At 46.8% G+C, this 575604-nt stretch overlaps 11 protein-coding genes across 16 annotated transcripts; 2 read left to right on the plus strand and 9 right to left on the minus strand.

Moving 5' to 3' along the window:
• The first annotated feature begins 365 nt into the window (after nt 1–365).
• PRKCD (protein kinase C delta) lies at nt 366–67021 on the plus strand. Of its 2 annotated transcripts, none has more exons than XM_074913900.1 (18): nt 366–626; nt 37045–37180; nt 40694–40893; nt 43845–43905; nt 53120–53276; nt 53895–53926; nt 54593–54678; nt 55030–55159; nt 55782–55882; nt 57004–57100; nt 58307–58440; nt 59114–59287; nt 59824–59915; nt 61472–61534; nt 63691–63829; nt 64668–64856; nt 65103–65231; nt 66494–67021. In XM_074913900.1, the coding sequence occupies exons 2-18, from the start codon at nt 37066–37068 to the stop codon at nt 66650–66652; spliced, it is 2058 nt and encodes a 685-aa protein (XP_074770001.1). In that variant the 5' UTR covers nt 366–626; nt 37045–37065; the 3' UTR covers nt 66653–67021. The 2 variants fall into 2 exon arrangements, with proteins under 2 accessions (XP_074770001.1, XP_074770002.1); XM_074913901.1 differs by having other exon boundaries at nt 58310–58440.
• A 2399-nt stretch (nt 67022–69420) lies between these two features.
• LOC141964115 (6-phosphofructo-2-kinase/fructose-2,6-bisphosphatase 4) lies at nt 69421–123176 on the minus strand. 4 transcript variants are annotated; one of them, XM_074914089.1, is made up of 15 exons: nt 107302–107449; nt 99487–99603; nt 95200–95296; nt 92699–92765; nt 91423–91497; nt 90482–90538; nt 90031–90152; nt 88202–88409; nt 87482–87628; nt 86824–86928; nt 85058–85187; nt 84644–84706; nt 80617–80681; nt 77335–77426; nt 69421–72276 (listed from the first exon to the last, which is right to left on the minus strand). In XM_074914089.1, the coding sequence occupies exons 1-14, from the start codon at nt 107405–107407 to the stop codon at nt 77367–77369; spliced, it is 1419 nt and encodes a 472-aa protein (XP_074770190.1). In that variant the 5' UTR covers nt 107408–107449; the 3' UTR covers nt 69421–72276; nt 77335–77366. The 4 variants fall into 4 exon arrangements, with proteins under 4 accessions (XP_074770190.1, XP_074770192.1, XP_074770193.1 ...); XM_074914091.1 differs by lacking the exons at nt 77335–77426; nt 107302–107449 and adding an exon at nt 123049–123176; XM_074914092.1 differs by lacking the exons at nt 77335–77426; nt 107302–107449 and adding an exon at nt 108845–108927.
• A 13872-nt stretch (nt 123177–137048) lies between these two features.
• On the minus strand, nt 137049–139900 carry LOC141964088 (hyaluronidase-1-like). Its single transcript, XM_074914022.1, has 3 exons — nt 137778–139900; nt 137563–137652; nt 137049–137473 (listed from the first exon to the last, which is right to left on the minus strand). The coding sequence occupies exons 1-3, from the start codon at nt 138786–138788 to the stop codon at nt 137156–137158; spliced, it is 1419 nt and encodes a 472-aa protein (XP_074770123.1). The 5' UTR covers nt 138789–139900; the 3' UTR covers nt 137049–137155.
• Nucleotides 139901–140049: 149 nt separating this feature from the next.
• HYAL2 (hyaluronidase 2) lies at nt 140050–142916 on the minus strand. Its single transcript, XM_074914006.1, has 4 exons — nt 142843–142916; nt 141502–142447; nt 140787–140876; nt 140050–140618 (listed from the first exon to the last, which is right to left on the minus strand). The coding sequence occupies exons 2-4, from the start codon at nt 142429–142431 to the stop codon at nt 140220–140222; spliced, it is 1419 nt and encodes a 472-aa protein (XP_074770107.1). The 5' UTR covers nt 142432–142447; nt 142843–142916; the 3' UTR covers nt 140050–140219.
• A 3102-nt stretch (nt 142917–146018) lies between these two features.
• TUSC2 (tumor suppressor 2, mitochondrial calcium regulator) lies at nt 146019–151205 on the minus strand. Its single transcript, XM_074914310.1, has 3 exons — nt 150893–151205; nt 150474–150594; nt 146019–148847 (listed from the first exon to the last, which is right to left on the minus strand). Exons 1-3 carry the CDS (start codon nt 151042–151044, stop codon nt 148782–148784), a joined length of 339 nt encoding a protein of 112 aa, XP_074770411.1. The 5' UTR covers nt 151045–151205; the 3' UTR covers nt 146019–148781.
• Nucleotides 151206–151426: 221 nt separating this feature from the next.
• On the minus strand, nt 151427–156704 carry RASSF1 (Ras association domain family member 1). Of its 2 annotated transcripts, none has more exons than XM_074914542.1 (6): nt 156279–156704; nt 155233–155372; nt 152865–152969; nt 152490–152784; nt 151926–152041; nt 151427–151817 (listed from the first exon to the last, which is right to left on the minus strand). In XM_074914542.1, exons 1-6 carry the CDS (start codon nt 156526–156528, stop codon nt 151671–151673), a joined length of 1053 nt encoding a protein of 350 aa, XP_074770643.1. In that variant the 5' UTR covers nt 156529–156704; the 3' UTR covers nt 151427–151670. The 2 variants fall into 2 exon arrangements, with proteins under 2 accessions (XP_074770643.1, XP_074770642.1); XM_074914541.1 differs by having other exon boundaries at nt 155233–155354; nt 156279–156703.
• A 949-nt stretch (nt 156705–157653) lies between these two features.
• On the minus strand, nt 157654–168409 carry ZMYND10 (zinc finger MYND-type containing 10). Its single transcript, XM_074914170.1, has 12 exons — nt 168159–168409; nt 167463–167571; nt 166764–166880; nt 165589–165642; nt 165337–165489; nt 163143–163231; nt 162759–162859; nt 161225–161397; nt 160789–160914; nt 158892–159013; nt 158581–158706; nt 157654–157922 (listed from the first exon to the last, which is right to left on the minus strand). Exons 1-12 carry the CDS (start codon nt 168407–168409, stop codon nt 157838–157840), a joined length of 1506 nt encoding a protein of 501 aa, XP_074770271.1. The 3' UTR covers nt 157654–157837.
• Nucleotides 168351–171917, minus strand: NPRL2 (NPR2 like, GATOR1 complex subunit). Its single transcript, XM_074914171.1, has 11 exons — nt 171807–171917; nt 171559–171650; nt 170875–171043; nt 170514–170622; nt 170066–170202; nt 169663–169760; nt 169533–169569; nt 169285–169378; nt 169093–169210; nt 168736–168878; nt 168351–168485 (listed from the first exon to the last, which is right to left on the minus strand). The coding sequence occupies exons 1-11, from the start codon at nt 171876–171878 to the stop codon at nt 168418–168420; spliced, it is 1137 nt and encodes a 378-aa protein (XP_074770272.1). The 5' UTR covers nt 171879–171917; the 3' UTR covers nt 168351–168417.
• Nucleotides 171918–172175: 258 nt separating this feature from the next.
• CYB561D2 (cytochrome b561 family member D2) lies at nt 172176–174289 on the plus strand. Its single transcript, XM_074914259.1, has 3 exons — nt 172176–172318; nt 172399–172436; nt 172670–174289. The coding sequence occupies exons 1-3, from the start codon at nt 172192–172194 to the stop codon at nt 173171–173173; spliced, it is 669 nt and encodes a 222-aa protein (XP_074770360.1). The 5' UTR covers nt 172176–172191; the 3' UTR covers nt 173174–174289.
• A 220-nt stretch (nt 174290–174509) lies between these two features.
• Nucleotides 174510–177390, minus strand: TMEM115 (transmembrane protein 115). Its single transcript, XM_074914258.1, has 2 exons — nt 176479–177390; nt 174510–175750 (listed from the first exon to the last, which is right to left on the minus strand). Exons 1-2 carry the CDS (start codon nt 177330–177332, stop codon nt 175549–175551), a joined length of 1056 nt encoding a protein of 351 aa, XP_074770359.1. The 5' UTR covers nt 177333–177390; the 3' UTR covers nt 174510–175548.
• A 739-nt stretch (nt 177391–178129) lies between these two features.
• CACNA2D2 (calcium voltage-gated channel auxiliary subunit alpha2delta 2) lies at nt 178130–405008 on the minus strand. Its single transcript, XM_074914169.1, has 39 exons — nt 404669–405008; nt 381743–381824; nt 319221–319337; nt 223881–223940; nt 212162–212206; nt 204922–205060; nt 201018–201149; nt 200679–200736; nt 198595–198645; nt 198322–198421; nt 197344–197502; nt 196753–196860; nt 195976–196054; nt 195711–195760; nt 194771–194860; nt 194533–194601; nt 194015–194089; nt 193476–193550; nt 193231–193302; nt 192852–192923; nt 192613–192674; nt 190561–190637; nt 189326–189346; nt 187010–187070; nt 184503–184600; nt 184198–184288; nt 184004–184066; nt 183778–183881; nt 183604–183702; nt 183417–183511; nt 183079–183126; nt 182599–182670; nt 182281–182433; nt 182123–182175; nt 181962–182017; nt 181735–181858; nt 181151–181260; nt 180845–180933; nt 178130–180249 (listed from the first exon to the last, which is right to left on the minus strand). The coding sequence occupies exons 1-39, from the start codon at nt 404791–404793 to the stop codon at nt 180121–180123; spliced, it is 3363 nt and encodes a 1120-aa protein (XP_074770270.1). The 5' UTR covers nt 404794–405008; the 3' UTR covers nt 178130–180120.
• Nucleotides 405009–575604: the final 170596 nt, after the last annotated feature.

Here is a 575604-nt window from a genome sequence, read left to right on the forward strand (position 1 = left end):
CAAAACAAAAAACCAAAACCCAAAAAACCAACTCTAAAAAAACCCTAGTCATTTACTCGTTTCAAACGCGGTCCAGCGCCCGCAGCACCAACACTGCTCCAGCCGCAGCCTCCCCACTTCGGTGCCGCGCCAGGGCCTTTCGGCCAAACCGCCCGCCAAGGTGCGATGCGCGGCGATGGCGCCCGCCCAGGCCGGGCTCCCCGGGCTGCGGCGGAACGGGGCCGTTCCCACACGCGGCCGCCCCCGACGAGAGAAGGTGGCCGAGAAAAAAAAAAAGAGGAGACGGGACCGCGGCGGATGGACGGGGCGCGGGCGGTGCTACCGTCTCCCCCAGCCTCGGCGGGGCGGGGCCGGCGGCCCGGGAAGGGCGGCCCGGGGGCGGGAGCGGCAGGTGAAGCAGCTGCAGCCGCTGCCGCCGCTGCAGTTCGTGAGCTGAAGGCGGGGCCGGGGAGTGCCGGGCCGGGCTGTGGCGGCGGGTCCCGCTCCTTCCCTCCCTCCCTCCCCTCCTCTCCTCCCCCGTTCTCCCTCCCTCCTTAAGGCCCTCTCTTCCCTCGCTCGCTCTCGTTCCCGGGACAGCGCCCGAAACTCGGCGGCGGCCGCGGCCACCGACGGCTCCCTGGAAGCGGGTGAGTGCCGGTACCTGCCCCCGGCGCGGGGGTTCCCTCCGCCCGGCAGTTCCTGCCCCGCTGGGCGTGGGGTAAAGAGGAAGCGCCATGGGCTCCGGCTCCCTCCGGCCCGGCCACCGCCTGTGGGGCTCCCGGCGGGGACGGGGCGGTCGGCTCGGCCGCCGCCGGGCTCAGCCCGCCGCTCCGGTGCGTGTCCCGGCGGGGCTGCGGGACGGGAGCCGGTGGGGCTGCCTCCGGCACCGGGACGCCGGCTGCTGCGGGGCTTCCTCCTCAGGCGCGCCTCCATGTTGGGCTCCGTCCCGGGGCGGGGGGCTGCGGCGGGAGCCCCGGGGGCCGGCTGAGGCCTGGGGCCGGCCCGGCCGCGGGCTTTGTCCACCGAAACCTGCCCGCCGCCGAGCTCGGGGGGCTCGGCATGGGGCAGCTCGTCCGGTCCGCGGGGAGGGGCTGCCAGCCGCCAGCCCGCGGGACGGGCAGGCTCCGCGGCAGCGTTGGCGGGAGGGCGAGGATTGTTCCCTGTGGAGCAGGTGACACGACCCGTGTGGCCCTTAGTAGAAACAGGGAATTTCCTCGTAGCAGAAATGCCCAGTTTGATAATACCAACTATTTTCTTTCCTCACCCAGCCGCGTTGATACTTTGTTTCTGTCCCCATACGACAGTGAGGTTGGAGCAGCTAAAATGCGTGATCTTTTAAATGGTCAGGTTTCCAGCTGAATGGCGACAGACAATAAGAAATGAAGGAGCAGGAATGCCTGTTGCTTTTGTGTACATGCCAGGCGTGCATCTTTTGAAAACCAATTTTCAGTTCATCGCTAGAGAATTCCCCATTTGCGTTAGGGCGTGAAATAGTAAACTAATTGAATTATGGCATTCTGGGGTTACATCTGACATCTGTTTACTTATGGGCTCTAACTGTTGACCGCTTCACTTCTAGATTGTTCAAGTAGCACAGAGCAGAGTGTTCATCTGAACCTAGGAGCTCTTGAGGAGATTTATGTGTAAGGATGATACTGCCCCGTATCCCGTCTCTTGACAGATGCTTCTGAGGACAGAACTGAATCAGTAGAGAAGACGGATGTGGGATAATCAGTTTTTATGCTAGATCTTTTCCTAGTCTTAGACAGTCATTTAAACCCTGAATTAAATATTTAATATCTCTTCAAATAGTCTGTGTCAAAATCCTGGATGCATTTTTTTGTGTGTTTAGTTTCTTTTAAATCTTATTTGGGCCTTGGCCTCATACAGCCATGAGTCTATTAACAATGTAATAAGCCAGCAAATAACCTCTTCAGCTTTCCTTCTATCAAATAATGCTGCGCAGCACTGTGCTGATCAAATGGGAAGCTGTAACCGAGTATAACCAGTATAGCTTTCTGAATAAGAGACTGTGAAGTGCTTCTTAAGTGGTTAAGCAATAATTCATAAACATGTTTTTTTGAAAGTGTATATGTAGTATCTCCTGGGTTTTTTAGTTCCTGAAAATGTCAGTATGAAAAAATTAGATATTTGTCTTTGGACTGATAGATTTCAGTCACCCTAAGACACTGCTATGGGCACCTGCAAATACTGAGGAAGGAAGCAAACATAATGCTGCAGAACAGGAATTTAGATTTTTTTTTCTTTAAAAAAAAAAGTTTCACACCCTCACCTTAGGTTTCATAATAAAATATAGGTCTGTGCTTTAGTCTAAGAAATTTTCAATTTCCTTGACCCACATAGCTTTACTTAAAGTTATCTTTTTGTAAAATTGAATCTAGCAAACTTTTAAGGAAGTATGCTTACCAGAATAAAGTACATAAAGTTGAAACACATAACAAGGTATTTTATTAGGCATTATTTGTATGGTTGTATGTAATGCTAAACATAAAAGAATTTAGAGGTAGCATGAAAGAATTAAGAGTTAGCAATTCTTCGAAATTTTGATTCTACATCTCGTAATTCAGATTTAGATATGAAGGAATTGCTGCCACTCAGTGGCTGATACAAATGTATAGAAGACTGTATTCTGTTACACAGCTACGACGTATGTGTGGTTAATGAGTATGTCATAAGGTTATTCTGGTTGGTGAATGTTTGTGAGAGTTGATCAGGAAGATGCTCGTATTGTTTTCACTAGACAAGAGCTCATTCTCAAGTTCATGTATTTCATGAATTATAACTCACCTTTTGATTAAGCATAATTACACAGTGAGGTCATAATTTTCTTATTGAAAGGAACGGTGGAATAGGGTAATTTTTGACTTTGATCTCACAGCATAGTTGAAAAGATACTCTGTAAAGAAAGAATTATTTTTGAACTGGAAACTATTTCTAAACTAGGAAACAGGAAATTTTGTAACTACTTTTGATAAAGAGAAATCTTTAAAAGAATGTCTCAAAGGTAATTTGACTATTTGATGCTGTATAGATCAAGGAAATAATAAAATGTGGAAAGATGACATCTTTTATTAAAATAACTGATTTCCTGGGAAAAGCACAGAAGCTTTCAGGCCTCTGGCTCTACTTTGATGTCTAAAAGCCACAGTCATTACAATTAAAGTTCATGTCAAATTGAGTACTTCAGGGCCCAATAGTTTAAATTAGTCTTCCATTCTTGTTTCTGTTTGAAGGACTTCGCTGTCACCCTGCCTCTGTGCAGAGGCACGGATCCTCTGCCCTTTGGATGCATTGCCTGTCTGTAGCTGGAGCTCAGCTCTGGCTGCTGTTCCTGAAAAGAGGAGCCTCTCACTCCGCAGTGTGAATGTAGCAAAGTTCACTTCAGTCCAGCTAATCTACAGTGAAGGTGCAGTGGCACAAGCCTCCGTGTGGACGGTACAGTGTAAATAACTGTACAGGTGTTAGCCAGCACTGAGGTATGTGCCCATATTGGGTTCATTGACACAGGTATTTCAGTTTCCTAAAGCTAACTCAGGTGTGTCTCTTCATGATGCAGTTCATACGTGTTACACACCTATAGTCCACCATCCCCTTCATTGCATTTATGAAGTATATACTTAACCTAGTGTAAAAAGAATTGGAGGAAAAAAGGAATAGGCTAGGGAATGAAATGTTTGTGGCAGATGAATCAGAGCTGAATGTGAAAGATGACAAGATCTACCAGTGGAGTTGGGGGTCTGGCTGACTTCATTAGGAACCAAATTCCTTTGTTAATCATCCACTGATGAGAGAGGTTATGTGGTTTTTACTCTGGAATTATCCTTGCATTAAATGCAGCTTCTCCACCCTGGTTATCCAGTTCTGTCTAAACACTACCTAAAAAGCACCAAAATAGTTTGTGTTCTAGTCGCTTTTTAAACTGTTTTCCTTGCTACTTGTAATCTTTCTCTGAATCTTCCTTTCTGTATAATCTGAGTGCAGAATTTGGTTCTGTAGAGCTCTACATGGAGCCGAAGGACAATGAGCAGGAGTAGGGAAAGGGGGAAGGCTGTCTGCCCATTCAGAGCTGTTTGGGTAGCACATTAAAAGTAAACATTCTGCATCTGTTTGGCTGTGCTTTGCAAAGATGCAATTAACAGAGATGAGCCTGAGAGAGCTCTTTACAGCCTGGGTAAAACAATGCTGAAATGGCTTGTGTTATGTTCTCATTTAAAACACAGTTGTAAGAGAGTTTTTACACTTTCTTAAAGAGGTATTACCTCTAAACCAGAGCTACCCTGTTAGCTTTTTATATTTGAGTAATTTGCAGAAGTCTGCTCGGTATAGCATACTGCCTCTAGCTCTATAGGGCAACCTAGATTATACGTACTGCCTTTATGACTGGAAGCTATACCACTGTGCTGCTCCTGTTAGCAGAGATACCAGGCAGGGTAGAGAAATGAGACATCTGTCACAGGAGTACTGGGGACCTCACAAATCTGTCCTTGGCAAGAGTGGTGCAAGATTTATTTCTAGATTAGACCAGACTCTGTTATTACAAGTAAAAGTGGTATAGAGAATGGAAATCTGGTGTGTATATCTGTGTGTTTCAGATTATTTTCTGTTGGCTTTTTTCAATTAAAATTTATGCAAGTAGAATATTATGTTTACCTTTCAGTGACAGAAAGGTGCCCAGACATCCATGAAGTAAGTTATGTTTTGAACCTATTAAATTATCTGTTGCTCTCCTCTGATTGACAATAGATTTGACAGTGTCTAACTAAAGGATGGAAGTGATGCAGCACAGATGTATATCAATAGCTGCAAATCAAAGAGGCAGGCCATAAAATCAATTCTTTAAAAATGTTTCTCAAGACAAGAAAATGCATAAAACCACAGAATACTTTTTACGGTATCCTCTTACTGAAATTAATGTGTTTCCTGGTAATTTCTTTGCCACTGAGTGTAATGGTCTATCTGGAAAAGTTTATTTAAGAATATTTAAGCATAGTTGGAATTCATATGATAATAATCATGTTCCATAAAGTCTAGGAGTGACCATCATGGATAACTTCATGAAACTGATGCACATTAAGCTTTTAAGCCTTGTATGATACTTGGTTGACTGCTAAGGGAGGAGGTTGTGTGCTTCCCATCTCCTCCTATTTGATCAGCCAACCATTAGATTTACCAAACAAACCCCAGAACCCCAGCACCTGTCTGTACTCCGCAGAACAAGATTATTTTGAATTGCAAGGTGCTACTCACTTTTGAGATCAAAACAGGTATGCAACAGATACTCTTATCCTGCTATTCCCAATACTTTTCCTTAGAGCTGTGAGGAAACTGTGGTCTTGTTTGGTTGAAATGTAACCGAGTGGTTTCACTTTTACCTATTGGTAGTGAGAGTGGAGTTGGGATAACTCCTAGGAGACTGGTTAGTAGGTCAAGGTATTGATGCAAGGTTGTATATGCCTGTGGGAAAGAAACCTTACTAAAACAAGTTTTTTCCAAACAGCTTAGTAAGGGTGCCCCTCTTTTCTGAAGAGGTGCATGTGGGCTGAAGTCCTTTCCACCTCACTGGGCTCAGAGAAATTGCCTGTTGTCTGAATTGGCATCTTGTTTCTCATTTCCCGGATGGCTGAAAACCTCTAAAATGGGATGTATGTTTGTGCATGAGTGGCTTTGCAAAAGACTAAACATAATGCAAATCAGTCTCGTAAATGATTTCAGTATTTATAGATTTGGTTTAATCCTGGCTAACTGCTATAAATACAGCACATCTTGAAACATATGCAGTAAATCTAAACTTCAGCCCCAGCTTTTTTCCCCACCCCTGTGCTATGAAGTCATGCATGCTACTGATTTGGAGCTGAAAGCCTAGAGCTGTGTTGGTTTAGCCTAGTTGTTGTGTGACAAATTTGTAATGATGAGATGACAAAGAGAAAACTGCATGGGTTTTTTAGCACTCAAGCATCAAGTTACTTTCTGAGTGTTTGAAAAAATTTTTTTTTCTATCAACACCTATTTGAGATCTAATAATCCTTGTTTGTATATTTGATTCTTAATCATATACTCTGGTTTCTTGAGGAAGTGCAGTTTAGGTTTTGCCATGGTTTTTCTGCCTAAGGAACTCATGAAACCTGAGTGTTTAGTCATTACTACTTTGTTCCTCATCATACCGATGATATCTAATTTACTTCAGTGCATCGAATGTATCAATACTCAATATGAGGAGCCACTTAAGGGAAGCAGGATTTTTGGTTCTGGTACCAGATTTGTCTTTCTGATAGTAAAGCTTTTTTTTTTTAATCTTATAGCCAGATTTTTTTTAAATTTTTAGATGCTTGAACATGTAGATAAATACGTGAAAACATGATCAAAATTGTCTAGCAGGCAAACAAGGTTAAGCTTGGCTTCTGCAGTCTGCCTATTTCTGGGAAATTCCCCCAGGAGTACAAAGGCAGTGTAGCTAAGGTATTGCTAACACATTGTTCAATGGCTGAATTATGCTTTTCTAGGAGGAGACTATTTGATTCTTGTTTGAACAAAAGAGGAATCTTGTATTTCTTAAAAGAAACAGTCTTTCCTTTTCAAAAAGCCCCCTATGTGAAAATTTGGTAGGAAGATATGGTCCAGCCAGTAGCAAGTGGGGTCCATTATATGCTCTTACTTGCATTCTCAAGGAAAATTAAGATTAATAGACAGTGCAATAACTTTGAAAGACTGACATGTTTGAAATGTGACACTGATTTCCCTGTACGTTTTATCTCAAGATTTTTATGATATGTTTTGTAATACCTCTGGGTGACTGCATTTTGCTGGCATGACTATGTAACCAAAATGAGTGTTTTCTACCTTACTGATTTTATTAGTGCCCATCGAACTGGATAAAATGCTTCACTTGCTAAAGAATACAGTTGCGTATCAGAATATTTTACTGGAAAAGTCTTGTGAAAGTAAGATTTATTCTTGCTTATTTTAAAAAATATACTTAATATATCTTCCTGTAAGAGAGCACAGATGGCTGTCTTATATCGAGTAGGTGCTGCCAGGATCTTTCATTTTGATAAGAAATTCTGTTCCTTTTATAGATTAAATAAAAAAGTGGATCTGAAACCTTCAGTCATACAAGTATCAGCATGTAAAGGGGTGGATTTGATAATAGATCCTTTCAGTGTTGATAGATATCTGGTTTGTTGGTTTGGGGTTTTTTTAAGAAACTTTGGGGTTTTTAATAGTCTGGTTCTTGCACTCACTGAGTTACAATGATTACATTTCTTCTCATCCAGTGTGTTGGTCCTGTTCGTGCTGAGCTGTGAATTGCTCAAAAAGAATTTAGATGTTTCCTTGATGTGTCTGTTGGCTGATGACTGTGACCTTCACTGAACTCAAATATTCTTGCTAATGACTTGGGATTGCCGATTGCCAAATATCCAGAGCTGATTTGTCTGTCAGGAGGCCCTGTGAGCTCTTTTGTATTACATTTGCTTGTGTTCCTCGATAACTGACAGGACATGACACTTACAGTTTCCATTTGACAAGTTTATCTAAGAAGCAGCATCCCAGGGGCAAGAGCTTCTTATTATGGACCTAAACTCTTTCAGGTAATTTAAGAACTAAAATGCATCTAGTTTTACTTTGATCTGAATGCCATGAGCCATTGGCACTTGAACATGTCTTCTCCCATTCTCTCAGCTCAAAAGGAGACTCCAGCATCCCTAGTTACCTAGTTCCTTCAGATCTAGAACAAGAGTTGGGGAAGGACATCTAAAACCAGGGGTCAGTAGACAGCACTTGTGTCCTGCTAGAAAAAAATCCTATTGGGGAGCTAGAGAGCAGGAACATAGTGCTCAAAGCAGTATTACAACTTTGGCAGATAGATTGACCCTGACTCTGCCCTGTGAAAGAAGCATGTCTTGTGCGAGTCTAGTGAAGCTGTTCCGCTGTGGGACTCCCCACCTTTACAACAGCGGAAGAGAAATTTCATGAGGGGTTATTGCCAGATATTGTTTTGATCTTTTTTTCTACAGGCCTTTTTGAAGAAACGTGTGATTTGGACCAAATTATTTGGTCTGTTAATCCCCACATGAGGTGTATTAGGTTCTTATAGGGTTTTTTCCCCTTCTTCCAGTTTCCTTAGACTCTTACAGTGAGGGAATCTACAATCAATTCATACCTCTCAGCTCATCCATAATTGCAGAGTAACTATTCTGTTGGCCAAATTTGTTTCATTGCTTATACACTTGAGAATATCTTAAATATGGAAGGTTCTCTCAAAAATAATTCTATTTATTTGGTCTCATTTTAGTAGAGATTGGGTTTTTTTCTGCAGGAAGTCAGGGTGTGTCTGTGTCATTCAGGTTTGCTTGCCCAATGGTCTCAGCTGTGACTGCTGACTTCCGTGGCTGAGCCATCGCAGCCTCAGTGTAGATTCACCAGAATTGCATGTCTGCAGGACAGTCTGTTCCAGTTAAGGGTGAGTTTTGTTGCATTGGTGCAGCATACTGTTATACTGCTGTCATTGCATCTGACATGCGTGCTTTTGCATGCAAATGCCTCATACAGCTATCCTAGGTAAGCACTTTTGGTGTAAATATATGTTTACTTTGTTCGAACTTTAGATAAATTTAATCTGAAGCGGATGATAATTCTCTGTTGTAGCCTATGCTGTCTTTCAGCAAGCCTTTCCACATTGCTCTTACTTAAGAAATTAAGTTATTGGATCTGTGCCACCAGCTTCGTGCACCACAGACACTCCACGTGTCCTTCGAAAGAAATATGGGCATTGCCAATGAGGGAGAGCTGGGATGCTGATGCTGCCATTTAGACAAGGAGGTTGATGGGTTATTGTTGTAAGGCAAGAGCAAGCGGGAGAGACAGCAGCAATGTAAGGACAGAAACAGCCCTGGAGTACAGGAGGAGCAGGGCAGTGCAGAGCAATGAGAACTGCCCAGCTACACGATGCTGCTTGTCCTTGTTGCACCATGCTTGTCATGGGGGTGCTGCAACTTCCATTACTCTCACTTCATCTTCATGAACTCCAGGTCCTCTCCAGAGCTTTTGCAATACAGCCCAAACGCCCACCAACTGGGGCTGGGGCAGGGAGAGGAAGTGGAGCTCTGGCTTGTTACTGTCTGGCTTGTTACTGTATTTTGTTTTCTGTTTCAGTTTAATTTGCAAGCTTGCTTATTTCTAGCAGTGCTACTAAGATTTTCAAGGCAATCCCAGAGCTTTAATGTAATCTGTACTAGTATCTGTCAGATTGGTTTTCTGACCTCTCTATCTAGGGTATTGCAATTTGGAATTAATGTTGCTTTCCTTTTCCAGTGGGTGGCAGTTGAAGCAAAGAGAAATGTTTATTTTCTTGGAAGTTTATATAGATATGTGTTTAAGGAATGGAAAGAGAAGCCAGAACAGGCCAGCCCTTTATTGTCTCTCCTTATATTGAGTTATTTTCTTTTTACTGCATTTTCTAGCTGGAGAAAAGGACAAATCAAAGGGCCTCTTGTAACCAAAATCCGATTTTAGTTTCAATGTCCTCTACTTTTTGTATGTTGTTTTGCTGCTTGTTTCTTTGTTCTCTTACTTAGTTAATAACTGTGAGCCCAAATCGTTCCGTCACTAGAGCTTTGCATTGTGTAAGTCTAATTTCAAAACTTTGAAGCAGGGGGCTGCTAACTTCTTGCAGCAACGTGTTCAGTTTCTCAGATCTATATTTTGATTTTAAATAACACGTAGCATTCCTTTCTCCTTTTAAAAAGCAAATCTTGACAAGAAGTCTTCAATACTGATTCTTAGAAATTTATATTATAACCCTAATATCTATTTCCTTGAAGTGCCAAATTTTGATTGTAAAGTACTTTCATGCCCATTTCTTGCATGGAGTTCATGTATTATCTTACAGCTGAGTTTAAAGCATATGTGATAAAAATAGCATACTAAATCCCAAGTATGTTTTATCTAAGTAACATTAGTGCACTTAGTGAATATAAAATTCTATGTAAAACAACTGAAGTATATATTTATGGGAATACAAATTCTTTTTTAACGTATAAATTTCTGCATTTCTAAATGTAGTAGAGATCAGGTTAAATCTATTTTAAAAAATTTAAGTAGTGTGTATATCAGTGCTGAAACAAAAAGTCAGGTTGAGTATTGTCCTTGGATCATGGAGCATAAATTGATGTACTTTTAGAACTAAATTTCAGCATTTTTTTCTTTACAAGCTGTTAAAACAGCAAGAGGGCTTTTCCAGCACTTTCCAGTGCTTTACATTATGGGTAAATACTTAATACTGCATAAAAAACCAGAGAAGTCTTTTATTTTAATGTTTTTTCTTTTCCTAGGGATGAAGTGGCAGTGCATCTTCTATAATATGTGATTATGGCTAATTTACCAATTAATCCCCATCTTCTCCCTGAAGAAAATGAGGTCTTATGTAGGTATTTAATGTGGCTAGGCCAAAATATATTTAGTTAAATTGGATAACATTATTATAAATGCATTTCAGCAGTTTTGCTGTGTCCAAATTGAGTCAGCTTATCATAGCTAAGCCTTGTCTAAGCATGTGTTGCATTCCACTTCAAGTCTGTTCTTACATTGATGCTGTTAAATACAAAAGCTTATGCAAACACAGTCATTTTAAACACTTATAAACTGATTTGCCATTTTTGTGGATACAAGTGCTGCTGCTGTTAGAGCGAAGCTCAACTTGATTGATAGATGAAACTTGTAAAATGTTTTAGAACTCTAAGTGGAAAAACATCCAGGAAGAAACCTTTCTACCCCTTCCGGCCACATGAAATAAATGTCAAGAAATTAATTACCAGAGCAGCAAGGAGTTGAGCTTTGGCTGATAACAAAACTGATTTTACTTAGAAGCAGTATTCTTTGGCTATGACGACCTAAAATGGAAATATTTTTTTAAGCTAAAAATATGTTGAAAGCCATGACATAGCATTTATTCAGCTTTGTCAAAGGGACACAGTCAAACAGAAATTTATTTTTTCCCCTTTTTTTTTGTTACAAGATTATAGTAACATCTGCAATGACTGGTGTGCAAGTCAGTTGGTTGAAAAACAAATCTTTTCAGTTTCTTCAGTGTAACTGTCAATTACTGGATTGTCATTTACTGGAAAAATTGCTGTACATTCTATAGATGGTGAGGAAAAGGCTCTAAGTTCTTTTAAAATGTTTTGATGTGCGCGCACACACACACGCATGTAGTGATGGTATGCTTGAATTCCTGAGGTTTTTTTACCTTCTTGAAGAATTCATTCCATTGACAAAAAAAAATTTACTTTGGGGGCTATGAAAGTCTAGATTAAAAAATTACCTACTTGTATTACGGTTTTGGTCTTTTTCTTTCTTTTTTTTTTTAAATAAATGTGATTTTCTTACTACTACTTCACGCTGCTTTCCAGTGAGTAAGCTGATGCTAATGCTAAAAAAAATTTTGAGTGAGTCTCAACAGAGGGATGTTTTCTTTGTTTGCTTTAAACAAGCCGTGAGAGTTACACAGCTCTGTTTTGAATTAACAGCTCTCCAAGCTAGGCTGTACACTTAAGCTTCTCAGACACTGTGGTGAGGCAGTAGTATGAGCATTCAAATACTTCAAAGGAAAGACAGGCATATCTAGCGTTTTATCTTCTTAAAAGCACAAAAAAGTGCCAGACTCATGTAATTGAAAACGTTTGCTATAGACAAGATGTCCCAGGCAGACCAAGGTGGAAGACTGTATCCTTGTTCTGCTGCATTTAGTTTTGCTTTAGTTACTGTGAGCACCCTGTTGCCTAGTAAGTAAGAGTTAAAAGCAACTTAAAAACATGCGTGTTTGTGTCTCTGTGCATTTGGTATTACTCCTGTGGTCCTTTAGCTCTTATTTGGGCTCTAGTGGATGAAGTTACAGTAAGTAAATGAAGAACAACATACTTAAAATCTTCTGATCAGGGTCTTGTTTTCCAAAGTTTGCTTAATACTCTTACTGAATTGTTTAACCATCAAAGGTCTCAAAGTAATTTAAGAAATTTATGAAGCTATGAAAAAGATATACTTTGCAGTGCATCAGTTTCTATACTTTGTAAATCTTTTAAAGCCTCTGTTTAAATACCATAGCACAGCTTTATCTACCATCTGTGCTCAATGGACAAAGCAAAGGAGGTAAGTGGGTGGGGAATGATTTGAGCTGGATGTGGCACCCTTCAGAGCTATGGCAGCAAGTGTGCTTTTGTACTGGATAGCAGAATTGTGCTGCTTCTGCTTGACCCCTAATGTGTTGTGTGGTTTGGGTCAGTTGCTTGCTTGTTGCTTGCCAAGAATGACATGGGTAATGCATCATGTTTTCTTCGGTTGTTTGCTTGTTTTTCCTATTACAATAGCCTGACTGGGGTGCCTGGTTGGGGGACCCCACTATGGGCTGTCACCTTCCATGCTTTGCTGCCAGCCTCATCTCACACAGCGCAAATGCTGAGCCGTCCGGCTGGGTTCCTTCCCTTAGCTCTCAGCCAGCATCGTAGGACTGACCATGGTGACCTCAGCCCTGTGTGGTGCAAAGCAACACCCACTTCTAGCCTTGCACAGCCTGAGCCCTTCTCTGTTGGAAACTGGAGGAATTTCCATGTAATTGACAGTGTACAATATTGAATCAAGGCTGGAACAAAGATGTGATAAATGCTTTTCCCTGAGATCCTGGCAGAAACAAATAAGTCTGGAGACTTTGAGTTTTCATGTGCATTCTTTGGGAATTTATGATGTGTTATAAAATTTCTGAGAGATTTCTTTGCATTGCAGTTAGATTTTTTACATGAAGAATTCACATCTCCTGTGCCCATACAGGTGGGTTAGTAAGATGGGGGAAAAAAATGAGTGGAGTAACAAAGAGAGTTTTGTCATCTTGTAAAAGAAGCTTTTTTGGTTCATTTCATCTTTCCACAGATTCCAGTTAGACTCTTGCTCAGTGTTGCTTGGAACCATGTTCCGATACTGACTCCTCTCTGGAAGCAACTGCAGAAAACCAGAATAGCAACATCATATCATCCTCATGCTTACCGGAGATTATGGTTGACTGAGCTTGCAAATCTTCACACTCAACTAAACAGAATTTCTCTTTTCAAATCTTCTGAATGCTTGATCTGATAAACTGCAAGAAAGGCATATTCTGGTTATCAGTGAGCAGAACCCTTTCCTGTTGGAGAAGGAATGTGGTAACAGGGAAGGCAGAAGCTGTGGAGAGCCCCTGTTGTGTGTTTGGTGCAGCTGCAAATTGGAGTCAAAAGTTGTAGATCAAAGAATGGGAGGTGTAAGCCTGTCCTCAGCTTTTCAGTCTTTATATGCAGTGCAATGACTTCAGCTGTTGCAGCATTTTTTCTTAAACTTTTCTCAATATTCCCATGCTATATAAAATTAACACTCTTGTAATTTGTGTTCAGTTTGAGTTGTATAGGTAGAGGTGGAGGGGGTTAGTTAAAGAACCTTTGCACCATGTGTCTGTTAGTGGCATCTCTCCACAACGCAAACAGTACAATTGCTTTTTTCTTTGCGGATGTATAGTCCCATATGACATCTGATGTGTATTACATTAATAAATAACCTGTGATGAAAATGTTTGTTCTTACAGCTGAGTAATAATAACAGCTACAAATAATAATGTCCCTAGCAGGCACCACATTAAGAGGGAGTAGGCTGCTTGCTTCTGTTCCTTTAATGTGGATCCTGGAGTCCAAGGGCTGGTTGACTTCTGACTATGCATTTGATAGAAAAACATTTAAGCTGGTTCCCACATCATTTATGTGTTGAAGTTATTGAAGTTCTGAATTGACCTTTTGGAGCACAACACTAATGTTCTGGGCAGGCTCTCAGTTTTCAGGTGCTGCTAAACACTAAGAGAAATAAATAATGTAAGCTTTGACTTTGAAATAGTTTTGAAGATGTTTGGTTGTGTGTTCCAACGGTGCAAATCAAAACATTGCATTCTTTATAGGTCAGTAGAAAGGGCTGAACCCCGGTAACAGTGATAGGATTTTGTAGCAGCATAAGGGGTTTGCAGCTGCACCAATGAGAGATTTCAAAGGGACCTGAGAGGGGATCGCAGATGAACTTTATCCTTTTACATCCAGTGCTAACAGTGCTAGAAGTAACCCAGCAGGGAAAGCAAAATGCTCTTTTACTTCCTAGCCCAACCAGAAGTTAGAAACCACTGTGCTTCCTTCTGCCGAGGGCCTTGTTTCCTATTGCAAAGACAACCCAAGTTTATCTGTTGCTGTTAGACTTCGTCTTGCCTACACGTACTTAAATACAGTACAGCCCATCATATCAGGAAGGAACTAGATAGTGACTTAAGTTACTTGGGCTTACCAGACTTTGTACAATAGTTGAGTAAAGCCAGATTGAAAGCAGTTAAACCAAGTTTTTCTGTTGTTGTAGATGTGCTCACCATAATTTAGCTCTCATAGTAGCACCATCTTTGACAGAGAAGAATAAGTAAACTCTTACATTCATACTTAATGCTGCAAGCATGTGTTTCAAGAATGAAATTTCCCTGACTTTAGCCACACAACCCATTTAGTTTAAATGTTAATGAAAGCAATATTTTTTTTTCCTTCTGATACAAATGGTTTAAGCAGTACCATTGCACCTGTTAAGGGATGTGTCCCCCTGCCCCCTCACACTCTGAAAAAAACCTCAACCAAACCCAAGCCTTTGTTGTTAAAGTCTCAAAATGGCAAAACATAATTCTGATACTGCTTTAAGCAAGAGAGAAATTAGAGACCTTAAATTCTGTACTTTAAAACACATTGTCACATGACATCTTCTGGTGACATCAGTCTTAATAGAACATATTTTGCAGAATTGTTTCAAACTCATCTTTCACTTTTTCACTTTGTATTCCTGTGTTCCACTTTATTATCGTGTGACTTTTATTTCTGTGCTTTGCTGAAGTCAGCTGCAGTTCAATCCTTTTGTCTTTAAAAGACATTTTATACAAAGAATGTCTGCAGTGAAACCTTTTAAATCACAAAACTCTGAAAAGCTTTGGTTTTCTGTTGCTCAGCTCACTCTCTTCCTTGACCTTTGGTTTCTATGATACATAGGATATATAAGTAGAAAGTGGTCAAAAACTGACTATAAGAAACTTTACTAGGTTACTTTGATTTTCTCTTATTTTATTCCTTCCAGAGACTGATGGCAATTTGCTTGTGCTCCTAGGAAAACTCAGTATTTCCAGAGAGAGTCTGTTATTAAAACAACCAATTCCAATGGTAATACTAGCAGGAAGCAGTAAACTGCAATTTAATGAATTTCTGAGATCAGTCATTAAGTTATCTTTCTGTAGCATTAATTTGTTATATGGAAACTGCTGGTTTTACAGGTATTCCAATTCTGGAGAAAAACCAAATTGATGGTCTCTGAAAATGTGTACAACTTCAGTGTCTAGTTTATAGGGAAATGGATAATAAAACTCCAGGGGAACAAATATGATGTGCTAAAATGTATTTTGCCCTAAACTAAGTCTCTCTGTCATCCTAAAGGAATGGGAGTGTTTGGATTTTTTCCCCACTTTTTTTCTTCTGAACAAATCCATTGTGCTATTGTTAAGTCTCTGCAGTTTGCAATCAGATGTTTCCAGGATCTGTCACAAAAATTAGTTTGCTTGTCTGAATATCTTCAAAGGAGCAACTTAACTTCAGCAATAAAAGAAAAACCTTTTTTGTGTTAACCTTTCCAGTAAGTGTTTGTTCAGTAGCTAATAATATAGGAGGTAGTACATTCAGAAGTTGCTTGTAGCTGGAGGTTTTCCCCTTTCAAAATGCTTTGTAAAGTCAACAGAGCTGTGGATACACAGTGTAAAATTCAGAGCAACTGTACTGTGATCAAACAATTCTGCAAGTGTGTACAGTTCTTTACTTTGAGTCTGTCACAGTTTGTTTGTTTCATTTAGTGAAATACTTTAAAAGAACTGATATGACATTAGTGTGAAGTGTAAGGGTATACAAATAGTCATATATTCCTGTAAAAGCCCTCCCTTGGAAATGTACTAGGGTATAGAAGTTTCAGTTCTTTCACAGTAGCTGTTTTGTCTTTCTTAATTAGATTTTTCCAGTGTTTGAAAGGGTCTTTGTTACAGTTTTTGGTTCTTCTTGCCATTGATATACAGGGCTGAGGTCTTCCTGTTCAGGGAAAAATTGGCTAGACTCACCATGCTTTTTCTAACAAAGCTCGTAGAGCAGAGTGTCGTTGTGGAAAATGTAACAGATTGGGTTTTATTCAGCTGGTATATTTTGGACCTTTACCATGTTCTCATTTATCTCTCTCTCACAGAAACACTCTAAAATGGCAACCATTTAATCTTTTTTAGATTATAAAGCCTTTGTTATGGCTCTGGAGTTTGATGGCTGATGCTTTACTATATGCTTTGATCTACTTTATTTTTTTAATTTGTTTTTAGGGGTTTTTCCTCAGTGCCTGTGGAAACATTCAAAGTCCTGATTATTCTCAGGGGCTAATATAACTTTTTATGGAATCAAACTGAAAAAGCTCTCTGTTAGATTATTGCAAGCATACACATGCTTTACTTCATTTTGCAAAGTTGTATTTATTGCTAAATCCTAACTCTTCTCTATGAAGGCACAGCTTTAATAATTTTGCTTTCTGCCTCCAAGCTGGCTCTTTGTCTGTAAACAAGACAAGATTCCCGGTGATGCTTTATAAGAAACATAAGGGCTACTCTCTTGTCTGTCTTCCAGCTTGACTTCTGACATTCATATTCTAGTTGTTGTCCAAGTTCAGGATATTTAGGTGCAGTGAAGTTATAGCAGTTGCAAAAAACTTGTGCCTCCTTGACAAGAGCCACACATACTATTTCAAATAATTGTTCTTGACTTCAGTGTGAGTGCTTAAGAGAGTGAGGATCATGCAGTTCAGTTTGCTGCTCCATTTACAGTGTGTAAAGCTTGTCTCCTGCAGCTCTGCCCAGCTTATCTGGAAAAGCAGGAAAAGTTTTGAAGCTACGAGGTTCATTCAGTTTTGCTCAGCTGTCAGATATTATTTCCTGGCAGGTACAAGTGCTGCATCTACTCCCTGAAGGGCTCAGTCACTGTGACTTAGATTTGCCATAGCCTGAGTCTTAAAAGCTGTAGGCTATCTAAAAGAAAACCCTTATGTCTGGGAAGATACTACTGAAGAAAGAGATAAATAAACAGTGAGTCTGCAGAACATTGTTTTTGTTGTTTATTATTTGAGTTAAGAGTTAACAGAGTTTAATTCAATAGTTAAATTTTTTTGGTTAGGCTGTATTAGGAACAGGTAGGAATCGTAGATTATTGCACTAGGCTTCCTGAGAAACACAAACCTGGTGACTTGTTGGGTTAGCACATTACTCATCTACTACCTTGTGTATTCAAGGAAAAGTCCCAGATACTGTTCTGATGATGTGACTGTTTCTGTCTTGCCCAAGTGTAGTTAGATGAGGCCCATATCCAAGAGTTTTAGAAGACAGAATGAAATCCTTGCCAAGTATGAAAGACAGGTATGACAGGTGAGTACTGTTGGCAGACAATTTCATTTACTATGCAGCTATTTGAAGTGGCAAGCTTTCAGTTTTTCCACTTATAAAGGAAGATAATTGCCTAACAAGGCCTCCGTAGAAATTATGTCCTTCCATCTTTTGGTAGAACAGGTTCTTTTATTTCATGATATGCTGGAAGGATCAGCTGGGCTGAAACCATGCCAGTTCCAGACACTGTGTGTGTATCATGTCTCCTATTGCCCGCCAGAAAAATAAGTTTATGAAATTTTGGAAAATGCCCAAATGAAGATTAATATTCAAAGTACAACTGGGCCGGTCTGTACTTATGTGGTAGCTTCCTTAAATGTATAAAGACTGGAGGAAGGTGGGGGTTTTTTGTTGTTCTCATCCTTTAATTCTGTTGGAATTGTATCTTTTTTTTTTTCCTTGTATGGTTGCTCAAACTGCTCTGAAGATAGTGTCAGTAATTTTCTCATCCTTTATATTGTGTTTGTGATTGTGAAGAAAGTTTTTCAGAGAATTTTCACAGTGTTATTGAGAGTTTTCAGTGTCATAGCCTCATTTTAAAGGAGAGAAATTATTATATGAAAAGTTAAAGATTCTCATCTGTTTAAGATGCTGATCTGGTACTTTGTTTCTAACTATACCTGTGTCTTCAAAGTACATCTCAGGTGATTTGTAGCCATGTCCTAATAAACAGTGCTGAATTTTTTTCAATGAAGCTTAAAAACTCCTCTGTTTCTTTGAGGCAGAAACCTGCAAAGTCTGTGGAACTTCAGTGTGGTGGTTAAAATTAGATATAGTTGCGAGTAACTGAAAATACATCTACTAATCAGAGATGTTAAGCAACTTCAGTGGAGTTCGCTAGCAGTCATCCTGTAATGCATGTCAGAGGCTATTACTGCTATTTTGAATGAATCATTCGGGAAATAGAGGTCATAACTTAATTTGTAATTGTATACATAAGTACACAGAACACAGGAACCACACTACTTCTTCATTACAAGATCTTTTTACTGTCTCATTCAAAAATGTATTTCCAAAGGAAAAGGAGCAATCTGAAAGAAGTATGTGCTTACATAGGTCGAAACTGCATGTATTCAGATGGATCTTTATGGTTTTGATGCCACACTGAAATATTTATGTGATATTCAAATTGGGAGTACAACGAACCTTTGAATTTAAGCTTTTCTCTTAAAAATCTAGTCCTCTGGGTTGCATATAAAATGTGTTCAGCATAAAGACAGGGTCAACTATGTTAACTTAAATCAGCTTCAGGCTCCAGATGTATTAAGTCTTTGGGCCATTGCTAAAGTGATCTAGTGGTTTGATTTTGTTTATTTTTAAAAAAATATTATTTTTATTTATCTTTTTAAATCTTGGTTTATTTTCCCCTACTTAGAAATACTTCTAGAAGCCACAGGTTTGGGGTTTGGAGCTTGGGAAAGAACCCAGACAACAAGGCTGGACAGGGAAGAGTCCCATGAATAGCCTTTTGCAGCCAGGGAGATGAGTAATGAAAGGTAAAGATAAACTTCTCATTCCTTCAAACAAAGATGAAGAAGAAAACAAAAACAAAGCACCTCCTGTGTTTCTGCAGCTGCTGGGATTAGGATTATGTAGGGCTTGAAGTCTGTAAGACATTGTCCTTGGTGAACTTGGTAGCTGCCTAGAGCAGCAGACTGCTGGGGATATTAATACAGACATGGTTTGGTGCCTGCTGTGCATGTGTCAGAGCACAGTAAAGTTAGCCTGACTGGTACCAGGAATGTTGTACTGGTGGCATAACAGCCCAAATCTTGGGGGCTCTCCCTGTCTCTGCAGCCCAGGACCATTCCTTCATCTCCCTTAGTGCAGCAGGAATGGCCCATCACTCCAGTCCGTAAGCTTACAGGTGATACAGTTTGGTTTTGTTGAACCTGCTGAGGAGCTGGGATTCTAGTCAGGGCTGTTGTGTCCATCATATCTGGTCCTGGCATGTGTTTTGGCATATGCCACCTCCTAAGACGACATGTACTTAAGAGCTCAACTGAAGTGGCTAGTCGTGGTCCCTAGAATGCATCCTGATGGATGCTGCCACCTCAAAGGAGCATGACAAACAAAGTTGGTGATATCTTATGGTCCAGACACTTACATGTGAGCTATTTATTCCCTTAAATTGTGGAGTACTTGATTCCCAAGTTGTAGCACAACTATTTTTTTTCTCAGACTACTTAATTCCTAGGTATTGAAACTAGAAAATATCAGGTAGAAATTTTCAGTATCATATCAGTCCACTCATGGTGTTGTTGCTCCCTGTTCATTACTATGGTTTTTAATAACCTGTGTGTTCCCATGTACTCATAGCTTGCTTAAGCAGAACATTTCTGTCTGTAAGCTGTGCCAAAAGGAGTGGTTAAACTGCTCCAGAAGTGATAGGACTTAACTGAGGTGTGATGAGAGGAAGATAGTTCTTGTAAATATATTTAATTAGGGCTTGTTACTTTAAAAAGATAAGCAGACTAAAATCTCTAATTCAGAACTCTGTATGTTTGTAGTAGTTTGCTAGAGATGGAAAAATCTTACATGTGCTGTCTGTATCCCAAAATCCAGGCCATCAAGGTCTGTCCCCTGGATGATTAAGACATAAGTGAAAGCTAGCAACAATAATTTTAAAGTTCCTCTCCATCTTTCTTTCCCACCTGTGGCTTTATTTTTCCCCTGCTAGATACAGTTGTCATGTAGTTTTCTGAATTGTATTAACACTTTTGGCTTTTGAACATGTTCAAGTCATTTGTTACGCATCTACATCTCTTCTCCTTGCTCTGTGTGTTGGCGCTTACTGACTCCTCTCTGCGCACCATGTGGTCCAAAACATTTATTTCACCTACTAGATACCAATGAGGAAGCAAGTTTGAGTTCTTAAGGAGCTCTGGTTATCTCTTTAGATGATCTTAAGTTATATTTGCATTCCATATACTGTTGGTCCTCAATGTAATGTTTGAGCATCTCTCTCCTGTTAGATGTTTAAACATTGTTTATGGAGTGTTTGTAAACTTACAGACAGAGTGTCTGGGAATGTTTGGTGTGTTCCCATGGAGCTGAACTGTATTTTAACAGCTGGTTAATACCACAAAGCCTCCAATGGCTACTACTGCTCTCTAGTTGCAATTCTTCCACCACTTAGATGACTTGTGATGTTTGTTCTGCAGACATGGCAGTGATTGACAATTTGGATTTTAAAATATAGGCTCTTCCATGTAACTGTTGTTTGTGGGATTGGTTCAGCTGAAGTAAATTTGCTTTCATCTCTAAATACAAGCCATAAATTGAGCTCTTTGTTCCAAGTTGAGCTGACAGTTGGTGTTAACAAATTCTATTTCAGTTTGTGTTGCCTGTCTGCATAATTAAAGCACTTTGGCAAGTATGTATCTTGTTTTATTAGAGCAAACTAAAGAACAAAGAAGTTAAAAAAGGTTTCTCAAGGTCATGATTACTGAAGGTCAAACTCAAAGTAAAACTGTACAGTTCAACTTGGGACCTTGTCTACTTTTATGGATACTAACCCCCACTCCCTCTAGTAGCAGAAGTCACTAATCTAGTAACCTAATCTCTCCCCATTTTTGTTTATTTTTGGACGTGAAAATAAGGTTTCAGTCATTGTAGTGAGTCCAATGAATGTTGAAACCTGGAAGAATGCTACTCTTATTGGTTTCCTATTTGAGAGATGCCTGCTCAAACTAAGGTGAGCTAGGCATTTGTAGCAGGATGAAAATGATGAACCTTAGCTGTTGTGTTCCTCAAGGTAAAGGATTTGGATGAGTTGTTGTGAAACTTCTATCAAAAATAATTTCTCTTGTGTAAGTAAATGGATAAAAGAATGAGCATGTTTTAAGCCTGGTCTTGCCATTTGTCTATTCTGAATTACATTTTCACATGCCTTCTAGACAGGTAGTTGAGTAGATAACATAAGAAACTCTTCCTGAAATGTACTTTGGCTAATATACCAGGAAGAGAATATTACAAAATAAATTTATCTTTATATTTTAAGTTCTCTTTTTCCACTTCCCTGGGTATTTCCATAGTCTTATCATTCCTTATATTTAGCTGGCTTTACTTAGTATTATTTATTGTGAAGTTACTGGTAGGGGAAGCTTGGAGTTTTGCAGGGTACCATTTTTGTAGGATAAATAGGTTTTACTTAACACTGTGTAAGATATAAACCAGTCAGTTAAGGTGCTGTTAACATCTACATCAAGCCTGGCCTAAACCTGGCCAGTCTTTGCATCCAAAACTAACATGCAGTTATGTTCATCTGCCCTTGCTCTTCAACAGATTGTCCTTTTTGTTGGTTCCAACATCCAGCCACCCACCAAGACCACATACAACTCCTTACCATTGCTCTAGGCTTCACAGGAGGACATTGTTCATGATATTTCTTAGGAAACATTTGTAGCCACAGTAGTTCTCAATGTTACTACAAAGTGCTTTTCATGGATTTGTATTTAAAATCTTGACAGAAATTGAAGTGGACCTAGTATGTGCATTTGATATGATACCATATTAAAAATAATACTGTAATAACTTGTGCTATATTTTTGCTGGCTTCTATAGAGTTTTAAATAAACCTTACAGTATGGAATATACTGAGCTCTAAATAGCTTAAATAGATCTTGACTTGGTAAGAAGATTTTTTTACTTTTGTCAGTCATAAAATCTCCTAGTTTTCAGACCATTTGGATCAAACTTGTTGCAGGGCTCTTGAAAGGAACAGCTTTTGAAAAAAACATGTCTTATTTTTCTTAATTATTCTTGCTTATAATTTTATAAATACATATCTCAAAGGTGAGTAGACAGTCTACAAACTGAGATGCCCCTTGGAAATCAAGTTTGCTGATTTTGTTTCAGAATGGAAAAAAGGCTTTGAAAAATGACTTTGGAACTTTTAATAAGTATGTGTAATGGCAGGTTACCTGTCCCTGCAATTCTGAGCTATATACTTACTCAGCACTCTTGGTCCTTGATTTATGAGTAAGTGAGGAAGTTGGGAGTTTCCGCAAGAATGACTAATATCAAGGAGGAATCCTAATAACTCCCTTGTCTGATCATGGAAGCAAATTAATTAACTTGTGTGCATAATGAGTATTGCCAAAACTACAGAAAGACTGTTGATTTCCCCTTGCTGTAGAAGAACGGATGAAAAATTCTCAGTGTGACTTCAGTAACACATTGCCTCAAAAGCGGGTAGAATTGCTGTTAGGAATGTGTAACTGGCCATCCTGATAGCTTGCTTAAAGTATATTATTGACTCTTTCTGTTGATTGTTTTTGAAAGAAATAGTAAAACTGACATTTAAGGCTTTAGAGTATAATCCTTAGATATGACGACCTCTTGTTACTACCAGACAAACCCTTCTCTGTTCATTTTCTAGTAGGTAGATGGCTGTAGTAAACAGGAATGGAGTCATGGAGGTCAGCAGTAAATCACAAGCCTGAACCTTGTTATTTTGACTCTATCATAAATGTAATACCATGTTCCACTGAGCTGTGAGTCTGCACAAGTATCTGGAATAATCATTTCTTTGTATAGCTGCTGTAACGATCACTAGATGATGCTGGAAGAACTTTTAACTGTACCTTTAAACTTGCTGCTGCAAATTGCTTAGAGAATCTCACCATTTTCTGTTTGGAGAGCAGAAGTTAATGTTTCCATTGTATAACATGCTGAAGGTTTATTTTGAATTAAGCAAGAGCCCAAAAATATTTACTGAGAAGAAGAAAAAACAATCTGAACAGTGTTTTCTTTTCTGTAGGCAGAGTTTATTGTACTTGCTTGTCCTAAATTTCAAGATGGTATTGGAAGTTAAAACAGTGTGGAAACAACTCTACGCTAGTACTGGTTAGGTCTCCTAGACTGCTTTTGCATTCTGCAGCACTACAGATTAATGCTTAAAATGCTTCTACTTCAATTTTTTGTTCAAAGATTCAAAGTAAAACTCTGGGACTGCTCAGACCTACTTTCAAGGTGGGTGAAGAATCTATTTCCTGGGCAGTACCTACACTATGCATTGTTGCTCTAGAACAGTATTAAATACTTGGGGTATTTGTTTCTTGTTGTATCTGAGTGTTTCAGCGGTAAGAGTCTTGGGCAAGCTTAACAATGGAATAACTAGGGATTTCAGCTCTTGTAACTCCTAATGCCCCAATTTATACAAGTCTACTAATGTTTATCAACACTGCACTGAGCCTTTTAGTTAACATTAAGCATTTTGAGAACGATCAATATACAAATCCAGTTTGTTGTGTAATTAATACAGTGCATTAATGTGGGCTGATAAGAATATGATTAGCACCATTTTCTTTTAAAGGAACTATTTTCAATTTCTCTTAATTTGCTTATGCTAGTTGGGTGTCTTGTATCCATCAATCTTCCATTGTAAATGAATGCTATTGCAAGAAAAATGTGTTAAGATTATTTGCAGTGACAGGAAAGAATCTATATTCACCTTTTTTTTTCTATTTATTCCTTGAGGAGCACTTGTTTTATTTTCTAAGTACGCTTTTATCCTGTAAAGAATGGTAGGGCAGATGAAGGCTTTGTTCTAGAGGTTTCTGCATAGTTTTTATGGGTAATGTCTGAAGTCAGCAACACAGCGTTTATTCTCCATTTTATTTTTTTACCGTTCCTCTGAAAAGGAAATGAAAACAGCTTGAACAGTCCATATCATTTGCTTGAGATGTGTAAATTTTTACTACACATAACTTTTTAAACCTGACTATAACCCATAATCCTAACAAAATAAGGGAAATATTTCTGTAAAACCACTGAGCAAATACTGCATGATGTACAATGTTTCCATCAGTAATACTGGAAACATTTTCCTCAGTTTCACTTATACAAGCAGATACGGAATTCAGTTTTGCCTTTTGTCCAGGGAGCTGTTATACATATTTGTATGTTTGGTAGTCAAGATGACATCAAGTTTTTAATACAGTAAATGAAGATATGTTGAATATCATGATTGCTTTATGCAAATATTTTTGTCATAACTTTTTAAAACTGAAAAAGCCCTAGACCTTCGGTGGAACAAACTGTTAGTGTGGGGAGGTAACTACGAAAATAATTCTTCTTTCCCAGGATGTCTCATTTTTGTGCCATGTGATATATATTTGCGTATCTTACCAATAACCAGTGTTTCTCAGTATACATCTTAGATGAGCAGAGGGCACTGACAGCTACAGGAGAATCGTGAGGTTCTTTTCTCCCTTCACATTTCCTCAGATGAATTTTAAGTGCTGTTTTATATAATTCTGACATTTTCTGTCAGAAATAGGTTTCATAGCTTTATTTTTAGAGGTGGTTTTAGTTTTAGAACAGTTAAGAAAACCCTAATGTTCTGATTGGAAAACTGCATCTTGGACAAGGAGATACATTACAGGAGCATAAAAATTATATTTACAAAAGTACATTTAATTAAGGCTTTTCACAATACAAGCAAATACATTTTTCAATATAGCTGTGTTTCAGGTCTGGGTAAATATTTACTTTTTTTAATAGTCCCACAGAGGCAGAATAGGGTTTTCTATTAAAAGCTGGAGATGTAGCTGTCTGCACCTCTTTCCCACAGAATTGAAATTCATTGAGCCAAAGTTGATTTAACTTTTGTTTACTCAGTACAGGAGACTCTCAAATTATCCATGATGCGGCCTAACTTTTCATAAGAAGTGGGTTACAGGCATCTGCTTACCTCTTTCTAGTTGTGTGAATTGCCTCTCAGTCTGGTCACATAACATGTCTCTGGGTTTGGCAGTAATTGCTAACATGGGAAAAGCAGTATTAGAACAGGATTTATGTTCTTGAAGTGCTCTAGCGGAAGCAAATATCCAGACCTGTGGGGAAAAGCCAGCATCCTGCGGCCTGCAGAGTGCTGAGTGCCGTAAACTGTAAGGCAGAACGGAGTCTTCTGGGCTAACTGTGCTGGGGATGTGGCTTGCTGTAAGTAACAGGAGAGCTCTTGGCCAGAACCCACTACTCGCTTGTTTGAGCCATGTTGGTGTGTGACACCGAGGATATGGCCGCTGCTGCATGGATGCGAAAGGTATTTCAGATATACAAAACACTAAGGTAACTAAGTAAGCTGCATAGTAAACGGTATGAAAGGGCTGCTTGGCATTCAAGGAGGGAAGGAATCAAGGCAGTGTGGATAGAGCTAATACACAGGAAAGATTTGGAGGCAGGACTGGGCAGACCATTAAGGGTAGATCTACTCAAACAAATTACACCATGTGGAAAGAGAATTTCCCCCTTGGCTGCCTGTGGACATGAAGTATTTCCATGCTCAGAGTTAAAAAAAGGGATCTTAATTCTCTAATTGCAAGTGGGAACATTTGCATTTGGAACTACTGGGAGCATTTTGGTTCCTGTGTGCTTCACTCCTGTGCTTGCAGTTCAGTACCTGCCTGTTCCTTTTAAAAGTACAATGGCACTGTAAAGTTTGGGAAGAGCATTGTACACATGGTATATGCTGTTGCCTTAGGAGTGTTGTGGTTTACAGCTGTTTGGTTTTCCTCTTGAGTTTTTCTGTGCCAGTGGCAGCCATACACCATCCTTTTTAACTTAATCATCTAACAGAAGTGACATGTCTTAATGGTATGGTTCCCAACCATGACATGATACAGGAGGTACTGTTCAGTGATAGCAGTTTGTGATTTTTCCATTTAAAAATTGCTATAAAAATTATTGTAAAGAAGCACTTTAATGGCAAAAGCAACATGTACAGCAAAAAGTCAGAAATAATTGAAAGGTGCAGGGAAAGTAACCAAGACATTAACTCATTTATCCATTTAGTGATGGAGGAAATGATAGGCCATAATGAGCCAGGAAAGCTTGTCTGTAGGAAAATCATTGAATACTCCATTGCTTCTGTGGCCTAACTGGGACACAAGAGTACAACTGTAATCAAAGAGTTTGTGTTCAGTTAGGTTTTTTTGACTAATCTATAGGTACCCTTGCAAGTCAGCTGCATATGTCTTTTCTTCCTGAAAGCACATTTTTAGGTAAGTAATGAAGTTTGTGTCTTGTTTATCAGTATGTTCATTAGTGCAATGACCCAATAAAGTAATAAAAGGATGCTGACTTGCAGTGTTGTTAAGGGAAGTTCTTGGGTATATGTTTTATATTTCTGTATATGTGTAGTGTTTTGCATATACAAACCAAACATCTCATTTTTAAGGATTCTCCAGTTTTTAGTAGGATGAACACTGGAATGGAAGCTGGAAAAAGTCATGACAGAAAATACACATCTAATAATTGGATCTGCACTCATCTTCCAGAAAATTGAGTCTTTTAAGTAGTAGGAATAGCATTTCTGGAGGAGATGGTCAGAAGGTGGTCTTGACAGCGCCCAGTTCACAGGACTTCTCACTCTCTCAAAACCATAAGTAGTTGAGTGTGTCCTGCCATGGTTATCTCTGCAAACAAGATTCTGGCTCATCTAAAGCCCCAGGGATTTTTGTTTGAATTTTTCTTTCTTGTTTACTGTGTTGTGTACTGGACATGTCAATGCTTAAAGGTTTTGTTCCCCAATAAGGATACTAAAATAATGTTTTTATTGATTTGGTGGAAAATCACTTAATGTGGCTGTTAGCAAACATGTATCATAGTGTTTAGATAAAGATGGCATCCATGTCTTCACAGTGTGGAGTTTATATGTTTAAACAGCAAAGTCCAGGAAAAGGTAAAAAAAGTAAAGGTTTGCTGTAAACTTCTTATGTGGAGAATTAAAAAATGAAGGAATTAAAGATGGTATTAAGTAGTACATCTCATCTGGAGTTTACGTATCAACTTGTACTGTAAGCTCTGTGCTACCTTTAACCCAAATCTCTCTTAAAATACCTTTATGCTTTAATTCAACTTGCTGTTAATGAGCTGTGTCTGTTTCTTCTGTATTTTTGACAATGCCAGGTCTACTGTGGAGCTTTAAATTTTTATTTCCTCTATAAAGTGATTCAGAGGGGAGGAAGCAGTTAAAATCATTTGTGGTTCCATTTTCTTATCTGTTTTGGGAAATCTAAGCTTGAACTTCGAAGTTACAGCAGGAGCAAATGCTTTTAATTAAAAATAAATTTCAGTTATATTTGCTTCCTTCCAGTTTCTCCTTATCGATCCCTGTAGCCATTCATTATTTAGCATCATCCTCTACATCCCTCAGTGTTACTCAGTTGTACTTAGTTCATCTCTTCATTGCAAAAGTGAGAGGTGCTCTCACAGGTAGAGATGCATGTATCTATGTATGGTTTCACTGTTTATTTTCGGTTATTAATCTGGAGAAACAATCTTGATTAAGTTGACTTTTATTGGTTATTTATATTTCTTTCGTGGTTTTGGCCTTCACACTCTAGGTATTAAAAAAAAAAAAAACAAAACCAAAACCCAAAACCAACAACCAAAAAAACCCCACAGAATAAAAGGATGATTCCTACATACCCTGAACAGCCTTTGAGTACTAGGGAATAGCAAGGAGGAGCATCGTGCTCAGCATCTTGCTGTCTAATGTCTGATTGAAATCACTAAGTATGTTTGTGGCCCTCAGGGAAGAAAAAAAAAAAAGTCTTCTCAAAAAACCCAAATGAAACAACACCAGTAATGCCAGATGCAGTAAGGAGGGAGCACTATTCCTACAACTCAATACTCAGTTAATGAACAAGATTTTTGGTCCACAAATCTCATGTCCTTTTACTTTAAAAGCCTTGATCAAAATCATGCATCCATGAACTGAATTTTATTTTCTCTGAGGAGGTTATCTGAGCAGCAAATTTCCAGCACATATGAATGATGATACAGTTCTTTCTGCTAATGAATATTCTAGCTTTCCAGATACTTGGAGGATTAGGTCATAGTGCTGGCGGTATTATAAATTTCTGGCTTGGAGGCTTGTGCTCGGTGAGAGGCACTTAGGTTGTAATCTGCTGATGTTTTCAAAAGTGCAAAGTAAAATTGTTCTCTAATTGGGATGTTTTAGAAGGCATTTTTTTGTATTTCTCTTGAATGCCCAGTTTCCATTTTTTGCTTTTTCATTGTTCATATAGAGATATTAATGCAATATATTTGAAATAAGACAAATTTCCAAATTTGCTTTTCTCTTAACTGTAATTGGTGACATACTGTCTTTACAGTATTTGACTGTTTCAGCATTAAAGGGAAAGAGCTTTTCCTATTAAGTGTTTTGAAGAGAAAGGTAATGTATTTTGGGTTGTAAAAGTTTAGCTGAAGTGTTGTCATGTTGTTTTCTGTTTGGTTTGAAAATATGTTGTTGGCATTTTGTGTTATTCTCTCTGCAAAATAGATCTTTATTTCCAGGAAACTTATAATAGTGCAGAAAACAAGAAGCTTTGCGTGTGTAATTATATATCAGAAAATCTTGAATGTTATACTGAATCCTATAGAAACACTCACCGTGAGTAAGGATGGGCTTGGTGTGTAACTCCTCCATTGAAGGATGCTAATGAAGCATGCCTGAATGTGGATCCCTGCCCACTTGATTATGGTGACACCTAAACAGATCATATACAAAATACTGTTTTTTCATTGATTATTTTCCTTTCTTTTGGTACTTCTGAAAGCTGTATGAGTAGCTCAGTTTTCTAGTGTACTGGTTGTTAGAAAAATGTCTATTGAACCCTCTTGCAGAATGGCATGCTTCTTTTGGAGAACTCGTATTCACATGATAAACTTCATGGACAGTTTTGCAATTTAGTCGTGCTGACTAAATACTGACAAATTCCTTGAACATGAGGAAGTGGGAGCCTAGAGCTAGTCAGGGGCTCAGACTTGCAGAAGGCATCCAGTGCTCTGTTTAGTGACACAGAGCCAGAACTGGTGTATAGCTTGGCTTCAGGGTGTATTACTGTAGGGAAGAGGAGACCTTCATCCCTTTTACCTAGTAGTTTTTTTTTTTCCTTGTCACATGGAGGGAATTGTGTTATTTAGTTGCAGGAAAAAAAAAACCTACTTACTCTACATGTTGCCAAAAAAAAAAGAAGCTTCCTAATTAGTCCTGCATCGTGCATGCATAGAGAAAAAACATTCCTTTGTTTTTAATATTTTGGACATTCTCCCATTTCATAATGTGATTTGATATTAATGAATTGTTCACTCACCTAGAGCTTCATAAGGATCTGGCTAGCCAGCCCCCTTGTACTAATCCTTCCATGTTGTTGCAGTTGCTGCTTATCAAATTATATCAGCTTGCACTATCAGAAATAAAGAACAAAGACTTTGGGCTTCAGGCACTGTTTCTTCTCTTGCATGTTTTTAATGTCTGATGTTTGGGTTTGAAGTTAATGAAGAGGATTCATTTGCACTTTTGTTTCAAACTTGATTGTGGTAATGGTGAAAAACAGTGTGCCTGCAGTGCTTTTATCTACTGTTTAGTCCTGTACTTTCAAAGAGGAAGGAGAACTCATGAGTGGGTTGGGTTTTTAAAAAAGAAAGAGTATTTAAATGGGTATTTGTTATGCACTTCTAAAGAGAAAGCAGCTGACAGTACTTCCCCCCTCTCCTCATGCCCCCCCCCCCCCCCCAAGTAGTAGTTGTAGAATATTTAAAAAGCCAACTTTGTTGCTCCAAATGTTCTTTTTCCCATTCCAAAAAAGGACATTCAGTGTAATTTTTTTTTTTTTTTTTTTTTTTATTTTGCAGCATATGCTGCGTAACAGCCTGTCCTGCTGTCTAATTCAGAGTCCAAACCTTCCTGAATTTACTGATCTTTTAGTGTAAACCCCAGATTTGTCTTCCTTGGCGCACTTGAAACCACTTTAGAATAGTCAACTGTTGTTACTGAGCTAATCATATGTTATCATATGTTCAAATAAATTGGGCTGCATGTCTTCCAAAAAAAACATAAAATCAGGTCTGCTTTAGCTCTTGCTTGTCTGCTATCGGCATTCCCCTCAAGCTTCTCAGGAGTTTGCCCTGCCAAGATTGAAAGAGTTGGCCCGTTCAGAAAAACGCTTCTCATCATAACGATAGGGAAAGCATCAGTAATATTTTGGCCTTGAGAGTGTTGGGGAAATATCAACAATTTATATGGCAGACATAAATTCAGGCAGTTTGGGGACTGCTGAGCATGCAGAAAAGGTGTGGAAACTCAGAGTTATCTGTGCTTCTGACCAAGTGGGATGAAACCAAGGAACATCTCTTGCTACATGGCTTATCTAAATGGATGTTCTCCAGACTATTGCAACACAAATAGTGACAGATTTTATTACATCATTGTTTCTGCTTCTGGCCCTGTCCTAACCCAAAAAAAGCAGAAGTATCTGAAAGAAAATACTGGGGGGGGGGGTGTGGAGGGGTGGGGAGTGTGGAGAAGGAAATGGTAGTTACATTTTTTCCAAGCTAGGAAATGGCAGCTACAGTTTTTCCACTCTACATGTACTGTTAAAAAAAAAAAAAAAAAAGGCAAACCCCAAAACTTACAGCATTTACACTAGAATTTAGTGTATAGCATTATGACTTGGAAATTATGAACCACAAAAAAAATTAATTTGGTAATAACTTTAACAGCAGTTCTAATTTTAAGCTTTATTTTTATTTTGTTTGTAAAATCTCCATGAGATAGTTTATGAAGATAGTTGCTGAGAAGCTTCATGTTTCTAATTACCATTCTTGAATTTCATAGACAGTTTAATCAAATTAATAACCGGAGTAAATGAAACTGTTCATAGGTGATAGTCACACCTTTATGGCTAAACCTAAATAAAAGCAAGAGTGATGCAGATGCAGGGGGATACCTTTGGAGAAATCTCCTTTTCCTGCAGGGACCTACATGTAACGTGGGATTAGCCCTGTATTTTGGAGAATGCTTTTCAAACCCTCTGTGGACTTTAAGCTTTCAAAGCAGCACCTGCAGGTAATGTTTTTTTGCCATCTCTGGCAACTGTTAGCATTCAGCATCATGATGTATGGTGATTGTGTTGGTTATAAGTACGTTTTTCAGGCTTTAGCTGGATGCTACTGCTTAGGGAAGTCCAGCTGATAAAGAATCCTGCAGTGTACCTTGTTGACAAGGTTGATAACAGCAAATATAGTAAGCCTTTCTTAAACTGACTTAAGTTTTAGACAGACTTCTTCCCACAGAGCATCAAATAGAGGCCAAGGCTTGCAAGAGAACTGCTAAAAAGTCTCAGTAGTCTAATTGTAGGTATGCAGTATAGACAGTGATTAGCATCATCATTACTTTGGTTCAATGAAGTGTCCTACAGCATTTGTCCTACAGGTATTGTTTCTTCTCTCTTGCAGATGGGATTATTTTGATTGTCAGCTGAAAGAATACCTGTGAGGGGGGTTCTTCAAGAACCATAGCCAACCTGTCTGCTTCTTGTGAGTTTTTCTGTAATGTAAGCATGAAGCAGGATACAATAAAAAATTGGGAACAATAAAAACACAATGTGCACGTTAACAGTGTTCACAGGTGAAGGATGCTAATCACACTTCCAGCATCTCTACTTGCAGACTTTATTATTGCCATGAAAGTAGCATAATCACCTTTGTAGGCCATACACAGAGGAAGGAGGTCTTTGTTCATGTTTTTGAAAGTGCTGTGGAAGTAGTAAGTTGGGCAATAGTTTGTTGCTGTTTCTTGAACACCTTGTCCGTTGCCAGAATGGAGGACAGGAAACCCTTGCGTGTAAAAAAAAAAAAGATACCTACAAGTTGGAAATAATCTATATTTTTGCATCTTGAAAAAAGTTACTGCTGCATCTTTTCAGGGAAGAACACCAATCAGTTGCTGTGCGTGGTGCTAGCTACTAGTGTTGGTGTTCCCCAAGGCATTTGTTTGACCTTGGAAGCAGCCTCAGCAAGGAGCTAAGCAGAAAGAAGTCATTTCATGCCATCCAGAGCACTTCTGTGAGACAGCATGGAAAAACCATGACCTGCATGTGCAGCTTTACATCCGTCTGCAAAATGTTTTACAGACTCCTACAAGGAAATCAGAGGCTCATATCAGCAGGGGAGTTTTCTCATTTGTATTTCTCTTGGATATATAGTCCCATATCAGTGATGGAACAGTTTGTGCTCTGTTTGGGCCCGTTAGTTTTTTCATCTCTTCAATTCTCTGTTGTTGGCCAGTGTCAGCATTTAATCCAGATGATCCACTGCTTTGATGTTACTCCCCGCTTTGTGTATAAGTCACAACTATGTCTTTGTTTCTGGATTGTGTTAGAGGTGGCTTGCCCTCACTGTTTATAACAAGGCAGAATTACAGCAACAAAGGAACCCTGACAAGTAACGCCTTCAGCTGCAGTGTGAGTCCCTGATCTGCTGTGCACTGTTGGGAGGGGAGAAACTACAGAATTTACCCTTTGTCCCTTGTGTCTCTGCGGAGAAGATTTTTAATCTAACATGGATTTTGTACTAGCGAATCTTGTGAAAATTCTCTTTGGAATAGTTACGATTTTAATTTATTTTGAGGATTTCTTTAAAATTACATGATACAAACACACCCATGTGAAAACTGGGTATTTGTTCATCCAGCAGATGTTGACACTGATGTGAAGATGTTTCAGTTTTTCCCCCCTCTTGCTCCATGTGTATTGTAGTTGATAGTAATGTGATTGATTTTCTTTCCATATTAAATAGTCAAAAGGTCTCAATTTTAAAGCTTCATGGAAATCACTGTGGATTTTGCAGAGTCTTTCCCAGACAGCACAGAATGTGGTTTAGATTGCAATAGGGTAGATCAGGGATCCTTGACAACACAAATGCCGTGCGGGACAGCATCTGATGGTGTACTCTGAATCAGTGTGGCCATCACCATGTACTTCATATGGGATGTTACTAGAAGATTTTTCACCTAGCTTTTTCGGATTCCACATGACTTTGAAACTGTTTAAGAAACTGAACCTGTAATTTGGATTTGCAGTAATTTTGGAGTTCACATCTCAGTTTTTCCAGCATTTGGTTTGAATAAAATCACACTCTTCAGGGGAAACAGTTTGGCTTTAGTACTTCATAGCAGCAATACAGATTGTATGAGTAGATTGTAAAATCTTTCTCAATTCATAGCTGGTGTTTCATTGCAGTTGTAGACCTCGACAGACACAACTCTTAAAACTAGAGTCAACACTTGTTCTGTCACTTCTAAATAAAGTCATGGAGGCTATAGATGAACTTGTCTAAAATGCAACAAGCAAAATATATGTATTACTTTCAATATTTTTGCTTCAAATGTGACAAAACTTTGAATGAGTGTATTCAGCACAGATTTTGAGAAACTTTGTTGAATTGAAATTGATCTCTTTTTCACAGAGTTTCACTGCCAAAACCGGTTTTAGTGGGGTATGGTTTTATTTACAGCAGTACAGCTGATGCTTGTCAGCTATCTCACTGCAATATCCTAGCATAGACAAGGATTGGAAAATGTACCTGAGGAGCAAATCCAAACCCTCCTTTCTCACTTAACCTCCCTGCATCACAGTATAGTCTGTCACGTATAGTTAGATTTTTCATGAAGTCACTTAAAATCTCTTGTGAAAAAAGCATCATGGAATTTGGCAGGAACAGGTAGTTTGTTATGTGAAAATAAGCTGTTGACAGATGGGGGTTTTTAAGGTGTTAAATGGAGGAACAAAAAGGTATGTTGGTTTCACAGTGACCTTGGACTGACCACATTTGAACATCATCAGAAATTCTGGGATATGGGCATTTTCTTGTAACTGCTGAATTGCTTGTGTGTAGCATTTCTGAGTGAGTATTTGAGACTGCACTGAAGCGAAGTACAATGAAGCTAAAAGTAATAACTGTATTCAAAACCAAGAAGCAGAGCTGCAAATGTGGACTTCAAATGATTTAGCCGTCAGAAATGAGGAAGACTATGGGATTAGTCAAAATGCGTATGCATTGTATCTGTTTCTATTATATTTCTTAATTTGGAGTTAAATAAGTGTCAAAGCCTTGTATTCTGTTACAGGACTGACATTGGCTTGAGTCAGAGGGTCTGAGTGAAATCATGCACTTGTTAGTTTAGCTTCGTCAGTGCTTTCCAATTTTTTGTTAGCGTAGTCCCAGACTTACTGGAAATTGTGAGTTCTAGCTGGGCTGTCCCTTCCAGCCAGAATTATCCTGCAATCCTGTGGTTCTGTCAAATAAGCTTTCCAGTGGGAGCTACATGCTGACCTACCCAGCTTGTTTCTACCTATGGCCTAATTGGGTCTTAAAGCTGTTTCCCCAGAGGTGAATGATGATGAAATCTGGTTTCTTTTACATCCATATTGAGTAGTAACTCTGTGTGCTCTGGTGTTGGCATGTCATGTAGCTAGTCACTTGAGGGTAGTTCTGAACATAGCACAAGGTCTCTTGAGCACCTAAAATGTGTTCCTCGTTAAAACTCTTTATGAACATTGTGTTTATGTTGTATTTGTGAAAGTGAGGTATCAGTGGTATTTGTTAATCTTTACAAAAGCTATTTTTCTTTCTTTGTGAGGTCATCTCAATCTCCAATCTCATCAAATAGTGCTCCAAGCTGCAATAATGAGTGGATTAGTAGGGAAAATTTTGTTATTTTATTGCAAGTCTGAATGACAGTCTGTGTGAATATGAATTATAGTGGTGGCTTTCAGTTCTTCAGTGGGATAAGCAATGGTGCCAAGTAATCCTAAACCTGCTTTCTATAACTTTGTCTTACTCTACAGAAACAAAAGTAGGGAAACAGTTAATAAAAGCTAGCTCAATAAATGTTAGAGTCATAAAACTTTTTCCATTTATTTAGAATTGTTTCTGCACAGGGAGATTGCATGATGTGCAAATAATGGTGTCAGGAGCTATATTCTGTCTAGCTGCAAAGACTCTGATTTCACAGTCTTTTATCTAAATGGCTGTTCTGGGCCTTAAGAGATATAAGGGGAATGATAATTGCTTCTCAGGTCAATGTCTTTACATTAGAAAAATGCAAGCATATGCAGTATTGCTTGAAATGTTCCTCCTAGTGCTGCTTGATCAAACTGGTTAGCAATCTACAGTCAAAAGGCCAACTCAGCCCAGTTTCAATCCTTTTTAATTTTTTAATCATTTTTTAAATGTTTTTAATTTTTTAAATCATCTGTTCCTGTTACCTTGTTATACTCTTTTCTCCTGATCCCTCATTCTCTGCATCCCTCATTCTCTGATTGCACTAGCATTCCCTTCCTATCAAATGAGCATTTTCTCTTACCCTTTGAATAAGTAATTTTTACTTCACAAAACAATATTGACATTCAAGCTACAGGGCTAACTCCATTGCTGAAGGTGCTGTGAATTGTAAACTGAAGTCTGCTCTAAGTTCAGGAGCCTTTAAGAATGAGAGAGGACCGGAGTGAAACTCCTGTTTGCTGACTTAGAAATTGCAGGTAGTTTGGATTCTTGCAATTCCTGACAGTTTAAACTAGGTGAGACAGTAGTGCTGGAGGTTTTTCTACCTCTCCCTCTTCTCTTTGCTTGTTATGTGCAGGTATGGAGGCTCACTGCTGGAATCACTAGCTCTGTGATATTTGCTAGGATTAGTACACTGCCACCTGAAAGCAATGCTTGACTAGAAGGTGTCTGATGTTATACTTGTTTCAGTTTGGTGGTGGTATTTGGAATGTACGTTGTTTTCCACATTAAGTATGAAAAATAAAATGTACACTTATCCAGTGAAATACCTAATTTTCAGAAATTTCTGTAACTGCATTTGTCTAATCGAGAAAGCAAGAGTGAATTCATGTGTGGACCAATTACTCAGGTTGTTAATGTTGATCAAGTGCTCATATGCAGTGCAATTACTTGGTTGTGCTTAAGGACATGTTACCCTTACTGTGCCATCTGGTAGTGGTTTCTGCTGCAGTGTCCAGAAATTTTATGTAGGTTTAGTAGTTTCTCGGATTAATCTTTAAAAGTAAAATTAACCTAAGGTGTCCTTTTATCATTTGATTGTCTGTTGAGGTGCCTAGAATTCTGTTTGGGAATTTTTGAAGCTGTATAGCAATTAAAGAAAAAAAAGAAGAGCAACAAAATAATATGAGCTTTAGATGATTAATTTTGCTCCCAGTTCTCCCTCCTTGCTTTCTGAGAGATTCTGGGAAAGGAACACGTGGAACATACAAAACTCTTCTTCCCTTCTTTTCTCCAATCTACTCTCCATTACAGGTCTGAGGAAAAGTGTTTAAAACCCCCCTCATCTGTCTATTACTTTGTGAACTACTTATTTGATAAGGATGTTTATATACTTGTGTGTTAATGAATAGGGTCTCTGTTTAACAATTGAGCCAGATCTATGTCAGAGACATAACTGCGACTCACTTTTAACAAGATATAGTTAAAAGGGTGTCTATGTGCAATCAAAGACTGAATTTGTTACATTTTTTGTTTCAATACGTGGCAGTTCTACTTCAGGCTCATGGTCTCAAAGCCACATTCAAGACTTGCAAGCTTCAGAGGATGGGTTCTATCAGCTCTGATGGCTGCTGAGAAATGTGTATTGGTTTCTTACAGGTTTCAGACCAGGTCTTTTATTCCATTATTTTTATTTACTTTCCACTTAGGTTGTGTATCATTGTGAAGCAATGGCCCCCTTCTTACGGATATCTTTCAACTCATTTGAGCTGGGACCTGTGCAGAATCAAGGGGAACAACTACAGCCTTTCTGTGCTGTCAAGATGAAGGAAGCATTGAGTACAGGTGAGGTTACAAATGATGATGCTTTCCTGAATATAAATAAAATTTTCAGAAATACTGCAGTCCCTCTTAGGCTGTGGATGGTAATGAATCCTGCTGTTCCTGTCATGCCAAGCACTTCAGTGTGAGCTTTTCTTTCAGAATGGGAGAAATGATAATGACTTTTGTCACTATCTTCACCTTAAAACAAGACTGACTTACTGGTGCTTTCTTGTACTGGAGTCAGAGTGCTCAGCACTTGGTAGGGTGAAGTCTAAGACCTCTAGTTTCTTACTTCACCACCAACACACAATTGTTCACAAAATATGTGGTTAAACAGCTGAAATGTCACTTTTGCATGGGTTAAGGTGAGTTGTGAATTTTGCATGACAAAGGTTTGCAAAAAGTTACATCAGACATCTCTCCAGTTCTGTGCTTGCAGAATCTCTGCAGGGCAGAGAGATGTGTAGTTGAGTGCCATGAAGAAGGATCTGAACAGCAGCAGGTTTGAGAGAACCATCCTCAAGCACAGAGTAGTAAATGATCTTTATTGACTTGGAAGGATAGGTATTAATGGGAAGGGTAGTTTGTTGTTATAGTAACAGACATTTTAGCACAATTAGTTTGGAATGACTTGCACCCAAGGTCTTGTTAGCACCTCCCTGTTCAGCAGGCCCTCAGCCTCCAAAGACTGCTGCTTTACAGAAACTGGATCAAAGGTTTATAATATTTTGTGACATTTATGTAGGATATATCACTATAGCCAAACAAGATGAGAGGGAATTGCTGTACTGGATTAGACTGCAGTATGTCTCTAGGGCTTCACAAAACATCAAAGAATGCAGGAAAGGGTGAATTTTCTTCTTTCTCACAAAATGATTTGGCTTTCCCCTTATCGCTGAGGTAAAAGCTTCATTTAGACTTTAAGCACAAGGCGTGGTGCCCCTTTCAGAAAATGTTGTCATCAAGCAAATGTGTTAAACTCCAAAGAAGCAGTTTCCTTGTCTGTTGAGAGAACCTCTGAAGAAATGGTGTTGAAAGTGTTGCAGCTGCCAGAATGTGTGGACAGGTGGAAGAGGTCTAAATAAATCCACTTTTTCCCAGTTGTCTCCTTTCGAAAAGTAGAATTTTCCCGACATTCCTCCTCTTTGCTTGTGTGTGTCTTTGAAGCACTAAAAAATGGGGGAGGAGAGTGCAGTGAACCTTGGAGCACTGACTGATTGGGATGATCAAGAAAAGAAACTGAGGCGTCTCTTATCAGTTTGACAAGATCTGGAATAACTTTTTTTGGATTTGCATGCTGAAACATACTTGAGGAAAAGCTTATTGTACAAGAAGAAGAAAATAATTTGCCTAATGATAAGGAATTAAGCAAATTTGCAAACATGTAAAATCTTTTGAATCCAGTAGTGTTAGCAGAGAAACAAAGGAGGGGTAAGAACCCTTGTTCGCGGTAATTTGGATTACCTCTTTCAGTTTTACATAGGGTAAAAAAATGTATATAGTAACTGATCGAAGTAGATATTATTTGGGACATGAGAATAGGGACAGCCCTATGAATGTACTGAAATAGTTCTTTCCCCCTCTAAGAAACCTACAAAGAGTATTACTAACTCTTCTGTAAACTGCTGCTGCTTCTGCAAACCCTGAATCGTTGTCAAAGGTTCTGCCCATAGGTGCAATTTCTGATATTCCCAAGGATACCTCTTGAGGAGTGCCTTTTTGATGAAGGGATTTGGCTTTAGCAATCCAAAAAATAGGCTGGAATAAAAGCCTTGCTGTCTAGGCAGCCTGCTTTTAATTCCCTCTTGCCTTTGTTGTCTATCCTAATAATCTTTAAATTGTGTTTTGTTTGAGCTTTCCCTATATATTTTCACCATGATATTTCCAAATGCTGTCATAGTTAAGAAAATCAAGTACAGTGTTCTGGGAGTAGTTTTGCACTGTGAAGAATTAGAGTTTTATTTTCTGCAGAGTTCCCTAAATTAAGATAAAAGCTTTTGACTGAGTAGAGGACTAATGCTCAAGTTTATGTTGAAATGGAGGAGATCCAGAACACAGGTGGCTGTTTCTGAGCATTTCAGAATGCCCTTTGGCAAGCAGGCATAGGTCTACTTGTCAAAGTTGTAATTTGTAATGCTGTTGTTGGCAGGCATTCCCTAATAAAGCAGTACAAGGACACTGTTCGCTACTATCATTTGGATAGCTCAGCACAATTGAGTGGGGTGCATGGAGCAAGTTATTAATGAATGAACACAAACTTTGCTTTGAGTTTCCAGGAAGATATTTAAATAAGTATCTAATTCTTCCTTTGAAATGTTTGTAAATTCTGTTGCCAGTTTTAGGGGACAGACCGCACTGCATTTTCTTGGGGAAGGGTCCAACTGTTTAATCCGCTTTGCTACTGCCTTGATATCATAAGGACAGATTACACAATTGGGGAAAAATGTGTCACTGAGACCTGGAGAGACACTTAGGAAGCACATTTATTGCAGCAAATGATAAATAGCAGGAATTGTGCAGAATGTACAAAATTATATTCAGTTACCTGAGCACAAATGGGGAATAATTGGCTCAGCAGCAAATCAGAGGAAAAACTGGGAAGTTGTTTTTGTGTGCCAGAGTCACAGTGAAGAGCTGGATGTGGTTTCTTAGGAGGCAGTGTCATTTTGGATGAGTTGATGGGACTACTCAGAGACCCAGATTTAGAAACATGTTAAAGCTTGTTATAGATCGTGCAGTCACCAGCTGTTTCTGTGCCTGAGGTGAGAAGAGGAAGAAATTAGCTTAACTGGTAGCAAGAGAGACTGAAGCTGTGTATAAGGAAAAAAAAAATTCATCTAATAAGAATAGTGAAGCACTGTAAAATGCCTAAAAAGGAGTCTGCGGAGATGCTCATTTGGGAGGCTGAGTAAATGTTACCAAAAAATGGTCCTTCCAGCCTTTCCTTTAACTACGTAAGGTCTGCATGTGCTAGGGAGGACAGATAAGGCCTTGTAATATCCTTTAAAAAGTAGCAATCATGGCAGAGAGATAGTACAATGCTGAGGAGAGTGACTTATGTATGGAAGTGAAACCTTGGGATAACTTGTAAGTAGATTAATGACATGTGGAGCCTTCCATCTTTCAGATGCCAGTTCAGTTTAAACTGAGTCAATGTAAGACATATCTTAATTTATCTTACAGTAGTAAATATTCACTCTAATCAGAAGACATGTCATGGAGATTTATACCAGAAAGGAGCCATGCAAATATTCCCTGTCAAGTTGTGACTGACTAAACCAGCTTCTGAATTCCAGAATGGGATTTGTCCCTCCTGGTTTCTCTGGCTGCATGTTAGCACCTTAACTGCCTTTGCATGCCCTGTTTGTCAGGGTGAGCTTTGCCTTCCAAGTCATGTTTGAACTGAATATTTAAACTTTGTCCCGACCACAGTACAAGAAGTAGTAAGTCTGCTTTCGGTTTCAGTACAAGGATATTCTCTTGTTTTTACAGTTTTGAATTTACCATTTCTGTACTCCTTTTTCTGGCTTTCAGAGAGAGGAAAAACACTCATTCAGAAGAAGCCTACCATGTATCCAGAATGGAAATCAACTTTTGACGCCCACATTTACGAAGGACGGGTGATTCAGATTGTTCTTATGAAAGCAGCAGAAGAGCCATTATCTGAAGTGACTGTAGGTGTGTCAGTGCTGGCGGAGCGGTGCAAGAAAGGCAACGGCAAGGCAGAATTCTGGGTAAGGAAGAAGATTAAGTCCTCAAACTTGCTGACCTGGTTATGTTTCCTTCAAGCTGAACGGATGCCTTATGCCTTCTAAACTATGAGTGTTCAATCTCTTTAGCATGTGTTGCAAGGTTTGTAAAACGATTACTTTAGCAGCATCGTTGAAGCAGATAATGTACAACTAAAGTTCAAGAAATTGGTAATAAAATCTATGGCATTAGTGTTTGAAATAATGGCATATAACACATTGAGTGCCTATTTTGTAAAGTCTAGCAGTTTTTCTAGCAACTGGTTGATGTTTAAATTGGAACTGATCATTGTAATTCATCCAGAGAAAAAGAAGGGTGGAGATTATTCCAAAGCATTTCAACTTAGAATTTCTGATTTTATTTATTTTTACAACAAATTTTAGTTGGCTTGATGTTGCTATAATGGGGATCTTTTAATCTCCATTTTTGTTATGATATCTTTTCTTGCCCCTGTGCCCCAAACAATTGTTTGTACATGAAGTCAAGGGGTATGGCATTTGCTCCAGTATCCTACTGAATACAATTCTGAGTATCGATCTTGGAAATGTAACAGGGGATGTAAAGTTAGGGTTTAATGTCATTTTAAATTTAGAAATAATACATTTAGTCTAAATGCCAGCAGTTGTTAATAGTTGTTGAGCTACATAAACCCGAACAACAACTTTTAAATAATTGTATGTGAATAAATTTCAGTTAGCACTGTAAACCTCAAATAAACAGCAAATTAAAAATATAAAATATCTTTTATTTTGTATGTCTAGAGAGAGGGGAAAGTGATAAAGGCAGCGATGATCAAAACCCTGAGTCCAGTTTTCTGAAATGCCAAACATGTTGTTTCATTTATTTAGTTGATGTATTGCAAAGAATTTTAATGAATTAAGGGTTTAATTATGTCATATTTATAAATTCCTATTCTCTAGCTTATTTTTCAACTTTCAGACCCAACTGAAGATGCTGAGATCCTAGTCCAACAAAAATGGTTGTGAGAATGTGATGAGGCATTATTGTCACAGAGAACTCTCTAAAATCTTGAAGCAACTCTAGTGTCCTGATTATTCAACATTTCTTCAAATGCAGAAATAAGCTTCAGAGAGGAATATCAGGATATCCTATAAGTTGGGTGAGAGCTGTCTAGCTAGGTGGATAGGTGCTATAAATAGACTTGCCTGTTATCCAGTTTCATGTAAAGCTGTACTCCAGGCAGCTTGCCCAGAACTACATATATTTGCTGATACAGGAACTGCCCATCTCTGTATTTGGAGTACAGGTACTGCTAAGGAAATATTTGCTAACTGTGAGCAGGTCTCCTTAAAAATCTCACACATAGTCTTGTATTCAAAGCATTCTGGACTGGAGTGTTGCTGAACTTGCCCAGAACATGAACCCTACAGGAGAAGACCTTTTCATTGGCTGGGCTAAAGCAGGATGAGCAGGTAGTAACAGGTAGTTCCTGGTTACCTCCAATTTGATGAGCATCTCATTTCTCACACAATTGTCAATGCTGGCCTTTCCTTGGTAGGGGATGGATACATGATCTTTCTTAGGTACAGGAATGCTTTTCCTGAATGCTGGATCTGAGAAGGAGGGAGTATCCAGTTGTTGCTTAGCTTAGTATGGGAATACTTTTATAAAACCCCTCCTATTCTTCCTTAAGCCCACTTCTGCTGTAAATGGCAGGATTTTGCTCTGAGTATGTGCAAATCTAACTGTCTTACCAAGCAGATCTTGGAAAAAACCTTCCTTGAAGGGGCTTACAGATTTTGCTGGCTTGGTAGGATCTCCTTGGTTTGTATTCACCTGTTACATTCTGAAATCATACACTTTTTTTTTCCCCACACCTTAACTTGAATCCCGAGAGAAGAGCCATTAAAACTAATAGTGATCCATTTTAGTTCTTGTGATCAGTTATAGCAAATTCAGTGGTCTGAAATGCTTTGCTTATTATGCGAATAGGTACCACACAGATGTCATCAGCCTTAAACTTGCTTGGTATGACTTCAGCCATGACTTCACACACCATTGTGCCCAGCAAAGAGACACTAGTTTGCTTACCGTAGCCTATAAGGTTATTTTTGTGTATGGAGAGGCAGCCTGTCAGTAGTAACTTTAACTGAAGTCTTTGCCTTCTGTAAGCTTTGTTGGGTAAATGTCAAACATTGCCTTAAAAATGAAAACTTAGTCATTATCCCAGTAGGGTAATGGGATTTGTGGAGATATGCTCACAGGTGTATCTAATGTAGTTGTGGTTTTCTTTTCTTTTTTTCCCCTCCCACGTTCTATGTACTGTTAACCCAGGGATACTTCACTCTGCTGAATTGAAGTCTGAATCAGACTCTTTGATGCTGAATGGATTCTTTCCTTTTATGAAGACAGCAGTTTAAGAATTAGAGGGTATTTTCTGAGTGCAGGAAGTGACCTCAGTTATTGGCTTAAAGGGCATTTGGTTTTGCTGGTCTGCAGAATTTGTCGCAGAAACCATGTGTAATGGTTTGAGGGGGAAAGTAAAATAAATTTTGATACCACTGTTTTTCTGATTACAGGCAACAGTAGCTGATATCTCTATGGTTTGTACTCTCAAACATATGGAGGATTGTATAGACTTTTTTCTTTTAAAACTGGGTTCCTGTGCAAATTGACTTTGCTAATAGTAAAAACAGAAGCCAACAAACTTTTCCAGTACATGGGAAAGGGACATACAGAAACAATGTGAACTTTGATTGCTCTGAACTTCTGAGTAGACATCAAAGAAATGCAGCACACTAGTAAAAGCAATAGCCTAAAAGCCCCTGGTTCAGCTGCAGCAGTGAGATATGGAAGAGAGTTGTAATTCAGTAGTTATTGAATATTATACTTCAATTCCCTAGTAAGAGCTGTTTAAAATCCTGAGGGTTTCAGTAAACTGCATACTTCATTGTTGGTATCTTCCTTTCCACAGCTTGACCTACAACCTCAGGGCAAGGTGCTGATGGCTGTGCAGTATTTTTTGGAAGACGCAGGTAATGTCAACTGCTTATTTTCAGTCAGTTATGTAAATTTTTTTTTCACATTCGGTTTGTAGAACACAAGATGTAGTTAAAAAAAAAAAAAACTGGTGTACCAAGTAGAATTTTCTGATTTTATGAATTTATTCTGTAGGGGTTTTTTTGTTATGTGGAGTCATGGCTGCAGATGTTCTTGTCTAAATGCCTTTGAGCCCTGTGTTGCTGTTGTATTTAGCCACTTTTTGGTCTTTAATATGTCTGTCCTTGTGTTTTGTTGTGATAGAAATATATTATCAGTTCCTTTTTAGGTGCAAAGAAGTTAAATGTCTTTTTTTAGCTTATGTGGGAAACTTTTTTTGTGGATTGGGGAACTAGGTCTGAGTTTCCTGGGATTCAGATGTCATAGTCACTAATCATGGAAACTGACTGTAGCAATGAGTGAATGTTTAAGTGTTAAAATGCAAATGTAGTCAATGTTCTGCTATATCAGTTTAAAAAGTGAACAACCTGTATATATCAGAAATCTGCACATGCTATTTGAAGAAGAAACTGAAGGTAAAAGAAGATAGTTAATTATGAGAGGGGAAGCTTTAAATACAGTAATAAAAACAAATATTTTGACAGGGTTTTTTGTATATCTGTGGAATGCTTTTGTAAAGGAAATGATGTAAGCCTCACAACTTGCCTAGCTAGTGGTTAAAACTTTCCCATACTAGAAGTCACAAAACCCCAAAAAGTTATTTCTTGGGAACTAAACTGGTCTGCCATATTAGCCTATTGGTCTTACATGCTTTAATCTATGTGTTTGTAAATAACAAGCAGAAAGAGTAAGCAGTCAGTTTTAAAGCATTGCTGTTGGCTTCCCCCCCCCCCATATATATAGGGAACATAGTTCCACTCTCATAGAACAAGTTCATTCTGAAGGTACCATACATTTTTGTAGCGTATGTGCAATCTGTTTAGCAGTTACTAGAAAAGCTACTAAAGATAGAATGTGATGTTCAATATGTGACATTTCAGAGTCAACATTTTATCTTTGCAGTGGCAAAGAAACAGCTTATACACTCATTGTTTTGGTCTCTTATAAAAATTTAAAGCAAAAATTCAAAAAATTGCGTGGCACTGAAGAGCTTGTAAGGAAGAGCATTTCTCTGAAGATCAGAAGCTCTCATTCTGGTTTGCTTTCAAACTGTCGTGAGCCATTATATTGGGAAACTTTTGTCTTGGCTTTCCAGTGCAAGACAGTTTCATGGGGCGGTGGTGTGATGAGAAAGTACTTAATGAGACCTACACAAATCCATTTGTCCGGGAATCATAAAAGTTTCTCAACCAAAACTGTACAAAACCAACTTCAGTGCTCTCAGTTGCTTATTTGATGAGGCTGAAGCATATTTCCTCCTCTCAACACAGACATGAGGAACAGTAAAGATGACTTGTGAAAACCTTCCATAGAAGATGAAGTGAAAACCTTCCATAATTTGCTATTAGCTGTTAGCAGGAAGGCACTATACATGTGTGCTCTAAGTACTAAAATAATTGTACTTAGTTATTGATCAAAATAATTTAAAAATAGATACAATCTTCTTGCAATTCTTTTCATTGCTGTTATTAGGAATTGCAGATGGTAGTGGATGAAGTCTAAATACCAAATAGATCATTAAGTCATGCAATCATACTTTATCTGGCAAGTTAAGATTTATTTGTTAATGCTCTTGTTAGATCTTATACTTTGCAACAACTTCCTATTTACCTTGTGTTTTATAGAAAATTACTTACCAATATCTTTTTGGTAACCAATCCAGAGAGGCAGTGGAAACTCCCTTTCAAGACGTTTATACATCCATGTTTTGGAAAGGAAATCACTCAATCTGATATCTGCAGTGTTCACATCAAACATAAATACATTTTAACGTAATAATCCTCAAAATGATAGACCTCCCTTATATCACTACCCATGTATTGCTAAACAGGCAGACACTGATTGATTTTTGCTCATCACTGCAGTGCTGTAAATGTTTTCTCTAGTTAAATTAGCAGTTACCATTCTTAGAGCAGAGAAGCTGGTTAGTGTGTTACAGGGATGTTTGTATTAACTTCCATTCTTCACATTGCTAAAACCCTTAGTTAATAGCTGAAAGCTCAGAGACAGCTCACATTCCTTCCTATGCACATACCGGTTTGTTTTTTCTCTGACGTGCCTTTCCATAAGAATGATATGGTAGCTGTGTTTTCTAAAATACTAAAAAAGGCTTATTCTGAAACTGGTAATTCAGTTGTTCCCTAGTTTATTTCAAGGTATTGCTACCATTAGTATCTTTGATAAGATACTGGGGTTGTTTAGTCTGGAAAAGAGGAGGCTGAGGGGAGACCTCATGGCCCTCTACAGCTACCTGAGAGGAGGGTGCAGAGAGCTGGGGATGAGCCTCTTTAACCAAGTAACAAGGGATAGGACAAGAAGTAATGGCCTCAAATTGCACCAGGGAAGTTTTAGACTGGATATTAGAAAGCATTTTTTTCCAGAAGGGGTTATTGGGCATTGGAATGGGCTGCCCAGGGAGGTGGTGGAGTCCCCATCCCTGGAGGTGTTCAAGAGTAGGGTTGATTTGGAGCTTAAGGATATGCTGTAGGTGGGAACTGTGCTAGGCAAACAGTTGGACTAGATGATCTCCAGGGTCCTTTCCAGCCTAGATGATTCTGTGATTTGAGCTATAGGTGTACCTTTTGTTTGGAAATCTCCAAGCACTTTGCAATTGTGACTAATTCTCTTTAGCTTGTTTTGCAAACTAAAGATGTTTTTCAACCCTTCCTTCTAAGTAGCAAACGTTCTGCCATCTTTAGAAAAAACTGCTTTTCTCTGTTTTGAAGCTAGGTAGCAGTATTGAAAAGTAAGCATGTTACTGCTCCTTTATCAGATTTATCTGAGAAAAATTTTCATGGAATAAACTGGTATTAAAATTTGCTCCATCGTAGGCTATGCTGAGACATTTCATTTGTATATTCTTTTTGCAGACTAGGACCTGGGTAGTTAGCTTAGGGCTATATATGAAAAGTCTTCCCAGTCTTAGAGGTGGTTTTCTTTCTAGACCCTGTAAAACAGGGACTGCAGAGCCCTGACTTTGAGCTGTCAAAGAACTTTTTTTTGTCTTTTGTCCTGTGACTTGAAAATAATCTTGTGCTGGAAATTACAAGTTTTTCTTCTGATATGTGGAACATGAGAACAGGGTGCTGACCCCCATTTTTATTTCAGAATATAGTTTTCTTTCTGCCCCTACATCTCTCGCTGTAGTATTGAAACTACGTTATAATTCTGTAAAGCAGCTTTAGTTTTAATGGGTGGGAGTTGCAATGCGTTTAATGGTTTGCTTGATCTTTGTTTATTCAAGTGTAGTTAATGACCTTATCGAGTGAGAAAATCCAGGATCGCAGAGGTGGTTTGCTGTACTGCTGAGTGTCCTGTGTGGTGTTAGCAGCTTTAGAGGCTTTGGAAGTATCTTTGTGTCTTGGTTTTGAATTCTGAATTGCTGTTTTGCCTGGCTTTAGGTTCCTGGAGAAAGGGTTAGTGAATTCTTTCCTTAAAATGCTATTTGATGTATCAGAAGGTGAGTAATTTGCATGCAAACTTTTGATATCTCAAGTATCTGACTTTTGAGAGAGGAACATGAACCAGAGCACTGCATATACTTTGAATATTTTTCTCTGTGTATGTTGAGTGTTGGGGAAGCATGAGATTTTAGAATTTTTCTGAGGCATCTGTGAAAAATATTAGTGGAAATAATAGATTTTATCACAGTCTACATATTATATGGGTCTAAATAAAGATTTAAACCAAGTTTCTCAATGGATAGGTATGTTGGAGAAGGATTGTCACATTATTAGTAAATAATGATGATGAGGGCTGAAAAGCCAGAACTGGGCCTTATCACTGTAAATGGTGAAGTTGGTATGTTTTAATTATTTAACTGAGAAAATACTATTTCTAGAAATTTGGCAGTTGTGGTAGTTTATTCAGTGGCACCTAGCATTTGTTTTAATCTGCATCTAGAACTATGATTGCATGAATTTAATAAAAATATTTTCTGGTTTAATTTTCTGCAAGAAAATCAAACATTTGCAGATGTCCTAATTTCATAAACACAAAGTTGGCAGTGTATTTGGTTGGTAAGGTAGCTAATATGTAGAGCAGAGAAGATATGATATAGCTTATATGTTCACAAGAAATTTGACTTGAGATGCTGTATTTTGAAAGGTTGGTTTTACTGTGTGTTTGTAATTTAAAAAAGAGAGAAAACCTGTTTTCCAGTTTATTCCCTGTTTTACCACAGTGAATGATATATCGGATATCTGTGCAGACGTGTTAACCAAAACACTGAAATTTTTTTTTAAAAAGTATTCTGTACAGCTGAGCACAGACTGTGTTAGCACAGCAGCTCTGCAGATGGTATGAGCACTGCAAAGACTGTAGTGTAGACATGGGATTTATTTCTCCTGGATTGAAAGGCAGCGCTTGTTAAAAAGCACTTGTGTTCTGTTTTAGCACTTTTGTAAAAGACCATTGAATTCATTAATGTTATGAAAGAGTAGTTCAGTAGAAACGTCTTAAAAGTAGCTGCAGAGTGGTCCACCTCAGGACTCTGCTAAGCGTCAGGCAGAAAGTAGGTGCTGGCTCAGTGGCCAAGGCAGGACTTCATTCATTCATTCATTCACTTAGAGGAGCAGGCAAGAAGTGTGTGTCCTGTGCGTGTCCCAGTCTCTGCACAAAGCAGAGCATAACACACTTGTAGTTTTTCTTACAGTAGAAACACATACATGATTACATGTAGGATACATACCTTTTTATAAAGGTGCTACTAAGAGTTTTTAACACCAGTTTTGATCACTTGTGCTAAAGCTTGTACTACAACTGCTTTGGGCTGAGATACATAATTTGATATTATGTGCCTGCTTTGAGAGCAAATAGTATTGGTTTGTACAATAGCAAATTGTTGGTATTGCTACTTAAATGTTAGCAGTGTAAAATCCACAGGTACTGAGAATGGTGGAGATGGTTAAAAAGGAGAGAGAAATACATAACAATATAAAAACTCTGCCTGTAAATGAAATGTGATTATCCCCAAACCAGAATTGTTTTACATAGCAAGTTCGTGTCACAGAAAATGTAGACTTTTGGGAAATTTGTATTTCTATAAATATTTGTGGGTGGGGGTTTTTTGTTTGTTTTGGTTTTTTGAACAGATTATTTGTAAAGCAGTCCTCTCCCAGGCCAGGTTAAAGAGCAGTTTTCCTCTGAGACGGTTGGTACCAGGAAAGTCTCCTTTGTGAGCAACAAGCTTCCCTTTTTAATGATTGCTCTGTGAGATTAAATTTTTCTTGACCTGAAGGCACACTTAACTTTCAAACAAAGCCAAGTGCAAGGCAGTAGAACAGCAGAACACTGAATAGAAATATTAGTAGGTTTTATAGTTTATTATGACGTTTCAGGCAAATCTTAACTTGAGTAGCCAGTTAGCTCAGAAGATGTTTTGCCTGTCCCTGTTTGAAGTGAAGTCCTGGTTTTCAGTTTCTGACAGTAGCACTGTTATCTTTCATCTGTTCATAAACAGAACTGTGAATCAGTAAGTTAAAATAAAAAATGATCTCTGAAGATGGTAAATATTTTTCTATTCTTTCTTTTAAAAAATCTAGTAGGGTTATTGTGGGGGTTATTTTCTTTTGTCCTTGAACGTTGGAGGTTCAGTTGAGACAATTTGACATCTCACCTTGAGGTTTATTACAGGTCAGCAGAGTGCTAGCAATATTGTTTTAGCAAATGTTTTCCAGACTGTGGTCTGCATGTTGTGTTAGTGACTCTAAGGACTGTGAAATATGCAGAACAACTGGCACTGAAATTAAATAGTGTATATAATGATATGTTTACAGTGCTTCTGGAGAACTGCACTGTAATTCACGGGCATGCTTAATGGTTTCTTAATGAATATATAGCATGGAGGAGTTCTGGGTGCTTTTGTCAGATCAGCTGCAAGTTTTGAGAAGGGACCTTGAAATATATGAATGATCTGTCAGTGATAAATATTAACCACAGTTCTCAATGGGGGAAATAGATTATGTTTAATGGTGTGTGCTGGGTCCAAAATGATTAATTTTAGGTCCAGGCCACAAAGGTCACCTGGATTCTAGTTGCTGATTCAGCTGGTTTGTACATGACTGTTTCTGACCGTGTGCCTGCCCAGGACAAGTGTTTGATCTGTGGAAATCCTGGCTTGCTTGAAGGGGGAAGCAAAGGCTTTCCCTTTGTGCTTCTTCCTTCCCCCCCAATCTCCACCCTGCATCCATACAGTTGTTGGGAAAGTTACTTCCTTACAATTGTTAATTCTTTCTGCATCTTTGAAATAAAGCCTTTATTCCCCAGTTGAGGCAACGGTTGGCTGAAGGTCTTAAAACTTTTCTGGAGTAATACACATCAGCCGTAATATACCCATTAAAGATAACTTGTGAAACGCCCATAGTAAATTGAAATAAACTGCACAATTTCAGAGTCATTTCAGCTTCAGGCACACTTGACTTGCAGCTGCTGTCCAAACCTCTCAGCTTCTTCTGAAGCGTTCAAAAGTGTTTTCAGCTATACTTTGATATATTGGTTGGTTTTAGCAAAGGCATTTAATATGGTGGCCAGTTGTGAAGACACTGTGTTCTCACACACAGATTTTCTAAATTTTGCTGTGTTCAATGATTCTTTGCTCTTAAAGTGTATTTAAGTGGTTTTGTCTCCTTTTTTTTTCCTTTCTTAGTACAAACTAAGTGATTATCTTATTACCTTCAAAAAATAGATGCCAGTCTCACATATTTCTATTAAGTTTGGTATTGGTGTTGCAGACAGTGAGGAAACACCAATTTCCCATATCCTGATCAAGTTCAGAGGCTTTTCCAGACAGTATCAACAATGCTAAATTGCTACAAGTATTTCAGTATGAGGAGGAGCTGTGTCCTTTCATCTGGTGAATCCTGCTAGTTCCTCACTAAACAGTTGGTTTGCTTGTCTTACAGACTTTAGAGATTGACTTTTGTCCCTTAATTTGTTCCATCACACATTGCCTCCTCAGAGTACACGCTATAAAGCAACATGCCTTTCTCTGCTTTGTTGCTGTTATGGTTTAAATCACCCTTATGAAGACATCCTTTTCATGCAGCAAACAATATCAAGTATTACTGACTCTCAACAACGTTGTTTTCTTTGCACACACATTTCAGAGTGTGGTTTCCCTGAAGCATTTGAGGAACAGTGGGTGAGGTCTGTATATTTGCTCAGCAGGATTAAACAAAGAGATAGTACTGTTTGCAGACTTCAACAAGCTGAAGTGCAGCAGCTGATGGGAGTTTTTGTTGGGTGAACTCAGTAGCCTGTTTGAACAGCAGAAATGAATCCTGTTCATGGAGGGGAGGAGGTAACGCAGTGGTGTACGCAGTGCCAGGGTGTCATAGTGCATCTTGTGAGCTTTATTCAGGGGGGAGGCAGGATGGGTTTTTGTCTGAACCAGATGGCCACTTTCTCAGAAAAGTGTATTAATACCTAGTGGCAAAACCCAGGGACATTTTTTTGATGTTTGTTTTCAGTACTATGCTTAATCTTTCGTTAATCTCTGTCTTTTCTTTTCTGACGGTACATGCTGCTGCAGCCTGGCTGCTGTTGGCTGTGACTGATATTAATTCAGGACACTCAAAGTAGTATCAAAGGATAGATTGTGTTCCTGGTTCAGTGGTCTGTTGGAGTAGCAGTGGTGTCAGCCAGTTAATAAAATTACAAAAACCAAGCACAGCTGTCAACAAGAAAAACAGAGCTCCTGGGTAACTTTAGTAAACTCGTGCATTGCAGTTAGTGTGACTTCGTAAAGGAAACAAATCTATTTCTATCAGTATAAAAAGCAAAGCTCCCACTGATATTGATAAAAGGCAGCAGTGCAATGGAGCAAATAAAAACCAGTTGTATTGACAACGGGGAAGATGCTCTTCTGACTTTTTCCTTACTCTGTTGTTGTGGAAAACTCCCACCCTGCAAAAGGCAGTCTCCTGTTACCCTAAACTTTGCAGCACTAAGGAGGGACCCACAAGCTGCTGGCCAGAGCTGATACACTTAGCAGTGATCAGCTCCTGGTTGCTGATTCAAGCCTTTCTATTTTCCTCCTGAAAGGTGTCCTAGGGTTAAATTACCGGTTACCCAGTCTCTCTCAATACACGGTCATGGGGTTACCCCTGTTACAAACACCTATTATTTTCAAAATGTTTAAGTAAGACTATATATAGTCTGAGTTGTGACTGAAAGAGACACTAAATAGTCATTTTTGTAAGAGAAACTTGGAAGCTTCCTTGGAATTTAGTGGAAATAACTATAACTTGAAATGAAGGACCTGTATGAGCCGCTTGGACTCAGAGCCTGAGAATTTTTTTGTTGTTTTATTTCTTTGCTAATACTATTGTAATTTCTATGCAATATATTCTTAGATGTTACAGTATATGCTACAGTGTGTACTCTTATTACTATAGTATTATGTAGTGTTATATACTATCGTATAGAGCCTAACCCCATGGGAGCTAGGAGAGGAGAGGAATGAGACTGAGACATGTTGACAGATAGAGCATCAGTGTTATGAGATAGCATAATGGAAGGGTCTAATTGAAAATCTCATTTGTTCTCGCTGCTTAATGATCCTGGAGGCTAGAAGAAACGCATCTTGCAGTAGTATGGTTTGGTGGTGACTCAGGAGGTCCTGCAGCACTTCACCTGCACTTTTGCTGTAGTCCTGGTTCAGGAGGGCATGCAGAGCAGCAGCGTGAAAAGGCTTCTGCTGAAGAAGACCCTTCTGATTCCAATGAAATGTTTATTTCTCTTTCATGGAAATCACATAACGTATAGGAGATCATATTTTTTTCAAGAAATAATTGTAGTTGTCATTTCTCTAGCAGAACTGTACTCCATTCCTGCTTCTGCTTCTCAGCTCATTTGCTGCTTCTGAATGAGCAGGAGAGGAAAGTGCTTGCAAGCAAGGACACTGAGACACCTTAGGAACAGTGCGTGCATGTGTTCCACCCTTGACTGAAAGTCTTCTGAATGCAAGTGTAAAATAAATAGAAACACAAGTCTGAAACAGAAATACAAACCAAACCTTTTGGAAAATCAAATACTGATCTTTGTAATACCCTTAATTATTAAAAGTGTATCTTCTTGTCTCCCCCTTAGACTGCAAACAGTCAATGAGGGAAGAGGAGGGGACAGTGACTATAAACAGGAGAGGAGCAATCAAGCAAGCCAAAATCCACTACATCAAAAATCATGAATTTATTGCTACCTTCTTTGGACAACCTACATTTTGCTCTGTCTGCAAAGACTTTGTATGGTAAGAAGGAAACACTAAGCTTCCCCCACCCCCAAGGGCCAAATAACTGCGCAACTTGCTTCAGGTATATTGAGATCTGAAGAACTAGAGTTATCTCTTTCACATTAAAGAATAGAACGTGAACATTTTTGCCACTGAAATAATTGACAAAAAAAATCCATCAGCATCAGGTGAGATCTGGCCCATAATCAACAGCAGCTCTTTCACAAGAGAATGAAATGGATGGATATGAGAAAATAATGCTCAAACTTTGAGATGTGAAGTGGCTGATAGCAGAGTAAAGACCCACAGAGAGCAAGAAACTGGATCCCTTTCATAGTAAGGTCACTTTTGTAGTAAATCGGATCAGGAGGATTTCCCATATGATTGAAACCTTGTCTTTTCTGGGTTTCCCTCCTACTTTGCTGGTCTATCAAAACACGTTACCTTATCTTCCAAGCCTTGCTTTCCCAAGACAGAGGATTCTGAATAGCAGAATTTAGACCTGTTTATTAACTGGAACAAATAAGCCCATAAACAAAGAATTGATTGGTTGACATGGTAAAACTAAAATTAAAAACCCCACCTTTTATTCCAGCAAATCTACGTTTTTGATTTTGTTTATCATTTGTTTTTCAGGGGACTCAACAAGCAAGGATACAAATGTAGGCGTAAGTTGAGTTTTACCTTTTTCTTGTACTGCTTTCCACATGAGTCTGTAGATCTAATAGTTACTGTTCAAAAATCATCTGTAAATATGCGTGGCACAGTGTATCATCACTATAGGTTAGTAGTAGATGTTAAACATCAGTTTTGCATGGTAACCTAAGGCTGTCTAATTATGATTCCTACCTGTGTTTTTTATTATCAAGATTTACAGTTAGCTATTTTTTTCCTAAGTGTGTAATGCTGTTGATAAGTTGCACTTATTTTTGTGAAAACTTTTCTAAAATTAATTACAACTATTGAGGGATTTTACAGCTGAATGGAAAAGCACTTTTGACGTAGCATAGATTTTTGTGCATTATTCCAAGCAGGAAGGGAGATAGCAAAGGGTAATACTCAAAAACATAATATTGTCCTCCTGTTATCAGATGCTGGTGGCATTGCCTAATGGAGGCAGATTTAGTTTAGAAATTGAGTTTATAGTAAAAGAAAAAAATGGGGGGAATCAGCTTAAAGATCATCTTGATAGAAAAGAAAGGGGTTGGTGTATGTAGTATGATGGAAAGAAATATACTTTTCACATTATGCTATGAAATGCGAACGCCTCGTCCCATGTATTTAGATCTGATTAAATCCCTTTTTTTTTTTTTTTTCTTGTGCATATCTTGAAGAATGCAATGCTGCTATTCATAAGAAATGTATTGATAAAATCATTGGGAGGTGTACTGGTACTGCAGCCAACAGCAGGGACACAATGGTAAGAGCTGGAACAATATATTTAGAGTGTAGTTATGTAATTAAACACTCCTGAACTAACAAAAATTTCTATAGAAGCAGCCAAGTCCATTTGGGAGGTGGTTTGCTCTACAACCCAACTTACAGTCTTCTCTTGAAGACTACCTAATGTGTAGTGGATGAAACTTTCAAGCAAGAAAAGTAGTTAAAAACCCTGCAGGGGGGTGGGCAGATTCTTTCACTGCTAGATGAGGGATGTTAAGGCTGGTGTATTGAAGGTAACATTGTTGTAGCTTCGTAATATCCAAGCAGTTGTCTGTAAGAAACAGGTTGTGTTTCGGGTAGAGTGCCTCACCCCTCTCACTGCCCTCAGTTTCAGAAGGAACGCTTCAACATCGACATGCCCCATCGCTTCAAAGTTTACAACTACATGAGTCCTACCTTCTGCGACCACTGCGGCAGCCTGCTCTGGGGGCTGGTCAAACAAGGACTCAAATGTGAAGGTACAGAGGGGGAGGGAGGGCAGCTGGGGCATCTCCATGCTTTTCCAGTGTTCTGTCCCCCACTAGAGATTGCCTATTGCTACACACTGTGCATTTCTGTGTGTTATATAGAATGGGATTCATCTCATCCACATGTGGTTGAAAAAGCTTTTGTACTAGAGAGAGACAAACAGGCACTTATGTTACACCTCAGCCAAGGCAAGCTCCTAATGTAGTCAGAAAACACGCTGCAGAGGTGTAATCTTGAATATAAAAAAAATTACTGCTTTGGGAATAGGTGAAATCTGGTGAATCTGACTCAAGGTAGCACCTAAAAGTGTATTGAAGGTGTTTACTGCAAATACCATTTTTATTATTCTCCCACAGGAAGGGAAGATAATCTTTATTGTAACAGATTTTGAGAAAATAGTAATGATGATTGGAGGTTTTTCCGTTTGAACAATTTTTGTGGCCTTCGTTGAGTGAATAAAATTGCAGTTTTAATCTTTAACAGTGATAGATCCATGTCCAGTCTGGTCATAATAACAAGGTTTCTGAACTGCACAGAGAAACAGCCCTTTTCGTTGCAATGTCAGGCAGTATTTTCTTGATGCTTGTATAACTGTCCCTACCTTTCTTTCAGAATGTGGGATGAATGTGCATCATAAATGCCAGAAGAAGGTGGCAAACTTATGTGGAATAAACCAGAAGTTGCTAGCTGAAGCTTTAAATCAAGTTAGCCAGGTATGTTTTATTGCCACTTTTCAGGTAATTAATTAGTTGTTCTCAGAGTGTTTTATACTTCATCTTTTTTGTATCACTCTTATGGAGTTTGGAATGGAGGAAATGCAAACAGCTTTCTCTTTTTAATTTGACCAGTAAAAAGACTAACAAAGATGTCAATAGCCTAAAGTTGAAATTGGGTGGGGTAGGGTGTGTGAAATCCTACCTCACAAAGAACTTTTAAAAAGGTGATTGGTTTCCTGAATTCCAACTTCATTCTTCTGTGATGCCAAGGTTATTCTCTCCCTTTCTGTTTAGTTTTATAAACAGTGGTATCATAATGCTAGTCTGTATATTCTTATAAATAATAAGAAAAAATAGATCAGATATTCTCAGTTTTTTATTAATCTGATATATAAACTCCTCTGGAATTAGCACTTGCCCTATAGTTTACACTGTTCATCTCCTGCTGCAGCATAACTGTCTCTTGTGGTTAACTTCTGACTTGGCAAATAAAGATTCAGACACAAGGTCTGAAATTAAAACAGGAAAATGTCACAAAAGCCAACAATATTTCCTCTGAGCTGAGTGTTCCTAAGCTTTCACAGGATATTTACTTTGAAAACAGTGAGAGCTCTTGTGCCAGCTCTTTCATGACACAGAAAAGCTTGATCTTTTCATTAGTAATCTTTGGGATCTTCCATATATACAATTTGTTTCCATGTGCTAAAGACGTCACACACAGATACGACTTCAGCGTGTCCACTGTGAGAGTGATTCCCATCTCCTCTTTCAGATGAACATATGTCCAAGGGGACATTTTACAACAGCTTAAATTCTTCCCACTGTGGATACAAACCATTATAGATAATTTTGCAACAAACAATAACAACATAGACTGTTCAGGAATTTCAATGACTATTTTCTTGCAGTGAAGGAAGTAAAGCAATTGGCTGATCTGAAGCTGTAAAGAATGTGGCTAAACAGTCTGTGAACCAGACTTCTTGAGAAAAGATATATACTAGGAGTTAATAATTAAAAAGAAAAGTTTGTACTGCCATCATGTTACATTTAACAGCTGTTGTTATAAGTATTTCTTAAAATAATAGCACAAATATAATTATAAGTGCTTCCCTCCTCAGAAATCTACACGAAGGTCTGATTCTGGATCTGTAGAAAGTGTTGGTATTTATCAAGATTTTGATAAGAAACCTAGAGCTCCAGGAGGAGATACAACAGGTGAGAAAAGCTACAATGTTTTAATTTAGTCATTTACCTACCAGCCTACACAAGCTAATAATTTAAGTAGTTATTCATTCTTGCCTTATGATAGAAAATTTTTTAATATGCACTGTCAAAAAAAAAAAAAATCCTTTTTACCTTCTCCTAGACACATAAAATGCTTATATAACTTTTGACAAATACCTTTTAGTTCATGAGCATAACCACCTTTCTGCAAAATGCTTGCTTTACTGCAGCTCAGTTCCCCATGGTGGAACTGGAGGATGCCTTGCTAACCAGACACGCGCATACAACACGCTTCCCTCCCGCCTGTAACTGAAATGTCATGCACATTGTTAATTATCTTGATTTGTTCACAAACCAACAGAAACCAATGACGAGTGCTATCTATTTGAGATAGGATTCCAGGTACTACCTGAACTATTCAATCTCCACAGGTTCAGAGTAAGGTTTTGTTTTGGTTTTCTTTACTATTGCTAAAGCAATAGTATTGTATCTAGCATTGCATAAGCCTTATTTTCATAACTGCCAACCTATGATGATTTATGCAAAAATAAGTGCAACAGAAGTAGTCACTTTTTACCAGATGGAAATCACCAGGCTCAATAAGAGATAAAGGGTAGTTTTGGAGTGGTACAGGGTTTTATATATTCATCCATACATGGAACTAATTCTGTTGAAATGCCCAGTAAGAAAATGATTTTGATACTACTTATCATACTTGTTCTGGTTTGCCAGAACAGAGAGAAAAAAAAAAAAAAAAAAAAAACCAACAAAAACAACAAAAACTTACAAAGGTAGTTTAGTGTAATACTAAATCAGGGTGCAGCCACTGTAATTCGTCCCTGGGTTACACAGGTGCTGGGCAGCTTGTGGGACATACATGATATTATCTCCTGATTGTCATCAGTACCTTATTAGTGACCCAGCAGATCTATACAGTGGAGGTAAAAAAGGAAAAAGTACAGTTATTAATTTTACGGATATAATCAGGATTAACTTGTATGATCATGCTTCTTAGCCAGCATTGGACATAAATTGGATCTTTTTGGAACTTTGTTATAAACTACAGGAGTTGACCCTTACATTTAGTTTCTCCAGTATTCCAGCAGCAGATGCACTGAAATAGCATGTCAGTACCTAGTTCTTAGCAGGGGATCTGAGTCATGCAGTATTGTGCTTTAAACTCACTGTTTCAATTAGCAGATAGCAGCGAGTACGATAAACTCTGGGAGGGAAGCACAGCCAAGACAGCGTCGCGAATTGCAAGCAGGAGAAAATTCAACATAGACAGCTTTGTCTTCCATAAAGTACTAGGGAAAGGAAGTTTTGGAAAGGTATGTGACAAACTTACAGAGCTTAAGGTGACTGCCTTGCTTGATCTCTGCAATGTGATGGGCTATTTCCATTAGCCAGACAGGTCTTGCAGTTGTTTGGGTAGATAATGTTTTAACTGAACTGAATATAGTCATCTTTGTCAAAGACACTAGAAATTCATTGCCTGATTCTTGTCTAAACTCAAAAGAGATTCATAATGTACAAGTTTTTTCAGTTATTTAGTATCGAGGCAGAGGAATTGCCCTTTAAGCACCACAGAGCAAAAGGATATTTTATGTTCATACACCGTATGGAAACAGCCTCATAATGCTCCAGTGCAATGGCAGGGGGAGATGGGAGAGCAGCATGACCTCCGCAGATTCCGTCCGCTGTGGAACTACAGCTCTAATGAAGGAACAGGCTTTACATGTCTTCTGTTTATAACACTCACGAGACATGGACAGAAAAACTGCCCTGGAAGCTGCTGTGCCTGTTATGTGGTCCTTGAGCCCCATCTCCTCATCTCTATGCCCAGCAACTTCACCTTGCCAAATCTCACTCATCTTTTCCATTTAAATGTTTTTTAATTGTCATTGCACCTGCTATAAAAACACCTTTGGCTTTCCCTCACTGATACAGTCAGCAACAGCCTTGCCTACATGTGCTGTCATCTCATCTTTTATTTTTTTGTAGGTTCTGCTTGCTGAGCTGAAAGGGAAGAATGAATTCTTTGCTATCAAAGCTCTGAAAAAAGATGTGGTGCTAATTGATGATGATGTGGAATGTACCATGGTGGAAAAGCGGGTCCTCGCACTTGCATGGGAAAATCCATTTCTCACACATCTTTACTGCACATTTCAGACAAAGGTAAGAAAAAGCCCAATGGCAACACCAGCCCAACAGATACAGTCTTTTAATGAATGCTGTTACCAGCAGGCAAGTGAAAGTAACTAGTGATGCAAGAATTAAATTTTGTTTTCTTGTGCTCTGTACAGTAGTTCATGAGCCTTGTGGAAAGTAAATATGACCCCCACATATGCTGATGAGACCAGCAGAACATCTATACAGTCTGAAATAAGAGGCAGTTTAACTCCTTGATCTTAACTTTACCCTCAGTGAAGGAAAAAAAGATGACAGTCACAGGTAGAAGTCAGTATGTCTATTTAAATGTATGCGTTTTTAAGTATAGAAACCTGCAGACTGCAAGATCAGCTATTAAGCTTTACAAGACCAGGCTACTCTAATCTGTAGGAGCTTCATACATTCTTAGGGGTGCATGAAATAGAGAAATACTTCAGGAGAGGAGGAAAGTGGCTGCTTGGTCCCCCGTAGGCACATTGATATGTCATATGTGCTTGCAATAGCATCAGTAATTTTTCCATTCTTGGGTTATTTGCAAACAGGATCATCTGTTCTTTGTTATGGAGTTCCTGAATGGGGGAGACCTGATGTTCCATATACAAGACAAGGGGCGTTTTGACCTTTACAGAGCAACGTAAGTCCACAACCTTTCGGTCCTATCACTGAATGATTTTCATCTCTGGTTTTACTGCTTCTACTTCTGCAATACTTACATGCAGTCTTCCACTCACATTTCAGTGGCTGATGATTGAAAAGGTATTTCAAGGCACTGGCTTAATACAATGAAGAAGCTCACTTAATGATGTGTGGTGTTAGGTTTTCTTAATTTATGCAGTAAGTGTGATGTTTTACTTTATGGAATGCTTGTACCTAGAGATGCTAAGTAATCTGCAACATGAGCCAGCAATGAAAAGCAAAAGGTACAGCTTCAGTGTCCCTTAGGACAGTATTTGGATGGAAAAATTGGAAAACAACATGAGAAAACAATCCCAACACTTATATTAATTACTAGTATTGCTAAGTTGACATGAGAGTACAGAAGGATAATCTGCACATTCCACATAATAAAATGGATAAGCACTTTGTTCAGCAAGTGTAATTGTGTCAGTTACCTATGGCTTAAAGATCGCTGGAGCTGAAGACTTACAAGATGCAAAAATATTATTGTTACTTTACCTATCATAATTTTTTAGTTTTAGGTCAGTTTCTACCTCTCTTACCCAAAAGCATGAGGGTTTTAATTGTATCGTTGAACAGATGCTCACAAAACCTTTAAAGTAACGGTGCAGGGTAGTGGATCTACCTGTAAGCACCAGAGCTGTTGTATAACCAGACAGGACAATTACTTGTGTTACTGTGAGCTGTGCTGAGGAAACTGATGGGATGGGATCAGATCAAGGGGTCTGGTCTAACAAGAGGCTTTATAGGTCAGGGCAAGCTCCCTTCCCACTCTCCCCAGCAAAAGTCTGGCCAAAGCCCCTCCAGCTTACCTGCATTCCAGCAAATATCTGTGCAGCTGGCAGCCTCTCCTGCCATCCTCCAGACCTATTTCTGAAGTTGGGGTCAATATTCATTCTTCTCTACAGAAGTGAAAATAGTTTTCTGTTTGTTCAATTAAAAATAATTTTTAAAAGCTTTTAATGCACTTCTGGGGTGAAGGGAAGCATTCTCTTACCATTTTCCTTCATGTCCTCTGGATTATCACTTCCTTTTTTGAGGAGAATGCCCCTGAAGCAGTGTTACTTTTCAGTCTGTCTGCTGCAGCGGGGCAGGGGGAGATAGGGGAGGTCCATTTTTAACTTAGCTGCTAGTGCCGGGTCCTTCCTAAAGCAAGCCTGCCAGTACAGAGCTCCTGGTAGCTGTCTTTGAAAAGGCATGTGCATATCGCTAAAAACATACAAGGATAGTTAAAAGAGTAGAAAAGGGACAGTGTCCCCTAATGGAAGTGGAAGGAGGTATTAAGGCAAGTTGCTGTCGTGTCCCCTCTACTGTTTGGCATTAGATACTGCAGATGTGTGCTGAAGGGATTAACTGGCACATCACAGCATCCAGCTATATAAACACCGGTATATTAGTATTGAAAGTAGTGTACAATACTTCTCCCTCCATGAAGAGGGACTCTTTTGGCCAGCTGCATTGACTGTGTTTTAACTGAGCAAGATTGATTAAAAGATGTTTTGGTCTTTTCAGGTTTTATGGAGCTGAAATTTTATGTGGGCTACAGTTTCTTCACAGCAAAGGCATTATTTATAGGTGAGTACCAACTAGCTCCAGTGTGGGACCTGTGAGTTGTCTTAGCATTTCATGCATCTCTGAATTACTGATTGATGGAACAAGTAAAAGCTGCCTGTCAGAGATCTGATGTTATTCCAGGGCTATTAACATGCCTGAGATGAGTCTATATCTGTGTGTCTTTTCCTTGGCAACCAGAATGACGGAATGTTATTTACGTTACACAAAAGTGGTTTTGTTTCAGTTATTTTTAAACACTCCTTCAAATCATGAGTCTATTTAGTTTGGAGGCAAGGGAGAGGGTCCTTGAGGCTATCGATTCCTACTGACCTTGTGAAAAGCACTGAGGTGAAAGTTGTCAGCCTTTGCCTTCTCTATGAAACCGCAGCACTCATGCTTCTGCCTCACCAGCTTGAAACATCAGGGGCCAGATCCCCATCAGCTGCTTCATATTGTAAATACCCATGTTACAAGCAATCAGAAGGGCTTTTTAATGTAGTTTTCCTCTCAATTTCCTTTCTTCAGCCTTTTCACCCCACTCCCAGCTCTAAAGCACTGTTTGGTAACCACTTGCTCAGGCAGCTCTTACCTCTGTTAACAGGTATGAAGGGTAACAGCTGCATGCTTAGGAGCAAGTTACACAAGGTAACTTAGGTAAATGTGCCCCAAACATCAGGTATTGTCCATTTTCCTTTATAGAAACAGGAATCATCTGTTGGAGCACCCATCCTTTAAAGCGATTTTCTGAAGTTAAAGACCACTATTTCACACAGTGTTTGTAAAGAGGGTGAACATTACAGGAAACCTCCTTGGTGAAGAAGGATGATTTTTAAAAGCCTATCTGCCCCTCAAGGAAGACAGCCATAACCCAGGATGGTACTTAATGTACCCAACTGTATTCCCACTGCCCTCTGCAGGTTTTTATACAGGAGAGGATCAAACTCCAGGATACGTTGTCACCAGCACAAAATCCTTCCATCCCAGATTTTCTAGAGCATTTTTAGGCTTGTTGTTAAGTTTCCCTACATTATATTAGAATACTCCTGGAGGGAGATTTCAGAGTATGAAGTATTTTCAGAGAAAGGGTACCATTTTCCAACAAGACACCAGCAAAACCAAAGGTACTTCCCCCCCCATCTCATACAGGATGATTACCAGTATAATCACAGAATCTGACTGGAGCAGTTTAGGTAGGAAATGCATCTAAGTGCACATCCATACAAAAGACATCAGAACTTGTTGTAGCTAGGCAAGTGTACTGCCCAAAGCTACCATGAGTATTCCCCATCTCAAATATATTCAATTTACTCAGGTGAAGAGCAGCTGATGTCCAAACATGGAAGGATTTATGGTGGGTTGCATTAGATCAGGGACTCTTGGTTCAAGCCACAGCTCACCATCTGAGCAGTGCAAGGAGCCAATACTGGAAACTTTAGCTACCAAGGAGAAAAGACTGCCCTGTTCTCATGTAAAATTATCTGCTCTGTTCAAGTCTGTCTTGGTAAGTAGAAGGGCTGTTCAGTTTCTGTTCAGCCTGCCCTCCTTGGTATGTGCTTTTGCAGCCAGATGGACAAAAAAATGCAACAGAGTCAAAGGGAGGGAATGTAGCTTTTGGAAACTGTTGTTAAAATACTCTTACTTGATTGAATAGTGTTATTTTGAAAAAGAGACATGAATAGGGCACTTCAGAGACCATGGCCACAACCCATGAACCCCCTTATGCTGTAAGTAGGAACAAGTCACAGGTACTATTAAAAGTTGGGCAGGCTTCAAACATTCATGGTCCTGCCAAATGCTCTAAGGATCCAACAGTCCTTCTTTTGAGCTACGGAGCTGGTGTAGCACCGTGTCAGCTGGTGGGGCATTAACTTGTGCCTCCTTCCAGGAGCAACAGCACTGGATGTACTTTTTTGGATCAGAAAGCAAATGTTGAGGATTATAAGGTCACACATTGTATATACACCTCAGCCTCTTACTTACTCTGACAAGAGAGAAGTCTTCCCTTCTCCCTACTGCCTTGGAAGTACAATTTTGTATGTATTGTGTTGATGATTATTTTCTTGAAAAGCCTCTTTGTATGATGTACAGTAGGTATTTATCAGTGACAAAACTGCATGTATCCACATACAAAAATGACTTGCTTGTACATAACTTTTTTTTCCAAACACTTTTTGCAGAGACCTAAAACTGGACAATGTGATGCTTGATAAAGAAGGCCACATCAAAATAGCTGATTTTGGAATGTGCAAAGAAAACGTTGTTGGTGAGAACAAAGCGAGCACTTTCTGTGGGACCCCAGACTACATTGCTCCTGAGGTCAGTATGTCACTGCCATGTACACAGGGATGGATTTAATACACTGATGTTAGAATGTCCATTGTGATTAATCATCCCTTTGTAGAGCAATAGTTCAGAAATGTAAAAGGCTAATGAGCACAGAAGAAACGCACATTGAATCCTGAGTTCCCTATAGAAGGTACTTGAGACTTGTAAATATAGCTACTCATTCTAAAAAAGAACATCTTGAAATGTTAAAACGTTCACATTTTGAACAGCTAGTTTTCCCTTACGCCTTTATAGCTAGTATACACATAGAGCTCCTGCAAAATGAATCTTTGTGTGCTTCAGATGGTGAAGAGACCTGTGCCCGTGCAAACGACCGAAAATTCAAAGCAAAACCAGCTTCTAAGGGGAATCTCACTAAGTCAAATTCCCTGTGTTCATAGTTGTTTTTTTTACATGATTTTCAAAGTAGTTCAAATGAGATAGCTAGCTGTTAAAACTATAAATGGTGTCAGTCTGTCTGGCAGTAATCTACTTTTCATTGCTACTTGCTTCTTCCTTCATCTTGTAAAGAAACTAGAGAAGATGTTTTCCAAGTATACAGTTATCTAAAGTTAATGGAGAAAATTTCTGAATGAGAGCAAAGACCTGTCCACTGAGCTGTCCACGTTTCCACCAACAGCAGCCAAGGATGAAACTACAGATGTGCATCAGTGTCAAATATTATTCAAATACCTGGAATTTTTTTTCCCTTCTAAATACCCCAAGTTATTAAAGATTCTCTGTTAAAATCCTTCCTCTGGTCTTTGGTATATATTGCTGCCTTTTACTAATTACTTCTATTTCTTCCTCTGCACTTCTGTGGAACAAGATCCTGCAAGGTTTGCGGTACACATTCTCTGTGGACTGGTGGTCATTTGGGGTCCTGCTGTATGAGATGCTTATTGGTCAATCCCCTTTCCATGGGGATGATGAAGATGAATTGTTTGAGTCAATCCGAGTGGACATCCCTCACTACCCACGCTGGATTACCAAGGAATCGAAAGATATATTAGCGAAGGTAGGGCTGGTGATCAGTGAGTGGGTCACAGTACTGTGTTTGCCTGGGGAGGGACAAATCTAGGCTTTCAGAAGGAGCTGCTGTTTATCAGCAAGCAAATTACTTTTACAAAGGGGAAGCCAGGTCTGATTCATTACTAATGGTCTGTTTGCACCTTGTGTTATTTTAGCAGTATACCCATTATTCTTCCACTGTCACCTACCTTTTGGGCAGGCATAAGGCTTTACTGGGTATCTTCTCTTGCAGCTATTTGAAAGGGATCCAACAAGACGGCTTGGGGTCACCGGGAATATCAGGGACCATCCTTTCTTCAAAACCATTAACTGGATGGCGCTAGAGAAGAGGGAGGTGGACCCTCCTTTCAGGCCAAAAGTGGTATGTGGGCTCTTTGCTTTGTAGTAGCACATTCAGCCTAGGGCTAACGGGTGATTCCTCTAACTTGCTCAAACTATCCTACTGCAATTTTATCTTCACATTTTATAAATGAGATACGTAACTGTCTCAAACCCCATTGTTCTTGGACAGTGCAGTTATAAAAATATGCACTGTAGTCCTCTGCCCTGAAATCTTTCTACTAAGACTGTTTTCCTATACTCTTTCAAGGAGCTTCTTTACTAATCTAATCCTCAGGAAAATCAACTAATAGTTCTGATATCCATTCTCCTCAGTGTTAGAACTGTTGATAGTTTCTTGCACTTTTCTGTGATGTCATGTGGGAGAATGACCAATAACTTGAGGCTATGCAATTGGTAACTACCTGCAGGCATTCTGTACAAGCATTATGTCTGTGGTGTTTCAAACTCATCCAAGAGTCCCAAGTGGGCAAAAAGATGCATTCTCTATAGTACTGAACTTAGAATTGTTTGTTGTGTACATGCCTAATGTCACTTGAAAAAACATCTAAAGAACAGACTGTGTGTTACAGTCTGCATCACTGTGGGATGCTGCTGCTTCATCTCACTTGGTTAAAAATCCAAACCAGTTTTCCTCCATGCAGTACTGCTACAGGCAAAATGATCTGGAGGTAACGCAGTCTCTTTAAAATGTACTTATGTACTCAGTGGAGGAGTTTATCCTGTTTGAGAACGGAAGGCTTCATGTTGCATATTCTCACAGAAATGCACGATCCTACAAACAGTAGCCTTGGGAGGTTCAGAGGGCAAAGCATGGTCTTTAATAATGGGAATTTTTATGAAACATACACAAATATTTTATCCAGACACAAAGCAGCTGCAACAGGGCATCAGCAAGTACAGACAGTAAAAAGCTTTCAGGAATTTACAAGTTTTGGTTAATGGCAAGAAATGTCAGACTTAAATGTAAGTGAAGAGCTACATTGCTTTTGTCAATAGAGAATCGTTGGGTAAACCTGTGAAACATTATGGCAAATCCAGGTTATTCTTCTCCAGAGTGACCTGGTGCTGTTTGTTTTCAACTAACAACAATAAGCAATTGCCCAGTTATAATCTTAAGTGTTGTTACAGTAGGCAAAAAAAAAGATTTTTTTTTTTCTGTAAAGGGTGGGGGAGAGGAGGGAGGGAGCTCAGTAACAACTTCCTAACCTTTGGTATTTAAACAATTTGTTCTGAAGAAGTGAAAAAGTTTGTCTCAAACTATCTTCCCTCTCTTTAACACAGAAGTCAGCAAGTGACTACAACAACTTCGACAGAGAATTTCTGAGTGAGAAGCCAAAATTGTCTTACAGTGACAAAAACCTGATTGAGTCCATGGATCAGTCTGCATTTGATGGATTTTCTTTTATTAACCCCAAATTTGAACAGATTTTAGACAAATAAGTCTCTGAACAGTCGGACTTTAAAGCAGGGTTAAACTTTATAAACCAAAACCTCCCAGTGCTAAGTGTTATGTATTCTGATGATGACATCAATACTTAAGAATAATAATACAGAGTGTAGTGTGATTATGTCCAACTGCTGATTCATCAGCAGTGTTTTTATGCATGGTCAGGTTTAAGGTATGTGAATCATGTGCATTATTTTCTCTATTTGGGAAAATGTAAATTCTGTTTGGTACTTGAATGTAGTTATGTTATATATATATGCTGTATATTTTGCTCGAGAGAAGACACTGGGGAACAGATGTCTTTTTAAAAAGTGTTTGAGCCCTTGGTTCTTTTATTTGTCTTCAATTAAAAGAAAGTTACATTAAACTTTCATTCATGGCTTTATGATTTTTTTTCCTAGAAATATACAAGTAAACTCCAGTTGTCTTTAAACTACAATAAAAAAACTACAAAAACCCACAACTATTTTAGGAGAATGAGGCAAAAGCAGAGGTTCACACTGTAAGGCTGCCTCTTGTGGGAATCTGCTCGGTGCTGCCTGCTGTTACTATTTTTTTCTAAAGCCTGTGTCTCTGCCAGAGCAGTCAGTGCCAAGCAGAGTCAGGCCTCACTGATCATGCAAAATACTTATTCCCAGGCAGTATAAGCATAAGACAGTGAGGCTCAAGTACCCCACGAATCTGAGTTTCTGCTGTTAAACACCACTTCCTATTAATAGAAATATGCAACATGGTCACAGCAGCTTACCAGGAGAAAACTGACAGGTAAGGGTGGTGTAAAGCCTTAGTACCATGTGCCTGGTCTGCCAGAGCAGAAACATCTTGCTTTCTTCCAGTTTTAGTTGCTTGGTTTTAATATGGCAGCTATGGTTCCTTCTACTTGCTGTAGAAAGGGCACAAAACTCGATCCTGCTTTGCTGCAATACCTACTTCTGAATTTTGATTTTTAACTATTAACAAGAAAGAAAAACTAATGTAATTACTGCAAAGCTCTTTCCAAAACACTTCTCCTTGCAGTCAGCTCTTAAAATACAGAATGAAGCAAGGCCTCTTGCTTCTCTAAAGCTTTTTGTATCTTTTAACACTATCGCAAACTATTTCATTTTCTTAACCACTGAGCAGGCAGGAAAAAATGTCCTGGTGATTATCATTTTGTTACACAATGCTCCAGAGCTCTTAAGAGCACCCTGTAGCTGCTGGGTAGTTTTCAGACTGTTAATCCTGAAAGCAGGAGAACAAGACTTCACAGACTCAGAAAAATAGAGTGCTGCCTTTGTTTTTCTTCTGAAGAACAGCTTTAGCTTATGGTTACAATTCAGGCAAAGCCCGTGAGACTTGGATGTCATCTAAGTGCACAGTAGCTGGAGGCTGCAATAGTCAGCCCACAGTTGGCATTTCCAAACAGAGGGGGTTTGCCTAGTTACCACCGCACGCACACAAACCCCCGTCAGAGGGGGAGATGCACACCGTGCTGCAAGTTGCTGCCAGGGAGAGCAGCAAGCTTCTTTCTATCCACTTCCAGGGACCTGCTCAATCCTTTCTGCTTTGCCATTTTTCAGTAGCTTATTCTGCTTTCCAAGGTGAGCCCTGGATGCTTGTACCCAAGCAGATAGGTTCTGGCCGTCCACGTGCCCAACTGCTGGCAACACCTGTCATGGATTACAGCGAGCAGGAGCAGTTGCTTGTGGGAGCATTTGCTCACTACACTTCCCCCTGCTTTGCTCTGGAGCAAGGGCTGCCTGACATGCGCAGCAGGGACCCTGCTCTTCACCCAGCAACGCTTTCACCTGCCACAAGCTCGGCTTCCACCAGCCTGACCGTACTCATGGCCCCTGGGCCAAGACATCTCCTTTCCTCTGTGGAGCAGCTACGCTGTTTCTCCTCAGCACTGTGCAGTTTAGCCACAGGCAACAGGTTAACTGCACCACCTGCACGGGGAGCTGCCCTGCCACAGGCGCTGGCTCCTTACAGCCACCAGCAGGAGAAGGTCCCCGGGTCACACAGCTTCAAGCACCTCGGTGGCTGGCTGGCGGACAGCAAATGGCTGCGTCTGCTCCAGCATCACCATCTGGGCCACCTTCCTGCCAGGAAGATGGAGATATTAAAGAACTTTGTCCAGAAAGCAGCCTGAAAACTCTAAAACAAATATTACCTCCCCCCAAATGTAAAATACACCATAAAGAAAACACTTCTTCCACCTAGCAGGGAAGATACAAGTGGCTACCACCCAATAGTATACAAGGATCAAGACAAGAAAATTTGAGTATACAATTTAAAACCACACAGTAGTACTTAATTTTGTCCTTATCCTTCGGAATGACAAGTACCCCTGCAATTTCACTGCCATCTACTTAACCTATACATGCACGTCTGTACTAGAAGGCAGCATTTAGCCGTTGGTTTTCAGCTTTCTCCAAAAAGCAGCAGCCTGTGGAAGACAATGTAAGAACAGCAATGACCAGGCAAAATTAATAAAGTCTTACCTTTCTTCGCCATTGCATGCAGATCTTGACTTGTATTTGTTTAATCAATTCTTCCAGCTTCTTCCTCAGTTACTGAGTTTGTTACTTAAATTATTTGTCAGAGTAGAACAACCAATGCGGATAACTTAATTCTTATGCCTGTGTATAAACTTTCTTAACCAAGCTACAGTTCCCACACTTCCAAAAGCTGTGGGAAGCCGCTGCCCTGCAGGAACACTCACCTGGCACTTCAGCTGCTGTAAACAGTCATGGAAAGAAACACACATCAGCACTCCTTGTAGCATTTGATCTTTATTACTTGGATCAAAGGTCAAATGATTACATTTGTCTGAAAGATTACAACGAAGGCCAACAATGTAAGAAAAGACAGTTTAATCCCATTTGAGAGAGACCGCATCTGAGCTAGCAAGTGCATTAACAGTCAGAAGGCAGGAGAATAAACATGGGGACAAATATACAGGGTCAGGACAAGGGTTTTCACCTCCCCGGTCAGTGACAGTTCTGTCAGGAGCAGGGGACATATGCAGCTTTCAGACAGTGACAATACTCTGCAATTCTTAACAGTGCCTTTCTGGAAAGGTGGTTGTGCCCCGGGGAGAACCGATCACTCGCTCCAAAGCTACATTCATTGTCTACGCTTGTTCTCACCAGCTAGAAAGGGTCGGATGCAGTCAGTGATTTAATACCTTCCTAAAGTAGAACACACAACTTCATTTTAATTTTTTTTTCTCTTCAAGTATCAGCATGACGGTTTATTTACACTTGTATACAATCTTTTTACTGAACACCCAACTTAGTAAAACACTTATCACAGTATATTCAAAAGCAGGCTATAAAAATACCTACTATACATAAAACATTAAGCCTCAAGGAATTTTACAGCACCTCTAAAAGTTGGGAGAGGTAAAACGAAGAAAGGAGAGAGGGGAGACACCTCAAGCCGTGCTTGCCAGTGAAGAGAAGCGGCCCTTGGGCTCAGCTCTCACTAGGGGAAACCTTTCCTTCCACCACAGTTCTTCAATGTGAGAAGTACCACAGTCTGCTGGTGAAACCCTGCTTTTCTAATACAGTCTCCTGGGATTTTCCCTCTCTAACTACAGATCAACTCCGACTTTCTCAATTTAAAAACTGCTTAACAACTCCTGGTCGCAGCTGGATGGTGGAGGTCTGCCTGGAGCACAGCCCATCCTTCCCACGCTGAACACACATCAAATCGGGAGGGGAAATTTCATCTACATTTCTGCCACGAAGGCGGCTTTCTTAACTACGCATCAATAAATTAACTTCTCTGAGCAGCGCTGTGTGGTCTCTCTCCTCACACAATAACTACGGACACAGCTCAATTAATAAAGATCTGAAATGGGTGTTACTGAACACATGGATCGCACACACAAAGCTTTAGACAGCAGCACTTGAAGCAAGTGTTTCTGGTTGTTCCGCACCCTACACATTCCTCGTCTGCAACGGAACCCAGCGATACAGTATGGCTTACTTCCAGAGCTGAATATATTGCTGAAGTTAGCTTATTAAAACAAATCACGACAGCAGCACGTTATTTTATAAACCCTGCACAAACAAAAGACAATTTAGCCCTTGCCTGCAAAACTACATTACGAGGGCCCAGTATTTCACACAGGAATTGAGAAAAAGAAAAAAAAAAAAACAGCAAAACAACACCAACAACATACGTGATAAAAGCTCAATTAATTGAAGAGAAGTCCTTAGAAAAAACAACACAGTCCAACTACCAAAGGATAGTTTTCCTCATTTCAGAACTAAAAGCCAGCAGCAGTGCTGGCAGCTCACTTCAGCTGGTAGCACACATACATAATACACATTGATTTAGTACAGTTAGAGGTTGTGGCCTCAACAGACATAGAAAATTCCATTTTCAGCACTGGAGTTTCTCAAGGCATGAAAGAGCAGTAAAGAATTAGGATGGTGGAAGATGCTTAAAAACAACACAAAAAACCCCAAGGCAGGTGTGCCAGTGTTAAAAATAATTTCAGAATTTACCTGGTGTTTTTCTTGCATGAGCTGTTAGAATGGTTAAACTCCACCTAACCTTTCTGTACTGTTTCCTGATGTACGTATTAAATGTGGCTATAAAAGAGAAACATATACTTTTATGTTGAAATTCATTCCAAAAATTGCCTAAAAAAAATACAAATCACAGCACTAATAAGAAAAGCAGCTTCTCCAGCCCTTGACAGTCTGAATCCTTTTCCGCTCCCTTCCTGTTTCAGAAAAGCTGCTCATTCCCTCCTGTAACTGCAGTAGATAGGTGTCTCTCTTAATTCCTTACCCAGGCTACCAGCTATACTCCACTCATGTCCCCCACTTAACACTGTCTTCTGCTGCCCTCCAAAATACAGCTGGCGCCTGGAAAATGTTAAAATCTTGTGAAACCAGCAGAATCTTTCAGGTAGTGAATCTAACTTTAAGGCTTTTATTTTCCAAAGGGAAAGTCTCCCCATTTCAGAAAAATGTAAGTGTGGCTGACAAACCAAAGCTCAATCTAAAGCTCAGAAAAGCTATCAGAGCTGACAGGCTTTCCCATTTAAAGTAGTTTTGCAACATGAAGCCTCCAATGCTCAAAATGTAGAATTTCATCTATGTTAAATATGCCATCTAAAATATCTCCATGTAATTCTAGGCAATCATTCACAGTGAAAATAAGAGGAACTCTTAGAAAACCAGTTAAAAAAGAAAGTAAAATCTAGTTAAAATCTGACGGTAAAATTGACACGGGCAATTAACCATCCTGCAGTATCCACAGATGAACAATAAAAACCACTGAAACTGCACAAATTTACATACAAAAAAATCTAAAACCAACTCTACTCTGCTTCCCATAACTCTTTTTACTGATACCTTTCGGCACTGGGAGTTATCCATAGCTACAGGTGTTCTCCAAAGAAACTGAATCACATTCGAAATGTCTTAAAGTGAAGGGGAGGCGCATTCGTTCCAACTCACTCGGTGCTCAGCGACACCTTCTCCATTCTCCTGGACCTGAGCTGCTACTTAACGCTCTTATGCTGGAGGAAGGGCTGCTGCCCCAGGAACTGGAGCTATAGGTGGTTAGGTACTGTCCTCAAAGCTTCTTCTCGCGATCGATCCACACCTACATTCTGCAAATGTAAAGACAAAAAAGATTTTAAAAACAAGAGTCTCAGTTGTAGTTTTACTTAACACACGGCTATTACACAAGGCAAAAGATGAGCAAGTTCTAATGCTTATTTCCTCAAAATGTTTTGTAAAACACAAGGAAAGGTCCCAGACCATGAGCAGAAGTCAGAAGCCAGGCTTCGACTTCATCCCAGCCCCTCTGCGCTTCACAGAGCAGAGTTCAGCTTCACAGACCCTCGGATACCTAAAAGCGGGATCTCTGCTGCCAGTGAAAAACCATCTCTAAGACACAGATTACAGCAGGTCTAGTAGGACAATCAGTCTCTGTACACCATGTGCAGGTCACAGTGTTATGTTTTTTAAGAATTTTCTTCCTTTAACCACCATTTTAAACCACATCTCTCTAACCCACTATCTCTTCTAGTCTTTATGCATACAGTATAAGAAAAAACAGAACAACACAGAGGTCATAAACCACACAAGAACTGATAAAACCTGGAGGGAGGGAAGCCTGTCTCTCCTTGTTTGAAGCGTGCTCTAGGAAATGACTCCTTAACACCAACAGCTATAAAGTTAATTCTGATCCTGTCTATAAGCAGCTGAAGGACTCAGTAACTCCCTAGAAGAGCTGGTAACGTGAAGTTTAAATGCACTTGAGGAGACATGAGCATGTTGGCAGATGTCACAGTGACATCAGATCATGTTTCAGTGGCTTTATAACTGCATCTGTTGGAGTTCACTTTCAAAACAAGTCTCTTCAGTCCAGCTCAAGGAAAAGGAGAACCACACTAGCACACAGCGAGGGGGACTCTCAGCACACACTCTCGGACAGCACACGACTCCATCAATCAAAATGCATCAACTTAAAAAGCAAGTCATTCCCTGCCCCAACCCCAATTTCTAGGATTTTCAGCCACTTCTTATGAAAACAGAAGATAAACAAGCAGCACCAGATTTGATTTGAGGGTTGAAGTGTGCCGACATCACTTCTGTCCTTATCAATTCTCATACGTTACTGTCAGTCCCTTCCTTTCTCATCAGCCTTCAAGTCTCTGAGTAAATCACCCTGTATTTCACCATAAACACACCGCACCAAGGCTTCTGAGGAGACACACATGAATGCTGCTGGCCCGAGTCATCCAAGTCCTGGAAATCTCTGCACCCACCCCCACACTGCCTAACCCTCTCTCCAACTCCTCTCTTCAAAGAAAAGCAAAGCAACAACCCTGTTTCAGAAAAATGCTTCTACAGGCAGCATCTTTTCTGCAGCAAAGGGCATGGAGAAAGCGTAAGCATCTAAAAAGATGAGGACTTGGCAAAACAAGGCCCACTCATCATGACCACACAGAGGGAAAAAAACCCCAACATGCTGGCATTTGTTTCATGTGTTTGCATTTTTCTTAGCAATTGATCCAACATACCCAGAAACTCCTTGGGACTGCGGAGATGTCTCCACAGGCACATCAAGAATATTGGCTAAAATCTTTTAAGCTGAGCATCTGCTGTTCATTCAAAGAAAATTAAATGGAGCATGAAACAGGACGTCAATATACAGGAATCCAGAGGTACTGGAAATTAGTCCACAAGTAGCAAGAACCAGACAGCTATAATGTGAAACTAAAATGAAACAAGGTGGTCAAGACAAGGCAGAAGATACAGTTTATTTAAGTCAATGAGAAGTATCAGATGAAAGCAGCATGTTAGCAACTGAGACGGACCCAAGAGGGAATATCAATATGCAGTCAAGAAAGTTGAAAGCAAAAAGTGCTTCAATTTGCATAAGTGTGAAGGAGAAAAGGCTGGAGAAGCGAAGCACACTGAACTGTCACACTGAAGAAAGATAAGTCTGCCCTGGGATAAATCCTAATAAACACACCCTAGAGCTTATTAGACAAAGAGAATACCTAACTGCAAGACCAGATGAACTGAGGCTTAGGAAGGGACGAATATCCTCACTAATGGTAAATGGTTTCCCACTCATAGGAATCACATTAGATTAGATTACGGCAGCTGGGATCGTACCCACTTCCAGAATAGCCATGGGCATTGAGAGAGAAAAGTCATGCAACAGGAACAGTGCTGCTTCTTAGAAAGACGACCGAGGTTTTAGCCTTTCTTTGGGGACCAAAAGCTGTCCCTGCAAGCACCCAGTACTGCCTTACCAAAGCACACCTAGACAAAACTGCCATCCTGGGGGCAGCACTGCCACTGCTAGGCACAGCAGCAACACATCTGGAGAGCCCAGGAAACACAGGAGTGGAAATAAAACCACCACACACCTTTTTAAAATACTATTTCTACCAAGGCATTCAGGGTCTCCCCAGGTCAGCCCGGGCAAGGGCTCGCTGCTTCCAGAGCCTGCTCCCCGAGGAGGCTCAGCACTCACAGGGACAGGAGCAACCTCACCCTGCCTTGCACAAGGGTCCATCTCACCCACTCCTCTCTGGAAAGACTCCAAACACACAGATTAACCCAAATACACTCTTATATCACCGTTCTTCCTCTTCTCATTATACTCCTTCCTACTTTGCACTTTTTTTTTTCCCTACAGAAGAGAGCCTCCCCTAGAAACAAAGTGCTATGGGTTTCCAAACAGGATCGAGTCTGCCATTACAGTTTTATTTTGATTAGCAACCTGTGATCTTCACAGTAAAGCGGTAAGATTTCACATGAAGGCTCCTCTAGGGGGTTCTGAAGGGCACAGGAGCCACAAAGACAGCCAGAGCAAAAGCAGTTAATAAGGGCCCTACACAGCTGAACAACCAGCACAGGCATAAAGAGAAAACCAGCCCAATCTACACAACTCAGTATTCCTATCAGCCAGCTTTCCCTCGGTGAGCTGCGCCACAAACTGTCACTGCCATTTCCCACCCAGCATCAGGCCTTTCTTTTACTAAGAAAATAAGCCAGAGAGGACTATTAAGCAATCCTGCTGGAATAGGAGACCCCTTAAAGCACAAAACTGCTTTTAAATATCCACTTCACCCCACTGCACACATCAGCACAAAAAGCATTATGCCCGGCAAAGAGAACAACACGCAGGCGCAGCCCCAGGACATGGGCTGGCAGCCGCAGGCAGGGATGGAGGGTCCTAGGCTTCTGCCACTTCCCCTCCCTCCGCAACCTCTGTGAGCTGCAGAGCAAGCGAGCCCAGCTTTCCTCTCCCACCAAGTTCCTGCTCCTTCCATCTTCCCCGTCCATTTCCTCTGACAGCCCAAGCCACCCTTTTTTCAAGCAGCAACACTCAGTTTTTCCACAGCAGACACCTGTGCAATTTGGGCTCCATCAAAAATGTGTTCAGTTTAAATTGTCACAGTACTTCCTTAGCTGTGGCCCATGAAGTGATAGCACTTTCAAGCATTTCAGCATGGTTTCTCAGTACCTGACTATGGCCAGTGTCCCTCCAACCTCCCAGGGATGTCACCTCAGCTGTCAGGTAAGAGCAACTGTACTCACTAATTAACGTGTGCAAGTGCAGGCTCAGATCTCCTCTGTAGCATTTTTCACAACAAAGCACATGCTGAGAGCCTGAGACAACTAAACATGGAAAAGTGACAAAACACTCCCACGTCACAGTCACAACACAGAGAGGACAATAATCTGGGTTCCCCCCTGATCCCAGCCCATCCTGGAATACTGGTTTAACTAAATAGCAAGTGGTACAGCGGGAGGTTCTCTAGCCAGGAGGCTGATACAGCTGAATATATTCTCCTGGCCAGAGAACCTCCCGCTGTACCACTTGCTATTAAGTAATAGAATAGATATATCAGACATTCCTGATTGCTACAAAACTCTGAAAATTTCAGTGTAATTTTAGAAGTGCAGATATGTAACACTTTTTTTCCAAACTCCTGGTTTTGGAAAAATGTACCACCTGAGAAACCTAAGAGATTAAAGCTTGCCACAACATCCACTCCTGCTTACTTTCAAGACTAAAAGATCCCCTCAGAAAACTGTTCCAGGATTCAGTGATTTTCTGCCTTTCCCAGACTTGATGTTACCTAAACAAAGCTGCTTCAGTGGCTCAGATGCTTCCCACTGCCTCGTTTTGCCCCGTGTTAACACCACAGAAAAAGGAGCCAAGGCATGGCACCGCATCTCAGACAAGCTGCAGTCTTCTCCAGCCCGTGAAAGGCTTTGCTGTAAATGAGTTTAGGATGCATACCCTGCTGGTTTAAGATCCCACGCCTTCTGGAGGGAGGAAAATCCCCCCATTTCCATGTCTTTCAAGGCAAGCCACAACCCAGCTACAAAATAATCAGGCTAACTCTGCTTCCACATTCTGAAACAGTCAACACTGTTTACTGCAGCCTAGATAAAATCTGGGTACAAAACCATACAGAGTGGAGCTGTAAACGCTCAATCACCCACATCTGTACAAGAAGCAAGAAAAGAGGAAATCTAAAATCACTTCCACCAGCAGGCAAAGCCTAAAGCCTAATGCAGAACAGCTGTTAAGAAAAGTTGAATATTAAGAACATTTATACACATTCTTGTACCTTAAATAATTGCTCTGGAACTAAGTGAAAACTTGCCACCCTCTTCAAACAGCACATCATTAATTAGCACATCTAAAGCACTAGTGCTAAGGATCAGCAGGATTAAGGTTTTACAGTAACTACGGATTGTTATTTTATGCTACATAGCAGTCCAATCACTCCCAAGGGCACTGAAATAGATAATACTGGTGCCTAGAAAACAAACTTCAACTTTTTCTTATCTCACACAGGATGTTGTGTTTCATGGCTTTCACAAACACACTGCAACTAACATTTAATGATTGCTGGCTGTTACAATAAAACTTAATGCTGCAGGATCTTTATAGCAATTTACAAAAACAGCATTCCAGTGACAGCCGATCAATGTTTGATAACTCATCCACGATAAATTAACCAGGGCAATAGTTTTACTGTGATTTGATAATTTTTTCAAGTCATGCGCTGTACAAACATCTGGTTTGGATTTTGAGTTGTTGGGTTTGGGTGGGGCTTTTTTATTTCAAAGTGATTGGAATGATTAGTTTTTCAATTTATTTTGAAGTAGTAGGATGAAAACAGCACCCCAAGTTCGATAGTTGATCAGCACACAGGATTCACTGATGAGCAGGGACTGTTACAAGAGCGTCCTCGGGAGGTCTGGAAATGTCTACATTCTGTGTAATAATAAAAATACAGAGGAGAATTTTTATCATGCAGCAGTAAGAGCAACAAAAAACCCCAATCAGATTCCTTCACAAATATACAGCTGCATTTCTTCAAAAGCAGATTTTTTTTTTAAACCCCCATACCCCAAGAATGCAGCAGACTGACAGCTGGTTGGTGTCCCAGAACTAGACAGCAGGAAAACGTATTTACAGTAATTACTGATCCCATGCTGATAGTATTACCAAAGCTCAAGTCATTCATGTTTAGGAGGAAGTCTTTTACAGGCCCAAGCAGGAATACACTTAAACATGTGCTCCAGCACATACACGTCAATCCATCAAGCAACTTTCAGTGCTTTGCTGAACTATGCCATATACTTCTTCCCCAAGGGAAGACTTTTAACATTCGTTTCTGTGATAAGGCAATGTACTGCCCCTGACAAAATAGAAAAATACCTTTCCAGACACCTTAACCATTTGAGACTGATCACATCAACTAGATCTCACCTCATTTTGCAGAGGCTGTAGAAAAAAAGACATTCAATGCAGCAAATTATTCAAAACAAAAACAAACTAGAACACCAGTACAGCCCAACACTCACACTAGGCAGCGCAGCTCTGAGTGCAGCTGTGTGCACCAGGCTCAGGGATCACCAGCCACGGTACTACCTCATGCAAGTCCCAAAGATCGTGCAGTTACAATTGTCCTGCCATGAAGAAAGTCGACTGTGATAAACTGTACAAGATCTTGATCTAGGATTTGGCCCATTTTATGTCAAGTCACTGCCAATTCTTCAAACTTGGCACTGATGGGCTTCATGAGTCTTATTTGGTTTATACTGTGGTAAGCAAACTCACCTTTCACTAAACACCTCCCTCTCCCCTTCCCCCAAAATCAAAAAGGAGATCTGGGTTTCTTGCAATCTCCCAATCTGTCATTCACTAAGACAGAGATGAAAAGTAGACATTTTACCCCAGGGCTTGTTTTCTAGCCCAAAGGGGGTACCCAAGCAACAGCTGAAGTAATTCCCCTGAATTGTTTTCAGTAGAAAGACTATACACTCCTTCATTTGAAAAGGTCAGGAACTTAAGCCACTACAATGCTGACAAACACAAGGCTTCAATCCACTGCGGACAAACCATCATCATACAATGAAGTTTACACACACTATAAACAAACACTCCAGTGCTTTGCCTGTGTTTCTGCAATGTGAAAATAGATGCTCTCAGCTGAAGCTGAAAAGGAGTGCACTGTTCTGAAACATGGACTACAAATTACTTGTGGGAGCACAGAACAGCTCACTGGGCAATTCTGAATCAGTTCCATTGTTTAACAATCTGTGACGCTGTATTTAATTAAATACTTTGACTTCAATAGACTATTTGAAAACTTAATTTTACAGAAGTCATTAACATTTTTGTAGGTGATGTAAGTGAAAGCTTTTGAAATGTTCATAGGCCTCCGAGCAGCATTCAAATGCAGACAATGTCAATTTAGCCCTTCATTCAGTCCTACTAAATAAACATCATATCATCACCCATACTTCATTGCTCTGGGTTTCTTTGGGGGCAGAGGGAGAAGAGTGTTTGAGTTTTTTTAATAACAATACCTCTGTCTGCTTTTCTTCTTTTTAAAATATCATTAACTCAATTTATTTCTGTTCAAATTAAAGAGTTTTGTGTCTTTGTGCCCACTGTAATGCAACAATCTGCATGATCCTCTACATGCATCTGAAACACAGCCACCCAACACCAACGTCAGTATGGCCACAGCATTTCCTAGACACATTAAGAGTCACTTGGTGATGCAGGCAGAGCTCTCCCCTCGAAATAAACGGCTTCAGTTAGAGGAGCTGTATGCCCAACAGCAATTCCCAAGGCACTTTAGCAAGCTGTAAATTCAGCACCAATATTTTACCAGCCAACCTGAAGATGTTCAGCTGATCTACATCATCCAACATGGACAACCTAACACCTGCTCTAAGACATCCTCATTTGTTTTCACCACGCTTCTCCAGCACCTCTCAGGCACTGTGAAAACAGAATGGATTTCCTAAACCTAATGAACTCCACTGAGATACAGAAGTGGTAAAGCAGAAAAACAAAGGAGAAAGGGAGAAAGGAAACACGCAATACAACTATCTAATAGAAAATGTCTTGGCTATGAACAGCCAAAAGTCAGTATTTTCAGACTCTGAATATCCAAGTCATTAAAACCAAAGTCCTTTGCAGACCTCTCCAGGATGAATTCTGCACAACTGCCATAAATGTGTACCCTCTAATAAGTACAGCATTGTGTCACATGCCTTATTGAATACACACATAAAACCACATTTATGACTATATTCCTTTCCACCATAAACCACTGTTCTGAAAATCACCACAAACAGCCCTTTTTCTTTGTGTTATCAAACTGACTTTTAATTCACCAGTAAGCACGGCTCATAACCCCAGCAGAATCAGTGCCTTACCTAGTAGCATTAGCATGAGGATCTGCAAGGGAACCAGGAATTTTTACTCATGGCACATTTTAGATACATAACTTTCATAATGCAGCAATGGAAGAGCTTTGCACAAGCAGCACAATCAACCTAAGTTCACGTCAACAAGCACACAGAACTGCATGCCTGACACGGGGAGAGTATGAAGCTGCCGTGGTCTGACATCTTATCTCCACTTACATTCTACAAATTCACTCAATTTTCTTTTCCCCAGTTGCTCTGTTGTATCCTGAGATCTAGTCTTTCTCTCCAGCTTCGGCTGAAAAGACAGGTGGCATCACCAATTCCTCTTTTTCATACAGCAACGATCGCAGTGATGAAAAAGCTGATGATTTCATTATTCACTCTCTCCAAAATAAGTGTGGCATTCACAACAACGTACTTTTTGACTACACCATACTTGTGCTGAATGACAAAGCCTGGGAGAACTTTACATAGTTTTTAGACTGATACGTTTCTTCAAACTCTCATTCAATTTTTGAAGATAAACTACTCCAGCTAGAGCTCATATCCAAGACAAATTTGCCCAACAAAAAGGATATTTTTTCCCCCCCTCAACAAAAAACAGTAGCAAAGCTTGATACATAAAATTAAATACGCTCAGCCGAGTTATCAAATAATTTCTAACCACAAGGACAATGGAAATCAGCTCAGATAGTACATTACATCAAGTTGTCCAATTTGAAAAATATTCTTACCTCAGGTTTATCTCTGTGTGTGTTTACAGCTTCAACATTCAGAAATATAGACTCTACTTTACATCCTGTTGATAGAAAACATATTTTTAGAATTGGTCTGCTTTAAAATGAAATTGTAATAAAGATGCAATCTAATTTTGAATTGGTGAAGGTTAATCACTTTCCCCCTTCTGATTTATACTAGGGTTTCCCAAATTCTGAATAGCTAAAGCTATCAAAATGAATCTATTCCATCGGGGTGAACATTATTCTTCATCTGATAATCCATCTCCTATTCACACCTTCGCTTTATCATTATTTTCTTTGAAACAAATTCTCATTTTTAAACACACATGAACAACAGCATTCAGTCAGGAAGTTCTTACTTGTAACATAGACTTCTTAGAATTTCATTGTAATTCGGAAGATAAACACTGCTCCCATTTTTTAAAACATGAAAACGATTATGAGAAGGTACACTGTGTGTTGTTAGCAACTCCTATTCCTCTACGCATGCAAAACAGTTTTAACCCCCATCTAAATGGAACTTTAAAGGTGACCTGAAAAGGAACTTTTTTTCACCCAGAAATGGAAAACTCCAAAGCAGCAAGAAAAATTAAACAGTCAGAAGAGACAAGTATTATTCAGGTAGTATAAACATACCCACTTAGAGAATTACTACTCAATTCACTGTGGCCACATCATTTTAAGCATGATCTGATTGCCAAACAGTCTTATCTCACACGAACATGACTGTTATAAGCTACACTACCCTATACAACATTCAGTAATAGTCAAATTCCTCTGACATACCACAGAGTCCATCTTCTATCATAAATACGTTTTCAAATTTTTCTGCTCACTTATTTCCTGAAGCCATAACACACTTGGCAGGTATTGAAAATTATGTATTGGAAAATTGGGTATCAGAAGCTTGAGGAAGGCAAAAGAGCAAAACAGTGAGAAACTTGCAGAGCATACATTTGCCTTGACACAGAGTGTCCAGAACAAACACAGGACTGGACGGAGGTCCAGTGATTTGTGTCTGATGTGGCGCCAAGGAGGAATGCGAAGCGGGGGGCAGGCCGTGCGGTCCCATTCTTTCACTTCAAGGACAGATTTACCTCCTGTTCTGCTTGGTTCCCTCAAAATATGATTTTTTTTTTAGCAACCAGCCAACTCTGTGCCTCATCCTCCCTTCCTTCCCACACAACCCAGCTGCACCCATTGTACCAAATCAACCTTGCTTCTCATCCTCCCTCTTTTTCCCACAAAAAAACAGCTGTACCCCTTGGCACCATGAAACTAATTATGTATTAATGATAAAATAATGATTTGACTACAGTCCCACCCACTCACCATACCTACTACAATAAATAGTACCCCAAGTTTGTACGTAACTTGGAGGGACAATAATCCGACACCGAATCAGAGGGACAAATCGATGGGTTTGTGCTCTTGCTGCCCCCCAGAAGGGACACATTCCCCAGTGTATCCCCGGGGAACCATGTGTGTGTGATTGCAATCGTTTTGTTTTGGGTTTTTTTCCTCTTCTAAGTAGCACTATATAGCCAACTTGCAGTTCGTGCATTTATCGTAGGCAACCCTAAAGAATCTGTAAACGTTGCATGAAAATAAACTGTACTATTTGTGAATCTGACTGTTTCTCCTGAGTGCCTGCTTGGGCTGGGTCAGACTTACAGTCATGGTCCCAACTGCCATACCTATTAAGGGATGTCCAGCCACCCCTAGCCCCTCTGATCTCTGAGGACCGGCTAGAACGCAAGGGGATTTCTCTCTTACCCTAAATGCAACAACACTCCATAGAATGACTACATAATAAAAAAAGGTGATTTTCCCCTTTTCTTAGAAAACTATTGCACTTTAAAATATATATATATATAAATTAGTAAGGCAACTTAGGGAAGCCTATTCTGAGAAACCTCATCTGTCATGAGCACTGTGAGCAAACACAGCAGGAGGGTCAGCACTCAGAGAAACAGTGGACCAGAGAACAGATTTTAAGGGGAACAGCACACATCTTCCACTGCAGAGTACCCTAGTCATCCTTCTGTTTACAGATCCATTGTGAGCCCCAAGACCAAGCCAAAACAAGCTCTGATTCCTGGTGCCAGCTGTTACTAAGGACGGGTTACAACAGCAGACACACTTCCACAGAGACCTCTCAGTCCTTACCACCACCTCAGGTTAGAATCCGAAAAAAAGTATCATATGGAAAGCTTTAAATATAAACTAAAGGGACACGAGTTACTCCACAATAATTACAATGTGCAGCTCATTTTAAATTACCAACGTGCAAGTTCATACCTACAGCAAGACGCAGTTTATCTTTCCTGAGTGCTCCCACACAGACCACCACTATACTGGATTGTTGGATAAAAGTCTAATTTATCCTAATCCAACTGTCAGGCCATAACAGATGTTCCTCTACTAAAGATCAGACATGCAGGGTGGAAATGATGCTTCAAACGCCAGGAAGAGCAAGCCCCTAAGGGAGGTGCTACCCTAGAACAGGATTAGCTGGAAGGTATTAAACACACACGTTTGATCCTGCACCCTGCCTCACTGGAGCCAAGTGACACATCAACTTGAAATAATGCTATAGATTATTACTGTATAAATAGTTTACACAGCCCTTGTATTTTCAGATGGTCAAATTCCAAAAAGTAGGTCGACTGAAATGTGCTAATCAGACATATGTATCAAGCACTTTAAAAAAGAACTGAAGTCAAAAGGACAAGGACCGTACTTCACACCACTTTTCCTTCCTCATTTAATGTCTCAGTAAACACTGCAAACATGCAAACCCTCTTAAAATTTATGAAGTCACCCAACTTCTCACAAAAAAAAACAACCGAAACCCAAAACAAAACCCATCTCAAAACAAAAACCACTCTGAAAACAGGCTGAGACTACCAAGTCAAGAGAATGCAGTTTCAAAAAAAAAAAAAAAAAAAGAAAAAAGTTTTAACTGTTCTAAATCTCTATTTTCAAAACACCAGCTTGTCATGCAAGGCTAGAAACACCAGATGTCACCAAAGCACAGGCAGTTATTACTTACTGTAAGAGGACACCTCAATTAAATGACAAAAATCTCTTCAGACAGATTTCCCAGTAACAGCTAGTTACTTTGTCTCAACTTTATTTGACACTTAAAGAAGTACAGGTCTAGACTGCTGTTTTTCAAAGCTGATAGTCAAAGACAGCTTTGCATTTCTGATTAATAATTCGACTAGGATTTTTTGACAATCCATTTCCTGGTAAAATGTGCAGATAGTTCTCTGTCTATAAATATCTTCTAAAGTGTGATATTAGAAGATATAATTAAACCATCACAAAAAGACAATTAACAGCAGGCACGTGTGAAGATGAGGTTGAAACACACACAAAACTTAATTAGCAATCAGCCTAAAACCCAAGAAGTATGTGTTACAACCCATACCCCCCACTCTACAAGCTAGCTAAAGCCCCTGAGCTAAGCACTGATAATAGCTGCTGGCAAACAACGCCAACAACAATAAACAAGGTAAATTCATGTAGTCGGGGGAAAAAAATACTTCAGGAAAAGAGAACAGAGTTAAATTTAAGGGTAAGGGGAACCCTTCGTAAAATGATAAACTTACATAAATGTAAATTTGCCTGTCTTCTAAAAAGCAATACCCTCAAATACATCAATAAAAATTGAGATCTTACTGTACCAGATGTGTAAATGGCACGGGTTTGCCAGAAGAAACAGCAAATGAACTGAGTACAAAAGAAAATTGTCCCCTAGCAGTTACAGTCACTGGTATTTTCATGCCTTCACTAATACATACATATTTTCTGGCATAACACAAAGCCAGTGTAAACCAAAGGATTCACTGATTTTAACAAAGCTGTACAGGCATACACGCAATGTCAAACGTAATTGTTCAATTCTATTTTGAAGCAAAATAAATTTTAAACGTGCTTTAATTTAAATGCTTCACAAACTTTACACAGACAGCATAGTTAGATTTAAATATTATATATACTTAATACTACTCACCATAAGCCACCGGGGTTAGCTTTAAGACAGTATGCAGTGGGCACTTCAGGTAAGGCAGTTGTTCTGAGAAATCAAACAACAAATTACATATGAAATATAGATTACAAGAACACTAACTTTTCTATCATGCTACAGGTCAACCACTTAAATGTCTTTTTATCTGACAGCGTATCTGTTTTCTTTCCTAGCATGCAACAGAGATGCTACTCAAACAGAGCAAAAAGCAAACATTACAGATGAGGAGCAGCTCAATAAAAATCAACTACCAAGTCAATACAAAAAATTATACTTGCGTACTTGCCTAGCACAGCCACCCTCTGATGATAAAGGGAATTGTTAGAACTTACTGTTTGGAATGGTAATCAGTAAATTTTCAAAAAACAGACCATTTGTAATGTATCAAGGAAGGCTTACCTGCAGGCTTGTCAAGAAAATACGCAAGCAAACACCGCATGACAGCTTGGTGACATATGACAAGCACATTTTCCTGCCTTTCAAGTTCCATAATTACTGGCTCCAGTCTCTGAACAAGATCTTCATAGGACTGGGCGGGGATGAGAAATACACAGCACGTTAAAAAGGGAAAACTCTTTGAAGAGTATATGTATATACAGTGGATCTTACTTTCATATTAGTCATCTTCTAAATGTTATATTGGTGCACAGACACATATTGTAGTAATAAATTTTCCTGAAATTAAGAACACAGTTCAGGTCTTCCAGACTATCGAAGAGCATACATATAACAAAATAATCTCCCTGATGGAAAAGCTTTATTAAATTAGTCACTAGGATCAAAAATTTCCACAAAATACCTAGAATTTAATTCACAGCATCTGCAGGCGCACAGGTTAAGTCTTGCACATTATTTGCCATACCACATCTTCAAAAACAAAAATCTGGGAAACCCAGCCTACAGTCAGCGTACAAAGACTTCACAAAGTGTGACTTGTTCAGGCTGCCCTTTGAAAGCAAACAGTGGGTTTGATGAACTGGCCTGGCGATGGCAGCCGCCATCCCACCGGCAGTCACAGAGCGAGGCCGGGTTTCTCTCGCAGCCTGCACAGCAGCACACGCACATCAATCTGCTGCTGCGGGTGCACACCAGGCCTGCCACCTGTGCACCCTTACGTCCATTTTCACGTGCAGACACCATGTCCAAGCCGTGCCAGGCGCGGCAGAGCGGGGCGGCGCGCCCGGCAGGCCGTGCCCACAGCGGAGCGCCGAGGCCCTGGGCCCGCGGCGGGCGTGGGGCTGCCCGGCGGGGAAGCGGCACTGCTGACTCGGACCCTGGCAAGGGAAACCCAGCGGTCTCCAGCGAGGCAGTGCAAACCCCTGCGACAGAGAAACTGCCTTTGACAAGGCGATGAGGGAGTTTGATGTGTTTGTTACCATCCTAGAGGATGGCATCGGTTGAAAAACAAACACTCCTTGTTCCAACGGATGAGGAGAACTTTGCAGCTTAATGACTGCCTCATTAGTAAGACGGGGGTCGCAGCCGCAGGAACACTGCTCTTATCACAAGCTGCTCTTTGCAGAGATGACTCCTGACTGCTGAGGGAAGAGCAACACAGAGCCCCGCTTCCTCACGGCACAAACAGCGAGCAGCTGGTCCAATTACTCCTCCGCCCTGCTGCCCTCACCGAAGCCTTTCGCACCCACGGGCAGGCCGTGTGACCATCTGGTAATTGCCGCACTCTAATGGGTTTGCTTTAGAAAAGCTGTCAGCAAGTTATTTTCCCAGAGGCAAGGAGTTTATTAAAGTGAAAGACCAATGTGGCTACAGATTTCCCCAGCATTTCAGCCGGAACCGCATGCAAAGCAGCCATTATCTACAGCAAGGATGAATAGCAAAAGGAGATCTTGGCAGTATGTTCGCATATGCAATAGTTTGAAGCCTTGCAATCATTCCTCCTGCTTTATCACTGCAGGACCAGCATAGAAACGATGCCCACAAGATCAAAGCTCTCAGCTGTTTTTCTAAATCTATTATTTTTCAAGCCCTGAATCAAATGAAATGGTCTGGGCTCAGTCCTTGCAAGCTCCTATGGGCTATCCCCTGGAGAAAGGAACAACCTTTTTATTAATTTCAAAATTTATTTTTTCCTTCCAAAAAGCCAGTATGCATGTGTTCAAGGAGACAAGGAAACCTTTCACCTTAGGAGAGAAAAAATAGCATACCTCTCCTTTAGGGTATCTGTATCTGTATTTGTCTTGGTCTCTCAGTGCGAATTCAAGCGGATAATTTTCCTGTATTTCTTCATATGTCATTTCTTCACACACTCCCTATAGGTGATAAAAATACTTCTTAAAAAATAATTTATTTCCAGCAGTGCAAAAAGCAGATATCACTCTTAAATAAAACCATATATAAATTGCATGTTGTTCTTTTGGCAAAATGGTCACAGAAGATGAACAGGAAACTCTTGCTGGATTCAGATGTGATTAGAAAGAATCATTAGATCTGTCGAGTTACATATATGGGAAAGCAAGGTCACTGAGCAAGGTCATATTTTATCTATTGCACCTGCTTTTATCTATCTATCTTACAGATACAGTTGGAAAGTGCCAACTAGCAACATCCACCTATCAAAATTTTCATAGCATCATGAAAATGGGGAATGTTTTACTGGGAAAGACAAACCAAGGCTAAATTAATTACAGCAAAATTTAATAAAGCATTTAGCATTGTTAACAGGAATTAATTACAATCTTCCCAGCCTCTAGAACCAGCTTAAATTACTTCCTATCCTATAAAAGGCATATCGTTACAAAATTAAGTACTTCCTTCATCCCTAGCAAACAAAGCAACTTATTAGACATTTAGAAAAGAACTTACTGCATCTATCTCATTCAGAACCTTCCACTGCTCATAAGGCACTCCCAAGGCTTCAGCAGTCTGAATTGTCCTTTTCATCTGGCTGGTCCAAACTTTCAGATCTTTGATGTTTTGCTCATTAATAAACTGTGCCAAGCTTTTGGCAAACTGAAAGAAAAACCATGAGACACTGGATGAGGGCTCAGAGCCAACACACTCTGAGTTCAGTTTGGAACACACCGGCTCTAGCCTCTGTAAACTCATTATAACTTTCCCAAAAGGCTCTGTCAAAGTTTTTGCTAAGAAATACAACACATTCTATTAAGCCAAGAGGGATAGGAGAGAGACAGAAAAGAATACAAGGAAGACACAAGTTTTCTGCAGTACTTATCTTTATGTCCAGGGATTTTCCTTTTAGCTTTAATTTGTAAACCTTCCCAGTTATCCAACAAGTCAGGATTTTTGAAAAATACAGTTAAAAAATGAAGCCCTCTTGACAACAGCTTTGTGTAGGATAGAAAGGAATTTCAAGCAACAGAACGACAGATAAAAGACCATGTACCAAATCACAACACACAAAGCGTGTCCATCCAGTTTCCACTACCCACACACACAACTAAAAAAACCCTTCTTAAACATGTTAAGAGGAAAAGGGTGTAGAGGAAGAAAGCTGTGTGCACAAACTGCACACGTGCATAGATACACACAAAATTCAGTCACACTTGTTCAGGAGGTACATACTTCTTTCCCTCTGACAGACAATCCAGGATCTCCTCCTATTCTCCCTTTGAGATTGAGTTCACTTTCTCCATGTCGACAGAGGTAGATTGACCGAGGAGTCACATGGATATTCATGAGGTAGTAGACAATCCGGCTCTGAATGTGATCCATTACTCTGTTTACAAGGTAACTCCTTCCAACATCCATAATTTTAATATATGAAAGATCCCTTTCATGAGCAAACAAAAAAAAAAAATAAGATTCCACATAGTTTCTATTAACATGTATCACAACCTTCCCACCCTCTCCCTCATTATAAAACAAAGGGGCAACAAGCCAAAGCAATAAACCAACCCTCCATTACCCATGGAACATTCATTAGTCCTAAGAAACAATGCAATACTCCAAAGGTACTGGACAAGCTCTATTCCTTTCACATGCAAACTCTAATACCACTTTCTTTTTTGTTCCCTTGACTTGTACCAGATCTTACTCTTGGAAGAATACAGCCCTCCCACTGAAAGGAAAATTCAGTGGAGTCATTCAGCTGTGGCAGCTTCAATAAGATATCCAGGTATTTCATGATACTAGATGTTTTTCTTCCAGGCTACAAACACTTCCCCCACAGCAAGTATTTGTCTGATTGCACCCAGGGGCCAAATGGCAGGGTCACTATTTACCCATCTGTTAACCCTTTCAGAAAAAAACTATAGCATTGGAAGGACCAGGGACTAGCCTGAAGCAGGAAATTCTCTCAACCACTCAATCAACAACTATTTATTAACAGTGCTGTAATTTTCCCCATTGCTACCTTATCTCAGCATCAGACAGGTTATAATTTCAATTTTCAGTGCTTATCCTTTCTCATCTGAGCTATAATTTCAGAGTAGCATCTAGTTTAAAGGAGAAAAAAAGTCTAATAAGCTGAAAATAACCACTGTTGGTTTCACTATCGGTTTTTGAGACATCACACCACGATAAAGCAAGAAAACTTATAACAAAACCAAATGGAGGTGACGAGAAGCAAGCATCATCACCTCATCTCTGATAGTGTTCTTTGGATTTAATCATTACCCAGGCACAACCGTTAGGTCCATCACAGAAATTACATGCATGAACTGATCTGACTGAAGCAGCTTCGCACTGCTTACACTCAATTACATTAAAATGCAGCTCAGCCTTCCCTACAGCACAGGTCCTGGGACAAACCAGGAGCACCTGGCATGAGTGCAGCTCAAAATCTCACACTGAAATCCTGGACTATAGCAAGAAAAACAGGGCTCCTCTTCACATGGTTCATCCCTACCTTACTTTCAAGTGTTGAAAGTGAATGAAAAACAGATGAATGCTTTGGCATGAGGGCAAATAATCTAGCTAAGAGTTTCTCACAGCCCTGCATCTGTAGGATAATTTGCAAGCACAAATAAATAAATTTAGAAGTCACATTTTTAAGACTGATGTGTTCAAAATTCATCTTAGCCACACAAATAAATTAAGTCATGCTTACAAATCCCTTGGGTCTCCTCTACCTACTAAAAAAACCAAGTAACAACCAAACACTACAGGAAGTCTGGAATAATTTCTAAACGCTGGTTCTAGCGCTGAAGAATCATACCATTCTCCAAGTGGGAAAATCAAAAAGAATATTGTCCCAGAGTACTCATTAGCCTACTTTCCTCAAGCAAGCAAGTTTCCAGGCTACACCCCCGGAGTAACTCACTCTGATTTGCCAAAGGAAAACCATTAAAACATGACTAGAAAGCCCTAATCCCCAATACAGGATGCTCCATCCCCTAAGAAAACATCATAAAATAACCCAGTTGTAATCACAGTATTATTTTGTCACTTACTTGTCAAGAGTTTCATCTAATGTCTCATAAGAGTTCTTGTAGCACTCTATTCTTTTCATAAAGTCTTCTGTTGCTTCATCATTACTACAATCAACATAGTCAGGACTACCCAGCTTCACTTGCTGTTTAAAATAAAAACAGGAAAGTAGTAATGTACATTTCCTTCCCTTTTTAATTAAAGTTTACTGAAATAGGAACAGGGGGGAATTCTACACAAGAATTTATTTTCTGGAAGTTAATTAAAATCTATGTAAAGCAAAAAGAGCCATTCTTCACAGAATTAAACTTCTGAGTTAATATACACATGGACAGGAAAATAAATTAAAACTGTTCCATTAATGGGAGTTAATTTTTTTTGCTATTGGAAGTTCTTACAACATACTTCTAAAAATACTGAGCCACTTTAAACTTCTTGACTTAAAGCAGTTAAAGCAAACTTTCCTATACTCACCACAATGTTTGCAGCAATGACCTCTGGATCTACGCATACTGACTCAACAAAAAAAGTCTTCAGTCCAAATGGGAAGTCAGGTGCACAGAAGGAAGGAAGAAGGAAGATGCGTTAAAATGCCTCTAGAGACTAACACACACAGGCAGCATGTTGCCCAGTTCCATGCTAACCCTTTTTTAAGAGAACCATGTCTTCCCTCCATTTACTCAGATGGTTTCTCCAGACCCTCTCATGAGAAATTGTTGGCTTGCCATTCCCTGAAGCATCATGCTCTACACTCTTTTCCCCAACAAGGCTTGCAAATGGAAAAATTTTTCAGGAAGAAAAATTTAGCACGGAAGTGGAAGACATAAATGCAGAGGATGCAAGTTCAGCACACAAACGTAACTAATGCTTCTGAAATAATTATTTAGAAGCTTTTCCACTAATGGAGTAGCCTAACAAAGAGGTTTGTGTTTTGCTGTCTCAAAGGTCTATGAAGATGCAAGTTTAGAGGAAATGAAAGATTACTGGAGAACAGCTAAATGCAGAACAATCCTGGACAGAAGGCAAAAAGTCACAGAAAGTTTTTGGTTTGTACAGAACTAAAACAGAATTCCCTATGTGTTTCTGCAGCAAAAATCTGAACTGCACCAAGAACCGTATTTTAAATAGCTCTTGCTGACAGTACACTCAGAACTACAGGCTCAGGGTGACAGAATTGAAGCCACAGCACAGAAGAGATTAGCTCCAAGCAGTACAAGCATTAAAGATGGTAAAAATGAGGACTGGGTGACTTAATCAGAAACAATTCTTGAGAACACAAAATGCATTATCGACTAAACATCTAGGAAGGTTGTGGCTTATGCTAGTGCACTTCATTTGGAGTACAGATAAGGGCAAAACTATCACTGCCTTACTTGTCCAGGCATTAGTGCAGAACTCCTTTGCTTCTGACTCACCTTATATCCATTTTCTTCACCAAATTTGTAAATAGTTTCTCTACGTTCTCGAGTTGTGTTTGTAGCATCAAAGACCTGGGAATAATTACAGGGGGGGAGAGAGAGAGAGAGAGGAATTAAAAAGGCATCATAGCCTGTGAAAAGCACTGTGTTAGTAACAACAAAAATAAGGGTTCAAAGCCCCTCAATGTGAAGGAAAGCAATGAAAACACTTCCCCTTCCCTCTAACCCACAACTTAAACATGCTTAACAAGAATACAAAAGACATTCCTATTTTACACACGTGATTTTTTAAATACTAAGAGAGTAGTATTTTGAAAGCACTAGTAGCAGAACACTCTATTTGGGAGACGCAACCAGAATTTAAGCCTAACACATAACACATGACAGAATCTTCCTCCTGGACTGTATCAGCATTAAATACCAATGCACACGTTTTTAGTAAACTTACAGTACACAACAAAGTTGCTTCAATCAATATACTATTCAAAATGCAAGTGTAAAACTCTTAAAGGGCAGAAGATGTGCAAGACTTGCAAATCCTGCCCATGAATTACAAGATATATGCAGCCATTTTTTTACAAACTTACATTTAGCTCGGAACAAAGCAGTGCTTTACTGAAGTATGAAGTTTGTTGAAGTATAAAGTTTAACTCATGTCGCCAGCAGAACTTCTAGTTAATGGTTTTCCCCAATTAGTTTACGAAAACACCAGAGTTGTGTGAGTAGTCTTAAGACTACTTAAGACTACTTAAGTTACGCAAATTAATGCGAATATGGAATGTCAGCAGTTGAACAGCTGATGTTTTGCATCCCATTATTAAATACTCAGATATGCAGAGATTTACTTTGAGTTTCTCCTGCTCTCTTCAGAGATTTCTCATATCAGTAACACGGCTGCCAGGCAATACCCAGGCCGTTTTTTGTTCTGTAAGCCTCTACTTCTCACTTGAAACACTGGACTATCAAACAGAAGCACAAGTGCAACCAAAACAACAGATGTTACATTATGTAATTTGGAGAGAAGGGGGACATTTTTCTTAGTGTTACCCTCTCCTGGGTTAACCCCTCAAATCACAAAGGTGGTTGCTTAATATGGCATCATCACCCTGGACTTAAGTGCTTCTTTCACTGGAGCAACAAGGCAGATCTAACATCTAAAAAAGTCCAATATACTGAAGAGATATTGGAATTACTCAGGCTGTATATTATTCAACAGACACACACTGTTTTGTAGGGAAGCATCTCAAGAATGTGTCTTCAACAAGAAACTTACAGCCACATGCCCGTTCTCTTCACTGAGGTACTGTCGGACGTCATTCAGCGCTGCTAAGGCACATTGTCTTAAAAATGAAAGAGAATAAAACTAAAATGCCAGTTTAAGTCATTTTATTAAAGCACTTGTGTATTGTGATCAAAGTGCCCTGTGTAAATGTTAGATAATCTCACTCAAAATCAACCAGCCCCTCTCCACAAAACATGGGAAAAACCAACAGAGGTCAACCAAGCTATACTAAGGAAACACGGTCATGGCCATCTGCCTAAAAAAAGACCCGTCCAGTGCTCCTCTGTGCAACTGATACAACTATACATCACCATAGAATACTCAGCAACTTCAGTGACCAGGATAAACTTTCACTGACCTAAAGTAACACCACTGACTCATCCCTGCAACTGTATTCTTTTCTCAATTACCTGTTCACAGATATTTGCTTATTTTGATTCTCAAAGAGGGAAAAAAATAAATCAGCTTAAGGCTTTTATCTTGTGGCCCTAAATTAAAGTGGATACTAAGCTATTTTTCAGTAATCTATTTATCTTTTTAACAATTGTGTAAAAATCACTTATGTCAAAAAAGATCTGTTAAAACAGAGAGTAAAACAAAGTTAGCATGGAGTATTAGGGACAGAGGTGAAAATAACATTCCACTGTAGTCACCAACCAATATAATTATTATAGTACTGGAGACTGCTGAGGACACAAATACCAAAAAACCCCACCCCTTCATACTTTACATATTGTGTTAAATCTGGTCAAGAATAAATACATTTGCAACTTTCCTATTTCCACAGCATTAGTATTATCTTCAAATCCATTATGATTTCTAACACATAAATAATACCGGAGGGCAACATTAACATTGTACACTATTTACTCATTAGTAGAACAAAGCCCCATTTATTTCCAATAAGGACAGTCTTTTTGCAGTACCAACATAATAACCTGTCCCTTTCTATGCATGACTACTCTGTTTTGACATCCAGACTGAAACGCGTTAACTCTTCTCTTCATTTTCCATATTCTGCATTCACAGCTTTAACTTAAAAGAAAAATAAAGGCATTTCAATCCTGCCAGTATTTCCACATTAGCATGGTTAATAGTCAGGAACTGTGATTCATCAGCCAAGTCTTCACTAAATCAATATAAACCCTCTTTAGTCATTGCTAACTAGGCAGATTAGCTCACACAGCCCACTTCATGTTATATCCACCACCATTTAGTCTAATAGGTGATACAGAGGCACATTAAAACGTTTGGCTCTGCCTCTAAGGAAAAAGTAGGGGCTTGCAAGGCTAATGCCACTCATATCTGCTCTTCAGTCTGAAAAGATTAGGAGGTTCTTAGACAAGTTGTTCTCCTTTGAGGTTAGCAATAACCAGTGCTGCTGAAGGAGAAAGGGAAGAGAGGGGACGAGCAGAGGGACAGCCACAAAAGAAAGTCCAGACAGTAGGGAAGTCCAGACATTTTTGATGCTTGAGCTGAGGCACTTAAGAACAAAACACTCTGTATTTAAAGTAGCCTACACAAATTGTATTTCCATTCCTCTAAAATTTCTGTTCCTTCTCATTTCATAGTGCACACTCTTAAAGTTTTCTGAACATACTAAAAAAAAGACAGTGAATGGTCAAGAAAATCAAAAGACCTTCCCATATGATCTTCTGTAAGAAAGAGGCAACTCCCTCTTACTCTGACCTTCTCTTCATCTACCCTTTCTTCTCAAGGTCTTTCCTCTACATTAAAGCACAGCCTCTTTCCAGGCAAGTGGGGAGTCTCAAGTGCTTCATATGGGCACAGATGCTCACCTTGCTTTGCATAGTATTAGCAAAACATGGCAGTTTTCAAGGTAGTGCCCTGACTGACTGCATGAAGCACCTGCATGGTGGCCAGGAAGAACAATTTCAGGAGGAGAATAGAGAATAGTAGTGTTTCATTCTCATTCATTTGAATGGATAATGACAAATATGTTCAAAGTACTCCAGGTGAAAAATTCCAGTATGCAGGCCAAAAAGAAAAGCAATTATGTGGAGTTTTTTTTCTTCTTTATGATACACATCAAAGCTCTAAAATGGCATTTTAAGAGCTAGACAGCAGAAGAGTCACTTCTATTATCTGATACCTTACAAAAAGGTAAGAAAAATAGTAACAATTTGTTAAAACTGATTTGTTTTGAGTGAAAAAATCCTGGAGTAGCTGCAGGAATAACAGCAGTCACTGCCTACTGAAAGGTAAAAAGCAATCAAGTATTTACCTTCTCTGCATTTTTGATGCTTGAGATGAAGCAATTCAGAAAAAATACCCCAAATTTTAAGCAGCCTAAACAAACCACTTTTTCACCTTTGCTAGAATTTATTTTCCTTGCAATTTCATACTCCAGTCTCTTAAGGATCTTCTTGAGCATACAAAAATGAAACTTAGAGCAGTCTCTAAGAGCAAATTACACATGGTACCACTTTAATATAACTGACATTGTGTAGTCAAACAGATTCAAAACTTACTTCCTGATTTTCAAGCCTTCTTCATTGTCAGGCAGGAAGAATTCGAAAGATTTATACTTTTTCACCAAGTCTCGACGATACTGACCAACATTAAATTCTGCCAAGAAGAAACCAGTGTTAGTGGGAAGTAACCATATTCATATAAAAGGACAAAAGTTACGACAGCTTTGAAACTAAACTACCTACAAGGATAAAATGATTTGCATGTACAAAGTCAACATATCATACTGATTCTTGGGTTTTGCGGGGGAACGGGGTTGTTTGTTTTAAATGCAAAGACAACAACAAATCACAGAGCCGGCAAAAGAAATTTGGTCTGTAGGTAGCTTCAGTGGAGTCACCTGGCCATACTGCTGTGCCTCTGTCTGCCAGTTTGCCTGAACAACAAAAAGAAACTTTTTTCCTCCTTCACAGGGGTGGTTCAAAGTCTATTTCAGTAGTCTACAAAAAAATGCTAACAATCTAGCTTTTTTCTTCTGTGTATATGTACAGTAAAACAGTATTCTGATAACAGCTCCCAAGACTTCCAGCTCTTATTTGAGCAAGGAAAAGTTCTAAACAGAACTATCCAATCATGCTTCTGAGAAACAAAAACTTAAAATTCAAGTTGTGGAAACATTTTTTCAGAACTGTGCACAAATATTTCTATTTCTTAAGGATCAGAACACACTATGTCACAACCCCTGTTCCATTTATTTTTAAAAAATGCTTGAATTGTAAAAAACAACAAAAAAAGACCAAACCACACATTAAAAAAAAAATCAGCGTAAGTACTGAACGTCATCTTACTGTGATCTCGTAACAGTGGTCAAAGAAAACTATTCCTTATCTGGGCAAAGGTCCATAAAGTCTATGGCCGTACACGTGTCACAATATTGGATATGGGATTAGGCAAGGCTGTTCTGTTTTGCCACACAGCAGACAATGACACTGTACCCTAATTAAGTTCATTCGACAGCTCTGAAAGTAGGTCTCTGAAGTGCAATTAATGTTTAACTTGTTTCTGACCTATAAGTTTTCTATGCTGAACTGCAAAGCCCTTTTTTTAAAACATTAGATCAAACTGAAGTGTTCTGTTTGAGAAAGGGCCAAGGTATAACTACTTGCCAGACTTCATTTCTGGAAAGAGGAAGAGAAGTAACAGACACAATTGCTGTGTTGTAACTAAGAAAAAAAGACATAGGATAAAAGAGCTCAACCATCAGCCGCTGTATATAGACTGCTGTTGGGATTGGGGACAGAGGATAAGTAAGCAAATACTGTTTATCCCCCCAAAAGTCAAGTTTTGTTTGAATTCAACAACGTTGATGTAAATTTTTTTGTGGTCAACTGTATGACACGGATTTAAAGTCCAATCCAGGTTATTCTGTGACAGGTTTAATGAGCACTGGCCATTAGTGGCTACATGAAAAGATGGCTCCTTGAAAGAAAAACAGAAGATGCGAGAAGTTCAGATGACCAGTGTTGACCTTTAAAAATTAAAAATAATGAATTTCATAAGAAAGAATAGTTACTGCAAGAGAGTCATGCACAGTAAAGGAAAAAGTGCTAGCTAGCGGAACAATCTTTAGCATCCACCCCTGTGGAAAAGTTTCACAAAGCTAACTGGTATCACAACTACCACACAGTCAGAACTATTCCAAAAGTGTCCCAAAGTTTAGTATCTAAAAACCACACTGCAACACAATTCTATTCAGGCATCTAATTGACCTCATTTCCTTGAAAAAGCCCAGACAAAAGTCCTTTGTATTTTTAACCATGTCACATTCTAAATGACAGAGGATTTGGAAAGGAATAAAAGAAAACAACACAGAACTGATGGCTGAAATGATTCAACTACCGTGAACCTTGGGCTATTTACCTCCACCTTCCGTTCTTGAACTCTCCAGCTTGCTACATGAAGTTACAGCATTTATCTTTTCTCTGGTTTACATAACCTCATAATTTTAATCATCTGTCTTAGGGAATAAAAACACTTACTATATTAAGCACACACTAATTTTAAGACATTAAAAGCCAAAGGGTAGTGTTAGGGACATTCGATACTTATCATGTATCGATTCAGTCCCAATCAATTGGAAGCATTAGACAACGTGTCATCTATTCCCTCAGTCAGTGAGGTTTTTAAAATTGATTTCAGCTTCAGTAAAATTGCATTACTGATGACACAAACAACAGGAAGGATCTGTGGTTTTCCAAAAAAATCCAAAGTCACTCTTTCTAACAAAGACAAACCATAAACAGCAACCTATGATGGAAGCTCATATGGTAACTTTATGTTGCATATTTTTGTAAAACTAGGCAGCAATGCTCAATTTTTTATTAAGCACAAGTGCATATTTTTTCTGATGTGCTGCTCACAGTAGGCCCACAGAACTTTTCCTATAACTGAAGCAGACCACCCCTATCTATTTTACTGGGATATAGTCAACCAAGCATGAGCCAGATGTGGACAGTATCTTGTTTGTTGATCAACACTGGATTTCTGCTTTTTAAAGTTCCCATAGAAAAATGTTCAACACAATGACATACATAATATAGCTACATAAATGTATGTTAGATGTGTCTCTAACATACAAGCATAGTTATATCACATACATTTTATCAGCTTGCATATAGGCTAACCTATTAAGATTGTTATCCCGTTTCAGCCTAATGAAGTCCCTAAATATGATACGGCTCATCAGAAGGGTTATACTGTGCGAAAAGTCAAAACTCAAGTAATCATTTAAATCCTGTAAACTTTCATAGTCAATATATCCTCCATAACATCTCATCTAAATAAAGCGCATTAGACAAGTTTCTAAGAGTTTAACATACCAACTCAAAAAGTCCTATATCCTAGATTCTATGTCCTAGAATCAAAAGAGTTTAGATGTACACCTAGAGCTACTAGGAAATACATCTCTGAATATCCAGCCAAAGTCTACACTTTACTATGATCAAATGTTTAATGTTGTTTAAATGATTAACTAGCCGTAACTATAAAGCTACCATTACTGCACCAGACACAGAATCACAGAACGCAAACTTTACTTTTTCTTCTACAAAGACAGAGAAGAAGGCAGGGAAGATGGCTGCTCAAAATCTCAGATGGAATTAGTTCTTGTTTACTTCTTGATCTGGCCCACAAGATAGCATAGGAGCTTGGGATTAATGTAGGACAGCCAGGTCCTTAGCATAGCCTATCTGAACCATCATTTCCCACTCAAAACATATAAAGTCCTTAGGAAAGTGGTAACAAGTGGCTGCTTCAATTTCTTAGGCTCTTAATATTCACACAAAGAGCTGTAACTCATTTCACAAATGCAGTTAAACAAAGAGTTACACAGAGAACTACCCGTTGCACAAGATTCACAGAATAAAGAAGATGGAGAAGTCAGAACTTTCATAGAACCACAGAATGGTTTGGGTTGGAAGGTCCCAACCCACCTGCCACAGTCAGGGACACTTTCCACTGGCCCAAGTTGCTCAAAGCCCTGTCCAACCTGCCTTGAACACTGCCAGGGCATCCACAACATCTCTGGGCAACATCTTCCAGTGTCTCACCACCCTCACAGTAGAGAATTTCTTACCTGCATCTACCCTCCTTCAGTTTAAAACTGTTACCCCTTGTCCTATCCCTACACCCCTGATAAAGAGTCCCTCCCCACCTTTCCTGTAGCCCCTTTAAGTACTGGAAGGCCACTATAAGGTCTCCCCAGATCCCTCCCTTCTCCAGGCTGAACACCCCCAACTCTCTCAGCCTGTCCTCACAGGGGAGGTGCTCCAGCCCCCTGAGCATCTTCGTGGCCTCCTCTGGACCTGCTTGAGCAGGTCTTTGTCCTTCTTATATTGGGGGCCCCAGAGCTGACACAGCACTGCAGGAGGGAGAGGGCCTCTCACGAGAGCCACCTCCCTCAACCTGCTGGCCATGCTTCTTTTGATACAGCCCAGAAGTGTTGACTGCTTGTCCACTTGTAAATGAGATTCCCTTTCAACCACATAAAGAAATGAGAAGGGAAGAAAAAAATTAAGGACAGCTAAAGAACCAGAGTGTTAAGGAACAAGAGCAAAAAGTTGATTTAGGCACCTGGCAGAACAAGGAGGTAAATGAACAGTCATCAGATTTTGATTAATTAACATCTAAATAGAACAGAAAGCCTGCATATGGTATTGCTTAAATAGAAGTTAACAAAGCAGAAGGATTTTAAGTAGTCAAACTTGGCAACATAATTACTGGGAATTAGGTTTATAAAACACCTAACATCTGCCCTGTCCTGATGTAAACAAAAGTAAATCCATTACCTTTTGTAGGCACTCCGATCCAATTCAAATAGCGTGTCAGCTTCTTCGAGATGTAGGTTTTTCCTCTTGCTGGGAGACCCACCATGACAATCAGAGTAGGGCAATTGGTCATACATACTGGAACAGAAAACCAGAAAACTCAGATTTACCATTAACGTTCCCACAAAGCACAGGCTTACATTGTGGCGGAAAATTACAACCCGTGTGCTCTCTCAGGCAGTGACCGTTCAAGCAGCTCATGCACTGTGTCCCATTATTTCAGGGGGTTTCTTCACGAGTACAGTGGACCTGACCAGTTTTCTTATGCAGTGCTGAATTCTGAAAGGGCGAGCCAGTGGTAGTGCAATATACAACATGTGAGTTGTATACAGGCAGAAGACAAGAAACCTATGTATTTGTATACATGTTTTAGGACATACAAAAACAATACAAAAAAAGGACACTGGAATCTTACACCCCTGTGTACCTCAGTTCAGTGCTTGCATTGAAAGGAAACAGCAAGGTGTACTGAATTTTCACATAATTTTTAAATCCTTAAGACAAGACTTCAACACTGCAACCTTTTCTTGGTTCTGAGCGAGAGAAGCATGACAGGTGCAGCTCAATACATTACAGTATGACATGGCATTCACTATATTATTTGTCCTTTACATATTATTCACACAAAAATATCTCTTGAAACAGAGCTCATTTTGACTGGTTACTAGGCATAAAGTACAAGTATTCTACACGAGTACAATAATCTGATATACAAATATACATAAATACTCTTAATCAAAGCCAGAGTGTTTAATTAAAAAACATCCAACACAAGGATGTTGAAGGAGTTATATGTAAAAACTTAAAACCTTGAGGCATTTCCTTTCAAATGACAAGTTTTTGAACATTTTAATGGCACGACACTATGGATACCTCGCATGAATCTATCACAGCTACAAGGAACTGCCTAAAAAGAAAGAAGGTATTAGTGGTGCAAAGATACCACCGGCTCCCTCCATCACCTATTTCAAAGGGAATTAATTTCTATACAATCCACATGTGCCTCAATCTCCTCAGTGTCTTGATGGAGGAGGCGGCAACTCACTCCAGAAGACTAGATCTCAGTGTTACACCATAAGGCATAACTAAACTGTTGTAGAAATCACTGTGATTGCCCAAGATTCCCAAATCTTGGATTGACAAAGTCCCCCGTCCCACAAAGTCACTTGTATAAATCTGGCACAGCTACTCCACACAGTAAACCTCAAAAGAACAGATTAGCAAAGAGAGATGCACTCTCTTAAAACGCACATAGAAAAGAAAAAAAAGCAAACCACAAACTCATTAAAAATACACCACTTTTCATGAAGAGAGGAGGCAAAACCATACCTCAAACACATGAAAGAGTCCACTACTCTATGTAATGAAAGTTACAGGGAACTGAATGCAAACCAAAACAGATCTGTGCAAACACAGCCATATCTCTAAAAGGACAGTGATAAAAGCCCTCAGAGTAAGTTCCTCTGTGCAGAAGCTTATAAACAAAGAGGATAATGTTTTCTTGTCCCTCTTCCTCTTTGTCCTAAGTTCAGGACTGTGAACCACCTCTCTAAGAGGAGGAAGGACAGCTCTGGGGAAACAAAGTCTATGAAGTGCAAAGAGTACAGTGTTTACCAAGCATAACAGTTTTGCTTCTAGTTTTAAGGACAATAAAATAAAATATTGAGATGAGAGGAATCCCTGAGCTCCTAGTTTAAGAAAAGACTTTGTTTTTCAAGGCCAGTTTGAAGGGTTCTTCACCTAAAATATCTAGCTCAAGCTTTAAACAATTTTCCAGTGTAAGCATGAAATCAAGAGTTGTAAAAGACAAACCAGGATCTGTACAGAAAGGCTCTGTACACATCCTCAGGTCCACCTACTCTGCACAGAACTGTGCTAACTGAAACATGCTTTTCTGCCCATTCTGGACAGAATTTATCAACTAACATTATACCTAGATCACCTGGTTGGTGGTTTGGGTTTTTTCCTTGTCTTGGGGTGAGTCAAATCTAGCCATCTCACAGAACATTTGACTTTTGGTAGGGTAACAATAAACCTATCCTGAAGCAAAACTCCAAATTTGCAAAACTAAGGACTAGCAAGCTACTGTGAAGAAACCTGCAACTTGCTTAAATAGTTGCTTCATGGATTACAGCAACAACCGCTCTCTAAACTAAATCCTACTGCCTATGTTGGTTTGTAATAGATCTTCTCACTGAGCAGCAAACCAGATCAACACAACTGTAACAACATCCAAGAAGGACGTTTCCTCCCATTGCCAAGCAGTCAGTTGCGAGTCTGGCATGGCTTGCATTTTTACACACATTTTCTCAAAGAAAGTACAACAGCTAGAAAAATTGCCTTTATTAGAGCCCTATGCATACAGTTTAACATACACACCTAATCCGTTACTCTGATCACTCTGTGCACCGCTATTTAGCATGTGGCCATATAGTAGAAAGCAAGGGAATTATCTGCCAATCCCAATCAAACAAGTTGCAATCGTATTCTGATTAGGTGCCAGGCTGACCGAGAGGGCTTTTCCTCTTTAAAGGCAGATACCACTAAGACAGATGTCCTGTGTGCCAAAAGATGGAATATCACCAATTCCAGTGATCTTAGATACTCTGCTTTTACATAATGCCCTTGCCCTGTAAGCACCACTATGCAGTACGTGGTGCTACAGCACATACCAGCGAGTAGTGCTCCTGTTCAACAAGAGGATGCCAGTTCACAATCTAAAATTCAGGGCACTAAAAAAATGTTTGGTGTTCTGGTTTAGATGGCCAACAGTGGTTGCAGTCTAATGCCACTCACACAAGTGTCACTTAGTGACAAGCCCACCTATGCATTTGGAAGTAGAAGTCAAAGGCCCGTTTGCTAGCCAGCCAAAACGGCAGATGTCAACAACTAAATGACAGGACTAAAAATGAAAGCAGACAAAGCAACCGTTTTATTTCTTCTGTATCTCAGCGTAGCATTCTCAACAACACAGGTAAGGCTCAGTACAGCAGACACAGGTTTTTGTTTTCATCCTTACAATCCTGTGTAATTAAAAAAGCTTAATTTTGCTCATTAGCTCAGTAAAAAAGACCAGAACAAAATGCAAAGTTCTGAGGATGCACCAAATACTCAAAAGTTTAAAATAATTCACTTTATCTGACTGAACCACAGCTTTCCCAACACTCACTGCAAGGGGGGAGAAGCATTCATTCCAGTGACAGTATTTAAAATGTCAGTGTCTCAAGACTTACAACTGTCTTTGAAGAAATGTAAGCAATTTTGACATGAGGAAGTGGACTGATAAAAAACCCAAACAAACCACAAGTTAAACATATCTAACTCCTGGAATTAAAAAGCCTCTTTAGTTTAATATTTTCTCAGGGGCACAATGCTCGGTTCCCCTTTTCACAGCACCTCAACATAATTCACTTTACGTGAAAAACAATTTGCAGCACAAAAATAGTTCTACACATGCAAGTTGCAGAGCCAAGGCAGACTCTTAAGTGCAACTTCCTCTCAGTTCCTTTTCACTGGATTGTCTGGTTTACCTGCAGAAATCTCTCTACACAATCTAGCCTTGAGAAAACAAACTTGTTTTTTAATACTGCTTCATGTATTTAACTCCTAAGGGTTTCTGACAGCCCCAACCTGTGGATGTTCTATCGACATTAATTTTGCTAGAGGAACGTACACGTTCAGAACAGCAAAACAAAACTTACAGGATTGTATGCCATCATTTGCTAAAGATGCTCTACGACTTTACTCATTTTTTTAAAAAAGATATTTGTAATATATTCGTGTAAGACTTCATGTTTATAAAGAGCAGCATCAAAAAGAAACATACGTTGCATCCCCTCACTTAGAGGGAAGCACAAAAAACATGCCCAAAATACCAATCACTGAAGGAAAATGGTCAAGTGAAGCGCATTAAAATCAAGTGTTGCCATTTAAGAAAGTCATTATTCCCCTTAAAAATTTCTTATATATTACTGAACAACACAGCAAGTTGCAGCTCAGAGTAGAATTATGACTGCCCATCCTTCTAAAGTTTAAGACTTAACAGTCAAGGAAAGAAGAAACTACCCACTCACTTCTTGCCTCTTAGACTCTATTGTGAAATAACACGAGATGCAGAAGAAGGTTGTGAAACTAAACTGGGACACCGAACAACCTAGATCAGATGTGCAGCATTTCATCAGCCCTCAAAGCTCACATGATCTTGTGAAATCAGACAAGAATTGACATTTTTCAAGTTTGTCTACTACCTAACATATTATAAGCCGTCCCTTCCTTTTACCCAAAATAAGTTTTTGTTTTTTCCTTATCTGTGTTAAATTTTTAAGTCAACTTTTAAGGACAGATGCTTTTTGTATCAAGCTGCTACTGTTAGCCATGTGAAGTTTATGAAAGATTCCTGCTGTTTCTATGGCCTTTGACTCAAGGCCTGTCCTCTGAAATCCCTGTACTATTTAGAGGCTCACAAATATCTTTAATTATAAGTCAACACAACCACCCTTCCAAACAAGGTTAGCCCTACATGGTTCCCCCTATCAGTTCTCCAATTTAACTATTATTAATCCATTTTTTCCTCTTGATCAATGATGACAATTGGTCACCCTTCCTTGCATCCTGCAGGGACGAGTACCCCATCCTGCTGCTCTTCCTGAGGAGCATCCCGCTCCCATACCTGAAGAAGTCCATTATCTTCTAATTTGTCTCTACTCTTTTTGTCCAAATCACCAGTTTCTAACATCATCTTGGTACAAGGGATTCAGAATTCTTATCTGTCCTCTAGCCAGCCTTGTGTCACCAGCTGCTCCTAGCAGCTCTGCTATCCACTTGCTCGGGGTTACCATTCGCTTCCTACAGCTCGGATGCCAACAGCAACAGCCCCATCACACATCCTGATCCTCAGGCTATGGCTGGGTGTTGCCCTTACCTCATCAGCCTTCTCCATCTTCAGTTCCTAGGGTTGGGAGTACAAATACACATAAGCAGCATGAGCGCAAAGGGTAGAGTTCTTTGGAGCAAAGATAATCTTCATTTCATACTTTTTTTTTTTTTTTTTTTTGACCTGATGTATATTCATACTGCTGTACCAATAGCAAATAAAAATTATTAGGATGGCCAAATTCCAACAGCTTTACAGAAACAAAACCGTTAACTGTAGTACAGGGGAAAATAACGTTTAACCACAGGAACGTCACTATTTATCTCTCACTCTATAAAGATCCTCTGCTAGGCTCTCAAAACAACTTTCACTGTAACACACTTTGTTATTTATTTTTTACGTCCATGTTTTGCTATTTAGAAGTCCATGTTTGTAGCCCATTGCTTGATTTACAGAGCTTGAAGCAACCTGACATCCAATGCCAGCCAGTAGCTTTACTGCAACCTATTTATAGACAAAACCTTTTACAAAAGACCACAAAAGATAAGTGGCAGTTACTAATAAAAATCGTGCATTTCTACTGCTTTAAAGCCTTTGGAAGGTCATTTAGAACAGTTACCTTCATTTTACTTGTCTGTAAAAGCCCAGCCTGCTCAGTAGGCTGCATGCAGCCAGAACTCCTCCTTGAAGACCTCATAATGCACAGACTAAAATAAGTAGCCCTTCAAAGCCCCATGACAGCTAAACCCTGGCACAGCTAGCCAGGTTTCTTGTCTCTCAGATAATTTCAGTTGCTACAATTTAGAAAAATCACATTAAAAACAGCTAACACAGGTAAGTCCCTTTGAAGATGTAATCTGCCAAGTCCTCAACTGGAAATATGCTCTATTCTACTCACCCACCTTCCAGAAAGATAAACTAAGACTTAAAGTAGTGCAGATAAAGACCGTCAGCATGAACAAGGAAATAAAAAACCTAACCAAAGGGGACAGAGAGTTCATCATACTTAGCCTAAAAATTCAGAAGACATCAGAGCGACTAGCTTCACTGCTTCCACTGGAAAGCCGCTCTTGAGGACAAGAAATCCACTTCCAACTTGAGCTTATATTTTTTGAACAGTAACATTTAAGCAGCAGAGAAATGGAACAGGTCAACCCAACCCTGCCTGCCCCACACCACCGGGTCTGGGCAGTCCACGCTGAACTGCAGCAGCACAGCTACAGGGCCCGCAGGTCACGCTGCCTCACCAGAGCACGGGGCGACGAGGAAATCCGAGGATAAGGGACTCTGCAGCACCCTTGAACGGGAAAAACTACAAAGCGTTCTCAGTTTGCTGAAACAAGATAGACGGTTTTGTCAAGGAAGAGTAAGTTCTGCTCCTCTCTAGGCTGTTTGCAATTCTTGTGTATTACAAATGACTGTAGACATATCCCAGGTAGAGCTGCAAGAGCAAATGCGGGCAAAAGCAAAAGGATTAAAAAATGTATTTCCAAATCTGTTTTTCTAGCCAAAAGTTTTTTCAAGTATAAGGGGTCTTGGGCATAAAAAATTACAGCAACCTACAAAAAAAACAGATTCGCGAAGTAACTTTTTTTAAGTTATAGTCAAAAGAAGCTAAGTAACTCTGCCAAGGAGACTCTGTACGTCACCAGATTACATGTGACCAACATGCAATTTTGTTCTTGTGGGGGGTTTTTGTAACAGTGTCCGTGTCAAAGCTGTAACAAATGTTATTTTGTTTGGAAAAGAGATGCCACATTAAGGCCAAAAGGAAGCATTCTCCCTAGCGTGTTTACAAGAGTAACTATACACACTTTCTGACCCTTTTCCTACCTCAGCATTCATCTCCTTTTAACACCTACTATTTTTTAGATGCTGGAGTAATTCAGTTCACACAGAAAAGCACGCCTGCTTGCCTAACAGAAACCGAGGAAGTTTAGGCTTTTTTTTTTTTTTTTTTTTTAGCAAGGGCTTGGACCAAAGCAAGACCAGAGCCGAGAGGCAGCAGCCCATGGACGCCTGCCATACCAGCAGAGCCCTCAGCTCTTTCTGTCAGCGAAGCCTCTTTGCATGACAAATAAAAACAATTCCACACGACAAAGCCCCTTTTGTCTGCAAAACTGCCGTGTACTGAACCTCAGTTATTTAAGTTGGGGGGGGGGGGGGAAGAAAAAAACGCGAGGCAAAGTTTGTTAATAAACTATGGTTTACAAACGGTACAGCCAAAGGCTTTAGAGGCTGATGACTTGGTTGGCTGCACCTCAAAATAAGGAAAGCCATTAACTCATACAACAGATGGCCTGATACAGCATTGGCCTTAAAAGAAAAAAAAAACACCTAACAAAAATACAGTGACATTTTTAGGCCTCTCTTCAAGAAGAATATGCTGAACAGAAAGGCTGCTTGGAACCAGAGCGCTTAAAAAAAAAAAAAAAAAAAAAGCAGCCACCAACAAAAGCAACCAGGAAAGATCCTCTTCCCAGCAGCTTTGTTGCCAGCCGTTGGGCACAGATCCAGCAGCTTCGGGGTTTTCTGTCTTCCTCGGCGTTTCAGCCGACTCTCCACGGGGGACCGCGACCGCCTCACCCAGCAGCCCCGGCGCATCAGCCCCGGCCCGGCGGAACCCTCAGACGAGCCTCCGGCACCAGAAGCGCGATAAAGCCCAGGCACGGGCTCGGCAGCGGGGGGGCCCTCCCGGCTCCAGCCCCTCACGCCGCTTTCCTCGCACCCCGCGGAGGCCGAATCGCCCCCGGGAGAGGCTCCGCGGGGTCCGGCTCACCCGCTGCGCCCCAACCGAGGAGGAGGAGGAGCGGCGACGGGCCGGGGGTCCCGCTGACAGCTGCCGCCCGCCGGGGCACGACAGCGCGGCCCGGGCCGCCCCCCCCCGCCGCCACCCCGCTCACCGCCGCGCTGGGCGCTGTGCCCCGCCGGCAGCCCGTTGTCGTAGGGCTCCCAGGTCTTCTGCAGCGGGTTCTGCGTGAGCTCCCGCGCCGGCGACGCCGCCGCCATCCTCGCCCGCCTCCCGGCTCCCACCGCAGTGGCGGCGGGCGGGGCGGGGCGGGGCGGCACCGCCCCTCAGCGCGGCGGGGGCGAGGCCGGGCGCGGGAAGCTGCCGCCGCCCCCCGCACCGCGCTGCGGCGCCCGCCCCGCCCGCACCGAGGCCCCTCAGGCCGGAGCGGGCCCCGGCGGGGCTGCGCTCCTCCCTGCGGCGGCGCCCCACGCCCTCCCTCAGGGCAGCGGCCGGGTCGCGCCGTTTATTTTTCCCCTCGGCTCTTCCCAGCGACCCGCTGGGGGCGGCCCCCGGCCGCGGGAGGAGGAAGACGGGGGTCGGCGGGCAGGGACGGGCGTTTGCCCCAGCCCGAGCAGCGCACCCGCGGGGAAAGGGGCTTTTTGTAAAGCCCTCGAGTAAACGCCCAGGGAGCGTGCAGTGTGTTCTCTGCAGTCATGCACTGAACGATACATTTCTTCCAATTAAACTCTGTTTTGGCCTGAAGGCTAAACTAGTATCGATGCAGAAAACCTTAAATAAACAATAGGTTTTTAACATCTTGTTCAGCTACCAAAAAACAACTGCACAAATTACACTGGAAGGATCCTGTGCTGCAGTGAGAGCATTGGCGTGGCTACATACAACATCTACCTGTCACATCTCCACATCAGCTTTACAACTGAGGGAAAGCCAAGTCCTTAACTGGGCTTAGCAAAGTCCTAAAAGACCTCAATATTTCACTATTATGTACATCTCTATTTTATAGAAGATAAATGCAACACACTGAAAATAAGGGTAGTAAAGTGCAATATATGTTTTCATTATTCACTCTCAGGTACTCAGACATATGACGCTGGCCTAAATACAAATGAAGGTACATACATTATATTTTTATATACATACACACTACTCAAACCGAGCATCTGAGGATCATTTTTAGTTTTTTATTCCATTACAAGCTAAAATGTAGCTTTCTAAACAACCGAAAATCAGTTCTCAGAGACATTTGGTGAGACACCCACGGAAAGTTAGCACTGTTTTTCCAAAATCATGTTTCCTTGACCTGCCCTACCCTCTTTTCAAAGTCGATTTACTTCTCTCAATACTGATTACAGTTTTCAACTGTAGGCACCTGCATATTTTTACCCTAGCATTTTATTCCTGATTTTGAGTTGATAGCCAAAGCAGGCAGCAGCAGAGGGGTTATAGGAGTTACATTACAAGGGTCAGAAAACTGGGAGCAGCTCCAAGGGAATTTTTGAATACTCAAAATCTTCTTGGTTTCTTCTATTAAGTATGTATTTTACTTCCAACAGTTGCCAAAAGAGTTACATGCAGGAACAGTTTAACCTCTGTTCCAGGTTAACCCCCAAAGCCGGTCTCCTCTGTGCACACAGAACATTGCAACAAACAGATCACTGACTTCAGGGTAGAGTCCAGCATCAGGCTGTACCCACCTCACCCCCGATCACAGCGGGACGTGCCGCCACCAGGATGCTCCAGCCTTCTCAACAGCATCTCCACAAAAGCCAGGCAAGTCCACAACAGGTGTAGGAGTAACAGAAGAGATTAACAGGAATGCTGATTTACAGAATGCACTTCTCAGGCTTGTTTTACATACATCGAGTAGAAAACATAAGAAATCCTTCCAGTCTCTAGAACCAAAGTTTGTACCTCCTTTCTGCAAATCCACACAGTGCACAAGAACTGGAACTCCTCTCACACACCTGCCTTGCAGCTGAAAACACTGACCTGATGTTGTTCATACAAGAATAGCGTTTTTCAGAGGTCTGCAGGGTGAATTACCACATTTCTAAATCTTGTCCTCCAAGCATGAGGCAGACCATCAGTGAACTCTCTTCTTGCCCAAGCAGATTTAATCCAGAGGCACCTGCACAAAACTTAAGTAGAGGTTTGTCCAGGTGTTTATAAAGACATTAGAGGTGTGCATGGACACCTGCTAGCCTTTACTCTTGTAAGGTACAGATTTCAGCTAGATTGATGACAAACTTATGCTATTACGTTCTCAAACTTATTTAAGAATTAGGGGGTTTTTTAATAACGTCAGTGCAGTAATGGGCTATTTGACTGAGGACACAGAGAAAGCAAATACAGAAATCTTGTGCCACTCACGAGGTCTTGTTTCAAAACGTTATTTTCAAGGGCACTATATTCAGTTCTTAGAAAAAGACAGAACAAATAAACATTGCTCATTAGATTCCCAATAAGTGCTAGAGATCACCTTCTGCACAATTGTCATCCCCCACTGTCCCAATACAAAGGCTTGAGAAAAGCAGGGCTGGTTCCTGCAGGCGAAGTGCTGGAGACTCAGCTTTGTTCACTACAGGGAAACCACAGATAAGCCTTGGAAGGCTTTTACGCAAAGCTTCTGTTCTCAAGCATTCTTCAAATGCTGAAGGCTCACCTGAAAAAGCACCTCTCTGCAGAGGCAAAGCATGGAGGGGAAAGGCAGTCTTGGCAAAATGAACTGCTGCACAGAAACAGAACGTGCTTGAGCCAAGTAACTGAGTTACACTTATTCTTTTCAAACGACTGATTGACAAGACAGGAAACTCTTATGGTTTAATGCATACTGCAAGTGGTAATTATTTCTGAAACAGGGAGAAATGAAAGAGGAGACTGAACCAAAGCTTTTGCTCGATCATAGAGAAAGCCTACTTTGTGTCTGTAAATAAGCCGTATCATATGGTAACCATATAATGTGATATCTGCAAGTCACTTTCACAAAACTTTTCCCTAGTAAAAATATCGCTTTATAGTCTGCCAGCCTATAAAACATCCATAAACCACCCAACATCTCTGCCTCCTGTCTTTCCCCCATCACTACTCGCGGTAAGAAAAGGTTCAGCCCAGCCCTCAGCTGCCCTCGCCACAGCGGGCACAGCTCACCGGCGCCCAGTTCACAAACCCTTCTGCAGCGGAGCAGCTCCAGCTGGAGATGCCTGTGAAATGACTAGCGGGTGCAGAGGCAGGGCCGGCGGCCCGCGCAAGCTGGGTCACCAAAGGACTCCCCAGACGAAGCCGTGAGGTGTTTCCGCGCCGCACTTACAGCCCTGACCGGGCTAGGACAATATCCTGTTCCTGCTCTCGCAGCAACGCCCCAAGCAGCTTTTTTGGGCAAGTTCCCGAAATACAGAGCACCGCGTTCAAGATAAAAAGCTGCTCAAGCACAAGCTTCCCGCTCCCCCCCCTTTACTTAAAGCAGCCGCCTGTGAGGTTAGCCGTGCTCTCCACGGGCCGCGGCCGCACAGACGGCGCCCCGGGCGGTCACCCGCCGTATTTGCAACCCGCGGCGCAAACCGGCAGTTTCCGCGGAAGCCGAGCGCGGCGGCGGTCACCCTCCGCGCTTCGCCGCGCCCGCGGCCCGCGGCCCTCCGCCCGGGGACCGCCGCGCGTGCCCGCGGCCGCCAGGGGGCGCCCAGGCACTGCCCGCGGCCGCTCCGCGGGCGCGCTGGCGGCGGGCGCCCCCTGGCGACGGGCCCCGCCGTCGGTAAAAGGCCGTGAGCGGCTCCACCGCGGCGGGACGGGGGGGGGGACCGGGCCGAAGAAGCGGCAGCGGCAGGTGGCCCGTGCCCAGAGTATTGCCCCGGGAAAGCGAATTCCTTCACTTCTACGTTTCAGAAACCTGCTGTGAGGTCACGCTGTAAACACCGGGCCGGGAGACACCGAAGCTCCACTGAAGGCTCGTATTAAAATACCGGCTTTTAGGCAGCCAAGGTAGAGTCAGAGGTTACAGAACACTACAGGGAAGAAAAGGCTATCTACTAAGCCTGAGTTATTTTCTCAAACAAATGAAAAAACACAGATTATTGGGGCGAGGGGGAAGTCCACACTCAGAACTAAATATCCCCATTTCTTTCTAGATATTAAACACCATCAAATTCTATTTCGTCATTAACCTAATACTTCCATTTCCCTAAAGCAGTCATCTTTCCACAATGTCATGAAGTAATTTTGTTATCCCTGCATTATCAGCTATTTACTTGCCACTTTGAGAAAAACAATAGTGTCTGGCCTCTGCACACACACAACAGGCAATACGGAGCTGGCAACAACCTGAATCCAGGTGTTCTCTACTGTGACTGGCCGATTACTGTTCTAGCTAAATGTAACAAGCAGGAATTTGTCTAAATGATCCCACCCTAAAATAGGTACCTACATTTTCTCCACAGTGCAATGGTGAGAGGAGGAGAGATCAGAGTCCTTATTCACCCCTCGATAAGGTACACAAAGGGGGCTGTATGCCCCCCCAGCTCCCAACAGCTCTAAAGAACCTCAGCCCCATAGCACACCACCAGCTTTCAGTAGTTTATCGAGGCACAGAGGAACACTGAACTTGAAAAGTTCATAACGTATGAATGTTATTCGAGAAACACAGACACGCACCAGCAGAGTCTTCAGGCACACACACATCTCTTACATATCCAGCTTCAACACCCAACCAACACTCCCTGATTCCACACAGACTGCATCTTGGTATTTGTATAAAGCATACAGGATAATTCCTATTGAATTTATATTTTATTTTCTCCTTTAAAAAAAAAAAAAAAAGACATCAAGCATACCTTCAGCAGGCTCGTTGCAGTCCTTCATTAGCCAAAATCTATGCAGCTGGAAGCATCACCTGAGGACAGCCAGCAGCAGCTATCTAATATACAAGGCTGTTACAACACTGCAAGCCAATTAGAAGAGATGGTGACCAAATACACAACTATGCTTCACCCTTTCTGTTCGCAAGGAACAACACTCCAACATTTCAAAACTGGATTTCTGGTGGAACATGAGAGATTTCTCCCCACAGGCTTTATAGGTTGTAGTGCTGGTTTTGTTTGTTGGTTTTTTTATTATTATTTTGACCAAGCATTTGTTATGGTGCTCTTACATGGCAAAAAGCTGCTGCTTATGGGTAATGACAGCATCCAAACTTGCAACTGCACTGAGTTTCCACTATAATGACCAGAACTATTGTGGAACAGATGGGACTTAGCCTATTCGATCACATCGCTCACTACATTAGCACCTCCGCAGAGGACAGCCTTCTCCCTGCCCCTGGTAATTCCCATATTCCTGAAGCAGTGATCAAGCCCAGCAGGTTTTTCCTTACTGTGGAAGAGGTGTCTTTAACAAGCTACCTAAAACACAGTGCTGGTCTGCTAGGTATGCTGTCACCTTTGTAAGGCATGTACTAACTCAACTTTGCTCTTCAATTGTCAAGGAAACCTAGAGATAAAGGAAGCAGCACTAGCAACCAAAAAGGTGGCTCTCTTCCTCCCAAGCTGTTCCTGAGCTCCAGGATGATGACAAAGACGATGCCTTGGGAACAGTCATCCCACAGAAGAGATCCCTCATGAGTTAAAAACTTCTCACACAGCTTCCCACAAAGAACAGAGTAAGTTCCTTCCCATGAAGAGTTTAGCAAGCACGATGAGCAATCAAGGAAGAGAGATTAGATTATTATTTTGCTATATTAGCAAAATGACATATATTGATTCATACCTTCTCAGTTCGGTTTCTCAGGACTTTTTGTTACATCAACTTCTTAAATTAAGACTTCCCAACTCTTCAAGACTGCCTATGGTGTTCTCCTCAACCAAAACTACCATCCCTTTTTGTTTTCCCACAGTCTAATATCCGAGGAGTCAAGCCAACAAAAATGACAAAGAGCCCATTAAGTCCCCAAAAGTTTCAAGCATCCCACATGACAAGTTCAGCAGGTTCCCCATACCATCTTTACACATCCCTCCATTTAGGACTTGATTCCAAACCAACTGAAATCATGAGGACCAGGCCTTGTGATACATGGCCCTAGCTCCAGTTTTTCCAAGCAACAAATAAGTTTATTACTGGCACCATCCACTCCATATCCTATCTCCTATCACTGCCTAAAGGGAAAAAGTTCCAGCTGTCTTGAAGGAAACTGCTACCTCAAAGACAAGCAAAGCCATTAAGGATTCACCACTAAAAAAGAATCTGCCCTCAGCAATACACACCTTTAGAAGTTATTTTCTAAGAGTTCATTTTACTACTAGACTTCCTGGCTACAGATCAATCTACCAAAGAGAGTCAGGAAAAAAAACACATACATAATCACACTTTATATGAGAATGAGCTACTACTAAGAACAAGAAATCTCTTTGGTGCTAATTGGGGAATAGATTTAAACAACATCCAAGATCCCACACAGACAAATACAGATACTAGACAGATTCCTTAAACTGAAACAAAACACTATTCCTTAGCACAGATAAGGAAAATAATTCATACAAACAGATGTTGGCATAAAGTAAATAGGTGAAAAACCAAGTTCCCATCTATTCTAACAATCATCAACACATCAGGGAAGAGCTGACCCGGCTCAGGCACTCAGGAGCCTCACACCACACTTCTGTGGCTGGAAAGAGGGCTAATTCCCACACTGATTTGCATTCATTATATTTCCTTCATTGTCTACTGAAACATTGTGATAGCTATTCATTGTACATGCAAAACAATGATGTATCCCTTACAGCAGTGTTTATGTGTGGCTTGATTCCAGCACAGTTATGTGTTTTCAAATCCATGACGACCTAATGATCAGAAAACAAACACCATCTATACAAGGGTTTTTATTGTAAGAATTGTACCAATAAAGTCTTGTGTAGGTTTCTACAGAACCCACATGTTGTACTTTATGCATATAAAACCTATCGGACAATCTAAGATTACTTGGGGAGATCCAGGTTATCGACAGAATGTCATCTCACCAACATGTGGACTGCATGAGAATCCCAGAAAATACACCGAGAATCACATACACAGTATTATCAACAACAAAAACATACACCTTGCTACACCATCACTCTGTTCTTTCATCACCTTTACGTAAACCATTTGTGAAAGCATGGCCAGAGTACTTTTATTATTTCTAAACATATAAACATGTTAGTTTAGATGCTTATCACATTTCAGAAGAAATAATCGCTTATTTAAAATGTGACAGAAAATAAACATCTGGAGACAAAAACAATCAATGAGATGCCATTGGTCTCATGCAAAGAAGCTTCCTGTGTTAAGTCTACAATGAGGCACAGATTTAAGGCTGGTCTGCATTCACTGTATTATTTAAATCTAAAGGATAAATCACTAATTCTTTATACCTCCAGCCCAAGCAGCAACCTCCCATCTTCACCTCTGAGAGAACATTGAAATTATCTCCTTGAAAAATAGTCCAGATCTTCAAGTGGTGCTCCAGGTACTGCTTAAAACTATTTCCATCGTCCCAACATTAAGCAACATTTAAAATCTTCCTGTTATGAGGCAACATGAAGGAAAGATGGCATCCATTATTCATGTTTTCTGAGAGCAACCCAGTGTTAAAAAACCCTTTGTAGCTTACTGTATACCAAAGACTTCAAACTATTTACATGAGGGGGTGTGTGCTTCCAAGCAGCACAGAAAGAGGACATTAAAATACATGGCATTTGCACAAATTGCCCATTTACATTCACGGGTCTAGAGAGTAACTGAAAATACTGAGTATCCAAGATGGTAAGTCTATTAAGGACAGTCGTTCCTACACATTGTTCTGGAAGTATCCAATGTTGTTGCTACAGCAACAGCACGTACATCCTTGCACAACCTCTGGACGGCTGGTGGGTGTACCCTGATACACTCTCCTCTTCCTTGAAAGTGGGATACAGCAGCAAGTCCGCCTACCCACCACTGCATCAGTTACACAGAGTCTGTGATACAACCCAAGAAAACCAAGGCTTGATAAATTTGTAATATTCAAAAGAGAAGAGAAAGCACAAACATACTTGCATCCTCTAGGATGTTTGTGCCTCTAGAACCTGCATAAAAGCAGTGTCTGCTAAGCAGTCTGAAAGTGTTTCTTAAAACTCTCTATTCCTTTCCAGCCACACGGGAATGTTAGAAAAACCTTCCTAATTCCGAGTTTGGGTTTGCTGTTACGAGTAAAAACATAGTTAAAAGCAGCATAAGGAAAGCATTAGGAATTTAAATAAAATAGACAACCCTTCTCCAGGCTGAAAGGCTTATGAATTATGCTCACTTACAGCTAGTTTTATATTATATATTTTAACATGTCCTTTCACTCAGCCAGGGTGCCATGAATCCCACTTGTTTATAACAGCTAGATCTGAGCTGCTAAATATATAATAGAGCAAAAGAAGGGCAGCCTCGTTCTCAGAATAGAGCCAAAATACTTAACACTATCTTTAAAACCAAGTGCTATCAACTGACTTCAGGAGTAGAATTTCTCAGGATAGCCACTTTAAAGAAAAACATCTGTAAAACCTTATTACATGCATTAGGAAAGTTGTCTGATGAGCTAGAAAAGGAGAAATATATTGACAATAAAGAGTACATAGTATTTGCATGTGATCCAAAGGCATGAAGTAAAAATAATTTTTAAAAATGATGTAGGCTTTGGGATGAAGCTACCTATCAGGTGGCAGCATTTCAAAAGACAAGAGATAAAAGAACTTTGGAAGCACCATCCACGGTTTGGGGCTTGAAGTACTGAATGACTCCTGATGGAGAAATCCAAGAGAAAAAGGCGAGGAGGAAGACAGCTGCTGGACCGGGTGACAAACCGTCAGGGGTGTAGAGTGCATCTGTGAATCATCAGCACATAATAGAAGTTGAAACCATGTGAACATGTAAAATAGGGCATGGGGAGACAAGAGCAAGACAAGGTCAAACTGCGGGAGGAGGAGGAAGTGCTGAACGGGGAGTGGGGAAGAGTATCATGAAAGAAAGAAAAACAAGACCTTAGAAGCAGCATTGACTGTGCAGAGAGGTCACAGAGAACAAAACAGGGGTCTTCAAATATTTCAGTGACATAACTAACATGTAAACAGACAGAAGCACCCAAAATGGGCACAGAACAGAAAAGGCTGAGGTCGAGGTTGTACAATTTCATGTAAGAGGGACTAGACTTGGCTGAGAGCTAGAACAAACGAAAAAGAGTGGGGAAGGGGAGTAAAAGGTCCAACAGAGTATAGTATGCCAGCATACACTATAGGATAAGTAGGTCACTAAGGAAAAAGCCCACGTCAACAGAAGCAAGAGCAAATGAGTTAACGGGTCAGGGATTGGGCCTGAAGTCTTCTACATGCACCTACACTTACACTTAGTTTCATGCATGTCCCATAGGCAACAGAGACAGGAAAGCAGGTTTTTAAAAGTAGAAAATAAATCCCTCTGGAAAGCCAGCATGGAAAACTGACACTGACAGAAGGAGGAAAAAAATTCACAGCATATGTGACACCAGCTGCCTCTGGAAATATTCTTAAGCTTTATGAAAAAGGGACTTACCCATCCAAATAAAAATACAAGCAAACGAGAGCAAAGCTTCTCAGAAGCTACTGATTACAGAATTTATAAAAAAGCAAAATTAAGACTAATTTGGCAAACTGAAATGCTGTCACGTAGTCTAAAACCTATCACTGAAGGGGAAAAAAAAGATACAGGACAGACATACGGAGATCCAAAATGCTGGTGAATCTCAGTCTCATAGCCTCCAGGGCAGACTTCTCATCTTCTGTGTATTTTGCAAGTACAGCTAGATGGCTTATCATCTTCCTGAGACTAACAGGATCAATACGTAGATGAGGAAGCTTAATAAGGATAATAAAATTACGACAGCAAAAATAATCTAATTTATATAGTGCAGATAGGCTAAACAACACATACGCTACAAATAAAAGGGGAAACATTTACCAAGTGACAGTTGCCAGCATAATATTAACAAAGAAACCTTCTAAATTTATTTTTAAAAAAAAAACAAAAACAAAAACAAAAACCTTGGACTGTCTTTATATTAAAAAAAAAAACCAAAAAACGGTTTCAGTACAAGTCTCCTTAGAGAAAATAAATTATAAAAAAATTATTCAGGTGTGCAGAAGGCCATACTCCATCACATACATATGTGTGAGAGCCTTTGGGACTAGAATGGGTAAATATACATTCAAAAAATTAAATATAAATTGAATGCAAAACCTATATGGCATACAAAGTTGGAAAACAAAAAAAGAATCAAAAGCAAATAAGCACACCAACCTTCACACTCGCCACCCCCAGTGAAACACCAGCTGTCCAAGCTTGCTGGCTCCAGCCACCCCACAGCGGGTTGGTCTGTGTCCTCCTCAGGTCTCCCCTTCCCCAAGGACATCTGAAGTCATTGACTGATTTGAACCTTACTTGACACAGGACAGAGGTCTCAAAAACATTGGTCTCCTGCACTTCAGTGAAAACTGGATACACCGAGAGAGCAGAGCTGTCCTGCCAATGCTCCCACTGCACAAAGTGCTTTGACCTGTCCCATCAGACATGAGACTGACACCAGATGAGGCCAAGTCCTTGGAGCTTACCCAGCCTGGGGAAGAAAGAGCAATTGCAATCTCAAGGCATAAACCCATGGAAGACATCTCTTCCAGAACTGCTTGAATTTTAAGCTCCTGTATTCTAATGCCCAAATAGAACTTTTTTCAGAAAAAAAATTTAGAAAAAAAGGCAACTAGCCAAACTAGATCTCCTACCAAAAATTAGTAATCGCTTTAGCTGTAACGAGTGCTTGTTTCCTCCACAGCAAAGGCTGCCTTGCTGCTTTTCTCCCCTCCTCCTCCACCCCATCAGTCTTTCTCTCACAAGCCATCTGAAATTTTTTAATTGCAAGAGGTCATGAACCCCTGAAATCTCCCCATTGTTTTGGGGAAACAGTTTCACACTGGTAATGGGAAAACTACAAAGAGCTTCTACCTTTTTTTTTTTTCCCCTTTAATGCAGAAGGTAAACATTGCAGAGCTCCATTCTTAAGACTATCCATAGGGTTCCCATGAAGAACAAATGTTGCTTGTTATTAACTGACAACATCAATTGGATTTCCAGGAATATATGATCATAAAAGAAAACTTAAAAGGAAGAAAGAGCCAGCCTTAAATCCAAATATTGTTGTGGCAGCGATAATTGTCAGAAGCCGTTTCAGATGCATTGAAACAACTCATGTTGCTGTGCTCCTTGATTAGTTTATGTCAATAGGGGGGTGTGTAGTCATATGGAAGCTTTTAACTATAAATAAATCACGACAAATATTTTGCCCTGGCATACTTTGATTTAAACTACCCACTGGCAAACTGTATGGAATCCAGTCATGAGAATTTCTTGCTGCTTAAGGAAACCTTCCCATTTATGCACCTAAAACATATGCAGGATCAAACTGAGTCTCTGCAGTTTCAGCACAAATTAACCCAACTAACAAAGCATGATGCCGTCTGCAGATGGAAGAATCATTCATGTGTGAATCCATTTCAAAAGATGCAACAACACAAGTGGCTTTTCCCAGCAAGGCAGAAATAGCATGTCTAAGTCACTTTCAGGTATGACTTTAGCAATACGTACCAAGCCAGCAACAGATTTGTGGCTGGCAAGGGTGTGTTGTAACTCTAGTTTAGAAGAGAACAGCTGTCCGGGAGCCTGAATCACACAGCTCTCCCAGCAGCCCAGCAATTCCCAGTGCCAAGGCACAACACCCATGAAGCCAGCTTCTAAACCATGACACAGGCAAAGACTTGACACTATGTGGAAAGAGAATAAAATTAACATTCAGAGAAACACTATTTGGGAACAAGTTAGGTGGTCAACTTTAGAGTGAAAAAGGGAAATAAGAACCTAAACCCTAATCTGGTTTACCCTTTCCTACCATTTTGTACTTGTGCATGGCCTGTAAAGAAGATAGTAATGTACTGGATCATCTGGAAACTAATGCCACAGTCATTTCAGATATCTAAGTAACCAGTCGTGATGAAATTACACCAACATGTACAAATTTAAAGCTGTAACACACACATTATTTCCACAAGGGCACTCATGACACATCTGTCCCATTTTATTAATAAAACATTACAAAACATGCCTTTTATCTATCACATGGATAAAAGTCAGTTCCAATTAGGACACTCATTGTTTGCATACAGGACCTACCATGGCAGCTACACACTTAAAGACTTCAATATTAATTCCACCACATTGCTTCAGGTCCTTAAATTTCGCAGACACCAACATCCAGAAGAGCCCCCCATTCACCAGCTTCTCAAATGAGATATTGAGTCATCTGACATTATCAAAACAAAACCATAAAGGCACTTATTGTCACACCACAGAATCATAGAAAGATTTGGGTTGGAAGGGACCTTAAAGCTCATCTAGTCCCACCCCCCTGCCATGGGCAGGGACACCTTCCGCCAGCCCAGGTTGCCCAAAGCCCCGTCCAACCTGTCCCTGAACCCTTCCAGGGAGGGGGCAGCCACAGCTGCTCTGGGAAACCTGTGCCAGGGCCTCACCAACCTCACAGTGAAATGTTACCACAGCACAGGTAAGATTACACATTTTACACATAAACATTTCTTCTCTTTGCACGGACACAAATTCACAGGCCCACCACATTACCCCAATTTTACTTAAAACAGCCATATTGTACAACACCACCACCCGACAGCTACACGGTCAGTACTTCACCAGCAAATACGTTAAGTATGTCTGGATATTAGCATTCATAATTAGCATGCAATTACAATATTTAGGGCCAGGTTTTGGCAGACATCCAAGAAGAAGCCTGGTTATTAGCTAATCTGGCCCTGTGTGGTATCTTGTCAGAGTCAGCCAGGCCAGTGCTCCCCCTGAAATTATCCCTCTGCACAACCAAATCATACCTGAAATAAATCCACCACCTCTGAAAATAACAACCTGTGGGAAGCAGAGTAGGACTCTTTCACATATCCTCACTTTGAGCACCTGACAAAAATTGAGTGGAACCAGGAATCAAATTACTTCATTTTAGCGGTTATAGAGCCCAACTAGACAGACCAGTGAGTTTGAAGTTCCTTATTCTCTTTTACTCCCTTACACAATTTAATTATTTAACCTCTTATGCTCTCAGAGACCACAAGTCAAGTGTTATGTCTGTGACAAAAGGCTAACAGACTAATTATGTGACTTAAAATGGGGGAAAAAAAGGCTTCTGGGGAAAACCAGACAAACGCAAGGCACCCAGCACTTCTGACCCATGGCTGGTGCTTCCTCAGTTGTATCTTGAGAATTTTTACCCTTTCTACTACATTCGCCTTGTGACTCTTCCTAAGGACCTGTCCCTCCCAGGGTATAGGGATGCAAGCTTAGTTCAGTAAATTAAAAGAAAAACCAAAACACACACACAAACAAAACAAAAGAAAAATAAAGAAAACAAACATAGTGAGAAGGTGAGAGTATTCCACCAGGTCATTTCCTTCAGAAGAAAGCTGAAACGTTCCCCAAATGCGTGATATTTTCCAGCATTTAAAGTCTAGTGTTTATATGAATCTCAAAGAAAAAAATCTGTGGACATTACATGCAGGGGTTAAGCCCCAAGGAAACCATGCAACCTCCTCAGGGAGCAATTTAGAACACCACCGTATGCTTCGTCAGCAATTAGCTATCATCCGTAAGTTGGATTTACCAAATCTCTTACTCATACGAGCAGAAGGAACATTGACGCAATCAAATTGAGAAAAATACTGGTGTAACCAGGCTGGTTTTTTAAAAATTAGATGTATGATACATTTTAAAAAAATAATGTGCAAAAATCACTTAATTCAACAGCATCCTACTGCTGGTAAGGGTTATAAATATAACTTAGTACTTTTTCGTAACAAAATGTCCTATTTCAAAGCAGACCCTTCCTTCAAATGACCTCAAAAAAGTTCTGAACTAAAGTCCTCTGTGAAAACACTTTCAGCTTTCGGCCCTCATCCTGCATAACTATTCCTACAGGAATGCTATCATTAGATGATGCGCCGATTTAAAAGGACCAGCGCTTTATGTAAATGGATGTTATTGCTTTTAATTGCAGCCATAATTATGGGAGTGCCTCACAACTGAGTAAGGCCACATTGAGCAAACTTACTGGAAACTTCGCAAACTGCTCCGCAACATATTGGATGAGCACCAGGAGTCCCACAACTGGTGTTTATTCAGTCCCATCTTCAGCTCTATGCAGAGCATTACAAAAGCAGCTGACCCTGTATGGGATCGCTTGGACTTGTACTTCAGTTGTATGTTTTTGCCTCACGTTAACTCATTTATCTTCGACATTTAGCAATATAAAATGTTTAATTCAGAATTAATGTTTTTAAAGATTTAAAAATCTTAAAAAGAGTCTTCAAGTTTCTTCAACATTAACTTCTTTTTGTCCTCCCCACATTCCGAAGAGACACATGAGCACAACAGGACTTGCTGGAGAGTCAACACTGAGCCAGGCTACAAGGTGTTGAGAATGAGCAGTGAGAGCAGTATCCACTTCAGCAGCTCCCCTGGCACAGCCAACAAGTCACTGCTCATTGAAGACGCAGGCATAAGCATTGCGTGAATGACCTGAGGAACAGTGAAGGAGTTTTCAGTTCAGCCACAGGCAAGTGGTGGCCCATCAACAGCTGAATCAGGGTCCTCCCCTTAGTCCAGGTGGTTTGGAAACTACCAACCTTACTGAAATCCATTTCCATGCCCTGGGTTGGAGTCGGGCATGGACAAAGTAGGCAGCTGCGTACTCGAACACGGCAGAATCAAAGCGATGGCTGTAAACAACAGCAATCCTCTGAGTCACTGGGCAGGAGTCACAGCCACTCTACACCCAATGACACCCAATTTTCTATAGCACCAGGCAGCTCAGGGTGCCAGGCCAAGGCTCCCCAGTCCCGTTAACAGACTTGCGTACAACATCACTCCGCTTCTGCCTCCCCGTCCTGCCCCACGGCTCCAGGAGAGCCCAGGAAGGCACCAGGTTTATCTTCCAGCCTACGTAACACAATTTTCCTGGAGAGGAGGAAACACGCCCAGACACAACCAAGCCTGAGCCTGCGTTCATAAATTTTGGCGCACTTGCATCACAGCTGTCATCCTGCATTACACAAAGTGCCGAAGGAACACGCCAGACCCCTCAATCCTCAGGGAGAGTCAGCCCTTTCCAAGGAAGGCTCCAACTAGCCAGCAGCCAAATCTCACAGGGCAAGATAAAAAAGATGCAGATTACGTGTTTTCATGGTGTTGCCATAGGGAAGAACAACTAACCGGTTGGACCAGCGTTTGCCAAAACAGTGATTTTACAGCCTTCCTCGGCCAACGGAAGGCACCAACGCTTGGAGGAGCGCAACGTAAATACACCTTCCCACAGACTGTTAAAAAAAAAGAAACCCTCGCAGCACAGCGATCTCCAGAAATAACTCGGAAAGCAAGCAGCCACTGGTACGCTACGGTTGCCTCTTTCCACGCCACATCTCCCCAACCTGCCCCTGCCGTGGGCTCTTCCCAGCAGAAGCCGCGATTCCCCCTTCCCGCCCCCGAGCCCCTGAGACGCCGGTCGCCCGCGCTCCCCGGGGAGCTGGAAGGCAAAACTCCGACCGGGGTGTCCGGGAAAACACGACCTTCCCCCTCGAGCCTCGCCCCGACACGTGTGGGGCTCTCCGGGGCGGGGGGCTGCCCCGCGGGCACCCCCAGCGCCGCAGCCACGGGCGCGGAGGGACGGAGCGGCCCGGCGGGCGCCCGGCCCCAGCCGAGCAGCCCCGGGGCGGGCGGGGAGGCCGCGGGAGGCCCCGGCGGCCGGGGCTCCTACCTCGGCAGCGCCGGCCCTGCGGGCAGCCGCGGCGGCGGCGGCAGCCCCACATCTGCGGCGGCGCCTCGGCTCCGGCGGAGGACGGCCCGGCCCGGCCCGGCGGTGCGCGGGGAGCCCGCCGGCAGCCGCTCGGCGCGGCGGAGGCGGCGGCGGGTCCTGGCCGCGGCGCCCCGCGGAGCTGCCCGCGGGTGTGCGCGCCCCGCGCGGGGCGGGGCGGAGCGGCGGAGACCGGCCCCGGGCAGCCCCCGCCCCGCCGGGCAGCGCCGCGCCCGCCCGGCCGGGCCCGCAGCGGCAGCTCCGGGATGGGTGCGGGAACGGGCACGGGCCCGGCTCACCTCTGCCCGGCCGCAGCCCCGCTCCGCCCGGCCCGGGGCCCCGCCGCTCGCCCGGCCCCTCCGCGGGGCACCGGCGGCTCTGGGGGGCGGCTGTCGGTGCGGACTCTGCCGCCCTTCCCTCGGTACCGCCGCGGCGAGCGAGCTCCTGGCGCTTTCGGCATTCACTCACTTTCTACTCAGGCTTTAATGTTGTTCAAAGCGAGCCAAATTTGTCAAAAATATCTCAAATAATTTAACAGAGAGGGAGGTGGAGCGGCTGTAGCCATTTTGCAGACCTGGATGTGAATGCAGCCAGCCTGCTAGAAGATAGGAATCAAAACTCTCCAGAGAAAAAAGGCGTTTTAGCAGCAACAAGTGTTTAGCCAAGCTCGGGAGCAGCTGTGCAGCCCCTCCATGGAGTGGACAAGCAGGAGGCACGGGCCACCCCAGCACAGCGCTAGGGGTGTCCCAGCAGCAGCTCACCCCGCCAGTGTCCCCAGGCAAGGCAAGGCAAGGCAAGGATCCACCTTTCAGTGAGCCGAGGGGGTCCCAGGTGAAGCAAATCTGGGCAATTTGAGCCTGTAAGCGCACTCGGCACAGCCACCCTCTCGCTTTGTGCTGGAGCTTTTTCCTGTCGCTGTCATAGAGGATCCCTGAGGACAACTTGGCCGATCAGGCTTGGCGATAACAATCCTCTAGTTCCTTATACTGTTCTTGTGGTGATATTTAAGTGTGCACGTTATCACGTTCAAGTAGGGACCGATTATTTCTGTGTCTTGGCTTCATTAACAGCTTTGTAATTTTATTAGGCTGTCCATTTGAAATCAAGTAAATGGGTGCACATAGAAGCTCGGAGTCATTATATCATCCTGTAGGCATGTCCTGTACTTGGGGTGAGGAGCTGGAGAGGCAGCACTGTGCTCAGAGAGAGAGGCGTTATCTGTCCCTCTGTGTGTTTGGCCTCCAGAGATAGGCAAACAAGTTCTGGGAGGAGGAAACACTGCTACTAATGAAAGAGGGACCAAACAGAAAATTTGGAAAGCTTAAGGAAGCATCAGTCTAAGCCAACTTAATAATAAAAAATCAGAATAATGTCCCTTTAAGATGAAAATGGTTGACATAAGCAGCTGAACTAAGATGTTTCTTTAATTTTTACTTAAAATTCATGTGCACACCTGGGCAGGATGTCTTTTCATCTACCTACACAATCTTTGTTCTGCTCCCCAGGCTCTTTCCAAATGATGTCAAGTCTAAGTTTGCTGTTTGGGCAGCAGGTTTCAGACCCCCACTGGTAACATAAGCATTGTAACTATGATGGCTTTGCCTGGGCATCATCCGATGCTTTGAAACTTTAGTTAACAAAGTACAGCTCCATCAATGTTAATCACTTACAGATATTAAGCCACATGAAAGAAAGGGTTGGGTTTGGGTTTTTTGTTGTGTGGTTTGTTTGGGTTTTTTTTTAAACAGGGAGTATTGCTTGCTTATCTCCAGATGATGATGCCTCCTGCAATGAGGAAACTCGGCGGCTGAGGTCAGTACGGTGCAAGTGCTGCAAGTGATCGGTATCACTTCCTTAAAGAAGTGCGTGTGGTGACTCAGAGCAAGGGTTGAATTACTTTGGACTGAGAAACTGAATGCCTACCACTCCTCCAGTCCTAAGCTGTAGCAGATGAAGTTGATAACTCATGCAGAAATCCCTCTAGCAATCTGATTTTTTCGGAACTGAGGGTAAATAGTGAAGAAAAAAGTTTCACTGTTGATGTAATGCCAAGGAACAACCTTTTCTTTTGGGGAACCATCTAAGATCCAGCTCCTTGTGCATCCCCTAGAGACCTGAACAGCTTCTTGATGTGCAATAGTGCAAGTGTTTGGCTCTATGAAGATGGAAGCTGTCTGTGCCCACCTTCTGGACAATACGTAATCTTTATTAACTCCCTGTGATTTCATCTGAAGTATTAATAATTCATTTGCTTTATCTTCTTAAGAAGCTCAAGTGACTTTATGAAACTTTGGCCTTTTCTGCCTTAGCAAGCTTTGCTGCCCACTGTTAACAGCATGAAGAAGGGGGATGATATGGTGCATGCACACAGCCACCATGTCACCAGTGCTGTTCTGGAGCAGGGCATTTATCACTAGCACAGATGGCATAGTTCAAAACATGATTTAGTTAACTCTGGTTTTGGTATATGACTCCTTCCAGCTTGGAGCAAGGGCTGCTTGCTGGAGTTGTTTAAGAGTTTCTCCATAAGAAATATCCTGAGATTGTGAGCTCTTGGGATAGGGGACAGGCCCTCGCTCTCATCTGCTCTCCCCTTGAGACATCTTATAGTCACAGTTTCCAGGCTTAGTGAAATCTCATCCCTGTGTTCTCTTAAAAAAAAAAAAGTTTAAAAAATGAGTTTTTTGCAGCTGGTGTGAAGCAGCATGAGCAGCAGGTAGTGAGACAGGGCCAGAAATGGAGCTTGGGGGGCTGGGCACTGCAGCTGTTCACCCTCCTGTGCTTGGCCTTAAAAATGAAGGAAACCCAACAAAATCACACAGCTTCAAGGATTCCTTAGTGCTTAATGTTGGTGAAAGTGTTCAGAGTGACCCCCCCCCCCCTTTCCCTCAGCCAGTGAGAAGTAAATCAGTAACAGCCAGAAATTTCTACTCCTCTTTTGGCAGAAGGTCCCGAGTACCGGTTGCAAAGGCAGCATGGGCTGACAGACAGACCCTTGCCACACTTCAGACGGGGCTCTTGTGTTTTCTTTTGGTGGTTTTTGTCTTCTGCTTAACCATCTTTATCCTCCTCCTCAGCTTTTCTTCAAGGTGGGAAGGCAAACCCTAGCCCTCGGCCCCAGCAACACTCCTCCCGTCGTCTGCTTGCGATCAGGCTTGTCCCTTCTTGTCTCAGGTGGTTTGGCATTGTGCAGCCGGCTGCGCTCCCAGAAAAGCTGTACTGCAGGATACTAAGTTTGCAGAAGACTTAAGTGTTCTTAAAAGCAAAACACTAAATAGCTGATAAAGCAGTACTGGTATTAAAAGCAAGAATTGCTAGAAATCTTGGGTTGTGCTTAAGATCTGTGCAGCCAACCATTGATCAAGTTGTTGAGTTTTTGTCCAAGTTAGGGAAGTGTAGTTAATTAAGTAAATGGAACTAGGAGCAGATTCACAGAAAAAAAAAAGAAAAAAATTCTCGTCATTTATTTGCATCTAGAGGACTCAGCAAGACAGAAGAGTTCAAGCTCAGTACTCACAAAGTTTCTGCCTGGGACATTTGGTCCCAGCTTGTGCTCAGACAGACCGAGCAAGCATGGTCATCCATGCAGAAAATCTTTGACTTAGTTCTGTGCCCTTCTCAGAAATAGTTAAACTGGAAACATTTCCACCCTTACAGACCTTGGAAAATCTTTTGCCCTAATGCGTTTTTTTCAAGATCCACTGCCCAGCATGTATTTCCACCCTGAGACTGAAGAAAAGGCCACAAAAATACAGCTTGCCTTCAGCTGCTTGGCAAGGGGAAGCATGTGGTTAGGCTTATCAGAACAACTTTGCTGTGACAGGCCTCAACTGCCTAGAGACACTGATGCTCTTAACTCTTATTTTCACAGGTTACTTTTCTCCTGCTTCAGTGTGAGCCAATAATTTTCATCTCTGGATGACAATAACTTAAAGATGGGTAAATCAATTATATTTTTTGTAACTATTTTAGCTAGGTTGTGGTCAAATTCCTCAGTTTCATTGGAAGCTTTAAGATGTTGGGTCCTTTGTTAAATTTCTTGGGAACTGGGCAAATGTAGGACTGTATTGCATTCAGTTAAGCCAGGTGACACAACTCTTTTAAAGGTATTTTGCAAACTTTACCCAGATAAGTAAGTGTGCAGGAGAAGAATAAAAGGCGGAAACATCAACTGGTGAACTGGCAAGCAAAAGTTAATATAATACAATTATTCATGAAATCATGCTGTACCTTGTTTTTCCTTTCTCTGAGCTATTTTATCTGTCCAGACTACAAGATCTTAAAAAATTAGGTGGACCGACCCTTGTCCTGAGCATAGGAGCATGTTAAGGTACCCTGAGACTGGAGACTTCATTTATTTGGGAAGCCTTATCTTGGTGAGTGGGGAATTGTAATCTCAATTCTGGTCAGACCCGAAGAGCTTGCCTGGCCTTTCTCAGGCTCTTTGGAATGGGCGAATCTTGTTATGTGCATTGCTGGAGTGTTTGGCTATTTTTGTGCCGCTTGTTTTCTGTGCGTGCAGCTGTAGTCAAGTGCTGCTTCTTGATCCCAGACAACAGAGATTTTCCATAACCTTTGACTAAGAAAAATAGCATCTTTCATCACAGCTCCCCTTCACAACAGGCAGCACGTAAGAAGATTATATAAATATTATATTAAGCACATTTTTGGCAAATTCCTTGCATTGCTGTTGTACTTCTTTCCACTAGTGTCTGTGTTGTAGAAGAAATAAATGGCATGCTCGGACCGTGGTAGAAATGAATACTCTGATATCTATTCCTTCTATTTCACTTGGGGATTCCTCATCAGTTAACTGCCTTGTTATTTTAACTCTTAGATCAATTTATCTAGCAAGAATCCAGACTGAGGCATTCTAAGGATGAGATGCCCTTACTCTGTGTTATTAGAAGGTATTTCTATATAAACCTGCATATGTAGAAATAGTTTCTTCTTGCTTAGAAAACAGAGGTAAGGTTTATTTTGGTAGCTAACAGAAAACTAGCACTCTTACTACGCCTTCTAGCCATAAGTGAATAGGGAAAGCTTTCGTGACCCTTCTGAGCAACATCCTGAAGAGGGTAGTTGCTAGTAGATTTTGGTGGTGGTTCTTCTCAAGCTCACCTGGTTTCATATACTGATGGGGAGAATGCAGCTTTCCAAATGAGTTCATTCAATTTGAATGTAATTACCTGATTCAGCAAAATCTATCAGCAGATTGTCAAAGCAAACTGAACAAGTGTTAGTACACGAAATAAAAAGAGCATCATAGGTATTTTTCAATGTGAATAAATGCACTGTGGATTTTTGACAGAAAACCTGCTCCCTCTAATTAATTTTGATAGGGTGGCAGACATGCTGGGAGAAAGAGGTAGCTTGTGTTAGAGAGGCTTTTCTGTTCCAAGCCAGTGAATATAGAGTCACTTGTGCCCCGAGAGGTGGTTTTTGCTGTTAGGTAGAGCAGGCTGGTGTCAGATGACCATATTCAAATGTCACCACCTCCATTATTTTATAAAAGGAGAATAAGATTAAATACAGACTGCCCCTTTTCCCAGCTGCCTTGAAGACAAGGAAGCAAACACATGCCTCTGGCACTGTGTATATTTTGCTGATGCTTTGCATAACATGCACTCCCCAGAGTATGTAGGGTATTTGTGTTCAGACATCCACTGTAGTTCTGTATCATGCACCATGACTGTATATAATATAATCTGGCAAAAGTCAGTCTTCCAACAGCACTGCACCTGCGATGCTGGATGCTGCAAGTTATCCGTGTCCTCTTATTTTCTTCACAGTTTTGTGGTTACGGTGAGAAAAGCTGGACCTCAAATATTGAACTCCCTATTAACTCATCTGATGTCTGCTGTGTGCAGGTTATCAGTTGGTGTGTATTAAATAAGATAGTAAAGAATATATGCTTTGTGCTGGGGGCAGGTCCAGCCCCAAAGTGGTGGGTATATTTTTCCCCTGCTTCAATTCCAGCTTGGTTTGTTTTTGCTGAAACTAACCCTGAACTCTGCCTAACAGCACAGAGGATTACAGCTATTTATGTCTTATTTGGGAATTATGACCAGTAATCTGTTAAATCAGATTTTTCCTCCTGAAAAGAGTTACAATCAAATGTTGGAAAGTTCATGCATGATGTTTTGCTATAATATTCAGTGTTTGCTTTAAGTCTGCAGCAGCAGATTAGAGCAGTGTTTGGAGCACAGTATGGTTTTATGTTTAACATGTCATTGGAGGAGGATTAGTTTGCAAGGTGTTTTACACAGCGCGAGCAAACGGCTTCATTCAAGTCAGTTCACAAGTCCTTATTCTGACCCTCCTCGGGCTGTTGATAACACGCCTGCTGACTTACTAATGCCAACACAGGACACTGATTAGCCAGTTTTTAAAATTCCAGGGTGGAAAATAACTAGGAGAGGAGTCACTGCCAAATCAGAGCAGCAGAAATGCTGCAAATAGCACGAGTGTTCTGCCTCTGATGGTCCTGACTGCAGTGAAGAACACAAACCACGCGCTTCCCTGACAGAAAATGTGGAAGCTCCTGCAACCCACAAACCAGCACTGCCTATGTAAGACTTGAAACACTCGCAGGAAAGGAGCTGTTCCTGCACCCACATTTTTGTGGTGAAAGTCCTGTTCTGGTGCCCAGCCCTATTGCTGGCAGATTTTAAAAATTATGGAACAAAGTAGGACAAGCTTCCAAGTGCAGAGGCGTTTTTGTTTATATAACCTGAAGCAGGGTCTGCTGTTTGTGCTGAATGTTTAAATACTTGCTGAGAGCCCACAAACTGTGCTTCAGGGTTTACATTTTTTTTCAAGTAACTTCTGAAATTGCAATCTGTTGAATCAGAGGAATGACGGCTGATATCCCTGCTAGTGCTCTGAAACAAGGTATGTCAAATCTAGGGCAACAGCAGAGTCTGTGGGCCCTGAAGACCATTTCAGATCTTTCTTAGATCTTTTTTTTTTTAGATCTTTTCAGATCTTTCCTAGAAATACCTGAGCAAGAGAAAAGGTAAGAAGTGGGTTATTTTCAAACACAAAACCCAAATACAAAGAGACAGTGAGGAAGAGCCACTTTCATTTTAGGTAACTGGTAGCGAGAAGATCTTGCGCTCAAGTCGATGCTGCTCTGAGTGAGCAAAAGATGACAGACTGAGCTGGGTTTTGGGTACATGGTCTTAGAGTCAAGTTTCGAGAGATTATTTCTATAGGGGTTTGTATTTCACTTTTGAAATAGTAATCAGAAGTGAGCTTCAACATTGCATGTGAAAAAGTTGCAAGTTTTATTTAATCAACAGGAAAGTAATGAAGCCTTGAGCACATCCCCATATATGCCAATAGCATCAAGGGTGTGTTTTATTCAAAGCTAGTGAAACCTCTTGCTCTGGGTAGCATGTCGAGCTGCTCACACATTCAAGTGTCCTTGGAGGCAGTTTTTGCGCTGCCGCCTCCTGGTCTCAAGTTTCTCTGAGCTACCTCTCCCTGAGCCCTCTGAGCTGCTGTGGTTGGGTGAGCTGCTCACCTGTGAACTTTCGATACAGCAGAGCGATGCTTAATCGGTAGGTAGGTGGGCTTTCTGTAACTGCAGCGAAACAGAGCAGCCAAGGTCTATTCCCAGACCCACACACCCCCGTGATTCAGTGCCAACCCGAGCAGCCATCTCTGCTGTCACTGGTGGAGTCCTGCCTCCCCTCTGACTGTTCTGTCTTGTACTGAGCTTGTGTTGGATTAAGGTTGGTCTCACACACACCAAGGGAGTTTTGCAGTCGTTTCATGCAGCCTGACATGGGATCAGTCATAAGAATACATTTTTGTTACTTCTTATCCCCAGGGCTGTGCTAATTTACGTGCAGGTAGCATGTTCTCGCTAGTCCAGAAACCTCCGCCAAAAGCATGTCTCTGTTCTGACACTCCTAACACCACCAAGCTGGCACTGATTATCAGCACCTCCTCCAAAAGCAGAGCACCCAGCACTCCTCTGTCTTCATTTAGCTGCAGCACACTTGCACATGTGTGAATCAACCTGAGCTCTTAGTGATCAGCACTCGAGTGACACAAGCCTCTGCTGCAATATAAATGGAATAAAAGGCATTTTAAAAACTCACATGTCATTTACTTAATTTCAAGCTGTACAGTTACTGTGACCTGCTTTTGGGAAGGATTTATTTCTTCCAGAAGAGCTTTGTACTCGTACATCAAGCCTAAAGGCCACAGGCACCTAAAGGCTCAGCACCCAGCTGCAAGGGCTGCAGGAGAGACCGTCTGGAAGAACCTCCTTCCCATTCTTCTGATTTTGGTTGTCTGACTTCTGTCCAAAGCTTTGGAACGAGTAAAATGCAATGGCAAATGATAGCTAGCAGGGTCCTAAAACAGCTCCTGAGGTCTCAAAATACAGTCACCCTCTTGGTCATCTAACCACAGGCATGAGCTGTTAATGCAAAGACAAAATTGGAAACAATATCTTACTGTCTGACTAAACCAACTTTGAGCAATGTGGGAAATTTCTCTGTTTTTACTGATTTTGACCTTTTCAGTCAGGGAACAAGGCAGACAAGAACTTATTAGCTAATTAACAAGCCTCTAACTTCCAACTTGTATCTGAAAAGCCTGTGGATATTTTGGGAGGGCTTTCTTGCCTCTGTTTTATGCAAGACATAATCTCCGCCTTGCCATTCAGCTAAACTACTTTATGACCTGGTCATATTGAAGCATTTAAAGGCTTCTCATTATTAACATCTTCATTCTGGATAGTAAAATAACCTTTCTAATTTCAGAGCAATCAGCAGTTCAGTTTCCTCTGTTTGGGGTAGTTAACCATAGTAAGTACTTATCATAAACTGGGTTTGGAGATAACATGTGGTTTAAACTATCAGACAAAAATCCCACAGTTGTCAAAATGAAAAACTAGGCAATGTAAGGACAGTTTTAAGTGACAGACTACCCTTATTTCTTGAAGCAGCATGTGGAAAAAAGCCTTGAAATCAATGTTGTGTGAACGTTGTAATGCAGCGGATAAGCAAGCTCTGAGCACAGCAGATTTCTCAGTCATCCTGAGCACAGAAAACAGGAGCTGGCGTGACGGCACCATAAGTATACTCCACCCAAGAGGCATGGAGCGGCCCGAAATGTGAACCACACAAAGGCCTGGGGCCGCTGTCAGATTGCTGCTGGCACCTCTTGCTTTGGCTCCCCTCCAGCATGCTCCCGCCGAGCCTGGGCTTACTCTAGTGCTGCAGATGGATTTGCAGAGCACTATACATTTACGAGGCGTAGCATGGTTTTCAGATCTGAAAAAAACCAACCCAGCAGATGTTCAGTGCTTCGAAGTTGTCTGTTGGCACGATGTGCAGTGTCTTTCTAGACTCTATTCCTTGGAGTCTGGAGTAAAACAAGCTAGATGACATGAAATCCAGTGTCTTGGGTGTCTTTACATACACTGTAAGAGGCAAGGACTGAGGAGTAGCTACAATAGAATGAATAAAACAAATCCTCTCACACTTTTAAAAGTATTATTAGAAGGTGACAAACTGTGTTCATGCCCAAGCTTGCATTATTTCAACAACAAGAGAAAGGAGCTGGTCCAAGTTTCCAGTCTCACCTTTATTTAAGACAATCCAGAAGCCAGCACCTAGAGGCAGGGTTTCTTGCAGTGCTTATGCAGCTTCTGACAGTGTTAGACCCTTCTGCAAATCCAGAGGAAGCTTCTCTTTCCTGATGCCCATTTCAACGCTTAGTTCAGTTAATGGATTGAGATAACGTAAGTTTCTATGTCCAGCAGAACCCCACACCAGCCACTAACTTGAAGCATATTAAATGACTAAAAGCTCCAGACACACAGCTGTGATACCTTCCAGGCACAACGAAGACTCGAAATTCATAGTAATTTTCTTTGTGTGAATAACAAGGTGAACTTTGCTTTCAATTCCAGCATTTTATTCATGGCAAATATCAGATTCTCTGTAGCTTGGGAGGAGTGCGTTTGAGCAGTCATTAAGTTAAACCACATTCCACATACAAAAAATATACCAAGATAATATTGTTTCCAACATTTACCGAGCTATCTCTGTAAGAATTAGATTAAACAAGTCATTCTGGGCCAAAATCCAATTATGACTAATTTTTTCAGGGGCCACCAGCATGGCAAAGAGCTTGGTAACAACCCAGTACATGTTTCTGAAAGCCGTGATGGGGAAATCCAAAGATCTAATCTTGTCTCCATGGGTACCTTCTCAGATCCTTATTCAATGTAATAAAAGAAATTAACACATCTCAGCTGTAGTAATTCTTCAGAAATCAGTTGCTGATTAGTGTTGGGGTCTGCACGAGTGCTGGGGATGCTCACAAAGCCAAGCTATTCTAGCCAGGACCTTGGTGTTAGTAACTGCTTTTTGAAAGACATAGTTCCCTGGAGAGACCATCTTGAAAATGGATGTTTGGAAACATTTTCATGGTCATAGGGTTTTGTTGCCAAAACTGATACAAGTGTGTCACATATACAAGCTCTCCTATCTGTTACACTTAATGCTTCTGCCCTGAACTAGCCCACTGAAAAGGGAGGCGCCGTGTCCCCAGGAGGGAGGAGAAATAGCAAGTCCCTGCCATGCAGTTTCCCTTCCTTCTTTCTTTTTGCTCTTCAGAAAGAGCTTTCATCCTGCTCTGGCTCTGTATTGCAATGCCACTAGAAAAAAGCAGAGGATCAGAGGAACCCTCCTCCTTTTCCCCAAGGCTTTCTCTGTGTCTTAGCCTACTGCCTCATGTGGCTGGCAGAGGCTTTTTCCTACACACTTGCTGCTCTGCATTTAGGTGAACGCAAAATGTTGGCAGCTTTAAGAGCTTGGATGATGTTTCCTTACAGTGGGCATTGAGCGACAAGGCCTGGTGCAAAGCAACAAGTGCTCTTCAGCAGTTTCTCCTCAGGCCACTCTGGTCACTTCTGCCAGGGCACCATGGCAACCATCACCGTGGTGTCACGCTGTGATGTCACTGCTCCGCACCACAGGCATCACAGTGACGTGCCAGGATACCCCACTAGTACCCACAGTCAGCGGGCACCAGTTGGCCTGGGCTTGCTGACTGTCAGGACAAGACCCGGCTGTCCAAGGCGAGGGCCAGCGACGGAAGCTTTGCTCCAGCTGGGACAGAAAAATGGAAAGCGAATTGTCATCCCTCTGCTTTCCAGAGAAGCTCTGGAGAATAATGGAAAGCGACCAGTTTCGGTCCATTTGGTGGAGCGAGAGCAGAAAATGCGTGGCCATCAATGAGGAGCTCTTCAAAGAGGAGGTGCTGGGCAGGGCAGGACCTCTACGTGTTTTCAGCATGCAGAAGATTAAGAGTTTCCTGCGGCAGCTGAACTACTGCGGATTCACCAAAATGCCGCAGGATCACCAAAGATCTGCCTCCCTGCCTGAGTTCCTGGCAGAAGAAGCAGCGGCTTCTGCTCACAGCCAGGTACAGCAGTTGCTCTGCACATCAGCTAACGCTCACAATAGTCTTGGGGGAGAGACGGACCTATGCATCACATAAGGCTTGCAATAGAGGAGGTGGGGATGGCAGCACACGGCCTGGTTTTAATTTCCTCCTCAGGTCATTTTCAGGAAGGTTTGAGTCGGTCTTTCTGACTAGTAGGAATGCAGCTAAAATACAGCTTGGTTGTATCCACTGAGTCTGAACCAGTTAAACGGAAAGACAGACTCAGCATAACCTGATTTCTCTCAGTGTCTTTGCTGCGTGTCTTGCTGTACCAAATCTGAAACCTTCCTGGGGCAGCTGCTGAATGCCGAGAAGGTACATCTAAGGACCATAGTATTGCCCGCCTGCTCATATCCACACAGAAGCTGCTGCAAAGTCATGGTATTGGGCTTTTGAAAGCAGTTCTTCTGCTTTTGAAAATCCTACACTGCTCTGTTCACAAGCGGCAAAAGCCCAGGGTGGCGATGACTGAACGGAACCATCACGTTTTAGCCTGAGCTTTAGGTTTCAGATGCCCCTCAGAGTCCTTTTCAATGCCCGTGCTCGTCTTTTGACACTCAGAGTCTTAGTTCTCATAGCTTGGGGTTTTCCAGTATTGCCATGGTGTCAACTAACTCTTCACCTTTGCTTTTTTTAGATACTCCACTACTATAACCCCAGCTTTAACAGAGACCATCCCCACCTGCTGGAACAGCGCAAGAGGAGAGGTGGCCGCAAACGGAGAGCCCCGGAGGCACCAGAGGTGGATGAACGGCACCTGGCCAGCAGCCCAGACGGTCAGCCTGCAGGGGACACGCCAGCATCTCCCCCCGCGCTGACCGTACCCACCAAGCGACGGGCTGAATCACCTCCCAGCCTCGGCAGTGCCCGTCCATCTCCAGAGGCAGCTGCTCCCACACCTCCAGAGCCTGCCGGAGCAGCAGGCAGCGCGGGGCTCACCCCTCTGGGCATCTTCCTCCTGCTGTCGACCAGCAGCCAAACCCCGGGTGGCCTCCAGGGTGCTGCTCCCGCTCCTCCGCTGATTGCAGTGCCCGTGCTGGGAGTAGCCGCAGCTCTGGAGAAGCCACCCCAGAGCCAAAGCCCAGCAGTCCCCCACTGCCCCACCTGCACCTGCAGCCCCAGCCCTGCTGCCATTGTGCCTCAGCATGACACATCCTAGAGAGTGCATGGACAGCTGGCAGCAGGGCATTTAGTTAATAGTGTTGATAATAGATGAAGTTTAATACAGTTAGTAAGAAAATGAGCCTAGTAGAGTTGATAATAAACCTTTGGAACAATTAACCTTTCCCAGTTGCCCTGTCCTCTTTGTCAGCACAGCCCCAGGGAGAGTTCCTATTTCACCACAGACCAAGCAGAAGCTACTGATCTGCCACCAGCTGAACCATTCCTGAGCACATCCCAACCTCATTTCTTAGCACTAGAGAGTAAAAGCCAGGATGAGTGCAGCATGGTACATGCACCTGTGATACTCTTCCCTATGACAGCTATGAATGAGCTATCCTCTCTTTGGCAGAGGCATTCTCCCAAGGCCATATCACGAGATGAGGGACTCACAAGTCCTGGAATTCTTTAGGTGACACAGCTGGGCCATAGAGCCATGGCTCAGCCTTTACCAGGAAGAGACAGCCCATTGCCCAGTGACTGAAAGAAGTACCTCTGGTAACAGCATTTATCAAGGACCAGTTCAGCAAAGAAGATTTAACCAAGGAATCTAAACTAGATGCTACTTCATGCCATCCTTCCTTTCCACTGAGCAGGAGGTTAATTTTTTGGTGAGAGCTGGCTTGTCACACATGCTGTGGAGGATGGTCCATGCTTTGCAGAGTTTTACATTAACCAGCATAAGAAATAAGGGTGAAAGTGTCCAAGTCCCCAGTAAACACACAGTGCTACACAGCACAGTCCCATCATGGAGAGATTGCCCAAATTATGGCCTAAAATCAGAGAACTGAGCATGGGATTCCCCCACCCAAATTTGAACATCCAGATGAACGTGCCAACACCTTCATCTAAGCTGGACCTGGGAAGCAGTGGATCATCTCATGCCTTCTCCCAATTGCTTTGAAATAGATATTGCTGAGTCAGCAACTGGCTTACAGAAATTGGTGCTACTTCCTCCCATTCTAGGGCTGAACTGGTTTGCATATAGTCATCCAGGAGAAAATCAAAGTGGGGTGCTGGTTGCACACTGCAGCCCTCTGTGTCCAGTGAGGGGCTGGGGGGTCCCGCAGTCCCCCAGCTACAGCCGCTGTTCGCCATCATTTCCCCTCTTCTCATCCTCTTCCCTCATTACCCCCCTTCCTATGTCCTTGCCCATAAATTTTTCCTTTTTTCTGGCTTCTCTGAGGTGTAACACTCCCCGACCCTCTGGCCCGATGCACAGCCCTTGGCAGCATCCAAAGGCACTTCCAGTGCCACAGGGAGCCCCTCCCATCCCAAAACGTGCTGTGGTGAAAGACAAGGAGACGCTTGTGGGTGCCTACCGGTTTTATTAGCAGCCCTGTGATTGGGTTCCCAACCCCCCAGCGAGGGTACTGGGGCACAGGGCGGTGTCACCCTGCCCACCCCGGTGTCCCCAGCGTGGCGGGGGGGAGGGTCACTCAGTGAAGCCCTGGGTGTCGCAGTGGGGTCCCTGCCACTTGTCATAGCACTGGCATCTGAACTCCTTGGCCAGCCGGGTGATGTCGTCACTGGACTCCAGGCTCTGGGCCACCAGCCAGGGTTTGCCAGCTTGCAGGTCGATGGCGAAGCGGAAGGGGTCAAGGTGGAGGAAGCCCTGCTTGTTCTCCTGGCGCACGCAGCGGCCGTGGCCAGAGCACAGGCTCTGGCTGCACAGATCGGCGCTGGCCGTCACGTTGACAATGTAGTGGCCCAGGGGCCCCTCAACGTAGTCCTTCAGCCTCAGGCACATCTCCTGCAATGGCACACGGTGTCACAGCCCTGCGCAGCCAGGGAACGGGGCATCCCCGTGGGCAGTGGCATGGTGCCACCAGCTGCACTCACCTTGGAACTGCTGTAGTTGAGGCTGCCCCAGAGGATGATGCCGGCGGCACCCTGAGCCGCGCTCTCTCCAATGGTGTTCATCAGGTCCTCCTGCACCCAAGGGGAGAGAAGTCAACAGTGCCCAAAGCCCTCACAATGCCCCGGCAGAGCTGAAGACTCCCCAGTGCCAACCCATCAGCCCAACAATTGCCCACCGTCCCCCACATCCCCATCACCTGGGAGAGGAAATCAACGGTGCAGTCAAAGGCGATCTGGGAGTAGGGCAGGATGGGGATGCCGCTGCTGAGGACACCACGCTGGACAGCAAAAGCCTCAGCCACGCGGTGTCGGACATAGGCAAGTGCCTTGTTGGTGCCGTTGAAGGAGGGAGGCAGGTAGATGCTGGGGTAGAGCGCCCGGCTGCTCTCCCAGAGCCACCACAGCTCCTTGTTCCTCTGCTGCTCCACCGCCGGGCACTTCCCGGTGTAGGGCAGGCTGTTAAAGTTGTTGTTGTAGCAGTTGGGGAAGCCATAGAAACCCCAGTAGCCGTCGGGACGGAGGGTCTCACCCAGCTGCAGGGTCTGCTCCATGAAGTTGCGGGCGCTCTGCTCAAACTGCTGCTTGGCCGTCTGGTTCACCCGCTCAGGGGGCCACTGTGGGTGCTGCTGCCGCACCAGCTCCTCCGACTTCTGCCTGTAGATGTCCATGGAGGCCCAGTTGCGGATCCACAGCGGGCGCCACTTCTCCCAGTCAATGACAGCCAGCCCGCCATAGGCAGGGCTGGGCAGGGTGACCTTGATGTCCTGGGTGGCCTGCTGGAGGTGGGCCTGCAGGCTGGCATTTTGGGGGAGCCCTCCGTTCACTGGCACCCCCTCAGATGTGTAGTAGGGGAGGAGCCCCAGCTTCTCGCTGTAGAAGAGCGTGATGTCCTGCCCAATAAAGGACTGCTGGTTGTTGGCCAACACATCAAAGATCTCCAGGTTGAGGGTGACATTGTACCTCTTGGCGCAGCGCTCAGTGGGGATGTTCCAGACAGTGACGAAGGGGCGGTTGACGAGGACGGGGCCGGGCCCCCCAGCACAGGCCGGGCTGGGCAGGAGCAGCAGGAGGACCCAGCAGGACCACCCCGATGCCATGATGCTGGCCAGTGCAGAATAGGTCTCAGAGCTGCCTGGGGGGAGCCAAGACAGACTGAGATCTGGGCAGACCTTGATGCTTTTATCCCCAGCCCAAGCCGGGGTCAACATTAATCCACTCCCCCCCGTCCCCGAGCGGTGCCAGTCACCCAGGGTCACCTCTCCCAGCTCCTCACGGGAAGTCCCCAAAGTTATCAGTAGCCGAAGCCCAGCGCGGCAGCCCCAAAGGGGGGACGGCAGCGTGCCAGCCCCAGGCAATGACTGGCAGCGACGGGCCTGTCTGGGGAGGAATGAACAGTCAACACCCGGTGACGGGCCGGCGATGAGCTGGGCTGGAAAGACAAACAAACACGGACAGGGTGGGAGGGCAAGGTCACGGTGACGGACGTGGGCTGTGCCGGGCGGGCACAGTGCGGAGCGTTAAATGGCAGGAGGAGGGCACTGCTGGGGGAAGCCCGCAGCGTCGGGCAGGACACAGCCCGGCGTGGCACAGGAGGGCACCGCCGGGGGACGCTCACGCGTGGGGACGGGAGCCACGGGACGGCACCGCCCGGGGCCACGCGCAGCAGCCAAGGGGTGCGGGAGGAAGGCGGCTGTGCCACGCAGGGGCGGGCGCCCCGGCACCGTGGGGCCGCGCCGTGCCCACGGGCGCCCCAAGGACGGGGCAGCGCCGCGGCGGGAGCGGCTGCAAGGGCACGGCAAAGGCAGCGCCGGGACACTGCGGCGCGGGGGCACCGCTCGTGGACACCCGTGGCACGGGACAGCGGCGCTGCGGGACACCGGCGGCACGGGGGTGCCCGGCGCCCGCGGGGCTGTACCCACCCCCGCCCGCGGCGCGCAGGACGCCGTCCCCACGCCGTTATCCCGGTGCCGGGGGGCTCCGCGCCCGCAGCCCGGATCCCGCCGTGCCCGCGGCCCGCGCGGCGTGTCCGGGCGGGGGGCGGGGCCAAGGCGGGGAACCCGCGGGCAGCCCGGGGCGGGGCCTGCGGCGGGGGGCGGGGCCTCCGCAGGCTCCACGTGGGTGGCCCGGCCGTGACCGCATCCCGCGGCTCCCACCCGGCGCGGCACCGGCACCACAGGGGAAGCTCCAACCCCGGCAGCCGCCCCCCGGCGCTCCCACCCCAGCGAGGCGATGCCGGGGAGCGGGGGGACCCCTGTGCGCCCCCCCAAATCAGCCCACACCCCACTCACACTCCACCCAGCTTTATTCGAGGTAAAGCACTTCGGTGTGGGGGCAGCGCACGGGGGCTCAGCACCACACAGCACCCGCTCCCTGCCCCCATGCCCCCCTTGCCCCCATCCCTCTCCTTACAACAGGAGAGGCCCCCTCACCAACACCCCACCCTCCCCCTCCCCGTGGGGGGCACCTGCCCCACAGCAGGGAGGGCAGATGTGGGGCAACCACACAGCTCCCCCCCCTATACTGAGGGGCAGCCCCCCCCCATAACAAGCTGCCTCACAGGCAGGCTAAAGGTATCTTAAATAGGTCCCCTACACCACCACAGAAAGGGGGTGCTGGGGGGGCCAGACAGTCCAGGGGCATTAGCCCCAGCTTGCAAGCAGCAACAGCACCCCAAGTCCCAGCGGTGCCAGGGGGCCAGGGGCACGACTGCGGGGGCCAGCAGGCACCTGGCAGCTGCTGCCCTGCCAGCCCTGGTAGCAGCGGCAGCGGAAGTGGGTCCGTAGGAAGAGGGTGTCAGCAGAGGACAGCTGGCCCTCGGCCCAGAAGAGGGGGCGCTGGGGGTGATCCCCATCGCGGTGCCGCAGCTGGAAGCTGGTGGAGTTGAGGTGGAGGAAGACGTCGGCGGTGCTGTCCTGGCGCAAGCAGCGGCCCCGGCCCTGGCACAGCACCGTGCTGCAGAGCTGTGCTGCTGTCGTGACGTTCACGATGTAGCGGCCCAGGTCCCCCTCCAGGTAGTTCTTGAGGATCTGGCATGAATCCTGGGGGAAAGGAGCATCAGGGGCATGCTGAGGTGCCCCAGGGAGAGAAGCACCCCAGATAGAGAGGACACCCCAGCCTCAGGACACTGGTCTTCCTCTGGGAGCAGGTGACACCACCCCCCACCCCCATCATCTACCTCCCCAGGGGCACACTGACCCCAAACCTACCCGGTTTTTGGTGTAGTCCGCATCACCCCAGAAAATGGCCCCAGCTGCACCGAGCGCCGCACTCTCTCCAATGGTGGAGATCAGGTCGGGCTGCGGGGACAGATCCTGGTTACTGCCCACAGACCCCACACTGCACCCACACCCCCCAGCACAGCACACTCCAAATCGCACACTGTGGGGTCAGGGAGGGAAGAGCCGTCCCTGCCCCAGACCACAGGGAGAGGGGACTGTCCCAGCTCCCCTCCACCACCCTCCTCCTTGGGGGCTAAGCCAGCACAGCACAGGGGCTGTGGGCTCATATATCTCAGGGTCTCTTGGCTGCCAGGACCCAAGAGCCATGTGGTACCTCCCAGGCTCTTTCCTGGTGACGGTCCTGCTGCCAGACACCTTGCCCATAAGGGGGCCAGTTTGTGGAACCCCATCGCCCACCCACAGTGGGGCTGAGCTGGAGGTCCCCATACTGTAAACCCCACTTGGAGGGAGGCAGGCAGGGCTGGGCACCCCTCCTGCTCTCTGGGCCCAGCACCATACCAAAGGGTGCTGCTCCCCACCCCACCCAGAGACAGTCAAACCATGGGGTGCCAGCAGCACTGTGGGGGTGGACACCAGCCTCCAGAACCACCCTCCTCCAGCGGGGCACAACGGGACATGGGCAGACCCCAGAGCCCAGGCACCCGGCACTTGGGACAAAGACGTCCCAGTGGCACAGCCCTACCTGGCTGAGCACGTCCAGCTTGCGGATGTATGTGGGCCGGGTGTAGACAAAGACAGGCAGGGAATAGCCATCATGGTGCTGCTGCGAGATGCGCATGGCCTCCATCACCCGCGCCCGCACGAACTTGCGGCTGTTGGGGGTGGAGGCCAGGAGGACGTCGAGGTAGATGGAGGGGTAGAGAGCCAGGCTCTCCCTCCAGAGCCACGCCAGCTGGTCGTTGCGTGTCTTCTCCACATCCGGGCACTGCCCCGTATAGCTCTCCTTGTTCTTGCTGTAGTCATGGTTGTAGCAGTCCGGGAAGAGGTAGAACCCCCAGAGCTGCTTAGGTCGGAAGCTCTTGGCCATGCGCAGGGTGCTCACCATGAACTGCCGGGCGGCCGACTCAAACTCGAACACGGCCTGCTTGTTCACCTCCTCGGGGGACCAGGTGGGCTGCCGCTGGTACACCAGCTGCTGTGACACCTCCCGGTAGACGTCCTTGGGCTTCCAGTTGCGAGCCCAGATGGGCCGCCACTCCTCCCAGTCGATGACGGCCAGCCCCTCCTTGGCGGGCGAGCGGATGTACTTGCTGATGCCCTCCTGGAGGCGGGCGAGGTGCTCGGACAGGCTGCTGTTTTGGGGGACACCACCGTTGATGGCCACGCGCTGGCTGGTGTAGTAGGGGTAGAGCCCCAGGCGCTCCTTGTAGAAGATGGTGAGGTTCTGCCCCACGAAGCCCTCATTGGGGGAGGCGTGCAGGTCAAAGAGGCTGAAGTCGAGGGACACACGGAAGCGGGGCTTGCAGTCCTGGGTGGGCACGTTCCAGGCCACCAGGAAGGGCCGGCGGGTGAGCAAGGGGGCAGCCGACGGCTTCTCGGGGGGCTGCCGGGCCAGGGCCAGCAGGGCTAGCCAGGGCACAGCCGCCGCCGCCGCCGCGCAGCCCCCGCGCATCCTGCCCGACGGGGGCCTGGCGGCAGCGCGAAGAGGGGGGGTCAGGAGCGGGGTGCGAGCAGGGGGCGGCTCTGCCCACACCCCCCACAAGGCAGACCCTGCTCCAAGCCCCCTCCCCGCACCTCCCTGCCCGGGGCAGAGGGATCCCGGGGGGGGGCGCCAGCAGAGCCCCCGGGGGGGCTGGTTCCCGGGAATCCCGGTCCCAAGCGGTTCCGCCCGCTCCCGGTCGCGGTTCCCCCCCCGCCGCTCCCTCTTGCTCCCGGTCTGGCTCCCGCTCCCCGCCGCTCCCCCGGGTGCCGGCGCGGCGCCGCCTTTGTCCGAGCGCGGCACACAAAGCGCCGGGGCGCGGCCCCCCGCCGCCCCGCTCCCCGCCCGTCCCGCTCGGCTCTCGCTCCCCCGCCCGGCTCTCACAGCGGCTCACGCCATCCCCCGCCACGGGCTCCCGCCGGCGCCGCCTCCCCCCGCCGCCCGCTTTAAACCTCCCCGGCGCGCACCACCCGCGGGGGCGCCGCCTCCCCGCCCCGACCGGGCCCGCCCCGACCGCGGCGCGCCGGGGTGGCGGCGCGGACCATCGCGGGGCCCCGGGGGCGCGGACCGGCCGCGGCCCCCCCGCACACACCCCCCTCCGCGCGGCCCCGGCGGCGGCGAGCCGCGTCCCTCCCCCCCGGCCCGCCGCGCTTGGTACGGCCCGGCAGGCCCCGCCCCCCGCGCGGCGGAAGGGGGCGGGGCAGGGCGCGGGGGTGCCGGCAGGGGGCGCCGCGGGGCGCGGGGGGGCGCTAGGAGCTGCGGCCCTCGGTGGGGGGGGTCCCCAAAACGGTGGTGACCCCAGGTCGGTGGTGACCCCAGGATCGCGGTGTTCCCAAAACGGTGGTGACCCCAAAATGGCAGTGTCCCCAGGATCATGGTCACCCCAAAATGGCAGTGTCCCCAGAACTGTGGTGACCCCCGGACGGTGTCCCCAAGGCAGTGGCGATCCTGGAACGGTGGAGACCCCAGAACTGTGGTGACCCCTGAATGGTAGCAACCCCAGAATGGTGGTGTCCCCCAGGGCAGTGGTGTCCCCAGCATAGCAGTGACCCCAGTACAGCAATGTCCCCCAGGGCAGCGGTGTCCCCAGCACAGTGGTGTCCCCCGGGGCACAGCAATGACCCCAGCACAGTGGTGTCCCCAGCACAGCGGTGTCCCTCAGGGCACAGCAATGACCCCAGCACAGCGGTGTCCCCAGGGCGGTGCTGGCCCGGGCAGGATGTCCTGTGCGGGGCCGGGGCAGTCGGTGCTGCTGATTCAGCCGCAGCCCCGCGGGTTTCCTGCCCGGGGGACACAGGGAGGGCCATGGAGGCAGCAGGGCTGGGGGGGCTTCCTTCCCGGGGTGCTGCCGTGGCTCCGGAGGGTCCCCCTGTCCTGCCTGTCCCCTGCGTACTCTGGCCAGGGCTGGCCCCGGCGGGCTGGGGGCCATCGGGGTGCCCCAGCAGAGGAAGCACCGGGGCCAGAGCGCCAGGGTGTGCCGGGCCAGCGGGGGAAGGAAGTGGGGCTGAATCTGCGGAAGTGCTCCCCAGCCGCCCGCCAGCTCCCCGGGGAGCAGGAGGGAGTGTCGAGCCCGGCATTGTTCAGTGCCGGCCCCCGGTGCCCGCTGTGCCAAGCCCAGGGCCGCAGGCACCCGCAGATGGCTCCAGTTAGTGGGACCCACTCGGGTGTCAGCTTTCATGGCGAAGCTCCCACCCAGAGGGTGACGGTACTGCTGGGGACGGGCACAGCGTCCGGGCTGGCCGCTCCGAATCCAGGCAGCACCCCACGGCCCGGCCTGGCCTGCGGGCAACACCGGGCACCAGCCGGGAGAGGGGCAGGGGAGGCAGCCACTGGCCGGGCGTTGCCTGCCAAAGCCCTCGGGAGAGATTGTGGGGAGCCAAGAAATCCCAGTGCTGGCGGGTGCTGCCCTTCCCCTGCGGGCAGTAAACAGGCTCCCTTCGCCGGCAGCAGAAATGCCTAAAATTTTCCATCCCCTGTGGCCTTGTGCGCTGAAGGTTACCAGCCCCGGCAGCAGCGGGGTGGCCGGAGGGGTCACCGCTTTCCGCTCCCGTGAGGGCTGGAAGTCCTCAATGCAATGCAGCTTCTCGCTGCCATCCCCTCGGGAGGGCTCGTCATCGCCTGCCTCAGTTTCCCTCCTCCCTTCCCAGAGGGAAGGCCCTGGATTTTGGGAGGGGGCAGCTGGACGGATCCAGCCTCCCCTTCCATCTCACCCTGCTGAGCATGAGATCATTTTAAGCCATTCCCAGCTGGACACAAGAGCAGAGAGGGGCACAGGATGGTGGAGGCAGGCAGTGTCCAGGGTGAGCCGAGCAGGCGAGCTGCCCCCCGTAGGCAGCCGGGTGGCTGCGAATCCCTCAGGGATGCTGGATAACGGGGCGTTAGTCACATCCACTCGCGCTGGACAGGTCGGGACAAGGTGCCAGAGAAGCTTGGTTCGGGGACAGAGCAGCCGCAGGGCAGGAGGGGAGATCAGCACCTTCCTCTGCCCCGGGCCAGGGGCTGCAGGCACAGCCCTGCCCCGCAGGCAGCAGGAGGGGGACTGAGGTGGCCCCGGTGGACACAGAGATGCTCACGGGGCCAGTGAGCCACAGCCATCACCTTGTTTAATCTTGCCGAGCCATAACATCCTGTGCAGCCACCCAGTCCCCCTCGAGGCCATCGCGATCCGTCCCTCCTGAGGTTGGGGCCCCTATGGATCAACGGTCAAAAGTCCCAGAGCCTCGTCCCCCGCAAGCCGAAGTGTTGGCAGGACACACCACATCACTCACTCTCATGACAGCTTTCGTCAGTGGCTCATTTCCGAGCCGGCTTGCGTGAAGGAAATGATGAGAGGTGGTGGAGGCTGCAGGAAAACATTTGCAGGGCTGCCAGGAGCAGGATGTGGGGCACAAAGTGAGATCACGCTCACCCCACAGACAGTCAGCACCCCTCAGGGATGGGCGGCATCCGGGCACAGGGTCACGTTGGGTCCGAGAAAGTCATCGGGCCCCGGTAATTAATGAGGCACCGATTTGGCAGGGCAGGAGATGAAGGACCGGACAGGCGGATTCCTCCCCCGTGGGGCGCAGGCGGACAGACGGGAAGAGGTTGGCTTGAGGCTGGGCTGCCTGCGGACGCCCAGGTCCCTTGCTGCCTCACAGGTCCCTCCCGGACCTCCCTCCCCACATGGGAGGCGAGAGGGGCCTGAGCTCCAACCCTATTGAGCCGAACAAGAGCTACATGTATTTGTATAAACACATTTTAGTTATATATTTAAAGGATGTCACAGCAGCTATGGAGAAAGTCACAGCCCAGCAAAGCCACCAACTCCTGCCAGCGCCATGTGCCAAACTGGAGCACCTGGAAATGGGCATGACTCACAGCTCCTTCACCACCTGTTCAGCCACATGTGCACAAACACCCCCCGTCCTGAAAAAAGAGGGGGCTCGAGGCGCTGGTGGCAAACAGAGCAGCATGGCAAAGCCCACCTCCCCTCGGCTCTCCAGCATCGCCCTCCTCCACCCACGGGCACATCTGCTCACCCACCCGCCCTCCCCAGTAAGACAGCTCTTGGACTTGGGGGCTCTACAAATAATTTTATTGAAATTTAACAAAAGTGGACAGATGCACTGGGAGGAAGGACCATAAATAATAGTGTACGTTTCCCAAACCCACGGGTCCTACCCACGCGCTAGAGGAGCAAGGAGCCTAGTGTCAGTGAGTACGGTTCGGCTACACATCCACACGGGAAAGCACAACATCGCACAGAAATCATTTAAAAAACAAAAAGAAAAAAAAGACTCGGAAGAAAAACCTTCCTTTTTTTTTTGCTTGCTCCAACACCACAGTGGACACAGATACTATTTACAGCGACCTTCACATTTTTAAGATCCCTCCAGGTGCTCCCAAGGCCCTGCTGCTGCAGGAGGGCTGGAGGCCAGCAGAGCGGAGGGGGCCCGGGGGTGGCTGCTCGGGGACCAGCCTGGGAAGCAGCGGGGCAGGATGCAGCTTGTTGGCAGCCTGCGGAGCTTTGCTGCTGCTCGCTCGGTGACATGGGGGTGGGAGAAGGCGTGTTTTTTGGGGGGTGGGGGTGGAAGCATGTTTGACGCCCTGGGGGAAGAAGGGTGGGCAGCTTGTCAGGGAGAACAAAAGCATCCTTGCTAAGCCGGTCTCTGTTTCTGCCCACCCCGGGGTTCAGGCTCTGCCTTGTCAGCAGATTTTTGGCGGGTAGCCAGGCGAGGGGCTCCCTGTCAGGGCAGGCAAAGGCCCGGGTCCCCTCCCCGCTCCTCCTCCACCTTCCCCCATACCCGCGGTGGGTTCAGTGCACCTTCCCACGCCCTCGGACAGCAGCGGGGCAAGGCGGCACAGGCGGCCCGGCCACGGCTTTCTCTCCTCTTCCTGGGGACAGCAGCTCCCGCAATCCTGCGGAGCCCAAGGGATGCCCTTCCCAGGGAGATCCGGCCCGGGAGAAACTCAAAAGCAGGTGGTGAGAATAAGAAACACTTCAGTGGAGGATTGTTTTAAGACAAGACTCTTTCAAGCAAGCAGGAGAACAAAAGATGTTGCAAGCAGTGCCCAGCATCACAGTGTAGACGAGGTCCCTGCCGGAGCCCTGCGCTCCTGCTTCCCGGCCCGGTGGCAGCCAGCACAGCCGTGTCACCCGCCTCCGTGCTTCACCCTCCGTGCTCGCTCCTGCCGACAGGAACAGCGGGTGGAAGGACACGGAGGGAAGAGGTGGTGACAGGAAGACGGCAACAGCCACGCTGTTGTTATCTCCCCGAAGCCGGGAATGTGGCCCCACGCCCGGGCGGCTCTCGGCGGGCGCGGGGATGGATACATCCAACGTAGACGCCGACAGGGCTGGCAGCCAAGTGCCAGCAGCTTAAATTAAAAATCGAGGTAGCGAACATCTGAAGTGCTTAGGAAGTAAGTAAGTTCTGGAACAAAAGAGGAGGAAAGGCGAGCCGGCTGCTGTGGGAAGCAGGCTCTGACCCAGTTTAAAGCTGCGCCCACTGCCTCGCTGCCGGTCCTCCTCCACCCACCCGGCCCGGGGCAGCCGAGCAGGGAGGCAGTGGCTCCCAGTGCTGGCGAGGGGTTGTACAGGTCGGGCCTTTCCCTGGCCCTGCAGCAGCTGGCTCAGCGCCCCGAGGCCCGCACACAGGGGTGAGAGGTTTTTCAGTGCTGCCAAGATGAGCTCGACCTTCTCAAGTGGGAGGAAAGAAGAGAAAGGAGCAGGGCCTTCCGAGACAGAGCAGAAAGCCTCCCTTTAAAGTGCATCACATTCCTCCTCCTGCTGCCAGCTGGGACACGGGAGGAACCGTAGTTCACATCGCCAGGGAGATTTCCAAGTCAGGGCAGGCCCACCGATTGATTGTTTTCAGGGGTTGGGGAGGAAATAAATGATTTCCTTCCTGCTTGGCTCTGTCAAGGCCCCCCCCACCGGGAGGTACGTTCAAGATGGCAGCAGGGGTGAGGACGTTCCGAGGAGGTGCCCTGCCCAGCAGCCCAGCCCCATGGCAGGCGAGGGATGGTGCTCAGCCGGAGCCACCCTGCTAACAGAGAAGGTAAGTCTGCTGCAGAGCTGGGGACCTCGCTGCTGCCAGCAGCGGCCACGGACCGCAGAGATCTGCGGGCAGAGGGACTGCAGGCAGCAGTGAAGCCAACCTCCCCAGAGCTGGCATAAGCGGGGAAACGCACAGGGGGAAGAGACCAAGGTCCAAGATAACAGCATCCGATCTCCATCCCCTTCCCAAAAGGAGCGCAGCAGCCAGCCAGATGTGCTCCGAGACCGGCCCCTCCTCGGCCTGCCCCATTTATCCTCCATCAACAGACCCATTCAGGGGAGCATCACAGAACACCCATGTCAAGCGACACACTGCAACACTGGCCATCTAACCACCGGGCCCAAGGGATCTCGGGGCCCCGGGCAGTGCGTTACCTTGCCCTGGCTCTCCCTGGGCCGCATACCTGAGAAGCAGGGGATTTTCTCTGGTGAGAAGTGCAGGCTTGCTCTCCCTTTAACAGCTCAAACACAGCAGCTCATTTGCAGTTCCAGTTACCCATCCAACGTCAGCTAGAGGCTACAAAAGGTATTTTAGTCTTCTGACTCAAGCGAGGATGTTTTTAAGCAGTCGTTGCACAAGGTCACCCATCTCCTGCAAGGAGCGCTAGCCAAGTCCAGCCCAGCCTGCTCCGTCCTGCCTCAGCTCCGGGTGAAGGGAGAGCCGCCGTCCCCGACACGCGCCCAGAGTCCTCCTCGGGTGGGAACACGACGCAGCCTCGCTTGGTGAGGATGGGGGCGCTGGGGAAGGGCCTCCCGCCCGCGGGCAGCAACGTCTGGTGACTCACACCTCGCAGATGATCACCGGGAAATCTACGTGAATGCGAGGGTGCTCTAGTTTCACTATGCCCTGGAAGAAGAGTCAGAGTGGTGAGCAGAGGAGACCACCAAGCAACAGCCCCAAGCCCTGCGAGCAACCCCGTCCGACAGAGAACACTGCACCTTGAGGAACACAAGTCCGTAAAGCCGCCATCACGCCAGGTATGCCTGGCCAGCGGCACATGAACCAAAAGCACTTTGCCCTTTGAACTCGTCCCTGGAGAGCCAAGGGCGGCACAACTGGCTGCCATGCATGGCAGGTTTGGAGCTCAGCAGGGCGAGAAAGGAGGGAGCTGCTCTGCCAGGCACTGCCCGTGCAGCAGCTGGCGCGTGACTGGCAGATACGGGCTGTCTGTGCTTTTCATCCGGCACCTTTCATTCACGGGATTTAAAAGAATGAAAAGAGCTCTCTGAGAGGAAGCAGCCAGGGCAGCTGGTGCACAAGAAAAGCAGCTTTCTATCCAGAGGGGAGGCTGCTGAATGCATGCTCCCTCCACGCCAGCTACAGGCGTCTTTCCCATGCTCCGTCCAAGCCTTCTCCTGTTACAGCACCAGGAGGACCCGCTGGGAGGCAGGGGGTGGAGTGGGGGCTTGGGGCTGGGCCTGCACCCACAGAGCCAGAGAAAAGCCTGGACTAGCAAAAGGCTATTTAGTGCCGGTATCTGCCCTCTCTGGCTCAGCTGATCTTTCCAACTGAAGGAGTTTCAACCCACATTGAGGAGGATGAGCAGACGGTCCCACAGCCCAAGCCTGCCCCTGTGAGAACGCCAGTCTGGGGAGCAGTGTTGAATCCTTCCCCCCTGTAACTACCTGCGCAGTGCCCAGAGGGGTCCCATCCTGCTGGGGGGCTGCTTGCCCCTCAGAGCACACCAACAGCTCATCCCAGGTGCTCACTAGAGCCGTGCCTTTCTGCTTACTTAGAAAAGACTCTTGCAGGGTCTCCCTCTAGCCTTGGTTTGATCCCCCCTTTTCTTTATGTATGCCCCCAGAAGCTTCCCTACATGCAGGCTATCCTTCTCCTGCACTGAGACCCTCAGTTGGTGTCCCAGCCCCCACACGGTTTCACCACAGTTGCTTACTTTAAGAGGAGACTTTTGCACTGAGGTGCAAAACACATAGCTGCCAACACCACTGTCGCTACCGAGCAACCGAGGGAATGTGCGCACTCATGTCAGCAGGTGACAGGCTTTGGCTGCTGCTCCTGAAGCCAGGACCTGGCCCTCCACAGTGACATGACATCGGCTGAGCAAGCACAGCACCCCACACCTTGGGGAAAGGGGTCAGTGATGGCCACGGCTGTGCATGGCTGCCTGGCACTCTGCACCCCACCCCACACACCCAGCTGAGCTATCTTCCCCAGCCTGGCAGGTCTGAAGGGCTGGGGCACCACTTCTCTATGGAAAGGTGGACTGGAGAGTGTCACCAGCTCCCCCTCTCCAGCCACAGCCTCACTAGGTGACACAGGTGTGAGTCAGGACACACAGGAGCCACAGCTCTCAGGCGGAAGCTGAGGGGGAAGCAGAAAGCCTCTGGCTTCCTGGCAAGAAGATGCCCTAAGGGAGAAGGCCCACATGCAAGAGCTCCTGCAAAGCTGGGACTTCAGCTGCCACCCTGGCGCTTTAGCACTCACTTTCCCCCACTCTTCTCCACACACTACCTGAGGTATCAGGTTCTTGTGGATCCTCTTCAGCTTGGCACGCTTCCTCCCATTCTTGGTAACGATTGTCTCCTCGTAGAACTCGTGGGCGAGATCCCCGTCCTCATCGTAATACATGGAGCTGCCGGGAGGAGAGGGGAGGCGGCTAGGTAAGAGCTTGCCGGCAGCTGCCGGCTTCCGTGCCCCGAGCAGGGCAGGGGGCTGGGGCAGGCCGGCCCCGCCTGGGTTGTAGCCACCACCCGCTGCTGGCTCAGCGGCTGCCGGGCGCTGCCCTCTCGTCCCACGACGCCCCGCGGAAGGCCGGGGCCTGCCCCCGCCGCCACGACGGTGCTCGGGCAGGCCTGCACCCACCCCGCAGCGGAGGTTCCCCCCTCCCCGGCTGCCATGGCAACACCACACCAACCCCCCCGGCTTCTCACCCGCGGCGTGTGAAGACGAAGGGGGTGGCGGCGCGCGCGGCCCGCGCCCGGGCCAGGGCCTGCTGCCCGCCGGGGCCCTCGGCGCCGCCGCCGCCCGCCGCCGGGGAGGCGAAGGGCCACAGCCCCCGCGACTTGGAGCCGCTGGCGCCCATGGCGGCGGCGGGGGCGGCGGGAACGGGGCGGGGGAGAGGGGGAGCGGGGGTGAGGGGGAAGCGGCCCGGAGCCGCCCAGCGACACCGACCAAGCGCCTCCCTGCGCGCGCCGCCGCGCTGCGACACTTCCGGCGCCCGCGACGCGCCCCTGCACGTGATCCGGGGGAGGTGTGCCCGCGTCACGTGAGAGAGGCGCGGGGCAGGGCCCCCCGCCTGGCGCCGGCAGAAACCCCGCGGCCGCCGGTTCGAGCCCCGCCGCGGCCGCGCACCACGTGCGGGCATCCACGGCCCGCCGCAAACCGCGGGAGGTCCTCGAGTCTCTTCCCACCCCAGCCCGCCCCGGTCTCCCGCCAAGGACACGCCACAGGCCTCGTCACCACGATTGGTCTTTATTGGTGCTCGATGCCCTGCTTCCCTCTGGGGACACTGGCTCCCCCGGGGACGCCCACTCCCCTAGGCACACTCACTCCCCCCGGGGACCCCCACTCCCCGGGCCGGCCCCATGGGGGCTGCGGCGGCCCGGCGGGTCCCGGGGTGCCCCATTCCACCCTCCCTCCCGGTGCTCCCCACCCGCCAGCAGGCGAGGGTCCCGGCACACTGGCTGGCCGTAGGTGCGGGTGGCACGGTCACCCCGGTGTGTGCGTGGACAGAGCCTCCTGCATCTTCTGACGGCAGCGGGCGTAGCGATGCCGCAGCCGGCGCACGTGCTCCTCCTCCTCCCGCTGCAGGATGCGCAGGAAGTTGTGCAGCTCCGGCAGTGTGAAGGCGTCCCACTGTGGGCACAGGGACTGCCATCACAACAGGGATGTGGCGTGTGCCCCCCACAGCCACAGACCCCGAGGGGGTGCGGGTGCCAGTCCCCTCCCTGTCCCCACACTCACGTTCACCTCCCCGGTCTCATTCTCCTTCAGGACGAAGCTGAGCACCTTCTCACTGGGGCCAGCCAGCAGCCGCAGACGCAGGGGCTGCTCCTCATCAGCCAGCTTCCGCAGGTACACTGCAACGGCAGTCACGTGTCACGGGGGGGGCACCACCACAGGGACATCACCACCATGGGGATGCTCCCACTGTGGGGACATTACCGCTACTATGGGGATGATGCCACTATGAGGACGTCACCATTGCCACAGGGAACATGCCTATGGTGACAGAGGGCACTGCCACCAAAGGGGGATACCATTGCTACAGGGATGCTGCCACTACGGGGATGCTGCTACTATGGGGACATCACCATGGGGGACATCACTGCCACGGGGGACACTGCTGCCATGGAGGACAGCCCCACAGCCACTGCCACCAATGAGGATACCACTGCAGGAGGGTGCTGACACTCTGGGGACACCACTGCCACAGGGATGCTGCCACGGGGCCACCACTGCCCAGGGGAAGCTGCCACCACGAGGACATGGCCACCGCTATGGGGACAGGGCCGTTCTGGGCACTACCTTGCTCATCCTTCTCAGACCTCTCGAAGAGGGCGAACTTGCGGGGGTTGTCGATGACGGTGAACTTGCGGAGGAGGGCGTCAATGACCTCACTGGCGCGGGTGTGCGAGAGGATGTGCAGGTGCTTGACGGTCCCCTTGGGCAGGTAGAAGGACGTGCGGCGCTTCACCCCCTGGGTCCGTGGCCCTGGCCGCCCCGCCTGCAGGGACGGGACCCGCTTGGTAGCCGGCACCGAGACAGGGCGCACCAGCTTCAGCTGCACCTTGATGAAGCCAGTGTAGGAGCCGTCCTTGTTCTGGGAGACATCAGGGCAGGGGGGTGAGTGGGGCCAGGGCAGGGCACCGTGACCCCCCCGGCCCCATGCTGACCCCGTACCAGGCTCATGAAGAGGTTGCTGTTGATCTGGCTGTTGTACTCCTTAATCCGCTGCTCCACCTGCGCCTGGTCCAGCTCCGCCTTCTCCCACTCACTGGGCTCATCCTGCGCGACAGCAGCAGGGCTGAGTTGAGTGGCACTGCGGGCGACGGGGACCCCTCCGCCTGACCCGGCGTCCCGCCGCCCCCCAGCCCGCCCCGAAGCACCGGCTGACACACGCAGGGGCGGTTGCGCGGGGTTGCATCAGCCCAGCTGGCGCTGAGCTGGGCCGTGCTGGGGAAGCGTGGCTGAGCTCACCACGGCCCCAGCCCTGCTCCAGGGACGCCGGAACCGGCCATCCCCGCCCCCAGTCCTCATCGCGGGGGCTGCAGGGATGGGTGAACCCGTCAGGACAGCCCGGGGCCAGCCATCCCCTCCCAGAGCCCCAGATCAGAGAGGTGTCCCCGAGGCAGAGCGCAGGCAGCCGCCAGCCCGGCACCGGGGCGGCGGGGCAGGCTGGGTGCCCGCGGGGACACCCCGGGATTTGGGGCAGGAGGACCGGGCTGGGGGTGCAGCCCGCCCGTGCCGCCGGCACCCCACTTCAAAGTGCCGGCCCCACTCAGAGGGGACCCAGGCGTCCTGGCTCGGCGTCCCTGCCGCCGGCACCCACTAATGAGTGTTTACGTGGGGCCACGGAGCCGCCGCGCAGAGCTGCACGTGTCCCCGTGGCACTGGGGAGCACCCGGGGCTCCCGGCCCCAGCGGCCACCCCCCGGCATGCCCGCACTGCCGGACCCTGCCGGGGTCCCCGTGGGACGCGGACAGCTGTGAGGCTGCCGCGGGGGGGCTCACCCCGGCACCCCCGAGCACTGTCCCCAGCCCCCTCCGGGAGCAGCCCCAGCCCTGGGGGGCCATGGGGTGGCCGTGCCAGGCAGCAAAGCCCCGCTCGCCCCACAGCGCCACATCCAACCCGACAGGGCCACCCCGCCCCGCGGCATGGCCACGCACGGCCCCACACTAGCCCCGCAGCGGGGCCGTGCTCCCCCCACGCTCCCCCCCAGCAGGGCCGTCCACACATCCAAGACAGAACCACCCGCACCCCAGGTATTCCCCGCGGCCCGGCGACAGCCGTCCCCGCACGAAGCCCACCCTCGCCTGCCCCCAGCACCCAGCCCCGGGAGGGGGGTGCTCTCCCCGAGTGACGTCATCCCGTCCCCCCGTGACGTCACGGCCGGCGGCTCGGACCGACCTGGCGGCGGCGCGGGCGGCGGCCGAGGGAGGTGCGGGCGGTGTAGAAGAGCTCGGGCTCGGAGTCGGAGTCCTCCTGGCTGCAGTAGCCGCTGCTGGCCGTGCTGCCCCCCGTGCCCCCCGCGCCGCCCCGCCGCAGCGCCAGAGCCGCCGCTGCCCCGCAGCCCCCGGCCCCGGCGCTCGCCCCGGCCACGGGCACGGCCACGGGCACGGACGCGGCGGCCACGGCCCGACCCGCCCGACCCGCGGCCCCGCGGGCACACGGGCACACCCGGCCCCGCGCCAGCCCGGCCGGACCCTGGGCTGGCGGCCGGCTCAGCCCGCTCCCGGGCCCGGCTCGGCTCCGCCCGGGCCCGGTCCTTGTCCCGGCTCCGCTCCGCTCGGTCCCTATGGCGGCCGCTGTCCCGGGCCCGGCTCGGCTCGGCTCCGCCCGGTCCCTATCGCGGTCCCTGTCCCAGTTCGGCTCAGCCCAGTCCCGGCTCAGCTCAGCCCGATGCCTATCGTGTTCCCGGTCCCGGCGCAGCCCTGCCCCGTTCCGGCTCGGCTCAGCCCGGTGTCTACGGCCGTCCTGTCCCCGTCCCGGCTCAGCGCGGTCCCCGGCCCGGCCCCGCCCCGCCCCGGCCGTGGGGCTGACGCGGGCCGGGGGCGGTGCGGAGCGGCCCCGCTTCCGGCGGTGATTTCACCCGCGCCCGACACCGCCCGCCCGGACCCGAGTGTGCCCCGGCGTGGGCACGGCACGGTGCGGGGCAGCGCGGCATGGGCTCGGCTCGCTCGGCACAGCCTGGCCCGGCAGAGCGCGGCACAGCACGGCTCAGCACAGCCTGGCATGGCCCAGTAAGGCTCGACAGCCTGGTCTGGCACAGCCTCACACAGCCCAGCCCAGCCAGGCTCAGCACAGCCCAGCCCAGCCAGGCTCAGCACAGCCCAGCATGGCACAGCAAAGCCCAGCACGGCCGGGCACAGCCCGATGTAGCATAGCCTGGCACAGCATGGCACAGCACGGTCCGGCACAGCGTGGCACAGCACGGCCGGGTGTGACATGACATGGCCGCACATGGCGCAGCCCGGCACAGCCACCCCCAGCCCCCAGGCCGGCTGCCCCCTGCCCACGCCCTCCCTCGCAGACCCGGGCCAGGCCCTACCACATTGGTGTCCTTCTCCAGTGCCTGCTCGGTGCCATCGTCCTCGTCGCCGGCACCCGGGGGGCCACTGCAGTCCAGCCGCACCAGGGCCCGGCACCGGTAGTGGCAGGTGAAGCTGCAGTCTGGGGACGGGGACAGGACTGGTGTCACTGCCATGGCCCTGGGTGTCAGGGCCAGCAACTGTGCCAGGGGGGTGGTGCGTGGTGCCAGTACTGGTGCCCGGTCCCAGCTGCCTGCCCACGCCGTGCCGGGGACCCAGGGGCCAGCACCCACATGGGACATGGTGCTGTGCCAAGCTGCTGGCCCCCACTGCGGTGCCCGTGCTCCCCCCCCCGGGCTGGCCAATGTGGGGGCCTGAGAGCTGGGGTGCTCTGTGCCTGCTCCCAGGATGCCTGGTGCAGTGGCCAGGTATCCGGATGCCCGGTACCTGGTGGGGGTACTTGGTGTACCCAGTACCGGGACCCCTGTATGGGTGCCCAGTACGGGGATCCCCAGTGCCTGGTGCGTGTGCCCAGTACTGGGATGTCCAGTGCCTGGTGCCCAGAGGCCCAGTGCCTGGTGTAGGTGCCCAGTATGGGGGTGCCCAGTACCAGAATGCCTGGTGGCCAGTGTGGGGAATTGGTACCAAGATGCCTGTGCCCAGTGTGGGTGCCCAGTGCTGGGGTGCGTGATACCTCTTGGGGGTGCCCTGTACCAGGACGCCTGCTGCCCGGTGTGTGGGTGCCCAGTATTGGGATCCCTGTATGGGTGCCCAGTACTGGGATCCCCAGTGCCTGGTGTATATGCCCAGTACTGGGATGTCCAGTGCCCCACGTAGGGGTGCCGGGATGCCCAGTGCCTGGGTAGCGTTGGTGGGATGCCCAGTGTGGGGTGCCGGGTGGCAGGATGCCCAGTGCCCGGGTAGGGTTGGTGGGATGCCCGGTGCTCGGGTGGGGGTGCCCGGGTGGAGGTGCCTGGATGGCCGGTGCCCGGGTAGGATTGGTGGGATGCGCGGTGGTGCCCGGGAGGGGGGTGCCGGGCGGCGGGGGGCGCGGCGCGGTACTCACGGCGGCACTGGAGGCTCTTCCTGCCGCCGCCCCAGACGAAGTCCCCGCAGAGGTCGCACCAGGTGTGGAGCCCGCGGCGCCGCGGCTCGAAGCGGTGCCCGGCGCCCGGTGCCGCCGTCAGCCGCGGGTCGGGGTGCGCTCCGGGGCCGAGCCGGCGGGCCGGGCTGATGCGCAACGCGTTGGTCCGTTCCAGGCGGCCCCGGCCCGGCCGCGGCTCCGGCTGCAGCTCCCGCAGCTCGATGAGCTCCATGGCCCGGCGGCCGCGGGCGCTGCGCGGCGGCGAGGCGGGGGCCGGCACCGGGGATGGGGCCGGGGCGGGGACCGGGAGGGGCCGCCCCGTCCGGACACCGCGGGGGAAACTGAGGCAGGAGCGGGGAGGGGCGGTGAGGAGCCGCGCAGCGTCCCGCGGTCCCGACAATCCCGGCGGGGCGGGCTGGAGGCGGGGATGAGGCTCCCGGAGCCGCTGCCAGGGGAGGAGAGGGGAGGGGAGGGCCCCCCCGCTCCCGCAGCCCCGCTTTCTCCACCGCCTCCCCCCGGCCCGGGGCACGTCTCGTTCCGTGCCTCAGTTTCCCAGCGGGAGGGGCCGGGGGAGCCTCTGGCAGTGGGTGTGAAGCAGCCGAAGCTGCCCCGGAGAGCCCCCACGCTCCCTCCGGCTGAGCAGCCTGAGCTCGGGGCCAGGAGCCAACTGCTGGGGCTGCTCGGCCGGGGCTGCGGCCGGACTGAGGTGGTTTCCTGCCTGCTGTCACAGCCCCTGCAGCAGCAGCACAGCACGAAGCCTATTTTGGGGGGGGCTCGGGTATCCCATCACAAAAGGAGATGCATGGCGGTGCCAGCACTGATAATGGTACCCAGCCGTGCTCAGAGCAAGGCTGCAGCCCTGTGGCAGTGGCTGCCGGCTGGGGAGAGGTGGGGGACACACCCCAAGGCACCACCGGCCGCCAGTAAACCCCACAGAGAGATGCTGGTGAGCAGGGGGCCAAGCCCCCACTGCTGACATCACAGAGCAAGCAAGGCGGGGGGGATTGTTATTGCAAGATGACAGATGACGAACACCCCAGAAACTCATCTGGTTTCTCCGAGCGAGGTGCTGGTGCTAACCACATCCTCTGCCTCCCCCTGCCACTCCAATGACGCAAACCAAAAGATAAGAGACAGCACAGAGGCCTTCTCACCCCCATCCCTCCCCTGGCGCCCATGCCTTGGCCCACAACCTTACTGGGTCTTTTTTCATGTTCTCTGGGATTTCTGTTGTAGAATGGAAAAAACAGACACACACACCCCCCCCTTGCCACCCCTAGGTGCAAGGGAGAGGAGGAAGAGGTTTAGCTTCTTCAGCTATGAAAAAAAAAAGCGGGACTCAAAGAGCAGTGGGGTGCACAGGGAGGTTTATTGGAGAAGGCTGCATGGTGGGGTGGTGGAAGAGGAGAGGCCGAGCCCGGGCAGTGCTGCCTGGGGCTGGGAGCAGGCAGAAGGGGCCTTTGCCAGCTTCTCCCCAGTCACTGGGCTGCACGCACGGGAACCTCTGTCTGGCCAAGCTGTGGGGCCAGTCACTGCTTCTCTTACAGGTCGTTCACGCTCCTTGGCGCACAGGCCATCAGGTTGCAGGCAGCCTTGTGCTTCTGCCAGTGCTGGACCTGGCAAGCCCTGCGGGGAGGAAGGCCTCTGCTCAGGGGCTCTGCTGCAAAGGGAGGTGCCCGCAGCTCCAGTGAGGATGCAGCGGGGCCACAGCCATCCTTGGGAGTGAAGCAGCAACAAGGACAAACCCCAGCCCCACACTGCTCCGGGCCCTGCTGGGGAGCTGGCACGGCCGAGCGTTAGCCCAACAGGGAGGTGGATGCGGCTCCCAGTTGCGGGGCCTAAGATGGTTTAAATCCAGACCCTGACAGATGGTTCAGGACCAGAGAAGATTTAATTTACTGCCACCATCCCAGCTGCCACATCCCAGAGCCTGTCACCTGCACCCACAGAGTCATGGGTGCTTTCCTCTGCACTCCTGCCCCACCAAGGCACAGGGGAAGGAGACAGTGTCACCATGGGAAACTCAGCTGGTGGCTGCTGTTGGTGCGGGTGCAGGCAGCTTGGCACCTTGCAGTGGCAACACGGCACTCACCAGCAACTCCTCCACCAGTGTCCTGGGCCGTCAGCCTTGCCATAAGACTTGGAGAGGTACGTAGCAGGCAGAGAGTCAGCCCTTTCACAGCATCCTCTGGTGAAGACTGTGGTACTCCAGGGAGCACTGCGGGGCTGCAGGGGGGCATGGGGGGGCTGTGGGGGGCACTGGGGGGTGGCAGGGCTCCCTTACCGCGTGCAGTACCACTCATTCCGGCAGCGAGAGCACCGCTTGGCTGCCTCTGCACCACACACCCTGCAGCGGGGCTTGTCAGGGGCCAGAGCCTCCATCATGTCCAGGCTGTAGATCTGTGCCCACCTGCGACAGGCAGAGAGGGGGTCAGGCTGCTCCCAGGGAACTGCTGACAAGCAGCGAGCTGTCCCTGCTGCGCCCTGCCAGCGAGGGGACATCCCCAGCCACTACCACAGACCCCTCCGTCCTCCCAGTGCTGAGCTCCAGCCCCTGCTAATGGGGACACTGAGTACCACGTGCCAGGGACTTACCTGTGGGCCTGGAGCTTCAGTTCCTCCTTGGTGGGGCTGAAGACGCGCTTCACCTGATGCTTGGCAATGGCCTCCCACTTCCCCGTGTTTTTCTTGAGGATGTGGTCCCAGATAATAGGAACCTGTCGGGAGAGGCAGAGCAGGAGGAAGGGGTGCTCACAGCCCGACTGAAGGCATTGCAGTACCGGGGCATTTGAGGGGGGACATCCAGACCTGGGCATGAGGAGATGCCCCCCTCCCCCAGGAGGGTGAGCGGTGGCAGTGTGTGCAGAGGCGAAGGTACAGAGAGCGAGGGTGTGCTTTTGGGTACACGGAGGGGACAGATCTGCTCGCCAACAGGCATACAGGTGAAACAAGACAAAACCTTCCGGGTCCAGCTGGGAGACAGAGTTCAGCCCCCAGGCCTGGTCTCCCGAACAGAAAGCCCTGGGATCTCAGTGCCCCGCATGCCGGCAGCAGCGTGAACCTTGTGCACCGGAGCCGTTTGCCTGAGCAGATTTTTCCACTCGTCAGTTCCCCGAAGACAAATGCACAGGGAAGGGCTGGCTGGTGCGAAAGGGAAAGCGCCCGCCAAGAGCGGTGCGGGGAGTTCAGGCTCTGGAAAGGACGATGCTGCTTCAAACAGCACTGCCTTCTCTGGCAGAGTAAAAATAGCCAGGCCTGGAAGGGGAGGAGGCTGCTCCGGGAGCAGTCGAATGGAAAAATGCCTTTTCAAAGCTTGGCTCGGAGACAGGGAGTGAGTTCACCGCTTTCTGGGTAGAGTGGGGAGCCCATGCGTGTGCTTCCAGCTGGCTCCCCATGCCCACCCACCGGGCTCAGCCCTGGCCCTTGGCAGAGGCAGAAGCAGCAACTGGCACAAAAGCAGAGATACGGAGAAGGGCAGCAGCCTGGGCGAGGGCTGGACGAGGTCCCCAGCGTGGCAGCTGCCTGTCCTTGCCCCACCGACACGTTGGCAGTTGAGGATCACGGAGCGAATCCATAACCACGTCCGCCCTGCTGCCACCCCCAGCCCCAAGCGCTCGGCTCGCCGGCCGGGAGCCTGCCCCTGCCCCAGCCCCAGCCCCTGGCATGGGCCGTGCCTCTGGCTCAGCCACAGCCAGCCCCGGCCAGGGCACATCACCCTGCTGGTGGGCCACAGGGCCAGCCGTGCTGGGGACAGTGTGCTCCCCCACCACACAGCCCAAGCGGCTGCTGCCCGACCCACCCGTCCGCCCCGGGAAGTGGCGCAGGAGCCTCCAGCAGTGGGGAAAAGCCTCTGTTCTCCCAGCTCTTCTCAGCTGCCCCTCTGCAGATTTCTCCCACACACAGTTTCTCTCCTCTGCTCACCAAAAGGCAGTGGCACTTTTCTCCAGAGATTACCACTGCAGAATTAAAACTCCCAAAACACTGACAGTTTGAAGACCCTCAGGGCCCAACCCTCAAGCCCCAGATATTGGCTGGGACCAGTTTGAGTCCAGTCTCTATCACCAGACCTTGGCGTCCCTCCATACACAGCGTGCCAAGCAGCCCCGGGCCAGGGCTGTAAAAGGGAACTCTTCCCTGGGAAGTCCAGAATTCATCAGGAAAACACTGATAAATGTTAAATAAAGAGTTAATTGTCAAAACAAGACAGGGGTTGTCTCTGCCCCATGCAGCCACCACTCAGGGGCCTCAGTGCAATCTGGAGAGCTGTTTATAATCCAACACTGATGCCTTTAAATGCGATTGCGTGGCCGCTGCGATAGCAAGACAAGGCTCCCACACCATACACAGACAACTCTGCTGTGAAATGGGTGCTTGGATGCTTTACCAAGGCACTGCCTCTCCAGAGCTGGGCTCACTCTGGGGAAAACAGGGTAGGGAGCCATCAGGCTTAAAGTAGAGCAGCTGGAGAGGTGGAGGAAGAGCTACAGGATACCTGCTCCAGAATAAGATCCTTTTTGGGGGGAGCTGGCTCTGTCATCGCGAGGTGGCTCAGAAATCTCTGCATCTCCACCAAGTTGGGCAGCTGGTCCATGAGGACGTCTGTCAGGAACGCACGGAGCTGTGGCCACGGAGGGGAAAAGAAGAGCAAATGGAGAGAGGTCAAGACAAGGCAGCCAGAGCTGGGCAAGCAGCATGGCAAGAGCAGGGATCTGCATGGCACTGGCAGAGCGACCCATAAGTGTCCCATAAGGTGGGCTCACAAACACAGGCTTTGCTGCTGCTGGCACGGTGACAGAGCCCACTGCTCTCCCACCACTGGCTCCTTGGAGCCCACAGTGGGGATGGGGAGAGGTGCTGGGGGGCTCCTAGTGCTGGCAAGGTCCGACTCTGTGCTGTGGGGCCCAAGCCTTTGTGGTGGAGGGTCCTACCTTGAGGAGCTGGCTCTTGTTGAAGCCATCAAAGTGGTATTTGTGCTGGCACTCAGGGCTGAGCAGAAGGTTGAGGAGGGCGAGCCACACCTGCCCATCGAGTTTGGTCATCTTCACCTGGTCTTCAGGAGGCACCACGTGCCACATGCCATTCTCAAACTTCCTGAGCTTGCCTAAGGGACAGCAGAAATGTGACTCCAGGAAGAGACAGCGCTCCTGAGGGCAGACAGCTCAGAGGCGGGGATGCTGGCCTACACTCACTGCCTCACTTCACCCCAGTCAAGCCCCTCTGCTCCTGCCTGACTCAGCTTCCCCACCCCTTTGCTCAGCATAGCGGCCTACTTGGCACTGAGACAATATATTAGAGAGCATGAAAAGCATAGAGAACATGCATTAAGACAATAGAGCTGTGGCAGGAACTGAAAGATCCCCAAGGTATCTCCCAGGAGTGTAAAGCACTGGTAGATGGTGGGGGAGCCCATGCTGCAACAACAGAGTGGCTGGAGAGGCATGTTTTGGGGTAGCAGCATGGCCAATACCCACTCTTCTGGAGTTCCTTCTGCTAGTGAAAGCCAGAAGTAGCATTAATATAACAGAAGTGACAGAACAAGCTCCACGAGCTACTGTTCTGCTCTGGGGGATGGAGGAGGATGTAACCCTGCATCTGCACAGCCTGGAAATGCCCTTGCACTCATGTTTCTTTCCAGTCCCTCCCTCAGAGCCCTGGATCAAAGGTCCCTCTGACACCCTGAGCGAGAGAAGGGATGCATTTCCTGGCTGGAGGAAGGAGGAAAGCTTCCACATCCAGCTGGGCTCCTCTCGGCAGGCGCAGAGCCACGTGCTTCCCAGCATCTCTTCCTCCCCTGCCTGTGCTGTGACCCCCTGGCGTGGGGCTGGGGATGGGAGTGTGGGTTCCCACGCCCCAGACTGTGCCCCGCTGCTGCTCAGAGGCAGGCACTGGGGAAGTTGGGGGGCTGCAGGGGGGCACACCTGGCTGCAGAGTTGGGGGAGGCAGGGCTGATGGTGCAGGTGATGGCTGATGGGCACAACTTGATCAGAGGCCTTTGGCAAGAGCGAAGCTCGAAGACCAGCAGCTTCAGGGCAATCAGTTTGCTGCCTGGGAGAGTCCATGTCTCAACCTAATTCTCAGCGCTGTCTCAGAAAGGTGCAGACAGGCTGAGACTGGCACTCTGGTCTTTCTGTGTCCAAGACAAGACTCCTCAGAGGAGCAGATGGGGCTGGCAGATGTGCTATGCTCACACCCTGGCTGTGATCAGCTCAGAAGAGACCCAGCCCTGTGTGAGGATTGGCTTCTGGGAGCACGGCCGGGTCCCCAGCCCAGCTGTGCTGCAGCCGCTTTCGAGCTGTACAGCTTCAGGCCGGGAGCACTAGTGAGGAGCAAGGGGAGGAGGCTGGAGGGGAGGCTGGAAGGGGAGCAGGTTTCTGCAAGGGCTCCTACAGCAGGCCCATCACTGGATGCAGGTCCCAGCAGGCCACCACTGTGCCCTAGGTACCACGGGGGCACGATCTGTACCTGCCTCCCAGCAGCTCCAGGGGCAATGCTCCACCAGCTCGACGAGGAGGCAGGGCAGGTTGTGGGTGTTCAGCATCCGTGTCAGCGCGCTCAGGGGCAGACTGGAGATATGACAGAAAGGGTGAAAGGGCACTTGAAGACAAATGCCAGAACAGATACAAATGCTCCCTGAGGCAACTGGGAGAGGCAGGAAAAAAATCACAATGATCTGGGTTCTTGTGAGGGAGCAGGGTGGAGTGCTGCAGCGTTTGCCTCCCCGGGCACAGTGCCACTGCCACCATGGACACAGCCAGCTGCTGAAAGGGGTCCAGACACCCGCTGCGACCCCACAGAATCTCCACCGAAGAATTTGGCGTGTGTCCTCTGCTGCTCCTGGGCACCTACCTCTCCACCTGATCGGTGATGAACCGCAGCACAGACAGAGCTTTCAGGGAAATCTCAAACTCCATCGTCTCCGCCTGCTTCTGCAGCTCCTGTGGAGGGACAAGCACAGCCTCGGGATTTCAGGCCCCATTTCCCAGGAGCTACAGGCAGGCAGGCTGTTGGCTGCACATCGCTAACCACAGACTGGGGAGGAAATCAGAGCACTGCAAAACAAACTCAGCTTCTTGTCTCAACTGTGCCAGCACTGCCTGTTTGCCCTGGCAGCCGCTGAAGTGCTTGCAGCCCACTGTTGCTTGTCCTCATCTCCCTGTGACTATCGGCAGCAGCACCCCTGCACAGGGACACCCCCTGAAAGAGGCCAGCCCCAGACCCCTCCTCTCTCTCTCCTTCTGGGATCATCTCGTGGCCCACGGACCTGCAGAGACCTATGAGGTTGAGGGAGGGGGGAGCTGCATGATCAGCAGAGGAACCAGAGGAGGAGGAAAAAGGAAGGAGAAACTTGGCCCTGGCGCAGCTGTCGTCCTACAACCACCCCTCCTGGATCTGCCTCTCCCCTCCAGCTTGCATACAGCCCGCTAGAATATCTGCCTGTGGTCATCCCAGCCAGCAGCTACACCACACTCTCCAGCCACCCGGTCTCCTTCCCTTCCCCAGCAGCATGGACATCCAGTTCATCCCCCACGTGCTCAGGCTAACAGCCTGACCACCCTCTGACTCAGCCTCTTTCCAGCCACTGGGATGACCAGGCTGAGGGTGCCAAGCCCTTCTCTCTGGCCCAGGCAGAGCTTCTCCTTTCCAGTCCCAGATGCTCAGCAGCTCACATCTTTGTCTGCAGAGCACTGACCTCAGCAACTCATATTTCTCTAAAGCGCCACTGCAACAGTTCCCTTCCAAATTCCTGTGGTAAGAAGCCCTGTGCTCCCTGTGCTGGTGCCCCACACGGTACTAAGAAAGCCTTAGGGCTCTTCCCCACCACCTCCCTCTCCAAACTCCCCCAGTGAGGCAGTTTCCTACAGCTCCTCCTGGTATCCAGACCTGATCTCTACAACCTTCAGGCAAAGACTATCTTTTGCCTGTCCCTCTGGGGGACAGCAGAACAGGTCCTGCTCCAGAGGTTACCACCATACACAGTCACAAAGGACAACAGGCTCCACAACACAGGATTGGGCAGGAACAGCTTTTTCATAGCCGGTTATTGTATGTAGAGTCAGGAGGGGCTGAAATGAATCACAGGAAACCAGGCTCCTTGGGAGATGAGCGCTTTTTAGAACCCTATTGGCTAGAAAAGGTTGGATTTTTAACTTGAGCTATGTCAAAGCACTAACAGAGACACCCCCTTCCCCTCCCCAGCTGGGAAAACATTTCCTGGAAAACATCCCTATTGTGCTCTGAAGCCCTCCACTTCCTTCCCTTTTCTGGAAGAGGAGCACATGCTCAGGCAATAAGCCAAAGGATGGAGGCAGCATGGGAGATACAGCCAAGCTTGCAGGCTATCACTTTAACCCTGCTTCTCCAGATGCTCCTTGTCATGTGTGCTGTTTAAGTAGAAAACTCAAGGTGCTGAGAAACAGCAGAAGCAAAGAGCTCCCACATTGGGAAGGTGTGAGGCAGCCCAGGAACACCTGACTGGGAACAGCTCCAGGCTTGCTGCTGGCCCAGACCAGCACAGAGAAGAAGCATTTCTCAGACAGCCGAGGAAGTTAGGGGAAAACACATTAGCACAATTCCTAGTCGGATTGTACATCACTTTAGGGAAGAATCCCTCTCACGGTTAACCCTGGCTGGCTCCAGTGGCAGCCTGAGCCAGGATGGTTTCACAAGCTCCAGGAAGACATACCCATACAGCTTTCAAGAGCCATGTCAAACAGCCACAACCCCTGGTACTGAATATTTTGCCTAACTGTCGGGTCCCCAGTGTCCCTGCCTCACAGCTCAGGCCATGTCCTGCAGTAAGAAGCCTCAAGTTGGCCCCGTCAGGACAGAGGGCAGCAGGCAGCTGTGGGGTGGAGTGAGGCGAGTGCAGCTGCCGGCCCAGCCGAGCTGCTGCTGCGGATGTGCACCAGCATCAGACGCCCTCTGAGATGGGCAGGAGGTGCTGGGGTTGCAGTCAAGGGGTCCTCCCCATTGTGCCTCTTCATGCAGCCCACATCCTCCATCACACGTGTCCCAGTGAGCTCCAGGACCTTCTCCTCACCTGCATGGATGAGGGGCTGGCCAGATCCTCGGGACGAAGTCCGACCGGGGTCACCGTCTGTCCATTGGCGCTCCGAGCGATGAGCAGAGTCAGTTTTCGGTGGCAATAATCAATCAAATCCAGAATGCTGTCCTCTGCTGACTCGCAGATCTCCTTCACAATGACAAGAGTTTCACACAGGGCCAGCCCCTGCAGCTGTGGCTTTCCACCCTCAAGGGCTTTACACTGAAGAAAGCTGAACCTGTCTCTTACCTTGTGAAAGAAAACCGTCTCCAAGAGGTTAATGATGGAGGCTTCATGATGCAGCTGCGGGAGGAAAACGGCAAGAATGAAGTAACAGTGGAGCACTCACCAGCACTGAGGACATGGGCAGCAGGATCGGGAAAAGAACTCTTCTAAGAAGCTGCTTATATAGTTGTGGCCAACACAAGAACCAAATACAAGTGATGTAATCTTTAAAACAATGCCAGTTCGTGCAGTTCATATTAATATGTATGCTAACATGCCTGTGATGCTATAGCACACTGACAGAGAATCACGCTTCTCAGCAGGGCTCCTCAGGGCTCTGTCTCTGCACTACAGGGGCAGTACAACCATAGCCCTCGGGCAAGCTGCAGCCCCTGGCACTGGCACAGAGCCACTGCCTGAGATGGGACAGTGCTCTGCATGGCTGCGCCGCTCTCAGCCCAGGGAGACAGCCTTGTCCGGAGACTGGGAACCGTGAGATAACTGCCTCGAGGTAATGCTGCAGACAAATGGCTGTTCAGGGAAGATGCTGCTTTGCCTGAGCAAGGTGTCACCCTGGACTGAAAATGGGCTAAAACTTCCAAGCACCAGGCACATTTCACTTAGGCCAAGGGCTTCATCCCTTCACAGGGAAGCCCAGCTTCTGAGATCACTCACTTGCCCAGAACGGCCCAAGGTCCCAGGAGCTTGGTAAGAAAAAGCTGCATTTTTCTTAACCCAGAGGCACATAACCTAGGAGAGGCTTCTGTTTAGAGGTGCCAGAGAAAAACTACTCACAGGAGGGGAAGTACCCCAGGGGTGGGTGTTCCTGCCTGGAAGTGAGAGTAGCACCAAGTCGTTGGGAGCTGAAAGCCAGGAGCACAGCTGCCTTCAGGAGCAGCTTTTGCTGCACCCAGCACCTCCTGCAAGCCCCTGTGTAGGATTAGGCAGGAGCGCAGCCCTCCAGGGAGCTGAACTCCCCTGGGAATGGCTCCCTGTCCCTCCTGGGGGCAAGAACATGGGCTTCTCACTCGTGGCTTTAGGAAACCAGGTACTTCCCACTGTGTCACACTGTTCAATGCAGCTTCTCAGCCTGGTGAGATGTAAAACCCCAGCTCCAAGATCTTCAGGGTGACATTTACTTTCAACATAGTGGTGCCCACCCAATTTCCAAGCTTGTTCCCACTTCCCCCTCTACTCACCACCACATAAATGGGGAAGGTGCTTCTCGGCTTGAAGTCCTCCAGCTGGCACAGCACAGGGAAGATCTTGTGCTTCCAGATCTCCACAGAGATCAGCTCCCCAATCAGAACAGGAATCTAGACAGGGAAGGGACAGGGGAAGTGAAGCCTTTCAGGCCAGTGCTGCAGAAGGAACTAGTTTTATAGATAATTTTCAGCCACACAGACTTTGGAATCATCTGATAGAGGAAAGCAGCCTAGAGGCACACCATCTTTATATTCATCCAGCTCAAAAATCAGCAACTTTTCACTAACAGACCAGTGGGTAGAGAGTGCTCCTGGAGTTGCAAAGGGGGAAGATGACACCGAGGAGCTGGACAGGTCCAGGGCACCACACACCCCAGTGTAGGCAAGCACATTCTGGGGCTGCCACATCCCAGGTATAGGGCAGAGATCCACAAGTGGAGAGGCCAGTGCACAGCAGAGAACAAAACAACCTCCAAGAGAGTAACCAGACACCAACAAGTAGAAATACACAACTCGACCTTTAATTTTTTTTTTAAAAAGCAAAACTGGCAAACCACCAGTCAAATGTCTTTGCTGGAGATACAACTGAATCTTCCCCATTTTATTCCAAAATTGCACACTGTCCACAAGACAAGCCCAGCTCGAGGCTAAAGGCCTGGTGTGGGGATCACTATCGCACCCAAGGAGGCTCACCTTGGCGTAGGTGACCAGCAGCTCGGTGAGGAGCTGCTCCTGGCCCGCGGAGGCGCTCAGGATGGCATGCATGTTGAGCTTCTCCACGCACTCGTGCTGCCGAAGCCATCTGCAGGGCAGCCAGCAAGGCCATCAGCGCCATGGGCCTCTGGCCACTGGCTCTGGGGCTCCCCTGCACTTCTGGAGAGGGGCCCTCATGGAGGGAAAACTGCTCCCAGCGCCCCCATCCCCAAGAAATGCCCCAAGCCTGTGAGACACCCCCAAGCCCCACACTGTCCCCTGAGCCTGTGCTCCCTGGGGCAGCAACCCCACCCATCGAAGCCTCAACTGCTCTCCTGCCTGCCCCCAGCAACACCTACCACGAGTCAGCCTCTCTGGGGACACCCCAGAACTGGGGGTCCTCCTCTCCATTCACCCCTACCCACAGAGACCCTCTGGGGACAGCCCAGATCTGGGATCCTTCCTCATCCTCCCCTCCCCCTGGATCCTCCTCTCAGTCCTTCCAGGAAGCGTCCAAAATGGGTTGAGGCCCCTCCCCTGGGCCCAGCCCACCCTTACCCTCTGGGGAGGCCCCAAAACCGGGGCCCCTCCTCTCCCCCCACAGCCCCAACGGGCACACCCCAAATTTAGAGCCCATTCCTCACACCCACCCCCGCCCAGACCCTCCTTGGAAGCCCAGACCCCGTCCCCCCGCACCCCTGCCCGCCGGTGTCCCGCAGCTCGGTGCCCTGCAGCGACCGCACCAGCGCCTCGGCCTCAGCGGGCAGCAGCGGCGCCGGCCCGGCGGCGGCCATGGCGTCGGCGTCGTCGCTATGGCAACAAGGGAGGGGCAGGGCAGAGGGGCCCCCGCTGGCAGCGCCTCTGCCGCCCCCTGGCGGCGCGGAGGAGCGACCGCGGCCGGCGGGGTGCACCGGGCTCCGGACGCGCGCACACGGTGACGCTGCCATCCCCGACGTCACTTCCAGCACACGATGATGTTGGGGTCGTTCTCCAGGCGTTCATCCAGCTCCTTGTAACTCATACCTGATTGGAGGGGCAGGCAGCGGGGTGTTAGTGCTGTCAGGGGTCTGGGCTCCCCAGCTTCTCCCCTGGCAGCGCAGGCTTGGCAGCCCAGCTCGGTGCAGAGCCTAGCACAGAGTCCCGTCTCCCTGCAGTCTTAAAGTTCCCAAAAGGGGCAAGGGAGACCCTGAAACGGGCACATGGCCCTGGGCGCGTGGGCAGCCCTCTGCCTCCCACCCACCCAGACACCTGCACGGAGAGCCCGGATCCTCACCGGTCTTGCAGCAGATCTCATCGTAGCTGTGGCAGCCTGTGTACAGCCGGGCTGGGTGGCTTCGTTCATCCCGGGCGACCTTGACGGGGTATTTCTGGAGCCGCCGGATAAGGCCCTTCATCAGACCAAACTGGATAAGCCTCCTGGGGACGAGGAGGGAAAAGAGTGGGACCACAACACTGAGGTGTCAAACACCCCAGCTCCCCCTCTTCCCTTCTGGTTCCACCATGCCACACCACTGCCTCCTGTTTCCCTGCCTACGGACACAGGGGTTGGGTACTCCCTCCTCACTTCCCCACACTCGCCCTGCCACCCTCGCTGTCACCACAGACCAAGCAGGAGGGTGCTGTCTCTGACCTCTCGTCCACCCTCTGGAGCTGCAGGGTGTAGCGGGAGATGAGGTCTCGCACCGTTGTGCCAGGGCTCAGCCCACAATACAGCTGGAAGACATCCCTGAGGCTGGCTCGCTTGTGCCCTGTGGGGACAAGTCACCAGTCAGCTGCCCTCTGCCCCTGCCGCCGCCGGCAGCCCAGCACAGGGTCACCTTACCTTGTTTGGTGACATAGGACAGACACTCTTCCTGGAGACACTTGTCATCCACCAGGTCCTGGACCTTCGGCGTGGTGCAGTAGACATTGGAGTACTGGAGGGCAAGGGAAAACAGCTCTGCTCAGTCCCAGCTCTGAGGGACAGACCTGCCTCACTCTGAACCCCACTGTCCCCCCGAGTGGCTACCCCAATGGTGCAGCCGCTGCCCAAATCCTGCTCAGAGCCCCATGTTCCATGGCCTGACCCACCTGGAGTATGGAGACAAGAGTGACGACCCCGTAGTACCTGCAGACAGACAGGGAAATGTGAGGCACCCCCTCTGCCAGCACTCACCACCCCTCCACCTGTGGACTGGCCAGGCCCCTTCCATGCACTCACAGCAGGTTTTGCACAGCAATGCGCACCAAGTTCAGCTCCACATCAGCTTCTGCAGAAATCTTCTGGACGTGCCGAAAGCCGTCGATGTAGGGCAGGATCTAGGAGGGAAGAAAGCAAAAGCTGAGAGGGGAGAGAGCAGAGAGACCCAAGGCATCACCCTGAAGCCCAAGAAACTCGCATGCATGTGGGAGCACACTGGGGCAGGCAGGCTCCATCCCCAGCACCATTTTATCCTGATGTTGGGTGAAAGGGCTTCTCGCAGGCCCAAGCACAAAGACAAGGGAAGCAGCAAACCATGGGCACTAATGTGGTGATCTCTGGGACAGCCCGACTCCCCTCTGCCTCTGGGCAGGCTGGAAACAGATCCCATTCAAGCATGCTGCCCCTGGTCAAGCACACAGACCTGCTGTGTGGTGAGATCCCACTGGGAGTTGAAGAAGTCATCCTTGTCTTGGGTGAAGACAGGGACATCATACTCTTGCACAATGGGAGGGTCTGGGCGCTGCTCTATCACCTTCAGGTGGATGGTGTTCGACTCATCTGGAGAGGGAGAGGGAGAGGGGAGTGCTCAGTCCTCACAGAAACCTCTGCTCCCTTAGGAGCTCACAATCATGAGCCTCAGGACACCACCACGCCGCACGGAGGAAGGCGTTTGCAGCCCACAGTCCCATCCACCCTGGCTCTTTGAGCCACTCAGGGCAAGGCTGGCTCAGATGTCCTCCAGCTCCAAGCACAGACGGGCAGGGAGCTGCCAGGAGCAGCACAGGCAGAGCCAACCCAGGCAGGGGATAGCTGAGCTGCCTCCCTGCCTTGCTCCTGCCCTCCCTGCTGGGCCAGCATGGCTGCTGTACCTATGGGCAGGGTGCACTTTCCCCTGGCATTCAGCTCCTCTAGCAGGATGGTCATGATGGGAACCAGCTTCTGTTTACTCTCCTCATTGGAGATGAAGCCGCTTTCCAGCTAAAGAGAGCAGAAAATTGAGTCAGCTTCTGTCCACAGGATTACCAGCTACAGGAACCACACCTCTTGGATCCTGTCCTTCCTTAAACTTCAAGCGATGCATGGGTAAAACCAGCACGATACCCTCCTTGCCATAAACCTGGGCCCTACCCCAGCAATGCCCAGTGACCCACAACGTGCACGAGGAACCAGTGACTCTGTGGGGCGGATCGTGAGGCAGCCATCATCTGCTCGCATCGGCTTGGGCCTCACCTCAAGGGTGGTGAGGTAGCCAGCCAGCTTCTTCACAATGGGCTCCAGGGCACAGGCCTTGGCTCTGGCATCACACACGAAGCCCAGGTTGAAGAGCAGAGCATTTCGGCTGTACTTCTTGTGCTCAATACAAACCGGGCAGCCGATCAGCTTCTTCTCCATGGCTGTCCTGTGGGAAAACAAGTAGAACGTGCACCTATGCCTTCAGGGAGGCCTGAGCCCCACATAAGCCTAGTTCCCGGCTGGCTTTGGAGGTGAGGGCTTCTCTGCTTTGCAGGAAAAATTATGTCTAATCCCCAAGTGCTCAAAGAGTTCAAAACCCACAGTCTGAAACAGCAGGAGGGAAAAAGGGAGTCAACCATCAAAGAAGAAAACAGCTTCCTTTCAAAACCAGAAGATCTCTCAAGGTTCATTTGACTGTCCTGGATTTGAGGCTGACAGAGAACCACATGCAGCATCAGCCACCCCCAGGATGAGGTACCCACCCCCCTGCACTGGTAACCACGGGCATTGTCATGAACCTGCTGACCACGGGGACAGGAATCCCTGTGAGCCCAGAGCTGACAGCTGGCACTGTCACATCACCAAGCTGTGGTTTCCTGCTGGCAGAGACTTGCCCAGCGGTGGCGAGGACCACGGATCCTCCCCCCCCGGGGAAGGGACGAGGGGCTTGCCAACACTCACACGGTGATCAGCTTGTTCTGCAACTCGGGCTTCGTGATGACATACACCTGGATGGTGTCAAAGAGCTCCCGAGAGATGAAGTCCTCCGGGACCTGCAGTGGCACAGAAGGCTCCGCTCCAGCCGAGCCCGGCTGCCGAGCCCCGTCCCAGCCCCGTGCCCCCACCGCTCTCCCCTGCGGGCGCTCCCGGAGCCCAGGCCCAGCCCCCTCAGCGGGAAGGTGCTCCCGAGTCCCAGCGCCCCCCCACACCTGGTAGGTGATCTTCGGCCCCAGTGTGGGGTGGAACTCGCTGAAGAAGACGCACTCGATCCTGCCGCCCATGGCTGCCGGGGAAAGGCCCGGCTGGGGCGGGGGACGGCGGGGCGGGGGACGGCGGGGCGGCGCTCACCGCACATGCGCCTTAGCCCCTATCGGCTACCGTAGAGCTCATCCTGGGGCCGCAACGTCATACAGCCGCGCCGACAGAGGCGGGCTCTCAACCTGAGCGACGGCGGCGCGTACCCATTCAACGGCCGCGCAGAGCGGAGGGGGAGGGCCCTAGCGCGGACGGACAGCCCACCTCGCCCAATCGGGGGCGGCGCCTCGGCCCGCCCGCCTCGGCGGCGGCCGTTCCCCGCCCCCCCCCGCGGCCGCCATGGCCCTGACGGCCGAGACCGAGTCCCGGCTGTACCGCTCCCTGCGCGCCGCCGCCGGCGCCGCCGCTCACCTCGTGGCGCTGGGCTTCCCCACCGCCGTGGCCGTGCTGGCGCGGCCCGGATCCAGTGAGTGCCGGGGCGGGGCCGGGGGGGGCGGGCCGGGCCTCTCAGCTCACCTCACCTCAGCGCCTGCCCTTCCCTTGCAGGCCTCTTCTCCTGGCACCCGCTGCTCATGGCCCTCGCGGTAAGTCCCGCCGTCTCCCCGGGCTGCCCGCCGGCCATGGGCGCCTCCCTCGGGGAGAAGGAAGGGGCCCTGCTAGCGGGGAGCACCCGGCGCAGGGGCTAAGGCCCCTCTGCTTTCTGTGGGTGGTGGGAGGCTGAGCCCCGGGAGACGTAGACCCGCTGCCGGTTCTGCCCCCGGCCGTGGCGGAGGGGTAGGGGCGGCCGGTTGCAATCCCCCTGCCCTCTGTCTCCCAGTTCTCGTTCCTGATGACGGAAGCCCTGCTGATATTCTCCCCGGAGACCTCGCTGCTCCGCTCCTTCTCCCGCAAAGTCAAAGTGCGGGCACACTGGGCCCTCCAGCTGCTCGCCCTCCTCTGCGCCCTCCTGGGGCTGGGCATCATCACCTACAACAAGCACCTGAACGGCAAGGCCCACTTCGTGACCTGGCACGGCCTGACGGGGCTGCTGACCGTGCTGTATGCCAGTGGGCAGTGTGCTGGGGGGGTGCTCCTGCTCTATCCCAAGCTGATGAAGAACTGGACGCTGGCCAAGCTCAAGCTGTACCATGCAACCTCGGGGCTGGTGGGCTACCTGCTGGGCTGTGCCAGCCTGATGCTGGGCATGTGCTCCCTGTGGTTCACTGCCTCGGTGACCAGTGTCTCCTGGTACCTCGCTATGCTGTGTCCCCTTCTCACCAGCCTGGTTATCATGAACCAGGTGAGCAATGCTTACCTGTACCGCAAGCGGAGCCAGCACTGAAGGCCTGGTGCAGATCTGAACTTCCCCTGCGTGAGCCAGCGAGGCCAGGGCTCTCCCTTGCAGCCCCCCGTGTGGGTCCTCTGCTCACATAGGGTCTCCCCAGAACTTGATTTCTACTTACTCGTCTCTCATTAGTCCTGGATTGTCTGTAGTGTCTTGTCCCTGGGGAGCAGCTACAATGTGCGTCACACTGAGCAAGCAGGAGCTGCCCACCTCATGCCTGCCTTGGTGGGGACTTTTCCCAGCACAAGTGAAGCTGCTGGTCCCCGCGGCAGCTTGGTGCTCAGTGCTGGGAACCAGAGGGTTCACTCAGGATTCCTGCTCCTTCTCCCTTCCCTTACCACCCAGGGCTGCTTTGGAGCAGGCAGGACAGGAGCTGTTGCGTTCCTGGTGAGGAGGGCGGGGAGTCCCTGCTCGCCCGGGAGGCTGCAGCAGGCACTGTACCACCTCTCCTGCCATGAAGGCAGCTTGGCCAGTAAAGGTGCAGGGCATGGTTGTAGCTGCAGCCACGAGAGGGCTGAGCAGGGTGGCAGCACCCGAGGCAGATGCAGTGGGACAGTGGTACATCCCCACAGTGCAGCGCTGTGCAGGGACCTGAGGGCTCCCCAAGACCCGCCCAGTCAGCCCTGCCCAACAGCTGTGGTTCTGGGCACTCACTGCCACGCACAAATCCTTCCCGCCAGCTGGGACAGCAAAGCTTCAGCCTGGCAGGAGTTGGGGATCATTTTACAGAGCAAATTACTGAGCTGGGCTGCAAGGCGGAAGCCTGCACAGGCCTGTTTTGTCCCTCTGAGGGGCACAGGGAACTGTGAGCACCTGGGGAGCAGGGCTTGGTGCAGGCCTGGGGGACAAGCCCTTGAGCCAGCCTGCAAAACAACCCTGGGGAAGGCAGATAAAAACCTCCTCGCCTCTCACCTCGCCGGCACAAGAACCTGCCTTCCAGCCCACCTGCCAGTGTGGCGGCTGGGTGCTGCGAGGCTCCCTCGGCCACAGTGGCCCCGCAGCTCCTCGGCACGTGTCCTGCTCTCGGCTGGGCTGGAGAGCTGGGAGCAGCTCCCGGGCTGGGAAATTCCTCTGTATCCAGAGCTTTTACTCAATAAAGATTTCAGGCAGCTACAGTGCAACAAGCCCTTTTTACTACCCAGAAGGGTGTTTGGGGTGCAGGCAGATATTTTCCCCCTGCAGATTTCCCACCTCCTGCTTACAAAGGGTCTCTCCCAACTTGCGGGGAGCACCCAGGAAGAAACCCCCTCCCCAGGCTCTTGCGCAAGAGCCCCTGGGGGCTGCTCTGTGCCCAGCCCCTGCCCTGCCTGCCCTCTGTTGCAGGAGCCAACTCTTTCAAAGAACTCTTTATTGATACTGAAACGTCTGTGTTTTTCCCAGTTGACAAAACCTTCTCTTGTGGTCCTTTAAAAAAATAATCACAACATCATCGACCCATGTCCTGGGCTGGGGACTGCCCAGGGGATCAGGAACTGCGAGGAGGCTGTCGCAGGGAGCATACTCTCCATCCAGAAAAACAAAAAAGCCCATCAACACAGAGGGAAGGAAAGAGAAGGGGGAGCCCATATTCTACCCGAAGGAAAGAAAACCTTCTGCCGGAGGAAGCAGCGAGAGCCCCACTGTAAAAATTAATTCCAGCTTCTAGTGTAATCTGACAAACGGATTAGGCAGGGAGCAGCTGAGGGCACCGGTCCTCGTAGGGCTGGTTTCGGGGGTGGGAGGGGGAGGAGAGAACCCCCCATGCACAAAGCCCAGAGCTGGCAGTGCCGGGCCACCGCTGTGAGGGGCTGGGTGGCCCCCTCCTGTCCAGCAGCCTGTCCCCCCGCCTGGCAAACCTCTCATCAGTCATGGCAAGCTCCTGCAAGGGCTTGGGGAGGGTCCTCACGGGAAAGGGATTCAGAAAAGAAACCCACCAGCCTTCCCGTTCCCTCGGTTAGAGACAAAAATACCTTCAGAAAGGAGGAAGTAAGTGTTGAGTGCTCTGGCCAACCCCTGGGGCAGAGAAGCGAGGAAGTGCTGCTGACTTTGCTCCGGCGTGGGCAAGCGCAGTGGCATCGGGGCAGGGATCAGCCCCACATCCCCCTCCTGAAACAGCCCCCGCTGCCGGTGTCTCGATGTCCATGGCCTGCCCTGCACTGAGGGGAGCGGCTCAAGGACCCCCGTCCTTGTGGTGGCGGCAGCATCGTCATCCTGGGGGCCCGGTGCTGGCCGTGAGCGGCAACAAAGCATTGGAATGAGGTAGCCCCCCTGCCTCTGCCGCAGGAGGAGTCCCCACTCCCCGCCGAGCGTCCCAGCTGCGGGGGGGGACACGAGGGGGGTTAGCAGCTCTCCCACGGAGATGGGGCGGGGAAGGGGGGCTGCGTGTTGGCCTGTCACAGCTGGGACGGGGCATCCTGGAAGGTGATGAGGTTGGACTCCTGACCAGCACCCTTCCCGGCTGCACTGGGGTCAGGCAGCAGCGGGCTGTCGGTCTTCGCTGCTGCCACCTCCTCCTCGTCATCCTCCATGCTAGGCCAGGCCGACTGGTCCTCCACTCGCTTCAGCCGCTCGTTTAGGGCCTTCAGGGCCAGCTGCCTGCAGGGCAAGGGCAGACAGGTGGGTTAACAGCTCTGCCCCAAGGGGCTCTGTGCAAACCTGTCCCTGCCTTTTTTCCGGCAGGAGAGGGTGGATTCAGCAGTGCTGGAGATGACCCAGAGTGCCTGGGAGTGCCCCAAAGAAACCCACTCGCACTCCCAGACCACAGCACTCCCAGACCACCTACGCAGAGTTTTCATGCCACGTGGTGCGCTCGGAAGCTGTCAGGCAGTGCACAGACTGCTCCAGGAACGGGGGAAGAAAGGAGTAAAACAAGGCAGGGGAAAGTGAAGCGCCAACACCTTGACCAAAACTTCCTGCTGGGAGTCGGAAAGGCCAATGCCGGGTGTGCGGGAGGGCTGGGGCGTGGGGCTGACTCACTGACCTTCCCCGTGCCAGGATGACGGGTGCAGGGCTGCCACGAGCAGGGGGTACACACCTGCAGCAGATGCCATCCCCGTTCTCCTGCAGGGATCCCAAATTCTGCCTGCCCCTTGCCCAGAATCTCCCCACTCTTCCTCTGCACTTCCACCACTGCTCCGCGTTTGGAAGAGCGGGACAACAACCCACCACCCCCATGGCAGGGAGGACAGCCCCTAGCAGATCCCCTGGGGAAGGCCCCCCTCTTCACACCCTGCACCCTAATCTCCCCAACTCCTCATTTGGATTTTAAACCCGACTCTTGCTGCCCATAACCATGATCCCCACGGAAGCAGAGCAAGTGGTACCTTCTCCTTTCGGCATCTTGGGGGTCTGTTCCCGGCAGACTGATGGTGATGGATGATGGGGCACCCACATCATAGCGTTTGACTGTCTTGCGGCAGACCTTCACCTTCACCAGGATGCTGTGCACCAGGTTGGCCACCAGGCCCACCACGGGCTGCAGGATCTCGGGGAAGAAAGTGGCAAAGGCGAAATGGTCAGACATGTCTCCGCGGCCTCTACTATGTCGCTGGTAGAAACGGAGATAGACCCAGCTGGAGAGGAGGCCAAAGCCATAGGAGGCCAGTACATTGCTCTCGACGAGGGCAGCAAGCCGCAGCAGAGACAGGAGAAGGAGCAGGAGCATGGGGACAGCCTTCATTCTGATTTGGGGCACCTTCAGGACAGTGCTGTCCCCCATCGTCTGCTTGAGGGCCACCAAGACTCCCCCGAGGAAGCCCAGCCCGCCGTGGATGCGGACGGCGAACAAGTAGGCGAGGTGGAAGGAGGCCACGTAGGTGAGGAAGTAGGCGAAGGCCCCCAGGAGCCCCACCGAGACGTTCACCACCGTGAAGAAGACCAGCAGCTCCAGGGCGCCCCAGAGGGGCTCCAGCAGCCGGCCGGCCGCCCCCAGCGTGGCCAGGCTGGCCGCCAGGCCCCAGGCCCGCTCCTCCACCAGCCCGTGCGTCAGCAGCGTCCAGACCCAGAAGTTGGGGGGCAGCAGGTAGCCGGGGGTCACCCCCAGGCCATAGGCCGTGTCCAGGCCGAAGGAGAGCAGGTAGAGGAGGAAGACGGCGGCGCTCAGCGACTTCACCACCACGCTGGTGCCGGCCAGCGCCGCCAAGAAGTGCTGCCGGGCCACCGGCAGGTACCGCCGCATCTTCGGCCCCCACCGGCGGGACGGGGCTGCCCCGCGGGGCTACAGCGCCCGGCTTTCCCCCCCCCCACCCCCCGCCGGGGCCGCCTTCCCCCCGCCCCCGCCGGGCCCCGCTCAGCCCCCGACCAGGCCCGGGCCCCTCCCGCCGCCGCCGCAGGCCAGGCCAGGCCGGGCGCGGACAAACAGCGGCTCTGCGCATGCGCGGCGCGGGGCGGGGCAGGGCCGGGGCCGGCGCCGGGGGCGGGGCCGGGCCCCGCCGCGGGGGACGCTGGGACGCGCAGTTCGGCGGCCGCTGGCGGCCACGGGGCCGAGGCGGCGGCATGGCGGCGGCGTGGCGGGCGGGGGCCCGGCGGCGTGGGGGGCACCGGGCAGCACAGACGTAGGAGAGGGGTGGGGGGGCAGGGTTGCGGGGGCACGAGGGGGACGCTCGTGCGGACGTGGGCGGGGGGGGGCACAAACCCCAGGGGACAGGAGGACATGGCTGTGGGGACACGGACACGAGGGGGGACAGCGCTGGAGCGGGGGGTGTGGCGCGGGGGACACGGCGGTGTGGGAGCCCGGGTTGGGCTGCGTGGGGCGGGCTGAGCCCCCCTGTGCAGCGCGTGGGTGCCTGTGAACCCGCGGCTCTGCCTGCACCCCTGCCCGTGCCCCTGCCCATCAGCCTCGCGGCAGAGGTGCAGGCAGGTGTGAAGGCCGCGGCCTGGCTGGCAGGAGCACCCCGATGTCCTGCCTGCCCCCCCCGTTCCGTGCCCCCCTTCGGCCCTGCCCACATACCCGGGCAATGACGCAGCCACCGCCTGTGAAGTGAAAATATGAACATTATTTAATAACTGAGTCTCTGTAATAAACCATTTGAAAATATTTTACAAGGAGTCACACGCACAATATCTTACAAATTGTCTTTTTGTTGGTTTTTGAAGTTTTCCAACTCTTCTGTACAAAAAAAAAAAAAATTAAAACCCAAAGAAATCAAAAATAAATTAAAGAAAATCAATTAAAAACCCAATGCCTTTGAATGAGCAGAGAGAAGCTTTCAGATGGGGACAGGGCAGGACGTGACCCCGGTGGGACGGGAGGGCCTGGGGCCACGCCGCCCCTTCATCTCATTGGTTTTTAACTTAAAATAGACTATATATGTATATATTTATAGGTATGTATAGTGGTGGTTTTCTGGCAGAGCACCTAACTAGACTACAGAAGTACACACACTCCCGGTAACACAGAGCCATCTGTTCAAACACGGTTCCCAGAGACAGTAACCAAACACACACTGAAAAAGCTACAAGCAGAATGACCATTAATTAACCCCAGCACTAATTAGCGCCTGGCGCCCTCCCCAGCCCCCCCGGGATGGCCGTGTCGAGGGGGCTCCCCTGGCCCTGGTTGATGGGGTGGCTCTGAGCCAGGTCCCCCAGGGGGGTGAGGATCCCCAGGACTGCCCGCCCAGGCAGGGGCACCCGGCACTGCCGGGAGCAGTGGGGGGCATGGGTGATGGGTACGGCACCCCCTGCACCACAGCACCCCTGGGTGTCACGGCTAGACACCCTGCACCCTGTGCTGGGCCCCTCAGCCCTGCGGCTCCTCTCCTGGCTGGGGTGGCGGGGAGCAGCGGGGTGCAGCGGGTTGCAGCAGGGCTGAGCAGCTTCTCCATCCGCTTCCTTGGCACCCAGTGTTTTGGCTGGGGGACAACACCCTCACCCGAGTGCCCTGGTGTGAGCCCCAGCATCTCAGGGTGCCCCGCTGCAGGGGCACCTCCCGCCCCCAGTGCTGGGTGCCCCCAACCAGGACCTCAGCAGCACCCAGGGAGCAGCTCCCCTTGCCATGGCCAGCCAGCAGCCCCCACGCTGGGGCCCCAAGGGATGGGCACGGGGGCCTGGCACGTCCCTTCTGAGGACATGTGGCACCTCCTGCTCCACCTCCCGCTTGGGGACGTGTGGCACATCCCACTGCGGGGCACATGGCATGTCCCCCTCAGGGACAAGCGGCATGTCCCCTGGGCTGGTGTGGTTTCTTTGGCAGGGCTGCAGGGCGAGGGCGGCTGGGGGGGGCCGGGCAGTGCTGGGGCAGGCAGGATTTCACAGTGATCTGCAGAACGGAAAAGAAACAAAATACATTTTTTTCCCCCCTTGTTTTCACTCCAATATCTGTGCCCAAGAACGCACTAGAGCAGCTGAGCCCAGAGCAGGGACCAGGGCTCCATCCCGCCCCAGTGCAGGCAATGGCTGGCTGCCTCCCGCCTCTGCCCCTGCCTGCACCCGGCCCCGAGCCCACAGAGATGCTGGAGCCACCATCTGCCCCACACACCTGGGGGGCCGGTACCTGCTGGAACAAATAATACTGACCCGCACAGTCAAGTCAAGTCCCTTTTTCTTTTTTCTTTTCCCCCCTCCTTTTTTTTTTCCATGTGTCCTCATTGCTGTCAATAAACACCGCCGGTCTCCAGGTGAAAATGTCAGAAACTCGATGTAGAAAGATCTGCTTTAAAATCTTCAGGCTAAAAAAATAGGTGAGGTGTATGGGGAGGTCGTGAGCGGAGGGTGCCGACGCCACTTTCCAAGTCCGAGTGGCCGGGAGGGCACGACGTGGGGGCACCGACCCGGTCCCTGCTCTGCCGGGGAGCCCCTGCCTGCACCCTGACTCTTCTTTGGCTGAGGCCGACGGGGAGTGCGGGGCGGCATCACGGGGGTCCCCGAGGCGGCGGAGGGGACACGGCTCCCATTCCACCGGGCCAGGGAGGGGGATGGAGATGGAGCTTGAAAGAAAAGAGAGCTGGCGGGGGCGGCTGGGGAGGCTAAAGGCAGGTGGCCGGGGGCAGCGGGTGCTGGCTGACGCTGGAGTAGAGGAGCAGCAGCTGCAGGGAGAGCAGGACCCCCAGGGAGGGGGCAAAGGAAGCCCCTCTGCCGCAGTCTGAGGTATCTTCCTGGGGGGGGGCAAAGGGAGAGGGGCCATGGGGCACTCCCAGCAGTGGCACAGCGCTGCAGGGGCACCCACTGCCCTGGTAGGGGGACCCACCGCCCCCCTGCAGCCCTGCTGCACCTCCTATCCCAGCACCCCTGTGGCACTGCCTCCCTGGGGGACACCCCATCGTGCTTCTCTTTGTGAGACCCCCCATGGCTCCGCTCCCCTCCTCCCCCAAAGGGCACCCCATAGCATGACTCTACTAGGGACCCCTCCATGGCTCATATCCCCCAGGGAGCACCCCAAGGCTCCTGACCTCCTGGGTCCCCCCATGGCACTGTGCCCCCAGGATCCCCCCATGGCTCTGCTCCCCCCCCCCCGAGGGATATTCCATGGCACTGCTTCCCTAGGGTCCCTCCATGGCTCCACTCCCCCCCTTTCAGGGGTAACCCATTGCCCCAATTCCCCCCAGGGGGGCTCCCCACAGCTCTCCTCCCCTGTTGACACCCCATGGCTCTGCTCCCCCTACCAAGGGGGCATCCACTGCCCCAATCCCTCCCCTGGGGACCCCACCCTGGGGCTCCACTCCCCCCTGTGCCCCCCTGCACCTCACGTACTGTTGCATTGTAGTCAAAGCAGATGTGGGGGCCTTTCCGGTAGCGGGGCCTGTCCACCAGCTCACACTGGTTGGGGTCCCTCGGGGGGGCTTCATAGGTCAAGGAAACCACCGGGGACAGGGTGGTGGGGGCACATGGGGTGCCCCATGGCCACCCCCCCAGCCCCTCTGGCCACAGGCTGGCTCCTTCCACCCCAGCCTGACCCTGCAGCTCCCAGCTCCACCATCCAGCCCCGCAATACCCACCTGTCCCCTCACCCCCTGCCACCATGTCCCGGTGGAGTGCTGCCAGGCCACCAAAGGATACCTCTTACCTCTGCCTGCAGCAGCTTGACGGACTCGCACTGGCTGCAGAGTGGCTTGTCAGCCACCACAAAGAGTAAGTTGGTGTTGGCCAGCCTCTGTGCGTGGAAGAGCCTGGGGGTGTGACAGCAGTGGGGACCCCAGTTACCCTGTGCCCCGATCCTGTGCAGAGCTGGCACTGGGGGCCAGGGGAGGCTGAGCCAGCAGGGCGTCCCCATCCCCCAATCTCATCCCTGTTCTCCTCCCCATCCATGTCCCCAACCTCACCCTCTCCATCCCCATCACCCCTATCCCCATCCCTGTCCCTCTCCCCATCCCCATGCCGAGGGGCTGCCCAGGGAACTGACACTGCTGAGCTTTCAGAGCTTGGTCCCACTTGGAGGAGCCCTGGGGACGTCATCATCACCCCACAGCCCACGGGGACACTACCGTTTCTATCTGTCCCCCCTTTCCGAGTACCACAGCCCCCCCCCCCAAGCACTGCATGGCATCTCCCATCGCCTCCACGCAGGTGGCTGCAGGGGGATCCTGACAAAGGCAGCCTAGACGGATGTCCCCAGGGCAGTGGGACAGCGCGGACGGACCCACCTGGAGCAGTTGCCGCAGTCGATGATGGCGTTGTAGGTAGCGTTGACAGTGCTGAAGTAGTACTGTGTCTGCTTCATGATGCAGCTCGTCTCCCTGGCCTCCATGCTGTCCCCCGCCACCTCCTCTGCGCCGGCACAGCGCCGTGGGCCAGGGGCCACGGACCCCCTGCCACATGCCCCCACTATGTCCCTTGCCCACCCCCAGCCCAGGGCTCCCCGTGGACTCACCCGTCTGGAACCAGCTGCTGTAGGTGAGGCCGTACAGGAACTGCTGGAAGAGGGACCTGGGGAAAGAGAAAGCAGATATGTTGCTGCCCCAGCCCCAGGGACATGCCGGTGTCATCCCCTGACAGAAATTGTCCCTGGGAAGGGGATGTGGCAGGACTCACCAGGCTGCAGCCGAGGTCCACCAGGCGAGGTTCAGGAGATCGGCCACAGTGGGCTGCGGGCAAGAGGGGGGGTTGGTGAGCCAGTGGCACTGGGGACACCCCTGTGGGTCCCTGAGCTCCCAGACTGCCTGGCAGCCACTGCCACCATGGGCGCTCACCACGAAGACGCCCCGAGGCGCAGCACCCGTGTTGCTCTGGGCCTCGGGGGCGCAGACGGACTGGAAATCGTAGGACTCCTTGCGGGCATAGAAGGAGTTGTTGTAGAGGGCGGACATCAGGTTGGCGTCCACCTCGCTGAAGAACTTGCCCACCTGGGATGGGGACAACGAGTCTGCACCCAAACGCCACCGTGCTGTGGGTCTCCCCTGGGGAGGACTTGAGCGGGGCTGTTGCACCACCCATGACACAAGCTCGAAGGTCTCCACTCCCTGCTGGCACCCCATGCCCAGGAGAGCTGCCACGCGGCCACTGCTCACCTGGTACCAGTGGTCCTCCTGGTTGGAGAGCACCAGGAAGCCCCCGTCATCGATGAGGACACAGATCAGGTCCTGGGGAAGGAGGGCAGCGTCACCCACACCCTGGACATTCCCAGGGCAAGGCAGGACATGTAGCAGGGTGACAGGCAGTCAGGCAGGGGGGCCAGCATGATGTTCCCAAGCCTGGGGGCTGCTCAGGAGCATCCTGGTGTTAGGTGCAGGGATTGAGAACCACCACCCACCCTGGGAGGTTTAACAGCTCCCTCAAGGTGGGGGTCCATGGTCCAGGGATCAACCCCCAGGGCTTCATCCCTGTGAGGGTCAGGGGCTGGCTGAGCTCCAGGAGCTGCAGGCGGACAGGGTGGGTGCACTCACCCAGACAGCACAGGCAGGGTGGGCAGGGGACGGGGAGTCCCCCAGTCATACCCTCCTCCCCCTGCCTGCTGTCCCCCGCTGTCCCCACCGCTGCCCACCACCCACCTTGTTGTTGGCTTCACAGTCCATCTCACAGCTGGTTGAGGGGTCACACTGTCAACCAAAACCAGGGCAGAGGGACAGGTTAGCAGGACCGTCCTCCCCCCAGACTGTCCTCCTGCCAGGAGGGGACACACGGGGTGGTGTCCCCAGGGGGTGGGGACAGGTAGTCCGAACCTCTGTTGGCAGGGCTGTGCAGGAGGTACAAGCCCAGCGGGGCCACAAGCACCATGTCCTGGCAGTGCTTCCCAGCCACGTCCCCAACCAGCAGAGCTCCCTCCCTGTCTCCATCCCTGTCCCCATCCCCACACTGTGACAGTGCCATGGGAGCCCTGGGGACGTACCCGGCGGGTGCCCAGCTGGTCACGGTCTGTCCGGTTGCTTGCCAGCACTTTGAACTTCTCAGCCCAGGCCTCCAGGTCCAGCTTCACCCCCACCACTGGGACAGCGGGGAGATGAGGTGAGCCCTGGTGCGGGGCGGATGACGTGGAACCCCCAGCCTGGTGGTGAGGCACCCAGCCCCCTGCCTACCTGCCGGCTTCAGCGTTTTGCCCCCGATGCTGAGCTCCACAGCAGTGCTCACCAGGATCCCGATGGTGTTGTTCTCCAGGTCCAGCCCCCGGTAGCCAGCTATGGAGGGCAGGGGTGGCATCAGGGGACATGTGTGGCCTGTACCACCCCCCGCTGCTCCAAACTGGCACCCACCATCCCGGTAGGGCGGCTTGAAGATGTAGCCCTTGTTGTCCAGGCTCCTCCGGTAGAAGCTGGCATTGAAGGGTTCTGGCTCCTCCTCCCAGTCATCTGCAGCCCTGGAGGGCAGCAGCACGGCCATGACTGTCACTCAGCTCTAGTCCCACTGGAGATGGCCCCACTGGAGCAGACATGTCACCATGCAGGGTGGGGCACACCCCCCCACCCCCCAGACACTCACTTGTTGGGGAAGACACGGGTGATGCCCCCATCGGTGGCTGCGAAGACAGCCAAGAGGCTGTACCTGCAAGGAGAAGGGCCGGGCACACTGGGCATCAGGGGGGTTTTGTTCTGCCCCCATCCCCATAGCCTGTCTCAAGCCCCCTCCGTCCCCATCCAGCCCTGCCCGTCCCAGGCCACCTTGCCTCCACCTACGTGTTGAGGTCCTGGTCCTTCCAGACCCGCTCCACCAGCTGCTGCGTGATGCCCGTGTCCAGGATCAGGTTGTGCAGGAGGAAGTTGTCACCTTGGGAGGAAGATGGCGAGGGAGGTGGAGGAGGAGGAGGAGGAGGTGAGGGCTGGCCCCCCATGCCTCCCTGCTCTGCCCCAGCACCCACTCTGCAGCAGTTCCCGGGACCCTAACCCCAGCATGGTTCACCCCCTGCCCCATCTCCCCCTGCACCCCTGTTCCCACCCTAACCCCCCTGCCAGGTCCCCCCCAGCCATCCCCAGCTACTCACACTGCTTGGAGTCTGGGGTCACCTTTTCCATGAGGGCAATAAAGTTTTCCAGGAACTCGGTGTTGTTATCCGACAAGTCGAGGTCTTTGCAATACTCTCTGGGGTTTGGGGGACAAGGTTTGCCGTTCGCGAGGATGGAAAAGGCAAGGTCAGTTCTCCCCCGGGGATGGCGGGGCAGGCGCTGGCCACGCTGCCAGCACCTGGGCTTGCCGGGGGACATGACAGTGGTGACATGCCACCACTCCCGTGAGTGTCACCCCGCTGGGGCAGCCGGCTGTGGGCATCTCTGCAGACCGCCCGGCACCCAGCACTCTGCTGCCTGCAGCGCTGCCAGCTCAGCCGTCACGCCGGCCACCGCGTCCGGCACTGCACCGGCACTGAGGTGCCATCACCTCTGCCAGGGCCCGCTTTGATGGATCCCAGTTTGCCCAGAGCGGTACAACCCTGAGCCTATCTCTCCCTATACTGGTGGGACTACTGGTGGGGGCTGGGTGCCTCTGCCACCGTACTTACCTGCGGGGCCAGGCAGGCGCCACCGTGCCCACCCTGCCCTGCCCCTGTGGCACCCTGGGGAGCGGGGGCTCCACTGCGGGTGTGAGCTGGTGTTTGTCTCAGGAGCCCCCGTGGCTGCGCCGGCAGCACCACGCAGGTGCTCGGCAGCCATATTTGTACCCTTTGCGTAGATAGTTGGGTGTTGGGTGAGGCCTGGCCGGTGGGGGCAGACACCTGCCCGTGGGCATTGCTGGCCCTGGGCCCCTCCTGTGACAGGCACCGTGGGGGGTGCTGCATCCCCGCTCCAGGCTGGGGCCACCCCAAGTTCAGAGCCCTAGCCCTGCCAATGCTGGGGACAGCTGTGGCCCTGTTGGTCACCACGAGGCGCTATGGATGGCAGAAGGTAGTGCCACCCTGGGATGCTGAGAGCCCCCCAGCCTCAGTGGTGTGGCTGCAGGCAGAGCCAGGGGGCTCAGGGCTCCTCCAGCTCATGTCCCCTCTGCCAAGCTCCTGACTCTCCAAAAACCTCATTAAGAGGATAAACGCTGGAGCAGAGGGTGGCAGTGAGCATGACTATGGGGCAGCCAAAAAAGCTGGGGCACCCCGGACAGCCCATCCCGGCTCCCCATCCCCTGCTCGGGGGGAGCAGCCACCTAAATATCTACACCGACACGCACAGACATAGGTACTCACACACCCATGGGGGCAGGGGATATACGGTTTCTGAAAATTTTCAGTGGCCCATGGGCATGGCAGCGTCGACGGCAGATCATACAGTCGCCCTGGGTGCCAGGCAGTCTCCCTGGCACACATCTCCTCCCTGTCACCTGCTCATGCCGGGCTGGCACCCAGCGCAGGAAGGGTGCTCACAGAGCTGCTCTGGGGGACACTGAAGGGCTCGCCCTGATTTTCAGAACCTACTTTTCTCTCCAGCTGCACGGGCCACAAGAGTCCCATGCTGGACACTGACCCCATCACCACAGCCTGAGTGGAGCAGTTGGAGGGCAGACCCACATCTTGGGCCTCGAGCTTGGATATCACCTCTATCTATTCCCTGAGCACATTTATGGGCCCATTTTTTAACAACAGGATTTTTCTGTTTCATTACTACTCTTCTTTGGCTGCCATGTTTCCCAGACCTCAACCTTGCTGTTGTGTGCGTTGTCCAGGGACCAAGTTCCCCCTGAAAAGCCGGGGCTGCACAGTAACTGTACATTGTGGGCTGGTTTACCCTGAATTCACATGAGTAATGGCTGCTGCAGGCAGGGAGTGTAGGGGGTACCCACAGGTGGCATGGGTGGCAGTGCTGTAGCTTTGATGCTGCAGTCCCCAAGAACTACAACGATAAAACACCCCTAACTGGAGCCTTTAGCTGGTATGATGATGTACAGGTACATAGCTGATTAGCAGGTAATGTTAATTAGGGCTGGTCAGAGGTTGCACTGCAGCAGCGGGAAGGACAGGGTGCCAGCAGAGCCACTGGGCTCCTCAACACCCCGCTGGGGGACGGCCCTTCGTCCCCAGTAGGTGACAAGACTGGGTGGCACAGACCAGGGGAGGGGACATGTCTGTCTGTCTGGGGGCCACTGTACTGTCCTCATGTCCCTGTTTGCAGCCTGTGGCTGGCAGCCTCCCCAACCCCCCTGGGCATCCTGAATTTGAGCAGAAACCTACCCTTCTTTCTCCCTCCTCCCCCCACAGCCAGCACGACTGTATGATGCCACCACCGGCCCCTCGCTCGGCGGGGGCGATTTTCAGAAACTATACCTATATATGCACGCACAGAGGTCAGGCCGTGCCGGGTGCATATATACCGTGCTGGATGCAACCAGGTGGCGGAGAGGGGCTGGGGTCCCGGCGGCAGCCCCCCCGGCCGAGCGGGCACACGACACACACAGCGATAGGGGACGGGGAGGGGGGACAAGGCACGATGAGGCGAGGATGGGGGGCGATGGGGGGGTTGGCAGTGGGGCCGGGGCGGATGCACACCTCGGCAAGCGCACACGCAAAGCTACCTGGGAGCAATGAACACATGTCCCTCCGACTCAAAGCTGTTGGGCAGCAGGTATTCAAAATCTGCAACAGAAAGGGAAGGTTATCTGGCGGGGAGGGGGGACGGGGACACCAGGGGCCAGGAGGGAGAGAGACGGACAGAGAGAGAGGGGAGGGAACCAAAAAAAAAAAAGGCATTTGCTGCTCTTGGTAACAAGAGAGGAAGGAAAAGGCCGTTCTGCTGTCGCTGGCACCGCACGGGAAGGAACGTTATAGCCAAATCGGGAGAGGTTTGCCCATCTCGGCTCGAATTTGCTCGGTCGCGGGCTGAAGGCGGGCGGTTGCGTACGCGCGGCTGGCGGCGTGTACGCAGGGACACACAGAGACACACACACATATATATATGCGCTCACATGTATATATATGCATGTTTGGGAGGGCGTGGGGGCGTCTCTCTCTCGGGGGGGTGGGGTGGTGGGTGAGGGCAGGGAACCACATGCTGTGCTCCTGGCCGGAGGAGGATCACCAAAACACTTGGTTGTTGGGAGAAAAAAAAAAGGAGTTTTCAGGCATCAACATGGCCAAACGGGGAACCTTGCCGAGGACAGTCCAACCAGAGGCTCCCCGCTCAGCAAAGTGCCGTGCAATGCGCTGCCAGGCTCTGCTGCCAGGCGCCGGTGGCCCCCCTCCCTCCCCGAGGCGGTGGGACCCCAGTAGGGATGGGGGCCCACGCCTGCCCGGCACCTCGCTCTGCTTTAAGGGGGGGTCACCGCCCAGCAGGGTTTGGGGTGCCTCTCGGGGACCCCCCTGGCAGAGAGGCGGCGGATGCGGGTTTCATCTCGTGGGGGCAAGCCAGGTTGGGGGGTGTGTGGGGGGGTGCTATGGGACATCCTGGGGCTGATGGCCCCCCCCGGCAGGCACCGCCACCCCCTCACCCTCCCGCCGGCCCCTGGTGCATTGCAGGGCACAGCCAGAGGTTGGACTGTTGCTCTCTGAGGGCTGTAGGAAGGGGCTGGGTACAAGCTGATGAGAGGAAGAGGAGGAGGAGGAGAAGGAGGAGAGGAGTACAAAACACTCGTACTTGGTCCATCAGCATTGCCATCGCAGGGGCGCCAGGAGGAGGCAACTCAAAGCTGATAGAACAGGGCTGAGGGTGACACTTCCACCTCCCTGCTGTCTTGCCCGCTGGCCCCATGCCCCCCGTCCCCCCCGTGCTGCCGTGCCCCCCGCAGCTGTCCCCTTGTGTGTGCCGGCGAGCGGGTGCTGCCGACGGGTGCTGCATGCGGGGTGCTGTGCGGGGCGTGTGCGGGAGGGAGCATGGCGGTGGGTCCTCCGGTGACCATACATGCCGGGGTGTCCCCTGGCCCATCGTGGGGCTGTGCAGGAGCTGTGGGTCCGGCCCCACAGGGCCCCTCTGGCATTGCGGGGATGTGGGCCAGATCCTGCCCTGGGTCGCATGGGTGAGGTCCGGCTCCTGCCTCTGCGGGACTTTGGGCTCCAACTTGGCTGCTCCCAGGGGGGGCATGGATGGTGCTGGGACACTACAGCTGCCAGGGGCTTCATGCCATGCTCTGGCCCAGGGCAGCGGGGACAGCCACCGAGCAGCCATGGAGGCAGGCAGCGCGGCACCCTGGGGCTCGGCCACCCCACATCCCCGTGGGGCCAGGCTCACTGTCCCCTATGCAGCAGGGTGGCATCGCCCCAGGGTGGTCCTATCCCCACCTCTGCCAAGGGTTTCTGCTTGGGGGGCTTCCCCAAAAAAGCCTGCCTCAGAGGGTGACGGTGGTGGAGGACTGGGTCCCCCACCTGCCCTCCGTCCCCGCCACCTTTGGGTGCCCACCCCGCAGCCCCCTGCTCCCTGCACAGCCCTATCCCTTTCAGGTTGAGTTGTCTTGGGGAGGAGGAAGCAGAGGAGCCGGGACGGGGGAGAAGGAGCTGGAGGAGGCGAGCGGGGGGAAAGGAGCAAGAAGGGAGGGGGTAGGAAGAGCGGGGTATCAAACTAGCTACAAAAAACCTCGTGGATTGAAAACGGCAGTTTCATACGAGATTGGGTCTTGAACGATATCGAACCGGGTTTGGGAGCGATGTGCGGGGAGGGAGTGGGGAATCGTCGTGACAAAGCTCTCATGGACAGAACAAGACATGTTGCTTTCAAATAAAGGAGGAACTGGAGGAGAGGAGAAGGAGGAGGAGGGAGGAAGGGCGAGTTGGTGGCGGTTTGCAGGTTCGGCGTGGCAAACGGGCAGGGAGATGGGCAAGCAGGGGGGCTGGGGGGGGACTGGACACGGGGCAGGGGACGGGGTGGTGAAGGTGAGTGGTCTGAGACTGAAAATACTTGCCCTTCATTTTGTTGTTTGGTACTGTGTGAATCCACCATAGAGAGAAAGCAAGAAAAACAACAAACAAAAAAACAACAAACAAAAAAAAAGGGGGTTGGGTGGAAAGGGGGAAGGGGGGCACAAACAATATTTTATTCAATCGCCGTTTGAATAAAAATATTGTGTATCATAATCATACCAAAAGGAAACCTCTTGCAAAAAACGACATGAAAAAAAGAAAGAAAAACCCAATAATGAAAAGAAAAGGCCACAGTGAAATAAGAATAAAAAAAAATGCAAAGATATAACTAGAGAAATATATATATATATATTCAATACTCCAAAGGAAAATGAGAGTCAGTAGCAAACAGTTGCAACAGTCTTGATATCAAAATGTCCTCACTGAGTTAGGGGGCATGCACGGCACGGTGGGCAGAGCCGGGGGGTGGAGGGATCCCCCCTCCCAGGAATGGGGACAGCCTGGCCTTGTCCCCACGGGGATGTGGGGCTCCTGCCGATGGATGGAGGGGGCGGCAGGGGCTGGATCTGGAGCGGGGCTGGGGTCGAGCCGCCGGGGCGGCTGATGGGGAGAAATGGGGGGAAGAGGGGAAGGGTCCGGTTCTCCAAACGGGGGAGAGGGTCCCCGGGAGCAGCGTGGACCTGCAGTGGGAAAAAGGCTTGGGGGTCAGGGGAGAGAGAAAGAGAGAGAAAGGGGGGGCCAGGCTAACACACACGTACACAGATTAATTCCAAATGAAAATCGAAACCAACCGAAACCGAACTCATAAAAAGAAGAATAAATGGCTTAAACCGGAACCAAAGAATTGTAATAAACCAAAGGAAATCAAAGAGATCCATGCAAACTTTCCCAGGCTCACAAATTAACTGGCTGCTATAGTGTCATCCCTCGTCCCCAGGAGGCGAACAGGCAGTGGTGCAGCCCCTGCCTGCACCGGGCAGCGCCTGCCTGCAGCCTGGGGCTCGGGTTTTGGGGTGCAAAGCATAAGGACCAAACCCTGGCACCCCGGGGCACCCCAGGCAGGCAGCTCGCTTTCCCTCTGTGCGTTCACCTCTACTCACGCCTCTTTTATTTTTCGTTTTTCTTTTTTCTTTTTTTTTTTTTTTTTCCCTCTCATAGTGATCCCTATCTCTTTTCAAAAGTTTTTGCTTCATGTTTCTCCCCCCGACAGCCGCGGGCTGGTGTGGGGGTGAGCGGGAGTGAGAGAGGGTGGCGGGGACAGCCAGGGGCTACTTACACTTCACTTGCAGGATCTGGTCGCTGAGGTTGGCCTGGATGTAGTAGGTGCTGTAAGGAGGCAGAACCAGCCCCAGGCTGCGGAGGGGGAGAGCAGACAGGCGGTGTAAGGCTTTACACCCACCCAGAGCCCTTGGTGGCCCCCAGCCCGTGCCCGGCCCCCCGTGGCAGCACCCGTCCCTGGCCTATTGCAGGCTGTGGTCCCACTGGCATCCAACACAGCCTGCTGCATCCTTCTCTCCAGTGATGCACCCAGGGTCATCCAGTCATCCCTAGAGCACCCAGAGTCATCCTGATTGCACCCAGGGTTGTCCCAAAAGCCCCCAGGGTTATCCTGGAGCAACCTGAGCCATCCTTAGAGCAACCAGGACCATCCTCATAGCACCCAGGGTCAAGTTTGGAGCATGCAGGGCCATTCTGGTGGCACCTAGGGTCATCCGCAGTACACCTACTGCCATCCCGAGGCACCCAGGTTCTTCTCCCCACACACCCAGGGTCATCCTGGGTCACACATGGCCATCCTGGTAGCACCAAGGGTCATCTCCAGGGCACTCAGGGCCATCCCCAGAGCACCCAGGGTCATCCTGGTGGCAGCCAGGACCATCCTGGGGGCACCCCTGAACACAGGAGGTGGCAAGCCTGTCCAGCCAGGGCTGAGATGGGCAGGACACAGCCACCCAGGAACCAAGGGAAATGCATATGAAGAGGGACATGACATCCCTGTAAGGAAGGTGAAAAGAAACACAGCCCCCAAAGGAAGGGATAAAACCTTCCCAGCAAGATACTGAAGACAACCATTACACAGGCATCGGCCACTGGTGAGCCAGGAAGGAGAGGGATCCACCAGCCTGGAGTCTGGCACGCAGGGTGTGGGATGGGGGCGGGAAAGGCGGTGGCAGGAGGTGGTGCTGGGGCTGCTGAACCCATGGGACACGCTGCTGGAGGGACCTGGGCTCCTGGGTGCTGGCTGCAGCAGCCAGTGGCCTTTGGTGATGGTGTTTGTGCCAGCTGCTGCCTGGGATAAGTGATCACGAGCAGGTGAGGGCCACATTCCTGAATGTCATCAGATGTCACACCTGCACCTGAGCCACCGGGACCTGGACATAGCCCCCAAGCCACCACAGTCCTGCCTGTGCCTTGCAGCATGGACTGGGTGCCCCAGCAAGCATGGCAGAGGTGGTGGCACTCCAAACCACTGGTGGCAAGTCAAGGGTGATGGCTGTTTTCTGTTCAGTGCTGCTGGCACCCTGTGCTGACAGTGTCCCAGGGAACCCCAGGGAATATTCCTGCTGTGGTGCAGAGCTACGGGAGTGCAGAGCCCCTGGCAGCACCCTCCGTCCTACAGATCAACCCACAGCCCTGGCCACAGCCGTGTCACCCCGTGTCACTGTCCCCTCCTTGAAAGTGCTGCTTGGCTCCAGAGGTGCCACTGTGGGGGACAGGACGGGGCAGGGTGGAGGACACCTGGCAGAGCTGGAAAGTGGCTGTGACCCTTGTCAGTCTCTCCTGAGCTGGGCAGTGAGGAGGAGGAGGGTATGCTGGGCAGCGGGGGGACCACATGGCTCCTCACAGGATGAAGGCAGCACAAGATGGACAGAATGGACATGATGATGCTGGGGGTCTTTTTTTACACATCTACTGGTGCAAACTGGGTGATAAATGCTGAGGGGAGTTATACTCTCCAGTGCCTCTGAAGCCAATGCCTGTGCTGCAGAGTGGGCACGTGTCACTGTCGCCCACCCTGGAGCAGGCAGAGACCTGCCCGAGCCCCTGGCTGTGCAGGCAGGCGGTGGCAGGGCTGTCCCTTATCTGGCACTTTGCATGGCAGCCTTGAGCCCTGGGGACCGTGGCCCAGCTCAGCAGTGAGTGCTCTCTAGAGCATCACTGGCTGTGTGCAACGATGTGATGGCATGTTTGCAACCCTGCAGCCCACAGGACATGCTCCTGGTGGCCTCAGGCACCTCTCGAGCTGCAGACACAAGACCGCAGCCCTGTTCCAGTGTGGGTCTGGCCGCCGCCGGGTGAGCGCGGGTGTGCTGGCAGCGCCGCTCACCTGTAGTTGGTGCTTTTGATGGGGGCCCACGTATAGGTCCTGAACACCTCGTCGATGTATTGCTGCAGGTCAGAGGGAGCCAGTCAGGCCTCTGCAGTGCCAGGACCCTGCCGGTGCCGTGATACTGGACCCCGGCTCCGAGCCCGGTGCCGGACACAGCCCCTCACTCCCCGCCGCCGGGGCTGCGCGTTCAGCATGGCAGTGGTTTCAGCCGTGACCCCCTTCCCCTGCAGCGTTACCTCGTCCAGGGACTTGATGAGGGTCTTGATGAACCTCTGCCCGTCGTTCCCATCAATCATGCTTCTCCGGATCTGGGGGACATGGAGGGGGTAACTGAGGGCCACAGAGTCTGGCCATGCACCTATGGGCACCCACCCCAGTGGGGTGACACTGGGGACCCACGGGGTGCAGGGGCGAGCAGCCTGGGGGAGGCTCATCCCCTGGCACCCAGGGGACAGTGACTCAGCTCCCGTCCCCGCTGTGGCCCCACAGGAGCTGTGCCAGGGTCCTTAGGACGAGGTGCTCCCCAGGGCAGGCTGGAGGGCCTGAGTGACATTTGTAACTGCAGAATACAGGGGGCCAGCCTGTACTCCAAAAGCTGCTTCTGGGTCTGCCCACCTCCTCCTTGTTCTCATCCTCCAGCTCAGCGTCCAGGAAGTCCAGTGTCACCGGCTCACGGAAATTAATGATCTGCAGGCAGAAAGGGAAAGCTGGGGAAGGGCTCAGGGCTCCTGCAGCTGCTGCCGAGTCCAGACAAACTCATCACAATTCCCAAACTTAGCTCCTAATGACCCTGGGAAGCCGCATGTCCCACAGGGCCCAGCTAACCCCCACTGCTGCCACCCCGACGGGCCCCTCCTCACCTGGGGCTGCAGGTTGGGGTGCAGCAGGACGTAGCCGTTCAGGTCGATGGCGAAGACGTAACCATTTGCCCCCAGCTGTGGGAGGACAGGAAGAGGGATGAGGCTGGCCAGGCAGCCCTGCGGTGTGCCGTGCCATGCTGGTGCGATCACCTTCACCTCTGCAGGCAGAGCTCACCCAAGCCACCCCTGGGGCTCAGCATTTTCTATCCATCTATTTCTATTCTCAGGCCAAGAGCATCTTTCACCCTGGCTCTGGATTTTGCCTGCTACCACTTTCCCCAGGCTGGTAAGGTTTATTCCCCGCTGACCCTGCCAGGGTTTCAGCTCTGCTCGGGGTTCCAGAGCATCACCCAGATCTGATTCCTGCCCGTCTGCCTGCCTGAATCCCTGCCTGCAACCTTCTGCACCTTGCTATCGCCAGCGCTGCTGGAGGTGCTATGGGGTGCTGGGGGTTGCAGCTCAGGGCTCCCTGCAGCGAGCTCCCATGCCAGGCTCTGGCAGCACAGGGCAGGGATGGAGGGAAAGGAGCCCCCACGCACATTGTAACGCGGCGTCAGCCTCTTGATGTCGTTGAGAGCCACATCGATCCCCATCACGCCCAGGATGAGCTGGTTCTGGAAGGAAGCAGAGGAAGGGAGGTGGGTGGGAGCAAGGCTGTCACCTGCCTCTGCCAGCATGGGGACAGAGAAACAGTGGGATGGATCTCTTTTCCCTCTGGGGACATGTGGGTCAGACCTGGACACCGCAGTGGCACAGGGTGGGATGTGCCAGCCCCCCAGCAGCCCTCCATGGGACACCACAGTCCCCTGGGACTTGCAGCTGCCAGCTATCCCCATTGAACTGGCAGAGCTAGCCAAGGCCATTTTGGGTCCCCGGGATGGAAGTCATCCCTGGTCTCACCCCAGGGAGGGTGTGCAGAGCAGGCAGGACCCCAGGGGTGCCAGTGCTGACCCCTGCAGCCATGCACCCAGTGTCAGGGCACCCTCCCTCCCCACCCTGCTGCAGCCCCACACCGGAGGTCCTGGTGCAGCCAGGGCGGTGGGAGCCAGTCTCCTACCTTTCTGTCACTGCTGTCCTCCGTCAGGTTGAACACTGGCAGCGTGCCTGTCACCACCAGGCCCAGCCCCTGCACAAGCACAGAAGGGTGTCCCATGGCCCCTCGTCGGCCCCAGGACCCAGAGCTGGGGGTGGGCAGCAGAGAGGGGTTACCCCCTAGCAAGGGAGATGGGGGGCATGTGCTGTGTGGGACTCTGGGGCTGGTGACCCCATCTGCACTCTGGGGCCGGGGTTCTTACCAGAGCATCCTGGTAGACGTTGGTCCATTGAACCTGCTTGGCTCGGTTCCCAGCCAGGACCATGGGTCTGCCCAGCACATCCAGGTACTCCTGCAGGGACACAGGGTGGGTGAAAGCATGACGTGGGAGCCAGATACCTCCCTGCTCCAACCTGGTGACAGCCCTGTCCCCACACACGTCCCCGGGATCATTGATAGGGTGCTTGGTGCTGGGCAGCTACCAAACCTGAGGGTAATGGCTCCAGCTGGGAACCCAACAGGCCTGTCGAGGTGCAAACAAGGCACCGCTTGCCATTGGCTGTGCACGGGCTGGAAAGGCTCCCCATCTGTTCTGCAGGCAGTGCCAGCCAGAGGCCCCCCAGCTCCCAGCCATCCCCAAGGCTGGGCTTGCTTCATCACACCTGGCCCACATTGCTTCTCCTGGGGCAAGTTTCCCTTGTCCTGGCTGGCCTTGCCAAGGCAGACCTCTGTGTGGGAGGGCAGCTGCTGTGCCACAATGTCAGCCCAGCCCCGAGGGGCTGCCCTGCTCAGGGCCCCCTGTCACCTGCCCACCACAGCACCTCGTGTGCATCTGATGAAGAAAAGGGGCAGGAAAGGGGCAGTGGGGCAGGGTGTGGGGCTCTGCTGAACGGGGTGCTGCTGGGGTTGGCCCTGATCACGCTCGCTCCCTGCCTGCGCTCAGCTCAGCTCTGCTCTTTGCTGATTAATGCCTGATGTTTCACAATTAGTCACTCAAAAGGCAGCAGGTCCATGGGGAGCTGCAGAAGATGAATTACTTATTTCAATAGCACGAGGCCTGGCTGAGGGCTCGGCTCAGCTCTCTGCCACGCTCGCTGCCAGCCTCTGGGCTCTGCAGCAGGGCTGGGGCTGCCTGAGCACACCCCCAGGCAGGGCAGCGCTGCCTGCCTGTTGGCACCCTGCCTGCCAGCACCCTCCCATACCTGCGTGTTGATGCGGATGGCACCGATGGAGGGGATTTCGAAGTAGTAACCTTGGAAAAGAAAGAGAAAGGCAGCTGGAGAGCCAGCTGTCTGCCTGTCCAGCAGTCTGGCTGTCTTGCTGTCCAGCCCTCCAGGGTTGCAGCCAGTGCCTTGCTGGCAGTGGCATGCACTGGAGAACTGGTGCCAGCCCCTGTGTGAGGGGTGAGCCCGGCACCCCGCGGCACCCCGCAGCCCCCCGCAGCTGCTGGGTGCCAGCCCCCCTCACCTTTGTTGGCGCAGGCCATCCACTGCAGCGGGGTCACGTCGTAGTTATGCTGCCCGACAGAGAAGGTGAAGACCCGCACCTGCAGCAGAGCGTGGTGGTGAGGGCTGTCCACAGGGCACTCTTGTCTTCCAGACCTGGTTCTCCTGGCTGATGGCAACCTCCCAGGGACAGTGTGGCACTGCCTGCCATGGCTTGCAGACCTTGCTGCCCACAGCCAAGTGCAGGTGGGCAGAAGGCAGCTCCTCTCTCCCTGCCCAGCCCTGGCCAGTCCTGTCCCCCAGCATCACTGTGTTGGCCCAAGCTACTTACTTACCCCAGGGGTCCTTGCGCTGGGGTATCACTGCACCCAGAGGGGTCTGTGCTCTCTGAGGGTCCTGCATGGACCAGAACCCCCCCATCCCACAGGTCTCCACGTCTTGTGGGGGCAATGGGGACCCTCCTGCTGATTTGCCTGCCCACCAGCAGCCCTGTCTCATGCTTGGGGTGTGCTCCCCCAGGGCCAGCATTTGGGGAGCCCACCAGCCCCATCCCCTCTTTGGCAGCCCGTGGGGAGCCTGGTCCCATGCCTCCCACACGCCAAGGTAGGAGCTGGCTGTAAATGGCCCTGGTGCATCAGCCATCCCATTACCAGGGCAGCGGCTTGGTGCAGGACCAGGTTGTCAGGGAGAGAGGATGGTGATGAGGCAAATGAGGTGGAAGCTGGCAATGGAGTTGGAGCAGCCATCTCCTTCCCCGGTGAGTGGCCCCAGCCTGGCACACAGCCCCAGAGCCCCTCACCGTCTTATTGGGCCAGTTGTACTTCTCAAAGACGTCCTGCACCCGGTCCTCACCGCCGTCCGTGAACATCATGATCATCTTGTTGCAGTTGGCACGCGTGATGTTGGACTGCGGGGCAGAGAGACGGGGCCTGAGGTCAGACTCAGAGTGAGTGGTGCTGGGCACGGGGCTGGCCCTGACCCGTCTCTTTTCCCAGCCTGTTTCTCCAGGGTGAGGGTGGTGGCCGGGGTGAACAGGCAGGAGGGGATGCTGTCTGCTTGGAAATGATGTTGTGGCTCTTCCTGCTAGGTACCTAATAGCACCATTCATCTTTATTTTGCCTCTAGCATGGTGTCTGGCTGGATCTGGCCACCTCTGCTCAGCCTTGCTAACTTTTAATAACCCAGAGGGGCAGTGGCTGCAGCAGAACCTTGAGTACATCGGCCAGGGGGTGGGAGGTTCCCCTCGACATTGCTAAGGAGGACAAGGAGCCCTCTGCACGCCAAAGTCCCAGGTGCAGGGCAGCAGCCAGGTGGTTGGAGCTCTCCTATCATCTGCAGCACCCATGGGTGCACTCTGTCCCCCCAACTCACAGCCCAGCCCCCAGCTCACGTTCTGCAGCTGGTCGAAGGCGTACTCAAAGCCAGCCTTGTAGTCAGTAGTGCCCTTGGCCACCATCCCCTGCACGTCCTCCTTGAAGACCTTCTTGTTCCGGATGTTGGCCTGAACCAGGTGCTTGAAGCATGACACTGGCTTTGCCTTCTCGTTGAACTGGGAGGCGAAAGGGAGGGGAGAGGGTTGCAGAAAAGGGACGGGGGCAGCCCCCGGTAGGCACAAACCACCCACCACACTCAGCTCCCACAAGCGGGAGGCAGCTGGACCATCCCATGTCCCATGTCTCAGCCTATGCTTAGCCTGGGGCTTAGCTTGGGCCAAACCCAGCACTGAGCCACACAGTGTGGGTGCCGGCAGTGGGTGCTGCCAGCACAGGGCTCGCCTGCACCCTTGCTTCTGCAGGACCCCCCAGGCTCATGCAAGCAGCATGCCACACCGTGCCGCCAGCGGGAGCAGGTGCTGCCTCTCACTTACGGCTTCATTTGCTGGCAATAGGGCCCATTCATTAGGGGAGCAGTGATCCAGCTAACGGAGCCAGGCCAGACATGTTAATTAGCACCAGCGTGCTTGTGGCCAGACAGGGGAGGGCTGGCACGGGCTGGGCGCCCAGCGACACACAGATGCAGTGGTATGGCCACTGTGCTGCGTGAGGTCATGGGCTGGTGACAATGCCGTGGGGGGTGTGCTGTCACTGGCTGGTGACAGACAGGCGGTAGCTGGTTGGGATTGCCCTGGGAGCATCTCTGCCAAACACCCCATGATGGGGGCAGCTTTCATTCACCACCACAAACAACCAAGCCCCAAGCAGCCATTTCCTTGCTTATATGCAGGTGTGTGGTTAAGAAGAAAAAATATAAAAGGCATTTCTTGCTCTGCAGTCCCTGGCCAGGTGGGTCTGGGGGAAAAGGGCTCCCACAGTGGGGAGCTGGGAGCTGCCCAGGGGTAGAGCTCTGCTGCCTGCCTCATGGCACTCACTGAGGCCACGTTGACGTAGTCATCATCTGAGAGGGTGTCCAACATCTCGTAGACCGAGGTCTTCATCAGCTTGAGGGTGAGGCCACTCACACTGCCGCTCCTGGCAGAAGAGAGGGGTGCTGGGGGCTCGGCAGTGAGGGCCCATGGGGCTCACTGCCAGCACTGTCCCACGCAGCTTCCCTGCAGCCACCAGTGGGACAGTGGCACCTGGGGCAGCTGTGCCACCATCCTGGCCTGGCTTGGCCTGGCCATGGCCCCCACCCCTGTACTCACACGTCCACGATGATGACCATGTCCTTCGGGGAGGACGCACCTTGGATGTACCTGCAGAGTGCAGAGGGGGGTCAGCAGGGTCAACTCATTTTGGGGGGGACCCAACCCTGCTGGGTGAAGCTCAAGAGCAAAGCTCTGCCGTGGCATGGGTGGCCAGGTAGCCATGCTGCGAGCACTCGCACATCCATGGCTGCAGTCACCCCGCAGAGAGGAGCGGGTACAAGGCAGCGGCAGGCGAGCAGAGGCAAGGATGCGGCACAGCACGGCAGAGCACCAGTGACCTGCTGCTTGGTACTGTATCAGCCTAATGAGCTCTAAATGCTAAACTCTTCCATCATCGCAGGCCCTTTTCGGCGCGCTGATTATGCTGACACACACATCCATATTAAGATGCTATTTACCCCCCTGGTAGCTTCAAAGGCCAGGCTGATTAGGTTATTTTTAGCTACAAGTAGGAAAAATAATAATACTATATAAATCCTCCTCCCTGAAAACAATTAGGAAACCCTTCCTCGTCCCTTAAAACACCTGGTCCTGCTGTGCCGTCCTGCGTGGGGCAGAGCTGCTGAGCACCTGTCCCACCAGCAGCCAGGCACAGCCCAGCCCCCTCATCCCACCTCATGGGGTCTGATCCTGTCATGGCTGAAGTCCAAGGGAGCCTCATTATTGGCTTGATCAGGATCAGGCCTGGTGCAATTAATTAGTGTGTCATTAGTATCAATTACTCACCATTACTGGGGGGGACTGGGGAAGGGGCAGGCTCTGATTGCCAATCCCAGGTCCTGATGTTCCCTAATTACAAGTGATCATCCAGGTGGGATGTGGGATAAGGGATGCTGGCACATGGGGCCCTCGTGGTGTGGGTGTTGCATCCCTACAACACTCCCTACTCCCTGGGGCTGGGCTGCCAGCACGGAACCCAACTAAGATGCTGCCCATAACGTGTTGTGGCAGTGCATCCATCTCTGGCTGCCCTGCTCAGATGAATACCCTGGGCTCCGCAGGAGAAGGCTGTGGTTAATGGTGCCATTCATCAACGGAGGGGGAGGCAGGTGGGTGGTGCGGGCAGCCCTGCCGAGGCTGTGGGCAGGACGTGGTCCCTGCCGGACCCAGCAGTGGAGTGGTGAGGGCTGTCTGCCAGGGCAGGAGAGGACCCCAAAGGGGTGTTCTGGGGGTATGCTGCTCCCCAGCACGAAAGGTGCTGCTGCTCCTCTGTGGCTGGGTGGGCAAGCAGGTGGCCAGGCTGGCTAGCAGGCAGGGAGCCAGGCTAGCCAGGCTTGGTAGCTCCTACATATGTCAGCAGCCCCCTTGAAATGGCTTGCCAGTCCCCCCTTCCACCCATAACCTGCATGGCTACCCTGACAGAGAACAGTTAACAATTAATGTGGAGCAATCAAAGTCAATTAACCATAGTAGCAAGGCCACTAATTTTCTGACAAGGAGAGGGGGCAGCTTCTGGTGTGGGCAGGGTGTGCTCCCCCAGGATACACGGCTCCCCAGGCATGTGCCGGAGACCTGCACCCACTTTTCTCTCCATGCCTGCATTTTTAGGCAGCAACCACGGGCAGGACAGGGCTGCAGCATCCCCAGCCCCACGGCAGCACGGTAGTTAGTGCTGCCAAGCCGGCAGGTCTACCTGGGCTAAGGGCAAGCAATGCAATCCTGCCACTCGCCGTGTGGCTAAAGGGCTGCTTGCAGCGATCACTTAACCACAGCCTGGCGCTGCCTGCCCGTTTCTCTCTCCATCTGCCCGGCTCATGGTTTCTGAGAGCCGGTTGTTTTCCTGTTTGGATAGGAGTGCTGGTCAGGACTGCGTGCTGGCAGCCGTGGCTGCAGTGGGCAGCAGGGCGAGAGGCAGCAACCCATGCTTGATCTTTATCCAAGGATTTATCTCTCCATTCCACTCTGCCTTCCCGGGAAGAGGGGAGCAGGGGTTGAGAGCCACGGCTTGGATGCCCCTGCCCATGTTACTGTGTCTGTTTGCCAATGCCAGCCATGTGTGAAATGAAAAGGGGACGGAGCTGGCTGCTCCCTGCCGGGAGGGCTGGCAAAGGGGCACCCCTCCCCACCCAGCACCCCCTTACCAGGGCCGCCTGCGCACGTCGTAGAGGTCGATCTTATTGGGGGCTCTCCACGGGGTGGCTGTGGAGGAAAGGCAGGTGGTGAGCAAGGTGGGGCTGTCTTGGGGGGGGACGACAGGGGGATATGGGGGATGTGGCAGAGGGATGCCCAGGGCCAAGGAGATGGCAGGCTCCATCTGGAAGCTCACACGAACGGGCTTTGGCACAGGATGGTTATGTGTGCCAGGCAGGCCAGGGCTGGCACCAGGGGATGTCTGTCCACATCTCATGGTGAGAAGGGCCTGGGCTGCCCTTGGCCAGCCAACCCCCACCCAGTAATTGCCCTCGCCCCCTGCCACGCACCAGGGTAGTAGCGGGTGACACCGGTGGCGCTGCCGAACACCTGCCAGAGCAGGGAGGGATCCTCCTTCCGGTTCTCAATGAAGACATCCTCCAGCGCCTGCGTCCAGTTCAGCTCGTTGAGGATGACGGTGGCTGTGGGAGACAGAGTCGGGGGTGGGTGGGTGGGTGCAAGGGAGCAGCGGAGCTGGGGGTGGGCTGGGGGGTGACAGAGACCACGGTGTTCCCGCAGTGATGGCAAGGAGGGAGAGGCGGTGTGTTCCCTCTGCCCCTGCCCATGGAGGAGCCCACATCTGCGCCCACATTCCCATGGTCCCCTTGCTCCCATGGGACTCCAGCAACATCCTGCTGTCCCTTGTCCCCAGAGACTGGAGCTACCCTCCAGGCCTCCCCTGAGTGCTTCCCACCCCTGCCACCCAGCTCTGGGGCAGGGATGGCCACCATGGGGACAGCTAGCTTGCCATCGCACCCCCTTCTCAGCAAACCACCCCACTCCTCCCGCCACCGTGCTAGCTGCACTCCCCAGGGACAGCCACCAGCTGGGAAACCAAGGGGCTGCATCCCCGCAGGGCTGCGCGGAGCCTCCAGGGCCCCGCTCTGCATTCCTGCTGGGCCCTGCACCTGACGCAAAAGCAATTAAGATGCTGGCAAACAGCAGTTTTAAATTATTCAGCTATTAAAGCAAAAGATAAGCTGTCAGCAGCCCCAGCCTGTGATTAATCAAGGGGGGCTGGCAGAGCGGGGGGGGGCAGCATGGCAGGTATGGGGCTGGCCAGCCGGTGGGGATGCTGTCTCGGGGACAGTGGGATCTCCTGACACTCACAGGGCCCTTTGGGGCACCCCAAATACCTGGGAGCCCCCCGGCAGCCTGTGCTGGGCCACCCCAGGACTGTGGCATGGGGGAGGAAGTTGAGCTGCTGTGGGCAGGAGTGGGCAGCTGGCAGCACCCCAAGACCAGGTTCTGCTCCCTCCTGGGGGACCCTCAAGGCATTTTTGGGGTGCAAGGGCTCCCAGAAGCAGTCTCTCTCCTCAGCATTGGGCAGAACCACCAGTACAGTGCTGCAGGGGAGCTGGTGTGCATATGAGGAGTATATTTAGTTTTCCTAAGGCTTCCTCCCACACTTGTCCCTCCTTGAAACACCGTCATTACCCGTTCAAGCCTTCGCCATGGCCATGAGGTGCTGGCAGTACGTGAGCAGGTTTCACCTAGGGTGAATCCCCGATCCCTCCATCCCAGCATCACTGCTGAAGACTTCTTCCCTCAGGCAGCTATATCTTCAAACCACAATTTACTCCAGCCATATCTCCCCAGCCATTTCTCAGCATCATGCCCACACAGAGCGCTGTTATCTGGGCACTTAGGATGATTTCTTGTTTGGCTCTGTCACAGGATGTGGTTTTCCTGGGAGAAGGGGCTGCAAGCAGGCTGCCAGGCTCCTGCCTGCCTGGAGCAGCCCCAAACAGTGCTGCCAGCCTCTGCCGGGCACTGGGCTGGGCACCAACATGTCCCCGAGAGCCCTGGCAGTGCCTGCATCCCCAGTCCCTTGTGGCCCATCAGCCACACCAGGTTTGTGCCAAATGCAGCTCCTACATTCTCCCTGCGCACAAACACAGCCCCTGTATCATCCCTGAGCATGAATGCAGGCCCTATATCCTGCCTGTGCATGAATGTAGCCCCCCTATCATCCCTGTGAACAAACACAGGCCCTATACCATCTTTGTGCATGAATGCAGTCCCTATACCCTCCCTGTGCACAAACACAGCCCTCCACTCTCCACATGCACAGAATGATGAGCTATTGTTCATTGGATGGGAGGCTGTGTCCAGGGTCAGGACAGCTCCTGTCCCCCTTGGTTGAGGCCAGAACTACCAGTCCTGGTAGTGACATCCCTGTCCCTGTCCCCATCTCGTCCCTGTCCCCATCAGGGTGAGCCCAGCCCCACCCTGCCAGCGAGTGATTGCAGATTTAATTAAAAACGGCACAGTAAATAAAACACATATAGGATGTAATTTGTGTGTGTAGTGAGGGGTGACGGTGGAGGGTGTCTCCACAGTGGATTAATTAGCGTGCCAGGCAGCGATAGTGCCTCTCCGCCAGGTCCCATCAGGGAGATGCTCCTCACCCGTGGCTCTGTGAGGACTGGCCACACTTCCTGGTGTCCCTAGCAGAAGAGGGCACATGAGTGGCCCTGTGCCTGCACTACAAACCCTCTCTGGGGTGCAGCAGCTGAACACCCTGCCCTGCACCCTGGCTTTTTGGAGCACCCCGGTGTGGCCAGATATGGTCTGATCCCTGTGCCCACACACTGCTGTGCTGTGGTTACATCCCCTCTCCCTGGCTGGGAAGGGGCTTACGAGGATGTCACCCTATTGGGACCCCCCACTGTCCCATCCCTTCTTCAGCATCCCTCTCCGAGCAGCTGTGAGTCTCTGGAGCATGTTAATCTCCAATTTGCTCTCATCCCACAGCCGAGCGGGGTGATTTATGTGGCTGTGGCAGGGCATCAGCCGTGGCGTTGGATGGTGAGCAGGGGTGAGGAGTAATGAATATTTCATCCAGCGCAGCCCACCCTGCTCGCGTGATGTGCTTCATTAGCTGCCTGGCCTGCGCTAGCTGGGTAATAAAACTAATTGCAAATTTCTAATCCACTGCTGCCGCCATGGTGAAATTGTTGCACCGATGCGGCTCTGAGCACGGCCGTGCCGGTAACGAGTCCATGTACAGGGGAAGCACCACTCAGGGCAGGAACACAAGCTCAGCCCCATCACCTTGGTGGTGGTCCCTGACCACCCGGGAGCCCTCGGCAAGTGCCAGTGAAACAAGGGGGTGCGGGGAGGGCAGTGCCCTCGGCAGTGCGGGGAGATGAGGGGTGCCCCCAAAAGGCAGGGGCTGGGGCTGGGCGCAGAATGCGGCCCGCGGGTGCTGGAGGATGATCTCCGGCTGGGAGTGGTCCCCAGCTCGGTGCAGAGCAGCCACTAGAGGGAAATGGAGACCAGCTGTCACCATGTGCCACCGCAGCAGGGCGAGGGAGGAGGGGGCTCTGGAATCTCGGGGACTGTGTCACCTCCCGGCGGGGACTGAAAGCTGGTGTGGCATGTCCTATCCCACCGCCCATCCGTCCGTCCATCCAGCCCTCCCTGCCTGCTCCTGGGCTGGCCCACAGACCAAGTCGTGCCTTCTGGAGAAGCCGGTGCCCTGGGGCAGCTGCAGGGGCACTGCCACGGGGCTGACACCCCCAGCACGCTCCAGGCAGCCGGGACTGCTCCGGGGTGGCATCGCACTGTCCTGCAATCGCCCTCGGCTGCCTTCCTGCTGGATTTCAGCTGCTTTCTCTTCCTTTTCATAACCTCAGCCTCAAGTAGCCTAGCCCAAAGCCAGTGAGGAAGTATCCCTGCTTCGCCCTCTCCCACTGCCCGGCCCCATCTTGCTCCCTTCTGTCAGCCGGGAGTTGCTGCCTCTGTAACTGCTCCTACACACAGCTGCTCTGTCCCTCTGATAGTCTCCAGCATCTGCTCTGAACCTCCTAGAGCTTTGCTGAGCAATTCTACGGGGACGATCACAGCTGTGTGGGTGCAGCTGAGCTATGCCATAATTTCCATCCTTTGCCATAATTTCCATCCTTTCCTTCATAATTACCCCTAACCCCCGATTTGCCTCTTTGGACCATGCTGAGCTCTTGAGGGTCCCTGGGGAGCGATATGTTGTCACCTCTGTCCTGACATGGTGACCCTGACTCTTCTCAGTGCCCACTCAGCTGGGAGCCAGCCTGCCCTGGCACTGAGACGCAGCTGGGACACCACAGGGTGATGGTTCCCAGGGCTGCAGCACCCCGAGCAGGAGAGGTGGAGGCTGAGCCCAGCCTGGCAGCGTGGAGCGGAGCGGAGCGGGTGAGGAGGGACACTCACAGCCTTTGTAGATGTCCGTGGGGATCTGCACGGCAGCATACGAATAGTTAACCTTGGTCTTGAAGTTGGCATCATCGGTGAATTCCAGCTTCAAGGAGTTGGACTTCTCCCTCTCAATCTCTTCTCCATCAGGATCATCCTGGGGAAGAAGGAGAGCACATGGGGTCACCCGGGGGTGCCAGCCCTGGAAGCATGCCAGGAATGCCACCGCCCAAAGCGCATCACCAAATGTCCCCCTTGCAGACACCAGCAATGCTGTCTCTCGTGCCGGATTTGGCCTGCAGCCCGTGCCAGCGGCACAGGGGAGTGGATGCTGGGAGCACATGGGCATGAAGGTGAGCTCCAGTTACCCTTGCTTCTCCAACTTTGGTAGCATGTCAGGTATTAAACCAGACAAAAAAAACCCAAACCACCCAAACCAAAAAAAAAGCCTTGAAAATCAATTAGCAGCAAAAGGCAACTATCAAAGAACAAATTAAAACGGAGTGCAGCTTAGTGCTCTGTCAATAAGCAATGCAAACAATATTTAATTATGGTGGAGAGACAGCGAATTCCCCACTGCCAGCGCTGGAACACGCTCCCTCGCCTTCCCAGCCCTCCTCTCCCTTCCCGGGGCCCTGCTGCCAGTCTGGCACTGGGGGTAAAACCCCTCCAGCAAGGCAGGGCAGAGCTGAGCCAGGGCAGGCAGAATGGCTGGGTGGTTGCAGGCAGGGGGACAGGGTCAGAGCTGAGGCACAGGGCCATGAAGGGAAAGGGGGTGGCCTCGCTACAGAGCTGGGGAGATCACCTTCACCATCCTGGGAGAAAAGAAACCAGGGAGAATGTGCTGGCTCTGCGCTGCCACATCCCTGCCATGGGCCCAGTGGCTGGGGAAGGCTGTTTGCAGCTAGATGTGAGATGCTCAGAGTGGGGAGGAGAAGGATGAGGATGCTGCAGCATCTGCCCCTAGAGCCCCCAGAGCTACAGCCCCACTGAAGAGTGGCCGAGCACAGAGCTGCCTGCCCCATCTGCGGGCAGGGACTGGCAACACAGGGGCAGGGACATGCCAAGCCCAAGCTGGAGAGCAGGATGGCTCCAGCTGCCTTCCCATGGCCCCTGGCTGCGGGAGCAAAAGGGGTAGAGGTGGGTGCAGGAGAGCAGGAGCAGATCCAGCTGCGGAGCCACCTGGTGAGGGAACGAATTGCCCTCAAGGAGCAGCCTAGTGCCTCTCCCTTTGTGCCTCCTCCTGAGTGAAGTGCCTATCTCGGAGCCCGTGTAAGGCCATCTGATTGCGGTAGCAGAGATCAGCCCTGGAGAAACGACAGCAGACGTGACTGGAAGTGTGAGCAGCTTCAAGCAGGGCTGGTGTGGTGCTGTGCTGGGGCTGGCTGCCCAGAGGGATGCCCCATGCTGTCCCACAGCAAAGCACCCCAGCACCAGCGGGGCTGAGGGGTAGGAAACAGCCCCATCTTGCTGTCCTCGACGGCCCCATGCAACCAGCTCTCCCACCAGTTAGGCTCCTCTTGACAAAACCCAGGGGACAGAAGATCTGAATTTCTCATGGGAAAAGCCATATATTTAAAGGATGATGTGTTTGGGAAATAAACTACGAAGCTCGTTTAACACCCATCCTGGCCTCCTCCCTGTTTCCCCTTTGCAGACAACACAGAGAGATGCCACCTTGCCTGCACCAGCTCCTGCCAACCACCGAGGCGGTGACATTCCCCTGACATTGCGAGGGGTGGCCAAGCCATTCACCACAGCTTGGGAGAATAACAGGATTGATATGCGAGGTTTGGGCTTTAATTCCAGCCAATGGATTGCAAGTGTAAAAACGCCACCAAGCTGATCCTGGCACCGGGGCTCCAGCCACCCAGAAAGATGATGAACTCAATTACAGCCACAATAGTGATGCAGGAAGCGGGCAAGGACTGTCCCCACATCGCCAAGATTGAAATCCAGATTACTCTCTCAACTTCACATAAATCCAGAGAAAAGGCACAAAACTGACTGCTGGACCCCCTGCAAAGCAACGATACCACTGCAGAGCCGGTACCCTGGCTGTGTGCTGTGCCACAGGCTATTCTGGAGAGTGGATCCAGCCCCAAGCCACCGATGTGGGGCTCAGGTCTCATGGGGAGAGCAGTTACACACACAACAGTTCACCCCTGCCAACCTCTCCAAGCATGGGACGGTGATTTAGAGATGCCTGCTGGAAACAGACTTTAGGAGGGCACCTGCAGCACCAAAATCCTGCTTTGACATGAAAACCCTTTTTTTCCTGAGCCCAGCAAAGTCCTGGTGACACCCCCCTGTCCCTCCCACCTCAAACCGGTGGGGTACCCTGCCAGGGTCAGGCCCATCCGCTGCACCCACCACCGCCGGCAGCCAGGAAAATCCAACCTGCCCTACCTCCCCCATGCTGGCATGGTTATTCCCCACTTCACCAGAGCTGGAACTACTGTATATAATTACCACTCCTCTCTTTATCATTATTCCGTTATATCACCCACTTCTGAAGGGCTAATTTGTATTCTGCCAGGTTCGGCATTGTCTGGCTGCTCTCATTCATGTAGCTGTAAAGAGGCATATGTATAGATCTCGGAGACAAATATACAGCTATCTATATGTAGGACACTTCATGCATCACTGACACCTATATGGCAAACAGACTCGTGGAAAGAGCTGATGTTATCCAAGCTACGTTTATCCTTTATCCATAAATCTCCTGACCTGAACCAAGTTATTCCTGTTTAAGTCAGGCTGAATTTGGCCTCTGAAATGGGGTCATTTCCACCCAAATGAGGCAGGCAAAGCTGTCACCACCCCAGGCAGGGATGGGAGCATCTTGGTGATAGGCTGGGTCTACAAGAAGCTACCTTGGGAAGGCTGGAGGAAGAAATTCTGCATTAAATTTATATCAGAGCAAAGGAAAAGATGATGCAAGTTCTCCTGGATTTACACTGGTTTAACTGTGAGCATCTTGGCAGGCCCCCCAGCCAGATTTTGCAGCATTTCTCATCATTACATTTCAAAAGAACTTGGAAACATCTATTTATCTGTTACCATATGTACAACGTAACACAAATAGATGCTACAGTTTGAATATATTATTTGCTACACACCATTAGAAATTGACTCCATGGCAATATATCAATATTACACGTATTTATTGCTTCAGCAAGAAGTCATCATGTGCTGAGAGCTTTTGCCATCTTCAGCGCTTTAGCAGCTGGGTTGCCAGTCACAGCCAGCATTTTCTCTCGAGTCTCCCGAAACGACAGACAGGGGGCAAAACCCAGAAATGTCCCGACACCCAGTGAGCACCAGTGGCACCACCCAACAGTTTTATTGGAGGCTGCCATGCTTTCGGCAAGTAGCTGCCCTCCATCACATCCAGGCTGGTGCTGGCTGAGGAGAGCCAGCCTGCCCACGGGCACAAGGACTATCGGGGGGTCTCCATCAACGACAGGGTTTGGAGCTGCAGATCGAGCTGGGGCTGTGACCTGGTGCAGCAGCGATGCCTCGGCCAGGCAGCTCCTGTGGATGCAGACACCCCCGTTCATTGCTCATCTCCATGGGAACGAACCATCACAGCTAATGATGACTGCTTAAATGGCAGCACTGGTGACAAACGCAGGGCTGATCTGACTAGTGGCGCAGGTGGCCACTCCGGGTTGCCAGCTGGGGATCTGGAGTTATGGACACACCAGGTAGCCACAGACTTCTCCTGCGGTGTTCCTCCCGGTACTCCCAGCACCAGCAGAGCTCCTGCAAGCTGCAGCACCCCGACAGCATCCCTGCAACTCAGACCCTTCCCCACACATGCCCAATCAAGCATGTATCACCCCGAGATCCCAACACATCCTTTTACATTTCCCAGGGGCACTCATCCATGCTAAGTCCAGAAAAGCCAGTGAAATATCCATATCAACACGCCATGATTAATGCTAATAATGAATATAAATGCCAGCCCCTGGCACATGGCTGAGAAACTCCAGGCCCATGCAAAAGGGCCTTTCTCCTTCTTAAATATCTCAGCTTCTCCTGAAATGTGGCAATTTAATGCCAGGGAGGGAGCCGGTGTGTTCTCCAGCCACATTCCTGCTTTTATAGCAGCTCAGGTTATAAATAACAATCAGTCTCTCCCGCCAGCCTGCTCCCCTATCCCCCTTCGCTTTTTTTAATCTTTGCCAAAGGTACTGTTTAGAGATCTTTCTAGACCATTTATTTTTAAATTACCAGCCAGAGGAGAGAAGAAGGGGAAAAAAAAGAAAAAAGAAAAAAGGCAAAAGAAAGAAACTTCTGGGGCTGATAGCTTATCAGGAGGAAATCCAAATGTCACATTAGTTGAGAAAGTTGGAAGATTAAATTTTCCAACACCCTTCATCTGCTGCTGACATTTAGGGGTTTTTTTTTCCTCCTCCCTCTCCTCGCTGCATTTCCCAAGCGGGGTGAGCAGTGAGCGGGCAGCCCCTGCCTGCGGGTGCTGAGGCTGGCAGAGCCTCCCACCACCAGCCCCTCACCTCTCCCCTCCCTGGGGACCTCAAGCAGATGGGTGGGTGCCAGAGGGCTGACCCTGGGGCAAGGATACCTTCATGGAGCTGCCTCCCACTGGAGAACAGAACGTTCCAGGGGATTCTGGCCTCAGCTGTGACTTAAGCATCATCCCCTACCAGAAATACAGTACTAAAGATGGAAAAATCACTTCATTTCTGTGTTGTTCTGCTGTGATACCCATCCGAGAGCGTCTGCTGATTTGAACACTTCTCACTGGGTAAACCCCATAGCTTGTGCTAGTGGGGAAAGGTGAAAACTTTGCTTCTGCAAACATTGTGAGAGCCTTGGGGTCCCCCAGGAAAATTTCATGATGTTCCCATTTGTTCAAAACCACTTGGAAATCCAAAATCTGTTTAGGAAGATAGTGGAGCTGAGGTGCAAGCAAAATGAATAGGAAACTAATTTCTTTCTTGCTGTAGTTAAAGCCAGTGTAAGGCTTCTGAATAAGCCCCAGTTATGTTGAATAGGCATTGTCCATCAGAACTAACTCCATTTCAGCTAGATCCTGCTCAATTTAAATATAAAAATTGAGATAAATAAAGAAAAGACAGAAAGACCGCTATTTAGTTCCATTCAGATCTTCTGGTATCATCTCCCTCCTTTTTTTATTTCAGCATCACCTTCTTTTCTCTCCATTATTTTTGTTGGAATTAAATTTGCTGGGATTTAACTGGGAAGCAGCAACAGCATCAGTAGGGAAGCACCCTCCCTGCTAAACCCACAAACCTTGGCAAGAGGACACCTCCAATTTTGCTTGATATTTCCCCAGAGGAGGACTGAAGTCAGTGTGGTTGATGACGGCTTTGCAGGGCTGTTCCTCCTCAAGGATACGCCACCCCCCTTGGGGAAGGGCTGGGGACCAGGGTGCTGAGCCCCATGGTCCCCAGGGACACCGTGCCATGCCGCAGTGCATGGCTTCTCCTGGTGCCCTGTGTGCTGGGAGGGCTCAGTGGGCACAGCTCTGAGGTCAAGATGCCTCCTATTTCCTAACCCTGCCTAATGGGACCAGGATTTTCTCCTCAGTTGCAGAAATGGCTAATCCCAAAGCTAACAGCCAGGAGCTGCCAGCTCGGGTTGCCACTGCCAACACTGGCTGGGTGTGGGCAGCTGGGACCGGTCAGGGTAACACGGGGTATGGGGATGTCCAGCTCCATGGTCCCCTGCCCCATGGTAGTGACAGCAAAAGCCCTGTCCAGCCTGAAGGGTGCATAAGTTCTCCTCAGCCCCTGGGCAGGGAGCTGCCCTGCTCCACGGGCTGTCTCCTCTTGCCTTGACTACCAGACAGTTTTTCTTCCACTTCCATCCAAAATCCACTTTAATGCATTTTAAGCCCATTAGATCTGTCCTCTCCAGAGTGGCCATGGAGAGCAGGATCCTCCCCTCCCTTCTTTGGCAGCTTCTCCCAGGCTGGGGAGGGACAGGAGACATCCCCAGTTCTGAATGAGCGGGACTGCGAGCGAGGAGACCTGCTTAGGAGAGTAAGTGTCCCCCTCTTCAGTCACAGCATCTCCTTGACCTCGCTGTCCCACCTCTCAGACTCTCTGTGGCTGGCTTCCCCTGCCAAGGAGCACTTCTGCTGTCACCGCCTGAGGACACTGGCACCAGTGGTTTGTTTGTATCCCTGCTTTGAAGGCATCCATCCTCCGCTCCAGCCCGCTCCTGGCTCTGCTCTGGGGCATCACCTCCAAGATGGGGTGAGAGCTGGAGCTCAGTGCAGGGCGTGTCTCCTGAGCTGGTCATACTCCATCAAGCCTGGATCCTCCCCTCCCATCTGCACTGAACTTTCTGAAGGCTCACGGGGTCACGAGTGTTACTTTTCAGAGGTGGCCATGTGGTTTGCAAGCGGTTTGCTGCCAATGCCACATGCTGCCACTCCCTGGCTCCTGCTGCAGTACTGTCCCCTGATGGCACCTCTGCTGCTGGCTCTGCTTTGAGGCAAGGACTGGGCCTGGGGCAAGGACTGGGCTTTGGAGCAAGGACTGGCTGGGGCTCCCCAATTCCCCACCCTGCTCTGCTTGGGGCTCCCGGCCAGCTCCTCGCTCCCCAGCGGCCCCATGCCAAGAGCATCACCAACCTGGTGAGCCCCTGGTTGGGAAGGATCCCATGGCATGGCACAGCACAGGAGCTGGGTGACCCGTCACTGCCAGCACAGCTGGGTGCTGTGGGGCAGCAGCCACGGCTGGCGGAGCACCCTGCGCCCGTGGCGGGGCACCTGAGTGCTGGCACTGGCACCGCGCGGAGGAGCCGGCAAATGCCAGCCCCCTCGGGAGCGCCGGGAGAGCGGAGCTGTCGGGTCTGTATTTAAAGCACTGATTGCCAGAAATCACAGGACGGCTGTGCTGGGAGGGGGGCAGAGAATTAGATTCAGTCTCTAATTAAAGGTTTGCTCTTCATTTGAATTTCAGATGCCAGCTTTAATTTTAGAAACTCACAGGCAGTGGAGCGACCTGCCCACCTGCCTGCTGCTGGGCCTGGCGCCGGTAGACAGATGCCTCCATGGCTCGGCTGGGGGGACATGGCTGCACACCGGGCACTTGCTGCCCGCTGCAGGGTCTTGTTATGCCTTTGATGTAACAAGACTCAGCTGTAATGAACGCTGTGCCGTGCCTCCCCGGCATGGTGCTGGGACAGCCCTGGCACGGGGCTGGGTCCTGGGATGGGGTGGTAACTGTGCCAGCAGTGCAGCAGGGACGGTACTCACGTATTCAGTGTCGGCCTTGGAGTCATAGTACTCGATGTCTTCCTCCTGCAGAGAAAATGGAGAGCAGAGTTAGTGCTGGGCAGGAATGAGGATGGCAGAGGGGTCCCCATCACTGCCCTCCCTCCCCCTTACACGTACCCTCAGCACCTCTGCCATGCTGCTGGCAGCCACCACATAGTGGGGAGAAGAGCCCTGCCCACTCCATGTGCCTATGACCCTGGCCAGGACCCCACATCCCTCTCATCCACCCTCCAAAGACCGGTCATCGCCTGCTGTACTTCCCTTGCTCATGGCTGCCACTGAGATGCAGCAGCATGGGGCCATGCACACCCTCCACCGTGGCCGAACAGCCCTGTGACAGTGACACCAGTGTGACTGTGGCCTCTGTGCTGAGACTGGGCGTGAGGCTGCACCATGTCTCCGAGCCCGGATGCTTCAGTCCTGCTGCGGGCATCGGGAGCTGCAAGAGAGCCAGGCATGGGCAGCGTGGTAGGCAGCAGCTGCACAGCTGGCAGGGCTTTCCTCCCCGGGCAGCAGAAACAGGGAAAAAAGCATCCTTGCTTCCATGGAGAAAAGGACGTCATTAATTTGGGGTATTTAGAGCCTATTTAGGCAGAAAGGTCTGCTTGGATTCCTCTTCCCTGGAGTCAGGACTCAAGGCAGCTGATAAAATTCCTAAAGAGGCAATTTGGAGAGCAGCAATGCTGTCACAACAGTGTTTTGTGTGCCATCAGAAGGGGTAATTAAAGGGCACTCGGAGACTCTTCTCTGCGTGCTGGGATGCGAGCGCGATGCAGCGCACCGGCAGCCGTCGCGGCCCTAACATGTCTGCCACTCAATCAGCCGTCAGCAGCTGCCGTGCAAACCAACCTTCCTCCCCACATGCACAGGCAGCGCTTTGGGATGATTGTTGCTGTTATTATTTAACGAGGAAAGCAATCTGGGCCCAGAACAGAAAGCCAGCCAAAACCTTAGCAGTGCTGACTGCATCCCTATCCTTCCTGCTCCTGCTCTGCTGCTTCCTCTTGCTGCACCCAGCTTGGCCACGGGCTCGTGCTGGCGCCGATGCCACCATGACACCCAGCCCACCCTGGCCATGGGCTTGTGCTGGGGCTGGTGGCACCACGACATCCAACCCAGCCTGGCCACGGGCTCGTGCCAGGGAAAAGCACCAGCAGGTCCGAGCAGCTCTCCAGGCAGCTGGCACCAGCCACTCTACCACCCTGGCCCCACTGGGAACTGGCAGCCACTAGCCAGTCACTTGCTGGCATTATCCTCTAGCCACAAACCTGCTCCCTAGAGCAGTTTGCTGCTGCTTCTCCAGGATGTTAAGACACAAGATGACCAAGAGGTGGGAAAGCCCCTGGAGTGGGGATGCCGCTCTCCCAGTGGCACAGGTGGCAGGGGCACCCTGGCAGGCTGAGTGGCCAATGTCCCCCAGTGATGGGGATTGCAAAGGGCAGTTTCAGCATCCTCCTGGGCAAAGGGGCCAGTCCCTCTCGTGGGCTCTGCGACTCTAATCATGGCGATAAGGCAGCACCAAGAGAGGAAAGTGAAAAAAAAATTGATGCATCTTCCAATTTCTGCTATTAAAAAGCCTAGTCATTAAGGGAATGTACTTATTAATTATCTGTGATTTGTTGTGAAATGCTGAGGGGTTTACAACAACAAGAAAAGGGAAAAAAAAAATTAATTTCTCTTCAGATGCCCTCCCTGCGCTGCTCCCGGCCCCACGCACACCCCTGCCCCTTGCTGGCGCTGCTGTCTCCCCGGGTCCAGGGCCATCTGCACTTCCTAATTAAAGGAACCCCCGGGAGACCCATAACACAAACGAGCTAATTTCATGTTTAATGATCTTTAATCAGAAGTGAGTGTGACTAACAACAGCCATCCAGAAGGTGCTTTGTTATTCGTTTTATCTTCCATCGGTTCCTCCAAAAAGCTCAAATCCCTCCATCACGCAGTGGCCCTGGTCCCGCAGCAGGCAAGAGGGCTCAAGGTGATGCTGGAAAGGAGAGCTGGTCCACTAGTCCTGCTTTCACCTGCTCCAGCGCTCCCATGGCACAGCACGGCACGGCACAGCACGGCACAGGGAGCTGACCTCCTGGAAGGACATCTCTCCCACTGGTTTCCCCTAGGGATCACAGAGGCCTTGCCATGCAGTTCTTCAAGCCCTGATGACCTCGGGAGCAGGCGGGTGAGATCCCGGCCGCACTCCACGACACAGCTGAGGTTTGCACACATGAGACAGCACAGTGGGACAGCCAGTGTCATCGTGGCCCTTCTCTCGTGACATGCCCTGATGCCAGGCTCCGCTCTCCCTGCCACAACCCCGGTGATGCTGGGGGTGGTCATGGGATGTGAGGGAGCCTGCGGGATCTGGCAGGGCATCCATGGAGGCCAGCGGAGCTGGTGAGATTTATTCTAGGAAGGAGCAACAGAGCCCTCAGAGATGCTTGGGGTCTCCCAAGAGGCAACACAGGGTCTACAATTTCCTCTCCTCAATATTTCTTTTCTCCCCTTCTTCACACACTTGACTTCTTCATGTAATCCTCTCTTCCTCCTCCTCTGGTCCATGTTAAACCCAGCACCCGGTCTGTGTAAATAGCACTGATATTTCTAGAGCCTTTCAGAATAAATACCAATAAAGAAAACAAGGGGGTGAAGATGTCGAGGGATTTCAGGGCAAAATATTGTCCCCGTCTCTTGCAAACAAACCTGCAAAAGGCACTTGCTGGTTCGAGCTGAAGGGGAGGTGGATACTGTGTAGCTGCTCCTCGATGATGTGTTAACTGCTGCCCATTTTCTTGCACTGTAATTGCCAAATGGCATCTGCATAATGGCACTGTAAGCGCTGTGTTGCTAGCAGATAAGCACGGCTTTATTTCAGCCTCCTAGACCCTCAGTGCATGTTAGGGGGAAACAACTTTGGGAGTTGAGTGCAATCACAGTGGGATTTGCAAATGCTGCTGAAGCCATCACCCAGGCTTCTCCAGCAAAGCCACTGAGCGACCACTGTGCCTGCACCAAACCTCGCGGGTTGGTGTCACCTGGCAGCCCCCAGCCAGGGCTGGACCCAGGTGGGACGTCCTGGATGGGGCTCCAGGGATGCTGCATGCCAGAGTCCCCCTGGGGACCTGAAGTCCTGCTTGTCCCCCTTGAGCCCTCCATAGCAGCCCTGTGCTTCACTTCTCTGCCGATTTTACACTAACACACCAAGCAAAAACCAGGCTGTGAGCTTCTGGAGCCTTGCCAGCAGCTGAAGGGAGGACCCTGCTTCAGCCTGGGTGCCTCCTGGCCACACATCGGCAGACCAGATTTGAGCCAAAACCCACGCAAAGAAAGGGCACAGGGGACCTCAGGTGGGCAGTGAGGGGCACTTCTCCCTGCCACTCCCACACAGCCTTCTCCAAGAGCACTCAAATAGGTCTTTTTTCACCTCAAACAATTACAGCAACTAAAAATAACACTAGAAAGCTCGGTGCTCTGCTGTTACTGCAGCCTGGCGATGTCAGGACGGAGGGGTGCTGGCCCAAACCTCCAAGTCAGTGGTCTAATGAGGTGGCAATCAAACCATGTCACGCATGTAGCTGCCACCGTCCCAAAAAAAACTCAGAAGGAGCTGTTGGTGGCACATCAGCTTCTTGCTCCTGCCCGTCCAGCTGGAGCATGCAGCTGGCAGGGACACAGCAGAGGGGCTACAGCTCACTCTCCACCTATAGCTTTTCTATAATATCACCCGAGGTGGCTAATCCTTCTCCCGCAGATCTGTTATCCTCTGCAGGATTGCTTGCCATCATCTTGTAAGGGTCACCCTGTAGATCACATGCCCTGGGGATTCTGTGGCTCCTCGGGGTGATTTTGCAGGTAGTTCCTGCTGCATTGCATTGATTTTGGTCGATCTCAGCTCTCAAGCTGTGGGTTTCAGTTCTCTGAGTGGCGCAGGTGACCCCTGCGGTCAGGAAATCTCTTTGAAGTTTTAATTGACGCCTGAAGAGCCAAATCCTGCAGCCACTTGCTTTCCAGGCAGTTAGGAGGAACTCAGAGGGTGCTGGGGAAGACAAGCTGATCCCAAGCTGGCACGAGCCTGTTCCCCAGCTGCTGGACGGAGCTGGACAGGGCTGGTGGCAGGGCCAGTATCCCAGCCCACGGCACGCTGACATGGGCACGAGCCAGGGGACTGGAATCTGTGCCTGCTCAGACCTGTGGGCAATTCAGTGGGTGGGGAGAGCAAGCAGGAGCTGGCATGCCCACACAGCACCAGTGGCTCTACTCACAAGCCCATCTTTCCTCTGCCATTAGCACTTATAATAGGCAGTGAATACTGAGGGAGTTCTTCATGTCCCTGAACCATTAAGCACACAGAAATAGCAACAGATTTTGCTTATAGTTGCACCTTTCACATGGGAGATAGCCTGCAGCGCCTGCAGCTCCTACTGCGCCTGCAGCCTTGTGTCTTCGTTGAGGCTGGGTGCAGCAGGGGATGAGGAGGGGGACACACCATGTTCCCACAACAGCACTGCCCCTGCCAAGCCCACCCGTGCTGGGAGGAGCAGGACGAGACTGGCTGATGGCTGTGCCCGGGGATGTGTCCATGCCAGCCAGTTTGCCCCAGCTAGCAGCTCTGGTGAGTGCTCACCCCAAGGTGTGCCCTGCCACAAGCCCTGCCACAAGCACAGTGGCCTTCTTGGCTGTGTAAGAAGGCAAAGAAAGTATTTCTGCAACAACTGCCACAGGGCAGTGTGAGGGCCACTGCCAGGACCAGGGTCCCAAAGGGACCAGATGAATTCCTGAGAGAAATTCCTACCTGCAAACCCAGCCACACCTGGCTCTGGGCAATCAGGAAGACCACTGGCAGTGGCTGGTAGGGGCTGAACCTTTTGTTTCCACTGAGATAGAGCTATCCTTGTCCATACGCATCATGATGAATCCTTCTCCAGTCCCGGGAAGAGGGAAATATTCACGGTTAGCCCCAGCCACCACAAGCTGTCAGATGGACTCCGTCAGGGCTGGTGGGGAACACACCTCTCCTGCAGCCGTCGCCATACAAGTCCCCTTGCAACCCATCCAGCAGCAGTTACCCAGGACAGGTGGAAACAGTCATCGTAATCTGCCTTGGCATCTTTTTTTTAAAAAGCAATTTCCTCCCTCTGCCTCTCTGACAGAGCTAGGGAAATATTTAAGTGACCCGTCAACAGTTTTTTCATCTCCCTCAGAAGATGTTTTATCTGATCACGCCTCACCAGCTATTCTTCTTTACACGGCATCTCCTGTCTGCTCCCGCTCCTTCGAGGCTGCCTCAAACGAGCGGTGGCTGCCTCTTCCCCTCCACTGCACCTGGGCACGGCAGAGATGCCAGCACCCACACAGAGCCGGTGGCAGCCGGGGACCCCCTGCCCTGCCAGGGAGGGGATGGGATGGGATGGGACGGGATGGCAGCACTGGGAGGAGAGCCGGCAGCCCCTGCACCAAATCATCGCACCCACGGGACTGCCACAGGTGGCCTGGCTGTCTTGCAGAGCAAGGGGCGAGGGGAGCCCCCTCAAGCCTCGTCCTTGGATTTTAAGAGGGAACAGCACCGACACGGGGTTTTCGTGAATGATTTTCTTGTTCTGCTTTTTGGCCAGAACGGCTCTACAGCAAGGTTGGTGCTTTAACACAGTAATTCTCCGAGCGTAATGAAAGCTGACATTATATCAAACACAATAAAGACTCTCAGTTGATGGAGATCATTCCTGAACACACAAACCCATTAAACTGAAAAAAAAAATATCAATTCTACACACTCGCCAGCCAAAAGAAAATGTGATTTGTTATCTAAAAGGGGGTTATAAACACAGCTTCAGTGCACTTTCTGTGCTGTAATGAAAACTGGGTTTGAAATGGCAAGATGACTGCAAATTAGAGTATTTGATTTTATTTTCTAACTTTTTAGGTAAACCTTCTACAAGGGCAAGTGCAAGGTTACAGCGACGATCTTTCTGTTCTCGGCCGATAAGTAGGATCTGTAATTAAAGGAGGAGAAAAATGAAAGGGGGATAAGGAGCTGGCGTTCACCCTTCTAACGCCGCTTTGAACACAAAGCCCTGCCTGTATCGCCGCAGCAAGCCCACAGGAACAGACGCTGGCACCCACGCACGGCGTGGCACAGCCGCCGCTCCCACGGCAGACACGGACGGAGCGGGCGGCTGGCAGGGCCCTGCTCCTGCAGGGATGCTGCATCCAGGGCGGTACAGCTGCGGAGGGGCATCCAGCCGCCCCGCCACGTCCCCCCGCTTTATCCCTCACCTTTCTTGGGCGGTCGGGAGCCCAATCTCTGTTATTCCTCCTGTCCTTCCCCATTTGGCAAACAGTGATCCTGTTTTCCCCGGAGTTTTGTTTCTAATGGAGCTTGAAATTATCTGGGCTTTGTTATTTGCTTGCATGCTTGCAGGCAAGGGTTATGGATGGAGGCAGCGGCGTGGGGCTGCCCGGTGCCCGTGCTCCCTCTGCCGCCTCCATGTGTGTCACCGCACCCCAAAACTACCCGTGCTGCGCCCAGCCGTTAAACCCTGTTTCCAGCAGCTCTTACATCTGCAACTCAATGTATAGCTTTTTTTTTTCTTCTCCAAGGATAAAGGGCCCACTGGGCTCTGACTGTTACAAACACCCCTTTCCTCTCCTGAAAAGTGGGGAGAGGTGGGAGACAGGGTGGCAGCAGGCGAAGGAAGAGGGGAGCTTCCCAGTGTAGCAATGGAAAATGCAGTGAGGAAGAAGAACTGGGAGAAAAACAACAGTAATAAACATTTTATGAAGCAGAAAATGGCTTATAAAGAAGTCAACTTTTAAAGGCAATTTATATAATCCTGCCAAGTGCACATAAATGTGGGGATGGCTCTCTGCAGCGTCAGAGTGTCCCTTAAAGGGACAAATAGCTCCAGCTGCTGCAGAAGATCGACACGCAGTGAGGATGATGATGCCCTGGGATGCACTTAACGGCTGGCAGCACAGACCTGCACCTTCAACAGCATCCCTCGGGTCAGCATGGCTCCTGCTGCCGTGTGCTGTAGGGGTGTGGGACACCTGAGCTGATGGTGCTGGGACAGGGCTGAAGGTCTGGCAAAGAACCTAAGGCACTGGAAAATCCTGGAGGGAAGTGGAACACGTGGTAGAAGGGGAGCTGGGAGAACACGGAGCTGGCGGGGATGCCAGACATGCAGCATGGCAGCTTGTCAGAGAGGACGGATACAAAGGGTGGCAGCAAAAAACTCAACCTTGCAGTGTTTTTATAGGTATATTTTGCAGGTCTCTTGCCTGAACAAGGTGACAAACAGAGGATGGAAACTTGGTAAACAGCATCATGGTGTGGGCTGCAGCCCTGGCACCTCCATCTGCTGCTGGGGATGGTCTGCATGGGGGTGCTCAGCACCACTCCCACGGCTCAGGGACAGTGCTGGGGACAGCCAGAGCAGGTTGACAGCCCTGATGTGCCTTGAGGGACAGACCCTCATAGTTCTGCACAGCATGGAGCCAGCCTGTCCCAGCAGATCCCCTTGCAGAACCCTGGAGCCCAGAGGCCAGACACTTCTCACTGTGAAAACTGGTTGTCCAGGCCACTGCAATGGGACCCAGCTCTCAGCTTTCCAGGGCTCTGCCAGCCTTCGCTGGTGAGTGAATGTGCATCCCTGAGAGACCCTTGCTGTGCCGGTGGAGAAGGGCACAGCCTCTCGCCCTCCAAATCACCAAGGGTGATTCAGTGGCCCTGCACCACAGCCTGCTGTGCTGTGCCCCTGTCCCTGCCCACTGTGGTACCCTGAGCTGCCACCCAGCCCTGGGGTGAAATAAGCTGGAGGAACAATGTGAGGGTGCTCCAGGTGTCACTGTATGGGTGACCTTGAGGCCAAGACTGCTTCTGGCCAAGAAAAGTACTCCAGCGTCCAGGGGAGCTCTGGGGACACATAGAGCTGAGGACACAGTGTGTGGCTTGGCACAGCCAGGAGACATGGGGGACCTGAGGGTGGGTGAGGACAAGGAGCAAGGATAGGGCAGGACAGTGTAAAGCAACGGGGAGTGTTTTGGGAACAAGTAGGTGCTTTGCAAAGCCCCTTGAGTGGGTGGCTGAACTCAACCCCTTCAGAAAGGCCAGCATGGCTGGCATGTGGCTGGAAAAACACAAAAGTGATAAAAAAGAAACTTCCCCTGTAAAGATGGGTCATGAGTGACTGCTGGCAGCAGCCTCCCACCCTCTTGGGTTCCTGCTCCTGTTTCATTTTCCCCCGGACTTCCATAGCAACCCATCTGCAGTGAGGTTTAATGGGGCTGCCATTAGCACTAATGCAGTGCAAACACTCAGCATCTGCTGGTGCGCCTTCGGATGGAAACACAAAAATAACTGCGCTCGCCACAATCTGTCATCGACTCCGGCGCGAGGTTAGGACGCGACACGCTGGGAGAGGAGGGGAGAGCTGCGGCCAGGAGGAACAAGCTGCTCAGTGGGAAGGGAGGAGAGGAGGACCTGGGGATGCTGAGCTGCTGCCTTTCCTACCCGCTGCCTGTGCCAGCAAGCTGGGGACAGCAGCAGAGCCAGTGTCACCAGTGCTGGCACGCAGGCCTGACCATGCCCTGCCATTTTACAGATGAAGGACAGTAAAAGGAGGTTCAACTCCGGCAGTGAGAGCCACTTATGCAGTCCCTCTATCCCTCTGCTCTGCCCAGCAACCAGGGCTGATGCCGGCAGGGCTGTGTGCTGTGGGGGAGCAAACACCCAGCACCCCGGGTGCTGTGAGCAGTGCTGGGCCAGTCCATCAAGTGTCCCAGCCAGGTCTGGGCTGTCCTGATAAAGCTGCGGCGAGCTCTGTGGTGACGCATCGCTGCACATTGTTTCTGGGTGACTCGCTCCTAATTACCTTGATTAAGTGGTTGCAAACAGTGCTATTAAAAATATTTTTTCTACGAAAGTGGATTTCTGAAAGGTTTGTGCCATGAATGGCAAAACGAGTTAAGAGTTGCCCAGTGCTACAGCCTTTCACAGCATGTTTTGTATCCTGACTGTTATCCCCCTCACAGTGGAAAGCATCTGGGTTTGGATGGAGACGGAGCATTTTGGGGCTGCGGAGGGGCCCTGCAGCGCAGCAGTTGCTGGTCTCTGCAGCCCAGGGGATGAGCAGAAGCAGCAAGGAGTGCTGCAAAACCCAGGGACCTTGCTCCAGCTCTGCCTGCCCTACCTATGCCCCTGGGGTGCCCATGGCCAAGCTTTGGGTGCTGCTTGGGGATGAGCTGCCCTGGGGCTCGCAACCTCCCCCAGGAGCCCTGAGCCCACAGCTGAGGTGCTGGCAAGGAACTGGCATTGGCATCAGCCGGTGCCCGTAACCAAACCTTGTTATCCTCTTAACCTCCCATTCACCAGCCTCCTGAAAAGAGGTGACAGTAATTGAGCAGCGCTCTCATGCAGAAAGGTCTTGGTGACCACTGGTGCCAATGAAAACTGTCTGCTGGACAGCAGGGCCAGCAGGGACACCTCACCTCTCCTTAGCGAGGCTGCTTCTGCTAATGATGGGGAGACCCCTGTGAGCTCAGTCTCCCCAGGTGCCTATGGGACACAGCTCCTGGGGCAGACGAGTACTGGGCATGATTGTCAACCCCACGATGGCCACGTGGTGAACAAAATCCAAGCAAGTGGACACCTTGCCTTCTCTTCGCTCCTCCTGCCTCTTCCTCTCCACATCAGTGACCATCACCAATGTCAGGAGGGTCTGCATGTCTGGGATGTGGCTCCAGGTTCTCGTGTGCTGGCAAAACTGGCTGCTCGAGGCTTGGACAATCGCATGCTTTGCTGGGTAAAAAACTGTCTGCATAGCCAGGCCCAAAGAGTTGTGGTGAACGGAATTAAATCCAGTTGGCGGCTGGTCACGAGTGGTGTCCCCCAGCGCTCGGTTTTGGGGCCACTCCTGTTTAACATCTTTATTGGTGATCTAGATGAAGGGGTCGAGTGCACCCTCAGCAAGTTTGCAGATGACAGACACCGAGTTGGGTGGGAGTGTTGATCTGCTCGAGGGTAGGGAGGCTCTGCAGAGAGACCTGGACAGGCTGGAGCCATGGGCTGAGCCCAACTGGAGGAGTTTCACTAAGGCCAGATGCCGGGGGCTGCCCTTGGGCCACAACAACCCCCAGCACCGCTACAGGCTTGGGGAGGAGTGGCTGGAGAGCTGCCAGTCAGAGAGGGACCTGGGGGGGGAGCTGATCGACAGCCGGCTGAACAGGAGCCAGCAGTGTGCTCAGGTGGCCAAGAAGGCCAATGGCATCCTGGCTTGTGTCAGCAATAGCGTGGCCAGCAGGGACAGGGAAGGGATCTTACCCCTGCACTTGGCACTGGTGAGGCTGCACCTCGATTACTGGGTTCAGTTTTGGGCCCCTCACCCCAGAAAGGACATTGAATTACTTGAGTATGCCCAGAAAATGGCAACGGAGCTGGTGCAGGGTCTGGAGCACAGGTTGTACGAGGAGCGGCTGAGGGAACTGGGATTGTTTAGTCTGGAGAAGAGGAGCCTGAGGGGAGACCTCATCACCCTCTACAGCTACCTGAGAGGAGGGTGCAGAGAGATGGGGATGAGCCTCTTTAACCTAGTAGTAAGCAACAAGACAAGAGGGAATAGCCTCAAGTTGCGCCAGGGAAAGTTTAGACTAGATGTCAGGAAGCATTTCTTTCCAGAAGGGGTTATTGGGCATTGGAATGGGCTGCCCAGGGAGCTGGTGGAATCCCCATGCCTGGAGGTGTTCAAGAGTAGGGTCAACTTAGCACTGAGGGATCTGGTGGAGTTGAGAACTGTCAATGTTGGGGTAATGGTTGGACTGGATGATCTTCAAGGTCCTTTCCAACCTAGTTGATTCTGTGATTCCTCTCCTTCCTGAGCAGATTGGCAGACAGAAATACCCCCCAAAACACACCAGCAAGGCCCAGCAGCAGAGCTGTCCTTGGCTGTCCTCTTGGTAACTGCCAGGGGTTCCCCAGGGCTGGGCAGGATCTGGCCTGACCTGGAGGGAAGGGCTGGGTGGCTCAGGATTATTTTTTATTGTAGACCCCACTTGCACTAGAAGGAAAACAATCTTTCCTTCCTTTTGTATTAGTGTTATAATTTGAGAGCATTTCCAGACAGAATCCTTCAGGTTCCCGCTGAGCGCTATCACTGCCAGAATTACAAAGTCAAATGCAATCATTAAACCTGCATCTTCCCTCTCCCAGCTCAGATTGCTCCTTCCCCCAGAAACAGCCCCCACCACAACCGCTGGCAGGTGACACAGACCAGCCGCTGCTGCCGTCACCCTGTGCAAGACCAAACTCAGCTGCCAGAGATGGTGGGGGGGTAAGAGTCTCCCCAGCCCCAAACCCCTCAGGATTGAGCTGCCAGCTCGACCTTCACCTCCTGACTTCTCCTTACAGTGTGTGCAGGCAGAGGCAAGGCTGGAAACGAGCTCAAAATGGCTTCATTTGCTCTTGTTACTGCTGGCAGGCGGCAGTGCTGGGGCTGCCTGCATGCCGAGCAGCACAGCACAGCCATTGCTAACTCGTGAGGGAGCCGAGAACGCAGGCAAGGAGAGAGGGAAGAGCCGAGGGATGGGAGCAGGGGTGGGACGAGGAGCTGGTTCCTGTGCCAGGAGCCATCCCCGAGGCTGGTGCCTCCACGGAGCTCAGCGTCCAGGAGGGAAGGGGGTGGGAGCGACCGGGCCGTGCACGGAGCCTTACCCGGATATTGTCCTGCCAGTGATGAGCCTTCTGGAACTTCTCTGCCGCGTTGGCAAGTCTCTGCAAAGCAAGTGGGAGAGGAGAAGTGAGCCTGGGGAAAGCGAGAGGAGCAGGGCATTGCCCATGTCAGCCTGGGACCAGCACCTGCCTCAGCACCCACCATCCCTCTGTTTGGGGGATACCCCAGGACCCTGCCACTCCGCCAAGCAGGCAGTGGGGCAGAAGGAGTGACCATGGACAGCAATACCTGCAGAAGGATGTCCCAGACATGGGGCCCTGGTGTTTCTCTGCTTGCTCCTGCCTTTCCTGGAGCAAGCCAGTGTCTCCAGAGGAATTGCTGCCACCTGAACTCAAGCAGGGCTGAGCCATCACATCTTGGTGGCTGTTGGTGTTACCACTGGAGCTGGGCAGATTAATCCGTGGCACAGGGTGAGGGCTGAACCTAGGCCCCTGCGCTGACGGCCCCCAGCATTCTGCAGGGCCTTCAAAATGCATCAAAAACCTTCTCGAAATGCCCCAGCACTGGGGCCCAGAGATGCACAGCTCTGCCCATACAGATTAACCCCTTCATATGTCCGTGCCCTCCTTCACCCTGTCACATGCCCAGGGCCATGGGATCAGTGGCACTGAGCCTGTCTGCAGGGACCCAGCGCTCCCAGGCAGCCGGCAAGCAGAGAGGAAGCAGCTACAAGACACAGCAGCTCTGCCCACCATTGCTGCTTGCAGCAGGAGGCTCCAGGGCTGAGCTGCCTGTCCAGGTTCACCCAAGGCTGGTGCAAGCACATCCTTCTCCCACTAAAGCACATGAGGCTTCAAAGGAGACAAAAGTGTCTCTATATTGATGGCTCCGGAGGCAGCAGGCAGTACGGGCAGGCTGCTGCCTGCACTGGGGTAGCCAGAGGAGAAGGATGGAGTGATGCTTAGCACTGGGGCAGTCTTGCCGGGCTCAGGCTCAGCCATGAGAGGCCACACCAGCACAGAGAGTGCAGCAGGGCAGGGCTGGAGACCAGGCAGTCCCCGGGGTACTGGCAGTGCTGGGAAGAAGCAGCAATCTGGCCTTTAATGGCGCCAAAGGGGACAGACAGGGCAAGAGCTCCAGGCTTTCCAGCAGGATCCACTCTGCATCACTAAGCAAGTAAAACCAAGAGCAAATCAAGTGACGTACACTTTTCCTTCTGTCTCTCGACCAGCCCCAGGCCCCCAGGGTGCAGGCAGCTGCCTGGAGAGCTGCCTGCCAGGGCTGTACAACCCGGTTAGCCCAACTGGGGGTAGCACGGTGTCCTCAGCCAGCCCGCAGAGCCGAGGGCCACCTGGACCCCTGGGTGCCAGGGACCCTCACCACTTGCAGGGACATGGGGTTTATCTCCACAGCCTCGCAGCACCTGGCACAGCCCACCTGTTCCCCACCAGCTGCTGGCTTTACAAGGCTCCCAGGGAACACATGCTGCGGAGGTCTCAGCTCCGCAGGCTGAGTGGCTAATCTGTACGGGGTTAATTGGCCATGAGGCTTGCGAGGCTGTTGCAGCCCAGGAAGGGTCCCTAGTGAGTTAGTGGGAGACGCATCAAGCAAAGATGTGCCTTACGGCAGGCGCTGCTGCATCGCCTGCTCCCCATTTCCCTGCATCCCCCAGAGGGATGGGACATGCTCTGCTCCACGCAAGAGATGCCAACAGCCAGAGCACGGGAAGGGAGGGAAGCCCTGGCGGCCTCCAGCACCCCGAATTGGCTGGGAGGAGGAAGGGGCACCGATAACAGGGTGACGTCCTGGGCCAAACACCCACCTGGGAAGCACTGCAGAGATACACGTAAGATTCCTAGTGCTACTGCACACCCGACTTTCACACTGTGAACCACAAACCATTCCTTTGCTCAGCAGGGACCCAGCATGCTGGAGGGAGTCCGCTGGGGTGGGAGTGAAGTCCATCTATAGCCCTGGGAATTAATTTCCCCACGGCCTGGAGAGTGCCTGGCTGTAAGAGCACACACACACACCAGATGACACTCTCCAGAGAGGTGGGCAGGAGCCCTGGGCACAGCCACACGTGCCACAGCCACTGCCCTGGCTGTCACCAGATCCACCAGCTCTCCCGTCAGCACATGAAGATGCCCTTCTAAGTGGATACCTGGAGGAAACAAAGTCCTGAGGCTTCATGGTGTCTCCTTCACATGTCCCCAGGGCCTGCAGGAGAGTGGCAGCACCCAGCCCCAGCAGCGCCCAGCCCTGGCAGCACCCAGCACAGCGAGAGCAGGGCCACGATGGCAGGTGCTGTATTACCAGGAGCATGGCAAAGCACAGGTACTCAAAAGTAAGGTGACAAACGGTGAAGGGCATCACAGATCTGGCCTTCCCCAGCCAGAGAATGCAGCGTGTCCTGATCAGATGCAGGGAAACACGTATCCATCACTGCGTAATCTGGACACGCACTGGACAAAACTTTCCTTTTTAATCTTTTATCTTTTTTTAATCTTGATTTCCAAATCAAAGTACTTGCTTTCAATGGCCAGCATCCAAGGGGAAAGATCAGCTATCAGCTGAGCACTGAAGCAAAAATACCTATGGCTCTGGTGGCAGAGAGAAGAGAATGGGAAATAACGCACGGCTGGACAGAAAAGCCAAGTAATGATAATTTTCAGGGCAATTTTGCGGGGGGCTTACCTGCAGAGCCACAGCACTGCCTCTCTGGAGCTGCCTAGAAAAGCTGTGGCCCAGTTTTGCACCTCATCCCTGCAGGCTTTTGTGCTCTGTTTATATATTGAGATGGCTGATTAAAGGCGAGCATTTATTCCAAGTCGTGTTTAAGGCAGCAGTGATGAAATATGCATTTTTCTATACTTGATAAGAGTGTGTTTGTTTATTATGGGCCAGAGTAAGATTTATGGACATCTTTAACTATTCACCACCTTGTGCGAAGTGCCTGGAGGGTTGCAAATGGTGCAGTAAGGGACAGCTACACCCAGGAATGACACTTCAACAGAAGATATTTTTCTTCTGGAAAATGTCAATTTATCAAAGTCGATCCAGACACAACTTTGTTTTTTTAAAAAAATAAATCCAGATGTTCTTGTTTGATAAACAGCATGTTGCAGGGATGAGGGAGCCTGTGGCAGGATGGCACAGCCATGGTAGGGTGCTGTGCTGGCTTTCAGCGCTGCTCGACACCCACCCCAGGAGAAGTGCCCCCAGAGTCTCCCAGCTGTTGCTTCTGCAGCATCTTCCTCGCTGAAAGCATTTCAGTCCCGTGACCAAGATGGGGACTGAGAGGAGAGAGGAACCAAGTGGGCAGCCAGCCACCCCTCCTCTGCAACAGGAGATCCTCTGCTCACCTCTGTCCCTGCTGGGGACATGCCTGGACCGATGCCATGTCGGGGGGTTCCCACGGGAGCAGCCCCGTCCTGTCCTGTCCTGTCCCTGGCTGGTGCTAGAGGGGAGGCCCAGCCAGCCCCTGCCCAGAGACGGGATGCTGGCATGAAGGGGATGGGTGATTGATCTGGGACCCTCCAAAACTGTGGCAATAAGGACAGTGCCCCTGAGGGGGCTACTCTGGACAGCTTTGCTCACAAGCAGGATTTGCAGTGCTGTGTTAGGACTGGGAAGGTCCTGTTGCTCCAGCAAAACCCCCCAAGGCAACATCTTCCCAGGGCAGGTGATGGGTCTGCCTGGAGCCACACACTGCTGCAGGACATCCCCATTAATGCCAAATGAGATCATCATGAATAATGCTATTATGATCGATACAGCTCAAGGATTATTTCTAATCCTTAATAATGATTAAACAATTATTTTTCAAGTGTTACAGATCAATCAGTCCATCTCAAGGTGCACTGCGTGCAGGGACTGCAAGATGCCTGGGATGCAGGCAGTGAACTGGGGAGCCGTGTTGGGGTCCCATGCCTGTACACAGCAGCCACCAAAACCTCCCAAGGGGTTCAGACCTGGGGGTGTCAATTATGTGGTTCCAACAGCAAGAAAAATTAGAGTAATTATCAAGTAAAGCATGGATGTGAAATACCTGTGAATTTCCAGCAGCCTCTGGTGCTGGGACTGCCCTGGCTGTGGTACTTTAAGGAGCACAGTTCTTTCCCCAGAAGTCACTGAGGGCTAAGGACAGGAGATTTAGAGGCTGAAAACACCAAATTGAAATGATTCCACAGGTCATAAAAGGCCAGAAGGAGATTTGCAAGGGATTGGTGTTTGGAGATCCCGATGGCAGGGTCTGTGAGGGGGGAGGCACTGTGTGGGCTTTATTGTGCCCCAGTCTCTTTCATATTCCACATGACACTCCTCTCCACCTCATTGCTCACCCGGGCAGATCCGTCAGGAGCTCCCTGCTCAGCACGCTGGCTTGCCTGGGATTAAGGAGCCTCAGGGATGGCACGGACTTGGGATGGGGTGGCGAAGGCAGCACGGCTGGGTGTGCACCCTCCCTTCTGAAAGCCGCATGGAAAAGGAGAGGTGGGTGACCTTCTGTCTGCCTAGAGGATGGCATTTCCAAACACACGGCTGCTGGTTTTCCTCTGCTTTGATCCAGGACCTTGCTTCTCAGCCCCAATCACCCACAAGCTCACCCACCCCAGCCTGAGCAAGGCTTATCTACATGGGCTTGCCCATGGTAGCACCTTTCAGGGCACAGCCAGTTTGATGTCCTGAAGTGGCTTGAAGTGAGGTTGTGGGAAATGCTCAGAGCATCGGAGCTGGTGCAGGCAAGGACCACAACCTCCTCTCTAGGTGGAGGGGACTGTCCCTGCTGTCATCATCCCTGCTGCTTGAGGGGCCAGGATGCAGGGGGACTGTCCTTGACATAGCAAGCTGCCAAGGGTGCTGCCCACCTTCTCCTCTGTTGCACCCAGGGCTCTCCTGCATTGCTCCAATATTTTTGCACAGCAGCTTTCCAAGGTAAACTGGTCCAATGCTTTGCTAAATCTCTCTTCCCAGCCCCCACATGGCAATAAGTATGCCCTGGCTGTTCCTGCCTCAGTCAGATCAGTGGGTTTAACTTGGGAGGCAGCAGAGCAGAGACTAGAGCAGCACAGGGAGGTCAAAGGCCAAGGTTGGATTTATAAAACAGGATTATGGCAAACACTCTGCAAGAGGAGACTGAGCAACCCTGCGTAACGGCAACAATGCTGGCCCTGTGCCTCAAGCCTCCTCACGGAAATAAAGCACCCCATGCCTGTGCTGATGCTGGGGGATGCTTCTTGAGGAGCCTAGGATGGTGTCCCCAGCCTCCCCCCACAGCCAGTAAGGAAGGGCCCAGCAATGGCCCAGCACACAGCGGCTGCATGTGCCCAGGGATATTTGCTCTGAGGGGGAGCTGCTCCTGTTAAGCCTTCATCTAACTTCTTCCTGTGCAGCTGTTATCACCCTCATCTTGGCACCTTCCCCAACGATGTGAAGTGTATTAACGTCCCACACCTGAGCGCACCACTGGAAGGAGAGATCTTTGCTGGAGGTTACAACAGTCCTGCGCTACCAGGCCAGAGAGGTCCACGCAGCATCTTACCATCCTCCCAAAGCAAGAAAACACAGGTGAAAGCTGAAGGTGAGAAGGTGAAAAACAAACACACATGACAAAGTCAAGCAGCCAGGGACACTCCCCAGCAGCTGGTTTTGCAGCTCTTTCTCCTCCATGATGAAGGAACAAAGATGGCAAAAGCCCTCTCCTTTGGCACCAACCCCCTCTCCAGGGGTGGGGCACCGTGAAACTGCATCTGTCACTGCAGAGCATCCAGAAGGGCTCAAGCCCATGCCATGTGCTTCAAGTGCCTCCATCCCGGTCTGCCTGCATGCCTCAGAGCAGAGGGCACCTTCTCACAGTCCCACCTCCTGCCACCAGCTCCGGGGCGCCCCCACCCCAGCTCTTCCTCTTGTCCCCAGCCCGTCCTCTCCCCATTCACTGAACTTACCACACACACCCCCCTAAGCAAACCCTAACAAAACCGTGTGCATGCCACCATCAAAAAATGATCAACCAGTGACAAAAGACGACAACCCCCTTATATACACATAGGGAATATAAATCTTGAGTAAACACTGTAAAGCAGCGAAGCATCTCATCCTGTAATAATCTCCGAGACAGTTGATCCCAGGGCTCTTATTACCCCCACAGCCGTCAGCTGAAATCCAGTCGGCAGCAGGCTCAGCCATGGCTGAGTATTGATCAAGGAGGCAGCTGCAAACATGCTGCAGCGGTTTTCTTTCCGAGCACTAACTTGTTTGTCAATAACTTCCTCAGCCACATGGAGGGAAAGGGGTGGCTGGAGCCCGTCTCTCCTCCTCTTGCACCTGGATCCAGCCTGTGCCTGAGGGAGGATGGAGCTGGAGCCAGCACTGGTTGCTAACGCTCTCCTGCCCGTGGGAGGGCAAATAAAGCCCCAGTGAATAGTAAAGAGCAGGTGGTAAATCCTCCAAGGGCTTCCAGACCCTGGTGCTGTACCAGCTGGTGCCTGCTGGTCTGGGAGAGCGGTGAGCGAGAGGACACCTCTGCAGAGCCATCTCCGCCCACAACCAGGGTTGCAAGCACAAACCTGGAGCAAAACCAGAGCCACAGCTGATGCAGACCTCACGCGGGGCAGTGGCATGGACAGCACCCAGCCCTGGGAGCCTGGGATGAGCCCCAGAGCCACAACTTCCATAATTTTACTGACCACATCAGTAACTCATGGCTCTGCAGGCCAGCAGCGTGTGGTTCATATTCCCCTGCCAGCATCTCTCTTTCTCCTCCAGACTCACAATTTTTACTGGTAAGAAACACCATTACCAGTCCTAAGAGCCACAGAGAGGGGAGGAGTGAAACATCTCAAGTCGAGAGGTACCCATGTGCTTGAAGAAGGTGGGGGAAGAAAGGGAGAGCATCACTGCGCAGGACATTTCTCCTACCCCAAAGTATCTTTCAGGCCTCCAGAAGAGCTTAACTTCTTGCAAACGCAAAAGCACCAAGGACAAAAGGACAGTGCAGCTAACCAGGCATCTTATGGCATGAGCCCTCCCCAGTGTTCTCTTCAGCTCTTCTTCGTTGGGAGAAAAGTCCCTCTCTGTTACTATTCTCCTGGTGTTTATGCCCTCCCTGAGGGCTGACATTTGCTTTCCAAAATTACAAGCAGATGCCAACTCTGCCCCTGCTCCCCATCGCCCTGACTGCTCCCCAGGAGTGGGGGAGGAGGGCAGGGGGACCATGCCCTGTGCCCCGCGGGGGGCGCCTGCCCCTGGGGACCAGCAATAGCAAAATCTCAGCTCAGCTGCTCAGACCCTTCTTGGCTCCTGTTTTCACCGACACAATGCCAAATAACCACTGCCTCATCCCTCCTGGGGGAGGAAGGGCAAACACCAGGGTGCAGGATCTGTCCCCACCTCCCTCAGCAATGAGACAGAGGTGGGATGCAGGATGGACAGATGGGACTAGGTATAGGCAGGTGCAGTCAGGCTTGGCCTCTTACCATCCCTTTCCCCTGTGCAGAGCCAGCAGAAGGAGCGTTTCGCCACACCGGCATCACTGCTTCCCACATCCTCCTGCCTTTTACCCTGGCTGTATGGAAGCAAACCCTGCTCCTGTGTTAGATATGCCTTTAAACTGGACTGCTAAATGCCATGATGTTTAAGCACTGCTGGAAGGTGCTTCTGCCTGGCTTTGGGACGCAGGCAGTCCCTCGGGAAGCCAAACCAGGCACACCTGCCTCCTCTGTTCATGACTTGAGAAAGAACACTTTCCTCTGTCCCCTTCGCTTTGCAGTCAGTGCCCTTCTGCATCCTCTACAGCTAATGGAGGAGAAAGCAGGGACCTCTGATCCAAGATCCCAACACTCAGCCAGCGGCAGAGCTGAGTAGGGGCCTTCAGCTGCCCCGTGGCAGCACGGGTCTCTGTGCTGTCCCTGCCCAGGGGCACCTGGTATGTCCCCGGCTAGCAACGCAGGATGGGAATGGTGCTCCAAACAGCTATATTATGCTATGCAGCAATGAAAAGACAAAGGTGAGAAACTAGACGGCATTTCCCCAGCAAGTCCAAACTAGGGAAAACATCACAAGCCTCTGAGATAGGAGAGATGATAATGGAGGTTGCACTTGGCTGGGCCAGTGCTCTGACAGCTGGCACTTGCTGTCCCTCAACTGCAGGAGGAGCTTCCTCTATCTCAGCATGATCCAAACGCATTCCTCTGGCTAGCAGGCAACAGAGCTGCTGCAGAACACTGCCACTGGGACCCTCGAATTCATTTCATTAGTGTCCTCAAGAGGAAAAGGCCTCAGGACTGCACATCAGGCATTCCTTTTGCCTAAAATTTAGGGAGTATTTGATAGTGAGAAGAAAACAAAGGATGTAAATGGCTTTTCAAAGGCTGTTCCGGGTGATAAAACTAATCCCAGCACTTTTAATCATGCTCATTTCACACCTCTTGTTCTCTTCTGGAGCACTGGCTCACGAGATGAACAAGGCAGAGAAAGCCCAGTCTGTTCCTGATGGAAGCTCCTACCACCTCCATAGTAGCTGGACCAGCTAAGGTCTAACTGGTCTTAAATTGCCTAAACAAAACCCTGTCTGGCAAGGAAGAAAGTCTCTTAGGATGAAGCTGGAATATTTATAGCTGGCTCCTGGGAGGTGCTGAAGGGCTGGAGCATTTCAGCAGCATCCCAGAGGGGTGATGGATACAAACCACCCAAAAAATGTGGCTCCAGCGCTGTTTGTTGGCTGCAGGTGACACAGACATGTCCCAGCAGCATCAGGGCTGCCCAACTTCAGGGCTGCCAGTCACACACACCAAAGTTAAAAGCCTAGCAAGTGCTTCTGCCCATGGCTCTTGTTATCAGCTGCTTTGGGGACAGCTAATGTCAGGGTCCAGCTGTGTGCTCGATGGCAACGGCATGGTGGGGATGGGGTGGGTGAGCTACTGGGCACAAACACAGCATCCTGGCACAGTGCAGTGGGTCTGCCAAAGCTCTGCCATGAACGGAAGGGCTTGGGCACTCTCTCTTGTGGTTCTTATTTGCTGGGTGATGAACAGCTCGTTTGCCGCACAGTAAGGTGCAATAATTCAGTTCAAGATGCATTTCCTAGAAGGTCAGGGTCATTTTCCTAGAAGGGGAAATGTGATGGCAGAAGATTCACCAAGCTGGGGAAGAGGAGACAGTGCTGCCCTGAGCTCCTTTCCTCTCCTTTTTCCCCTGTACCAGTGTGCTGTGGCTCCCATAGGATGGGCGAGTGCTGGGGCTTGGCAGACGGGAGAGACATGGCTCCCATGAAGGGTTTCAGAAGCTGGCACCTTACGGCATGAGGTCCTGGGGCAGCCTCAGCTTCTGTGGTGTTGGGAGGGTCAACAACCACATTAGTCGGCATCTCAGCCTGCTGCTCCATTCCCATCTCCTCCTCAGATAAACTCCAATCACTCAATCCAGTGGTGCTCCCTAAACCACACTCAAATAATCTGCAGAGCTCCAGTTAGGATCATCAAGCAGGACTTGCCACAATTCAAAATCCATTACAACAACCACAAGGCATTTCAGTGGCAATTATAAGAGATAGTTTCACTTAAAAATCAATTTTACTTAGAGCTTGGGGGAACTGTTTTTTTAAAAAAATAAAGAAGGAATTTGCCCAGCCAGGTCTTAGCAGCCAGTCTCCAAAGGAAAAAAAAAATCCTTCCTTATCCTTATCCTTTCTTATTTTAGAGAAGTAAGTCCCATGTTAAGATGACAAGAAGTTCAAGGAGTGGCTCCCCCTCCCCTGCCAGTGCTCCGCATGGTACCAACAACAGAGAAGCTCCCGTGAGAGGCAGGAGGGCATCCCTGGGAACCCAAAGCACAGCCGGCCACTGTGCCCACATCCTAGCAGGCCTCTGGCTCCCTGCTCCATGGGGATGAGGCCTTTTGTGCCTTCAAAATCCTCCCCTTTAGCTCTTTGCCTTTCATTCAAGCAGAGGCTGTTAGAAAGTTTGCACTGGAAACCACTTACAATCGATTTATTTTAAGGCATCACCTCTTGCTGTGTTGTGATGTGCAAGCTTTAAAAAGCACCTCGTTTATTATCTGCTGCCATGTGGGGATTTCCATACAGCACATTACGGTGCAGTGAGAGCTCCTCTGTTACTAAGTTTTTATGGTAAGGTAGATTTTCAGCATGCAGAAATCCCCCTGAGAATGCACTAAAATGTCAAAACCCTGTGCCCCCAGCAAGCCCCAAGAGGTCCCCTCCAAACTTCCCAGCTTGAAACCCTCCAGAGACACGTATGCTGTCTTCTTCATGTCCCCCAGTGCCACCAGCAACCCTCCGGCAACCCTCCTGTGGCCTAGGAGGGGTTGGGCATGTTGATCAGTAACTCGGGCCCCCAGTACCACCGCAATATAATTGTGACCAGAGCAGTTTAAATTGCCCGTTTAAAGCACCAAAGAAAAGCAACTGCAATGCAAAAAATCCTCTAAAGGACTTTTTAGTCCTGTTTTGATCTAAAAAAAAGAACTGTAGTTGGAACCAGCTTTGCTCAAACTTTCAGAAAAATGGCAATCAAGCTCCAGCAGCTCCAGGTGCTGGGATGAAGTTTCAGGGAGGTGGAAGTGAGCAAGCTCAGTGTGTCACCAAATGGCTCTTTCCAATGTGACAGCTCAGAGACCCCAACACTCATTCATCTACCCCCAGCATTTCCACGGGGCAAGGAGTAGTCTCCCAGCTGCCAGGAGCGGATGGGTCTTCAGGACCCATTTCCATCCCTTTGGGACATCCATCTCCACCCTTTCTGCATTCTCAGTCTCCTCCTCTGCCAAGAGGACAATGCTGACGGCACCCAGGTGGAGCACTTGGCAGGGTGCAAGGCTCTGCCAGAGCCTGGAGCCAGCACCGTGAGCCGTCCTGCCCCAGGAGCCAGAGGGGTTGTGTCACAGCAGAGGGGGAATGGCAAACAAGGAGGAGGAGAAGAGATTGAGCAAAGAAAATGTACTATCTGAGGGGTGAATGGTGCCCTTGAAGACCCGAGAGAAAACTACAATGAGTGAAACCTCCCATGGCTTTGGATGCTGCAAACAGGAGTGGACGGAGCAGAGGATGTCAGGCAGAGTCTTGAGGTGGGGCTGGGTGGCCTCTTGGGGCTTGCCCATCACTGCCGTTTCACAACAATTATATGTTAAGATGGCCAGAAAATCTATCGAGCAAATTACATGCTTTATTTTGAGAGTCAGTTATTATGAATTTACACAACAAAAATGTAAGAAAAGGCTTCTGCAGTTTGACTTAGCCCTCAGGCACTGGCAATTCTGGCACTGCCACTGTGCCAGGAACACTCATACCCAGCAAACAGAGAAAACCAATAAACTGCCCAGGGGTGTAACACACAAATCTTAGGCCATTTTCCTGTCCTGGCCTTGTTTTGCCAGGGCAGTTATTGCCCTTTCCCAAGCGACACAGAGTGGTTGGCTGAGTGGTCCTTTGTGCCAAGGGGATCATCCAAACTCTTCACCCCAGTGTCCAGGCTTGAGAAAGGATCACGCACCCCTTGTGGAGATCAAGATGCTTGTTCACCCTCTCTTGGCCCTTGTTTCTAGCTCTTCAGCAAAGTTCAAAGCTCAATCTCTTCAGGCTTTGCTGATCTCTGGCAAGATATCCCAATGTATCTCCTTGATCAAAGCCCCAAATCCTCACGCAGTATTTCCCTTCAGCCCCTACCCCTGTGTACATGCTTATGGACCACACCACAAATCCAGGCTGCTGGTTGGCTGCTGTGCTGATGAAGCGGGATTGTTGTTGCTTTGGTTTTGCTGTCCATTCACCTATTCTCTCTTGTCTGAAGTCTAAAATTTAAGTATCGTTTGACTCTGCATTTTTACAGCATCTCAAACTCAACTCATGACTGAGCTTCCTTGGTGTTACAATAAAAGAAGGAACCAAAGAGCAGCAAACAACCACCATGGATGCAAGGGGCTCTGACGCCCACCCTTGCATCCAACACCCAGGCCAACCCTTGGCCAGAGCTGCATCCACTCGACTGTACCCCATGTCTCTTCATTTTCTGGCTTCCACAGACTCCTGATGTTCCCGTAATGTAATTTTCCCAATAAGCTTCAGTATAGATCCACTCCTGACTCTATTATTGTCTGTTTCTTTCTTTCTTTCTTTCCTTTTCTTGGTCCTTTTGTAAGGAGAGTACTCTTGTTGCCTGCTGCAAATCCAGGCATGTAACTCTTGCCCAGAAGACATGGTGCCCAGAAAGTGTTGGTGCTCTGAAAGCCCCCTGTGATGAGAGCTCAGCTCCCCTCCCTCTCCTTCATCAAAGCGCGATTGCCCTCCATTCTCATGGCAAATAAAGAGGCACCCAAGCCAAGCAGAGGGACTCAAAACGCATTCACTCACCACTACACCCATTTCTTGGGCTCCATCTTTATTAATTTCATCCAAGATGTGCCCTCACTGCAGACCAGCCCCCTGAGGAGACTCTCCCTTCCCTGGGCATGGCTGGAGACTCCACAGGGTCTGTGTTTGCCATGAGAAATCCTTTCCAGCTCAGACTTTCTCTATGGCAATGCTGGCCTGACCTTGCAGCTCCCCAAGGGCAGCATCACTGCTGGGGATCCTGCAATGCCCTTCCCTCTGTCCCGCTCCAGCAGCATGTTTCGGCGTTACCAATAAACCCAAAACTCAAGGCGACTTGACACTTTTTGTTTTAAAGACCAAGGTGGGGGAGGAGAAAGCGTGGAAGAGCTCCCCTAAGGGAAAAGCCGTCAACTGGAACAAGATTTCAACAACTACACGTTTCTTGACCTTTTCCACAGTCATATCTTTAATGTTTCATGGATGGATTTGATAAAAAGAAAAAATTAATAAAATAGATTTCATTTTTAAAAAAAGGTCAGGACATGTGTTACAGGCAAAAACTCATTTAGGTCCCTACCTGCTGCCTCATGAATACCGAGGAGCCCTCCCCTGCCTGCCATCTGGGGCGCTCGAGCCCAAGAATCCTTGATTTTCATCACATTCAGGGTTTGATCTCTTCTGGACTTTTCCTTCCCCTGCCAGACATGGGGTTGGGAACCATAAGCACTTGGAGATGCTGACAAACACTTGAAAGCCACAAATATCTGGTGGGATGTTGCACGTCTAACCTGGAGAGGCAGCCAGTGAGCTCAAATGTGGAGAAGATGCTTTCCCAGGCTCCAGCACAGCTCTTCTACCTGCCACTGCTCAACCTTGGGCCCAAACTCCTCCCTAAATGTCTAGGTAGATGTTGGGGCCGTTGTGATGCTGGAGCCATGCACAGCACAATGACCAGCATTTGCACTCTCTTGCTCACTATGATGGCCAGTCTCATGGCTCTTGCACCCACCCCATGGACATCACCCCTTGTCCCTGCCCGTGGACACCAACGTAAATCCCACCTGCTATGTCTGAAGTTGGGCTTGTCAAGAGCAAGTGAAGCAAAATAAATCCCTCAAGCACAGAGCCAATTCCTGCTGATCAAGATGTTTTAAAAAAGAAATCCTATTTAAAAGCAGCTCCTTCCTGACTGGCCCAGTGGCCTGTTCCCAGAGGCTCAGAAACAAAAGCAGCCTGGACAGTGGCTATGGACATTTGTATTATTAAGCCTGTTCTGCAATTAGAGCAGATTTCTGTCTAACTTCTGCCTCCTTTTACCATTCCCTGATTTTTTTTTATTCACCAAGAACAAAATATAATTCATCAAAGTTTGCAAAAAAATATACGAATTACTGCGATAACATCATACTAAGTTATTAAGTGGTGACAATGGGGGACAATTACAGTATATAGTCCATTATATAGCACTGCCATCGGGATGAATCAAAGTGAAACACATGGTGAATGGCGAGGAGCTTATTAACGGGAACATTAGTGCGCCAGAACATAATACCTGCCATTCAGCCGGGGAGTTATCGCTGTGCCGGTGCCAGTGGGGACTGGGGAGGAAAGTTGTGGAAAGGGCTGGCAGCTTCTCTGCACAGTTTGAGGCACTAGCCCTGTGCTGGGGACACTGTGGACCCATCCTCAGCGCTTAAACAGAGAAAAAGGGAAAAATCTTAACCCTGGGTCACCACCATGCAGCATCTCCCTCCAATTCTGCTTCTGGAAGACCCTAAAGATTTTTGCAATGGCTCAGCCAAGCACAAGTGGACAAGGATTTCCCCCAACTCCCACCAGTGTCCGTGGGAGAATCCTCTGTGCTCACCAAAGGGCATCTCACCCCCACCTTTTGGGCGAGGGCTGCTCCGCCACTATCAGCAAAGCTTTGCAGGTTTGCTTTTTTATTTTGAGGTTTCCTCCTGCCTGAGCAGTTGCCTGTCCCATGGCAGCAGGGCATCAGCAAAGCCTGGTCTGCATGGCAGCAGCTCGCATGCAGGATGCCATGCTATGGCCCCAGCAGCTCTGCAGCCTGCTGTGCTGCCTGCTCTCATGTCCACCAAGCAGCAGTATTTACTTTTAATTTTGAAAGCTCAGAAAATTCAGAAAAGGGTGGACAGATGTAACAGTTTGGTTGTCTGTGAGACCAGCAAAAAGAGGGGCAGTGATGACAGCTGGGCACCACTCAGTGCTTCCCTGGTCCTGGAAAGAAAGCCATGGCAGGCAGCAGGGCATTGCAGGCAGTGGACAAGCCTTATCCCAGTTCTCTGCCCAGATCTGAATGAGTGAGAGCTAAAGCAAGGCAGAAATGCCACCACCGCAGCACAGGGTGCCTGGCTGGGATGGCACCAGGAACAGCACCACAGCACAGCTGGAAGAGCTGAAGGATAAACGCTGGATACAGCCTACATCGCAAATGCACATTTTTTGGAAAGCTTTGGGGAGAAGGACCCTAAAACCCAGCCCAGTTCCTATGCCATCATCTCAGTGACCCCACCAGAGCATACCACACCCTGGCTGAAACATTCCCTGCACGATGCTTGCTCAGCTGGCTGGTCAGCATCGGGTTCTGATGTCCTAGTCCCACTCACTCGTGTTGGGCACATCCCCAGCTCCCTTTCGCCATCACCTGAGGCTGTCTGCATGACACTGGGAGATACAAGAACTAATCTGTATGGGAAGATGCTGTTTATTAGTAAGGGAAGCAACGTAAAAAGCTGCACTCCTGCTCCCAGAGCACAGCAGTGAAATTCCTAGGTCTGGTTCTGCACAAGGACTAACCCGTGGGAAGGGCTGGTTTTATGCTCTTCCTCCCAGGGTCTGTAGCCCCCTTGAAGCCAACACACCTGGTTATAGTTTGGGTTGGTCCTGTCCCTTTTGTCTCTGCTGGCCTGAATTTCTTGTCAGTGGTGAAACCCTGCTCTCCTTCACCAGAGTCAGCACTGGGTTCCCTGCTGCTCCAGCAGCTCCGGCTTGCTCCCTTCTAAGATGTTATTTTTACACTTCTCTTAAAATACAACGCTAAGAGAGGCTTCTTGACTATATTAACATTAGGAATCTAATCAGCAATCAGACAGCTCATAATTTTCTGATTAGCTCTGATTATACTCAATCTTTAGGAATGGGGGAAAAAAAAAGAGGAAAGAGAAAGAAAAAAAAGAAGGAAAATTTGTAAAAATATTCTTTGCTCAGTTTTCCTACCCCGATTCCCTTGACGAGGCACAGAGCCATGGCAGCAGCAGCTCAGCTGTCCCTGGCTAAGCAGGACAGTGCCATGGTGACCTGCTAAGAAGTCAGGATTGCTCAATAACCTGGTGTGCTTGCACTGCTGATATTCATCCTTCTGGGCTTGGCTGGGATGTTGTCCCAGAAGGGGGCTGCTCACGGAATGGAGAAGACATCAAGAATGCCAGAGCTGCTGACAAACCCAGAGGATTGCTGTGGGCTCTGCTCCTGGGCCTAACATCTCAGATAATATGCTAAAAATCAGGGTAGAAGGATGCCACAGAGAAAGAAGATGATGTGTGTGTATCCAGCTGGCTTCAGCCTGGAAGGAGAAGCCTCCAGGAAATGAGGAGGAGGCTTAAGAACACTGAGAGATGAGGCCATGGCCACACTGGCTTGGTAGGGGATGACAAGTGCTTTGTGGCAGCCCAGACGAAAAAATCCCAAGGATGTAGGATCTGAGGACTGCCAGAAGCTGGGAGGCAAATGAGCAAATGACCTGAAGATCCTAGGGCAGTAGCAAAGGCTGCTCCCCAGCAGGCAGATTTACCTGCAGACCAGGAGCCATGATGCCATCCTGGAGCAGGCTGCTCCTCTGAGCATCTCCAGCCTCTGACAACAGGCAGCAGGGAGGACTGAGGGGGATTTGTGAGTTGTCAGGTCCTGAGCATCACATGGCCAGAGTGTCTGGGACACAGCTGGGCAGGCAGCTGATATTGGTGGGGAGTTTGGGGAAGATTCCTGCTTGGCCTGCCACCACCCCTGCCAAGGGACCTCAGAGGACGACTTTCTTGCTGGGCTTCTGTGAAGAAGGAGAAGGGGATCTGCTAGTGCTGAGCCTCACAGCTGCAGCTGGGAGGAAGGAAACTGAGGAACAAGCCAGAGGAAGGAGATCTAAACCAACTCCTCTAACAGAGTTAATCAGTCGCACACGCTCTGCGTAGGAGATTCACTCCTGACTGCAGCAAGCGATCAGCTGATGCTGTGAAGCATGAGATTTAATTATTTGTATCATAGCCACGGCCTGCATAACTACAAATGATATTAATGGTCATAAAATTGTCCAGCTGGCTCTTCAAACCCGCCGCCGCACTGACTTGCCGCCTCCCGTGGCAGGGACTCGCTGCTTTGCAGGGACCGTTTCACACCGCGGCACAACCGGTGGCAAATCCCATCCACTGAACATGGCAGCAGACAGACACCATCTGGAAGGGCCATCCCACGTCCACCCAGGGTCGCTGAGCACGGAGCGCGCGCTTCGTGTCTTGAAGACAGCCTCGGCAACGAGAGGTGCTCTGTCAAAGCCCTGGCTGGCCGTGCATTTGCATCAGCTCAGCTGAAACTCTGAAGAGCCTCGTGCCTGCTTGCAGGCTGAGGAAGAGAGGGCAGCCCTGGCTCCCTCCAAGCTTCTTGCCACTTGCCTTTGCTCCAAGCTCTTATTTAGGCCCACTGGCAGAGCTGCCCAGTGAAAGCACTGCTCCTCACCCTGGTAAACCAAACTGGGTTAGCAAAGATCTTTGCTAAGCTATGAACTTGCTAGAAAATAGAAAGGAATGGAATGGAATGGAATGGAATGGAATGGAATGGAATAGAATAGAATAGAATAGAACAGAATACAATAGAATAGAACAGAACAGAACACCACACCAGCTCGGTATGAACCCAAAGGATTCAACTGTAGAAGCAAACAGTCCAGGTCAGAGTGGAGTAGCCACAACACTGTGCCCCCAGCAGCCTGACACCACCTCTCCTGCAGACCTCCTTGGCTGAGGCCCCCAGTCCCTTTAACATCAACTTGAAAACACCTTGAAATCTCCACTCGAATGAAACTGCAATAGAAAAGGTGCAAACACCCCAGGGCTTGGCTCTCCCAACCCTCTTCACTGCAGCATCCCAAGTGGGCAGCAGGGTCACCCCATCTCCTTCCAGCCCAGCAAAACTGCATTTGTAGGTGAGAACTAGGAAGAGGTTGCCTGTGCTGGAGATAACAACAGACAGGATCAAGTCCTTTCATGTGCTGGGGCTTGAGCCCTGCCACTGCTGTCTCCCATAGCAGATACAGTGCTCAACACCCTCATGCACCCAATGGGGCTCTATTTCGGTGCATGCAGAAAAACCCGCCTGTGTTCACGTGGATGAGGTCTCCCCCATCCCCGCGCTGGGAAAGTCTCCTCCTCACACTCCAACCCTGCCATCACAGCTACAGAACCCTCTTTTGTAAAGCGGCGCCGAAGCTGTAATTAGTTTGAGGTGACCTCTGGAAAAAAAAGAAGAAGTTCAAGTTTAAAAAGAAAATCTCTCTGGTTAATGCTATGCAAATTGCTAGCGAGGCAATCAGGCTGACTTTTAAACACTGGCCCCCGTCGGAAGGGCTCACAAGACAGCCTTATTGTCTTGCTATCAATTTGCATCTCATTACCCACAATACGCCGTTGGTTGGAGGTAACCTTTTGGGGAACACGCTGCCGTGGAGGGGAGCCTGGGGACAATACAGTTACTCCTGTTTACAAGGCTTTCATGTGGCCTGGCACCCGAAATGTGGTGGTTGATAGGCCAGGTCGCTGCCAGCCCTGGCTGCCGCTCGGATGGCAGCACCGTCAACTCGTGTCACTTGAACGTGGCATCTTCTGCTGCCCGCTTCCAGGGCCCTGCCTGCGCTGGCTGTCCCGTGGGCACTCGCACACCCGCTCACCGGCTCCTTCGCTGCTGTGGTCTCCAGAGGCTGCACAGCAGCAGCCTGCCTCCGCTCGGCTGTTCAAGATATTTCTGAGAGTCTTTGCATGCTTTTTCACATCTCTGCCAACCCTCGCCACCTTGGGGAGATGGTATTAAACCAGCATTTTTCTATAGGGAGGAAATCTGCTGCATCCTTGCCCTCAGCCTGCCCCTGCTTCTCCAGCCACCCCAGCCCCTGCAGCAGTGTCCCACACTAGCTGCGTCTGTCCTCCTCTCCATCCCCACCAATTTGGGGTCAGAAAACCAAGTGCTCAGCAGTTCTCTCACCTACAGAAATCACTGATCCAACCGAAATGCCCTCAACATGCTGCTGCAGGGAGGCTGCCAGGGCCCACCCTGCATTACTCAGCTGCACCCCACGACCACCTCCCACAACGACCTTTTGTTCCCCAGGGCAGGAGCAAGTTACATGACTTCCTCCACTCTTTGTAAGGTCACTCATCCAGCTCAACCAGCAAGCGTGGGGATCCTACCCCCAGGATGCTCACCCGGTGCACCCACTCCCCACCACCTCTGCCTTGCTCCGGTGCCCAAGTGCTGACCCACCTGTCAGGCCTGGCCGCAGGCATGGCCACTACCGGCACCTGCCGGGGCTCCGCTTGGCCGGGGTCACCGCTCCAGAAGGCACCACGGTGGCTCCCCGTGGCGGCAGCCCAGCTCTGGCTGGCTCAGTTCTCCTTCTTCTCCCCATGAACTCTGCAGCGTGAGACCTACCCAGCGAAGCGGCAGAGCTTTTCTGCTTCGCTTTTGGCAGATGCCCGCCATGCCCGGCTCCCCGCCGGAGCTGCGGGGCTTTGCCGCGTTGCTAAGTGCTGGCAGGGCCCTCTGCCAATGCGGGGGTGCCACCTCCGCCACCCAGGCCAGGGGTGCCAAGGCAACAAAGGGACTTCTAATAGGTGAGAGAGCACCACTGTGAGGAAGAAAACCCAACCATTTAAAACCCTTCTGAATAATGGCGCTGCCTCCCTGCTGCTCAAATCAGCTGCAGCACTTTGTTATTATGATAACTAAATACAGAAGATTTTAACAGCTGGAAATGCAGCAACAATATTTAAAAGAGTTTTAAAAATTGTTGGTATTTCATTCAATAATGGTAATGGGCTTTTTATTATTTTTTTTTTTATTTTAAAGGCACAAGGTTTCCTACTCTGTTGTTTTTTGCATGGTGCTGGTCAGGCTGTGAAGCCGACTCTCACCGGGTGATGGCAGGGGATAACACCGAGACACTTAGTAACACCGAGACGCAGGGCTGCTCCAGGGAGCTGGCAGCTAACAGAGGCACGGAAAGCACAGCTTGCTGCTCCAATGCCCTGCTCGACCCTGCACCTCGCTGTCTGGGATACAAAGATGCAAAACCCAAAAGGGCAAAACCCAAAGATGCAAAACCGAAAGGTGCAAAACCCGAAGGTGCTGCATGGGAGCAGCGGGAACCAGGCAGAAACAATGGCAGCAGCCCTGGCTGGAGGTGCCAGCTCCACACCTGCTGAAGTCAAGGGGGGACTGGAGGTAGCTGCCATCGTTATCAGCTGAGATACCTTCAGATACCAGAGCCATTTTGCTCTGGGAGTAAAGGAAAACTCTTGGTTATCTCTGACCCCATGTTGATAACAGCTGGGAAGCGTCTCCTCTTTAGAGGAACCACATCACTTGGAGAAGGGTGTTTGGAAATGTGCTGAAATCACAGAAACCTCCAGAGTCAGGGTGTGAGGCTGAAGGGCCCTGGCATCACTTGCCTGCACAGACATGAAGATAGCGACTGCCTCTCTCTGGGTTTTTTAAGCGTGTGTGACCACAGCCCTTGCTGGTGTTCAGGTTGTGGTGGCAGATTTTATGAACTGTCTGGATGAGACCTGGCGAGTCAGTGATGGCTGGTGGGACACCCAGTTCCCCGTGCCACTGCAAGTGGACGGGACCCTCTCTCCTCCCTCCCAGGCCTGCAGAGCATGTGGTCTGAGAGTGTCCCATCCTAAAAAGGATCCATTCATCTTGCAAAATGCACCATAATCCACTTGTAGCGTATCAGCAAGTAATTAAGAGAATACTACTAGTGTCAGTGTAAATAAAAAGAGACGTTTTACGACATAGTATTTTGGATTGTGGGGTTTGTTTTTTTTTTCACATTGCGCTGTGCCAATTCATGAGATGCAGTTGGCAGCAGCTCTCCCAGTCATCACTGAATCGCCGGCATCCAGCCCTGTGACCGAACATCCACACGCAGCTTCGAGAGTCTGCAACACCGAGCCCAAGCAGAAGAGCTGCCCGCTAACGTGACATCTGGGAACACACCTTATACCAAGACCCCCATTGCTCTGGGACTTGCACCCTGGAGCCGGTGGCTGATGGGGATGCCTTGGAGAGCCCCAGCAATAAATCCACTGTGGCTGCTCCACAAGCTGAACTGGACCATCACTCGTGGCAGCAACAGGCACTGCTCTGGAGGGGAACATCCCATGAAGTCCTGGGAGCAGTATGGGATGGAGATGAGGCTCCTGCACACCCCTTTTCCAGCTCTGCTCTTGCTTTAGGACTTACTGACCTGCCCAGCATGCCCAGCCCTGCTTGTGCCCTCATCCATGCAGCTACAGCATGGTCGTGGCTATACTTTGCCCCTGCATTCTGCAGTGCTCTGGGACCTCCTGGGGACAGCACAAGCTGATGAGTGGTCAGAGCCCACAGGCTACCAACATGCTGAGAATCAACCACCAGCTCCCAAGGGGAACCCACCGCCAGCAGTATAAGCCAGGACCTGGGCTCCAGGTCCTCCAACAGCCACCCCTACCCCAGACCCATTAGCTGAAACTTCAGAGCAGGGGGACAGTCCTCTGCTCCATCCAAGACCCCTTACCTGGAAACTATTAAAATCACCACGGGGTTCATTGCTACAGTGCTTGGTGCTGTTGCAAAGGTCTATTTTCCCTACTGTCACTTAAACCAGGGTTTGAAAGCAGTGGTAAAACCACGGCAAGGAGGGCAGTCCCTTCTGCTGCTCTGGTTTGAGGCACAGCAGCTGGCTGGCCCCAGGTGCAGCAGCAATCCCCAGCCAGTGAGAAGGAATTTGAGGCAGTGTTATGCAGTATTCATTTGGGGAGACAGGACAAGTTAGAACCGTGGGGAGGGGACAGAGATATGAAATGGGAAGGAGTGGGGGGACAAATGGAGTGTCTGGCGCGGGGAGCAGGAGAAATGGCAGAGGAAAGCAGGGAGGAGGAGCTGGAGCTGCCGGGGGGGACAGCACTATTCCAGTGCTTCATTCAGAGGCCCTGGTGCCCTTCACCCTGATGCCTATTTAATGTCATCCTATTCAGCAAGTGTCCCCATGATCTGGTAATTATCTTTTACTTACAAAAGAGCAACTCTGTGTCACAAATGCTCCCCTCTCCAGCTCTGCCACAGATCAATATCTCCTCAAGGCCTCTGCCATTGTTTGGGGAATGGAATTGATTTCTCTGAGGAGCAAGGGGAGGAAAAATATATAAGTAAGTTCTGCAGAGATGCGTCCCTGCCCAAGCCCTGCTGAAGGCTGTGCTGAGCAAGTGGCAAAGCAGAAGGAAAGCAATCCCAACTGACCATTGCACATATTGGCTCCTTTTGCTGTCCCTGCCGAAACAGCTGCAGGGGACGCGCAGTTTTTTTATCATTCAGTGCACAAGCATCCGAAATGCTGGAGCCAGAAGAAATCTCTAGCTGAAGAAATCACCAGCTTTCAAAGATTTTACAGCAGGATAGGAAGTGTGGAGGTGCTGATTCAACACCATCCAGAGGATGTGTACATGTCCCACTTCAGGGTTGAGGCACACGGTAGAGCAGTTGCTGCTGCCACCCTGGTGGGCCCTAGAGAGGGGCCTTGGAGACCTCCTTGGCTTAGACATTGGCACCTTGGTGTGACCAGAACTGCACTGTCACTGAAATCCAGAGCAATGCAAGAGCCACCAAACCACGCTGCTGCTGGGCTGCCATCAGCATGACTGCAGCAAGCACAAACTAATCCCAGCAACACTAACCAAACACCCTTCACGCTCCTCTCATCTGGCTAGAAGATGACCTTCAAAATCATGAGAGATAGGAGAAATGTAAGTCGATCTTGTGTCTGAGTCTGGGTCTCTAAACCTTTTGGGATCTCTGAGCTGAGTCCCCCAGGGGACCACACATCTCCTGCAGCCAGGGGCTTCTGAGCGCTGGGGGACAGCATGGGCAAGAGGGGAAGCTGCTCCCCCGGCTCATGCTCTGCAGCAGCAGACGGAAGCTGCAGCAAAGGGGATGAACGCAAGGGAAAATATGAAAGGGTTTAAAAGTTAAGCAGGTGTGGGGAAGAAGGAGGGGTTCGTTACTGCCTCCTCCCCAGCAACAGCAACCTTTTATGTGTTTGAAGGCGTTATCATGTTTTCCCATGGTCTTCTCTAGAAAAAGAAAACCCATTTTCTTGTAATATCTGCAAATGGGTCCTTACTTTCTAATACTCGTTTCTGTCCTTCTGTCTGTCTTTTGTTTTGCATCCCTCTAGAAGCATGCTGCCAGGCACTGCACCCCGAGTCAGCACCAGCCGGGGCCCAGCCAGTGCTGAGGAGGGAGCCGGGGTTACATCACCTCATTTGTACATGGTGCCATTTGCCTTCCCTTCAAACATTTTGGCAGGATTGAGCCATGCTTCCAGTCTAGTAGAACCACTGCCATCCATTTCAACCTTTCCCATCATGTCCTAATTTATTGTTGTTCAAGTGGGAGGAGAGGGAAAAAAAATCAAACGAGTGCAGGGGAGGGTGGAGATTTGACTTGAGAAAACCTGCAGCAAAGCCTTTCTTCCAAGAACCTCTAAAAGTGCATTACTGCTCAGCTGCTGGGGCCTCCTTGCCTCCTGAAAAGCAAACAAATCTCAAAGCATGCTCCTCCATGCAACAGATCTCAGTTAAGCCTGGTCAGTTTGGGGAAGGAGAAATGAAAGAGGATGGGAAAGAGCACAAGGTGAAGGAGAAGGATGTCTTCCAATGAAGAGGCACCAATATCCTGGCTGTAGGAGGGAACAGTGGAGCATTCTAAGTGGGAATACATATGCAGTGAGAAGACAGCAATCCCTTTATAGAGGGGAAAAACATCAGATGGGACTAGATACGCATGCTTTGGAACGAGCCAGCTCATTCAGGGAATTTAACAGCACGTCGACAGATGAAATTCAGGGCAAACACATCCAAGGTACCACTTTTGGGGAACAACAATTAGGACCCATCATGCATGCTGATGCAGCTCCAAATTAACCCCAGCCATTCAAGGAAGAGGTGGAGGCACTCCGGAGCACAAACATCTCAGTGGAAGCGATGGTCCAAAAATGCTAGTTTGTGCTCAGAAGCAAGCGGTAAATAAAACTGTCATATTAGCAAGCAGGTCTATAAATCAGTGGGTCCCTCATCTGTGACACTGTGCATGGTTCTGCCATGCCAAGCAGGGGAAGAGGCAGATGCAGGGCAGGGAAGAGCCACACAACTGCTGGGAGCATGGCTCTTTGATTCACTTAGAGAATAATTTCAAAGGACACAGTGGTATAAACCCCCACAAAGAGAAGGTACCTCTGAGCTCAATTATTTAAACATTCAGATCTGACGACGAGAAATACAGTTCCCTGTGGAACTCAATGCCTCGAGATGCCAGGGACATGATACTATTTTTAAGGAACAAAAATCAGATTAATCAGACTATCATTGGTTATGCTACCCAAGATCAAAGTACAGAGGAATATAAGTGCTATCACTCAAGGATTTATACCTCCCAAGTAACTGCTTAGGATTAGAAAGAAATTTCAATAATCTGCCAGCTAAGTATGCATTGCGAGAGTAATAATCCTTCTCTCCCCACATCTGCTATCAGCTACTAATGGAGATAGTAATAAGCTAGGTGGATCATAAACCTGACCTGATCTGATTGCTACCTTATAAACTGGAACATGAGGGTGTTATCATTTCTCCCAGGGTAACCTGTTGTCAACCAGGGCCACGCCGAGGCGGAAGCCGCAGGAGCAGAGCACTGAGATGCCTTCTCCTGGAGCTCACCACCCACGGGAAGGCAGGCCCTTCAGCAGCAAGTCTATTGATTTTTATATAATTTCTTGTAAACATTTCTAGTCGCTTCCTAAAATGGAGCATTTCCCCAGCAGATAATGTACGTACAAAGCTACGGGAGGACGAGAGCTCAAATGTGTGCAGTTTCTCAGTGGTAGGTCTACGTAGCATCAAACCCAGGCAAGCAAAATTAGCTCATGCCTTAGATAAACCAAACCTCGCCATCACTCTCGTTGGTTTTCCCTTTCTGTTCTGCTTTTTTTCAAATGTGAGGCACACTTAATGGAAGGTGACCCATTTGCCATTTAAGATCAAACATGGGGATAGGGGAAGATGCTGCCCGCTTCCCCTCTTGTTCAAAAATGCAATCTAGTGGGCTGGGACACATTCAAGGCAGGATGGAGTGGGATGCAGTACACTGCCTATGTCCAAATGGCTTCAAAAACCATCAGGAAGGGTTGGCTGGAGAGAGAAAGTAAGGAAATAACAGCGAGAAGAAACAACATGCACAAAGGGGGGAAGCAGGGGGAGAGGAGAATTATAACACCAAGGCATCCAATATAACTGATTTCTTCCAACAAACTCCAAGTGAAAGGTTAGCTCTAGTATTAGAGTCATGGGAAAAATGTCAAGAGCTTTTCAGAGAGAAGTGAGTAACATTTTTATTCCCTGTCCTCTCCCCAGAAAGTAAACCAAGATGAAACAGGAGTGGAGAGCAGCACCCAGTTGATTCCAGACCTTGCTCTGCACGTGCAGAATCAGCATGAAACACATAGAAAAAAAAAACATCGCAGTATCATTTCCTTCCAAATTTACTACAGTTTTGGATATAACAGCCATAAAAACCAGTCCTTCCTGAACCTCTTACTGGCTCACCTTCACCAGCAGCTGGTCTGGAGGCAATGCCCCAGCACCTCGGTCTCTGTTGCCATCCCAGAGGCTGGGCACACCCTGCCCCTGTCTCCCAGCTCCCCGCCAAGCTAGGAGAGCCTCAGGCCACGTTCATCCCCATGGGATGTGACAGCCCAGATCACAGGTGCTGGAGTCTCCTGCAAGGCTGCTCCTCGGGCACCAAGCCTCGCTGGCTGCAGCAGCCGTGCCAATGCAGCCACCCGGGCAGGCTGTGTCCCCTCCAAGGTCACCTGTGTGATTTCTGCTGTGCTGCGAATGATCCTGGCCAGTACAGCCAACCCTGAGCGATTCTCCAGACTTGGCTGGCTACCTCCAGGGAGACTGCAGGGGTGACCAGGCAACCTCCCATGTCCATCTCCTCTACTGCTGGGTGTCTTCACACCAGGCCTAACCAGTGACAGCCTCTCTCAGCTCTGCATTTCATTTTTACAGGCCCTAAACAAAATTTTCAAATTTTACAGGCCAAGTACTAAAGGGTGATGTGTATGAAGCACTTGCCAGTTGCCCTGTCTCCCATTTGCGGCCACTCCACCTTCAGAGGAAGGGTGAATCCTCCCTTTGCAGTGTGTTTCTCTTAATACAAATTAATCCCCTATTGATTTCCAGTTTAAGTGGAGCTGAGCTGCTTACTCTTGCTTGGTGCAACCACCGATGCTCATGATGCTCCTGGGCCCACATGGGGAACACAGTGTAGGTGACAAGGGCTGCTACAGAGCTGAAACAGGTCTTTTGTGGAGACATGAAGGTGGGGAGAGGGTGGTTTGCTCCCAGCAAAGACACCACAAGCAACGCAGCTTCTGAGCTGTTCACCCCAGCCTAACTAGAGGGATCTGATGGTTAAAGAAACACCCTCTGTCTGCACCTGACCCAAAGGCACCAGCTCCTTTTCTCCACTTTAATAATCATAAAAAGAAGGAATTGTCATTAGTGCAGAGAAACTGCAGCAAAGTTTGTGCCCAGGGCAGATGCCTCCTCTGGAAGCTTTGGTTCCCCAACACGACACCTCCCTGGAGCCTCTCCGGAGAGCTCGCTCGCTGGGAAGGTGCTGGCATCAGTCCCGTGCTGCGTTTCAGCTGCACACCCAAGGGCCTGTCACCATGCTGGTCCAGACTGCCAGAGCAGAGGTCTGGAGTGAGGAGCCCTTGGGAGCTCCTGGCACAGCTCAGCCCTGGGGACTGAGCACTGTTTCTTCTCACCGACACCTTCCCATGTATCGGCTGCTAGGTTATTTGTCATCTCAAAAAGAAATGCTCCAGCGGGTGTTCCGACCACCGGAGCCAACCTGGAGGGCGATCCAGCAAAGGATGTTGGGGAGCGGCGCTGCTGTCCCTGCCCTGCCTGTCACAGCCCAGCAGCATCAAGGACAACGTCAGAGACTCGTCATGCGTTTCACCGGCCATGAGCAGTGGAGAGAAAGCATTGCTATGGGAACGAGATATCGGAGCTGACAGAAGGTGGCCTTTGCAGGCTCCTAGGAGGACATGGATGCGGTGCTGCCTCCTGTTTTAGGAGACGGCTGCTTGAGCTGTGCTGGGAAAATGTGCTTTGAAGGGGACTGAGCTCTGGCGCCAGGTGCCAGCAGGTCTCACAGGCACTCTCAGGGCAGGGGACACACACCAGACACTAGCAGTGCCAGGGGCAAGGCACCCTGCCCGCTCAGACACATTGTCACTTCCATCCACCAATGCCGGGTACCCGACACACAAGCCCCACGTGGGCTCTGCCTCCTGCTTGAAGATCAACAGCATTTCTCTTGGCCTTGGCAGAAAGGGGGAAAACAACAAGGAAGTAAAAGAAAGAGCTCAGTGAATGGTGAGAGTGAAAGATGGAACTGAGCAGAGCCCAAATAATGAGGCTGGGAAACCTAGAAGCAGGAACCAGCAGAAGTTTATGTAAGATGGTGTCCTGCCTTTGCCAGGACAGGAGCCTTTCTGTTTCAGACAGGTCAGGTTGCCCTACAGTGGGGCAAAAGTGGTAACTGAGGAGGTGACTTTCATTGTCTTTCCACCAAAAGGCCTGGTTTTAAATGAAAGCAGGCTTGCAGAGTCACCTACAAAACTGCTGGGAACTCAGAGAGCAGCTGGTTATGTGTTCACATGCCAAACTGCCCCATGTGTCTCCAAGTCCCACTGTGCAACCTGTGATTGTGCAAATCCCTTCTAGATCATGATATCCTCCAAAGCTCACCTCCAAAAGTCTTAGCTCAGTGCGTGTGTAGCCCAGAATTAGCAATGAAGCCTCCTGAGCCCTGAGGAAAACGGGCAACAGAAAGAGGCAGCTTAGTCCAGCCTTTTGCTACTTTGGGGCTCAAAGGCGTGAGCTCTGCTCAGGCTTTCTGTGACCTTTGTCAAGTCATTTTACCTCTCGTCTGTCCCAGCTGGTTTCAAACAGGAGAGAACAACTCCCCTCTTGCAGTGAGCACTATAAGGCACAACAGGCAGAGAATAAGCTGAGGTGAGAAGAGCAGCACCAATAAGTTTTTTTATTACAGAAGTTGATCCTAAAAATTAGAAAAACAACAAACAAGCCAAATCTGCAGTGTGTCAACCAGAACATTTAACTTAATGTTTCCCTCTCCATAAAGCTTAGAAAAACACAGTATAATTTCAAAAGTATCACAAAAGACTACCTTGGCTTTTTCTTGCCTTATTCTGCCCTCTTTCATTTTACCAGTGAAATCTGTGCTTTTCTAGAAAACAAAAACATCTGATAAAACATGCCCCCCAGACAGGTACAAAACCACTGCAGATAAAATGGAAATATCCAGCAACAAGCTCCTGTGAGGAAAGACTCATGTCAGAGATCCGAAGGATGCTCTGGCTGGCTCCGGCGGTGAGACCCTAATCATACCAGAAAGCTTCTGGCTTAGGTTGAGACAATGCAATTGCTTTTTAATTTGCAAACTGTGCATATTTTCCTGATGATGTTTACGCCGAGCTGCAGATCGGTGCTCTTCCATTGACCAGATAATTGCCGAAGAGTTAGCTCCTGTCTAGGGTACTTTAACCTTGCTGTTTATATTCAGCAGCACAATGGTTTGAAGTCCAACTGAGAAGCACTTGAGGGTAATAAACTGGGAGTGGGGAGGGGGAGGGCTACACTATACTGTTATGATTCTGCAAAGGTTTCTGTTTTCTTTCTTGTTATCCTAATAACCCTTTTATAGAGCACGTTGTTGGCAAAGCCCTCTGCTGAGGCAGCCGGTTCTGTGTAGGCACAAGACAATTTGCAAAAGCAATAAACTGACATTCAGCTGAAAAAGCCTGCTAGAAAGATGAGCCATCAGCAAATCCCCCTACACATGCATGGCCTTAAAGACACACTGGGTTTATATTGCAGTGAAAAAAAAAACCCAAACCAAACCCAAACCAAACAGGCAGTGTACAGGGGCAGACACCAGCTCTGCTCTGGGGTGGCTGGGGGCATGGTGGCTTGGGAGGTGCCCCAGGGTCACCAACCACAGGAACCTGCTTCATGGGAACCCCTCTGGAAACTGCTAATGAACCTGCCTGAAGACAGGTCAGCTGATTGCCTCTGTGTCCGCTGGTAGGGTGATTTTCCAGAATCAGCTTCCTTTGGTGGTTAGAAACCTTCAGGTTTGCAGCTCAGAGCTATCCACTGGAAATTTCTAATTTATTCTGGGGTTGATGCTGTACGTGAGCTTGAACAACCTTCATCCTTCTGCCTGTCTACCCCCTTGCTGCATTTACAAGAACAACTGTATTTCCACACAACCTTTGGGCTCCAACCCATGCTTACAGGCAGATGCCCCAGATGAAGTGGCGTCAGGTACCCCTGTTAGCTCCCCTTCCTCCCTCCATGGAAGCTGCCACCCCATTGCAGGGATGGCTGAAGCGGACAGGTAGCTGCTCCCTGGCTGCTGGGGCTCCCAGGGCACCACACTACACACATGGCTGCTGATCACAGGTTTACACCATAAACCACAGTTCACCAGAGCCCTGTGGGATGGCATTTTGACCTCTCATCTCATTGTGTGAGGCTCTCCTACAAGCTTCCTTAGATCCCGTGTGCTTTTTCCATGAGCACATCATGTCAGCAGTTCATGGTCACCCCACAGCCAACAATCACAGCTCAGACTTTCTAGTCGGTCAGTCCTCCATTTGCAGAAGGAGCTCTTGTGCTCATCCGTGCACTGTTATCCTCCTGCACTGTGTCACTCTTCAACTCCAGCCTCTTCATGTTTGCCCAGTCCTCAAGGTCATGGGGCTTCTTGGTGACAGACTGACCCTCCTCTATCTGCATAATGCATGTGGCACCCCAATAGATTTGACTAGCACATCCCCTTTTGTGTCCAGGCCATTAATAAAAAAATAAGATTAATTTTGAGACTGGAGAACTGCACCAGTAACCTCCTTCAGCCCTAATAGTTAACACGCATCCTGGTCCTTTCTGTAAGGACCTCATTGGTTTCAGAGTAGGCAAGCACAAAATTTAGCTTTGAAGGGTCTCTGGCTAGCCAAGGACACAGGCTCCAAAGAATAAGTCATCAGCTGAGGTGTAAAGAAGAGCAAAATTTATTGCATTCAGAGCCAGGCTGGCTGGAGAAATCAAGCCTGAGAAAATAGAGACATATTACCAGGGCAAAGCCTACCGCTGAGTCTTAAGCCTATACTTTTGCAGACGGCTAATCCTGCTAACATTAAAACGAGCTGAGGGTTTTTAATGGCAGAGCTATTTATGGAGAGCTCCTCTAACTCTTCATCATCTCCCTAAGATCCTGGTGGAGGAAAGAGCCTCATAACTCAGAGGCCTGCTGGACATAAAAAGCAAACAGATGTCAGTGTGAATGGGGAGAAGACATGGGGAGGATGTGGTGGCACATCTGATAGCCCTGCTGACGGCCCTGCTCACTTGGAGGGAGCAGACTGGGCACACAGCAGTGCTGCTCTTGCTTTGGTGATACCATTTACAACCTGTGCAGCTCAAACAGCTCATGGTGCTGTCACCTTCCCTCCCCAGTCCTCTCCCAAGCCTCATCCCACCTAATGTCATCAGGGATACCTTGTACCACACCCACCATGCTTCTCCCCAGGAATTATTTCCACTAATCGCAGACCTTCAGGGGCACCCAGCCAAGTCAGGCCACGGGCACAGGGCCACCCTTCAGCTGGAAATTCTCACCTGCTTTGCAATGTGGCACCCACCCCTGCTGCTGGGACGGGCACCAGTGGCTCGGTTGTGTCTGTGCCCAGTGGCCGCGGGAGACTGGTTGTTAACCAGGAAGGGAGCAGAGGCGGAGGAGCTGGAGAGCAGGTGGGGAGAGGGGGAGCAGCAGCTTGCTGCTTGCTGGAGTCCTGGCAGCCCCGCTCGGTGCTTTGTCAGTACTCCCTCTGCTTAATCTTCTTTTCAGAAGAGCATTTTAATAAGAATCATCCCATTTAAACAAGATCATTAACTCCTCCAGTGAGACCTGAGCCGAGCTGACCTGACCTCCTGTTACCCTGCTCTCTGCAGCCCCCTTCCTAGGTCCACATTCCCCTTCATCCCACACTGCTCCATCCCTCCATCACTACCGACTCAAAGCTGCCCAAGTCCTTACCTTACCTAGCTCCATCCCCTCCCTCCACAAGGACCGGCCATAACTTGCTACGCATTTAAATCCCTTTTTAGGCTTCCCGCTTTTTCCTCTTGCTTTCCTCCTGCCCATCACCTTCCCAGGGTGCCACCCTGCCAAGCAGCAGGTAGGTCCCACCCCACAGAGGATGAGCAGGGAAAGAGACAAGATGTGGATACGGCTGGTGTGGTCAGGAGGATGCAGCTCAGATGCCCCATTTCTTCCCAGCGTCCTTCAGCCTGCCGACCCCAGGTGCTCCAGCAGGCCCCAGCTCCCCAGTCTGCTCTCTTCCCACCTCAGGCAAGCTCTTTGCCATCACCCTGTAAAAGCACTCTGCTACTGAAGGAAGTCCACTGCATCCCAGCTCAGGTAAGCAAGAGGTTTGCTGCTCCAGCTGTTGTCCAGCTATCAGCAAAGTCTTAATTTCAATCACTAGATGCAAGAAAAGAAAGAAACCAAATCCCTTCTTAAAACTGGCACACTTGCACTCTCTCTCCCCACTCCTCAAAATAATGGCATCTTTCTGGACAAAAACTTCAGAGGATGGGGAGGGCTGAGATTTCTTTTTACATGTTTCACGTCTCTTATTTAAAAAGTGCTTTATGCAGCTGTCAGAAACCAAAACGAGAATTTTGTATTTTTTTTAGCAGTCTTTGAAATAAGGATGCTATGTGGGATCAATTTTTTATGGCAGTAAAGTAAAGGGGGAAAATAGCAGCAATTTTCTCTTTTGAACATGGCCTATTTAATGGCATGGATGTCATGGTGCAGCTTTATCCAGAGAGAGGGAGAAAAAGCCACAAAATGGTACTGTGGTCAATCAAAGACTTCTACACTACAATCTGCTTCTCCATCTCTCCTACAGCCAGCTGAGATTTCCATCACTTCTCCTCTTAGCCTTTTTTCCCATCTCACCCCTCTCCACAGCCCTGACACAAGTTAAAATAAAGGACTAAGCGCCCAGATTCGATGTCCCTTCCACGGAAAACGCCAGCACACCAGGCACAGCCCCTCCTCGGAAACGATGCAGAGCATCGGAAACGTGCCAGCTGCACGCAGGGAGACAAGGAAATGTTGCTGCTCCAGCCGTGTTTCAGTCCCTGTGATACCACGCGAGCAAGAAAATCCATTTCATTACAACGCTAACAAACCCACACCAGCTAGGCTTAATCCCACAGCGCATCTCAGTGCCAGGCAAGTATTGCTGTCCTCCCTTCCTGTGAGGGGCTCAGCTCGCAGCCTCCCTCCCGTGGGAGTTGCAACCCGTGCAGCCTTATTTCCCCTTCCCATCACCAAGCTCTGTGCGGCAGAAGCGTGGACTTGTTTGCCCTTTCTTTACCACAAGCAGCCTTGACGATGCCTACTGCCCTCCTCAGCATGGCTCTTCTGGGACAAAGAGGGACACAAGCCCTGGGCAGACACACACACATTTCAAACCACATCCCTGGAGGTGCTGCCAGCAGCACCCACCCCCAGGCATCTGGTGTAACAGGCAACTCCGCTCCATCCTTCAGCCTCCTCCAGGGAACTGCTGCAGGCAAGGTGACATCCCTGCCATGTCCTCCCATGGAGCAGGGGGCTCGGTCCCCATTCCCTCGAGAGACAGGAGGGAGATCCCACCCCATGGAAGTCGAGCAGATATAGATACGTGGGTACTACTGGTGCAGTTAGGAGGGCACAGCCTTTACACCTCATCCTCCCACTGACACAAGCATGTCCTGGTTGGCCCTGGCGATGGTCTGGGGAGGACGTAACCCATACACACCACCACAAGAAATTGTCCCAGGGAGTTTGGGGTGAGCCAGCGGTCACAGGAGTCCTGCCTACACCAAAACACCCAGCAGTGCTCGGACACCAGCAGCGGGGAGGCTACAGGCAGCAGAGCCAGGAGAAGCCTGGCTGGACACAGCAGCACACCAGCAGCTTGGCTCGACCTTCATTCTCCGCGGTGGCAGAGGGAGCCAGGGCAGACACAAAGGACAAAGCCCCCTGCAGAAAGCCCTGATAGGTCCTGGCATCTTTGACACCATCCTGCATGGCCCCACAGCAGCACACAAGGCAAAGAGGACTCCAAGGCTTGCTGGTTCCATGCTGGCTCCATGCATCTCCTGCCAGCACCCTGCCCGCAGGCTGGGTCACAGGCAGGGCTCGGCCAGGTGCAGCCGTAGGTCCCTCCGCTGCGGATGGACAGAGGGCACGGACTCACAGCCCAGCCCCGGGCACTGCCTGCCCGCAGCGAGAACACCTCCTGCCTGCAGCAGGGTCAGGCACCAGAGCCCCACGGAACAGCAATAGCTGAGGCCCCAGGACCGGGGCAGGAGGAGACTGGCAGAGAGATTTATTTCAAGCTCTGTCAGCTTGTTTAGGTCCCATTTTTAGGATACTTTTTTTTGCAAAGAATCTTACCCAAAACCTTATATGGACTAAAACACATGCAAGATTGCATTTCTTCTCAATTTCACTAAAAACCACAATGTGTTTCAGTCCTCCCCCATGCAGAGGCCCAGACACAAGCACGTTCGGCTCCAGCAGGCAGCACAGAAGATCCAGCCAGGACTCAGCCCAGAAAAGGCTGGGCACAAACAGCATTGGGATGGAGCAGGAATTCCCCCTTGTTTTGATTATTTCAGCCTTAATTAGACACACACACTGGAGGCCTGGAGCCAAGTTTCAGATTCTGGCCTCCCTGAGGCTTGGGAGCACTGGGGTCTGGGGTTTGGTTTTGGAGCCAGAGGCGGTTTAATTCTCATCATTAACAACACTGGGAGGGACTTTACTCTGGCCTGGACTAATCCCTGCCATAATTAGCTGCGAACAGGGAGGAGCATGAACCTCTGGCTTTGAACACAAGCAACCTTCAGATGTCAAACATCTCCATGTCCCATGTTCTGCTCTTGATCTGGGGGCTGGGATACAGGGAGTTGAAGCAGGGACATTGGGACAGTGGTTGTGGAGGTGACAGGTCCTCCTGGAGACCCCAGCCCTTGTTCTTCCCATGCACAGCCACAGTGGTGACTCCCACTGGAGAGCTAAGCCCTGGGCGACAACACTGCCACACACAGCAGCGGAACTGTGCTTTTTGTATCGGTCACCATCGACTTTGCTTGACCCACAGGGACACCAAGCACAGAGGGGTAAAGTTATTTGCCTCGTCCCAGACAGTTAGTCAAAGACAAAATTAATAGGCCATAGCCAGATCCCACTTGATACGTGAATCACACACCCAGAGCAGGCACTGTACTGTTTTAGGGGTTAAAAAAATAAAAATGCCAGAAAGGGAAGCAAGGGGACAAGAGGAAAAGTCCATGTGGGATGGCAAAGCATGGTCTGAAGGATAGATGCAGCCCAGCTCCTTGCAGGCATTCCCACCAAAGCTCCAGGACAGGGATAGGGAAGTGATGAAGCTCCAGATGAGAAGCAGGATCAGGGGAGCACAGCCCATGTAACTGTGCTCACGGACAAACACCATACGGGGCTAGAGCAGGGGTGGGCACTCCATGCTGCCTGCTCCCCCACCCTGGCTCAGGCACGGAGCAGCCTGCTGCCCTCCTGCTGCCCAGCCGGCCTCCGCCATCCCGTGCTCTCTGCAGGGTCCTGAATCCCAGCAGCAGCACAGTGAGCACCACCGCAGAGCGACCCCGAGGTGGCTGCGCCTGCCTTGCTCTGCCCTTGCCGCGCTCTGCTCTGCAAAAGGCTCCTCCGACTCCAAGGACATGGGAAGGACACAGGGGCTGCCGGGTTCTTGCCGTGCAGCAGGGGGATGTGAAGGATATCAGGGCAGTTCCAGAGAAAGAGGCTGCTTCTGGGAGAGGCTCCAGGAGCAGGAGGGCAAGCAAGGCTCCAAAAATTCATGTGCTTCCCGGGTGCAATCCCTGCTGCTGCCCACACTGACCCATGGGACCCCTCAGGTCCCACCCCAGGAATGGCTGTGCAGCCCCGGGCCTTGCTTGCCCCGGGCACAGCAGACAGTGAAGCTGAGGGCCCCGAGACCACTTGGTACCCTCCAAATGAAGGGCAAAGAGACAGCTCTGATGCAGGGAGGAGTACAACCTGGTGACGTCTCTGCCAGGCAAAGGCGCTCCAGCAAGCCGCTGCTGCTGCTGTGGGAGCTGCTTGCACAGCTTTCCATCTGAAATCCTCATCTAACCCAGCCTCAAGCAGCTCCGGCAGCGCCGGCACGGCTCGGCTGGCAGAGCAAACACCCCACGTGCCTTGACGCCAGCCGAGGGATGCGGGCGCTGGAGCGGTCTCGCCCAGGGCCTGCCATGCTGATGTTTGCCAAGTGCTGTTTACAGAGGCAAGCGCTCACCTCCGTCTGCATCTCTGCTCCACTTCGGGAGGATGGGCTTGCAAGTAATTTCTGTTAACTGGCTCACAGCTCCTGTTAACTGCTTTCGTGCATCTTAAACCTTCCTCCTGGAGTCAGCTGGAGCACATCACGAGGACTGATGGGGAGCAGCACTCTCCCAGACTTACTGCCGTGACCTGAAGCACTGCGACTACACCAACAGCCCAGACGTGTGCTGGGTTATTTGATGGGAGGTGAGCAGGGCACGTGGGGCAGGGGGAAGGCAGCTGGCTACAAGAGCAGCACAACGGGCAGCAGCGCAGGAACTAAAACGGCCCTGGGGACGGGCAGCCAGGCTGTGGGAGGTGGGCACTGCTGCTGCTCCAGCCCCATGGCTCTGCAAGCCCACTGCCGGCACCAAGATCACAGCAGGGAGGGCACCCGCATGCAGCAGCACCCCAAGAGCCCTGAGGTATCCCCAATGTATTGTGACACAGATGAGGTGGCTAAGGACCACAAGTCTGTTTTGAGTGCCATGGAGCTAAAATCTGCACAAGAGGAAACACTGCCAGGCACCTTTTACACCAGCTGCTGGGCTTTGCCCCATGGGCTAAATGCCCCACATGCTGGGAGCACCCGACTGGTGCCGCATGTACACTGGCATGCTTGCCAGCCCTGCCTGCCCTGCCTGCAGCCAGTGCCACCCAGGAACGGGGAAGAGCAGGGCAAGGATGGGTGCTGGCACTGGGGAACTCCCCCCAAACCATCCTCCCCAGGGACAGGAGCTGGTAACAGCCTCACTGGCAAACCTCATGGGATCCTTCCAGGACGCAGAGTTGAGGCCAGGCTGGCAGCTGCTGTCAGAAACCATTAGCAGGAAGGCAACAACGTCCATCACCCTGGGTCCTCGGGTGCTGGCAGCACCCGCTACCTGCCGACAGCCACATCCTCCCACAGCACTGAGCCTTCAAAGCAATTAGCAATTCTGAACTACAAAACATTGTCCCGGTGGGATAATAAACTCCAACATCTGTCAGAAGAGCTAGCGCCTATCAAATTGCCAAGAGAAACGTTTTTCTTCTCATTCAATTCACAGCTAAATTGAAAACAACCCCAGAAAGTATCCAGTGGCACTGGCTCACTATCCATCTCTGCAAGCGTGCAAGCTGTTCGCCATTGCAGGAAAAGCATCCTGGCCATGCAGTGATCACTCACTCAAATTAACAAATCATTTTATTTAGATATGAAAAGAAGATGTAATTGACTGATGGTATGTTCCCATATGGCACCGTACACTGGAGAAGAAGTGAAATACTCAATGCAATAACCCCCTTGGAGCACACACTTGTTGCAGCTCTGGGAGAGGAACGAGCTGGGGGGAGCAGCTGCGAGGGGCCAGGCTGCTGATGCTGGGGACGGGTCCGTCAATACAGGGGGACACAGATGCCTGTTCTCTCTGCACCAAAACCACTGCAAAGCACAGAGGAAGGTGATGGTTTCCTGCCCTTCCAGGTCCAGCAGCAAGGGCCACCCAGGACAAACTGCAGCACCATACAGGGGACCCTTAATACAGCAGAGTACCAGGGAAAAAAAAGGCAGGCACCCTTATTTTATAGATGGGGAAGCCAAAATTAATGCATGGGAATCAAGTAGGGTCTACAGCATCTCTGTAGGTGCTGTTCCAGCAGGGATTGGCACAGCAGCCACAGGAAGGTCCCTGCCCTGTCCCCTCATGCTGTCCAAGGATGAAGCACGCCGTTTGCCTGAGCACTGGTGGTCTTGCAGGGTCCATGCAGGGACCTGCTGGATGGGAAGGGCTCACAGACACTTAAATCCTGACTGTGCCTCCTAAGAGGCACTTCAACACACAACGTAGAAATTGTGGTGGGAGAATGAGCTCCTACCTGTTCTAAAACCAAACCTGATTTCTGACAGTGACTTGGGAGTTGTCTGCTTGAACAGATGATCGAGAGGGACCCTTGGTTAATTTAGAGCATCAGTACAAAAGGCCACATTTAGGGGAGTCAGAATAACACAGTCTCAAGGATGCTAACTGAAAACAAAAGACAGCATGTTCCCAGTGTAACAGTTCCTATCCCGCTTCCCACCTCACTGAAAAAAAACACCTGTGTACAAGAGTGAAATAGTGAAGCAGGGTGCTCTGAACAGCTCCTCCGAGGAAGTATCCCAGAAAAGCCCAGTGTCCTGATGAGTGGCAGGGTGGCTGCTGCTGCTCCACTGAGGATGGATACCCCAGAGCAGCGTGTGCCAGGGTGCCCATGCATGGGACAGGACAGACACCCCCAGTGCTGCTAGTGCCCCATGATGGCCTGCATCAGCCTGGCCTTTTGACAAGAGCAAATCTTGTCAAAGGTGCTTCATCAATGACATTTGCTTTGTAAAGGTTGTTATATTTGAATGCCTCACTCAATGGACAGAAACAAAGCAAAGACCTGGTCTCTCTGTCACACCTGGTAAGATTTGGAAAAGCTTCTCTTCAAAATTACTGCCCAGGATCCTCTTCACACCTACCCACATCAGTCCTTGCAGCACATCAGGGTGTACAGTGACCAAAATCCCCGCTGCCACCACAGCTCCCAAGGCTCTCTGCTCCCCTGGGCACGGGCTGTATTTGCAGTACAGGGAACACAGAGCCAAAACAAAAAGTGGTGATGCCAGCAATATGCCCTGCAGGATTCTGCAGGCCAAGGAGACATCTCACCTTCCTGCTCAGCAACATGCTGAAAGACACAAATAGCATTATAGCTCAAACAGAACGCAACACTCACACACAGAATCCTCCAAACTGATCCAAGAGATGGTTTCCTGACAATATGTCCGCATTAGAAACAAATAGCAAAGAGAAGCTGATTGAGAGCTGTCCACCTTTATTCACGTTTTCAGCAATAGTTTTGCCAACCATGCACAATGACAGGTGAGATTTCTCTCCTTTCCCAAAATGTCAAAACTGTTCTGACTGCGCAGTTGGAAGCATTTCATCTATGGACAAGAGCTGCCTCCGGTGCCTGCAGCCTGGCCAGCCCCGGGATGGCGGTGGGTAGCACAGCACTGGGGATGGAGGTGGGCAGAGAGGTCAGGAGGCACTTACTGCATCCCTCTGCATCCCTCTGCCTCCCTGTGATCCACAGGGAGAGCTGGTTTCCAGAGGAAGTATGCAAGAAGGGGAAACCTTTCTGACTCTCTGGAGCAGAGGGAGGGGAAAAGTCATAATCTAGCAAGGCCAGAAAGGTCTGAAATACTCTGCAGCGTATCACTGCCCTCCACAATAAGCCTCTGCCGAGTCTGGCACTCCCCTGGTGCCAAGCTGCAGCCGGCTGCAGACATGCTGGGAGCAGCATGTGAGATGAAATTTTGCCTGATGGTGAAAAACACCCCAGACTCTCTCATTCACACGGGCAGCAGGGGAGCAGGGAAAGGCGGGAGGGGGCAAGCACTTGGATTTGGCTTGGTTTCGTCCTTTGAAATCCAGACAAGTTCAAGGGAGAATGTGGTGTATAAAGCAAATGAAACATGGATACGTAGCTGAACTGCCCTCCCCATGCCCCGAGTGCCCAGAGGCTCCCAAGCCCTGGGCACAGCCCCTTCCCCAAGCTCTCTTCCCTCACCCCCCACAGCTGCAGTGCCTGCAGGCAGCAGGCAGGGATATAACACCCTTGTTCCCGAGGTGGCTTGCAGATCATTTTAGGCACAGCAGATACGACAGACTTCATGGTCAAAGCCTTGCTCAGGCTCACAGCAGTCTCAAGAGCATCCCTGCACTGCAGGATCCAGTGTGGCTGGCACCCTATGTTCCTTCCTTACTCTCATGTTAAATAAGCACTGGGGCAAGGCTGCAGTTTTGCAAGGGCTGCTCCTCCTGAGCAGCCATGAAACTGCAGGGAAGCTCACCCTCAGCATTGCCAGGTGTCTCAGGGAGCTGGGTGACATTCTGAGACCTTTGCAGTAAATAAATGAGGCAGTGAGATGTTTTCCTGGAAATTATGCTGGATTTCCTTGCCTCTCCTCCTCTGGCTCTCACTGCCGGAGCAGCTGTTTTGTGGGGCTGGGAGCCTCCAACCTGGAGTGTCTCCTGGAGCAAGCTTCCAGGAGGAGGTTTCTGCAAGCAGGGCCTGCCCCCACAGCGGGAGCAGGGTCAGAACACCTGCACCTCTGCTGATCTGACCCAGGCCAGAAAGGTCAAACAGAGAATAACCAAAAGCAAAAACCCCAGCTGGCAAGCCTGCAAGAGACCAGCATGATCTCAAAACAAGACACATCGCCACTAGGTCCATCTATGTGGTACTCTCCAACTCAAAGAGAAGATAGGGGCTTGAGGCAGGAATTACTGGGTGAAGTTCCCTGGCCCGTGTTAGGCAGGAGGTCAGAGCTGATGGCTGCAGCTGTCCCTCCTGGCCTTTGTGTCCACAAACCTCAGAAAACTAGGAAAGAGGGACAAGCTGTTCCCTGAGCACTGCTCCTCAAGGTTAAAGAGGGATGGAGGGATGCTGAGCAGAGGATGGAGACAGCTTAGGCACAGCTGCCTGATGGCTTTTGTGGTGGGCTTATGGGCCAGCAGGGCACAGTGGCATGGAGAGGAAAAGAAATTGAAGAATTCACATAGCCTTGTCCAGCCCCAGGGTTTTCTGAGGGTTCAGAGTGGAGCTGTGAGCACACTCCCACAGGTAACCCAATGCCCTGGTCCCAGGTTTGCTCTGGGATGCTCTGCACAGCCCTGACCACGCTTCAGCATAATGGCTGCATCTCTCCAATGCTTGCTAGCTTAGAAACCCTGGAGATTAATGATCAGAAGAAGGAGTCTGTCTGGGAGATAAAAGCATTATGTTAAAAGCATGAGAGCAATTACGTTAGTATTAGTCACAAAACACTGCACACTTGGAGAGATTTTAAGTTGCACTCCTTGTTTATTTGCTTTGCTTTCCCCCTCCCTGCACATCTTTGCTATTCCTGTGCTACCTGGAATGGCAGCAGCACTGCAGCAGCAGTGACAACCTGGCTGAGCACCAAGAAGGGTGTCAGGGTCAAGGAACACCAATGGCCACCAACAGAAGATGCTAACGCATATTTCTCATTCCCCACCTCGTCTCAGTGGCTATCCAGCTCCTTCAAATGAAGGTAATAGCCCAACACACCTTCATGAAGCCAGGAAAATTAATTACCTTTTTGCCCTGAGATGCAGTCCGTGCCTTTCAGCCTTACAGGGATGCTGGGTGCTGCCGTTCTGACATGCAGAGCTCTGATTCCCACCTAAAGCTCTTGGAGTGATGCCTTGTGCCCAGAGATACCCCCTGGGAGCTCAATTCCTTCAACACCCTCACAATCCTGGGATTCTAACCCTCATATTCATCCAGTATCAGGATTTTAGGGCCACCAGCCATCCTTGCCCCAGCAGGACTCACAGCCATGCCAGCAGGGTGCCAGGCTGCTGTCCCAGCCCCACATTGGCCGGGCTCAGCTCTCCAGTACTTGGCTCCTCTAAAGTGCAGGCTACCAACTCCCTGCTCCACTTGTGCAACATGTGCAAATGTCCCCAACAGAGAAGGGTAAAGTCACCCAGAGAAGAGATAAATCAGTTTCAATCAGTCCAGCACCATCTCCCCAAGCACAGCCACTGGGGATGCCCAGGGAAAGTCATATGGTCACACGAGCACCCACTGATGCTCCCACATCCCCCTGACCTCCAGCATCCCATGGTGCAGAGATTTTGCTCATCACTGGCAGTGCCAGCAACACTCTCAATGGTATCTTCCTCTTACAAATTTGTCTAATTACCTTTGGAAGCTTTCTAAACTCATCTGGCATCCAGTTCCACCATTCTCCTTCCTCTTGCCATAGAGGAGCTGCTGTGCATTTGCTCTTCTCCTGCCATCTATTAATTTAATTTGATGCCCCAGCAGCTGATTAGTGGGAAAAAAAGAAAAGTCATTTCCTACCGACCTTGCAGTGCCCACCTCTGCTTGCACAGCCCCAGGCCATGCTCCCCTAGCCACCCCTCTGCAGCTTTCAAGCATCACTTACATTGCCAAACCTCGTAGGGATCTCCATCGCCCTTGTCATCCTGCCCTGGGTGCCCGTTCCTCTTTGCAGCAGGGAACCAGAGCTGCACACAGTATTTATTTCCCATGCAGACACAAGGTAGATTTATGCAACAGTCCATAACTGTGTTCTGGGTTTTGTTTTCTCTTTGTTTCCTAAAAATTTATTACATTCAATCTGCTTTTTTGACCACTACAGAGTACCAAGTCAATATTTTCACAGAAGTGTTTATCTTAATTCTGAGACACAGCTCCTCACCAGGAACCTCCAGGTCAGGGCCCAAGCACTGCTTATGGATGTGAGGATCATTTCATCTCCTGTGCGTCACTCGGCCTTCAGCGATGCTGGATTTTGTCTGCTCTTTTACTGGGCAGCTGCTCACTACCTGACATCCTTTGTAACTCTTTGCACTGGACTCATTCTCATCACCCAGGAACAAGCCAGGAGCACCAGGCACCTTTGGCGTGGTGCTCTCAGCCTCCTTTTCCAGACTGTAATGAAGACACTGAACAGCACTGATCCTAAGCAAATTCAACAGCACTGAGAAAACTTACTCCATACCTTTTCATCTCCCATTTACCCAATTATCCATCACTCCTCTTATTCCAAAGCAGTTTAATTCTTTAAAAGTCTGTGCTGACGGACCATATCACAGTGCTCCTGACAGCCCAAGCAGGGATATTTCAGCCCCAGTATCTGCCTCCCCCAACAGACATCTGCTTACAAATGCTGTGCAAACCCTTCCTCACCATACCCTGCCTGCACATGGCTGCTGACACATCTGTCTGCAACTGTCCTGCACAGCAGACGGGGACATTGCTTCCCTGGTGTCCCCAACCCCGACCCAAGGCAAAGACACCTCCATCATAGACACACCAGCGACATGGAAAATTCAGAATGGAAAGGAAGGGAGAAAGACCAGGAGTCTCCAGTAGTGAGGTTTTGAGTTGCTGAGGGGAGGGGCTCTGAAGAGGAGGATAGTGGTGGGGAGCCCTTCTGAAAGCATCAAAACCCCATGGAAAAACTGCAAGCTGAGAAGGCAGAAGCCATGGGAAGAGGGAGAGCGTCAAGGCACCTCCCCCTGAGTGGAAAGAGTGAGCTGGGAACGAGGGCAGCTGGGACTCAGTGTGTGGGGAGCCTGGAGTGACAACACCCAACGGCCACAACATACAAGAGCAGCCCCCGGGGAGTGCGAGTGACCAGGAGTGCGGCAACAGGGCGGGCAAACAGGGCGTGGAGCCTCGGAAGGGCATGGGGTGGCAACAGGTAAACAGGGCGGCGCATGCCCGAAGGGCGTGGTGCGGCAACAGCCAAACAGGGCGTGGCAAGTTGGAAGGGCGTGGCACAGTGACAGATAAACAGGGCGTGGTGAGTTGGAAGGGCGTGGCGCAGCGACAGATAAACAGGGCGTGGTGAGTTGGAAGGGTGTAGCATGGGAACAGGTAAGCAGGGTGTGGTGTGTTGGACAGGCGTGGCACAGGAACAGGTAAAGAGGGCGTGTCGTGTTGGAAGGGTGTGGCGTGGCAGTGGGCCGGGCAAGCAGGGCGTGGTGTGTCAGTTTGTGCGTCCGTTTGCGCCAGCAGCAGGAGCAGACAGGGCACAGCCCTTCCCCTGGGCCTATTGCTCATCTGAACCAGTTGTCATCTCCTCCCTGAGCGTGCTGAACCACGGCCTCTGCTCAGGTCAAAACCACCGCCAGAAAGAACATGGTGCCCCAGGCGGAGCCACCACGCGAACAGCAGCGGTCCAGGCCCCGCGGGAGGGCAGCACGGACAGCACCCGGTGCGCTGGGTCAGCTGGGTGAGCTGCTCAGCCTGGGGGCGGGACTCAGAGAGGAGTTTGAAAGATTAAGAAGTATTCGGGAGTGCGAAAGGGAACTTGCTGGAGTAGCACCTTGGCACCCCTGAAGCAACAGGAGCAAACAGAGGCTCCAGAAGAGGCAGGCAATACCTCAGCCTCTTGCTGCCAGGCAGGAGGAGGGGACCTTAAGGGAAGGGGGAGGCTGGAAACAGGTCCCTGCTCAGGGAGGCAGGAAAATCCCCTCCCAACCTCCCTCACCCTCCATGGTGCCCCTTCACAACAGATACGGGGCCCTGGAACTTGTGAGTGAAGTAGAAAATGATGAAGAGAATGAGTCAAACAAGGAGGAAGATCAAGGTCCACCAAGGCCAGGTCACTCTAGACCAAGTATTAAAACCAGTTCTGAAAAGAACCCCAGAAGGGCCACTGGAGTGGGTGATTTCAGCCTGAGGGGTGTCAAAGGCCCCATATGCAGACCGGACCCTCTTCACAGGGAACTCTGCTGCCTCCCTGGGGCCAGAGTCAAGGACCTCACAGCTAAACTCCCCGCTCCTGTAAGACCCAAGGATTACTGCCCTCTCCTGTTCTTTCAGGCAGTACCAACGACATTACCAGGATGAGTCCTAAATCAATGAAAAGAGATTTCAGGGCCTCAGGGAAACTGGTTAAGGGCTCAGGGGCACAAATTGTGTTCTCCTCCATTCCTTCAGTGGCAGGGATGGATGAAGAAGATTACAGGAGAACTCAACAGATGGACTTGTGGCTCTGAGACTGGTGCTACTGGCAGGGCTTTGGATTTTTCAATCACAGGTTAGTATACAGGACGCCAGAGCTTTTGCATCAGATGGGATGCACCTGTCCCAGAGCGGGAAAAGGATCTTGGGGCAGGAGTTAGCTGGGCTCACTGAGAGAGCTTTAAACTAGATTTGAAGGGGGAAGGGGACAAAACTGGAACTCCCAGACATAAGCCCCAGGGTAGATAACCACAGTTTGTGGGCTGTTGTGCCAGTGATGACCCTCACCCTGCCATCCCAGTGGAGGCAAGGGATGGAGACAGGCAGCACAACAAAGATGCAAGAGATATGGATGGATCAGTAACTGTGGTAACACCTGTGAAAGGTCAGGCTGGACTTAGGACCTCTAAATGTGAGGAGGTGCTGGGGACATCAGCCCATCTGAATTGCGTCTATACCAATGCACACAGCATGGGTAACAAACAGGAGGAGCTTGAAGCCATGATGAAACAGGAAAACTATGATATAGTGGCTATTGTGGAAATATGGTGGGATGTCTCCCATGACTGGAGTGTGACAGTTGATGGCTACAAGCTCTTTAGGAGGGACAGACAGGGAAGGAGAGGCGGTAGGGTGGTGCTGTATGTTAGGGACTGTTATGATTGCTTTGAGCACGAGTATAGTGAAGGCAGGGTGGCCCTTGTTCTTGTGGGAGACTTTAACTTCCCAGACATCTGCTGGAAATACAACACAGCAGAGCAGGACCAGTCCCGGAGATTCCTGGAATGTGTGGCAGATAACTTTCTGACACAGCTGGTGAGTGAACCGACCAGAGAAGATGCCCTGCTGGATCTCCTCTTTGTGAACAGAGAAGGGCTGGTGGAGGATGTGGTGGTTAGAGGTCAACGAGGGCACAGTGATCACGAAATAATAGACTTCTCTATTCTTAGAGAGGCCAGGAGAGGGGGCAGGAGAACTGACAACCCGGACTTCAAAAGGGCTGACTTTGTCTTGTTTAGGCACCTGCTTGACAGGATCCCTTGGGAGATGGTCCTGAAGGGTATAGGGGTCCAGGAAGGCTGGGCGCTCTTTAAGAAGAAAGTCTTCATAGCACAGGAGCAGGTGGTCCCCAGGTGCTGTGAGAGAAGCCGGTGCCAGAGAAGACCACCCTGGCTAAACTTTGGCTGCAATGCAAGGAGAAAAAGAGAGTTTCCAGCCTTTGGAAGAAGGGGCTAACACCTCACAATAATTACAGAGATGCTGTGAGGCTATGCAGGGTGGAAATCAGGAGGTGTAAAGCCCAGCTAGAAATTGGGCTTCAGCAGTCACTGTTTCCCACAGCATTCTCCTGGTGAAACTGGCTGCTCGTGGCTTGGATGGGCACAGGCTTTGCTGGGTAAAAAACTGGCTGGACAACCGGGCCCGAAGAGTTGTGGTGAACGGAGTTAAATCCAGTTGTCGGCCGGTCACGAGTGGTGTCCCCCAGGGCTCAGTGTTGGAGCCACTCCTGTTTAACATCTTTACTGATGATTGAGACGAGGGGATCGAGGGCACCCTCAGTCAGTTTGCAGATGACACCCAGTTGGGTGGGAGTGTTGATCTGCTCGAGGGCAGGAAGGCTTTTCAGAGAAACCTGGACAGGCTGGAGCCATGGGCTGAGGCCAACTGGAGGAGTTTCACTAAGGCCAGATGCCAGGGGCTGCCCTTGGGCCACAACAACCCCCAGCAGCGCTACAGGCTTGGGGAGGAGTGGCTGGAGAGCTGCCAGTCAGAGAGGGACCTGGGGGGTGATTGACAGCTGGCTGAACAGGAGCCAGCAGTGTGCCCAGGTGGCCAAGAAGGCCAATGGCATCCTGGCTTGTGTCAGCAATGGCGTGGCCAGCAGGGACAGGGAAGGGATCTTACCCCTGCACTCGGCACTGGTGAGGCTGCACCTCGATTACTGGGTTCAGTTTTGGGCCCCTCACTACAAAAAGGACATTGAATGACTTGAGTGTGTCCAGAGAACGGCAACGAAGCTGGTGCAGGGTCTGGAGCACAGGTAGTATGAGGAGCAGCTGAGAGAACTGGGATTGTTTAGTCTGGAGAAGAGGAGCCTGAGGGGAGACCTCATGGCCCTCTACAGCTACCTGAGAGGAGGGTGCAGAGAGGGGGGATGAACCTCTTTAACCAAGCAATAAGCGGTAGAACAAGAGGTAAGGGCCTCAAGTTGCATCAGGGAAGGTTTAGACTAGATATTAGGAAGCATTTCTTTGCAGAAGGGGCTGTTGGGCGTTGAAATGGGCTGCCCAGGGAGGTGGTGGAGTCCCCATCCCTGGAGGGGTTCAAGAGTCAGGTTGGCTCAGCGCTGAGGGATCTGGTGGAGTTGAGAACAGTCAGTGCTGGGTTAATAATTGGACTGGATGATCTTCAAGGTCTTTTCCAACCTGGATGAAGATAGAAGAAGTTTCTGGGTGCTGCCACCATGTGCTGGTGCTGCCACCATGCCACAAGTATGAGCTCCCTCAGTCCTGCAAACAACCCCCATTGAGAGCAAGAGGGGCGAGGCAGCAATGGAGTGGGGGCAAGCACTATCCCATCCCCATCCTGCAGCAGGTAGGGACTGTCACTGCCTGCACCAGGATTTGCTGTCCACACGTTTGCTCATTGCTAGTGATCTCCAAGGTGACGGTGACTTTAAGTGAAAGCAGCCATCAGGTCTCATCACAGACCCAGATGTCAGCGCAGAAAGCAGGTACTCCATGGGAGTCAGCCCCTAATGCCTGCGAACAAGCTGCTGGGCTCATTTCACTGCTCGCTCTTCTATGCCAGCTAATTACCAGATTGTCAGGGACACTGATGCATACTCCACTCACGGCAATTCAATTGTCCTTTCTGCTCTGTATGTCTTATCAATATATATGCAGCTATATTTTCCCTGAAATCTCACAGAGGTGCAAAGAGCTGCCAGCAGGAGATAGATTTTGCTCCTGGCATACCACGCAGGCAAATAGCACAGCCAAAAAGCCGCTGTCAGTGGAAGCCATCGAGGAGCTCTGCTTGTGTTTTTGGGGGCTGTTGCAGAGACATGAGATGAGATGGAGAAATGCACTTCAGGGAGAATAGAGGGAGCAGGCAGAAAGCCGAAGGCAAACAGCAGAAGGCCTTGGCGAGCGGGTATTTTAAAGCAGAGAAGTCAATTTGTAAAGACAGAAGAGAGAAAAGTACCTTTGCAGCAGCCCAACAGGAGAATGACTCTAAGGGTGATTGGCTTGGAGATGTGGGAGAAGCGTGGAAAGGGCACAGGGAGGGAAGTATCCAACACAGGCAGGTGAAACAGGGCACGGACAAGCATGCAGTGCCTGAAGATAAACGTCAGTAAGCAAAGGTGGTACTGAAAGCCATCTATGACCAGAGGTTGTGACCATGTTGTAGAGAAGGAAGGAGGAATCAGAAACAACAGAAATATTAAGAGCAGCAAGAAAAACAACAACAAACCCAATTGCACAGGCATATGAGAAGGCAGGGCAAGCTGCTGGAGGGGCAGCAGGGAGAGGAGGCTTCAGCGGCAGAGGGGCTATCAGTTGTGGATGGTGAGACTCAGCCTTGCACACCCGGAGCAGTAACCATCACCCACATCCCCCTGGGGAGAGGTGGTGGCCTCCGCAGTGCCAGGCTGCATGTCCCCAGGGGGTCCAGGACCTGGTGTCCCCCACACACCAGAGGAGACCCAGGGCTCAACAGCAGCACAGCAATGTAAACCAAGTGCCTGCAGCATCTCACCTGCTTCCCAGCCACCAGTTTGGCAAAGTCCCGGAGGTCTGTCACTACAAAGACAATCAAGTTGTGCTATAAAGACACTTCTCCACAAATGCATGTGTCCAGCAGACATCACTTGCACCTGTGAAGTCTGGTGTGAATGTCCTTAGCTGGCACTCAGCTCTCACATCATTCGAGAGGAGGCTGCTACATCAAAACTGCCCTTAGCCACCAGAGTGCAGCACGAGGTCAGGGTCAGTACATGAACTTCACTGAAGTTCAGAGCTGAGCGTGATAAATCAACACATCTGATGTGTTTACAGGGCGACACTTGGGCTACAGGAAAATTTCACAACTCTGCATAAAGAGCTCGGTATTTTTAAAGTGCACAGTCACTGACTGTGGCGTCCATGGTTTGCAGCATGCCAAGGGTGTCCCATGAGAACATAAAACCAGAGCTTCTCATTTTGCATAATTCTTCCCGGAACTCAAATGCCTGAAAAGTCTTTACATGAAATACATATGAAACAGGAGCAAAAAGTCACCTAAGAAACATTTTTAATTTATGAACTGTCAGACAAAAATGTCTTAGAATTAAAAGATAAGGGGGTTTAGAAGATAAAGGGCTCTGCGTCTGACACCCTCTGCAGCCTGGATGTATCCATGTGATTCCTTTCTGAAATACAGATTTTCCCACTGTGCCAGAATGCAGGAGCGATGGGTTGGGAGGCACAGACAGATGTGTTCCAAGCCAGAAGACAGATGTGCTCCCAGACAGAAGTATGACAGGAGTTTACAACTGCAGTACTTATTTAAAAGGCAGCAATGCATTATCCCTTGAGGGGAAAAAAAGAATTTAAATAGTTTAAGAAAAGAAAACAGGATGATTAATTAAACTTGCTATTTCTAGAAAGGACCTGCCAGAGCAGATGTGCTCTGGTCGTTCCCTGGGGACGGTTTACAAAAACAGAGCCCTGTGGCTCTTTGTTCCCTAAAGCTTCGTGTTAGGACTGATGAAGACAATGACTGTATGTTCACTTTTTATTTTAAGCTGTTGATTAGTGGGTGACTCTGTGTGGAAGGACCCTGTGCCACCTTGCAGAGACGATGGCCCAGAGAGGGGCTCTGGGTTCTGGGCTGCTGCTGCCCGCTGCCAGTGCTGGGTCAGCAGTCACTTCATTTCAACTGAGAGCAGCACAGGAGCTTCTCAGTTCCAGAACAAGAGAGGGTCTTGTGGAGCAGCAGAAGTTTGAAAGGCATTTCAGGGAGGAACAATCCCTGTCCTGGGTTTAGGGGGTGAAGGCAGCACTGGCTGGCACCCAGCCCTGTGCTGGAGAGGAGGGTCAGCACGGAACAATTCTGCTCTCCATCCTCACTGCAGAGCCATACAAGAAAACAGCATCACTGCTTAAATGGGCAGCAATCACAGTGGGAACAAAACCAGCAAGCTGAAAATCTATTAAAACCCCCCAAACAAGCAAAAAACCCCAGCACACGTTTCCTGCTTGAGGCCACCCTTCCCAGCCTCCTTCGGTGACGGGAACATGGTCTTTCGGAGGTGGCACTAGCAGCAGCAGTTACAAACTGATACTGTACAAATTGTCACTTAAGTGGGATTACTGCTGCCTCCTCCAGCAGCTTTTTCCCTCCCGTCTCTCCCTCACCCTCCCTCTGCTCCAAAAGTGAGGGGGGAGAATGACAGATGCAATATTTTACAAAATGAGATAATTATATAGCAGCCACATGGGGAGATTAGATTAGCAAGAGATTTCAATGCAAGGATATTTAATAAGAATGAGACACAGGTACATGGAAATGCAGACAGCAAAAGGTCATCATCATCATCACCATGTTGAGATTATGAAACAAAACACTTATGACCTACACAGGCTTTGATGCTCGCTGCAGTAATTCTATTGTTATTGCAACACAAATAGGATTATTCTGAGCAGGAGGTGTATAGCTGCATGCAGCCAAGAAGAATTAAAAAAAATAACACTACAGCAAAGTAATTCAGATGCTGGGCAGAAACTCTATCCTAATTTCCAGCCCGCCTTGCCACCCTGTAAGATTTGCATGCTGTGTTCTCATGCCAAATACCATGGGAATAGCCAAGGGCTTGGGACCAAAGCCCTATCTGCTGGTAGTAAAGCAGTGCAACCCCTTGCTGCAGCAGGACACGGGCAGCCCTTCCTAACCTCTGCCGGTACACCCCACTTTTCAGAGCATACCCATGAGCACATGTGCTCTACTGCCAGTGCAGTGAGTCCTCGTGTAGGCAAGGCCTTCATTTGTCAATGTCTCAGCCTTTGTTAGACTAATGCAAATCCATCTTTATGGATTACCATCTTATGTCTGTTGAAAAATTCCCTCCATGTTATCTTAAGCACGAAGGGGAGCAGGGAGGCAGCCGGACGAGTCACTCCCGGCAGCGTGGCAGAGCTGACATGACAGCCAAACCGCTCAGAGGAATCTGATACAGACACAGAGATATATCACACAGATGAAGCGATAATTTCACAGCGATTAAGCCACACTCTGTAGGAGCCTTCATTAAAGTCTGCTGGGAAGAAGAAGCAAGCCCTTTTTATTTCTTTATTTTTTTCTTAAGACAGCAGATATAACTCTCCAAGCATGTTCCTAGATTTACTTTAAAGAGGAACCCTCTCCACAGGAACAGTCCCTTCTGCCAGTCTCTGGCTGTCCTCACACTTCAAGCCCCTGGCCTGCCATAGATGCTGTACTGTGATCTGGGTAAGCCTGCACGGGCATGGCCCTGCTGAGAAGTCGGGTACGGCTACACAGAGCCTCCCCTTCGAGCCACAAGCACTGTGAGGAGACAGGAGCCTGGACAGAGACACTGAACCTCGGACCAAGATGCTGGACTCAAACCAGCTGATTCTGTTCTTTCTGCTCTGGGTCCCCAGGCATGAAACCTAATTATTTGCCTGCAGCTCTAAGTTTTACTTTTGCTGCCCACACCGTACTGTCCTGGATATAAAAGACTAATTCTTGGTAGCTGCTTAAAATCAGGCAGAAATAGCTCTCCTGCGTGTGGCTGCTGCTCACCAGTGCTGCCTCAGCAAGCTTCACCCTGGGAAAATGTCATTGATTGATTGACACCACAAAAACACCCACTGCAACATGTTTTAAACAAAAACATCTGCACTTACTTGTACAGCACAAGTCAGAGAGACAAGTCCCCCTCCCTTCAGTGAGCACAGAGCAGGGCTGGCCCTGCCACCAGGCAACTCACACCCAGGTCCCTCAGCACAGCAGCAAACGCAGGACCTGCCGGGACAGCCCACAGCTCACACGCCAGCTCACTACTGGGGGAACAAGCTTCTCCTGATAAATTCAATATCTCCTCACAGGACCAAACAAACAGCTCCATGCTGTGCCCCAGGGAGGCTGGAGCTGTGCAAGCAGGGCAGGTCCTGGAGCTGTGCATGGTGATGGCTACCGCCTTGCTCATGTCTGTGAGGAAAAAGGACAAATCCTCCTCTAGAAGGGCAGAGGGACAAGTGACAGTGTCCCTGATGCCTGGGAGAAGGCAGCTGGGTCAGAGCTGACCCCAGAAATCACGTGGCTCGATGTGCTCCCAGAGCAGTGACGGTGGTGTGCACACCTCCGTGCCAGCACAGCACAGCACGATAGGCCTGGGCTTTCCCACCTTCCCATCCCAGGGCCAGAGTGGTCCAGCATTAAGTGCATCCCACCAGCAAGCCAGGGCATGGCTGCAGAAAGCAGACTGGCACTCAGCCCATGAGATTAAATTCATCTTCTCTTCCCAGGGACAGACACATTTCACAGGCAGGTACTATGTCCTCTGCGTTGGCTCATCCTTCAGCGTGGCTGGCAGCAAGAAAGCCACCACGGCAGGCAGGGAGCTCTGAGCAGGCAGCACGAATACAAGATCTTACAATTACACCCCAAGAAATCAGAGACGCAAAATACAGAGACACGGTTAAACGCAGGCACGTTCATCTTCTACAAGACAAATTGCTTTCAATAATCTGGAATTATTTCTCTTGGGCTTTTTAAAGACTTCTCAAACATATTAGGACATCCAGGAGCTCAGATGAACTATTTAGCTTCCTTGATAGGAAAATATTCTCTTCACACGGTCGGTACAACTTAAGAGAAACCCAGTGGGGAAATCTGTGCTGTCTTCACAGAAAGGTGGACAGAAATAATTAATATACAGTTAACTATGATTTATTGCCCCATCCCAGGCAAGAGGTCCCAAACCTAGATAACACTGCTGGGTCCAAAGCTAACCCATGGAGTGAAATTGCCTCCTACAAATGACTGCACCTTCGCTGGATCTGCCCATTGCTGAGTACCAAATCCTGGCAGGATGGTCTCCTCATTAAAATGATGATGGGACTTGGGAATCCATGATTTAACTCTTTGTTCTGCTCTTGTCCCTCTGGGTGACCCAGATGACTCACCTAATCCCCTGGGACGTTGTTCCCCATCAGCAACAAGGGAAAACCAGCCCTCCTCTCTCCCAGTGCTCCTGTGCGTTCTCTACTGCAGGATCTGCATAATTAATTTTAAATGGGGCATAATTAATTTTAAATGGGACTTTGTTTATTTGATACCTCATCACAACTTTGTGGCTATATATTGAAATGTTGTCATTTTTTTCCTTTCCAAGATGTGTAAAAAGGCTGAAATTTGGAATTTGGATGGTTTCTTCTGAACATCTCAGTCATTAAAAACCAAAACCAAACCAAGGCATGGCAACAGTTTAACAAGTGTTTTTGGAGAGGTTCTATCAGCTTGGTTTGGATTGCTTTTTTAGCCACAGGAAGGAGCAGATGAGGCTGGAGGCAGCAGGGCTGGACAGGCGGACACACCCCGGTACAGGTTGAGCAGCTCTGGCTCCTGGTTCTGCTGCTCCGGTGAGTGTTCAAGCACCAGTCGCACGAATTTGTCACACTCTACCAGTGCTATAATAAACGAGGAGGACCTCGGGCTGTGGAGTGATGAATGTACAGCCGACACGCCAGGATTTCGGTGGGTCACCATTATATTTAAGCTCAACACAATTATTTTAATTATTACCTGGATCTCAATTTCAATTGGCCGCCTAAGGGCAGGTATTTATCTGCATGCAGTGATGCAGGAAAGCGTTTCTGTGGGCACATGCAAGAGCTAATGCATACTTTTCCCTGTATCAGGGTTGTCAACTTTCCTTTGGTTGGAAAAGGAGCCAGGAGGTTTCCTGTGGTCCACCGGTACCTTCTCCCACCTTGCCAGGCACCCTGGGCATTGGAGGCTGAAGCCATGAGATTTAACCCAAGTTCCTCTGATAAACAAACCAACATCCCCAGATCCAGCGCCAAGAACTCTCCTCTACAAGAGACCAAAAACCCCACAGCTTAAAACACCAATGATTTTTCCTTGCAACCTCCTGAAGGAGAAGAGGTTGACAAGTGCAGGATTGTACTAATGGTTGTGGTAAAACACTTGTCCATTTGCAGCAGTGCTTTGATACTCTTACCAGATGAATACCAGCCAGCAAAATGATTAAAAATGCTAAGGCTGGCAAAACGTAGGAAGCTTTGAAGAGTGTGTATCAGAACAGCTTCCACTGCCCCAACACTGCCTCGGGCTCTGCAAATCCATTTCTCCCTACAATTGTGTTGAAGTACTAGTTTATCTTCCTTGTTAAGTAACCTGTATCAAAACAATCAGAGGAATATTTTTTTGAAGTTTCTGGTGACCCAGTTCAAAGTAACAATGTGAAATTTATTCGTCCAAGCTGGGCACATGATGCAGCGAGGCGACTCTTCTCATCTGCATAGAGGCCTATAAATATCCTTACGCAAACCATGGCCAGGCTTTCGTTAATGCCAACACGACCTGAAAATAATGTTAAATACCGAAGGGAAAGGGAAATTCAATTACTCTCATTTGATGCAGAACAGGAGAGTGCCCTTCAGCAGCGTAGCGGTTTATGAACTGCAAGCAGCTGGGAGGTGATGGGGACAGTGGAGGAACCGCATCTTGCTGAGCTGGGACCGGGTGCCCAAGAGGCCAGTGTGCTGCTGGGACCCTCCAGCTAGGATTCGCTCGGGTTTAATACTGAATAGGTGTTGAACAATCTCCAGCGTTGAAGATGGAGCACCTACAAGTGATAGTGCATCACTATCTCCAGCTCACCTGGAGGCTTTGCTCCCTCACCAGGATGCAAGCTGTGTTTGGAGCCCCACCATCCCCCTAAAAATCCCCCCTGGTTTCTAGAACCTCTGAAGCCAGCATGGCTGAGACCCTCCCTGCATCCCCAGCTCTGTTGATGAAGACTGGCTGCACCCCCCCAAAACCCACATGGTCCCATCCCTTGAGCTCTGTAGGTGCCACTGAATGACGGCTGAACCCTGGTGCTACTCAAAGCAAAGGGGATCTACAACAGTGTAGGACCAGAGCTTTCCATTTCAGCGGCTGGAGCTCACCATGAGCCAGGGCTTGGCATTCATGCTGGGCTGGCCCATGGATGAGTGACACAAGAGCCCACCCCTTCCCCTGTCAGGTCGACAGCTGTCAACAAGGCTGTTCAGTAGCTGGTCTGCCTCAGAGCACCCCAAAAGCACAGTAACTGGGATCAGAACCCTGCACTGCATTCATGAACCTCCACAAGCAGTGGAGGAACAGACCCCACTGCAGCCTTTATCACAGACCACATCTGGTATCCTCTCCATTGTTACGTCCACTGCAAGCCATCCTACTCAATTCAGGTGAGTAAGTCAAAGGCACCGTCCTTTCATCCTACCTTTAAGACAGCTTTGTTTGCTTTTCAATGCAGATATTATACAGTGGCACAATACAATCAGGAAAAGCAGCGGAGGAACAGCACCAGAACTGTAACTGCTCACGATAAGAGACGAGTGTGCAGCGCAACGAACATCTCTTTCCCATTAAACCTTTCTGAACGACTCTCATTTCCAATCTTGATGCACCCTATGGAAAAATATGATAGGTTGTTCCTCATCTCTCTAATGTACTTTAAATAGATGATGCTCCAGATGGTATTGACATTGCTAAACAAATTGTGAAACCCACATGCCAAAAATACTGTGGGTAAACATACTAAACCACCCTGTGCAACAAAAGAGGCTAAAAGAACTGCAATCATCATCAACTTTAAATGCTACTCACATCACGGAACAGGGACTGGGCTTCAATTTTTCTTACTTCTAACAAAAATAAGATAGTACAATACTAATCAGAGATGAGACTTGCAACATGCTGCAGCCAGGGTCCAGGGGAAGAGCTGCCAGCTGCAGAGCCTTCCGCCTGTACACTGATGGCATGTATGCAGCTCAAGTCAGCAAGGACAACGTCAGTGACACTTGCTGTGCGTTGTGCCTGGCTGAAAAGCTGGTGACGGTCAGTAGAGCTCTTAGCCAAAAACCCCCCCGCAAACAAAACCATTCATCAATGCGACTCATCTTTCTTGCCCCACTGATGCTCTCAGCATAGCAACTTTGGGGTGGCATGGAGAGAAACGGGCTGTGGGGAGACTTGGTGCAGAACAGCACGGTCCTCCCCAACACTATTTCCTTTGCAAAAGCAGATCTTGTTAAGAAATATGGTCAACTTTAGCATAAAAGATGGAAATTGAGTTTCAAATCAGAACAGCTGCTTGTAGTTAACTCAAGAAAGAGCCACAGTACGCTCTTTGTGCTGTTAATGCTCGCAATAAAACCCTACTTGGAGTACAAATGGCATTTGGAAAATTATTGGGAAGAACAGCACTTAACAAAATCCTTGGGGAACTACCACTGCAAAATCCTCTGCGATGGCGTTCAGTCAGACGGGCAAAACAGTGACCCTCTCTCTTGGTGTCTCCAGGCACAGGTAGTGCAAATAAGGCTTTAGGCAAAAACCAGTTGCCAATCAATACCACCTTCTGTAGTATGGGATCAGGGCTTGTTCTTGCATGAAGAACAACTCCGACCTCAGGAGCAGCTGCTATTAAGCAGCTGAGCCTTTCAGAAATCAGCTCAGCTGTGTGAGCGTGCAGCAAGCGGCACACACAACCACGTGTGCGCACACACGGCTGAGCGCAGGAGGCGAAGGCTGCACGGCCCCCTCAGAGCGCTCTCACGGCATGGCTCTCCACCACAATCCTCAGCACAGTCTCACTAATACAGAAGGAAAAAAGGTAATGAAGAAACGATGCTATGCTTCACCCTGATTCTTCCCCCTCGAAAGCACCGGTGACTCCTAAGTGAGCACTAACGTGCATGCCAGCCACTGAAATAAAGCACTGGATAGAAAAAAAACAACATTTAAATGAAAGCTACAGGGGGAACCAAGAAATCTTTGTAGAAAATCAAAGAAAAGTGCTGAGGAGCAAAGGGACTGCAGGATACTGGGAGGAAATCTGTTGATGGGTACAGTCAATTTGTGCTGCTAGGACACCGAGAATGCCATGGGCTGCGTGCTTCTCCAGAAAGCTGTGTGCTGCTCCCCAAAACTGCTTGAGTCAGCTCTGTACCCCCGCTGCAGGGATGGGGACACTCAGCCCTCTGATTACAATGTAAGTGGAGACACTGAGGATAAGAGGCTACAACCACACCATTTCCACATCACTAATGATTTGCATTTTAAGGAGCTGCTCCCAACCTTTGCACCAGCAGCTTCAGCCCAGCAAGGGCATTGGGATTTATGCTGTATGTTGTAGTGTGGCTTGGCTGGCATTTATTACTATTGTTGCTATTAATTTGTTTTACCATAACTGCAGAGAGAAGCGTGAAGGAGCTTCTGGAGCAGTTGCCTCGTTGTGGGTTGCAGTAGGGCAGCCCAGGGCTGTTGGTACCCTCCTCCGCTGCTGCACTCAGGGGACATTCAGGGGGCTGCTGGGCTTCCCCAGGAACAGTGATGAGTCAAATGTGGCAGCAGCTCCCTCCCAAAACACTGCTGCTGCTCCTTCCCTTCAGGAAAGCCAGCTGCTGGCTTAGACAGATGTCACTGCGTCATTTACACTTGAGTCATGGAGTCCAGAACAATTAATGACAGTTTATATTTCACTTTTACAAATGACGGGTTCTTCCCTTCAGGAGGACATAGAGGGAAGAGGCCAGCAGGGTTTGGGTCTTTGCATGGGCTGGCATCCCCCTGACCCCAATGTGGTGTTGCAGGGCTGGTGCGGTGGGGTGCAGCTCTTTGGGGCCCCCCAGAAAGCACAGAGGAGAGCTGCACTGCTGCACAGGCCATGTCTCATCACCCCTTTGCACGGCACCAGCAGAGCCCTGATCTCGTAAGCTTCTGGTCATGCCTACAAAGTCCTGATGAAAACTCCCTCCTGAACTGCAGCCAAAATGTCTCTGTCCCCAAGGTGGGTTACACACAGTTTATGAACCCAGCTGGTCTTTTATCCCCCACTGACAGTTAACAGCAATAAATACAGCCCCCATGATTTCCTCCCCTTTGCCCTTCTGCCAAGTCAAGCCTGCTCTTCTCTGTGCCCTCACCACACAAAGTCAAGATGAAAGAGGGATGATCTTTAACCAGCATCCCTGAATCTGAGCATCACACTGAAAGAGCCCTCGGTAACCAGCATTGCAGCACGTTCTTATACCATCACTCCTAATTTAAATGCTCTGTATTGCGGTCATTTCCATCTCTGAAATACCAACAGGCAAATGCACTTTAATTGAGGGCAGACCACATGATGTGTGCTCCCACTCCAGAGGGGAAGGGAGAGCGCAGGTGCACAGACTGCAGGTGGGGAGGGGGGAGATGCCCTGGGCAGGGGGCTGGTTAGCCGGTGCATTTGGGACAAGGCACTGTTTAACTGGTGTCCACCTGGATCTGGAGGGTCAATCAGCTTCTTGACGGGCAACAGGCTGAGCACATTAAGGAAAGCAACACTTGGAGGTATTCTTCCATCGCAGCAAGAGCCGGGATACTTTAATCAGTGCTGTGCAGCAGCTGGACTTGGCTGAACACAAGAGCAAGAGGGGGAACGGAAAATGCAATTTGTGGAAAGCAACAGCCCGATGACCTTGAGGTGCACAGAAAAGGTGTGGAAAGAAGCAAGAGACAGAGAGCTGGGCCAGGGCTTTTCTGACCACATGCTCTGACCTTTTCTGCTTCCTTTTCCCTCGCACTAACAGCACCATATCTTTGGATGCAAAGGGTGGCAGGAACAGCACTAGGACATCAGATTGGGCTCTCCTCTCCCAAAACTGCAGGGATCATTGTCGTCCCCAGGGAAGATTAGCAGCAGCAAGCCCAGTTCAGGAGGCTGCAGGGGAGGTCTGGTCTGCCATACCTCCTGCAGCCCTGAGCTCTAGATCTGCCCCAGGAGACATGCTGGCCTCCAGCAACAGCATCTCCTCACTCCCACACCTGGATCCATGGACACCCATGATCCACAGCTGCCCATCATCCCTGTAACCTCATCATGCTTTTGACCTGAGCCACCGCCTCTCTGCAGTCAATGCTGCACCATGCAGGTAAAACACACCACCAAAAACATTTCCTGTCATCAGTCTGAGGTCTGCTTTCTTTCCTTGTCACTGTCCAGCCTTTGCTCTTGTAGCAATTTAAATTCTCATTAAAAAAAAATAAAAATCCCCCACTGCTGCTTTCTGTACTGCTCTGCTCAATCAGCAGCAGGTCCCAGCCCCAGCTTGATGACTTGTTCCCATCATCACTGCTTGTGTTTTCCTACCACACTTCTGCTCTTCGGCTGCCCAGTTCCAGCCCAGCCCAGCCCTGCCTGGGGGGTGGAAGGTTAAAGAAGGGACTAGTTTCCAAAAATATGAGGGTATACAAGAAATGAATAACCAGAGTGAGAAGACAGAGAGTGGAGAGAGACAGACTCGGTTTGGGACAGAAGAGGCAGAATTCTCTTCCTCTCCTGGTTGTGTGGTTCACAGCCAGCTGGGAGAGTCCTAAAGCCTTAAAGTAAAAAATTAAATATTTTCAGTCTCTCTGTTGTTCGCTCAGGTGCAAGGCTAAGTTTTTTCTGGAGAATTTTAGGCAACTGAGCAGTTCAGGACCTGGATTCATGTCCAGCAGAGCTCTAGTTCAGTCTGAGAACCAGTTGAACTGCCAAACAGCTGAGGCATCAAAATCACCACCAGCTCCTAAAAATTCCCAAATTACAGGCAGCAAGCAGTGAGGCAGCTGCTGGCTGTGAGGATGGGGAAGAGTCCTCCAACAGACAGCATCCTGGCACACAGGTTTTGGATGGGTGGGTGACCAGCTTGCTTCAACCCTGTGACTTGCCGTCCTGCAGAAACGCTGGCTCCCACCTCCTCGCGGAGCCAGGTCCCCCTCCATCCGCCCACCCCGCAGTGGGTTCCCATCATGCGCCGTGCCAGGGACATCAGCATCCCCGTAGGCAGCTGAGAGAGAACGGGTAGTGCTATAAAAAACTCGAGATTCCCATTATTTCCTCTTCCACGACAGCTCCTCCCGCAAAGCACTGGCTGGGGTTCAGGAATCTGTCACGGCAAACAGCGGGCTGGAAATAAGTTTCCTAATTGCCGTATGTTAACAGACAAATGTAACCAGCGTGCGAAGTTTTGGCTGTAGGAGGTTTCCTCCAAGCCCATCTGAGTTGGTGGCATCTCTTCACCCTCCCTGGGGCAGGGGCTGGGGGCTTCGCTCTGAAAAGCAGCAAACCCTTGGCCATTAGATGACTCGAGAATCTTAACTTCCACTTTACAAGGGAAGTACATTGCTAACACTCATAACTGTGGTATGAAGCTTTAAAATACAACTCCTGAAACTTCAGAACTCAATGAGGTGGGGCAGGGTTAGATCTGGAAAGTTAACAGGTTTCATTTGCTGTTCTTTTGAGACCATGTCACGGTCAAAGAGACCTAGATAAGCTGAGCACGGCAGGCCAGGCGATTACTTCAGGCAGCTTTCCAGCAGGAAAAGTGGTGAAGCCAGCCCACTCACCTCATCTTGGCCAAATTACAGGCGAGTCTTGACAGGCCACCTACCCACAGGTACTCATGACAACCCAGGGACCTCCAAACTTGTTGCTCCCTTACAGACAGGGAATGGAGGAACCAAACCATTTGCAGGTGATTTGTTCAAGGTCACAGGGCTGTTGCACAGCCAGAACATGCAGATGTGTGTCCCAGGACAGGATGGGACCCGCGCGGTCACCTCCTCCTGACCTGTCCCCTGCAGCGTGGGTGGATGGTGGCTCAGCCCCACTGCTGAGAGTCTCCCACGGAGGGAGAGATGGGGCAGGACGGGCCATGCAGGGCATGGGCTACTAACATAAACAGACCATTTTTCTAAAACAAACTGGTTTTCAGCAGAACAGAGCATCATTCAAAATAAGCAAATAAAAGCAGCAGCAGCTGGTTTAATGAAATACATAGTGACTTATTTTCAGATTAGATATAGATGCCAAGCTTGGATATGAATGCTGAGCACCATGCCCTGCAATTACCGCAGCCAGGCTCAGAGAGAGGTCTCCGCCGGGCAGCGACTGCTTGTGCGGACCAGCAGTCCATCAGCCTACAGTAAATCTGAAGAGACAGCAATGTTCGTGTTTTTAAGATGCTAACGAGTTTTACCCTTTCCCGTCCCACTCACAGTCTGAGGCTTCAGTGCTGGAGAGAGGGAGCACAGCACCCAGTGCTCCTTTCCATAATAAATAAATAAAGCCTGGGCACCCCAGGGCTTTGCGACAGGTCCCACCTTTGCCTGACCCCCAGAGTAAGACCCATACCATTGAACTCGTGTACATCTCCCATGCTCACATCAGGGTCTGTGGCTTGGCAGCCTCTTGGCTCTGCTGAGCCTGATGGCTTGGGCAGCACGTGAGCAGCCTTGCCTCCCTTCCCCACCCCAAGCAACGCTGTTTCTTTCAGAGCAAGTACCGAGAGGAGTGCGGGTCTGCCCAGCTCCCTCTGCAGCACACCACAGTTGGCAATAGCCATTATAAAAAGGAAAGTGCAGGATCTGTGGGTCGGGTGGGAAGACAGGGAAATCCCGCCATCAGGGGAGATGTGACAGAGTTATTGGCACCCGCCTGTCCCCAGCAGCTCGCTCATGCTCATCACATGCACCCATCGACTCAGAAGAAGGATGAGAAATAAAACACAATGAACAAATAAAGGACCTTAAGGAGCCACAAAGGGCCATCTCACATGAGGCAGGCCCCTGGGGAAAGGGAAAGCTGCCACCTCCAGCAGCCCCAAGGGCAGCTAAGGATGTCCCCGCTGCCCTGGCCAGGCTGTCCCGGGCAGAGACAGAGCAGGGTTGGGGAGACAAAGTCAAGCTCAGGGCACGTTTCCCACCCTCTCCTCCCCCATGCTGTGACCTTCCTGTCACTCCTCATCAGTGTTGCATTGCTGGACTCTGGGAAGAAACCACAGCAGATAAACTTTCCAGCATGTAAACAGCAGAGCAAGAGGAGCTTGGGGCAAGAGAGAAAGGCAGCCCCTGCTCTGCCCGGCTTCCCAGGGAGCCTGGGGAACTAAGGACATGCCACTGCGGGTTAGCAGAAGGGATGCTCGTGCACAGACATCCCCCACAGCTCACCCATGAGCAAGGGAGAGGTGATTCACATCCCAGCACCAGTACTCCAGCTCAGAAGCATCAACTGAAAGGGACCACGCTTCACTAGGACAATGAATCCCCCAAGAGTGGAAAACCACAAAAGAAAAACGAGGAACACAGGGAAAGAATCGGAGCCGATACAAATAAGATGCTCTAGAAGCCAGCAAAACAAATAGCATCCATTGTTTGTGCAGCAAGCTGGAATAATAACATTTGCTCACCCAGCTTCACTCGTCCCCCCTCTCACTATTGTACCTCTGCAAAGCTCCGGCGAGGCATGGAGGCAGGCTGCTATTGTAACTGGAGTGGGCTGAATGCTATTCACAAAATTCAGCAAATTGGGGCTATTTTGGGATTTACTAGGCATTTGCAAACAACTCCAGTTGGTATTTGAAAACATGCACTGCGTATCACAAGCCAACAGAAATGACAGCCCGTGGGCTGTTATCCAAGGAGCATCCGGTAGTGCCGGTCTGCGTCTGAGCTTCCGAACCGGCCATGCAACCACAGCACCTAAGGGTCATCAAAAAGATGGGAGCAAGGTGTTCAGGCCAAAGTTGTTGGTTCAAAGCCATTAAAAAGCTCTGGTATGGCAGAAGGGAAACTCAACCCTCCTGATTGCAAAAGTACGGCCCTTTCCATCTAACTGCTGGGCTGCTGCACCTCTCCCTCTGTCCCTCTCCTGGGATGTGCAGAGCCTGGGTACTGAGTTCCCATTCAGCCAGATCCATATCCTGACTCAGCCACTCTAGACCTCAGTTTCCCCACCTGTGAAAATGTGATTATATCAGATTTGGCCAGTACCACATGCTACATGAACGAGCTAGGGCCTGACTGAAAGCCTGGAAGGTCCAGAGGAAATCCTCACCTTGACTTTCATGGACTCTGGGTCAGGTACAGAAGCGCAGCTGGCAGTGCCGGGACAGAGACGGGGCTCCCACGGATGGAGCCTGCCTGCAGGTGCTGGTCCTCCAGAGGAATATTTGTGTATTTCCCTCATCTCTTTTTTAAAGGGGGCAGCCTGAATAGGCTAATTCTAGTATTTCTGAAAGGAAGAACGCCTGTAAAGGCCCACTGTGATGAAACGTTGGAACAAGATGGGAGAAAAGTTAGAAAATACACCAGGAGAAACAACAACCCTGCGCCAGTCTCCCGAGGAAGGGCTTAGCAAGCACCATGTCCTGCCAAGATACCGCTATGCCCAATGCCCGTACCCCAAAGCCAGGGGCCCAGGCATCCCCCCACAGCCCTGCCAGCCCCTTGCCTGACCTGGTGTCTCCCACACTACTCAGGCAGGGGGGCTTTCCTGAGTAAACATGGGAATCTGAACTGATTTCTGCTGTGACGGAGATGCTGCTCTGAGGACTGTGAGGAGCAAATCTGACATCCAAATCCTGTGTGATTCTGTCAACAGCAGAGTGCTAACAAGAATTTTCCAGGGCAAACAGCACAGTTCATCAAAGCTGTTATCTGCTCTGCTAGTATGAGGGCTAAACCAGCTCCTTCGGCTGCCTCGCTGGCTGATCCCCGGCAAAGCCATGCAGACACAGCTGGTGGGACCACAGCAAAGGGATTCACTTGCAGTGGGAAGGAATCTCTACAAGGAAAGCTACACCTGGGAGAGTCCCAGCTGAGCACCCACTGCGAAATGCCCACAGGAGCACAGAGAGGTGCCAGAAGTGCAAAATGCCCAGAGGAGCACACAGAAGTGCCAGGCACTCTCTCGGGGAAGGGCATAACATCTGACTCACCTGCTAATACTGAATCATCACTCCTCGAGAGAGTACAGTCAAAAGGGAGATGCACACAGTACACGTGCATGCAGCAAAGGACGCTGCTTTGAAGGAGAAATTAATACGCCCCTGTTCTGAGCGCAGGGAGGCACAGGGCAGACTTGTCCAGGACCAGCATCACTGGCTGTTCCATTCACTCCGCTGTTTCCCTCTGCAAAGCCGGCGGCTGCAGAGTGACACAGACTGCCTGATGTGGAGAACAAATTATTCATGAAAAACACAATTGTTAAGCCGCGTGGCAGCGTGTGCAGAATGAGAGGCAGACGGGAGAGGAACTCGGACCTGGCATCACCAGCGAGGCTGCTCTGCCTGGCAAACTGATCAGCGAAACGCATTAGCTGGAAGAGATGAAAGATTAAAAATGTCACCCAGAGTACAGCATCTCCTATAATACCCTTTCAGGTTACAATCCAAGGAACTGCTTGACACATCAAGTCAAACCTGCAAAATGCAAGTGCCTCAGAAGGGTAAACCTGTCACTTTGGCATGCTCTACCTTCAGATCCAAGTTTGTTTACAGATGAAACAAGGCTTCTCCAAGGTGTGCTGGGGCAGCCATCACCAGCCAGCCATGCAGGGCTACCAGAAAACCACTCAGGTCTGCTGTGGGCAAGCTGTGGAGGCCATGAGGATCTTGGAGCTATTTCCAGTCCAGCCACTGACCCTGGCTTCTACAAAGCTGGGAGATGGACCCAGCTGCACGTTGCTCCTCTGCCATTGTGGTCAGCATCCTGTGAACGGGTGCAAGCTAGTTTTGTCAGAGCACACCTGCTCCTCCGTGCCTTCCCAGCAGAGACGACTTCTCATACTCTGCCGAGTCTGTCAAACCCCTGCAGGGTCCGTGCTGGCATTTCAGCAACACACACAAGCCTGTGCAGTGCTCCTTGGACAGCCAGAGCTCCCATGGTGACAGCCTAAATGCTCCCCCAGTAGCAGTGAGGGTTCATCCCCATGCACACACAAAATGTCATTGTTTTGCATGGTTGTGCAAGTGCTTACCCTTGTCCCTGCGCTGGGCATGCACACAACGCTGTGCCGCTTATAGGGTGTCAGTCAGATGGAGTAAAACCTCCACGCACACCATCCATCAGCTGGAAAAGCTCCCAGCCACCAAACGGCCGTGCAATTAGCAGGCACAAGGCTGGAATTCCTGATTGATTCCAGGGCAGCCAGAGGTCTGATAGATGGAGCACAGAAACACTATCTAAAACGAGAGGAACAGAGCAGCACTAGCAGTATAAATGCTAGAACTGGGAAAGAAACTCTTTTCCTTGCTGTGCTCTTTGAAGGACAAATGGTAGAGTGACTCTGAAACCATGGTATTGCAGTGCAGAGACCATGGAAAGCAGCTTAGGTTAAGCAATACTCGCAGCCTGAAAATTTATTGTCCTTTCCAGGTATTTCCAAGGCCCTTCACAGCTGGGCTGGAAGTTTTCACAGTCACTTATGAATTTATCCTCACAGTAGAGGACAGGGGAGAGCTTCATCCTCCAGGGCCCCTTTATATATTTAGAAACATGTCCAAGTTTGCCTGGGAGGCAGCAGGAGAGCCAGGACCCAAGCCACAGCTCCCCAACACAGTGCTGCGATCCAGCAGTCCCCATTTAATGTGGTTGTCCCCACACTCTCCTTAATGGTTTTATTCCTTCCCCCGTCATCCCAACAGCCATGATTTTATCTCCATCAGCTCAGAGTGATGTGCCAATTCTCAAACCCCAGCCAATGCTGTGAAATTGCCACTGCGGGCACGTGAACAGCTTCCCCTCTCTCAATGGTCAGCAACAGAGAAGCATCTGCAGCATCCTCAGGTTCAAGAGAGCTCCTGGACACTATCATACAATCAATCAACCCAGAGAACAACTTGCTGAACTACAGCAAGGGCATTATCCATGGAACAGTATATTGTAAGTATCATAAATCACGGTGTAATGACTGGGAAAGAGGGCCTGGGACTCGCATCACTTAACACCAAGCAAGCAGGAGCTGCTCTCAGGGAGGTTTTCCTTTTGCAGGCTGCCCCTGCAGAGCAGCACATGCAGCACAGAACACTCACCAGGAACATTTGCTATCACTCGTTTCACCTTTGCGGTGCAGGAAGCTCACTGCACCCGATGAGGTGTAGCTTCCCCTCTCTGACCTGTTTCCCAGCACTGCAATGCCCTGGGCCCACAGGGAGGTCCAGGCGGGTAACTGGCATCTTTTCAGCAGTCAGAGGTTGCGCAAAACAGGTGTGAAAGCAATAGCAAGGAAGTGTAAGATAAAACAAGCCCTATGGCACGTATCACATTGCTCTCCACTCTCCATGGCCAGACGCAGTGTTGGAGTAAGACCGATGCAGCTGCAGAGCTCACTCCTTACTGCAGCCGCTGTCACCAAACGGTGGAGATCTCTGGACACCACGCCTGGGCCACATGCACAGTTGCTAACTCCTCAAAAGCCTTTAGGTTTCCAGCTGGCCATCACCAGTATCTAGCAGCACAGAGCATCTCGATGCACATCAGAGAGGCTCCCCACTCCCCGAAAGACACTTCTTTCTCCTCTGGCCCTGCGACAGCAGCTCTCTGCCTCATCTGTGCAGCTTCCCTGAGAGCACACTGCTAACATGTTCCCAGTGCTCTAGTTTAGAGATTTGACATAACTTTGAGAGGAGAATGCTTTGTTTTTACTCATTTACCTGGAAATTGCATTTAACTTGGACAGATTAAGATAGAACAGAAAAACCCTTGTGGAATCACACAAAGAGAAAACAGTTAGAAGGGGTTATAAAAGGTACTGATGAAGGAATGAAGATAACCACGCTTTACTTATGTGGTGAAATCTGCTGCTCCCTCTACTACACTTACTTGTATTTATCTCCTGTCCCAAGTCCTTTAGGAATCCTGAAGAGATTTAATCTCTATTCCCCAAAATAGTTTCCCTTTCTTCCCCACTCAACCCAGGAGATAGTCCAGCCCTGCATTATGAGTAGCATGGCTTCACTTCCTTGGAGATGCAAACATGTATTTGTTGGAGTTGATGCCATCTCTTTGGTCCACCACTGACTGACTCTTTGTTTTAAGAAGCAGTGAAATTCTCTTCATCTCTCCTCAGCTGGCATGGAGATGCTTAAAAGTTGCTGAGGAGGTATGGTCCTGTTCTCTTTCTCCTCTTCTGCTGGCCTTCTCTATGTGCCGACTCTGACAAGATATGATCCAGTATGCTTGGCTGGAAGAAAACCATCCAAGCAAAACAAATCAAGGGGCATCTCTGTTCTGTTAGTGAGTCCAGGCAGCTCAGGGAAGGGTCCACCAGTAAAAGGAGGTCTCAGGGTAGCTAGTGCTTACTGGCAAGTACCAGCGGGTTTAACCGTTTTCAAAACCATGGCCTTGGTGCACATGGACAATGAATGTCTCCGTGAGGCAAGGGGAGGTAAATGATGAGTGTATGCAGCTCACCACTGGCTCCTGGCTGAGGCCAGACAGAGACAATAAAGTGCCTGGGATGACTGACCTGACGCATAGCTGTGCTCAGCATATGAAAAGCCCGGTGCCTCCTCCCTGGCTGTGCAGCCAGCACTGCCTGAGGCTGTGCTTGAGGCGGGCAACGCACAAAGGGCAGAAGAGCCACCCAAACTGTGGAAAGCCCCTGGCCTGGTGACCAGCCCCCTCCACAATCAGTCATGTAGCATGGGGCAGCAATGTGGCCCCAGGAATACAGCTCCCAGTCTTCCATCAGCCATGCCCAGCAAGAAGAGTTCTAAATCTTGCCAGAGCACGGCTCCCCAGCGGGGATTTGCAGCGCTCTGATTCAGCTCCAGCATGTCAGGTGCTGCGTGGGCAGGGAGACAGACTCAGCGCAAGGAAAACCCACATTACCCACATTCGGAGGGGGGCAATGCTGAGGGATGGCTGCCGGTGGGGGGGAACACTGAGCACACACACGTGGGGCTGGGGGCGAGGTAAGAGCCATGCCTTCCCCATCTCCATCTGAACTCTCCAGGGAGACCTGAACCAGGAGGGCCCAGTGGCTTTGCATCCTTTGACCAGGAAGAGTTGCCACGCTCTGACGTGGGCTGGATGATTTGAGAGCAAAAGCTGCACATAGATGAACTGCTGGGAGAGATGAGTCTGCAGAGTGACAATGTAGGGCAGAGCTGAAGATCTGGGGAGAGCCTTGAGATGAGGCTGCCTCTGGCTCTTGCAACCTAACCCTGGCCTTCCTCCCTGCGGCTGTGACATCCCTCTTTCTTCTTGCATCCTCCTTGCAGCTCCTCCTCCAAAGTCTGCAGGTCAAAAAGAAAAGCCCCACAGGCCTGTTTTGAGGAGAAGCTGATGATGCTCAGGCACTTTCCAAACTCCTGCAGCTCCAGCAGATTTCAGCCATTTGGTGCACAAACCACTATGTTTTAGGGTTACCGACTTCCAGCCCTCGCGGATGCAGCAGGGGACACCTCCTGAGCAGCTCGGCCCTGGCTCTGCCTCCTCACAGCCCGCTGAAAGCTGCGGCAACAGTCACCGCGTTGCCGCCATCCCTCTCCTTGCAGCCCCCGCCTCCTCCTCGGCTCTCCTGCAAAGGATTGCTCTAAAAAGAACAATACTTGAGAGTAATCTCTTGCCTCCAGACATAAGTGAGTGCTCTTCTGAGCGCCCTAGTTAGCAGGCAATGCCCCTTGCATACACTCAAGCAGTTACATTTATTTTTACTATGTGGAACACAAATTTATTCAATGTAAATTTGACCTTTTATCCAAAAAAAAGAGACGACAAAAATCATGGATTCACTCACTCTCAGCTGCCCAGCTGAGCAAACGTTTAACTGACAAACACACTCGCCCGTGCTGCCTGCTGCACGGTGCTGAGGGGACTGGGGGTGTGCCGGGCCTGGCTCCGCGGAGAGGAGGGGGCCTTGAACCCCGCACCTGCAGAGGCAGCACAGGCCCTGGGGCTCCCTGCCACGGCAGGGGCAGGTGCACGGGTCGAACTCCATCTCTTCGCTTTCGAATCCAGTGTGGGAAGTAAGTCAATGGAGGGAGGAACTAAGGGCTGATGTTGGGGACCCTGGAAGTACAGCATGCCGAAGGGGTTAGATGTAGAAAAAAGATACTTATTATTAAGGACACTTCCTTCCATAAGAAAATGCAATCCACACATGCAAGTACATTTATTTTTAAAGAAGGCATAGGAAACCCTTTCAGCACTTCCCAGCCCTCAGGCTTGCAAGCCCTCAGTCTCCTCATCTGCAGCACCATACCCGGGTGAAGCTGAGCCTGGACGGGAGGGCAGAGGAGGCCAGGCGTGCACAGGTGCTTGTTTTAGAAGCAGGAAGACAGGCCAGGTTAAGCTGCAGGCTCTGGAGTGACTGGTTTCAGACACAAGACACAAGCCTGTCCTTCTGGTCCAGCTGTCCAGGAGGCAGCTGACTCGGAGGACTCCAGGTCTGCACTCCAGGCATCAAGGTTCTGGTCTCAGCTCTGCCAGGAGCAGTCTCTGGCACATTCTTAGTTATTTGTCTGCATGCACACACAAATTAGCTCCCTGATGTCCAGGGTGGCACCCTGGACTCAAACACTCAGGAAAAAAAATAACAAGCAGTTAAGGGAGCTGCCAGAGCCTACAAGCTGTAAGCTCATGGCTCTCCCATTGCACAGTGCAGAAGGGGGCATGGGTGATGTGTGGGCAGCAAGGTGGCTCACTGTCATCCCTCGCATTGCTCACGATGCCAGGATGCTGTGGTTCAGCCACGTCTTGCACTCAAACCTAAGCAAACTAATTTCTCCTCACCAGTCTCCGTTCCTGTCTGTCCTTCACAGAGCACCTGATGGCATTGGGCATCCAGACACTCTTTTCTCTCTCTGAATTTAGCTCTTTTCATGGGTGTGGGTATCCATCTGAACCCTTCCCACATGGCAGAGCTGCCTCCCCATTAACTGTCTGTCACCGAGCAACTCCTTGCTCCCAGAGCCAGCTGTACGACGCCGTTAACTGCCGAGCTCAGCCATGCGCAGACGCCAGGCCCTCCCAAGTCAAGCTGCCGGCGGACACTGGGCTTCGCTTGTTTATAGCTCAACTGCAGATTTAGGACTACTGAGCTAGCCATTAGCTGCTTAGCCTTTCCACACCCGTCTGTATTTTGACGTTACAAAGCATGTTTAACTCCATGAATACTCCCAGAATATTTCTACTGACAATTCTCCCCTCCTGCCTGCCCATACTGCACACTCACACCGCAGCAGCATTTTCCAGCTGGTTTTTTTTTTGACTTACAGACTCCTACCAGTTTTCTGGCTGAGCTGTATGTTCCAGGCACGGAGTTTAAGCTTAATAATACAAGGATGTCAGTTGTCTTTTGTAGACCCATGCCAAAAGCCTTCAGCCCATCTTCCAGGGCACACTCTACGTGTATGTGCTGCAAAGAGTGTAAAGGCACTGGGGGTGTCTGCAGGTGCTCAGGGAATCCTGGAGGGGTTGGAGCTCAGTAGTGCTAAAGGCTACAGAAGCACAAAGGAAGAGGAAGAAAGCCTGACAGTGTTTTCCATCATTGCATGCCTCTTCCCACCGCACTCACATGCCCCGCGGTGATGCATGTGCACATGTAACACAACTTCCACCTCAAGGCACATGCTATTCAGGATAGACACGTCTTGGTGGAAATACTGCTCTCATTTGTCCTCTTACCCTGTAATGGCAGAATGTGGGCTTGCCATAAAAGTGTAATCAAAATATTCCCACGCATAATAGCTGAGAGCATTACCGAGAGATGTTTTTCAAATCTCAATTAGAAACAAACTATTCTCTAGTCTCAGTTTTGTTTCAGCCTCAGATTAGCGGGAACGTGGCATTTTAATTCCTATAAAAGAAAGGACAAATATCAATACAAAGAGAAAGGAAAATGGCAGACATGCTGAAAAACAAGAGGATAAAGGAAGAAAATCCAGCACAACAGCCCTAAACAGAACTAGCAGAGCACAAGAAGAAGAAAAATAGCACCAGCCACTTTTCTTGGTAATTTACTTAAGAGATTGAAAGCACAGCCCTAAAACTGTAACTGCTTTCTTAGAGGACAGGGAAACCTCTGGGCGCAGCTGCCTGGAGACAAGCAAATAGTATTCATTCTGCTTGCCCGCTGTACTAGTACTGCAGCAGTTTTGTGCTGTGACAGCAGCCAGAGCTCTCCAGACCGGAGACCTGCTGTGCCAGGCAATGCCCATGCACATCCAAATACACACACACACACGCATGTATGTTGGAGGGAGTTCCTAACACAGAGACCTTCCAACCTTATCAAAGGAAAGCCTATGACTCCCATCCAGAGACATAATTGGGCCTTAACTGGGAAACAGTAAAACTGGATTTCTGCAAGGCACTTTAGGCAAAGGGTCTGCCCTCACCCCTTCTCTCTTCAAACATATTTTCGAGTTAAATGACTGAATGCATTAAGCTGACAATTTAAATCACCAGCAGCCACAGAGAGGCAGAGGGAAGACTGGGACTGTTATGGATCCCACTCCATCCCTTCCTTCTCCCGTGGCGCCTGTGCATCGGGGGACCCCAGATCCAGATGGGACTCTACATGCAATAGTCTCAGCACTATGGAAATTATAAACTCTCTCCTTGCTTTCATAAATGTAACTTAATGATTCAAAAGCAATCCCCAAGCACTTAAACCTTGCTGACTGAACACCACTCCAATGAAGACACGACAGACTGGCCACCTGCAAAGCAGGAGGCTCTGTCTGTACCACTTGTGGTACAGCATGCAGCAATCCCACAGCAGGACTGCAGGGCAGGGGGATAACGGGGTGCCCTTGTCTCCCTCCTGATGGGTGCCAGGTACTGCCAATCCACCAGTGTCATAACTTAGGGGGTAAAGTTATTTTATGTGACATCTAGATTTTATGGCTACAAACTGCTGGGCCAGGACCTGAGGCAATCATTTTAGGGGTGCAGAAATGGTGTCCCAGGTGAGGAGCACTACACTGAAAAAAAATCACATTCAGGGATGCAAAGAAATGTGGATGCTGCCTCTGAGACTGTCCAAGGCATGATCAGAGCATAGGTGCATACTCTTATTGGAGGGGAAATGATTAAGAAATCTGTCCTGGCAAAGGCCAAGTGCAGGGTCTCTGGGTACACTGCTCTGCAGCAACAAAGGCATTAGGCTAGCAGATTACTCCATTTTCTCTGGAGGCTGTCAAAAGACCTGCTTTCATCTCCATTATATCGAACAGGAATAACAGGATTGTTAGCGCTGGTGAAGATTGGTGGAATCTTCTAGCATGCAAGTGAATGGTGCAACTTTATTAAGTTTTGAGGTGGATGTACTAAAACGCAAAATATATTCTTGGCATTAAAGCCTCATCTCTTTCAGAGAGCTCTGAGCTCAGTACTTGCAAGATAGCACCAGGGCTCTTGGCTCTATGACACTCCCAACAGGCTGGTGTTTGATAAGCTGATGTGTAGAACTCTCTGGGTTCTACCAAAATCTGAAGAGTTGTTTCCCCTTCTCTCTGTCTGCCTCTGATGACAGATTATTATACTTTGCATAGCACTTTGTGATGTTTGGGTGATTTGAACATAATCAGGCTTAAATGCAGGCAATCAAAGAGAATATGCATTTCATAGACACACTCATTTCCACACACTGACTACCAAATTGGCACAACTTACTACTTTTATCCCAAAAGACAGAAATGGAGGGGTCAAGATCTTTTAATAGACAGTATGGGTAAAATGCATAAAAAAACCCTGCCTGTTTAAGAAACTGTTTCATTTTTAAAGAAGAAGGTTTAGAAAGCAATAATGAAGTGGAGGGAGAGAAGAAGCACTGAAGATGCACATGCACATCTCTTATGCCTAAAATTCCCATTAGAGCAGCAGGCTTATTCTGAAAGCGTTGATACGAGTTGAAAAGGCAAAGTAGCTATCTGGCTCAGCCACTAAGGCAGGTGTAATAAAAAGATACTCCTCCTCCCTACCAATTCCACTTCATAGCTACAAAGTGGTTTAGACTCAGTAAAGTAGGAGGTGCCTGCTTGGGAGGCTCTCTAGAGAGCGAGTTACTTCCAGGTGGTATCAACCTGTGGTGTGCTTGTAAAGCATGAATGGGAAAGTTTTAATTCACCTTTCAGGAAAAGCATAAAGACTGCTGTAGTGGAAGTGGCCTGAAGTCCCAACAACTTCTGCATCCTGCAGATGGTCTAGAGAAAGACCCAACTCTCTTCTTCACAGCCTGAAAGACTGCAACTACGTATCTCACAAAATCCATCTGCAAGAAAGGAAATAATTTTCATGGCTTCACTAATTATTGCCTTAAATCTTCCCAAAGCAAGAAACAGAACAGCCTTGGTGATTTATCTTCTCCTCAGCTCACTTTACAGATATTCACATCAATCTTGAAAGCCTTTGAGCCTCCATTACTCAAATCCACCCTTACAATGGCAACACTACACAAAAGTGAGCATTATCACAACTACGGAACTAGAGCTACTGTTCTTATTCATAACAAGATCCCCCTCTTTTTTGGGTCTTGCTAAATTTCTTGCTCTCACGGCATCTTTAAGCAACAAGTTCTAACAGTTAGCTACAAGCTCTATTAAAAAGCATTTCCTTTAACTTGCAGTAGACCTGTTGCCTTTTAATTCTGCCAGGTGCCCTCTGCTTTTGCAGAACAGGGAACAGGAGCTAACAGGACCAGGCAAACAGTCTCTTTCAGCATGTTAATGGTTCTACCTTATTGTCTCTTTGATTTTCAGAACTCGATAATCTTAATCTGTTTCATCAACATTTTAAAACTGGAAGAAGAGTGATCTGGGGAATTAAGTCTAATTTCAAGCCTTACTGAAACACTGGAACAAACATTAAGAGAAAAGCTTAAAATGATAATGGAATTGAACAATGAGCACCAATATAATGAGACAAACTTGATTGCTTTCTTTTATAAAATTATAAAATCAGTGATCAGAGGAAAGAGGTAGATGCCACATTCAGTTTTTCGTGGAGCTTTTATACAGCATCTCAAAACCTTGTTCTCAAGAATAAATTACTGTTGTTTTCAGTAAGAGTGCTGTTACTTTAGCTGAAGGACCAGAAACAAAGAACACTGGGTCACTGTTTAGAGCAGAATCCTATTAATTAACCCGTTATAAATAATTAGCAGAGGTTAGGAGCACGCCACGGAAATGAGCGGTATGTGTTACAGATGGTTAGCAATTCCTCAGCAGACTAAGTTCCAGATGATAATAAGATATGGCTGTGGGTGACCTGCTGACCCTTCTGCTGTGAGACAGCAATGAATCATTCATCCTCCCGTTATAACAACAAAATCGCAATACAAAAATGTGTCCAAAGGACCAAATCAGAGAGGGATGCAGTGAATGTGTTCCTGTGATGAGCTACTGCTTCTCCCTGACTTGATCAGGAAGAGAGGGAGGTGGGGAACCCACCGCCTGTGAGACCAGCGTTTCTAACACACAAGTTACTTGGCACATCAGAAAGGCTGAAGTTGTAGAGAAAAAAAAAATCTTAATTTGAAATTTGCTTAAGTAGGTAATGTAGATGGAAAAGGGTTATCTAATAGGACTGACTGCACTCTAATGCTTAGAGCGATTGAGGAGTGAATGTAGCAAACCAATTAGAAGGTTACAATAAGGAAAGACAGCAAAAAGCGCACTTCAGCTGCAGACTGAATGTTCAGAAGCCTGTCAGGGAACAGAAAAATTCCTCATTACCATGGATCAGGTGTGGCAGCTCGTGGTATATTCCAGGTTCTGCACAATTCAGTTTTACTTTTTCGTAGTGTAGTGAAGACTACAGCAGCAGCTCTGGATTTAGCAAAGCAGCAAAGGAAATCTTAAATAAACCTCCATGCCTAGATAGCGGACACCCTGCCACAGTCCACTGGGAAAAATACTCCAAGTCCATCAGATGCCCCACCTGAAGGGCCAGGTGAACCCCACAGTGGTATGACCCCTATTTCCTGGAGGCTTCTGTTGAATTTACCAGAAAAATCAGCCAGATTGATTCTTTTACTTCTCTAACATGTTGCGCTACACACGTTACTGTCATCAGTTTGACAGTACTCGTGCTCCTGTTTAGTTTCCCTGCACTCTCTGCTTGGTTGCTCTGCTGAGAGAGAGGTCCAGCATGGTGTATTTTAACACTATGACTCCCCTGTTTCCACCAGCCTCCTCAGAACCAGCATCTTGACAGCAGTAGCACAGCCCACCCTGCCAACGCTGATCAGCACTCTCTGCCATTCTAGCTGAATGGCTGGGTTGTTTCCTACAACCGTGAAAAAAACAGTTTAACAAATTCTGTATTATTTTAGCTCTGGCACATGAAATCCACACAAGACCTACAAAGTAAGTTGGAGACGGGCTTTTCTGATGACTTCAACAAAGACATCTGTGAAACTCCCTCCTCCAGCTCCAGCTTGGCTGGAAGTCAGGAGCAGACATACTGCACAACACTTGTCTTCCTGCACCACCACCAACCCTCCTTCCTCAATTCAGAGCTTGAAAGCCCACTTCAGTTCTCTCAGACAAGACCACCGTCATACGTCCAAATCCTGGTCCCCATCCAAATGGAGCCATCGAGCACCAGCACTGGACTGTGTCCAGTTGAGTTCTGAGTACCCACAATTATGGAGTCTCCAGTACTTATCTGGGCAACCAGTTCCAGTGTTCAACCACCCAACACTGGGTAATGGGAGTGCTCAAGCACAGTTATGACATCTGCCCTGATGCCAAGTGAGCACCAGAGCTGGCAGGAGGGTCTCTCTTTAGCATCAGTACCAGGGAGGTGTGCCCTCTGCTTGCCTGGCCCAACTCCACGGTTACATCCAGCTCCTTGTTGCAATCCAGGGCCAAAAGGTTGAGCTTGAAGCTATTTGCATAACATTTTTTTCCTGAAAGGAGGCTGAGAAGTCATCTCTTTGGAGCAGAAACACTGAGATAAGATGGGGCATCACCTAAAACACAGGGTCTGTATGCAGGGCAGGCCAGAAATGGAAGTACAGGGGCAGAGGGTTATCCTGGCTGTTGATTCATAACCATGTGTTTAATGGGACAAAGGAGCCAAAGAACAAAGAGGCACCAAGCAAGAGATCATCTGAGGGAAAGTCTTTAGACAGAAGAACAGATAGGCTTTGGTACTCACAGGGGCTTTAACCACTCCTGCAGCTGCTGAAAGGGCAATATAGTAGAGTGCGAGCAGTACAAGACATCTCTAGAGTAGTTGAAATCAAACTATTTTTGAAGATGCACAGGGATAGGATGAGAAGCAACAGACACAAAATTCTAAAAAAAAAAATTCATGTAAAGTTGGGTCAACACTGGAACAGAGACCCTTAGTGCTAGAGCTTCACCCTTGGAGATCTTCAAAACCCAACAGGCAAGGCCCTGGCCAGCACATCTAACCTGCTTTGTGCAGGGGGTTAGACCAGAATCCTGCTGTATTACTGAGGATTTTAAGAACACCTTTCCGAGCACTGTTTTAGGAAGAGTTTCAACTGTGAGCAAAGACGTTGTATCAGCAAAACCAGCGTTGGTGTGCGATCTCAGAAGCAAGGAGTACATCACTAGCTCCGTCATTAGTTTCTGCTCCTAATGAGGCAACCCACAAGCATCAAAGTATTAGCTAAGCAGCTAGACCAGAGCAGCAGCAGCACAAAGGAGGTTCAGGTCCAGACTGCCAGAAGGCTTTGCCTGTGAAGCTGCTCCATGACACTGAGTTGCTCTCATGCCAATCATCAGTCACAGCAGAAGACATGAGGAAAGGATTGCAGGGACAAATTCCCAGTTCATAACCTGTTTCAAGCAGTGCAGCAAAATTTGGCTTGTTCTGGTTTTCACCGTATTCCTCTTTTCCATGAGATGCAGGAGAAGCTGTTAACCTGCCACCAACCAAACAACCCCATGTAAAGAACAGATTCACACACCAGGTCCCAAACCCTCACAAGAAGCACAGCGAGGTGCTCTGCAAGAGGGAACTGGATTTGGACTACAAAAGCCCACGTCCACAGTGGATATGACACACTGGGGACTCAGGACACTTTACAAAATGTCTATATCCTAACAGGGTCCTATCAGTGGGGTTTCTGCCAGGGAAATTAATTTTCTTAGGAGCCTGAAAATGATTTTTTTTCTTGCTAGAAAGTCACCAATGTCCCTGGAGGTTAATTCTTACACTATCTGCCCTCACCAGGAAGACAGAAACGAAATAAACAGAAAATAGAGCAGAATGTGAGATTATAATTTCTTTTGCACCCCAAGGAGGAGTGGAGACCAGCAATCCACATAGCAAACCAGCTTGTGTCTCTCTCGTGGGCCTGCTCCCCCCTTTCCCTCCCAATGTAAATTGTGGTGTGATGAGAGGCGGCACTTTTGCATTTCAACCCAGTGCTGCAGATTAGGTAAATTAGCCGTCAGCTTTCTGCAATACCGCAGCCAATCAGTCCCAGCTCCCCGCCTTGTTGGCTGCAGCCATCAGGAGGGAGTTTCATCCAGGAGAAGGCCTGCAGGTTTTGGATAGATGGAGGAGTTCAAAAGCAAGCACCTTGCAGCCATTACCTCTTGCAGTCATTACCTCTTCCCAAGGAAAGGGTATGGCTGAGATCCTGCCACGAAAGATTCATTGGACATTTAAGATGCTCTCTGGCTGGCTGCGACAGAGCTACCCCTGTGAGATGCTTGTTCCACACCTGGGCATGAGAACGTGGCTTAGCCAGACTCTAACAGGGTACATGGCTACTGGACTAATTTTTGCAGGAAACCTTGTGGCAGGAGCAGTAAGACTGCTCTGTGGGCAAGGCAGGATGGACCAGGAGGCCATGCACCCACCGGGGGCTGTGTAACTGTCCCCATAGGTTGAACTTCAGCAGACCCACTAGAGGAAGACCACTTCCCAAAAGTCCTTGTTACAGAGGATTTCAGTGGAAAGGTGATTTCCTCTGTGACCAGAAGGCCAAGGACTCCGAGTTCACTGCCTCTTATCCCCCTTATTCTTCACTCATCCCCGTACAAAGCATCCAACAGTAAAGGAGCTGTTTGGAGAAGACGACAAACCTCTCCGATGCATTTACATACTGATCTTAAAGCTCTTCAAGTCTTACAGATCTTACTAGCTTTGATTCCTGAAAAAATTTCTTGATGGAAAGGCAGCACCACTGCAACCAGGAGCTCATGAAATGATGAGTAAGCACACATGTATGTGCCTTGCAGCCTCAAGCCCTTCTTTACCTTCCCACCATCATACCAGGCATACCACCCCAACCACCTGCACTCACCTTTCAGATATCACAGCCAAGTCACTACCTAGGGCTTACTCTCCCCATGTGTAAAACGAGGACAATGACAGCAACCTCCCTAAGAACAACTGATTTCCTGGGCAGCCTGCACCAGCTCACCCTGCTTTGAGCAGGGGTTCAACTGCATGATCTCCAGAAGTCCCTGTCGACCTCAGTGATTTGGTGATTGACTTGTATTGCTGCTCTGGGTTGTGGCACCCCAATCACGTGTCACCTGGGATTCACTGGAACAGTCACACACCTGAGTACACAGGACACTGTTGACTCCTCCAGCCTCATCAGTACAGAGCCACCAAAAATACAGTGTCGCTCTGATCCAAGCTGCAATGCACTTACCTGATAAACCCTGCATGCACTGCTATCGTTTTCAGCCCAAGATTGAAGCAGTAGAGTCTAATTTGCTTTCATCGAGGATGAATTTTAGATAAAATTCAAACTGATTAATGAAGAGGAGGTTAAGCACTTCCAATCAGGGTAGCATGAAAGTTGCTAGAACAGTAAAATTGAATCCCAGACTGTCTGTGTCTCTACACTTTTTAAAGGTGGATAAGCTGAGAGGACTCCTCTAAGCTGCCTCCCCACATCCCTGTTACTGTGGATGGATGAGACTGGCCGACAGTCCATGGCACACTGGGGCTCCACCATAAGCGAGGTGTCACAGCACACTTCCCTGTGAGATGTCAAATGCTAAACCACACATATCATCAGTAACACAGAGAAGAGTTTCCTTTCAAATTATTTCCATTTATACTCCCCATTCGGAAAATTTCATATTCCTACCAGCCAACTACCAGGACTGTAAATAGCAATAATATTGCATGATGGGAAATCAATAGCCATTACTGGGTTTTATCTTGGTTGCTGCCCTGAAGCACTTTGCAGCAGCCATATTTTGCAAACCTTGGTGAAAGCAGGCTTTACCAGAAAAGGAGAGCTGCCTAGCAGGACGTGGCAGTGGTGGTCGAGCAGAGCAGGGCTTGCTAACTGGTCTCACCAAACACGTTTGGGTAAGTCAGCACTGTGTTCCTACAAACAGCTCTACTGTTCTAGACACTCAAGGGTCTGCTAGAATCATTTGTGAAAATGTGCCATCGGATGCAGTACAGCCATAATTTTCTGCACAATGAAGATCAGGAAGCCCAAGGCTGAGCTGGTGACCAAGCACATGTGAGTAGCAAGGTGTCCATCTCCATGCTATGCTATCATTGTGCACCAGGTCCTTCCCTTGGACACACACTGCCCACCTCTCAGGAGCTGTGACAGCACAGTGCTCTGCCCTTGCCGGAGCACAAAGAGGATGGGAATCAACGATGATCCCTTGAAGACCTGCCCTCCTGCCCACCCACTCTGGGGAGCAGAGACGGCATGTTTCCTCCTGGCAGCTGTTCTGCACTTCCGTCAGAACAGGGCACAACAGTATTTGACCTGACAGGGGTGACTCCAGCTCTCTGTGGAGATTAGAGAGTCTTTACATTAACTCTAGAGAAGGATCCACTTCTCTGTTTCTCCTCTGGGACACTCAACATCCACACATGCATAGCAGAGCAACCACAGCCATTCCACTCGTTGCTCTGACACCACTTCCTCACCCAACAGATGAAGTGCCTGGAATTGAGCCAAAAATCTTCCCATCACCATTGGCTGCACTCTGCATCTGAGCTCTGGCACAATTTATAACCCAGAACTCCAACAGGTTCTCCCTTGCCAAATCTTCTGCAAACAGCCAGAGCTCCAGACACTCACAAGATTTATAGTACAATAGCTTAACATAGCGATCTTAGGGGTAAAAGAGAAAAGAAAGAGAGAGAGAGAGAGTATTTATGGAAGGAGCAAGGAGGAAAATCTTTCAGTAAAGAAAGACATCCACTATATAACGGCAAAGATGACAGTTCCCACCAGTAATCAGAGGATGGAGAAATACCATTATCAATGAACATGATGTATGCAAACTATACAGTTCTATAGCAGAAAGCTAGTGAACTTTTATCTGTACTCTGTTCCTTCAACTACTACTAAAACTTTAACAGCAGCAAACTGAAGTCCTTCTCAAAATTCTGTCCCTGCCTTTCTGTCCCAGACAAGGTCTTAGAGACATTAACAGCACAACATAGATTTTGGTACGGTATACAGTACTTTAATCGTCATGTCCTTAGTGAGCATGCACACAGGAAGAGGTGATAATCTTTATTCTGGAGGACCCAGAGGAATTTCAAAGCCTAAAAGGAATTTTCCCCTGGATGGATCTCCAAGAAACACTCATACGATATAACCATCCTCTTTGTGAGGAGATTCTCAGACTAATACACTTCTATATTATCTCTAATCCATACAAGTAGTCTTAATCCCCCATCCGACTCCTGGGAGAAGCCACAGACCAAGCACCTGTACCCATAGACAAAAAGCAGCAGAAGACTTTCACCGGATGTTTTAGCAGAAACTCAATCAATTTGGCTTCCTGAAGCATCTTCTCAAATATATAAACCAAAGAAATTTAGAGTCCTAAAGGAAACAGCAAAGCCAGCATACCACAATACGACTAGTCTGAAGACAGCCTTGGTGTGAAACAAAGATAAACACATTGGATAGCTTCCAGCTCAGATTTAACTGCATCTACCAGTTTGCAGGCACACCTATACGACAGCAAACACAGTTACAACAGAGACCAGGAGGCTGCATGTGACACATCAGTGAGGAATGGCAAATGATGGGCTAGGATCTTCTTCATGCATGTGATTTCTCCACAAAATGACACAGTTGTCAAATGTGTCCTACAGTGAGGAAGGGGCAGCAGAAGGAGCTGAGGCTCATCTTACTCAGCACGTGGCTTGGGGCCCATTTCACTGGAGCAAACTCAATTTCATCCTTCAATGTTTCCAACTCATAGCCATGACTCCCGCACCTAAGAAGATGCCCAGATTTTGAGTGTCCCTGAAACTGGTTAAGTCAGTGAAGTTTTTTTCAAATCAGGTCCCAGGTTTGCACTTGGCAAAGAGGAAGAATTGAAGCAGAAATGATGCACCTTAATTCAAGACCAGGCAGAGCTGACACAGATCTCGCCCAACATCCCCTGACTGCTCTGGTGATGGATCAAGAAGCCTGTGTCCTCTTTGTTAAGAGATATAATAAAGCAAAATTGCTGTCCTAAATATTACTAAAGCACTGGCTGGCATGTTTAATAAACCTTTCCATTTGGGTAAATTAGCACTCATCTGGACAAGTGCTGAAGTGCTGTTACTTGGAAGAAAAAAAATGCAGTGCTCAGAGTCTAATTTAAATAATTATCAGCATATTTCTGCTCTGACTGTTTTGCTGAAATTACCAGGAGACTTGATGCAGTCTGAGTGTAAGTGCCTTTTGTCTGCATGTAATTTATTGACCCCATTTCAGTCAAGTTTTTGGCCCACTCATTGCTGTGCTGGAGCACTTCACACCACAACCAAAAAGGACTTTACAGCCAGACACAGTAAAATCAATAACAGCTGATCTACTTTTATAGATCTTGAAAAGGATCTTGATAAGTTACCTCCTCAAGTTCTCGATGTGAACTAAATCTCAGATCTCTGATAATCTCCTGCTGTTCCTTTAGGTGGCTGTCTGGGGACCTGTGCATGGGGAAGACCAATACACTGGCCGAGGACGACAGTCATCCCATCCTTGCAAGTCAAACCAGGCTTCAAGCACAGACAAAAACTCCCCCGCAACAAGCTTGCATGCTACTGGGATTATGCTGAAATATTTTAATATATCCCCCAAAAACCAGAGTGTGGATATCAGGTCTTCAGCACCAAGCGCCTCACCCTACAGACAGACCTACTGCCATCCCACTGCTACACTCCGTGAGGGATGCAGCCCGCAGCACCAAGAAGCTGCAAGCTTGGGTCCCAGGAACAGAACAGCCCTGGGGATACAGCACTGACTTACAGCCATGCTCTTAGCAGAAGGCCTTGGTGCCCAGCACACCAGCCACAGAATTTTATTTCTGTCAAGGAAAAAAAATAGAGAAAACTCTTGCATTCCTCTTCTCCTTTTTTTTTGTGGAAAAACATCACTGATATTTTTGCCTTTTCTTCTGCCCTGCCTCCAAGACTTCCAGCAGAAGGTGTCACAAGACACCTTGCTTGTTCAAAACGCTGCCTTCCCTGGGAGCAGCTCCGACCAAGCTGCCAGCACCGCTGGTCCGGAGCGCAGAGCCGCCCCGCACGGAGAGCTGCACAGCCCTCGGCATGGCCACGGAGGTGGCAAGGTCTGCCCTGAAGAGATAAAGGTGCTGCTCTCGCCTGGCTCCCCGCTTCCCAGGCTGCATATGCATTCAGCTAGCGATCCTGCCATCTGCACCTTATGGCTGCCGTGACGAGGCAAGCTTCCCTCCAGGGCATATTCTGCAGACCTCACATCCACTAGCTCATCAATCCTTGGCTCTCATCGAAAGACAAACTTATAAACAGGCCCAGACAGTTCTCTCAGGTTTAATGGAGGCAGCTAAGGAGCTGTGATCATTCGATGTTTTCCAATGATAGTGGTGATGCCTGAGGCCAGCAATAATATTACCATGAAATAAATCTGCAGTGATATAATTAGCAGGGATGCTATTACAGCTCAGGTTTTAGGGATGCTCAGCACAGAGGGAGCAAAGCAGCTATGCAGAATGGGACCTTGCAGAGGTTCTGGGTTTGAGTAGGGGCTGGAGGTGGGAGGGACAGAAAAACACCAATATCAAAGCAGTGGGGACTACCTGCATTAGTCTGGATGCAAAATCAACCTCGTTCTTTAGAGGCCAGAGGTTATGGTAAACATAGCTCTGCACACATCTAAGGGTTAAATCCAGCCGACTTTCTTCTTGCCACTCCAGTGCTGAGTGCTGTTCAAATATTCGTGCAACATTCAAAAAAGCCGAGCTCTGACCAAACCCACAAGCTGGTTTGGAAGCAGGCGGTTTGCTGCATCCAAACACCCCTCCCCAGCCGCAGACTGTTCTTCTGTTTGCATCTCTGTACCACGCTCGCTGTGCGCAGCAGCGGGGCTGCGGCCTTCAGGTGGCACTTGCAAAGCAACTGCTTCTCCCAGCATCTGGCCTGTGATGTGCTTCGTGGTTACCTAAACTAGGATGGTAGATGGAGCAGGTAGATGCGAAATAATGCAAAAAGGGATGCTACGGTATCTGAAAGGAAGAGCTAAGAAAAGAGTTGGCACCTACCCAGTGCTTTCTTTTGCTTGCAGACTTAGTGCTAAAAGCAAGATCATAGACAAAAAAAATTTAACTAGAGCAAAATATTTAAGGAACAATGCTCATGAGGGAGAGGAAGGGAAAGAAGAAAGTCAACATGTGCCAGGATTTAATTTCAGTTTTGACACAAAATCCTTAGGGCAGTTGTTTTAAAGCCACACTTGGGGAACAGGGTGTTTCCCCAGGACTCCCAGCTGGGACATGCACCCTGAAAGGGTTTCTGCTCCATACACAGGACACAGACTTCTGAGCTGGAGCTTCTGTGCCAAGATCCACATGGGACATCATTGCTTGGTTATAAAAGGTGATGTGCTAGGGGAGAGTCTGCACCAAAATCAGGAAATCATCCTTTAACTTAGCCAGGCAGGAGATGCCCCGGAAGAAAACTCTGAAGCTGGCAGTCTGCCCTCAGCTAAGGCTCAAAGACTCTTCATAATTTTTAAGAGTGTTTCCAAATCTGCAGTCAAATCCTACACCTTCCCTCTTTTTTGCTACAATAAACTTTATCTTAGAATGTAATCTAGTAATAAAAATGGTTTTAAAGTGATCTGACAAGAACTAGAAACCCCATTGCTTTCACAGTGACAACTCTATTTACAGCAGCACATACATATACTCTGTTTTATATTCCACATGCACTCCAGGCCCTCAATATTTGGGATATATCCTTTCCATCCACTTGCAAGAATTAATTTCAACAGTGAAAAGAAGTTCCTCAGCAGGCAGAAGGTAGGAAGAAAGATTGTTTCTAACGTCAGGGTGTCTGCACATCTCCCAGGACAGGGGCATGGAGGGATGAGCAGCCTCCCTCTCTGTTTCACGGCTGTCTTGCTGCACTTGAGGAATCCTCCCAACTCCCGTGGCCACTGTTCAGCAAGCTCCACGTGCCCATCCTGAACGGGCCAGAGCACTGCTTTGGTATAGGAGAGGTGCAAAATAGCTGGGCAACATCATGCAGGGAGAAGGTTTAAGGATGCACTCAAATCTTTCAGAAGGGTGCATTTCAGATTTTCTGCTAAAAAATTTCACATTCAAAGCCTGACCTGGCAGGGAACAATAGTGCCAAACCCAAGCAGAGCAGAGAGAAGGAGCTCTGAGCTCCAGGGAGATGTTATTGTAGTCACCACGCATGAAGGACACCTTGTAACTAAAAGTCGCAAAACTTAATTAGGAAGCACAGATCTTGTTCCTGGGTGTATCAAAGACAAAGTATGATCTCTCCAGGCCTCAGTTTCCCCATGCATAAAGCTGGAGCAGACAAATACATCTATCCTAAAGGAATTCATCATGTGCTGGAATGTGCTCGGGAAGCCAAACTACCACCACCTTGAAGTTCGCTTATCTGGTCGACACTCACCCAAGAGCACGGTTGCTTACCTCTTCCCCATTGCGGTTTCCCACTAACCCCCAGTGTTGCAAAGCTCAACATCTTTTCTCATAACCTCATCCAACTTCCTCAATTAAAGGCACAACAGAGACATCTTCATTTGTGCGAGTGGAGTCCGAGGCATGGCTAAGATCAGCAATAGGAACGGCACAGACTGGCTTTTTCCTCCCTATATAATTAGCTGATATAAGAGCTGTGCCATCTACTGGCATGCAGCATGAAACACTGCTCCCAGCACAACTCCAATAAAGTAGTTGTTACTACAGCAGCTCTTTGTGTAGGGCTGAGGTGGGATTTCAACTCACACGTTTTATAAGTAGCAGCACACAAAAGGCAAACATGGGATGGCCAGAGACAATGGTTCGTTTGGCAGCGCCAACGCCAGGCGATCGCCCACTGACAGGCAGCACTGCCGGTGCTCGTGGGAGCCTGGCGCTGGCATCCCAGCCTGGAAAGGGTTGTTCAGCCCCAGCCCTTATAATTCCCAATTATTTAAGGAATTACTGGCTTTACTTAAAGGTGTTTGTTTCCTTTTTTTTTTTTTTTTTTTTTTTAATTTTCATGCCTGCAGAAAACACACCCCACCATTTAAATTTAACTTTAATTTCCATTATTGTGCTTAAAGTTTTGGGAAGAAATTTTGGCAGGGACAAATAGTGACCTCCAGCCGGCAGCCCTGCACAGAAAACTGGAGCTGCTACTTCCAACAAACCTGTAAGGGTACTTGCAAGAGCCTTTACTGCCATGCTCCTTGGCCACTTTCAGGGACATAGAGTATCTGAAATGGCAGAGGAGGGACAGAAAGCAAGAATGTAATGCAGAAACACCAGCCCAGAAAACCAGGGGACTCTGGCATGCGCAGGCAGAGACACACAAAGCCCAGGCTGGGTTCTGGATGAGTTCCGTGCCCTCAGAGGTGCTGCTGCACCCCAGCTCCCTGACCACCGAGCTGCTCCTGCTGCCAGCTCCCCCAGCTCACCCAGTTCCAGCTCCGCACAACCCAGTTCAGCCGGCTGCTCCACAAGCACCACCAGGCAGATAGGCAGGCGCACGGTTAAATATTTTTGCTCGCATCTGTTTCATCTTGCCTTCACTTCAGATCATGCCTGTGAACGCTGACAGATTTCTCATCACAAGGCTGTATTAAGCTGCTTTTTAATTGCATTTTGAGGGACCCAAAGGCCAACAGGCAGAAGGGCATTTTATTTTTTCCAAGGAACATTATTTTTATTGTAGAAAAGGTTTTCATTAATCCTCAGCAAGCAGACAGCTTCCACGCAGCATGCTGGCTGCAGGGATGGCTGGTCCAGAGGACCGGGGTGATTTGAGCACTGTCTGCTGGAATACCATGGGCTCGCAGTAACTCCTCTTTCAAGAGCAGATCACAGGCTTTGGCACTAAACTTGCATTAAATTGATACCATCTCTTTAATGTTATCTCTGGCTCTTTATCACAATTGTGTATGTGCAATTTATGTTCTTGTCGCCTTTTTTTTTTTTTTATTAAGATTTGCTAGATCCTTACCACAGATATTTTACACATTGTTGGAGTGTCACTCAAATATTTAACAGACATCAGCTGCTCTGGGAATATGTAATAGATCCTTGCTATGGGGTAGGGCTGGATGCTGATGGGTTTCAGGCTCACCCCATTAAAGCTTCAGCAAATGCAAAGCAAAGCTATGTGGAACAGAAAGCATGGTCCCTGCTAGACACCAAACTACAAGACAGGGAGCACGCTAGCATGCCAGCTTGTGTCTAACAGCACAGCAGCACTCACCCAGAGCCAAGCTAAAGCCTTATTATGCAAGCCATCTTGATGACTGCCTCCTGCCCTTCACCTGCAGCTATCCTTGCTATTCAAGTCATAGGACTCTCGTGCAGAGACCTACTGAGATAAACTGTGCCAAAGCTGATCTGGGTTTCGTGGGCTGCAGAAATGAGACTTGCCAAATCCACTTTCCTTAGGAAAAGAAGGTGGGATTTGAAGAGAGCTTTTGAGACAAAAAAGCTTCATGCAAGTCCATTAACCTCCAGAACCAAGCCTCCACCCCCTCAATCATTAGAGTCTTTAACTTCACTACTTGTCCGTAAACAGAGCTATACAAATAATTGATTTTTAGTTCAACCAGGGGATGAAACTCTTAAAAAAAAAAAAATCCTCATTCTACCTGAATTGAATTCAAAATGATTCACTTTTTCTTCCCAGGTCAATTATTCCCATTCAGTATAAGAGCCTTCCATCCCAGATGACGCATTTCAAACATTCAGGGAGAAAAACATGAAACAAGAGACTAAATTGGCATGAGCCTTTTTTGCCCAAGATCTTGAGCTTCAGAGAGCTCTTCAAGGACGTACAGCAATACAGAGGGCAGGGACCAAACTCCCAGGGACTAAGAGTAGATATGTAAGCGCAGAGGTAGACTCCCTGCAAAACTACAAGCAATGCCAGGGAAATAAAGATCCTCGCCCTCTCCCACCATGCACAGATTACGAAGCCACAGGACAAGGCACAAAAGCAACTCTAGCTACTAAACTGCCATAAAAATGCATTTTCTCATGCCAAACCCAAGGAAATTCAAATAAAACCCTTTTCAGTGACATGGTTTCTTTTATTTTGTTATTACTGCAAACATTTCTTCTCAACAATGTTTAAAGGTTGCTTTATAAAGAATTAAATGGCAATTCTCTTCCCTAGCACCAATTCCCTTGGAGACCTACTCCTCTATTGCATCACTTACCATTTTTATATCTATCAATATACATAGACCAGCAAATCTTACCTATCTTCTTTTACCCTTTCACCCATCCCCAAATTCATCCTCTTAGTGCACAGAGTAAGGCAGCCCTGCCAGGCCTCAGGAGCTCAAGAAAATAAGGACCAAGCTGACGGATCCAAGCTGAGACAGCCGAGAACTACAATTCCTCACCAACACTAATGGCTTTAGTTACCTCCACCTCTGCTGAGAGGATACTCCTCCTGTGCTCGAGAAACCAGGAAAAACTGAAAACCAACATGCAGCTGCTGTCAAATACACAACAGTTTTCAGGAAGAGAAGTAAAACACCCTTTAAGGGCTATTTCATCCTGTACTTGGTCTCAGATGTCTCTGGGTTCCTCACACTGTGGGGTGCAGAAAGACAGGGCATGAACAGCAATTAAACCCTCAAAGAAAGGTTAGTTTACATTACAGGGGGTTCACAGCCTTCCTCCCTGTGTGTGCAAACCATCCTGGCAGTGCTCAGAGACCGGGCACGAGGGCAAGCTTTGCTCAGGCTAAAAGCCCAGCTAAAGCTCCCAGCATTGCTGCGTGACCTCAGCCCTGGACTCAAGGCAGGGACTGCTAGCATGCTGCAGCTCCCCCTGACATGCCCCGAAGGGAAGATGCTCCGGGGCAGGGTGGAGTCTGTAAACCTTAAATAAATTCCTAGGCAAAGTCACCAGGTACAGAGAGAATTAAGTGGTACAGACCTGGAGCATAAGAACCAGTGTAAGTTCACCTCCTGGCTGCCAGGGTAAGGGACCAGAGGGATATTTCAGTTTTCTGGAAGGGGAAAGTCAGAAAACTATGTATTCGCACAGGAAAAGTAAGGAAACTCCACTCCGGGTTGGAAAGCTACACTAAGAGACATCAGCTCATTTGCAGAACTGGTTTTGCCTACTCTTTTGCTCTAGGCCCTTGAAAGGTCATCCCAAAAAACCCCAGAGAGGTCTCTTCTCTGAACAACTGTCCAGACTTCTTACAGCGAGCACCCAGAAACAACAGCCTCAATCTGCCAAGGGCAAGAGAGGACAAAGGTTTCTTCATTCCTTCTTTACCAACAGCCAGACAAGCGCATGGTGCCTAAAGGCTGACAGCATACATACAGGGCTAGTGACCTGCTATGGAGACTTTCTGAATATTTTATCAGGTCAGGACCACGGCTTTTCACTTTCCCACCGGTGACTCCAGATGTATTTGAAATACTGAAGCTGCACCTTGCACAGGTGCCCCCAAATGGGATCGTCCCAGGAGCCCTCTGACCTCCAGTGTGCGGCAGTGCCGGGAGAGGCAGCGGCAGGAGCCCCAGTGTCCTCGCAAACCCCCGCAGCCACGACTGCACCAAGCAGCTTACGAAGTTGTAAAGCCCATCAGGCTGGGCTGCTGCCAAGCATTCATGGGAGAAGAAAGGGAAGCATTCAATATAATCTGCATGAAAGTGCAGGAAGCCCTAAATCGTGTTAGTGTTATTAAGAAAGCTGGTTACATTACTCGGCAAACTGGCCCAATACAGTTTTGATAGACTTGTTACAAACATCTGATTGTCCCTGATTAGATTAGACAATAAACCCCCATCCTGGTGTGCGGGCATTGTTCGACTCCCTTCTGCAATCTGTAAATTAGAATTCCAGACCTGGGAGATTGGATTCAAATTGGATTACTGGAGCAAGTCCAGGGCAAGAACAATCGTGAGGCAGAAGATACACACACACACACACACACAAATGAATAAATAAATAAATAAATATATGAGGACAGTCAGTCTGGATCTGATTAGGAGCAAATTAAAAATAGAATTAAAAACAAAAGCCACCAACCAGCAATTAGCAAAGAAGTGGGAAGAGGAATGGATTTGTCACTATGAATTAACAAAGCACAGAGATCATACCTTTACATGTTTTGCACTTCGGTATGTGCAAGATTGATGTTGCTCATGGTCCTTCCTCCACAAATACAAGAGCTCCTATCTGTGCCTGTGTGGCTGGAACAGGACAGGTGTGTACAGGGCAACGAAGCCCCACATCTCACCAAAATCAGAAGCTGCATCTGAGCTCACCTGAACTATCCCTTTTTTCTTCCCCATTTTTGGACATTGGTCTGGGACCCAGCAGGCCAGGGTGTGACCACTGGTTGCCTTCTGACATGACCAGCAGTCCCATAACAGGTAAAATCCAGGGGCTGTAGTGCACTGCATCAGGAAAATCCACCAGAGCCACATGCGCAGCACTGCATGTGGCAGCCCAACCCAAACCCTGGATGCTCTGCAGCTCAGGAGAGTCCTCTAGTTAAACACACCACCAACTTGGCCAATGAGTGCCTGGAAGAACTTGCTTCAGTCAGCTCAGCGAGATGGCAACAGGACCTTGCACTGCCAGCAGTGGAGGAGAAATCCAGTACGGCCTCAAGGCTGCTCCTGCTGAATACGGACACCCTTGCTGCCTGCCCTGAAGACCGCATGCCACCAAGACCAGGGGACAGCAACACCCCCAACAGTGAAGGAGGGCAGAGAAAGCCACCGTGCTGGCACTGCCTATGTCCTACCAGCCCACACTGTGACAGAGGTCAGTGCCTCTGCCATTGAGAGAGGAGGGAATGGGGGGGATGCTCCGAACTGGGCTGAGAGATGTTTTGCTGCATGCCAATTTTTGCAGCTCTTCAGACAAGTGAAACCTTTTATTGTCCCTATCAGGGAGCAGAAGAGCTGATAAAGACTCCATTCACCACATACCTGCAAGGGAAATCTCAGGGCTATCAGAATTGTTAAAAGGATAAACCTGTCCAATTAAATCCCCTCTACCTTCTTGATATATGCTTGTGCCAGATGTAAATGGAGCTTGGAAGTAGTCCCAGCTGAGCAGTAATGCACTGAGCATTCAACCAGGACTAAAAGCACAGCCGGCTTGAGCTCCTACCTCCCGTGAAGCCCCTGCTGACCAGCTCTCGCCCCCGAGAAGCCAGCTTGGTAAGGGCTTTGTGGTAGCGGACCAAACTCCTGCCTTGCCCTCCATCAGAGGATCCTAAAGCATGGTCAAGTATTAACTGTACCATCAGAACAAATATACAGGAAATCCGAGACAAAACTGAGAAATTTGGTTTAGGTAGTACAAATTCCCAAGCCTTACTCATCTCCAGATCAACCATCTTCACCAAATCCCAGCTCTTCCAGCCACCTTCCCTTAGGATTGAAGGTAAAGGAAGATCAGAATGCCACAAACTCCTAGACTTGTGTTCACCCAGGCTTTGTAGCCACAGGAAACCCAGTTAGACATCCCTGAAGTATGCTTTCAAAACACAGAAAATCCCCAGAGTCTTGTCCTTTGTATTCAGTTTTCTGCCAAAAGAAAGTCTAATGTCAAGTCTACTTTTTCCTACTCTTGTTATAGGAAAATCTGAAAGTCTTCTGTGAAACGCATGGTGAACTCCTACACCTAGCTCCTGCACCTTAGCTAAAGGAACATGAGCCTTGAACTCTCCTACCAAGCCCCTCCTTTCCCCAAAATGCTTATTCCATGCTGGGGCTAAATACATAGCAACAAAAATATGCAGTTAAATTCCACAATAACAGAATAAACAAAACTTTTCTCTTAACTACTGGTAAGTGCTGTCAGTTCTCTCATCACCAGTCACACGAGTTGCACCCAACCTACTACATATACATACATCTATGTAAAATACACATATGTAATACACATTATAAATTCTCGTAAGACATGAAATGCCACTTTGCTACACTTCTGCCCAATGTGTCATACTTGCTACTGCATGCAGCTGAGGTCCACTGGAAATATAACAAACTACACCTTAAGTCAAAAAATGTTGTTGGTGATATACAATATCCAAAACTAAAACAACTATTTGGAAAAAAATACCAGCCCAACCATGTCACCAGCATCCCATGGGGGCAATGTCAGAGCCCGCAGATATTTGTGCCATGTTTTATGGATTGAAAGGCCTCTTTTTAGAGATAGGGGAAGACCACCAGCACAGACAGCAATCTTTAGGCCGGTCATGGTATATAAATAGCTCACTTCAGGGCATAGCCCACTCAGTAAACTGTGGGATGTGCTGCTTGCAGGAGGCAAAGCAAATTGTCTGTGGTTAAATATGTGAAGGATGAAGTAGTCAGCATCCAAAAGCAGCCTTCACAAGAACTGTGTAAAAAGTAGAAACAAGCCTAAAACATAGCCTAAGATCTAAAATTTCCTTCTCTCAGCCTCCTCCTCCATCAAATCACAACTCCTCTTCCTCAGTCTGCGGAGCTTCAGGAAAGGGTAGACTCCAAGGCATTGTTCATGCACTTCACCTACTATTATAGAAGAATCAGATCTGGGGTGCCCATAGAACTGAAGGAGAGGGGGAAGCATCCTCCTAGATCCTCTACCGCAAGCAATGATCTCCTCTTGTTTCCCTATCACCTTTTCACTGCAGCGATGCTTTTGCAGCAACAGAAAAATTTCCTGAGGTGCTGGGATTGTGCAGCAGAAATGATGCAGCCACCCCTCAAGCCACTTTCACCAATGCTTTCTGAAGTCTTTCATCACCTTAGCAGACCCCTTGCTGCCCTCTTGCTTTGATCCATGGCTGTTTGGCATTGCTAGCACAGGTGAGGAAGTGGGGCTGGGCTGCTGAGATCTTGGTGGCCACAAGCAGCAGATGTAGCTGGGGCATCCAGCGATGTGTCGTGGCAGGAAGGAGCAGCCCGCATCTGCTGGCAGAGCACAAAGCAGGAACGGCAAACATCACAGGGATGGAAGGAAGTGATGCCCTTGTGGTCTGGGTGCATGAAGGCAAGGGGCTGCGTTTGATGGCAACGGAGGCTCCTTCCAGAGCTTTTCATCTTTGCAGCTTTATTTTCTTTCTGTTAGAGAACTGGCTCATCTTCACCAGCCTCACCAAACACTGCCACTGAGGCTGTAAAAGAAGAGAATTCCCTACAGATGAATTGGGGAATCCTAGAAAGGTTACACAGAAAGAAGAAAAAGGAAGAGAGAAAAATGCCCCTTGGGTTCGGGAATCCAAAGCTGGCAGCTGCCCTGTGTCCATGCCCAGGTAATGGCTTTGCCCTGACTTCTACCCTCAGTGCTCCACCAGCAGAAAACTCCAACGGTTGGTCTCCTGAACCAGCTCACCAAAGAAGCCCTAGCCAGCAGGTACACATCTCTCTGGGAACATACAAGGGCAATGAAGGGTCCAAATGCACTGAAAGACTGAAGAGAAAGGAAATTTAAGTTTAAAAAGTGACAAAAGCATCTATTTGGCAAACAATCAACCTGTTGAATTTCAGTCTTAGAGGATGTGGAGCCACAAACCAGACAGCTGTGATTCCCACACAAGGCAAACACAACATGGATTTGTAGTCATTTGGCAACCTCATTCCTTTCCACACCTGAAGGAAGATGACTTTCTTAGCCCTAACAAGGGCAAGCTCATGAGCGTGGACAAGAAGAGCCTCTTAAACGTCTTCCCAGTCAGGCACACAACTACTGTTTCCTCACACCTCACCTGTAGCAAGACCCCTGGAACTTCCCCATAATGTAATACGCTGGGTAAATTTAATGTCATCTCCTTCAGGAGTTACTCCATCCTAGCAATATCTTTTATTTCCACTTCAAAGGAGAGTAGCTGTATTTTTGGTATTGAAGACCATCTCTTTTACCTCCCCTCATGCTAAAGCTTGGGAATAAAAGGCAACTGCAACTAACTGCCCAAAGAAAACTGTGAGGGCAGGCTTGAAGCAATGAAATCATCATGGAGAAAGGACACCGGAGGACTCTGGAAAAAAAAAATCAGTTAGTGCTGATGCAAATCCACGTCAAACAGAGGCTGCTGTGTGGGACGGGGTAAAAGTCCCCCAAGACGGCCCAGCTCTTCTCTACTGCCAACTGGAACAGCTGGGGACTGCAAAAAGACCTTCCTAGGAATTTTTCCATCCCATGATGAGACTGTCATCAGATATGATGTTCTGGAACAAAAAGGGAGGGACAGCATCCAAATAACCAGTGCCTTCTAGATGACTTATTTTGGGAAGCAATTACCCTCTGTCACACAGCCCTGGCTCCGGCACTCCTCTGAAATGCACATGGGAAATCAGTGTCCTGCTAGTGTCAGACCCGTGCCACAGCACTGCACCATGGCTGTCGGGGCCACACATGAGTTTGGTTTCCTTGTGCTTGATTTTTGCTTCTTAGAAATGCAACACACAAGGTAAGAAACGATGTATTATTAATAAATGCTCTGCACACAGTTTAACGTTAATAAAGACACGTTAATATTTTCACTTAGAAACAGAGGAAAACAGGGTCTTTGATGACTGGACTGAATCACCACCTAATCAGAACAGCCCTCTTGAACTGTGTGCCTACGTGTGCCCAAAGGCAACCTAGCACCTTCCCACAAAGCCACACCAAAGCACAGGCAATATCCCTACACTCTCTGGCAGTAAATGAGACAGGGATGCATCTTTTCAGTAGAGTGAGCACATGAGAGACATAGCAATTCATACATCAAGGAGAGGATCCATTTCTCCCTCCTCACCTGCCTTTGCTGATATACGGAGTCCCACCTGACTCAGATGCTGAAAAATATGTTTCGAGAAGTCATCATCACTCTCGTGAGTCATGAGAAAAGGGGAGGAAATGACTGCAGGAGAGATGATTCAACTAAGGGGATAGTTAAGACAGAAGAAAACACAGGCTGGAGATTAAAAGCAGCTGTGGGAGTCCCGCTGCTTCGAAGGAGCTTAGCACAACATGGAAGAAATTCAGAAGACCCAATTTCTACTCCTCCCATAAACTTCCACATTTCCAGATTTTGTTGTCAGTACCACCAATCCAAGATGTCAAGAATTTACATGCAAGCTGGATGTAAGAGACTGCTCCGTCTGGTGACTGCACTCTGACGGAGTCCTCTTGAAAGGACTAATTCAGGTCAACAGAACATTGTTTCCACTACAATAAAACAGCACCAAGTGCTTGTTACCTAACCAGCACTGCCAGAATCACTCCTTTGTGTCAGGTCCAGCATCAGGCAAACCCTTAACAGTGCACCAACCAGTCCTGCCCAAAAACCCAACAAAAAATTGGAAGATGAACAAGGTTATTTGTACCACAGACACAGTCCTACCCTTGACTGAGCACCAGAAGATGCACAAACTCTATACATCTGTGAGTCAGAGCAAAGGGTAAGAAAAAACCACAGTGACCAATCAGCTGAAATTCAAATGAAAACCACCCAGCACAGCCTTGCTGTGTAACTCAGTGTTATTACCCTGCCCATATACCACGACAGCCACATGTCCAGGTGTGTATCAAGTTTGCAACGAACTTCTATCAGCTGTGTCTTCCTCCAGCATCTATAGGTGATGCACATCTCTGGAAAATTTAACAGATGATATATGCTCAAGCACGCACACAAAATGTATGAACACAGGGATGCAAACTCATGTTATGACAAGAGCTGGTCTTCCTGGCCTTCACTTCCACAATCCCAAATGCAGTGCTGACAATGACCACCTATTTAGTCCCACTTCAGCTGCTTCCATTCAAGCTAAACCACTTCGTGAGAGTCCCAAATAGGATAATCTTTGCCTCCCAAAGTCAAGAACTGAATACACAACAATCTTCTTCACCCAAATCCCTACAGTTACCATCTTCATCAGTCACTGCAGACAACCACATACCATCCTGACACTCAGGCCAGCCCTTGACCACCCTTGACGCAGATCCTATTAGGTCTTGAGACTCCCCTGGCCTTCATGGGTGTCTTGTCATTACTTCTGTGTACTTTCTCTGAGCTGCTACTTCTTACCTAGCCATGGAGATAGGTCACTTCCAAACAGGAAGGGCTTAGTTACACCTCAGTTATTGCAACACCCCTTCCCTCACCATGGCACTGTTCCCTGTGCTCCCATTCCTGCCTGTGAGGTTGCAGGGTGATCAGGTCTTTTTGGCTATGGTCCCTAGGCTAACACAACAGCCCTGCTACCTGCTCCGAGCCTTCCCCTTGTCTATTGCCCTGCAGAAGCTCTTCCAGTTTATCAAGCTGAAAGCCATATCCAGTTGGCCATACTGCCAAATGCCCATTGCACAACTTCACTCTGCTCTCTACAGCTGGGTATTTGAGCAGACACTACAGCTCCTGAGAGTGAAGCTCTTACATGGCTCCCATACCCCTCTGCAGCAGAGAGGGTATCTCCATCTCTCCAGGAAGGCAATTACTTGTCTCCTCCCTGGTAGTAGAGAATGCTGTAGCAGAGCATGGCCCTGCTGCCGCCTCGTTACAGCCACCACTGGGTTTTACTGAGCAGGCACCATGAACAGGTCACCTTGCTCCACTACAGATAAAATGAATTCATTTTAAAAGGAGTGTTACAAAATAGGATGATAGATTAGAAATATATGCAGGCACTCACGAGGGCAACTCACACACGCAGTCAATCACAAGATTCAAGTACCAAGCATCAGCACAAACATTTCAGTGCATCTTCTCCTAAACAGGAAAAACCCCACTTGTCTGAAACACTTCCATGAGCTATGGCAGGGACACTGCAGTAACCTTTGCTCCTGCTCACCACACCCTCAGTTAAACAACTGGGTGAAATTTGCTGCCAGGCTTTTGCTGTCGCTTGTGTTATTGTGGCAGCACCTTCAGGTGTTCACATGCTAGTGAGAGGAGGTAAAAAGCAAGAAGATACCTTATAGTAGATCCTCACACGATACGTCCTCCTCACCTCACGCCCCAGACATACTCCAGATGAATCTCTGCAACTGCAGGATGCAGTACCCAGAAAAGGCCACACAACCACATGACTTACTTTGAAGCTGAGATTGTAACGCTATGTCAGCATCAACCCTCTTCTTTAAACCGAGCATATCCATCAAAGGATCATCACACAGGCCCATCACCTTACCTTTAAAGCACGGACTTTCTTGGCCAAGAGGCTCTCAATGTCCCCTGCAACCTTCTCCACCAATTTCCTGGGCACGTTCTCCTTGACTTCAAACAGGTTTCTATTCTCATTGTAGATCTAAGAAGGGAAACAAGACAGACAGTCAATATTCGAGAGAAGTACAACAGTCTTCCCACAGAAAAGCTGATCCTCTAACACAGAAGAATTTTAGCAACGCAGATTAGGTAACAGTATAGGCTTTGGAAATGAGGGGAACAAGGGAAGAAATGCTTTGCAAGCAGGAGAAAAAAATGCATTCAACCTGCTGTCCACACCACTGGCTTTACAGCTGCCTGCCTTCATGCTTGCAGGATATGGACATCCCCCCTCTTGCTCAAAAGCTGAGTTTCCCACCACACTGCCCACCACCCCTGCCTCTGTCCAGCCAAACCAGCAGCCCAGGCAGAGCCACACTTCTTCCTGTGCTCTTCCTTGCCCAAAATCACCCCTAAAGCCCACTGACCTGCTTGCATGCCCCTTGCCCAAGGTCACTTGCTGAATTTTGCAGGTGCAAGCCCAACTCCCTGCCAGCCCCCTGTGCCACCTTCATTAGTGCAGTGCCTGGCAGCATCAGTGCAGAGCAGTGCAGGGCAGCCCCAGGCAGAGGCAGCAGTGGGGCTCAGGAACGAGAGCAAAGGGATCACAGAAAGTAGGATAAAACCTCATCTCTAAGCCAGCCACAGTAATATGGCACCATCAGGAGTCGAGGATTTCTGCAACCAGTCCAGAACTTGGCCAGGCTGTGGTGGGGACAGTGGGGAGAGAGGCACAGATCTATATTGGGATTATCCTGAAGGCCAGATGCAACTACCTGGATTTGAATGTTTGCACCCAAAACGTGCAGCTATGACCATGGGCCTGCCGTTCCAAGTCACATCACACAGCTGCAGAGGACAACGCCAGCACCAAGGGAAGTGTTATTGGCATCAGCACTGCCCCAGCAGGAAGGGCTCAGTTCCGCCACAAGACTTTGCAGACACCAACCCCTCAGTCACCTCCTTAGGTCACTGACTTGTTAACTCAGCCTGTTAACTCAGGTACAACCAACACAGGGTAAAAGAGGAGAGCTTTTTACCATCATCTGAAATTACAGGGAAAAAAAATAATCCTCATGCCTTATCTTTTCTTAAGGTACACGAAGAAAACCATACACAGCAAACAGGATTTTGCTTCTCTCTGAATTCTTGGGCTACTTGCAAATACCTGCAATTCCAGACATGAAGACATCCAGCAGTAGAAGACCCTCCAAGGAGAGCTGGACCTCCCCAAGGACGTAGCCAAGATCATGCTTAACTGCAATTTCCATGCTAAGCATGTCTGGCACCTCCTTGAGCTTTCATGATTCTTGGGAGCTGAATCATTGCTTCCCATGGGACAAAAAACCCTCTTTGCTGGAGCTTCATTAGAAGTGAAATACTCTGCCTGTAACTGCTGGTTTGTTGTGGATCTGACCATTATGACAAAGGAAGAGAAACCATTTCTCATGAAACATCTGCCTGCCTCTGCCCAGGATCTCAGAGCGTCACCCAAACACACACAGTAAACAACTGGCTTGCATAAGACAAGCACATACCTCAGAAGCCCCCACATTTTGCCCCATGCTGGCAGCACGAAGACAGGACTAAGGAGAGGCTTGGCTAGAGACCCCCACCAGGCTGATTCTACCACAACTCTTTCTCTTGGTAGAGCCAGCGAAAATTAAAGTACAGGCAGGTCAGTGCCCAGGATCTGGATGGCAGCACATCACACAGCTCAAGAACAAGATGAGACCCTCCTGATATGTTGGGAAGCTACTTACTCCACTCTTTTTCTTCTCCAGACAGTAGTAAGTTGGAGCAGGAAGTGACTGTGCTCTCTGAAAGGCAGCTGGCAATGAGTTCAAAAGCCTGAGCAGAGAGACCCCACCATCACCACCACAGCCTCCCCTTTCCTTTCATGGTGAAACAAAGCGGTTTCTGAGGTTGAAGCCACAGGAGTACACTGGGAGACTAAGCAAAAGGCTGCTCTTTTGGCTTTGCATGGTCCATCCAGACCTACAGGGTTAATCTTCAGGATCCAACTTTGCTTTCTGCAGCTCTCGCTGGGGTCCCTGCTCTGCCCAAGCTCTTCCTTTCTTCCACTCCACTAGGAAATTCCTGACAGCACACCTCTCTTGGCAGCCTTGTGTCCACATACACTCCATCCTAGCTCTACTCCAGGTAGCTATTTTTTTCCCCAAAAAAAGCCCTAAAGGATTCAGGTAACCTGCCCCAGCTTCCAGGATGGTAACCCATCCCACCTGTATCAGTGAGCTGGCACACAAAAGGCTCAAACCTGCTCATTTCTGAAGTAAACAGTATTTCTGTGAGGTTTTGTGGTTACTGACCTTGCAAGAGCACACAGCCCAGGAACCAAGAGCAGAGAAGCAGCAAGCCAAACATCTGCAATCCTCATCCAGTTCTTCAGTCCCTAAGAAACATGTGGAGCATTGCTCCAGTGGGGTCTCAACAGCTCTGCTCTTGCAGGCTCTAGACCTGCTGGTCTTTGAGGAAGGGTAACTCAATCATTAAGTTTTCAGCCAACCTGATTCCAAAAGCTTCACCCAAACTGTTTTGGTCCCCAAACCACCCACACATCACATCAATTCGGCAACTCTTGTCTTATTATAGGTGATAGTTTTGTGAGTGCAGTGACTCCAAAGAGGATGCTTTAGTAAAAGAACACATTTTAGAGGCATCCTCAGACTCCAGCAGAAACGATTTTTAGGCGTTCACGTTAGAGCTCCATCACACCCCAAGCTTTAGACCAAAAATCATGTATTGCCAACAAAACATCCCGCCCTGGAGAAAAATGTTCCACATCAGCACAGAAAGGGTTAAAGTGAGGGAAGCTCAACACAAGCCAATATTATTATCTCATACTCTTCTTTTCCTTTTTGTAAGTAACAGCACAACAAAATAATGTGTTTGGAAGGTGTGCGCTACCTCCAACTGAGCAGTGGCAATTAGGAAAGCAAAGAGGAGCAATCTTCAAGGAGAAAGCTTTGGGTAAGGAGGGCGTCCTGACATTAGTATTTTCCTATTATGAAACAGAAAGTTGGCTCCTATTGGTTACAGACAGAAATGGTGCCTGTCCACAAGGGAGGAAAAAACAGAAAAAGAAACCAGGAGATGTTCCTCCAGCCCTCCCTGCAGCTGCAGAGCTCCGCAGTCTTCTTGGCTGAACAGTTCATCGGCGTTAATTAGAACAATCCAGCATGAATTAACAGTGACCATATGAGCACAAGAATGTACCAGACAGGCAGGGGAATGAATGGTAGTGCTCCAGGCAATTAAGATAGCTTCGCCCTCTCCATTGTAGCATTTTGTGTTGTGTTGTTCAGAACTTGGCCAGGTTTTACTTATTTAAGGTGACATTTCCCATATTGAGTTTTTCCTTGAGCTGAATTGAAGGGCAAATTTTCTGGCCAAAGACATCCCAAACATTCCTCAGCAATGGCAAAAGCCCTTAGTTTTGTCTAGATTAGAAAGTCATTCTCATTGAAATTCTCCTGTGATCCAGTGCTCTGGGACCTGGATTTGAAATTTCTAACAGCAGTGACCTCAGAGCCAAGAAACTGCTGCTTCTGATTCCACATAGGTACACTCCCACCCAGCCGTACCAGCACCCTTGGGGAGAAGGGGGGTGCAGGTTGCATGCTCTTGGTGAACTGGGTTTTACTTTGCAAATCCCTTCATGAACACACCCCGTCCCCTCACAGCCTGCAGATACCCCTGACAGGCAGGGCGAGTGGGTGGCAATGCAGGAACACAAGAGTGAAGCCCAGTCCTGCAACACTCCAGCCATGCTGAAGCAAGATGTCATGCCTCTGCATTAGCCCTGCTCAGTGTGGCTGGCAAACCTGAAGTTACTGGACAGAAGAGGGGTGGCACAGAGCCCCCAGATTTCCTACAGAGATATTAGCCCTCAGGCAGCACAGAGGAGGAAGCTGTTGTATCCAGGGTATGGGGACTGAGATCAAACTGTAAACTGCAAATCTAAATGAAAAGTCTTGGAAGGGCTGAAGCTGGATGCAGTAGCCAGAACATCCAGTGGAAAGAAGAGTCCAGCAGTGGATGCTGAGAGTGAACTAGTAAGTGGCAAGAGTGGGGAGAAATATTAATGTAGGCAAAACAACAGAAAGTACTGAGCTCAGATTAAAAAAAAAAAAAAAAATATGGTAGCAGGTGGAGGGGAAAAAAATCAAACAGCTCAAGACAACCTGCAACATGAAATATTTAATCCCAAATACTTCTAAGCATACTGCAATCATAAACAGCTGAGAAGATGATCTAAACCAGCACAGAAGTGCTAAGTAGCCTTCCTAAAAAGCAGAGCTGGTAACACAACCAATTGTCAATACACATGCACAGCAGCAACTGTATAACTAAAGAGGCAGATCTGATACTGCCTCAGAACATCCATTCTCTGAATTCACATTTGCTTTGCTCCTAATGCACAACAAATGATGCTCATCTCTGCTATTAATTCCCTCTGTGCCTATATATCCAGGGAGCTGTCAGGGTTCAGAGAAAGCATTTGCCAGTCCCCAGTTCCCCATGAGTGCAGTCAGCACCATGAAACTGGGCAGCCCGAGAAGGACCGAAAAGGGTGCAGAAATACTCCCACGGGTGCAGACATCACTGCTTGATGAGCTGCCACAAGAGGACCCAGCACCTTTCCATGGGTCAAGGTACCTGATGATAAAACATGAAGGAAAATAACAAATTCTGGGGGAGCTCCCTGTATAGCACCATTAGCATGTGTGCCTTTAGGCACCACTATAAGGTAAAAAATGTCTCGTCAGCCCCAGCCTTGCTGTTTCCTGCAGGCACTGGCCTCCCCTGCGCAGCAGCAGGGCCAGTCTCCAGCCTCCTGGAGGACACTGATGGGAGGGCTGGGATGGTGGGGTACACATACAATTCAAAACAGACCCCTTCTCCTTCCCTCTCCCCCCAGCTCCATTTCACATCCCCCAAGAAGCAGCCTTTCCCCAATATCGAGCTATCACGGGAGCAGCACTCTGCTGTGCTTGCACAGCATCATCTCCATGCCACAACTCCCCCGCCACCCTACTTGAAAACAACAACAAACAAAAAGCTGAACCCTAACTGGCGGCTGGTAACCCCAGCAGCGCCCAGCCCCACTGGGCCAGGATACAGGCCAGAGCCACAGCTCACACCCCAGTGGGGGTTTGCTCGGGGCCAAGCCCTGCAGCTCTGCAGCCCCGCCAGGAGAGGCTGCAGCACTCCAGCTCTGCTGCAAAGGCTCTGGTCTGGGTAACAGTCATCTTACAGAAATTATTCCCCCCCCCATGAATCCAATACACCTGGTTTGGACAGCTGCAGTCCAAACACCAGCGTTTAATCACAGTGCAAACCTGGCATGTTTGTAAAAGAGCAGAGCACTACGTGCAGCAACGGAGCCGGCTGCCTTTCTGCTCCCAGAGCATCACACCTCAAAGCAGGAGTGCTCCAGGTGAGGGAGGCCAAAGAGCAAACTGCACCTCTACAGGCATGACAGCCATGCACACCTCACATAACCACTGTGCCCCAGAGACGGGACTGTGCCATGTCATGTCCTACAAAAGCCATACACCAGGAAAATAAAAGTTTTTTCCCACTTGGCATTATTATTAGGCAGGAAAGACCTCTGTTCAGGGGCATACTTCAAACTCCTGCTGCCAGACCCATGCTGATCAGCTTCATACAGTGACCCAGATACGTTCTCTGCAAAGGGAATTAGTTGGTACAACAAATATCGCAGCAGGACACCTGCCCTTAGAGGCACTGCTTGCTCAGACACCAGTCTAGTGCTTCTCCTGAGTTTCAGGACCTGTTGATCTGCACCAGACAAGCAGCAGTCTGGCCTGTTTTGAGTCTCATGTCACCTACACAGGGTCCTGCCATTTCACCATGGCTCAGGGTATCATTGAAGAAGAATGGGGGAACCCCTGAGCACGCTTGCTCATGCCTTGGGTACACAGAGCAGACTCCTCTGACGATGAGGGAGCCTAGAGAAGAATTGCCCAGTAACATAAATGACCAGCAAGAGCACCATGAGATGGTCCAGGCTGAGCAAGGAGCCCTGTGGCTGGGTAACAGGAGGAAAATGAATGCAAAACCCCAGAGATCCTGCTGGAAGATGCAGACGGCTCAGGGCCACAGGCAGAGAGCAGAGACAGCACGATTCCTATCTCACTCCTCATCCCAGCTGCACCTACTGTTGTTAAATTTCATCGTCTGGTGCTTATAGTTCTTGCAACGATGGTAATCATCGTGGTGTCTGTATTACATTAGGAGGATGTCAGCCTCGGCGCAGTGTCAGGGATAATCAAGCAGGCAGTGATAAGAGAGATACTGGCCTTGCTGACAGCCTGCCAGGACAACCAGTGCTGCCTGTACCACACTGTACTAAGGACATCACACACCACTGCAGGGACAAGGGGGACGGGACCAGCAGAGGGGCAGAGGTGGCCTCCTGGTGAAGCAGCCATCTGTCAGGAAGGTGCTAGATCCCCATTTACTCTGTCAAGGAGTCAGGAGGTTAGAAGGCAAAGGGAAGCAGCTGCAGGCGGTGGTGCTGCAAGGGCTTTGCAAATCTACCCCACAGCAGCTCCCAGAGCCGGTACCGTGGATGCCACCAGCCCCGAGGATGCAGCTCCATGAGCATGGCCCTAGGCCAGGTGCCCACCATGCTGCCCCTCGCAGCAGCGTGGGCAGCCGGCTCCCACAGGGCCTGGCCTGCCCCTTGGCACCACCTCTGCCTGGTCCGCAGCGAGAGCCGCTGCTCCTGCAGCCTGCAGACCTACTTGCGCACGCACAGGAGGCAAACAGCTTGACATTTACTAACCCCAGCTCCCTCTCTCCTCACGCCGTGCCACTTCCCTGCTGTGTTCCTTCCTTTCACCTACCTAATAAAAAGCAATCACCCTCCCGAGCAGCTCTTCACCGCTCTCCTACAGAAGCAGGACAGGGAAACGTGTAGCTGAGCTGCTCCTAAGAGACGGTCAGTTATAATTGAAGCAAACAAACCATAGAACTAAGGTCTCCTTCCTTCACTAAAGGGTCCACTACAAGACAGCAGTACCACAGAGGTCTTCGGGGATGAGCAGAAAGGCTTCCCACTCCACCAGGGATGCGGTGGCAGCTGCTCCAGTGCTCCCTGTCCTGCCCTGTCTGGCACCAGCACCCACGTGTCCCATCCTCTGCACCAGTGGCTGGACTCACTCAACCCAGGATCATGAGCCGCTACGGCCGAGCCTTCAGACTTGAGCGTGCTGCGCATAATTTAGCAACTAGACAGGGATAAAGGGCTATGCACAGTTAGCCTGGATTATAGAAAACCTCTCCTGGCCTGGAAAGCTGCTTTTAGTCTTCAGCAGGCCAAACCCTTGTACAGGGAGCTCTCAGAGCAACAGACTTGCTTGGGTGACTGCAGAGACTGAATCTTCTGTACCACACAACTTCAAACTCAGCCTTCTTTCAGATAAAGTGCTATAAAAATAAATCATCACATAGTTGAAAACTAAGGTCTCAACCAGGGTGGAGCTCTGCCCCAGCACTCCTCTGCACACTCACAGCTGCCTGGATGGCATGGGTCTTGCTGCCAGGTCAGGGCACAAATCCACCAGAGCCTGCTATGCTGATATAGGAGAGGGAGAGAACAGCTACAGCATCTCTGACAAATGCATTTAGAGATCACATGTTCTCTAAAAATATACACTTGTACAGTAAAACAGAAACAAAACAAAAAACCCAACCTAATCCATGACTCTAGCTGCTTTCTTTGTTATACGGGACATAACAACAAAACCTTTAATAAGGAAAAAAAGGCAGCTCAACTGCTTTCCTTCAGGCCATATGCAGAAGAGTTTAACCAGTTTGATTATGTCTACACAGAACAGCTGTACTACAGATCAGCATCATTAAAATTCCACCTAGAATACCCTAGGAGGTATTACACCTAGAATACCCTAGGTGCATCCTAGGAGGGATGCTGTCACAGATAAAGACGTACTATTCTGCTATATTTCAGCTTTATACTATTTCTACCACAATCAGTGCCTCTGCACTATGGATTGTACTAGGTTTACCCCATTGTCCCCAAGAGAATGAAATTATGTTGTACCAAAGCAAGAGATAGGTCAGATCAAAAGCTGCAGTGATACAGTGGTGCAAATCCTTCCAGAAATACATGCTTGATTTATACTAGTTCAACAGAACTCTATTTCCCATAGGTTTACCTATAAGCAAGGATTAAAATCAGTTTTGGAATGGATCGTCAGTTTAAACAAAAGAGATTAAAGTGCCCTCTGAGGCAGACAGGCACATGCTCTGCTAAAGCACCGTGCTGGACCACCAGGACAAGCTCAGGGGTTGGGAGGAAGGGAACACGAAAGGAGGATTCAGAGGAAGGGAACAGAGCAGAAAGCCCAGGTAGGGAGGAAGAGTCTGTGCTGGGACTGATGGCTTCAGAGGGCACGCGGATGAGATGAATGGGAGAAGATGGTAAAGATGGTTAGGGAAAGACAAAGCAAGAAACCTCTGATTCTCAGATCAACTCTGTACTCTGTGTGGCTGCAGTTCTATCTTTCCCTCAGTTGCTTTCCTTTATTGTGCTGCTTCTTTTCCAAGGCTAAATGTTTAGGACACTGAAATTACAAAAGCTAATACAGACCTGGAACAGGATCTCACTGGACTCAGTTTCCCCAGCAGGGATGAGCAAGGGACCACTGCTGCTATGAGAGAAAGTGGAAAGCGTTTCACCCAGCCTCTCTGGCCAAAGCACTCCAACACCGGCGGTGCCTGGGACAGGGATGCTGCAGCTGGGCAGAGGCTACTCCCTGGTTCCTGCAACCATACCCCAGACACACACAGCTTGCTCTGCACTGAGAGATGCAAGACTCTTGGATCCTTAGAGACTTGACTTTAAATAAATAACCAGGCCTCTTTCCCAAAACAGCTTTATCTTCTGTGCCAGAAAAGCTGCTGCTTCTTGTAGGAAGGGCTGAGGAAAAAGGCTGTGCAGCTTCTAACACTAAAGCTCCCAGACATATTTTGCAGGCTTTCCCTCTGACTACGCAAGAAAAAAAGTAACAACTACTTTGCACTGCTTTTATTCTTATTGATAGCTACCACTGGCCAAATTCAGTGCTCAGCTGCAGTGATGCAAATTTTGGATAACTCCACTGACACGGAATTAAACTAAATCTCTTATTAGAGCTAGAGCGATTGAAATCTAGGCCAGCATAAAGTCAGCACTGTCAACAGTTACCCCTACAGTTTTCTGCAGAGTAATGATCTATTTTAAAGAAATGGAACTTTTAGAAACAGCAACTTTGCAATTCTCTTGATTTACCTTCTGATGTAGGTTTTTGGGGCTTTCTCTAATCTTGAGGGATTCATGTTTACAAGCTTTTCTCCCTAATCTCAAGCACTGCAAGCATTTTTGTAGATGCACAGGCTTGCTGGAGGCAAGGCTGGAAGAGACCCACTTGTCCAACCCATCCCTCTGGCTCATGCAGGACCCATCTAACCTGCACTGTTCAAAAACCCTGCTCTTACCCACTGGTGGTGGAGAGCCCAGGCCTGCCTGGCTGATGTCCTCCAGTGTTTTCCTAGCCAGCTTGTTAAAATGTTGTTACTTATGTTTAATATAAAGTACTCTCTGTTGTGGCATAGGCTCATAAATCTTTGCCTGGTCCTCAGAGGATATGGAGAAGAGATTTGTAAGACAGCTTTCTTCCATGCATTTCCAGGATCATCCTTTCTCCTGCCAGTGCTTCCTACTCTCTAAGCCAGGGGGATCTAGAAACTGAGACTTTAACAAAAATACACCACATACCTGGAGATTTTAACAAAGAGATGACCCTCTGCAAGTGCTATCAGCTGAGGTTTTCAACTTAGTCCCACAGCCAAAGCTTCACCAGCCAGACTTGAGCAGCAGCACCAAACCCTCCAGCTGGGAAACCCCGTCTCAGTTTGTTTCAGCAGTCTTGGAGGGGTACAGGGGTAGGACAGATATGCACCCACACAGATCCCACAGGATGTCTTTTCTGAAAGCAACCTCCAGAGATCCAACATCTGAATGGCAAGACTCCACTAAAAGATTTGGAAACCACTGCAGCATCACGGAGAATAGGATCTCATCAATTCTCGTAGTCCCAGCCTGCTCAGACACCCCCAACAAAAGGCAGTATCATGGATGTGTCATTTCTAGCATAACTATCACAGCTATGTCATTAAGAGCAGGTCAGAGGAACATATTAGGAAAGACAACCAGTGACAGAGATTCCTGTGCCTCACAAGACAAAATGCTCCAGTACTTCACAATCCTACTTGAAAACTTTTTATGATGCCTAAACTGAAATCTCTTGCTGCAATTTAAAACCACATTCTTGGTGGACAGACCCAGAATTAATGAAGAACAGGCACTTCTGCCTCGTGTTACTGTGCCCCGTTACATATCTGAATATTTGTCCTACTTTAGTTTCTACTCTTACAGGCTAAAAAACCTCAAGTTCAATTGTTCTCTCCCCACAAGTTAATACTTTTCATATCCAAGTGTCTTGGGTTCAAGCTAAAATTAAGGTTACAATTGGGAAATGTCATTGGTAGAGTCTTCACTAGGGTGCTATTCAAAATAGTCCTCAAAATATCCAGGCATTGGTCAAAGCTGGGCACTTTTGATCGGATGCCCAAAACCAAAAGCTGGCAGAAACAAAAATACAGATCAGGAGTGAGCTGGAGGGAAAAAAACCAGAGCTCAAGTCTTGTGCATGACAAGACACACATTTTTTGATGGAAGGACAGAGAGACAGTACAAGAGTGCTCAAACAGGAATTGCAAGACCAGATTTGAGGAATTCTGAGATCCTTGCTCCTGATTTGATTGCTGACGAGAGCAGGGCAGCAAGCAGCTGCAGCCTGCCAAGGAACAACAGAGCAGGAGGTAAGGATCAGTAGCGATGTGCAACGGCAAAACTGCAGCAATGGGGGGCTTCAATGGCATCCATCTGTGCTGTGTCCCACCCTTTGTTGTTCCTCCACCTTCCTCATCTTCACAACCTTCAAAATATGTGATTATGCCAATGAAAAACTGCAGTCGTCAGTCAGATGTGCCTGCTAAACCCAGCCTGCTGCTGCAGACCCCCACTCCAGGCTATTTCTGCACAGGATTTGCTAGCGTGCAGCCTCCCAGCACCATGCAGGTGCAGCCGTCACATCCCAGCCCTGACAGCCTGCTGAGGAGCCCTTCAAATTAAAGAGAAAATACAGTGGGGACCTCTTAGCAGAGCAGTAAATCACCCTCCCCCCTGCACCAGCCTTCTTCTCAATCAGCCGCTCATTTAGCTGTGGCTGTGACAAACAAGCAAGGCACAGGGCTGCCCATTGTCACCGTGGGAAGGACCAGACACAGACTCCTCCTTGGTGGGGGGCAGAGGGTAAGTGCCCTGTGGATCCACCCTTCACAGACCCTGCGAGGTTTGTGACACATGGGCTTGCCACACCATCTCCTGCCAACCGAGTGCCCTCCCTCCCAAAGCAGCCACTGCTTGCTTGATCAGCATTTTTGGGGGTTAATGATGGTAAATTCTCCTTAATCAGCCCTGAACGGTGCAGCAGTGACTCACAGGCTCTCCCACCCTATCCCTGGTATCAGCCAGAGCAGGTCAGCTTCAGCTCTTGGAAGGGTAGTCCTCAAAATGGGAGGAGGACCAGGGCAAAGGAAAACGCTCACCCTTTGCTATAAATAGGTGATCCATATGACTGGTGTGGGTGACTGACTTACTAGATGTGTTACAGGCTTGGGACAGAGAATGAAGGGTAGCCTGTTTCTTTCCCAGGCAGAGCCAGACATGCAGGCTTTGCAGAAGCAGGTGTATATGGGCTGTGAGTTTCTGTTCTCCATCTGGCTGAAGAGGAGGCAGCAGGATGATCTGCAATCCCAGCATCACTTCTAGTAGCCAACAAACTCTGCTCACATACACTGCTACAATCGAAGGAGGGCTGTCCCAGAGCTGGGGAAGAACTTGGTCCACAGGTCTCCATCACTCCCCGGGATTAGCAGGGTGCAGGGAAGCACCCACAGCGTGAAAGCCAGACCTGGGCCAGAGGGAGCCAGCGCCCCGGAGCAGCCAAATGGACTTGCTCTTGCCCAAACACCATCACACAGATCTGCACACATACTCACAACCCCACTTGCCTTGTCTTCTCCTTCTTCAGCCCTTTGCCAATATTTGAGGGCTCTGGTCCCTGCTGTCCCAACCCTTTCCCTTGCACACAGGCACATGGGCACAAACACACAGCCGAGCTCCAGACCCCTCTGTTCCTACAGGATCCGTTCCCCACACAGTTCTGCCTGCACGCTTTGCTCTCAACACAAAAGTACTCTTTCAGCTCCACACCTGCACTTTCCCTACAACAGCGTGCGATCTTAATTAAGCTTTAGGCACAGGTGGGGAGCAATTGTCTGGCACTCACAGCTGAGAGGGGGGACTTGGTCTGTATTTCCCCTTTGCCACACACGCAGTAACGACCTGCCTGCGTGATCGTTGGCAAATCACCTTATTGTGTCACACAGTCTCACTGACCTCCCACTTTGAAAGAATTTATCGTTAATTTTTGCAAAGCATTGTGAAAGCTTTAGAGGAAAGGTAGCACAGGAATGGCAACTATTAATATTCCACCTCTAGGAACTGACTGGTGCATTAAAGCTACTACAAGCAGAAACAAAACTCTTGTATGGCTCAAACCAGACCCCCAAAGCACTGGCAAATTTTTCTCAGAACTTTTCATCAGCATTAGGAAACACGTACATGGCCTGTCATTATGCATCCAGAGCAATGGCCCCGCCACTTGGATCTAAAATAACATAACAAGCAGAGAGCAAGACCGGGGATGGATTCAGATCTACTTGGTGTAAGAAAAGGTTGCATCAAGCACCGTGTACGGTGAAGTATTAGTCTCCTGCTGTTCCAGCATAAAGTTAATCAGGGACAGAAATTAATCCCTCCTGACAGCATGTTGCCAATTTCTGATTTCATCCCCATTTGCTTGTAGCTTATCATCAAGGGAATGGGAAACTTGTAGCACAGACAAGCCTGCCACAAGCCTCCTCCTTTGGTAAAAGCTCACACACACCAGCCACGGGTTCGTGTATACTCAAAGCAACACGCCCGTGCTCTGCGCACACGCAGGTACCCTCACATCCATACAGATTCACCCACCATTACACAGGTGAATGCAGTGAAAAGTTATGCATATGCCTAAGGCAAAATATATGCCCAACCAGCAGCTTTATTCCAAGACAGTGGGAGGGAGGGGGAGACAACAAGAAAGAAACCCTCTCCCTGGAGGCATGGTGCCAGAGGAGCAAAGTGGCATTTACAAATCATAAGCATTTCCCTTCCCCACTCTCTGCTCCTTTGTCCAGAATGTTAATTAGCATCACTCTAAACAGCAGTAGCAAAAGCTGAAACCCAAGTAGCTTCAATTGCTTTAAAGGAAAGCTGGTTGGGAATTCTTTCAGATGAGACATGTAAACTCATGGTGAGACATCTGATGGCAATGCAGGAGGTGCTTTTTAATGCCACCTTCCACCTTTCCTCTTAGAACTCACTCCCTAGTTTTAAGAAGAAAAGTATCATTTCTCAGGGCTGTAGGATCATGCCTCATGTTCCAAATGTCAGTTTTACTCTGAAGCTTATTCCCTGAAGCTGAGTGGATCACGGACTGAGCGCCGCAGCACGGCAGCAGCACCCTGCTCACTCCTGCAGTCCTGAAGCATGTCACACCACTCCAGGCTGGGCAGTCCTCAAGGCTGCTTTGCAGTGGAGTTCAGCTGATCACGTAATAGAAAAGCGGGTTTGCAATTATATTCATAAATAATAGTGCTGACTTGGTTTTGTGTCATAAATAAAACTTCGATGATTATATAGACCACATATATCTGTGTGTTTGGATGATCAATATACATCTTGAAGTATCACCAAATTTTAGCCACAAAAATTGTAGCAGGAAACATGCTTCACAATTTGATTCTCCTTTTAGTGCTGTTCCCTTTCCTACCATTTATAAGTCTCCTCATCCAACTTACCAAAACTACTGTAATCATCAGAAAAATCCTCTGCCCAGAGTGATTGATGCCATGTTTCCAGCACACCCAGTGCCACAGCTTACACAGCCACAAGGAACCTGTACCCAATCTCTCGAGTAGCACGAACAACAGAGCTGCTGGAATTAATTCCTGCTGAAATAAGAAACTTGACAACATCCCATGAACTGAAACAATTGGTCTAACACACGGGGACAGCTTCTCAGTACCAAGCCCACACCCAGCTCCACACCCAAGCTAGGCACCCAGACTCTGTGGTGATGGGCTCATCCTGAGCACCTGCACAGGCAGTGAACGTGCTGTCATCTCAAAGGGGTCCCAATACAAACCCCATACCAGAAACAAAACAACAAAAAACCCAGTGCTGTCTCCTCTTTGAGAGCAGAGCATGCATAGCGTAGGAGCAGCCTCCGCAATGCGTTACAGGAGCATTCAGCCCCATTACCTTAGAAACAGAATAGCTGTTGTGAAATAAGTGTAAGAAGAACTGGGGGGAAAACAAAACAAAACAAAAAAAAGAAGGCTAACAGCCATAAAGCCATTAGGAGAGCTAAAGTGCACTCCCAGCCACTTGCTGAGTTCACAGGAGACTTCTCTCTCCCTCCAACAGACCTTCGTGTCACCAGCCCCTGCAACTGAGCCTTCTACCTCAGGGGATGGGCAAATCCACAGTGAAACAGGTGTCTGTCACATCTCATGCTACTGTAGGGTTCTGCCCTCCTTCTGCCTTATTTTTCCAGGTCCTCTATCAGGCTAAGGAATTTCACAAGTGGTTTTGCATAGGGCTTACGCAATAGGACATAATTGACTCTTGTTGCAAAGTATTAAGTGCTCTCAATAGAGATGTCCATTTTTAATGCCTTTTTTATTCTTACTAATGAATTAAGCCAAGATAACACCAAGTAGTTCCCAGATGAGACTGATTGTCAAGCAGATGAGGATTTTATCAACAGATTTTTTTTCCACCTTTTTTTATGCTCAACTCAAAAAAGTCATAATAAGAAAAGATACAAGCAACCAGAAATGCCTTTTCCTCCCCGAAAAAGCATAGAGTAATCTCTCCAGGAGATTTCTTTCCCAGCTATATTAGTTATTACTGCCTCTGCATGGTTTCTAGTTATGTGTGCATTTGAAGAAAAGGGGGAAAAAATGCCTGAGTTCATAAGACTCCTTTATTTCAACCTCAGGATGCTTCGGTGAACATTTTAAATGAAATGACCCATGAAGTGATTAACAGTTTATTAACTTGAAGGGCAAGTTACACCACCACCACAGAAAAGAAACACACTATTTCTAGACTTGCTGGGGAGTCTGCTTATGGACACTAATGTTCTCACTTGGGTTTTTTTCCTCCCCTCCTATTTTTAAATGAAAGCATGCTTCCCTTTTGTCCTACTCTTCTCACCTCCCCACAAACCCACTACCCTTCCAATTCATGGATCAGTATCCAAACCTGCCACAGACATTGCTTTCTGAAGATCACTCCCCTGAACTGCAGAAAACACGTGCTCTCTATCTCAACTTCTCCAAAAATCCCTCACACACAGCCTGAAAATGTCAAGCACCGTGGCTCCTATCATCTGTTTGCTGTATTTCCAAATGTTTTTTCAGATCTTCCTGTGCGCTACTACACTCAAGTTCCCTCTCTTTGTCTCTGCACCTCGCTCATAGTGCAGGAAGAGGTTCACCACCACTCACCCCTTTTCCAAGCTCAGGACTCCCAGAGGAAGGAGACCACAGTTCCTACTGGGAAGACTATCCTGGTTATGCAGGACCTCCAAGCTGCATCTCCAGTTCCCCACATGAGACAGGGACCTGATGTACAAGAGGTAGTTTGCAGCTTATATATGACTCTGATCGGGCTCATCTTGCTTTCTGGACAAGGGAAGGATGGCAGGGAATGAAGATCACCTCTGAAGCATTTCACACGCAGAACTTCTGCAGCAGGTAGGCAGGAAAAGGACAGGACAAAGCAGAGCAGAAGAAACCATGGCTGGGAAGCTGGGCTGATCTGCTCAGGAATTCAGCACCGTCTGCACGGCATGGCTGGACAGATGCTGGGGTTGAGCTGAGGAGTTTCGCATAGCAGATGGTCAAGGAGCTTGCAATTTGCAGGTAATCTAATAATCAAGTAGTCATATCAGTGAGGGTATGAGCCACAGGGTCATGAGGGGCTGGCACACTTTCTGGTTTCTGTAGAAGTCATTGGACAGTATAAAGCAAGGACATTAACTGCGTAGCTCTCAGCTACAGTCAGCAGCAGCTTCCTTCAGAAAAACACACTGTAGGGCACAATCAGGAGCCGAAGCTACACTGACACTCACTGTTACCCCAGTCTCCACAGTCGGACCAAGACATTGTGCAATGTTACGGCCAAGGGGGCTGTCACCACCTCCCCTTCCCCCTTCCCACATCCCTGGTGCTGACACAAGTGATGGCCCAGCTCTGCAGCAAGTCTGTTCAAGTCACCGATACAAATAAACAAACCCTCTCAGAATTTTCAGTTGCAAATAAACCATATCAAACTCTGAGCATGTTATGCCAGCTTGAACCTCTTGGAATGACAGGGTTGACTTCTTCACCCCATGCTGCTGCACCAAGATATAGGAGACCTGTTATACCAGCAAGGGAGGAGGAGACAGAAAAATCCCAGGACAAAGCCCCCTAGTGAAAATAAAAAATATGTTTCTAGAAGTGATAAAATGCCAGTACTCACTCTCTACAGCCCCCAACAACAAAAAAACCCTGTTCAGTTTTTTTTTTAAACTGTCACAAAATGATGTAATGCATATAGTGTAATTATGCTTAAGTGCTTTCCATGTTAAATGTCATTTCAGTTATCACTTTTTAAATGCATTTTTTATTGAGTGCACAATAATAATTTAGCAAGTAAACAGGCAAGTTACAAGAAAAGAGTGGAAGTGCAGGGGGAGGTGGGAAAGCCTCAAGTGTGACAATGAAATGCACTGGGGTACATGGAGCTGTTACTTCTGAAAGCTCGGAAAGAATTATAAAAAAGCCATAAATTACAAGGTTGCAAAATGCAATAAATTACAGCCTCTACAAAAGGCAGATAATGGAAATGAGAATGGATAGAGGGAAGGGGGAGGAATCTACATAATTTGTCACCACTGACCCCAGACATCTGTACAGCCTGCAAAGAGCACTGGAAATATTTGGGTCTTTCAGTCTCCTTATAAACAACAGTCCTCAAAGGCCAGCGTGGGGGTCAGCTTTAGGGACACTTCCCCTCTACCAGCACAAACACAGGAGTCTCCCCCAAACATGCAGCCTTTGCTGCATCAAACATACTGTGGGGAAACCAGGGGAACTCCAGGCAGAAGATCAACAGCCCCGTGCTTTGCAGAAGCCCAGTTCTGCAGGCTTTCAAAGATACGACCCCTTACTCCTCCTCCTTTCCCTTGGCAGAAAAGGTCCTGGAGGCCTTGGTGAACACCAAGCTGACCATGAAGCAGCAATGTGCCCTTGCAGCAAAGAAACCCAACAGTACCCAGGTCTACCTTAGGAAGAGCCAGCAGGTCCAGGGAGGTGATTCTTCACCTCCACCCAGCCCTGGCAAGGCCACTGCTGGAGTGCTGGGTCCAGTTCTGGGATCCCCAGAGCAAGGGAGAAATGGAACTACTGGAGAGAGTCCACAAAAAGGCCACTAAGATGGTTAAGGGTCTGGTGGCCGAGCAGGATCTTATCAGTGTCTATAAATACCTGAAGGGAAGGTGTAAAGATGACAGAGCCAGGCTCTTCTCAGTGGTGCCCAGTGACAGGGCAAGAAGCACTGGACACAAACTGAAACACAAGAGGGTCCATCAAAACATAAGGAAACACTTGATTTTTTTTTTTCCCCCCACTGCAAGGGTGATCAAATACTGGAACAATTTGCCCTGAGAGGTTGTGGGGTCTCCCTCCTTGGAGATATTCAAAAGCCACTCTGGGCTGAGCCCACCTGAGCAGCGGTGTTGGACCAGATGACCTCCCAAGGTCCCTGCCAGCCTCAACTGTTCTGCAATCTGTGATTCAACCAGATTCCATACAACTGACACCGGCTTTAGCGCAAGAGGGTGAAACTTTTACTGCCATTAAGGCTACACGTAGCTGCTGAACCAAAGATGGCAGCGAAGACAGACAACCTTCTGCAGAGCAAGCGGGAGCCAGGAGACAGCCCCCTGCTATGAGAACACACATTCACATGAGAAATGCTCTTCAGCAGCAACACACGCTGGCAATGCCAAAGCCATTTGGAGGAAGACAAGAAGCCACTTTTCAGGAGCGGAGGGTAAGCACAGGCAAGATGGTGCCAGGTGCTGGGAGGCACAGCTCCCTATCGATTTCACAGCTGGCTGGGTCCCCAGGAATCAATACCCTTGGGGTTTCAGGATTTTCAAAACAAAGCCACCAACAGAAAGGAAAAACCCACTAGAGTAAAACCAACAAACAAAACAAAGGGAGCCAAGTTCTGAGAGTGGAGATGAGCAGGATCTTAATCTCTGGAAAATTAAATCAGAAGAAAATGGAGCAGGCACAGATTTTGGCTGACAGAGAGCACCCTCCTTTCAGAAGTGCATGTGCCAGGTTTATTTGATTAAAACTCTTCAGGATGGAGAGATATGGAGAAGGGAGTGTTTTTATTACTGAAGTGGAAGTGAGAAGGAGGAGGTGGCCTATTGCTGCCATAGGACCATTTTCAGTACTAATGGTAGAAAATAGCCCCAGTGGATTGAAGTAAAATTATTTTACCAGTTATTATTTCATTTCTTGTGGATGGAACTTTTTTGCAGGAACTGCATGCAGGCTTCCTGGTGTCCTTCTGAGCTCTAGGCTTACACTGCAAGCTCTGAAATAGCCTGGCAATTGCTTTTACTGCCTCCAGACCTCAGGGAAGAGAAATCCAGCCTTGGTGCTTTGAGGGGTTGACTGGGAGCCTAAAATGAGGTTTTACTACTGCAGTGGCAAGTCCTGGACATTCCTCATCCAATGCTGAAGGGCTAGGACAGGCTGGACATTGTCAATGGCACCCCGAGGGCCTTCCTGAAATGAGTTTGGCAGGGCTTAGTTTAACTTCCAATCTGTCCACTCTTTTCTCTAAGTCCCACCTTCTGAACACCACCAGAAGAAATGCCTGGGCAGCACCATGAGCATCAGCAGAGGGAGGAAACCAGCTTCTCAGCCCATGTGGACAGACAGGCAGAGGGAAGGGGAACCTTGCCTCGCCTGTGCTCATGCCTCCATTATAGGAAGAGAGGGTAAAGAAACTCAGGTGGCAGAGCCAGCCATGAGAGGCAGGCCATGCCAAGGCAAGCCGGTGGGACACGGGCAGGCATGAACACATGGCAGAGCTGGCAGAAAGCACTGCAGCCCTGATGCCCTGCCAGCACTGGTAAACCAGGCAGCAAGCCTTCTCAAAGAGAGGGCTGAGATGTCCACGGCCCCCTTCCTCTCTCCATCACTCCCTGAGGGGCCCTGCCTCCTGTGCTGATGTGCTCCGGCACAAGTTGCTAATCAGGGCACAGCACGAGCGAGGATCGGCAGATGCTGGGCTCCATCGCTTTTCTTCCCAGCGGGAGTTGAGTACTAGCACTTCCCTTGAATTTAAAAAAAAAACCAAAACCAACCAAAAACCACCAAAAAAACCCACCACAAAAAAACCCCCACATTTCTGTTTCAGGTGAACTGGGGGAAAAAGGCTTCACATTTTTTAAAAAAAAAAGTAGAAGGGTAAAGGGAATGCAGTTTCCAAGGGAAGAACAGTTAACCCAGGGTCTGAGTGGTCCTGCCACCTTCTCCTCCACGCTCCGCTCCCTGGCCTCAAATTACACTGCAGCATCATAATGACTATCTGCCCACACCAGCTCCTCTGCCCGCAGGTCCCCAGTTCAGCCCCATCCCAGGAGCACTCTGCCACCCACATCCCTCCTCCTGCCATGCCGTGGGCATTCTTCTCCTCTTTCCCAGCTCTCCTTTGGCCCCACTTCCAGAGGGCACCAGCTAACAAGGACAATGATTTTAGAGCCCCCTGAGCTTAAGTTCATCATCTCCGTGATGCCAAGTGGAACAGAGTCACTGAACTTTACTAGAGACGCCCAGAGGTGCTGCTGGCCCCAGCAGCTCACGCCAGCCTCTCCTACATACAGCCTCTCTGTTGATGCTGGCAGCCACCAGGTCAGGATGCTCCTCTGCTCACAAGTCACTGTGCCCCATGCACAGGGAAGGGGCAGAAGTAACTCACCCACCGCTTGAGGCAAGCAGGGACCAAAATGCAAGCCAGGACCCTTCTAACAAGATCACTGTCCAAACCTTCTCCAGTCCCTTCAAGTCCCCACATCTCCATGCTGTCCTGCCTTCATGCTCATGCACTAAGCAACACAAAATATTCTGCAATTCTCCTTATAGCAATCAAGTCCAACACTGCTGAAGATGCACTGGTTTCTCCCACATCTAATGGGCCAGGATAAAGCAAAGCCTGTCCTTATGCTCCTTTTCCTCCTGCCCTGCTTTCTGCCTCCATGGCACAAAGACCCCTCTCTGCACATGCCAGAACCCTGCTGGAAAAAAGTCTGCTCTGTAACCCCTCAGTCTCCAATTTATATGGACAATAGCTACAAAAACACTTTACCATCTCATTTCAGGATTCTGCCAGCAGCTACAACGTGGAAATGAGGGAGGCAGGTCTCTGTTGCAACCCTTAAATACTTTGACTCACTTTGGCCAGGCTTACCCACCTGACATTGCTGCCAGCACCACACTGACCTTACCCAAAGCACTCTGGCATCCACAAGGACAGGCTTCTGAGAGTTTGGTACCTGGGATAGGATTTTTACAAGGTTTCCACGTGGGTGATGAATACTAAATAAGGGCTTGGGCACAGGAAGCTGGAAAACCCATCACCTGCCCAATAACCCTAACTCTGGTCCCCACCTCTTCATGCCTCTGACCATGACTCATTCCCATAGTGCTATACCAGCTAGAATCAGTGGCCTTTCGGTATTCTTGGTCACCCCTCAGAGCTGCTAAATTCCTCTTCCATCTCTTTCTTTTCCTGCCCTTGTCCAGCTCTTCCCTGAAACATCAAGGAGACAGAATCATCCTACCAGCTCTTGATTTTGGGAGACAGTGAGTGATGGCCCAAAAGCAATCAAAATGGAAGGCACAAAGCAGAAAAGCAGGGGAGTTGGAGTCAGGCTAAATAAGGGGTGCACACTTCCAAACAGCCCCTTCTGGGACAGGCTGTCCCTTCTTAGCGTTTTGAAAAAGGAGGGTATAGACTAGGGCTGCTGAATGTCCCCATGAAAGTAAGCAGAAATCAATGATGTGTCATTTGAGCCCTTGAGATAATCCTATCTAATCAAACAGACCCAGAGAAAACAGCATCTTACGGGCCATAAAACACCAGAGGCTTATTCCCCTCATAAATACTGAGCTGACACCACCATTGCAACAGCCCCTGTGGCTCTTCCTTCCTCCTCTCCCATCCTTCCACTTGAACGCTCGGCTGCTGACAGCTCCTAATGACTTGGACTCCGATGCGGTCCCTGACTGCCTAATCAGGGTTACATTAATGAAGCGGTTATCTCATCCAGCCTGACCCCAAAACATCCTCAGCAGAGCCGTGCCCGTACCCAGCGCACCAGAGAAACAGGTACTTTCGGCAGCGGCCCTTGGCTGGTGGGGTCCAACTCCATGGCACGAAACAAGCCTTAGGCAATCCAGGGGAAATCCTGGCTCTGCTCAAGCCCACAGCAGCGCTCCTTTCACAGCAGAGAGGCTGATGTTTCATTCTCATTTCAACCTTCAGGGTCCTAACAGTGGTCTGTACCCCATCCTCACCCCTTCTCCCACCAAGCCTTCCCCTCCAAGGGCTAGCAGGAGTTACCCCCAGGCACATGACCATAACAAGGCAGCCTCTTCACACCTTCTAGTTTAGAGTGAAGACAAAGCACACATAAGCCTTGTGAACATGATGAGCATCAGATGGAGGTTTAACTAGACCCCTCATAGAACAGAATATTTGGCACTTTTCCTCTGATTGATGTCCCAATTATTGCCTTAAAAACGTGTGTAACTCCTAGCAAGCCCTGAGTGCTTGGCCATGTACACCCAAAACCAACCAGTGATATGCATGCGTTACAGCCAGATGATGTTCTGACAGGGGAGATGGCCTGACACCTCTCTGTCTGCTGCCATCCAACATTTTACTGAGGTCACTTGCCAGGACCTGCAACACGCATTGCAAATAATAGTAAGCTGCTGCGTTCCAGGACATTTCTGCAGACGAGCTTACCGAAGAAGGTGACATGTCCTAAAGCTGAAGGAAACACTGATAGTCTTCCCAGCCATAAATGGAAAAGTTCCTCACCAGAGACTTGGCAGCTCAGGTGAAGAGGGCTACCTCAGGAGCTGCCTGAAAGCAATCCTTCCCGTATTTTGCATAAGGAGAGGACTACTGGTGGGACTGTAACCATGACTCCTCTGGGACGCTACCTTCTCAGCAACAGCCCTCCAAGTAAGGTTTAGTCTTGTTCACTGGCTTCACCAGTTTGGACTTCCAAATTCCCAGGAGTGTTCCAGTGTGCTCAGTCTTTCCTGTGAGGAAAGGTCTCCATGCAATGGAGAAATCCATCGGCTTCCTGGGAAAGCAGGATGCAGCAGGCAGCTGGGAGATGTTTCGGTGACCTTTTCCCTTCTCTTTCTGCAGGGTAATGGAGTTTACCACCTCTCCCCAAGCACTGCAAGCCTCCCTGGCACCCCCTGTGCCTCAGAGGGCTGCAGCAGAGCCCCTTCTTCCTCTCTTCCCTCCCCTCAAACAGGGCAAAGAGGTTGGGAATAGCAAAGCCAAGGGGAAAAACAAAATAAGAAAGCACTGTATAATCTGCGTATTTCACCATTTGGCAGAGGGGCTTTTTAAAATCATTTAATAGTTTAATCCTTTTATCAGATGCTCATCTAAGAATTTTGCTGCACATACAAGATTTGGTACAAATTCATTTGCAGTAAATATATTCATTTAGCAAGTTCATTTCGCACCTGGGCACTGAGTGGGGCAAGTTGCCTGCTACTTGACAAAGGTGGCAAGATCTTGATGGAACTCCTCTGTGATGTATTTCTCCTGATTTTTGCGAGTCAGCACCTCAGCTACTGAAGAAAAATTATACTGGTCATTCTCACAGGTTAAGGTCCCGCAGATAGCAGGCACACCTTCGAACAGCCCCCAGTCCCACACCCCAGCCACAAGGGTATCTTCTCCCACTGATGTGCAGATGCTCACACTGCCCTACTGACTCAGTCCTACTGGAGACTTACTGGCTCCTTCTACACCAGTAACTAAAGAGGACCACAGCACAGGCTACAGTGCTCCCCCACCACCATCCACACCGGAGCAGACAGTCATGGCCCAGACTCACCACTCCTCTCCTCAACGTATTTTGGCAGAGAGACAGTCCATGTGAGGTGATTTTGTTCTGGGGAGGAGAGGTCAGCTACAAGGACATGAACAACGCCATGCCACTTGTCTTCAGAGCTAGGGAATGGGCACTGGCTTACTTTATGTATTAAGACTGATATAATGTCTAATGACAAACTACAGGTTTGAGGCATTCTGACAGGGCAGGCTGCTGCAGCTCTAGAGTTAGGCTGCAATGCCTGGTAGCTGGGTTTTGTTCAGTTCTACTGCATCAATGACCTAACCACCTCCTTTTCTGCCACATGGCTGATGGTCTGTTGAGGCTGGCTCAGCAGAGCCCTGCTTGCAGTGCCGGGCAACTGCAACACATGTTGTGAAAGGCTGCAGTATTTCATTGCATCTGTAAGGGACACCCAAGAACACAGCTGAGGCATGGCTGCCCCAGCAGAGTCCCTCCGGCTGGCCTCTTGTGGGGTAAGTGCCATCCCCTCTCCCATGACTCAGAGCTGGTGCATGGAAGTGAGGATTTGCACACACACAGGAAAAAAAAAATCCTTTAGTCCCTAGACTCTTAAGTACCCATGCCAAAGGGCTTGTCTGTATGACCGAGGCTGCAGCAGATGTGTGCTTCAGCAGGCTGTACTTAGAACGGCATCAAAGCCACGGCCTCAAAGGACACAGAGATCAGAAAATAAACCATTTGTGGTTCCCAAAGGAGATGCACCCATCTTCCACATTTCCTCAGCAGAAAAAACAAAGGTGACAGAGGTGAAACTTGCCAAACAGTTTCACCTTTGCTTAAAGCAACACCAGTCATGTACAGCAAGAGGCAGTTATCTTGGGTGTAAATCCAACAGGAGCAACTCTGGAGGCCAGAGCTCCAGAGACAGGGCTTCAGCAGTATCACCTTACTTGCCACCTGCCAGCATCAGCACATATCAAAGACTGTAAATCTGCTTTCCCAAAGACAAAGGAAAACACAACTGTAACTAAAACATCCTCTCTTATCCACAAAACCTGCTTGAGAGTAGCTGCCCAGTAATACCTGGTCACTGCAGCCCAACACCAGAGAGAAAACCATGCAGTTGAAATTTCCAATTCTCAAGCTATTTTGGGGGGAGGAAATGGGAGTGAACACTAGAGTGAATTTACATCATTCTGAGGCTCTCTTAATGCACAGGTGGCCAGAAGATAGCATCTATATTATAAGAGGTATGTGCTCTGTATGCATGCAAGGAAACTGTCAAGGCCCAGCAATGGTTTTCCAACTTGAATACAATGCACCGGATATAATGGTACTTCTTTAGATGGCTTAAAGCTACAGCAAGAGCCTGCTGCAGGGCTGATCATTTCTCATGTTATTTGTGCTCTTCAGTTTCTTTATGTGTTTGCTTTCAGCCAAATACTTAGAAGTACCCTGTAGGAACTGAAGCTGGATTCCCCACATGCTAACTCCATGATTAACTAATGGGTTGTTCCACTGCCAGCCTCTTTCCTCTCATCTCACCACCTCTGATCTTCATCTAGAAAATGGAAAAAAAAGTTTCCCCTTCCCCACAGCTGTCAGGGAATGCACAAATCCCTCTGACCTATCTTTAAGGACAGTATAAACGGCCCCTTTAAAAGGAAAGGGCACAGAGTATTTCCCTTGACACTTCATACCCTCTTAAGGCAAAACGTGAGTGCCACGCTTTTGTGTTCACAGACCAGGGAAGAGGACAAGCAGCATCAATGTCAGCATAACATCGTTTTTTCTGGATTGCAACATCTTACCACCTGAGCAGCTCAGCCAGGCAAGGGGTAAAAGCCGGGGGATGAGGGTTGTCCTCAGTCTCCGTGGAGCTGCCAAACCAAGTCATGCTGATGGATGGATGGAAGTTTTAATCAAAACATAGGAGTGATCTTAGCTGGATTTATGCCAGGAGCTTCCACCCAGCAAGCTACATTCCTTTCTCTGGGACACTACTGATGCAATTCCAGATGCACAGTCAGCTTTTTAGACAAACATCAAAGCAGCTTTTTGGCTCCCCAGTATGTAATTCCCACTGTAAGCACTGTGGGGCAGAAAGCACACCTCCCTGGGCAAGCAGAATGTACCATGTGTGCTGCAGCCAGGCATAAATTCTACTGGAGCATAAGTAAGTAATAAAAATATTGTGCCCAGTTCAAGCCATAGTTAATTCAAACAAGCCCACCAGTTTTTGACAGCTCAGTTTGAATGCTCTGGTGCTTGAAATGCAAAATACAACATACTCCATTACCCTGCATCTGCAGAGAATTATATCTTGTTTTTTGTAGTTTATTCAACAAATCCAATAGACTGATCCTATCCTATTCCCTCTGCCTTTAAGACAATCCAAGAATCTATTTACTTTCCTCTTTCCACATGGATGGCAGTAGTGATAGGTGCTTTGGGAGAGAGAGTGCCCACTAACATTTATTTATGGTCCAGCAGTGGCTGCAGTGTGCCGAGTGCTGCCTGTGTGCACAGCGAAACACACTCCCTGCCCCACATCATCACAGTTCATAACACTTCCTTAACCTTTATCTTTGGGATAACAAGGGCCTAAGAAAAGACTTCCTGGGGTAAACTGCCTTCTGCACCTCTCCACAGTAGCTTGTGTTGGCCCCTTCCACAGCCCAGGCACCAGTCTAGATCAGTGCAATCCAGTTTTGGTGATTGTTACACCCCATTTTGTGCATTGCAATTCTAAGGCATGAAAAGGTGAAGCTGATATGCAAAACAAGCATTTAGTCTTCAAAGTATGCCTTCTGCTAGAAGCACGCAGCAAACAACATTTTGGGTCTCAAGATCTGCATCTGGCAGCATCCAGGAAGAAGCTGCGCCAGGAACTCATTCAGAATCACAACCAAGGCAACCTCCTGCTCTTTCACAAAGCTTCAAACAGCCCAAAGGGCCAAACAACCCTCAACAACTGGGATATCTTTAATTCACCGCCAGATCCAGATCAAAATTTAGAAAACAGCTGCTGCTCGGTACAATGGGCAGAGCAAGCCCCGGCCCAGGATGCAGCCCTGCTCATATTTCTGCAGGTCCAGAAGGCTGATTCAAAAATCTGCAGTTTAGGGCTTTTACCTCTCTGCACAGATACATCTGATGCACTCAGGTAGCAGTGTGGATGTGCCACCTCCAGGGAATTTATTTTCCCCCCATTTGCCAAGATATACCAAGCATGAAGTGGGGAGGAGACAAGGCTGATTTAAGTGATTTCACTTTGCGATTTTCTATGTTCTTTTTAAGTCGCTTATCCATTTCAGTGCTCAATGTTCGGCTCTTTCCCTAATTAGAAAATCGCTAATCTGCTCTGAAAAATGTAAAAGTGAGTCTTGCTTACGTGCATTGCTTGGAATATGCAAGTGTGTTGGGTTTTGTGTTGCTTTCAAGCTCTTTTTAAAAAGCTTCTGGTGTCTCCAGCTGGCAACGCTTGCTCCTGTTGATCCCTCCCCCAGTCCACACTCAACCCCTGTGTGCAGAGCCGTACTATGCACACCTAGTGCCTCCAACAAATTACTCCTGCTCTATTCCCAGTACACACACTAAACCTTTGGCACCCCTTTAAGCAACATCCTCATCCCTTTTTCTGCATAGAAGACACCTCCCAACCAGAACTGGACAGCCTTTCCACACCACATCCCTAACACCAGCAGCTCAGAAACCCTGGGCTGGGACAAGGGAGAGCTGTGAAAGTGGAAGCTCAACAAAAGTGAATTTTCAAAGCAGACCAGCCGATTGCTAAGTGTTCAATAGCAGCAGTGAATTAGCCTGTTGTTACACCCACCAGATAATGTCTGATGACAGGGAACAGTGAGAGTAGGGCTGCTCTATTTTGGCGACAAGCCAGGAGCCATGGGTGACCACAGGGCACCCCTCACTGACCTGGCATAGTCCCACCAAGTCTGAGCAGGGCTGGGTGGTGACAGGTCCCATGGACAGCCCCAGGAAAGGCGAGGAGACAAGTCAGGCCGCAGGTCCACCCACCAAGCTCAGTCAAAAGCAAGAGAGAGCCAGAGCCAGAGCTGTAAAGGCTACCTGCAATGTAGGTTCCAAGTCCATCCGGGAGACGGGGTTAGAGGCCAAACGACCTGCAATGTCACTCCTAGGTCCACCCAGGAGACTCAGCCAGAGGCAGACTTTCAGCAAAGATCTGCAGCATGGGTCTGGAGTACACTCAGAGAGCCAGCAGCAGGGACCAGTGCTGGGGACTGGCACACCTCCCAGCACAGTTAAGGAAAACACAAGGATCTGAGCTCAAATGAAGCTCCTGAGGGTGGGGCAGTGGGTATGGATCCCAGGTGAGGCTGGTTAAGGCAACTGAGGCCCATTAACACACTGAGACACTCACAGCTGGTCATCATCCACCACCTCCCCACCCTGAGTGCTGCTGCTGGAGATCCCAGCCTAGGTAAGCAGCAGGGGAGGCAGGGACAGATGGATAATTCACCCTAGTGTAGGATGGACAGCAGACTGGACTGAGCAGCTCTGAGCCCAGAACTGCCCTCTGCATCAGGAATTCAACACCTGCTCTGAGGTATAAATCCAGCTATCCTGAAGGTCAGCAGCTGGTGGCCTTAGACAGCAGTGTCTAGCCTGGGTGATTCATCACTACCCTTTCATGGAAGAAATCCCATTAAGCAGGCACCAGCGTAAGCCCAGAGGGTGACGGCTTGGTCATTAACAGCTCACCCTGAGCAGGCGGTGCAGAGATCAGCCTCTCCTGCAACAAGTGAGCACACCTGCAGAACGTGACTGCTCCCCAGAAACACGCCTGGCCCTCCTGGGCAGGATGGCAGCACCCCCACCAAGAGTGCGTAACCCTGACACAAATCCCAATACTGCTCAACCAGCAGTTGACATTGTGCAAAACAAAAAATCCAACCCACCCACACACTGCATAACCACAGCAATCAGGGGAAAAAAAGCAATCAGGAGCAGATGGCCAGCAGTGCTCTGAGACTCACCTTTAACAAGGCACCCACCCCAGAAACCTCCTGGCTAGTAGTATACTATAAACATGGCCTGTTTTAAGGACCATTGTCCTTCCCCCACCACCCCTCAAGGTCTCTGTTATTTTAGGGACTTAATTTTTAATCACTAGCTCACCAAGACAAGAAAGATCTCTTTGCCTAGGTATTTACACAGCACAGAAGTAGAATTAAAGATAGCCAGACACTGTCCTGGCCAGGACACTGGCATGCTGCTCAGCCAAGACAGCCCACTCCTCAGCCTTTGCACCACTTTCCCAAGAGTTATTGCCATGGTCTGTCACACCTGGATACCTGCACATTAATATGAGCAACTGCTTGCCCTGCTCCAGTGTCCGGCTGCCAGTAGCAGCTCTTGTGCTGCGCATCTTCAGCTTTTTAAAAATCCGTTTCTCAGTGCTCTTGTACCCAGACCTCACCACATGCTGCAAGAGCCATCCCAGTGCCCTTGTTCACACCCTTCTCCTTTGGCTCTGACCAAGGGCAGCGTTGCATCATCTTGCTGTTTTGGGAAGAACTCTGTACGCTGCTTTGATGCGCCCATTACTGAATCTCTACAGCTACCTGCCAGAGCCATGTCAACTGACATGTACCCAACACACCCATCGTCTTGTCACAGACACGTGCTGGCTATGTCTGTCCTACAGACAGACAAGAGGAAGAATCTGGGTAGATGTAACTAGCAATAGCGCATCTAAGTAACTCAGAGCCCTCACATTACACCAATTTCCATGGGTGCTAATTGCTCACAGGCTTTTCACAACCAGCTACTTTGCTAGGAAGAAGAGTACAACATTTTTGGGAAAAGACTGGGAAAGTTAATCCAAGGCTGACAAACACATCTTGCAGCTACATGGACGGTTTTCCATGAATCCTCTCCTGCCCAGATTGTTCGCAGGAGAGGAAGGGAACACAGCTGCTATCATAAACCCTTCCAGCCAAACCACCCGGCTTCATTATAGTTTGTCACCTGCTCAGGGAAATCACTTGTCACAAAAATTTTCTTTTCCACTTAATGACTTCAAACTCAATTTGAGGATTGGCTCAGCAGACTACAGCTGAGGTGCCTTTCAACTGAAGTGTACGCTTTCCCTGGATACAAGCTGAGGGCTGGATGGATGATGAGGGCACCTTTCAGTCGGGATGCAGAGCTGTCACAAGCATGGCATAATTAAAGGCCTGACTCAGCAAAGCATACCAACCCTACTGATTGTAAGCCCACACTTACTGTTTAATAAGGATGAAACCTGTTGAACTGGGGCTGATAAGACCCTGATCTAAGTGAGAGCTAGGTCAGGAATGAGGGGGGTCATAACAAGTGATTTGGAGAGCCAAACTCAAAGCATTTATACAACAAAGCACATGGTCTGTTGGCGGTGGGACCAGGATCAGCCCTAAAATGCAGAATTTCCTTAGCAGTAAGTGAAGGGAGCTTACTGTCACAGACTAATATTCTGACCCGCAAAGCACTTCATCACTGATGAAGCACAGATACAGTTTGTGTTGCCACCACGTACTCAGACTGGTACAAGATGGCATCAGTGGGAGGACACGTCAACGCTCCTAGTCATTGTAACTGTAGAAATAATGCAAATCCTACCTCAAGAAAAGTCATAAATAAAAAATATACATTGTGCAATAATGGGAGCTAGGAAAACAGAGACTCAGAGAAGTTAAGTGTCTGTCTTACAGTCACCAAGCACATTTCAGAGCCAAAACCAGAAGCTGGAGCACTCAGTGCCCTTCTCGCCACCCTACTCTGCCTTTCCAACATTTTATGCTATAAACACAGAGCCAAAGTCTCCCTACCACAGATCTATTCTAAAATTATTCATACTTACAGGAACTGCAGAAAACAATTAGCAACAACTATGTTGCTTGGTCTAGAATAATCTGTTAAAATTCTGCACGTGAATGCTGTTAAATGCACGTGTAAAGTAAGTGAACACAGAGTCCCTCATTCCCAGTGAAATTAATAGGCCCTGTGTTACAACGGAGCAGAAGCAAAATCATTGCTAGGACTGAAGCAAAGCCATGTTTTATTTATCTAGTTTGCACTGTTCCTAAGAAGCTGCACACAGTATATTAGGTAAAGTTAAACATACATCTTGTTACTTTAGCAGTCCAACAGTGGCAGCCACACCTTTTCTAAAAGCAGAATCTATTGAACAGGGAAGTAACAGATCGTCTTAAGAATCTTCTCACCAAGGTGCTTCCTTCCTTGCAGCTGGGACAGCCACCCTGTCCCACCCCTGCAGGTCCTTGGCAGGATGGATGGAGCATGGGGCTGCTCCTAAAATCTACATTTGGTGCTCCCAGGTAGCAAGCTGAGGTCACCCCCCTGCTCTATTTGGCTCAGCAGCCAGCAGACTGAGCGTGTTGTCAGGAGAGAGCAGCTCAAATTAGCACATTAGCAGAACTGCCAAGAATTGAAAGCCCGATGCAACCAGCTAAACACTTGAGATTTGCTTCAGTGGCTGCTGGAGTAAACCCTGCAGAAGCCACAGATAACACAGTGTGCCGTCTCAGCAACGCAGACCATGTCTACAGCCAACAATTCTGCCCTGTGCCAACACTGACCCAAACACAAAGGCAGTGCTATGCAAAAGCATCAGCCCAGGTCCTCAAAGCAGCCCCCATACTGCAAACAAGCCATAAAAGCTGCTGCATTAATGGAGAGAGCTCCAAATCCTGTTTCAGCGTTAGCTGCACCTCACTGACCTCATCCCTGCATCATCCCCCTTTGCCGACACAGAGCTGTCCCCGCTCTGACAGGCAGTGAAGTACCCCAGAGTGAGGCATCACCTCTTATACACAACCTCAGAGGTGGTCTCCAGGAGATAGACCACCAAGCATCCTCCTCCTCACCTCTATCCTCAGAAACCCAGTGAAGATTTAAGAGAAAATGGAATTTTAAAAATGCTTCCTTGTCAAGAGTTAAAAATACTCTCTTCAGCCAACTGCAAGACAAGTGGAGGGGACAGTGTTTACTGCGATGTATGGCTGCAAATTAGATTCCTGTTTTAGAGGACGATCTGGTGCTCAGGTGGTTTCAACATGTTCTTTAAACCCCTGTAACAGAGTTATTTCAGTTTCTGTGTCCACAATGGGTCTTTAACTTACTAGTAACCCCACTACATTAGTTACACAAGCAACCAGTTCCCTTCTAATTGGTTTATAAGACAGCAGGTCTTCCTTTTTAATGGCTGATTAATTGCCGCACTGCCCAATGCAAGGCTGCAATTCACTTGTCTTCGTAGAGGTTTAGCAGGGAAGCCTGAAGCTTCCATGTAAAGGAAGGGATTGACAACAAAAAAAAGTTGACTTGTGATCCAGCTAAAACTAAACCAGCCAGCAGCCTTTCCCAGTAACCTTCCCACCACCTCCACCCTGCAAAAGTTAGGGGAAATAAAGATCCTCTCAATTTTTAAGTCAAAAGTCAATGTTCATCAGGGAGATAGGGCTCATTTAGTTTTTAATTTTTCATTTACCTCCAGGTTAAATCCAGGCAGGGAGCCTGATGCTGAAACGAATTGAAACAACTGTTTTAACACAATCCAGCTTCCTACCCAAAACTCTTCCATCTCCTTCCATCTCCCCACCCACTGCCAAGAAAGGGACCAAACTGGACAAGAATATGGAGATTAAATAGAAACAAAAGTCAGAGTCATCACAAGGCTGGGTTAACACAGGCACGGCTTTCTGTTGTTATCATTTTGCTGTTTGTTGTCTGCAATTCTTTTAAGGTGGCTGCAGCCTGCAGCCAAGGTAATCCTGATTTTGTAAGGGTTTGGGATTTTTCCCCCTCTCCTTTTTTCACATTGCCAGCAATTGATTTAATTTAACATTTTCATTCCTCTGCCCACTGTAAATAACCACTTGGCAGTTGAATTTCTCAAGTAGAACAGGCAGCGGCTGCTTACTCTCTTCCTGGCAGCTGGGGGGGAATCTGGCAAGCACTAAAGCAAGAAGCTGTTTCAAGTAGCTTTGAAATCTGCAGGAGATTACACGGCTAGTACTTGGAGTGGAAGAAGTCACAATATGGAACGGCCGAGAACTTATTTTTGAGATGCCTAGTGAACTTGGTGGCTGAGTGACTAAATTCACAGGTTAGAGATGAGTATTCGCCCAGTTCATGGCCCTACATAGCCACAGATGCCAGCAGAGAAAGGTACCAAGCTGCTGTGGTCGGTTGTTGCCAGTAATCTGAAGCACAATACTGCACTTAAACTAGCACACAATCGAAGGAGAAGGCAACCCAACCTGCCACCTCCGTGTTCTCTATAAACCACATGTGCTCACCACCATGCTCTGTGGGCTGAGATACCGCCTCAGTGCTGATGACACCAGTCCTGCCTCCCTCCCAGGGGCCCAGCACCAAGAGCACTGGTGTTGGATTCCCATAAAGTTCAGCTGGACAAGATACCTGTGACCTGCAACAACCTCCCTGCCACAACAATAGTCTGTCCTCTCCTGCTGACTGGGCTGGGTAAAGCATCTCCACCCTGCCAGGACCTGACATGCAAATAACTCCACATTACCACCCAAATTTAGAAGGCATAAATTTCTGTTCTGTTTTATAATCCCAAGAAATCCCTGACCTCACTAGTCAGACGGACTTAGGGCCAGAGCAAGCTTCACTATAAGTCAGTCTGTGCATCAGAGTAATAGAGGAATCACAAAATCAATGACAACTGGCATCAGATGAGCTCCCCAGGTTGATCTTAGTCATGCCAGCATCATATCCATGTATTCATGTAACTCCTTTAGGCTTCAAAAGAGGGGGGGGGGGGGGGGGGGGGACAGGGGGGAGAGAGGGTCTTCTGTCCCACCACTGCCAGACTGCCCCCAAACTCTTGCTGCCATCCAAGAAAGGCCAGGCTGAGCACTCCACAGCCACAATGATCAAACAACGGCTGCGTGCATAGCTAAGTGAGCGCAAAGTATTAATAACGATTAATTTGTAAGGGTTGCTTTTAGCTTTTATTCAGAGAAAGTCAGCATATTCTAAGCAGAGCCATTAACAATACCAACAAGCAGAGCTTGTACCACAGGCTACATGGCCTAATTCCACCCTGCTTTTCTGATGCTGCAAAAAAGCTGCAGTAAAAGACATCAGCAGTGACAGCATCCCGGCACACACAGGCCCCCACCTTGCATCTCAACCCTGAAATGCTCCCCAGCAAGAGCTGCTCGCTCTTCCACAGCTCCCTGCTCCTCCAACCCATGCAGGGAACCACAGTGAATGTCTTTGAAAATGCCCCTGCTGAACTTGTAGAGGCAGAACAGAGCAGGGATGACAAAATCGGAGCTGGCAGCTCTGCAGAGCAAAGCCCAACAGTAGGTTCACCTTTCCCTTCCCCTCTTCAACCCACCACGAGTGGGAGGGCTCGACGAGGACAGCTGTGAGGAGCAAATGGCAGGCAGGCAGCAAGCAAAGGAGGGCAGGAGGGGAAGGCAGGAGACAGAGGTGGGCAGCAGCTGCATTGTTAACGCAGTGATGCAAGGTCTCCTTGCTCCAAAAAAGCGCTCACAAAGGGCATGGGCACATAACAGATGCAAGTGGGGGCTGTTTGGGAGTCCCTTGAGGGGCAGATTCAGTCTAATACATAGCTACACAGCAGCATAAAACACTTGCTCTCCCCTCAAAAACACACTGGGGAGACCCAGGGACACAGGAAGAGCTCAGCTGCCGTTCTGGCCAGGCACTGGATGGAGGCTCAGCCCTTGACACCTGCCTGCCACAGGGCAGGAGGGCTGGCGTCACCCTCTCGCTGCCACCACCCACACCCGCTTGCAGAAGGGCAAGTATGAAAACAGCAACCTTGATCACACAACAATTCAGAGCCCGCTGTGCTACACAGAAAGACAGGCAGGGCTAATCCCCATCTCATGACTTGCAACACTAAGTACATTAGAGGCTGTTTTTCTGTTCTTTTTTTATTATATTTATTTTAGCAACTTTGCTTCACCCCTTCTTTTCCCCCATCAGACAAACAGCAGAGTAGAGCAAGCATGGATAATTCTCATCCCATTTTATTTTATTTCTCTGTGGCGTTTCTCTGTTTGCTTTGGAGAGGAGGGGGTTGTTGGAGCATGTGTATTGCTTTGCAATTACAAATTAGCTTTTTAAATGAAGTGTGCTGCAAGAGGCCTGATATGCCATGTGCAAGCATGCTACTCAGCCTCTGATGAGAAACAAAAGTGGAAAAAAAACCCCACCCTACGGACAACTGCTTTGTCGCAGCTCACAGAGCCCGGTCTGAGCAAGGGCTTGCCTGTGCAGGGCAAGGGGTGGTCAGTCACAGGCTCCTCCTGGGAGTTTGGTTCCCACAGCCAGCAAGGAAGATTTTTTTGCAGAATAAATGGAAGTATTTGACAGCAGGAACCAGGTCAAAGCACAGCCCTGCTCTTCTCAGGCTCCAGGGAAGCTCTGAGTGGAGGGGAGGAGAAAGGAGGGACAGGGCATCCTCCTCTCCCATAGAGTGAGGTCAGATTTGCCTGGACCTGCAAATCAAGACCTCCCTGCCAGCAGCACACTCTGTGCAGGGGAGGTCCTGTAGAGCTGCACTTTACATGCACCAGAGTATAAGGGTTGGATACTGAAAAGACCTGCCATTTCCCATCTCTCTTTCATGAAAATCCTCAACAGCTGTAGCAGCAAAGCAAGTCCCCATACATCTCCCAAGGGTTTCAGCACCATGGGTCACCACCACGCTGAGAATTTGTAGCTCTGCTCCGGATCTGACACCTCTGAGGCAGCTGCTGATGGGAAACACACCTCCAAGAGGAGTTCTGCAAAGGCAATTTGACATGCTTTCAGTCTGCCCACAAATTCAGGGAACTAGTAATCGCATGTGAAGACTGGAACCACCTCTTTCCCAATGGCTGTTATTAGCAAGCTGAGTGAGTACCTTACTGTTGACAAATATTCAGTTGCAGATGTGTGGTAGCCATGTCCCAGCCTCTCTTCATTCATCACCTGCAATTGTTGCTGCAGCTAGTCAAACAAGCATAAATGGTATGAGTTTTCAGCACATGCTATCAGATATTCAGCACAAAAGGAAAAGTTGACAAATGATCAAATGTGGTTGCATCTACAGTCTGCTGCTCACAGACAAGTGACAAACAGAACACAAATGGCGACATTTCCTCTCTGAATTAAAAGGCAGTCCGAGAGCAGCTACTTGATTCAATAGCTGTAACAAAAAAAAAATACCCAAACCACCAGCAAAACTAAAATCCCTTTGTTCATTACTCCCAGAGTTCAGTAAATTTCAGTCCAGAAGCCACTCCTCAGAGCTGGGTGAACAAAGAGAGCTTGCTCAGATCCCCACTGTGAACCTTTTGGTACCCTTTGAGGTTTCCCTACAGCTGATGCTGTTTGGACACATGTGGGCTTTCGTAGTTTATTTTTGTATAGGACATGGGCAAGAATCTACCTGAAGCATCTTACAAGGAGTTCCCAAGTCCTCCTGCCCAGGTCCTGACCACTTTGCCCTGTCCTTTCCCCCTTTCTTTTCCCTGGTCTCTGCCCAACTAATCCAATCATTACGGAACATACTCTGTAGCACTACCCTGCCATCCGTGGCCTTGTACTGCTGCTGTGCTCTCCTCCATCTCTCACCTGTGAAGGACTTTATCTGCTCAGAACAGCAGGGACTGGTATTTTCCACCACACCCTCATCTGCTCAGTGGAGTTGGGTGCATTTTTAAGGCCTCTGTCAACCACCCCCTGTCCTTTTTACTGCTGACAAACTTTCTTAGAGCTGTTAAATCATGACCCTCTAAACATCATTGTGATTTGTGTTTAAGAAAATTCATGTTTTACAAAATACTGGTAGAGTTATTCCCTCTGTCCTTCATTAAGCCTTTTTGTTTCACATGACATGTCCCCCATGCAGACTGTAGCAGCAGCAGCAAGCAAGTTCAATGTAGGAAGAATAAAAAACTACCTCAAGATTCACAGCATATTAAAATTAACAGCCACTGCAGTCAAATGCTGTATCTCTCTCCAATCTCATTACAAATGGCTTGTAACATTAAACACGATCCACTTCACAATATTTCATTGAAAGATCCACAAGGAAATACAGAAAAGACAAATACACGTCAGAGTACGCTTGAGCAAAGACCAAGAACACAAGGGGAAAGAGAGGAGCCAGGTGGTCTGAAGATGCCAGCCATGCACTGTGTCCGTGCACGGAGCAGGCTGCACCCTACTCACCACCTCTGCCTGTGAGAGCGCTGCTCGGTCACAAGGGGAATGCGTGGGGAATCCAAAAACACAAAAACAAAATAGTGAAAAATAAAAGCAAAATAAATGAAAACGCTCTAAGCCTGGAGCAAACCAAGCAGGCCACGGGCTCTCAACGTTGCCAGTCATGCAACCAGTGCCCTAGTTTGTCCTGGTCATCTGTGGTTAACTGAGCTCCTGATGGTTTCTTGACCTTATTTCCCAAGACAGAATCCACAGCTCTGTCGTTCCCAGGCACCTCACTTCAACAAGCTCACAGCAATCCCTCTGCACCGGGAACATGTGCTCACCAGCCCCAGCTTCCCACATTACACAGCCAGCCATACTAATCCCATCAGCCAAAAAGACAACTTATTTTCATGAAATGCAATAAAAGGCAAAGGTGGGGAGGCTGCAGAGCATGACACCCTGGAGAAGAGCCACAGACATGGTGGGTACCCTGTGTCAGAGCCCCCATGCCCTTTGCCTATAAGCAGTTCCCTACCATGCTCTCCTTCCCATCCAAGCATAGTCTTTCACCCCAGCAAGTTGCAGTCACCACCTTTTCTTCAGTAGCAACTCCTTTGAAAAAGGAAGGGTGGTTTCTGCCTCAGAGCATACCCAGCTGGCTCGTTCCATCCATTCAGGTCAATTGAGTTTGCTAGATATTCAGCAGCCCAATGCTTCTCGGAGAAAAAGTGATGCTGTCAAGAATTGCAACAAGGGAAATTGCTCTGGTAGAAAAACCTGGCAGCCCACAGAGCCAAGCTGAGAGTAAGAGGGACCTAACTGAGAAACTGGTGAGCTCTGGGAAAAGCTTTGACTCCCATTTTGCCACTGGAAATCCCTTCCAGCAGAAAACGTGTTCACAAGAGCTAACCTTGGATCACTAGTTCACAGAGGGATGGAAACTGAGCAGACACAGGGGGAAGCACATGTTATGTGGCTCAGTTTATTCCCCAAAAACCTTTTGCAAAGCCAGTTACAGCCATGCACTAAGGGTAGAGATTTTATCCACACAGAACTGGACTGAGGACACCAGCTCCCTGGACAGCCCCTTCATCACACCTGACCTCTGCAGGCAGATGCACCCAGGGAAATGGCCATATATATGCTATTTCTCACAATCATTCAAAAAAAAAAAAAAATCACTATCCCTTCAGTCCTCAGCAGCCATGTCTCCTCCCCGCAGCCAGCTGCCTTGAGAAACACATGGAGATCAAAACCTCCAATGCAGCCTCCAACAGCATCAAGTGCTCCACGCACAGAAAGGGCACAGACAGAAGTGGCATTCATCAGGCTGGTAGACACAGCATCATTTCGCTGGGTAGCTGGATGCGGTTGACTTGGATTCGCTCTCTCCCAGGAAATGATTGTGATTGTCAGAGGAGATTGGTATATGATTATTAATAACGACACCACAAGGAAAAATAGAAGGCAATCAGCTGAGCGGGGCTGGGAGAGGAAGCGGGGAGGGTTTGCAGCGTTAGTGCAGGATTCTGCTCAAGGGCCGGCAGACTGCGAGTACCTTGCTACATGTGTTAGGCTGTAATGCAACTTCATTTTGCTTTTTCAATGAACAAATTTCCCATATGCCACGCAGAGCTAGTTAATAAACAACGGCAGCAGCAGTCAGGAATAAAGAAACATAGGCAGTGAAGATGGGGTTTGAACAGGTGATTAGTAGAAAGCAAGTAGCAGAGAGTGAAAACTGGTGGAAGTTGCTCAAGAGAAGTGTTCTTACCGAAAAATCAGGCATAAGAGCATGTGAAATGGTCACAAGGAGCTCAAAGCTAGATTTCAGGGCACTACCTATTGCCTGCATAAAAAGAACACAATGTGCAGTCTCATTAGGCCTTTAAAAGTCAAGAGCTGTTTTCAGGGGGACTGCAGGGGTTTCTAGCACATGAAACAATGCACGGTTCATGGTTATGAGTGTAAATACAGAAGATAGAGGTACTTTGGCTTTTCTGCTCACTCAGACACCCAGGCAGAGGGTCCTGGGCAGCTCTGCAGCCTCTGGGTTGCAGCCACTCACTCAAAGGCATTCACGTACCCTGCTGGGGTATGACAGCAGTACTCCAGCCTGTAACATGCTCGCCTCTTCACCTACCCTTGGCTCCAAACCCATCCCTATCCCACACAGATCCCAGATTGAACCACTTGCCCAAGATCAGACAGGAGTCCTACCAACGCACAGCATGCACCAACTCTCAGCTCAATGCCTTCAACCCCAAAACATCCCCTCACATGCTGTCCTTTCCCAGCTAATCACCCCCATGACTTGACATCGGCACTAGAATTTCGATTTTACGCTGTATTTGAGAGAGAACACGTTCTGATAACAGCAGCCAAGCCCAAGACAACACAAATTAAACCCCTGTCCAAACAGACGCAAACCTCTCCCCTCTGCTCCTCTTGCAGCAGAGGGATGGCTGCAAGGGAGGGAGGGAAGGCAGCTCGCTCTGCGCTGCCTTACAGCCTCCCCAGGGAAGGGAGGCAGGCTGCCAGGCAGGGGGGCGCAGGTCTTCAGCCTGTAACTGTGCAAACACTAATGCTGCAAAAGCTAATTTTACAGAGTTCCACTCTGTGGACTCATCTTTGTCCCAGGATTCCTCAGCCTGGGAGATTAGCAGTTCAGAGATGGAGAAAAAGAAGTTATTTTAAAATTCAGCATAAACTCGCTTGGACTCAATGAGCAAGTCAGTTTGGGAGGGTGGGGATGGGTGCAGGAGGGAGGGCTCAAATAAATGAGAAATAATTGAAAGACTCAGAAGAAGAAAGAGCATATCTGCCACCCTAGAAAGCTCAATATTCGCCTTCATTTTTATTCTCATCTTCATGCCTCTTTGCAGCTTACTTTCTATCCTTTCCAAGTTTTCCCTGATCTCCAAACAACATTCCTGTCTCTAGCTGTGTTTAACTCCCTATCCACCAACCTCCAACCATACTGGATATATGCTACCATGCCACAGGCTCTCTGACGGTTTTCTTGAGCCCATCGCTGTGATGAGGCTATCCAGCCTGCACAAGAAATCCCCACAGTGAGCATGTCGTCTTCTGCAGGTTCTTCCGACCCCCACCACCAACCCCATCAGTACCTACTTGGACGTCCCAGACGTCCTCAAATTTCAATCTCCGGTGTATTTATCCTTGCAACACATTGGAGAGGGATGGAGGGAACTGCTGTGGGAGGAAGATTACAACTTAAAAGCACAGTTCCTTGAAGGCAGCCACACACGATGCCCCATGCCTGAGCTCTCCAGACGCAACAGCAAAACCTTAGTACTGCAGCACACCTGAAGCTCGATTCCTCCTTGCAAACGAATAACACAAGTGCCAACAGCAGCTCACACCCATCCAGCCTGCACAAGCAAGGCTGTACCCGCACATGCACACACTTGCAGCAAGGGAAAGACAACAGAGAAATGGCTTCAGCAGGAGTTCATTACACTTGTTTATCTTCATTTTGCCTGTAACAGATGAACAGTATAATGGCTTTGGCTTTCCTGGATGCCACAAACCCAGAAACATCCTAATGAAAAATAAATGTATTTACAGGGAGACGTCAAAACAGCCCAAGACAAGTCAAAGTAATGTGCCTGCATTGGGAACGAGTGCTTTTATTTCATCGCCCCTCCATGGCCTTCAAGCAGATCACGCAGCAGAGAGAGATAAATATTTTAAATAGCGACACTTCAGCGATGCACGGTTGTGCAAGACAGGGAATAATTAGAAAATAAATTACTTTTTTTTAGCACGATAATTCCAAATGTTGAATGAATTAGATTACTTGACAAACTCCAGACCCATTTCAATATCAAGGGTCCTATCCAAGGATATACAGGGAACCAGGCCTTCAAAAGAAGCCAAAATACAAATAAATGCAGCTTAGAGAAAGTGTTTAAGATCTGCCTGGCAACCTCCATAAATCTAAAAGATGGAAGGTTTCTTCTGGCCTCATACCAACAGTTTGGTCTAAAAATAGGTTAATCTTCCCGAGAGCAGAGGAGCATCATCAACACAACACACGGACTGTATGCACATACCTCCTGCCCCCTACAACCACACACCGGCTGCCCTGGGCAGGCACAGTCACATGGGTGCACAAGGGCTGTTGAACTTACTAATTAATAGCCAAATCCCCTTCCTTAATCCACCCTGTGGAAGTTCATGGTGCCGTCAGCCGACCTGCTGCACTGAGCAAGGAGAGTTGTTGTGATTACTTGGAACAGTCTCTCCTTGCTTCATTTTTTGGAAGACCATTTACGTAGATGCAAATGTGTTTTCCCCCAATCCTGATTAATTATACAAATGTATGGCTATACAGGTTGTGATGAATATGCACAGGCACACTTTATTGTTGTGCTGACAGAGTATATTGCTTATTTGGGGAAAATAGTGAGGTTTTCACTTGTTCCAGTAAAGAGGATTATATAATCTCTCCTCCCTTGTCCCCTCTCTCTTTGTCTGATTTCCGATTTAACTTGTTGGATGGTTTTATACCTGACTTACACAGACATATGGAGACAGTCACTTATCAACTTCTGAAAACCATTACTAGGATGCTTCTAGAGAAAAGCCATTCAAATTCAGGAGAACAGTGCATTAGTCTGCGCAGGGTTGTGTCTTCTCAATGTCACTGTGTGGGCTATAAAGACACAAGTGTACCTTCCATGCAGGCACACAAACCAGACATTGCTGGCTGAATTGTTTCAGGACCTGCTAAACAAGCTATGAAGCCAGGGGCAATTTTGCCCACCAGAAGCTTTCTGTTACAGTAAATATATGTTATGATAGAGCTCAGCAGGAAGAGTACTCTCCAATTTAAACATGAGAAAACCCATACAAATCCTAAGGACATGTCATTAGTGTCCGTCCGTCCGTCCATCCCCCCCCCCCCCCCCCCCCCAATCATTAAAAAGCAGAGCAGGCATATCAGTAATTTCGGATGAAAAATTTAAAAGCAACTGTGCAAGAACACACCTGATGAAACCAGGGAATCTGATGTTTTAACAGTAGACTGGAAAGAAAAGTTAGCAATATTGACAACCTGAAACACAATGAAACCATCCAAAAATTAAATTGTGTAGTAGTTACGTAATGTAAGACTTTTTTTAAAAAATATATTTTATGTTTTGAAATATGTCACTTAACTTGGGTTCTTAAGCCTCACTCATGATTGTTATGTTTTGGCTTAATACTATTAAAAGAAGTGAGAGTAGGAACTTCCAGTATGAAGATAACAATGAAGTAACCACAGTTAATTATAAAAATAAAATTAAGAAGTTGAACTCTCACATGATTCAATGGATTCTAACAAGAGTAGAAGAATGCTATTACTTTGCAAGAGGGCAGAATTGAGATTTCTTTTGTTTTTATCCAAGAACTCCTTAGTCTAACAGAATTATACATTGTAACAGGCATTCTTAATTGTGCAAATCCTGGGTTTAGAACTGACCCTTGGAACTGCAGATGCTCTGTTCAGATTGCACTGATTTGTACACTGAAACATCATTCACCTTAGCACAGTATTTCCCTAAAGGGTAGCCCTTGTTTTCAAAATTATTAAAAAAGTTATCAAGTAGCCCAAGGAGGAATTTGCAATGTAGTATTTGTTAGCACTTTGAAGTTAAGCATCAATCTCAAGCCATTTAAAAAATGCTTTTAAAGGCAAAGCTACTAACACATAAAAGCTGGGGGAAGTAACAGCAGCATAAAAGCTGAATTTGCAGCTGTTTTGTACCACAAGAACAGCTGAAGTGAACTCATGAATCTGGCCTTTAATTTGTAATTGATTTTATGACTTCGCAGTGAGCAGAGAAACACAGGTCTCTATGTAGGAGGAGACCAGGGAGAGATCAGTCCTCCAGACTCGACACTTTTGTGTTTCCAGAGCTCCTCACCCAGCTCTGCAGCCCCTGCCCACTGCTGCCAGGGCTTGCAGTGGGGCACAACAGCTCTACCTTTAAAGATCCTGGATATGTGACCCACCACTCTACAGGCAGTCATGGCCCACACCTCATCTGCATCAGCCATGAGTCATTAGAACAAATGCATTGCACAAAAATTACTAGTAGAAGAGGTCTAGTGTAACTTTAGACCCCACTTTGTAGGTGCTATGCTGCTGACTTAACTTTGTTGTATCCGAGTAATTAGATACAACAATCTTTAATAATTTAAGCAAAGTATGACCTGGTTGCCTCAAATACAGCCTGTATCAAGCTTTCAGTAACAGCTATGGAATTTTTTTTTTTCATTACCTTGTCATTACTATCATTTGGAACATAGAGACAAACTAAGATAGATTCTTGAAAAAACCTGATGATTAATAATCAAGCTTGTCCAGATTTGCTCATAGACTTTCAGAAAATTCCTTCACCCATAGTCTTAAGTACTACAAACTTGGATGCTGTGCTATATTTTCACATTAAAAAACCCCTATGAACTTAGATTTAAAATTAAATACTTCTAATTCCCCATAGTTTTGGTACAAGGAATCACCACCACCTGTAGCTGTTGGCTAAAGCTTTGTAGTGAGAGGGTGAAGTCAATGCTAGGAACTATAGTGCCAAGGTGGTTTTTATTTATTTATTATTTATTATTTATTTATTTTTTATAAATAATATTATTTATTTATTACGTATTTATTATTTTTATAAGTCACTACCAGCCTTCAGTCCCTGGTGCTAGATGCAGAGTGTACCAGTAAGACACTAAGAGATTTGGTCCTGCTGACATCTATCAACCATCACAGGTTTGTCGGAGCTGGCAGCATGCTTTGTTCAGGACACAGGGAAAGCCTGGGAAGAGTTGGTCTGCCTCCTCCTGCTTTAAACGAGTGAGGTATAAATATAGAAGCCTTGGAAAGGTGCCTCGAGTTTGCTGCATTTCAATTGCCATAACAATTAGATTATGATCCTTATTTACCCTCATTGACAATGTAATTGAGTTTGGTCAGCTGGATCCCTTCCCTTCCCTTCCTAGGGGATGACAGATGGGTGACGCAGCCCCAGGTCTCCCAGGAAAGCAGCAGAGTTCCAGCTCTGGCTGATACCCAGCCATCTCCAGGCCCTTCCCCGGGGCAGTTTGGACAATTCCTGTTGATCCACCACTTGCCAAGACCCTCTGGCTGCAGAAATTACAGCTGTGAGCTGCTCTTCAGAAGAGGTGGCAGAACAGATGCAAGAATAATTCCCCTGCACACCACGGATGTGACACCTGAATGCTACAACCTGAATGCTACAACCTTCTGTTGACCTGGAGCAAACAAAAGGTTGGGGATGAAGAGAATCCCCCATCTCTCGGTTAACTCAAGTGCCATGGAATTCCTCTGACTGGTCTAAAAGCTATCTAGATTTTCTAGACAAATGGACAGACAGGCTGGAGAGCTCTAGATGACAAATAAAAGAAATTATCTTCCACCAGAAACATTGGAGTTGCGTTTATAATGAATGGGTGGGGTGGAACAGGGGTAAAGATGGGGTTTGAGGTGGCAGAGGAAGATTTGAACAAGAGTTCTAATATTAGAGAAGACTTGTTCTGCCATGGTTTAGGGTGTCTCAATATTTAACCAAAAGATCTTTAGGTAAATCCAAAGCATGGAAAAAATAAGCAGGAAAAAGCAATGACAAATGCAATCAAGCAGTCATAACTCGAAATCCAACAGTCTCCTCTATGAGGCATTATTCTATTACAGTATCACCTATATAGCACAAAAGATGCAAAGAAAGAAAAGTAGGAGTAACATGATTCCTAAAACACCTCTAGACATCTCAAAGCATCAAGTTGCCACCCAATAACAGTCGGTGTCAGGACAGGAGAAATGAATAGCAAATGATTCACTGAGGAGATAATGCCAGGACCAAATGCAACAAGCTTGAGACTGTAGGTACCACAGTTGAATTCTGTTGGACAACAGACATATATGAGCAGGAGCCACCAGTGAGAATCAAAGGATACTGGGGCAACCATTACTGTACCCCTCCTCTCCCTTCTGCTCCCAACACTGCAAATACCATGAGCAGGAACAGCAACTGCAATCTGAAGTACCCTCAGCTCACAAATGCAATGCTCAGAGGAGGACATATGAGGGAGATGACAAACAAAAACCTGCTATAAGGGGTAAGGGAGAAACTAGGAGGAACACTACACATTTAGAAGAGAACAGCTCTGCAACAGACACTTATTATAAGAGCATGGCAAAATAGATGGAAAGAAAGAAATATGGCAAATATTCGACAGCACATACAAGCAGCCCTAGAGATGTACCAGAACAAATCCAGAGGAAGAAATTATTACATATAGCTAACAGAGGTCCACATTAGGAATGTTATCACAAGAAAGATTACCTCTGTCAAAGCCAACCCCTGGAGACCTTCTTAGGCTAATGTTTGTCCTCAACAGCTGCTCTTAAGGTCCTTATGAAATAGGGACACCTTTTATTATGGCACTGATTTTACTTCTGCTCAGTCTTTCATGAGAAAAATAACTAAAACACAAGCAGACCACAACTAGAAGCAGCTTACACCTTAAACCCCTGTTTAGAAGCTTGGGGAAGGGGGGGGGGGGGGGGGGGGGGGGGGCGAAGATTTAATGTGATTTTTCCAACATTTGCTGGACCTCTATGAAAAGCATTGTAATAGCACACAAGAAGCTGAAACGAGAAATCTGTCAAAATGTACTTTTCTATGAATACTAGAAAAGTAGTACAAAGCCCTGTTGTGCCCAAAGTTTTTCTTTACTTTCAGTTCAGGCTAATTTCTACCTATTGAGTGTCAGCTTCAAAACATGAATTACAAAACGCTCACAGTGTGCTTATTTTTTTTGTTTCCGCTTAAGAATAACCAACAGTGTGTGCTTTGTCCCTAGATTTTTCTGCAGCAGGTGTTACTAACATTCATCAAATGTGAATTCAGAAATCCTCACCATGGGAGGGAAATCCATCAATATATTTCTACTCCAGGATGATGCACAGCCATCAATGACCTACCCAGGCTCACAGAATAGGCTCAAGACAGAGACAGGACCCAACCACAGACATCCTGACCAACTACCTTCTACCTGAGTCACAAAAGTCTTTCCTCCCTTTTACAAGCAAATCAGCTCAGGTTTGTGCCCTATCCAGACTAACAAACTTCACAGATCTACTGATCCAGAAATAAATTTTCTATTCATCATGAAATCCTAAACCAAATGCCACACAAAGAAAAAAGGTCAAAAAACCAAGTGTGATGTGTGATTTCTGTAGATGCAAGTGGCTTACTTGGATAACGAATGGCCCAGAAAGCTCTACAATATCCTCATGCCACAGAAATGCTCAGATAACTGTTTCTGTCTACCTCATTACAGCAATAATAGGAAAGTCACTATGTGATTTTTCTCTTCAGTCTATTGCAAGGTTAAAGCTAGCCACAAAGTTTAGACCAGGATGTTGAGGGCTGTTCAGATGAAAGTCTTCTGTTCATTTCAGATTTGGGCTTGAGCACAAGTATTATACACTATGTAACAGTAAGAGATTGATTTTTTTTTTTTTCTGTACGATAATTTCCACTGAAGAACAATTTTTGCTTTCTGATGAAATATATGATGCTATCCGATGAACTATCATTGGTTCCCATAAAACAGCAATTCAGCATGGAATATATTATTTGCAATTTAACAGGGAACTACACTTCTTTAAAGGTTCTTGTTTTGGTTTTCCTTTTTTAAACCAGTCAGCGAGACACTTCTAAATGAAACAAATCTTGTTAATGAGAAACTCAAGCTGGAGAAAAAATTCTACCCTTCTGGATTTTAATATAAACATGCTTCTCTTTCATGAATGTCCCCCCAGTTTTCCCCTGTCCATTTTCAAAAGGATTCATGCAGATGCTTGCACTCTGGAAATGCTAGAACACATTTAAATGGTGGATGGACAGCTATTATCACCATCAGTATCTATACAACCAGCAATTTTGGTAAATCTAACCTACAGCCCCAAAGCATTGCTTTCTTTATCACAGGTATTTTTATTCTGTTCAACATCAAGGTGCTGAATGACTTACCTGTTGATTTTCCTTCCACTGAAGCACAGCATGTAAAGTAATCCAGTGGAGAGAAGACCTGATGGATTATCAACCCAAACTGCCTACAGTCTCTTTCTTTGTTTTGGACTTGGCCACGTGAGTGCAGGAGATCCTATGCACAGAGGGCTGCAACTGAGGCACGGGAAAGAGCTGCTGTGCATATGGCATTAAAGCATTGCCAGAGAAACCCAGCAGCTGAAGCTAAGAATTCCGCTTTGCCCTTAAAACACGTTTGGAAGTTATTTTCAGATGGCTTTTTACAGGTTTGTTTATTAATCCAAGTCATATAGTAAGCTGCTTTTGCAAATACTTCAGCTTACCCATATTGCAGAGTATGGTTCCTGGATATTCATGAACTGAGTGACAAGGCTTTGGAGATGCCTTCTGTAGTGTCACATAAGACCATCTCTACCACCTAAACGAAGAAATCCACAACTAGAAGCTGGCACACTGGTCTTGCCAAAAAACCCAAACAACAAACCAAAAAAACAAAACAAAACCCTCACACATTTCACATGAAGCAACCACAAGTGGACTCAGATAATATCAACCTGTAGCTTTATTTGCACAGGTGGAGCTTGTTCAATTAAGTGCACAGACAAATACATTCAGTGTTAACTGCGAAAATGTTGGGGCACCACAAATTCAAGTATCTAACTTCCTCCACTTCCAGCACAGCAGTGGCACTTGGGAGAAAGCTCATAGTCAAATAGAAATACAGTATCTGCAGTAAAATACATACAAAATTACCAGGAAAGTAATTGCTTTTGGTATAAATGGCCTTCTTCAAAGTTTTCCCTAGCATAGAAGTCCCTTCAAAAAGAACAAGAATGAATTTACTGCATGTGAATTTATTCAAAGCTAGTAGATTCAGTATAATGAAATCCTCCTAAGTAAATATCTGATAAAGAAGCAAACACTTAGCACTTGACCCCAGGAGCTGGGATTTCTTGACACGCGGCTGTAATGCAAAGCAGCAGGAACCTCAGGACTGCTGGCACAGAGGAGTCAAGCAAGGAAAATCTCAGAGGGCTTGACTCCCAGAAGGCACAGAGGCAGATGGCACAGCGCACAGAGCCATGCAGGGACCCAGACAGCCCACACCTCTGTTCCCAAACTGACTGAAACTACCAGTGCTACCAGAAGGTGTTGTCTGCGAGGGACTCCAAAAGCTCCCTATCTCACAATCCATGCTGTGCTCTTTGCCCTATGAGACCCTGCATGCATCCAGAATGATGATTTTTTGCCAGGTTTTCCCCCAGACTTTTGTCCTGTTGCCCTACATGAGCAGCAGCACACTTCGGTTTTCCCTACACTGTTAGATGTTCTTGTGAGAAGAACTTTATTAGTCTGGTAAATAAGAGAGGAAAAGAAGGTGCCATTCAGTTGTGTCAGAGGCTCTTCACTCCCGTGACACTTAAACCTGTCCAGATCATTGTCCCTCTGTTCCCAGATATCCCACTGCTCAGGAGCTGAAGGGCCTTGTCCTTACGATGGGATTCCCTCTGCCATGGATCCTCCCACATTCCAACTTCATAGTGTCATGCTCATACTACTGTTCATACAACAAACACTGCAGGAGTCCTGTTGGTTATGGGTGATAGCTGGGTGGCAAGCCCTGCTCCTGCAGAAATGACTGAGACCAAGGGACAAACTTGTGGTGACCACTTCCCACTGTATGTATGATATGTCATAGAAGATGAAATGCAAAAGCTGTCTGAATTCATATTATCTCTGCATACAGCATGTCGCTTAATTGCCCAGAAAAGCCTCTTGGAGAAGCATATGGGAAGTTTTCCCATGAAAAATGACACCACTCAAAGTCTTTTCTAGCTAGAAACCACTCAACAGTATCTATCACTACTGACATCTGGGCCATAAGCTTCAAAGCAGTTAATTTACAATTTTTGCTACAGCCAGTTTCCTATAGACATTGATACTCAAAGTAGATAATTGTTATGCGAGAAAGCAGAATCATCAGAAGAGGAAAAAGGTAAAGAAGAAATGGATGCAGTAATTTCAGAGAGCAATGCTGCTGCTCCATTCATCAACTCTGCTGGCACTCAGGCCACCGTCACTTCTAGTGCCAACCTTCGACCACCTCTGTCTGTAAGAACATCCACAGTCTGACCCTCCTCCCGAGAGCTGGTGCCCATTTATCTCCCTCCACGTGACCTCACATCAGACAGGTGGGATGGTGCAGTTCCACAGCGTGGAAGCACCACCCTGCCATGGACCTCATAGGCAAGTGTTTCTCCTACAGTACCCAGACCTGATAAAGCTGCATTTCGGATCACTAAGGATCCCCTCTTTGGCCTCCCACATTACTGGGCTTTTCAGGCACTGCTTCTACAAGCTATTCTACAAGATACTGCAATGCTTCTACAAGCTATTCATGAAGAATCACCAAGACAAGTCCCCAGCTAGGTTCCAAGCCAGAAAAAGAAAGCCTGTGTGTATATTTGTTGGTACAACTGCAGATCACCTTTAGCTCCAAGCTCAGCTTCTCAGCTGTGCTAATTAATTGCTTAAGGAGTTCTCACCGTGAAGCAGAGTGAGCAGCCATCCACACTCCTCCACTCGCTGCTGCAGTCACATTACCTGCTCTGTCTCAAGGACCTACTAAGGCTGGTCTCCCCATCTGTCCCTTTTACAGACACCACAAACCCCTGCTCCATCTTGGCAAGCGATAACTGTAAAGAGCCAGTTCACAGCAAGACTTTAGAAGCAAATGCTTCCCCTGTCCTTATGGCTTCCCCATCTCTGTCACCCCAACAATTATCAGGAGTTTCAATCTATCTGCAGACTTTCTAACTATACCAACAGTCCTGGGGCAAGGCTGGTTTCTTAGCCTGGTGTCCCACCTCTGTTTGGCACTTGCAGCTACCAAGAACACACACAAGGACCTTAAGACTGTCTGCCTAACACACAGCATCCCTCAGATACTCATTTACTGAATTCAGAGTGTTTACCCCTACCATACCCACAGAAGTTTTACAGTGACAGACAACAGAAAAACTACTAAACGCCAAAAAAATCTGTTGTGATAAGGCCCCTAGAAGGGCTGAGTAACTCCATTATATCATTAGTCTGTGAATCCCTTCCTCTATCCTTTCCAGTAGCCCCAGTACTCTCTTCAGTCCGTGAGGCTAGGACCTGTGATAACCCTAATTCTACAGGCTAAAAGCATATGGTTTCCTCCACTAACACCATTCCTGGGGATGCCCACAGACATTAAGACCTGTAAAAAGATTCCACAGCCCTATCAAGCAGGGCATGGCCCAGAAATCACATGCCACTTAACAGGCTGACAGGTGGACACCCCACATAAAACTAAAAACGACCCTATTTTGTGACTGCATCAGGGCAGTAACTAGCTTCTGTTTAAAAACTGCTACCCTCATTTCCCAGACTTGCCTTCAGAGTCATATGAAGAACACTGCTGATTATTTTTTAAAGGTGAACCAACACTAATATAAACTTGACAGTCTCTTAATGACTCCCATCAGCAAGTTTGCACAGAGCAGACCAGTGACCTCAAGCCAGTGGCCGACTGAAGGGCATCCACATTGCTGCAGGGACAGTCACCCCCAGGGCTATGCACCGCAGCACACCTTTCACATAGAGAGCTCTTCTGCCAACAAGAATGGCTGTAACTTCCACTGGATATCAGCATATGTTTTAGAAATGAATCAGATTGTAACCAATATGTTAGGAAGACAGGCCAGACTCCTGGAAGAGTGAGGCTAGGAGATGGTTTCTGCTAGCAGAGTGCCTTCAGTTTGAGTTTGCATTGAAGTTGTTTTAACTACAGCTGCGATGAAAAATGCTTCCTTAATACTGTTTTGCAATACCAGTAGAAGCCTGACTCCTTATTGAGTTGTGTGAGCAGAAAGGCCAAGTCTAGAAGTGCTGAAAAACTGCAATTCCCTACCCTCCTTTGGGATGCTGCAGGTCAAGGTGGAAGTACAATGGCAAGTACATTTGCCCTGATGCTGCATTTGCTCTGTGGGTAAACAGAGACCATCTACTCCCTGGGCTGTCATTCTGGCATCTTTCATGACCACTAAACTCTCTTTTAAAAGAAAAAGGAGGTTTTATTAGAAAGTTAGTAGACGATCCAAATGTCAGAGTGAAAAATCCAAAGGAAGGTTAAGGATTTTTTTTTTTTTTGATACAGCTGCACTGGAGGTGAATGAACACCAGAGCGTTTTGATTTCCTGCCTGGTTTCAATAAATGTTGCACTCCCAGGCACCCAAGGGACTGCTGTGGTTTGTCAAAACCAATTAATTTTCTTCCACAGAATGCTTCAGGCACCTCAAAATGTCGTTCGAGAGCTAGCAGACATCTAAGGAGGAGGCAAAGCTAGCAATCAGCTGCTGCTCGGTCTCTGCACCAGGAGCACAGCCCTCCAAACTCACACCAACGGCAGAGGCAAGGCAAGAACGAAGGCATATCACCTGGTCACGGGAGAGAGCTGAGGGCAGAGCCGAAGAGAAAATGCCATGTGTTATAAACCTTGTGAATACAGACAAGAAGCTGCCACTTGTAAAACACACCAGAAATAAGTTTCCTAAGGGAGAATTCAAAGCTGAAAGTTTGACTCTCACTTGCATTTCCTAGGATTCATTGCTCGGTGCTAATAGCTGTCGTAATGAGCCAGAAGTGACACACTGAACAGCTGTTATTAAAGAAGACATTTGGAAGATAAGCCCTGGAGTTTGGATTCACAGGTTCCCTCTCCAGCCCTCCATCAGACTCACTGTGCAGGGTAACGATTTCCCTCACCCAAGCCTCAATTTACCTACTTACAGTGGACAGATTGTTATGTTTTCCTTCTCTTCTGTATTGAGATGTGAGAGCACACTTGTTTGCAAGTAATTTTAATAATCAGCCATGAAATGCACTAGATGTAAGCACGGTATTACAACGCTATGATTTCTTTCTCAATGAACACCAAGACACTGAGAGTTTAAGAATACACTGGCACTCTCATTCTCAAAATCAGACATATACAGTATTGATGCTAAGAATACTCTATGTATATACCTCATATCAAATAATTATCACTGGATGTTGAGTAGCCAACCTTACCCCTCTACAAAACGCAGGGATGGACACTGATGTTTTCCTTGCATGCTAGCACTCTGCAAAAGGGGCAGAGACAAGACAGAATTTTAACCAATTCATCTTGAGTACCGTGGGGTCACAGGCAAATCCCTGCTAGAGCAAGAATGGGAAACAACAGCTGATGTTCCCAGCAAGCACTAGAGTGAAGCCCAGCTTATTCACAATACCCAGAGGAAGTGGGAACCAAGGCTCCTCTAAAGATCCCAAGTCCCTAATCTCAGGTCCAGTGTCATCCTTACTGGACCACTAACAAAAACAGAAACAAAACTTCCAAAATTCAAAATGACAGCACGCTGAGCAGTAAAGCGAGCTTTACAGTGTAACAAATCTTTAGAAGAACAAGGAATAAATCTACCTTTCTTTTTCTATTCACCAACCAGGGTATCTTCAATGACCTACTTGTTTTTAAGACTAATCCAACGTTTACCATTACAAGCTTCTTTGCTCCTCAAGTCATATAGACCCCCTGCTGTCTCCTCCTTCTCTATTTACCTGGCCTTACAGTCACAGCAGGGAACTGAAAATCTGCTCCCTGCCTCCTAGCTACAAGCAAAGGCTTCGCTTGGGCATCCAACAGATGATAACTAATGCTACTGCTTAAACAATCTCTGGAGTGGCTCCTCTGACACATGCAGACATCCAGTCCCTGCCACCAGTCCAAGACACATCACCCAGGCATTTCGGGAACTGCCCTGATAGAAATAGCCATGCCTCATTCACAGCATCTCTTTGCACAGGCAAATCTAACATTTCATTCAGACAGGATTTTTCTCAGTGCTCTTACTATTGAATATTTATACTATGGTCAGTGTCCAAAAAGCATGACACTACTGGTTATGGTAGGTACTGAATAAACACACTAAATCTGTCTTGGATGGTTATAGGTGTGAAAGGTCAGTTAGAAAAGGGAAAAAAGTCAGTAAAACCTGAAGCCCAGTGAATAATTGAATCACAAGGACCAAATACAAATATAAATCCCAAAAAATGAAACACAGAAATCCTCCAAAATATATCAAAACGAAGAGGAGATGCTCCACACGTGTCAGTTGGTATTGATCAGCCTGAGAGCAACAGAAGGGAGAGGAGAATCCATAACCATTAGCATCACCTTCCTGCGACAGTTCCTCCTTAGCCTGTTCATCTTCCTTTCTCCCTTCATTCCTTCTGCTCTGGATATGAACTCTCAAACTATGAGAGAGCCTGGCTTTTCCCTAAGACACAAAAGAGTGTGGAGTTTCTCAAACTCATTGTATGAAGCATCAAAGTAAGCTGCAAAGGATACAAATGTTGGAAAGCCACAGGTCCCTAAAGGTTACCAAGATCTGGAGCCTTCCAAAAGGCAGTTCTTCACAAAAGCAGAGCCATCTCTTTCAGTAAAGCAACAGCAAACTGCTGCTTTAGCCATAGCACAGGTCCTCAGGCTCCAATATAAGCAGATCATCTGGACTTCAATGAGGAAGGCGAGGCTGATCTAATCATAGAATCACTCTCTCCCTCCCTTACAATAATATTTTACCTCTAAATAATTAAAAGGAAATAAGTACCTATAAAACCAGCAGAATCATTGAAGGCCAATAGGTCAGCATAGCTGGGTGTTTAAAATAAGGGGCCCATTCAAGTTATTCCCATCAGATGTCAAAGGTGATCTGTTGTAATGAGAAACAATAAATATGCTCACTTAACATGCAAGCTTGCAGCTGCAATTTACCAGGTTGAAGCCACACTAGAACATAAAACCCACAACTGTGCCCTTGAGAAGTCACCTCCACTGTGTTCTCCCCACCCTCCCAAGCCCTCCTGCGTTTCTACATACAGAACAAAGGAGATGTGACATCTTATTGCTTCCTCCATACAACAGCCCTGAGTATCAAATGACAGTTTCCTTCTTTCAGCCTTTTAGTACAACTGCGTATTTCAGTGCTGGCAGTTGCAGGCTCCTCCACAGTCCAGTATCTGGAAGTGATTGATCAGCTGCAAGAAAACCAGGATTCAGTAGTGATTCAGTTTGCTTGACAAACCTACTGGGAAGAGAAATGCAAACTCCACAGCATGCAGCATTTCAAGTTGAGGGGGCACTTACAGCCTACAAATAATATTTAAAATCTGAAACTATGATGGAATACATATACATATTTTTCTATTGTTTTGTATCTTGATCAGTGATAGAGTTACATTTTTGGTTACCAGCTCTGCTCACTGGAGACTGAGTCCCAGGCTCTATCAATTCCCCTGTGAATGTAAAGGAAAAGAACCATCTGGAGAGAATAATAAAACAATTAACTTTCCATTAAAGAATAATCTATGTATGTTTTTAAGGAGGCAAACTTTAATGATTTCCACCTAATTATTCATCCCACATTCTGGCAGGGTTGGTTTGGATTTTGTCTTGTTTTGTTTTCAAATGCAATCTGAAGGTCATGATTTAAGCTGGAACAGACGTGAGGACCACACAGGCTCCTTCAGCCAGGGGCAGGACACCTAGCTGAGGGAGGTTTCTAGAAATGTCGACCAAGGTCTCATTGGTCCCATGGATTCATAAGGCTGTGTAATGGCAACACCATCAATTGTAGGAGTTTCACTGAATATTCATGAGTATCTTACAAACACAGTTGTTGACAGGCTTCGTACATCAGCTATGTGTTTGGACACAAAGTGCAGAGCAGCACACTCAGGAGATGCATGCACCTGAACATCAGTCTGGTGAATGGTGGGCTCATTTAACTTGTCACTGACAGCAATATAAATCAGAAATGACTCCATAAAATTCAATGGCAGTCCCCTCTGATTTTGCTAACTCACCAACTAGCTGCAAGTGTATTATCTTTATGAAGTAATTCTGTAAAGTGAAAAGGTTCAAAGCAAGGGCTTTAAGGACTATTACTATGCCTGTTACCCTTCTAAACACATACCCTCTAAGGACCTGCTGACTGTACACATGACTGAGAACTGTCCAGGCGGCGCCACACATTCATTATGCAGACCTGCTCAGCTTAACCACCTGCCTCAGTTTCCCAGTGGATAATACTAATGAGCCAGCAAGCATGTATGCCTGCACTTCATTCCAGTTTACACAGTGCTTTCCAGACAAGGCTCTCAAGCATTTGGAAAGGACCAAATATAGTTTAAGCTAAAATTAACTGGAACATAAATGCCAGAATTCAACCACTGGGATCATTCCTCTGGAAAACCTACCTGGGACTCTGGGCTTTCCAGCATGAGAACTCGCACACTAAAGAACTGGTAAATAGTGAGGCAGTGCCCAGACAAATCTTTACTACTATTTATTGACTGAATGATTGAGATCAGGCTCTGTGACATAGTGCAGGCAAGTTTATCCCTCCCACCCTGCAAGCTGGTAAGTTTTACGATCTGAAAAAGTCATTTAAAAAAACCCCATAAACCTGGCACACAAACTAACAAACCAGTCACACCTGAGTCCTGCTGGAAAAATCCCTGCCTCAGCTTTCAAATGTTGCAGAACATTTTCACTCACAGCTTCTGCATAAATGAAGCAACTTTTGAGTCTAAAAGTCTAAGGCATTTTAGCCTCTGAGACTTCTAGCCTGCTCTTCCCCTACAACTGTAAAAGCCTGTCTTTCTCCACTAAATACATACATACACACACACAAAACCACATACATATATATATATGCACACCCTGATCTCTCAAAGCAGGGCTCCTGCATCTGCCAACAGGCTGTACACTGCATCGGCACAATGGCTCTGGTGCAGGATCTGCACCACCCACTGAAAAGGATTTAGCAAGGGGTGCTAACGTCACACACTGAGCAGCCACATACAGCTATAAATTATTCATACACATTACTCTAATTATGCAAATGTACTAAAAGCTGGAGCATATGTTTCCCTGACATCTCCCAGTACAGATGCAATATGGTTCTAGTAGAGAGAAAGACTGAAAAGTAAGACGATGGGTGTAAGGGGGCTAACAACAGCAGACACTGGCCCAGGCAAAGGGTGGCAGAGGACCTCCCTTCTCCCACCAAGCCGCTGCGAGGCTAAGGACATTTAAATGCTCCTCCTTGGTAATATATTGTTGGCTTTGCACTCAGCACTGAACAGAGTGCTGAGGCTGCTGAATGGCCCAGGCAGATTAAAATAAACCCAAGCAGTTTGGAACAGGAATGTGTTTATCTGGCATCGCACACTTCCTCTTATCAAACATGAGGAGCAGGGGAGGGCACAGCAATGGTGTGCGGAAGCAGGCTGTGTGCACACTGGTAGGAGAGGGGGAGGGAAAAGGGGGGAGGAACAGCAAGGATCAGACAGATAATGCATGAGCTTGGGAACCAAGAGCATGGGGCTCTTAGAACCATCATCTCACTGGGGTACAGAGGCCATATTCTTGGGTCAGCCCCCAGATGGGCACTAGCTGTTAGGTCCTTTCTCCCTTGCAGCATTTGGAAGAAGGCACGCATTCAGCACTGCTCTAGCATAAGCAGCTGGCTGCGTGTTTTGCTCAAGCTTTGGGCTCAAATTCCCTTTCCTGAATTCTGTTGAGTGCAGTGCAGTCCCTGGGCATCACTGATCTCCCACTCCAGAGGCTGGGGCTGACTCCTCAGAAGGAAAAGGCCAGATGAACTCTGCGATGGTGTTTTGAAGTCCAAACTGTGGATCGCAGTACTAGATTGATTATCAGAAGATTAGCATCTTACTCCCAACTCCGCCACGTCTAAGGACCACATTGCTGTCCTTCTGTAAATGCCCAGTCCATGTGACAGAGCCCTTTGGAAGCAGACGTGCTCCTCAGACACTGAGTGAAGAGCATGGTGCAGGGGGGGTCCAGTTCTCTAGCATAATTAATTTAAAATTCCATAAACACTTTCCAAATTCTCCAGTCCTACTGAATGACCAGGTGAGTTTTTCTCTACTCAGAGAAAACAAAAGAGCAAATTTACCATCATGTAATATCACAGCTACTTGGAAGATTTAGCCTATGTTACTATTATGCCAGTAGTTATCCAAGACCAAAAATGTTGAACAGAAAACCTTGGCAGCTCCTTTGATAAAATCATGCCTTACCTCTGAGTGCTGGCATTACAGAGACTCTCTAGCTCTGTACCAGCAGTCTTGTAAAGAACGCACTCACACAGCCATGTGAAATACTGCAGAGACCCCATCACAGGCGGAGTGCTAGTGACTGCAGTAATATACAAGGTGGATGCCACTTCAACTCTTCAGATCCAAGCCAAAACTCAAAAAATAGTATGCTATTTTTTTTTAAATCCAAGTTCCTGTTTGTGCACAGTTCAACCAGTTCCTCACCCGGGGCTGCCTCATCTCAAGGATGGCCTTGCTTTGAAAACAAGAGGTGATGTATCAGAGAAGCAGCACTGAGCAGAAGAGCCTAGCAAGCTGCTAGTGATGCTGTAAGGAAGAGAAAGGTGGGGACAGCTGCACAGATCCTGGTCCCTCTGCCCCAAGCCCTGGCCAGCAGGATTTGTCCTTCCCTTTCACAAAAGGCCAGATGAATGAACAGCAGCACTTCTGCCAGGCAGAGATGCCAAACTGGCAAAACAAAGCTGGGAAAACAGCACAAGATAACAAGCAAGAATAAAAGACAGACATGAAAATCCACTGAAGTAAAATAATATGTTGATTACAAGGACCAAGCCTAGCCACTTCTGCAGTGCCACATTCAGCAAACCCCTCATGGGCAGCAGGCTGCACCCCAAAAGGCCACAGCACGAGTCTCCCCGTTCCCTGGGCTCATCCTCCTTCCGTGAAGTCACATGTGCTGAGGATCTCACAGCACACGCAGAGGCTGCTGCCTGCCCAGCCCTGCCAGCAAGCTGCTCACCAGGGCCCACCCTGGGCTGAGGTTTGGGGCCATCTGGACTGGGCCCTTTATGGACTGGGTGTTTCCTCGTCACCAAGGCCAGCAGTACCCATATCTTCCAGTCATACGCCAGTGAGGCAGATCCAGACACCATCTCATGACTTCACTCAACAGCCCAGAGGAAAGGGAAGGAGGGTACAACCAGCTTGCCAGACCTGAAGCTCTGTTCACCCAAAGCAGTAAGAGAAGAGCTGGCACAGCGAGGGCCCAGCTCTGCTCCCCACCCTGCCCCGGCCAGCGCCTGTCTGCCAAACAGCCAAAGGCTGCGTCGTCACTGCACAACACCTCTGGGCGAGGGCTCATCCCTGATACTGCAGTGGCCCTCGGGAAAGACAGCCAGAGAAGAGCAGAAAGGAAGACCGTGGAGAAAAGGGATCTCAGCACCTACATCACTTAGCTTTTCTCCCATCTCATTCTGAAAGATCTGGCTTCCTCAGTGACTGTCAGCAAAGAAACAAGCCCATTAACAGGCAGCCACAGATAAAAGTGAGGAGGAGGAGGACGATGACATGGTCTGACCAGCTAGCTGCTCACCTCAGAAGACATAGGATCAAACACAATTTAGGTAACAAGCCAGAAGAGACTTGGAACCTCAGCCTGGCTATCCAGCAAGGGAGTTTTAACACAACATTCAGGGGAGCTGCTCAGTGAGGCACAAAACCCAGCAGCACACACCGTCAGTCCTGCCTGAGTGCCGGCACAGCAGGACACTGGTAGGCTGGGACAGGGCTACACCAGCACGGGAAATACCTCTTGAGCACAGTCTACCCTGGAGAGCACAGCATCTACCCTGGAGCAGGTTTTGCAACACAAAGAACCCATCCAGGCTGGAAACACAACAAATCCATCCACTTTTGACTAAAGTCAACTTTTACTTGTGCCAAAACACTGGAAGAAACAGAAATGTAGTGCAGTGCAGAAAAATGTCAAAACCAAACATTTTTTTGTCCTGAAGAGTGATGAAGAGTCTACCATAGCCAGGAAGTCACTAATAGAAGAAGAATGAAGTCAGGGAGTTGGATTTTTTAGTGTAGTATTCTAGAAATAATTATTTAAAGAATTTCAACCTATTCAGCTATGATTTTAGGGTTCCACATATTGTGCCAGTCAGAGTTAAATTAGCAATGATTTGTGCTCTCAGTTATCTCTGGTGAGCTGCAAGAGAGGCAAGGACAGAGAGGCAAAGCAACATGCCCTAATCTGAGTGCTGGGATTTGTTTTGAGGCATGCCTGGAGCAATGGGCCAACCAACATGATGTTACACCCCACGCATCCAGAGGGATGAATGTTGACTTCACTGGGCAGAGAATCAACTCAGCAAGGTCACAGTCCTCCCTACCGCCCCAAGCCTACAGCATTCAGATATACATGTAGCCCCACCACAGCCAGTCTGACCGATGAGAACATTTGCACTTCAGTTTTTCAAGGTCTGGACTTCAGGAAAGGAGTGAGATGGTACCTCACAACTGAAAGGAGAGCCCCTGGCCTGACACCCCTTTGCAGCTCAGAGCTCCTTGCCCTCCTCTGTAATTGCTACAGAAAAATGCAAAGCATCTGAATGGTGTAAAGCTTGGATAATCTTCCCAGGGGAAGCAAACGAGATGTCTGCCTGTCAACCCTGCAGGAGAGGAGGGAAGCAGGGGCATTTGACATTTAGCACCCCAACTCTAGGAAATGACTGAAGAGTTAAAAGTAAAAATCATTCTTGGGTGGGCAGTACTCCAGCGAGATAAAACATTCAGGAGTGTTGTGTTCCTGGACACCATGTTTCTGACAATAAATTTCATGCCTCATATGCCACAACAGTTATACTATTTCAGTCAATAACCAAAGAACAGGTCCACATCCTTTCACAGCAACCCAAGGAAAAAAATGTTCATAAGTAAACCTGACAAACCTTGGAGGAGGGTATTTTTGTTATTATTTACTAGTCTGTCACTTTGATAGTCAGACTTGAACTGGAAAGGAAAGGTCCATTTCTGCAATGGCACCACCTCCAGTGCTTACAAGTCATAGAGCCATGAGAGCTGGCAGTGGGACCCACAACCTGCACCAAGTTCAGAAGGACCAGTTGGTTCTTTGGTGACACTGGAGCACTTTTTTCCCCCTGCTTCTAATATCACTCCTTATGCACTATGCACCAGAAGCCCTCCTCTGAAGACACTTTGAATCTCCCAGGCTAACATGGCAATCCCAAATAACATCAGCAAGTTTTGGAAAAAAACAGGCTCTACTTGCCCCATTTTTCTCTGTCCTTCCTGCCCCACATGGATCTATTCTTGCTCAATAATAAACCTTCCTGAGAAATCCCAGTGGGTGGGATTCGGTTCCAACTAGATGGATGTTTCAGGTCCACTGCTCTGTCGCCTTCCCTTCTCCCCTGAGCCTGCCTGCTCTGTGCCAGGGTACACCGCAGCTCCCTGAGTTGGTACTGGACTCCAGCACCTGCATCCCAGTTGCAAGCCAGCACAATGATGGAGCAATGTGAGCTGCAAAGTCCAAGTCATGCCCAGGTAGTGCCTTTTACAAGAAGGGAAGCATGGGACCAAGTCCCAACCTCAATAATTAGTTGCTACCCTCTAAATTTCAAGTGTGGCTGAAGCAGAATATGGATTATTTTAAAATCCATGTCTCATAGTGGGTTACAGTACCACTTTATGACATTAAACAGCTCCCATAGGGCTACCCAGATGAACCTGTGTGCAACTGGTGGGCAAGAGGACTCCCTGTGAGTATAGCTCCAAATTGTTTAGGATGAAGCACTCTACTATTTCACAACAGTGAAGTTATGCTAGTTTGCACTAGCAAGTGATATGGTCTTTAAGTGTCATTCACTTGATACAGCATTTATAAACCAAATCTGAACGCCACATCGCAAGTTCTCCCCTGGAGATTCACATACAGCCTTTACTAGTCCTTTCTGATGTTTTAACGGCTGCATGTTGGAATTTTCAGTAGCTCATTTCTTGGCTTCAGGTAGTTTATGCGTTTACCAGATGCAATAATTGTGCACAGTTCCCTCCCTTCACAAGAAGCTTCCAAAACAGATTTCAAAAAAACCTTTCAGTCCTCCTGCAGTCATTTTATCTGGTATGAATCTATTAAAGTAATGCACTGTGTTCTATCTAAGAATTAAACAGAAAAAGTGGGAAGCTCTCTTACCTGTAATTGACTGACTGGCCAATACGAGTCAAGTGCTGGCAAATTGGAGGTGTAATTTCTATTTAATTATGGCATTTAAAAAATTACATTATATACCTATTTAACATGCAAAGGAGCAAAATCAAAGCTAATAAGAATAAATTGTAAGAGAGGACATGTACAAAATGTAGTAGCAGTCTTTTTTTTCATGTGTTCTGCTAAAGAGTATGCTGGTTGTTGTGCCTATGTATTGCCTGGAAAACTTGCATCCTGGGCTCTGCTTCTAAGACCCTGCCAACATGCAAAACTACATTGCACAAATGTGTGGATACAATAAAAAATATTTGTTAAAACCAAAGCAGTATATAGACTTTTCATGCTGCACATGAAGTTTATATAAATCCAGTTGAAATGAATGCAAGCAAAGCCCAGATACACAACTCTAGAGCTCAAATATGAACACAAATGAACAGAGGAGCTTTGAAGAGTTTTGTAAGCCTTCAGTTGAAGTAATTTTAAAATGCATTCAAAAGAAAGTAGTGAAACTTCTGTGTTTAGACAATGGGTTACAACCAATAGTATAAAACATGAACAATTCTGTTGAAGCCAGTATAGCTACTAGTGTTAAGACAGACAGCAAGAGGCCTATAAATCATTGGTATCTGAGAAGAACATGCCACTGCCATGAGAAAACACAATACACCCCATACTTTCTTCTGGGGCAACAAGTTTATCATGCTAGAAAAGCCCATTTTCTTTAGATTAACACCATAACCCTAATTTGAAATTAAAACAGCTAGTCAGCACAATAGTACTGGGAAGAGGAAACAGAGAGGGTCTTAAAGACCCTTAGATCCACAAACCGAATAAGCCACGATGAAGCCATTCAGTACCTGCCCTAGCCCAACCCAGAGCACTGCTGCCAGGACAAGAGGAGTTCTGGCTTCCACAGCCTGCTACACCCTGGTCCCAGGGCTATGTCTGGGAGCAGGAGGCAGATGCCAGCATCAGTAACAGGGTTTTGGTTTGTGGCTCTTGGAAATATAAGCCGAACAAGAACTATAATTTTATCTGCAATGTATATTTAAAAACACAGAGCTTGCAACAGCTAGTCATATTATCCTTTGAACATCTCCTGCTTTGTCAACAGAAGTTTAAAAATTAAAACACAAATTAAACTACTTTCAGTCCCTGGAGGAAAGGTTAGTTGGATTTAAGATACATTTAGTGTGTCATATAGGAAAAAAAACACAGGTACATGCTCAGAGAGTAGTGACATGCAGCCCAAGAGACAGACAGATACAAAACACACTCACTCCCACACACTCGATAAATGCATCAAATTGATCAGCAACCAGAAGCACAGCCAGCTATGGCCCTGCCCATGGAGTGAGCCGAGAGGGTGACTTACTGCAAGTATTCACACAGGTGATTTCTGCAGATGAGAACATTCATTGCCACAAGGAAGGCAGCACAGATAAAAGACAGACAGCTTACCCCTCTGAGCTGCTGGACTCCACCAAATATCCTCATCACTCCATCAATCTCCTGCTCCAGCCTCCTGGCCCAGTACTGCATACTGCAAGAGACGGAGAGAAAGAGAGAAAAAGAAAGGGAGAGAAAGAAAGAGAGAAAGAGTCAGAGCCCTGACACTTAGTAGATAAGCAAGGTGATTGAAGGGAGAGGGAGAAAATCTGTGCCCTTGGCTAAGTTAACTGCTCTCTTTCTGCAGCACCAGGTGCAGGCAGAATACCAAGAACATGCGGCTTTGAGAATTACGGCTGGGGCAGGTTATCAACTTCCACTTCAAAATTTACACACAAGGCACCACAGAGAGAAAAGAAGGGAAAAAAGTACAACAAAAATTGCAAGGCCTGGGTGTGTGTGTCTGTTCTCCTTATATAAACAGCTGCAGTAGATAATTATTTAAGCCCAGAGTGATTAACAAGGTCGAAGTGCCGTGGCATACAGAAAACAGCTTACTGCTTCAGCAGGGCTCTGTGGCAGAGAGCACATGCAGAGCCACGGCCGGACCAGCGGTGCCTGGCCTTCTGCAGCCATGGATTATCGCTGTGGCACAGCGGGAGGGACCTGGGCAGAGCCAGGAGCCAAGCACAGGACATCAACTGCCCAAAGGCTCAGCTGCTTTGCACCTTCAGCTAAGCCCAGTCCGAGCCAGGCACCGATCCTGCCAGATCCACCATGGGCAGAGCTGCCTCTCGGGGCAGCAGAAAGAGCCAGGAGCTGCCACATGGCATCTCCTTCGTCCTGATCCCTGCCACAGCAAGGGAGCTGGCTGCCAGGGCTTCCAGCAGGCACAACACCCTCCAATATATTCATCCACACAGATTTCCACTTAGAACAGTAACACCAAGTTAAAAACAACAACAAAAAAACCCCTCTTCTAAATCCACAGAATTTGATAACTCTCCTTCTTTTAATGAGATTCCCTGACTCCAGCCCCTGGCCACGCAAAATGTCAAATCTCCCATTTGACCTGGAAATGCAACACTCGATTACCTCTGCACCGCTTGGCACTGCCTTCGGTGCTTTTTGCACAGCAACATTCACCTCCCAGCACTACACCAGAGAAAGGAGGGAAGGAGCACAAGGTAAGACCAGCAGCATGGCAAACCGCTGGTGGAATGAGAAGACCAGCTCAAGAGTTTTGCACTTTGGTTAGGCTCACCAAGTGATTTCATTCTTTGTGCAAAGTGACATTCTGCAGGAAGCCCACACACGCTCCCCTACCACCTGCAAAGCCACAGAAAAGGCTTTCAGGGAGATCATGGAGCAAAGAAACCCAACTAAGAAGCAAGGCCACAGAGGACTCTGAATTATGCAACACGGCCCAAAAGTTGGGCAGAAATATCAAAGCAGAAAGATGCAGAGACAACCAGCAGACCAGAGCTGAAGCATCACTTGTGAGGGGTGGGGCAGACAAACAGACAGAGGGAAGAACTGGCAGACAGACGCGTGTTACTCACACAGTCAAAATTCATGCCAGTTAATAACATGCAAGGCTGTAGATGAAAACAAGATTTAATTGTGCACACTAGATCTTCCCAGTTTTCCAGTATAACTAGCTATTTCCCACATTCCTGCAGAGGCAATGTACTCTCTTCTCTCCAGGAGCCTGGCTGGGGAGGAGGGAAAGTCCAGGGAAGGAGATGGGTGAAGACATCTGCAAGCCCACCTTTCTGCCAGGGAGGGAAAGCAAAGCCTTTGGCGGGACAGCCAATGTAAAGATAATGGGTCACAAACAGAGCTGAGGAGGGTGGGTTGAGTACTTCTTTTCCTTTTTCAGTTAAACATTTCATTTGTCATCAAAGGCATATTCAGGTTGCCCAAAGCTACCCATAAGCCTTCTGATGTATTGTCACCAAGAATTATTTATTTTTACACAAGTCAGTCATTTAAAAAAAGCCTTGAAACACCAAAACTGATTTTTTTTTTCCCCCTCCTCCAGTTTGTCCGGTGAACTAAAAAACCCCACAATTATATGCTCATACTCAGCCACAGGTCCAAGAAATCCTGCTGAAGACTTGTGGAGCTGACACTTCTCCTTAACTTCCAGCTCTGTGCAAAATCCTCAATTTCAGTGACACCTGCCTGTGTCAGCTCCCTCCAGGAACACCTACACCACCACAGCAAGGGAAAATTACGTCCATCTTGAGCAGTATCCATCAACATTAACAGCTGCTCATATCCACATAAGTGTCACCTATGGCCAAGCCTTCAGAGAGGATTAGTTATAGAGGAAGACAGAGGCATCACTATTGCTCTGTTGGTATATGCAAAAGAGACACTGAGCACTCAGCTGGGCTGGGATTTAGAATTAATTTAAATTTAGTCAGCAGATTTGTTTAAAAAAATTTTTTTTTAAACTTATTCCACCCCCTGCCTCCGCCCCAAGAAGTACTACTATTTTAGGGAAAATCCATTGACTTTTTCATTCATGAGAAAGACTGCAATTCCCTTCAATTGTGCAGCCTCATGATACCTGGCTCTCAACCTTACAGACCAGCAGTTTCCCAAAAAGTCCAGCTAAGCCTTGTATTACAAGCTTTAGATACCACTACTAAAAAAAAAAGTGCATTACACTATCAAAAAAGGCAGAAGGGGATTTCTGCATACATGACACCAGGTTTCCAGATTAAAAAAAAACCAATGTAATAGCAGAAGCAGCTTCCTTTTTTGGTGTAGTATAGTTATATGAGAGCTTTTGTCAGTGATAGTAAAAATTCTTTTTTCTGACTAGCACATCCCTTACCCGAAGCACTGGCAACAGCCCTTGTGTGTACTGACCCATTACTATGTCCCTCTAGCTCTGGTAATGTCCATGACCAGAAGTCTTTAGAGTGGGTCACATTCCAGAATTAGGTTTCATCTCAATTGCTGTATGCTGGGTTGAAAGCTACTATTTAAAAAAATAAATACATAAACCCCATTATTATTCTGTCTTGGTTGACCTTCTGCCTCTTGTTTCTCTCCTACGGCCACTGCACTTAATTTTATGTAAGACAACTGTAGCAAGGATGAAGAGGGTAAAGAAACCGATAGCCCATTATGAACATGCAGATTTCTCTCTGAAGCGTGTCTCCTATGGAAGCTGTAAGCAATAAGACATGACAGTCATTGCATTCCTGGCCCATTACTGCACGCCTCAGGTGGTGTTACAGGGCTTGAGGAGCAATAACTCCTCAAAACACGCAGCCTGGAGTGCCCTACTGCTCTTGTGAAATGGCATTTACAAATAAAGCATAAAGAAAACAGCTGATGCACTGACTGGGAAGCTACCAGCACGGATGTAGTGCCGCTCACAGAAAGCCACCAGGCTCCCTTTATGAGCCATGCACGCAGTCTCCCCTGTCAACCAAGTGCCACTCTAGCATCCTCTGTAGTGAATTAACATGGGTGAGAAGAAAACCTTTGAGCTCAAGTATTTGCAATTGCACTCAGGAGCTCTGTGCCTACAGGAACCGCATGCAAGCAGCCTGGCAGCCCCGCCATCCCCTGTCCCCTTTAACAGTGACATGCACAGCACACCCCAGTGATCCTCATCTCAGATGGCTCTGCCTTTGCCGGACCCTTCCAACATAACTCTACAACTACTGCATGCACAAACATGATCACACATTCAGGATATACATTAAAAATCCCTTGCATTGAAAAAAAAGGTTTGTTTCCTTCCCCTGTATATTCTACAGCCTCCTGCACAACATTTAATGAGGGACGTAAGTGATTTTGAAAACACAACACCATTTATCACTGCCTCTCCAAAGAAAACTACAAAAATGCTAATTGATTTCATAATTAGCATATTTGATTTTTCTTAAAGATGAGATAAAGTAGGCTTAAAAAAAAGCAGTAGAGCTTCAAAAATATTACTGTGACAAGCAGCACATCAGGAGGCACGTCACCGGTGTTGCAGTCAGGGCCAGGCAGCAAAGCATCCCGCCTGTCCCACTCCTGCTCTGTGGGCGCCTGTGCCTTGCCACTAGTCACGGCAAACCTTGCTTAGGGCATGTTTCATGCTTTAGGTGACCCAAGCAGTTGCAGAGACTTCTGTGCATGTCCACTTTGGTTTGTGGGGCTACACCACTGCTCCAGCTGTGTGGCTTTGAAAGAAAATGAGAATTGCCTGGAAAGACAGGAGACAGACTGTCCTTGGCCCACATCCTCACACGCTTGTGCACACAACAGATGGCAGCCTGGAGTCCTGGTCTTCTGTACAGAAGCTGGAGACAGACAAGCCACCAGTGCAAGACATGAGCTGACAGCCTGTGGCCAGCACCAGGACAGTCCACTGCAGCTCAGCCCAGGGCCGCTCTGCCCCTCGGTGCCTCAGGGTACACAGGACTGACCCTTCACAGCCTGCAGTCACACCTCTGCACCCTGACCTATGGGTGGGTAAGGCAGTCACACAATGACTGCTACTAATGAATATAAGCCTCATTGCAAGCAGCTTCTTACAAAGGCACAGGAAAAGGAGAAGAAGAAAGAAAATTAGTGTTCTGCTTGAGGACACTTCTCTTTTTTTTTAAAGCAGCCTTAGGAGAGTGCTTGTTTGGCTGTGAGCAAGAGAGGATGTTTGAAAAAAAAAAAAAAAAAAAAAAAAAAAAGGACACTCAGTCCTTTTCTGTTGATGCCTTCCTGGCCCAAAAAATAAGAGAAAGATTCACACAAACACGAAAGGACAAGAGGAAAAAACTACTTGCTAAGTAGATATACTGCCCCAAAGCTTACTGGGTTCTACACAGAGAGTGTTCTGTACAAGTGTCTATACTTCACGCAGTGTGTTCAGCCAAGAATGCTTCACTCTGATTCATACTCTTTGGTTCAGTGCCCAAATATTGCTATTTAATAACGTTATTAATTACTGTGTTGTCTATTTTTTGCCATGCAGGAACTTCTTATAATTGGCTTATTCCTTCAAGATGCCTAATCCTCTAACTATAATAGCATGTGTGTCAGTACGCACACATGCATGTATGTGCACGATCATGCCCCCTGAGTTTTCATAATTTCTTACATACCAAGGCTGTAAAACCCCACATGAGCCAATATTTATCCATCAAGGAAACTGAAGTTGCCTTTTTCAACCCTCCCCAAAGATACAACTTGGAGAGCACCTGTTTCCTTCAAAATAACCAAAGAACTTACTGACTCTGATTCCAGACATTATCAAGCCTCCCACACCGTCAGTTTATGACTCCTTTTCAATTTAAATATGTGCACAGGTGTTTATATAAAGGAGAGGTAGGAAAAATTTGCCTGCTGGACTAGTCTTTTCTTAGTATTTGTCAAGACATTATTCACCTCTACCATCTGCTCTCCCCTATAATAAGAAAGCATCTTTGACATTATTATAGGAGGGAAGGAAGGGACAAATGAATACTAAAACTATATCCCAAGAAGAGCTTTAAAAAACATGGAAGGGAAAGATAGTGGTATAGTGTGTTCTACATTCATAGCTAATCACCAAATTACTTTGTTCTCCTTGATTCAAACACTAACTTTCTGTGCCTGTTCCTCTTCCTATCTTTTGTCTGCTACATCTTTAAGATTTTTTGCAGCAGGGTATGTCTCGCCAAAAAAAAAAAAAAAAAGCAAAAAAAGAAAGCAAGTGCCAACCCCCCTACCAGATCCATCCTGACCCCAGTCTGATGCCCCAACAAGTGTAACAATACAATGGAATCTGACAGACGGGTAGAGCTGGGCAAAAAGTGAGGGGAAAATAGTCTGACAGTTATACAGAAAACTTGTGTTTCATTAATGGTTTCTGAGCACAAATATTCTTATGGGTACCTGTGGGAAAACCAAGAGTAACCACCAACTTGCCATCGATGACGTTTAGGGCAGGAGGAAAATTGTTCCTTAAATATGATTTCTCTATTGGAAAACAGAAGCATTAACCATTTAAGGCCTAACTCCACCTCAAAACACAACAGGCAGTAGGTGTTCAGTCACTCATCGATGTGTGGAATGGCAGCGGCTTCAGGAATTCCTCTTCCAGCATTACTTGCTGAACTCTCTGCATGAAGTATTGTCTAGTCTGTTCTTTAAATCCTCAGCTGAAGGTGAGCCCAAGATCCCCACAGCACCTTCTTCCAGTTCCATTTTTCACCATGTGGTGAAAAAGTTCCCTTCTTATATACCCTAAATCTCACTTCCCTCTTCCCACTTAACCCACCTACAGCAGACACTGAAAAATTCTTACAACATGCTCCTAAGAACTGTAAGATCATTATTCTGTCGCACCTTTTGCCTTTCAATTCTTTAATTTTTGTACTCCAAACCCATTCTTTTCCAGCTTTCCCCCTTTTGCACTGTTTTCTAAACATTCCATCCTTTTTGTTCCCCTACTCTGGATTCTCTACAGCTTACTTACATCTCCAAAGGCTCATGCCAAAAAGTGAAACCAGGTGCTCCTACAGAAGTCAAACCCAGTTCTGTATGAGGAAAAGATCACCTCCCCAGTCTTGTCCAAGAAACTACTGTACACTGCAGAATAAACGTGCCCTTCTGCTATGACAGCACTTCATTGACTCAAAGTTTGTGATCCACAATAATTCTGAAGATCTTTTCTGCCACACTGCTACCCAGATAGATACTCTTTATTCTGTATTTGTACATTTGATTTCTCCCTCTTAAGTGCAGCACTTAGCATTTGTTTTCACTGAATTTCATTTTGCTGATACCCAGCTTGCCGTTCAATTTTTCTAGATCACTTTGAATTCTGATAATGTCTTCCAAAGTACATGCAACCCCTCCTAGCTCAGTGTCGCCTGCAAATTTTATAAGTGTATTTCCCATTCCATTGCCTAAGTTATTAATGAAACTATTGAATAAAAGTAGGTCCAGGGCAGATCCCTGCAGGACCCCACTTGAAATGCCCTCCCAGTATGACAAAAAGCCACAATAACTATTCTTTGAGAGCTATGTGTCCAATCAAAATATCTTGAATTTCAAACTTCACAAAAAGCTGATTTGTGGTATTTGATATGCAAAGGACCTGGAGGCCAAAGGATAATTCAGTGAATAATTTAAAGCCTAAGAGTAGGTTTGAGGAAAATTGCAATCTGTTGGTGGATGATTTGCCAACAGAAAGAAGAAGTCACTGAATGTGTTAGCTGGTACATTTGCCCAGCAGTGCTGCAAAAGGCCCCCACACAGGCATTGCATTCTTCTGATCAAGTGCGTGCACGTGCCCCTCATTGATACTGCAATGAAAAGAACAAATGGCAAAGCAACCACAATAAGTATCTTCTGCCGACCATATGGTAGAGGAGAGCAACTTGCCCAAAAGGCACTTCCAGTCATGAACCCCATCATCGAGTTCCTCCCATCCCTACCAGCCTAGAGTTCATCTTCAGGCCATCACACAATGAGTCAGCCAGGCTTAAATGTTAGGGTGTTATTTGGCAGGACCTCCATATAAGGATCCCCAAAGACACTGAAAACATGCAAGAATTAATCCTCACAGTCTTAAGGGGTAAATCTGACCTCAGCACATTGCCACTGACTCCTACTTCTGTCAGCAGAAGCAGAACTGAGCACATCGAGATGGTACAACCGTTTGCTATTTTCAACTGGGAGACAGAAAAAGTTTAGCAAGAAGCCCTCTGCCATGTGGGGAGTTTAATCAAGCCACTTACCAACTGCAGAAGCAAAACTGAATTTGGTTGCCTTACAACAGGAATAAATTAGTTATTGAATTTACATCTGGACATCCAGATCGACTGTTCCTGCTGCTATGGGGATGGGTGGCTCACATACTTTGACCTTTCACATGGTGGTGGCAGAAGCACCAGCACACAACTCCGGGACTGTAACACAAACAAAACAAGCCAAAGGCAATAGCTACCATTACTGGGCCTGTACTGGTGATACCAGCAACGTGCTACTCAAAACAATTTACTCCTTTGTTCAGAGCCAAAGCTAATCTAATGCCATAAGACTCCCTGGTTTTTTGAAAGCTATGCTCTTATTTTATATCTTGAAACTAAATTTCTATGGCACACTTGCTGATGCACATCAGGAGCAAGAGAAGCCCGTGGGTTCCACCATGTTTGCACTCTCATCGCGCAGAATTAGAACTGGGCTCCTGATCTCAAAACCTGTCACAAATCTGAACTTGAAACACAATGATTTAATAAATAAGTGAATAGGTGTCAGTTTTATGAAGCACGCTATCTGCATAAATTTCACCCAGTGCAGCCACTTGTCATTTTCAGCATCCCTTGAGACCCCAGTGGCTGATAACTCTTGCACGTCGCTTTGCAACCCATTATAGAGATGAAGTTTTATGATAAGACCTTCTTCCTCACTGACTCCTTCTGTTTTACAGATGCAATCTGAGTGGAGGCTGAAGAGACCCCATCCCCCTCTGCAAAGATAAGGTTATGGAGGGTAGGTCTTAGTAAGGATTTTGCAAGCTGCATGAATTATTAAAGTTCTTTATGATCTAATGACAGACATATCAGGTTATTTGTTTATTCTGTGTATAATTCATGACTCTCCTGGGAGCTAGACAGAAGTAGGATAGCTTGTTGCACTTTCTTGTTCATTCCAGTAAATCCTCATCACCAGATGGAGGGCTGAGCCACCCCAGAAGACAGAACAGCCACACCTTGCAGGATTTGGAGATAGGATAACTTTTTTCGCAGCCTGGAGAAATAGTGAAGCTGTCACTTGAGTACGTCAGACTAGCTGGATAGAAGATGACGGTCCAGGTAGTGTTTCTGTATTTATTGTGCCACCAGAACACTGTCATCTGAAGCATAAGCAAACATCTTTGTGATTAAGATGCTATGAGTTAACCCATGCTGCTGTATCATTTCTGAGCAACAGCAGGACTATCCAAGCTGAGGCAGGCTCCTGCAAGACTTCAGGATAGTTCACAACAACCACCTCCTGGCTATGCAAACAGTAAGATACTGGACAAAGGAAAACAGTTACCCTTGCTTAGGTCATTTCTGTAGATAGTCTGCTCAAGATATGGGGTAAAGCATGATAAAGGAGTGCCATTATCATTGCCTCCAGATGGCTGGAGTTTTGAACACATACATTGTAGATATTTTTCATTTCTCCAGTGCACTGTTTAAAGGGTGAGGGAGAGATGTTATGCCATACTGGCAACCAGAAAATAAGGGACTGACCAGAGCTCCCAATTGGGAAAGAGCTTCCCAATGCACTCTTGTTCACACAAGGTACTCCACCCAGCAATGCTCCTGCTGCCAGGAAGAGCCATGCTGCTACGGAGAGTTGTAGGAAAACATGAACATGGCCAAGCTGAAAGTGGCACACTGTGCAACTCTTACTAGCCACAGGACACAAGGGGGCTTTCAGCATCCATCCTTCCAATTGCACATTTCAGCTGATCAGAAACAGGCTAGGCACACAACGATCAATGTGATCACTAAAACACAAGCCATATTAAGCAGTCTGATAGGGGACTACTGACTAGTCAGCCCTCTGCTGAATCCGTGTCTAGAACTTCTCCCCTTACCAAGAAAAGATGTCCTTAACCTCTGACACAAAGACCTCCTGCTACAAGAGCTATTTAGGGTCATCCACTCCCATTATTCTTCAGCCTCTAACCATGTTAATCCAAGTCTCCTGGGGTTTTTGGAGCAGTCTCTCGCAGCATTATATGCAACATTCCTCAGGAGCTTGCCGGGTGTCACTGTCACTAGATGTCTATTCTAGTTAAATCCCCCATCTTAAACAACCCCTCTCCCCACCATCCCCCTACCTGAGAGATTCCTGGCTCCTAAGAGAGCATTATAATCATTGTTATTATAAAGCACTTAGCAATGCTCACTCATTGCATCTCTCACCAGCCAAACACCCAGAACCCTGTTATTTCATATGCAGTCGCCTTCCTTTGCAGAAGCTCTTCATTGTATTAGTCCCTTTCAGCAATGAAAGAAAAAAGAGGTGGGGGTGGAGAGCATTAAAAAAATAAATAATAGTTTACTGCATTTTATGTCATTACCTCACTACTTTGTGATACACATCTAAAAGCTGTCTGAGAGACCTATCCTGTTGTAAGGTGGCATCCAGACATGCTCTGAGGCAGGGACAGTGGAAGAATGGAGATCAGTTCAGTTTTGTCAGTGCTGCTGCATCACCCGAAGCACAACAGCAACAGGGATGAAACTATCAGCTTTCACAGGTCACCCTGCTCTCTCCTCCTCCCCATCCAGCTGGGACAAACACCGCACCCTCCCTGGGGAAAAAACATATACATACAACCTTTCATTTGAAAAGGATACAAGCCTATTGAAATGGAAGTGACTGAACCACCTCCATGATGCTGCAGAGTTTGCTATACACATTCGGGATGTTGGTCTATCAGGCTCCATTTCCCCATCTCCAGCCTCAGCCAGCTTTTCACACCAGAAAGGATGTGCCTCCTGTGCTGGAGGACCCCATGGAAGGAGGATTATGTGCTGGAGCACCTTAAGGCACAAGGATGCTGTGCCAACCACCTTTGGGAGTTCCCCCTGGCGCAAGAAAGCCCCACCCTGCAACGAGCTGTCTTCTCTTTCAAAGGGGAAGGGTCACTACGAAACTCTGCTGGAGCCTAAGCACAGATGTGTCCCCTTCCTTGACAGATGTCTCAAGCTAATAAGCCAACAGTGCACCCAGAACCTTGCTTCACAATTTTCAGAGTTACTGTCCATATTCCCTCACCACTGCAACCATAATTAAAGCACAGATAGTGCAATGGCCCATCAGATGTCATTTTGAGGGGACTGATCAACATTAAACTGTCATATCCTCCTAATATGTCTGACAAATATCTTCCATTTTTTCAGGAGGGGAAAATGGAGACACAAGGATGAAGCAGTAGCCTCAAATCCAGACAGACTTTTAGGAGCAGAGTCAGAACTGCAACTCAACCTCCTGATGCTAAATTTGATGTTTGCCCTTGGAAGAAAGCACTAAACACCAAAGCAGAAAAATCACACACCTGTGGATACCCCAAGTATGTCTCCTCCCAGCCCTCACACACACATATGCTCACATGTAACTGAAATCTAAGATTCCAAGATAATTCCCTCTTCTGCTTTTCTAAGTGAGTATTGACATTAAACCCCAAAACATCTGACATCCAAAACCCCTATGAATATAATGTCTCAGACTTTTTCGTAAGAGAGAAAAATCCCAGTCCCTAATGTGGTCCTCTCAATGGGGCCTGTGACATCACCAGCCCTTTTCTATTTAGAATAATGACTTCTTCCACACGCCAAGAGATTTGAAATTACCTGTGAAATATATTTCCCTAGGCACAGGCTCAAGAAGCATGTAAATTACCCAGCTTAATGGCCTCTAGAATTTCTCTGAGACACACACAGGGAATAGGAAATGTTTGGATGATATCTCAGGTACCGTCCAAGGGATGGTCAGGAGCTACTGCCCAACAGTTCACCTGTAACTAGTCCCACTGGTGAGTGCTTGCCACAAGGAGGCAATGAGCACAAGAGATATAATTCTAAATGAGTGCATCATCAGCACAAAAATGCAATTTTAAAGAGAGCACTTCTTGGGAAAGGTGCCTGACTAATTTACACAGCACAAGCAGCCAACGTAGGGCTAATGCAGCAGAGGGCACCCATTTAATCTGCAAAAGCCCAGTGCTGAGTGCACTAATCACTGGGCAGCAAGCCCTCTCGCCTTCCACCTAACTGTAGAGAACAGCACTGACCAAGCTTTGATGTCTAGGCATTTGCCAAAGAATAGTGTCCTGAAGCTTTTCATCCACAACGACAGTTCCCACTCTCCCAACACCAAAGAAAGGGACACAAACTGCCTCTAGAGTCCAAATCCTCCTGGCCACATTTCTGTTCTTGCAGTTGAATCTGATGTCTTGTTAGTACATAGCAGAAGAAACATTTATCCCAAAATGAAGAACATGGATTCTTTGTTCAGAGGAAGAGAAGAGGAGGAATTACATGACCTGGGTTGCAATTCCAGCTCCACTGCTGACATATTGGAGTCCCTGAAGCCTTGGTTTCATCAGCAAAATGAGCAATAGGGAAGTGCAAGTGCTATTACAAAGCAATATAAAAAAATATTTATCAAAAGTGGAGGATGAGAACAGGACAAGACACTTAAACAGTAGTGGGAAGTGACAGGGAGGGGGGACAACCTCAAGGGGCACCTGAAAGAATTACTTGTCTCCCCAGGGAACAAGCCTGAGGCACACAAGCTTTGCTCCTGATGCTAGCCAAGACTGACAGGTTGATCACCTTTTAACACACAGTGGATAGAAAGTAGGCCAGAAGATCAATCAGGGATAAGACAACACCTGGAAGATAGGCCTGGAAATGGAAAAGTGGGCCAAATTCCTCCGTGTAAATCGCCTCAAAGCAAAGGCGTAAGACAAGGTCTTTGCTGAGACTCTTCCAAAGTGAGAAACTGCCCTCATTTTCAGCCACAAGCATCTTGCTAACCCACATACTGACAGAAGCTGTGGTATCACAGCAAGATTAACACAGGAGCCATTTTAACAACAATTCCCAAGCTAATTTCCTCACTCACAAGCATGCCACCAAGAGCTGAAGCCTGTCCGGACTCCTCACAGCTATCTGTGCTCAAGATTAACTATACATCACTGCCAGCAATGCAAGCATTCTGCTGTTCAGACACTATTAGAAGATAAATACCAAACCTGAATATCATAGTAGTAGAAACAAATGAGAAGACATTGTGATAAATATTGCAGCCAAGCCAAATGAGGAAGTGAGGTTAATTTAATGTGGAACATTAAACAAAAATAAATACTATATATTTAGAATCATCCTTGCTTTGATTGTGGGATCTGGACTTTTGTGCAATGAGCTTCACAAACTTCAGAACATTTCAACAAACTGCAGTTCACCCAATACAGCAAGCTGGCTGCTCTGGTGCAGGATGAAACAGCACTCTCACCGCCAATTCCACCCAGTCCCTGAAGCACATGAATCCTTCATCCAACAAGGGGCATATGTTTTTAAGTAGAAAAACTGCAGGTATATGCATCACTTGTGGCCCCAACATGGGCCTCAGGTAATGCACCACCTGGAGCATCTCACCCACAGCCCATAGCAGGTCACTTTTCAGCTCCCCATCACCACACCGCAATCACTCTGATATTCTTCTGTAAGGACAGGTGCCATTTACTAAACCTTTTATTTCTGCAGCTGCTTGGTTTTCTCTGGAAGAAGCTTCACATACACGAATCCTCATGCTATCTTGTGGGATCTCATAATAACTGAAATGGCACAAACAGAGCAATAAGTAGATTTAACTAAGATTGAAAGTCAAGTACTACACAAGCTACCATGAAAACGCCACATGTTTTTTATGGCAAGTGGCAAACCTACTCTTCCACCAGCCAGCCGTGACTCCAGAGAACAGGACGGGGTCTGGCAGCCACTTCCCGATGAGAAGGCAGCCATGTGCTCAGTTGCCTACGAGTCACCAAATCAGTGACATTTATTAAGTGGCCCTTACAAAATAAAAAAGGCTGCTTTCAGCACACAATCACATTCATAAACTGCACAAACCAGCAATGCTTTCAGCACAAAGCTCCACTTGGAGTGGTGTTAAGAGAAGAAAGGCAGGAAAAGAAGATTCCCACACACCAGTGTTGCCACAGGCAATGCTCCACGCAGAGCGCCAGCCTTGGGATGCAGCCTCACCTCCAGCTTGGGAACGCTGCAGTGCCTGCTCGAGCAAACATGGCCCCAGCCAAACTGTCAGGACAGGGCTGTAAGAGGGGCAGAAGGTACGAGCTAGCTCAGCAGCCACAGCAGTGATGTGAGACCTCAAGCCAAGATGCGGCTGTCAGCTCTCTCATTCCTCGTGTCTGGGCAGGGAGCACAGGGAAGCAGGGAGAAGCTGAGGATATGAGGTTCACCTGTGGAAGGAGCCACTTCTTATGAAAAAGAGCCCCAACTCCTAGCAGGTGGCAGAAGTGAGACAGAGCTGGTTAGATTTTTCTCTAAAGTAAAGAAAAAAATCAAAACAAATAAACATAGCAAGGAGCAAGTGACACAGAAAGGTTCAATTTAGCCTTAAGATGATGGGTAAAAAGGCAGCATTGATGTCAGAAATGCCAACACAATATTTCTGTTGCCAGGTCAAACAGGCAGGCAGGTGCTAAATGGGGTTATTTAGAAACTGGGACCGAAGCATGAACAGATAGTAGATGTGTTAGACACATTTCTTTTCTCCATCTCTCAATAAAATTCACATCAGAAGCAACCACAACCACCACCATACTTAAAAGTTAAGAGACAAAGGCCTGAAAGTTATCCCCTGCATAATCCCATAGCATTGTTACATCAGGGGTGAATTTGACCCAGTATCTTGAAAAATGTTTTAAGTTCCTCAGCTTTTAAACCTAACATAGCTGTAGCAGAGCACAGCATGCAAGACTGACAACAGCAAATTCTTCTACATCATAACAAACACAATGACAGGAAAAATGGCTCAATCACGAGCAGTCCCACAGCACGCAGCCAAGGAGGGGCATGAAAGCATTCCTGCCCATGCACAGAGAGGGTCCTTTTTGGGCTAATGTTCTTTTGGTCTGCGCTCTTGGAAGTGCTGTCATTCTGTGGGAGGCAAAATAATGTCATCACTTTGGTCACTGATCAACAATTATGAATACTTCCCAGAATAAATAAAAACTAAGAGCTGCTTGAAAAGAAAAATATTGATTTTTTTTTTTTCATACTCACGTAATCTACCCTCCTTCCCAGAGCGGGCAGGGGAGGAGGGGAAAGCAGAGTGCCCATGAAGCTGTGATGCATGCCTAGCTCACTATCCTGAAACCCTTTTCAGCTTGCAGGTCTTGAATAATTAAGTGCTGTTTCTTCCACCCTTTTTTCCCCCTGATATGCATGACACTGCTGCAGAAGGTTTACCTTTTACCTGGGCAATAGGCATCCCTCCCCCTGCAGAGGTCCTGGAAGCTCATGAGCCCACACAATAGATTGCCCCCCACCACTGATCCCAAGAATGTGACACTACAGTGAATGCTTAGTAGAGACCTCTAATTTATAAGACTACCTCAGACATGAGGAAATGGTACTCTGGCTCCTCCTGGGTCTACTGAGTTTGTTAGGGAGCAATAAAAAGATGTTCAGCCACTCACAGCCCAGAATCTGACTCAATCTTCAACACCTGATAAAGCTGAATATCAGGTGCTTTGCTTGGCTTAAGTCTGTTTCTACTCTGGTGTCCATGTTACAGCTGCCAAAAATCTGACTGTGAAACCCACCATACATTAGAAATGCAAACAAGGCACTGCATTCATGACTGTGTCATACTATAGAGAAAGTGTTAATTGGCAACAATGAAGAGATATTTTTCCATGAAATTTAATAGATATGAGAATTCAAATACAAGAGTACCTCTGATTCAACAAATTAAATCAGTGAGAGCTTTATACATTTTTTAATTGTAAGTGGCTTATACAAGGTCGGCTCTGAAAAATATTTTGAAATATGCCCCTTGTTATGTTTTCTGTTTTGGAGAATGAATGCAAACTCAGACTTTAGATATGAGATTCTTCTGGACTGAAGAATATTAAGTGCCTACTAGAGAAGAAACAGGGTCTGACAGCAAACCAGACTGGCAGCTTGTGTCAAGAGAAAAGTTTCAGGATCTAGCTCAGTTATGAGTTGAAAGGCAATCGTATTTATAAGGAGAATCATATCCTCATTTGTCACTTCAGTGAAAATGGATACAACACTCCTTCCAATTCTTTCCACCAATTTAACAGTTTAAGGGGTAGCTTCATTTGTGTTTGGAAGGCCAAGAGGCTCAGAAGCCTGAAAGCGTGGGGAAGACTATTTAGCAACAAATCAGGTATGCAGTGGCAGTTATACCACGAATCTGTACCATGTCTGACGCATCACTGATTTTTAGCTCTGAAATGGTGTTCCAGCAGGGACCGAGGCAAGCCAGCATGCTGCCACCAGGACTTGGACTCTCACTGCCCTCGCTCTCCCTGGTGGGTAACACTGACTTAGTGCACCTGCAGGCCACACATCTTCCAGGTTATTCTGAGCAAACCCCTCTGATCCACAGCCACGTGCTCTACATGCTGAAGGCCAAACAGAAAAGCCTGCCCAACTCTGGCTTGGTCCATTTAGAGGAACTCAGATAATAAAACCTCACCAAAATGAGCATATACATTTAAAGAAGCTACCCCTGGAAATAACATTCCTACAGATGGGAAGCTGCCAGTATTTGGATCATGAGATTTTCACCCTTCTCTGTGCTTGTGTCTGTACACCCCATCCCTTCCCCTCTACCTGCTTTCCTGAAGCGTAGTTGCTTTCTAACACTACACAGATTTTTTGCTTCCATGCACAGCATGATCTAACTAACTCGCACTTCATTGCTCTGCACACCTCATCATTTGCACATGAAAACAGCAGTGTCTCTCTATCCCTCCACTCACTGCCTATTTCTTCCTCCTCCATCCACGTCCTGTACCTTCTCAGCAAAACTCTACTACGGAAGCTGCAGTGAAGAGGCTCACATTACCAGGACTCCATTGCTTTTACAAAATTTACTAGCATGCTGTGAAGCCTCATAAATAATTCAAGATAGACAACCTCTGTCAGGTAAATGAACGTGCCTTTTGTAATCCATCACTCCGGGTTTTCTATCACAGTGATACACATACTCACTGTAGGCACAACCCATATCGATTCACGAATTCAAGTGTCAATGCAGGACAGAGTAGCAAAACAGTTTTGGCACCAGCAGAAACCAAGGAAATCCAAAGTCTGCCCAGGGTTTGAGTGTACTCATACGAGATACCCACCAGTGTAAATGTAGCTCCAGCTTAGTCCCCAGAAAGAGCAGCTCCATTGCCACCCTTCATGGACACTGAAAGAAGGATCATGGTTGGGGCAAGACACTCATTCCTATTCAAGATCTCCTTTTCATTGCAAGAACTTCAGGGATTTTTGACATAAATCAGCGTTAAAAATCATGTGGCATCCTGTGCTTCCTGGGTTTCACTCCGCACACTTCAGTGGCGTTACTGCACAAAGGCACTTGGCTCATTACAGATATGCAAACTCAACTTCTGTTTTGGCAACTGCGCCCAAGGCTTTATCATCATCAGAGCTATTGCACTAAACGGTTTATATCCCTATTTAGCACCCAATCTGATTGCTATCAGCAATTACCTCCTCTGGAGTTCTCAGCATCTACTAGAAGCGCGGGGAGGAGGCCAGACCCTGGTTCTCCGGGAAGGCAGTCTCAGATGGCCCTGGGAGAAGGTGTGCTGTACAACAGCCCCTGCACTGCCCCACCAGGCTGAGAAGCAGCTTCTGAAGAGGCAGCATGGGAGCCTAATCACAGGCAAGAATAACGACCTTGCCAGAGTTAATGAATAGATAGAGAAACCACAGACACTGCAACCTTCCACTGGCCTAACTGCCATTCAGATCCTTGTGTCTCTTGCCCTGCAGCCCCTTCACAAGCTGATCTGGCTAAATACCCCGATCACTCGCACGTCAATGTGAGAAACACTTTGTTTTACAGTAGAAGAATTAATCCTTTGGTCTGGGTAAACACCTTGTATTCCTTATGATATTATGCCCAAAATATAATGTCTGAGACAGAATCGGAAGGGTCCTGGGACAACTGTCAAAGTTATTAAGAAAATCCACATGCATTCTCTGAAAGATCAAATGATAAACTATGCCAATAGCTTGTTGATACAAACCAACTCTCCAGTAACAACAGTTTGTACAACCCCATTCCCCGTGCAATCCAGCAATAATAAACTTGAGGATAAAGGCTAGATTACAGGAACAGCTCTAAAACAACAAAGTACTACCAGCACCCCAGAGAGGAAAAAATAATTTTGCTAACAAAACATATTTAGCTTTCAAGAGGCTCCTGGAAAAGTAAATATCGAAACATTCAGATACTGTCCTTTCTTGCTGAATATTTCACTCAAGTATTTTGCTTGGTAATGACTTTTTCTTTTATTTCATCCCACTTGAGTATTTCATTGGCTGAAAAAAGCATTGTCTAAATTGTATGGTTTATGCACATGTACAATGTTAAAGCGTGCAGATGCCCCAGCACTTGAGCCCTCAAGAGCCTTTCTGATGGCTTTTGAAGCCAAACACCAGGAAGCTTGTTCAAAGATAAATTTTCAGATTTCCATTTAGACCCTATGTAACCACCTTCAGCTTTTAAGGGCTGTTGCACACATGCATACAACATACACAAAGCTTCTTTACAACGCAGCTTCTGAACTACGCTTGTCAAACACCAAGCACGAGCCCATTTCTACCCTCACGTTTATGTGCAGGAGCCTTACTGATTCCAGTGGGAACCCACACGCTCTCCCAAGAGAATATAAATTAATAATTTTTAAATGTATACAATTGAAAAACTCAAGCTTCTGAAACCACAATCTTGAAGGGGATCACTGCAGTCAGGGTAGGGTTGAGGCATCACAAGAAAGCAGTAATACCCTGCTCTGTGATGCCTGCCCCTTCCCCATGCAATACCTGAGCAGAAAGCATTCAGGAACGGTAACAGGAATGGAGAAAATTTTTTTAAATGCCAAAGAAATACTGAAAACGGCTTTTAAAAAACATTTGGTTTTCTCTCTGGGGCTGTTCTTTTGCCTCTGGGCTGTTCACGGTGCCTCTGCGCACCCCAAAGCAGATTCTGCCACCAATGCGCAGCCCGCACAGGGCTGCTGCGGGGACACTGGGTGTTCGTGCCTCTGCTGGGTGCAAGTTCGCACGGAGGCTGGTCATGCCTCACAGGGACGGAGCCATATTATCTGTCAGTCACTCATTGGGGTAGATTGCCCTCCCAGTGAGCTGTCTCTCTGCTCAGCCGAGTGTAGCAGAAGACAAGCAGGGCCATCTCCCCACTTCTCTGCTCCTTTCCAGACAAGTTCCCTTCCCAAGCATCAAAACTGTAATTGGAAGAGATTTTCTTACTGCACAGCAGGTGGGCAGTAGAACAAGAGAAGGAGCTTCCTCTACACGGTATCCCGCAAACCCTAAAACATCCAGTCCTGATAGAGTTATTTATTTCAAGCCCTGCTAGCCCAGATGTGCCATCGCTACCAGCATCATTAACCTCATTTGGGGTGAAATGACACAAGTACAAATCAAAACCTGCTAAAAGGAGCAATTAATTTAGCAGATCCAGCCTCAAGTCCACCTTCCAGTGGTGATGGGCACCTATTAGGCCTTATTGCTCTCAGCAGGAGCCTTCACTGCTTGCTGTCTGACAGGAACACTGGTAACACCTCCAGCTTGCTGCCCAAAACTACTGCCTGCATGTAAGAAGTGCTAAATCTCATGCTGGAGAGGCAGGACCAGACCCTGGTCCCCAGGCTGCTTTCCCTGCAGACATCCCTTTCTCCTCTGGCTGGCTGGTCAGATGCCCTGCAGAGCAGCGACGAAGCCAAGCCTCACCAGCAGACGCACAGCAATTCTGCACACACCTGCTTCCTCACAAGAAGCAAATGGCTCGCCACCCTCTCGCAGATGGAAACATTCTTTCAAGTTCAAGTGACAAAAAGCCTTTCTGGAAAGTGAGGAGGGGGTTTGTTCTGCTTTCAGGCAGAAAGCACTGGCAGCCACATTGTCCGGCACACACATGCACAAAATCCCCGCTAACGGGAGGCGACAGCAATACAGGTGCAGGACTCCCCTGATTGACCAGGCTCTCAGTCATCTAATACCTAACGTCTCAGAAATTCAAGCAGAGGTTGTTACTGTGCTGTCACAGGAATCCCCCTGCGTACTATTTAAAAGAAAAATTAACTGTAATCAACAGCCTTTCTTTCCACAGCCATTAATCCCGCTGACCATACAGATGCACGTTCTCGTACATGATCATTCCTAAAAGCAGCCCTGTCAGTCAGTGGACATCACCTAAAGCGCCCGCCCCAATGAGTTTGTTCCAATCTGGGATTTTGCTTTTTAAATCTCAATGAGAAATTCCCCTTCGGACAACTGGCTGAGCCGAACCTTCCTTAGCTCAGCATAAGATGATTAAAACCATCCTACCCAGGAGGAGAGAGATAATGTGGAACACCAGCGATTTATCAGGGACGGAACCAAGAATCAACACACAGAGCCACTGTTTATAATTAATACAACTGTAACCAAAAAGAAAATACTAAAAAAAAAAAATCGTCTTTATTTTCTTCTTTTCCCTGCTTAGGCAAAACATCCTAATCATTCAGTCTGCTGCCTGTCAGAATGAAACAGTTCTGGGGCTGTTTAAGAAAGCAGCCTCCTTTTTGAGAGTCCTGTAGTGAAAGATGACTTAAGTGATTTACAGAGAAAAACCTCCAAAGACAAACAAGGTTTCTAATCAATGCTCTGAATCATTCACAAGGGTGCATTGTCCAGAGTAGGAAAAAATTGGCTCCTAACAGGAAGAATTTAGCAGCCCATCTCATCAGCTCAACTCAGCTTCTGACCAACAAACGTTCCAAAAAGATTTAAGTTATATCGAGGGTCTTTAAAAACAAGAAGGGTACAAGCAGGTAACTACTCAGGAGGGAAGAGTCAATTAAGGAGCGCTGTTCAAGCCTTGGTGCCAGCTACCATTGCACTCTCTACTCCCATTAAATATTTCCTTCCCGAGAAACAATCACAGCAGCCCTAGGGCAGAGCTCGCGAGGCATTTCAGCCCACATGTTACAGCATTAACCTACTGCCCAGCAATTGTGCATCATCATCAAATATCCATCCATGACTATTCTCTGGGTTCACAAAACAGGTCATAAGCACAATAAAACGAGCAAGAAGATACCAGGTCAGGCTGAGGTCTTGTGTCCCTTCCATGTCTCTTCTCCGGATGCAGCCAGACAGCATTACCTCCCATCAGAGGCACACACAGAATTAGTGGCCTTTTCAAGGACCATTCCTCCATATTTACAAGAAATTATGAATCTTTGCCATTGGGTTCAGTTTTCACTTATCTTGCCTCTCTCTGTACAGGATCAGGCCCACTTGGATCACAGAGCTAATGAAATCTCTCCTAGTAAACTCCACCATTTTTTCTGGAATAAAACTGCTTTGGCTTAAAAAGCTGGCAGAGTTTATTAGAACAATATAGAAAATAATCAGTCTGGGCAAGGAAAGGCCAATGCATTATTTACAAATTATACGCCTCTCTTAAGTATGTCTCTCCTGGTACAGGAACCTTCTTAGAAAACTTTCTGCAGTTAGATAGAAAACACAGTTCTGACTTGTAAACCAGTACCCAGAAGTGATTTATTCTATAATATGATTCTGTGTTCTGAATCAGAGAAAGCAACAACTTACAACCCCTGAAAAGCTGCTGAAATATCAAGAACACCCCACAAACTTTATCTATGCTTCACCGCATACATAATCCCCTTTACTTCCATAGGGATCTCATAGAAGTAAAGATTATTCATGTGAGAGCAATGCTGGATCAGGCCATAAGGCTGTGGTACTTGGGCGAGAAGCGGCACGTTCCCTTTCCTCTCCTCCCCCTGTAGGTAGACATTTCTCAGGGTCTTATTCTGAAGAATTTCTCTATTTACACGACAGCAAGAAAAGGGAACCCATCAGCTCCCAAAGGTCAAAGATATTTAGAAATATGGACACGCGACCTGAAAGAATCCAGAACGTATCTGTCTGAATGGGAGGTATTTCTGAATAAACAAGGAGTGCAAACAACCATGCCTTCAGTGAAGCCAGATATTAACACGGTAAGCTACAGCTCTCCCAAATAAACAACACAGTTTCTTCTGCCGATAAGCCTTTTTTTTTTTTTTTGAAGGCCTGACTACGTGCCTGTAAAAATGTACTTTGAGATCAAAGATATTAATCTAAAAGGCTTTCAAAAATACTGCCTGTGACACATATATATAAACCATATTTCTATTCTTAAGCAAATCAAAAATGACAAGAAAATTGTGACATAAAGCAGCGCACATCCACCGGGGCAGCACAAAGTTAAGGACAACACTGCTATTATTAACTCCATGTCATTGAAATCTTTCCCCCACCTTCAGAAACGCAGACTGTAAGGACACGGTGTCAGCCTTTACTTTGAATCGTCTGGATTTTTATTTTTTTTTTCAGTTTTGTGTCAACAAACCTCAGCATTTCATAACGGAGATGACAGCCTCTTAAAATATATCTCGGCAAGATTTCGCATGGATGTGTGGAGGGGGACAGGGCTTCAGGGTTATCACGGTATGCAGGAGAGCTGAATGTGTTAGCAAATATTCCCAAACATTAACTTCCAAAACGCTTGCTTTCTTCCAAAAAAATCTATTTATATCCTTTCCTGCAGCGACTCTCCAGTCCCCCACCCCCTCACCGAAATGAGCTGCTTTCCGACTTTCTCTTTCAATAGATTACAGCCAATTTCTGTCGGTCCGGAGGAAAGGGGAGGGAGAACCGCCAGCTCGGACAGCCTGTGGAACTATCCATCTATTCTTAGTTGATGCTCCAACTCCGGTGGGTACGGCCGGCTGTGGGTACCATATTGACCATACTGTGTGCTTGAAATTGGGGGGGGGGGGGGGGGGGGGGGGCCGAAGGAACAACAAAAAAAAAAAAGTCCTTTTTCGTCTTTCCCCCCTGTCGCCACATTAACGCTTCAACAGCCGCCCTGCACACCGGCACCCGCCGGGGAAGTTTGTGCTTTCCAGCAACTTTGGGTCCGCTCCTCGCCCCGCCGCGCCGGGCGGAGACCCCCGCGCCCGCCCGCATCCAGCGCGGCGCATCGCCGGCCGCGGGCACCGGCAGCGCCCGCCGCTCCCCCGCGCCGCGCCGGCAGGCCCCGGGGCGGCCCCGCGATGCGCCACCGGGCCGGGCCGGGCGGCGGGGCGGTGGGGGGGGTCCCGGCCGGGGCGGCGGCACTTACGTGTGCTGCTGGGGGAAGCTGTAGCCGTGGGCGGCGGGGGCGGCGAGGAGCAGCAGCAGGGCCAGGTGGCCGCAGAGGGCCGGGGCGACGGGCGCCGCGCTGCCGGTCGGAGCCGCCATCGCCATGTTTCCATTAACGGCGCGGCGGGGAAGGGGCAGAGGCGGCCCCGCGGGGCGGCTCCCCCCGCCGCCACTCGTGCGACGAGCGCGGCAGTCCTCGGCAGGGGGGCAGAGCCGCGCGGGCTGCGGGCACCGACCGGCGGCCGCTCGCCCGCTGCCTCTCTCCGCGGCGGCCGGCACTGAGCGCCCGCGAACCGCTACTTTCCCTCAAATAGGCGGGCAGGCAGGCGGCCCGGCCCGGCCCAGCCCAGCCCGGCCCTGCCTCCTCCCCGCCCGCCCGCCTCCCCCCGGCCCCCCGCGCCGCTCCGGCCCCCGCCGCCGCCGCGCATGCGCCCCGCTCCGCGCCCCCCCCCCCGCCCGCCGGTCCCGCCGCCCCCGGCCCCGCGCGGGGAGGTGCGGGCGGGCACCGGGCGGGCACCGCACCGGGCCGACCCGGCCGCCGCCCCCCGCCGCCAGCACCCCCGGCCCGGGGTCTGGCCCCCGCCGGCGCGGGGGGGGGCAAACGCAGGCGCCTCCCCGGGCACCGCCGCGGCGGCGGGTCCCGTCCCGTCCCCTCGCTGCTCCCGCCCCGCCCAGCGCGGGGCCTCGTGGGCTTCTTCCCCCCTCCCGCGGGTGCTGCTCCCCGCGGACCCGCCGCTGCCCTTCGTGCCGGGCACCGCGGTTTTCTTGGGGGCCACCTCCCGGAGACACATCAGCGTATGTAGGGGAATCTCCAGTCACGTTAAACAATAATAATGACAGCAGCTATGATTTTTTTTTCAAAAAAACCCCACCACACTAGGACTTTGGGGAGCATTCATGAGCACGACAGGAGGGCAGGCTAAAGATTCAAAATAATGGAATTAATAAACACAGCCCCAAATCACCAGCATTTCTGAGTCAGACTTTTGAAGGCCTGGATTTGCAACACTGTCTTCTGGGCAGCTGCAGTGTAATTTCATTTTCTCTAAATCCCAAGCCAAGCTGCTCAGCTTCCCCCAGGCTGACCACCGGCCAGTGGCAAGGCCAGCTGGTGAAGGCAGGGGCAGCAACGCCGCCCGCATGCTCTCCGATTCCCTCCCCAGATACCCCCTAAACCCGGACAATCACGGGCCAGGCAATTTGTAGCTGGTGCCACTTTTGCTCACTTTAACTGCAGAAAAGGTGCAGTTTTGGCAAGATTGCTAGTATCTGGGCAGATCTCTTGAGAATGCGTCACAAACTTAAAAGACACAAAGGCCCCTTGGTCCCTCTCACTAAAAGAGCAAGGCGCAGTGGCAGGACAGGAGCCGCTGGCAGTTTGGGTCCCAGCACAGGGGTCTAAAATCCTCCCATCTTGGGGAGGGAGGAGGATTTCGGTGGGCAGAGGTTGCTTCTCTGAAGCGCTCCATGCCCTGCTTTGCAGGAGAGGTCATCTTCTACCGATGGATGGAATTGCCTCCGTCCTTTGTTTCTGATGGAAAAAAGAAACATTTTGGAGCGACACGGACCCAGACTGAGATTCCTGGTATTCCAGGACCACTGAGAGTGCTGCCTAAACTCATGTGGTCACATCCAGACACACCACGAATTTAATGCAGTGATGAGCACTGATATATAAATGGAAACAACGAGGATTTGATAGGCTGACTCCAGCTCGAGCTGGTTCACAGAGACAATTCTTTTTTTAATGAGGAGAGAAACACTGTCGTTTTCCCAACTTGTGCTGGAAGTCAGCAGTAAAACCCACACTAGAATCCAGAAAATTGGACTTGCAAAAAGATCAGACACTGACTTGATGTATTCAACACATAGATGGATATGTGTAGTAACTTAATACTTCAATAAAATATTAAGATATACATCAGTATTCTCTCTCTAGCTCCTGTACCATGCGCAGACTACGACTATTCTTTACACACTTTTCAGGACATGGTCTGGTTTTACATCCTGTATTTCAACACCTACCATACATGTCTTAAGCCAGGTTTGCATGGGGTGTTACAGCCGAAATCACAGTTACTGACCTGTCATACAGAAGTTTCCAATTTACAAACTTCAAGTGTGTTTCAGCAGTGGTAATGGATAATCTGTAGCGTATACACAGGAAACAGAGCGACAATAGGATAAACAGCTTGTCCATTGCTGGCAGAGTCAGCAGCAGATAGTAAACACTCTTCATTGCGTAGGATTTGGCTTTCCAAACTTTTGAAAGACAAATTCCGTCGTCTGCTACATCCATACTTTGCTTCCCAGAGGACCTGGGTTAGCATCTAACAGATAAAATTTAGCTCAGGATATGGGCCCACAGGGTCCAGATTTCAGGTTCCTGCTCTAACAGGATAGCCCGGGTCTATAAGGCAACATTGCAATTGCCAGATATCCTTTGTAGTATGAGATTTTTCTGTATTATGCAATCTGGTCCTCTGTCCTGTAAGAAAAGCTCAGAGATGCAATTGTGTATTGCCACGGCTATCAACTGCTTCTTCAAATGCCTGGCATCCAGCAGCTGACTGCTTGACAATTGCAAATGCACTGCATGTGTGCAGCAGCCCCAGTGCTGGACACTTCGGCCTGTTGTGCTTGAACTGTGCATGTGTAGCAAGCAACCCACCATCGCAGGCACAGTAACCTGGCACATTCAGAACGGCATGGGTGATTTATTTCTTTGAGACGTGGCTTTCCAAAATCCTTACTTTTTTTTTGTTTGTTTGTTTGTTTGTTTTAATCCAGATATCAATATCCTTCAGAGCAAAACCTGACCTTGTAGTCTTAGAGTAGGAGCAGACCTCTGGATGTCAAGTAATTACTTTCCAGTGTTGCTGTTTGGGTTTGTTAACAGTAAAGCCTTGCCTGATATGTCCCTGGTTTTAAAGAACAGTTCTGCACTGCTGAGATGGACATTTTGTTTTAGTTTTGTGCAGTTGTTTTTCTTTGTTATTTCAAATGCTTTTGACTATGTGGTACTTGCTGCTGTGATCTCTGCAGTCTATGCATGGATAGGTTGGTTAGTAGCAAGCCGCCTGGAAACAGTCTTAAGTGTAAAGGGGCAAAATCATGGAATTAGCCAAGATATATGGCAGGGAAAAGTGTTGATACACACCTGCATGCTACTGGATTAACTCTCTCACCTCACAACCAAAGCCCATTTCTCAGGGCACAAATGTATACAAATTTATCAGGGGGCTCCTTTTACTACCACTCTCAAAAATGCTGCAAGTTTATTTTCCAGGCTATGCACAGGAGAGGGTAACATCCAGAACCTGCATAAAACTATGTATTTTAAAGACCTTATGGCAACAATTTTCAAAATCAGTGCTACCCTGAAAGGGAGGGAAGCAAATCCGTGGAGCCATCTTCCACCTGGTATTCTCTTGAGAATGACAGGAAAGACAGAATCCTTACATACATTACCCTTCACGTTTTCTGTAGCAGCTGCTGCTACACTGTGGCCTGTTTGAAACGCTGTACCACCAAGGCACACAGACGTGGGCTTGAACATGGAGTTCAAGCCATAGCCTCCAGAGCAGCTTGTAGTATGTCAGTGTAGGTTCTCAGAGCGAGTGTGAATCAGCCTAAGGTTGCAGCGAAAGCACCGTAACCTATACAGGACTCTGAAATTCAGCATGATACCTGAAATACTGACAGGGTTGCAGCAAAACAGGCAGCACCACTGCCGTTCTCCCACGTATTTTAGTGGAGAAGCCATGTAGGAGGAGGCTGTCTAAGTTGTTCTTATGGCTGATTTATTTGCAAATGCAGGTGAATGCTAGAGAAGGTGTGAATTTAACTCTCCCCTGACTGATCACTTCACAGGAAAAATGTGAGCCTTTGCAGTCAATAACTGGTGCATGGACATGTTTCTTTCCTTATGCCTTCAGGTAAATCAAGTCCAGCCTTCCCCTGCCTCTGCTTTCGTGCAGTACATTGCTGAGAAGGGAAAGTCATCCACACTGTCCTCGCAAAGCACATCCCCTCTGTGCAGACTGAGTGACTGAGAGGAATTAGACAGCGAGGCTACTCCTTTCCCCCTCTTGCAACCTACTGTGAAACACCACTGCTTATGTATTTCTGACAGGAAACTGCAGGGGAGATTCCAGCATGCTCAGGGGAACACAGCCCTGCACAGGATCCCCTGTGAAGGTGAGTCAGTGTCCTAGAACACAGACTTCAATATTAGGCAGACTGGCACAAGCACCTGGCTTGGTACATGGATGGCAGCTCAGCAGAACAAATATATCAGTTCAGACCTGAAGCACTTTCATGGGATTAGTCCAGACCCACACTTGTGTAACTGCTAGTGCAGTTTTACCCCTCATGGCTAAACACACACCTGTAACTGGAGCAAATGTGTACCTACAGTCTTGACACATCCGTTACTGAGTGACAGTTTAGAAAATGCTGTTGACATTAACCATTAAAGGGAGACAAATAAGGGGAGGAGGTAATTAAGAGTGAGCAAATGATAACAGCTAATACACATCCTGCCTTCAGAGGTTTATTCTTATTCAGGATTCTTAAACCTGAGCTCCTCAGCTAATGATGTAAGGGGTTGCTTGATGCCAGATGTTAACATTTCAGAAAGAGGAGAAAAGAATGCATTTAACATTGATGAAAACATAACGAGTAACTGTTGCACTTACCACAAGTCATGGAAAGCAACATTACATTTAAGGGCCTGAGGAGAAAGGAAAACAGCATCATGGATGTTTGCAGAGTTTTTGAGTTGGAGAGAATAAGAACCTGCAAGTAAGAGGAAAGAGGTGTCCTGAGGATACCACCATGGATGGGAAAGAGAAACAGCACAGGGACAAGATAAAAGCTGTTCCAAAATGCTTTCCCATCTGTCTCCAAGGGGCACTTACTTGCATGTTTCAGGGCTTGTGCTGGCCTTATATTACAGAGCCTGTAGAGTGTACATTTAGAGAAGCATACAGGTTCTTTGCCCAAACTGATGTCATACCCAGCCAAACACGTGGTCTGAGTGCACAACTGGAATTGATTCCTTCAGCAACATCATTTTGTACCATATATGTTTCCTAGACTGTCTATGAAGTACTTATGCTCCATCTCAAACTGACAAGTCTCAAGATCTTTCTGGGTGATACTCACATTTACAGAGGCCTGGGCATGACTGGAAGTCTACTCTTGAAGTGTAATTGGGATTTGCCTGCTGACTTAACTTTTTTTTTACTTTTTTTTTTTACTTTTTTTTTTTTTTCAGTGCAGGGATGCAAAGCTCTGTCCAGGACTATAAACTTTTACTGCTCTGTAAAGGCCTAGCCTCTCTGCCAAAGGGATAATGGGCCAGTATGTAAAAATGGGTGTACTTCCACAATTGCTTTGGAGGCAGCTGGGATGGCTGAAGACAGTATTTTCCTCCAGCTTTTATCTGTACCTATGCTCAAAGTACAGATATGGTGTGAAGGGAAAAAAAAAAAAAAAGAAAAAAGAAAAAAAAAGGAGCATTCAGTCAATCACTTTAGCTCCAGTCCAAGTCATCTGCCATTGAATCATTTATCTTTGGGATCCAAAAGATATTTCTGCACAATGTGAGGGTGAAACAGCTGAGGTCAGCATCGTACCAAGTCACACAGCATTGCACTCAGTTACCTAATGTAGTCATGCCTCACTGTTGCTTTAATTTAAAACACGGTTACCTCACAACAGTAATCAGCACTTGTTTCGGAGTTCAGTACAGGAGATACTCAACCTTGACCCATATCTAACATGGAGACTTTTTTGTTGTTGTTTAGTTAGACAATGATTTAGAATTACTGTCTTGTTAAGTGCTTCTACTATGCTCAGCACAGCAACTAATATTGTTCTCCCAGCACTTTACAGTTGTTAACATATATATTCTGTGGAGGAATATATAGTTGTAATATATATCCTCCTGGTGTTCCCATCCTGTAGGTGAGCACCCAAGAAGCAAAGGAGCTGAGTGACATGCCCAAGGACACATCAAAAATCAGTGACAGAGAAGTGAACTTCAGTTTCCTAAAAACCAACCCCTAAAACCTGTCAGTTCATAAGGGCCTTGCTCTGTGATTGGGGCCTGTAAGTGCTTCTACAAAATAAATAGATTTTTCTTATTATTAAATTCAGAAGAAGACCTAAAGGTGATTTGATTATATCATATAAGTACCTTTATCATGAGAACACAGGGGTTTTTAAAGGGCTTCTTAATCTAGTGGAAAAAGACATATTGCAAGAACCAATGGCTGGAATTTAAAGCCAGAAAATTCAAATTAGAAACAAGGTACATAACTGAGGGTTTTCTAACTGTAAGGATGATTAAATACTGCAAGGACTATCCAGGAATTATTTGCCTTTTGAATTCCTCACATCAAGAGTAGATGTCTCTCCGGAAGATCTAATTTTGTCAAACACATGTTTCTGGGCTCGATATGGGTGTAACTGGATGAAATGTCTGGTCTTTGCTAAGCAGGAGGTCAGATTAGATCATCTAATCGTCCTTTACAATCTTAAAATCTATGAATCTATGAATAATAATGACCATCATTGTACGTTACAGTTTGTAAAACAGCGAAGAGTGCACTGCAACATAGCTGGGAGACAGAATAAAGAAGCATGTTATAAACAAAAGCACTTTGCTCTGGAACTAAACATGTGACTGGTAGTTATTTAAACTTCATCTGTGTATTTCCAAATTTTTCCCCCAAACAATATTTTAATCAGGTTTCGATTATAGGACAAAAAAAGTAATAATCCATTAATTAAATAGATACTATCATGTCCAGAACAGCATTGCCGGCATTCCTGCATAGTGTTTCAATGCCGGATTGATACAGAAATAGCTGCTGATTTGCAGGAATTGTACATAAGAAATCCATAAAGGAGGGCTCTTCCGTAAAAGATTTTATAGGCCTGAGCCTGGGATTCCTCTATTATATTTGAGTAGCTATAAAAACTTTTGTGCTAGATCATAACATTCTGTAGTTGTGAATGCAACAGATTTTACAGAAAATCTGTTTTAGAAATGTCTCAGGGAGTTTTTCAGATAAAGACATGGGCACTGCTTTGCACTTCTTTGCCTACAAAGCAAAACTCTGTTACTGTCATGCTACAGCCTTGATGTTGAACTTCCACATTGGTTTAAAGACCCACCCAGAAATCAGGACTTGCATGTCCTCCCTTGGGGTTGAGAATGTAGTACTTGTTTGTCGGATAGTGGTCTGAATAAAATCCATAGGAAGGGGTCTGTGAGGCCTTCTGTTTGCATATTTGCGTAATGTTCCTCTCCACATCATAGCGTTTGAGCATCTCGCAGTCCCTAGCACGTTTATCTTCCCACCACTTCCGAGACAACAAGAAGTGTAATTCCCACATTACAGTTAGGAAACTGAGATATGGGGCACATGAAGTGATTTTCCTAACATCAAGCAAGACATTTGTATCACAGGAGGGGCTGAACAAGGGTCTTGTAATTCTGAAGAGGTGTGCTTCATATTCTAGATTGTCCTCCCCCTTCTGCATTTGGCCGGAATGCAAATGATAGAAAGAAAAGTGATACAAAAAATCAGGTTGCACAAGAAGATTTTCCCTACAAACTGCTGCCTTTTTGATGGGGAGGAAGGTAAGAGGGATATCACGCTTCATGAGCTTCTGAAAATTTCTACCATTGTCTTTCTTAAGAATTTCAGTCATTGATTTTGCGTGTGAATTCTGGAAGGAAACACACACACACACAGACACACGCACACAGAAGTCCTTCTCTTGGAACAAGAGCTAAAACTATAAAAGCAAGAAAATGTGGAAAGCAGGCCTGCAGCAATGTGGGTTGATACTCTGTCTTTAAATCATTCTGGCACTTGTTTTTTTCCCCTCGAGGTGGAAGTGGTAAGCATCAAGGCAGAGCTGCAGTAGCCCTAAATCAGAACATGCCTCTGTTTCTGGGTTTACAAAGCAGACTCCCTGCATTCCCAAACAGAGGTCTTGGTGGTTCTTTACAGTGGTAAGAAGAGAGTTTCTGTACAGCTGTTCCCTACATACAAGCCAGCTTGCTTGCTTTCTCATCATGCATATTTTAGTACTGTTGACATATTCTGATATGACTTTTGCCTTCTCTTCTGGCCACATACAGGCAGCCCCTAAACACCTAGTATTTGAGGGATCTGAATCTACCATGCTATTTATTGTGGAGAAGTGAAAACTGTACAATCCTCCTAATTTTATGTTATAAGATAAACTTTGTGAGTTCTTCGCTATTTTAAGAGAATTTTTTTCATCCTCCTTTTTTTTTTTTTTTTTCTTCTGAATCTGTATCCTATCCCTCTGCATTCCCCCTCCCATTACTGATCTTTCCTTCTCTTTTCTTACCTGCCCTATTGAGGTCTTCAGTCCAAAGATGAGGTGACAGTGCTGTCTTCCCTCAAACCCCATGATCTTTCCCTCAGTTTTCCTGGCTCTATCAAGCCAAATTCTCTCTTCTTTTTTCTCTCTCCTCCCCAACATTACATCTCTCCACTTCTCTCTGTTCCCACATCTGAAATACTCCTTTAAAGCAAGTGTCTCTGTCTTCTTGTGTCATTTTGATCTTCTCAGTGTTATTCCAAAATGACAGAAAAATATCTCCGGCCTGTTCATTCCAGTTAGCATTACAGCAAAAGCAGGCAGCTACAGCAAACTGAAAAATCAAAGAGAGAAGGATATGTTCAAGGAGCACCCCACTTCCGAGCTAAAGGATGGAGAATCACAGTGTGTGCAGCTCACTGAACAGCAACAACATATTGTCATGATATTGCATGTTAATATTCCATGGTGAACACTGAAAACTGGTCAAATCACCTCTGAAGCACCCCTTATAATGTGGACTAAACAAGGGGCCCACAAAAAGGTGCTTCCCAGAAGGTGTGTCCTCCCAGGGAGACAGTGGACATTATTACAGCTGGCAGAGATGCACTGCACATGTCTCTAGCACTCTTGCATGCATCTCCCAAGGTTAATTCTATGATCTGTGGGTGGCTGTGGCGTTTTTCCAGAAGACAGACATCTGCCACAGCTCCCTGAATTATGGCCAAGGTAGCTCATGATTCATGCATGCCCATGGGCTTAATGTAGCAACTGCTTGGCAGGGCTAAAGTGTCAAGTGTAGCAAAAGGGCCAGTGAGAACAGTGGTGGGTCAGGCCCCACCATGTCTTGGGTGTAATGGGGGCATAAAAGGGACATGAAAAGATAAAATCCAGTACAGGTTATCAACACACAATGGTGAATGCATTCTGTGTTTAACCACCACAGCCACCTCTCTTGCCCCCTAAACATATTTCACCTTTCACTGGGTATCACCCCATTGCTGCAAGCGAAGCACTCAAGAAGTGATATGCACTAAAAGGAACACAGCCCCATCACATCTTCCTTTCACAGTGCTCACACCACCCACAACCATGTCATAGCACAGTCTTGCACCCAATTGATGAGTGTGCCTGCATGCTGGACACAGGCAAATTAACTAATGGTGCTAGCAATGACAGTAAAATTCACGGCTGTGAAAAAATTTGGAACAACAAATAAGCATTCAAATGAGAATATATTCCTTTAGATAGTTAAATATGTCCCACCTTGCCAAAATGGCTCATTGTACGTAACCACTTGTTTCGTACAGTCCCTGAGGTTCGCCAGATTCATAGTTTAGTGAAGGCTGAGGGTTTTCTGTTCTGGTGGCAATCCTTTCTTCAGAATCCACACCCTCTTTCTGTGCCATGTACCAAATCATTCCTGCAATGGGGCAGCAATATCCTGTCCTACCTGGGGTTCAGGAAAGTGGAGTGGAGTTTTCAGTGCACTTGACATATTTTCACTGTCAAACTGGCCTGAGCTCACTTCGGTTTGTAGTGCAAGAAGGGAGAAAAGTAGGATTTGAAAAAAAGTAAGGATCTCCGTTTCCATTCTGGAATAGGATTAGGTTCTGGCAGTGTTGTTTTAGGAAGAAAGGGTGCAGCAGTTCTGCAGTGATATTTTCTCTACACTAGGCTATGAGAAATAGTAGGTCTAATGGTTAAGCTGAGAGTATCAGGAGACCTTATTTCTAGCCCTAATTATATCAGAAATTATCTGTGTTTCCTTAGGCAATTCCCTTGATTACATAGTGCCACAGTTTTCCAGTCAGTAAAATGTTTAGACACCTCTAAAGCATTGAGATGCACAGATGAAAAACATTACTGTCATCACGTGGCACAATTCACTCATGAAGATTCATGCATGCGAAACTTTTGACCAAAGTTGATGGCCGAAGTTTGCAATGCTTTATTACATTCTGTATTGCCTATTAGTTCAACAACAATATCTGTGAACACTCTATTTTATAAGCCCCGTGATACTTTCTGTTGATACTGGCTTACAGTTTCTGAAGTCTATCTAAGTTTGTAAGTATGTTTAGCGCAAAATGAAAATCAATAAGGAGGCCTTTTTTTAAAAAAATGGCAGTATTATATGCTTAGATAGAAGGCCAAGGAATCCTGTGTATCTGTACTGCTTTTAAAACTACTTCACAATAAGGTCTCATCTTTGGCATAGAAACTGAGCTGCTCAGTAGGTATATCGTTTGGGCTACATACAGTGTGAATCTGTCTCCCCAATCAACCCTCACTCCAGGTCTGTTTGCTGACTCTGGCTATCACCATACTGTTGCAAAGAAAAGAGGTATCCAGATACCAACACGATTCAAGGGTCTAGGAGACCACAAGGGAGAAAAAGGGTATTTTCCGAATCAGTTCCCCATGAAATCACTGGAACTAGCGTTGTCCTGGGGGATAATAGAATGGATCATTAGGTGCCTTAAAAAGTTCACATTGGATTTGGAAGCCACCCTGAAAGATGAAAAATCAGTAGTTTAGGCAAATAAATAAAAGTCAGTGAATCCTCTTTGAGCTGTGAGCACAGGGGCAAAAGGGTTGTGAGAAGAAAGAGATTCCATTCTTCACAAATGATACATTTTAACACCCCCCCCTTTCTGTGTCAAATCCTTCTTTCTCTTCCCTGGTGATTTAATCACATAAGATACTGTAAATCAAATTGCTTCCTTTTCTCCTCAAGTATGAGTTAGCTCTTAATTAGGCTGTTGGGCAAAAATAAAACGTATCCTATTAATAGCTTGGGATATCCTTTATGTTAATGTAAAGGTTAAAACATATCTTTTCAGCATTTCAGCAGTGTGATTCTGGTCTCACAGACAGATGCTTTACCTATTGCTGAACTCAGTGGAATTCATTCTGATTTACGTGCACATAAATGAAAGAGTAATCAGGCCCACGGTATTTAATTTTTCTACTTCAACCTTCTGTTCAGATAAGAGAAGTATATACATGAGACTGAATGCCAAGGTGAGCAACCAGATCATTTGGGCTCGATTATTTTCATTCTGTGCTTCCCATATGTACATCACAGGGTATAATCTAACTTCCATATTCAGGTGAATCTCAAACCTGACAGGAAGATTCAATGTACATATGGAGGTAATTAGACATTCTCCTGAGATATCGCTCCATCATGCTAAACAGGCATCGCTCCACGACATCATGAATTAACATCATCATGCCATGGCAGCACCAGGTGATGGGATGACATTACATCGTGTTGTGCTGGCATCTCCTCCCTAGGAGAAGCTGCCCTACTCACGCACTCAGGTCACCAGTCAGAGGAATGGATCCTGCTGCAGCTTCTGGTTGACATCACTCCGGTGTTGGCTGGCTTGGCTATGCACGGTCTTGGATGAAAACCCTGGCACACACATAAGGCAGGTGTGGAACTGATGGGAGCCGACTCAGTCTGACAAAGCCAGCATCTGAGTGGAACTTCTCTCAGGTTGGCCTGGGATAATGATAATATATGTCTTCATTTTACAGCTGATGAAATAAATGCACAGAGTTATTGTCGACATCTGGAAATACAACCTGAGAATTCTGGTGCCTCTAGGCAATGCTAACTAATATTTACTGCTAAACTTATGCTTTTCTGGGAGTTATTTACCAAGACTCATATAAGCCTCAGTTATGAAAACTTCCTCCCAGTCAGGATTTTTCATAGGATGATTGAAGATGTCCAAGGGAAAGGTATAAACTTTGCAGACTTCATTCACAACACAGATTTTGATTGCTTAGTCTCTTATATCCTGTTTCAAACCAACCACCGCAGTTTAGGATAGCTCTTTGGAATGAAAAGTAAAGCCCTATCCAAGATACTATACTACTACTAACTCCCAACAGAGCAAAGCATACCTAACATTTATGCTCAGAAATAGGTCCTTTTCCACTGCTGGCTGTTTTTCATGTGAGCAGTATAAAGCAAAATGGAAATGATTCCTGCACTAGCTAGTGTGACTTGGCTTATAACATCAAACACGAACCCAGAGAACAAAACATTAGTTTCATGCTAGCTACAGTAAACAACATTAGAGTGGCTGAGAGCTGTAGTTGGGTCCCAGGCAAAACAAGGTCTTTGCTAAACAACATCAACAGTAACTAAAATGTGAATAACTAAATCATACACTGTGCAAACTGAACCACCAAATGAAAGTAAAGCGCTGAATTATTTGAATGCTCTTCAAACCCAATTTAAATTTCACCCACTACTGAGACCTCCATTTACTGGCATCATAACTAATAATGGGAATGCTGCTGAAACGTCAGTTTTAGCGAGAAGCCCATTAAGAGAATGAGAAAAAAAGAGAAATCATACAAGAAAACCAGCCGTTTACAACATGGCATATAAGCTCCTTGCATAGAAATACAAAATAGCTGGAAATAAAAGCCAGGCAGTAAACTGTCCTTTTTCCAACATACTCAGTAATCACATCCATCCAGAGCTTCACACAGGAAGCCCTGAATATAAATATTCTACAGCAGATGCTGCACTGGCATTAAAGTTCCCTGTTGGGGGACTGGATGATTCAAAGGGTAGTAGAAAATCTGTATGCCTTTAAGATATTGGTCTGAAACCAGCCCAGGTTAATTTTGGTGTGAAAGTCATTTCCATCTGAGAGGATTTTTTAGCCAGCTGGAAATGAACTAGAGGTCTACTCTGCCCCAGTCTCAGCTGGCAGCTCTACAGAGATGCTGATATATCAGGGAGACTGATCTGTTCCTAAATCCTACCAAGGTTTGTGGCTTGTGTAAGCGTGGAGCTGTTTAGGAGTCACGCGTTCCTGCTCAGTGCTCTGCATGCACGCTTTTACTCCAAATTAAAGGTTATGGAGACTGAACAAATCCCTGCATGTCAACTGAGTTCTGTGCACATTCCTATCCTCTGCCCCCAGCTGCAAGGTAAAATATGCCAGCATATGCCACCAGCAAGAGAAAAGCTGGTGCCATGGGCTCAAATGGCACGTGGGTGTTTGCACATACCCCCCTCCTCAGGGAGAATTGCCCCTTTTGCTGCGTGTCCAAGCTTGCTCAATTATTTAACCAAAGTGAGTATTAAAGGTCACAGACAGGGCTAAGATCAGGCTTCACAACATCATGGCTGAGCATTTCTAGAAATGTTTTCTTCTGCATTTGTTCTGCTCTAGTTCCTGCCAACAAGGATCCCAAAGCCCCAGAGAGTGCTAGAACGCTCCATGTCTTCTCTAAACACTGCCAGCTGTGTAACCCTGGGATTTTCAAGTGCTTCATTTCACATTTCCCTGTGTTACCTCCCATCAACCATTTTCTAGCCCATTCCTCTGACATATTTTGTGGTTTTCAAAGGAATTGTCTAGCATATTCTTTGAGATTAACAGCATTTCTGATGTTAGTGTCATAAAAACCACTGTTACTCTGCATGCAGCCTTGCTCTTAGTCACTGGGGAGCTGGTGAGCCAGGGTCTTTGCAAGCAACCTACCCCTGTAAGAACCTGGTGGCCCCAAGAATGACCTCCTCCCTGCTCATCTCTGTTTCAATGCATGGGACCTTCTTATGCAGTTTGAGCAGTCAAAGAGCCCAACCCTTTGATAGAAGATTTTTATCAATGGCTTTCAAATGTCTAAATGGATAGAAATGTCATATACACTCATCAGCTCTCTTACTGACCCCACCATAGAGAATAATTAGGTTGGTTTGGTATGGGCTATTTCATGTAGAGTTCTCTTGATCTTATTTTATTTATAAATCTTGCTATTTCAGCCTATTCCATCAAACTGTCTTTTATAATAGGCTCCACAGGGCTCAGCTCTCCTCTCACAGGAGGGTAAATCAGGAAGGTTTGTATCCAGTGAATGCTGTCACCCCAGTTTGAAACCATTCTCCTAATGATTAGAGTCAGTCCTCATAATTCTGTCAAATATTGAAGTTAAACTGAAAGAGTGATGCTTACATGGTTGATAACTTTTTTTTTTTTTTTTTTTTAATCTGGGTTAATGTGAGATATCTTCTAACATAAACAAATTGCTAGCAACATGAAACATTACACTCACACTGGCTGGTCTGCTGCCCCTCTTCTGCCATGTCCCTAAAATATGCCACATTGCACAATATACTTAGCACATTTAGGAGTCATTAGGGAGAACTAGCAGAAGTGTTGTTAAAAGGCCTGATGATGAAAAAATCCTGGTGCCATTCAAGGAATGCAAATACTGTATTGTAGATGGCATAAACAGACTGGACTTATGCCCATTACTGATACTGCAGAAAGGAAGAATTTGGTGTCAGCATCCAGCAAGTTGGGAGCTCCCTTACCCCACTGGAATGCAAATTATTTGAACCTGGTAATTTATTAGGTCCACATTTTTTGAACATAGTCAGCATGAACCTGATTTCTCAGCTTGTAAACTCATCAGAGCAAGGACAGCCTGCAGAGATGAGTTCAGGGGATCCTGATCCCAACTGGTGTTACTGAACAGTGATAATGAAAAGCCAGTGACACCTTCATCCATTGTGCATGTTTGTAACTTGTTTATCTAGTCATCATCACCACCCTGCTTAGGACAACTTTACTCAGTTCCTATCTCTCACAGATTGATCTTTCTTGCACCAATAAATTTCCCACAGATTCTTTCCAAAAGGAAGTTATGGTGTGTTTATCTATTAACTGTACTTTCACAATTTTACATTTCTGAAGGGCTGATGAGCAGGCTACACACGGCTCGGCTGCAGTTGTCTAAGGAGCAATGCTGGAGATGGATGAAGAGATCTGCTTAAAGCTGGGCAGGGATGCTCATCTTGAAAAAAGCCCAGTTCCCTGTATGCATTGTCTATCTGAATGTGACTTGGCAGGCTGAGGTACAAAGCTTACGTTGGTGGTGTCTCCAAGGCACGGAGACATCTCACTCCAGAGCTCTGTGAACTGTACATAGCCCATAGACAACAGTTGGCCCATGTCTGCAAATTAGCTCAGATCAATCAGTTTCCCTCTCTCCTACTTCCCTGACAAAATTCCGATCAAACAGTTATTAACAGGTCTTCTCATTACTGCTCACTCTCCCTTGAACTGTTGGAAATGATCGGCTCTTTGGCAACTCTTGTATTAGTTTGCCAAGGGCTTCCCAGGGGAACATGGCCTGCCTGGGGGCAGTGCCCTGGAGCTGGCTGTGGGGCAGGGCTTGGCACGAAGCACCAGGGGACACCCGGGTGCGGCAAGAGGACACGGACCGAAGCCTGGGATTTGGAAGTCTGAAATAAACACATGCACATGGAAGAATGACATGAGAAAGATCTCAGCTGGAGTGCCACTTTCCTGTCCCTCTTTGGACGACCTCTTTTGGCAGGGTTAAAATCTGCTGTAGGGATGGGTGATATACTTGAGTTTTGGGGTTCAAACCTCTCCAGTTTCAGCTGCCCTTATAGAGTAATACTGGCCTAAGAAAGTCTGCCTTAAACCTGTGCAGGTGAGTGCTCAGAGCACCTCCACAGGCACACAGAACTCACCGTGCTCATGTGCTCAGACCATTTGATTAACTGTGAAGGAAAGTCTCAAAGCCCTCACAGTCCATCGGTAGCTTTTGGATACAATAACCCATGCCTCTTTACTACCTCACTTACAGGGATCTTAACAGATTTGCTTTATGCACAGTGGTGGTGATTTTTGTTATATTTTGTGAGGTATCTAAAGATTCTGTTGGGGAAAAAAAGGAATTTCCTTGTCCTCAGGGTCCCCATGCAGCCACTTTAACTTCACAGTTTCAGAATCCAGAAGGCAAACCTGAAGGACTAGAAGTTTGTAATTTTGTAATTTTTAATCCAGGCTGGTGAAATTCAGAGCCCTAGCATTATTTGAATATCAAGGCTTGATGATATCACTTGATTTAGCTTCTTGATATACCCCTGGGAAATGTAAATATTATTATGCTATCTTCACTGTTGTAGAAACTCAAGAAAGTTCCCATTGTAAATTCACTGACATTACTGACTCTTGGATAGTAAGATGGGAAGCGATCTTGAGAGAGCATCTCTCACACTCCTTGGCCCCAAAGCAGGAATAGTTATGTCAGCCTAATCCTCTACAGTCACTAGCTCTAACTGGGACTTATTTAGTGATGACTTCAGCATTATTAGCTTTGGACAGCAGTTTTCTTATGTAAAGGAAACCAATATTTATAATCAACTGGCAACTTTGGCATGCTATAAAATGTTCAGTTATTAACAGGATCCACATTGCCCAACTACTGATGTTCTGACCTAACCTTTGACTACACTTTTAACCCTTTAGTATTTACTACAGCTTCTCTTCTTAGCAAATGTGGTCTTTTTTTATTCTCCTTGGCAATGTAGGAGCATTGGTCGGTTACTTCTGTGTGCATTCCTGGCACTGGGGATGAGACTGTTCCTTTTTCTAGTTAGAACCAACCTGAATATATGTCAATGCCTGCTCCTGTACCTCTTTGAAGACTGATTGCTGCAATTAAATCTCAAGTAGTAACTTGAAGCAAAGAAATAGGCAAATGTTGGACAGGTGATGTGAGAAACTGCAATACTAAAAGCCAGTATAAGTACTGTTAAATATGTAAAATAAATTATTTAAAAGTGGGTTGCCCCATCTCAGAGATGAGTAAAACCACCTGGATATTTCTATTCTCTCTCACTAAATCCACCTGCAATCAATTTAATAAAAACTTTACTGTTTGGATGGTTTTGTATGACAGTCGTATGTTCCCCATATATTGTACTTTGGTCTGCAGTAATCAGAATTCACATCCAAAAATTCTCTTTGATCTGGTATCCTTACTGGCATTTTCTACAGGAAATTGAAGAAAGCATACAGACCAAACTGGCCCTTGTGCAGTTTGAATCGGTCCCTCCAATTTTATATAAGCAGCATTTGCACAGTTTATATTATTTATAAGCATTCAGTGGACTATCCAAAGTGTAAAATTGACATCTTTCATCAGTATTAAACTGGTTATGACTTCAGTCAAACCCACCCCCCACCCCCCCGAAATATCATTGACCTGGTGGCTTATATTCTCCCATTGACAGCCAGTTTATAATTCAATCCTTGTTCCTCCATTCCTAAGAAAAAGAGGCTCCAGAGTGCTCAGGAATCTGGTCCAGTAGTTATAACAGTAGCTTGAGACACATGAAAGCTAGAATCTACACTTTGCTTTGCTATTATCTTCTCTGTGACACTTCCTTTCCCTGGAACAGCTTCAGCTGTGCCCTATTTTTTGCCTGGTCACCAAGGCTCTAATGTAGTAGTCCTAATAAAAGCAACACAGTAGGTACAGGGACTGCAGGCTCATCTTTGCTCAGCAGTGCAATAGCTTCTTGGAAGCAAGCAGAGGTGAAAAATATAACTAACTACCTTTCCTATCAAAATCAGCAGGAGAAGGCAAAGCTATAGTGTCATCCTACTTAATGAAAATGAGTCCTGGTGCAATACCCTTCTGCTGTAGTTTGAACAGTGCTGCTATCTCTGTCTTAGAAAACTGAAGAAGCTGAAGACTTTGATGCTAGGTGATTAGACCAGGATGCAGTGAGAGACTGTTTCAGAGCTGGGTTAGAATAAGAGAGTTCCCAGAACCTGGTCCTTTGGTCAGACTACATCTCATTTTTCCTGTTCCTCCACCACAAAATACTGAGGTAAAAAATAATGCTTCAGAACAGCAATCACAATTAGAGCAATTAGAAGAATTCACAGAATCATAGAAAGGTTTGGGTTGGAAGGGACCTTAAAGCTCATCCAGTCCCACCCCCTGCCATGGGCAGGGACACCTTCCACCAGCCCAGGTTGCCCAAAGCCCCGTCCAACCTGGCCTTGAACCTTCCAGGGAGGGGGCAGCCACAGCTGCTCTGGGCAACCTGTGCCAGAGCCTCAGCAAACTCATAGTAAACAATTTCCTCCTTATATATTATCTAAATCTACCCCCTGACAATTTAAAACCGTTACCCTTTGTCCTACCCCTACACCCCTGATAAAGAGTCCCTCCCCACCTTTCCTGTAGCCCCTTTAAGTTCTGGAAGGCCACTATAAGGTCTCCCCGGAGCCTTCTCTTCTCCAGGCTGAACACCCCCAACTCTCAATCTGTCCTCATTAACTGGAAGAAACCAAGTAATATCTTCCTGTTCAATAAGAAGGTGCCCAGAATATAGTTCTTTTGAGGGCTTTGGATAGGACTGCCCAAGAATGGCATTCAATCTGACTATGTCATGCTGTGGTTTATTGCCTTTGCTGTTTGATTTTTCACCTACAGCATTTGTCTCTCATTCAATCCGTCTTCTACTTTCTTATCAGCAGATTAAATTATTTTGGTCATTTAATGTCCTGTAATCTTCAGATCTAATTCTTCTGAAAGAGTATTGTGTGCCTAAATAAAATATAAATATGTATTACAGGTAGAAATGCTTACAGTTAAGGTTGCTCAGCTCTTTCCCACATATGACTGTGGATGAGAATATGTCTTTTGACATCTCCAAGAAAAAAATGCAGTTAGGTAATAGGAGGGACCAGAGTTGGACTGAGGAGCTAAAAAGACACAAAAAAAGTGGGAGAAAGATCCCCAGGACTGGGTGGGAGTGCATAGGGAAGAGGTCAGGCCAAGTAGATGGCAGAAGATGTGGTGTGTAGGATCAAAAGAAGGCTCTGAGGGAAAGAAATCATGAGGCAACTACAAATTAAAAGGAAGGGAGATGGAAATTTAGAAAAGTAAGTTGGAACTGATGGAATTTTGCTTGTTGATGGAATGAGTGAAAAAGAGATCAGGAGAAAAGCTGGGGGGACAGTGGAGAGCTTAAGAGAAGAGACCAAGAGAACTACAGCACACACCCAAAACTGAACCCATCCCTCCTGCATCAGCTATTGCCAGCCAGGACTGTGACATTTCCTGACGGTGTGCATCTGATTATTTCTTTATTCTACATCCTTTAATGTCACGATCATATGACATATAGCACTATAACAATGTAACCTGTTAGTTCAAGTGATAGAAACCTGTGTTACAGATCTGAAAAAAGTGATGCTAAACTCTTGCTGCAAGAATTGCTACAAGCCTTGCTCCACTGTGGATCTAAACATCAAAATCTTGCTGACGGAGGAAAACCATGTCTTTGCTCTAATGAGGAGAATTATCCTATAAAAGATTTCAAAGACTGTTAACTTCACATCACCAGTGATCATGAAGGTGTGTGCCAATCAGGTCCCAAAGATCAAAAGGAAAAAGTTTGTTTGACAGACTTTGAGACCAGGACTTGAACATGTGCACATGTCCATAAAACTAGAGACAGAAGGCATGGGTGCTATTCTTAGGTCTGCCAGAAGAATGGTATGACCCCAGGCAATCTATTAACCTCTCCACACCTCAACTTCCCCATCTATATAAAAGAATAAGGATGACATATTTTGTACTTGACAGGTTTGTAGATCACTAAGAGCTATGAGGAATACCCACGGGTAGTTCACATTAACTAGCTAGTCCTGCATCTCTAGGCAGGAGAGCTGCTGTTTCCATTTTATGTACCATCCAATGCAGTCAGAATTATGGTCAGAAGTCAGCTCTTGTGGTCCATTAATATACACCCTGGCATCTCTCAATGCTGCATTCGAGAACTAATCTGCCTCCAGTCTCGGCTAATTGGAAAAGGTTTTTTTTTCCTCTATGTTATGTGGATTTCCAAAGTTAAATCTTGAGTGATAGACAGTGCTGTCACAGCAGCATTAAGTGTTTAGAGAGTGATTATTCTTGAAAGACTTTCATTTTTCAAACTTCTGCTTTCAGAAAAAGCTGTGGAAACAAATGAGAGCACCAAGGGCTAAACAACACTTTGAGCTTTACAACAATGATCTCCAGAAAGGGGATGCAGTAGCCCAAAGCCTTGCCTATTGCATTTATGATTACAAGAATCTGCAGGTTTCCTCATATCACTGTTGGCATTTAGGGGTTTGCATCATGTAAAATCCTATTCGTAACAGTCAGTGTGCTCCTGAGAGGAATCACTCTCAAAATGTCAATATAGTTTTTTGTAACCTTTCTATTTAATAAAAAAGAGACAGCTTCAATTAGTGAGGAATATTCCATATAAATTAGATTATTTTAAAAGTTCCAGCAATATTAAAAGATATTTTTAGTAAATGAACAGCTGTCACTTTGGCAACATTTGTAGCCTTTTACTCCTTTTTTTTTTTTTTTTTTTTTCATTTTGATACCTGGTCACTTATTCTGTATTAGTAAAATCCACACTCATAATTTCTCACTACAGCTAGCAGGCACTATGCCTGCTGAGAAGATGAATAAGGAATATTCAGTATTTATGATTCCGCTGCCACCAGCAGCTAAACGGCCAGATACATGGAAGCTGAAACTTGCCCCATACAATCTGTGTGTTGTTGATCCCTGGATCAGCGTAAGTGGGAGTGGCTCTGTGGAAGGGCAGAGAAGGGCCCAGTTTAGAACAGCAGTCTACCTCATTGTCTTACCAGAGGAAATCAGCGTGCCCTGGTGATGCATGGGCAGCCCTGCCAAGGTGCTACCAAGATGAACATGCTGTTAGCAGATGAAATCCCAAACCTGGCTATCAGCAGAAGCAGAAAAGCAGGTCCTTTCCTTGCAGCACAGCTTTGTCATATTTTCCTCACCTCTTCCATTCTCCTGGCCTCCCGTCAGTACCAGGGCTTGAACTCTTCCTTTCCTCTTATTCCCTAAAGGAATATTTAACTTGCATTTTAGAAAAAAGCTGGTGTATTATTATTATTATTGTTATTATTATTATTATTATTATAATAATATACAGATTTATCAGTGAAACTCTTCAGGGGGAAAGCTTTTGTCATCCGTGAAAGTGCAGCACAAAGAAACCTGGTCTTATCTTACTAATTACTCCAGTGCCTCCCCAAATCCTATCAAGCTGCTTGTTATTAATCAGTTAGAATACTGTTGCCTGTATGGCAATATAACATATGCCAGGATGAGATCTGTTTACAGAACTCCAGCTTTGGCAATGAGCAGGGAGATGCTGATGCCAAGAGAAGCAGTCTTGCTGCAGTCTGTCAGCCGGATCGGGGGCCAGCAGACACGTGAAATTTCAGGTGTTGGATTCAGAGGGCTGTGGACACTGTGCCCACATCTACCTTCCCCACATTGTCCCTAAAATAACAGCATATTTTGAGTTAGCTCTGAGTCCAGAAGAAAAGTTACTGGGATAGATGTGGATATAACTATCAGGGGTATCAAACAATATGGTGCACATCTGATGTCCCATGAAAAGAAAGAGGTAAGGGAAAAAGATTCTCTTTTACCCTTCTACCTGCCCACTGATTTTATACCTGCACCCCAGCAGTGCATAAGAACTGAGAAAATCTTATCACAAAGTTGTTTTACTGTCATCACCCTAAAGTTTCTCTGTGATAATATATGGATTATATATGGGGCAAAAGTTATTCTGTCAATTCTATCCAACTAGCATCTTCTCTGGTGAAGGCTGAGACATTCACAAACAAACGAATGGATCCAAGTGCCAAGGTGCTAAGTCCTAAGGCAGTGACCAGTGGCATGCTCTCTCTTCTCAGAGGAGAGTGTGCAAGCTCCTCTCGGATGGGTTAGTGCCAGAATCTTGACTTAGATCTTCAAGCAAATTCCTGCTTAAGACAAATGAGAATTTTGCCCCAAGAAAGGATGCTGCAATGAAGGCAGAGAGCAAATCAAATCTGCAGCTTTCCTCTAAAAGAAAAGTGTTTACTCAGGAAAAAGCTGAGCATGTTGATGAAGAAAGTTGGACAATAAGGTTTCCCTAGAAAGTAATTGTGATTTTTGCCAAGTGTAGAATGAAAGGTCTAGGACAGAACTGCTTCCTTGGGGTGAGGCTGAGGAAATATGTAAGAAACAAGAGTGATCTTTCATGTGATCTTTCTTTTGAGAGATCCTTCTACTTTCTGGCAATCAGCAACTCAGAGTGAAGTTGCAGCTGAACCCATCCTTCTTCCTGCTTGAGAATGTCAAAACATTTTGTTAACAGCGGCGGGTCAAGTTTCACAGCCAGGCTGAAAACTAGAAAATTATTACTATTGCTATTTACAGGTCACGAAATGGAGGCATAGAGAGATGAAAGAACTTGCCTACAGTCCATTAGTGGCATCACTGAGAAGAGAATCCAGGAAATCTTGTGGCTGATCACCTGCTTTGTGCATCATCCCGTTTTCTTTCTCCAAAAGGCAATGCACCATTATAGATATGCTACATTCAGTAAATACTCTTCACACACACAGTAATATCACCACAGTCTTTTTCCTTATTTTCTTCAATGATCAACACATAATACTGCCCCTTTCATTTCACACATTGCTTCTTTTCCATCCCAGGTTCAGTATTTTCAGTCTGGGAAGATACCGTTTTTGCAAGAAAACATAGAAGTGATTCTGCTGGCTTCAAATACAAGCTGATTCAAGTCTTTTGTAATGAAGAAAGAATGCTGGCTAGATATATAGGGTTATCCTCTATTCAAGATGTGCTGTGAGATCTTAAATATCCATCTGGACAGGACATGGGGAGAGCAATGAGACTTCAGTTAAGCATTTATCCTAGCAGCAACATTCAGTAAGGCAGCATGTCTTTGAGTCCAAGCCCCAGCCCTAGCTTAGTAAAACCTAAGCTGACCTTCTAGCCAAGGAGTAAGAGTACTGTCGAGTCAGCTGTACAACAAGGCAGAGGGAGATGGCAATGGCTCATAAATCTGTTTTGTATTTTCGCATGCCATTAATCTACTCATAATTAGGACAAAGCACAGGATGAAACCCTAGGCAGGCACTGATGCTGCCCTTATTACCTGTGGATTGATCCTCCTCTCGCTGATGCTGATGTTACATCAGTGATTTGCCAGTGTTTCTCTGGTTTACTTTGCTGCAGTGAGGATATGAATCTGGCCCAGAGCTCTAATATCTGTTCTAATTTGATGCATGTCTCTGTCTCCACATGGGAATTCTCATCTAGACACGGCCCCCTTTGGGCCCTGTGCTATTTCCAAATATAGGACCTTTTCCCATTTGTACCGGATCTGGTGGGAAGCCCATCTTACTCAAGTTCATTCACATGACTTGTGCCACGTTTTAAGGTTAGATTTAAGATGTTTCTCTGTGCCCACAGTCCATTTTAAGTACATTGCATGTTTTATTATTTTGTGTAGTTTTCTTGAACATAAATCAATATATAATGAAGCTAAGCACTTTTACACTTGCCAAGGCACTGTGCAGACATTAACTCTCCTAGACCCCTGGGAGGTGAGTAAAATAAAGAGCATTATTAGCCTCTCTATCTAGGTCTTTCCAGTGCATTCCCCAGCAGAGTAGGGACATGTCAGATTTTACAAACAGACAAAACGAGGCTGGGAGATTACAGAGTGAACTGCACTAGGACAAGGAAGACTATGACCCAGAGAAATCAGCGGGTACATATTGCAGCTGAAATAAGAGAACCCATGCCCCTGTGTACCATGAAGCTGTGCTCTCAACAGTGGACTTCGGATGCAAGTTAGATGCTAAGCCAGGGTCAGTGGATGTATGTAGACATGATGATCACTTCCTTAGTCCACCCCATGAGGGATATGCCTTCAGAAAGCAGATAGCTCTGAAGATTGATGGAGATGATTGTTTTTCTTTGGGCCCCTGTTCTGGTGTGTTAGGATAGAGATGGAAATGTAGTGATTTGCCCAAGGTAATGCAACAGAATGGGCCAAAGAACTGGAATCACAGAGGTTCTGGTTCTCAGCTTCAAGTGCAATTCAATGCGGCATTATCACAGTGGTAGTCTCTTCTACACTGATTGACAGATTCACATTTAATACCTGTACGTCCTTAAAATCTCGACAGGATAAACCTGTGAAATGAACCATTTCTCTGTTCCAGCAAACCCAAATGTCACAGATGACACCCCAGGGCAACACTGTTCCTGAGTAAGCACCTGGGAATGTCTAAGGAACAAACCTATGGGGGAAGGAGGAAACAAAACGTCACGGCATAACCTAGGGGTGAGCATTTGTTACAAGACCCCTCTGTGCCCAACCACAGAGAATGTGGGTTGCTAGAGCCTGAAGCTCACACAACAGCAGCTCACAGTTGTTAATTCTAGAGAACCAAACTCAAACCCTGCTGTGTTGGCCAGAATGGAGGCCAATCACAATATTAAGATGCTGATTATGAAAATCTCTGAAGTTGAATGTCTTACACAACAAAAAGTCACAGAAGAAATCTAAGATTGTTCCCCGTGGAAAATAACTCAAAGTGTGTCTTCTTAAAGCAGCAAAGAAATTCACAGAAACAAAGACCAGTTTCCCTTTTTTTTTTTTTGTTGGAAAACCTCACTCTGATTCATACATTGCAGACACACCATCAGAACAGTTTACTCTGTAAGTCATTTTGAAAAATAAAAAAGTGCTGACACAGGATCTGAAGTTATCAGTACAGCTTTAATTCTAATGTCTAAACACTTATCTTTTTTTATTTTAAATGAAAATCCTGTATACCTTTAATAGAACACTTCTAGAACACTTTTCACCATTAAGTCTTAAAATGCCTTACAAAGGTTAGAGGCATTATCTCTGTTTTACAAAAAGTGAAACAAGCATGGCGAGCCGATTTGCCCAGACCCACCAAGCAGACAGGGAGCAGATACAGAGATATGATCCATCCTCCTGTGTGTTCTAGTCCTGAGGAAATTAGCATTCACTTTAATTGCATTTTTATTTCCTTCTAGAGAGCACATAGGAATATCTAGAAATTTAGTAGCAATTTTTAAAAGTGCTTTTGGGTAAAAGGAAGATTTTAGTCACTCATTATGCGACTAAATTAATACACATAGAAAAACACTCTTATGAATATAAAACATGGCATACACTCCACTTTCTAGGCTATTTAATATTTGCTCTGAAACTCTGAATCAAATCAAATCCCTCAACTCAGTATTGTTTACATTTATTTCAACTTCAATTGATGAGACAACACAGAGGCTCTCTTCAGTTTACAAGTGGCTGTGCTCTGCTGGTGTCACCTTCAACAGCACTTGATCAGGCCTTTTGTGGTCCTCTGCCACATCCAGCTTATGACACTTTCTGAATATTGGTACCCATCAGTCTCAACTCTGAAGGGAAGCTTGAATCAGTTCCACTGCATATTTCAAGACATGTATTTAGCACAACAATAACTTCAGAGCTTTTCCTTACCACCTTAATTCTCTCTCAACCTTAATTCAGTAACTTAACAACATCCATTGATTATTTGGTTACAGAGTCACTTTCCATACATTCATATATGCAGGCATTATTATACACAGAGAGCAGGCTACAAATCAATTTCACAAACATTTCTAGGTTCAGAACATAAACTCCTCTGCAAATTAGAAACAACTCTGGGCACCTTGACAAGACTACACTGAAGTAGAAGACGACTCATCACATGAATTAAAATTGCTAGCATCTAATTGACCCTTCCATTTTCCTTTGAGCCACAGAAATGTGAAACACACACTCCCTGAAACTTTCCCAGCTCAAGCACTGGCACATTCCAGACATGGGGAACAGCTAACCCGTGTATTAGTCTCTGGGGTAATAGCAGATATTTAACACCACATACCAGAAGAAAACAGAAAAATATTTTACCAGGTAAAGCCAGTGGGAGAGCTGGAGTAGGTAGACAAGGTATAATTATACTCACTGGAATCTGGCCAGAACACTAGATCAAATACACCTAACAGCCATGGTAAAACCTTAAACAGTTGGGGATACTTTAGCTTTCTGTCTTACCTAAATGACAGCACATTGTCTATGTGTGTAATAACATAATGACTGGGTCACAGTGCTTGCAGGAGAGGTTTAAGTGTGTATTATATGTATTAGCACATACCTACCAATATTTCAAACCAAAGCATCAGTAGAATCTACTTAACACAAATTTGCATAAATATACATCGATTTGCATATGATTACATAAACACATGGTCATTTTCTCCCTGACACCCACTCTGTGCTTAGGACGCACACCCATCCCTCCTGAGGGACTTCACTCACACCCACCCCCCCGCCCCGCCATGCCCGGGCATTTCCCGGTTACTCAGCCTTATGAACAGCCCCAGGGACCACTGTCCCCACCCGCAGGGCAGCTCCAGCCACCCAGCCCCACACTGTGAGGGCTTCTTCCCCGCCTCAGCGAGCTAGAGCTTGTCAGAGAGTGGCAGCATCATGAGGGGAATGGCCTCATCAGAGATGGCGGGAGAGCCCCGGTACGGTGAGGGGAAAGGCCCTTTAAAGGTGGAAAGCTCCAAGGCTGCATGTGGAGTAGTTTCCTAGGAAAGCTGCTCTTTGAGGTGAGCAGGTCTTGGGACTGTGAAGGAAAGCAGCTGCCCAGGAACCAACTGGCATAGAGGATGGAGGGTGTGGAGGTACCTGTGAAGAAGGGGAGGGCCAGGGCTGAGGGAGCGGGGAGGGGCAGGCGGCATAGCCAGAGGGGGTGTGGAGGGTCCGGTGTCCTCACACGGGTTGGGTGCGTGGAGAAGGAGTAGGGCCCCAGCTTCCTACTCCCCTACTTCCCCCAGTAGGGAAGTTGTGGTCAGGGCCTTTGAAGGGACAAGGGGCAGTAGTCTCCTTGAGGGAAAAAATGAGACTAGCCTACCCCTCGTGAGGGTTAACTGCTTCTCCCTTGAAAATGGGAGAATAATCACACTGGAGTGTCTGGTGAGGTTCCCCATTATACCTATAGAAAAGTCAGTTGCTCTAGGAACCCTGCCCTGTCTAAGAGTGTTCCAGTAGCTCAAATGACCAAGGCCATGCTCTGTTTTGTACTGCTGGAGGATTTGTGTCCAACCTTTACTTTGTGGAGCAGGTAGGAGGTCAAGAAGCCTTATTGTGCACCTGGAGCTCAGGGTCAGTGAGCAGTGAGCAGTGCTTGTGTTTGAAATTCAGGGGCAGTGAGAAATCCCAGCACTCTGCTCCTGAGAAAGCTGTTTTGGAGGTCAGCAGATAGGAAATGCCATCAGCAGGAGGAAAATGAATGGAGGTAGGCTGTGGTCAGCAGGATGCCCATCATTCTGAGCAAAATTATCTTTAGGGTTACAGTGGTATCTCTAGGGATGCTGCACTGAGACCATAAAGTAGTTCTGGGCTTGTTCCAGTGTGACTAAGATCAAAATTTCATAAAAACATTGGGTTTGTGGTTAAGGCATTGGACAGTGGCTCAGTCACTGTGGCTACAATCCCTTCTCCCTGACTAGCACTCTAGACAAACTGGAGCAAGGCTGTTAATTTCTCTGTCTCACTTGCTAATCTGCAAAATTTTTACTATGCCAGTTAAATCAGGAATGTCTCTTTCCATGTAAATGTACAGCATCCAGAGCGGTGATGATCTGCCATTCTGAGTGAGTTTCCAAGGGGGCTAAAAATTTTTGAAGAGAGTAAGTCATTCAATCAAACAAGGCTTTATAAATAATGATGCTATTTAACTGTAAATGTTTATTATATAAGAGATTAAGGGGAAAAATGGAAAAAATTCCAATTCTTCAAATCGAAAGATTCCCAAAACCTTATACTAGGGAGCACAAGATATTTAAAGGGCACTGTTGAGTAATATTAAAAATAGTTTCAGTACTCATTGCTTGTAGAAGTCTCTCACGACCCTGCAAATGATTACTCTCTGTACTGATTTTGTCCTTTTCCCATTCACTGAGCAATGATTATTTCCCATGCTTTTAAATGAAGCTGAAATTAGCTTGGTTATTTTTGTTTAACAACAACAACCTCAATGCATGTTTTGCTTTTTATCCTGCAAAAAGAGCTTTGTTTGTTCCCTGGCATTGGAGATGATGTCAGCAAAGCTCCCGGAAGAGCAACTGCTGTTAGCTAATTGCTGGCTGCTTCACAACCAGCAAAGGCAGGAATGAAACCAAGGTACATTTGTAGGCCCTACAGAATGTAATCTGTGCTTACATTCAGTGGTGTTACTTTCTTCATCACAATACAGTAGCATGAAGTAGGTATGAAGTAGTTAATTATAACTCTTATGTTAGGATAGTTTTCAGAATTTAAGTTATTCTGTTCAGTGACAATAATTGTAATATGTAGTTGAAATGCTGGGGTTTCAACCCCAAGCCCCAAATTAAGGTTGACATGTGGGTGATTCCCACAGCCCTTCACAAAGGGGGGGTGAGTTTCCCTTTAGGCTTCCCCCCAGGGTGGGCCGGCCTGGCAGACAGAGCCATGGGGTAAAGGAGCACCAGGGGTCCCGCAGTCAGTAACAAAGGTCAGGTGTCCCACTGAGGGATAAAGCTGGGACCCCTTGCAGGAGGGGCAGTGTCTGTGTGTGAGGGGGATGCCCTGTGCAGAGTTCCCTGTTGGGGAAGGACCTCCCGCCTCCCTGGGACTGGGCTCCAGTCAGGTCTGGATCTTGTAAACGTGGGCTGTGTAGAGATTCAGTATGTGGCTTCCTTGGTCTTATGTGTTTGGCTTGTTGACTCGCTTGTCTCCCATCCCTTCTATGGGAGATGCATTTCACCATTTATTCCACCCGTTGTTGGTTGTGCAGTGTTGTTCTTGGGGTCAGTGGGATTGATGTTGATTATGTATAATCTGACTGACTTGTTTATACCCCCAGCGCTCACCCAGGTACTGACCCTTTTGTATCAAATACAATTTGGTTATTGGTTCATCTTTATGCTGGCTGTGTCCTTTATGCTAGGCCTAATAATTGGCAAAACAGTAGTCAATTCCTGCTTTTTGTATTGAGGGTGCAACTTTTGAATAAAATGCAAGAGATTGAAATATCTAAAAGGATAAGCCCATTTACACAATCTGGCAGAAGTTTGCACATGGGGCTGATTTTTGTCACTTCGCATAAGAGCAAGGAAGTGTGTTTTTGTTTGTTTTGTTGGGAGCATCATTCATCCATCTAGAACATTATCAATCTAACACATGCATCCTGTTGCCACTAAAATCAGTGAGACAGACCCTGAAATGAGGGCAGAAGACGAATACTGTGAAGATAGAAGAAAATGTCTTCCTTAATTCCTGCTGGCAGCAGTTCATTGTGTCATGCAGAGTGCTAAGGTCTAATTGCATAGAGATGGCCAGCCCTCATACAGGAGTTTATCTCTTTTGGCAGACTAGTAACTATGAGAATGGTGACTCCTCAACCCTGCAGTCTCATGAGCCAAAGGGTTAATTTTTATTCCTGCTGTCGTTTCTCAGACTCTCTCCTTTGATGGAATCTGCGTTCAGATTCTCCAGCAGGGAAGAAGAGGGCAGGTTTTTCCCTTCCAGGCTTTCATTATGTTGCAGTTTTCATGATTTTCCAGGGCTGCTGGGTTCATGAAAATTAATGCAATTCTGCCAGACTGTTTCTTTCGTTTCTGATGTGCCCTGATGCATTATGAAACCATTCAAAGGACTGAAATTTCTCTTCCACTGAGTTCAAACCAACAGGGTTTGATTCGTGCTGGTTTTGGAGACTTCTTTATGATGCTGGTATTGTTCTAAGTAGCCCAACTGAATAAATTGTAGGAGTCTTCTATGCCTGGGACCCTTCCTCCAAAGTTTCTTCCCATTTGATGGCATCAGCTCACTTTGCTGGGAAGTGTTACATCTACTCAACAGGCAGATTTTGCAGATATGTCTGTTCTATAGACTTTGAAAAGATTTGTTGTTCTTGCTCTTCCTTTAATTCCTGGGCAAGGAGAGGGAAACAGACAATGGGCAGAGCATATTTAGCAGATTGGAGTTTTCAAAGGCAGCCAGAGAGTGATGCAATTGATGTAATGATAACTGAACACTTTCTGATGTATAATTTTAAGTCCTCCAGTGATGGCATCTTAGCTGATGGTAAGCTCAATTTTATCTGGGGGAATTTCCACTGCAGGCTTGGGTTTACTCTAGTGCTTTATTGATTGCTATAAAGTAGTTCTGTATTTCAGAGAAAATCTTCTGTCACGCACTCACAGTTTGGATTTCTTGATTATGTCATGCCTGCGTCTTGTGACAGAAAAAACCCTGAAAAAGAGAAAAGTTTATTTTGAATGTAAAGGAACATGAAAAATCAGGACTGATCTTGGCCATGTGTACTAGAGAGAAATAAAGGTTTCACTAAGAGCTGTCAAGTAAACCCGTGTAGGAGATGCTCATCCTGAATGTGAGGGTGGTTGGGAGCTATAAGCTATGTTCACAATGAGACAGTATGTATAGATTGGCATGCCATGATGGCACATCCTGGAAGGTCAAGTGAGCATGATAAGTCTTTATATTTTTCAATGTATGCTGTGAGTATATACGCTGCATGCAGAATATTTTCCCTACCTTTCGACAGTGGTGTATGGGTGTAACCAAGCCATCTTCAACCAAGCGTCAGTCAAAATGGGGGCACAATGCAGGCTTTTCACAGGAGGCTCTCATTTTTAATAAATAAAAAGATGCAGCATAAGATAGAGCCAGTCTGTGCTTCTGTCTGCTTTGCTTTTGCTGTGTATGCTGTCTAAATTTGAACTAGCTGAAGGATGCCAGTATGTGCTGCAATCACATTCCTGATTGCACTATAGACATACCTGCAGAGAGGAACTAGCTCAGGAGAGTCCCAACCCCACCATTCACATCGAGCATCAGGTGGAGAAAGGGTTCTTCCAAGGAGTTCTCCTCTGCCTTACTTTTCTGCATTATTGGATTTCTATCTAGTGGTTTGGTAACCTGCAAAAAATGGCCAAGGGACAACTTACCTCCCTTCCACTCTCTTATTCTCTCCTAACCATCTGCTGAAAGGACAGATAGAATTTCCAGTGAGTATCTCCTCATAAACTCATAGATAAAGATTAAAGTGGGTAAGGAACCTCTTGTGGCTCTCTGTTCATTCTTAGTGCTTTCCTCAACAGCCCCAGAACATTTTTGTGATTTTTCTCAAGTATGTCAATGAGCCAATTCCTGTCTCTTCAGGTATTTCCAAGTAGGACTTAGGCAAGCACCAACTATTCCAATGATTATATGCCTATTCTGTACTGTGATCCCCTTCTCATTCCACCGAGACACCTCATACTGTTTAGCAGTGTGTGAATAGCAGGGTGCTTATGACATGCTGACATCTACTTACATCTTGCAGCTGAAAACCCTGGTTCTACAGAGAAAATTGCTGTAATTTCAGGTATAAATGCATGAAAATTCTTGGTGTCAATACTGTACTGTCTTTAAAATGGTGCCTGATGCTTTTTCTGGAGGAGTGGGGTAAAACTGTGTAAGTAGGAAGTTGGAGGGGTTATTTGGTGGTTGAGTAAGTGCCCATTGGGTAAACTGTAGATAAAGCATCTAGAACATTAGCTGCATGCACAAAAAAAGTATCTCAGTACAGCTGGCAGAAAATGAATGGCTGGATGAAACTGCAGTTGTAATGGGTAAGCCTCAGCTTTTTCCCTGTTGTGGGACACGGAGGCAGTGTCACAGAGGGCTGCTGTAACGATGAGCTATGCCTCCACCAGCTGCTCTGATGAATCTACCCGAGGACATTGCCCACAGTAGGGCATCAGCCTGCCATTGGACTGCAGCCCAAGCACCAGCAAGCTGCAGTTGCCTGTTGTCCTGGCCCAGCAATGTAACATTGGCATCCTGGTATGCTAGCACAACATCTTGATGGCAAAGTCTGGACTTGAATGAAAAAGCCCTTCAGCAGCATTCCTTCCTTCCTTCCTCTTCCTTGCTATTCCTGCACTCTAATTTCTTCACAATTCTAACTGCTTCACATTTTTTACTTTCTTTGTGGCTTGAAAGGATCAATAGGGAACCATCAAAGAAATGGTGTAAGGACTCATTCATTTCCAAAATTTTTTCTTTTTTTGTCATTGTTAATTGGATTGCTCATAGCCAGTGGGCTTTTGATCTACTTAGCTGCCCCCACGGCAGGGGAATGGAGAGGAAAGGAGAGAGTATTTTAAATGCTATAAATCACGCAGAGATGCAGAATGGTTTATAATGATCAATAAAACAAACAATTATCCTGTCATTACACTGTCATGATGGCTTCAAGCACTGGTAAGGAAAATACAAATAATAACATGCATAAAACTGAAAAAATCAGAAGCGTCATTGGTGATGGTAAAAGCCACAACCCAGTAAAATGAGGCTCCCAGCTCAGAGCATGTCTGAGGTGGCAGGTAGAACTCACCTGCAATTATTTAATACTGGTTTTACTTATGTTCTAGCAACACCTTTAGAGTTTTAGGTGAGATCAGGGATCTGGGTATACCCATCATTGTATGGAATAAGTCAGTCCCTGCTCTGGACTGTTTCAATTTAAGCAGGAGGAACAACAACTAATATTCTTCCAGGGACTATTTTTTTTTTTTGCTGGGGAAGGCACTGATGATAAGTACAGTTAGCTTCTGTTTCCACTGAACGCACAAGCGCAGGCAGAGATTTTCCTCTCTTTGGGCTGAGGAAAGAGACTCCATGGATCCCTGTTGGACTTGAACTGACTTTCCCAAATTTAAATTGGTGACAAAATTTTTGTTGGTTTCAAATAGCATGTATTTTTCATAATTTTATAGACACTACTTGAACCAACACACCCAAAACAAACCAAACCAAAAGTTATTTTAATACTAATAGAAGCATGACTGAAAACGAGGGGACTGCTAAGTGATGATGCTGTCCTGGGGCAGGCTGTCCTTAGGCCCTGCCCTTGTAGTGCCTGTACACTCTTTAGAGCAGACCTGGACCTGCGCCACTGTACAGCCTCCACCTCCTCCCCTGTCCTTACCTCTCGCTTTGGTGAAGGCTTGCCCCACCTAACAACTGTCTAAATTAAAGATTCCCAGTGGGATTAAGTGCTTTGCTGAGAACTTTAATGAGGCATGAAGTTATAACAAGTAGCCACTACACCTGTCCCTTTGCCTGCAATTAGGAAGCAGCTATACCAGTGACTATACTGTCCCTTCTTACAGCACTGTGATGGATTCTACCTCTACAGATCCATTGGCAATGGCCCTGGATCTAACTAGATAACGTGCACCTGACATGTTGGCAAACAAGCAAGATGCACTGTTTTAGTAAAAGTTCACCCCTACTGGACATCTCTCATGGTAAAACAGATGCTTTTGTACCAACAAACAGCCTGCATGCATCCTGAATGTTCCCCTGGTTTCTGTGGAAATCTGCCAGCCCAGCAGTGGGTCTTGGAGACCAGCAGGGAAAAAGTTAATGCAATTGAATGCAGAGAAGAAAAAGCATTGAACTTTTCAGTGGTATTTTTCTGTTTCTTTTTTTTTTTTTTTTTAAATGCAGGCGCTTAAAACGATGTATTTATAACAGCTGGAGGAGTTTTATAGTGCTGTAAAATGCAGAGTTTTACAGACTTATAACCTGTTGTGTAAGGGGTGTGGGGCGATGTTGCTATGGAACAAAAATAATGATGTCACATTATTAGTACTTTTGCCTTCAATGTACCTGGCTGCTGGAAAATTACAGTGTTTGCAATAGGCATTACAAAGATAAACACCCAAAATTTGAAACAAGAGCCCCATAGTAACTTGTTAAAAAATTAAACCCACCCACAGGAGCCATTTCTTTGTTCTTGCATCTCCTGTGGTAGAGGAATAGAAATGGCTTGATGCTCATGATCAACCCTGCATTCACACAGGATGTGTTTCAAGCTTCGCTTACTTTCTCGTCAAGCAGCCCCTCTTTAGGAAATAGATGGGCCTAATCTTCCTGAATCGACTGTGCAGACAAGGCTCCTTGGTTCTGTATGGTCTTTAACAAATAGATCTTACTTGAGCTCTGCTACCTCTCCCTGTCAGAGGAAGAGAGTCTCAGAGACAGAAAGGGGGTGAGAATAGAATTATTTGGGTGATGTCTGTCTCCATACTGTCATCATACTGGGATTAACCCTGTGTGTGGAAGTTTCTCTACAGTCATTGTTATCTTTACTTTGACATTTCCTGAACATCCTGGTTGGTCTCAGGGGTCACATTCTACATATATGTAATCACCTCTCCCTCATCAGGAGCAAGAGAAGACTAGAATGCTCCAGACATTTGAAATTCCTAAATAATACTGTTGCTTCCAGATATGAGCTGACTTTCACAGATCTGGGTCCAGCATTGCTGCACTGCCCTCTCAAGTACGTCTGTATCAAGGGGATCTCATTTAGCAGGGCACAGTTCTACGCAAATTTACAGGGACAATCTGCTGCTGAAGTGTTCTTGCTTTCCTAATACAATGCTATGCTTCAACTGCTGCGCCTATGACAGAGTCCAGTAGAGCTTATTGGCTGTGCTCTGTGCATGTGGCTATTCTGGACCCAGGCTAGACTGTTTACAAACAGTAGAGATATTTGGCATCTATAATACAGTTTTTCTGCAATTCAGAAACATTTCATGGCTGATGTAGAGTTGTCAACAATAAGTGGAAACCTCAACCCCCAAGAGCTTACACTTTAAATAGAAAGCAAGGGCAAAGGAATGATTATTCATCCTCGATTTGCAGATGAGTAGCTGGTGCATACTGAAACTAAATGTCTCGCCTAAGATTATGCAGGAAATCTGTGAATGAGTTGAGAACTGAACTCAGACCTTCATTGTCCCAGCCTAGTATTATCTTTCCTCTCTTTGCTACTTGCAGCTTGTTATTTTTCTTTCTTGATATAGCTACCTAATTCTATGTACAAAGCTGCCAGTGATTGAGATCCTTCTTACATTTTAAGATGTATTTTGGGAAGAGCCACGTCCAAGGGAGAAGTCTAGCCACAAACGTTTCTTGGCCATACAGGCAATGAAGTCACCATACATTCTCTCTCAGGGGGTTAATCACTGCCTGCTGAAGTCTGTCGACATCTATTTATTGATTTCATCAGACGCTCGGTAGCCTTCATTGGGCTGTCTAAGGTTCTTAAGCTAGAACACATGAATGTAGGTTAGAATATATGAACACTTGCATTGCTTAACATACTTATTCTCATGATACTTCTTTTGGCAGGACAGTTTTACTGTTTCACTTAACAGAGGGAGAACCGAGACACAGAGAGACTAGATGATTTGTACCAAAGTACACACAAAGTCAGTGGCAGCGGAGAGAGTTGAACCCAGAACTCTGAAGTCCCAGGCTGTACCTCCTGCAGCCACCAGCCCCTCAGCCTGCTTGTCTACCTCTTCTGGCAGTTCCACTTCAGTGGGGGAATTGCTCAGAGACAGAAGAGCAGGTAGTTATCCAGAGATGGAGGGCAGGACAACCTGCAGTTATGAATGCTTGAGTATGTTCTCTGGGATGTTTATAACCTGGCACAACCTGAAGTTAGAGAGTCCATCTATATATGCTAGTATGTAGACTTTGTGGAGGAAGACAGGCATTGGTTTTGTGCTCTGAGAATGGGCTAGCCACCGTTACAGCCTGTCAGTTCCTCAGTCTGCACCCTCTGTAATTTATCATTTCCTTTGGCTGCCGAAATGATGTCAGTTTTTATGAACTGTACGTGTTGGGTGATACATGAGTATGATCCGTTTGACACATCACTGCATAATTTTGCCTTTTGTGCAGTGTAGGTGTGACTTGTCATGTATGTAATGTGGTAATTTTCCTGTGACACTAATTGTGACAACTTGAGAATAGCTACCAAGAGTTGGGAACAGCTTAAAGGGTAAACAAGTCCAAGCCTGGGTCAGAAGTATCCCCCATTGGGAGTAAGAAAGAAAAACTAAGTGAGGAGTCCTTCAAAGTGAAGGAGGCATTCTGAAAAGTCCATCCCAACCACTATATTTCACACTGCACATCTGTAACATCACAAAACAGGTTACAAGTAAATCTCTACTATCTTGGGTGCTATGAAGATACTTCATACCAGGAACGGTAGAGGGGCAGCACACATAAAGCTCTGACTTGCTGTTGCAGAAGCAGAGTCCAGACTGTACTGCACCTTTGGCACACAGTTTATCTGTCTGGATGTCGTGGTTTAAACCCAGTTGGCAGCCCAACACCACGCAGCTGCTTTCTCACTCTCCCCCGACCTGGGGGGTGGGGGAGAGAATTGGAGGGCTAAAGGTAAAGAGATTCGTAGGTTGAGATGAAAACAATTTAATAATTGAAATGAAATACTACTACTACGAGTAATAATAATAATAGAATATACAAACAAGTGATGCATAATGCAATTGTTCAACACCCGCTGACAGATGCCCAGCCCATTCCTGGCTACTGATCCCAGAGGAGGGAAAATCCTGAAGCTGCAATCCTGAAGAGGGAGCACCAGCTTCCCGGCCAACACTCATCTATACGCTGAGCATGACGTTAGAGGATATGGAATATTCAATTGGCCAGTTTGGATCCTTTGCTCAGGCTGTGCTCCCTTACAGCTTCTTGTGCACCTGTGTGCTAGCAGGACATGGCAAGTTGAACAGGCCTTGAAGTCTTAGAGCAGCTAAAACCATCACTGTATTATCAACATTCTTCTCATACCAAATCCCATACTGAATCCAAAACACAGCACTATTCTAGCTACCAAGAAGGAAAATTAACTCTATGCCAGCCAAAACCAGGACAGTGGGTTTTATCCAGTAGAGGGGGGTGTTGTATACTAACCTGGAGATGGTATTTGTTTCTGGGTGGTGTGATCATTTCACAATTCTTTCTCCTTGCTTTTTGTGGCATTTAAAAGCAATTGATAGTTTTTTTGACAGAGTTCTCATGATCAGATTACTGTGCTCATTATTTGCAAAAAAACCCATGCTATTGTTGATGTTTTAACTAGTGCTGTTTGTAGTGATTGTATCCCTTTAAACTGTAAATCTCAGATGACCTTGCAAATGGGAAAGATTTAGGCTGTGGCATACTGAGAATGCAGGCAAAAAACATATGTTATGGCTGAAATGGGTGTGATAAAGCAGGATTGGGCATAGGCCTGAGTGATTCTGTATGGAATAGAAACCAAACCGGATCTGTAGAGGGTGATCTGTTATTGGAGAGGTGTCTTACAGCTAAGAAATAAGGTATCTGTATTCATTCTTATAGCAGTGAATACCTGGGTATGCTGTAAATATTTGTATTTGTCTACTTAGATCCACACTTTGGTTTTGATCAGTAGCTCATTACTCCTTTCTAGTCCTAAACTGTTGTATATTGCTGCTATGTCTCCTAAACAGACGTCATGCTTCACTACAGAACAGGTTTCCTATCGCTTCTAGGTAATGTCCTCCTTGCATGCATTTGCTTAAAAAAAAAAAAAAAAAAAAATTAAAAAATTTCTCTGGAAGTATTGTGGTCTGAAAGTAAAATTATAGCAGTTGTTATTCCTGAGGATCACTACTAACTGTGTATAGTGCATTGACAACTCATGAAGTGACAGGCTCTCAGATGCCCTACTATAAGGAGGAAGTACTGGAGACCGTTTACAATCATCAAGCAAAAGATAAATGTAGCATGACTTGTGCTCGAGAGAAGTCAGCAAGAATTACATAGACCCTTGGATTTTCCATACGAATTGAGTCAAATCAGCTAAGGGAAGTTATACATTTGAATCTAACAGCACAGCTTCCTCCATGTGACTCTATTCAGGTCACTAGCTCTGTGGGAATGCCTCCAAACAGGACCTAATCAAATATACTTTTCCTTGTCCAATTTCTTGTCTTTCTCACCGTCTTGTTCCTCCCAAGAAGGGGAGCAGAAGTCAGTATCAAAGAAAAATGCTCTTTCTGCAAGTGTTAACTAAACCCACAGGAACAGACTGTGTTTTTGTTTGCCAAGGTAAATAAGAATGAACTCACCTGAAGTAAAAGGAGTCAGAATAAATCATGCCTTTGGAGTCCAGTCCAAATGGAACCAGCGCAGAGATGATGTTCTAGCAGGAGACAATGAAAGTAGGATGATAATGCCCAGCAACAAGCCTGTTTTGGGCACCTCATGAATGCACCTGGAGAAGAGCCAAGATACCAACCTCCTTGTTTTCATACTGGTTCCTTTCTTAGAAGAAAGCTGAAGAAAAGTCCGAAAAACTAGAACTTGGAACAAGTGAAACAGAGCTGTAGCAGCAGGAGAATCCCACTTCCTCCTGAGATTTGTGAGTTATTCCTTGCAATTCAATTAAGAGGGCTTTGGATTAAGTCTGTTGGCAGTGAACTTGATTCTGATCCAGGCTCAGGCAGCTAACTACCTGTCACATGGCCTTGGCCATGCCAATATATCTCACTGTGCCTTGGCTTGTCCAGATACAAAATATGGATTACACTGCCCAAGTACGAAGGGCATGGAACAGCCCCTTTCGGTCCATTAGTGTGTCTAAGGCACCAAAAGAGATGGAAGAAAAGGGTAAAGCATGCCTCTCTGTAAGTGCACAGGTCTACTAAAGTAAATGGTAGTACTACCATGGAGGATGGAGCTTTAGGGGCCAACATATTTTGGCAAGTTTTAATCCTAAGAGGGGCTGCTTTTTGCCTGATAATTCCTTGGACCTATCCCTGAAGCTTTGTCATGAGATGAAACACTCCTTTATAATGCACAGCTGGAAATACTTTATCCCCTTACAGATTTCTTCTATTGCCTGATATTTCCTACAGCATCATGCATTATACTGTATAGTAAATCTCTCCTCCATCAGACAGACAGATACAAAACAGAAAGTGATTTATTATTCTGTCCCATTATGCCTGTTTTCATAGAAACTAATTATTCTGCATTGTTGTATTAGATACTTTAAGAAAGATTACATTTTCTTACTTTTGGCTGATAAAAAAAATTAAATCCATCAGTTTTCCTAAACACATTAGAGTAAAGACAGAATTTCTGGTTCTAATTATTAATCAGCTGGATTTGAGGACACAGAATATTTGACTTAAGCTCAATATATGCACGAACAATGTCCCCAATATCACATTATGTATTAAAACAATTTTTCACTTTATTGAAGTCTTTAGGAGAGGAACCCAAGCTGCTGCTCTCGCTCAAGGTCGTGGGAGCTTAACGCAGCCTCATCGGTGTAACAAAGCTTAAACGTTATCTTCAACTTTACAGACACTACAGGCGTCTTCTTCCCTCCCCTCCAAGCCCCTCATTATGCCTTAGTGTTGTAGGGATGAGATAAGGGAGAGGGAAGTTATCCATCATGTGTAGAGCCTGGGTGGGAATGCTTCTGTGGAAAGAAGAGAGACCAGGGGCTTGGGACAGAGTTAAGGTGGGTCCTGGAAATTTTGATAGAACGTTTCCTGATGAATTTTATAGACTTGATTCTGGAATTCAGCCATGATTTGGCAAACAGCATACATGTGTTCTTATACCCGAGCACCTAAATTGTCATGCTGCATGTACAGGCATAGGCAAAGTGAAGCATGGGTCTAAATATTTTCCTGAATCTGATCTACTGGTGAGGACAAGCAGGTAGATTGGAGAATGATACCGATACTGTAACTGTGTCACCACTTCCTGATGGAGCACAGGAAAGCAGTCGAGGTGGGAGCTAGCCCCTAGGCACTGATGGGGCCTAATGGACCCATCCCACCAAGCTTTGGCACATGGGATCAGGCACCTCTGCAAAGCCTCTTGGCAGGAGGATGCAGCTCTTAGCCCTTACAGTTGTGTATCTCCTACATGCAATAGTAGTGCATTAGGTTTGCTGCCTTTTGCTGTGTAAGCAGATCTTGTACTGAGGAAAGGGGAAAAAATGGCTGAATTTTATTTTAATTTTAGCCTGAACTGCCTTTCAATCTTCCTGTATTTTTTTTTTTAAGAAAAATTTTCATCAGCAGTTGAAAAGTTGGAAGAGGTGGTGATTTCAGGAAAACCAGAATAGTTTAAACATTTTCCAATCCCCATTCTGGACTGTGGTTCTGCAGGAGGACTGAGGATACTTGACTTGCAGAGACATGTCAGACACAGGCCCTAATCTAAGAGAGGATGAGGTCTGGCTACTCCAGTTCTGTAATAGACGACAGATAACCTCCTCACTAAAGGATTACTGAACTTTTAAAATATCTGCCCCCCTTTCTCCTGAAAGGGGCATTTATGGTGTTATCCCAAGAAAGGGACTTTCAGTGGAGCTCAATAACGAAGTAGCCCAGGGAAGAGAGGATCTGTTCTTGGCCTGCCTTTGAGGCTTAGCTTTAAACCAGAGAGCGGGCACTGTCAAATGAGTGGAAAGGGCTTGTGTCATTGCTGTGACATTCCTCTGAGACCCCAGGATGTTCAATGTGAATTAACCCTTCCATAGGCTTGAACAGTACTCTGTTCAATGTGTACCTGTTTCTGAAGGCGAACTTCTCTATTCAGTCACTCTACTGAAGTTAGGAAGACTCTCAGCTCATAGGTCTCATTTTCTAGTCAACCATGCTCCATTTGTGAACATCACTTGTGTACACAACTATGGTACAGTCAGTAACAGCATAAGGTAGTTAGTTACATGATTTGCAGGCACCTGCATCAAATATTTGAATAAACCTATGATAACATCACATCAAATTTCCATTTCAGTGGCAAAAAATTACTGCACACAGTGTCATACAAGTATTTTCTGAAACTGGGTTTTTGGTCCAGCAAGGGGCAGGACAAAGATCTTGTCTTCTTTGTGAGATACCAAGAGGCCTGTAATTCACAGTGTTATGCTCATGTTCAGAACCATGTTTGCTTCTACAATAACAACTGCAAAAAAAACCCTACAACCCTGTGTCTTTTCAGGCTTCCCTTGCAAAAGCCCACTGTCAGCATAAAACGTAGGGCATCAAGATTAATGGCAGAGTAATACACATAGATGTCATTTCCATTTGAATTCTAATCGGCGTTTAGCATGGAAAGTGTCACTGTAATACAGCGTATGGAAGCCGACACTCTGTCACTGCTGTCATGTGCAAGGGACTGTGGGTAATAGTCCAAAAGCTGGGGCCTTGCTCTGTTACTTTCTTCTGGTTAAATATCACATCGCAGCAAATTAACTCTATTTTGTTGCCACGTACTCTTCCGTAGCTGCGTTTGTAACACTGCTGACTCTGCAGGCTTGAGAGAGTAAGTGCCAGTGTTTGGAAGGACATGGTTTCAGGCTCCTTGGACTTGCCGAAGGCGCTGAAACATGTCACGGGTGTGCCATAGAAAGAAGCAGAAAGAGCAGGAATAGAAGTGAGAAATGTTTATTGCCTCTCCATCTCTAAGTTTGCGCAAAATATTTTGCTGGTTTTTTTTCTTTCTTTAGTATTTCAGTGACTCAGAACTATGCTGTGAGAAAGCAGGCCTCTGGCCTGTCCTCTCAGAAGCACTCCATAGGACGTGCCTCGGCCTGAACCAGGCTCCACGAGGAGCCTCGTCTGGGGCTCTGTAGGCTGAAAGTATCTGCCTTTGTTTCTCTAGAACACAGCACTGCACAAATGTCAGGTCACACACACGGCATGTGCCACTCATTTGGCCTCCTCGTGTGCTGCTGTCATTGAACCTACGTCTCTTGCATTTGCAGCACACCACCTCTGTGTGCCTCCTGCTCTGTGGCAGGTTTGTGACTTGCCAGACAGTTGAAATTCCTCAATAAGGTTTCAAAGCAGAACAGGGGACAAGGGGTTGCATTGCTTTTGGGGTGTGCAGTCTAATGGGTCACCCCTATTTCAGGAATTCTGCTGAAAATCGCCCATCTCACCTGAGGCTCAGGTGAAAACTTTTCACCAGCTCTATTTTTCTGGATCCTCCCATCCTTTAACATTCAGGACTTTGTTTATTCTTGTAAATACAAGCAACTGCAGAAGAGATAGCTGATTGTATCTGTAATTTTTCTTCCCTTCTGCAGGCTCCCGGTTTTGACTAACTATTCTTTTAAAAAGAATAAATAGCCCTTGGGAACATGTGAACTCGAAACCAAGATCTCATGGCAGTGAAATGTGCCTGTGTAGCTCATATATACTTCCTTGATAATCCTTTTCCCGACTGCTGTTCTTCAGGGCAGATAATGACTTTATCTGTAGATGTCACCCCTAGAATATCCACAAGTTGTGTTCTTGAATGAATTTTCAAAATAATCCCATTGCCTCATTTGACTCTGCAAAGTACTTGACCTTGGTCTGTCATTTCACGCCTTAGGACAGTCCTTCTGCACCTTTCTCAAAGCAGAAGCAGAAAGGGTACCACTGGTCTCCAGGCAGGGTTGCCGGGATGGGGGAAGGCTCCGTAAGGGCATTTCTTACATCTTCACACAGGACTTTTTCATGTTTACACTGGGTGTAAATATGCTTTTGCTACAGCGAAGTGACCATTGCTTGTGCTCACTCCATTCTGCGTCAGAAGCCTGACCCAGCAGGACTAAGTCACTGCAGACAGTTCTGATGGGTTCCCACCATGACGTACACTGTTCATTGCTGGCAGCACTCCTGTGCCTGCCTCTCACCACACTTCCCACACAAGTCCTGTGGTTCTCACAGACCTGGGAAAGGGGCAGGGAGGTCAAATACTGTGTCTGGTTTGTGGACAGAGCTGACATATAAGTTTTCCTCTTTTTCCATTTTATTATTCAAGGGGAGGCAGCCTAATCTATCTAGTTTAAAAAAAAAAAAATTACAACAGAATCTTCTCCTGGCCACAAAGCAGCATATCCAAGAGATTATAGTTTCCACTTTGTCATCTCTGTTGTAAAAAGCTTATCAATTGGCTGTTCGCACTACACTTAGATTACAGGCAATGTGTTCTAATGGATGGGACTGGGTCTTAGGAAGCTTGAATTTTAACTCCATCTCTGCCACTGTTTTGCTACATGCCCTTGCAAAAATCCCTGCATGGCTGTTTTAATTTCAGCTGTTAAATTTATTAGCCTTTCCAGAGAAAAGCCCTCTCTTCTCATAGATACAAAATCCAGTATAGTGGGGTGGCCCCACTCACCACAAAAACTGTTCAGCAATTGCCCAACACCTGCTCTGTCAGGATAGCCCAGCTTCCTTCTGGCCTCTGAGGTTGTCTCAGGCTTGAAGAGGGTCCATACAGGGTTTCCTGAAGGTTGTGACAGAACTGTGCTAGATTAAGATCAGACAGCTTTAAGTGGTTACCTCCCCTGCCTGTCTTCCCTTCTCTGACTGACACTACTGTTCCCCAGGCATGGGCATCTGATCTGCTTGTGAATCAGCTCCTGAACCTCCACAGTTCTCAGCCTGGCGTGTTAAGGTACAATGACTCTGCAGTTGGGTGGGGATGATAACCATTTCAGTAATCCGATTTTAATTTGCCACCAAAAGCAGTCATTTGATGAAGGAAGGCGGAGTTATCAGAATTAATGTGTACTTTGTAGCATCAAATTTTAATTTTTAAACATTGAAAACTGATTCTAGTACTGCCATTCCTCAAAGCCTTGATGACTGTGTCCAATTGGATTGCATCACTGTTGCTCTATTGGCACAAAGCAAGTATCAGCAAGCTTAGACATGGCAAAAATCTCAAAATAAGAACAGAAGTTCACAAACATGAGCTGAACAGCCCTGTGTCCTGCTACTTCTCAGCCCAGCCTTGCTATTTAGACCGTATTGGAGGGATCACTTCTTTTAAACAGATCTCCATCTCCCTTTACTGTGAACAAGGCTTCGCAGAAGCAAACTTTGATTTCTGTGGCTTGCTTAGAGGGCTGATGCACCAATGTCAGATGGTATAAAAATACACGATGCCACCGAGTCTGTAACAGGAAGACACGGAGATGAATTTTAAGCTGGAGAGGGAGTCTTTTATATATGAGCTTTCAGACATATTCCTGTTTTTCCTGACAAGGATAGAAGAGCACCGTCAAAAGCTTCTAAGAAACATTTCTACAGCACACATCTATCTGTCTATCTTCTCCCTTTCTTTTACTCTCTTTCCCCCATACATGCCTGTCTACTATATATAGACTCATCGCTCTCACGATTTATATTGCTACTTGACATCTTCAATAGAAGTGCTGGCTTGTAGCATGCACGGCTCGGGATGTGTTTTACAAAGACCAGTTTGAAACCAAAGCTTGAGCAGAGCCCTCCACACTTGCAGCAATCCCTGAGCAACCTGTCTTTTTTGTATGTAAATATTGGGCTGATCAGAGTTTTGGAAAGAACAAATACTATAGGGGTAGGATTCTGTCACTCAGTTCCATCTTACAGCTGAGCCTCCATCATGTGCAGGGAAGACAGAAGGAGGCTGAGCCTTCATGGCTGAGGTGTTCATTGGCATCTCTTGCTAAGGATGACAGTAAAGAAGCCGTGCTGGTTTGGCTGGGACTATTCTGAATTTTGACATACTTCACTAGAAGACTGGTGCCTTGGTCCCTGTACCAGACCTGCACGTCAGAGTCCTTTTCTCAGCTCCCTGCTTGTCTAGTTCTTTCCCCAGCGAGTCCCATATTTCTCTTTGTAAACAGGCACAGTTTTGTCTGCATATTGGGAGCCAAGAACAAATAAAACTAAAGCCTTATAGCGCAGCAGCTGGAAAAGAGAGATGCAGCTTATGGGAAAGAGTGGAGCTTGTTTCCAGAGAGAAGCACAGATCCCTGTTCAGGGATGGTGCTGGGGAAAAGGAAGGGCTGCAGGGTGAGGAGTTAGGTAGGAGAGGGCTGAAACCAAGGAGCATAGCAACAGCTGAAGCAGATCACTGGTGACGAGAGGGCTCTCATGTTAATAGGCAGAAGGCAGTAGGGGAACCTGTGCTCGATTACATCATGGAGATTAGAGGGTAGTTCACTGATTGCTCTTCCCCCTTACTGGCAATGCTGAACTGGCAAAATGACATTGTTTCCCCACAACAGGAAAGGAACGGAGGCAGCAACCTCATCAGTATACCACAGAAGACAACTGATATAAAGCATTCCCCAGTTAGTACCATTCTAAAGAATCTTTAAGAGATATTTCTTTTCTGTTTTGAAGCAATCTCTTCAGCTCTTGCTGATCCCTAGGGGGAAAAAAATCCCAAGCCAAACCACAGCATAGCTCTAAAAACAAAAACAAAAAATAACCCCCAGCAGACATCACAGGACTGGGATCAAGAGATAACAGCAGAGAATTCCTCTGCTCCATGCAGGTTAATTAAATGACACAGATAACCTTGTGCCTGCCCAGGAAAAGTGTGTTTTCTTTCTGAAATCATATCAATCATTTAATTATCCCACTTCTCATTTTGCCATTATCTAGAGTTAAAGGCTGCACAATTATTTCTTGATTTAATTTTTTTAACTCACCTTTTTTCTTTCAAAGTCTGAGTTATCACTCAGTTAAAGATACATGTAGGCACTCTAGCCCAGATCTGACCTCCCAGCTTACTTTTTCACATTTCATTTCTCATCACAGTATATGCTAACAACTTCTTAGTGGTGTATGCAGCAAGTTAATTGATATTTGTCATGCATGGTAAAGTAAGATGCTCAAAGTCATTGAGTAGGTCAGTGTCAGAGAAGGGGTTCATTCCCAAGCTAATGAACTCTTTCTACAGCCTGCTTCTCTCTCACCTTGATGGCTTTAGGAAACAAAGATGGTCTTTAGGCTTTGAATGCCCTCAATCTCTATAAAAATAAGCTTAATTAGTATCTCAAATCAAAAGGAGAAAAACTTGCTCATCTTCTCTGGTTATGCTATGAATGCATCAGTACAGGTGTACTGCAAACAACACACCACGTAGTTTGGCCATAGCTGACTGACTTTGATCAAAATGAAATGACTTCTAGAACACTTAAGGGTGTTGCAGGGAAGAACTGGATTTATATCATCTATGTGGTGCAGAACTGAAAAACGGGAAGCTTCAGGGCAGAACAGAGTGAAATCAGCTGAGCTGCATCAAATTGCAGGACAGAAATGGCAGGTGGAGCTGTGAGTGTGTGAAATACGTTTGCAGAACTGGATGTGAGCCTGAGGCTGCCATGGCAGTGGGGGTCTGCAGGACAGGACCGTGTGCATTTTTTTTTAGTCTACGAGCTGTTTTCCCAGGATACTAGTTCCCAAGTCCCAAACCTTGCACGATCCAGCAAACATGCAGTGCGTGCCAGAGCCCACTCTCCACTCCTCATCCTGTGGCTGCATTCCAGGCCAAGGTGTGTATGGGCACCACGTCTCCCAAGATCTTCAATCCAAAGGTATTTGGTTTTGCACTACTGAGATCAGGGTGGTGGGAGGCCAAGAAGGAGTGTGTGGGGAAGCTGGAGTGATGAGAGGACTTCCTGTGCATTAGGAGGAAATTCTTACTGGCTTTGACTGCAATTTGTGCCTTGACAGCCTGGGTCCGTCGCCAGCTGTTTTTCCTGCACTGAGTGCTCTGCTTGCTCTTGTTCACATTGCATTCTCCAGGACTGTATTATATTTTTTTTTCTTAACCAAAGAGCTGCCAGCTGGTGTTGTTGATCACACCCCCAGCAGCAGGAACAAAGGCCAGCACACACTTTACACAACACTCCTTCTCTTTCCCATTCTATTTTAGCACTAATAAAAACATTGTCATTTTAAACAAGCAGCTGGGAGTGTCACTAATTTCAGTCTTTTCATTAAGGTGGTTTGGCAGAGCTTTTTTTCACACAGCTCTTCTTGCCCCAGAGCTATGGCTGGGCAAGGGTTGGCCAGAGTCCAACCCGCTCCACATTCCAGGTGCCAAACCTTCAGTTGCAGCAGTTTGTAACCCTAACCTATCCATGGTGCAGAAGCAGCCCTCATCAGCTGGGCACTCCCTTCCTTCAACCTCCCAGAGCCTCTCCATGTTATCCTCTGCTGAGAATTGTCCCTGACCACATTATCCATTCTGTTGAGTTTCTGAGCCCTTTGTCCCTCCGTTGGCTGTCTTTGCTGTCCCTCTGCTGAAGTCACAAATCCCTTCTTTCTCATACAGAGTTAGTCAACAGCAGTCACTTGATTGCAACAACCTAACCTGCCTGACAACTTAGATTTTGAAAATGAGGACTTTGATGGAAAATGATTATGTGTCTTTTTGAATATTTATGTTGAATTGCTCCGAAGTTTAAGGAATATGAACGAACTTGTAAATATAGTGAATAAGCAGTGGGCTTTGACACTGTGGGCTAATCAGAGGGGAGAATCTGCCGGTCAGAAGTGATGGAGAGAGGGTAGCCTGCAAGGTGAAATCAGGGAATACTGATCTAGATTCATCGCACCTAAAGTTAGGCACTTACCCTAGGTGCTTCTACTAGGAATGTGGTTGTCCTATGTTCTTTATATGGTCCATGGAAAGCAAGAAGCTACTGAAGATGTACTTTACACTCTGGAGGTGTTTCTTTCTCCCCTGACTGTAGAGGGAGCCTAGCATGATAAGGTTTCCATCTCAGATGCCCAAGTTAAGTAGCTTAAGTTGAATGCAATGAATCTGGGCTTTGGAAATCTGCTGCAGCTTACAGTGGCAGACTCACGAGTCTCCTACATCTGTCTTACAGGACATATCTTTTTTTCATCCAGTACCTGTGTAGTTACCTGTCTAGTACAAAGAAGCTGAGTATGTAACTTGTGCTAGGAGTGACCTCATGAAGTGCTGAGGTCTAGATGTCCAAAGTAAACACACCTACCACTGAATTTTTTAAGATACAAGATTAACCTGAGTCACTGACTTTTCTTCTCTGTGATGGATATCCTTTCCATATCCTTTTCATTTCCATTATATCTATATTGGCATGCATGAGAGAGAGAAAGTGTAAATAGAGTCAGGGCACATGATAAAGAGCAGGGTAATACATTTTTTATTCCCACCAGTTAGGGATGACAGCATCACATATTTACTCTCAGTGAGTTGTGGATGTTTGCTTCTAACAAATGTAAATCAGGAGCGCAGTACTGCACCATCCATCACTCAGTATTTTTAGACCATTCCAGAGTTGCTGAGGTTGTACCTGAAGTCGCTGATGGTATTAATAGGGGTGGAAGTGATAACAAGATGCTCTGATACCCTATTTCTCAGTGGGGTTCAGTCCTGCACAGTGTGTATTCTGTATCTGTATTTTTCCAGCCTTGACTCGTTGTCTTGCCCCTCTGGTGTTTGAGTGACAGCCTTCATTTTAAGCATCTTAAGCGAAGTGATAATAGTTTTCATCACCTGCACTTGCAGTTGCCCACTTTGCCTTTCAGCCTGTATAAGGATCCAGGTAGGGACCCATCACATCCCTCTGAGTGCTCCCAACAAGCAGACAGAGCAGCACACCTGGCTAACCTGCTGTACCACAGGAGGGGAGAGCCAGCATCTGAAGTTCTCTCTTGTCACACAGCGTGCTGGGCACTGCTGTGTACTAGCAGGAGGTGGGAGGGGAATGAGGAACAAGAAAGCAGATGATTGATTTAGAGAGATGGCTGTCTGCCGTTAGAAGCCTGTCACTGAAGAGCAGGTACGGGATGATGAAAGCAGCCTGTAGGGCCACTCAGTCACCTCCTCTCTCTCTGTCTCTTCATTCCTCCTACTTGGAGGGCAGGAGGAATAGGTGCATGGTCATGCAGTCAGCCTCTCTTGGGATTCACAGCTAGTTGCACTCCAGCAGGAAAAAAGAAGGTGGAATGTCTCCATATTTGCTCATATTTTAAAACAACACTAGAAAAACCCCACCCTAAACAATTACCGGTCTCTCCACCTACTCTCCCACTCTCCATTGTTCCTGCACAGAACTTGTCAGCCTTCCATCCGTAAGAGAGACGAGCTGCAGGCAGGGAGGAGGGGTGAGGGAAGACTGGGGGCTGGAGCCATTTAAGCTGTCACCAACTCTATCAGTGCATTTAAATCACTGACATGGAATTACAATGTCACATATTGCAGTTCAAAAACAACCAGCACCAAAATTCCCATCAGTTTAGCATCCTTCCTCTAGGATAATGCATTTTCAAACTTCATGGTATATTGGTATACAAAGAGCAGGACAGACTCATGGTCTGGATAGTGTAGCAAGGATCTATACATGGGACTTTTTTCTGCTGCTGGGTAAATCAAATTCAAACAGCACAAGCCATTTATGCTCTCCTCTTTCCTTCTATTTAAATGGGTTACTGCTGGTAAGCACCATAATAGTTAAGGATCTGTCAGCAATTCCAATACAAAGAAGAGCAATCACACCTTTAAGCAGACTCCCAGTGATGGGCTGTAGACTATCAAAGTTAAATAGATTCTTAAAATCCTAGCCGTTAGGTCTGGGAAATCTTTCAGCACTAATAGTGCATGACTGTTCCCTGCAATGAAACCATCATGATAAGTGGTTTAGCCAAGAGGTGCTTCTCAGGAACAGCTCATCATGCCCTTGTGGCCACCCCCTTCAGGTCAGGTATCCCATCATCTAATCTGCACCGATTTTAGAACTTGTCCCATCAAGGCACCTTCAGAGAGAGGAGATGCCCCTACTTTTACAGGGACCTGTGGTCTTGGGGGTTAGTGCTGATGCTGGCCTATCTGTCTCAGTACTTAGTATATCAATTTTTGCCCTGTCAAAGCTCTGGCTTTGCCTGTGATCACAGTGGCTGACCCTCACAGAAGGTAAGGGACTATGGTTAGTGCCAGCTAGTAGAGGTCTCCTTTAACTGTGATTTATAGAGTAATTGCCTGTCTGCAGCACATGGGTACACTGTTGGCCATGCCTTTGTTCCCCTTCAGTTCCTCTTGAATGCACTATATACTAAGCATTATCCTCTCTCCCTGGGTTGCCCTTCTCAGAGATACGCTCTTCCATTCCCTGAAACTCATATCAAAGCCAGTAGGTCTGAATTTTTGCATCAGCTCTGCTGCACCTTTTCTGTATTCTCTGCAGTTTATTTACATCTCCCTTGTGTTACCTAATGTGATTTCTGTGTGTTTGATGCTGGTTCTTCTGTGACAGTAGTCTGTAGCAAATTGCTAGGGACTAATACAGGAAACAGGGCATGGACTGAGTGATCTTCCTCTTGGTATATTCTCCCTATTCTCAGCAATCTGCGATGTAAACAATTCTTGAGACAGAGTTTGGGACAGGGACAGTAAGACTAAGGGAAATAGCTAGTGCATCTTCATTGCTTGACAGCTGCTTCTGAGGTGGGACAGAGATTTTTTCCTTGACAGTCATTTGATGAGATGCTGTAGGAGAATCTGTTCTGATGTGTAGAACTCTATGTTTTCTCTATAAATTCCTATGAGGACATAAAAAGGAAAATCTGAGGAGCTGCTTGATTTTAGGTAATATTTGGTTAAAAGTGAAAGACGAAAACAGACTTTCTCTTCTTACTGGGACACTGATTAAAAGTCATGGCACATCATACTTTTGGAGAATTGCAAATGGAGATTCAGAAACTTTTGTTTCATTGAGAAAAGATTGGTTGCAACAAGAGAGTTTGGAATGTGTAAACAGAAATTCCCCCACATGTTCTAAGACCTCATTTTGACCCAAGCTGACTTAGTAAATGAGTGGAGGAAATGAAGATATTAAAGTTGTTCTTTATGATTCCTTTTCCAAGGATTACAGCCACCACACCTTACAGGGCAAAGTCCAGCAGTTTTGCCTGAGAGCTGCCTAAAGTGTACAAAGTCAATGGCTTTGCTCTGAAATAGGCTAAGCAGCTCCCATCAGTTCTGCTACAAATCTTGCCTCCTTTGGCAGAGGGAGAGTGACAAATAGCTTGAGAGTAGAAGCCTCTCACAGTGCTCCAGCCATTTGCCAGGTGAATGTACATGAGCCCTCACATGTTGAGCAAACCACCCTAATGCTGTGCCCTGATGTTCCATTTGGTCTCATCCTGTAAAAGAATAAGATCACTGGTACCCTCCACTCCACTAGTGGAATTGCTGCTGCTGCAGCAGCAGATTAAATGTCTTTGTCCTTGTGGAAAGTGAAGAATTGGACTGCTCGCTACCCTATACTCCTTTATTTCTGGCTGCTTTGTATATTGCTTTTTACTTGACCCTTGACACATTCTGGTCATTTTCATTTAGTGAAGGTAATTGTCCTCTAACAAAGCTGTTGCAAGTAGGGAAAGACAGTGCTTAAGAGAGAATAATGCAGAACAAAATGCATCAGTGCCATGATGTACCCAGATTCCTTTCACCAGAATGGAAATCTCAACCCTCTCATCCTCTCCAGCAGTGGAGACACTAATGGCCTCACACACATACCTCTGTGTTATAGGGATGTTCTTACACATGAGTTTGAAGTTGTGTGTTCTGTTCATCTCTAGGTCTTAGGGCAGAATCGTCTGGGTTCCTCTCATTCCCACCAAAGATCTCAGTACTTACCCTCTATTGAGTGCTGCAGAATCACCTCAAACCAAAGTGGCCCTTACTTTATTTCTCTGCTTTTGTTTTCTTTAAGTCAGAGGTATTATGTGGGACTCATCTCCTGAGCGTGGAATATAACAGGAAGTATACTTGGTATTACTGCTCTGCTGGTTATAACGATTACTCGGCAGACTATGACATGTGATTTTAGTCATCTTGCATCGGTTCCTAGCAAGGCAGGGCCCCACTGAAGTCACTCCATGGCTGGTATTTATCACAAGATGGTGCTGAAAATGACCTTGCACACCTAAAGATGTCCTTTCTGAATACAAATGACAGTCAAAAATGCAGTGTGGGATATGCTGTGCTCAGCTGGGGAATCTTCTTTTCTCAGGGTGCCTTTCCCAAGGGGTGGTTAGGCTTTAAGTGGTTATGTCCTTCTGAGCAAAGAGAGGCATAGATTTTCCTCATTCGATACAACTTTAAAATACTAAGCTGCATGTGTTTGTGGGAACAGGTATTCGCTGTTCCTTGAGCGGGATTGTAATTCTTCTGCAGAGCATGAGAGCCATGATTAGGAAGCCAGGATTGCTCTGCTCACAGGAATCCTGCCATTGTCTTTGATTGCATGGTATTAACTGTAAATTATACCCTTTTGGAGCCCGCATGTAAAAATAAAATAAAAAAAATTGTCAAAAGACAGAGAAAATATTGATTCCGGAGGCAGCGGAAACTATGGCTTGGTTAAATTAGAACCTTAAAAAAAATAATAACAAATGAGCATTTGTGAGGGTGAAATAGGGACTAGGAGAAGAGAGCCGTGATTCTTCCCTTAGGCATATGCAAATTTCAAGTAGTCCCATTGCAGGCAATGAAATGTCACTGGTTTAAGTAAGAATCTGGCTCAAGGTATTAAGGAGGAGGTACAGGGCACGGATAACAGGGTTGTTATTAAGGTGCTGGTGAACAGGAAGCCTATTTAATTAAAAGAACAATATGTAAATAAAAATGGAAGAAGGTACAGCCTGAAACTGCTGTTAAGACCGCTCAGATTTCTGACGCCATTTCTAGCTATTAGTGACACAAGTTTCTTTGTCAGCTTGTTCTCAGGAGTCAGCTGTGTTCTACACTGATGACAGATACCATTGCAATCAGTCAGCCTACAATTTAACTGGTAAACTGGAATTGCAACTGGACTTTGTCTCGCTCCTGTCCCTGGAGGCCTCTTTGCAAAACCTTTGGAGGTACAAAATGGTGGTAGAATTACAATCACTAAAACTCCTCAAGCTTGAGTCTGCTGAAAGCTGAATATAGATAGCCTGGAGAGATAATGGGCTTGCAGAAAAAGCAAAGCATAGAACAGATGGCTTTTTTTCATAGATTTTAAAGCCAGAACTGTCTATTAGATGATTGAGTCTGGCTTGTTGCATGGCATAGGCCAGAGAATTTCACCCAGAAATTCCTGTTTCAAGCCCATAACTTCTGGCTGAGCTAAAGTGTATATCGTTAGAGCACACATGCTGTGGATGCAATTCAGACCTAACAATTCTATGAATCTATTTATCTTTACCAGTTAGGGGATATATGCCTGGTTGTCCCAGCCTTGTCTGTTAAAAAGGCTAAATAAAGGTCATTGGGCAAAGACTGAAGAGAAGAAAAACAGCTTAGCAAAGCTTTGAACGAATATCTAGGACAATGACTGCAATTTAATACCTGTTGGTGAACTGTTTCAACTCCTGCACAGCGCACCAAGTGATCTCAGTATTCATTCTGGAGCTTTCTGCTCCTTCATCCTTCTTTAGAGTCTGGTTTTACTGGAAGCTCAACACACAAACACAATCAAAACCTTCATTTTACTATTCCTCTGCCACACTTTGCTGTTCTTAGAGTTCACCTCTAAGATCCCCACAGTCCTAGATCTCTGACCAAAACAACAATATTTTCGCTCTTACAAAGTTGGTCAGAAGCCCTAGATGGAAAATATCCATACTAACTCACTTTGACTCCGTAGTACTTACTCAGATGTTTTATGTGGAGTTCTAGCAGAAGACCACTCCTTTCTTCTGGGCAGTATCCTCCACCACTTCAGTCCAAGATGGATTGGCACTTGCATCCTCTCGCCTCAAGTATCCATAAGTAAATCTGTATGTCTCCCACTATCTTTTATGCCCCAAGCACGTATTACTTCCATGAAGATTATTTTCTTTTTACCTTTCTGAGTTCTACTGTGCCAGTACAAAGCCCAGATTAGCCATCCTATTGTCCTGAATTTTTCCCATCTAAATCTTCTTAGCTGCCTGATTGTTGTTGATATTTCAGGAAAGGGACACTACAGAGTTCATTCAAGGGGAAAAAGTGCAGTGGTTTCTGGGATGGTACTCAAAGGATTTTAAGAAGACTTATATGACATGTTACTTATGATTCAAGGGAAGGGATTCCATGACCTAGGAGATCCATCTGTTGTTCATATCACCTTTTTTTTTAATTGGGTGGGGAAAAGTAGGCCAGGGACCTTTACTGACTTTCTCTCTTCTCTTTCAGTGACACTCTCCTTTTCCAGAGCCTACCTCACTGAAAATCATTATACATCCATAGAAGGCAAACTGAGACTTCCTTTTGCACTTTCTCCCAGTACTCCTTGAAAAGCAAGAGGGTCCATGTAGAGGAGGGGTAGCAACATTGTGAGAGCAGTGAGTGCCTCTCTGATCCAGGGGAAAAACCAGGCAGTTATGCCACTCCTTGTCACAGGAATAGAAAACATTTTTTGTGTGACAGTTTAACCAAATCACCTCACTATCAGCAGTTATCTACTGTATTCTTCTGTTAATAGATATTCTCGTAGAAAGGTTATGATAAAAGATTTGGGAAGGAAGGGAAGGAATTACAGTGGATGATGAGAATGGAAGAGGCACAAGTAACCTGAGCATGACACATTCTTATGAAGCCTGTCTTTTATTTCCTATGTTTAGAGAAAACAGTTCTCAGTTTATGGCTTTTGTTCAATCAGAGAGAAAATGAGCTATAAAAGCAGAGATAGGAAGGAGTTAACCAATTTCCCATTCAGTGTGTTACAATTTGCTTCAGTAATAATAATAAAAAAAGAACAATACTGGGAAACATAATTTTTAAAATGAAGACTACTAAATCAATAGGTGCTACATGACTAATCATTTTCTATTTTCTTGGTGGAGGAAGGTAGAGCTGTGATCAGAAATCAAAAGCAAAGTCCCCAGCTTCTCTGCAATTCTGACAAATTCTGCTTTGCTGTAATCCACAAGAAAGGAGATTTTCACATGAGTGTAAACTAATGCTGGTAAATGGCATTAGAATCACTACCCACTAGCATCATCTCATTTTGTAGAAAGATAATAAAATCCATTTGATGCTAGATGAGTTAATTCCCAAAATACCCCCATTCGTTGGCAACTGAGTGTTTCAGCCTGAGACACAGAGGTCAGGGGTGACTTCGTCACTTATGCAATCTTCAGTTGTGGTGGGACTTCACATAATAGCTACTTAAGCTTGTGTTTGACTTGAAGCATGTGAGTAGTCCCATCAGCTTCAGTGAGACTACAGACTCTGTAAGATAAGCAGGTATTTCAGTGCTTCTTGAACCTGCCACTCCAGCAGTAATTCGTAAAATCCTATTTGTACAAATAGTTCTCAAAGTAGTGAACAAATGTGAGCAAACACTCTAGACATCAAATATCGCAGAAGCACACAGCATCAGTAGAAGACTGGGAGGAGATGCACAAGAACAAGATTTTAGCATGTGTTGCAGTTCCTCAGATTACTTTGAAAATTTCAGTCCAGATTTCATAATATCTACCCTGAGCCTCCATAGCCCTCTGGCACTTACCCACCCCTTTGCCCTTCTTGGGTTTGATAGCAGATATCTTTGATACCGTAGCTTCTTAGGAAAAAGCGAAAGTATGCTGGCTAATGGCTGTAGCGTTTTTCTGTACAGTATCTTATACCCAACTGCCATAGTTGAATGCATCCCAATACAAGGTAGAGTGCAATAGTTGTTGTACAGGACAAAGCAACCAACGAAAGGTTTAAGTTCAACATTTTAGTGTGGGATCCTCCCCACTCACTCAGCCCATGTGGTGTACTGGCACCACACTGCACAGACAGCCGGGACATGGTGCAGAGTTGGATCATTGGGTCAGTGCTTCTGGGCACTGGGGAAGGAAAGGACATGTATGTCAGGAAAGTAGTCACCTAACTGAAGTGTCCATAGTGCTGAGGATTTTCTTCTTCGATTCTGTTCAGTGTTGGAAATGGTAAATGCCATTCACACCCAGAATTACTGTATGCTAGGCTGTGCTATACACAACCCCTCCTGCTTTGCCATTACAGTTTTGCAGAGGTCCACAGTGTGAAACATATCATGGAAAAGATACAGGTTAGTCACGTTGTGGAACAATGTGATTCCACAAATGAGAACACAGTGAAGTGTAGTGTGTGGGACAGGCACGAGTGACTTGCAGCATGTGGCATTCTGGTACAAGAACTACTTAAGCCACATTCTCTGCCAAGGCCTGTGTGACAGGGAAACTGCACTCAGCCTGTCACGGGTGGGTGACAGCAAACTGAGCAGTGCTAACCATATGAGTGATGTCATCTAAGCAGATCAAAACCCACCATTGCTTCTGAACAATGGTGAAACAATTGGAGCGATTGACATAACAAAAAGAATTTTGGTTTGACACAAAGTCCTGGGGTGCCTTTTCTAGCACATACTCCAGTGCCAATGGAAAGTTACTGGGCAATAGTCAAGAAAAAAACCCACTTTAGTTTCAAAAAATTCCTTTTGCAACAGAGCCTGTGTTTTGAAGGTGCCTGCTTTAGTATACAAGTGTTTGTGGGAGATTAGTACTTATTAACTAATAACCTTTGATTATGTTTACTCCCCCAGCTGATTTGCTCAGGTGTTTGTCACACAGAAGTAGAAATAAGCTTCAGTGACACAGCTTGTTCATGGTTCAGTCTGCAGAGTTTTGTAATTTCTTGGCAACTAAGTGATGGATTACTATTTTCTGTAAAAATCTCCTCTTTCCTGAAAGGCCTTTCATGCAAGGACTCTGGGGTAATTAGAAAAATAATAACCTTGCAATACCCTCTTGATCTGTTTTTAATGAAATGAAGTGTGGGGAGGGTAGGTGCTTTGTCCATAGTCAAACAGTGAGTAAGCGACAGAACTGAAAATAGAACCCAGGAGTCCTAATTTCTACTCTTTGCCGCTAAGAAGCACTTCTACTGCGCATTGGGTTATCAGATGTTTAAAGACTATCTGTCTTTTTTCGTACAGGACTGAAAAAAAAAATACAGTGTGCAGGGAAATCTTGCACTGTCAGAAGCTGGACCAGATTAATTATAGCAGACTTATGCTGGGTCCTCAGTCAGTTTTCTGCAACTCAATCATGGTTTATTGAGCACATCAGTCATTTGTGAATGTTACCTTTAAAAGAGCCTGGTGAAGTATCAGCTCCATTTTGAAAACAGGGAAATAAAAGCTCAGAGTAGATGAAGTTACTGCCCAAATTCACAGAGAGAATCTTGGACACACCTGTGAATTTTACTGGCAGCTTTCTTTTCTCCTCAGAAAAGTCTCTTCTCTATTAGACTGCATTATTTCCAGAGTTAAGAATATGCATTCCTGGTAGGACATTGAAGCCCAAATGGAGTTTTTGTACACATGAATGAGTAGTTTCCAGGATCTCAGCCTTGAATTATATAAAAAAAATCAAGTTTCTAAAACAATAGTATAAATTTAACAAATGCCAGAAGCTGCCAATTGGACACTAATCTTTTGAAAAGGTGATATTACCTCTTCACAAGTCCTTGGGAGCTATATGCAGTGCCACTTAGCCCTTGAAAAGTCAAAACCGTGCTGTCCACTACCTGTGCATCACGATATATCAGAAAGAAGAGGTAACAGCGTAATAGAAAATGTTGCACCAACACACCTAAGTTTCTAGAGAAGCTTGAAAGATTAGAGAGATATTTCTAAAGAAAGAAGATTGTAATATTTGCCCTTGTAGAAGGGCTAAAAGTTCTGTGCAACGGGATGTGCAACTGTTCAATTGCCTTTGGCTTAGCTGCAGAGGTTTGCCTTTAAAGAGGAAGTGGGGGGAAATCTGTAGCTCTTGAAAGACAGCATTAGATCTTCTTTCTTACCCTTCATTTCTAAATCCTCTGAACCTTTGATTTTTTATTTCCTGGACTATAACTATAAGCTGGCTGAATTGCTGGTTTTCAATCCAATTTCCACTAGTCCTGTCACAAAATCTGATAGACAAAATACCATTTTCTTAGTACAGGTGGCACCAGGTTGAAAGCAAAGAAGACTGAAGACTGTAGGCTTTGAGCTGGCATTCCTTGGGTAACATCACTGCAAGCTTTCCAAATTGTACTGCACCATATTGTCTCACTGTCCAGAGGAGTCTCCTTTAGGATTCACTCTTGGTTGTCTATTTGTAGTGACATTCCCTGGCCAGGTCATCATCCAAGGAGAATGAAAGCAGCACCTCTGATTTAAAGACGAAAAACTTCATTTGAACTAAAGACCATATAAGTTACTAACTGACTCATTTTCCTTTACAGGACCTGACTTCACTGTCTTTCACAGAACATTTAATGTGAGTTTAATGGAAAGATCTGTGTATTAGTAACTGGAGTGATACTGCTGGTTCTTTACATACATGCTTTTGAATCATAAGCCAGGTATCAATATTTGCAGAGTCATGCTGGTCTGTGTTGATTTCCTACCAAACAGTATAAGACCCTTTCCTCGTCTAGCTCTAATTGGGTTAATGTGGGTAACACTGCTTCTTTTCTGGAGGGATAAAATAAAGTCTTCACACAGACAGCTCAGATCCCATCTGTTGAAGGTAAATGAGAATGTCCACCTCTGCATTTGTGAGTGAAATTGTATTCAGGATGTTGGAGGGATGTGTTATGTTACTGGGCAGTGAAGTGAGGAGACTGCTATATACCTCCATGTATTAAGATCCTTGTGGCTGAAACAGGGAGGAGCAAAACTGCTCTAGGCAGAGCAAATACGTTTTCATATGTCACCATTGTGATGGGCAGCAGCTCCTAGGCATATCTGTGCATCTGCCTGTTAGACACATGCAGACATGTGCACAGTCATACAGCCATATACAAACATCATGACCCAGCAAATACTGTCTGCAAAGAGAGCTAAAAGAAGGCTGATAGAACGATAACATCATCCAAACTTCCTGCAGGGATCTGCCATGGGTGGCAGAATAAAACTACTTCTTCTTCCCTCTGGGAGCAGCTGCCTGCTGGAGACAACTAGGCGGTGTATTAGCATTGCATTGCAGTTTACTAGCAGAGGGATTCTGGACAATTATGTTTCTTAATAAACTGATCAGAGCAGTAACACAGCCTTTCTAGTGCTGGAAGCAGAGGACTTGCTGAACAGTTTCCTCATTCATGGAGACTTGGCAGAAAAAGAAGCAGCTAAGAGATTCTCTTTAGCTGTGGGAAGAAAAAGTATGGGGGGTTGTGTGCTGGTTGGTTTGTGAAGAACATTAATTGCTCACAGGAAGGGAATGTTTTCTGGAAGATAATTCATTATTTTATTTTACTTTGTTGCAGCTTCTGAGAAGACGGGAAGGACCATTCCATTGCTCACTTGCCAAGGTGTCTCCAAGCCTGTGCTTGTTGTTATGCAGAAGTTGATAGCATCCCTATGGTATACTTAGGCTATAGCTGGCAGTTACATGGACTGTGTACCCAGTTGAACCTTGCCTCCCCAGTGTTCAGCAATGCTAGAGCCCCGCTGTTTCCGTATCAGAGAGCTTTTGTCTGGCTTGGCCATAATAAGGACATCCTCATTCAAGCTGTCTAAATCTGGTACCATGCTGACTGAGCAGCAGGTCTTGCTAGCAGGTCTTGACATGCTGATTATTATTCAGCTGCACATGATGGTCTACTACATGACAAAATAAACTTTGGACTGCAAAAAAAGAGGGCATTTGCTCTGCTCATAAAAGTCTTTACCTATACGGGGAAAGTCTAATGACATTTGAAAGGCTGGAGAACCGAGTTCCTGTCATAGGCCCTGCTCTGCTCCAGTCCTAAAATGCATCTCAGCAGCGTCCAACATTTTGCAGCAACCTCATAAGGATTAAAAGTATCAATCAGTCAATGCTGGCTGTGGGTAAGGCTGAGTCAAGCTCTGACAACTGCTCTCACAATGAGTTTATCTCAGTAGAGTGTGTCAAGAGCACCTTGTGCAAAGGTTTCCCAGGCAAAATGGCTTATAAAAAAAGAAGAGCCTTCTACAAAACACCAGTCCATCAAGGTTTATTCAGCTTCTTATTTCTTAGGAATCTTTCCATGTCATTGCAGTTAACTTTTTAAAAACTAAAATACTTAGGAAAATAATATCAAAATTATTATCAAATATTCTATGAACTGTGAATATGTTTTACTAAACAAAACATTTTATAATTTTATGTATCATTTTTTATTTGCTGAATGTATAGTGTTCAGCACATAAAAGTTCAGTTGTGTTTTCAAGACAAAAAATGGTAGAAAAGTATTGACAAAAATGTCACAGGCGTCTCCTGACAAAGAAGAAATGGTCTATTTCAAACCCTATGAGAAGGAAAGAGGGTTGAAATGTCATTACAGATGGGCTTATGTGCTCAAAAGCTTTCTTTTTTTTTTCTTTTTTTTTTTCCTCCATCTATACTGATTGGTCTTTTAAAAGATATTAGCCTTATTGACATCCTTAGAAATTCACAACAACTTTGCTGCCACAGTCTTGATCCTAAATTTGAAGCAGCATGTTCTGAGTGCACTTGGCTGGAGCCTCTGTGCCATATCCTCTGGGTGGCTGCCGGAGATTTGGAGCCTGGCCCCGCTTGTGCCGTAGCACTCAAGCAGTGCAGGAGCAGCTCTCCCCATGCACAGTCCTTTCCAGGGCTTCCTCACACATGCTGTTACCTTAGCACTTATCCTGTGGGGAAGGGACGAGATGTCCTCTGTGAGAACGTAAGAAACAGGCAGGATGTCTTTTCTGGGAAGAGACTTTCCTCCTCGTGCTCTCCCTCCTTCTGTGTGTGCTATGGCTGAGAATGCTCTGTCCTGATGCAGACATTTATTGGGATAAATGCTACATCTTGTGTAAGGCAAGTTGATATTGTTCTGCCATCAGAATGTATGTGAGGGCTTGATGTCTTCCTTATGGTGTGGTGGGCCTTTAACAATGTTAACATTTCTTGTGACCCTTAGAGTAAAACTTGGTTGATAACCAGATTTTATACAAAGAGATGCTAATTCCTGTTTAATTTTCTCCCTTTTATTACTAATCATATCACTGCAAAATGTAGTTTACAGCAATATAAATAGGATCCATTGCTGGAGGGAATTGTGCAGCTTCTGTCAATTTTTCAGCACCCAAATGTGAAACAGAAGCAATTAAACTCTGAGGGGAAAAAAGTAACAGTGTGGAACACATCAGAAGTCGGGTCATGAATTCACACAGATGGGAAAGCCAGGAAGCAGTGGGAAAGCAGGATTTTGATTGACTCACCGTCAACAGTAAATGAGCCATTGGCAGTTTACTGTCAATTTTTTGCCTTTTAATCTGCAAGTTCCAGAGGTGATGGCACCCTTCTCGACCTGCTGCTAGGGGATGGGAGGGGAGAGGAAAGTCAGACAGAGAAAGCAACAGCAGGAGTTTAGGTGAGGACAGGCAATGGGTCAGCATCACAGAGGGAGGAAGGCAATTCTCCAAATCTGATGTGTGGAGCTAAAATTCAACAATACCCAGGCAACAGTCATGGGTGGTAAAAATATGCCACTCAAAAGGGACCATGAGGTCTCTGCAGATTAAATAATAATAGCATTGCAGTAGTAATTAGGGACATTGACCAGATCCAAAACCTGTTATGGGAATTGCTGTACAAATATAGTTAAAGAGAGTTCTTGCTCCAGAAAATGTATAAAGCAGAGGGGAGAGAGGAAGGGCAAAAGCCACCCAGCTGAAGATAGAGGCAACCTATCCCTAACAGGGTTTCAGTGTTATTTAGAATATGCATGGTGCAGACAGGGATTGCTCTTTTGTTTGCTTTTATAGAGCTTCTGCTGAACAGGCTGAGAGGAAAAAGAGATATGATGTTCAAATCACTCCATCCTTTGCAAGGCCAGTTTTCGCAGTGGAAATCCAAGACCCCGCCACAAGACTGTGGAGCACACCAGGATACCTCACAGGCCACCAGAAGACCTTTTTGCCCCTGCTAGCTAGGATGTGCCCGTGGCCTGAACCAAGCTCAGTGGGATCTGTGGGGTTTTCATACCACCCGAGAAAACACGAGACCTTGGAAACCACGGGGTATTTTAGCATGCAGAAGCTCAGTATATATTTTCTCTTCGAGCAGCAGCACAGCACTTCTGAGAATGAAACAATCAGTTACAAAAGTAACCTTGCAGCAAAGCTTCAAGGGGGAGTTATATATGCTGGCAAATTTTCTCTGTTTATTCATTCTAGACATACTTATAGACTAATTCTCCTCTTACTCTGATTTTATATCAATTATTCGCCATTGATTGAGTGGAGTTAATTTAAATTTACAGCAGTGTAAGTGAGGAAAAGCGGCTTGTAATCAGTAGCAAGTTGATTCTGCCACCTTTACTCACCATGAATAGTACCTTACTCATTGAATAATCCTATAAATTCCTCTTGGGGTTTCTCACAGAATAGGATAGTGTGTGATCTTAGTAAGGATGGCAAATATTTTTCATACTTTTCACATCAATTACTGCACTGGACTGGACTAGGTGATATAGCAGCAGATTCTGTATGTAAACCCAAGATTTCTAAAGAAAAATGACCTGGTATTGTGTGGTCTGTAAAAAAGTAATAAAGCCGTACCATGATTTATACCCTTGAGTCAGAGCTGACACAAAGAATTTGAACTTAATCTGAGAGTTTCAGATGTTCAGCTGTGCATTCTTAATAATTTTCTAATGTGTATTTTATAATGACATTTCCTACTTACCACGTTGTTTGGAGTTTGGGAGAGGTATGATGTAAGAAAAGAGCAAAAATACTGTAAAAGCACTATTTGGACAGATGCCACTGGAAAACTCTTTCCCATGAGACACAATCACCTATTTAAATTGATTATTTTCTTGTGCTTTTGAAGAGACTTCTTGATTTCCTCTTACTGGTAGATAATGAATATGAAATGGTATTAGAGCAGGGTAATAACTGGCTAAATTTTTCACTAAGAAACAAAGTTTCCTATTGCAATCCTTGTTCGGCCTATTCCTGTGCCAAAGGGATTTGCTACATCAGGACGAGCCTTGATAGGTGTGACCTATTGATATTTTGAACTATAATAAAAAATTAGAGATTAAACTTGGTGAGCACAGAGGGTGACTCTATTTAAAAGATTTTTAATTTTTTGAAGTCCAAACCAATCTTTTATAACCCTGTCAAAGATGAACTCAGGATCCCTTGGTGGTGGCTCAGCTCTGTATTCCCATTTTAGTACAGCTGTTAAATGAAAGCTGAGAAGTTTAAAAAATAATACATTTTTTTAAATGGTATGTTTTACTTTTTTTTCTTACCAAAAACAATAGAATCTTGTTATCACTCAGAAGACATAGATAAAGTTATAAAATAATTAACTATGTATTGTGTATTTATTAATCTTTTGAGAACGATTTATCCTGGAGACAGCACTCAGTAAGCAAAAATTATATTAAATTGTTAAGGAAACAAAATAGAGGCTTATAATGAAAACCCTTCTGTGGGGTTATCTGCTGTGATCTATACCAGGAGATAGGATCTGTGCCTCTGCAGAGGGATGCATATTCTCTCTGTTGAGCCAACCATTTTGCCAGTGGATAGGCCTGTGCTTAAAATGATACGCTTTTCTCTTTTTTTTGCCAGTTAAAAGGGACAGGAGAGGAAACAAAGAGTAGGAACCACCAGAGGAGATTTGAAGGACACGTTCAAGAGATGTGCATTTCCTTGCCGTTAACAAGCAAGACAGACCCCACAAAAGGGGATACATGAAGACTCTAATACAGCGTGGATATTTGTGCATGCACTTAGTGATGTTTTTGGAGTATTAAAGGAGCAAGCTCGCACTCATACCTGCTTTGCCAGTTTTGCTAGAATGATTTGGGTGAATGATGAGGAGGTAGAGAAACTCCTGTTGTGCAGATGGAAGGAGTGGTGGATGCATGTCAGGCTGAAAGCACCCCTGGCCCAGTCCTTGAGGGCAGAAAACAGCTGAGGCTGTTTGACAGGATTTCACAGCCTCCACCTGGATCTGGGTATTGTGTGACAAACCAAAATTGCTCGTCTCTACCTGACTGCATGCATTTCCACTTGATGGGTTTTATATTTACATGTCTCCAATGGAGGAATGCACAAGTATGGAAGTGCTGAAATTTTCAGGACATCTGAGTCACCTGGCCTTTTAAAAAAAAAAAAAAGTTCAAGATTCATCTTATGATAGCAAAAATACATTTTTTCACCCAGTGAAAGTCTCTCCATAAATAAGAGAGGTGGAAGGATGTTTCAATAACCGAGATGGCTGTATTTCGATGGAGCCTCACTAGTCTCAGTGGTGATACTGAGAACCTCACATACTGGCAATGAGATCCAGAGCCAAGCCTTAATTCTGTAGCAAACCCAGGTAGTCCTTGAAAATTGTAGGGCAATTTTTGTGTGTTGAAGATGAAGCATAGTTTCTGTTTGTGTGGACAAGACAGTGAGTGTGATTGACACGTATATCCATGCACGTTTGTGTGGTTTGTGGTGTTTAAGTTGAGAAATTGCAGATAGGAATTTGTTTACTTGTGGAAGTAGTGCAAATGCAGTGGATGCTGAGGATTCCTGACACTGCTGGTGGTCTGCTATATGATTTACTTGACCTTCTGCTTCCTGAAGTGTCACTCATTGTCTTACCTACTTAGACTGTAAACATTTCAGAAGCAGGATTATTCCTAGCCCAGAGGTTCCTTGGTATTATTTGAATCTCTAAATGCTTCTGTGATAAATAGTAAAGAAGATAGAAAACCTGTTTTAAATACATAATCGTGTATACTTGTGAGAGAAAGGTATGGAAACACCAGAAGAAATGGGGTAACCTCACTATGGATACTTTTAAGCTGGAAATGCAAAGATTTTAAGAGATGAGTTGGGGAACAGCTGTATAAGTAATAGGGGCAAACAACCTAACTACATTTAAGGTGATACTTATTAAAAAGAAATTCATTAAGGAGAGTTTTGTTCTGGTTGTGGGCAGTACTCGGATGGCTAGTGAATTGCTGTCCTATGGTCTCGTGTCCAGTGTACACAGAGAAAGACACAAAGTCAGTGAATTGCATAAGAGCATCCAGAATTCTGTTTTTATGTAACTGTATTATTGCATTCTGCCTTAGTTGAGAACCAAGTAGGTTGACTGAAGCAACAAATAAAAGAGCGTTATAAATTTTGTAGGGGAGAGCAGTTTGACAGAGACGAAGCAACTTCACCATGCAAAGAGAAGCTGTGCTTCAGTAACCAACCACATTTTTGTTATCCTCTCTGCAAAAATGAAGCAAGGGAAAACCGAGTAACATAATTTATTTGTATATACATGAAAATTAAGGCATAGAAAATGGAGGGGTCAACATAAAATGTGTTATTAATTTTCAACATAAAAAGGTTTCCAGAAGCAGGGAGCTGCCAGGTTCTGTAATAGATACAAGTTATTCTGTGTTTCTTACTGAGCTGCAGGCCAGGTGATCAATAGAGAGTCCAAATTTGCAGCAAGCGTTTCAGAGTTGAGAATACCACAGATGATAAAGAGGAATGTTAAAGATGTGTAACCAAACAAATAAATAAGCAGCCCAAAAGCAGCTGAAAGTTACCTGAAGAGATGTTTCAGGCTAGTGAATGATTAAAGCTACTACCACATATTACTGTTTACAATCCTATATGTAACACAAATAACCTGTAAACCCGGATTATTACAAATTCAAGTTCCATTGAGTAAGAACTATGTTTTATATAGCCAATACATAAGAGTTATAAACCTGTATGCTTCAAAACATGAAGCATACCTACTGGTCTGGGATCAAAAGAAGCTAGTAGATGTACTTTGTACGTGTCTTGTCTGTTACAAGGAGAGGCCATCTTTGAGCCAAGAAACAATTGTGGTAGCCCTCCCAGTGCATATGTTATCTGGTTATATAATCTACCTTGGTTTACAGGATTTACGAAAAGCAACTTCTATATAGCTACAAAAAAGGCACTTAATTTCTTCATGCAGTTATCTGGCTATTAGATTCTAATTCATTCAGAACTTCCTTTTTGGGGCAATTTAGTTGTTTTTCCCAATCAGCACTTCAGTCCGGTTCAGAGGCCTCCCAGATCTTTTTGTTCAGAACACTTCAGTTCCTCAGAGTTTTAAAGTCAGCATTTTATGTCTTCCTTTTCTTGACAGAAAACATAGTTACTTCAGAGCTGATTAACATTTTTTCACAGAAATGTTTTCCCATCAGACAATGTGGTTTCACCTAAACTGAAATTTGCAATGAGAAAATGTCAGTTCTGACAAAAAAAATGGTTTTCCAGCTGGGAGAAACATAACAAAATATTTTGTTTGGGGTTGACATTTCAACATAAAATTACTTTTTTTTTGTTGTTTCAAAATGTTGATTCAAAATTAAAAATGCTGTAACAGAATGACATATTGGATCTTTCTGTTTTGATATAAAATGTCTAGATCTTAACATTTATACTTTTCTCCAGATTTTTTACTTTCTGTTCAAGTTTGAAATGAAGAATTATTTTGAAATTCCCGGTGGAAGGAAAATTCCATTTCCTCCTCTGCCCTCACATTAGGAGAAGAGACTGTTCTGCAATCAAAGTAGCAGATAGGAGAGTCAGGCAGCCTCAGTTTTACATCCTGTTTGGTATGTCATAGCTCAGCTGCCTACCTTTGGCCAAACTGCTTCACTTCTTAAGACCCCCAGTTAGCTGGGTGGGTTGTGAAGGGTTTTGTTAAAATGATGCAGAATGCTTGTCTATGTCCCCAGCAATGCTTTGGAAAATTCTCAAATCCAGTTTGTAAATTAGGAATAACAATACTTGCCTGTCTCATATGAGAGGGCCATGAGTCTTAATTAATTGGTGCTTATTAAATTCTCTCAGATTCTTGGAAGGTGCTGTAGAAATCTAAAATCATATTTACTGAAATGAGTTATTCAGGTGACTCAGATACAAGTGCTGAGCAAACCCAGCTGTTACTTATAACAAGTGTGAATTATTTGGTTTGAATAGTACCTCTAATCTTCTCTGCCAGGTTCTGATCTCCCTCATTTGGATTTTTTTCCCTAACTCCGCAATTTATGCATAAATGTAAAGCAGCACTTTTCAGTAAGCTAAACAGTAATACTAATTACAAACATAGCTTCTTCTGCTGTTGATGATACACAGAGATCCACAAGGAGGATCCATAATCTGTTTCACTTCCAGACAGATGATCATGCTTCTGTCCCTTTCCTTTCTTTTTTTTCTGTTGTTGACATCATCTTTAACTCATGCACATAGACACAGAGTAGTGAAAGTTGTAGGATCAGGAGGGCAGAAAATGCTGCAAACCTAAGTGGATTAAGTAGGAGCTTTTATCCAAGGCTCTGTCTTGCTCTGCTTGACATTCAACATTCAGACATTTAAAATGATTTTCCACAGAGAGATAAAATGTAGATCATATCAGTTCAAGAGGAAGAAGATGGGCCAGGATTCCTGATTGCATTGTGCTCGCTCTTCATGCCAGTAGCTTGCACTGAGACCATGCCAGTTCTTTAGACTCTAGTGTCGAGTGATGATGTCTTCGCCCCATGTTTGCACTCAGATGAAGGATGAACACCACTTGATCAAATTCCGTGGGATTTGGTTGAAGTCTTTTGTTTTCAGAAATCCTATTTTTTTTTTCCTTCCCCCCCCCCCTTTCTGTCTTTCCTCTTTCATCTTCTTGTGGTTTAATCCCAGCTGGCAACCAAGAACCACCCAGTCGCCCACTCACTTTCCCCACAGCAGGTTGGGGGAAACAATCAGAAGAGTAGAACTGAGAAGACTCATGGGTTGAGATAAAAACAGTTTAATAGATAAAGAAAAAGCCACACATGCAAGTAAAGCAAAATAAGGAATTAATTCACCACTTCCCATCAGCAGGCAGGTGCTCAGCAATCTCTAGGAAAACAAGGTTCCATCAGGCATAATGGTTATTTGGGAAGAAAATGGCATCACTCTGAATGTACCCCCTTCCTCCTTCCCCCAGCTTTATACCCTGAGCAGGACATCATATGGTACGGAATACCCTTTTGGTCAGTTGGGGTCAGCTGTGCCCCCTCCCAACTTCTTGTGCACCCCCAGCCTCCTCGCTGGTGGGGTGGAGTGAGGAGCAGAAAAGGCCTTGGCTCTGTGTAAGCACTGCTCAGCAATAATTAAAACATCTCTGCATTATCAACACTGTTTTCAACAGAAATCCAGACCATAGCCCCATACCAGCTACTATGAAGAAAATTATTTTTGTCCTAGCCAAAACCAGCATATGTCTCCCTCAGCATCTCTTCCCCTTTTTGAATTTTCATCTGGACTTCATCATTCATGGGACAAGCATGCTCTGTTCTGCAGCACCTGCCATTTAGCCACACCACCAAATGTCACCCCTCTCCACACACCTCTACCTCCCCCAGCTGAAAAGGAACCTCTTGTCATTCATATCCCCAGCTCTTTTAGGCTGCTGTTTGTCAGGCAAGCTTCTGTCTGCTGCTGTTTAATCTGTTTATTGCTCTGTATGATCCCCACCAGATGCATCCTTATTCTCCATATTCTCTCGAGACTTTGAGCTTCTTTACTGCCAGGTCCAGAAGGATGGCTGCGTGTTTTTCTTGCACCTTGGGCTGTAGCAACTGTTGAAAAACATTATGCAAGAGCAGATGTGCCAGCATACCCATGATTATGTCGACACAGGCAAAAGAGTGGCTTTCCCAAGAGGCCTTCTAGCCCTTTACCAAATGAAATTAATATGAAAGAAGGCACAAGTCTTTTTGTTTATTTTTTTGTTTTATTGTGTTTTATTTCTTGCTAGTGTAATGGCCTACATAAATAGGCTTAAACTAGTATACAAAAATCACACTACTTACTAATAGGTACTCTTTAACAAGTTTCTGGCATAGAAATGGGGAATATCTGGTTTGAGGGGGTATCTGGCAATTGCATCTCCAGTAAGGTACTGCAGGAGTTAAGAAAGAGTATGCATACAGCTTGTGTTTGTACTCTTATTCTCCCCAACTAACAAGTGGCTTTGCTGATACTGGTAGCTGCTCTTTGCTTTTCTGATGATTTGGTTGACACAGTAACCACCCTTGATGATAGTGGCACTTCAGTCATGGCTGTTGTTGCACAAAGTGTGATGAGACAGGCTTACGTGCACAGTGTTTTTTTAGCAGGGTCTGTAACTGATGGCATACATCAGCTCTAACAAATCTACTTTAGGAGTAAATAAAAAACAGAGAGAGAGAAAGGGAAGGGGAAAACCCACTCCAGGGGCCAGTCAGGAAGGGCAGCAATGAGGTCTCTGATCCTCATAGCAGGTGCAAGGCCATGAGAGGATCAGTAGAAGAGTAACAGCATGAGAACCACAAAGGAAAAAAGAATGAGAATAACAGCATGGGAACAATACAGGGAAAATACTGCCACTGCCACTCTGGAAAAGCACTGCCTCAACAGCTTAAGTGAGGGGTTACATAGCTGCAAATAGTCCCTTGGCATTACTAAGGCTAAAGCACTAATGTATCTGAGGTCTTCTGTAGCACTATGAATGCTCTGCTTTGTTTCCCCATCCTCTTGCCACCTAGTCTGTAATCCATCTTTTCTGATTTCCTGATTGGGGAATCCCCAGGTAAGAAGGGCAAGGTGAAGTGCTCCTGTAAATCTGATAGATCTGATGTTTGGGCAGCTTCAGCCTTCTGGTAAGGGCTTCAGTTTGGCTGTGAAAAAAAAAAAAAAAAGAAAAAAAAGAAATTACCTCTGCTATACAATGGTGCATCCCAGATTTATCCAAGTTCCATAACCATTAGCTATCTGCATTTCTAAAGCACCAGTGAGTGTGTCACACTACATCATTAACAACCACTGCCAGGAAAACGGACCTTGGTGAGCTATTAATTTCTTCGTTACGTTTCAATGGGTTAGTCCTTCCCTGTGGTATTCGCAGGGAAAGTGTCCCTATTATACATTACATGGAGACATGGGAGAGTAAAGTTTTGTAGCCAGGATTTTCAAAGGGAACTAAGTGAATTTGGTACTCAAATACCCTAGAATTTCAGCGGCTTAGGCACTTTTAACAACTCAAGGCAAAGCTATTGAGGAACAATTGGTATATTCATGATGTAATCCTATTTAATACGGTTCATTCCATTTATGTTCTCATCTCTGAGTCTATTGGCCCGAAGGACTGGATTCTCTGTCCTAGTTCTTTCTGTGCCCTTCCATACACCTGTCTGCACCTTCCTAGTGTCAGATCACATTTGTCATCCTCTTCATGCTTAGTGTTGTCTCTCCAGTGACTAATTTTCTCTGGCTCTCCTCCTGCACCCTTTCCTTTACTTAGGAGGGCCAGAAATGTTTATCTGCATGTGGCATCCAGGGCTCTTGCACCGAGCACTTCCTTTGCACTGTAACATCTTTGTTTCCCCATCAAGAAGCATAATATCCTCCTTGCGTTCAGGCGAGGAAGAAAAGCAAAACCAGTAAACAGGCACAGTAATTAGATTTGATGCCTAGGCTCTGGAGAGGAAATTGGGAGATAAATTAAAAGTTGGTCCCATTGGAAGGTTCCCCAATGGATATTGATCAGGCTCAGGTGAACTAGAAACAGTCCAAGGAGAATTTATTAATGAGAAGCTGACAACCAATTGTTTCTTCCTCTCTTTGTTTTGAGGTTGTAGTTTTTGTTTGCCTGCATCTCTGATAGAGGCAGCAGGTAAATTCCTTTAACTGTACTCCTTTGTCTATGTCCAAGGGGCAGCGGAGTGGAAGCACAAAGGCTGGCAAAGTTCATTAAAGTCAGGAGCACAGAAATGGAGTGCAGGTCTTGCTGTTGCTTTCCCCAGAGATGCTCAGGTTTGCTTTGTATTCCCTTCTGAGACCCTGACCTCTTGTCCTTCAGATTACACAGCTGGTTAGCTGAAACCTCTGCTCTTGGATTTCTAAGTCTCTGGCACAGACAGCATTTCCTATGGAAAACTCACGTATCTGCTGAGAGGAGGGAGGCAAAATGGTACAGAAACCCTCAGAGGCATTTATTTACCTTGTCAGCAGATCTAGCTAGGAATTCAGAGGGAGAAAGGGTATATTTCCCTGACTGCAGAAGCCACCTGTGGTTTTAAAGTGAGTTATCAGTTTGCCTCTCACCATTGTTTTAACAGTTTACTACTGTTAATAGATTCCAATAGGGCTTAAACATAAAGGAATTAGGGACCCAATTCCAAATATAATCTTGCTCAGGGTAACACAGAAACACTCCTGCACATAGGTACATACTCTTCTACGAACATCATAAAAACTGCAAAGGAAGCTTCAAATCTTAGGCAATGTCAGATGCAAAGTTAGCAAACACAGGCTTGACTCTTCTCTTGGGTATACAAGAAAATCTTTAGATGCATGTCCTCATACTACTTTTTACCCAGCGGTTCTGTCTCGGGACAGTGCACAGAATAGATGAAGTTTTATGAATAAGCAGCTAGTCAATATTTTATTTCCTTCTCATTGTTTGGCATATGGCTCCAGGCTTTATTTGCTGGATGCAATTCAAACTCTACTCTGGAGAGAAAATTATTAATTTTATCACAGACTTTTTTGTGGCACACATCACTACAAAGGTTAGCTGCTGTACGAACATCAACTGACTTCATACTACAACATCTCTGGTTGATTAGGGTTTTATATTGGGTTCTTGTTTGGGACACTGAGGCAGAGACATTGCAGTAGGGAGTTTTGAAGCACTTCACACATTTAAGCAACAGCTCTCATCTTTGTTTGTTGTAGATAGTATGTTCAGGATGTCTGTAAATCAAAGCTCAGGCCTCAAGTTGGGAATCAAGAAAACAGGGCATACTCAGTTAGCAAGTGACCTTTCATGGTACTTGGTTTAAGTGTCTTGCTTAAACCAAGACATTTGTACAAATAACATTTGTATTAGCAGGCAGGAGAAAATCCATCCCTCTAGACATTCAGCTACATTAATCTTGAGGCCCACCTCTTCTTTCCTCTGAGTTCCTTGCCTCATTTACTGTACACCTTTCCATCTCAGCAATGAATGAGTAGAGATCCTAAAGACAACATCCTCTTTCAGTATAACCTCCTGTTCTGCTGAAGAATAGGTCTGCCTCGTGCAATATGTAAGTCAGTCTTCTATTGGCAAATAGCATGTGATAGGATAAGAAAGGACCAGATCACCAGAAATATGTTCAAAGGAACTGGATTTACTAGGTCTTCATGTTAAATTTGCACCTGCTATTCCTTCCTATCTTCTAAATACATGATTCCACCAGTATCAGCAATTTTTTCAATGCCTTGCTTCTCTTATGTATGTGTCTGTGCATGTGTTTAAGAAAAAGAAAATGGAAACTTCAGATATTCCATCATGTGAGTTCAGATTCATTCCTAGGTGATTCATCAGTAACATAGGAACATTTATACATGCTGTATAGACCTCTACTACCCGGGCTGTGGAAGTAACTGATAGCAGAAATACATAGTTATCTTCCCTGTAGGTCAGCATACAAAGGCGAATGAGGCGAACATTTTGCATCTGGGTTTTACAGATGCTTGCTAACAACAAGAGATAGTTAGACTCTTGAATCCCGGATTATATTCTGGGCTCTGAAAGGGAATTTATGTTGCTGGGCACAGACTTTTCTGCATTTTGTCCCCAGAGTGATCCTAGGTGCCCTCTTTACTGTTTATCTGCATACTCTCTCCTCTAACTTCGCTAAGCTCATACCCTTTGGAGGTGTGAGTGCAAACCTGGACAATACAAGGTTGCTACTGAAGCATCCAAATTCTGTAACAGCTTTATAGCTTAACGTAAGGGATATAATAACTTTTTGTTATTCATTGATGCAGGGAAAGATTTACTGTATACGTAGTATAATACTGACTGATATTTTTTGCTGAATTTTAATAAAAACCATCAAATAAACTGCTTCCCCCTATTTCTTCTCTCTTAAAATCTGCAAAGCTCCAGGAAGATTTTTCCTAGATTTATCTCCAATGGGTTATTAGCCGCTAGGCCAAGATGTTTCCCTATGTGATTTATATGTCTTTTCATTGGTCCTGGGAGTTAATGTTTCCCCCTTAGGTGTTGGCCATTTGTAGTGCAGCTTGAAAGAATGAAATACTGTTTTAAACTCTCCTTTCTATCTCAAAGTTGGGCTTTCAACTTTAAAAATTGATTAACTTTGGGTGAAAGGTCCTGGCTTGAAGGGTTCTCGGGAATGAGGTTCTTTATTTAGTGACAGAACTTGTTCATCATGGACAGGGACAGGAGATGCTTCACCATCACCCTCTCTCCTTCCAATGTGACTTGCTCCTGAACTAGAGGTGCCTGCTGTAGGAATGAATTGATGGGTGTATTTTAAAGGACTGGTCAGTCTCTCTAGTGATGGTGACTTTCTCTGATAGAGATCCTTTTCTAGGAAGAGCTTGATGCGGATTGCTGATTTATTGCACATAGACTACTCTACCACCATTATATTTGATAAAGTTGAGCTGAGGTCACACTGCTGTATAGATTCTGGATGAAGTGGGCTTATACCACATCTACAGCCTTTTGGCAGAATGATTCTCTTAGGAATTTGTTTTGCAGCTTGACAAAATATAAAGCTTGATGAAATGCAATTTTGAAATACATGTATTTGGTAAATTAATGAACTAGCACTGACTAAATGAAATTATCAAGAGCAATCAAAACTCAGAAGAGAAATTTTTTCAGGTGATTATAATGAGCTTCTCTCTTCCCATGGACAGAAAGTTCTATGTGAAATCAGTGTTTCATAGCAGAAATATTCACTTTTAGCATCTGTAATAAGAAAACACCGTATAAAAGAAGGCACATAAGAAAATCCAGAGTGTTCAGATCCATTTCACCAGTTTCAGGTTTGTTGAGTTCAGATTAATACTAGAAGAATAGGATCAGACGAGGTTTTATTGATGTCCCCATGCTCCTTTTGCAGTTAGAAGGGACCGCTCCTGTGGGTTCAACTTATCTGCAGCAATTTATTATCCAGTGAAAAGCTTCTTATCCATGCACCTTGACAGCAAATAACAGTGAAGAACAGAAACCAGGTGGCATACATGAAATTCTGGTGTAACTGGAACTAATGCCAAAGCTTCCACTGGCTTCAGTAGAAACAAGGTTTCTCTCTGGGAGTTTAGCTTAAGACAATGTGATTTAACAATCTACTGCAGTAAAGGTTTTCATCCCACTGGTGACTAGGGCCTGGGTGAGTCTCAAGGATGTGCTCAGTTTCAGGAAGCTAGGCTCTAACTTGTGGAAACTTGGCCTCTGCTTGTGGAAAACAGTGATCTGGGGATATCTTTCTCATGTAGACTGTTTTATACTGTGTTTCCTCAAATTTCTTGTGCAAACACAAATGCCTTGCCTTAGAGTGAGGAAGATGTGTCCTCATTCTCCTCTGCAGACAATTCCTAATGTTCTCCATTCTCTTGAAAAAAGCACATGGTAAGGGCACATCAGATAGATGGGCTGATTCAAAAGAATAGTCATGAAATAGTGGCAGAATTTTGTCTTCACTCCTCTGCTGATCAGCTTTCAGCATGTTCAGTGGAAATATGCCTGAGAATGTGTCTGAATTTCTGCTGTAAAGCTCAGTAAAATCAGAGTGCCAAATTCAGCTCTGATGTAAGCCCTGTTTGACTTCAGCAAGCTTACTCTGGGGAGAGATTTGGTTCTGTGTACTTGATGTATACTAAATGGAAAAGTGAGGTTTTCTGTTAATGCTCTTTGCTATGGTTAGACTAGAAAAGATGTTGTAGCACTGTTTTTCCAATGAAACAAGAATACATTTTTTTTGTATGTATATCCCTACAGATGTCTCTATATCTATGTCTCTATATATATTCACAAAATTAAATATTAGATAATGAAAGTGGTGCTAGAACCTGAGGTAATTAGTATGCAGGCTTTTTACTCATAAACAGCAGGCTTGCATTCAGATTTTAAGGGAGAAGTATGGGCAAAGCTGGGTGGAGATTTGCAGGACTGGAAGGGCAGGAGCAGTTCTGGGTTAGGACATTGTGTGCGGGACCTTAGCAGAGCTGCTGGAAGACCAAGGCAGGCCCAGTGATGGGATGGTGCAGGCCAGGAGTGTGGAGCATGGCCAGGAGTCACAGGCACCTGCACTAAACCGTTCCAGGCAAATTCATCAGATCCTTCTTTTTGGAACCGGCAAAGTTAACCTAGGGAACAATTTCAATGCTGAAGTGGAAACTATTGATGATTTTTAAAAGAATTGGAGGGGAACTGAAATGAAAGCTGACATCCAACTTCTTTTTCTTTATCTGTGACTTAGGAAGACCTTAGGAGTAGAGGGAGGTTGCCAGAGCCAACAGCCTCCCATCAGTGCTACCTAGTGCAGAGTTTGTGCCATGGGATGTGAGTTGCACAGGTGCCCTCCCAGCAGCATCGGGCAGCCTCTCAGAGCCACAGTGCTGTAGGACTGCGCAAGCCATCCTCTCCTCAGGGAAGATGAGCAAAGATGGATATAGTTCTGTCTCTCTCATTTGAGTTACAGTGTTCCTACCTTAGTGGAAGCACAGTAGACAAACAAGGGATTCAATCACTCACACCAGGGCTCCTGAGGAGTGACAGCATTATAGCCCTCCTGGGCCATTTCTTTGCAAAGCCAGCCACTAAGAGAAAAGGAAGAAAGGAAGGAACATGGGCAAGTTTACTCTCCTCTGTCTAGCATCCTGCAAATCTGTATAATGACATTTACTAATGCTGCCCACATTTTTCTGTCTCAAAGGAGTCTGGAAGAGAGGTTAGATTTTGTAGGTCACCATTATAAAACCAAAGCCCTGCTTCAAAGCTCTCCACTGACTGTCTGTGAAAAACTTCCATCTTTCAGTGCCTCATTCTGCCCCAGTGATGCCAGCTCTCCTCCAGAAAGGCGGGGATGGCTGGGCGCCATAGCATTCCTGCGGGAGAAAGGCATCTTGGGTTTGTTCAGTGGCTGCTCTGGGTGAATCCAGAATATCACAGATTAAAGTAGGCTGAGTTCTTATTCAGAAACCCTCTCTGCCCCTCACTGATGGATCTTCCTTATGCTTCTGTGCTTCCTGGTAAAAACACAAGGTGGCACTGAGTCAGCAGGACCTTGGCTGACAGTTGCCTCTGCATTTCTTTCTATTTATACACAATTATGGCAATTTACAAGCTCTCCTGTGGGTAGGCTGCAATCTCCCAGTTCTTCCATCGTCTTGTGAGGACAGTGCCAGTGACTGTCCTGACTCATTTATTGCAGGAGTTATTGTATAGTCACTTTATGTAATGTACTGACAATTTTATTAGGAAATGCAGTGCCAGAGTAACCTAGCAAATTGGCAGTATCAAGGACTACATTCTTACATCAGCCTCTGTAAGAAAAAAAAAGGTATGAGAATATTAAAGGAAACAGGAAGCTGTCTCAAGGAGTCCAGGGATCACCTGAATGGTGATCTGCCATCAGGCCCAGACTCCTTATCACTGATGATATTTCTGCTAGAGAGAGAAGCCTAAATTGCAAGACTCCATCTCATCTCCCTGCAGGATGGATGTTCCTTATGAGTTCTACTCTTTGCTAGCAGCAAGCAATTATCAAATGAGAAATAGCTGTAGCATGATTACAGGCTATATGAAAATACAGGCTTGCCCAACCCTTACTGATGTCTTTAAAAAACGGTGTCAAAGCACCAGCTACACAGTTCCCCTTTCCTCTTTACTGTCCAACTGAAGTTACGTGACTGATAACACAGTTAAAACTGGGATTTGCCTTCCTCCAGGATCTGAGCCTGTTAAGCAGAGAGAAGTGTACTCTTTATGATGGAAGAATATCTGACACTTAGAGGGGAGAACTGGACAGCAACCCCTAAGGTCCATTCCTAGACTTTTTATAGTAAACCATGGGCAATACACTTATTCCCTTAGGAATTTTCTGATGTGTGATGTGAGGATGATAAGCTCTCCTTCCCATGGACATTAGTGTGATGACAGAATACTGGATGATAAAAAGTTCTAGTAGCTGGGGCATGCAAATAGGTGAAATATGTAATGCCATTGCATTTGGACTGTTTGATTGAAAGGGTTTGTTTGCCTGCCTGCAGGGTGAATGTCATTTTGTGTGACAAAGCTTGTGCAATATGTTACAGAGAAGACATCCCCTCATACAGAAATTTCACTCTTATTCTTTTTTGACATCACTGAGATTACAGAACTAAAGTACAACAATTTTTTTTGACTGGAAGATGCTATGAAAATATAAAAAAATCTTTAATTCACCTTTCACTCATTATAGTGCTGCCCAGCCAAAAATGGTACTCTGTTTTCCCCTATACAAAGCACAACAGCAATGACCAAAAATAGTGTGTTATTTGTGGATCAGCTCTCTGAGGCCTCTGTTTGCAGTGGCCTTGGGAAGTCTCTCTGGGCTCAGAGAAGCGCTTGCACCCTGCCTGTTCCCCACTGCCTGTGCTTCTCCACCTTGCTCCTTGGCTCTGTGGAGATCCTTTCCCAATCCTCTGCCCACAGAACAGTTTATTTAACCTTGAAGTTCTCTTATCAGCGACATCACCCTGCTGTAGCTGCAAGACCTAAATTGTTTTCCATTGTCCGTGAGCTGAATGGGGCCAGGCCTTCAGAGAGCACAGGCTTGGAAGCACTTTAAATCAGGTAGTCTGAGATGGAAATGCTGCAGGTAACAAGGAAAAGTAAACAAGCCCCATCCTTCTTCTGAGGACCTCTGCACCTTAAATACTCCGTTGGCTCTATGGGAGCCCAAGCCTATCTCTCAGGAGAGTCATGCATGACACATGACTCTTAATTAAATACATATTTCTGTGCAATGTGGAATGAGAGGAAGCTGTTACCAGTGCAGACCAACAAGCTCCTCCTCTGTGACCTGTAATGCCCGAATTCTTTCCTCACTGCCATGCCACTACTCTGCAACATCTCTTGCTCTTAAACTCTTGGGCCCCAAGCGTGGAACTACGCATGTAATGCAGGCACAGTTCCACTGCACCCCCAAGTACCGGGGGTTTTCCCTAGTCTGAGCTTTTGTGTAATCAGTCCTTTCAAAAACGCAGCAGGACCAAGCCTGCTGCCTGATCTGAGGTGAGCTGAGGCTGGGGAAGCAGAGGACAGGCTGAATGACAAGTGCATTGACTGCCAGACACGACTATTTTATAGATGGAGAGAAGGGAGCAATTCAGCATGGCATGTATGTGCTGTGTCAAGTGGTACTAACAGTGAAATCACAGTCAGCTTTGTCTCCCTGGGAGCAGTCAGGGATCTGCTGGTGTTCATAAACTGGTCCAATATACCTTGCATGATTAAAGCTACACTTGTAGCACGTACCTGCAATGGGAATGTAAGGTGCAACTGCAGCGTGTGCAAACATGTGCAAGGTTGCTTTTATGTCAGCAGTGCAGGGTACACAGTAGGGCAGCTGACCAAATTTATATTTAGGACTTGTACAATGGATGGTCCATGTCATCACGTCTTCACCTGGCTTACCTCTAACCAGGGCACAAAGCTGTGCTTTGCACAAGAACAGCTTGCCTTGATGTTGGAAAAACCACAAAGAGGAAGACATTGAAGCTTCTGAAAATTTCCCATAACTTGCCAGCCTGTCCTCAGTCACAGGAGCACATACCTGTTCCCTCAAGTGGAACTGCATGCCTTTACACACACTTGCACTGCAGTCTTCCGTGGTAATTAAATGACTGGGGTCCCCTGGGACTGCAGATTGAATGCAAAGAGAGATTATGTCTTTTATGTCTTTGATTATCTCTTTTGCATATGGATTTCAAGTTTCCATTAATTTTGCAAGTGTTCTTTGAGCACAAGTGTGGTTTTGGTGTCAGTTATCACCGAGTTTGACATGGTCCATAAGAAACCAGGATTAATTATGTGAGAAGAGTTTACTTCTCTGCACAAATGTTTTTGGACATCAGAAAGAACTGGCCTCCACATCTGTGTTTATTCCACGTGACCTGCAGATGAAAAATAATGATTTAATTAATATCAGAAAACATGAATTCCTCACATCTTAGGAGCTCCATGGAAGGATTGGTGGCAGAACTGTGCTCACGGGAGCTCCCATGCAGAGTGCTCCAAGCACAGTGTTGTCACTAGGGTTACAAGTTATGTAATGATGTGAAGCTGATAACATCGATCTCTCCAGTGGAGGTCACATGGCTTAAAATGTCAGGAGCAGAGCTGGGAAGATGATGAATTTATTGGTTCTGTGGCTCAACCAAAAAAGCAGTAAAATTGAAATTTGGAATTTTTGGGAGCCAAAGAACATTTTTCTTTAGATTTCAGCTTATTTGCCCCTTTCTCCTGTTTTTTTTTTTGTTGGTTTTTTTTTTTTTCCCCCTCTCTTTTTTACTTCAATTTCTTAAGCAAAAATTATTTTAAAGCAGTAAGGAAATGTTTTGTGCAAAAAGACATAAAAATGAACTGTTTTGACATTTTGAAAACTCTCCCCTGATTTTCTGCAAATACTGCTCAGCAATTTCAGTGCAGTCTCATCAATAGCTTTATTCTTTTAATCTTCTACTAAAATACTATTTTGTGCAAATTTACTGTCTGACAGGAAAAACAGTGACATATTTCCTCTGGGCAGGTGGAAGTTAGGACTATTAGTGAGGACTTCAGACACCTTGATCTGTTCCCTTGCCTGCCAGTGGCATTTGGTGTGGTCCTAGAAGGTCACTGCACTTCTCCACTTGTTTCCTCTTTCTCTGGATGGCAAGTTCTTAGTCAAATAATACTACTCAGTGTGTATCCATCCAGCATAGATTAGTGAGGGGAACTGATGCTGACTGTGATTCTGGGTGTTATTTTGATAATAATTTCTATTACAACTTCTGTTCGTGCAGTGAACAGGTTGTGGCGTGTGGTTCCAGGTTAAGGAAATGGATTTCATTTTGCAGAATATAATGGAACTTCATCTGCATGAAATCCTAATTGCATCCTTTGGCTTTACTTTAAGCGAGCAAAGAAAATTACAACCAAAGCAAATGCTGTAAATATTCAGAAATTGCAAATACCTTTCCATTTTAAGACAAACATTGGGAAGTGTTTGTTCATCTTCTTTTATTATTGTGTCTCATATACATAAAGGATACCATGCTGGACCTCCCACCTTCAAATCCAGCACAGTCCAGCCCCTTCAGACTCTGAGGGTAGATGGGCAGCTTGGACTCCTGGTTTTGCACAAGCATAGCAATCTTTTCTGAGGATCTGTAACCACTGGATAATGAGGGGCAATATTGTCAACACTATTTCACACAGAGCGTCTCGACTCCAGAGGTAAGTGGTTTGCAGAAGGTCACGCTGTGGATCAGAGTCAGAACTAGACTCCTGGACTCAGTCTGCTGTAGCACAGCTGCCCTTCATTGACAGCAACATGAGTCAGAAAGCGCCTGTGCATATGGTTCCTAAAATAACTAGTAATCAGCAAAATTCACAGCACTTTTACTCAGTCATTTGTCTTGAAAGACTCTTGTTAGGCCAAATTCCATTTTTTTTCCCTCCATTATACAAGTGCTGCTCCATTGAAGCTAATGGATTTGTTTGCGTGTAACAGAGAACAAGATAACCATTGTGGTGTTCAGGAGGCATTTTATCGGTGTAAGGATTGGGCCAATGACTATTATTTAGTTACAGGCATGTTGGTGTTTCGCTAGCCATAAAGGAGAGCAAATCTTTTCATTAGATCTAATAAACACAACAAGCTAGTTTAAAAGAGAGGTGAGAAGTGAACTAATTTAAAGCTGGAAATGCAGTGTGGAAACCTTTGGATATTTCTTTATGCAGGTCCACCGTGCCAAGCCACAAAACTTGAGCTAGCTCTGTGCAAGCTATCTTTTGGAGCAGAAGCAGTGCAGCTATGATAATTCCACTGAGACTCGTAGCCCGGCTAAGATGTCGTGTTTGGCCCTGGCTGACCATAACTTTGCAATATTAAGAGAGATTTCTGTTCTTTGTAGCACCCCAGAAAACCCAGATACTTACAATTCTGCTATTTTCATTTTTTTTCCCTCCTGCTGCTCACTAATAGTAAAAAAATTAAGGGTTTTGCTGATGTTGTATTAAAATCATGATCATATGACTAAACTGACCAGCCATAAATTTTTTAAAGAAGTGTTAAACCTGGATGATTTTAAACCATGTTTTTTAAAGTTCATGAGAACTTTCTCCATTTATGAAAGGAAACTAAATCAAGCATATAAGTTGTACCACAGCATGCATATAGCAGAAAGTGCTTGGCATCAGTCAGGCCTATCTTGGGCCATTCCTTTACCCTGTACAAGCTGTTGATTTGTGAAGTTGTTGCTTTGGTCTTCATCATCCTACCCCTGGCTTGACCTCTTGATTTAATCAGGGAGTTGTTTAGGGAGCTTTCTATCTAGCATCCTCAAAACATAGCAGGGGAAGTCCGCCTTCTGTCTACTATTTGTGCAGCTTTGAGTAAATTGTTCCTGCTCCAGCACTTCACCTGTTCTATCACTTTGCTCTGAGTATCACATGTGTCATCCATTAGCTTGACTTGCGGTATCATGACTGACTGCTGCTGTGGTTGTACTAGAGATGTACAGTGCAGTGCTGACACTCAGGGTATCGGACACCCAAGGAGCAACCCTTGCACAAGTTGTCTTATCCTGGTTCAGTCTCTTACCTCAGGAACAATGCTGCCTCATGGAGGACAACTTACTGACAGGTCCTTGATGTCTGTTTCTGGAGAGATCACTATATGACCTTTCAGAACCTTTGCTTTTGACTTGTTAATAAAGTACTAATTGTTGTCAGTCAGTCTTTAGCTACTCTACTTTTAGGAAAAGTGTCAGAGAAAATGCTGAGGAAAAGATAATCTGTGATGTTTACTGTTAAAAATGGAATCTTTCTTACTTTGGTTTCTTTCTTTAAACAGCTGTTCTGGGCTAGGGACAACAGACATGCTTTTAATCTATTTTTTCCAGCAGGTGGTCAGCCAGAATGCAGAGGCACCTTGTGCATATGGCTAACCACACGGCCTTCAGGTGATGGTGTTTGTCATGACCAGAACTAAACTCCAGCAGTTCTCACCTGCCCCATTCCAATAATGGGTAGAAATTGCATGGGGAGATTTGCCCCAGACTCTCCCACAGAACGGAGGGCACTCAGCACCACTGGCAGTCTCATTTCCCCAGAGAGGCCTCCAGCTGAGTCCAGTGGTGATCCCCAAGCTTGTGAGCGAGTGCAGCATGGATGAGAGGCAGCCTGCAATGATGGCTTCTGCCCAGAGCATCCACCCGCATCCCCATGAGACCAATCTCTGTTGTCTCCGAGTCAAACTTTCAGACTACCTACTCTGTATTTTCCCCTCTGCTGCTCATCACAGGTGAGAGGTCCTTCCTAAAGCATTCAAAAAACCATGTCATTATCCCTCTTTGTTCCCCACCTTACAACTCTTCTTTATCTCCTGCAAGGTGATGCAATGCTGACACCTTTGCCTGCCTTCCTGACAAATGTTTTATCCCATCACCATATGTCATTGTCCAGCTTTTGTCTCTCATCTTTAGACTAGAAGTTTTTTGGGGCAGGAAGAGGTGTCTTGCTTGGTAGAGGACAGTGGAGTCTGTAGTTAATGTTCCTGTACACTGTATATGATATTGAAGTATGCCACGCTAAATGTTTTTAGAACAGTCCACCTACTGGTCTGGTCCACCTGAGTAATAAAAGCTAGGACTTGCCTTACAAAACTAGCAGAAAAGCTAATATTTGAGTAATGCAAACCGCATGCGCATCAGCTGAGGGAGCATGGACATCGTTAGCAGAGAAGGGGTTAATTCAGTCTTTTTTTTTTTTTTTTTTTTTTCTGCAGTCCCTGCCGGGTGGATGAAAATGAATCACATTTCATTCTGCTCTCAGTCAGCCGAGATTGCTCTATAATTTTGTTTTTAGTCATTCGTGACTGAGACCTTCTCTGGCAAATTTAGTCACAGAATGTTTTTGCTGTTTAGCCCCAGTCGTTTGAAATCTCGGGGGAGAGTGGGTTTCATATTGCGACAGCTGAGAGATGAGCAAGGGGAAAGCTGATGGATGTTGATAGTTCAGGCTGATGATATTCAGTATCGTTTCCATATCCCACATGGCCGGGCAGTGATACTCAATTCATTTATTCATGATCATATACAAAGGATTTTAGTCTTCAACATCATAATAGCTTGTGACCTTAAAGGGACACAGTCAAGTACTTTTTGGGCCGGAATTTAACCTACTGTAGAAATTGCTATCTGCTGAGAGTAATATATAATAATACCTGCAACCATTGCCTTTCATACTGCTGCCTGTACATACTACACCACAATATTAGTGAAATGATTCTCATGACCATTAGAAGAGAGAGAAGTATCATTTTCCCTTTTAACAGAAGGAGAAACTGAGGCATAAAGAGGTTAAACCACTTGCCGCATAGAGAGTCAAGGACAAAATTACATGTAGGATTGAGGTCTTCTGTTCCTGTTATGAATAGGCAAGCAATGTCTTATACATGCTAATCAGTTCATTTTTATCGTTAATCCAGCCTTAGCTCTTGAAGGAGTTTCAGAAAAAATTTGAAAAAAAAAAAAAGAAAAAGAATTTCCTAAAATGCAAACGCTCCCTTTGTTGGCTGTGCTTTAGCAGCAGTTAGCAAAGAACTATTTCCACTATTTTCAGTGTTTTGTCAATGGCATTGACAGTGCTTCTGATGCACAAACAGGAAACCACATAAAACTCAGACATGAAAGTATTCCTGCTCCATTCAGAGGAAGATGGATGGGGAGAAACTCAACTGGGATGAGCCTGGAAGGGAGAAGGGGAAGGCAGAGGCATGTGCACCTACCCATGAGCTTATGTGTGCCGGACACAATGGCAATCAGCATGATGAAAGACATTTTGTTCCCTATTTTCCAAGAGGAAGTTGCGAGCCCTGCAGAGTCATGCAGCCTCTCTAAATGGGGTCCCGGTTCACTTGTCATGATCAGTAAATAAGTCTGTAGCAGGATTGCAAAGGGCTGTGGCACAGCTGAGACACCCAGTGGTGTTAGTGTGGTGAGACCCTATGGTTTCTGTGGAATGGTGCTGACTGTTGACAATAGGGGCTGATGGAGAAGGCATTTCCATGAAGCTAATGGCTGGCTGGTAGAGGTTAGGGCCTGAGGCCATTATTACCATTGTAAGTTCTGGAAATATAAAAAATGCAGAGAGAAAAAAATAAAGAAAATTGCCTTTTTATATATCAGAGAGTTTAAAGTTGAGCTGCCTGTTGCCATGGCTACAATATTCAGTTTGCAGTCTTTAGTTATTTAAGACCAAGGGCTTGATCTTGCTGAATCAGTGAACTCAATGGAAACATGTCACCCAGCTTCAGCAGGGGAAGAATGAAATCATGGTAGTGCGGGAGGAAAGGAGAAGCCATTCCCATCCTATTACAGAGCACATCCCCTGTGCTCAAGCAGGCTTTCGGAGGTGCAGGAGCGGTGCCTCTGCGAGGAGGCAGGAATGGAGGCAGGCAGTTCCTCCTGAGTTCACAGGCCAGGACCCTCCACACTGGTTCTCAGTTTCTCTTTGGAATTGAAATGCTTTGGACCAGGGCTGATAACCCCTGCGTGTAAACTACCAGCAACTACATAAATAGATGGACTATAGTAATAATCTTTAAGATCAAGATTTCTTAAAAAGAGTCATAATATTTCACTAGCAGTTAAGCATGTCTCAGCTGTTCACCTTATTCCCAGAATGGGCTTTTCACGGTTCATCTAACAATGACATCATTTGTGTTTATGATGAAGAACTGAAGTTTTCCATGTGTGGATGTTCAAATTCCTGTTAAACTGGATTAGGATCCCTTAAAGATCCCTGTCTACTTGGCTTCATCCGTGAAGTCAAACGAGACCATGGTGGAGTACCAAGACAATGCAACCAGCAGGATTTTTTTCCCCATCTTTTGTTCTCTTCCAGTGGCTTCCCAAGGGAACATACTACCAAACAATATCTTGTGAAGCACTGTTTTACAAAAAAGTGGGTCTGGACTATGTGCCTTGATGCCCCTCTTCTGTTTCTCTACTTGCCAAAGAAGAACTGGAAGGATTTTACAATATTTCGAGAAGGAAACAAGAAAATAAAGTACAAAATCAAATTCTCCAGGTCAGAAACAGCACACCGTGCATGTTCTCTGTATCAGACTGCCCCAGCCTCACAAAGTAGATGCCTTTCTGTACAGACAAGTATGTTTAGATGCAATACTCAGAAACACAAATGCCTTATAGTTGCAGAACTGACTACCACATCAGAATCTGAGGTGAAAATGTATGGATATGATTTTCTGAGTTGTCTGTCTCCTAAAGTATATCTAGCTGTCTGTCTGTGTAAACACATTATCTCACAAATGAACCCAGTAGCTTAGTATTTACTATAATGCTGCCATGCCCAAAGCTGCATTGCAATGCCCAGGATTTTTCTGTAGATCCCTGTCCCCAAAATTCATCTTGCAGGCTGATCCTAGGGATATTCAAATGATTCCCTACATCCGTAGGTTGGTTGTTTCCCTGCCTTTCTGATACATTATACGCATTCCTTACTGCCTCAAGAATAATGATGGTCATATGTCCCCTTTGAGACATCTGGTTCATATGTGCTGTGGTTGCTGGCTTTTCCTCCTCACCAGACAGGAGGTAGAGCACTCCCCAGATCAGTCTCAGAGCTTCTGCTACCCCCAAGTGAGACTAGATAAGAGTGCCCCATATTGAGACAGAGACAGGAGAGTTTTATCAGGGAGGAACATGAACCAAATGAAAGCTTTGGGATTTCACTTCAAAAGGAAGATGCCATTAGCAGTCCCCTTTGTGTTTGGTTGCATGGGTGGGCAGTCATTTTATTAATGTCCTGAGCAAGCAACAAGGAATAGCTGCCTGCATGTGGTTAGTAAACAGCACAGGGAGACTATATTAGTGTGAAATTAAAGGATTCAGGAGGGAAAAGGGAGATTTCCAGAAAAGTTAAACACACGCAGGGAGACCAGGGAGAGGTCTTGTTTCCTTAGGAAAAGCTACACTAGTGTCATCAAAAACTCTGGAAGATGAGGAGGGAGAGGTCTCTGCAAGAGATCCCATTCACCACCAGCCTTACTCCATGCTTCTGCCCAGCTCCTCTCCCAACTGCAGAGCCCTACACACCTCTAGCCTCTTTCCACAGTGGAAACTGTGGCGAGCCTCCCCTTTGATGACCACATGAAATACGATCCAAGTTTCCAGTTTAGAGCTGAAAGGGAGACTCAGGTTGCAAGCAGAGCACCCCAACCCTGTGAAAGAAAAGGGGTGGCTCACACTTCCTTCCTCCTCCCATGAGGATGCCTTCCAGGGTGTGTTAGAAGCAATTCCCAGCATTTCTGTTGACATTTCTCTGTCCTCGTTCCAACGATGCAAGATCCATTTGAAGTAATAAGTGTGCTAGGAAGTAGGGAAGGGATGATTTCCCTGTTCATTAAATCAAAACAACCTGTATTGGGAAATATTGAATTTTTACTTAAGAAGGATGATGCAATTTAACTTCCTTTTATAAATGAGTGGTTTTTGTTTTTTTTTGTTGACTGCTACTGCCATTGTGTGTGAGTCTTAAGACTTACAAGCTGCTAGATAATATTGGTTAGACCATTAGTGAGACTCCCTGGGAGAGCTCTTTTTCCTGAGTCAGCTCTGCCCCTTTCCTAGAGAATTTCCACCAGGGAAGATAAGTTTCAGTACAAATCTCTGTGCTGTGTGGACTGATGTTTGCTGGAGGCTCAACTGTTTTGGCTGTTTGGAGCTCAGCTGCTTTGTGGGTCACAAGCAGGGGCTCAGTCATCCTTTCATCACCATGGTGTGCACTGTGTAAACCTGGATTTGGTATAGCAAGGTCACCACCAAACTCACCACTAAGCCAGGATGAGGCCTGGGATATTGGCCCACATAATTTTCTGTCCATAATGCGTGACTTAAGACATTACCTTAGTATATCTTTTCACATCTTCACAGGAATTTTACACAATTTATTTACATGTTGATAGGTAATTTCTTTTCTCCTTGTGTCCCAATTCTGAATTTCCTTTTCCTCTCTCTCACCCTTCTTCTCTCCTTCCTTCTCTTTCCCTTAGCTGTCAGTACTAATGAACTCAGAAACGTCTTTATCTAACCCCTCACGACATCTTCTGCATCTGAACTCCCTGCTAATGGCTTATGGGAACCTTCCATTGATTGGGTTAATAGAGAATAAAATTGCCTCATAACTGTATTTCACTTTGATTTTAAAATTATGCCCCCTATCCCCATCCCTGGGGAGGAGCTGTTAACCCCTTCATTGTTCCAGTCCTGATGTGGCTGCCATTGCCTTCTCTAGTTGCTATCTAGTTTGGAGCTGGGGAGGCTGCGTGGAAATTAATAAAATCCCTAAAGGTAATATGTGGAATTTCTGTGAAGATAGTGAAAATTGTCTGAATAGAAGAAACATCATGAAAGAAATTATGCATACATCGTAAATGTTACTGAGAGAGGGTGAGAGCATAGGTTACTGGGTTGCTGTACTCAACCCCTCATACTAAGAACTCAGCCTCTTTTCTGCCAGACCCATATTCTTCACCTGTGTTAAAGGAAATGGAGACTGTTGCCTTCTTATGACTTCTCTATTATCTAGGTTTTGTCAAAATGTTAGAGAAATGTAAAATGTTTCCTGGCTCTGCTGCCACCCATTGGAATTACGCATTTCTGTGTGCGGCATGTTTTATGCAGCATTTGTGTGGATATATACCTTGGTCTCAACTTTTTTCAAGATCTTTGTGAAGTGTACAGTGAAGATTTCCTTCCTTCCCTGTACTGCCTGTGGCCATTGCAAGAGTGGATGAATATGGGCTTATTCTGGTCACCAGAACAAATGACCAAAGAGCAGTCCAACTGGCAAAATAGTCTGCATCACATGTAAGAGTTTCAGGTATCTCTGAGAACTCTTCCCTCTATCTGACTTCATTACTGACCTCATTTCTGGTCTTTGACAACTTGTCACAGTGGTAGGTGATAACAATGACATAATTTCTTACAGTAAACCTATGTGCTTTCATCCCAAAAGGTCCAAGCACGCTTTGCCAATGTGTGTGGCAATAACCATTGCTCCCTGGCTGTGGAACAGCTCTTTGAAAGCACTGGGAAATGTATGTGGAAGTATGAAGAAAGGAATAGCACAGTGTTCCTTTGAAATTGTTGCATAGATGAGACAAAAGAGGGATATTTTAGTGGTGGAAAGTAATTCTCAGATATTAATTTGATCAGGGCAAACAGGATAAATACCCCATTGTGGCACAAGGGTCTTTAGTGGCAAAGGTAATTAAGAATATCAGCATTTTAATTTCTTTTTAAATATTGCTAGAAGCACAGCTCCCTTTAGTTCTGTTGAGGGATTGGTTCAGCACCAACTCAGAGAGAAGAACTCTCCCTCAGAATAATAAACACTGTTTTCTGAGGCTCTCTGCCTCTTCTGCAGGTCTCTCTTCTGTAGACCAGCAAGACCTGTTAGTAATTAGGTGATGAGATTTGACAAGATCACAACACAAACGGGTATGGCTGCAGGTTTCTGCCTCAGTTTTCAATTATTATTTATCTGAGCAAAACAGCTCCTCTGCTATATTGTAGTGGTTCACAGGATAATTTTTCAAATGAGCATTTTAGCTAATATCCCATAATGGCCCAGATATGCAGTCTGAACCTCCTAAAAGATTTAGATGTTTATGGTATTTACCTGTAACAGCTCCAGCTCTTGGACTCTTTCCACAGTAATGCCTCTTTCCAGACTGGCTCAGGGCAGACTGTGACAACCATCACAACACTCGTTCTCTCTGTCTCAGGAATGGGTTCCCACAGTTGATACAGATGCTTTGTTTGTTTGCTATTAGTTTTCTGCAGATGGAGACCCTTCTTAGACAGCAGAGAGCCTGCCCTAGTGACCCTTCTTAGACAGCAGAGAGCCTGCCCTAGTGACAGCATTCATTCCCCAAGCAGCACAGTGTCCTTGTGAAAACAATTTGTGCACATCTTTTGTCATTATTGATTGTACCCAGAATCACCCAAAAACATGGTCTGAAAACAGTCTCAAGCCTTTTCTCTGCAGGTGAGTATCTTGCAGCTTGGGACATTCCCACCTACTGCTGTGAGAGAGAACAGACTCTGAGATCAGATAACTGCTTTTCTCTGAAAGCTTGGCATAGACGTCGATACAAGCCCTAAAGAATATACCATTACAGTCCTGATTTGGGCTACACTGCTCATGATTTTCTCCTGCATGTCATTTACACTCTTCTTATCCATTGCTGGCGGTGATGGGGGTATGAATCACATTACTGCAGCTGGTAATTTTAGAAACACTGCCTGGGAATGCTGCTAAATATAGAGGGGGGGTGAGTAAAAGGCCTTCCTCTTATCAGGCATCAGTGTAGGTTCTTGGCATCTCATAGATACAGGTTGTATTGTTCCTGATTTAAGGCTCTGGAGAACATTTGATGAAGCCATGCCTGTCCGTCATAGAGCAGAAAGCTGCCTGGAGCCAGCACTACATTAAACAGAACGAGAGGTCTCCCAGGGCCAGGCAGCACATTGGCAGTTTGTCAGGTAGGACTCTGCCGATGAACACTGCCACTGAAGGTTTAAATTGAGATCTACTCCGTGTTATTTACAGGGGATTTTGAGGCTAAGTAGGAAAGAAGAAACACTTGCATTTGTATCCACAAGCTGGGGGTAAAGTACACAAGCTGCAGTGGGTGGAGGAGAAGTAGAGACAGTGTAGACCTCTAGGCAGGACGCAAGAGTACAAGCCTCCCCAGCAGGAAGCATTAAAAACACGATTAAAGGTGAAATGAATAAAAATATCATGTAGCCCATGCCTGACGGCTTGGCTATGAGGCTTCTGGTTGCCATACAAGAGATGCTGATGCAAAGATCCTTTCAGACGTCAGTAGTTGTAAATCATGATCATAGTGACACTCTCCCTCTCAAATGGTGGAGAACAAGGAGGAGTTCTGCCAGTGGTACTTCTGTGAAGAAAACCAGGACTCTCTTACTTACTAAGATGGTCTCTAAGTGAAGAGTTTCCTGCCTGATTAGCATGCTGAGACAGCTCCCTGGGCAGTCAGCATGCACCAATGCCAGCAGGAAGGTGAAGGCAGGACCTTGCAGTCAGTAGGACTGAACTGAGTGGGAGTGAGAGTAAGAGTAAACTTCTAAGTGTCCCTGCAGTGCCAAAGTAATGCAGCTTTGTGGGTGCGAATCCACAGCCCACTCTTGCTGGCAATGGGAGAGAGATTGCAAAGTTTCCATGTTTACAAGCTTTTGTTTCCTCCAGGAGCAAGAAGTCACCCTGGAGTGAATTCCTGCAAGTGTTTCTTCATCTGTCTACCAGTGGAGGTAGTTAGAGAATTATTGTTTCCCCACAAGTTGTACTTTTGCCTAGGTTTTTTGTTTTCATTTTTCAGATTTTCCCCCTAAGACCCAAAGTACATTCCTTTGCCAAATAACAACTAAGCAAGTGTCAGCATTTTCCTAAAATATGGCCATTCCCAAAATGGTTTTCTGCCCCCAAAATGTCAGTGGAATAATTTAAACCAGCTCCATTTATACTGGCAGAAAAAAACCAACAAGATGCCAATATATGTCTCCATGCAAATGACATCTTGCAGCCCTGTGATAACCAAGACTTGGAACATTCTTGTACGTGGAAACAGAAAAGAAATGGAGTGTGTGTTTGTGTTCAGAGGGTGACAGAAAGGAGAGCCCATACAGAAAAGACCTTGCAAGCCAGAGCAGAAGAGAGCTTTCATCGTCTTCCAAATAGAAAAGAGTTTGCAATATCAACTGTAGAACAGAGGTCCAATTTCCATGCCAATACCAAATGAATCCTGCATGCCAGTGCAGAAGAAAATTTACAGGTCAATACAAGAGAGCTTTTCTGTGAATCACACTACAAAAAAAAGGTGCTCATACTGACCTAAAAGGAAACACTTTTTTTCCCAAATTAGCCCAGAAGAGAGCTTGCCTACCAATGGAAAAGAACCTGCCTAAAAATCCCTTGTAGCTGCCCTAGGAGAAAAAGAATGACAGAACCAGTCTTTTCAAACCTAGACCAATTAGCAAGGTAAAAGAAAAAGTCCTATGATAATTAAAAATTAAAACCAACAAGACAACAGTGTAAAAAATGAAAGAAATGAATAAAAACAATTAGCAGAGATGAAAAAACAGGGATGCGAATGATATAAATTGAACTTATTATAAGGCACTAATGACATTCAAAAACCTAATTTTTACATTGTCAAACCATTTTGATTAAGTGTTAAACGCTGCTCTTATGAACTTGGCATATATTGTGCAAGAGCAGTAATTTCTGCCTTTATCTTTTTCGCTTTCTCTGAAAAGGTGCTTGTGTGCTGGAAGAGGCAGTGAGCGCTCATGAGTTATCAGTACTCTCTTCCCTTCCTTTGTACATGCCAGCAAGCCCCAGCCCTGCCTGATAATGGCTATTTTCATGTTCGTGGGGAGTGGGACCTGAGCAGTGTTTGGGAGCAATGAGAAGAGAGAGATGAGAAATGATGAAGGCATTGGGTGCTGATGAGAAAAACAGACGTTTTTATGACTGGGAAACTTTTCTACTTTTTTTCCCTTTTTTTTTCCTTTTTTTTTTTTTTCAAAAACGGAATAAGCAAAATAATTGAAAGAAAGAAAATTGACTTTTTATTGCTTTTTAAGAGCTTAACATGAAGTTTCATCTAGTAAAATTATTGTTATTTTTATCTTTAGCTGCGTCGTTCATGCTTCTCCTTAAAGAAGATATTTCTCCAGTTCAGAATGCCAGCTGCAAGGAGCCGCGCAGAGAATGACAATGGCCTATGCAAATACAATGCATCAGCTATAAAGCCTGTTCCAGAGCACCCGCCCCTGCTGAAGCAGAGCTGCTGGCGGCACAGAATGCGGCCTGGCCCTGGGATGTGCTGAAGGGCTGAGGCTCCCTTTGCTGCAAGCAGGAGGTGAGAATGCTCCACACCTTCTATGAGTCCCGTCGTGTCACCAGCACCACACGTCAGGGAGTGACCAGCGAGGGAGGAGAGTGCTGGATCCGCTTACACACCTGGAAGGCTCTAGGAGGCCAAACGCACTTATCGGTTTGGAATTTGTGACTCCAGATCACCACAGTTTCAAAGAGTCACTTCACTACCCCAGGCCGCCATTGCATCAGCCCTCAAGAAGCTGAATGGCTGTGCAGTTGCCAGTTGCCTTATTTCAGAGTATGGGATTGTCTTTTCTGTCCAGGTCTCCTCTGCAAACTCTCACTGATCAAGATTCAGACAGATAACATGCCAGGCCCTGGTAGATTGTGCAAGGGCTTGTTACTCCAGAATTGGTCAGAAAGGTGAGAATGGAAGGAAATTTCCACTGGGAAATCAGGAATTTTCAGTAGGAAAAGTAATAATAAAAAAGAATTCTTTTGCTTGAAAATTGAGAAAGCACTTTGCAGGTAGGAATGAGTGTATGGCAGTTTGGACTGTTCCTGGTCCCTGTGCACTCCTCAGCTCTGTCCATAAGATACTGACAGACTTGTAAATGATCTGAGCTAGGTGGCAGACCAGAAAAACCCTAATCCAGCATGATGGTTCACATGCAGCAGTAGGTAACAACATGTTTCTCCCCAGCACCTTTAAGTCAGCAAGTCACAGTAACTAGGACAGGGACATGTAGGTATCATGACCAAGGGCAACGATCATACAAAAGGTGATAACGCAGGAGCTAAATTGGGCTCAAGAGGGAGGCACATCTGGATATTGTGGTGCAGAGAGAGTCTTTCTGCTTTGGCAGGGCACAAAGTCTTCTTACAGAGACATTGCATCCCTCAGGATAAAAGATTTGATCGCATCTCAGTTGGTGCCAACCTGACATAGAAGAAAAATTATACATTACAAAATTCTAAAAGACAGCTAAAGGGAAGGAGTCAGAGAGGGGATAAAGAAACAAAAATAAATCAGAATCACTGTAGAGAAAAGAGACTGAAGGGAGAGTGAAAATACAGAAGACCTTTTGGAAAGTAAAGATTTTAGAAAGAAACAAATATTGAAGAAAAAAAAGGGGGAATAAAAATCCAGGACATAAAGCCAGGCAGCATGGTCAGTGTCCTTTATATCAATTTTTAGTGCTCCTTTTCAGCTGCCCTAGGAATAGTTCATAAACCACAGCATTTATTATAGGGGTGGTGTCACACACTGCAAACCTATTTTGCGAATGTTACCACTGGGGGATCACATGTTGAACTGGCCTCCATTGCAGTTGACAGGCTCAATAAATTCAAAAAGATCAAGAAGAACACAAGTGACAGAATGTATTTAGAATGTGCATGTTCTTCTCTCTTTTTGTTCCACATAGAAACGAATATGAATCCCCCATGCTACCAGCCACCACATTTTTATTGTAAGCCTTGTAAAATCTGATGTTAAAACCTAAGCTCTCGGATCATGCAATTATGTGAGTCTCTGCTTTCATTTTTTAAAATGTCAGTTTCTAACCTGTCTACCTGTGAAGAAAGACTTGGAAGCACAAACATGTACAGACTCAGAGCCAACTAATTATTGATTATTTTTTTTTAAATGTCTTGATGCTGGGATTGATTCTGAATTTCCAAAATAGAGACAATGGACACAGTGGCTTTCTTGCAGCCAGCACCAAGGCAGATGTGACATTCTTACCATATTCCTCCAGTTTAGAGATCTAGTATCTCAGTGACCTGCCTTTTGAAAAACCTGTAAATCTTGACGTGAGTTGTACGATCTTGATCAACCTTTAATTTGTAGCAAGTGCCTCATAGAAGTGAGCTAATACAACTAAAGTCTACAAAACTTAGCCAGCTTTTATTACATGGAGATACATTCCTCATATAATATTTATCATATTTATCTGCTCCTTTTATTTAATGTGGCAGAGTTCTGGGATCAAGCATCCATTAAATCCTGTCAAAACTGGATACAGCTCTGCAGTGCTAAAAAAACCCATGATGTTGAGGATTCTGGACTGAAAGAGCCAGATTGGGGTTCCAATTCAAAAATTCATTTCATGATGTAAGTGAAAGAAGGAGCGGCAATTCAGTAAGTCAGAAAGAGGGAATGCAGGCAGCTGGTTCACACATTGCATGAAAAAGAGTAGCAAGATAGTTTAAAACCCTTTCTGGTATGTTTCTGGGTGCTGCAGCCCCCCTTGATGACAGTGTAGACATAGTAAAATGTATGATTCGGAAAAAGAGGAGAACTCGTGTCAGAAAGAGCTGATTGCTTTGAACAAGGCCACTAAAGCATAGCTAGGTTTCCTGTTACCTGTCCTCTCAGCAGGTACCAGGTAGCCCTGTCATCTCATAACAAAGAAGAGTGGAAGTGAGGATTTGCTGAGAGTTAGGAGGACTTAATTGCCCCTTTCTAGTTACCTCCAGTTCATGTATTTCTGCCTTGCTGCAGAAACTTGCTGCTTGATTCTCCGGTGCTGTGCTACAGCTTGTCTCCAGCTGTGCACTAGGAATACAAATCATACCAGTGCCGCAGCAGGGCAGAAGAGCTTGGGAGTATTTGGCTTGCTAAGGCTCCTCCGGGCACTGGTGCAGATTCTCTGCTCCAGCCCTAGGAGTAGCTTCCTCTGCAACCGCAGCTGCTGAAGCCACGGTGCGGCTCCCGTCAGGACTGCGCTAGGGACGGAGCTGTGATGCAGAGCTCTGTGGCAGCACAACCACTGTGCAATCTGGTCTCTATGTAGCACGCAGCATGAAATCCGTGCATGGTTTCTGTTTGTGGAGAAAGAGAGAACTGAGGTTGCAGCTTCACCTGCCATTGTGCCCTTTCTCATTTACAGTGTGAGTACTGTGGAAAATTGAGGACAGACAAGCAGAGGCTGGAAGGTTGAGTTGTTTACAGAGTCAAACCTTGGGAAGAAGCAGATTTCAGACAGTTATTCAGGTCTGTGTCATCCACATAAGGACTCAGTTTGTTGGCAGGATCTGGTAGCCAAAGAACCTATATTGAGGGGGGATGCTGTTAGCCATAGAAGTTGACAGAAGCCCAGATGCCCAGATTTAGCAGACAGGAGTGTGTGTTCATGTCCACATCTGCCTCGGTGTGTGCTTGCAGGACAGAGCAAGCCAGCTGGCCAGATGTTCCACCTTCTACCACCCTCCTGGTTCTTGTTAACTTAGTTTAAATTTTCCTGCTTTCTTCCCTCTCCACCCTCCTAGTTGTGTGATTACCTTCCTCTTAGATGTAGTGCAGGCTATCTAATTCCATTCAGTGCTTTGGCAATAGAGATCACTAGCTTGAGGTTAGAAAGGGTAAAGTGGCTCCTGGCTGTTAATCTCATCCTCAGTCCCTCTGTGGCAACTACCTGTGGGCCCTGACAGTGCCACTCATCGGTATTCTGCTTCAAAGTGCTGAGTGTGGACCTCATGGCCTAAGGACCAACATCTATCAGGAATGAACTGGACTAAAACAATTTGTTACCACTGAAGGGACAGTGCAAGCTGTGGAGGTGGGCTGTAAGGGGGAGAGGGAACAAGGCTTAGGAAAGAGAAAAAAACCCTAAATGAACAGCATGGTCATATTCCACCTTGTAGGACAAATCGGTGCTAGACATTCCCAGGCTCAGCAACTTCATTCCTTTCCTGGCAAGAGAGAAATCAAAGATGGTAGAAAAAAAAAGCATTTTTAATGTGCTGTCCTTGAGGTGTGAAGCAGTCAGGCCTAGGATTTCCCAACTGGTCACCTATTGCCTGGTCATCCCTAATGTTGGACTTAATGTTCTTGGCTCCTCTGCCTAAGCAGAAACGGAAGCATTAACTCTTCATAGACTTTTTTTTGTCAAAATCTGTCACGGGACAGTTGAAGGAAGCAGAAGAAAGGCAGTGCTGTCTACCTAATAAGAAGAAAAAGGCAGCAAGGAGTCTGGGTTTATTAGCATTTCTGCCACTGACTCACTGCACGGTTTGGTATGGTTTTGTCTTTTGCTTCTTCACAGCACTCTTGTAAATACGGTGGGTGTATGTAAATAGCCTTGATATGCTTGGATGGAAGCCATGCAAGAAAGGAATTTATAAGAGCATAGCATGATACTACAGAGACTTAGCTGAAAAACGGGAAAGACATGGCTTTCCCAGAGTCACTATGAGATATTTTCATTTGTCCTTTGGCACAGCAGCTTCAAGCCCTGACATTTAGATGTCCCTCCTGTGGCTGGCTCCTGCCATGCTGTAAAAGGGACGTGAGAAGCGCACCCCTAGGGTGGGGCAGAGTCCTACAGAGCAGGCAGCAGTGGATTTGGAAGAAGGGGGAGATTTGCACAGTTCCCAGCTGAGGGGGCAGTGCAAAGAGGGACAAATACTGCTAGAGGCCGCTTCTACTGAAGGGGAGTCTGACAGAATGAGGGTCATACGGTGAAAGGTCCTGTTGTGCTGCTGACTCTCAAACATTCTCTGGGTCCCCTAATTATAGCGTTTTCCCTCTCCCAAAGTCAGGTTACAATTGTGAAGTTCATCTTTTTTTTAAAAAAGTGTAATTATATTTCTAGTACCTCTGTTGCAGACAAAACATTAAAAATGTAAATCCCAGGGTTTGGATTTGTCTTTTTTTTTTTTTTTTTTTTTTAAGAAAGGAAAAATAAGAATTGTGAATTTTTAAAAGTAAAGACTCAGATTTTTGGTAACTTTTACGTGACTCTTGAAGGCCTGAGACTAGCATTACTAAGTGGGTTAGTACTACCAGTATCTCAGATTATTAAAGATAGAAACTGAAAACTAATTAGGAGTTCATGTTGTTTTTTTCTCTAATGTTCCACTCAGCTGGTCCGAGTGATACCAGCTTGTTTAATTTCCTTTCCTCCTGCTTGTCAGTTCCACTTACTGTTTTTCATATTGGTAGCAGAAAGCTTCTGGGTTCATGACATCTTTCAGGGAGGGAAGTCCTCTGTCAATATCCAGTTATTCTCCATCTTAGTTTAAATAAAGTCAATAGGATATTACAAATTTATTTTTTTTTTATTAATGGTTCCAAATTTATAAAGCTTACGTTTTTGCATGTATGTAAACATTTATAGGGGACTGAAATGCTGGGGTTTCAACCCCAAGCCCCAAATTAAGGTTGACATGTGGGTGATTCCCACAGCCCTTCACAAAGGGGGGGGTGAGTTTACCTTTAGGCTTCCCCCCAGGGTGGGCTGGCCTGGCAGACAGAGCCATGGGGTAAAGGAGCCCCAGGGGTCCCGCAGTCAGTAACAAAGGTCAGGTGTCCCACTGAGGGATAAAGCTGGGACCACTTGCAGGAAGGTGGGTGTGCTTTACAAATTTTCCTGTTGGGGAAAGGACCTCCTGACTCCTTAGAACTGGGTTCTAGTCAGGTCTGGCTTTGTAAATGCAGGCTTTGTAGGGATTCAGCATGTGGCTTCCTTGGTCTTACATATTTGGCTGGTTGTCTCCCATCCCTTCTATGGGAGACTGTATTTTGCTGTTTATTCCATGCATTGTTGGTCATGTGGTGTTGTTGTTGGGATCATTTGGATTGATGTTGATTATGTATAACCTAATTGACTTGTTTGTACCCCCAGCGCTCACCCGTGTACTGACCCTTTTGTGTCAAATACAATCTGGTTATTGGTTCATCTTTATGCTAGGCCTGGTGCAAAACAGGGATCCATTGAGCTTGAGACTCAGGTAGCTAGTTGGAGCCATTCTCTACAGTTGCTATATTCTTTATCCCACTCTTTCCAGTCTTTTTTCTCTGTCTTGCTCTTACCTTCCCTTAGACATGTTCTCTCCTTCCTGTGTCTTCCCTGCAATGTTGGCTTTCTCGTGCTACCTATCCTAGCCATGCCCTTTTCCCCCTGAATGCCTCTTTCCCTGCAGTTGTGGCTCCACACTGCATTGTGCATATCTCTTTCTGCCTGCTGCATTTCCATCTTTGCTCTTCTGCTCTACTCCTTCTCTCCTGTACCTCTCAATTTTACTCTCTACCTTTGTCTCCTGCTGCCTCATTCTTCTGTCTCCCAAGGGCTGCTTTCCCAAGAGAAGCTAAGTCAAATTGATCTGCCATTTAATTAGCTGATGTGTTCATTGCCTGTGCCTGCTGTTTGCAAATAGGCCTGCCTGAAAGTCCCTGGGGGAGGTGAGGTTGTGTGGCAATGGGGTAGGCGGATAGATGGGCTGGCAGCAGCTCAGCCAGAAGGCAGCTTCCTCGGAAACAAAACACCTGCCAGTAACACCTGTGCTCATAAATGTTTGCTGCCATCCTTGGTAGGGCCCCAACACTTGGAGAATGAACGTGTCTGTTCCATGGCATCAAACCAAGGCAGCTTTCTGGCATGTGTGAAAGCTTCTAACTAGTACTTATACCAAGCACATGATGTTCGGGTGGAGAAATGCAAGCCAAGAGGCACACACCTCTGTAATTAAGGATACGGGCATACTGTGAGTCTTCCTTTCAGCCCACAGTTTCTGCTCCAATGGGCCATGTCATTACACCTCCCCATGGGATGGGTGGGTCACACAGAGGTGTGGATGAGGGAGGACCGAGACTTTGTCTTGTTCTGTAACCTTTCATGCCAAAATTTCAACGGACTTGGTCAGAATATGTAGTTCCAACCCTTATGATCTCCATGCAGGCAAGTAAGGGTCCATCTTCCCCATCTGACAGTCAGCAGGAAGTTGTTGACTCATCCAAGGTCATTGCAATGATTTCTAGTTGCAGTTTATGTGAAATCCATGTCTTCTGCTTCTAGACTGCAGACTATCTTCTTATCCCAAAGGGATTTAAAGAGAGACTATGTTATGAATAGTAGCAGATGCATTTAAGGGATGTCTTTGCAGAAATCCTGCCTATGAATGGAGCTCGTTGGTGTTTAACACTACTGAGTTGATTAAAGAATATGAAAAGATTAAACATCATGACAATTGGTCTTGACGGGGAGGCATAACTAAGGATTTTTGCACTGAGCATGACAGAGATGTCCTTCCCTCTCCCCATATTTGTGCACACTTACCTAACTCATTTGTTACAGAAGGAAAATTTTGAGCTCCATCCCTCTACAAACACGTCAGAGGCTTCGCTTCACCTCAGTGTAACAGCTGAATGAAAGCCCTAGGCTCCAAAGGCTTTGCCAATTAATAGACATTTTCTCTTCTCTTTAAACACCCCATGTGACTTCTTAAGCTTTAGGCAGCAAAGCATTCATGGAAAGAGCAGGCCATTCACTGGCACCAGTCACTGACTTTTGCTGCTTTCCTAACCCCTGTCCACACTGACCCTTGCTGCTACCAGAGCAACACAGATTGTTGTTAAGACAATAGAAACAGATTATAGTCTGTGCGTGGAAGAATATTATGTCTGCTTTGCCTGTCAGACATGAGAAAAAAAGGAGTAAGTTAAAACTGAATAATAATACATAAGAAACACAGAGCCTGTCTGAATTAGCCATAGCAAGAGCTGGCCAGTTGTCTTCATTGCTTTTGTGAAGCATTTTCATTATTTTCTCTGCAGCATCTAGCTAATGGCATTGCAGACATACTCAATTAATATGGGTATGGGCCCTTCTGGTAGTCAGGGCTGCACACACAAATTCATATCCTTGTATTGTTTCTGCTGGGTTTTAGGTGCATGTATTCAACAGAAGAAATACTATCTGTCTGGTTTTTACTATCTCCCTTTCTCAGACTCCCTTTCTGTCCTTAAAGGCCTTGAGCTTTCTCTGTTTTATTCCTCTGTTCTCTTTCTCTCAGCATTCATTAAATCAGCAAGCTCTTTGAGAAGGAAGCTAGTTTTTCATTCTGCATGTGAAGTGTGGCCCTGGTCCCATTCAGATCCTGGAACTGCTACTGATCACCTGCAACTGTGCATGTGCGGTGCAGCAGGGAGCACAAGATGGCTGTGCAGGGATGTTTCTGTGAGCTGTGCCAGTGCAGGCAAGAAGTCAGGATGTATGCTTGGCACTGTGCAAAGTCTGAGGATCCCTTTTCATTATTCTCCTTATACTGAGGATTAGAGTAGAAAAAGAAAAAGACAGTGCGTGGCATAGACAAAGGCTAACTTAGGAGTTGAGTCTTAGGGAAGATTCTTAGGCTGCAGATGAAACGCAGAGCTATGACTCCCTCTTCCTAGTAACTGGGATAGCAGGATGGTTGCATATGTCCATCAATGCAGAGCTGGCCAGCCCTGTCCCAGCATTTCTTGCTTTGGACTTTGAGCTTTATACACAGAATATTCTTCAGTTCAGTAAAGTGCCTTGGTTTGAGAAGCATTTAACCTTGTACCTCAGTCTCACTGAAATCAAGGGGATTTAAACACATGCTTAACCTTCATCATTCTCTTGAGTATTCTTCTGAACTGGGCCTTTTACGAGGGCATGAGTCCCTGAGGACTTGTATGAGTTTTACCTTCTTGCATGCTGCTCCTCATATACTATTGATGGAACAATCTGTTACTCATTAATGCTGCAGATTAAGCCATTTTGCCTGAATCTGTTTTTTCAGTAGACATTTTAACTGCTCGTCTTATATGATATATTTGATTTCCAGTGCCTAGTAACAATATGACAGCAAATCTAGAGTAGGTTTAATAACTATTTGTTCTGTCTCCTCAGGCATACATTGACTGCAGGAGGTGGCATGAACTCAGTGTTGTAAGCTACAGCAGTGATGGCCATCCTACAAAACAAAACAGAGAGACAGAGAATGAGAAACCTCCAGTTGCAAATTATCGTCATGTAGATGGGAAAGACATGAATCACTTCCACTAGAGTTTCAAGGACAGATTCCACAAAAATCTGTCAGGAAGGTTCAGGGTCCTTTCTGCTGGTAAGTGGACTACTCTTTGTATCTTTCTGGAGGAGAAAGGGTACAATCTCATGATTAAGGAAATTAGTTTATCACTGAGAACTGCTGAATGGGACCCCCAGATGTAGAACAGATACACCCTAGGGAGTTCAAATGATGTCAGTGTCTACACCTTTCCCCCAGAGTTACTCGGCTGCCTGACTGGGCTGTGGCTTTGTGACTGATGAATATGTGGAACGGATATTTGACACTGTGGAGGTGATGGCTTTGGTGGAGGCTGTTTGTCCTTCCTCCCCCTTGTGGGGATTAGGGCATTACCAACAGATGGGTCCCTGTTGTGAGGCACTCCACACTTGGCCATCCACACTTGTCTCTCCTTGTTTGTCACTCTGTCTGTCATGATGTAATTTCTTTTCACCCCCTGGCAGGAAGTTAGGAGGGTTTCCTTTAACAGATGCTTTTCATGTTGGCTCCCTGGAGAGCAGTGATCCTTCTGTGCATCAGTGTGCAGCTCACCTCCCACTGCCCAGAGTCTGTCTGTCCTCTGGGAGGTTGGACTTCTGTGTGCTCAGGACACCAGTTGTGTACTGGGGTACACATCAAGTGAGCTACTAAAAAATGTGTTATTCACATTAGACCAAAGTCTTCAAAGTCGGGGGATTACTGGCTACCAAAGAACCCTTGGCTTTACTGAGAGAGCAAGATGTCTCTACAGCTGGTCCAGAGAAGTTCTGCTGCTCGACAAAAAGTAGCGTGACACAGGAAAGCATTCAAAACAAGTTTGCTAAGACATTACAAGAAAAACTGAATGATAAAAACAAATTCAGCATGTGAGCATGTCCCACTATTACGGTCTGGTTTAGTAAACCACTGTGGAAGTATAACATTCCATGGTCCTTCCCATTGCTCTAGTGCATTCAGAGCCTGGTGCATGTGAGTTAGGGAGCTCTGCCAGTCCCATTGCAATGCCTGCCCTTTCCAGAAAGTCTCTCCTGCTAGGTATTTAAAAGCAGCTATATGGCTATTAATCCAACTGCAAATCCCTTGCCACACCGCGTGCCAAGTAAGCCTCTCCCAGGGCAGGTGTCTCCCTGGTTGTAATCAGCAGAGAGAGTACAGGCCTGGCTGAGAGCGGCCAAGGATACAACCTTTCCATCAGACCACAGATGGCAGGACTGCCCTTCACCATTGTGGCTTAGGCAAAAACCATCCCTCTGGATGCTCGGGAGCCGTTACCACAACAGCTGCTCTGGGCACTGTGTGAGAGGAAAGGCCAGAGCCATTTCAAGTGTTTTATCGTGCTCTCACCTTGCCTGGCCCCTCATGGAGGCAGAGCCCTGAGAGTTTTGTATTCATTGTCTGTAGAAAGAAGATTAACGATAGGAAGGTGGCTGTTTGCAAGGGCTCAAGAATTAGTTAGTGGGTTTTTTGGCACTGTTTATGTGCTGAAAGAAATTAAGTTTAGGGCAAGAGCTGCATTGTGAAAGGACCATTAGCTATTTCAGTAAGCAGTGGTACTATGTAGTCTTAATATTCTTTCTCTACTGAGCGTTACTAAGGCATAGGAAGGAATGAAGAATTCAAACACCATCCATGATTTCTAGACTGTGTTGTAAGAAACAAAATACAAAACTGGCCCATGGCAAGCTCCTCTTTGCTTTAGTCATGGCTTTGTTTCATCTAGCTCTGAGACTGACTGAGAGGCTGTTTCAGAACCAAATGTTTTTATCCCTGATAGTTACAGTGCTGAAGGTTTAAAGAAACAGTCACTATCAAACTTCACATTCTCTTTCATTTGGATTGAACTTGTGATGGCCACAAAAAAACCCAATGGGTTTTGATCCTGAATAAAGATGAGAAGAGTTTATCTGCCACTTTGTTCTTTGTCTTAAGATAACCAAAATTTCAGTGTTGTGAGCTCTGATTTGGATTTCTGGCAGCACAACACATGAATTAGATAACTTGTTCTTCTTCCTAATACAATTAGATAATTTTGTGCTGTTTCACCAACCTTTTCTTGTGTGACTTAGGTGACGAGTCTGTGTGTCTGGGACAGGTTTAATGCCTACCCGCCCACAGGTTCCTCTTAAGCTGTCATTCTACACTGTCATTTTATCAGAGTTCCCACCTGAGTCTGTGACTGCAATGGTGTGCACTTAGTCTGACTTTCAGCTTGAACTGCTTCCAGCACTGCTGCTTTCCCTGATATTTTATGATAACTTACAGGTGATCTCACAAATGTTAGAGGACACTAAAAGGAGGCTGTAAGAGCAGCTGGCCCTGACTGATTATGTTTAACCTTAAGGAAATCTGTCTGTGATAAACTTGCTTTTACAGTGGGGAGGGATGTTTTGCCAAAGACGAGAGCTGTTCCCATGCTGTCAGCTCCCAATCAACTGAGGATCTATGCTGAACACTGCAGAGAGAGGGAGGAGGATATTTCCTTTGGCCTGCCTGTGCCACCATTTCAACACACCCAACAATCATGTCTGCAGGTGACCCACCAAATTCTCAATATGTAAAATTTAGAAGCATTAATTTGCTAAGCCCTGTTTTCCTGAAGGTCATGGGGTTATCAAAGCAGAAGTATCTGGGAGATACAGTTCTAATTGTATGTGAAGGTGGTCTGATTAATTAAATTTTAAAGTCTTCCAATCTACAAAGCAATGGTAGTCCTTCTTCGATGGACTGCATATTTCTGCATGCCCTGTAATGATTCTGCTGGATAATTTACACTTTCTTTGAGGATTAGCCTAGCTGATTTGGAGGACACTGGAGGCAGGAGGAGACTACCTTAGCTGCAGGTACTGTGCCCTAGTGCCCTTAGCTGTTTTTCTATAAGGCATCAGTTTTGGCCGAGCATTTGCCACAATGCAATCTCTCACATTTTGCCAGTGCTGAACAGCCTTCCTCTTTTTACAGGAATGTCACATTGTCTGGGAACATGGGTTGTGTCACACTTAATTTTGTATCGAAGGCCAAAGTCATATGGAAAATTTTTCAAATAGCCCTAAAGTGATGTAGCTGCATCAGCTCTGCTGCTGTACCACGTTGTTCTGTGAGCAGCCACCTCTGTTCTCCCCGCAGGAGCTCCAGGGGTGCAAGTGGGCCGAAGCTGCGAGACAAGACAACTAATGCTAGTTTCTTTGAGAAGTACCTGGAACATGTAGTGTTGTTTCCATCACTGAGTTGCTTATTATCAAGGATAAAAATCTACTATTTCTTTTCAATCTTTTCCTGCACAGATAGCTGAAATGCTCTTTTCCAAGTAGTTTCCAAGGAACTCACCCCTTTTCTCTGTAAAGAAGCTCTTACTCTGATTATCTGTTGTAGTGGAGGCTCTGTATGGGACTGCCTTAAAAGACCACTCAACAGTTTCAGAAACCGCAGTACTCTGTAGATAGTATTAGCTGCTAGTTTCTTTTAGAGTGCAGTTCAAAGCAACAGATTTGGTGTATACAGCAGCACCTGACCTGAGCCCAGGTTTTGTCGGAGGCTGTCTTTCATGCAGTACATTTTCCTGCTGCTTAGAACTGACAGCAGGCTGTTACCAAAGCATCTTACTGGAGCTCTTATGATTCTGCTCCTCACTTTTACCGTAAAATTTTGAGGTTTAAACAATGCAACATTTACTCAGCTGTGGGCTTTATCTTAGAGGGAAGTCTGAATGAGATAAGGTACAAGGGGATTGGCTAATGGAGAATTGGGCTAGAAAGAAGCTGAATGTAGTCACATATATGGTTTATAACCTCCAAAGCAATCCTTACGTTTCCACTGTAACCAGAAAATTAATGATCTGCCAAGAGAATCTGATTTCTGACCCAGTTTCCAGATCTAAGAGATTCTGGACAAGTAACCAAACCTTTTTTGGGTATTCTTGCACATAGTTCACATGAGGCTAATTGCAATTGGTTGTTTTGTTCCAAAATGGAAATGATTAAACCTCCTTGATATCACTAGAAACTTCCTATCTTGCACTTCTTTTCAAGCATTAACTTAATATTATTTCACTTTACATTGAGTACAACCATTTGGTGAACTCTTTCATTTCTATCACACATTTCAGGGGGAAGATGTGGCCCTACACAACTGCTTAAATTTCAGTCACAGCTATACAATGTCCCATGTTACAACTCCTGCAAAGCTAATTTTGTGGTAGTACAACCAGTAAATCCACCTGACTTCCCACTGTTGCTGAAGTTGTCATTTAGGCTGTAACCTAATGTTTCTGCTCCGCCAGTGACCTTTTACTAACCAGTGTCTTTGGCTATTTAAAGAAAATGTTCCAGCATTCAATTTTTACAGAATTTTAGTGCCTGGGAAGTATGCCAGACTGCCAGACATAGAAATGTGAGTCCTGCTCTTTTTTTGGACAGGTATAGCATAAGCAAACTACCATAAACTCCTTCTCTCCATACAGTCCCAGTTTACCTCAGTCCTGAACCAGACGGATCTCTACCAAGTGGGGCAAAACACCTTAGCCCTCATGGTCAATTTAAAGTGCTGGCCTGAATTCCCATAGATTTGGAAATATGAGCTGATCGGTTCTTTAGTGGTGTAGATGGCTATCCAGTAGAAGGTGGAGTAGGAGCATCACCAGTTTCAGGTAATAAGCGTCCGTCAGACCTTTAGTCCAACACTCATCTCTGTCAGCTTAAAATCAGGGGCATATATGCAAAGACTTTATATCACAGTCCTCTGAGACTTGTCTCATAGCCAGCCTTGAGGCTTTTACAGAGATCACTAATCCTCTTTTACTGTCTTGGAAATCTGCATTTCTGCTAATTAGCCAACTATTGGAAAACATGGCTGGACATTGCTATCAGCAGAATTAGGCTGGCTTTCACTAATTTGTCATTGTCCTGCATTGTCCAGCAGTTTGCTGGTACCTGCTAATATAGCAGCAACATGCTGAGGAACTTACAGGCCATCTTTCAGATACTTAGAAAGGGCTGTCAAGAAGATGCAGTGTTGTCTCTCACTCCCCCTTTTCTTATTTTATGTAGAATTAGACCCCACGAATGTGTGGAAGAACAGCCATGGCTGCAGTCAAGGCATTGTGCAAGTTTTCCTCCCACAGCTGTGTTGGTGCAACTGAGTCTAGTTATTCTTTTTCCAAATGTGGGCTCCCACACTTTGTGCTAAAGCCCCTTTTCCAAACTGGTTTTCAGACATCTCCCTCTAGGTTCTGACATAACAGCACCTGAGATGTGCTCTCACAGTCACTCAGTTAATACTGCAGCAATCCAGGTTAGTATCCAGCTTTGTGAATACACCTCTTCTTTCCTAGACCTGGATCTTTGCTTAAAGGTAGTTACAGCCCTAACAGAGCATGTAACAGCAACTCTCAGCTTGGTTTATTGAGCTAGGATGGCGGATTGAACTAATCAGCCTGGTCCATAGTGGTAGTGAAGGCAGGAGAGACAATCAGCTTACGATAGAACAGGCAGCCCTCACCCTCGGATTGTCCTAACTAATGACTGGCCTGCTATTGTCCTGGTCTTTCTGCCTGCTTGGGAAGTCGTCCCGCAGACACATTACCTACAGAAGGAGACCACAGAGATGTACTGTGACTAAAGTAATCTTGTGTGCTTCTGGAAGTGTCTGAAAGCAGCAATAGCAAGTATTTCAAAGCTCTTTATTGAAGTGACCTTGCTGCACATTAAGATGTACCAGAAGAGATGGACTAAAGCAATAGGATGGTTACAGATATCTCATTGCTCTTCGTCCGGCCAAGCCTTGTAATTCTTCTTTGTTAACTAACTATAACCAGATAAAATACAAGGACCTCTGTGAAAAGCAGTTACTGTAGCAGATGAGATGACTTATGTGGGGACAGTTTCAGCAGTGTTATTAAAGACATACTTTTTTGCATTGTTCTGAAGTGAAAACATAAAAGATACAACGTAATTCTTTTGGTTTGATAGAACTGCAGGCATGGTGACAGCTGTATGTAATAATAATCATTTAACACCTTGTTAGTCCTCAGAGACCCATGCAGAATTAAAGTTGTGTTTTACCAGGCGATACACACACAGGCAGTGGTGTGAACAACTTACAAGATAATAGTTGTACTGCTGGTACTGGCTTTAAATGTTAAGGGAATTGTGTCTCTCTGTTTAGGTATATATTGAATATCTATCACTGTGGCATTTCTGGAATTGCAGTCTGTGTTAATCAGGAGGCCATTATTAAACAGCTACAAATCACAGGCACAAGTAAGCAACCTTTCACTCAGCTTTGCTTCCAGCTTAGTTCCCTGTATTTACCAAGGCTTACACTCTGTCTGAAGCTGCACAGACATACAGAGGTATCTAGCACAGAATCACAAGCAGAAACTAAACATGTCATTTCAATATCTAAGGACTACCGCTTCCTAAGCAGCAAGCTGAGAGATTGAGAGAGCAAGCAGCAAAAGGGAGAGAGAGAGATGAAAGGATGGGAAAGAGAAAAAAACTAAGGAGGGGTACCAGTTAAAAGAGAATACATAATCACATAGAGGCAGAAGCAAAACAGAAGCATGAATGTTTAAATGAGGCAGGGAGAAATGGATGGTTGAAGAAGAATTAGAAGGTGAAAAATGGAATGAAGAATTTCCAGAGGTAAAATTGAAATAGAAAAGCATACAACAAAAGGAGAGCTTCATTAAAAAGAAAGAAGGGAATTATTACAAGGCAGGCACAGAAATGAGCATCTGCTGTAAAGAAAGCCCATGACCAGAATACTGCAAAGGGAACAATGAGGTGACCCATGGCCAACAATTTGCACTGTTTCTCATTAATGCTGAGATGCTAATGGCTACCTTCCTCAAATCTCCTCTTTCCTGGGGTACCCTTTCTTTTTGAAATGTTCCACTTCAAATAACAAATTGAGGCAGTTTCACCAACAGGGACTACATACCTGCTGTGTTGAGCTTTCAGGATGAGTTGGCTGTTCCAGTCAAGTCTGAGTCTTTAACAGTCAACACCAGGCTCTTCCTTTAATGTGTGTTACCTGCTTTCTTATTATTGTTATTATTATTACTACTACCACTTTGTTCTAGCAGTTCATCCAGACCTTGATCATGGTCAAATTCTATTGTGATAATCATTGTCAAAAAAATCTTTAAGTAGTAATAAGCAAAGGAAATAATGTTATTCCTCAGTCTAACCAAAAGATTGATTGAAAAATGTACTTTTCATCGGGAAACATCCATTTACTGAAGCTGTTCCTGGAAATTTTTGAATCAGCCAAGGAGACAAGATGGACACAGCAATTCACTAAAGCTAAATTTTATCTGGAAAAGTCTGTTGTTGACATCACTGAAGTGTCAGACAACCATGCAGTCTGATGGCTACAGCCAAAAAGAAAATTGGGCTCATATCCCTTGAGAAAGATCTTCTCTGACAGCACAGTGCTTCCTCATATATTTTTGAGGCATTAAAGGACGAGTGCCTCCTACGGACTCCTACCTCCACAGCTATAGGTGTTTTTTGAGCAACCATACTTAGAAGACTGTCTTGCAAAGGCTGATCTGCCCTAGACCTACAACCTTGTAAGATCACAGCCATTGTTATATGGCTGCAGTCCATGAACAGAGGGAGCAGCTGTTTATGATACCAGCAGATGGAGAGCTCTGAACCTAGAAAAATACATGTATACACATATTTTGGAAGGAATATGCTCTCTTGGCATATGTGCTGTCTGTCTCTTGTGAACTTTCTTCCTTTTGCTGTTGTATTTTCTAGTTAAGTCTTAATGGTTGTTAGGCCTCTGCTCTTTTCAGTTCTTATTGTTCCCCCCCGACATAGCCAAACAAAGCCTCGGGTTCAGTTTTCCAAATCAGCCTCCACAAACTTGACTAGCCAGATCTCCACAGGGAACAAAGTCACATAGATTTCTGTGACAAAACCCATTGATCTGACAGGGGCTGAGATAAATCTGCCTCAAAAAGTTAAAGCAATAGAAATCCGGATCCGCAATGCAAGATTTCAGTGACAAAAACAGGGAGCTGACAGGGACTCAGACAAATCCATCCATGCTGAGTGACTATGCATCCGTTCCACACACAACTGCCTGCTTAAAAGAGATAGTGATGAGAGATCCCCACACAGCATCTAACACGGCATCGGCATTTGTTAGGAGATTAGTGTCGGGAGGGAGAAATACCCAATTAAAGAGGTATTACACTGCCATTGGGGGATTGGGAGTAAGTAGCAATAATCATGCCAACACTGCTATGAAGGAAAAAAATGGAATGCAAAAGAGTTGAAGAAGAAAGAGAAAGCAGAGTATATTCATGGGTTTGGAACTGTGGCAATGAAACAGCTCAAAAGAAGATAACCAGCTCAGACTCCAATTTAAAAATGTATGGGATCAGGACAAAATACAGTCTACATAGCAAAATGGCAACTGCATCAGTCGAGGTCTGCATGTTCATGTCCAGCTAGGAGAGGTGCAGCAGAAGCAGTGACTGCAAAGTGTAGAAGCTGGTGCTTGGTACAGGCTATCACTGAATTTATACTGCCACTTAGCACAGACTGATTAAGACATAAAAACATCAGAGCATGAGAAATGTCTTCCTAGAGCAGACCGGTTGTCCATCTGCTCAAGTGTTTTGTGTCCCACACAGCAAAAGGACATGCTCTTCAGGGGGACCCTTTAAGCCTTTCTGTTTTTTTCCCACAGCATTCAGAAATGTTGGATCAGAGGTGCTAGAGGATACATCCCTGCCCAGTTTTCAGTATCCACTTGTGAATCTGTTCTTGAGTTTGTCTAGTAACATTTGAACCTGGTGGTACTACATACCTCCTTTGCAGGCTCTCTGGTGACTTTCATTAAAAAAAAAAAAAAAAAAAAAAAAAAAGAAGGATTAAGAAGGGGACCTGTGGCTAGAGTAGTAGCCTCATGCTTGGAAAACTCTGACTCTGTTTTCTGCTATGTTGCAGACAAGGTGCTGAGAGTAAGGCTTTTAGATACTTAAAGATGATGATTTTCAGAAACAAACTGTCTAATTCCCATTGAAATCAATCAAAAGGAATTAGACTCCTCAGGGCTTTTCAATTCAGCAATTTGAATTGCAGTTACACATTTCATGTGTTCGAAAAGTGTGTCAGTCAACTCTGCATCCATAGGTTTCTTAAGGACCTTTAAAAACTTGCCTTTAGTCTCTGTGCACTAACTTCCAAGCTGTAAAGAGAGGATTAAAGCTGCCCATGACAGGGAGGTGTGGTGAGGAGAAACACATTAGAGACCACGAAGGGTTCATCTGCTATGGCAAAGGAAGGACATGTAAGGGCCTGAACCATCTAATGAAGGCAGAGGAGATCTGTCAAGAGGTTCACATTTTCCAGAGCTACTCAACTGAAGATAAGTCAGTGAAATGAGCAACTGACCTTCCACACACTCACAGAGAAGGCCTGCACACAGCAGTGCAACCATGGTATAGTTGGAGGGGAAAAGAGGTGTGGAGGTGAACAGTGAAATGTAGCCCCAGGGATGCTGCAGACGACTCTCTCTCTCCGAGTCTGAAATGTACCAGCTATGCTGACTCCATCAAATGACAACTGCCTGATGTGGGGTCAGCTGTTTCACCTCACCCTGCTCCCTAACTACATGGAGTGCATGTGGTTTTCACAAACTTCTGCAAGACCCACATCAGCTTCTGGGTTAGTGCTGGCTGACCTGAGACTTCCAAGGTTGAATGGAGGATGGTGGCAGAAGGCTGCCATGTTAGCCCAGGTGCTAACTCCACACCTCCAATGATAAAGCTCTGGCAGCAGTTGTCACAAAACTTGTCACTAACTACAAGATCCCCATCTGCACATGCTTGCTGTGGAACATGCTGGAGAGATGTTGTCTGTGTGGTAGCAGGAGAAGCTACTGTTGGATTTCTGTCTGACTGCCCCTACCAAAGGTATAGGCATTTATCTTGCTTGCTCGGTTTCTCACTTTCTGTTCTGTCTGCTAACCATTCCAACTGCCCGTCTGGTTTCTTGCCTAGGAACGTGAAACAACAAAAGCACTTGATTCAGTGAAGTAATTTTTCTGGAAGGGATAAAGCACTGCTGCAGCTAGGTACTCTATGGCTTAGAGCATGAACCCAGCATCCTGATGTTGTCACTGTGAGCACCAGCCTTCTCCGATGTGATGCACACAATGACAAAATAAGAATGGCTTTGATGTAGTGATTTGCCTTTTAGGGAACATACAGTATCGGTTAAAGCAGCATAGCCCCCAGACCAGAACACTCTTATGGGATGAGCATTACACTTTTAGCTTGCCAGATGCTAGCTGAGTCTGGGCCAAATTGCTGAACAAGTGATAGTTCACTTTTGTCTTCCTGGCAGGTTTCAGTGCTGTTTTAAAGCAACTTTGTGACCTTAGACTCAGACATATCTAATAACTGCATAGAAATGAAATCAATGCAGGTGTAACTGGGAGGTTGTGATATCATGTGGCAGAAAGGGTCCTTCTGCTAATACGAGCTATGGGTGGTTCCCCCTTTGGCTTAGAAGTCCTAGGCTCTGGTTTAGTATCTAAACAAGGTGTATGTGATTTAACTATTAATAGTATTCATTTCCTTACAGCATCATTTAATGCTTAGAAAAAGCAATCTCATCACGGAGTCATTCTGCTGCTGCAGCCCATCAAATAAAATGACTGTGGATTCAGAGAATTAATATAATGGGTGAGCAACACTCAGGGAAGCTCATGTGCCGAGAGCAAGTTGTAAGACCTAGTGCATGCTGCAACTGCATGATGCATTCCTTGGACACAACAGACAACAGCAGGGCTTCCTGTGAGACTGCCCTCCCTACACCAAGCTGTCCTGGAGGAGGACATGCTGCTTTACCCCACGTGCCTGTCTGTGTTGGCCCTTTAAATGTGGCTGGGCTTAGAGCTGGAGGCCCTAAGTAGCCATTTGGCAACTGATTCCTGCTTGCTTTATGCCCTCTTTTGCTGATAAGCCATTTTAGCTGCTTTGATACTCTCCTCTACTTGCTCTGAAAGAGATGGCCCTTTGTTTCTCAGGTGTTTTTTGTTTTGTATTGGTTTTTTTGACGTGCTTCAGAAATAATACAGAACAGAAAATGGGATGCAGAGTGAAGCTCTAAAGTTCTCTAGCCTGTAGGTTTCTGCCTTGTGGTGATGATAGTTTGCGAAGGGTGGGGTGTGCTTTAACGTAACATGTCTCCTGTGATTAGAGGGGTCTAATTAATATCAGAAGTGTCTTTCTGGCAGTGTATCTGCCCCTTACCCTAGTTAAAGTGAAAAAAACCTTTCCATAAAACCCTAATACTTGCCACATTTATAATGTTATTTAATCGTTAAGAATGTTCTTCACAGTTGTGAATATTTGTCTCATCTCACTAAGCTTCTTAATTTGTGATAACTGGCACCTCTGTAATGATAAGAAAATAACAGTTTCACAGCGTTGGGTACCCCAGCAGGAAAAAGCTCTAAGTTGTAGTCTTCACTCTTCCACAAATGTGTTTCATCTTCTACTCACTGTCTGAATTGTGGAGATGCCAGTACTCTTTCAGCTATAAGCCAGAGGTGTTGAGTGCCCTGAAAGGGCTATGAGGTTCTAGAGTTGTATAAAGCATCATTATTATTGCTATTTTTATAGATAAGAAAAAGTGTGTTTGGAGCAAACAACAAAAAAAAGTCTTTCCCAGCTTTGAATGTGATGTATAGAAAGAGCTATATTGTTCAGCTATTATGGTACCTCGTAGTGGTGAAATATAGGGTGTTCCTCAAGTCGTATTACAGCTGCAAAATGTGTCTCCTGAAATATTAGGCATGCCAACCGGTTTGGATGTAAATAATAAGCATGTGCATAGTTAGCATTTTAGAAGCACGGGAAAGCCATTTGTTCAAGCGCCATCTTGAGCCCTCACTTCCTAGGAGTACCTGGTGCTCTGGAAATGCTTGCTGTTTAACTTAGCTGTGAACAGGTTTCCTTTGCTCCACTTTGGACTATTTTCTCGAGAGGTTGAGCTGTGCGTCAGGTAGCAATGTGCCCTGAGAACAGAAAACAATTTATTGAGGATTTCATAGTAATATTAATCTGAAGCAGGTGTTTGCATCGAAACATCATAAGCTAGGTCTCCTAAAACCAAGATACCAGCTTAAAATCTCCGGTATTTACAAACATACACATTTATAGAAACCACAGAAGCATATATATTTAGTTTTTTGAGTGTACACACTCTGGCTTTTTTTCATGTTTTCCTTTTCAATGAAGTATTCTAGAAATTTTATTTTAAAATTAAATTGCTGCTTAATTATGCAATTCAGACACTGGAACTTTAGTGAAAGGCTCAGATATGGTTAGGTCCCTGATAAAATAGGTGAGATTTGACAGTGCCATTTTAGGGAATTTGCTTGGATTGTTTTCTCATGCTCCTTTCCTCCCCAGTGAATTTATTGTAATTAAGAACCAGTGCAATGAGTGCACAGTCTGTTAGGCTGATATCACTAGTTTAGCTGTACCCTAAAAATAAACACATGCAGAAAGATATTATTCTGACTAGCAGGCTGTTTGGTCTGAGGGAGGGAGCAGACTTTTGGGGACAGCAGATGAGCTGTGTTATTTTAATGAGGCTGATTTTTGCTAAGGCTCTGTAGTAAGTCTGGAGGCCACTGTCATAAGCAGTATCCTCTCTTGTGTGCTCCAGGGGGATGAGTTTTTATGCAGGAAACAATGCCTTTTTCAACAAATGAGAAAAGGCCTGAGCACCCAAGTGAGAAGACACTTCTTTCCGTTCCACATGTGAGACCTACGGCACTCAGGAACATGAGTTAATTGCACAGCAGTCAAGAAATAAAGAATATATGGAAATGTATAATATTGTGCAATCTGTAGTCTTCTCACTTCTTCTGCCCCTTCCCTCAAGTCTGAGCACTGATCACAGCAAAGTACTTTTTTCTGGTTTTGGTGGGGTTTGTTTATTTTTTTTCTTTTTTTTCCTTTGCTTATACCGTCAAACCTTCCGTATCCCAAACCCTGCATGTATAAGGCAGCACCCTGCTGGGGTCAGTGAAAAGCATCAGTGCACACAGTCACAAGAGACACTCAGCAACATCTCCATTGTAAGCTCTGTTATGTGGAATGAAGAGACAAAAGTAAAAACTCAAGGAAGGAAAAAGCATTGGATTTATTTTAGTATTGTGATGCTGGTATAGCTGTCAGTGTTTCTTGGAATTTGTAACACATTAGAAAATGTGATCTTTATAAGTTTTTATTGTTCTTGTGTCAGTGATGACGATTAATAGTATTTTCATCCCAAAATGTCAAATCTCCTAAAATCCTGAATTTTTCCCTTTCCCTGCCACTGTTCCTCCAGTTCCTTAAGAGGATTTATATGAGAGGAAACTGAAGCTGAGGGGGAATGGTCTTATGGACCACACCACCACCACCATATGTGACTCCATTAACCCAGTTGAGTTCCTTTATTATTACCTATCATTTTGGTAGCATTTTGCATCTACTAAGTTGAGGACATCTGTATTAGATTTTTTCGTATGGCTGATGGAAAGGGGTATCTTATTTCAAATAATTTAGTGTCTAACAAGCTGTGCATAGGGATAGTATCAAACTATATACAAAGACTACTAGGACTACATTGCTTGGAGACAAATATTTTATAGCTTTTAGAGGAATATATGTAAATGTGTTTATTTCAGAAGAACTCTGCTGGATTTCATTTCTTGGGCAGGGAGGCGATTACTTTCTAATCATTAATCAAACAAAAGGTGATGCAACAGCAATACATCATTGGCATACCTAGTGCTTGCCCCTAATTTGTGTGTTGAAATGTAGTCTCTGCTGGTTTATCCCTTAGTGTTACAGCTGAGGGAGGCTGCAGTTCAGCAGTGGATTTTAGCTCAAAGCAGATTATTCATCAGAACTGGAAGACTGTTTTCCTATCACTTGCCAAAATTGGAAAAAACATTTTTTTTTTTTTTTTAATGTTCAAGCTCAGAGCTGTATGGTATTTAGCTGATTACTTTCTTTTTGGAGCTCGAGGTAAACTGAGGTAAATATCTTTGTGGGCTGTCTTAAACACCCACTGGAGAGGAAAAATAAACACAGTGTTCATTACTGCTCTGCCTGTGAGTCTTTGAGCAGTCAGAGGTCTTGCAGCTGAATTGCTATTAAAGTTGAATGCTGCTAAGGGTTAGGCTGGTTCTGGAGTGAGTGATTCTCCAAACATGAGGTGGAATACCAAGAAAGGGAAACCAGCAGTTACCAAATGAAATTATTTCCCTCCAATTTCTCCCGTGGGTCAAAAAAACCTTCCAGGAACAAGGGAATTTGGAATTCTTTTGCCTCTGAAGCAGTTCTGGGATATAGGTTGAGAGAACCAATCGATAAGTAAAATGATTGAAGATGTAATTGAATACATTTTGCCTTTGCTCATCAAAAAATGGGAATGTTCTGTGGCTCAGTTTGCCTGCTGCTGACACAATTATCGCTGTCTACCAGCAAGTCAGTAGTGTTGGACAGTATTAATATGTTGACAAGGTGCGTACCTGTGTATCCATCTCCCCACAGTCAGAGTCAGATGCATTCCTCCCAAGCACAGCCTACTATTTTATCACTGTTTTGCCTGTGGGTCTCAGTGAGCAATCTTAAGGTGCTGAGGTCAGAATTAACAGTCTGCATCAGAGGCTGTGTCCTTAGCAGAGATTTTTCTCATTAACTGATGATAAACTTACGGTACCTAGTAGGTTTGCACATGCTAGCGTGGATTCTCCATGAATGATTATATTATGTGTGTATCCCCAAAGGATGTATGTGTGTTGTTTACCAGTAGATGTATAAAACTATGCTGCCAATTTCACACAAAAATATTTACTTTAGATACATCTTCTGAGACTGAAGAGGCAACACTAGAAATATTTGTGTAATAATTACTCATGGAAGGCCAGTATCTGAACATGTTGGAAATTAATTTGGTGCAATGTGTATGTGATTAGTCTGGATTCTGATGCTATCTTGATGAGTACTTTCCTTCACTTCTAATGATTCTTTTTCATGCGGAATATACAACAACAACTGTAATGTTGAGTTAATGAAGGTTGGGTTTTTATTTTTCTGAGGACATATATATAATTGCAGGGAAATAAAACATCTGTGCAATGTATATTACATATCTGTATCTGTCCTTAATTGTTACAGTTTTTCCCTTTGGATTTTCAGAACTGAAGACTGTGGAGTGTTATTGAATCTTTATTGCTTCTAAGATCCTGGATTGATATTTGGAAATAGTGGGCTATATAACATCTCTGATCTGATTTTGCTTTCTGTGCACTGCAGCTTTAAATTTCTAAAAAGTCAAGGCAGCGTCTTAAAATAAGAAGCGGGTGCAGACTTCACTTCCTGGAGCCTTCGCTTTTGTTCTTTCTTGGTTTTAGTCTAAAATAAGTAATTCAGAATAAAAGTCTATTTTTGTTCTTTGTGAGTGGAAAAAACTTACCTCCTTCAGTTCTCATACTGTGCGCATCACCACGATATATGTACACCCAGTGTTAGTACTGGGGAGATACCAGATAAAGCCTTCAGTTACTTTGATCTAAAAGTAGGAATAAAAGTTCCTCTTTAAAATATGGAGATTTCTGAGGTATTTGCAGCATTGTGCTTTCCATCCCTCAGCATTTTGTCAATGTAGGACACTAATGTGAAGGGATCTCTTGAACCACTGCATGAAGAAGGCCACCCTTACTGTAGAACGGAGTTTCTGTGACACATGGACATGAAGCACAAGGGCTTAGGAGGAGGTGTGCTGTGGTCAGCTGAGGGGACAAGCGGTATTTCTAGAGTCCACAGAGGAAATACTTAAATTACAGAAATAGAAAATAGAGCTTATGAGGTCATTTCTTCCTTTCCCTCTGCTCCCCAAGGCAAGATTTTTAATACTTAAACGATTTTTGACAGATGACTGTTTAGCCTGTTCAGAAAAATTCAATGATGGAGACTCCACAACTTCCTAAGGCAATCTATTCCAGTGCTCAGCTGTCCTAACCATTATTCACGTTTAGTTTGCGGAGAATACAAAGGCTGACATAGCTTCCATACTTAATGGAAGGTACTTTTTGAAAACACGGGATCTTTAATTTCAGTGGGCTTGTCCTCCTGTGATGTGAAAGATGGTTCCTTCCCAGCACACAGTGCTTTGTGGCATAGGTTGGGCACCTGGAAGCAAGCAGCTGCTGAATCACCATTTCCAGAGCTGCTCGTGAGCATGAGGACTCGGGAACTCACTGCTTCTTGTGGTGTGAACACATTCCTCATTCTCCCAGAAATTTTGTATAGCTAGAACTTACGAATTTTGTCCATTTTTCTGGGATTTCTGGATGTGTACAGGACATATGCAGTAAATAAACATGAGGAGGATGGGACAGCAGCAGGTGAAGAGCAGCTGCAGCTGGAGGGATATTTAGCACCCACCTGTGATGTATTCAGGGAGGGAAGGGAGAAAAAGAGAGGCAGGAGTAGAAAAATATGCTAGAAGGGCTGAGGGGTATTAAAAACAATCACATAAGAAAGGGAGGCAAAGATGCATGGGAAGGGATTTAGAGTGCTGGTAGCTGTATGTTGTTGTCAAAGTAGAAATGCAGAAGCTCAGTAAAATTTGTGTTGTGTCAGTTCCCCTCTGCACAAGCGCTGCTATGTGAACTGGAAGTGCTGGTGTGGTGAGCTGTCACACAGGGCATGTTTCAACTATGAGTTAAAATTCATGTTACAGTTGTGTAGGATTCTCAAAAAGTGGTGCAACATGGTTGTTCTGGACCAGCAGCTGATAGCTTGTTCTGCAGGGCAGAAACTCTCTTACTTTGTGCCATACCTTATCCACACTCAGTGCTGCCACCAAATAAACTGTAAGAGGAATGTTATGGTTTTTTCTATTGAAATGGATTCTGAAAGGAAAATCTGCAGGCCTAGGAAAGTGTGCTGTTAGGGGTTGCACTGTCACAATCCCAGCTAGGGATGATCGAGCTGTTGACATAGCTTGGATGAAAAAAGCACCAATCACACTGCCTTGCTCTTACGATAGCCGGATGTCTCAAAGATCAGGTAAGTGTCTTTGGTGGACAACGGCCATCTGGATTTACTCAGATTCTGGACTAGAGTGAATACCTGGTCTTGTGCTGTTTAGTGAGCCATTACTGGAGATTTGGAACCTGAAGCAAACAAAGCCATGTGAGACCATGGCTGTGTGCACTGACTGATTTTTTTTTTTTTTTTTTCTCTCTTTGTAGATGCACATAGGGTAGCTGAGGTGTTCCCACTATGCCTGTTGTGCCTGGCCTGAGAGTTCTCCGTAGCCAGTACGTTTGTTTCTCCTGTTGGAAGAATCATGTTTGTGGACACCTATGCCATCTGCCCCTCTTGTAGCTCATGCAAGGTAGATAGTGAATCGGGAGCAGCTCAGAGCTGTGTGACAGCACCCTGTCTGACAGGTAGCTATTTTTGCTAATGGTTTCCTGGTATCTTGGACTAGCGAGCCATTCTCAGCCCTCAAAACTTTATTGTCAAAATTTTAAGTGATGACTGTTAAATTTTACTGTTGCATTTGGTTTGGATCTGCTGCAAATTAAATCTGACTTCCTCAACTGGTCTTCACAATGCCATCTGCTGGAAGGGATCCAAGAGTACTACCTTAGCCAACCTCCGGATCAGATAGCTTTCCCTGAACTCTTTTTGTGGCTGAAGCAGATAAGATCTTCCCTCAACTCTCATCCTGCCAGGTATTTCAGTGCATTAGTAATATTTTAATTAAAATGGAAAAGTGGAGTAAATCTAACAGATACCTCTAGGTTCTCAAATACCTTAGACCTGAGCACATTTTTAGGTACAAAAGGGTTAACTGCACATGGTTTCATACTCACATGGAAAAAGAATGACACCTTTTTCTTTATCAGCCATTTTGGTGCTGTCTTTTTTAATCATTTCAGGCTTTGAACTCCTGCTCTGAAAGAGAGCCTCTGTCTCTTCATCTTCAGCGGCTGCCAGGTCTGGAGGCCTAATCAATGTAGGTTATTGATAGCAAATCAATTAATGCAGACAAAGGATCAAAATTAAGGAGCTTTCACTAAATTAATAAGTGATTCCAAGTCTTTTAAAAGAGTGCCTCAGATAAGGGCAGCTCAGTCTTCTGGGACAGCAGCCTCCAGTCCTGTGTTTCCAAAGACAATCAGCTGGAGAGAGAGAGCTCTGCTTTTACTTTTTTTTTTTTTCCTATTTAAATAACCTGTTTTGTTCGGTAGAAAGTGCTTAAAATCTGAGTCTGGAAAGGCTGCGAGCAAGCAGGTCTTAACTGAAAAGAGAAGATTTATCTGCATAAGGATGTCATGGTCTTGCTGAGCTGATTCAGAGAGGACCAGTTATTTCAAAAGCCAGATCTACGTGAGATAACAGTGAGATAACATTCTTAACAGAATTAAGGTTTGCTTCAATAGCAGATACATCTGAAATTGGACTAGAGATGTCCTCAGAAACAACTAGATGCAGGAGAGCCTAGAATAATTTGGAGCTCCTGACAGACCCAACCCTTCTGCCCTGTGGCATGCCCTTCTGGGAGAAGTTGGGCCAGACTCAATCCAAACTCTTGCAGTTGGTTTCCCTGCCCTGATCCATGCCAGGAAGGGTCAGACGAGATGCCTGACACTCCAAGTACAGCCAGTATCCCAGCCCCATGGCCCTCAGACTCTCCAAGGGTCTGGGTGGAGACCTGAAAGGTAGGAGCTCCCTACCAGTTATTGCAGCTTTTCCACCTTCTCTCCTGCTCCAACCAAGGGAAAGCCATGAACAATGCCATTCAGGAAGAGGAGAGCATCTCTGGCACTTTCTGTGCATGTAGTGCTGCCTGCTATCTCCTCCGATTTAATTGCTTAATAAGAAGGGCCATTCTTTGAAATGCCAGAAACTCTCCTGATGTGACAGTAATTAACAGGGATGGAGATGGAGCTGGGAAGTAGACTACAGGAGAACAAATAGACTGTGTAGCTGGCTGAAGATAAAGAGTGGCTCAGGTCACTCCATGAGTCTCCCTCACAGTGAGGTGGAGACACTGTCTTCCTGTCTGGACCTAACTGAGTCGTGTCGGGTCCACATGCCACTGGTGCTTGGTGCAGTCCAGACGGGGATGGATGCTGTCCCCAGGTGCTGTGCAGGCAGCACAGTGCTCTGTGGGCTGAGCAGCAGAGGTGAGAGCAGCCTGATGGCACTTGCCAAAGGACCAAGAGAAGGGGTCCAGTGGCCTGGCCTTTTTTTATGCACTTGATCCCATAATGCCAGGGAAAATTCTTACTTAAATTCCAGTAGGTTTTGGTTGTAAGCCTAGTTGCAAGCCATTGTGTGTTAAAGAATATTTTTTTATATGATGTGTGAAAGATTCCTCATGACTGAAATGGCTGCAGCATCCAAAACTTTGGACTAGAAGCTTATGCCAGAGGTGCTAATATTTAGATGAATATATGGAGATTTACAAATGTAGCCCTTGTCATTGCTGATAGCAGAATTGTACCTGAATTCCAAGCTTATTGGGTCAAACTTCATGTAATCTTTCTGCTACACTGTCTACTGATCTGTTGCCACCCATTGCCTGTTCTATTGCTGGCACTGAAATCCAGTCTGTTATCTTCATGTGCCTGCCTCTGGACTTAAAACACAGCTGTTGTTGATCTAATCCACTGGTGACGACCCGCTCCTGCCAAAGAGTTATGGAGCTGGACACATGGCATGGAGGCCAATGGACACTGCAGCCCAAAGCTTGGGCCACATCTGAGAGAAGGACTAGGTTAATTTATCACCCAAACAAGATGGATAGTTGTAATACTGCAAAAAGTGCTTCTCTGGGGTTACAGTTGGTGCTGTTCTTTGTTTCTGTGCCTGACTGTCATTGCTATACTGCATCTTACTTACTTCGGGCAGGGTTTGCAGCCCTTAGATGTGCTATGCTTTGCCTTTCTTCCACCACTTTCAGTTTCCTCCTACAAACGCCTGCGCTGACTGCAGTTCTCTGCAGCCGCATGTCTCAGTAACTGCTTAACCTAGAAATTCATTGCTAAAAGATCTGACATCATAACACCCTGGAAAAGACTCTTCTCTCCCCCTTCCCCCTCCCTGGTCCTTCTCTTTTATTTTCCCAGGGTATATGAAAAGCTGTAACTACCAAATCAAAATCTATTTGATTTTTGTACTCCCTTGATAACCGGGCAGCTGATCTCTATCACCCGGCTAAGGCTTATCTGCTGCCTCCAGCCTCCCTGCTGTAGCAATTGGTTCCTGCGGGGACAGTGCTGGGTTATAAAGTGAGACTGATATCATGGTCAAGGCCTTTTGCTTTCTAACTGTGACCATTGTCGGTAAGATGTTCCTGAGCAAGCAGCTTGGTTTTCTGGGAGGACTAGAAGGAAGAGCTGGGCCTCTGGGATTTAGAGGGCTCAAAGACATATTTTTAAGGCCTTTTTTTTTTTTTCTTTAAGTTATGAAGTGATGTCAGGGAAATACAGGGTCAACAGCACAGGCTAGAGCCAAGGTAGTGGGTTGGTGATTTTGCTTTAGCTCTTAAAGTTCCCAGGCCTTGTTGGCCATCTTGGCCTTGTTAGGCAGGCAATGACCCACATGTGTTTTGTTCATTTCAGCCTCTTCTGAAAACAGTTCGAGTAGAATAAAAAATTACAACTGCTATACTTGGTATATTACGTGCTAATTTTTAACTGCAATTGTAATCTCTCTGTAACTTTTGAATGAGTTTACCAGGATGCTGAAGAGGCTGTAGCTCCATATCTGCACAGCTGGGTGTAGGTAGCTCACTCCCAGCTACATAACACTAGTAGGATGTGGGAATAAGAGCGTTCCCACCCCATCCCTTCTGGCTCAGTCGTGTCCTAACTGTAGTGATTCAGCAATCTGGAGCCACTGGTAAAGACTGCACTCATGTTAGCACCTTTTATTAACCAAGACGGGAGATGAGGAAGCAGGGACTGCCATGGACACAACTTGTGCTGGTATTATTTACCTTGTCCAGCCATCATGTGTAAGTGAATTTCTGTTACTCTAATCAGGCAGTAGTTTGGGTTGAGAGGGAATACAGTTAAACCAAATTGCCTTTCTTCCCTGAGACTTGAGCAGTCTGGGCAGCACATGCAGCTTTTTTGGCAGTTTGGTATAAGATTAGTTGGCGGTATAGCTAAAACTGCATTTTGCTGTCCCAGGGAGAAGGGTAATGCAGGGTAGTTCTTGCAATGGGTGGTGTAAGAAAAAAGCTGAGCTAGGTGAAGTGAGGCAGCTGTAAGACTCAGCCAAGTGACAATGATCAGCTGCAAGAAGTATGAAAATCAAAAAAAGGAGATAATTATAGCAGTTTCTGGGAAAGGCCTTCCCTCCCCATGCTTATTCCCAGCAGAAGTCATTGGCCTATATATCCTGTCCCTGCTTCAGCGGCAGCCACTGTGGTTGTGTAGGGCTCCAGCAGAATACAGAGGGTCCACAGCTATTCTGCCATTCCGACCATCCGTTCCTCAGTACAGCTGCTGCTTTGCTGAAGTGTAAAGCCATCCCCCTACTCTTTTTGTTCTGCAGTGCTGTTTTTAAAATGAGCACAGCCAAGCTGGCAATGTGTTTAAGTGTGGTTCTGCTTACAGAGGAAGGTGAGGTTGACTCCTCGCTTTTCAGTTTCTTCTTCTCTAGATCTGTTATTGTGGTGATACTCTCACCCATCACTAACAATACCTCCTGGCACAGTGATAGGCAGGCACTGGCAAGCTGCCTCAATTTAGTGGCATGTATAATGTCCAATTTATCTCTCTGCTAAGCTGGTCTGCCATGTACACACAAGCAGATCTGTTCAGTTCACAAGTTAGGTCATTTCAAAACCATCTTACGTGTGTCTAATAACTGATGCAAATGAAATAGAGTGAGAGTTAGCATGCTGAGTACTCCCAGACTGGCTGCTTGCTCTATCAGGGTGTTCTCCCTGATGTGAACTTACACAGCTGAGTTATAAACCCTTCAGCCAGGCTGATAAATATTATTTTGGCATTGCTTCCAACTACTCACATTGACCACTAAGATAAATGTAGGGGTTTTTTTGCTTTCAAGTGGGCCAAACTGTTGCCGTTGGTGGTCTTTGTGTCTGCCACAGCCTGGAGCAAGCCGAAGTCCTAATGTACTGTAGAACTCCATAGCTTGGCTTTAACACTGACACTCGGACATCCAACATCATCAGCTGGATGTGTCTGAAATGTTGCCTGCTACTGAGCAGGTTACAGACCCCCTCCTGTGCACCTAGGTCTTGGACAAGGAGGCATTGTAGTAATGTTTTGATAAACCCTGGCAGTTTTATGGTAAGAAACAAATTCAGGAATAGGTGTTTGCAACAGAGCTGTACTCAAAAAAGCAACAACTTCATACATAGGTAGTACTTCTCTGTGGTCTAGACAGATAATTTTATACTCTGACTGTATAATTGCAAGTGATCAAGATACCAAAGCCCAGCTCAGGCAGCAAATGACCATGTGCACTGTTATCCACACTGAGCAGTGAATTGCCTTTGTTTAAACCACCAGAATGAAGAGCTACTGCCTTCCCAGCAATTTAAACCAAAATGTTCTGTTCTGCATTAGAGTTGAATTAAAAGAGTGTGTATAATATGCTGCAACAGCCCAGCGGACACACAGTAATTTTCTAAGTCAAGGAAACTTAACTTTTTGCAATCTCATGGTCATGCCATGCTTCTCCTTTGGATGAAGTAATGTGACTTGATCACAGTTGCATGAACGCTTGAGTTTTAAAAAGGATTTTAAAATGTGTGTCCTTGTATTTGTCTGCACATATCAGAGCTCGACACTCAAAAGCCAGAAATGGATGTGCAGACACAGTAGCTTTGCATCCACAGAACAGCCCATGCCCATTCCAATGTCATGTATGTACCAGGAGAGTGCCTTGGATATGTGCTCTTTACCAATGGATTTCTGCAGCAGAATCGTAGATCGTAGGCCAGGAATTCCTGGCATTTGTTCTTGTCTGATACTGCTGATTGGCAGTGTTGTGGTAGTGACAATCAGAATTTTTCTTCTGTAAGAAACGTTATGTACATACCTGTTTCCTCCTGTCACCCAATGCCTTCTAGGTACAATGTAGAGACCACTCAAAATCCAGAGCACCATGTGGTATTACAGTTTTGCAGGGGTTATAAGGGCTTTTTGGGTTACAACTGTGATTGAGCTTTCCCGTTCTTGGATTTTTCCCTTCACATCTGGCACAGATGTCCTTGTGTTCATTTTGCAGAAGCTTGTGGAGAGATGAGTGCAATGAAAGGTCTGAAGCTCCACCCGCGTTTGGAAGTGAACATAGTTCAGCTACTAGAAGCAAGTCCTTGCTGGCTGGTTGTTTTCACATCAGAAATGGCAACAATAAACTCTCCCAAGACTTTGTTCTGCAAGCGTTCCATAGTGGACAAAGGGTCAGCTGGGGGTAGAAGTGCCGGACATCTCATGGGATGGCCCATTTCTGCAAAATGCAGTTAGATTCCGAATCTGGAGAAATAGACTTTATTGCATTATACGCAAAAAATGCATTATTCTCCTCCCGGAAAGAGAAAACGAGGTCTAACAAGTGTGTTACAGAACTCAGATGCATCCCACTATCATTTCTTTCTGTTCTGGATACCTCCCATTAAGGCAATGAACCGGTTTGCAAAAGGCAGTAAAATGACTTCAAGATTGTCAGAATTTCTGTAGCGTGGCAGCAAGCCACTGTATAGCAGTTGACAGAAGTAAAACCATTTGCCCTTACAGTATGGCACCATATACTGTCCCCAACCAAAATGCAAAGCCTCGTCAAATAGATGTGTTGGGTGAAAGCTATGAGGGGGGAGGATGGCACAGAGACAGTGGCAGGGCTAAGAGGAGACGGACCTTGCTGGGCTGCTGCCTGTTGGAGCCCTGCTCACTGGAAGGTACAATTTTGGCAATGACTGTTTAGTATGCAGCTGGACATTATTTTATATCTAGTGTAATTTGAAAGTAGTCAGGATCTAAAAAGCTCTCGAGCAAAGATACTGAGCGACTGGCACTGCTGCCAGCATTGATAGAAGCACAGATTTGACCTGGCACCGAGGACAGAAAACTGTGGTTTAAAAAATTTGTCACCAGAAAACAGAGAGTTTGCCACCATTGTCCTACTGGATCAGGTAAGAACTCATCAGGAAAAGCTGAAAGTGTCGGCTACAGCCCAGCTGCTGGACACCCGCGTTGTCTGTAATGGAAGCAGTTAGGATTTTTGCTTGTTTAGTTCTCAGTTTTGCTTGCAGGAAAATCAAATAAACAAATTCCCTTCCCCACCCCCTACAGGGAGTGATTCCACATACATCTGTCAAAAAAACAACGTAGCAAGGGATTGGGCTGGGCTTGTGAAGGGCCTCTGTTTCTTAAGCCGTGGATCTCTGTGTTGCTGAAATTCTCAGCACTGAAAGCCCTCTGACTTCATTTGCTAGGAGACAGCATGGCAGGGGACAGTCTTTTCTGTTCACTGTCAACAGCAGGGGGAGGGACCTGTTTGCGGGTGGGTGGGAGATGGTACTATTAAAAAAATAATAAAAGCAGGGACAGAAGAACTTCCCTCCATAGGAGCATTTTATAGTGCCTGAGATGAACAAGAACACAGGTACTCTTACGGCGTTTGAGGCATAAGGAACTCCCCATTATAAATCCTGTGCACTAATGCTTTTTAAAATACCACTTTCCTCCGCTTCCCCCACCCTGCAGAAACAGTGTCCCTCTATTCCTTGTAGAATACATACATACACACACACAATTATTTTTGCAAAGTGCACCATCTCTCCTTCCCCTTACTAAATTGAAATTCAAAATTTCAGCCTGAATTCCCAGAAAAGGTGGTGATGCTCAGTGTAAGGCAGTTTATTCTGTCTGGCTTATTATCATCACTGACTTCAGTTTTCTCCTTTATCTCAAAGCAGTTGTTAAAGGAACCCAGAGCACCCTCACTATCCCGTGTTAGCAAGACAGCTCAAGTGTCTGTGTTTAGTAGAACAGGCTTTGCTAACACTGTCATTTTAGGGCAGCATTTAGAAGAACTGGTCATGTGTTTTTTTACTGGAATGATATTTATGTTCAATATGGCCTGAATAGAAGCAAAAGGTGTGTAGTATGTGTACTCAGAACAGCTCTTCAGGGACATCCAGGTGAAGAAGAAAAGATGGATGGAAATGAAAGACCCCAAATGTAGACCAGTCCAGTTGTGGGTATAGACTCCACTCCTGACAGAGAAAGAGAAGGGAGCTAAAGCCTGGGAGAGGTAAAACTCTATTTCTGGTCTAGATGAAAACATCCAGAACACCACTGTTTTCTTTTCATGCTGTACAGGTGCTCTTTCCTGCCTCCTCCTGTAGAATGAAATATTCAGATGGTTTCCTAGACAGAAGCTTATTCTCTGTGTGTATGTGTATAAATATGATATCTTCCTTCCAGAGTTTAAGAAATAAAAAAATAAGTTATTCTCTGGGAACAATGGTGAATTCCAGAGTGCATGAATGAAGCTCTGTAGAGCCTTGTGAATTATAACCTCCCCCTCTGCAGAAGGGGAAAACTGAGCAACAAAGATGAGGTGACTTGACTAAGACGATGTGAGACAGAATTAGGAACAGGAACCAGGAATTTTGTACTTAAGTCCTTGGCTTTCTGACAAAATCACCCGTCTGTCATCAACAGACTGGAAACATATGAGTCGTGGCTTTGTCTTTAGGAAGAAGAGATTAAATCCAAGTGGGTTATTTCAGTTTGGTCTGAAAGGCTCAGTGGCAGGTGCGAACTTTCTGCTTCCCGTCATTCAGCTCTTAATTGCAGTTTCTTTGCTGTTTGGTGTAGCCTTCTGAATTGCAATGACGTTATGCTACTGCAAGACCATATCAACATTGTTCTGCTGCTGTCTGGTACCAGATTCTTCTTTCAGGATGGATCCATCACAGTATGAACTGCTAAGCATGACGAAGTGTCAGGGCTTGACTGCAAGTGCTTGGGAACTTGGTGTAGCTCGAGGTGTAATATGACCTGACACTTGCTGCACGCAGAATGGTTGACTTTAGGCATGTGTGGCTACTGCCCTGTTCTGACACCAGTACAATGTTGTGAGCTTTTTTAAGGAGACAGGAGGTCATATCCTTTTTCCATCCCTCCCCTCAAGTGAAGAAAAAAGATTGAAATGTGGGTTAAGGTTTGCAGGACACACTATCTTGCCGACTCACTTCTGCTCTGATGGAAGAGGTTAACAAGGAAGAGCAGAAAGCAAGTCTTTTTCACTGATGATATGGGGACTTTTGGAAAGAGAAGTAGGGGAGAAGGAAACAGGCTGTTTAAGAACAGAGTACTATGCTGCAAGGTCTGTGTGATTGCCACCACTGCCTAATGCGAGCAGTCACTCTGGAGATGTTTGCTACCTTGTGCCCTACAGGAAACCTGGAGTGATCCAAAGAACAGTAGTCACTCTGCCTAGGAAATGCTTGAGTTGCAGATGCTGCAGGATCAAAAAGTCTTTTTCTGTGCCTCACTCACTCTACACTCTATGTTGCTCAGTGGGACAGCTTTTCTGTTGGGCAGAAATTGGGACACAGGCTCCTTGCTAACACTGACAACAAGGTGTCTCAGAGCACAAGGCTACTAAAGCTAGGTGCCTCACTAGTGTCATCCTTGCTGGCTGCTCAGGATCCTTCAGTGTTTCTGGTCTGGAGTACCATAGTGAGACTGGGCTGATCTCCACATGAAACAGGTTTTAGCAGTAAGGCAGCTTGTTTTAAAGGAAAAGGAGGTACCATAATCAGCAGCAGGCTCCTGACTCCTTGCCCTATGCCTGTGGAAGCTGGTGAAATTTGCTGTGGCTTCAGGAGAGTTTTGGACTGGCTGGCCCCAAGGATCTGTCAGGATGTTGCCATACCCTTAGGTATGTGGCTACAAAGGAAGAGGGAGAAAAGCTGTGATAGAATGAGTGAGAGGAAAGGGGCAGGAATAGGAATTCAATTCAACTCCATATTCTACAGGGGAAAATTAACATTTATTTTAATCCATCGAGATGGCAGAGCCTGGCTGCACAGAGATAAATGTGTACAGCAGCTGCCCAGTGGGATTTTACAGGTTGACAGTGTTTAGCGTGCTGCATTTAACAGTTTCATAGCCAGCTTTTCTCAGTGACATGATGCAAGGTGAAAAAGCTGCCACAGGAAGGTGAGATGCATGTGCTGAATCCTACAAGAAATGGTTTCTCCACTCTAGGGCCTAATGAATGCCTGGATGAAAAGAAGAGGTAAAGCAAGCATGTGTGAAGGACAGGTAGCTCATATCACCTCTGTGTGGTGAAGTGACAAGGAGTTTAATGAGGATATCCTGGCAACAGACTGTGGCTGTGCTGTCTGTACAGGCAGATCAGTGCTGCCATGAGTTAGTTGCTCATTAACATGCTTCACTGTTTGCAGTGGTGAAGCCAGCTTCCATATTCCTGCCTTCTTGGCTGTTTGTGACCACACAGTAAATTGGAACACTGGAGTGGTCTGGCTTAAAGTGAACTTTTTCTTCTTGGAGGGAAAGGGAAGAGTTGTTCTCAGTCATCTCTGTAACATCTAGAAACAGGGTTTTTGTCTTGGTACACCTGAGGTTGTTGTGAATTTTTGCACAGAGATGAAAATGAGGAGCCAGAGGGTGGCTGAAGAGGAGCCTTCTTTCCCCCCTTTTCTGAATGTGACGTCTCTGGGGGCAAGAGTGTTTCTGGGTTTAAGAAATGCATAGCTTGCTTGGAAAGTCTAGGCAGCCATTGATAACTGGGCCTATGTGAGTACCTGAGCTCAATGTATGGCTTGGTGTGGGTGACTTGCCTTCCCAGTACCTTAGCTCAAGTTGATTTCCCCTTGCTGCATCCAAACAAGTTGTGATGAATTTGGGCTCACCAGTTTTCCTGCATACCTTGGCTCCTACCTGCAAGAGGCCCTTGTAGCACTCAGATCTCCCCTAGCTTAACTCTATTGTTCCAATGTTGTTTTCTCAGTGGGATATTAAGATGGGTCATTCTGGTGAGACAGAAAGGTGAGGGCAAGACAACTGGGTCTGCTGGAATTCCTTTGGAGGGTCAGTGTGAGCTATCTGGAGCCAGGCCAGTGTTGGTCATGACTAACAGGATTAAGGTTCACGTTTGAGCCCTGTTCCACCACCACCACTTTCCCATCTCACATTCTGAGTTTGGCTTGGGAGATGAGGACAGCTGAGGTGATCAGGGAAGAGAGACCCTGTCTGGTAAGAGAATGCTAAAAATGTGACTCAGTGTAACTAGCAATGAAAGGCTGATGGGTCTGTGAAAGCTGTCTACCAATGCATCCTAGGAAAAGGTACTGGGGAAGGCGATGCGTTATTTAAGCTGAAGGGAAATGCCAGCATAAGAAGAACTATAACCGAGTTCTCAACAAATTGAGGCTGCAAATGAGAAGAATGCTTTCAACCATCAGAGTGAAGTTGCGAAGCATCCTTCCCATAGGAACAGTGGAGAGAAAAACTAATTGTCTAGGATGTTACTGATGAATTACAGGGCATGAGTACCAATAGTAGCAGGGCCTGTACTTGGAAACACAAAACATCCCTTCCAAGCCAGATCCCAAATCCTACTTTTTCTTTTTCCATACTAAGCTCCCAGCCTTGTGAAAAGCTGTGAGAAATAAGCTTCACTTCTATACTCAGGTTCTTCACCAAGGAGCAGGGAGAGACCACTTTGAGCACATCTTCAAGAATGACCAAGAATTTAGCATCGAAGCTTTGAAGTGGAAGAAGTGTTTAATGTTAAGCTGTAGTTTAAACCTGTTTTATCACCACTGGCTTGCTGTTTAAGGAAATTACAAGAGGAGGAACTATCTACTCGAAGTACAAACAAGTATATTTTGCATGTAAATTTTTTACAGGACTCCAGGGCAATACTGACAATCTGAAGTTAGTCTGGGCAGAGGAAATGAACCATCAAATCTCAGCAGAGAGGATGAAGACTATAATGCTGGCTGCTGAGAGCAGTACAAGATCCCTCTTGAATATCAGTGGAAAATGATGATGAGATATTTTCACAGGGTGGATATGCAAAAGAAAATAGATACATGGTTCACAGTGAATGGCAGGAATTCCTTGGTATCAGGAAATCATCTTCATATCTTCTGAGATGCTTCTAAATTAAATGGCTGATGTTTCAGAAACTTGACATGAGTTATTTCAGGGATGTATCCCCCAAGTTCTTAATACCTTGCTGTTAGGATAATGTCCTGATTTTCTGCAATTAAACAAAGATAGGTAACTGTTTAACATTCTGTGACTGAAGCCAGTAGCTTTATGAAATCACTGTATGTGCAGAGACAGATACCATCCGTAGGAATGGAGTTGGCCAAAATGGGATAATTAAGAGGAATGGAGTGACTTACTGCCTCCACTAGATTAGCAGCCGAACTGTTTGAGAAAGGAGAAGACCAAATGGCAGGTTTTGCTTTAATGTTTTTATTAGCAGTATTTTTTCTCAGCATCTATTGTATCTCAACTCTTCTGACTCTTAAATAATTGAGGACAATCTTTATGTGTACAAATGCTTCATATGGTCAACAACTTTGTTGCTCTTTAACAATAGGTACCATGTAAAAGGGACTTGTCAGGCTGGTGCTCTCTGGTGCAGTTGTCAGTGCTGAAAATGTCGAAATGTGTTTCTGTAGTTAATAGGCAGTCTGGATGTTTTCCTGAGTCAAAGGCTCCCCCTGTGTTTTTACTCATTGCCTCTCTGCATCGCTAAAACCAGATCTTAGCAAAATGTAGTAGTATTCTTCCATCGCTGGGCCTGCCTGCATACATGATCACCAATAATCAGCTGCACAGTAGCAGCTTGTTTTCTGCTGTCTGGCTTGTTGGAGATGATATATGAAGTATGAAGAAAAGTGTGAGATGTTTTTCTTAAGCTACGTTAAGCCCACTGTGCTGACAGCAGCAAAACAGAACTTGTTTTGACAAGGAATTGAGCTAACATGACACAAAAGCTAAATGCAGGAAAGATGAGGATCTGTATCAGACCTTGGTGATTTTTTTTCTTTTGTGGGTCATTTTTAAGAGCCTTTCCGTGGCACTCTCCTAGGTTCCCAGAGTTTATATTCTGAGTTGTCACCTTCTCCACAGTGTGAAAGAGACTCCTTGTTTTCTTTTTTTCCATTGGTCTTCGTTGCTTCCAGCACAAAGACTCAAGATTTATTTTTAGGCTTATGGATCATTACAATATTGATAGTGTTGCATCTTTATGTGGTTGTGATATGTCACTGTGAGTGTTTGCTTCCAAGGAGACTGATGCGGTTCAACGGGAGGAAGACAGTGTCATGTCTCATGACATGTTTCTTCTGCCCCATGGGGCATATATGAGGAGTTAGGACCCCAACACAGATGGCTTAAGCCTGTAATCACTCTTCGTCTTCTCTCAGGCAAGCATGGGGAATTCAAATCATCTTCAGGGCATGGATCAGACAGCACTTTCTTTTACTGTAACCATCAAGGGGCAATTGCTACCCCAACAGGTCATCGAACCAGCTCATTCTGCCACAGCCTGAAAGATGGATTGCTTTAGGTCTGGCATTTATTCATGCTGAGATGGGTATGAATAAATCCTGTACTCCAGTGTGCAAGCTGTTTGCATAGCAGAGGTTGGAAAGGTCCCATTCTCCACTCCCTGCAGTGTTGTGTGAAGGCTTTGCATTACTCTGAAGGTTGAAATATTTGAGGTTACAAGAATCAGTGTGCTGAACGTTAATGGACCCTAAAAGTCTGTGACAAATAGCATTAATGCTTTTCCATTGATCACCTATACTGGGGTATCCTATTGGTGTATACCGGGGTTCCCTCTGGGCCTGCCCAAGTTCTTTTGCTAAAGAAAGGGTGCACGTGTCCAGGTATCTTCCCAGCATGACGCCAGGAGGCAGCCATGGTCTGCAGCTGGTAACCAGGGTTGCAGAGCCAATTGCAAAGCTTGTCTGTTCTGTAGTTTAGATCTTGTGATTTCACTGGGGCCAGGATTTCATCCTGCTGCTTGATTTTTGTTTTTTTCTATGGATATTTTCTGCTGGCTTCTCTCCTCTGGATAATGGGTTTGCTGCTGATGTGCATTGGAGAAACCAACAGTGGTACGTGGGAGCTGATCTTAACAATAAGGAACCACTCCAGTGTTGGCTGGTAGGCAAAAGTAACTTGAAAAACTGCTCACTCATAGAAGTGTGCTACCAGCAGTCTTCCCCAATACTTGTTCAGCGTTCACCAGTCACCAACATGCAATAACTAAAAATCAGTCTTTCCTGATGACGTGGGGTTTGGATGACAGTCTGTCTCCCAAAGGCCAGATAACAAATGGGTGTTATATCAGAACCTGGGAACCCTTCTCCAGGGCTGCATGAGCCATGGAGGCCTTGTTCCCTGTGACACTGTCCTACTAGAACAACATCTTCATCTGTTGCATCTCTTCTCAAACTGCTGGTCCTCAAACAAAATACTGAGTAAAATGGCAAGTGTTGCTAAAGCATTCTGGGATTATGAACTGGGAGCAACATTAGGGTTCATTAGAAAATTTAGAAAATTCTTTGACCTTCATAATGCCAAGCCTCTTTCCGCTTTCACTGAAAGCTGCTGCGGAGCTCCCACTGACCTCATCAGTGCAGGGCAGAGCCAGGACATGCAGAACTTGTCTTGCCACCTTGCCCATGGCAATGTCAACAGCTGTCACCAACTGTGAACCTGGTCCTGGCAAGTAGATAAAGGAAGGAGTTCCCCCTTAATATGCAGGAGAGATGATTAAGAAGTTTTGTAATGTGTTATTAGAACAACCAGATGTTTGTTTTTTGCCTTTGTGTGTCCATGTGCTTGTGTTGAGCAAGAGACAGAAATGAATAACAGACCACATGCAGCCATCAAGGGGTCACTGCAAATCCCTCTCAGAGGGAAACTGTCACCAGTGTAGGCACGAGCTGGGGAGAAGCTGAGGCTGGAGCAAGGAGTAGGATGGGTGCAGGATGGCTGCAGAGAATTAAAGGGCTGTGGCAGTTATGTTGGGATGTGACTTAAATAGTAGGAGGAAATACAGCCAGAGGCTCAGCTCCTGCAAATGGACCAGGCTCATAGGTCAGTAGGGTCCTAGCAGTTTACAGCAAATGAGATATCATGTGCTGCAGTGAGAGCATAGTCTGAATGCTATCCAGTACTCCTCTCAGGAACCCCAGAAGACACCACTGTCTCAGCTGAAAGACCAAAGTAGGGAAGACTCAAATAGTCCTCAGAGCAGTGAGTCTTATTTTTGGTGTAAGAGCCAACCTCCTGCTCAAAGAAACTTCTACATGGGTACTTCATTCAGTTAGAGTTGGTCTATTATTTATCATTTTGTACCACTTACTCTGCAGTTACATTTTTCTATAAAAATTTTATGGATACCCATGTGTAAGGGTATAGGATGTGCAGGTACTTTTTTATCTACTTCTCTCCATCTCCAGCTGAGATAGCACAGAGACATGTTTCTCCCATACGCAGAATCTTTGGGGTCAGCATTGCTCTCCTATGCAGGAGCGGGACTGTGGGCCATGGCAGTATTGCTCTGGGCTTTGCATGAGCACATGGATATGCATGGATGAAAGAAAACATCTTCAGTAAAATAGAGATCACACTTACAATCACTTCAAAATGTGAGACCAGCTACTATTGTCATAATTGCTGAAGTCGTAGTAACATCTTTTCTCAAGCTGAAGATGTAATGGGAGATGAGTGTCAGGCAACAGACATAACGGACCTGAATCATCTGAGTGGCCGATCTGTTGCATGGACCTCTATATGTGTTTGGTGAGGAACTGGATCAGCTCCATTGTTTTCTAAAGGTCTGTTGCAACCATGTGGTGTTGTCCTTCATGGCATGTAGTCTATATGAGGATCAAAGAGTTATTTCTAACCCGTGCTTTCCACTGTGGTGAGGGACTGTTTGAGGTGCAGACCATTGGGTGTCCCTGTCAGATCCTCCTTGTGTGTGGTTCAGTGAAGCACCTCAAAGCCAGGCTAGAGATGGATTATTCCTCCTCCTCCTTTGTGGTTATAATAAACCTCCTATCAGTGGCTGGGATAGTCTTACGTTCGATAGTTGTTGTGGTATCACACACAGGCTCAATGCTCCATCCAGCCAAAAGCCAGGCGATAAGATAGGATGCTCTCGGCCTCGCTTTCAAAGAGACTTTTGCCCCTGTCAGAATCACTCCAATCTCCTTAGGCATTTTCAGATAGCACCTGTGTGCAAGAACACAGGTGCCAAGTTGCATCTCCAGTCTTGCTGAGAGCTACTAGCTGCACACCAGTTTGACACTGTAATAATAGATTTCTTTTTTCAGATGAAATTAATCTTGGATTATCTGCTTCACCAATCCAAATACAGGCTCCTACATTAGCATCCACTTTCCTTAGGCTTGAATCTTTCAGGAAATAGATGCAAATTGGAAAACCTACGTAAGTTAACCGAGGTTGTAAATCCCAGCCACATCACACGTGAGCCCGGGAGGTAGAGAATAGCTTTCAAACCACTTCCCACAAATTGAGAGTGAGCGCTGCACTCTCATACATCTTATTAAAGCTGTGGTGAGAAACGGGCTTGCTAATACAGTGTTCCTGTGCTTCAAGCAACCACTCCCATTTAAGGAACAAAAAATGCTGTCATCTACCTCCAGCCAGTGGAATCCAGATTAACTTCTGCCCTCTGAATTAACACACCAGAACTTTGTAATGAGTCACTCCAGGCTTCACTCAACAGATCCGACACAAGCCTGCTGTGTCAAGAACTCTATGGTGAATCAGAAGAGCAGTTTGCTCTCTCTCCTTTTCCTTGCCTGCATCACCTGCAACATTTGGGTTTTAATTTTGGCTGGTAGGTGATTCTGAGGGGAAAACGTGTGAGAGAGTGTGCAGTGAGGAGTGCCAACACTGCATGTTGCAGTGCAGAAGTGCCTGAGCTAGCAAAAAAACATTTAGAGCTGGAAGCAGGCTTGACAAGGTGAAATATTTTTGTGTCTGGACCACTCAGAGGTAGGATGTTCTGGCATCGCTTCCTGGATCAAACCAAGATATTCTGCTCTTTTCTGTGCTGTGTGGGTGTTAACCCCTTTGTCTTTACGCTGCATCACTGCTAAGTGTCAGACATACCCTAACTGCCCAAGATTTAATTTCAGGAAACACCTATGTTTCCCTGGTTGGGTTTTTCCCCCCTTTTTTGCAGTTCAGACTGAAGTCTTAGACTGAAGCCTTCAACTGAAGCCTTAGAAACTTCAGAACTGTAGTCCAAGCATGATTTAAAAACATGCTAAGAGTGGAAATGCAATTAAGGTACCTTAACTGCCTTTACTCTGCCCTGCAGCAATGCAAAGGAAAACAATTTGTTTTTAAAGGTTATTGTAATCTAGAGTTTTACACTCTCACATGCCTTAATCATTACTACCCTCCTCACAGTCATAAACAACTGCTAAGTAAAATGTGCCTTTTACATTTTTAATGGACAAATATCACAATAATAATGGTCATTGTGGCCATTTTGTAAAAGACTGAGGCAAGTATCAGTTAGCAAATGAAACAATGTCAAGTCTCAGCTGACATTGAATAGCAATAGTCATACTAAGCACAGGTACGATGCTCCTTACCTTTTTTGGCTTCATCTGAAGAAGGAAAATCTGTACATACATAACTACAAACTCCATGTTTGTCTGGTCCTGCAATCACCCACTCGTGTGCTTAGCTTGATGTTCCTGGTGACTACTCACACATTTTATGTGAAGACTGACATATAAATTTTTCTAGCGTGGGGGCTAGATCTGTCTTCTCAAAGCTTCACTTTCCTTACATTTTGAGGGAAATAGGGACACAGGGATAAAGGGCAAAAGAAAGGTCTTTTTCAGGTGTGCAGCAGGGCTGGTTTGCTCAGACCGCATGGGACTGCACTTTGGGTAACTGCTACCAGCCTGTCCTCACCTGATCTTCCACTATTTTGTTAGCATGATTTGGCAGGCTGTACAGGACAACACAAGAGAAGAATCTGCCTCTTAAGTTGATTTATCTTAATGAGATGGAGAGCTTGGGGTGCATGTTTTTCCATTTTATTAAGATCTTTCAAGACAAAGAAAAACCTGTTATCTTTCTCAAAGGACAGGTTTTTTAATTTTTGGTTGAGTGAAGTTAAATTCTTCATTCTGCATGAAGGCTTTTATCTCTCTGTGTCTTTGTTATTATATATCTTCCTGTGAGCCGCAGGAAGATATTTCAAAACCTGTCACTGTTGGTCTTGACTGTTGTCTGTGGTGTGAGGAAAGTTGAGCCAATCGCATACTTGGAAATTTTCCACCTTTGTAGGAAGGGAAGGACAGAATCCGATGTAGATCTCTGCTGTTGCAAACCTTTCTGCTGGCTGGGCTTGAGATCCAGTTGTACACCTGCAGCTCAGCTGTGCTGGGCAAGGGGGTTCATTACACATTGCCCTGCTTATCGCATGCACTGTTTTGTTAGTGCCTGAGCTGCCATAATCTGACACTTCATTTGGAAAGCATTTGCTGTCCTCTCCTGACAGCATTCTGTGATCCATATTTTTTTACGGCTGGTATAATCTGAAAATCAAGTACTTCTGGCATTTTTCATAGCTCCATATAGTCTACTATATTCATCTGAGCAACTGCCATTTGCCTTTAATCTGTCCAGATTCAATTATTTTAAGTATCCACAGGTGAAGCATTAGAGACCACGTGTCCTTTCCTTTTAAAAAAGGGAACTCTTTGTTTTATCTGTCATGACTGGAGGTGGGAGCTTAGTTCCTGGTCATCCACTGGCATGTGATGCGACAAGCACTTCTCTGTGCCTCAGTTCTCTCATATGAGCAGTAATACTGGACCACTCCTCCATTTATAACATGGTTGGAAGTCTACAACGTGCTTAATGTGACCAGGAGAGACTTGTACATCTGGACCTTTTCATTTGTTCAGTCCAGTTTAATTGGAAAATAAAAGTTTATTGTCTTCTTCTTGAAAGTAAAAGCAGTGATACTGGAGTCTTCTATAGCAGGCATATTCTGGGCTGGGACAGTTAATGAAAGTGAGGAAAACAGAAAAAAAAAATGCGTTTGCTAGCTTGGTGTTTCTCAAATGTTTCATGTTGGCAACACTACTTGAAGTTGTAATAATAAAGTCTAAATTCTCCCCTCTTACACTTGCTGCGTAAGTGCACAGAGGTACTCGTGCTAATGGTGTTATGCCAGTATAATTGCTTTATATGTTTGTTTTAAGAGGCTGGCACAGAGCTCTTGGCTATAAAGGGTTAGGGTGTGCAAGGAATGCAAGAGCAAGATTTCTTTTGCCTGAAATCATAGCTGCATGTTCAGCATCTTTCTAATCCTCTTTTCCTCCCTGAACCATGTTTCTTGACCTTCTTGGGGGATTTTGATCCACCAGTAGAAAACCCCAATCAATTACTCAGCCATAACTGCCTGTGGAATTACACCGAACTAAAACCTTGATTGCCAACACCTCTGAAATCTTGAGTCAGTCTGAGTGAGAGAAAGCTCTCTATCTCCTGTGGGTTAATACATTCCCTCAGTTTTCCCAGCACTCCTCTGACCTGGCCGCAGCCTCTCGTGGCTCATAGTGCTCAGCTGTTTGCAGGTATAGGGTGAGAAACTGTGCTTGTTTCTCAAGTAGCATACACCGTCCCAGCAGTCGTTCCATTCCTGTGTAAGGCCGGGCGGACTGGGGATAGCTCTAAAAGAAATCTGACATTAGCATGTGTGCATGCTGTAGGGAAGACCACTGAGAGACTCAACTCTTCAGTGCTCCGCTCTGTGTCTGGATGTGCACACCATATAGAGGTGGCATTTTACAGCAGTGACAGCGTTACAAGCACTCAAATTGTACAAGAGCAATGAGATGCCCAATTAAGCAGTCTTGTCTCCTGAGCTCTACAGTGGTGCTGGGCTAGTGATGCCAGTTAGAAAATACTGGCAATTCTCTGTGGAAGCAGAACAATGTCTGGTGAGAGAGACCCAGGAACTGGACTTCTTGTCATGGATGTCCCCACCAAGAGTCTTAGCCTGTGCTCAGCTGATAGAGGATTTCTTTTCTCAGTGATTTCTGAGCTAGCAAAAGTTAATACTGTCTCTTTAGGGGCTGTTTGATTATATTTAGCAAAAATCTTGTGGTCTCAGCTGTAAACCAAATAGGCCATTTACCCCTCACAGTAGTAGCTACCACAGTTGGCAGTAATTGTCCCCTTAGTCACTGCTAGTCACCTCTCAGCCAGAGAGCTGAACTGAGGCCATGGAGACAGAATGATCTCCTTGTTTTGAGACATTTCTGCCAGCTCACCCTGGGAGCTCACCCGCAGTGTGATCGAATGTAGATCTTGGGCTATGTCCCTTCTGGTGCCAGCAGAGCTCTTGGCCAAACACCCTTCACCTGCCTTAGGTCGTCAGGACATCTTTAAAGAGGAAGAGCCTATGGCTTTGCCTGCCTGACAGCCATGTGAAGGAGTTAGAAGAGCCAGGTAGCTGTTTGAGTCACCACCACTTCTGCTGGCTGCCTGAGAGGAGACCCAGCAAGTCCTGGACATGCTCAACCAGCCCAGCACATGTGGGCACTGGGCTGGCTGAGGGAGGCACCCACCCACCCGCAACAGACAAGGACCATTAGGAGTTAATGCCTGCAATTAGAAATGAGCTGCAAGAGTTGGAGGTTTCAGAAAGATGACAGTGGGTGTGAAACACTGTAACATTCCCATTAATTTGAAATGTCTCCTCTCTGGCCAGAAAGAGGTGACCAGATTTTTTAGTCAATATTAATTTTACACTTGGCACCACAGGAGAGTGTGAACTGCTGAGTTCACAAAGGGTCCATCTAATAGACAATAGAAAATCAGAAAAGTGAAGATTGAGTTCACTTGCCCAAGCGATGAGAGTATAATAACCATGAGGGCTGCAGAGGGCAATGGAAAATTTTGAGCTGTAATGAGGAGTCGCAGCAAGTGCCTGTGCTGTGGCTCTCTGATGGGCACAGGTAGGAGCAGTTGAGAGAAGGTGGGATGGTGCAGCATTGTATGGGAGGGAGGAGGTCTTGGATCTGGAATGAGAGACAGATGAGGAGGAGGAGGATATCACGTCACAGGTGTGCTGTAGGAATGGAGGCTAGATAAGAAAAGCCAATTGTTCCACTGCAAATGAATCCCACGCCTGAGCTCCCATCTGATTTCCTTTAGAAGAGAGTTTGAAATTTTAGATGGGCTCCCACATGCATGCCTGTGGCCTTCTGGGTCTGCTCTGCCCCTTCCTGTTTTGATCACCTCTCTGGCTAGATTACTTGAAGCAAGCCATTCCCATCTCCTGGTGGCCACTAGACACCAGGCTTTCAAAGCTGTGGTGATTAGCCAAGTACATACTGCAGAAGTAAGGGATGAACTTGATTCCAAAGATCCAAATGCTACTGGCTTTCTAATAAACCCTGAGGAAACTCTCTGGGAACAGGAGATAATTATAAGAAAAATAGATTGCTTAGAGAGACAAGTTTGCCTGCTTTCCTGAACCTTCAAGCAGTTTGCAAAACTAATTTATTTCATTCAGTCTTGTTGCTAGCACGAGACTTTCCAAAACCAGGACTACTTACTTTCAACACTATATTGCAGCCTATCCATGGGCACTTCAAGCTTACGTATGACCTTGTGCTTCAGGCCTCAGCCTCCCCTTTCTTCCTGGGATAGCAGAGTCCAAAGCTGGATAACAAACTGAAGACTCGATTTCCTGCTTTGGCTGAGATGATGCTTCAAAATAGATTGATTTTCTTGCAGAATTGTTCTTTTAGTTCCCTTTTCTTCTTAATGAACATTTTTGATATCTGTGGAATCTGAATTCTGCCTTGATTGAAATGGCACCACTGTTCTCAAAATTCCAAGCCTATATCTCAAACCTCAAGCCACTGAAATCCCTGTCAAACCTAGCACCTGGTTAATGAATACGTCTTGAGGAGCCCAGATACTTTATTTCTGTAACACTGTTGGTGTTTTTGATCTGGCCATTAAAGAAGCAAAGTGAAAGAGTAAGAAGATGCCTGTCTCTGCATTATCTGTCTGTGACAAGCTACCAGTAGATGCTGCATCTGGTCAGCTGTAATATTCAGAACAGATTTCTGGATAAAAAGCCACGGATTTTGTTTTAGATCAGAAGAGGGAAAAGAGGTCTAGCCTTCTCACCATAGGAAACAATTGTGATCCTGACAGTGAGAAGAAAAAAAAATAAATGCAGGGCATGCAAAGTTATTGGTAAGAGAGTAAAGTGAAAGCCCTGGTAAAGAAACATGGAGAGAACAAAGTGTGGCTAGACAAAGGTATAAGGGAATACATGCGAAGTGCATGTGTCAGAGAAGATAAATGTGGCAAATAGACTCCTTTGGAAGAATGAAGAATAACCAGAGCCCCTGGTGTGAAAAAGGGGAAGGAAGGTTTGCAGAGAATTCTTAAAATGTGCTGGGAATGAGGATAGAGATAGGTGATGGAGAAATCTTACAGGGACATGGAAGTAGAGTCGCTGACTGTAGAAACCTCCTGCAGCATGAGAGATCCCCTTCTCTCGGGGGTGGCACAGCACCAAACACGGGAGACCTGCGACTGGGCAGAGCCAGCAGCCTGCGTGAATACTGTGGACAAGTGGCAGAGTAAACCATGGGTGCAGGTCTCCAAACTATCTTATCTGACATTGCAGCTTCTCAAGTCTGTTCCTTTTGGAGCCCCCAGGTGTGTTGCTGAAGTTTTCTAGCCTACTATCTGAGATGAAAAAAGCCTTCATGCAATCTGGAGGTTTTACTGGGTTTTCAGTCAAGCTGTAAATAACTGTAGCCATCTTTTGGCACCCAAATTTGCAACACTCATGAGTACAAACAAAAAGCAACATCTAATCTGAGGTGTGAGTTAATGCCTATTGTGCATCCATTTGCAAGTGCCCTGCAGTTGGTGCATGATCTTTCCCTGCTTCTTGTACCCTGCAACCCAGGAGACTCATCCTGGAACTCTTGGGGTGCAAAACAAGGACTTGGCCCTCTAGCAGCTGTGTGCTCCATGGGGATCAGTAATGCTGGGGCTGCCAGCTGTTTTGTTACTGGTCTACCAGCAGGAAATCCCACTCACAGGAGTGGAGTGCAGTACAGTAAGACTACGTTTTAACTTTCTTTCACATCCCGTTTATGCAGTGTCTGCTTAAAGGTAACTAGCTACCTTTGTACCATTTGTGGTGCTAGCTGTGCTGATAGTGGCTACATCTGGGGGTGATGGAGGGATAAGGAAGGCAAGTAAAGCTCTGTCTGTCTTGGTATACAGGTAGAAGTCTTCCCATGTTAATTTCTGCAGTGAAGTGACACCTCCTCTTTCAGCCCTTCATAATATGAAGGCTTCATAAACTACCTCTGTCTTTCTCCTCTTGTTTTTTTAAACGTGTTTCCTCTGTCCGTTTGTCTTAGCACTTCACTGTGATAGTTGGCAAAGACCACACCAGGGCTCTAATGTCTGACATGGTTTTGATCAGGCTAGAAAGGTTAAACTGAGTGATATGAATCTGTTCCAAGATAACCACTTGCTTAGTAAAATGCTTCATTTGTCCAAATGGATGGACAATTAAACTACTTGAATACATAGACCTTTTGTGACTGCTGCTGCCCTGCGATGGTGGAAGCATAAGACCTTGGTATAGATTTGAATTGGGGAAATGTCATTTTGTTTCCCTGTTACTTCTTGAGTGTAGTGATCATTGATTCATTTGTAATGAGGTCCAGCCTCCTACATAGGGTATGTGAGAGGGGTTTGTGTAGGAGGATGTGTATGGGCCTTTATACCCAGCTCTCACTAGACCTCCTTTCATTCTGAGTTCTTTCACCTGGCTGCTTGATGAGGGTGTTGATAGTGCCTTCTTGCTCCCCCACTCTGTCACGGAACATAAAATGTTGGCAAAACAGATTTGTGATTTGGATCCAGAATCCAACATTTGAGCAGCCTTGAATGCTAACAAATTGCCAGGACTGGAAGGTTTCACCTGAGGTCTGAAGAACTCAAGGATGAAATAGCTGTATTGCCAAAGGCAGTGTGTAACATTTCTCTTAAAAATTTCTTGGCACCTGAAGCATGGAGGATGGGTAAATATAACATCAATCTTTAAAAAAAGGTTTTGTGAGGATCCAGGAAACTAAAGGCTTGTAAGTCTGGCATCTGTAGTACATAAACTAGTAAAAGCTGTAATAGAAAAAAATATATTTGACAATGAGATAAACACAATCAGTTTTGGAAAAGTCAACGTGGTTTCTGTAAAGGCAAGAGGTTTGTCTTGTGAACGTCTTGGAGTTCTTTGAAAAGTACATAGATAAGAGTGAAACAGCCGATACTAGATTTCTATAAGACTTTTGGTAAAGTTCTTTTACAAAATACTTTATTAGGAACCTGGGCAGGTGTTGTCGAGGAGAAGAAGGTTCTGAGATACATAACTAACTGGCAAAGAGATAGGAAACAAGGTAGGAGAAGATGGGAGAAAAGTTATCCCAATGGAAGAATGTTGCCAGGGGAGTTTCACAGGTCAGTGCTGGTGTCTGTGATGTTGAACATTTTCAGGAATGAGCATTGAAAATAGGGAGATAGGTGAGACTTTGCTAATAAAATTAAGTTATTCAAGACAAGAAAGATGACGGCTGATAGTGAAGTATTGTTGAAAACCCCTATGAGACTGAATGGCTGGCCAGTAAAATGGTGGATGAAATTTCATGTGAATGAATGTGAAATGAGGCATGCAGAAAAAGACAGTGTTTGCTGTGCATATAAAATCATGGGCTTTGAGTTGACTATACTACTCTGAAGCAAGATCTTGGGGTTCTGTCAGGTAGCTTTCATGAAAGCATGAGTGCAAGCTTAGCAGAAAGACAAATTAGATGCTAGAAGTTAAGAAAGGAGTAAAGAACAAACTAGAAAACACTATAGCGTGGTTCTGGGTGGACTGGGTGTGTGGTTTTGGTTTTAGTGTTGTCTTGGTTTTTTTAATTAAGAAAAGCCTGATGTGCTTTCACCTTGAATGCAACATGTGGTTCCATTTTCTTCATCCTCAAGGAATATACTAGACATGGGAAAATTCCAAGAATGGTTTCTACATAGGATTGAATGAGAAGTTGTCTTCAGCTTGGAGGAGATGTGACTGAGGAGTATAGCAAAGATAGAAGAGCATGGCTAGGATGGGGACTGACTGGTTTTTTTCTTCCCCTATGCAAGAACAAGAGTTTTCCAAAGAAAACCTTGGCCTGAACCATCATGAATGTTCTTACATCTTATGTTCTTGGGTCATTTTTCTCATGTATAATGGAATCAACTCTCCTAAGGAATACTGTTCTCCTAATTGAGTTTCTTTCCTGAAAAGGGAAGACAAAGTCCCTCTAGGTAAAATCTTGTACGATAATTGATGGATTCACTGTTCTGGCCCAGCCTCCAAATAGAGGTTTGGTGGTGGAGGGAGTTTGCTCACCCAGATGAATTGCTGTCACTGGTATTTATGCCATATATGCATGATAATCCTTTTGATCTCTGTAGGCATCTAGGATTTTTCTGCTTGGGCAACTGGCAGTTAGCCTAGCTCACCTGAACTGGCAGCTGCAAAGGTGGAGAATGATCAGAAGTAGCTGGAAATTGATAGAACCCTTTCTGGAGACCCTTCTCTTTGTACTTTGAAGGTATTGCGTGCTTTATTGCCATGTTTTCACCATTGCTTACAGACTCACCTTTGTCACCTCTGTCATTACAGCACAAAGAGCTGGGTAAGTGGGAAAGTGAGAAGATGGAGGTTGGAAGGGGCAAGGCTCAAGGTGTACTTCAGAGCATCTGCATATCTTTCTGGAGGCTAAATACACCTGAGTTACTATCTGCAAATCCCAAACAATCAACCTGTGGCTTGAAGAATTTGAGGAAAGCATTGGGGTGGAGAGATATTTTATTACCAGCAGTCCGGCTCCCACCTGCAATAGCACACAGCCCCACCCAAAGGTCAGTTAGGAGGGCTGTGTAGAACTTCTCACATTGTGTAGGCTTCCTCTTTTAGGGGCATTGTTACAGACATCAGCTCTGATACCTTGTCTCTGTGCAAGGTGTGTGTAATGTTTATGTCATAAAGATGAAGGTTTGTGTTCATCCCTGGATATTTAGCACTTATGGAGAAAAACCAACACTTATCAGAAAAGCCTGTGTCAATGGCTCTTTTCCAACTCATCCCTACTTGTCCATCACTTCCCTTACCTAGTCCTGTTTCTCTGCCACAGTCCTATCAACACACCATTGTTCTCACCTTGAATAAATCCACATGTGAAGTATGTCTAGCAGAGAGGTGTTTTGGGGGATATGTATTTGCTTGGGGCTTTTCCTCTGGGGAAGCTATGAAGAGTTAGTGATTGGCCAGAGTTTAGAGTGGTGCTGCCAGAGTTGTGGAAGACACAAGTGGCGTGAAGTACCTGAGACCTCAAAATGGTGAAGCCAGAATGTTGAAGCGCAAGGGAGTGAAGTGCTCATGATGTGTGCAGAGAAGAGGGTGGAAGGAAACGAACCAAACCAAAAGGATCCTAAGAACAGATTTACCAACAATTTTTATATCAGGTTTTCCTAGTGTTTAGTTTCTATAAACATGTGATCAGCTAATACTTGTGCCATCAAAGCATGTGTTCGACCATCTCTGCTCGTTCCAAGTTGCATGTGTTTCGGTTACTGGTGGTTTCTGAAAACGCTGTCTGTTCAGTGGCGTTTATGCTCATAGGTATCTTGGTAATGGGGAAAAAAACCTGCAGCTTTGCCTCTGGGAAATGTGCGGGGAGAGTGCCACTGCGTGGTGACACAGAAAATGTCATCCTTTACGCGGAAGGTTTAAAAGAGATCTCTTTGAAGTTAATGGAGGCATTCCCGATTTCTCCCCAAGACCTGGGTTGGGCCTGGTTAAAGGAGCAAGAGCAACACTTCAGGCACTTGTATTTTGCTTATATATTGGTTTTCCTTCCCTTCTGTCTCCTGGTAGCCTTTTGACAAGGGTAAGGCAAAATGTGTTTTTTTCCAGTTGTGTGTTAACATCATGTCTTTCCTCAAGGGATAGTGAAATAAAGTGAGAAGACCAGATAATATACTGTGTCCAGCAATTTTCTACACTCTGTTGCAAATTGTCTCAAGCACGGACAACACAAGTTCAGGGACTTAGGCCTGATGCTGGGGCTGTACTGTGATCATTCCTCTATTACAGAATGCATTCTGCACCCCACAGTGCTAATACTGAGGCTAAAGTCATCTTGGGCCCCTGTCCTGGTACCTTCATAACCTGGTCATTGGGCTTTACTAAGTAGGTCTCAGACCTTAGTGCTTGCTTTCCAATGCCTTTTAGCTCTGGGTCCTTAAATATTAAGTCTGTGGCTAATTTGCTTTGGTTCTGCTCTGGGGAAGGGAACGCTTTCTTCTGAAGCTCAATTATTTGTTATAAGATTGAATGGAAAAGAGACAACAGTAAGCAGCAGCCACCTTGCCAGGGGCACAGCCTGTAGGCTGTATCAGTGCCGTAAGCCTGGCGCTGGCTCTGCAGCTAATCCATCAGTATGCTTACTGGTGCTTTGCAGACATCTTTCCAAAACAGCCTGACTTCATGAGCTCTCCTCCCTGATCATAAGAAAGGTGGTAGTATTTAGCAGTCTGTGTGAGCTTCCCCCTTTCACTCTTCCTTTCACTTTTTCAAGACCTAGAAGGATTCACAGAATCATAGACTGGTTTGGGTTGGAAGGGACCTTCAAGCTCATCTATTTCCAACCCCCCTGCATGGGCAGGGACACCTTCTACTAGTCCAAGCTGCTCAAAGCCCCAGGTAATACCAATAATACCATACAAGGAATGGTATATTAAAGCTGTACGCAGGATACACGATACAAAATCAGGGAAGGGAGCATGGTATGCATCGCCATTGTTGCTCCTTTAGCATGAATCTACTTGACACAGTGTCTGGGACACACCTCCAATTCTTTTGCTGGGACACACTGGCCTTTGGTCTACCCAATAACTTTCTTCAGGAACATTGAAAGGACACAGTCGCTACAGGAGCCCCACTGAGATGTATGTTGCATTCTTCAGAATGGCCCTATTCAGATGTGGAGGAAAGACAGATTTGTCTTAGACTGCATCTCTTCTACAGAAATTCAGACCTTCCAGCTGGGATGCTAGTAAAATCCTCTTGCCAGCAAAGCATCTTCGGGTAGCTGCATCCCTTCATGTGGAGCTACTGTGTTTCCTTTAAACACTCCACCTTTATGTGGTGCTGCTCTTCTGCTCCTTTGGATGGCAACGTAAGGGGTAATCAAGGGCCAGAGCTGTCTCCCACAGAAACATACACCTTCGTCCACCCACCCCCAGTATTTGGGATGCTGCTTGCTATGCCTGTCAATCTGTGCTCCCCAGCCATAAGCTTTCTGCTCTACATCTTAGGAATTAGTCCTCTTATATGAACTGCTTACCATAGGCCCCTCTGCTGATGCTCTTGGTTGCCTCTGGTCACAGATGAGAATTATCCAGCCTTCACTTTCCCACTGGGATCTAGTCCTCATTCATACTCAGCTATCTGCTGGTGGAAGGTTCATTTTGTGTTACAAAGGTCCTTCAAGGCCATCTCCAGGCCATTGTTCACAAGGTCTCCACATGGCTTTATCAAGTAAAGTGCAAGCTCTTTCTAATTCTAGCTACACCTTTCTTGCCTGCAGCAAAGCTGTTCCGTGCACTTCTCATTCTCAGTTGTCTCACCTTCCCCATCTGCATGTTGTCAGGAACAGTAGCTGTCTCCTGCTATAAATGTACAAAAGGGTCAGCCTTCTTACCAGCTGATAGTGTTTATGGTGTTGCTTTACCAGGATTCATCCTTCCATTGCAAGAGCCAAATTCTATCACCTCTGGTAATTAATTGACATCACTTTGGGACTGAAATAGTGAAATAACCTTTAGCTTCACTCATGTGAATCACAAGCTTTGTAGCTGTAGGACGAGCTGGATTCCAAATACCCAGCCAGTTAAGGAGATTTTGCAGCCATGGAGAACAAGTAGAAATTAATTCTAGTCCCTGTGAATCAGCTATTCTGGCCTTTTGATAGATACAGTTCTGCATAAACATACTTAACCGTGGCCTAGTTAGAAACTTCATGTCAGAGAGCTGGGAGGCAGGCCAAGAAGTTGCCAAACACACTTCCATTTCTAGGAGGAGCCTTGTTACTATCCATGTCAATCCTAGTACGTGTGTGTGACCCATTTTTAGCTTCTCCATGGGCAGAGGCTCCACAAACTTGTAGCTTATTCCAGTGATTTTCTGTCCTGACCATTAAGTCATTAGACTTTCCCTAACGTTCAACCTAACTTTCCCTTCTGCATTTAAACTGCCTTTTTATCCTATCCACACGTTATTACTTTCCTAGATGCTGCACCATTCTGTGTATTTGAAAGCTGTTATCATGTCCTTTCTGTTCTCCTATCCCTAGGTTTAACAACACAATTCCTCAATCTTTCCTCGCAGGCCATGTTTTCTAAGCCTCTGATTTTTGGAGGCCTTCCAGCAAGTCCACAACTTTCTCAAAGTGAGGTTTTGTAACCCTGTATCATCCAGAGAGTTTGAACTGCTGTTGAGCATAATATGAAAGAATCAAGAAATATAATATTATGGGGCACACTTCCATTACAATGATAAAATAGAGCATGGCAAATCTATTTCTTATCCTGTGGAAATCACACCTCAGCCTTATCTCCAGTTAAAATATTCATTAAGACAGCCTGAATAATAAGCATGTATAGAACAATTACTATGAAACTAGCTTTCATTACACTTATGAGATACAGGTTTGTGCACATGAGAGGTTCTTACAAGATCAGGATAGCAGTGAATGAAGCTCTTTATATGCACCTGTCTAACAGAAAGGGATTATACACAAATGAATCTACAGTTGGTGTCAGCCTATGTATATTGCACCGTACCACAGTGACCAGTCTAGCTTCTGGAAGAGTAAAGATAAGGAATACGAATGCAGGCAGAGACTTGAACCGCATTGTGGCAAAATCTGGATGTTTCCTAAAGGAAACCAGTAACTATCTTGCAGGCACAAGCCAGCCCATGTGTAGGGCAAGTCTTGCTGTAAACACACAAAACACTCTCAGGGCATAAATATCTTAACAAGTCACTCAAGAATGGAAACCTTGCTAATTTGACTCCCCCCCCACCCCACCGACATGTAAGGAGAGGGGATTTGAAGGACTCCTGTCTTCTAGGTCTGGCTGCTGCCGGTATTCTGCTGATTGGTCCAGCTCATGCTTGTTCCTCCTTCATGGGATCATCAAAAGAGAAATTTCATGAGAAGGTGCAATTGTGAGCAGGCTTCAGCCCTTGGCCAGAAACTACTCTTCTTCATAGTGGCTTCTCCAAGGTGCTCTGGGGACAGAAGCAGGATAGGCAATGTCGAGGCAGTCCTCTTCTGCACCTGACACCCAGGTCTTTGTTTAGCACAGGACTCTGCTGTTTGATGTACAGTGAAAACAAGCAGCTCAAATCTTTGTCCTTCAGAGCTCGCCTCTTGGCAGTGAGGCTGCTCAGGGGAAGAAAACTTGGTATTTGAATGCAGGGGTAGAGGGAACAGGGACCAGATCTACCAGACCTTCCAAAGGGAAGCTTTGATGGTATTCTCACATGCCTAGCTGTATGGAATCAGCACATGGTAAAACTGTTCTGTTGGCAGTATCTTATCTAGATATTGATATCTAAGATACCAATCTTGATTCCCCTTCCATGCAAAATACGCAGCTGCTATCACACCATAGAATGGCAATGGACACATTGGTTAATTCGTGTTTGTAAAGCAGTTAAAGGGTATGCTAAGGACTACCATTGTAAAGTCAAGGGGGGAACAGATGATTTTACCTTCTGAAAAAGGGCTGCACAGAGCAATAAAGAACTGGCCAAAAGGGTAAAAAGAAAAAGCAATGTTTACTGGATGGAAGGGACAGCTTGTGACATAAATGGGAATGCTATAGCAAAATTCATTTTGTGCTCTTAAAGTGCTCCAATGATCCTTGGCTGTTAAACCACAGGAGTGGAAAAGAAGAATTAATTTTACCTCTGGTTTGATGGGGGTCAAGGCAGCTACTGAAGAAGGGCATGCTGTTTTGGTGTTCCTCTTCCTGAAAGGTATTAATACTTGAAGATGATGAAAGGGCAGGGGAAAAAAATTATTTATTTATTTTTAAAGTTTTACAGTGTGAGACTTAAGGAGCTCAGTCTATTTAATTTTTTACAAGAATAGTGTGAGTGGACTTGATTACAGTGCAGAAGTATCACTGAGCAAGGGAGGTAGGGAATAGGTAGGCTGGGTGCTTATCTGAGAAAAGTACAATAAGAACCAGCACCTGCAGTTTGAAAGCACACGAATCAAATTGTAAATTAGGCACCCTTTTTAAAGGGGATTAGCCACTGGAATACATGTCCAAGGGTAGTGGTACATTCTCCATCCTATGATGTCTTTAAATCAAGAACACATGATTTTCTGGGACTGATGCTTCTGTCAAGTATAAAAGTTTTGGGCTCAGTCCAAGGATAACGATGAAATTACAATCATTTATATACAGAATGATCAAATAATTTTTCTTGGCCTTAAATGCTAATGAAATTATGAAGTGTGGATACTAAATTAAAGACACTATACTCCAATATACACCCAATAAAGATTAAATAGGACCCCATGTGTCAATTTTATATCTGATGTTTCCTAAATAGATGTTTAATTTCTACAGTATTAATAATGTTCTTTAGCATTTGTGGACAGTCAACCATCTCTGGTTTAGTGCTGTAGAATCAAGTTTAATACTTCCTTGTCAGGAAGTATTTGTATGAAATGCAGATTTCTTCATTTCATACAAAGCATAACAATTCAAGTTCTGACCTAGTAATTATGATTACACTGTGTCTGTACAGCATGCATACAACTTTGTCTCTAGTGATATTTAAAAACATAATACTAAAATAGTTTTCATTTAAAAAATGAAAAAAGTTTGTGTATTTCCATATGATACAGAAGTGTGTATGCAGGAGGATTTTTGATAGTTTAGCTAGATCTCTATTAATCTAAATACTTAAATATAATAATTTTCAGGTACTTGAATTCGTACACTATTTTGTGATTTTTGGATTAGACATTGTTGCAGGGGTGATCAAAGGCTTTTCTAAAATCATTTCATGCTGACTTTGTTTTACTAGTGGTTAGGAGATGCAAATAAAGTCTTGAGCCACTTTGCCTAAGACCTGTGTAATTACATGGTGGGAAATGTATCTCTTCCCAAAGAAAATACTATCTAAATAAGCAAGATGTTACCTGTCCTGTCCCACTTTACATGTGGGAAACTGAGTACAAAGAAAAGGTAAATTTCCTGAGGTCACAGAGGAAGCATGTGGCAGCCCCAAGAGCTGGACCCATTTCCAGAGCCCCCATGTACATCTTTAACCAGGACATCATCATTCCCATGTTAACTAGACGGATGTTTTTCAGACTGCAGTAAGTGATTTAGGTGCCTTACTGACATTTTCAGAAATTACTGAGGAACTCAAGTGATTGCAAGTCTTTTATATGGACAGCTCTGAGAAAAAAAATTAATTAGTCTTCAGTTTATTCAACTGTACTGTCACTGTAAGAAATTTACTACTTGACATAAATAAGAGTCTCAGAGTTTGTCTTTAAGATACTGTAATGGATTTTATACAGGTACAGATTGAGATATTTTAATTCTCCGGTTTTGCTAATGGTGATGCACCAAAAAACCCAATATATGTGTCTTAAATATACTCAGTCGGTCATATGAAAAGTCTGCTTTCTCCTTTGCAAAATACTTCTGGGGACTTCTGCCAGCTCTAATGGTTGTTCACATAATTAAAATAGAGTACCTAACTTAGAGCCGTGTAACATCTGCTTTCTAAATACGTTTATGCTCAACTGAAGTCAGCTTCCCATTTTTATTTGTGGCTTATAGTAAATCCCTCAAGCGCATTTTGCACTCAGATTAATAACCACTTTGCCATCACAAGCCTTCCTGGGGCTACCCATTTGGGGTTTTGTTTTGTTTGGGGTTTTTTTGGTTCTTTTTTTTCTTTCATAAAACAGGGTCAACATTATTCTTTCTAGCATTTATAAAGAGGGAAGTCTGAAATGATCTGTCCCCTTTATTCAGGTCATTCATTTTCAGGTTTGGGAACTGGCCTTATTTTTAGTAAGCAGGGCAGTGGCACAAGCTGCCTGGTGTAAATGGTCTGGTTGGGTTTTTTTCTTATTTTTGGTTGTTGAGAGTTTAGTGTAAGATTCCAGGCGGGTTGAAGTGAACTCAGTTTCACTTGCTGTCGCTACTCAGGACTGCCATCAGAAGGAGATCGCTGGCAGTGCTCGTGCTGCTTTCCCTATCGCTAACTGGAAGCGCAATAAATAGCGTTCGGCTCATTTGTAAGGCTCCTGAAATGAATGTGTGCGGAGACTTCGGTTAGCTGCTTCTCTCCAGCGCAGAAGGGGTGTCAGCTGCTGGATACCTCTGCCTTTCTCTCCCGCCTTCATTGCTAGGTCTGCTGGGGTCGGGTCAAGTGGTGCTGCCCAACTTCTCAACAGGTAATCTTGTTCCTTTCTTACCGCATTAGCAAGCCTGCATTTGAAATGCGTATGCAGAGCTCATCTGCAAGACAGTGAGGTTTATTGAGGCATAGGCATTAATAAATTGCATCTTGGTAATTGAGAAAGACTGTTTGGAAGTAGGTTAAGACACAGAACTTGCTGACTCGTACGTCCCCATGCCAGGTGCCAGAACGCCTGTCCATACCAGGAGGCAGAGGGCCATTTCCTGGGTTTGCGCAAGTGGACAGTGTTTTGCAGATGTCAGTAGCTGGGCTGAACAAGATAGTAATTCCGCAGAGAAGCAAGGCTTGATGCTATCTGAAATAAGACGTAACTGTGATTTTTTAATTTTTAGTGACCACAGATTTCAACTTATCCTTTAATTTCCCTGTAAATACTGTTGTTTTTTCTTCCCTGATTTAACTCAGCAGTGCTTGGGGAGTTTGCTTTTTGGTGAAAGTGTCTGGACAGAGACTTTAAGAGAAAAAGAGTCCTTTAGCGAACACTTGTGTCGTTGGGCAAATTCTCTAAGGGAGAATTTTAACGGGCTCTTAATGTGTAATACTAGGGACCCTACAGTCTGCACAGGGGTGTTAAGTGACTGATCTGGCTTGATACTTTTAGAAGTGCTGGAAAGGTGTCTAAGTCCTCAGGCAGCGGCCTCAAGACTTGGGGTCCTGAGTTTGGTATGTGAGTTTCCTTGCATAGAGCCAGTGAGCTGGGCCCTGTGTCCCCTACCTGCTCTGGTTTGGGAGTCAGTGAGCAGTGCTGTGCAGCTCGGTGACATGCTGCAGCTCTGGGGAACCCAAACTTGCACTCCAAGTGCTGCTCTGTGCTAGGTTCCCAGGGCGGGGGACTCCAGCTTTGGGCCAGCTTCGTTCCACAAGCCTTTCAGCTTCCTGGGGGAAGAGGGTGAGGGTGCATTCTGCTGCTCAGCAGGATGTGGCTAATCCTGGGTTGTATTTCTTCAGTTGTGACAGCCTCTTCTTTGCATTCCTGAACACAACGACATGGGGGAGGCTGCTAGTGAAGTCTACTAATAATGCCTTGCTCTGTTCTCTTCTACTGGGGGCTCTTTGTGGTACTCTACAAATAAGAATGGCTTAATCCTCAGTACCTCCACCCCAGGTTGAGGGCAAGTGTTAATACTTCTAGTGTTATTCCATAACCTTATAGACAGAAAATATGAAGCACAAAAAGATTACATGATTTCCCAAGATCAGAGTCAGGAAAAGATTCGTATCTGTCTTTCTCTCTAGTCTTGGTATCCAGCAGTGCTTTTCTGTGTCTTCCTTGGGATAGTTAACTGCCTCCTTGCTTTGCCTGCTCTGACCGTAAAAAGCCCAGGGCCTTGGCAGGGCTTGGAAGCTGATGTCGCTGAGGTAGGATTGAGGTTGAGCCCCTCACTGTGGCAACCTTCAGGGAAAGTCCTGCGTGTGCAGAAATGAATAGGACCTCAGTGAAGGTAGGACTCCACATATGGCCTGACTCATTCCACAGGCAAGAGCAAAGCCTCATTTTTCTGGGGAAGGAACGGGAATATTTTAGACTAGCTACAGCAGAGTCACGCTGGTATTTCTATGGTTAGTTGTGGTACGAATTAGGATGAGCAAGGTGCATCTCAGAGTAGTAACAGGCTCAGGTATCTGAACAGAGAGATAAATAAGTTGGCAGGCACTGAATCAAGCATAAGGAGAGTGCTCTTGCAGTGAGTTGACGTCATGCTGAAGCTGGGTGTTCAGGATCTGGGAAACAGAAAATGGAGACGGTTCATGTCCACATCGTTGCTCAATAATCAGCCACCCTTTTCCGTGTAGCTGTCACTAATGTAGAAAAATCTTCTGGCACTGTTTCCTAGTAGATAGGTCTTTAGTCCATAGCGCCTATCCTGGCTGGTAGCACCTGCCTACCTTTTTGGGTGTCTCGGAAGAACAGGCACAGACAGGATGGGTTCTTCCCGCCTTGCTCAGCTTCTTCCCCCTCAGCCCCATCACCAGCATAGCTCAGCAGTCAGGGAACTACACACCATTTTGTGGATGGGGAACAGAAACACTGCAAGGTACTTTCATTAGGGTTATACAGAGAAATCTGTAACACAATCAGAAATCTAACTCTATACATAGAGCTATAGAAATTCCTGTTCAGGCCTTGAGCTGGTCTCTAGCACTGATGTGAAGCACAGTAGTCCATATGGTTCCTTTATTTTTTGTCAAGATATGCTGGAGTTAGTGGAATAGCCTGCTGGCTGAATCAGTTTGGAAGCTCATGCTGTTAATGTTACATGTGAACTGAATTTTTCCCGCTGAACTGTTGCTTAGCCCACGATTCTCAGGTGAAAGATTAAGTTAGTCAAGCTATCTTCATGGAAAATAGTTTTGAGAGTCAGAATCCTTATATTCAGAAGTGTTGAGCTCAGATTGGAAAGGGTGGAAGTGACAACCGAAATGATCAGGAGATATGATCATATGCCAAGAAACTGGAACACAGTGGCTTGTTCAGCTGGGCAAGATGGGGGAGATCAGATTAATGTGTATATCTGATAGAGGGGGGTTAAAATGGAGGAGAGAGAAATGTTGCTGCTGAAGGATTCTGGTGGTGCAAGAACAAATGGCAATAAATTGCTCATTAAAAAAAAACCAGCAGGCAAGGTACTAGGAGACTTTTAAGCCTGAGACCAAAGAAGGATTAGATTTAGCCATTCAAGGTAGTTATGGAAATCACCTAATGAGGTTATTTATGGTTTTGAGATGTGATTTATGAGACTGTGGCAGTTACCTGCTGTTGTCATAAGCTTGACTTAGTAGCCCATAAATTCCTAATTTCAGAGAAAAATCTGGCAGAAAAGGTGCATTTGCCAGAGTGTTACTACCACTGCTCTTTCCTAGTGGAGATATTCCAGCGCTTGACTATCCTGCTTTTCTGGTAGAACAGTCCATGGGGAACCGCAACAAGCTGTGGTATTTCTTATCTGCTGCGAGATCTGAAAAGACCTGAACATTTGATTTCTCGGAAGGTGAAAGTGATTTCTTGTAATGCGAGTACAGATCATTATTGCTACAGTTACTGGAATGAAAGGTTTCTCTCTGACGGGTGTTCTTAGTCCCCTTCTTTAGATGTCTTGACTAACGGAGTCTTTTAACCTCCTCCACTTGATGCAGGGCTTGGGCCAAATTTTTCCCTCCCTCTTTCACTAGAGGGACTGAAGAGTGACCATGTTCACACCAGTGAAGCTACCCTGGGTTTACTTTGTCACACATGACAGCGGAACAATGGTCCTGTGCTACTAAGTGGGAGTTGTGCTTTGTGGATATTTTTTCCTATTATTATAGAGACAGCGGCAGAGTTAAGGCTATAATGAAGGGTCTCTTATAATCACACTCCTATTATGCTTTGAAAAAGGCTTTGTGAGCTTTGTATTGTGTATGTGGGCACTGCAGCTAGACAATCATTTTCTGGCAGCATTTGCTGTGAATCATGCACACAGTTTGGGGGTATTAGTATGATGTCTCAAGCATCCCTGTGTCATATTGTACTTCTCCCAAGAACATAGCCTAAAATTTTACCTCCCTGAGAAAACAAAGAGGAAGGGCTTCTGCCATTTAATTTACCTGCCCAAGTCAGCAGGCTCATCCCCAAGGTTTCCTCTGTAGTCTGTGGAAAGGGAAAAGTCCCTCAAGAACACTACTCAATACCCTGTGTTAAACTACATTGCCTCCAGTAGGAACTTTTCTTTCCTGAGAATTTGCTATGGTAGAAAAATGGGCTTTGTACAACTTAGCACCTAAATCAGGTGCAAAACATTAGACACTAATAATCCCTTGTCTTCTGCCAGGTGCCTGGGAATGCTTTTGGGACATGAGGTGCTTTGTGTTAGGTGATGTCTCTGCAGCATAGAGGTCTGAATACTGCAAAAATATGTATTCACTTATCTGCATCAGCTGCAAAGCTGTATAGATGGCTGACATAAAGGTCATCTAAGGCTCACAAGCATTTGGATAGTTTTTTAGATCTTGTGCCTTTGTGGACAGTGTACAGGACTGGAATTCAGCCCTGCTGTTCCACTCCCAGCAGGGACTGCATTGACCCTGGAAAGCATGCTTGGTTTTTGCTATACAATGGGAGTCAATATTGATTTGTGTTTTTATATGTATCAATGGAAAGTTATTGCTGAGAAATTTGAAGTAGAATTGCAGTGGGTGCTTTTTTGCTTTGTATGCATCTTACATTGAGTCATGTAAAGCTTACAAAAGCCCCAAGGACTGATGCTTGTATAGCTTTGCCTGTGTTTGTTTCTTTTCACACCAGGCTTCAAGAAGCATGTGCCTTTGATGGGTGATGGGAAGGAAGGTGGAAGAGAGATGTATTACGAGATGCTGCTATCTCTTGGCAGTCTCTGTACATTTGTCTGCAATCCTGCCTATGTAAAGACCTTGTAAAGTGTATCAGTCTGGCAAGATTTAGAAAACAACCATTGTGCAAGAACTGACTTTCTTTGGATCTGGGGAAAAATGAATTCTGTACACTGTGGTTGCTCCCACTTGAATAATAACATGCAAGATTTTGTTTTAATGCAGGTTTCAGTTACAGTGAACTCATGAGAGAGGTTGTGTCAAGAAGAGCAATGGCTTCAGTGTCTGTCATGGCTACATACATTTTGTTAGAATATGGAGTGAAGGCTGGAAGTTTTCTTGCTGCATCTGTCAGCGACATTTTCAGATTTTGTGTGTCCAGCCTGAGGTGACCAAGCAGATAGTGCAATTCAAGACTGAAAAATAAAATACAAATTCTTAACTCAGCCCTCCTATCAGCACAGCCTTCCCAGATATAATTACATCTGTTATTATCTTTGACAATACCTGCCATACCCCATCATTCATCCTGTTACACTTTGGAATTACCATGGAAAAACAGGGAAAAACATGCACATATGATACTTTTCAATGACATGTTTATAATTCCTCCATAACTCTTTTCCACATATTAGCATTAGGACCTGAATTCCAAAAGGCACTGAACCAGTGCTTTCAAATCACTGTGATCCAGAGGTAGAAGGTGTGTTGTCAAAGCATCCCTTCTCAGGGGCCTGGCTTGGACAGCACTTTCACACTTGTCCATTCCTGTGATAATATCTATTCCCTTTCCACGGGCGACTGAGGAGGGGTTCAGGCTCAGGAGGCTTCAAGCCCTTTGCAGCACTCTGGGTTAATCCAGCAGCAGATGTGTGCAGCACAAGACAGGGCTGGCTTAGACCTGCCTTTGGGAAGGGGCACTAAGGCTTCTCTGTTCCTTGGGCAGTCCAGGGTCGTGTACTCAGTGACTCCCTCCTGCCTGCCAGGACTAGCACAAAGCTGTTCAAGCCCCAATTCTGATCAGTAGGTGTGGACGTGGGAAACAGTAGCTGGACCGGAGGGCAGAATATTTATTATCACCTTCAGTTAAGGCCTTCTCATCTTTGGAACCTGAACATCTGATCAAACTACAAAGCTCTGCTAACAGTTTCTAAAAGCGCAGCTCTTCTCTGAAAGAGACCGTTTCATGCTTGTCTCTCAGGGACATGGTGGCAACTGTATGTGGCTTGCAAGTACAAAGAAACTTTTTTTTTTTTCCTAACTGTCTCCCCTCCAGATGCAGCCTGAACTCAGAGACCTGAGCTATGGTCTTTTCCATCACGCTCTGATCAGAGGTTTTGATAGAAAAGCCGAGTGTGCAGCAGCACCTGTGAGCTGGGTCCCAGCAGTGTGCACAAAGGGACATCCAGGGAGTTCACTTGGAAGGGTTGCTCATGCATGAACTGGAACTGAACCCAGCTCTGCCCTCCAGCATTATTTTGAAGAAAATAGTTACACTCTTCTATGTGGTGCAGCTGTGCGCTTACTTGCAATACTGCCTTTACTGCCGCAGGTAGAGTCTGCTGGGAGGCTTTAGGGACCCAGAAGCACTCAAGGCCAATGGGACAAAGAACTGTTGAAGCATGCTGTTGTTACTTTCATTTAACAAGTGAGAAGGGAGAAACAAAACAGGTAGAGCAAATGTGCAAAAAACATTTCTCAGGTGGAGGTAGAAGAGCTTCTAAAGGCAAGGCAGATTACACCTGCAACATCTAGATGAGAAGGTGGCAGTGGTTTGCACAGAAGGTAGAAATGTACTGTTCAGCTATATACTCTCCTTTCCTAAGTAAGCAATGATGTTGCTTTCCCAACCATGCTATTCTCAGCAATTTATTTTGTGGTAAGAATTACTGACAAAAGGGGATTCAGCCAGCACTGCTGGCCTCTGTCCAGCCAGGCTCGGTCCCCTCAGCCCCTCTCATCTTGAGCTCTCCCTCCTGTGCAAGAAGGAAAAGAGGACCAAAGTCTAGGGAGGCTGCAAGTGCCTTTTTCAAGCAGATCAGCGAATTGGGAGCTGAGGTCAGATCCTTGGCAAGGGTTTACCTCACATGCAAGCAAGACCAATGACCCCCACCTCTCTTAATGTGCCTGGGATTCAGGTGCCAGCTGAGCTTCTGGTCAAGGTCTCTTCCTTCCTATTCCTGCTTTAGGATGTGAGGGTGTAAAGGCTCGCAGTCAAACTGCCACCTTCTCTGGCCAACAAGGCCAGAGGAGAAACCTCAAGCAGAAGCAAGGAAAGTCATTGGTTTCCTATGTACCCTCAACAGCTCCTGATCTTGGTTATTTCTTAGAGCAAACAAGTCAGATCAGGGCTCATTCCAACCACAGCAGGCACTAAGCAAAGCTTCGGGACAGGGAGGAGGCTGACTGGCAAGCCTGCTGATACAAAATTTGCAGTGGACAAACCAGTGCTCAGGATCCAGGCAAAACCCAGATCTGGGTGACTTCTTTTGGCCTGTAGGAAACAGTGAGCCTTGTGCAGGACCAGAAGCTGAGCACTCTGAAATGGGGTGAGGCCATCTCTCCAGATAGTACCTGTTCAGTCAGTGATTAGGAACAAACTCTTGAGGAGCAGCTCCAGAGCTAAATTCACATTTTAAAGAGTTTGTACCGTGATACTTGCTCTCTCAGGCTTCTATCAGGATGATTCTCTTTGCTGTGTCTCAGGATTAGCTGTGGTATTTGATGATATAGGAGCTCCAGATGAAGCTTTATTCTTGAATGGGCATTTATAACTCACCACCACCACTTTGTCTCCCTTCCTCCCCGGGCAAAAGAAGCCTACAAAGAGGGGGATTGAAAGCTGAAGGCATTGTCTTTGTCAGTTTGGATGAAACTGGCCAACAAGGGGGAAAAGGTAGATCCAAGTATCAACACGCTCTGGCACCTGAAGCAATCAGTTCCTTTGGCCAAAAGCCTCAGGAAGCTGAGTAATGGACCACATAAGAGTTCAATAATGTTTAGAAAGCACAGTTATGCTTCTAAATGTCTGCTGTGTCCCAGACTCTTCCAGCTGATAAAAAGAATAACAAGCTGTCATGCCTGATTCTCTCTCACCATTTCAAACTTGCAGGTAGAGGAGAATCTGTAACAAGATAGGAAAAGAAAGAGGAGACAAGTTTTCTTTCCCAGTCCAGGGAAAAATAGCCTGTTGGGTTATCATCTGGAAACTGTGGGAAGTGCCAACATGAGCAACGAGAGGCCAGTGAACCCCAGCTCATCTACACTGAGCGAGGGCCTGAAGAGAAAGAGGGGAAGACCAAAGAAACAACCACAGGTGAGGGCACATCATCCTAAGAGGTTGCCTGAGGATGCTATGGCATTGGCCTGATAGGATTTGCAGGCAGGCCTGGGAAGTGGCTTGCTAACAAAGAGCAAGGGAAGCTGAGGTGTTCTGTGGTAAATATTATATTGCTGTGCAGGAAAGCAGCAGTATGTGCACCCTGGGGCATCTCAGCCGCTGGCTTCAGAGGTGCCTCTGGTGTGGCGGGCCATGACTGTTCAAGGCAGGAAATGGCATGAGAGGAGCTAGCCAGGTCTCTGCTCCAGTCTGCAGGCTTTCAGGTGTCACCACCCTCTGTTTCTGTGACAGTAGTTAGATAGAGCGGAGAAGGCCAAGGCCTTCTCTCTCCTCATTCCAGGTGCTATGGTCAGAGTCCTGGGAACTCTGTATTTGTTTCCTCAGCCCAAAAGACAAGGGGGTAGGGATATTGCTGGCCATCTTCTAATGTACTTCACAGCTGGAAAAAGTAGAGATAACCAGATATGTAGTGGTCTGGGTGCTATTATTGGTGTAAGACAGTCTAAGACACATTAGAATGAGAAGCTGTAAGTTGTTTTAGGGATCATCCTGCTTAAAGGATTTTCTCCTTTTATCCCAGGAGGAGGCTGTGGGACCATTGCCAGTGAAGAAACCACGAGGAAGGCCAAAAGGAAGCAAGAAAGTGACAACTGTATCTGGACAAATGGTAAGAGTAAATGGCTTATATTCTTTTATGGGAGAGAGAGAAGCTGGCTGTCCCTTCTTGAAGGGACAAGCAGGAAGGTTTCTCTTACCTTAAAATAGACAGTAAAAATTGCCCCTAATTCAGCTCAGCTTTAATTGACACTGTTGGACAAACCAGTTATTGTGGTTTCAGTCCTAACTCACCTCCCAGCCTTCCTGCGTTGCCACTGCTCGTTCAGCAGCTTCCTTCTATCGTCTCTCCTCCACCATTGCCAGATAATCACAACCAGCATGGTCTGTCAGGCATTTCCTCCTCAACTGTCTTCTATCCCCAGCTTTCACCTTTTCTGCTACCTTTCTCACCAGAACTTTATTACAGAGATCATATTGTCCAAGCTCAGTGTATTAGTCACAGTGCCCAGTAAATATGAGAGCTGAAAATATTTTTTCCCCTTTGTTTTTGATGAAGGTAGAACCTTCTGCTGGGAAAAGGCCAAGAGGGAGGCCCCGCAAGTGGGTGAGTACAGCGCTTAGTCCTTTTCCTCTTCTCCAGTCACAGATCCTGGGGGATTTTCTGTTGTGTTTGTTCTTCTCAAGCTCTCTATCTGCAAAGACATTCTTTCAGCCTAGATGACCTGGAAATCTAACATATTAGGGAAGCTATGGCTGCCTTCCAGGGCTGCCACCCCTAAGATTCAGCTCCTGAAGAATTCTGAGAGCCCAGGAGAGCTGCTGTACTTATTTCAAGACATATTAGTACTTTCTTAGGCTTGGAATGTCAGACCAGAGAGTCCATCCTTTATCAGGTGGAGGAGTTGGCTTCCCAGGAGTCTTGAAAGACAGGTTATTGCTTAATGTGTCAGTTTGTCTCAAAAAAAGAACCTTAAAATTAAGCAAAAAATCTGGTGAATGACGAAACTTTGAATCTTGCCAGCAGGAGGCTCTTTTATGCAGCAAACAAAGGATTAGTAAGAATCAGTAGATGAAGATAGAACATTTCAGGCATGAAAAATAAATGAAAGCTTTTAAACAATAAGGATATTGAGTCCTGTGAACAATTAACGGCATGTTATCTGTCATTAGGAGTGATAAAAATACCCCACAACAACCGCAAACCATTATTTGGTGTGTACCTGTTACCACAAAAAATTCTAGACCAAACCCAAGCTGTGCACTCGCTGCAGGAATCCATAGGTTTGTTCTATGGCTGCGGTGCCACAGGAGTGCTTAAGATGGAAAGAGATGCTGTCTGCTTCAGCAGAAACAGAGGGATAGAGCAGCCCATGATGGTTAGGCAGGAGGCTTGGAAGGAAATCTTCACCAGGGGGGAAGTGCCAGGATGTGGTAGAGATGAGAAGACTTTTCTGACATGACAGTGACCTTGGCATACAAGTAATTGTTGGATAGTGGTGGAGGGAAACTGTCTGCAAACCCAGTGCAGAACTGAATCTCCCAGACAAGAGATCTACTCCATAAATCTGTCCAATTGCTGCTTCTTCTCTGAGATACGGATGAGAAGGTCACAGTCTAGTTCAGCACAAAGCTTTTGCTAAAAGCCCATTGCTTTTTCTCAGCCCATTTATATTATGTTATTTAAATACACTGTGTAAGGAAAACTGGTACCTGGTACCTTATCAGTGGTTAACGCAACTGGCTCTGTAAATTGGGATCCTCACGCTCTGTGGAAAAGCATTGGAGACAGAAATCGCTGTGTCTTAGGGACCAAAACATACTGAGTTCTGCTGGTGTCATTTGTGGGCTGACAAATCTCAGAGAGAAGAGGGAGGACCTAGAAGGATATGAATAAAGGACAGTGTTCTCCCTTTCAGTAGTGGCAGGGTGCCATGGCCAGGTTGTTGTGAAAAGCCCTTTTGGAGGAAAAAGAAGCATCTCAGGTCTGCAAAGCAGAAAAAGATTTTTTTTTTTTTAATTTTTTTTTTTTTTGAGATTGTCTTTGTTTTGTAGAAAGAGGAAGAAATGACATGAGGGGAAAAAATACAAAGCATCAACAAATTAGGAGCGAAAATGCTCTTTTATGCAAGCGATGCATAAAGCAAGCAAGCAAAATAACTTGAACATGTATAGCTCAGAGAGACATATACTAAAGCCACATGCACTGGAGAGATATCAGAAAGGGATAAGGAGGCACAGCCAGCCTTAGCTCTTGATCCCTTTTGAAAAACAGAGTGGGTCAGAAGGAGCTCAGATTCTGTGCGGAAGATGTTCTTTTCCTGCCCAGAGACTCTATAAGCAGGGATACATAGATTGCTCCCTGGAGCAGATGAGGAGCACAGTCCTGTTTAAGTAGAGTGTCCAGGATAAAATGACTGTGAGAAGGGAGGCATTGTTATCTGCTGATAGAGAACAGAGCTGAATGTTGCTGAGGTGAACTAAAAATGGCAGGGTAATACAGCTAAGTGTGAGACACAGTACCAGCCTGAACCAGGGCTGGGGACAGGGAGAGACAGAGCTGTACAGCCAGAAAATCAACCTCTGCCTCCCCAGGTAACATTGATTGAAGATAACTTTCTAAAAATAAAGTGAGAGACAGTATAGGTGTTCCGTGAAGGATTGTGATTGCAGGGTTCTCCCTGCTCTGAGAGTTTGTGCTGGATGAGAGAGGGTTTCTTACTCCTTTATGGAGGGTCTGGGTGCTGGCAGTGTACTCTTCAGATGCGTTTGAGTCTGTCTGAACTCTGCTAAGTTACAAATTCCTTTGCAACAGAATGTCAAGCAGAGCCTAGAGGTAAATAGGTTGAAGTTTCAGGGAGCTCAGAAGCTGACTATTAGAAGTTGTTCTGAAGTTGCAACCCAGCTAGACAGCAATAGCTAGAAGAGGAGAATTTGTGTTAAAAATAAGCACTGAGGAGAACAGAGCAACATCACGTGGCATACTCCCAGGTGAAAGCAGGGTCAGGGATGGCATCCAGGTGGTTTGCATGAGGGCAATACAGTCTGAGCGGTGTGACAGCCCTTCCTCGGGAGCAGTGAGAGGCAGCAGGGCTTTGCAGGTAGCTTTGAAGCAGTCTGGATATTACTGAATTTGAGATGGGATAAGAGGGATATTCAGCAGCAGGTGCAATTTGACCTGGCCATGTGCATGAGGGGAGGCAGAGGCTGAGAAGAGGGGAAGGAGGCCTCAGCTACTACCTTGTCTTGGACAGTGGTACGAACAGATGTGTCCTGTATGTGTAGCCGTAAACTACAGTGGGTAAGTGCAAATGCAGAGGCCAAAGGACTCCCGAGGAGCTGGCAGGCAATTTCTAGAGCTAGTTTATGCATTTTTCATCTAATCTGAAATAGGCAAGCTTAACCCTTGGGGCTGCTACGGTGCCTTTCTGCTTCCTGCCTGGTAAGGGGAAGAGCAGGCAATGCAATTCAGTGGGAGGAATAGATTCAGTCTCAGCTTCTGCTGTTGCTGTGCTGCAGTCTGAACTGGGGCAGAGAAGCCTTGGCTGTGAAACCCTGTTGTTGCAGGGTTCAGGAAAGCCAAAAAATGTGGAGTACGTACTATACAAAGCTGAGGAGCCTATTCAGGACAAGTCTGAGAGAGGGTTTCAGACCAAGGGACAGTTTATAAAACACCTGCTGGTAGGGCTGTTTTGTGGTTAAACTGACAGGAATAGTGATAGAGGAGATGGCTTCAGCCCTGCTTTGTAGCTATTCTTGTGTGCCTGACACGGCTGCAGGGAGAAACACCCCCCTTCCCCCCCGGACAGAGGTTCCTGCAGTGGAAAAGGAAATAGGGGCACCAGGCAGTGTTAAGAACATTCTCTGCAACATCTTGTGGGGCACAGACACCCATGTGTGTGTTGTTCAAAAGCTAACATCTTAAGTAAAGCTAGTTAGAATGGTTTTCCTGCCCTGTGTCCCCTTTTTTATTGGTAGAAGCGCAATTTAAAAAAAAAAAAAAGTTTCCATGGAAATTCCTAATTTTTTTTAATGATTATCTATTTAAAACACATCCTTATAAATTCATTGACACTTTATTCTTCCTTGAAACCTTTATGCCACATGGAAGAAACAACACAATGGTTTGGAGTATCCTGATAGCTCACAGGATTTACTAATAGTGGTACTGATTGTCTGATATTCCTCAGCTCTGTGTGTACCTATGCTTCTTTTTATTTTCTTAGCATCATAGAATAACTTAGGTTGCAAGGGCCCACTAGACATTCTTTAGTTGAAACAACTGCTCAAAGCAGGTCTAATTGGATCGGGGTGCTCAGGGATTTGCCCATTCTGTAAACATCTATAGCATGTTAGAAATAATTTATAGCTATCTCTCATCTGTAAGAGGCTGCAAATGAGGTTGGAAAAGACTCTACCAGCCATTCTGTTCTGTAACAGATTGTAATAGCCGCAGTTCTAGGGTTAGGCTTGGGGTTTTGTGGTTAAATAAATTGAGTTGTGTGCCAGAGCTGCAAGTTAGGGTGTTTGTTACTATAAACAACGAGCTGCATAGTAATTAAAAGGAAAAAAAAAACCAAAACAAAACACCAACCAGCCAAAACAACAAACTTTGCTACATGCCAATTTATGGAAGTTAAAATTGGCTCCTTTTTCTTTCTTTCTTTTTAATGTTTCAGAACGTGTCATTCTAACTTCGGTTAATTCTGATGTTTCAGTTCAAAATTAATTTGTTTAACAGCTGAGGAGTTTTTGAGGAGCACAACCAATGCAGAAGAAAAAGAACAGCCATTTGGTTTTTAATTTTTCATGGACAAAATGTTTAATTGTTCAGGAGAGGAAAATATCCTGAAATATAGAAAATGTTCTCCAGGATGAAAAAATTTCTCCACAGCTGCATAATGGGGAGACTGTTTTCAAAGTGTGGGGCCATGTGTCTTGTAAGACTGGTAATATGGTGGGTTATTATGGATTCTGACAGCCATTCAGGGACGCTTGTGAATGTATGTGGACACTACATGCACTGGCACTTCTCTTGTATATGGTTGGATATAGGAGGTGGTGGTAAATGGGCATGCTTTCAGGGCTGCACAAGTCTTATTTAAACAACACTGATCAAAGGCTTTTTGCTTTCCATCTACTTTGTGTAATTGAAATCTTGTCTCTTGATACCTAATTTTATGTGGGGGATTTTATTTGGTTTTGGTGTTTTTCTTTATAGCCTCAACTAGCAGTCCAAGAAGGAGTGTCTCAGGGAGAAAATCCCCAGGGAAGCAGTGACTTGAATTTGAACTCGGCGCCAGCCACACAAGGTTTGAAATTAAATAATCATAATTACACAAGACTGAACTGTGCAAACCATGCATGTACCCCTAAAGCTCTAACACTGGCTGCAATTCTGGTAAATCCTACAAACAGAGGAGAATTTGGAAGGCTCCCAGGTACATTACAACAGGAGGGGTAGCACATTCCTTCCAACTAATTCAGTTGAGACTACTTCAGCAGAAGTGGAGACAGAAAAGAGGGATGGGAAGAGACTGTATCTGTCTTTCCAAGAAGTCATGTATCTGAGGTTCTGGTCACTGTTACAGGTATGACTCAGTGAAATTGTCTGGCTGTGTTATATAGACAGTGAAAATAGTCTATCACGAATGTCTTGCCTTGAAAAAAAAAATGAGTCAAAGATCCCTTGACATTTGGGACAACCTAGAGTATTCTGGATTAACTCCAGAATTCCTTCAGGATAGCCTTGCTCTCTCCTTCCTGGCTTGTACTCTAAGGCAGTGCTCTCTGTTAGTGGCTGGCAGGCTAGCAGAGAAGCTCGTGCATCAGCAACACAGAGAATAATGACACTGGCAAGTTTCTATATAGGGCTGCAAAGTTATCTAAGCTGCTCTGAGATGAGATGCCAGATAACTGTTATCGCTGTTGTAGGAACTTACAGATGCACCACCTAGAGCCTCAGCCTCACTACAACGCTGGGAAAGTGCAAATCCAAGTCCAGCCTCTACCATTCAGGGCTGTTTGAGGTAGATGCCAGGAAAACTTGCGTGCAGCCAAGTCCTACCTCCAGTGAGCATTGTAGGAAGCTGTTCATTAAATATTTTCCCTTGAGGGGGAGGGGGAAGGGGCCGGCAGCACAGGAGAGGCAGATGTTGCCTTGTTTTGCCATGTGGTCAGCACAGCTGCTCCCTCATCCTGCTGCCGTTAGCGCTGTTGAGCGTGGCGTGCGAAGCGAGCTAACTGACACTGGGCAGCCAAACCCAACCTCGGGTTCTTAGAAAGTCCCTGGAAATGCCGCATGATAAAATGCCAGAGTAGTTAACCTCAGTTGCTCGATTCAGTTTCCTCTTGGGCTCCTGCTCCCGTATCACTTCCTGCCACTGAGTTGTGTGATGACATCAGCAGAGCCACAGGCTCACGGATGATGAGCTCACCTCCGGCCCAGTCGCTGCCTTTTTGTAGTACTCTTAAGCATCGCCCAAAACCACAGCCTATGTGGGTACTTTCTTCTTCCTTTCAGTTTGAGTGGGACGGAGGGCAGTGACATGAGGAATATGTTTCCCTCCTGTTGCAATGAGGTAGAACCAGATGGGACAGGATAAGCAGATGCTGCGGTCAGTGGGAGATGGCAGTGCAGCACATGGTACTCCACACAAACCACTCTGCATCTGCATGCTTAGTGCCCAGGATGGAGAGGGGAGGTTTACTGTTGGGGAAGGTGTGCACTTCCATGAGAAAAAAAAAACAGCCCATTGAAAATCATTGGGGATAAGCATGTAACAGTATGAAACCTGGCAGTCCTCTGGAAAATTACCTAACGTTGTTATTCACTCAGGAGCTTGAGATGGAGTGGCAATCCTGTCTTAGAAACTTCTGACTAAAAAGGAAAAGAGGAGAGACTTAGTATTCTGACTTACTGGAAACTATAGATCCTGTGGCTTGTTTGCAAGTGAAATACAGGTGTAACAGCTTTTGGACAAGTAGTTTCTGGATGAATCCATTCTATGGGTCTGAAAGGTTTAACAAAGATATAACATGCCTGCAAGCTTTTGTGTTACTCATGCAGGAGGCTACTGCTCTGAGATTTGTTAGCAGGAGTCTGCAATCACACAATAATATTCCACTATAGGCACAGACAGAGATTTTGGTCACTGCGGGTTCATTGGTTTGGTTTTTCCTTTCAGGTGAGGATTTTTGAGCTGCTGTGCTAGAGGGAGGGCATGGGAGGATGCATGTGCTTGCTCATTCTGCAGGTTGCAGAGCTGTACAGCTCTGAGTGGGGAAAGAGATCTGTTCCGGGCTTCATGTCTGCAGCATTAAGGAAGAATTGCTGAAAGAAACAATGTCTGACTCCCTGCTTTTCGGTCAGTCTGTCAAGGGGAGAATCAAGAAATAGGAAGAGCCAAACTAGAAATATGCAAGACTTGCAAACCTGCCATGGGGCAGAGAGCCCCTTTAAAGCTAGCAGATGTTTTTCCATGGCCTTTGTAGCTGGGGATCTAGCTCTGATTTTCCCAAGGCACAGGTTATGGGTGACTCCAGGCTATCCAGGAGCAGGCAGGGGGTTGTTAATGGTTCAGGCTTTACTGTGTTGCTACCTGCAGATGCTGCCAATCACAAGTCAATTGTGAAAGTTTTCTCTTTGTCTGGACCAAGAAGCATTTGTCTTCTCTTCCATGAGTACCACTACTGAATGACTGGTGAAGCTGATTTCAAAGCCTTCCTAAGCCACAGGAGCAGCCTTGCTTCGTTTCAATAACCTTGCTTGGTTAAGGGAGTATAGATGTGAAAGGGAAAGTTTGCTTTATGGCAAATTTTCCAAGACCCAGTCCAAAGCCAGAAGCAGCCTTGGGATCTTGCTCCCTTTTTTTGTCTTTCCTTCCCTGTGGTCTTCTCAGTACACTGAGAGATGGAGCAGCTGCAAACTCCTTTAACTCACTTTGTTCCCTCTGCTGCCCCAGCAGTCATCTCAGCTTTCCTGGAAACCAAGAGGTTAGCTGCAGGTCAGAGCAAGCCTGTGTAGCCAGAAACATTCCCCACTTTGAGACAATTTTCAGACCTTATGTCTGTGCATCTACTTTCCTGCTGTTTATGACATTGGATAAGGCATGTCTGGTACTTTGTGTCTCATGAGGATCCAGGGTGGCAGTTGAAAATATGTATAACTGCTCACAGCAGAGGTTGGTCATATGTGCTTGCACAGCAGAAAGCAGAAAATTTCCCACAGACTATAACTTGTGGGCTCTCAATAGCCCCATGCTGAGGCTTGCTGCCAGGCAAGTCATTTGCATCAGTCTTTAGCCTGGAGCTGGTACAAGAGCAATGGGAATGTTGTTGTGAAGACCTTTGGGTTTTAGGGAATGCCACCATTTAACATTGCACTAACTCTGTAGTGGGGCATTTGGGCAGCTAGGCTCCTGGATCCAGATCTCTAACACTTTCTCTCCCATGATCTTTCCCTTTAGGCATCACTGGAAAAGATGGTTCCAGGCCCGGCAAAACTACTGGCCTTAGGAGATCTCTGAGTAACATCCCTGCCACAGCTCAGTAGTATGCCACCTGTTCATGTCTTGATGAAGACAGAGGACTGGAAAGCAAACAGGATTTTTCATGTTATACTTCAAATTCTTTCTTTGTGATAATTTTGGCCAAGATTTCTCTCTTGTTGTCTGCTGGTTTACCCCAAACATCCAAACAGGGACTTAGGGGAAGAAATGGCAAATGCCTTCTCAGAGAGATGCTTTTCACAGTTTGTAGTATGTCTTTTTTTAGGAAAGATTAATATCCTCACAATACTTGGATGACATTGTGCCTTGCCTTGCCCTGCCACGGTCAGCAACAGCAATAGTTCAACAGAAAGATAGTGTTGACTCAGTAATGCAGATACAGTAAAGGAAACCTATTTACACAGCTAATTCTGTATCACACTACCTCTGGTAGATTGATGTTAAGTTTTGCTCAGTTGTCCACAGGGATTGCATCCGAAAGACAGTCTTCAAGTCCTTTCTTTACTATATCAGAAAGAAAAAACCTTCACGGCATTTCCAGCTTACGTAATGCTATTGCTCTAATGGTCGGTAACTTGAATGCTTTAGAGGAAAGTTCACACCCTGATGTCTTGGGGATTGATTTTGAAATTTTTATCCTAGCACTATCAGCTCAGGGACATCTCCTGCAACTAGTTTTTGGCCTGGTGGCACTCCCCCTGGATTTGATAGCAACTCTGAGTGCATGATGTTTACCAGCTTAGTCACAGCCACTGGATTTCATCACTTCAAAGGAGTGTCTGTAAAAAACTGGTTACACAAAGGTTGCTTCCTTGGAGAGCCTCAGGATTCAATTTAAATTAGTTGTATCTTCAGTACATAATGTGCATACATGGGGTCCTCTAGTGTTGCAGCTCTGCAAATAAAAGCTTGCTGGTACAGTGTAGTTTTGGGAGACAGCAGTAACCGGTTGGTCTAAGATTGTCTGCTGGCTGTTCTCAGTCTCACTTTGTATGCGGATTTGTGCTTTCTGCGTCAGAGCTGATCTTGCTAAATTCTGAGGAATTGAGGGTATTTTCAATATCCAGTTGCAAACAGTAAAATCCTGGTGATATTTTCCATCTTGTGGATGCTCTGCTCGTCTATTAAAGGGACAAAGTGGGTATTTCAGTTATTTTTGATATTTTTAAGATGTAAAATCGGCTATCTTTACAGTGTTAAATTTTTAAACATCATAATTGGCTTTAAATTTATGTCAGTGCATAGCAGAAACCCATGAAATGGTAGTATATATTGAATTCATTTGTTATCCTTTCATCAGAGGTCTGCTCCCTTAGCAGGTATTTATTTAACACAAGATATTGTATGCAGAATTAAGAGGAAGGGCTGACTGGAGAGAGAAACAAGGGATTTTTTCCTTCTAGGTAATTTTGTCCAGTCTGCCCAGTTTAGTGGTGATCAGTCTTCTTAATCCTGTTACTTCTGTTTAGCAGTGATCAGAGTCCCAATCCTGTTAATTCTGTGTGTTGTCTGGTTTGCCCTAACAGCAGTTTCTTGTGTATGGAGTTTGGTAGTCTCAGCTGAAAATGGCACCACAGATAACCTTTGTGCCTCCTCTACCACATAGCAGAGAAATCAAGGATTAAATATATTAGATCACAGGGACTGACCTAAATCATAGGCTGTAGGATGAGGCGTGCTGCCAAGTATGGGGAGAGTTTGTCCCCCTTCTCCTGCTACGTGGATAAATCCGGGTGGACACCATACGTGCAAATCTGTAACTGTTGATGTTACAATGGGAAGATCCAACTGGTGTTCCTCTGAGTTGAGGTTAGGGACTGCTCTTCAGTGGACACACAAGCTCAGCCGCAGTTCATGTCTGCATTCAAAGGCCACTCCAGAGGCAGACCCAGATATTTTATCAACTTCTTTACCTGATTATCAGGTGAACCGGCAGATTTAGTACTCCACTTGCAAGGCTGTACTGCTTATTTAATTAACCCCTATTACCTGAGAGTAATAGCTGTTACAATGTGAGACTGGAACTTCAGCTTCTCCTAAATGGATTAGGGATTGCATCTGTAAGAGACTCAAGCTTTTATGACATCAGTCAGACCTTCCTCAGCTGGTGGCATGGAGTAGGGATGGAAACAGTTTCAGCTAGATAGTAAATTCATTTGCTTTAGGTCAGTAGCATTCCTCTGGGACAGGTATACGAAGTGCTTTTAAAAAAAAAAAAAAATTCTAGTTTTTGCTACCTCTTCATAATTGGGAATTAGAAAACATGTCTCCATAAAAATGTATGTGCTCGAGAACAAGCAGAATTCCACACTATTAGGAGCTACTCTGTGTGTAGCTGAAATCCCAATCCATAGCTTCAGCTTCCGTGTTTATGCAGAGACTTGGAATGAAAGCAATGCCTATTAAAGATGGGCAGAATTCCAGCCGTCTTCAGAGAGCTAGGATCTCACGCCGGATTATTTGGATTTTCTTTTTTGAAATGATAAACGCTTTTTATTTCCCGTATAGTTAGTTACCTTTTCTGTGTAGCCAAATCCTACCTCTAAGCAAATGCCTTTCCAGTGTTATTAATCTCAGGCAGTTTTGGTCTGACAGTCAAAAATAAGAGCTCACTGCAGTTGGATCAAAACATGGGAGATGAAGGAGGTTTGTTATCTAGCAAAGTTTGGGAGATTCTCATAAATTGTTTTAGTGAA

Source organism: Athene noctua, chromosome 10 (genome assembly GCF_965140245.1).
Source record: "Athene noctua chromosome 10, bAthNoc1.hap1.1, whole genome shotgun sequence".
In the NCBI taxonomy this organism is placed as follows: Eukaryota; Metazoa; Chordata; class Aves; order Strigiformes; family Strigidae; genus Athene; species Athene noctua.

Coding starts and splice junctions, on each gene's coding strand:
- PRKCD (XM_074913900.1), top strand. CDS start 37,066: ATGGCCCCCTTCTTACGGATATCTTTCAACTCATTTGAGCTGGGACCT. Junction 53,927..54,592: donor GCAAGGATACAAATGTAGGC/GTAAGTTGAGTT, acceptor CATATCTTGAAG/AATGCAATGCTGCTATTCAT. Junction 54,679..55,029: donor CCAACAGCAGGGACACAATG/GTAAGAGCTGGA, acceptor CACTGCCCTCAG/TTTCAGAAGGAACGCTTCAA.
- LOC141964115 (XM_074914088.1), bottom strand. CDS start 107,407: ATGGCGGCGGCGTCGCCGGCGCGGGAGCTCACGCAGAACCCGCTGCAG. Junction 99,604..107,301: donor GCACAGCGCCCAGCGCGGCG/GTGAGCGGGGTG, acceptor TTTCTGTTCCAG/TATGTATGACCAATTGCCCT. Junction 86,929..87,481: donor TTCTGAATGAGATAGATGCA/GTAAGTTCTTTT, acceptor TATCACCTATAG/GGAGTGTGTGAAGAAATGAC.
- LOC141964088 (XM_074914022.1), bottom strand. CDS start 138,788: ATGTTGACCCCGGCTTGGGCTGGGGATAAAAGCATCAAGGTCTGCCCA. Junction 137,653..137,777: donor CCGTTGATTTCCTCTCCCAG/GTGATGGGGATG, acceptor CCTTGGGTGCAG/GAGGACCTGATGAACACCAT. Junction 137,474..137,562: donor TCAACTACAGCAGTTCCAAG/GTGAGTGCAGCT, acceptor GTGCCATTGCAG/GAGATGTGCCTGAGGCTGAA.
- HYAL2 (XM_074914006.1), bottom strand. CDS start 142,431: ATGCGCGGGGGCTGCGCGGCGGCGGCGGCGGCTGTGCCCTGGCTAGCC. Junction 140,877..141,501: donor AGCTGGACGTGCTCAGCCAG/GTAGGGCTGTGC, acceptor CTGTCCCCGCAG/CCCGACCTGATCTCCACCAT. Junction 140,619..140,786: donor CGGACTACACCAAAAACCGG/GTAGGTTTGGGG, acceptor CCTTTCCCCCAG/GATTCATGCCAGATCCTCAA.
- TUSC2 (XM_074914310.1), bottom strand. CDS start 151,044: ATGGGCGCCAGCGGCTCCAAGTCGCGGGGGCTGTGGCCCTTCGCCTCC. Junction 150,595..150,892: donor TTCGTCTTCACACGCCGCGG/GTGAGAAGCCGG, acceptor TCCTCCCGGCAG/CTCCATGTATTACGATGAGG. Junction 148,848..150,473: donor ACAAGAACCTGATACCTCAG/GTAGTGTGTGGA, acceptor CTCTTCTTCCAG/GGCATAGTGAAACTAGAGCA.
- RASSF1 (XM_074914542.1), bottom strand. CDS start 156,528: ATGGAGCTCATCGAGCTGCGGGAGCTGCAGCCGGAGCCGCGGCCGGGC. Junction 152,042..152,489: donor GTCTGAGAAGGATGAGCAAG/GTAGTGCCCAGA, acceptor CTGCCGTTGCAG/TGTACCTGCGGAAGCTGGCT. Junction 151,818..151,925: donor ATGAGACCGGGGAGGTGAAC/GTGAGTGTGGGG, acceptor CTGTGCCCACAG/TGGGACGCCTTCACACTGCC.
- ZMYND10 (XM_074914170.1), bottom strand. CDS start 168,409: ATGGCAGCGTCACCGTGTGCGCGCGTCCGGAGCCCGGTGCACCCCGCC. Junction 158,707..158,891: donor CTGAAGCTCCAGGCCCACAG/GTAAGTCCCTGG, acceptor TGCCTGTCGCAG/GTGGGCACAGATCTACAGCC. Junction 157,923..158,580: donor AATGAGTGGTACTGCACGCG/GTAAGGGAGCCC, acceptor TCCTCCCCGCAG/GGCTTGCCAGGTCCAGCACT.
- NPRL2 (XM_074914171.1), bottom strand. CDS start 171,878: ATGGGCGGCAGGATCGAGTGCGTCTTCTTCAGCGAGTTCCACCCCACA. Junction 170,623..170,874: donor GCTACCTCACCACCCTTGAG/GTGAGGCCCAAG, acceptor TGCTCTCTTTAG/CTGGAAAGCGGCTTCATCTC. Junction 170,203..170,513: donor AAAGTGCACCCTGCCCATAG/GTACAGCAGCCA, acceptor CTCCCTCTCCAG/ATGAGTCGAACACCATCCAC.
- CYB561D2 (XM_074914259.1), top strand. CDS start 172,192: ATGGCCCTGACGGCCGAGACCGAGTCCCGGCTGTACCGCTCCCTGCGC. Junction 172,319..172,398: donor GCTGGCGCGGCCCGGATCCA/GTGAGTGCCGGG, acceptor CTTCCCTTGCAG/GCCTCTTCTCCTGGCACCCG. Junction 172,437..172,669: donor CGCTGCTCATGGCCCTCGCG/GTAAGTCCCGCC, acceptor TCTGTCTCCCAG/TTCTCGTTCCTGATGACGGA.
- TMEM115 (XM_074914258.1), bottom strand. CDS start 177,332: ATGCGGCGGTACCTGCCGGTGGCCCGGCAGCACTTCTTGGCGGCGCTG. Junction 175,751..176,478: donor CAAGATGCCGAAAGGAGAAG/GTACCACTTGCT, acceptor CTTGCCCTGCAG/GCAGCTGGCCCTGAAGGCCC.
- CACNA2D2 (XM_074914169.1), bottom strand. CDS start 404,793: ATGGCGATGGCGGCTCCGACCGGCAGCGCGGCGCCCGTCGCCCCGGCC. Junction 198,422..198,594: donor ATGGTCATCATCGTGGACGT/GTGAGTACAGGG, acceptor CTCTTCTGCCAG/GAGCGGCAGTGTGAGTGGCC. Junction 197,503..198,321: donor ACTACGTCAACGTGGCCTCA/GTGAGTGCCATG, acceptor TTCGCCTCCCAG/TTCAACGAGAAGGCAAAGCC.